Source organism: Miniopterus schreibersii (genome assembly GCF_964146895.1).
Source record: "Miniopterus schreibersii genome assembly, chromosome: 4".
Lineage (NCBI taxonomy): Eukaryota > Metazoa > Chordata > Mammalia > Chiroptera > Miniopteridae > Miniopterus > Miniopterus schreibersii.
This window is the reverse complement of record NC_138105.1, coordinates 71,118,263-71,687,074: the sequence shown is the minus strand read 5'-3', so window position 1 is coordinate 71,687,074 and position 568,812 is coordinate 71,118,263. Positions and strand designations below refer to the sequence as shown.

The 568,812-nt window shown below is 50.1% G+C and overlaps 12 protein-coding genes and 3 long non-coding RNA genes across 45 annotated transcripts; 9 read left to right on the top strand and 6 right to left on the bottom strand.

Annotated features, from left to right (window-relative positions):
• Positions 1-7,078: 7,078 nt before the first annotated feature.
• DAND5 (DAN domain BMP antagonist family member 5) lies at positions 7,079-9,117 on the top strand (the record flags this gene model as incomplete). Its single annotated transcript, XM_081135552.1, has 2 exons — positions 7,079-7,393; positions 8,872-9,117. The coding sequence occupies 2 exons, from the start codon at positions 7,079-7,081 to the stop codon at positions 9,115-9,117; spliced, it is 561 nt and encodes a 186-aa protein (XP_080991678.1).
• Positions 9,118-20,899: 11,782 nt separating this feature from the next.
• On the top strand, positions 20,900-111,320 carry NFIX (nuclear factor I X). Of its 10 annotated transcripts, none has more exons than XM_081136181.1 (11): positions 20,900-21,151; positions 48,474-49,005; positions 91,158-91,220; positions 91,541-91,615; positions 91,974-92,094; positions 93,223-93,359; positions 95,912-96,034; positions 98,091-98,266; positions 102,845-102,992; positions 105,044-105,135; positions 109,745-110,508. In XM_081136181.1, exons 1-11 carry the CDS (start codon positions 21,125-21,127, stop codon positions 109,757-109,759), a joined length of 1,509 nt encoding a protein of 502 aa, XP_080992307.1. In that variant the 5' UTR covers positions 20,900-21,124; the 3' UTR covers positions 109,760-110,508. The 10 variants fall into 10 exon arrangements, with proteins under 10 accessions (XP_080992307.1, XP_080992313.1, XP_080992311.1 ...); XM_081136180.1 differs by lacking the exon at positions 20,900-21,151 and adding an exon at positions 47,425-47,502; XM_081136184.1 differs by lacking the exon at positions 20,900-21,151 and adding an exon at positions 47,971-48,139.
• A 2,825-nt stretch (positions 111,321-114,145) lies between these two features.
• Positions 114,146-117,737, bottom strand: LYL1 (LYL1 basic helix-loop-helix family member). 3 transcript variants are annotated; one of them, XM_081136191.1, is made up of 5 exons: positions 117,350-117,703; positions 117,067-117,274; positions 115,896-116,247; positions 115,722-115,813; positions 114,146-114,851 (listed from the first exon to the last, which is right to left on the bottom strand). In XM_081136191.1, the coding sequence occupies exons 3-5, from the start codon at positions 116,225-116,227 to the stop codon at positions 114,436-114,438; spliced, it is 840 nt and encodes a 279-aa protein (XP_080992317.1). In that variant the 5' UTR covers positions 116,228-116,247; positions 117,067-117,274; positions 117,350-117,703; the 3' UTR covers positions 114,146-114,435. The 3 variants fall into 3 exon arrangements, with proteins under 3 accessions (XP_080992317.1, XP_080992318.1, XP_080992316.1); XM_081136192.1 differs by having other exon boundaries at positions 117,532-117,703; XM_081136190.1 differs by having other exon boundaries at positions 117,067-117,737.
• Positions 117,738-119,150: 1,413 nt separating this feature from the next.
• On the bottom strand, positions 119,151-126,830 carry TRMT1 (tRNA methyltransferase 1). Of its 4 annotated transcripts, none has more exons than XM_081136178.1 (17): positions 126,735-126,830; positions 126,237-126,521; positions 126,096-126,151; positions 125,709-125,851; positions 125,379-125,566; positions 123,368-123,483; positions 123,175-123,287; positions 122,131-122,279; positions 121,906-121,992; positions 121,758-121,827; positions 121,538-121,672; positions 121,364-121,449; positions 120,931-121,039; positions 120,768-120,844; positions 119,756-119,875; positions 119,541-119,670; positions 119,151-119,344 (listed from the first exon to the last, which is right to left on the bottom strand). In XM_081136178.1, the coding sequence occupies exons 2-17, from the start codon at positions 126,494-126,496 to the stop codon at positions 119,195-119,197; spliced, it is 1,989 nt and encodes a 662-aa protein (XP_080992304.1). In that variant the 5' UTR covers positions 126,497-126,521; positions 126,735-126,830; the 3' UTR covers positions 119,151-119,194. The 4 variants fall into 4 exon arrangements, with proteins under 4 accessions (XP_080992304.1, XP_080992303.1, XP_080992302.1 ...); XM_081136177.1 differs by having other exon boundaries at positions 126,237-126,584; positions 126,735-126,822; XM_081136176.1 differs by having other exon boundaries at positions 126,237-126,431; positions 126,735-126,809.
• Positions 126,831-135,145: 8,315 nt separating this feature from the next.
• Positions 135,146-153,065, bottom strand: STX10 (syntaxin 10). 4 transcript variants are annotated; one of them, XM_081137308.1, is made up of 8 exons: positions 152,396-152,541; positions 151,987-152,156; positions 151,743-151,837; positions 151,605-151,667; positions 150,336-150,443; positions 150,140-150,242; positions 149,960-150,054; positions 135,146-135,217 (listed from the first exon to the last, which is right to left on the bottom strand). In XM_081137308.1, the coding sequence occupies exons 1-7, from the start codon at positions 152,428-152,430 to the stop codon at positions 149,966-149,968; spliced, it is 663 nt and encodes a 220-aa protein (XP_080993434.1). In that variant the 5' UTR covers positions 152,431-152,541; the 3' UTR covers positions 135,146-135,217; positions 149,960-149,965. The 4 variants fall into 4 exon arrangements, with proteins under 4 accessions (XP_080993434.1, XP_080993433.1, XP_080993431.1 ...); XM_081137307.1 differs by lacking the exon at positions 135,146-135,217 and adding an exon at positions 142,760-142,845; XM_081137305.1 differs by lacking the exon at positions 135,146-135,217 and adding an exon at positions 149,488-149,871 and having other exon boundaries at positions 150,136-150,242; positions 152,396-153,065.
• On the top strand, positions 141,992-147,361 carry NACC1 (nucleus accumbens associated 1; the record flags this gene model as incomplete). Its single annotated transcript, XM_081137304.1, has 5 exons — positions 141,992-142,892; positions 142,980-143,153; positions 143,688-143,793; positions 143,893-143,990; positions 144,586-147,361. 5 exons carry the CDS (start codon positions 141,992-141,994, stop codon positions 144,837-144,839), a joined length of 1,533 nt encoding a protein of 510 aa, XP_080993430.1. The 3' UTR covers positions 144,840-147,361.
• Positions 153,066-153,780: 715 nt separating the features above from the next.
• Positions 153,781-156,996, top strand: IER2 (immediate early response 2). Its single transcript, XM_081137301.1, has one exon. It carries the CDS (start codon positions 155,436-155,438, stop codon positions 156,114-156,116), a length of 681 nt encoding a protein of 226 aa, XP_080993427.1. The 5' UTR covers positions 153,781-155,435; the 3' UTR covers positions 156,117-156,996.
• A 1,314-nt stretch (positions 156,997-158,310) lies between these two features.
• LOC308555813 lies at positions 158,311-189,182 on the top strand. Of its 2 annotated transcripts, none has more exons than XR_013998602.1 (3): positions 158,311-158,755; positions 161,402-161,442; positions 188,881-189,182. It is a non-coding gene; the product is annotated as an uncharacterized lncRNA (long non-coding RNA). The 2 variants fall into 2 exon arrangements; XR_013998603.1 differs by lacking the exon at positions 188,881-189,182 and adding an exon at positions 162,730-164,259.
• CACNA1A (calcium voltage-gated channel subunit alpha1 A) lies at positions 179,038-377,495 on the bottom strand (the record flags this gene model as incomplete). 5 transcript variants are annotated; one of them, XM_081134439.1, is made up of 47 exons in its annotated part: positions 179,038-180,565; positions 181,281-181,528; positions 181,803-181,989; positions 183,032-183,067; positions 184,371-184,484; positions 184,643-184,781; positions 184,893-185,002; positions 185,981-186,081; positions 186,209-186,316; positions 192,055-192,160; positions 195,469-195,565; positions 196,845-196,972; positions 200,879-201,029; positions 202,351-202,466; positions 202,637-202,702; positions 202,856-202,972; positions 210,383-210,466; positions 214,878-214,988; positions 217,303-217,467; positions 218,550-218,751; positions 220,311-220,448; positions 221,804-221,964; positions 223,639-223,738; positions 232,357-232,463; positions 233,261-233,320; positions 237,489-237,618; positions 239,138-239,276; positions 240,854-241,317; positions 249,902-250,708; positions 252,337-252,443; positions 255,667-255,734; positions 255,860-255,977; positions 257,814-257,886; positions 258,186-258,317; positions 258,457-258,569; positions 259,766-259,878; positions 263,155-263,364; positions 270,960-271,049; positions 272,103-272,159; positions 273,254-273,369; positions 274,396-274,499; positions 286,435-286,628; positions 290,522-290,674; positions 292,812-292,903; positions 341,370-341,509; positions 343,578-343,683; positions 377,202-377,495. In XM_081134439.1, the coding sequence occupies 47 exons, from the start codon at positions 377,492-377,494 to the stop codon at positions 179,888-179,890; spliced, it is 7,449 nt and encodes a 2,482-aa protein (XP_080990565.1). In that variant the 3' UTR covers positions 179,038-179,887. The 5 variants fall into 5 exon arrangements, with proteins under 5 accessions (XP_080990565.1, XP_080990568.1, XP_080990569.1 ...); XM_081134442.1 differs by lacking the exon at positions 195,469-195,565 and adding an exon at positions 194,581-194,677; XM_081134443.1 differs by lacking the exon at positions 195,469-195,565 and adding an exon at positions 194,581-194,677 and having other exon boundaries at positions 255,658-255,734; positions 377,202-377,494.
• A 123,183-nt stretch (positions 377,496-500,678) lies between these two features.
• On the top strand, positions 500,679-515,405 carry YJU2B (YJU2 splicing factor homolog B). 5 transcript variants are annotated; one of them, XM_081134617.1, is made up of 10 exons: positions 500,679-500,743; positions 503,458-503,502; positions 504,949-505,002; positions 506,087-506,169; positions 508,610-508,665; positions 510,522-510,582; positions 511,445-511,587; positions 511,682-511,854; positions 514,411-514,549; positions 514,682-515,405. In XM_081134617.1, the coding sequence occupies exons 2-10, from the start codon at positions 503,500-503,502 to the stop codon at positions 515,158-515,160; spliced, it is 1,191 nt and encodes a 396-aa protein (XP_080990743.1). In that variant the 5' UTR covers positions 500,679-500,743; positions 503,458-503,499; the 3' UTR covers positions 515,161-515,405. The 5 variants fall into 5 exon arrangements, with proteins under 5 accessions (XP_080990743.1, XP_080990745.1, XP_080990746.1 ...); XM_081134619.1 differs by having other exon boundaries at positions 500,742-501,192; XM_081134620.1 differs by lacking the exon at positions 500,679-500,743 and adding an exon at positions 500,863-501,034.
• LOC308555881 lies at positions 503,488-516,313 on the bottom strand. Its single transcript, XR_013998644.1, has 3 exons — positions 516,228-516,313; positions 515,498-515,566; positions 503,488-503,543 (listed from the first exon to the last, which is right to left on the bottom strand). It is a non-coding gene; the product is annotated as an uncharacterized lncRNA (long non-coding RNA).
• Positions 516,134-521,912, top strand: MRI1 (methylthioribose-1-phosphate isomerase 1). The gene is given in 7 exon segments (XM_081134616.1): positions 516,134-516,402; positions 516,404-516,556; positions 516,634-516,872; positions 517,918-518,093; positions 519,233-519,409; positions 519,503-519,727; positions 521,691-521,912. Coding segments are annotated over 7 exon segments (1,260 nt in total). The 5' UTR covers positions 516,134-516,240; the 3' UTR covers positions 521,819-521,912.
• Positions 521,913-523,619: 1,707 nt separating this feature from the next.
• LOC308555877 (leydig cell tumor 10 kDa protein homolog) lies at positions 523,620-527,077 on the top strand. Its single transcript, XM_081134615.1, has 3 exons — positions 523,620-523,759; positions 523,836-523,891; positions 526,632-527,077. The coding sequence occupies exons 1-3, from the start codon at positions 523,657-523,659 to the stop codon at positions 526,740-526,742; spliced, it is 270 nt and encodes an 89-aa protein (XP_080990741.1). The 5' UTR covers positions 523,620-523,656; the 3' UTR covers positions 526,743-527,077.
• Positions 527,078-527,490: 413 nt separating this feature from the next.
• On the bottom strand, positions 527,491-532,182 carry LOC308555878. The gene is made up of 3 exons (XR_013998643.1): positions 532,071-532,182; positions 530,424-530,541; positions 527,491-528,189 (listed from the first exon to the last, which is right to left on the bottom strand). It is a non-coding gene; the product is annotated as an uncharacterized lncRNA (long non-coding RNA).
• Positions 532,183-532,538: 356 nt separating this feature from the next.
• ZSWIM4 (zinc finger SWIM-type containing 4) lies at positions 532,539-549,320 on the top strand. Of its 5 annotated transcripts, none has more exons than XM_081137296.1 (14): positions 532,539-532,914; positions 535,006-535,207; positions 536,447-536,803; positions 538,680-538,828; positions 538,928-539,078; positions 539,936-540,103; positions 540,721-541,068; positions 541,665-541,802; positions 542,149-542,403; positions 542,987-543,122; positions 543,934-544,088; positions 545,365-545,528; positions 546,886-546,967; positions 547,371-549,320. In XM_081137296.1, the coding sequence occupies exons 1-14, from the start codon at positions 532,756-532,758 to the stop codon at positions 548,228-548,230; spliced, it is 3,324 nt and encodes a 1,107-aa protein (XP_080993422.1). In that variant the 5' UTR covers positions 532,539-532,755; the 3' UTR covers positions 548,231-549,320. The 5 variants fall into 5 exon arrangements, with proteins under 5 accessions (XP_080993422.1, XP_080993423.1, XP_080993426.1 ...); XM_081137300.1 differs by having other exon boundaries at positions 532,846-532,914; positions 535,077-535,207; positions 536,523-536,803; XM_081137298.1 differs by having other exon boundaries at positions 532,846-532,914; positions 535,077-535,207.
• Positions 549,321-568,812: the final 19,492 nt, after the last annotated feature.

Genomic DNA, 568,812 nt, shown 5'->3' with positions numbered 1-568,812 from the left:
CTCTCATCATTGATGTTTCAACTCTCTCACTCTCCCTCTCTCTAAAGTCAATAAAGATATATTTTTTAAAAAAAAATTAAGGGAAGAATGATTCACAAAAATTTTATTAATTTAAAAATTATTTTTTAAAAATTGTGACAAAATACACGTAAAACATACCATTGTAACCATTTTTAAGCATACTATTCAGTGGCATTACACATTCACATCATTGTATAATCGCCACCACCACCCATCTTCAGGACTTTGTCATCTTACAAACAGAAACTCTGTCCCCATTAAACTAATTTCCCATTCTCCCCTCCCCCAGTCCACCATTCTACTTCCTGTCTCCATGAATTTGACTCTTCTAGGGACCTCGTATAAGTGGAATCATACAGTATTTGTTTGTCTGTGACTGGCTTATTTCACTTAGCACAATGTCCTCAAGTTTGTCCACATTATAGCACATTTCAGAATGTCCTGTTTTAAGAGTGAATAATATTACATCATATGTGTTTATCCACTTATTCATTGATGGACATTTGAGCTGCTTTCACCTTCTTTTGGTGGTTATAAATAATGCTGCTATGAATGTAGATGTACAGTGGTTATTTAATGGGAAAAAATAGAATAAAAATATAAGATTGAATCACATGTAGTAAGGGTAAGTATTGTTTGGTAAAACTTTTATTTCCGTCATATATACATGTAGGCATATACTAGTGTTCCAGTTGCAATTATAGCTAACCTTCCCTAAACAACCATTTTTACGCTCATGAATTGCGTGGATCAGGAATTTAGGCAGGGCACCGGGGATGGCTCGTTTCTGCTCCATGCTGTCTGTAGGCCCAGCTGGGAAGACTTCAAAGTTGAGTGACTTGGTGCCAGTCCTCCAGAATCATCAGAAGGCATCTTTGTTCATTCATGTCTCATGATTGATGCTGGCTGGAGCCTCAGCTGGGCTATCGGCTGGAATAGCTAGACAGTGGTCTCTTCATGTGGGCAGTTTGAGCTTCCTCACAGTATAGCAGCTTGGTCCCAAGTGGTCAGGCATTTTTATGGCTGAGTCTTAGAAGTCACATGACATCATTTCTGTTATATTCTATTGGTCTAGCCAGTCACAAAGGTTGCCTCAGTTCAAGGGGAGGGGTCAGAGACCTTGCCAATCAAAGGACTGTCAAGGTCTCTTTGTCAAGACCTGTAAATAAAATGTATTTCTTAACTGTACTTAGTGGCGAGGGGAAAAAAGTTTGGAAAAAAAAAATCTCTGCCTGATATTGTCTGTGGTAAGAATAAACGGTAATTAGTCATTCCATCAGGCTGTTTTGATGGACATTTGTTTCCAATTTTTTTTTTTACTGCGGAGATGCTGCTGCAGTGAGCCTCACTGTGTGTGTCCCCATGTGCCCATGGGAAAGTTTCCTGGAGTTCCCCCAGGGTTTGCTGAGGGACAGATGTGGTTGAGGTCTGTGGTTGAGGTCCTGTGAATGAAGCGAATTGAGGGTGGAGGTGACATAAAGAGCATCAGGCAGGGGCTAGCCATGTAGGTGTTACAGGACATAATGAAGGTTTCTGGTTTTATTCTAAGGGCAATGGGTAGCCATGGGAGGGCTTTGAGCAGAGGAGTGATGGATATGATTTATGATTCTCCTCTGGTTGCTGAGCAGAAAAGACACTGAGTGGGTCAACATGTAGAAACAGGAAGACCCATTAGGAAATAGAAGGGGCCATGTTGCCATGTGGTCCCTGACCTACAGGGACTTTGCATTAATTATTTTTGCTATTACTATGCTTATAACTTTCTCCCAGGATCTTTACATAGTGGGCACTTTTTTGTCATTCAGGTTTAACTGGGTGGTCACTTCCTATACTCCTTGGATCTTGAAAGGTGCAGGAAATGAGATAGAAATGGTCCCTAATTTCAAACAGTTCAGTCTTTGGGTGAGACACACAGGTAATTATAATAGAAGTGAAAGAGGAAGAAAGTGCCTGGAAAGGGGGCTGATGGACAGAACTGAAGTTTCCTCCCAGATCAGGGAATTTGGGAACCACACTGAGAAATACCAGCCTAGAGATTAAGAGAAGACGCTCTCATGTCAAACCAGCCTGGGTTGAGTTTCAGCTGCTGGTCTGGGCTGGGCACACAGCTGGTACCAAATGGTCATGGGAGAGGGACTTTTGAGGGCTGGCCGTAAATTGAGATTAAAATTTACACAACATAAAATTAATCATTTTAAAGTGAAAAATTCAGTGGCATTTAGTATATTCACAATGTTGTACAACCACCACCTCTATCTAATTCTGGAACATTTTCATTAACCCGAAAGGAAACTCCATATCCATTAGCAGTCACTTCAGTTCCCCCTCCACTTAGTCCTTGGCAACCAGTAATCTACTTTCCATCTCTATGGATTTGCCTATTTTGGACATTTCATGTAAATGGAGTCATACAATATGTGACTGTATCTAGATTCTTTTACTTAGCATGTTTTGAGGTTCATCCATATGATAACTTACATGTATCAGTACTTGTTATGAACTGAGTTGTATTCCCCCAAAATTCATGTATTAAAATGCTAATCCACAGGGATAACCTCAGAATATGACTATATTTAAAAATAAGGTCTTTAAAGAAGTTGAATTAAAAGGAGGTCATTAGGGTGAGCCCCAATGCAATATGACTAGTGTCTTTCTAAAAAAGAGGAAATTTGCCCTGGCCGGTATGGCTCAGGTGGCTGAGGGTAGTCTCGTGCACTGAAAGGTTGCTGCTTCGATTCCTGGTCAGGGCACATGCCCAGGCTGCGTGTTTGGTCCCAGTTGGAGTGTGTACAGGAGGCAGCCAATCGATGTTTCTCACAGCGATGTTTCTCTCTCTTCCTTCCTCTCTCTAAAGTTGATAAAAACATATTTAAAAAGAGGAATTTTGGGCCCAGACACACAGCAAAGACCACGTGTAAAGACAGGGAGAGATGGCCATCTACAAGCCAAGGAGATGGGTCTCAGAAGAAACCAACCTTGCTGACACCTTGATCGTGAGCTTCTAGCCTCCAGAGCTGCGAAACAATAAATTCCTGTTGATAAAGCCCCCAGCCATTATTCTGTTGTTAAAGCACCCTCCCCAGGTACTTTATTGTGGCAGCTCTAGCAAATCAGTATAGTACTTCATTGATTTTTATATCTGAATCATGTTTCATTGTAGGGAATCGTTTTTCTTGTAACCAGAGATGGAAAAGAACTTAAATATCCAAGAACAGAGGACTGGTTAAAGAAATGACTGAATAGTCATAGGATGGAATATTGTGCAGATGTTGAAAAAGAATAAGGGCACTCTTTATGTCATGGTTCTCAAAGTGTCGTCCCCAGGCCAGCAGCGTCAACATCACCTGGGAACTTGTTAGAAATGCAAGTTCTCAGGCTCCATCACAGAATCAGATACTCTGTGGGTGGGGTTCTTTGTGTGGGAGCTGTCCGGGTGACGCTGAGGCAGGCTCAGATATGAGACTGACTGCTGTATATGCTGATATAGCCCAGGGGTGAAAAGCAGCCCTGGGGTACTTTTTAAAAACATTAGTGCAAGGGACCCATCCCCAGAGATTCCACAATAATCGATCTGGAGCAGGGCAGCAATTTCCCACTTAGAAGTTACTTGAATGTGCAGCCAGGAATGTGAACCACTGATGTGGAGTAAGTGTAAAAAGCCAGGTGAAAAAAAGCCATGTTTCAAAATGTTCTTTGCAGGAATGGGATAGTCAAAATTTGGATAATGGAGAAATAAATTTGGGGTACATGCGTGCAGTAGAAAGCTCTTCAGCAGTGAAAAGGATGGAACACGAAACGGAATACTGGTCAAAGTTAAAAGAATGTTTGCATTATGGTACCGTGCGTATTAAGTTTAAAATACACAATTTTATGTATCTTGTGAATGGACATATATGTAGTAAAACCATGAATACAACCGTAGAGCTTACAATTGGCAAATTCAAAGATTAGGGATAAATATAGAGGAAGTTTCTCTTATAGCTGTAATCTTTTATTTATTTTTAATGTTTTAATTGATTTTTTTTTTTCAGAGCGAGAAGAAGGGAGAGAGAGAGAGAAACATTGATCAGCTGCTTCCCCTATTCTTCCCTACTGGGGATCGAACCCAAAACCTGGGTATGTGCCCTAACCAGGAATCAAACCAGCAACCCTTCAGTGGATGATGCTCAACCAAGCCACTCTGGCCAGGGCTCGTATCTGTAATCTTTTCTTCCCTCCCTCCCTCCCTCCCTCCCTCCCTCCCTCCCTCCCTCCCTCCCTCCCTCCCTCCCTCCCTCCTTTTTAATGTATCTTTATTGATTTCAGAGAGAGGAAGGGAGAGGGAGAGAGAGATACAAACATCAATGATGAGACATCGTCATTGATCAGCTGCCTCCTGCACACCCCCGACTGGGGATCGAACCCACAACCCGAGCATGTGCCCTGACCAGGAATCGAACCTCGATCCCCTGGATCCTAGGTCGATGCTCATCTGCTGAGCCATGCCTGGCTGGGCTGTAATCTTTTATTTATTAATTGGGGTAATGAGTACAGCAGATTTTGTTATTTTTCATTATAGGTATATAATATAAATCCTCCCTTAGGACATGTTCTTCGTTGATTCTAAAGGGGGAGGGGGAGAAAGGGAAAAAGAGAAACATTGATGAGAGAGAGAAACATTGATCCCTTACCTCCCGTACATGCCCTGACTGGGGATGGAACCTGAAACCCAGGCAAGTCCCCAACCAGGAATCGAACCTATGACCCTTCAGTGCACTGGGCAACACTCTAACCAACTGAGCCACACGGGCCAGGGCTTTTTGTTATATTTTTGTCTACACTTATTTGGATGCCCAAAATACTTAAAAGAGCAAGGGGCAGCCCTGGCTGGGTAGCTCAGTTGGTTAGAGTGTCCTCCCGATAAGCCAGGATTGCGGGTTCAATCTCTGGTCAGGGCACATACAGGAAGGAACCAATGAATGTATAAATAAGTGGAACAACAAATTGATGTTTCTCTCTCTCCCTACCTCTAAAACCAATGACAGTTTTTTTTTTTAAAGAGCAAGGGGCCGAATAAAGGTATAAATTGCTTTCATTTGTGCCTTTTTTAAAGTTTCTTTTGGATGGTTAAAAGAATTTTTAAACTCTAAAATGAAGCTTGTCCCTCAGCACTCATCTCATCCACTCATTTTCATGTCCCTCTCCAACAGGAAAATCCTGCTGCTTTTTTCAGTATTCAAATACAAGTGAACTGTAGCTGTAAATTCTTACCCCCTCCCCCCAAAGTTCAGGGCATAATAGACACCCTGTTCTGAAGATTTTTAAACTTCATTTTTCTTGGGTATCTTTCTGTGTTGAAACTACAATAGCATGTGCCACCCTCTACAGATGTGCAGTATTATGGGCTCATGTCTGGTTAGTGGGGAAACAGCGAGGAGGCCCGTGTGGCTTGAGGGGCGAGAATAGGGACAGGTCAGGGTGGGGAGGTTATGTGAGCAGACAGTGCGAGCCCTGGTGGGCTGCAGTGAGGACTTTGGCTGTTGCTCGGGGTGATGTGGGAGCCATGGAGGGTTCTGAACAGAAGAGGAACGTGCTGGACTCAGGGCATCCTCTGGCTGCTGTGGGGGGAACAGACTTTGGGTGTGGGAGCTGGGGGGCCAGGGCGGAGGGGACTATACTGGTCCAGGAGGGAGATAATAGGGGCTGTGTCCAGGTAGGGGACCAAGGAGGGAGTGAGAAGTGTGTGGATTCTGGGTATATTTTGAAGCAGACAGGAGTTGATGTCGTATCAGATTGGGGAGGGGGGAGGTCAGAGAAAGTGAGGGATCAAGGATGCTCCAAAATTTGGGGCCTTAGCTCCTGGCAGGATGGAGCTGCCGTTAGCTGGGCCTAGAGGACAGCGGTAGGATAGGTTGGGGACCTCTCAGAAGCTGTGATGCAGCAGGAGGCAAGTCCCGATAGCCGGGCCCGCAGACTCGAGAGCCGCCGCCAGAGGGCGATGCGGCCCCATCTCCTGCGCGGCCCGCGGGGCGCGGGAAGGACCCGCCCTGCGGCTTCCCACGGCCCCGCGGCCTGCAGTGCCTCACCTGGGTGCGAGATGGGGGCTGCAGAGGTGCTAAGGCCCGGCCTGGACCTCCCGCCGCTCTCGGGGCCCCAAAGCCTGGGACTTGCACCCCTATGTGCTACAAGCACTCCAACTTCCACTCCCCACCAGGCTGTTTGTTTTGCCTGGGACACTATCTCAGGGCTCTGCAAAAATGTCACCTCCTCAAGGAGGCCTTCCGTGACCACCCTGGGGGCAGAAGCCCCTTCCCCCCTCAAGACACGTGTAAGGCACAGCCCTTTTTAATATCTTCTTAATATTTAGGACTCTGAAATCATCTTATCTTGTATTGTCAGCTTTCTGCACTACAACGTAAAGCAGGGAGGATCCATTTTCTGTTTTGTCCACCTGTATCCCCAGGGCTCAGAATTATGCTTGACCTCTAACAGGTTGTTAAAGGAAAACCAACAGCAATAATGTTAATCATAGCTTACTCGTGCCACTGTGTACCAGCTACTGTTTTAAACTCCTTGCATAATTATCTCCTTCAGTCCTCAGAACAACTCTACCAGGTAGGGACTATTATCTCCATATTTCAGAAGAGGAAGCCAAGGCCCAGAGTGGTTAAGGAACTTGACCAAGGTTGCACAGCCAGGAAGTTGCAATGTGGGGATTGAAACCTGAATAGCTTAACTCCAAAGTCTGGCTTTGCTAAATGGATGAATGGGGACTGAACCAGGTACAGAGCCCTCAGGGACTCTGGCATTGTGCCCCAAGCCCCTGTCTCTAGACCTGCCTTTCCTGGTCCCACAGCCCACACACCAGCAACCCCAGCCCCTAGGTCCCCTGCAATGCTGGGGGGAGGGGTGGGAAACCAGCAGGTCTGGGTTTACTCTGGAGTTTGCAGAGGCACCTCCCAGCTGCCCTGGTGGGGGGCAGGACATTAAAAGTGGGTCTGGTGGGCACAGACTCCACTCACCAGACAGCAGGGTCAACTGCCCCGGACCCTGAGCCCAGTCACAGGCAGACAGACAGATGCTCCTCAGCCAGCTCACCACAGTTCTGAGCCTGCTCAGTGGAGCCTGGCTACCCACAGGCTTGGGGAGACCTGGACCCCAGGATCCCCCACCCCAGCCCTGGGCTGTCACCAATCAGACCCGAACTCTGAGCCGAGGGTCTCTGGCCTCCCCAGTGCCATCTTCTGCTCTCAGCAGCTGGAAGGCCTTCTTGGACCTGCAGAAAACCAGGCGTATGGGGATAGGTGGGCTGCAGCATGGGCAGGACGTGTCTCTCCCGCTGGACCCGCAGGAAGTGGCCCAAGAGATGTGCAAAGCTGTGCGCTTCACTCAGGTGAGTATGTGGTGGGGGAAGGAGAGGGCTGGATCTCAGCGTTGACAGAAGGCATGGCTGTGGTGCCAGATTTGGAATCAAGCCCTGCATCCTTTGTCTCTGATCCTCAGTTTCCTCCCTTATAAAATGGGGGTTGTCTCTCCCACCGCGGCCATAGCAGTTGTCCCTATCCTGGTCTCCCAGCTTCTGCTATCACCACCCTGTCCTCGAAGTCTATTTTTCCACCTGTGAGCTCCTGAGTCAGGTCATGTCTCTTCTTCACTCAGAACCCTCCATGGCTCCCACCTCACCCAGACCAAAAGCCCAAGTTCTTCCTGCAGCCCACAAGGCCCCGCTCTGCTCACCTCCTCCCATCTCCCCCTTGCCCACTTTGCTCCTGCCACACCTGCCTCCTTACTTTCCCTCAGATGCATCAACCTTATATACCACTAGCTGTTCCTTTGCCTCTAGCACCTTCCCCAACCCTGACATTCTATGGCTCCTTCTTTCACCTCCTTTAGGTTTATACTCAAACATCGTTTAACAGTGCAGCACCTCCCACCCCATTCCCCCCTTTTGTTTTATTTCTCGTTGTAGTGCACTTCATCACCTAAAAAGGGAAATTGATCCTGTAATTGCATTTATCATCTGTCTTCCTCAGTAGATGTCTGTTCCACCAGGGCAGGAATTTTTATGCCTTATTCACTCTGTATCCCTGTCCGCAGCCTCCAGAGCAGAGCCTGGCACACAGCAGGAGGCCAGTGTTCATAGAATGATGAACAGCAGTACCTGCCTGCTCAGGCTTTTGGGCAGCCCGAATGAGAGGGGTGTGGGTAGCGCTCTCACAGGTGCATTCAGATGGTGCTCCATAATGGCCGGAGGAACTCATGCCCTATGTTGTTTATGGCCCAGGCTTTGAAGCAAGGAGTACCACGTTCTGCCTTAACTTCTGGTTTCTTTGTAACTCAGAGCAAGAGGCTGAGTGGCTGGGGCAGAGTGAGGGGGAGAGTGCAAGATGAGGATGGGGGGGGAGAGGCAGAGGCGGGAGTGTAGGGTTTAAACAGAGGAGGGCCATGATCAGGGGGTGAATTGATAGATCCACTTAGTTGGAGGGGATCAGAGGAAGAACTAACATTTATTGAGCACCGACCGTGTACCAGGTAATAGGCTAAAAAGGCTTTCTGTGTAAGCACCCCCCCCAGGCTCCTGTAAAGCCACCCCTTCCTGCTGTTCCTCAGCCTTTCTATTAATTCTCTCTGTTGAAAGGGCTAGAATGGTTTCTTTTTTTCCTGGTTGAACTTCGATGACTTCACAGGTGAAGAAACTGAGGCCCAGAGAGACTGAGTAATTTACCCGGCACACAGCCAGCAGATGGCAGAGTCAGGATTTGAGCCCAGGCACCCGTGCTTCTCAAGGTGGGGTGGAAGTGGGTGGGGATTATTATTACTCTGGCCTCAGACTCCACTGCCCTTGACCTGTCTCCCTGCCTCTGGCCCCAGGTGCTCTCCCAGCCAGGATGCATGGCCATGCACCTCCGTAATCACCTCTGTTTTGGCCACTGCTCCTCACTCTACGTCCCTGGTGTGGACTCTGCCCTGCTTGTCCTCTGCAACAGCTGTGTGCCCGCTCGAAGGCACTGGATACCCGTGTTCCTGTGGTGTCGGGTGGGCAGCCCAGGCTCTCGTCGGCGGTTGAAGACATCCACAGTGCTGGTGGAGAGGTGTCAGTGCAGCCCGAAGGCATGAGCTGAGCATCACGGACTGACACACAGACATACTCACCTTGGAGAGATGGGAGTCAGAAAGACGCCAACCTGGATTATGTACTAGGTCAAAGAGACCAGGGATGCAGGGAAAGCCAGATGAGCCTCCCAAGTCCTCACCTTGCTCCCAGGAACACCAGACATAGCCCCAGCCATAGAGGTAGATGACTCATAGTCATAGCACACACTTATTGAGCACTCACTGTTGGCCAGGCCCAGCTCTAAGCATGTGACATGTACTTACTTGTGTCATCCTCAGAGCTGCCCAGTAACATAGAAGTATCACTTCATTTTATAGGGAAGGAAACTGAGGCCCCAAGAGGCAAAGACACTCGCTCAGGGTCACACAGCAGCACCTGGCAGAACCAGCATTTGAACTCAAGGCAGTAACCACCAGGCTGGACCTCCTCACAGAATAAATCAGACACACTCCCAACTGCAGGGAGAACAGATAGCCCCACCCAGACCAGGACACACAGTGACAACCTTGCCCTAGGGACCCCAAGAAACCAAGGCAGGAAGGCAGACATAGCTACTGGGGGAAACTTGGACTTCCCAAGTCAGAGGCAGAACCCACATGTTCCAGCTGCCCCCTCCCAGTCTCCACCCAGCCCCATGTCCAATGTGGCATTTCTACAGGAACCATAAAGGTTGACGGAGTCCAGTTGTGTGTATATGTGTATGTGTGTGTTTGTTCCTCCAACTGGAGTTCCCTGGGAGTAGGTGGCCCTGTGGAATGTGGGCATGGGGGATGCTCCCTCCTCAGTTGGGCACGGGGACAAGGGCAGCCTGGCTTTGGGCGTCTGGAACCAGGGCCCTAGCAGATGGGCCCGTCTGGCACAGACGCAGGGACATGTGGCGCTGTCAGGGTTGCCTCCAAATGCTCCCCGGAGCGCAGGGCGGTGGTGAGGGGGCGACCGGGGCCCCCCTCAGCCCTCTTCCTGCCTCAGGAAGGAAGGCCCCAGGTGAGGGGAGCAGGAGGAGGGGACCCGAGGAAACAGATGGGCCAGTGGGGCGTGGGAGCCCATGACCTCTGACCCCACAGGCCAGCATAGAGGGGTGGGAACAGGCCAGGCAGGCAGCTCCCAAGGCTCTGCTCCAAGGCCCCGAGATGGGGAGTCATGAGTGGCCCACAGGGGAGGGGTGTGCTCTCCCTCCTTCCTCCATGGTTCTGTGCCAAACCTCAGGCAGTGTCCGAGTGGGTAGCTCAGCCTTGGCACCATGGGCACCCCCTCTCTGGCAGGCATATGAAGCGCCTGCTTCCACCCCCTTTCAGCTGTGCCCACCTCCTGCCAGCCGGAGAGCCAGCTGGGAACCTTGGTGCCAGGGGGGCCCCGGCATCCCTGCCCCCTCCTGGGCAGTGCCAACTGGCCCCCACCCCCACTCCCCAGGACCATTAATGGGTGGGTAATGAGTGCTAGGGGAGCGGGGGAGGGGCAGGGATGCAGGTGCCACAGGCGCTGGCACAGGGGCTGCTAATCAGGTTTGCCAACGCCATCTGTCACCGCGCGAGCATCTGGGGCTCAAGGTGACCCTGTCACCCTCAGTTACAATTATGAGTTTGGCATCTGTATTAAAGCCCGCCAGCCGGCCAGGAGGGGGAGGGCTGGGGTGGGTACGGGGGTGCACAGCAAGCCCTGTCCCGGGGGTCCCGTTCCCAGGGGCTGTGTGACTGCCAAGGCATGGAGCTTCTCCCTGCTTAGGGGAGTTGTGTGTGTGTGTGTGTGTGTATACATGTGCTCCAGCCTGCACAATTCTTCGAGCATGCCTGGGTGCAGGATTGGGAGTCTGGGTTTTTGTGTGTCTCTGGGTGCGGTGGCTATGTGTTTGAGTTTGGTGGGATGGCTGGGGATGGGGGGCAGCTCTGAGATCGTGTGGCTACACAGAGCAGTGCGAGTCCATGTGCTGGGAGAGGAGTGAATGGTGGGTCCAGGTGCCTTTGGGTGATGGTGTGTGTCAGGGTATATGTGTGATGTGTGTGTGTGTGTGTGTGTGTGTGTGTGCATCTGAGAGTGTGTGGTGCTGTACATCTGATGGTCAAAGGCTGGCTATATGTTTGGTCATGTGGATCTGTGTGTAAGATTCTGTTGAAGTATGTGTGTGCATGCATGTGCGTAAACACACTAGGGCAGCTGCTGGGAGAGGCTCTGTGTGGTCACTGCAGGGCTTCTCTCCTGCCACTTTTATTTGTTCCTGTCCTCACCAACCCCTGCTGCCGGGCTCTAATCTGGGGGCTGGGGAAGGCAGGGGGCTGGCTCTGAGGAGGGCTCTGGGCTTCCAGTTCTTGTACCTGGATTCAGGGTTCTCAATTCTAGATTCTGAGAACAGGATCTATACTTTTAGATTTTGGATTCTGGGCACTTGGACCTGGATTTTAGATTTTGGGTCCTCAGTTCCTGGATCTGATTATAGATCTTGGTATCTGGGAATCTAGGTTCGGATTCTGGATTTGGGGATCTGGATTCCAGGCTCTGAATTCTGGCTTTGGGTTCTGGCTTCTGGACCCTGGCTTCCCATCTCTAGGCTCTGGGTGCTGAGCCTGGGCCTATCCTCTGCCCTTGTATTCATAATAGGCCACTAGGCCATCCCCTACCTCGCCCAATGGGTGCAGAGACCACATATGGCCACCAGGGGACACCCTTGGTCCAGATTTGGGCCCAGATGACCCAGACATGGACTGTTTGGAGACCTCCCTGGCCTGGCTTGACCCAGCCCTTTGAAGAGGAGGAGGGGGTTTTACTTCCCTTCCTTCCCATTCCCATCTGGGCTGGTGACTGATATCTGTCAAACATGGAGAACTGGACCCAGCATCCCCACAGACCCTCCAACCTGGGCTGGGGGACGGGGCGCCAAGCCATTGGGTCAAATGCAGGGTGGAGAGAGCACATGTCATGGGATGTTGTCAATGAGTTTGCAGGTGTGACAGTACACCATGTGGCTGGGGTAGCCACATATGGCAGTGTTCTGTGGAGTGTGGGCCCGTGTGGTATGTGGTATGTGGCCATGTGTGACTGGGACCACATGTCTGGCAGGGTCCTCATGTGATATTGCTTCTGTAGGGCCCTATCTATAACTGTGTCACTTTGGGGTGGGGTAGGAGTCCCTGTCATATGGATGTGTCTGACTGACCATGACTGTATCTGTGGGTGTATCTGTAGGTGTCACTGGGTCCATGAGAGTGTCTGGGGCAGTGTCCCCAAGACTAGGTCCCTGTGTTGATGGTGTCTCGTCAGTGGGTAGGTGAAGATGTGTAGAACAGAGATGAGCCTTCCAAGAGTGTCAAATTGGGGAAGGTATGTTGTCCAAAGGGGAGTGGAGGAAGGACTGGGGTGGGTGGGACCAGAGGCCCTCGGAACACTTGTTACATTCTCTTACTGGTATCTCTGACCCCCAGTCTTGCTGAGTCTCTCTACTGCTGCGTCTCCTCCCATCTCCCAGTGTCTCTGACTTTGTCTGGGGGTCCTGGTCCTCTGCCTAGTCCTGTTACCAAGCACAGCGCAAGGCACGGTAGGCTCTGTGGTTATTGGCTGGCTCCTACCCCAGACCTTCGTCTTCCGTCTCAATCCCGGGCTCTGCCTCACCTTGGTTCTGTCCCTCTGTCCATCCTTCCTCATTGGTGCATTTCTCTCCATCTCGTAGGTCTCTCCCATCTCTCTGTCTCTCCCTCTTGGCTTCTAAGTGTCTTTCCCAGTCTACAGTTGTCTCTCTCTCCATCTCTTGTCTCTCCCCATCTCTGTCTCTGCCCGCATGGTGGGTCCGGGTGGGTCCCGGACTGCCCCGCCGAAGCGCCGGGCGCCCAGGCGAACAATGCTCCATTCACGCGGCCCTCCGGTGCCATGGCAACGCTCCCGCCCCGCCCTCCCCACCCAGGCCGCCAGTGCCAAGAGGATGCCATGGTTACGTCAGGCGCGTGCCCGCCCCTAGCGTCGCCTCCAGAGCTCTCTTGGAGGGGACAGGCCGGCAGGGGGCGCCCGACTGCAGCCTCTGCCTTGAGTCAGGAGGGGCATCTTCCTTCAAGGGGCTTTTAGCCACTTGGTGCCTCAGTTTCCCTTTCTGTAAACGTTGCGGGGGTGGGCAGACTGAGATCATAGTGTGTGTGCATGTGTGTGTGTGTGTGATGGTGGGTGAACGTGCTTTTTAGAATGGTTACGTGTGAGTACATTTGAGAGTCAGTGGGACTGTGTGCCAATTTGTGGGTCAGTGTTTGTACACATGTGTGGGTGTTTTATGAAAAGTAGTTGGTTCTAGTTTGGGGGTGACTGTATTCCTGTGTGTTTGGAAATGGGTCTGTGTGTGCATTTCCATTCCTAGGTGTAAGAGTGTCTGTAGTTTGGGTATGACGGTGTATGTGTGTTTGTGGTCGTGTGCCCTGGTGTTTGTATGCCCCTGTGTTTGCATGCCTGGGGTGTGTGTGTGATTGTGTGCTTGTGAGTTCGTGTGTGTGTTTGTCTTTGCATGGCTGAGGGGTTGGTGTGAGAGTGACAGCAAGAGAGATGGCAGGTGTCTGTGGTTTTAGTGTGATTATGTGTTTGTGCTTGTGAGTTCATTTAATTGTGTGCATGTGTTTGCATGCTTGGTGTGTGTGTGTGTGTGAGATGGTGCATGGCTGTGTTTTGGGGTGTGGTTGTGAGGTTTTGTAACTGTCTGGGGGGCCTGTGTTCACAAACTCGTGTGTGCTTATGTGTGGGACTGGGAGTAGGTTCCAACGACTGCTGGAGCCTGGCGGAGCCCCCCTCACTTGAGGGCCTCCTGGCACAGAAGGGGGTGCCCAGCTGCTTGAGACCTCCAACTCCCCACAGGTTCAGGAGAGCCTCATCTGATGAATATTCATGAGGTGGGGGCTGGCACCCACTGCTGACAGCTGCACATCCATTAGCGACCCCCCCCATCTGCTCTCCATACACTGACTACAGCAGGGAGGGGGTGTCAGCGTGGGCTTGTCCCTGTTTCTACAACTGGGGGACTGGGGTGTCCTAGTGACTATCATGGAGGCCATGTTAACATGCCTGGCTGCCTGTTGAGACAACTAAGGGGCTGTCTCAGTGTTCTGACAGGCACTGGGGAGAGTGCCTGTTGTGTGACAGGATGTACTTGTAACAGTGGTGTGGCTGTCACCCATTGTTTCTTTGTAGCTCTGTCTGGGGACCTGCAAAAGTGATGCCCTGAGCATGTGTCATCAGAGTATCTTTGAGCAGTTCTATAGTGGCCTTACCTGCTGGCTGTCTGCTCTGTGACACCATGACAGTAAGGATGTGTTATTATTGGATTGACTGGTTTGGTTCAAACATTGATCTAGGGACAGCTGTGGAGATGAAGTGAAGTGATCAGATCTGATTCCTCTCCTTGTGACTGAGTGAGGCAGTGACTCTATGTGGCCACATGGCTAGCACAGCTGTAGGGGCACCTAGACAAAGTATGTCAGTGTCCCTCTGCTGGTCAGTGTGACACTTATACAGTGTGAGGGTCAGCGTGTCAGACTGCAAAGACATGTGAGACCATGAGGCTGAAGGTGTGTGTGACAGCATGGCTGAGGGTGTGACAGTGTCAGTGGTTGAAAATGTGAGTGTGGTTCTGTGTGTGGTTAAAGGTGTGAGAGCATGGCTGTGTATAACAGCATATATGATAGTATGGTTGTGACAGTGGGACTGAAGATGAGACAGGATGGCTGTGTGCATGGCTGTGTGATCAAGTGTGACAATGACACTGTGTGACAGTGAGTGTGTGTGCCGGCATGAGCCAAGGGCCTATGACTGCCCCACCCCTACCCTCAGGCTGCACAGGGAGTCCAGCTACATTCTCACACACAACTACACTGTCACATCCTCAGCCATGCTGCCACATACAGCCATGCTGTCATAGTTTCATGCTGGATTGAGAAGCCTTGTGGCATGGGAGAGGAGAGGAGAGGAGAGGAGGGGAGGGGAGGGGAGGGGAGGGGAGGGGAGGGGGAGGGGGGAGGGGAGGGGAGGGAGGTCTATAACTCCTCTGGCTCAGATCCATCTTGGGGATGCACTTGGGCCTTAGACATGGAGACATGGAGATCCAATGCTGGGGGGGCATGGCCTTGCCCCTCTGTCTTCTCTGTGCAGCTTGGGTTTGGGAATTAGCCTCCAGATGTAGTGGGTATGGGCAGTGGGAGGGCTACTCTGGGTTGGGGGACTCCAGCCTGAGCCCTGGTGTGTGGCTGGGTGGCCCCTGGGGCTTGGCCAGGAACATGGTGCAGCTGGTTCACCCTCCACCCCCATATCTTCTCCCTAGGATGGCTGGGTGGTGTACAGAGGCCCTATTCAGGATCCAGGGCCAGGTTTCCAGGGTGGGTGGGGTGGGTCTCCTTCCTGCTGCAAATGAAAGGTTTCCCCAACTCCTTCCCTTTGCCTCCAAATGGGTGCCAGTCACCAGAGGCCTTGCTGCCCTCCTGTCCTCCATCCTGGCCAGGCTGTGCCTCTGGGGCACGTTGAAGTGTGTGTCTGTAGGACCTTGCATGTAGCTGCAGGCTGGCCTGTGTGTCCCCATTTGTGATTTGGGGATGCTTGCATATGTCTTTGGGTGTCATGTGACCAACTGTCTGTGTGTGACTAACCATGTGTATGTGTATCCCCTGTATAACTTTGTATGATTTTGTGTGTGCCACAGCTGTGGATGATTTTGAGAGCATCTGTGAGTGTGACCCAATGGGTCTGTCCTGTGTGAGATTTTGTGTCCCTTTGTGACTGTGTATAGCCTGTGTATATCTGTGTAGTGTGTGATTCTGGGAGTTCATGTAACTGGGTGTGTCTGTGTGTGTCTTTGTGAGTTAGTGAATAAATGAGTCTCTGGGGGTCTATGTGATGGTGAAGGTCTTAGTGTGTGACTGGGGTGCTATTAGTGTCACTCTGTGGGTGGCTCTGGGAAGGTCTGCGTGGCTGTGTGTGTCCATGTGCTATTCTGGAAGGATGTGTGACAGCATCTTTGGGTGATCTTGTGTCTGTGTGTGATTATAGCATTTTATATGACCCCCCCCCCCAGAGGAGAAGGAGGATCTGTATGTGTGTGAGTACACCTGTGTGTTGTGATTTTGTGTGTGTGTGTGTGATGTGGTCTGGGTTGCCTAGCTAGGTATGCCTTGTGAGTGAGGACTTTAACTCCTCTGGCTCAGGTCCCACTAGGGGGCTCACAGACCAGGGTTAGGGCAGTAAAACAAAGGCTAGGACCCCAGACCTGGAGCACAGACCATGCCTGCCAGTCTGGTCAGGTGAGACATTAGACCCTTTTGGGGAGTGAGGATCCCAGTGCTGCCAGGAGGGCCCTAGAGTACCAGTCTTCCCATCTTCACCCCCCTCCCCTGCAGTACTTACAGCCTGGCTCTTCACTTATCCTATGTGCCAGATGTTTGCCACCTCCCTGAGAGGCCTACCCAGCTGACCTAGAGCACAGCAATGCCTGACCACCACCTTCAGTGGCCCAGGACATTAGCTGCCAGAGCCCAGATGTTTCAGTGCCCCACCCCCCACGCCCAGCCTCCTGGCCAGGTAGTGCCATAGGCCTGGTTCTTGCTCCTCCCCCCTCCCCCTCCCCCCACACACCTGCATTGGAAGAACACACCTGCTGCCAGCCACAGCCAGGTGGGCAGCCCTGCATGGAGGAATGTGGGGATTCCAGCTATGGCATCCCAGCGTGCCCAGTCCCCATGGCAGTGCCCCCTCCCCCATGATTTCTCAAGAGACAGGTGTGTCCTAAGACCTGGGCTCTGGGGGGAAAGGGGTGGAGGGGCATGAGTATCTTCCGGAGCAGCCCCTCTGCCTCCCTGTACAAATTCTAGTGGCAGCTGTGGAGGGGGAGCAGAGCAGATGTGTGTATGGGGGGGTGTTGTGGGTATAGACGGGAGTGTGAGTGTATTGAGAGAATTCTGAGTGCAGATATGTGCGTGAACATGGACAAGTGTTTTGTTTGTGTGAATATGGATGGATGTGATGTGTGAGTATGAGGAAGAGTGTGTGTGTGTACATACAGGGAGGGTTTTGTGGTGTGAAGCTGTGTGTGAAAGAAAAGATGGGTGTTGTGTAAGAATGGAAGGATGGGTGTCTTGTGTATGTGTCTGGATGTTGTGATTCTTAAAGGAAGAATGAATGTTGTGTGTGTGTGTCTGCGTGTTGGAATGGAAGATAAATGTCTTGCGTGTGTATGAATGCTGTGTGCGTGTATGAGAGAAAGGATGGGTGTCCTGTGTGTGTATTGGATGTTGTATGTTTGTGTGTGTGTTCCAATGGAAGAATGGGTGTTGTGTGAATTTGTGTGTGTCTGAATGAAAGAATGGGTTTGTGTGTGTCTGTGTGTCTGTTTGAATGGAAAGATGTGTGTGTGTGTATGTGTGGATGTTGAGTGTGTTTGTGTGTGCTGAATGGAAGGATGAGTGTCCTGTGTGTCTATGAATAGAGGGTTGAATATTGTGGTGTGAGTATGTGTGTGAATGAATGAAGGATTGTGTGTGTGTGTGTGTGTGTGTGTGTGTGTGTGTGTATGCAAGTGGAAATGTAGTGAGTATGCAAAGTGGGAATGGGATGTGGGTTTAAGCAGAGCCCAGGTTTGCAGGACTGGGAGAGCGATGAAGGAGTGGGCAGACCCCTACCCCAGGGTCTGGCACAGCTGGTGGACAGGGCTGGGAGGACAGGGAGGCAGGTGGGGCAAGAAAGGCAGGTGGAGCAAGGACTGGGCCCAAGTTGGGGGCCTTTGGAGCCCTGTGCCCACTTCGTGACTGTTTCCAGGGGGCCAAGGAGGGTCCATCTGGCTTGGGGTCTGCCCCCAACCCCCCAGCTATATTAAAGTCCCAGACACTCCAAACCCCTTCACCATTTTCTCCCTCCCAGACTTTTCCCACTGCCCCCCTCAAGCCCCCAACAGGCCCACACTGCTCCAGTGACCCCTTCACACAGGCCCTATAACCATCCCAAACTTATCTCTGCCTCTTCCCTTAGCCATCCAAGCCCCTCCTTGGGTCCCCAAACCTCTTCTGGACCCCATATATTCCCAGCACCTTCCCCCAGACATTCCAGCTTCTCTTGGGCCTCCTTAAGGGCCTTCAGACCCTTTTACACCCATCCCCTGCCTTTTCCTGCTCCCTTCTCCCACCCCATCCCCTAACCTACCCCCACCCTGTCCTTTACCTGGGACATCCAGGACTCCATCCCTCTTAATCCCCAAACCTCTTCCCTCAGCCTCTCACAGTCTCCAGTCCCCCCCCTGCACCCTTCCCCTATTTTCCATGTAGCCCTGCCCCATCCCTTCAGTGCCCCCTCCAACCCTTCCCCTGTGCACCCTCCCCCTTGCTCTCCTCCTGCAGCAGCCACGGCAGGCGGCAGTAGCGGTGGCCCTGAAACTTTAAACGGTGTTAAAAGTTTCTGTTTACGAGAAGCCCTTGAATTTTTAAGGACGTATCGATTCCCTCTGCCAAGGCCTTGCATCAGTGGTGCAGGAGGGGAGGCCAGGTTGGACCACGGGATCCAGGAAAGAGCTCCTCAAACATGGAATGACAGACACACCCTCAGGCACATAGAGACCCCCTTCCTGACACACAAGCACACACACACATACCTAGTCACACACACCAATACAGCTTGTTGAACACAGACTGACATCCCTGACAAAGACACAGAGCCCCCTCCCTGACACGCACCTACCTGTGCACACACAGATCCTCATCATTGTCCCAGACCCACAGGGATCACCCCATAGAGAGAAACACTTCTGGTGACCCATGGACACTTTTTGCCACACAGTCCCTGAATGCAGACAGATCCACTGGGACCCTCACACACTTACTTGCCCACTTGACCACATACACTCTAGGACACACAGAGAGGCCCGCACATACACAGGTTTGTCACACACACCGACACCTTCTGACAGAAAGACCCTCAGAGCTGATGCACACACAGTGGTCAGCTTGAAACACACATGCTCACTAGTTCCCCCATCACCAGTACTTCCTGTCAAACCCAGACCCCATCTACACTTGACTCCTGCTAGAATGTCAGCCTCCCAGGGACAGGTCTTTTGTCTTGGTCCCCACTATGTCCCCAAAGCTTGGCACCGGGCCTGACAGATGCTCACCCTCTCTGACTCACAGACACCTCCCAGGCACACAGCCAGACCCACATCACCACTACACAACACTGGTCCTCACAAAGGGACTCCTGGACGTCCATTGACTGGCATGTCTTTCTCCCAGAGGACACCCAGACCCACCCAGACACCCGAGGACACAACTACAACCACCCTGACTCAATGGTCTAGTGTGACCAGGAGCATTCCCCTTCAGGGACATTTTAAAACCACCCCCCCACACACACACCTGGGCACCAACACTCCTCTGACAGACAATGCATAGCTGAGCATTGCTACAGCTTCTTGGCCAGGGAGGGCAAGAAGGTGCTGGCTGCACCTGGCAGCAGGAGGGAGCTTTGTCTTGGCAGGAGCTGCCTGGGGGCTGTGGCTCCACCTCCCCGCCTACCACAGGGGTCACCCAAGGGCTCCCCTTGCACCCACACCAGGGCCCCCAGCACCATCTCTCCCCCAGGTCCTTTCTGCTTTGGAAATGGGGGGTTAGGAGCCTACATGAGGGACTGGAGCCTCACCAGTGGGTGTGTGTACATGTACCTGAGTCCCCCATGCCCTTTTCTGTCCCTGCAGGTTGGGCTGGGCAGCCCCTGCTTGATCTGTGTATGTCCATGATCAGAGCCAAGTACCAGTGTGTGTACTGTGTGTGTGGGAGGAGCCTGGGTACATGTGTGTGGCACCTGTGTGCATGGCTGGGTGATTCTCCGAGGGGCATTGCCAGTTGACTAGGTATCAAAACTGTTGGTCAGCGTGCCCAAGGCCCAGAGTTTCATCAGTTGCATGGTGTGTGTTTGCTGTGGGCATCAGTTGCATGGTGTGTGTTTGCTGTGACTGCCAATGTCACTTTGTATCTCTGTATACAAAAAGTCAGTGTGTCCCTGGTGTTGTTGAATGTCTGGAGCATGTCAAGGTGTAGTTGTGTGGTCATGCCTGTGTCAGTGTGTCAGCATGTATCTGTACATGTCAGAGGGCTCTGCTGTGTGTATGTCTTAGTGTGTCTGTGTGAGGCCCATGTTGGTGTGTATCTGTCTGTATTTGGGTGTCTAAACATGGTTCCTTGTTGGAATGCATTCGTGCCAGTATCATTATATGATGGGGGGCCTGTGTGCATGTCAGTGTGTGGGTCACGGATTGGTTTCCTAATCTTGGAGGTTGTGTGTGTGTGCATGAGTGGATTGTGTGCCCGGGCATGTGTCCATGCTGTGTGTGCGTAGGTGTCTGCGTGTGCTTTGTTGTCGGACCGTGAAACATGTGGCAATGCGTTCTGTACGTGACTGTGTGGTGGGGTCCGAACCCCGCTGTGTGTCAGCGTGTGTCTGCATTGGAACGCGGGCCAGCACGTGTCGGGGTGGCCGTGACGGTGTGCGCCCCCGCGCGTGTGCGCGCATGCATATATGTGTGTGTGTGTGTGTGTGTGTGTGTGTGTGCGTGCGCTTGTGTGTGTATGTGTGTGTGTGCGCGCGCGCGCGCGCGCCTGCCGCCGCTCCCCGCCCGCCTGCCCCTCCCCGCGCCCCTCCTCCTGCCCGCCCGCCTGCTCCCTCTCCCCGGAGTGCGCCGCTTCCAAACTTTGTCTAAACTTTCACTTTCACAGCGCGACGGCGGCAGCGGCGGCGGCGGCGGCGGGCGAGGGTGACCGGCCGAGCGGCGGCGGCATGGAGTAGACGCGCGGCGGCGGCGGCGGCGGCGGCAGACGCGAGAGGCAGCGGCGAGCGCGGCGGCGGCGGCGGCCCCGGAGCCGGCGGGGCCGAGCCTGCGAGCGGCGAGAGCGGGGCCGCGGGCCGGGCGAGCGCCGCGCGGCGGAGGCCGGAGGAGCGGAGCCGGAGCCCAAGCGCGACCGCCTCCTGCCGGGCCTCCTCTCGCCGCGGCCGGCCGCCGCGCTCTCGCCAGGGCGCCCAGCTATGTACTCCCCGTACTGCCTCACCCAGGTACCGGCCGCCGCCCCGCGCGACCGGGGAGGGAAGCGGGCGCAGGAGGCCGGCCGGCGGCGCAGGCGGGGAGGGCGGGCGGGAGGGCAGAGGGGGCGCGCGGCGGCCGGAGGAGTGAGCCCGCGGGCGGCCGAGGAGTGCAAATCGTGCTATGGGGAGTCCGGGAATGCGTGCGGGCGCCACTGTGCGCGTGCGACCCTGGCCACCGGCAGATCCTTATTGGGGTCTCGGGAGGTGGCTGGCTGCGTGCATGGTGCTGCCCTGGAGCGGGAGTGAGTGTGTGTGTGTGTGTGTGTGTGTGTGTGTGTGTGCGTGCGTGCGCGCGCGCTCGGCTGGGGTGCGGTGAGCAACGGGACTCCCGCCGACCTGTGGGCCACTGTGGCTGCACCCGAACAGCATGGCCTCTGGCAGTGTTTGCGGGGTTGAAAGAGTGGCAGAGGGTGGCCCTGAGGGCGCAGAGCCGGGACTCGGTCCGGTGTTGCTCCCAGGGGCGGGCGCAGCATTTCCGAGGGTGGCAGCGGCCGGCATGCGTGGCAATGGCCCCTGTGCGCGGCCGGGGTGCCCGGGGCGGGCCGAGCGGCCCGGGCGTCTCCCCAAAGTCTTTGTTCAGGCCTCACATGGGAGCGGGGCTAAGAAAATGGCGGGGCTCCCAAATTTCGGAGGGGCAGGGGAGGGAAGAAGAGAGGAGGGAGGGATGGGCCTGCTGCCAGCTGCGGCCTCGCCTCTCCACCGACCCTGGACGACGACGCCGCGGGTCCCCCTCCAAACTTTCCTCGGCACAAACTTTCCGGTCCCGGCTAACCGGGCTGCTGCGCTGTGGACCAGGCAGGCCGGGGGAATACCGTCTAGTCACCCAGGGGCAGGAGGGTAGGAGGCAGCGGTGGACGCCGCCGACAGCGCTTCGACCACGCCGTCGGGCTAACCGCGAGCAAAACAGCGCCGACCTTGACGCGCTGCAGAGCGCATCCCGCCTCCAGCGAAGTTCCCTGAGCAGCGCTTGGCGGAGGCAAAGGCTCCCGGGATGCCTGCCCTGCTTCTCCACCCTCCCGGGGCGGTGGCCCCAGGCTCGGAGAGGGCACAGGAGCTGACCAGAGTCCCCCAGCGGCCTTGGCAGCGCTGCCTGCAGGGCCAGGCCTAGGCTGGCAACACAGATTCAGCGGAGGGGACACCTGGGGCTGCCCAGCAGTGCCTGCCGGCAGGATCTGCATATGTGGCGAATCTATAGGCCAGGCCTGGGGTCCTAATTGTCCCCTCTGCCAGTCTGAGCCTTGTCAGCCATGTGTCAGGTGTGCCCACAGCTAGAAGTGGGAGTCCGTGTGAATATGGCTGCTATATGGGCCTGATGTGTGGCAAGAGGGTATGTCTGGGATGAATGTCAGCGATGACCACCCTACTCTCTTGTATCAACAGATGCAAGTATGTGTGTGTGTGTGTGTGCGAGAGAGAGAGAGAGAGAGAGAGAGAGAGAGAGAGAGAGAAAGAGAGAATCGATCTTGGAGTCTGTGGGTGGCTCCTGTGGATTGGCCATGGGCAGGCCTGTGTGACATGGACATGTGGGAAGGATGCCCAGGGAGCAGGTTTTTCTGTACAGGGGTGAGTATGTATTAGTGAGGTGCACGCTCATACATGTGTATCACAATACAGGTGTGAGCAGGCACTCTGACCACTGTAGCAACATGGGGATCCCCACATCTGTGCCTCTGACTGGCCTGTCACCCCATGTTGGGCTTCCACACAATGATCCTGCCCACGCTGCTGAGTCTGAGCCGTGGCTGCCTTTGGGGCTATCTATGCTTGGGTGGCTTGTATGGCTGGTGTTTAGGGCCTAGTGGGACCAAGACCCCACACTCCAGCAGCCCCTTGCCCACCTGCTGCGAGCCCAGCTTCTGGCCTGTCCCCCCGAGGCCTGGGTAAGAGTCTGAGCCCTCAGATTTCACGGTACCCTGGGAAAGAAAATGCCCGCCGATCCACTGTGACCAGACTAGGAAGGGGCTGAGGTCGCCCTGAGGCTCAGGGTTATGGCCAGGGCTTGACTCTGTGACACTCCAGAAGGGAGCAAGGGCTCAGCTCCATCACAGGGCTAGGCTATGAGTGTGTCAGGGTTGCTGAGGGGCACAGCAGTCACAGTCTGGGTGGGTCGCTGATGTCTGGGTCAGCAGAGTGTCCCCTTCCGGAGAGCTACATCTCTTGGATCCAGAGTCTCTGTTTTTACAAATTTTTCTGCTTCCATAGTTTGCTCTGCCAGCCTCTGTCTCTCTCTTTCTCTCCCTCTCTGTCTCTGTCCTTCCATATCTTTGACTGTCTCTCCCTGTCTGTTTCTTATTCTGGCCCCAACTCTGCTCCCCCCTCCTCCACACATCTCGGACTCTCTGTCTCACTCTGGCCTCCATCTCTCCCTCTCTCTCTTTCTCTCTCTCTCCCTTTTCTTTTTTTCAAACCAGAATTGGCTTCGATTTTAAAGTCAATAAATGATTGAGCAGGAACGAGCTTGGAGCAGCGGGGCCCTGGCGGGGAAAGGCACTGTGGGCGAGGGGGAAGGGTGCGGGGGGGGGGGGGGGATCTCCTTCTGGAAAAAGCATCGAAATCCAGGGCGGCTGGGCGGGGCGCTTGCTGGAGCTGCTGGAGCCCACTACAGCCGCAGACCTGAGTCCTCAGTGGAGGGGGGCAGATGGATGGGACTCCCCCTCCAAATAAACAGACACACACCAGAATGTAGACACACACACACTGCCGCCGCCGCCAAGATGGGGATATAAATGACATGCTCACGTTGATGTCCATACACACGGCCATTGGCAAATCTGTGGACACAGGAGATGGTGGACCTGTGTTCCCTCCCCACCCGACACACATAAACACACACACATCCCTCAAAATGGAATGTGTATATCGATACCTCCTCACAGACACACGGTAATATCTCCCAGTCACGCTCAGATACAGGCTGACTCAAGTATGTGTTCAACCCCACACTTACACAGACTCAAGGATGGATGGATGGATAGACGTACACCTTTCCACAATGCTGTTGGCTCACTCAGGTGTGTACATAGACATGCACCCTCACCGGCATTCCCTGCCTCGTGGCCACCGGAGCAACAGAATGTTTTTGTACCCTTGTTTCTAAGAAGCGACACACACAATCATTCCAGGGGAGGGCGATGGGCTGGGGCCTCCCTGATGTGCCCCCACAGCTCTCTCCCTGGGTCACTGTGGCCACCTCTCTGTCCCTGTGAAGCTGCTGTTCCTGATGCTGCACTCACATGGAGGCTCCTTTTTATGCACATTTTCTCTCTGGTTCTGGCCCTGCCCACTTCATGCCCACAGCTGGGATGGGAGGTGTGTGCAGCATGAACTGGGATGAGGTAGGCTCTTCTGGGTTAATGTAGGGGGCAGAGTGTTCCCCTCTCCCTGGGAGCTGGAGCCAGGGGTCCTGGCCCAGCTAGGAATGTCTTGTGTGGCCTCAAGGGCTCCCAGGTGGGAGATGTGGGAGCAGAGGTTGAGAGCTGGGCTTTACTATAAAACAGCACAGAGTTTGAGCTCCAGTTCTGTATCTTCTAATCCTGTGACCTGAAGCACAGGATTTTCCTGGTCTGTAAACGACACTAATAGTGCCTACATTTCAGGCTGTGATTAGGCTCAGGTACATAGCATATGCTCAAGGAACAGAATGACTTGTGGTCATTTGTTTACCATCGTTAGACCACCCCCAGGCCTTCTGCTTCAGTAGGGTGGAAGGCAGGGTTGAAGACCTCCCAAACATAGAAATCCAAGTGAACTACCTGGAGGAGGAAGCAAGAGAAGAGATTGGAAGGAGGAAGGCATCTCAGGACCTAGCATTTTTCCCTTGAGCGGGGCCCTGTAGACCAAGCAGAGGGCAGCGGGGGCCCAAGGCAGGGATGGTGGGGAGCAGGGTACAGGAGGGAAGAGACAAGGCCTGTGGGGACCAGATGCCTTTCACCCTTTCCCTAATCTTGACCCTAATCATGACCAGGCCTGCTTTGGGTCTGGTTTCTGGGGCCGTGTGCAGGAGTGTGTATGCACACAAAGATGAATGGGGCAAAGAGCCTGGAGATGAAGGTGGGTCCTGATGGTGGCTTCAGGGACATCTGCATGGCTCCAGAATCCTTTCTGGACCTGGGCCTTGTTACCTGGGTACACCATGGGGACAGGACACGTGTGGGACCCTGTGTGAGCACTTGTCAGGATTCAGTGGGCATCATGGGTGCGTGCAGGGGTGGATGTGCAGCCGTGGCTATGGCAAAATCCCCCTGGTGCTCAGTGTCGACTGGTGGCCTTCACATCAAACCCACTGGGAGCTCAGCCTTTTATCTGCTTGGTCCCTGCCCTCTGCTCTCGAAGCGTGAAGAATTTGGGGTCTTGCACTTTCTTCCAGCTGGACCAAGAGAGGAGAGGAGTCTGGGATGTCTGTGCTTCCCTCCAACACACTGCTGAGGACGGTGCTCCAGCTGGGTGGGGAAAGGGGGGTGTCTTCACTTTCCTGCCCCCAAAGCTCTGGATGTGGGGTTGAAGGGACCAGGGGACTGGCTGTGAGTGCCTACCTGGGTTCTCCTAAATCTGAGTGTGTTCATTGGCATCTTGGGCCTCAGAGCCACCATTTTCTTGTGGACAGCCATGTGGCTGCGTACATCTATGTAGGTCCCAGTTCAAGTGTCTCTCTCTCTCTGAGTGTCCATCATGGGGTGCTGCCTGTCTGAGGGTCACCCCAAGCTCCGTCTCTGTGTATTTGGGTGATGGGTGTGTATCACTGTGTGTTCCTGATGTGGTCTTTGTGTCACAGTGCCACTGTGGTGTGTCCCTGTACAGCTCATTATATCCTCTGGGTGTCTAACCATCACGGGAAGGGGTGTATCCATGTGCCTTACCTGTCTGTGTCGACCTGTAGGGCATACATGTCAGTGCTGTGCTCCCACGGCACTGTTCATCCTGGGCTTTGTCTCTGTGACCATTGATGTGTGTCTCACCACATGAGTTCCTCTCCCTGGCCTCTCTCAGGCTCTCGGCATAGTGTGAAATGCCCACTATGGCGGCCAGGCCAGCGGCTGGGAGCACGCTGGCCTTTCCATGGCTTCCCATGAGGTTGGGCAGCCGTGGCGGCCCTGCTGTGGGCCCTGCCCGTGCCCCTGGCCCGTCATGGACAGAAGCCCGTTGTGTGGTGAGGTGCGGGTATGTGTTTGGGCCGCCCACAGGCCTCCCTCTGTCTGCCCAGTGTGCATTGATCTTGGCTTCTGCCTGTGTCCGTCCTGGCCTGGCTAGTTGGGCTGTCGGGCTGTTTCTGTGGGCCTGAGCCCACCACCCCCGGAGCCAGGTCTTCCCTGGGTCTCACACCCCCAGCTGTCCCTCCAAGGCTCTGAGAGCATGGATTTGGAAACTGAGGCCCCCCTTTTTCCCCTCTCTCTTTTTCCTCCCTCTCTCCTCCCCTCCTCCCGCTCCCTCTCTCCCTCTCTCTCTCCTGCCAAACGCGTCTTGGCTCTGTCTGAATATCTCTCCTCCTCGATTTTTGGCTCCAGCTCTGGGCGCGTTCACTAAAAGAAGAAGGGCTAGCTCCCCCTCTCCCTGCCCCCCTTGCTGCCTCCCCCCTTCTGAAGAGCCCCTCTGAGGGCGGGAGTGGCCACGTGCAAGGGCCTGGGCCCCCCCTCCCGGAGTGGGCTTGGCCAAGGGGGCATGGGCATGGTGGGTGAGGGGGCCAGGGGACTGGGCCTGGCAGCCTGAGGGTGTAGCAGCCAGGGTAACTGTGCTGCCCGGCTGGGCAGGCGGGTGGGCGGGTGGGGAGGGGTCAGGGGCACAGAGCTGGGGTGTCTGGCTTCTGGTGGGGCTGGCAGGCCTCTGTGAGGCGCAGCTGTGCCCAGAACTCCGAGCTGCGTTTGCCACCACTACCAATGTGGCTGCGCCAGCCGGGGAGGGGGAGGCGGGTGGCGGGCACTGCGGCGCTCCGTAGCCAATCGGAAACCAGGGTTGCACTGGGGAGCTCTCCCCCCACTGGGCTTCACCCTGAAGGGAGCGAGGGCGGTGGCCAGCATTGGGCAGGGGGCAATGCCACCACCACTACCGAGGACCCTGCCCTCTTGGCTGACAGTTTGGTGCCAGCCTTCCTGGCACAGATCGGGCAAAGGGCGGGGGTTGGTCCCCACCTGAATCAGAGGGAGACAAGCCAGAGGCAGGGGCAGCACACCCCTCCTCCTTAGCCTCAGGAGGCAATAGGAGCTGGGGGTATGGGGCCAAATCATCCAGGAGGGTCCGTCCAAATATGGGCTTCAGTCAAATCACCTCAGGGGTTTATTTCAGGTCCATCTCACACCAAGTCACACTCTCTCACTGGCACACTCGGGCACAAAGAACCATGCTGTCACACACAGGCACAGCACACCCTCGCACAGCACACCTCCCTAAGTCAGGCATACACAGACACAGGCGTCCCCACACAAAGATGCTCGTTTTCACACACAGACACATAGAGACACCCGCCACACCTGAACACATCGGTGCAGGAACACACTTGTGGGCGCAGACCCGCAAGCACACATGGTTATACAATAACATGCTGTGAAACACATAGTACAGACACACTCACTACCACTGCCAAACACACAGGAGTGCACAGACCCAAAGACACTCAGTGAGAAGCACACGGCATGAGCATGCAGTGACGCTGTCAGACCCCCAGAAACATACACAGGAGCGCCCATCCACCCCCCCCACCGTCAGACACATAGGAGCCCACGCATGCATGTCCTCAGTAATGTACTCTGAGACACTCAATGAGACACACACATTTGACAGTGTCTGGAAACCTTTTTGATCGTCACACTTGGAGGGGGATTTGCCCACTGGCATCTAGTGGGTGGAGGCCAGGGATGCTGCCCAACACCCTACAGTGCACAGGATGCTTTACCACAGAGAATGATCCAGCCCCAAATGTCAACAGTGCCGAACTGGAGAACGTCAGCCCTAATATGTTATCAGATAGATAGTAACGCACACATGGGCCCAACTAACTCCTGACACTCATCTCTCTCACACACACACACACACACACACACACACACACACACACACACACACACGAGGCCAGCTGACACAGTGTCTCACAGTCTTGCTCACCAGGATCTAGGTGTTGTCACAAATGCAGTTTCTCACTCTACCACCTCCCCAGGCCCAGGTACAAATGGTGTGACATGTACACAGTCCTGTGTTGCACCAGCACACAGGGATGAGGGTCACACTCACACACATTTTCACACCTGAGCCACACCTGGCCTTGCTTGGAAATGGTGCCTAAGAGATGAAATCTGCCCTCCTCATAGCTCCCCTCTGCTTGCTGGCCCCCTGGCTGCCTCTGAGCTGCAGATTCAACCACCCCAATCTCTTCTAATGGAATTTGAAGCTCTGAATCCCTGTGCTAGTTTGTAGAAGCCTGGGAGGCCACAGGCCACTCCTGCTCAGGACACTCCCAGCCATCTGGGCTCAGCAGTGGGGCCAGAGGTAGGCCCAGTGGCCAAGGGCCCAACTCTTACTGTCCTGCTTCTGGCAGCCATTGAAACAGTCTGGGGTGGAGGCAAGGCCAACTTCTGAGACTCTTGTCCTCCACAGGACTGTCTCGCTAATCTACTCTGGCCTCTGACTCTGGAGAAAGAGCGAAGAAAAACGGCTGGCAGGATCAGATAGGGAGAAAGCCTTTTGTAGGAAAATATCAAAATGAGCGTTTATCCTAAAAATCAGAGTGATGGCTAAGGTGTGTTGTGTGCTTGCTGTGTCACCTGCTGTGCTAAGAGTCTTCCCAGCTTTTCTCTCTGAGTCCTTCCATGTGAGGCAGATGTGGCAGGGGTTAGCTGTATCCATGTGTGTGCTCCTGTGCGCGTCTGACAGTATATTAGAGCAGGGTTTCTCCACTTTGGCACTGTTGACATTTGGGACATTTAGAGACTGGGACCTCTGAGCCAACTTCTTGGGTTTGAAACCTGGCTTTGCTGTTCACTAGCTGTGTGACCTTGGGCAAGTCACTCAACCTCTCTGGGCCTCAGTTTCTTCTCACAGGGTTGTGGTATGGATTAGAGAAGTTGGTTTACAGAATGTGCTTTAAAACAATGCTTGTTGTAAAGTAAGTGCTTGGTTTTATAGATGAAAAACCAGAATCAGAGAAGAGCACTCAGTGCCAGGGACAAGGGCTAGGAGGTGGTGGAGTCTGGGTCCCTTCTCCGATCACCACCATCCTAATTCCTACTGACAGGAAAGAATTGCAGCTTATTCTCTGGCCTTTACCAAATTTCAGAGTGGTCCTGTACGCCCCCATTTGAAACTTGTCCCAGCTATCAGCTCTTGAACCCTCCTTACCACTCTGGCCTTCAGATCTTCTTCCGTTGTCCAGGGCTCAGAATGAGAGTGGATGGTCGTCCACCCCCTTTGCACCCCCACTGGCCAGGCTTGCCCTCACCCCAGTGGGACCCAACACCCTCTCCCACACCTTGCCGGGCACCCAGCCGGAGCCCGTGTGCTGGGGGTGCAGCCAGGGGCCTGTGCATTCCTTCAGCAAATATTTACCAAGCACCTCCTGGGTGCCAGTCTCTGTTCTGGGCCCTGGGGGCTCAGCAGGGAGCAAAATCAGCCAAGATGCCAGCCCTGGTGGGAGGGCAGACAATCAACCCAATAAACAAGAGAGTGTCCAGTACTGGAGACAGCAATGTATGGGGAGAGGAGAATGGGTAGGACCTGCTGAAGTGCTAGGCAGCTGCGGTTTTAGCAGAGTTGGTTTGTGAGGCTGACTTTCAATTCAACATTGCTCTGCCACAGCTCAAGTGCAGGCCCCTTTGCCTCTCAAAGGGGCAGTCTGGAGGTGAAGGGGATGTGGCTTAGCATGGTCCCTGCACCGTCTGCCCAGAACACATGGCCTGTTTTTGCTGCAGCCTGAGGTCACCCATTATCCGTACTGTAGATAAAACCTATGCTGCCCGCCCAGGATTGTGGACAAGATGGCCAGGGCCTCTCTTGTGCAGAAACCAGGCCTCAATGGGCACTGGGCATTCTCAACCCTGCCACTCTGAGCTTGGGGGTGGGGCGGGGGCAGCTGGCGGCCCAGAGTGGCACTTCCACCTGGGCCCCTCGATTTAGCTCCCCCGGGGAGGGCTGGTTTATTTTTACCGAAGCCCGTCACCCTGGCAGTGCCAGGCAGCGCCATCTTTGTAGGGTCTTGGGGACCTGCCCACAGCTTGAGGAGACCTGGGCTTTGTCTGCTGGACCCCTGATTCCTACTGGGTCCCCATCTTTCTCCACCCCCAAAACTTCAGGAGTAAGGGCTCTGGACTGGGGCTGGTGGGGTCGGCACTGTGGGCTGGCAACCACCATGCCCAGGCTGGTGGCATTTGGTTTGGCACCCTGCCTGTCCACCACCCCCACCCCATGCCCGGGCAGAGCCGAGCGGCTGCTGCTGCCAGTCTCCATTTCGATGCTTGGGGTGGGGGTGGGGGAGCCCTGAGTGCCTCCCAACCCCTTACTGCCCTGTGCCATCTAGGGCTTGTCCCCCATGCCTGCTCCCTGGAAGGGCCCGGGCTGCTTTTTTCGCTGCCCTTTTGCAGCCTGGAGCTTGGTGAGGATGCCTGCCTGGCTCCCACCTTCCTGCTCGCTTCCTCCCTCTCTCCTTCTTCTCTGTAATGGCTCACCATTTTGGCTTCTCCTCCCCTGCCCCTCCTATAGGCGCCAATTTCACTTTTAAACCTTCCGCCATCACCATTGCTGGCTCTCCAGCCGTCTCTTCTGCCTGGGAGTGAGAGCTTGGGGGCCAGGCATGGGGGCACCAAGGGCTTCTGGGTGCTTATGTGTGTGTGTTTAGAAGGGGACACACGCTCCAAGTCAGCGCGTGCTGCCTGCCTAGAGGTTGGTAGAGTGGGGCTGCAGAAAAAGGGTGACAGAGAAAATTCAGACCCTCCCATTTCTGGTGGACTCTTGGGGCTGTGTCAGCCTCTTGGCCACCAGGAGACCAGGGTGGGCATTTCTGCCCCAGCCCAGAGCCAAGGGGAGGCTACGTCTATGGGATGCCCTGACCCCTTCTACCCCAAGTTCCCTCCAAGGCTTTAAGATTCCTGTTTTCCTCCCTAGAGCTGGGGTGGGAAACCAAGCTCCATGTTGGGCACTCGTGCCCCCAGAGGGCCAAGGGACTTTGGAGGAACCGGTTTACTGCCCCCCCCAGCCCGCTGCCCGCGCCTCTCTCGGCACTAAACAAAGTTTGCTAAGTAACTTCAAATGTTATTTGAGGACGGCCTGGCCTCAGCCCAAGACGGCCCTGTGGAAACTTGCTTTTCGCTGCCGAGGCTGCAAGTATCAAAGACACACTTTCGGGGGGGGGGTGCTTTGCTGCTTCTCCCCCTCAGTGGCAGGGGCTGGCCCTGAATGGACACACAGACACACAGAGGCCTGCTCCGACAAAGGGACACACACATTATTCAGTGGCTTGCACACCAGGCACACGACAGCTGTGGACCACAGCACACACCCTAACACACGCAACACACATTGACACGCTAAAGGGAGGGCGGGGTTCACAGGGTGCTGCCCCTGGCCCATGGGCTTTGGGATTTTTCCAGCTGGTGAGGTTTCTCAGAGCCTGGAGACCTATATTCTTAGGTGTTCTGGGCATGAGTGGGTAGTGAGAAGAGTTCCCTCCCTTTCCCAACCTCAGTTTCTCCAACTGTAGAAGGAAGCGGTGGGCCTGAGTGGTGTGCAGTGTGGAATCACACACTGATTAGGACATCGATTTTCAGCCTTTTTCATCTCATGATACACATAAACTATTGACTAAAATTCTGTAGCACACCAAAAATATACTTTTTGCCGATCTGACAAAAAAAAAAGGTATGGTTTTGATTCATTCACACTGGATGGCGGTTGTGTGGGCTGTTGTCATTTTTTATTTGACAATCTAAGGGAAAATCTAAGGTCAGTGATCCTGACTAAATGGTCAGGTATTGCTTGTTTTAAAAATTCTTGTGGCACACCAGTGCCGTGGCATATTGGTTGAAAATTGCGGGATTAGGAGAATGCCTGGTTTTTCTCATCTCTTTGCCAGGATTGACTTGAGGAGTGAGTCCCTGAAATTGCACAGGGTCCGAGCATGGGGCCTGTAAAAGCAGTACTAACACTGCTGCATGGCTGCTAGTCCAGACCTTACAAACCTGATGTGCATCCACCTGACTAGAGGCCCTGACCCCGCGAGCTCTGAGTTCTCCGGAGAACCCAGGGAAATGTCTTGTTTTCTCACCTTCTCTCTGCATTTATCTCCCGCTTTTCTTGCTTTCCTCAGATCCCTCCTTTTCCTGGTCTCACTTAGTTTGCCCAGGCCTGGAGCTCAGGAAAAAGTGTGGGAAACAGACTCTGGGTGTGCGTCCTTCACCAAAGCCAGCCAGTCCTGGGGTCCATGATGCCCCGAGGTCACTGATGACCCTCCTGGGATCCCACAAATCCAGGCATGAATGAAGCTGAGCATGGGCACCTGAGCTGACACAGCAGGTGAAGGTGAGGCTCTATCATGGGGTCCCTCTGACCTGTCACCATCTGAGGTTTGCAAGCAGATGAGGTCCCATGAACACAATGGAAAGGCCAAGACCCCAGGGAATACTGGACTCCCCCAGTCCCCAAGAACCTTCCTGTCTCACAGTCAGCCAGACCCTACTGAGGTAGGTTTGTGGGGGTCCCCTGTCCCAGCCCCACACACCGCCTCATCTCCACTCACAGTCAGTACTTGCAACACCCCACCACCCATAGTCTGTCATACAGTGACAGCCTGTCACAGGCACTGCTGCACACCGGCACAATCTGTCATCCACACACAGTCTCACACACAACCTGTCATACACACGCATACACACAGCGGCACAGTCGCACACACAGCCAGCCTCACACGATCACACCAAGCGTCACAGCTTGTCACAGCCACAGACTCCTCACAATAAAAATAACAGCTACCAACTCCGGAGCAATTATGCCAGGGCAGCGGGCGGGTGCACGAGACCTCCTGTAACCATCCCAATATGAGGCAGGTATGAGTAATCTGTTTTACAGATGAGGGAACAGAGGCTTCAGGGTCAAGTGCCAAGGTCATGGGGCTAGAAATGGGGTGGCAGGAATTACTAGCCAGGCCCCCAGGGGCAAGCAAGTCTCAAACAGGTCATCCTGCTTTTTAACCCACTCCTATCTACCTGAGGCTCCCTCTCCTGGCCCTCCCCATGGGAATTCCCTTCCCATTCCCCAGATGGGAAGACTGAGATTCTAAGCAGCCCAGCCAAGAAATGTGGGAAGTGGCCTCACACAGTCTAACCAAGGCTGAGGAAATTTGAGTCATGCCCACTCCAAATGCTACTTGGCTTCTTGTAGCCCACAGTGGCTCTGTGTTGGAGCCCATTGGCTGGGGCCAGGCTTCCAGAAGGCAGAGAAGTTCTGGGTCTTCGAAAACTCTGTACCTGTCCATGGGGTGGGGGTGAGGTGGGGGAGGTGAGTGGGGAGAGTGGCAGCTATGGGCTCCCAGGCAATCTTTAGTCCTAAGCCTGGAGCCTCTAGTGCCCTGCACCCCTACTCCCCAGGGCCCTCCGCATTCCAGGGCGCTTCCTCCTCCTCCTCCTCTGTTGTCCGCCTTCCTTCACTTTTTTCCTTCTTTGTTCCACCCCTGCCCGCCTGCTCCTCGGGGCTTCCCCTGTTAGAGCTGCCAGGGCCAAAACCAACAGGGCTCCAACGATATCCTCAGAGGCCCACAGGGCGGCAGGCCCTGCCTCCTGGCCCGTTCAGAGACGAGATCCGAGATCCGAGATCCGGGCTGGGCCCAGCCACTACGGTGGCCCCGTGCACGTGGCCACTTCTAGGACACAGGCAAGCATATGCGCACAGCTCTTTGAGGCAGCTCCACCAGGTTAGCAGGGTGCATGCACTCCCATGTCTGACATTACAGCAGTCCCTCTGGCATGGGCAAGCCCACAAGCATGCTCTTGTACAGTAGCTCCGATGGCTTGAACAGGGGTCTGGAGCATGCCCTTGACGGGTGCCCCAGACAGGAATCCCGGGAAAAACCAGTTTATATGCACACCCAAGTCTGACAGCCCAATGGGACTGCTGGGGAGCACACAGGCCATTGCCCAGACATCAGGTGGGGTCCTGAACACGCACACGCGAGTGCTTTCTCCACATACCAGGTTCAGAGTACAAGTACTGCCCTATACCCTCATGGGGGTCGTAGGCTCAGGTGGGTCAGCGAGCCTGCAGGAGCTTCCAATGCTTACACACCTGGCTCCAGGCCCACGTGGATACGCACCTCCCCAGCCTGCACATGCGTGTGTTTCACGTGAATCGCACACCTGCCAGGCCGCCCTGGGCACCTGGCTCCAGAGCCACATTCAGGTTGTTGGGGAGGAGACTGGGAATCGGAGGCCTGATTCCCACAGCCCCCATTTCTCTTAGAATACCAGTCTTCCCAAATGCCCCTGGGCGCAGGTGGGCCATCCCAAAGCTGCCTGGTAGCGCCCCTGCATGTGCTATATTTATATTGGAAATTTGTACCTTTATATATATATATATGTATGTATGTAAGAACCTCCCCCCCATTCCCGCTTCACGTCTGTACTTGGATTTTTACCACCCCTACTCGGCTTTCTCCCAAACCTGCAAAACCCATTTCACCAAGCAGAGACTTGGGGCGAGGCGGGAGCAGCTTTTCCCTCTGACTGTGGACGCTCCAAGTTCTTAAAGGCCAGGGACCCTCCCCTGAGAAAGGCTGAGCCACACTGCCGAGTCCCACAGCCCTCCCTGAAACACAATCGCGGGGGTGGGTGCTGGCGGCGAGACTTGCTTTTTGGTGTGTGTTTGCTGTTGCTTAAATTAATCCTGAGTGACGGCCGCAGTTCCTCTCCACAAAGGGACCATTTAATGCCCTCCCTTCTAGGGTGAAACTTCCATTTGCCCCCCTGAGTCCAGCTTGGCAGCTCAGGCTGGGAGCTACCAGCCCTCCTGGCCTTCCCCTCAGGTGCGCCCAGGGTGTTAGAAGCCAGTTCCCTGTGCATACAGCATGGACCTCAGGAGCCAGTGTGGGTGGGTTTTGAAGGGGTGTGAGCTATCTTAAAATAGAAGCACATTACTGAGCGAAGGTGTGGGGGGCTGTCCTAGGACTCCCTAGATGGCCCCACTGCCCAACCATAGTGCTTTGATGCCCAGCCTGGCTGAAGAAAGTTAGATGGTCCTCCACACCTCCCTTCTCAGCCCCCTTAATGGCCCTGAAGCTTCTCTAGTCCACTGGTGAATCTCGTCGTGTGCCTGTGCAAACCCCAGCGGGGAAGTGCTGCCCATGCCCTGTATGCCAGCCCCTGCATGTGCTCATCGGCAGGTGCCCACTGCCTGTGGGCTCCTTTCACCTCTGGGGTGTTTTTGTTTTGTTTTGTTTTGTTTTTTGTTCATGGCATTTCCCAACCCGCTGCAATTGGCTTACGCCTGGAGGGGGCACACGGGTGGGTGGGGTGTGGGGAAACCTTTTCTGGGCTCACGCAGTGGGAGGACTGTGCTTTCCACCCTGCAGAACATGGGTGTTGACAGTCACGGTCACTTGCACTACCTACCACAGGGTGGGAGGGGACAGCATAGTCCTGACAGCGGGGCTCTGAGGTTCTAGAGGGCCCTTGGCCACCAGTGGGTTCTGCTAAAAGTTGGGAGTGCACAGGAGAAGAGGCAAAAAGGCGGTAAGTGGCGCCTGATGGGGGAAGTGCCTATGGCGCCCCTTTGGTTCGCTCTAGTCCAGCTGCTCCAGGTGTTGATCCAGGAATGAGGATGGCAGAATGAAGTCGCTCTGTAGACTGGGGGAGGGGTGGTCCCCTTCGGACCCTGCATTGCTCAGGCTCCCCTCTTGCCCGCGGTATCAGGGGCCTCACACCTCACGTTGACCCCCAAAAGTGACTCCAGTAGGCATGGTGGGCTGGCCTGGTTCGCGTGGTGGGGTGCTGGCCTTTTGCTGCACTAAAGGCTTCCTCCAGAAGGGGTTCAAATGGAGGCAGGTTTTTTTGGCCACGGGTTCAGTCTCCAGTTGCTTCAGTCCCCAGTCACCCGTGGGCACATTTGCCTCAGTTTCTCTCCTCCTGAGCTCACCCTCATATCCGATGGGATAATGCATGAGAGGGCTTTGGAAATGAAATCGATGTTGATGAGTCCAGTTATTCTCTGGCTGCTCCAGGGTCTTTGGGTTTTAAGTGCCCCAGAATCTGAGGGCAACTTGGGGGCCTCAGTCCAGGAGAGGGTTCCTCCTCCATGGTCCCTCCTCTACACGGCATTGTGCACATCTCCACCTCCAGATATCAGGCCTAGAAGGAGCCTTTCCATTTATCCCCAAGCCGCCTCATTTTGGGGAATAAGGGCGGGGAAATTTACCAGGGGAGATTTTTGTTTGTTTTGAGGGTTGGCTGGGTTTGGGGGCGTTTGGCCTCCATGGAGCACGGGGAAGAAATGTGACTAAGTGGCAGAAAATGCGCTTTCCCTTTCCCTCTCCTCTGCCTTCAGGCCACAGGGGTTGCACAGCTTCCAAGAAACTTAAAAAAAAAAATAATTTCCCCCAGATCCCCTCTGGACAACACGGTCTTCCCTCTTAGGGCGGACTTCTTTTGGAGGCGCTAAGGCCTCCCCACCCATTGCTACCAGCCATTTTGCAGCAATTCCCGGGCAGGCCTGGGGAGAGGATGGAAAAGTGGAAAAAGAACGTGTGTTCGCTCAGTGGGCCTGACTTAACCTGTTGGAGGAGGAAGCTAGCGTCCTGCTGATGTCCCCCATGCCTCCCCCCTCAGCTCAAGCAGCCCCTGGGCTTTCAGAGAAAGCACCCAGGGGCCTCCGAGCCAGCCCCCTAGGAAGCCAGTCATATACCCGACTTCTTATCACCCGAATTACTTAAATTCGAGTTGGTGGTGTTAGGTCCTTTTCCTTTTCCACGTACAGATGACTCACCCTGCTCTAAATGCGTGGGGGGAGGTGACCCTGAGTATCTGCTGGCCCTGGGCTCTGCACCCTGAACCCAGAGGCAGCCCATCCCAGCGGCAATTCCCCTAACCCCACCAAACTCGCAGACCACATTTAGCTCCTTCCTCCCCCCTTTTAGGGTCATCTTTTCCCTCTTCTTTGAAACAGTATTTAAAATTTTAAAGGAATTTTGTTATTAAAAAAAAAAAAAAGCGTGAGACAGAGGCTGAATGATGGAAACAGGCTGTTAAAAAAAGAAAGAAAAATACGTGCCCCGGGCACTCCGTGGAGTTGGCGAGCGTTTCCTGCCTCTCTACTGAGCTCTTTCGCTGGTTCCCTGGTAGAGCTGGGCGGGTGGGGCGCCTGGGATCTCCTCCGCCGAAAAGGCACTATAGAATTGTAAGGATTATTATGATTTTAATAAAATTGTGTCTCATTTAGGAGCCTGTTTTTGCGCTGCCTCTCGTCGGAGCCCGGGTTTGCCACGGCAAAGTCTATAATCAGAGAAAAATACCAGCTTTGTTGAGGGTTAGAATATATCATTGGTTAATGTGTGTGGTTTTGTTTTTTTTTTTTAAATAATGCTAAGCATTGGAATAATTAAAGAGTGAGAAATAACTTGTCTTTCCTCTCCCTTCGGCATTGTCTTATTTAAGAGTGGAAAGTGTGCTTTTAGGCAGAACTGGTTAGTTTTAATGCGAGCTTTTTTCTCACCAGCCTTTCCCTCCGCTCCGGTCGGATTCGCAAATCGCCAAACTGGCACAAGCCAGGAAACTTGCGGCCGCGGCCGTTCTTCTCCTGGACTTGGAGCCTCGCTTTCTTTTTTTACCCTCTTTCAGAGACAACCCTCTCCTCTTCCCTCCCCGCCTCTGGGCCCTGACCCACTGCCTAGTTTGCGCTAGAGCGATTTAAAAAAGAAAGAAAGGAAGAAAGGAGTCGGCTCTGGTACCCCGGTGCCAGCCCAGGGCACGTTTCCCAGGCGGTGGGCTGGTGGGAGAGTCAAACCAGTGGGGGGTGTCCCCATGCCTATTCTGCCCCTCGCCCCCCCCAAAGGATCAAGTAATCAAGTGTTTCTAAAGATCACAGGCTCAGAGAGCTCATATTTTTAATTAAGCTGAACAGTTTTTTCTTCCCAGCCCCATATGCAATAAGTAAAGAAAATACAGTCCTCAAGAGCCTCTCCTTGGCGGAGGAGAGAGCTGCCCACTTGAGATGGGTCTGGTGTCCAGCCCCAGGACAGTACCACCACCTGCAGGGCCTAGATTTGGAGCAGGAGAGCAGGGTCCAGGGCCTTTAGTGGGCACGGCCTGGAGAGGTGTGGAAAATAGAGGAAAGAGCTCTTCGTCAGGGTTGCATAGGTTTGCTACAGGCTGGGGGGGAAGCTAAAAGGCTAAAAGGGTGCCCTGGGCCTTCTCCCAGGTGTGGGGCTTCCATAGTGCTTGGGGAAGACATAGCTGCAAAAAAAACGCGAGAGGGAAAAGTGGGTAAGAAACTGGGGTAGGGCTCATTGCCCCAGTGGCTGTGCAGTGCCTTGGCCTTGCAGAGGGAGTTAGTTATTTGCTTCAGGTGTTTTTAATTAATGTGCTTCTCTTTTATTTTCCTTGTTATTTGGTGCTTAGACGTTTTAGTGAACCTTTGCATTTGTCTTTTTACATAAGCACCCCCCCCAAGAGATATTGTGGGAGGTATTTTGCCTTCAGTGCTTTCTCTTTCCTGCTTTTTTAAAATTTTAATTTAAAAATTATAAAGTAAATTTAGTGTCAGTGAAAGTGATGAGGGGAGCCAGCTGGGGCTGGAGCCAGGGAAGGGGGAGACAGATGCCACAGGGCTAGGACTCCCTCCTGGCAGCCCCAGCCCAGGACCTGGTCGTCACTCTCTTGGTCCCCTTCTCACCGCTGCCACCGCCTTCCTCTCCGTGCAAGACGTTTAAGGACTGGGCTGCACGCAGCCTTCCCTGATGGGTTCCCATTCGGGAACCCCTGACTCCGCAGAGCCCTCTTTCTCCCTTGTTGTGCCTGCTTACTCTCCTCCCATTGCTGAGGACCTCTGTTTTTCAGCTTGGTGGTCCCTGTTAGTTCTTCCCCCCTACACCGCCTGCAAATCTGCTAACCCTGCTGCACAGTTGGTTCTCCTGTTGATGGGATCAGAGTTGGGTAGACACAGAGAGAGGCATAAAACCCCTCTGCAGCAGTGAGGAGGCCAGGGGCTTCTTTTTGTTACCCCTTTTTGTGGTCACGAGAGTAGTACACTGTGCTCTATAACACGTGTGTACATAGGTGTTCAAATTTGACACTACTGATGTGGGCAGGAGCTATTTCTAAGGCATACCTATTGTGAGAACTCTATAGCTTAAAAACTCAGAGCCCGCTCAGTGTGCTGAAAATGTTTTATTTCTTAACCTGGGTGAGGTTACACAGGTGTGTTCACTTTGTGAAAATGTATTGTGCGGCAGACTTACAACTGTGCACTCTTCCTTATATGGGCCACACTTCAGTTAAAAAGTTTATTTTTATAAAGGGGGGAGGCCCAGCCTCAAAAGTAAAGGTTGTGTGTTACAAAATAATTATTATTATCATTTAAATAAGAATGTCCTTTGGATTGCTTTGCTCAGGTCTCCCTGCTAAGGGATGGGTGGAAGGGCTTGTAAAAATTAGTGGGCTGATAATAAAGCTCGCAAGCGTATGGCAAACGAGGCTTCCTGACCCATCCACATGTGCCGAGTGCCTGGAGACCGGCTATAGTCCAAGGTCTAGCTGTAGGATTTTAACATCTCAGGACCAAAGGACAAAAAGTGGTAAGGAGGAAATTTCTTGCCAATTACATTTTGCTGTCAACATCTGGAAAGCAAAATTGCAGCTGTTCTCCTGGTCCCCCCCCCCTCCATTACCACCTCTTCTTTTTTTCTGCACATTTAAATTTTTTGTACGTGTGCCATCCATACTTCGGTTTTCTGCACTGTTAAAACATTTTCACGGCTCTGCTCAAATCGGGTTGTTGGGTTTGGGCTTTAAAAAATATGTATGTATCTTATAGTCTGACAGTATAATTTTTGTAGCAATTTATTTGAACAGGCCTGAAATCAATTGATAATCCCCTCCCTTGTCTTTCCCCCCTCTTGGCCTTCCTAACATAGCAGTTCAGGCCAGAAGCTGGGGGAGGACGCTCGCTGCCGCTGCCCTCGCCTCTGCTCCTCCCGGCAGGTACTGACAGCTTCGCCCTCCGCGGCCCTTCTGCGGTGTTTTTGTTTTCCCTTCGCCCCCCAAAAATATTTGAACCAAAAAGCCTCTTTTTTTTTTCCTCCACCCACACAAACTGAAAGGGCTAGTGAACCGTGATTCAACAGAGCGAGGGCGCCTCTTTTCTTCCTTAGCATTAATTAACTCAAGTTCGTTAGGACGTTGGGTCTGTCGCCCACAGTTTTCTCTTGTGTGTGCTGAATCGGGTCATAGAGGGAGACTTCCCGTGCAAACAGTTTGTGTTGGAGCTGGAGGACACAGAGGGGGAGAGAGGGTGAGAAAGAAAGGGAGCAAGGAGCAACGGATTGTGGTGGAGAGGTAGGCACGGTCCTGAGCACCCCGGTGCCAGCCTCCGCAGGGGCTAGACACCAGGGGAATGAGGATTCTCCGGTTTCCTTGGCAATGATCCTGTTAATAAAATAGTTGTGGGAGCAATACATTTCGAGGGATTGGAAAATGTATTCCTTCCAACTTTTAAAATTGTACATTTCGGGGAGGCCATTTACCCAGACAGAGCAAGCCCAGCTCCCTTGAGCCCTGGAGCTGTGAAAACCCCTGGCTGTTCCTATCCTGGCCACCCGGCTCTGACACTGCCCACTGCCACTGCCCACTGCCGTTGCCCATGCCGAAGCAATTGCAAGAGAGAAGCTCTCTCTGGGCCAAGGGCACCCGAGTGTAGACAAGGCGATGGCACGGGGGGCTGAGAGAAACTCTCCTTTCTCTCCCAGGCCGCCTCTCCTGTGGCAGGGGGAATAGACCCGGCGAAGCTACGGTGTGTCGGTGTGTCGCAGCAGATCCCGGTATAGTTCTGGCAAGGACCTGGGAAGGTCACAGGAGGAGTCTCAGAGGTTCAGGACTCATGGTGGGGGGAGGGAGAGGAACATCTTCCTTGGATAATCCCCAAGCCTTTTCTGGGGTCGGCAGTTGGCAGCTGGGCCTCCTGGGAGTTTTCAACATTTTGCCTTTTGCTCTGGCCTTCTTTCTTGCCCTGCAGATATTTACACAGTGTGCTGGGCACAGACCTCATCTTCTTGTGCTGGTCTCCCCTTCCTGGGCCTTTGGTCAGTTTTTCAGTTTTCTTTAGAGAAACTTATGAAGCTAGACTGTGGGGTTCTTCCTTCTTCCCCAGCCCTTGGCCACCATGGACTGACTGTTTCCAGGCCAAAGAGGTGGGTGAGGCTTAGGCTCTACACTGCCCTTGCCCCACGCAGCCCTTGGCTGTCATCTGTCCCATGCGTTTTTAGCTCTGTGGAGGTTCCCGTCCCCATGTAGCCACCCCATCCCCCTCAGGAGAGGGCTCTGGCCTTCCCAGCTTTTACTTCTATTTGGTGACACAAGGAAGTTTCAAGCTAAATAATGAATTAAAGACTAGGGTTTTTGTTTCCTATTCCCTGTAGAGGATGAAAGTAAACAATTTCCAGTTGCACTAGAGAGAATAGATTGTTTCCCCCAGTCCCCCTGTTCCTACCCTATTTCATTCAGTGCCAGGAGGGTGAGGGGAGATGTGCCTGGAGTAGGGTAGTGTTTAGAGCCAGAACGAAGCTGCCTGTTGGCCAGATCCCAGACCACGGCTCCCAGTTTGTAGTCAGGAGGAGAAAAGGGGGGGACTGTTTTATAGGAGAGGAGTGTGCAGCTTAGTTCTGAGGCAGCCCCAGTCCTAGACCCAGCACTGGGGTGTGGGGCAAATTCATTCAGATAGCGTGAGGACGCTGGAAAAACTGCGCTGGGGCTGCCTTTCCTGAGCAGAGAAAAACAGGCCCAAGGCAGCCAAAAACCCGCTTTGTCCAAATTCTCGGAGCCTCCTTGCAATGTGCATTTCTGGTTTCCATGCCTGGCTTTTCTAGACTCTTGGATGATTGTACTGTGGCTGAGGAGTCCCTTCCAGCCTGCCCTCCAGAGAGGAGCCCCCCCCCCCCCCCCCCCCCGCACCTTTAGGGCAAGCAGCCCGGGGCCCCTTCCTTTTTCTGCCTACAGTTTCTCTCTTCATCTCTGTCCTGGAGTCCGAGTCCTGCCACTGCCTTCTTGTGTCCCTTCTGCTGTGGAACAAGATGGGAGAACTCAGAAATACGAAGTCAAAGTCTGCTTTTTCGGTCGGGGCCAAGGCTGAATTATAAAATGCCAAGAATTGGGCAAACTAATCGGGGCTCTATCTGTGGCCTTTTAAAATTTCCTTCGTCCTTTTACACCCAGGCTGCTGATATGTGACATGCAGTAGTAAGATGGATCCTGAAATATCTGGGAGTGTCTATGTAGGCTTTGTCAGTTTTTTGCACTGTGTATAGTTATCCAAATTAGCATGGAGATATATATACATATATATATAATTAGCATGTGTCCAGGGTTTAAAAAAATAAATCTAGGCCTTAAAGCAATCAGGATGTGGATAAATAGGATTTTTTTAAAAAGATAAAGAGCCCTCCAAACAGTGGTCCTGTCTTTAAAGATATAACTTCTTGTGCTTCTAGAGGTCTCACTCACTATTGGTGGGTATGGGACAGTTAAGAAGCCTATCTCGGACTGGGAAAATTATTTTGTTTCCTCGAAGGCTTTCGAATACTGTATGTGTGAGTGAGGTTCTGTATATATTTTTCTATTTTCCCTTAAATAATCCACAAGGCCTCGTTTGCTTTGTGGAGTTTCAGAAAACCACGTTTCACTTTGGTGAGACAGAAGCAGTCATTTTCCTCAGCTAGGTTTCCCCCTCGCCCGGAGCCCTTGTCTTTTCTCCTTGCTTATTCCCCTCCGTCTAGTCCTCTCTCTGCAGTTCTGGGCCCAGCTTCAATTTCTCTCAGCTTGGTTTCCTTCTCTTTCTCCCTCTCTCTAGTCCTCTTTTTCGCTGGTACATTTCTCCTAGTGATGGCTGAAACCAGCACGGGTATTTTAGAAATGTTTCAGTGAAAACTGTTGCTGTGGGTTTTTTTTAAAACCAAATTCTATATACTCAACAATAACAAGAGAGGTCTTTCTCTCACAAAGGCAGAAAAATTGCTTTCCGCAAACCAAAGCCCATGTGAGTTTTAAAAATCTTTTCTCTGGCTTCTCAATTTTTCTTTTAAATGGGGAACATACCCCCAAATATCCCTGCTTTTACTTTATATTTTCCCCTGGCCATCTTTAATTTTCTTTTTCGCTCACTACTCTCACCAGCATCACCGGCTTCCTTTCCCCTCGGTTTTTGGTTGTTTTTCTCTCATTCCATTCCCCCTTCCCCTCGCCTCTTCCAAGGCCTGGCTGTCCCCTCGCTCCCTCCATCCCCTGAACCCTGGAACTCCTGGAGAAGCCTTGAATCATCTGAGGGTTTTTTTGTCTTGGCTCCGGTCAGGGTACTGAGAGTCTGAGCTCCAGAGCAGGGTGGAAGGGGGCCGCAGGAGGGAAGTAGGGAAGGAGTCTGGGTCTGGGACAGGTAATCTTCCAAGGGGAGCCTCCACTCTTTTAACAAAAGGGGGACAGTCCCCTTTTGTCTGGCGCTACTGAGGGGCGTGTCCAGAGCCCAAAGCAGCCACCAGTGGCATGTAGGAGAGGGGGGCTGCAGAGGGGGTGCCAAGTGTTTCTAATGGAAGCTGAGTGAGGTTCTTCTCTGTGTGTGCCCACAGGAGAGAGAGGGAGACCTTCTGCCCTCCCTCCCCAAGCATTCGGAATACCCTGGCTGCTCTTCCACACTAGGGGAACAGGGTGAGGGAAGAGCACTGCCTGGGAATCCTCTCTGCCCACCTTCAAGGTTAAGGCCACTGGCAGAAAGACAATTGACGATTGTTCTCCCTCCGTGTTACTTCCCTGGGAAGGGCCTGTTGCTCCTCCTGTTAAGGGAGCATTGAGGGGGCACAGTGGGCTTTGTGTGGGTCCCTGAGGCTCCATTGAGACACTCCACTGGCCCTCCTGAGCCACTTCTTTGTCCAATTTCTCCATCAACCTTTGACCCCTCCCTCATCCAGGAGTGAATTATTGATCTCCTCCTGTCTCCCTAACTTCTGTGTGGATACTTCCATCTGCCATTTCCCTACCACCTACCCATTTGTACCACCAGATTCAGAATCAGCCATGTTCAGTGTGTCTCTTCCACTCGGTGCTGTGGTCTGTGAGACTGAACGTGCCAGAATTCTCCAGGAGGCTCACTTGGCCATTTTCTGTTTAGTGTCTAATATTTAGTGTAAATCAAAATGCCAGAAAACACCTCTGTGCCAAACATAAACTCACTTGTAGTTTCTACCATCTCTTCTCAACTTTAGAAAGTAAGATTGCTTCTCTCAAGGTAGGGAGTATCTTATGTCACTCGGCTAACATCTCTGGCTAATTGGACCAAAGCTGGTTATTAACATGACGTTAATTATTGAATGCCAACCTAAGAGGCCTGTTCCCAATGACACCTGCCTCCTGCTCTCTCACCTCTTGCTGTCAGTCAGGGTCAGCCACCGCCAGAGCTCCTGTCACACTCAGGGCCCAGACTGGGGTCGCAGGTGCTGGGCGGCACCTTTCCCATTGTCAGGGTTCAGCGCCAGTCTAGGGGCTGCACGTTTATTTTGCCACACCCCCAGCGCCCGTCTGGGAACCTTTCCACAGAGCATAAAGGCCACTGAGCACAGGGTTTCAGATGGGGGAGAAAGGGGCACGAGTGAGCAGTGACCTTTTTTTCCGTTGCCAGCTGATGGCTGAGCCTCACCTTGGGAGAGGGCAGCTCTAGGAATGGTTTAGAGCAGGGTCAGTTGCTCCCTCTCTGTGTTCTGGTTGTCTGCTCTTTCTTTAATAACTGTCTCCTCCTTACTGCTTTTCAATGGCCTAAGGCAAGGGTGCTCTGTAGCCCCTCCCAGAGAGAACCCGGTGGGGAGGCACTGGGTCTCAGACTCCCTCCCGAATTCTGACCTTCATGCCTGGAAGGAAAGCCGAGGAACTGGAGCTCCCCATTGGCCTCTTTGTGACTCGATTTCCCCAAGTTTGTCTCACTTTTCCTGATGGAGCCCTTTCCTTACTATTCTTGTTTCCTTTTTTAGTCCTCTCCCTGTCATGTAGGTTTCTTATTTTATGCTCTTGCACCTTGCTGTATATGATTGGGGCCCTTTATTATGAACTGAATTGGGGGACAGGTGAGTGTTCCCCTCCTCCAACCAAGAAACACTAAGCATGGGTCAAGTGGAGGGGACCGAGCTGGAAAAGCAAAGAATTAAGCATCTGGGTGGTGGGGGAGGCATCAGTAGGACTTAGGGACTGTGTTGGGAAGTAGTGTCCATCTTCCTGCCTTTGTCACTTCTCTGGGGTTGGCTGTTGTGTTTGTGGCTGCATGAAGTGCTTGTCAGCGGAGTGCTGTGACAGGAGGCTATTTTCATAAACTGTTGCAGTTTCTCCAGCCGAGCTGCATTGCGTTGGCATCCCTTGTCACCGTTAATGGAGCTTGCATGGCTGGGTGTGGGCCCAGGGAGGCAGACGAGCTCGCTGGGGCCTGGGGAGGGAGGCTGCAGGGTGCTGGGGGCCATAGGGTGCTGCCTGGTCTGGGAGTGCCCCTGAGAGCAGCAGCCCCAGGACATAGGGGTGGCCCCGGTGGCCGCACCCTGGGCGCCAGGTCCCTGCCCTGGAAGTGCTGCTGGCATCAACACTTTCCGAGCTCTCTTTCTTTCCTTTCTATTCATAGCACCGTTCATGTGTATGGCCAGGGAGGAAAACTTCCACTCGCCCCTGGGCTCTCCATAAAAAAAGAAATAGAACCAGAAAAAGAGAGAGTATGCGGGTCGAGAGAAAGAGACTGAAACCAAAACATAGAGAGAAGGCGCAGCTGCTTTCCCCAAGGCCTTCTGGGGCTCCCGCCCGCCTGCCCGCCAGCCTGCCCAGAGTCAAGCCTTTATTTATTTATTTTTCTGGCTTAAAAAAAAAGAAAAAAATTCCGAGTCTTCCTTGATCCTAGCCCCCCCAACCCCACTCCACCCCCTCCACATTTGCTGGGTGGCCGCTGCCAAATGGACCCGAGTGGGAGCCTGGAATGAAAAATTCATAACTGCTGGACTTTGCTTGTTCATTAGACGTGAACTTGTCGATTGGGCAAATTGTTTTTGGTCTCCAACTGCCGGGGGCTCTCCCCACCCTCCCAGCTTGCTCGGTTCCCTCCTCCCCTTGGACGCAGCCATTGGCTGCTGGAGGATGTCTCATTGCCAAATAGGTGGATCCTTCTCTCTCTCTCCCTCTCCCTCTCCCTCTTCCTCCTCCCCCCATTTTACTGGCTTTGGCAAGAGCAAATGGATGGGGATTGAGCATGAAAGGGGAGAGAGAGAGGGAGTTTGAGAGAGAAAGAGAAAAGAAGCAGAAAAAAAAATCCAAAACCCAACCAACACACACACACACACATACACACACACACACACACACACACACACAGCCCCATCCCATCTCCATCCTCCCGTGTTCTTTCCTTCTTTCTCTCTCTTCTTCCCTCCCTCCCTCACTCCCTCTCTCTTTGCCAGCGTCTGCCAGCGACAGTCTGCAGCCGGTCCGAACTCGTCCCCTTCCCCGGGAATCTGCGAGCTCCCCCTTTGCCTGCGATCAGGCTCAGAGGCGGAGGGAGGCAGCTCCAAGTTTACACCCTGTGCGGCTGCCAAAGCCGAAAGCCTTTTTCTTCAGCTGCCGCTTTTCCCTCTCCTGGTTTTTGTTTTTGTTTTGTTTGCACGGGGGTGGGGTAGGGTGTGTTATGGGTTGGGGGGGTGTTGGGAGGTAGGTTTTGATTTTTAAATTTTGCATATTTTTCTCTTTTTTTCTTTTTTTTTAAACTGGAAGGGGATGCACAAGGGGTGAAATTGAAAAAAATTTTTTTTGTTGGCTTTTGTTTACCTGCTGTGTGTGGCAACCGGCTCGCTCCCTCTCTCTGCTTGCTATCCCTGACCTTTCTTTCTTTTTGCTCCTTTTCAAAAAAAAATATTAATTTTCCCCTTCTGTGCAATGGAGCATGGGGGGGGGAGGGGGAAGGGTTTGAGAATCCACCCAAGCCCGGCCCCTATTCCCCAGAACACCAATAATAACCCCCTTTAAAACATTTACCTTCCTCCCCTGCTCCTCCTCCTCCCCCCTCCCCCCACCCGCCCCCAACTCACAACTCTGTTGAGTCCAGAAGCTCAGAATCAGGCGTTGGGCTTTGCCGGGTGCTTCAGATCAATGGTAATTATTTAATTTTTTCCAGTTTTATTTTTGTAAACAGAAACCAATTATTATTTAAACTTCAAACAAGCAAACAAGAAAAAAAAAAAGAAAAACCCCAAAAGCGAGAGCCCGGCCCTCTGTCACCTGACTGAGTGGGAAAGAGGGTGAAGGGGTCAGTAGGGACAGGGCGCAGGACGCCCCACGTAGCTTTTAACCCTAATGTGGCCGAGACAACCACCTTATTTGTGTTAACAAGAAGTGTTTTGTTCCTTATTACTGTGATTAACATTAGTATCGGTGTCGATAACAAAGCTGGAATCACATATTTAGGATTTAGATCTGATTTTAAAAAATGCTGGGGTGGATGTTCCAATTGGAGCAGGAGAAATGAGAATGAAAACAGGCTGGGGAGGGGGAAGCCAAATCTGTTTCCTGACTCGCTCGCTAGTGGATGTCATGTTCTCTCTTCTTGGGGGTGGCCAAAAACCGACTGGTGTTGGGGTGCGAGGCGGCACCCACATGCCCCGCGTGTGCGTCCACGGGCGTCCGTGCAGACCGGACACCTCGTCGGGGCGAGCTGACACGAGTTCGAGGCTGCGATAGAATATGGAGATGTCATGGGCGCGACAGAGCCTGGCGGGGATACCAGCAGCGTGTGTGTGTGGACCGCAACGTTGTCTGTGCGCGCGTGTGTGTGAGTGAGTGAGGGAGAGAGAGAGAGAATAGGTGTGTGCTCAGGCACCCGGTGCCTCTGTCTGCCTGCTGAGGCTGAGATGGGAACAAGCGGCTGGCTGGGCTGGCGGTGCCTTCAGACCACACTTTCGTAGAACAATCGCAAGAGGAAATTGTCGTGGGTGGGAGGAGGAGGAGAAGGGGATTTCTTCTGTGTCCCCTTCTAACGCTTTTCTCCTTTTCTCTTTCCCCCTCGCCCCGTTTCCCCCTCCTCCCGTCCTCCCTCGCCCCGCATGCTCCCGGCTTGCCGCCTGCAGGATGAGTTCCACCCGTTCATCGAGGCGCTGCTGCCTCACGTCCGCGCCTTCTCCTACACCTGGTTCAACCTGCAGGCGCGGAAGCGCAAGTACTTCAAGAAGCACGAGAAACGGATGTCGAAGGACGAAGAGCGAGCTGTGAAGGACGAGCTGCTGGGCGAGAAGCCCGAGATCAAGCAGAAGTGGGCATCCCGGCTGCTGGCCAAGCTGCGCAAAGACATCCGGCCCGAGTTTCGAGAGGACTTTGTGCTGACCATCACAGGCAAGAAGCCCCCCTGCTGCGTGCTCTCCAATCCCGACCAGAAGGGCAAGATCCGGCGGATTGACTGCCTGCGCCAGGCCGACAAGGTGTGGCGGCTGGACCTGGTCATGGTGATTTTGTTTAAGGGGATCCCCCTGGAAAGTACTGATGGGGAGCGGCTCTACAAGTCGCCCCAGTGCTCGAACCCCGGCCTGTGCGTCCAGCCACATCACATTGGAGTCACAATCAAAGAACTGGATCTTTATCTGGCTTACTTTGTCCACACTCCGGGTAGGTCACTCTCAGTCCCCCCACCTCCATTTTATTTTACTTGCTGGCATTTATCCTGTTTATTGTTCCTCTTCTGTCCAAATGATACACCTAATGGACCTACCCAGGGCACCTGTCCTGCAGAGGCCTGCAGCACGTTCGATGTTCACTTTTTCCTTCTTCTGTTTCCCTCCACCCTCTCTATTTTTCCCTCCTTGGCTCCCTTGCCATGTTCCCGATTTTTGTGCATCTCCGTCTTTGGAGGACTCATCTTACCCAAGACATTGCAGGTCTTAGGACTGGGGCCATGATGTCCCAGAATTACCCACCACGGTGAGAGTTTGTGATGAACACCACCACCACCAAAAAAACCAAAAACCCATTCAGTGCTCTGATTTAAAATGAGTTAGAAGAAGTATTGGGGGGCAGGTGCTGGCTTCCTTGTCACTTTCCCTCAAGTTCTGGGGAAAAGCCGGATTTGGCACAAGCGGGGTAGATAGCAGTTCGGTGGAGAGAGGGGCGTGTAAAACCTCCGGATATGAGGCAGAATGAATAGGAAAGAGGAGAGAAGGCAGAGGCGGGCAGATTCTGGGGCCCAGATGCCCAGGCAGGAGCTGTTTGGGCTGGGGTTTGGCTGTTGGAGAGTAAGAAAGTCATTTGATTTCATAGAGAGTGAAAAGGAGCGTGAGATTTCTTATGCCCTTCCCCTTCACCCCGTTTCTTTTCGGCTGAAGTGTCCAGACCCCAGGATGGATACCCACAGACCCCGCACTTCTGCTGGGGGGCAGAGAGGCTCTGGGGCACAGGCATGTCACGGAGCACGGAAGAGGTCTTAAAAAAAGTCAAAAAACTAAAATTTCCTTTTCTTTTTGTGTTCCAAGTAGTTCCAGTTCTCTTTGCTTTTCCAATTTTACTCTGCATTTTGGGTCAGGGTTGTTCAATTTTCCTTCTCTGTTCCCTTTTTTCCTCCCTACCCTTTCCCTTTTTATAATTTCTTTCCGCTTTTGTTTTCTTACAAATTGAAACAGAGATGGCTGGTTAATTTTTAGCCTCCACTCAGCTACGCCCAATTTACTGCCGCCTTTGAAACCTAAATGGGCGGCACTCTGTGATTAAGCAAGGCAGAAGTGTGTTTACATTATGCCCAACCAACTTGTAATGAGAGGGCTACCAAACCTTTCTCTGTGTGTGTGTGTGTGTGTGTGTTTCTTTCCACCATTCCAGTATTTTTTCTCCTTGTTTTCCTTCTTTCTCTCTTTATGCGAATGTAAGAGAATGTGGCTTAACTTCAACTCTAGTGAATGTTCTTTCCTCGGGCGTGTGTGTGTGTGTGTGTGTGTGTGTGTGTGTGTGTCTGTCTTCCTTCCTGTTCATTCACAAAAAAGAAAAGCAACTCACTTTTCTGCTGTGGTCACCCCCTTGCCTGTTTGGGAAGTTGGGAGGAGTGGTATGACTTAATCCAGAAGTGAAATTTTGGGGAGCTTTCAGCATTGTGTCAGGAGTATAACCTCGACTGAGAGTCTCTGTGTTGGAGAACTCTGGGCAGGAAAAGGTGGCATTTGAGTCCTCTCTTCTTACTCATTTTCTCTTATTCTGAGAGGTGGCTTTGGTAGTTGGTCGGAGGCAGTGACCCCCCTTCACTCTACCTCCCTCTGTGGATCTTTCTAGGCCTGTACCTGCCCCTGTGTGACTATCACGAACCCTCATGAAGAATGGCCAACTGCCAGTCTTCTCCCTTGTTCGTCTTTTTTCTTTCTGAAAAAGAGACTAAAGAAAATTTTAAAAGTTACCCCCTCGTTCTCTGTCTATACAGCAAGTCAGAGGGGGGCGGGTGTGTGCCTAATGATCTTGGAGGTGGCTTGGGGAAGGCTTGGAGCCTCGAGCTTGGGTCTGTCAGGTAACTCCTCAAGACAAGATTCAGTACCTTTTGGTTTTAGAAATAGGGCCTCTAAGACAGAAATCAATATTCATCTTCTTCCTGAGCTCGTTTCCTCCTACCCCGCTCTCTACATGGGTCCCTGGAGCTGAGCTTTTTTCCTGGCCTCTTTTATTTTAGGCCAGATTCTTGACTGCTGCCACCAGGGATAGGGCTGAGGTAGGATGAAGTTTATGTGAAGAAAGGACTGTTTCCTGGTCAACCTCCTTCCTCCTGAAGTGACCAGGCAGATGTCAGGAGAAGAGAGGCACCCCCACCCGCCCCCAGCTGTAATGAGGTCATTAGCCCAGGAATATGAGTGAATTCACGCTGCCCCATTGCAGGCAGCCATGGCCAGTTCTGTCCTGGCTGAGTTCCTTGACAAAAGCTGAATGGAGAACTGAGGATTTTTAAAAATAATTTGTCTATAATTCAGGTCTCTGAACTCCAGAGAATTTCAATGAAGGTTTTTCTTGCTGGAATTGATTTAATTCAAGTATGTCTTAGAAAGAGTGGGGGTGAGTAGGGGCGGCATGGGCCACCATTGGGCCTTGGGTAGGTGGTCTCAGGATGGTATGAAGCAGACATGACTTCTCCAAGTCACCCCAGTTTCCTAGTCACCCCAGAAAATGTCTTCTGGCTGAGCCCCCACATGGCATCAGTGTGACAGCACAGCCTTCTCCATGCTCACACCCGCAGGTGTGCTCCTTCCTCCCAGTATAAGCTGAGGGAACTGGCGGGGTGGCAAGGGCTCGGACAAGAATTACTTTGGACTCTAAAAGAAGTGTTTTCTTTCCTTAAAACTGGGCTGAAGAACCTGATCTGGGCTGAGCTGATGGTGCCGGGTTTGATGACAAGCCAACTTGACATGGTGGAAAGCGTGGGGGGAGGGGGCGGCTTCTCCTCTAGGCGCCATTGTCATTGTGGCTTTCTTGAGCCCTTGTTCTGCCTTGCACGAAGCTTCAAGAGATGGCATGGCCCTAGCCAGTTTTGCTCAGTGGTTAGAGTGTCTGCCTACGGACTGAAGGGCCCAGGGTTTGATCCCGGCCAAGGGCACGTACCTTGTACCTCAGTTGCAGGCACGATCCCCGGCCCTGGTTGGGGCGCCTGCGGAGGCAAGCAACCGATGTGTCTCTCTCACATCAATGTTTCTCTCTCTCTCTCCCTTCCACCCTCTCTGATAAGCAATGGAAAAATATATATCTTCGGGCGAGGATTAAAAAAGAGAGAGAGAGATGGCATGCTTGAGAGGGAATAAAGGATGAAAGTGTGATGTTGGGAGCTCTGCTCCTGGAATATGGGGTCCAGAAGGTTGTGAGCGTGTTGTGGCCTTCCTTCTGGGAAGGAATCTTGCCGTTTGCCTACCCCATTTAGGAGGGGAGGTTGAGGCAGAGCAGGGTCAGAGAGCACTGCCATGGGGAGGAGGAGGTGGTGCATTTCTGGGACATCCTTCAATCCAAAGGGAGTGTCCCAGGGTAGGTGGCTGGAGGTGGAGATGAGCGTGGGGCCAGGAGGCCTCTGCTTGTGTGAGGAAGGATGGCTGAGCTGGTCTGGAAGGGCTGGTAGACTATTTCCAAAGCTTCTTCAGGGCTCTGAAGGTGACCCGACATTTCAGACTTTTCCTAATCTAGGCCCTAACCCAGGAAAGAAAAACAACCTGAAGGTAATAAAATGCTTTACTAAATAGAAATGCCAGCTTCTTCCTATAAGATCCTTCCAACAGGCTTGCAGTGGAGGCCCACGAAGTCCAGGTATTCCGGTGGTGGCTCCTTTATATCAGCTTTTTCATCACGGAGAAATTCACTCGTAGAGGGAGCCCATATCACCAGTGCCAACAGTTGTCGACTTATGACCAGTCTCTATTTATTCATACCCCCCACTGCCCACCCACGCTGGATTTTTAGAAGAAAATCGAGGCAGCATCGCTTTTCATCTGTAAATATTTCTGTACGTATCTAAAGATAAGGATTCTTGAAAAAATGTAACCACAATACCACTATCACACCTAAAAATAATCAACAATTTCTTTAGAGTGGTCAGATAGTCAGTGTTCACTTTTCCCTAATTATCTCCTAATTTTGTCTGTCTGGATCAGGATCCGAATCAGGTCTGTGCATTGCAATGGGTTGATCCGACTTTCAAGGCTCAGTCTCTAGGTTAGTCTCCTCCTCCTTGCCCTCCTTTTTCTTGGTTTCTTTGCTAGTAGTTTTTGGGTTGTTGTTAAAGGACACAAACAGGTTGCTTGTCCTGTAGGGTTTCCCCATCTAGGCTCTGCCTGCTCTGATACGCTGGGTCAGTCAGTGTGCTCCTGTGAAAGGAGATTCTGCCTCCCCCCTCACCTCTAGGACTTACCTGTGGGAGGAAACGGATTAGCACCTGAGGATTTGTCTAAGCAGTGCTCCCCCAAGCCTTTGCTGGACACCTAGCCCGTCTGGTGGCACTAGTGTAAATTCATGGGAAGGGCCACAGGAGTACCAGCTGCCCTCTGGTGGGTGGGGGAGCTAACCCCAGCCGTGGCCACTGTGCCACCTCACCCACTGCCTTTTTTCAAGGCCCAGAAATGCCACTGGTCTGCGTCTTTGAGGCAGCGCCATCTGGTGCCAGGGCCAGCAAAGAATGCAGGGCCCAGGAATCAGATTCATAAAGTGAGCAAGATATATGAAGTATCTTTTTTTTTTTTTTAGTCTTCACCTGAGGATCTTTTTTCCATTGACTTTTAGAGGAATGGAAGGGAGAGAGAGAAAGAAAGCGTGATAGAGAGAAATATCGATGTGAGAGAACCACATCGATTGGTTGCCTCCTACTCGACCCCTGACTGGGGCTTGGATCAAACCTGCAACCCAGGTACATACCCTTGACTGGGAATTGAAACACGAGACCTGGTGCACGGACCGACACTCTAACCACTGAGCCACACCAGTCAGAGCTAAATGGAGTATCTTTTAACCCCTTAGAACATCCTGGAAGAGATGTCTCTATTGTTCAGCTTTGGTTGTAAAATTCTTCTGTTCATCTAACTCTGAGGAGGCAACATAGCAGGCAAACAGTGGATTACTGCTACAATTACTGTTATGATGTCATGAGCCCAAGGCTGTCTTCCTCTTACCTTTACCTGTAAGTCTTATTTCTCTGTCTTAAGGGACAACTCAGGTGTAACATGGCAGCCTTTCAAATGCTTAAGGCAGCTCTCAGGGTTCCTTTCTACCTTGATCCTCAGGAAACTGTTCCTTTTCCAGACTAAACTTGCCATTCTCTCATGCCTCCTGCATTTGACACAGTTTATTGCACACTTGCCTTTTTGGTCACCTGGAGGCCGTCTTAAACTGGAGCATTCTGTATTGAATAAAATGCAGGAGCGATCAGATCCTATGGTAGCTGCTGCAAGATTTGGAGGGCTTTCCAACTACATAATTTGTGGGGCCCAGTGTAAAATGAAAATATGGGGCTCCTAGTTCAAAATGATTAGGAATTGCAATGCAACAGCAGAGCATTACACCAAGCATGGGGCCTGTGCAACTGCCCAGGTCACACACCTGTGAAGGTCCCCTCCCTTTGTCCATTGCATGTCCACCATCCAACCAGTCAGAGGTTCCTGCTGGCTGCGATGCACACGGGGGCTTGGTGGAGTGCTCACTCTGCTGGCTGAGTTGAAAGCTGTAGCTCAAGGAAGAAAAGAACCACCGTTGTCTGAACTTGAGCTGGCAGTGTGGGCCATAAATAAGCCGGAGGGGACCTGTGAGCCTGAGCGTGGTGACCAGCTATGCTCTATCACCCACCCAAAGGAAAAGGGGCCACTCTGCAGCAGGAGGGCTGGGGTCCAGACTCGCAGAAGGACTTCCTGAGGATTTGATTTACATTTTGGCACTGTCAATGGATGGTTGAATTTCCTTTATTCATGAAATACGCACTTGGTGAACCTTCTGTGAGCAGGTCCCTTCTAAGAATGAGAGACTCATGCGTGTGGCCGGCAGGATTTGGGTGAAGGCCTCGTGATGACTTCTAGGAGACGCTATCCTGCAGGCATGACAGTGTACTGATTGATGCTGGAGGGTAGCGAAGACAGGCAGAGCTTCATAGAGCTTCATCGGGGCAGCTCCCAGTGGACTGTGAAGAGGGAGGCAGGGCGCATCTGGGGAAGAACCTGGGGTGCCGAGGAAGGGTGGGCCAGAAGGGCAGAGGGCTGTGCCATGGTCTCCCTCTGTTCTGGTGCCCCACAGCAGCTGCGAAGAGAGGCACAGCCCAAGATCCCCCTTTCTGCCCAGGGAAGGTGGCTCTCTCTCCACCTCTTTTTCTCTTTGCCCCATCAGTCCCACCACCCCCGTCTCAGGAGCTGCCACGCTTCAGTTATTTTATCCTTCAGTGTCCGATTCAAAAGTCCTTTCAAAGGCCCCAGCCGTGTCAGCGCGGTGCTCGCACAAAAGGCCTCTTTGATTTCTTGTTTGTTTTCATTTGCCAATGGAGGGGGAGGGGGCAGGAGAGAAAGAGCTTCTGGGTTTTAAAATTTTTATTTGGGTTGCTTCATTCTCAGAGGGGTCGGCCCCCTGGAACTCCTTTCTGAGTTGGGGGCTCGGAGGCAAGGGGCACCCTTCTGGGGAGAGGGCTGGAGTGGGAAGTGAGGGCTACCCCGTCCGCTCAAGGAGGAGGTGCATGTGGGGGCAGTTAGGATATAGTCATTGATTCACCTTCATTCGTTCTGTGCCGGGCCCGAGGGTGGGAAGGGTCAGGTTGGAGTCCCGCCGCTTGGGTAGGGAAAGATCTGAAGTGCCTGGCACCAAGGGAAATTCCCCTAGCAGAGGCCTGGTGACAGCTATAGGATTTGAGTAGTCCTCAACCTCAACTTTGTCATTTTCTCTTTATCGTTCCAGATTCTGTCCTTTCCCTCTTGGTTGGATGGAAAGGGGGCAGGTGTCCTTCTAGATGCACACTCCTCTGAAATCCATAGCACCTTGAAATACAGGCTGGGGCTCCCCACTTTCCATCAGGAAATGAAGTGGAGGAGTGAAAGATCTAGCCAGCGGCCGGGTGTCCTGCCGCACGGTGCCCACAGGCCTGGGACCAGCCTCTGTCCTCCCCGTCTCAATCTCTCACCCTGTGCCTCCTGTCTCTCCATGATGACCAGTTTGTGGAACACTTCAGCGTGGGTATCTCTCCCAGAGGACCCAGCTGATGGCTTGTGGAGGACTTTGAGGGCAGGCCAGTGTGCCGAGCCCCTGACAAACAGGGAGCTAAGGCAGAAAGGAAGCCGAAGGCCACCCCTGCCTGTGGTTTGGGACTAGAAACACCCAGACCAGTGCCTGTCAGGTGCACACTTTAAGCACATGTGGATGTGTCCTGACATACCAGTAAGAAGGGTGTCGTGCCCGCGTGGAGGCCTGATTGCAGGGGCTCGGGAAGAGAGTGCTGCAGAGCGAGGCTTGGGCAGGTGGTCACGGGCGTCAACAACAGGGAAGTGTGCCCACTGGGTGAGGGGGGCTCCGCAGGGCCTGGTTGGCAGACGGGAGGAGGAGGCTGGGGGGGCTGAGAGATAGATAAATATAGCTGATGGCATTTCTGATGATAGGTTTTTCTTGGCACCCAGGGCACCGTGGAAAATAGCACGACAAGCGCCTGGCCCCCGTCGCCATTTTAAGCACGTTTGAGCCGAAGGGTTGTTGGCATACAGGAGGGTCCCAGCAGGCGGAGGGAGGTTTGGCTGGACGGGGCTTCACCACCCTGGGTGCCTGGGTGCCTTACTTTGTCCATATGGATATCTAATATCTGATTTTCTGGCCCTCTGGGGATTTTTACTTTAATGTTTTGGGGTTGCCCTTTGTGAGCCTATCTCTCAAGTGACTTGTCCCCCACACTAGCCACCATGGCCTGTCTATTGGTGGGAGGGTATTTTAGTTTCACTTTTGATGTCTTAATGATGACCTGGCATGCCATTGCCCCAGGGTCAGGGCCATCGTTGATGTTATTTGGGGACATTCGATAACTGAAGGGGCACCCATTTGTCCAGGCTCCCAACAACTCTTTGTCCCCTGTCAAAGGAGGAGGGGGCACACCCTTGGTCTCCGTCTCCTGGTTTAATTCTAGTTTTTCATTGAAGGCCCAGTATGACGGAGGCTCTGTGCTGAGCCCCGTCTGTGTGTGACCCACCCAGATTCTCACACCGATTCTAGTTTGAAACCCGTGCTCCCAGCTGTGTTGTGCATGCTCAGGTGGCACACACAGGGGTCTCTTGTCTGTAGTGAAGAGTTAGTGAACCAGACCTGGGGGACCTGGGAGGGTCCCTGGAAGATGATCTGCTTGAACCACACCTTGAAAGATGGGAAGAATTAGCTGGTTTTTGTTAGCTGGCTGAGCCACTTCAGCTTGCCGGGAGCTGGGTCCGTCCTCGCAATGGTTGAGTGATATAGGCAAGGCAGGTCTTACTGTCCCCACTGTACGGAGAAGGGAACCCAAGTACACAGATGTCAAGGCACTCAGGTCATACCAGGAGTTTCTGGCAGAAGGACTCCCAAGTTCCAGGTCACTGAGCACCTTGGCTTTCCTCCATGGGCCTTGCCGCTTTTGAACTTCACTGAGATTGCTGGCCATGGTGGAGCCTCAAAGGAGAAAGCCTTAAAGCTGTGCAGGTCCCCATGGCCTCCGTTGCTCTCTAGGAGCTGTGATGGAGGGGCTGAGCCCAGTCTGGGGCTTAGCTAGCTCAAGGGCTCCCCCAGCTGGCTGAGCAGTTGGGGTAGAGACAGGGAGGGCACCTGGCGTTGTCTTGATAGTGGCCTCCCTCCCCAGCACCAGCCCCTGCCTCCCACTTGAGAGGCAGCATAATACCATAGACAGCTCAGCTTCTTGGTCACCTCCCTGGAGCTTCACCCAGCTCAGCTTCTTGGTCACCTCCCTGGAGCATGGGAGAGGGCAGATAGAGTGTGCGGGAAGTCCCGGCATGGGGCCAGGTGGGCTCAGCTGGATCCTGGGATCCTTGATCCTTGCTCTGTCACCCCCTTTTCCTGGGAGTCTGCTTGGAATTGTGGTTTGAAATAAAAATGCATGTAATTATCCTAATTAACCAGCTGATCGATGGAAGTTTTTCAGTAATCTGTTCTTCATTGCTGAATATTCTCCACATAGGACTCTCAACCTTACCCCTTTCTTAAAGTTTGCAATCTTTGAGGCTGCGTGCGTAAAAACTCTCCAAACGGAGAGGCTAGCGCATGGCTAGAGATTTTCCTGTTTCTGTGGCTAATAAGACAAGGACTTAACCTCTTCACCATTGATAGCAGCTCCCATAGAGCAGAGTTTCCCAATCATGGCACTGTTAACTTAGGGGACAGATCATTGTGTCATGGGGACTGTCCAGTGCATTGCAGGATGCCTAACAACATCTCTGGTCTTGACCCATGAGATGCCAGTTGCAACCGTCCACTCCAGGTGTGACAACCAAAATATCTCCAGATATTTTCAAATGTCCCTAGCGATAGAATTGCCCCAGCTGAGAACCTCTGGCCTGGAAGAAACAGAGGGATCCAGGCAGAATGTTGCCCATGTTCACCTCTTGCCTCTACTCCAGTTTAAGACCTCATTTACCGTTTTTCACATGGCGACCGAACCTCTGAGCCCCGGCTGTTCCCTTGAATGTCCTGTACTGTTTTCTCCTTTCTGGGTGGCAGGACCCTGGGCTGAAGCCTCTGGGGGCTCCTCTTCCACGTCGGGAATCATGAGCTGCCTCGGGTCTTCTGTTGAACATCCCTCCTGATGTCTCGCATCGTGGTCTTTGTGTGCCAGGGCTGCGGATCTGGGGACTGGAACAGGGAACTGCTCCTCAGCCGACTCAGGCCTGTTTGTCGAGGCAGTGACCTTATCAAGCTTATCCCAGACCCCAAAGAGCAGCAGGTATTTGTTTCTGCATGGGATGCAGAGACCAGAAGTGTCGCCTGAGCCTCAGCACTTCTCTTTTTAAATGATGTATTTTTTTAAATTGCTGTAGTAAAACACACTCTTTGTAAAAAATTCAAACAATAGAGAAATGTAAGAGACAGGCAGACTCCCCAAACCACGCTCTAGCACCGGAGAGAAACTTACTTCCCTAATCTGTGTAAGTTCTTCTAATACTTTTCATCAATTCATATATCAAATGACTTAAATATAAAGATAATCTATTTTAAGAGCAGATGGCATATTTGGGCTTATTGAATTGGCTCCATCCAGTGCCACTGTGGTCTTAACTTTTCCTCTGCCCATTCCACCTGTGTCCCCATTACCCCAGGTGCAGAGTCAGTGTTCCTATCCTCTTTTCCCCTGAGGTGACAGTTTCTGATGTTCCTTCCTGGGAGCAGGGTGACCAGGAGAGCGTGTGTTGGTGTCTGAGTGGCAAGGTTCCTGCTCTGGGGCATTCCTGCTGGCAGTGTAATGGTGTTCCTCGGACAGTGGAAGTCAGGTCTCAAGCCTCAGCCCATGCTGAGACCCCACCAAAAGCCTGGCCACCAAGGCGTGGGGGTGGGGAAGTGTTGAGAGAAGAAGGGGCCGCTGAGAAGTGGCCTGCTTGGCTTCACTAGGCTTGACCCTGGCCCCTCACCCCTGGAGCCAGTTTCCCAGCTATTTCCGTAGGGCCGACGCTCCACCAATTGGCCTGGTGTCCTAAGGCTTTTCTAGATCCTACAGGTTCCTTCCAGGGGAGGTTGCTGCTTGTTTCCTTTCTTAAAATGAGAGTGAAGTGTCCCTCAGCCTCCCAGGATTTATCCCATCATAATTCTTTGTGTCGGGCTTAAAGATATGGCAGAGAGAAGAGTGTTCTCTGTAGGCCAGGGGCAGGGACAAGACAGGGAGAAGGAATCTGGAGAGAGCTTTGCAGCTGGATGTGCTAGTCTAGGGGAGGCTACAGATGACAGGCGGGAGTAGGGTGACACCTGGTGACTCTTCTTGACTGGGTGCAGAGAGTGTGCAGAGAGTTCAGGAGATCCATGGAGGCAGCCTGCAGGAGGCTGAGTGCAGCACTTGGGGAGTGTGTCCTTATTATGCCTGCAGATTATATCCCCATTAGTGCATAATTATTATATAATGGGCATTATTGCATAATGGCAGTTATATAACACGTGGCCCAGATTACAGGAGAGGGGGGTGTAATAAGTGTATATCCTCTGGCTATGAATAGCCACCAGCCCTACATTGAATCTGTGGTCACACCAGAGCCACCTTATAAATACCCAGTGCTGGGCTATAAATTTCTGAGTGGTGATGTAGGCAGGCAGGGTACCTAGTTAGGGGGCAGTAGGAGGGACCTGCAGCCTCACCCAGCCACATGACGACATTGTTTCCATAGTAACAAGAATGCTCCCTGGGGGACCAAGTGAAGAGAGTCCTTTAAAGGGATGAGGCAAATGGATAGAAAGCTTGGGTGGGAGGTGCTGAGCCTGGGACTGAGTGGGGTAGGGTGCCCTGGGCTGAAGTAGAGAGTGCCATCTACTCTCAGGTGTTCAACTAGAGTCAGGGCGAGAAATTCCATTTCCTTTCATCTCTTCTTTAAAATGTCTCAGATCCCCTCCCCATGTGTTGTAGGTCATATGAGACTCGGCCCTGTGTCAGGGAGAACAGGGGAGCCAAATGGTCTCTCTGCCCTTTCCTCTTCCAGGTGGCCCTCTCCGTGGCTCTGGGACCACTTGCCAAAGGGGAATTGAACGTGAGCAAACCAAAGCTCTGCACCCCAGTCATGTCCTTCCCAGGGTGGGGCCACTTCCCCTACCAGAGGTTTTAGGCCAGTTTCGGCCTTAGTAATATAAGAAATATGTGAGCAATTTGGCGAGCGCCTGAGAGAGCCTCGTGGAAGCCATGGCGCTGGGAAATGGCACCCGGGGAGGAGACAAGGATATTTTGGCCACAGAAGAGCTACGGGGTGGGGTGTAATTTTTGTCAGTGTCTGAGAGGTAGTTTCATATAGGGTGATAAAGCTACTCTTCTCATCCCTGAGGGTAGAGGAGGAAATGAGGTTTGTTGGCAGGTGAAGTTAGTTGGAACGGAGCGGGGGTGGGTGAGCAACTCATCCCATTTTGTCCGGGAGTTTCCTGGTTTCAGTACTGAAAGTCTCTCATCCCGGGAACCCCTCTGTCTCCTGCAAACCGTTGGTCACCCTAGAACAGAGGTTTTCAGACGGGAGCTATTTTCCCCGTTTGGCAATGTCTGACACTTTTGGTTGTCACAACCCGGGGAGGTACCATTGGCATCTGGTGAGTCGAGGTCAATGCACAAGACAGTCCCTTCACAAGGAATCATCTGACCCCAAACGTCACTAGTGGTGAGTCTGAAAAATTCTGCCTTGATGAGACGTCTTGTGTCTCCTCAAGACGACCATGCCCCACCCCTGCTAGCAGAGTGGCCTCCTGGCCTCCTCTCTGAATTTCTCATGGCTCTTTTTTCTGTGCTCTGATTGGTTACATGTAGGGTTCTGGGGCTGAGGGACCTTTTCTAGGGAATCAAGGGGCTTCTGGGAGGGTCTTCCTCCATCTCAAAGCTCAGACTTTAAATCTAAAACAGTGCTGAGCATAAGGCCTGCCAGGCAGAGCGGCACTGGTGTGGATTTTTGCCTGTTATCTTAAAAAAAATGATAATGGAAAAATCATTTAACAGCGATATTCCTTGTTGCCTACCACATAGTTTCCAAGAGACAAGACCTGCCTGTTTTCCCCACCTTTCAGGCCAGCTCTTCCTGCGTAGTGAGCAGGCCACTTAGGCCACTTTGGCCACCGGGCCCATGGGGGCCTGTGAATGTACCAGTCCACAAAAGCCCATTTCCCAGACCCAGCAACTAGGGGAGGACTCTGCCACCAACAGACTTCACAAATGGTGCAGATGAAGGAGCTGAATCCTATTCTAGCAAGTGGAGTTCACAGGCATCTGGATTATAAGCTATCTAATGTCATTTATAGTAGATTACATTGTGCATGGCATACATGAAATAGAATTGCAGGCCTATAGCAGACACTTTCTTACTTACCTGTGTTTCATGTCTGTTTAGTTTATTATATGGCTGCAGTTTGGTTGGCACTCTCTGGACCTAACACATGCATAGTGTGGCCAACTGGGTCACCGTTTTTGTTGCCTGGGACAGGGCTGCAGACAATGGCCAAGATGGCGGTGCGATGGTCTGGTCTGCACTGGGTAGCTGGCCAGAGCAGGAGGATCAGCTGGGCCTCAGGCTGCCCCTTGTGTGTGTCAAGCCCGACTTTTGAGTTTGGACTTGGGATCCACACAGCTAATGAGCACGGATGGGGAGGCAGGCCCACGGGTCTGCAGGCCAGGCCCTGCTGCTGCGCCAAGGGGAATTCAGTGGGGAGCAGTGCTGGCTTCGAGTACAAAGGCCACTGCTCCAACGAAGTAGTAATCCTCAGGGGATTGCCAACCCGAGAGAGAGGGCCAAATGAGAGGCCCCTGCCCTGAGGACGAGCCAGATTTCTCTCACTTATTTATGGTGTTGTGGTTTATAAAGTGGGCCCAGCACACAGATCTCTGGGCATAGTTTCAAAAACATGCATTTCTTTTAAATTAAACAATGCGCGTGCGCAAGCTAACACACACACACACACACACACACACACACACACACGTCTGTTCAAGCTGTGCTGCTGCCCAGGAGTGTTCCCAGCCACGTGGGACAATAACTGAGGATGATGGTCCTGAAGCCACCGTCTAATATTAGATTTTGTAACTCAGAGATTCATTAATATGATTACTCAGATGCCAGCCTGGCTTGGCAAGGCCTCTTGAATTGTGTTCTCCAACAAAGAGCTCTGGCGGCAGGGATGCCCCTGGTGAGCCAGAGCCCACTCCCTCGTTTCGGACAGTGGGCAGAAGCATGTGTTGACTTCCTTGGTGCACCCTCCCAGGGTGGCATTCTCATGGTAGCAAGTCCTGCCTTTATGTGTCTTGTCTTGAGACAGGCGCCTTTGGAGAGTCTGCGGCAGAAGCGAGCAGTCAGCTGGGTGAAACTGGGTGAAGCTCCGTATGAAAGAAAGGTGGTCCCAGGGTTTGGCTGGGGGCTGGATTATTTTGTTCCCCTGCGACACTTTGTATTTACTTTTGTAGGTTTCTCTCACTAGGCTGGAATCTTGGAACTGGGACTGTTTTATCTGCCTTTGCATTGATCTCTCGTCCAGAGTGTAGCTCTGTACAACCCCATAACCCATTTTGAGTATTGAATTACCTTCGGATAGGAAGCAGTGAAGGGCCCATCCTTGAGAGGATGCAAAGGCATGAAATGTCATAATCAGAAATGGGGCTAAGGAAAAAAATGGAGCGAAGACAGAGAAAGTGGCCAGTGTGCTTTCTGAGTGGGTGTTGCACAGGGAGAATCCTAATAGATGAGGAGTGGTGGAAGCTTCTGGAAGTCTGGGAGGGATGTGGCACACAAGTGAGAAGCTATGGGCTAATGGGTTGAAAAGGACTTGGTTTTGCAAAAATATTTTTTTTTCCTTTATGGGAATGAGGTGTCAGGAAAATAGGGAAAGAGCAGTCCTCTTCCTGGCCCCCTCCTCTACTCCCTGGCCCCTTGTCGTGGGCCACAGGGCACGACTCAGCCTGCCCTACTCTAATCCAGACCTTTCCTCTGTTTCTTTGGCTGGTCCTGCTAGACAGAAGGGGTGTCCCCACTTCTACCCTCACAGCACACAGACCCTCCAGCCCACGTCCTCTACAGACACAGCCTGTGTCCCCTGAGTTCACTCTTCAAGGGATCCCCTCCCATGTCAGATCCTCTCCTCCCTGATAGCCCAACAGATGCCCTGAGGCATGGGTTGAGCAGTCCGACAATCAGGATTGCCTTTTGCTCAGAGGATCCCCTGGCCCCCTCCCCTTTTTCTAGAAGCCCTGGCCTTCAGGTCCCTCCTGTGGATGCAGAGGCAGACGGGTGGCTTTCTCTTCCTACCTCCTGTCTCCTGGGGACCCCTCAGGCCTGGGCCTCCCACGTCGAAGATGGCTGCTGTCCCCCAGCTGGTACATATACTCCCAGCTCTGGTGGCTGGATTTGGTTCTTAACAATGAATTATTAAAGGAATGCAAACACTGTGTTTCTCACACACTGGCACCGCACAGCCGCTTCTTTGAACCAACGCTAAAGTCGATTTTGCTGTTGTTGCCACTTGACTTGTCTCAGATCTTAGAGTCCATCTCATTCGTTTTTGAGTGAATTCCCAGCACTCCCCTCTTCACCTTAAGACACTCCATCCAGCCACTTCCTCTCTGCTCCTGAACCTCTTTCCTCAGAGGTTCACGTGCCTGTCCTGGACTTTCTTGGAAAGCTGTTTTCTCCTCCAAAGTCCCCCTCGTCCAGTCGAGGGGTGGCCCAGTGCCCAGTCTCTGGGTATGGCCTGTGGGAGTGTGATGTGCTACAGTGTGACAGTGGTTTGGGGGCGTCACCTTCCTTTCTGCTCTGTGTAATTTGGCCTGGAGTCCACTTGAGCATGAAAGTTCTGGAGGCTGAAACCTGGCTGGCTCACCAGAATGCGGCTGGACCCACACAGGCTGTGGTTTGCCGTGGCCTTATATTCTTTTACAATTGGGAAATCATATATGTAGAGTCTCTCCTCCACCCACTGTATTTAAAAAAGGTATTTTTTCTGATTGTAAGACTAGTGCACATTTATACCATAAAAATACCAAACAAGCAAAGTCTAGAGGGATACATAAGACTTACCAACATTCTATCACTTAAATAGCCACTATTAATCTTTTGTTGCATTTTAATACCTATTCATGCACATGTTTTATTTTTTTAAAATTGAAGTTTATGATGTAAACACTTTGGGGTGTTACTTTTAAATTTTAACATCATTGTGTATTCTACCATGTCACAATTCTTCAAAACTAATTTTTGGTGATTTAGCATCTTTTCCTATTAGCTGCATTGGCCCTAATTCTCAAAATTTCTAATGACTTCTATCCCCTTTTCATTTTGGAAATGATAAATTACCTTTTATTATAAAGGTAACAGTATTTATTTAAAAAAAACATACAAATATGCTTTCTAAACCGCTGCATGACAGAGCTGATGCAATCCCTCATTTGTGGAGCCGTTAGGTTGTAAATTCTGCCGCATGGACATCCTGGTGCACTAAGCTTTGTGGCTCTGTTTATGAACTTCAGACAAGGCTTCCTAGCAGTGAATTGGCAGGCAAAGGGTATATATGGACTCTTCTGAAGACTCTTCTTATGTATTGTTAAATTGGATATTTGATTCCTGCAGACCGCATGTGAGGGCCTATGTTGCCACATCCCCAGCTGTACCCTGTTCATGCCAGAGCCCCAGAAAGACACTACCATCATTTGCACTCATCATGTACCTATCATGTATGTATCACATCAGGATGTGCTTCCCAGCAGCCCACACTCCCATCCATGTCATAGGTGAATGTCAGTTGCATTGGCTTACATGCCCTCTGATGGTCATGTGCTGTTGTCCTCTGTAAGAGCTAATCTTGGATTCACCTCACACACTTGCACCCCCAAACTCCTGGTTTTATGTGAGTCTGAGGTTCCCCCCTCCCAGGCCTCTTTCTGTAAGCACTGCTAGAAGGGCGGGGTCCTGGGGGGAGGGGGCAGCATGGGGGTGTTGGTTCCCTCAGGCCAGGAGCTGGCAGGGGGAGCCCCAGGAATGCCTGGCAGTGAGCAGGTGCTGCCACGGTGTCTTAATGGCAGGAGCCCCCAGCACCACCGCCACCACCACTGAGGTGCAAGTCTAAGGTGGCTGCCAGCATGTGTCGAGAGTGCCTGAGGAAGCAGCTGCAGCTGACCCCTGCAGCTGACCCCTGAGGCCATCAGCTGCTGCCTGCAAACCTCCTGTCTGCCACCAGGACCCCAGGCCTGCTTGGTGAAGTACATGTCCTTCTATGACTGAAGGGGAACTAAGGGAAGGCAAATCCCTCCCTTGCTCTCTCTAGGTGCGCCTGTGTGAGTGTGCCCTCGGCTCCATCCCCATTGGTTCCTGCTGTGTACCCTTACATCCCTGTGTGCACACATGTGCCTTTGTTCACATTGAACACGGGCCTTACCTCACTTTCTACATCTCTTTCGCCCATGAAGGCTGCAGTGTCTCAAGTCTCTGGCTCCCCTTTTCCCCCACCCCATCTACTTGATGCTCCATCTTGCCCAGAACTTAACTGTCCTCAGGCCTTGTGAGGTGGAGGGGAAGCCTGCAGGGTGCAGCAGTGGAGGGGGTTGTACAGGTCAGGAAAGACAACAGCAACCTTTCTTCCCCCCTCCTCTTGTGTCAGCAGTGCCAGGCATCCAGCCCCTAATGAGACCATCATGGGTGGGACAAGTGTGTTTATATGAAGCTTGGTCTATTCTCTTCCTCTGTGGGTGTTTGGCATGTGTTGCCCTGTGTGTGTGTGTATCTGTGTATGTATGTGTTCCAGTGTTGGTTGGGTGCGTGTGTAAATGTCAGTGCGAATCACACCCTGCGGATGTTAGAGGAAACTTTGAGGCTGATGAGGTTCAAACTCTTGCTCCCATGAGGACATGGAAGCCAAGGGAGAGTGCAGTTATCTGCTCCCAGTCACCCAATGAATACTCCTGTCACCCAGGGGCACAGCCACAGACTCCAGGCCCTGGGCCCTTTGGGCCCCGAGGGAGGGAGTGTGTGTCGGCTGTGTGCGCACTTGCTGCGGAGTGTCAGGCCCTTCTCATCCGCTCAGCAGCTGAGCAGCTCCTTTCTGGGGCCCTTTGTGAACCTGCCTCACTATTAATCTACCTGTTAGTAAAAGAGATTACAATTGCCATAATTACAGGGCGCTGTGGCTCCACCGTCAGGAGCAGGGTTGAATGAGAGGCAAGGGAGGGAGTCCAGCCCCACAGGAAGCTGCTATTAAAAGTCCTGTGTTTTGATTTAGTGCAGGGACAACAGCCCTTCCCCCGGTGCTGGGTAGACCCTGGGTAGGGGCTGGATTCCACACAGGCTCTGGCATGACACAGGAGGTCAGCAGGGCTGAGGACAGGGAGGGCGGGGGATGCCTCAGGCCCCCTGACTCATAGGCCCTATGCTGGTACTGAAGAGACAGGCCATCCCAGACTCAGAATGGAGGAGATGAGGTGGCACTTGTCAGGGTGGGGCAATGACTATCTTTGGAGGGGGCTCTGCAGCCTCTCCCAGTCCCCATTGATTTGTGTGGACAAACAGAAGTGCCTGGTCTGTGCTATCACCGGCCCAGAGCTGTGTGCAGCGTACTCCTAGGAGAGGACGCGGGTATTCTTATAGCACAGGGGTTCTCAGTGGAGGCGATTCTGCCCCCAAGGGACTTCCGGTGATGTCTCAAGACATTTTTGGTTGTCACTACTGGGCAGGCGTTCACTATTGGTATCTAGTCTGTTAAGGCCAGGGATACTGCTGTCTTACAACAAAAGGGGCAGCCCCCCACAGCAGAGAATGATCTTGCTCCAATGTCAGGGGTGTCACAGTGGAGAACCCTGACCATAGCAGAGGAAAGGAATGGAAAGGGCAGGTCAGGCCCCAGAAGAGCTCGATGACTCCCTGGTGGTGTGTCTGGAGATCTCAGCCCAGGGTACTCAGCAGGTCTGTTACTGGGGAGGTGGAAGAACAGGCACCCCAGGAGGACAACCTCAGCATGCTGATCTTGTGGTCGGTGTTAGGTGACTGCAGGCCATGGACACTACGGTCCACTCCCCTTCCTTTTCTGGAAGACCCTTCCCTCACTTGCCCTTGCTCCCTACTTCCCCCCTGCCCATGTCCTCATTGCCCACCGTGGCATGTAGGAGTTAAGGACTCAGACTCTCTGCCTCAGCTCCAGCCTCACAGGCCCCTTTGGGTGGGAGAAGTCAGGGGGAGGGTGTGCATGGATGAGAAGGCTTTCACCCTCCCATTCCCATCCTGCAGGGACGCTGGCCACACCCTGGCTTCTCTGGGACACACTTCTAGTCCGGCCTCCACTCTGAGGCATGGAACTGAGCAGGGTGGAGACCTCACAGGTAAATCTCAGTGTGCACTTTCTTGGATGGCACTGGAAGTCTTTCTCCACCATTCATGCCTGTCCACAAAAGGGTCACTGCTATGGGTTGGCACTGCTGCCCCTTCCCACTTTTCTTTCCAATTTTGGCCCCATCCTAGGTGCCTCTTGGAAGAGAGGACAGGATTAGGAGGCATAGTGGGGGATGGACTTTAGGGCTGCACAAGGTGGGTGCAGGCACTCGGTCCTATATCTTAGCGTATGTGTGCTGTTTGTGTGCAGGCTGTGTGTGGGGTAGCTTCTGATACCCAGCCCTCAGGCCGCTGTGTCTGTCTTCCGCAGACAAAGTGTGGCATTTTTCAGCTGTTGTGAATTCTGGGTCTCACACCGAGTCCCTAATAGTGGAGTCACTTTGCTTTTTCCCCCCATTTTTTGCCTTGACAGCTTCAACCTTATAATTTTACCTTCTCCCGCCTCACATGTACTCCTTTTCTTCCTTCTCCCCTTCCTGAGATTTTTGCTGCTCATCGCAGGGAACCCCCTTTAGGAGGGATCGCTCCTGACAAGAGGGGAGGGGCCTCCTGTCAAACACTGGGAGTTGATGTTTTGTTTGGTAAAATGTCTGTAAATAGGCTGCAAGGTGGTGATTCTGCACGGATCCCTGTGCACGAGGGCGTCTTTTTTGTCTCTGTGCACGTCTCAGCACGTGAATGTCAGGAGTAGAGAGAAAGGGACAAGGAGAAGGAGGGAGGAAAGAGGAGAGGAATGGCTTTTGGGGGTCCTGGGACAGTCCTCTTCCTTCTGGGACATTGTCGGCCTAAATCACAGACCCTGATCAGGAGAGGGCCCAAGGCTAAGACCATTTAAGGGCCAAGGTGAACATCAGACAAGAAGCTACAGTGTGACACGGTGGATCAGGGTTGGCTGTCCAGAGGGCTGAGAAGGGACAGTGGGTCTGTCCTCTCTGCTGAGGCCCTGAGAGGTGGGTTGTGGAGGGAACAATTTCTCCCACCCAACATCGTCTGATTGCCCTAGATTCTCAGGAGCAATGTCAGTCTTCCACCCATGAATGGGAACCTGTTTTCCCCTGGACACGAGGCTGTCTCTTAAGTAGCACTGTCTGCAAAGGCACTCCCTGTTCTTTTCTCATTTTTAAAGTAAGACTTGTTGCCTTAGATTGGCCCCTTTTTAAGTGTCAAGTGGCTTACGTATCCCAGGATTTGACTTTCAGCAAACTTACTAAAAACCCTGTTATACTTGACTTTATAAACTGGGCCACATCCGTTTTCCCGCCATCAGCCTTCCAAGGCCGCGGAATGTTCTGCCTTTCAGCTTCTCCTCAGCCAACACCCTCCCTGAATCCATTTTGAGTGCTCTTCCCTGGCCCCGTTAGAAAATGTCGGCTCCGACTGCACCATGCTTGCGAACAAAGGTGCAGAACAATTTTGGCTGCTTCGTCCAGGAAATAAATTCCTCTCTGGTGCCAGAAACCACTGAGTGGTGCCATGTGTTGAGCTCTGGGGCCCAGCACCGTGGGCAGGGCTGCTGCTCGGGGAAGTGTAGGATCAGGAGGCTCTGAGAATGAGAATCTTGCTTTCCACACATCCCATGGTCCCTGGTCAAGGACCTGAGAACTTGCCACTTGGCCTGCTCTCCCACGCCTGGCTTTCCATCTGCAGTTGCCTGTGGTTTGGTTGGTCTCCGGATCCACTGAAGACAGGCCCCTCTCTCTGTCCCCTGCTGCCCAACACCTTTCTTTTCATGTGCCTTGCCCTGGTGCTCTTGCTCCATCTGCCCTGTAGATTGGTTTCCCCGGGATCTGCCCACTCTCCTCTTCTCTTCCTGTGCTCTCACCTGCAATCAGTGATGCTGCTTGTCAGTGTCACTGAGCCCCATTTCACTTAAGCTTTGACAGTCTAATGAACTAGGTACTGTTACAATCCTCAAGTTATGTGTGGAAGCCTGGTAGACAGAAGAATCTTGCTGGAGGCCATGCACTAGGGAGCTGCAATCTGGGGGCCTGTTGCCTCCGTGGGCATCTGCCCCTCACTGCTGTTCCCCTGGCTTATCTCAAGTCTGGTTTCTCCAAACTCTTCTTTTAAGCTTCTAGGCCAACATCTATTTCATACTCCACCCTCTGTCCATAAGTGAGCTCACCACACTCCCAGCCGGCTCCCCTCTTTTTTGTCTGTTCCATGACTTGTTACAGTTAGTAGTGTTACCAGCTACCAAGCTCATAAGCTCTCACAACCAAACTAATGAGAACGTGGTGGCTCTGAAGCACCCCTGTCTCTTCACCATCACTCTTATTTTCTGAATTCAGCTTTTTCTCCTCTCTTCCAGTTTTTTTATTGGGCTATAATTCAGATAATAAAATTCACTATTTTAAAGTGTACTATTCAGTGGTATTTAGTGCATTCACAGTGCTGTGCAAACATTACCACTTTTTAATTCCAGAATAGTTCCACCCCCCCCCCAAAAAAAAACCCCATACCTGTTAGCAGTTTGTCCCAATTCCTCTCTCCTCCCAGCTCCTGGCAATCACCAATCTGCTTTCTGTCTCTGTGGATTTGCTAGTTCTGGACATTTCATATCAATGGGATCACACGCAGTGTGTTTTTTGTGTCTGGCTTCTTTCTCTGAGCATAATGTTTTCAGGGTTCATCCACGTTGTAGCACATGTCAGAACTTCATTCTTCTTTATGACTGAGTAATATTCCACTGTATGGATGGACCACATTTTGTTCATTCATCCTCCTCTTGATGGATAGTTGGGTTGTTTCCACTTTTTGGCAATTGTGACTAGCACTGCTGTGAACATTTGTGTACAAGTATTTATGCAGACATATGAGTATATACCTAGGAGGCAAACTGCTCGTTTGAAGTTGTGTCACCACCTTCAAATGGGCAGCTGGTCCCACCTTCTCCCAGAGGTGCTGTCTTCTTAGTCAGGCACCCAGGGTCTCTCACAGTCAGGCCTCTGCTGACCATTCCAGCATCCTCTCCCATGACACCCCACTACTATGTATTCCAGAACACGGAGCTCTCTGCAGGCCCTGCCTGTGCTGTGCCGTTCTGTGACTTGGCTTCTGCTCACATTTCTCTCTAGTCTGCCTTTCTCTTTCCCCCTCTGTCCAAACACCTTGACTTTCTTACCCCAGCCCAGCTGTCACCACCCCACTTGGTGCAGACTTCTCCCACCTCACTTCTCACCCCTGGAGCCCAGCCCTCCTTCTCTGGGGGGGCCTTGCATTTTGCCTATTATGCACTCAGCTTCCAGCTGCAGGAAGAGTTGCCAGGACAGCTTCTCTGGTTCTGTATTTTGGCATTTAGCAGGTAATAGGTGCTTAACAAATGTGTGGAATTAATGTTGAGGCACCGTATTAGCTTTTCCTGAATGTCATGTATATGTATGTACCCACTCTGGTGCCCGTGCAGACTTACAAATGAACATACGTGCACAGCGTGCCTTCCATCACCCTCTGGGCCCCAGGGTGTCGGTGTCCTTGCATTCACTCCCTATGGTCCCCCAGGAGCAATTAAAGGAGGTGTATGTTACAGGATTCCAGGAGTTCCAGAGGTGATTCTGAGGGAATCCAGCCCCCTTTAACCCAAATAGGTCCGTAGCAGGTCACACGTGACCTAGTTTCTTACTGTTCTCCTTCACTCCTCTAAGCACAGAGGGGTTGTTCTCTCCTCCCATCCAGACCAGCCCTTCTGGAGGTAGCCCCAGAGCAGCCTCCAGGGCCCAGTGTTGTTGGCCATGAGTACAGGCTGGCCTTAAGCACCTTGTGCACCTCCCAGACCTTCCTGCAGCCAGGGTGGGGGTGAGCAGAGGAGCAGGGGAGCAGCTGCCTTGGGCTTGGGTGGGTTCTGTGCCTCGTATCCCGTTGCAGAAGGTGGGGCTGAAGCAGTCCCACCAGGTGTTTGGGACAATGCCTGACACCCCCCATACCCCCCACCAGCCCCACTCAGGCTCCAAATGAATCACCCAGTTCAGGCTTTGCCAGGAGGCCCAGGGCAAGCAGGCAGCTCAAGCGGGTGCAGTGCCATCCCAGTCACCCCCACCGCAGGCCCAGGGAGGAACAGGGGTATGCTCCCTCAAGGAGAGAGATGGGGAGGGGGATGTTGTCGGCACCAGTCACTGGTCAGGTGAGGCCATCCTTCATCCCTTGTTTTCTTCAACTAGAGCCTCTCAGCACTGAATCTCTCCAACACCCATTTTCTCCAAGCCCCAAGCGGGCAGGTTCCCCAAGCAAGCTGGAGGCCCAGTGGCCCCCCTTCTGGCGACAGCCGTCTTCTAGGCGCAGCCAGGCCCTCCTCCTCCTCCCACTTTGCCCTCCTCTCCCTGGGCCTCTTCCCCACGTGGCTCATTACAACTCCAGTTGTTCAGGTCTTGACCTCAAGAGCCTTCCCTATTGACCCCTGACCAGCGATACTAATCTGTGTCAACAGGCCCCAGGGGTTAAAGAAACACAACCCGCTGCTGCTGCCTTAGCAGGTGCCTGGAGGGGGCGGGGTGGCTCCTGGGAGCTCAGGCGGCTGGAGGAGCTTCCACAGCACAGCCCCCTCCCCACTGCGCCAGCCCTCTCGCTCCCCCTTTCCTCTCTGGGAGTCTCTTCTTCCTCTGCAGACCCCTTCCTGCCCACTGTCCCCTCCTCTCCGCTACCATTTCCCTTCTGTTTTTGCTTTGCTTTCCACTCTGCCTGTAGGATTTAGGGCCAACTGCCCCCTTGTGCCCAGGTGGTGCTGCCCTTGTCACCCCCCCCCCACTGTGCACACCCTCCCTCTTTTCTCTCTCCTCCTCTCATTTACAGTCCCAGTCAGGATCCTCCCCCTGGGCCAGTGGTTCCTACACCAGAGTCTGCATTAGAGTCCTCTGGAGGGCTTGTTACACAAACATCCCTGGGCCCTCCCCAGAGGGTATCTGCATTTCCAGGTATTTTCCAGGTGCTGCTGAGGAGGCACACTGCTGGCTGCCTGGGTGGAGAGCTCAGATGGGATCCTTCCAGGTGGGGCATGAACCCCCCTGAGCCCTTCATTCTGATAGCACAGGGGTGGGTCACCTGAGGACAGCCTGGTGACAACACAGGGGCTGCCAGGTGGGGCCATGCAAGGCAGCTTGCTCACCTGGCCCTGACTCTGCTGGTGGCCATGTGAGGATGAGAGGGGCACCCTCCTGACTTACGCAAGATGATCTGGGTCCTCTAGAGAAACAGCCATGTGTCACATGTGGCCCTTTCTTGGGATGAACTCAGAATTGTGCTTATAACATACCCTTAATCCTACACATTGAGCAACCAGAACTAGAGGCCATCTCAGCCCAGCCAGGCTGCTCTGTGCTCCTGGGGGCAGTCCCTGCCCCCATTTACATACACGCCCCTCACACACACCAGAGGAGGGAGAATGCTGGGCACGGGGACATTGATCACTGTCCCTGTCCTGCTTGGCCCCTAGTAGTCCCATGTTGTCTTCATCCTGCTCACAGGGAAAAGGAAACCCAGACAGACCCCCCCCTCCCACACAGGCCCTGGAGTCCCCCTGCTCCTCCTTCTGGTCCTCCCCCTGCTTCTTTTCCTCTATCCCCATTTGGAACCACCGTTACTGCCTCTGGTCGTTCATCCTAAGACATGGGGCCCATCGTCCTCCTGTGGGGGCCACAAGGGTGCGCAGTGTCTGGCATGTGGTAGCTCTCAGAAGGTGCTGAGCAGAGTGCTAAGTGGGACTCTGAAGGGAGTGGCTGCCAAAGGATCCAGTGTTCTTGAGTGGGCTTGCCATCATTTTATTGGGGGGTCTTTCTTACAGGCTGTGGAGACACTAGTAGGCCTAGGAAACCCATCTGGGGGTTCAGAAGGTGCTCCCCACTTTCCTGGCCTTTTCTTCTCTTCTGACTTTCCGCTCTGTCCCCCACTCCCCCAGACCCCTCCTTTCCTTCTTTCTCTTGGCTGTCGCTCCCTGGCAAGGCTGGGGAGCAAGAGACAAACTCTTCAAAAAAAGGTTTTTTTAAGTTTCCCAAACTTTTCCAGATGCCAAGAAGGGGCCAGAGAAACCCTGCAACTGCAGAGCAGGGAGGAGAAGGGACTGTGTGCCAAGGCCTTTCCCTCCTCCGCTTGGTGGAAAGGAGGGATAACTAGGGGAGCAGGGTCAGAGAGCCCCTTCAGCATCCCCAACCCCCCACCCTCACTCTGAAAACCCCCAGCAAGTGTGGGGAGGCAGAGCTAGAGGAGAATATCAGTGGGGCTCCTAGAAACTGCAGCATCACATTCAGGGAAGTGCCTTTTGGGGTTCAGTAAGGTGGAGCTGGGAGAGAGTAATCCCCTCCAAGCCAAGGGAGGTCAGGAGCTGAGAAGGGGGAACCTGGCCCCAAGGGATCCCTTCCCTGGAGTCTGGGCCTGATATGAGAACCCACTGGGGGCCAGAAGTTGGGGAGGAGAGATGGGAGGGGATCGTGTGTGGGGACAGCACAGGCACCACTGCCATCCCCCAGTCCCACCCCAAGGGGTACTGCCCCCACCTCTGCCGTTCTGTCCATCCACTCCCTGGACACCTCCTAAAACAAAGGCCTCTTTATGGTCCTGGCCCACTGGCTCACTGCCAGCTGCATTCTTTGCGTGTTTCCTGAGCGCAATTGGGGCTCAGGCTCCGTGGTCAGCTCCTCCCCCACCAGCCGACTCCTGGGGCTCAGAGCTGTCCCTGCTTTGCTGCCCTGCTCAGAGTCCTCCCACAGCTCCCATCCATCCTGTCTATGGATCTGGACCAAGAAAGGAAAGCCCTAGGAGCTCAGCCCTTGGGACTGCAGAGCCATCAAGGGCAAGTGGAGTCCATCCATCAGGGCTCTGGCTGATCTGGGTTGTTCCACCAAGCCTTGATGTTCTCATCCATAAAAATGGGGAAAATAACACACACTCTATGGGGCTGTCAGGCAAATTAAATGTCTCCCAAACATCCAGCTCCGGCCTGCCACATAGTGGAGGCCCTATGTAATTCTCGCTCCCACTTCTGCACCGTTTCCTGGGGGACTGGGGAGCTGGTGGTAACCTGGATGAATGAGGAGCTCAGAAGGTCTCAAGAGCTTTGGGTGGGACATTTTCTTGAAGTCCTGTGGGGGACCCAGAGCCTAAGGCCTACTCCTTAGCACACACACACTTTAGGGGAGTAAAGTGCACCCCCCCACACCCCTGTGAGTCCTTCCCCTCCAAAGGGATGGAGCTAGGTTCTTAGCAAGTGGCCTGCCAATCCCAGACCTGGTCCTGCTCCTCACGCCTCCTGCCCCTCCTGGCACCCACCTTGATCTGTAACAGAAGGAATGTGCCCTTTTTGGGTTAGGCATGGGGTCGGAGGGTTAGATCCCTGAGAATCAGGGGACCTGAGGAGGGTGAGAGCCAGAAGCCCCAGGGAAGGAAGGCTGGGCTTTTGGAGTAGAACACTTTGGAAAGTCTGCAGATACACCCTGTCACCTCCAGTCACCAACCACTCACGGTCACACACGGTCCTGATGAAGCCCTAGATTGCTGCTCTGGGTATTTTCCCCCTCTTGTTAAAAAATGTTCGTAATTTGGAAAGAAAAGGAACTTTTTACAAGCTGGCGGCTCTAGAGAACTTTCTGTCGGTCTTTCTGGCCTCGTGATGGGTGGGGCCCACTTTTCCCTTCCTTCTGCTGTTCTCCTAATAATCCCCCCTCCCCACCCCTGCCAAACACACACACACACTTTAGGGGACCTCCAGCGGGCTGTCACCCCGCGAAAGCAGAAGGAAGGCCGAGGGCTCGTCTGTGCCTCCCCCGCCGCAGCCAGCCCCCTGCCCCCAGCCATCACCATCTCTGGCCTAGAGTCCTCAGATGGCAGCGCTTCCGGAACTCCGTGCCTTGACCCGGGCTGCGCAGCCAGCCTCCCCTCCCCCGAGGGCTTGCCCCACTCTCCTGCTGAGTGAGGGTCCCCAGAGTCCTCCGGGAGTCCGGGGGCCCCGCCAGGGAGGGAGCGGGAGGTGCTGAGCTCACCGCCTCGGCATCTGCCCTCCCTCCGCCCCTGGTGCGAGGGCCGCCGCACTCCCGCCAGCGCCTTGCTCCCTAATAGCTTTTTAAGTCCAACCACATGTGTCTGTGGAGCGCGGAGCCGCCCCTCACAGGGCCTCGGTACTCCCTCCCTTGCTCGAGACCACCCTCCACTCGGAGCAGCCTGGGACTGGGGGAGGGGGGCTGCCTCCCGAGAACCCATCTGCTCACCCTGGACTGGCTGAGCCAGAAGGGGATGGGCTGGAGACGGCTGAGCGCTAGTCTTTCTCTTGCGGGTGTCGTGCTCCGACAGGCTCTGGGTTCCCCAGCCTTCCTTCTGGATCCTAGGGTCTGGGATTCTCTCTCCCTGTGGCAGGCTAGGAGGGTGCATGAGCCTGAAATGGGCGGCTGGGAGATGGGTGAGGAGCCCTGTCCCTGCCCTGAGTTTCTAGAGTGGGGGCTTTTGCACCAACACCTCTCCTGCACCGGTCTTCTGCATCAGTGACCCCACTGTTGCCCCTCCAACTTGTACACGTGTGGTTCCCTGTGCGTGTGAGTGGTCTGTGGGGAGGCTGTGGGGTGCGGTTTCACAGGAGGGGAGTGAGGGCTGAGAACCAACAGGCGGGCAGGCAGGCCTGGGGTCCTAATGAGAAAATTGCTTCCAGCCAGGAAGCCCTGCTCTGAGGCTGAAATTGCATCCAGCCCCAGCCAACTCTGCTGCCCGCAGTCCCCGCCCTTCGGAAGGAGGTTGGGGAGCAGCGGGGGCTGAGGGAGGAGCAGGGCTTGCACACGACTCAGCTTCCCCCCCTACCCCAACACCTTGGAGAGACTCCTTTGCCTCTCAGGGAGGAGGGTACTCAAGTAAGCGCCAGGGCCAGACTTGGCTCAGGACCTGACTGCTGGATCCTTGGGAGGCAGAAGCAGGAGGGAAGGGATGGAGTGAATTCCCTCCTTTCCCTTCTCACTTCAGCCACATTTGTGGAGCACCCACTGCGCAGAGGTTTTTGGAGAGGTGGGCCCATTTAGTGTCTTACTGAGAAAGGGGTGAGGAGCACTTTGTTGCCACATAGATTCCAAGTGCGAGTCTGTCTATGTGGAGTCATTTGAAATTCAGCCTCCCCTAGAGACTCAGGGTTCAGCCCCTCCTGCTTGCCCCTCCACTGAAGGGAGCCCAGTGCCGTAACCCAGGCCCGGGGACCCAGGCAGTGAAAGGCTCTCTAGCTTTCTTTTCTTTCTGTTTCTCACTCTGGCCTTTGAGCAGAACCACCTACAGAATTTGTGGGGCCCAGTACAGAATGAAAATACAGGGTCCCTCATTCAAAAATTAAAAATTTCAAGACAGGAACAGCAGAAATAAAGTTCATGAAGTCAGCCCTGCTTCCAAGGAAAGCTGGTACCAACCACCCTGTGGCTCAGTGAGCTCTCACCCCACAGATCCACCAGCCAGAAGGTTCCACCTGCTGGTACCTCTGAGGGAGACCTATCTGACTCCTAGGAAAATACCTTCCTCATCTGGGGCTTTGGCCTCTGCTGCTGCATCGCTCCGATTCTCCAATGCCGGTTTTCTGGATTTCTGAGATGGCTGTGGGGAGTAGCGGCAGAGAAAGAATGGGCCACATCTCTAGTGCTTAGAGATTCTCAGGGCAAGGTGGCCCTTGCCACCCTATGGCAAACCTGATGGTAGAACCTGGGTCAGCCTGGACCTTCCTGCCCCTACCATCCCCGGGCTGGAGCCTCATCCTGCACTTCGCAAGTTGCGCAGGCTGTGCAGAGCAGGAGTGTTTGGAGGGAGGGAAGAAGGCAGGAGGAAGGAAACAACCCCATTCTCATCCCTCAAATTACTGGCTGGGATGGCAGGGGAGGAGGCGGAAAGCCGACATTGTTTACTTAATTAAAAGTAAACAACAATTTGCTGCTGCCAGCCTCCCATTAACTGTGTGCTGAGCCCTATGAGCTGGGGACTCAGCTTTAGCTCCCTCTGAGGCTGGCTCCTGTTGCCACACCCCCATCCTGGGCTCTCCAGGACCCTATACCCTGCCCGGGTTATGCTCTTCCCAGGCAGAGTGGGTCAGACAAGAATGTCAAGAAACTCATTTGGCAGAGCACCATGGGGCAAGAGACCCCTGCATGTGCAGAGTTAGGCCTGGTTGTGGTGCAGTGGGGCAGGGCAGGGGGTGCTACTCCACCTGGTTAGCCAGTAATGGACTCCCTGGGGAAAGCAGCCTCCCTCCCTTTCTCCCCATTGAGGCCCCAGTCCACACTACCTGGAGGCCTGGGCCTCTTTGCCCCACCTCCCAATTTTTTCTTTTTCCTTTTTAGCAGCTTATAAACATCCTTCTCCCATCTTTTGGCTCTGCTCCCAGAAAGGGGCTGTTCAGGGCTCCTGGAGGGCCAGGGAGAGAGGCAAGCTCCTTGGGTCTGAGGGGAGATGGTCCCCCCACCCCTGCCAGGACAATTACAAGTGACTTCAGGAACAGGGAGGGGAGTTGGCCTGGATTGGGGCTGAGCTGTCCCCAGGTCCTGTTTCCCTGGAGCCCCCAAGCAGGGGCAGTAGTCAGATGGAGAGAGAACTGTGCAGGGGCTTCTGCTGGTCTCCAGGGGTTGAGCAGAGCAGGGCATTTTCCAGGAATCTGTCCCCAGGCAAGTCCCCACCTCTCCTGTGTTCTCCACCCCAGTGATGTAGAGCTCAGGCTTCTGTCTGGACCCAGGCATGACGGGAGCTCATGACTTTAGGTACTCTGAGCTTTTCCCTACCTAAGGGAGCCAGACATTTCCCAGGCCTCCTCTGGCCAGATGAGTAAGGTGGGGAGAATATCTCAGAAAAAAAGACCCAGACCAAGACACTTGGGAAGTCAAGCACACTGGGATTTAATTTAAACCCAACTCGGGAGAAGTGAGGTGAGACAGTGGTGGTAAGTGCACAGACGGTTTCATCTGGTGCCTCAGAGCAGAGAGTCCCACCAGAGCTGATTCTGCTCGCAGGGGATGTTTGGCGATGGTGGAGATATTTTCAGTTGTTGCGACTGAGGGGACATGATGCTACTGGCATCTAGTGGGTAGAGGCCAAAGATGCTCAAATCCTACAGTGCACAGCACAACTCCACCACCGAGAATGGTCTGGGGGTGGGGGTTTAGAACCCTGGTCTGGAATTTGGCCTTCCTAGAATATTTAGGTACCTACTCTCCCAAGTCTTACTGCTCCACCTCTGTCGTGCCTCCAGCATTTGCATCTTGTCATCTTCCTCCCCCACCATCAGGATTCACACATCCACATGTGTGCATGCATGCACACATGCTCACAGTCCCCAGGATTCACACACATCAGGGTTTTCACATGCACCGGCACACAGAAAAATCTGGGAAGTCTGTCCTGCCTTAATTGAATAAAAGGCCTGGAATTTGGCAGGACATTGTGTATCTGAGCTGCAGCTTCTTGCAGCCGTTTCAGTGCCGCTGGACAGGACAGTTCAGGCTGCCTGTGATTCCAGCTGCTGCTGCTCCTCTCCCTTCTCCCCTTCCCCCACTTCCCAGGCCTGAGGCCCAGAGAGGGGCAACACCCCACTCCTCCTCCCTTCTCTTACCACCTTGCTTTCCATTACTGCTGATAAGAGGCTGGGGTCTCCTGAGGAGCAGGTACCCACCCAGCACGAGGCCAATGGTCTGTCTGGAGCAGAACGGTCCAGGGCAATCCTCCATTCCAGGTTTTCTTCTGCCTGTGCATAGGGTGGGAGCTGGAAGGACTTGGAAATGGGATGCACGTCTTGACCAAGTGTAAAGCCACCAAGCTCAGCCTGAAAGGTCTGAGGGCTCTGGGGAGTCTGCATCCCTGCAGAAGTGGCCAGAAGCCCTAGTGGATAGGGTGGAGGTGCCAGCAGAAGGCAGACAGTGCTTGCAGGACTGCCATCCCTCAGTTCTCTTCCCCCCCCCAAGCCAATGGGGGGTTTGGGGGTGGGGTTTGCTACAGAGCAAAGGGGATGCTTTTTAGTATCTCTCCCCTCCCACCCCTGCCTACCCCCTCTTTGGCTTTGATAGACTCTGAGGGTGGGCCTGTTCTCAGTCCTCTTTTATCACCCCACTGCGGCCCCTCCTCAGGGAGCTAAGAGGTGAGATCAGGCCCTACCTCTCCTCTGAGGGTGACCCCAACACGAGAGCTCAGCTCTCACTTTGAGGGAGCCCTGTAGAACCACCCCTAGCCCAGAGCCTGAGGGCATTGGAAAGGACCATCTGGAATGGGTACAGGAGATGTCCCAGTGCCTCCTGGGCACTTCCTAGCACTTGCCACTCTCTCAGGCCATGCCTTTGTGGGGGGCCTGCTGCATGCAGAATCTGCTCCTCAAACCCGGCAGCTTTACAGCAGCCTGGGCAAGCTGCAAATGGCCAGCAGCGTGGCATTAAGGGGGCCCTTCGGAGGAGCCTAGCCCAGCCCCGTATGTGTGATGCTTGGTGCTTGGGCAAGGCAGGAGGTAGGGAGCAGTCCTCTCCCGGCTGCTCCATCGGCTGGCAGGACTGGGAGAATTGGGGGACCGGGGAAGCGGCCAGGCCCAGTCGGGAGCCCTGAGAAGCAATCCTAACTGGCCAGGGTCAGAGGGGTGTGGGGGGGCAGCCTCACCTCAGCTAACCTCCCCGCTAAACAAAGGGGCCTTTCTCCGTGGCCGCCGGGGAGGGTGTGCCTGCCCGACTGCTGCCGCCACTGCAGAGCGCGCTGGTGTTTTGTTTTTTTCCTTCCTGACTTTTCTCCATTTCTCTTCCTCTCTTTGGCTCCTGATCTCTGACTTTTAATCTCTATTTTTCACTTTTTGAGAGGGGTGATGGGGGAAAAGGAAATCTTCCTCTTCAAGGGTCTATCAAGCGCAGAGGCAGCTCTGCGCTGTCCAAAGGTGAGGACTTCGTGGGCGTGTTGGGAACACTCCTGGGGTCACGCGGCGGCTCACTCGCAGCCCCCACTCTGGGGGAGGCAGGCGGGGGACTCAGAGCAGCGGTGGAGGCGGCGGAGGGTGGGCCCGGCGCACTGGATTACACCCTGCCCCTGGCCATGCACCTGGCAGTCCCCCACCTCTCGCTTCTCCTCGCTCGCCATTCCCGGCCCCCTTCCATCCGGCCCCCGCACCGCAAGCTGTTCCTAATCAATGAGAACGGGAAGCTCGGCCCTCAAATCACATCACGGGATGTGCCTGGCAGAGGCAGCAGCCGGAGCCGCTTACGCTACACAACCCGGGGTCTGAGTGGCCGTGCTTGGCCGGGTCCTTCTCTTTCCTGCTGCGGCCTCGCGGGTGTACAGGGGAACCCAGGCCCCTGGAGCCCCGAGGGGCGGTGCACAGGTTCGTCGCCCCCGCCCGGCCCCGCCGCCGCCGACCCAGGGCAGCTAGTGTTAACTCGCTGCGCCACCTAGCTACGGCGTGCGGGAGTGCAGCGCGGGCTCCCTATGGGTGCGGCCCGAGAGCCCCGCTGCCAGGCTGCCCTGGGAAGCCCACTTTGGCCTTTCAAGGGGTTGTGAGTGGCACCTGCTAGCCTGGTGGATATCGTTTTTGTCCCTTCAGCAGCCTGGACTGTCGCAGTCCTGAATTTGGGTAGCTGCCTGGTACCAGGTGCCAGGCTCTGTATACCGTGGGTCCAGGCTTCTGGAAGATGCCCCTTGGCTGCTCCTCAGGATTGCAGCATTGCCGAAACATAGGGTCCTGGAAGCTTCCCCCCTGTGTCCCATCATGCTTTCCATATGTATGTTTGGCACTTTACAGTATATAAAACTGTCACATCTCATTCTCTGTAAGAATTCTTGCTCACAGCCCACCATCTCACCCTGTAGTCTGAGGCAAGCCTGAGTTGTGTTGCACAGGGAGTGAGAGGAGTCCTGGGAGAAATGCTGGGTGCCCTATAGCAGCAGGTCTAGGATTCGGGCTTCAGGCTCCTGATTCCAGGTCCAGGGCTCCTACCAGCACACAGAGCTTTTCAGTGTCTTGGGAGACCACCTGCCCACCCACCCATTCTGCCCAGCCTGGTTCTGAGTTGGAGATTTGGAGTCAAAGGCCCAAATTCCTCATGTCTCATCTGGACAGCTCTGGACAGTGGCTGCCTTAAGGCCTCCAGGGTGGAGAGAGGAGCCGGCCTGCTAAACTGCTGCCCTGCCCTTCCCTTCACAGGGAGACTCTGGGTCCTTCTTCTGGTCAGTCCAGCTCTTGGGCGCGGGGGCCGGTGTGTTCAGTCCTGTGCATGGGCCCATTTCCTTGGGTGTGAGTGTTAAGGGTTGTGTCTGCTGGAAAGATGTCCTCTCCTTGGGAGGGGGAAGGTGCCAGCTAACTGGTGCTTCTATCCCTTGGGTAGTCGTATAGCCACAGTTGAAAGAAGGATGTAGAAGGGTCTCTTCAGAGTCTTGTTATCCACTCCAACTGTGCTTTGAGGTGTGAGAGATACAGTAGTAAAAAACATGAACAGACTTTGACCCCAAAAGGACTGATGGTCAGACGGGGCACTCCTGGCCAGGACCCCCTCCCCCCCAGCCTGGGAAGCCTGGTGGCCAGCTCCTTGAGGCCCTTATGCTGTCTAGAACTAGTGTCTCCAACTGCCCCAGCTCTGGCCCAGCCAGAGGCTCTCAAGTGTAGTTGGGACTTGAATGGAAGGGTTGCTGGGCTTCCAGCCTCCAGGCAGTAAAAGGGCTCCACTTAGACATTTGATTATGGCGTGCTTTTATGTTTGTTGCTCTTCCGTGAGTCAGAGTCTTTCTCCCCCTGCAAGGCAAGTCCCCAGTAGAGGATGCTTCTCTGGGGTCACCAGCCTGGGAGTCAGGTGCTGTCCCTTAGAGGGTTGAAGAAGTTAGAGCACCTGAGGATGGGAAGCAGGTGGCCTTGGCCTGCTCCTTCTTCCCTGTGGGGTGAATGGAGATAAGTGGGTTCTCTTTCCTCATCCCTGCCATTCTCTGGCCCACCCGGCTCCCTTTCCGTAGGTGAGGAGGTGCTGAGTTGTGGGGCCTTCCCCTGCACAGGCCTGAGAATGAAATTTCCTCTCTGTAGGGGACTTGCTTCTCACACCTTCTTTTTTAATCATTTGTTCCTTCTCTGCACCCCCTCCTGGTACTCTGCGTCCCCTCTCTTCCCCAAAACAATGTCAGGGTCTCCCCAGACCCTTGCCCTGCTGAGCACTCTTCAGACAGATGTTGGTAGCTGGATACAGCCCAAGCAGTTGTGCTCACGAAGCCACTCCTGAGCATTTTTAGGAAAGTTTTCCCCCCTTTGGGTTTGTTTTTTTAAAAGGAGTCATTTTCTCCTTTGCTTTCTCTTTCTCTCTCTGCTTTCTCTCCCTTTCCTTGCCTCTCTTGGAACCTTTTACTTCTCTGATTCTTTCTATTGCAGCCCTTGCTCTTTGAACTGCTTTGCTTTACCCTGATTTTCTATCTTGGCTCTTCCCTCTTTCTCTTACAGTTTTAATTTTGTCTTTTTGTCTGTCTCTTGCTCTGGAGTTTAATGCTTCCTTCTCTCCTTTCCCCAAGCTCCTGCTCATCCCAGACAAGTCACTTAAGTGGCCTCCAGAGCCTCTGCCTCCCTCTTCTCATCCGGCATTGGCATTAGTGTCTGGAGGCCTCTGCTCCTTTACAAATAATTAGACCAAGGGCAAGTGTATTTAGGGGGTGGGGGATGACGCCTGGTCCTGGGAGGTGGAGACACTATTAATAGTCCTAAGGTCAGCTGGGAGTGGGGGTGGTTGTCTAGCCTGGCCTGGCCTGGGCAGCTCAAAAGGCCAGCAAGGGCAGCACTGGGAATAGAATGGATGGGGGTGGGGGAGCAGCTCTGCAGGCCCCTAGACTGGATGTGGGCACCTGTTCCTCAGGGCCCACATCTTTTCTTGGCATATGGAGTGTAAGGGGCATTCTCCAATGTCATTTTCTATCCATCAGGTTGGGGAGGGGACAAAAGTTTCAGGGGCTTGGAGCCACTTTTCTGGAGCCCTCCATCACATGACTCCTGGCCTCAGGCCCTCCTAGAAATGCTGGCTACAGTTGCCAGCTGAGTTGTGGCACCAGCAGGCGCTGCCAGGAGAGGTGCCCAGCCACCAGTAGGGTAGTGCCCATGCTCGTGGTATCTTTAGCTCTATCCTCAGGGCTGGGCTAGGATGGGCAGGGCTTTGGGCCCAACACCTTCAGAATCCAGAGGCACAAGCAATTTTCTCCCCTTCCCTATTGGGCTTGCCCATCTTCTGGCCTTCTCTTTCCACCATTTTCAATATGGTTTCTGTCCTGAGACCATTTACTGCAGCTGCTGATAATGTAAAGGAATGCACCTATAGAAGGTGTCCAGCCCTTTTATTTGCAGAGCAGTCTCTCTTTGCATATAGTAATGGACCAGGCCCTGAGGGAGCCCCTCAGCTCGCTGGCTCTGGTCTCTGGTGTGAGACACCAAAAGCTATAATCTAGGGAGAACTTAGGGTGTCACAAAGACTATGAGCTCCTGTGGGAGGAGAGCTGAGGGTTAGCATTTGAGTTGAGCCCAGAAGGGGAGTAGAGTTTCAGCCAATGGAGGTGTGAAGGAAAATGGTGACCCAGGCAGAAGGACAGCTGGTGTTCATGGAGCCCCTACTATGAGCTGGGCCCTGGGCTAAGCACCTTATACCTGTTTTCTCATCACCCAGAAACCCTAGGGGGTGGGTGGTATCTCCATTTCACAGATGAAGAACAGTTCAGAACTTCGCCAAGGTCACTGGGCCGGTAGGTTGAGTTCACACTATGAGCTCAGGGGAGCCCCTTGTCACTGGTACCTACCTCCATTTCCCCTCACCCTGCTGCTGATGTGCCTCCTTTTTCCCCTCTGTGCTGGGTGAGGCCAGCCCACCCCAGGGTGGGGTATCCTCAGTGGTAGAGCATCATTGGGTCCCCTTTGAGTGGGCACAGGGTCCAGACCAAAGACACCTCTGTGGGTAGGCCAAGGGCAAGCTCTGGGCAGAGATGGAGAGGGGCCAAGGGCTGGGGCCTCCTTCCTTCCTCCATCTCCCTGCAGGTCCCTCCCTTTGCTTCCTTTGGCAGTGGCTGCTTCACCTTCTAACCCTGTCTGGTGACTTCCTAGCCCCTCGACACCTCTAGAACATCTGGGAGGCTGTTACTGCCAGACCCTGGGTCTGCTCATTCACTCCACTGACAAATATGGAGCACTGATGTCTGAGGTGCTGGTGGTCAGCACTGGGTCTCCTACAGGCCCACCTGCATCTCCTGGTGCTGCTGTGGGTGGGAGGGGTATTCTCATTTGTTAATACTGGCCTGGGTTCTATCCAGCTACCGGGTGCTCTGCTCTGCACTGAGGTGTGTACCTCCTCTCTTCTTTGTTGGCCACTATTTCATCCCATGGGAACAAGCAACTGAGTACCCAGTTCCCCCAGGCTTCAGTGCCCAGGTCCCATCTCTAGCTCTCCCTGGGTTGGGGGCAGCGCTAAGGAAAGTTCTGCCAGCAGGTACAGAAAACACTGAGCAGCTCACATGATGGGAGCACCCTGGAGGTACCAGGGCTGCTTGCCTGAGTCCAGCCATCTGAACCCACTCTGCTGGTGTCCTGGGCTCCAGATGAGCCCGTGGACTTGCCTTCTCCTCCCTTCCCATAGTAGCCCAGTCCTGCTCTCCCCCAGGACCCCACACAGCACCCATGGAGGCGGGTTGGGTTGAGGTGGAAACAGCAGTGCTGCTGGGGTCAGGGAATAAGAGTGGGATGCCCCATCCCAGATGCTGGCTCTGGCCTGATCTTCTGTCTCAGCCTCACCCCACCTTGATGACCTTCCTGGAGCCCAGGCCCTAGGGACAGCCATAGCAAGTCTAGACCACCTGTGTGCTATGGGTGTGACTAGGCCTCTTCCCTGTCACCTATCCCCTCTTCCTCTGCGCAAGTGACTCAAGTCAAAGGCTCAAACCCCTTTGGGTCTATGAGTGGAGGGAGAACAAGAAGAGGAGGGATGAAGGTGATATGGGGGGACATGTCTCCCTACGCTGCCTGTGCCCCCACCCACAGCTTCTGGGCTGTGCTCAGGTCAGGCTCTTGTCTCCAACCATGTCGGGGTCTAGGGATGAGAGGAGGGAGAAATCTCAGGATGGCCCTGGGCCTGTGCCAATGCAAGCTGGCTTGTAGAGGTGGAGTGAGGAGTGGCAGGAAGGAGAAGATCCTGGAAGCCCCCTGAGCTTGGTCTAGGTTGAGCCCTGCCCCCCTCTGCCCTCTGGCTGCCCTGTATTCTCAAGGACTTCCTGGTCCCTAGTCTCCTGTTTGCTGAGATGGGGAGAACCCCTCTGTGACCCGTCCTCCTAGCCCCCCATCCGCCCTGCTCCCCTCCTCAGGGTGTCTCAGATTCTGGGACTTAGGTTTCAAGAGGCACAATAGTTATATTCTCCAGCTCTGATTGCTGCAGGCCGGGCCTCTGGCTCCCCTTGAGATTGGGTTTCCAGTGCCCTGGACACTCCGGAATCGCAGAGGAGTGGGGGAGGGGCTGTGCCACACTGGAGAGGGCCAAGCAGCTCCTGAATTGCATTGGCCCTTCAGAGGACAGCAACCCCAGAACAGAGCACACCCCACCTGCTTCTTGAATCTCAGGCCTGGCAAGAGCCAGGGCAAGGACAGGTGGGCCCTGACGGCTGTCGTCCCCAGCCCCCAAAAGCCAGCACTCAGGGCAGAGCTGGAGGGGTCTCCTCTCTGCCCTGTTGCTTAGCACAAAGCATGCTGTGCACAGTGGGACCACAGCTCTGGGTGCAGGTCTCACTCCACCCCTGCAGGAGAGCAGGAAGTGGCTGGAGGCATCTCCAAGTTGTGCTGGCCTGAGTGTTTGCATGTGCTTGGGTACACGTGTGGATGTAGTTGAGCCAGGTCTGTGTGCCCCTCTCAACCCTGAAAAACTCCCTGCATCAGTGATGTGCATGGGGGCAGCTGGCCAGCGAGTTACATACTGCCTTTTGTCAGAGAGGGTTTGTCTCGGGTGGGAGCTGAGGGAGAGTGTTCTTCACTACAGCATGCAGGAATTCCTCCCTTACCTAGCAGGAGCCATAAATATCTCCCTGCCTGTGGCTGGAAAAATATATATATCTAAAACATTCTCAGTTGGGGTTCATGTGCAGCACTGGGCTCCTCCTGGCAGCTGGAGCTTCCCCCTTCAGAAGTCTGAAGAGGCAGAGCCCTCTTGGAAACATGCACACGTGTGCACATGCACACACACGTGTGCAAACAAGCAGCATCAGAAGAAACAGAGCTGGAGATAGGGGAAGTGAAGGAGAAGGAATGACAGAGAGGGGGTGCGGAGTCAAGACAGAACCAATTCAGAGGAAAAGGCTAAGATCTGAATGAGGGAAGTAGGAATCTTCAAGGGCTGAGAAGGTAGATCTGGTGGGGGTAAGAAAGTGTTGGGGGGCATTGCTGCTGTTCCAGGGGATATGGAAGGACCTGAGGAAGAGGGGGGCCCACACTGCCAACCATCAGCTGAGCCTCACCCAGGTCTGGGTGCTGCACCAGGCCGCCTGCTAGTCCATAAGTTATTGTTATGGGGTGACCAATGACGTGTGCAGGTGAATGTGGAAAAGTCCCTCCAATTTTAGAGCCTTCCTCTGGGGAGCCCACTTAGGCCCACACTGAGGCAGTCCAGATTTGTCACCTTCTTCTGAATAGTCCTCCCTCTGGAAGCCTCCTGGGTGGCCAGAGTCCCCAGGCAGGTGAGACCTTTGCCTAGAAGGTGTGGGTCACATTGAGTACCCCAGGTCCCAAGAGGAGGATGTATGGAGTCAGTAGAGCATGCTCTCGTGTGGGACACAAGCTAGCCTGACCCCCTGGCAACATCCAGAACAAACTGTAGGCTCCCAAATTCTCTCCATTCCCAAACCTGGCCCAGGGGCAGGGGCCCTGATGCCTGCCCACCCAGGCATCCATTCTCAGACGCAGTGGCTGGATTTGGTTTTGAGGAAGCCTCATAGGATGAGCATCATGGAAGCTTAGAGCACAGAAAGTGCTCTCTGGTCCTGAGTGCAGGAAGGAGGAAAATGTTCAGGTGTCTGGGGCCAAGGCAGGTAACAGTGCCCCGGCCCCTCTGTCCTGTCTCCAGTCTCCCTAGGAATTTAAGGCAGCTGTAGCCTCTGAAGAGAGGTTCAGGCAGAGGGATCTGGGTTTCTGTGCTGGCCTCACTTAGGGTGGCCTTGAACTGGGGGTATGTGCTTAGGGTTCCCATTGCTCTGGTAACCAGGCCAGAGAGAAGGCAGGGGCTGGAAAGGCTGCCAGGGGACGTGGCCCTGAAAGGCTGAGGAATCAGAATGACAGTCTCAGGGATGTGGACTGGGTGAGAAAGAATAAAAAATGGAGCTGGGCACCTGCCCTCCTTGTGCCAGCCAACACTGTCCTGCCCCTCCACTGGTCTGCAGGCCACCAGCTGGCCCATTGTCCCCAGTGAGAAAGCAGACACTGGAGGGGGGCTCCCATGTGGCAGGAGCTCACTCATGCACGCCTGCCTGGCAGGGACTGCCAGAGGAGAGTCACCCCGTGCTGGGTCAGGGGAGAGGGGAGAAGGGGGGCATTGGAGAGAGGAGCCCCCACCATGTGGCAGTCAGGTCTCCTCCTGTGCTGTTGGCAGGGGGCAGTGCGTGGGGCCTGCGAACAGGAGATAAAGGGTTCAGGCAGCAGGTTTTCTCTCACTAACCGTGGATTTGTGTGTTTGTTCAGCTGGTGGTTCTGATAAGCCCCATTCTGCCAGATAAAAGCTGAGCAGCCATGAGGCGGGGCCTGGAGCCTTCCTCCTGTCTGTCCTGAGGCCTGGGGTTATCCCCTCCCCCAGGGAGCCTAGACAGGGAAGGGTGTCAGGGTGCTGGGCTGTTGTGCGCTCCCGGGGGCATGGCTCCCCAAAGCACCCCTCGAGTAAGAAAGCTGGCCCAGCTGGCTCCCCACCTCCTCACCCTCCCTGGGAGCCTGTCTGGGCCTGTGGCCACCGCTGGGGTCCTGCCAGGCCCCCGACCCCATCTGTCCAAGTCATACTCCCGAGCTGGCTGTGGGACCTGCTCCCACCACTTACTGTCCCTTTGGGGCAGGGGTCCCCTCTTGCTTAACTAGTAGAGCCCTGGGGATGGCCCGCTGGGACTTCAGCAGCCTTGAGCGGAGCTCAGTGTCTCCAGGCCCCTGCATCAGCCCTCCTTGTGCCCCCCGTCCCTTCCCTGGCGCTGGCTGGGAGGAAGAAGCTTGTGCAGCTTGAGCGGGATGCCGGGGCCTTTGCCGCGGGGCTGGCTTCTGTGCCTCGGAGCCTGGGTGCAGATTTCCAGCGTCTGCCTTTTGTCCCGGCCGAGCCGAGCACGTGGTGGGGCCGCGGCCCTAAGATGGCTGCCAGGGCTAAGATGGCTGCCAGCAGCGCCGCCCAGGCGCGTGGCAGCAGCCTCGCCACTCGTCTTCCCTCTCACTTGCTTCTCTCCATGGAGCTAATAGTAATAACAGCAGTAACGTTGGGGGCAGTGGCCTGGTGTAGAAGGATTTCCTGTCTGTTGCGCTGTCCTGGAGCCCGTTCGTCTGCCTCGGGCCGCCCCACCTCCATCTCTTTGTCCTGCTCGCTTGTCTTCCTGCCCCAGGGCTGGTGTGCGCATGCGCAAGGCTTTCGCCTCCGCCGGGCCAGTTTTGGGGACCCGGGCTGAGCTTGCGGGGTGGACGCCAGGGTCTCTAACACTCCGCTGACCCAGGTCTGGAGGGCTTGGTGGGGACTGAGCTGGCCCTGGGACAGGTGTGGTTGGTAGCAGGGACCCCTGGGCAGCAGAGGCTGGAGCATGTGCCCCTTGCTGGGCTCCACAAACCGGTCCTGAGGCTCTTCCTTCCCTGCGTTAGGAATTGGGGAAAGGGCGGCCCTGAGAGGTAGCAGGCTCGGGGCATGGGTCCAAGGAGGCCCTAGGGTGGGCTGCCTGCTGCCTTGGTCCCTTTCCTGCTCTCCCTTCACCCATCCAGGGCTATTATTTTTTGGCATTAAAAAAAAAAAAAAAAATCTAACAAGGTGCCCTGGCCAGGTAGCTTAGTTCGTTAGATAGTCGTCCCTGTACGCCAAGATTTTGGGTTCCATCCCCAGTCAGGGCACATACAGGAGTCAACCAATGAGTGCATAAATAACTGGAACAGCAAATCGATTTCCTCTCTATCCCCCCCTTCCTATCTCTCTAAAATTAATTAAAAAAAATTTTTTTTCAACCTAACAAGGTAAAGGATGGGGGGAGTTGGGTTTGAAACCGTCCTGGGCAGCCTGTCCTTTCCCACCAGCCACATTCAGGCAGGTGGTCAGGAACTGGCTTGAGCCCTGATGGGCACTTTTGCTCTGAGAAGGCTGCTGTTCTGCCTGCCAGCCCCCCCCCCCGGGGGGGGGGCACATTGCCCTTTAGGAATCTCTTTGCTGGTCGCTCCCCAGTGTGACCAGCTCAGCTGTGAGGCTGGTGGGGGGCAGATTTCCGGCCAGTAGGCTGATCTTGGGGCGATGAGTGTGACCAGGAGGCAGGATTGCTCCAAAGAGAGGGGCAAAGGTCTGGCCAACACCTGTGCCCAGTTTTCCCAGTGCCACCCCCATGTTGTCCCCCTGCAAGCAGCTGAATCTTTACCAAGTGCCTGCCTTCCTCCTGCCCCACAACCTGCCCTCGCCCCCCTCTGCCACCCTCTTACCAGCTGTCATGCCCAGGCAGGCATTCTGGAGGTCCCCGTTGTGCCCCTGGCACACAAAGCTTAGAGGACCTGGGGGGCAGGGCCGGGGGCTTTCCCAAGCTCAGCAAAATATTCACACACATACTCCACCCTGCCCCCAGCCCTCTGTGAGCTCCCATTGCACAATGGGCCCTTGTTTCGGGGCTCCCTCTGAGCAGCTGTGGCACTGGGGCATGAGACAGCCCAGACAGGCTGGCACAGAGCGGGCGACAGTGTCAGGGCAGACCTCCCCCCTCTGTGTTGCCAGGCACTGCCTGTAAGCATAAAGGTGAGGTGAGGGTGGCTCAGGCAGACAGGAATGGCTCTAATTAATGAAGTGAGGGGAGGAAGGGGTTGCTTCTCTGGGCACTTTAGGTGGGTGGAGGATGGGGAACCCTTGGGTCCATTCCAGCTGTGCAGAATGGTCGCTGGCTTCTCTCCTAGGCGCCCTCCTTCCCCTGACTGTCGGCCAGTGCTGCTCACCCACTGGAGACTTTGTCCCCAGGGCACATCAGGCAGCGTCCGGAGACAGTTTTGGTTGTCACAGCTGGGGTGTTACTGGCATCTAGTGGGTGGAGACCAGGGGTGCTGCCAAACACCTTGCAGTGCCTAGGAATCCCCACCACAGTAGAGTAGTTCCTGTAAACATGGCTGGAGAGGTAGCTATTTGTGGGCACTTTGGTCTTGACCCATACTCCTCTTTGTGTCTCCTGCAGAATCCGGACAATCAGATAGCTCAAACCAGCAAGGAGATGCGGACATCAAACCACTGCCTAATGGTCAGTGCCCCCAGCCTGCCTGCCCTCCTGCCCTCCTGCCCACAACCTCCCTGCCTGTCCTGTCCCCCAGGCCCTCCTCTGTCTTCCACCAGTTCTTTCCCTTTACATAGCTGTCCCTCAGCTGAATTTTGGCTGCCAGCTGGAGGGAAGGGGACTCACCTGGAGTACATCCCCTCTTCCCTGTAGACCTGAGAACGCCCAGGGGCCAGCCTGGGGCTTGGGAGGGAACAAGTGGGGAGGTGGGGAGAGCTTTGAGGAAACAGGCAGGCAGCTCTCCTGGCCTTGCCTTGACTCACTCATTGGCTCTTTTCCCTCCTCAGGGCACTTAAGTTTCCAGGATTGTTTTGTGACTTCCGGGGTCTGGAATGTGACAGAGCTGGTCAGAGTGTCACAGAGTAAGTGAGTCCTTCCTTCCTGGCCATGGCTGAGTCAGCAGGAATGGGGGTGAGGAGGTAGACCCTTACTGATGGGGTCTTGCTGGGGGAGGGGGCAAACAGGGTTTCCTGGAACATTGTCTGCCTCATTGGCACCAGGCTGAGTGGAACAGAGGCATCCAGAGAGCCACATTTCTAATCTCTACTTTGCAGGGGGAAAAAATCAACTAAGCGCTCTTTTCCAGTGAGCCCCAGCCAGGAGGTTTCCTCAGCAGGCTTCACAGTGAACTTGCCCTGGGGCTTCTGGGGAGCTGCAACAAAACAGGCTCCACTGGCCTCCTGCACCTTCTAAACTAACCATTCTCTTGCTTCTTCCCAGCTCCTGTTGCAACAGCATCAGGGCCCAACTTCTCGCTGGCGGACCTGGAGAGTCCCAACTATTACAACATAAACCAGGTGACCCTGGGGCGGAGGTCCATCACCTCCCCTCCTTCCACCAGGTAAGCCCAGCATCCTTGCCTTCTCTTTCCCTCCCCTGGCCACCAGGCCATCTCGGATGTTGTGGGCAGCTATACAGTTCCCCAGGTGCTTCAAAACATCATCCCTTGTTGAGGGCACTGGCCCCATCCCCTGAACTTCCTGTTTTGTGCTGTTGTGGGTACTCAGCCTGGGAACTCAAACCTAAACAAGGCATGGCTCAGCCTGGAAGGTGCTCCCAATGAGGATCCCAGAAAGTCTCTTTCTTGGGGATGTGACATTCGAGCGCAGATCTACAGGGGGTAGTAAGGGCATGCAGTGGACACTCCAAATAGAGAAAGCAGCCTCTGTCCCAGCCAAGGCTGGACAGGCTGGCGGGACCACCCTATGGAGGGCTTCGGAGGCCAGAGGAAGGAGTCTAGACCAAAACCCTTTGAAGAGTTTTAATCAGGAGATGCTGGGATGTGTGTTTAAAAAAGTACCTCCAGCAGCCACATGCTTGGGCAGGACCAGCGGCCAGTTAGAGGCCCTTTGCCAGGCTGGAGGAGGGCCTGAGTCCTGGAGGTCAGAGAGTGACATGAGAGGGAAGGGTGTAGCTGAGAGATGTTTGGGGGTGAACATAGTAGGCCCTGGTCAGGGCCAGTCGTGCAGGGCAGGATCCTGTCCCTTTTTTTAAAAACTTGGATGATTTGGTTCATTGTGAGGTTTTGGATGTTAGTTTTGATTTGTTTAAATAGTGCATTAAAATGTCATAATATGTTCATATTTATAATATCTTGATGATGGGGTTTTGTGGAACCCCCTGGCATGTTTTTCCTGGTGAGTGCTTCAGTCTCCTCTCCTTGGGCCTGGGGGCTGATGGGGCCAAAGAACAATTGAGGGTTTTGCTTACTTCTTTGACTTGAGCAACTCGATGGATGATGGTATCAAGGACCAAAAAGGTGATCAAGGAGGAGGAGGAAGAACAGACAGGCTGGGCCCAAGGGGCTCTAGGCCTGGTGTGGGGTGGACACGATTGAGTGCCCAGAAATGCTGCTGTCAGTAGACACCTGCTCCCAACACGGAGGGCCATCAGTGCAGGCTTCCTCAGCCTGAGTACCAATACCTTGGCCCACCCTTGGCCCCACCTGATCCCTCTCCTCCTTTCCCAGCACCACCAAGCGCCCCAAATCTATCGATGACAGCGAGATGGAGAGCCCTGTCGACGATGTCTTCTATCCTGGGACAGGCCGCTCCCCAGCGGCTGGCAGCAGCCAGTCCAGTGGGTGGCCCAACGATGTGGATGCAGGTATGGGCGTCGCAGGGCCTGACCCACAGCAAGGGCAGCCCTGAACCTCTTCTTCCCCCTCAGTTTACCTGGCGATTCTCCCACTGGTTCCCCCACTATGGGTGGCAATACCTGGCTTCTCGCCTCCTGACCTTCCAGAGGAGGGCAGTCCCGGCTGAAGAAAGGAGCAGAGGTGAGGAGCCTGGCTGTCACTGAGTGGGCAGCAGAGCCCACTGGCATGGCAAGAGGAAAGCGGAGGCCTCTGGTGCCCTGTAGTGGGGGCTGTGGCCTCCTCTTCAAAGCCTTCTTGGATTCCTTCTCTTGGTATTTTTGCAAAAAGATTGCCCCAGCTCTGTGGTCCTCATGGTTTTAAGCAGTTTCTCAAACTTGGCAATGTTGACATTTGGTGCTGATTGTTCTCTGTGGTAGGGCATCCTGTGTACTGTAGGGTGTTGAGCAGCAGCCCTGGCCTCCATCCACTAGATGCCAGTAGCACCCTCCCCCCCAACCAGGTGTGATGGCCAAGAAGGGGAAGGACAGAATCTTCCCTAGCTAACTGCACTGAGAACTGTTGATTTAAAGGGTCCAGCTTCATAGACAGGAGCAGAGTCTAGTAAAGAGTGAGCAGAATTGTCTTCAGGCCTCCCAACCCCCTCTAGTGACCCCCTTCCTGGTGAACCCACCCACTGTCACTTCCAGTCTTGCTGGGAGGCATGGCACGAGCAGACCTGGGGAGCCCAGGTGGAATAGAAGAAGGTGCGCACGTGAGTGGGTGCACACCTGTGTGCAGGTGTAGGTGAGGAGGCTGGCTGCAGGATACTTCTTCCTGGCACACTGGTGGCACAGCCTCTGTGTGTCCTTGAGGTGTGAGTGTCTGGGGCCGGGGATTACAGCCCTGCGCATGTGTGGGATATGCACAGGGTGCCTCTGCTCTGCTCAGGCCTGGAGATGGGGATTGTTTTCCAATGGTGCTTATCCTGGTGTTTCCCAGATGTGGCCCTACTGGGAAGGGCCAAGTGGATGGGCAGGGGCAGAGATGTGGGAGAAACAAGGCCAAAAGGACAGAAAGGCACTGCCCCAGACAGAGAATCTGCTTCTCCTCTTGGCTCCTCTGGAGGAGGAGAAGAGGGCTCTCCTCTGAGCCTTGGGCTAAAGGAGCAGGCTCTAGACCACTACTGAGTCTTACCTTTGTGGGAAATTGCTCCACATGACTTTGGGTGCCCTTCCCAGGGTTTCCTGGAGGCAACAGGGGGACATGGGCCAGCACAGTCCAGATGTTTCCCTGGGAAATCTCAGGAGGTATAGAGAGAAGTGGTTGAGAAGACCCTGAAGACACTCCAGCCAGGGCCTCAGTTAAGTGACTGCTTCCATAAGGCTTCAGGTGGCCCCTGGCCCCTGACCCCTTTGCCCAGACCTAGTTCTAAAGGAGCCCACCCCTTCAGGTTCCTGCTCTCTCCTATCTTGGCTGTCTGCTGTAGAGTCTGCCATTTCTGCTCTTTCCTGCAGTCCTGCCACGCACGGCTCCCAACGTCCTCCTGCTGCAGCACCCCAGCTTCCTCGCTTTCCCCTCTTTTCCTCCTTACCCCCCTTCCCGTGTTGTTTCCCTGTGCTGAGACAAATCGCCAATTAAGCAGCCCAGCTGCAGGATAGGGAACAGCTGGGGAGGCACTGTGTGGCCTAGGGGACAGCTGTGCACAGCTGGTGGAGGCGCTCCCCCCCTCACTGTGCCAGCTATCAGGTGGCACACAGCTGCCGCCAGATAACACCTCTTCTGGCGGCTGGGAGTTCGCCCTTCCCCCGCCTCTTCCCTCTGTGGTTAAAGTGGCTCTTATTTCTCTGTTCCGCAGTCCCCTAACCCCCACCCAAACTGACTTGGTTTGTGCCTCAAAGATGGCAACTCTGGAGATCTGCTCCAATTCCACCCCTCCCAGCCTGGGCACAGCCTCTGAGGCTCAGCCTAGAGAAGAGACAAGCTCCCCCAGAGGGCTTAGCCCTGGGGCCCTGCTTGGCTGTAGTGTTACTTGGATGTGGTGGCCACTGGGCACAGAGATGACCTTGGTTCACAGCATCAGGATCCTAGAGGGGTGTTCTCTGTGCCTGTCTCGTGCTGATTGCCACCCCATCTCTCTGGCACTGGGAGCAAAACAAAACCCTGAAATGTCCCATCCTAAGGCTGTTTAGCCTCTGGGTCCCCTGGCTGAGGCAGTCCTTGCCTGGCCAGCTCTGACCCCAGTGCTCTTCCTGGCCCCCAGGCCCTGCATCCCACCCTTTCGTCTGTGCCCCCTGAGCTCATTATCTGCTTGTCAGGGGGCAAGATGGGCCCCCACTCACTCCCTGCCCAGCACATCCAAGTGCTTCATTTTCTTTTCCTGTCTGAAGCAACCAGTGCTGGCCAGTCTGCATACAGGGCCTGAGAAACAGCCGGATGGGGCAAAGGAGGCAGGAGGGAGCAGGGTGGGGAAGGAGCAGCCAGGAGGGTCTGAGGAAAGGAGTGAGCTGCTGGCTTCCTGCCTTCCCCTGCTCCCGCCCTGGCCCAGCTAAACCTGCCCTGTGTTGCTGATTCCTCCCCCCAGGCCCGGCTTCTCTAAAGAAGTCAGGAAAGCTGGACTTCTGCAGTGCCCTCTCCTCTCAGGGCAGCTCCCCGCGCATGGCTTTCACTCACCACCCGCTGCCTGTGCTTGCTGGAGTCAGACCAGGTGAGAAATGAGGGCCCGGAGGGGGACTATTGGGGAGGTGGTGGAGCACTGAGGGGCAGTTGGCCAGGTGAAGGGTCCAGGGTCCATCAGAGTGACAGCCCCAAGCTCTCTGAGAGGGCTGTGGTATGACAGTGGGTGGGCAAGGGAATGGGCCCTCCCTCCACAGCAGCACTGACTGGAGAACCAGCCAGGCACTGGCCGCCTCACCTTGTTTCTGAGCACCCTCCTACTTGCTTCTCACTCCCCATGTGCACATGCTTGTGTGTGTGCATGCATTGAGTGCATGTGTGCACATGGGTGCATACATGTGTGTCAGGGTGTGTGTGTGTGCATGGATGTGTGCACAGGCTTGTTCTAAGGCCTCCTCTGACTTGCCTCAGGCCCGCCTGGTTCTCCTCTCCTCCTGCCAGCTGTGGTTGGGAAAGCTCAGGCTTCTCTCTCTGCCCTCCTTTCAGCTATTCTCTCCCAGCTCCTGGCCAACCCCAGGGTCTGGTTTCCCAGCACCAGCACAGGTTGGCATGGAGCGAGATTGAAAGAGCACTCGTAGGAACCCAGGGATCACTGGTGGTGCCTGGGCTGTTCTCTCAGGAATGGAACCAGCTGCTGACTTGGGGGCTCACTTGCTTCAGTCTCGAGAGAAGGTGTTTGGCAAGGAGAATGCCTCAATATTCCCTAGGGGATGGAATCAGGCAGGAAGTTGTGGGAGTCCTCAACCTCTCCACTCCCTCACTTACTTCTTCCCCACCCTTGCATCCATCTGGCAGAAAGAGGCTTGAACTTTTTCTAGACACAGCCCTGTCTACCCACCATCTCCTGGGCCCTTCTATAGGACACAGAGAATAGCAAGGTTTAACCTCCCATCTTCCTCCTTGGGGCCTCCTGGCTGGGAGCCCGGAGGCAGCCTGTGCTGGGGCAGGGCGTGGTGGCCTCAGGGTGGGGGCAGGGAGCCCAGGCCCTTGGCTGCGGGAGGCAGCCAGCCCAGCTCCACTCAGCTTTTATGAACTCCAGAGAGAAGCCAAGTTTCCTCAGCCCCCTAATGAAACCGAGAGCAAGAGCGAGCTGATTGGAAACAGACGGGGAGGGAGAGGACTAGCTAGGGAAAAGCTGGGGCCTGCACTGGGATGGGAGTTGTGTGTGTGAGGACAGCACGGGTGTGCAAGGACACATGGGCAAGTGTGATGGGGCTGAGCAAACGAGAATGTGGCCTAGGCAGCAGTAGCCGGGTACACACCTGCTCACACGCAGGAGATGTATGTGCACATTGTGGGTGCCTGTCCTGCACAGGTGCGGGGGTCCTGTCTGCCTCCTCTTCTCCCTCATCCAGGCTCCCATTCTAGCCCTGGACCTCACCTTGGGTGCAAAATGTAAGGGGGCACCCAAATCTCAGTTGTCAAAAGAAATGATGTTTTAATGCAGTATTTTATTTTTTAATATATCTTTATTGATTTTAGAGAGAGGAAGGGAGAGAGAGAAATAGAAACATCAATGATGAGAGAGTCATTGATCAGCTGCCTCCTGCACGGCCACCATTGGGGATGGAGCCTGCAACCTGAGCACGTGCCCTGACCGGGAATCGAACCCCGATCGCCTGGATCCTAGGTCGATGCTCAACCGCTGAGCCACGCCTGGCCGGGCTTAATGCAGTATTTTAAAAAGTTAAAACTATCGCAAAAACGGACAGTGAGCAAATATCAACATTTTAAAAAAAGGACTGGGCTGACGCTGTACTTGCATGACCCTACCTGACTTGCCCTGGCCCTGGTTCCAATCAAACTTTATTTACAAAGACAAGTAGCTGATTGGTTTGCAGGCCCTAGTTCACCAATTGGATTTTTTAAAATATTGCATTAAAATGTTATTTACTGTGATTACTGAGGGGGTTTTTTGCGCTTTCTCAACTTTCACGCCAGAGGCCAGACCCTCACTTTCCTTACCCTAGTCCCAGCCCTGCTTCTGCCCATTCTCCCTTTTCCTCTGGATCCTCAGTGCCCTGCCCAGCAGTTTCCCTCATCTTCTGCACCCTGATGCCCTTTTCTTCCTGCCCACGTGCATGCAGGGAGCCCTCGGGCCACAGCGTCAGCGTTGCACTTCCCCTCCACATCCATCATCCAGCAGTCGAGCCCGTACTTCACGCACCCGACCATCCGCTACCACCACCACCACGGGCAGGACTCGCTGAAGGAGTTTGTGCAGTTTGTGTGCTCAGATGGCTCTGGCCAGGCCACCGGACAGGTGAGTCCAGAGGCCCAGGAGCCCCACCACAGCTCATCTCTGCGTCTGTCCGTCTGTGTCAGGATCACAGGGAGAGGGCCCAAGAGCTGGGAGCCCACCTGGGACTGGAGCAGCAGAGAGCCAGTAGTGCGGACACCTTAGTTTTCTGGTCTGGAATAGGGGGTCTTTGGATCATACCAGGCCTCTCCATCACTGTCCAGAGAGGTGGGGGCAGCAGCTGGGCCCACCTTGCTTGGGCTTCTTGCGCCCTCCTCGGTCTCTGTTCCCCCAGGAGTATACCCATGAGTTGTTCAACCCAGGCCAGGGAGAGCAGTGGGCAGCCTTCAGGCGCTCCACACAAGGTGGGCATTTGCTAAGTGCTGATGTATTTTTGATGGGGTGGCCTCCTCATTCCTTCTTCCCTCCCTCCTGCTCTCCCTTCTTCTGCTTTCCAGATCCTTCCCCCTGGGCCCTTCAAGGGTTTCTCTTGCTGGCTCTGCAGCTCCTTAGCACACTCAGAGCTTTGCCCACCTCTCTGGACAAGTTCTGTTCACTTTTAGGGGCATTCAAGGAAAAGTAGATGTGACCCCCGACAGCTACTGCACTTTCTACAAAGATACCGGTAGAATCTTTGGGAACTGCCAGCCCTTGTCCCAGGACCCTTGGGACTTCTGAAGTGTGGTTCAAAGAGGCCAGGAACCCTGCCTTGCCTGCCTTCTCACCTATAGAGGCAGCTGGGGTTTAGGATCAATGAGACCAACCTGGGGGACCAGTTTGGCCCAGACAGCTAGTTCATCCCCTGGGCATCCTGACGGCTGGGTCCTGACCGTCTCCCTTGACTCGACTGTTAAAGATTAGGATCTCACTTGGCCTAGAAGATTCTCTTCTTGAGGCAGGTGTTTACTCCAAGTAGACCATGGACGGGACACTGCAGACGGGGTAAACAGCTACCCTGGTTAGACAGGGAGGCTAGCTCTGCTGGGAGCAGCCTCTCTGGGTTTCTTCTTGTGGCCTGCTGTGCCCAAGAAAAGAGGGGGTGTCTGCAGTGAGCCTGCTCCAGGGATCCCAGCTTCTGAGAGGAGGCAAGAGACAGCACCATGCTGTGGTGGAGGAGAGAGCCAGAGGCCCAGGCTCTGCAGCTGACTTAGCAGCAGGGGGTGACCTCATCAGGCAGCACTTGCTCCATGGCCACCTCCAGAGCAGAAATTAGCATGCAGATAGTAAACCTGGAGGCCTTGCAAACACACAGGTGGTTGAGCCTCACCTGATTTTGATTCAGCAGGTTTGGGGTAGGCCTGAGAATCTGCATTTCTCCCCAAGTTCCCAGATGATGCTGCTTCTGGTCAGGGGACTACTTTGAGAACTACTGATCCAGAGCTTAGAGGAGTAAATTTCTGACTTTCATGAGAGTTTGAAGTTACAGATCATCTTTACAGAAAAATGTGTGCATACAAAAATTTTACAGAGGATTTACAGAAGAGTTGCCAGGTGCCCCCTAGGTCTTATCCTCGGACCCCAGTGCAAGGCTCTGACTGAGAAGAACTACATCAGTAAAGGCCAAGGCCAAATGGAGACACCACTCAGAGGAGATGCAAAGAACAGAAAGAGGATGCCTCGTTAGCTGTATTTCTGGCAGAGAGAAGAGACCACTAAGCGAATGCAATGGAGAGGTCACAGGGGTCAGTGGGGGGCAGGAGGCCTGGTTCTAGCTCAGCCTCCACTAGCAGTGCTGGAGCAGCCAGGCCCTAGTCTTCATCTGTCACTAGCATGTACTTCTAGGTCTTAACTCATGAGATCTTAAGGTGGTGCAAAGTCACAAGACCTTGAGATTTTAAAGCCTCAGCTTATACCCCAACCAGAGGAGAGACATCCTAGCCTGGTTGGAAGTTACGTCTAGAAACCAAATGTTGTAAATCAGCAGGTTTTGATATCCAGCCATAACAAGCTAGGATTAGCTTTATTGGGTGGAATTAGTGTTTTAAATCTTCCTGGGTGCAGACTGGCTCTGGGGACTAGAAGGAGGTAGAGGCTGCCCTGGGAGCAAGGGCTGCCTCCAAAGCCCCCATGTCCCAGCTTCCCAGGGGACCAGGCTCAGGATGGCTGGGAGAAGAGTAGTGAGGCTGTGATCTGTGGAGTTTCCTGCCCTGATGGAAAAACAAGATAGGAACCAGATAGGACATGGAAAAGAGGGAAGGTAGTTGCTGCACATATCTCAGCATCAACCCTGCAGAGCTGGAAAGCCCTCAAAGCCCTCTGGCCCGTTTCTGGAACTGAAGGGATTGTTTCTGAAATGACACTTGATACAAAGGGTCTCTAGCCTAGGACACAGACAAGCACCAGCAGCCACTGCTTGCTTTTGTTAGGGTCTTCTGAGTGGGCAAGAAGAATCAAGTCAAGGGAACCATTTGGAGGGACAATGTCAGACCTATGCTGGTCTTTAGAGTTGAAGGATGGTGGGCAGAACAGGGAGTTCAGAAGGGCGTGGCCTGCACAAATCATCGGTGGGGCTCTGTGGTTTTAACATGCAGCAGGATGGACTAATTGATTGAACTCAGTCAGTGGGACTTGAGTGCTGCAGGCTTGAGCCACGCAGAGGTGATGTTCTGTGACTCGCTGGGGAGCCTGGGTGGCAGTCTGCTTTAAAGGCTCTAGTGGAGGTCAAGAGCATCTTGGAAGAACAGGGCAGAGAGATATGGATGGTGGTTCATGGAATCTGACTGGTCCCCACATTGGGGACAGTGTTCTGTGAGCAGGCCTTGAAGGGTGTAGGAAAAAGCATTCTGGACAGAGGGTTCTGCAGTGAGCAAGTGTGCAGCCAAACTGCTTAGCCTGTGTCTGGAAGCCCCAGTCAGTTTGCAATGGGAAGTACTTGGGGGGAGGGTATAAGGGCACGAGTGCTGGGAGACCCCACCTGGTCTCTACGTCTCTACCATGGTTGCCTTGAACACCTAACTGGAGAGATCCTATTTTATGTCAGATTCAGTCAGAGTTATGGAAGGTTTCAGGGGACGGGAAAAGTCTGAGCAGCTTTGGATTTGGGGAAGAGAGTTGTTGAGCCTGCTGGAGAAAATCCGTAGGACCCATGGAGTCAGACAGACATGGCTGTGAACTTCAGGCCTTGCCAGTTACAGCCCAGCAACTTTGGATAAAAACCTTGTTTCCCCAACTGTGAAAGGGATAGAATAGAGCTTCCCTTGCAGCAGCATTTCCCACCTGCAGCATTGATAACATTTGGATTGATAAGCCTTTGTCCTGGGCATTGTAGGGTGTTAAGCAGCATCCCCTGCCTCCACTCACTAGCTGCCAGTAGCATCTCCCAGATGTATGCTAACCAAAATGCCTGCAGACATGACCAGTGCCCCCTGGGGAGCAGAATTGCCCCCAAGCAAGAACTGCTGCTTTACAGGTTCCTTGGCGGATTGAACACAACATGAGTAAAGTGCCTGGTACAGAGCTGGGCACCAAGAGCACTGAGCTGATGAGCACACTGTCAGTGTAGGGGAGACCCCTTGCGTCTCATTTTCATAGTCCAGGCAAAACCACTGATGATAGAAGGATGGGCTATCTGGAGACATCAGTGGGGTGGGCTCCGCAGGGGTTGCCTACCATCAGGAGGAGCACAGAAACTTCCCAAGTTTTCCAACCTGGCTGGGAGGACAGAGCTTTGCCCCATGAGAGAGAGGCCAGTTTAGGATGAAGAGTTCTGGCCCAGCTCCCCTGAGCTCAGGCTGCTGGTGGTCCTCAGGGATACTGCCCAGAGCAGGGGGAAATACGTGCCCAGAGCTCCAGAGAGGTCTCTCCAGGGAAGCTGTACCTGCGAGAGGCTGGGACCTTTGCCTTCCCTGTGGTGCCTAAGTCCCCAGAAGCCCAAAGGCTGGTGCACACAAGGCCATGCACAGGAGTTTGAGGCAAAAGAGGGAATAAAGGACAAGTAGCGGATCTGGTGACCTGGCATCCTGGCTTCTGAGGGCATTGTACAAGGAAGTCAGCTCGAAGAACCTCATGGGAACTGGAGTGGCGGCAATGGATTTTCCTTCCAAGCTCTTCTATAGCAAGTGGACCAGCTCCCCACTGTCCTCAGGCTGCTGGAACTGAGGGCAAGCCCCTCATTGCCCAGTGCCCTCCCACCAGGCCAAGAATGTGGGGTGGAGGATGGCAGTCCTCAGTTGGGTCAACTGGCCCCACTCAAGGGACCCACCAAGGGGTCTCGCGTGTATTGTGGGAGGACACGGGAGGGAGCAAGCTGGTGCATCTTTCCTGTCATAGGAGAAGGACTTCAGGAGCGTGAGAATTCTAGGTGCAGCTGCTCTGTGACTAGGTGGCATGTTTTGGTACCTAAAACACGTTCCCTAAGAAATAACAAACCACCCGTCGGACACCCCCTTCTTCTTCCCACAACTTCAAAAGAGGACCACACACAAAAAAGAGAGAGAAACACCTGAGAGACCAAATCGAGGCCTCCCACCCTCACCCACCCTGTGCCCTGGAGGAGAGGACCCTATTCTGCACCATCTGCAGAGCGAGCTGGCGTGGCCGCGCAGGGGAGCGTGTCTGTGTGTGATGTGCCTTCATGCGTCACTCTATTTATGTTGTTCGCAGCCCAACGGTAGCGGCCAGGGCAAAGTCCCGGGGTCATTTTTGCTACCGCCGCCGCCTCCAGTGGCCAGACCTGTGCCCCTTCCTATGCCTGATTCCAAATCCACCAGCACTGCCCCAGACGGCGCCGCCTTGACTCCTCCATCACCTTGTAAGTGGACGATGAAACGGAAACCACAACGCCCAGTGTCCCCGACCCATCCAAACAGTCTCCACTGCAAAAAGAAAAGCCCCCCCCCATGCCCTGCCCATCACCAAATCCTCCCCAGCCCAGAGAGCCATGGAGCGTCCTGCCCAGATGAAAGCAAAGCTGAGCTCCCCAACCATGGCCACCCAGGCCTCAGTCGCACCAGCCAGCACACCACTAGCCCCCCTGCCGCCCGCTGCTCCCAGCCCTGGCCCCTGGCCCAGGCCCCTGGGGGGCGGGAGGGGGAGCACAGTGAGGCGCAGGCCGGGGTGCTGGCCAGGGTGGGAAGGGACAGGGAGGCGCAGCCATGCCATCTTCATGCCTGATTGCTGTATTTTTCGTTTTTCGTTTTGTTTTTTGATTTTTTTGTTGTTTTGTCGTGCCCCCCACACCAAGAAAATTAAATGTGACCACAAGGTGACGCCACCACCATCCCCTTTTTGCCTTGCCCCCCTCCCCTCCATTCAGGCCTCTAAAGGTGCAGCAGGCCAGCCCCTGAACCCTCCCTTCAGTCTCACATTTGGTTTCTCGTTGTTCCTCTTTTTTTTCCCCTCTCCCATCCCTCAATTCCTTCCCCAGGTTGGATATTCTAAGGACAAGGGAGGGCTCTGGAACTTGGCTTACTTCATCTTTCTCTCTCTCTCTTTCTCTTTTTTAACCAATGACAGCTTTTGTCCAAGGGAAGAGAAAAATTTGAGTTGGGAGGCCCAAGGTAGACCCGACGTGAGGGACAGGAGAGGCGGAGGGTGGGCAGCGTGCCGTCTTCAAGCAGGGCGTGGGCAGCGCTTTGGGCGCTCTGGGGGCTGGCAGGCCGCAGGCCAGGACTTTCAGGGCAGTGGTGGGAGGGTGGCCCATCTCACCACTTTTCTCCGTCTTGAGCTCTCTGTCTCACCTTCTCTCTCATGGTTTGAGTTCTCTTCCCCTCTCCATCCTTATCATGCCATCTTCCCATCTGCATTCTCCATAAGATATCGTCATGGTCATGGTCATTGGAGGTGGGCAGGGTGGGAGAGGGGACCAGGCTACAGGGTGGCATTTCTGGACAGAAGCTGGTGAGCATGGGGTCCCTGGAGTGTATCTGGTACAGGGCTGGGGGTGGGGGGCTCCCAGGCAGCCTGTGACCCTCCTTATCCCCTCTGGGGTTGTCTGTCCTGGGGGAGCAAGGCCCATTCCCTCCCCTTGGAGCTTGCCATGCTCCTCCTGAGAAGAGCTCAGGGGTGTTTGGCTCATTTTCCCTTCAGACCTCAGAACAGTTGCCCCTGGGCACCCAAGCCCTGGGGCTCTGCCAGGCCCTCCAGCTTCCTCCTCCTCTGTGCCTTGGCCTATCTCAGGCTCTGGGGAACCACAGGACCATCGGACCTGGCTAATCCCTCAGAGGAAGAGAATGCCTGCCAGGCCTGAGCTTTGTCACCCCTGGGCCCTAGCTGGCAGCCAACTCCTACACCCCTCTGACCCCATCCCATCTGGCCCAGCCCTCCCCTGGGCCCCTTCAGGTTCCCCACACCATGGGCCCAGTCCTTGGGACTGTCCAGGGTAGTAAGTGGTACAGCATCCAACCAGCCACCATGGTTGGAGAGGTGGCCCAACTGAGACAGCCTTCCCCAAGCAGGGTGGGGCCAGTCCACCAGAGTCCCACCCTTCCACCTTTCCAGACCTGAGAGGGCCAGTGCGAAAGCAAGGTCACCCCCCCTCAGGCTCTTTGAGAGGAGAGCTATCCCCAGCCCTGCCCAGTGCCTGATTAGGGGACAGTACTGGGTCTGTGGGACCTCAGCTGAAGCCTCCAGGGCCCCTCCCTAACCCCTGGCCGGGAAAGAGGTCGCCTGGCTCAGGCAGAGTGCTGGGGGTGGGGGACAGTGTGTGTTCCTGGTGAGAGGATGTCCTTCCCATTGCCAGCCTAAACCTGGACAGCATGGTCTAACCCATTGTCTCCCTCTCTCAGCAGCCCAGAAAGGCAGTGCCCAGGTGGGCGCCAAGGCCTCATGTGTTTTTTTCCCTTTCTTTCCTGCTCCCCACAGCATTCACAACGACAGGCGCCTCCTCTGCCAACCGGTTTGTCAGCATCGGACCCCGGGACGGCAACTTTCTGAACATCCCACAGCAGTCTCAGGTAGGAGTGTGAAAGCAAGCACAGGGGGAACAGGCAGGGGTGGGGGCATCTTGTTGTCAGGAAGAGGCGAGGTCTTGGAGTTAATCTGGGAGAAGGGGTTGGGGCAGGGCTGAAGGACCTACGCTTTTGCATGCCCAGCTGAGCCTGCCTCCCCAGGCAGCTCCCAGGCCCTTGGCTAACCAGCTAATTGGATAATTAGCTTCGACAACCTCGGCCCTGGGGAAGGTGGCCAAGGACCCAAGACTAGAGGCACTCTGGGCCAGGCCTGATAGAAACAAAGACAGAAGCTGGAGGTCCAGTCAGGAGTAGGACAGCATCTGCCTTGATCTCCTCCTGCTCTGCTGGAAGCCCTGGTCCCCAGCCCTCCCCTCTTCCCTGGCTTTGGTGGGCTGAGGAGGGACAGAGTCGGCCTGATGGGCCATGTGCCCAGAGACTCTGGCACCAAGGGCAGGACAGGTCCCATTTCCACCCTGGAGGATCCTCCCCAAACTCCCCTTGAATCCTGTTAGAAGGGCGGCCAAGCTTCTGGAGCCCCCTGTCCTGCTCCCATCTGCCCCCAGTTCTCACAGGGAAACACCCAAGTACCCCCAACCCTCCTGCTGGACACCCCAGACACTGCTTTGCACAGGCATATATATACTCTCACATGTTGTTCCCCCTTTCCCGTGCCTGTCCCCAAGATGCTGGGAATAGTCTCAAGAGCCCAGGGTCCTTGGGGCACAGAGAGCACCCTCCTCAGGAGCAGGGCAGAGGCAGTTTTTATAGTGTGGGACGTTTTACAAAAACACCATCCTGTGAGCCCAGGGCCTTGAAGGCTTCAGCCCTGGGGAAGTCCACCTCAGCCCAGAGCCCTGGCCTCCTCTCAGCTCCTGCTCCCTCTCTGCTCTGAGGCTTGAGTCCAGAGAAAGTTGGTGGATAGAAGTTTTGTATGTGTGGTTTGAGGTTTTGTTTTTTCCCTTTTCCTTTCCCTCCCTCGAAAAAAAACACACACCAAAAACTTTGTCAAACTGCAAACTTCAGAGCTCCCTAGTGGCAAGGAGGGGAGGGGAGGGGAACTTCAGCCCCCTCCAGCTTCCCACCCCCTTTCCCCAGAGTCACGTCTGACCTGTCTGGTTTCCAAGAGCAACCAGACATGATGTAACACCCAGATGAACTTGAACTTGGGGGTGTTGAGAAGAAAAACAATGGCTCGGAGCAGGGGCTGGAGCCAGCCCCCTCCGCTCTGTGCCAGGGAGCCCGGGAGAGCCCTGCTGGCAGAGGGCGGGAGGGGGTGCCAGAGGAAGGGACCTCTGGCGGGCCTCCCCTTCCAGCTCTGGGCTGGCACCAGGCTGCAGGGCTCTATCGCTCCCGCCCGCCCTCCCTCCTGCCGCCAGCCGGCTGCCTGTAGCTCTGAGTGTTCCCCTGCTTGCTTTCGTGCTTTCTTGCTCTCTGGGACCACAGCCTCCAGCCCTCCCTGCTCACCCCATTTCCGCCTCCATGGGCTTTCTCTTCTGCACTTTCTCTGCTCACTTTGCTTGGATGATGGGGCCAAGTCAGAGTATGAGGCAAGTTTGGGAAACAGTTTTCCTCCCAGTTGTTCCTGAAAGGGGCCTAGGCCTTGGCAGGGAGCAGGCAGGTGTGCGCAGGCGGTGGTGGGAGCACCAGAGCTGGACAAGCCTTGCCAGGAGCCCTTGGGCCTGGGGGCAGGCGGCGGCTGCAGAGGGTGGGCGCCAGGGGTACAGTGGGGGTCGGTTTCCACAGTAACCAGTGACTTTAGCTGATCTCTGGAGCACCAGATGGAGAGAGAACAATAGAATGAGGAAAGAAAAGAGAATTTTAGCAATTTTGTCATTCCCTGGGCAGCGCTTTTTACTTAGTTTTAATCAATTTTGGACCTGGCTTGGGAAGCAGGGAGGGGTGAGCAGAAAAGCCACTCTGTGCTTGGCAGCAGATCCCTGTTCCTGGGACCGGCGGGGAGGTGCCGGGTCCCTCTTGGAGCTGCCTTTGTCCCTAACTCCAGGCCTGGAACTGGAGTCTTCCTCCTCTGAGGGAGTCCCCCAAATCTGAGCATTGGTGGTTGTCCCCTGCTGTGCAGCTCAGGAGACCCTAAAGGGGCCAGCCTAGAGCCTTGGCTTGGTCTCCCAAGGGCAGAGAGACCAAGTAGGCCTTCTATGTCCAAGTTGTCCCCAGAACCCCCTTTCCCTCACAGGGAGGGGGAAGGGCAGGCTCACATCTAGGGCCATGGTGTAGGGTTCCAGTGCAGCTTCTCTTTGGGAAGAGGGTCCCAGAGAGCATCAAGACTGAGTAGGGGGCGGCTTACCCAGTCAGTTTCCTCCAAAGACCAGAACAGGAAGCCCAGGAGCTGGCTGCTGAGGATGCTAGGGATGCTTCTGGCCTGGGTTTCCCCCACGACTTGCCACCCCCCTCCCCATGAGCTTCCATTCAGTTGAAGGGACTCTGGGCAGGTCTCTGTGTGTGTTGTCCAGCATGTGGCAGGAAGTTTAGCATCTCTGCCCACCCAGTAAATGCCAGTAGCATCCCAGCCACTGTGACAGCCCCAACCCCTACATTTCCAAATGCCCTCCAGCTGTGCTATCCAGTGAGATAACCACTGGCCATGTGTGGCTGTTTAAATTAAATAGAGAAAAATTTAGTTCTTCCGTTACACTAGCCACATTTCAAGTGCTTAGAAGTCACGTGTGGCTACTGTGATGGATAGTGCAAATAGAGAACATTTCCATTGTCTCAGAAAGTTCTAGATGATCTCTCAGGCCTTTTCTAACCGTAAAACTCCATGTCTCCATCTCACAGTAGACGACAGCCTGCAATCCCAAACCAGAGCCTGGGGGCAGGTCTTGCCTGCAGGCATAATCTGTGTGACCAAAACAAGTGTTTTAAATATTGGAAATTTTCATGTGAAATTGTCTGGATTTTTGTCTTCTTTTGAAAAGCTGGCTAATGTAGCCACCCCAGGTCTTCACTGTGACATTGGCAGCCCTAGGCAGGATGAGCACATCACATGTAGCAGGAGCATCAACTCTGAACTGCCCCTTGCATTTGAGTCCTAGCACAGCCATGAGCTGTGTGGCTTTGAACAGGTCAACCACCCTCTCCTCACCTGGCTTCTGTGTGGGGCTGGGGCAAGGGTAGAATGAGTCAGGTCCCGCTTTGTGCTCTGTGGTTAGTTCTACTTGGCCCCTGAAGATCCAAGTCTGTGACCCAGAGCCTGGGAGAGGCCCTGAGATGCATTTTCAGGGACCCCCACCAGGCATACCTAGGCGCTGTAGACCATAGAGGAAAATGCCCCCACCCTACCCCTTGGCCATGAGGTGGGGCCAGAGCCTTCGCTGAAGGGCATTGCTAGGTAGCCCATGATGGGGGGGGGGGGGGGAAGAGGTGTCCACCCTGGGTGTGTTTTGTGCTGAGTGGCCACCAATGCCTGTTTGTGGGAAGGCGGCGCCCCCTGCTGGCGACCTAAGAGAAGGGATATCTGCTCTAAGGAGCCTGAGGTCCTTCCCTAGCACTATTGCCTTAGGGCAACAATTTTCTGTTTGTTATTTTTGTTGTTGTTTTAATTGTCACCTGAGGATATGTTTTTATTGATTTGGGGGGGAGAGAGAGACATGGATTGGTTGCCTCCCTATGCACCCCACAACCTGGGCATGTGCCCTGACTAGGAATCAAACCCTGGATTTTTCTGTGTATGGGACAGTGCTCCAGCCAACTGAGCCACACTGCCAGGGGTAGGCAGTGATTTTCAACTTTTTTCATCTCATGGCACACATAAACTAATGACTAAAATTCTCCAGCACACCAAAACCTATTTTTTGCCAATCTGAGAAGGAAAAAAAAGGCATAATTTTGATTCATTCACACTGGATGGCTATTGTGTTGGCTGTTGTCATTTTTAAAATTTGACGATCTAAGGGAAAAGAGGTCAGTGCCCCTGACTAAATAGTCAGGTATTGTATATTTTAAAATTCCTACAACACACCAGTTGCTGTAAGGGTAGAGTACTGCCGTAAGGGTAGAGAATTGGGGGGGGGGGGGCGTGTGTCTACCAGGTCCTTCCCCCAGGACTACCACTGCTAGGGACTGAAGCCATGTGGTGTCTCCCTCTCACCAGCCTTTCAGCCTGTGGGACCTTGGCTGGGGTGTACAGATGGGAATTTTTGCTTTTAGTCTAAAGAGACAGAAAGAAAACTCAGCAAGAAGCTGGGCCACCCCCACCCCACTCCCCAAACCCCTCTGGGGACAAAAGCTCCAGCCTGGCATCCTCTCCACCCTCCAGGGCCCACACAAAAACCTAAACAATTGGAAACATGGCCAGATCCCAGGTCCGTGCTTGTATCTGTGCCAGCCACGGGGGTCCTACCCGCTGGGCACAGTGCCCACGGGAAGGCCAGCTGGACTAGCACTGGGGGGCAGGGTCTCTTGGGGGACAGGATTCCCATAGGAGGGACCAACAGAATGGGATGTACCTTTGCATGGAGTGTTGGTGTCCCTGGCTCTGCTGGAGCTGGACCCTCCAGGGGCCTCGGACACCACCTGCAGTCACAGGGCCAGGTGGAAGTGAGAAGGGCCCTACCCCTGCTGCTCTCAATATCGCCTCTTTTTTGTCCCACTTCAGTCCTGGTTCCTCTGATAAGATCGACAAAAGAAATGACAAAATGAAAAGAAGAGGTTCCTCAAACGGGGGGAGAAGAAATTTTGAGACGTGGAAAAAAATCCCCCAGCCCAGCCCAGCCCCACCGAAAAGCAAAAATTAGACGTCGTCAGCCACTCAGCCCTTCTCTCCTCCAGCCCAGGGACCCCTGCAGGCCCCCGAAGCAGCCCAGTTTTCTGAGAGCCCTCGGAAGAGGTCTCGGCGGAGCTGTGCACCAGCAGCCAAGCAGAAAGAAACATGCAAAACGGACTCTGCCAAGCAGAGGACAGAAAGAAAGAAAGGATGCAGCAGAACTTCCTTCCTCCCCCATCCCATCTTGGCCTTCTGGGGAAGGAACTAAATCCCCAAACAAATCAACCAGCACCGTTCTGAAGGGGCCTGTCCCCCACCCTTGCCCTTCCTGGGGGCACCCCACCCTTGGCTGGAGCTTCACTATGGAGCTCAGAGGACTAGCTTTTAAAGATGAGGGGTGCAGATCTAGAGGGCACTTCCCTCCAGGCCCCACCCAGACCTCCCTCACTGCCTGTTCTGGATAGGGTGAGGCAGGGAGGCCTCTGAGTCCCCTGCCCCACCCTTGGGCTAGAAGCCCCCCAGCCCCTGTGGACAGGGGGTATCCCCTGGAGCTAGTTTCAAGCTCCCAGAATGGAGGGTGTTCCGCTACCCCACCCTGGGCCGCAGGGGTAGTTCCTGGGACCCCAGATCCCCTCTGTACAGTAAAAAGTCAGAATGCTCTCAAGTTCGGGTCCCAGCATGGGACAGGCCCCCTCTTCTCTCTCTTCACAGGCAGGCCAGGAAGGTTGCCCTTCTGCTATGGCCCAAGTGAGGGGAGACAGGCTCCAGGTCGCCCCCACACCCCAGCCCGCATGCAGGTGCCCTTGTGCCACCCCATCGGTCCCTGCCCCTGCCCCTCACACCCTGCTGAGGCCCGGCTGGAGAGTGGAGCAGAAAGGGGACCCGGAGCCAAGCGAGAAGGAAGGGCAGCCACTGTTGCCCTCGCCTAAGCTGCCACCTGCGCTAGGTAGGCGTCCTGCTGGCCCACTTTCAGTTCCTTTGGAGGGTGTTGGGTGTCGTCCTTTTTTAAAAGTGTTTTGGAGCTTTCTCTGCCCCTCCTCACTTTCCCCACAACCTCACCCCCTGTGGCCACTTCTCTCTGGATTTCAGCTGTAATGTCTTTACTCTTTATTTCGGGGTGGGGCATTCATTGTTCGGGTCTTCTGTTGCAATTGGTAACTCCTCCAGTTAAGCAACTTGGGAACAATTTGGTAACACACCACAGGAAGTAGCTCCCCCCCCACTGAAGTCCCCTCTTCCCCCAAGGGAAGGTCGGGGCCTGTGCAGGGGGTCTTCAGAAGCCCCCCTGGGAGGGAGGGGAGCAGGAGCACGCCCAGCCCGGATCCAGGGTGTGACTTGGCCCCTCTGGCTTGTCTTTCTGTGCCTTACTCCCTCCTCCCTGCATTTCCCCTCCTTGGACCCTTTCTAAGTCCTTGTGCCTCTCTCTCTCTCTTTCTTAACTGTATGAAAACACAAAGCACAGGTCAGGATCCTCCGAAAGTCAATCAACCCAACATTGCACCGCAGGGGTGGGTTATGGGTTTTATTTATTGTGAATCTAGTGTTGTGAGGCTGCTGCAGAGCAGGCTGAGGGGAGGAAAGAGGGGAAGGAGCTTGCTCCGAAGAGAAAGAGGGCCCTCACCCGGGGCTGTAGGGGCCAGCGGGTGACCTCCCCAGCTGGGAGCCACAGGTAGCTAGTCCTTGGGGTACCTTTTGTTGGAAGTTGAGCGAAGGCCCTCCCCATCCACTTGCCCAGGGAAGGACCAGGACTGAGAAGCAGGGGACGGGATCCCGCGGGAGCCTGGGGGCGGGGGTCGTGGGGAGTAGGGCGGGGGTGGGGGGCCGGGTGGGCCGGGCGTGACGCGCGGTCAAAGTGCAATGATTTTTCAGTTTGGTTGGCTAAACAGGGTCAGAGCTGAGAGGGGAGCGGAAGGGACCCCCCTGCCCCTCCGCACATGCCCTTTCCCTCGAAGACAATCGGGGCCGTGGGCGCGGCGGGAGCCGGGATCTGCGGGGCGCCCGCCCTGTCGAGGTCGGAAGCTGCAGGCCAGCTGGGCCGGGACGGAGCACGCCCCGGAGGGACTGCCGGGGCAGGCAGGGGGTTGGGGGTCGCTCCGTTCCCTAGTGTCGCTGTGTGGGGCAGGCGAGAGGCGACGAGGGCCACAGGAGATGCGGGGACGTGTTAGAAGAGAAAAACAAACAAAAATAACAAAAAATATATATGGGGGAAATGAACTTTTTTTTTTCATTGAACCAAGTGCAATGCATCAGAGAGTTTTCCTATCTTTGTATGTTAAGAGATTGTTAAGAAAAATTCTATTTTTGTTGTAATGTCCTCGCGGCTCTGGGGACGCTAAAAGAACCGGGCCTGCCCCGCCCTTTGCGGGGATAATGAAAGCTGAGTGTTTTTTCCTTTTTTTTTTTTTTTTTGTTCGTTTCAGGTTTTTTTTTTTGGTTTTTTTTTTTAAGTCGTTTTCCTGCGTTGACAAGGATGATCTGGGGTTTTTATTTGTTTCGTCGTTCGTTCTTGGTTTCGGTGGGAGGGCTGAAGGAAACGTTCACATTTTAGGAGTAAAAAAAACCACCTGAACATTTTTAAAAAATCAACACAAGATCTAAAAGGAAAAGGACGAGAGAAAAATACTTTTAAGATAATTCAACATAAAACCCTGGTGCTTCTTACATTATAAAGTACGTTTTTAAAGACCCACAAACTATTATACATAAGTTTATGATCAATTAAATATCCTGCACTTGTTAGGAACACGCATATCCCTTCTTTGTTGAGTTTAACGGAACGGGACAGCGGCGTGCGCCCAGCGGCGGGGCTGCTCTGGCCACGGGTCTCCCCGGGCGCCCCCTCCCCGGGCCCAGAGCCTCCCTCCTCGCCCCATCACGGTCCAGGCACAGGGGCGCGGCGGGGGTCCCCAGTCCCTCCCCCGCAGAGGTCAATGCCAACGAACAAATGTCCCCTTCCCTCTCTCTCCGCCCTGAGCGCCCTTCTTTGAGCCAGACGCCAACTTGACCCTCACCAGCATTATCAGGAGTGCGCTCAGCAAGTTGGTAGTTTCTCCCCCGCCCTTCCCCAGCGCCCCGATTGAACATCTTTCTTCCCACCCCACCCCGCCCCACCCGAACCCCGTCACCTTCCGGGGAGCACGGGAAAGGCTCCACGCTCCAGGACAGGGCCAGCCAAGCTGACAGGTCGATTCGCCCAGGCCTGCGCACGCACGCACGCACGCGGCCCCACACACAGCCCAGCCCACCCCACCCCTCAACCAGCCCTGTCGACTGCCTTACACACCCGCCCCCGCGCTGGCCGGCCGACCTAGTGCCTTGTTCTCACCCCCGTGCTGGCGGAGCGGACGCCGCGCTCTGGGTCCCAGAGGGGCCGGGTGGCTCAGACGACCCACCACTTACCCACCCCTACCGTCTTGAACGGATACCCCCCCCCCACACACACACACACACGAGAAAAAATAAAGGAGCAATAAAGTCACGAGAACTTTTGTCCCCCAATCGAGAGCCCGAGGGGCAGCCCAGCCCCGCCTCTGCTCCCCACACCCACCCACCCACCCTCGGGGCGCCCCCTCCCCCCGCAAACCAGCCTGGGCCAGCCCCGCTTCGGCCCCTCCCGGGAGATCCGTGCGCCCGACCAGCACCAGCATCGCGGACCGCAATGGCCGCCCGTCCCGTCAAACAAGTTTCTTCTTAGGCTAAGAAACGCAGTATATACGAGTATCTCTATATATAGTACTAATGGATTTGGTGTGCTTCCCCTTAGCGTCCCCTGTCCCCCATCTACTCCTTCAGCCTGGTCTCCCCCTTTCTGCCCTCCACCCCGTCTCTGCACTGAGATACATAAGAAACAAGGGTAGTTTACTGTCTGTTTTGTTTTCTGGGTTTTCAGTGTCCTAGCGGAATGCAAGTAGGCAGCCAGCCCGTCTGTCCCCTCTCCACCCTGCCCCTCCCTGCCCCCGTCACTGCGCTTCTGTTATACCATCTTTGCCTGACTCTCTCCGGCTTCTCCATTGAATGGCTAATGTGTATGTGAAATAAAGAAATAAAGAAAAACAAAAGCAAGAGCGCCTGAGCCTTCGCTAACGCGATCGATCGTGCGGGGCCCGGTCGGGTTAGATGGGGTGGGGCCCCGCGTGGACTCTCCACCTCCGCGCACCATCACCAGGCGCGCTGCCGACTCCGTCGCGGCGTTTGTATCCCTGTTTCCCGGAGGGGGCGCCGGCGAGAAGAAGCCTCCCCAGACCCTCCCCACCTCTCGGTGAGCTCCCAGCCCGCAAAAAAGAGGCACTACTTGGGTCCGATGACCGCTCTGCCATGTTGATGTTCCTGGACCTCGCCTCCGAGAGGAGGATGTGGGCAAGGCCACTTCCAGCGGGCGGTGGGTGATAAGAGGGTCTGCAGGGTCCCTGGGGGCGATGGTCGCCGTTCTAGATCCCCTGCCCTTTCCCCTGAAGGGTACGTCCTCATTGGCCCCCCTAAGGGGGACTTAGCTCCCGAGTAAGCAAGCGCAGTGCGTGATCCGCCCCTTCCTCCACGGCCCAGAGCTGAGTTCCCAGTGCCCTTCGACTCAGAGGCGATGGAGGTCACCGCACCTCTGGGCTCACAGCGGCTTGTTCCATCTTGATGGGACGCGCCGCCCCGCCGGTGCTGCTGTTGGGGCAGGCCGGGGTTGCGGACTGCAGGCGCGCCACCGCCTCAGCCCGGTGGCAGGGCCCACGGCGGGGGCCATCGTCCAGGCCTCCGTGCGCCAGCCGTTTGCGCGGCCCGGGCGGGGCGGGGCCTGCTGCCAGAGCGGCTGCCTGGTCTCGCAGCAGCCGCACCAAAAAGCCGATGTACTTCATGGCGAGGCGGAGCACCTCATTCTTGCTCAGCTTCCGGTCAGGGGGGTGCGTGGGCAGCAGCTTCCTGAGCTCAGCAAAGGCGCCGTTCACGTTCTGCTGCCGCCAGCGCTCACGACTGTTGGTGAACACACGCCGGGCCACCTTCTGGGGCTGTTGCCCTGCAGATAGGAGGGGAGGGTTTGGCACCGAGGGGTGACCCCGCCTGTCCTCACTTCAGGCACCCAGCACTCTGGTGGGGACTTCCACAAAGGTGGTGAGCTGGGGCTTTCTGCACCCAAGGGATCCACGTTTGGGATCCACGTGTGGCTCCCGATAGTTAGCAGCCCTGCCCCTTCCCCTCCTGCCGTCTAGACAAGGATAAACCAGGCTGCAGATAACTGGGGCCTCTTTGCCTCTGACTGTCTGCACCTTTTATGTCAGTGGCTGAGATTCCCTAGAGAAATGTTACCTTGTGGCTGCCAGTCTGGGGGGCTGTCCCTATGGTCCTCATTCTGAGTGTTCCCCTGTGTGTACCAGGGGTGCTCGTGGGTCTGAGAGGTACTCTTGTTGTGATTATGGTCCTGTCCGTGTCTTAGGTGGCTGTGTGACTTGTGGTCTGTCCAAATGGCTGTGGTCGTGTGTGATCCTTGCCATGTGGCTGTGTCATGCATGGCTGCGGTTGTATGGCTGACTCTTGTGTGGCCATGGTCCTGTGGCTGTGCTTGTCTAGCTGCCTCCTGTGTGGTTGTGGTCCCATGGCTGTCTCTTGCATGATGGTTGTCATGTGGCTGCTTCCTGGGTGGCTGTGCATTCTAGTGGAGCTGTCATTTTGTGGCCCCTGTACCATGCTGTGTTTGCCAGGACTCTGTGGCTTGGGTGACTGGTTGTGTGGGACTGGCTATGGGACTGTGGTTTTGCACATGGGTGTAACTTGAGTACTGAACCCGTGTGGGCTGTTCTGTGCATGTCTGTGTGCACTGGCAGCACCTCTCCCTTTGTAAAGATACAGGACAGACGTGGACCCCATGCAGACACAAACCCATACTCACCCTCAGCCAGCTCTAGCTCACAGTGGCTTGGTCTCCGTTTCAGCCGGCTGCTAGGGAAGATGCTAAAAGGTCCTGCCGGCCCAATGTAGAGGCTGTAAGGGTTCATGGGTCACTAATGCCTTGTGGGCAAGGACCCTGACCCCGGATTGCCCCCAGGCCCAGCCCCCCACTGACCTGTTGAGGAAGGGGTGAGGATGGTAATGCAGGGCCAGAGGGGTTGGGGCACTTCCCAGGGCGGAGAACTGCAGCAGAGGGGGCCGCAGGGCACTCAGCTCTGTGGTGGCCACGGCTGCCCCTGGGGGCCTAGTGTGGCCCAGGCTGATCACTGGGACACCAGGGGGCAGCCTGGGGGATGAGGCATCTCGGTGGCCCACCTCCTCTGCCTTTGGGGGCCCAGGTGAGCCAGGCTTGGGGAGCAGTGCAGGAGCTGGGCTGGGGGCACACACCATCTCAGCCTTCTCAGTCATGGTGGGGGCCACCTCTGCCTGGGCCTGGGGTGGGCACATGGACCCGAGGGGGTGCTCACCTATGGAAGGAAAGGAAGCCAGTGGGGAAGAGGGATCAGATGCTCTTAGCCCAACAGAACCCTCAAATGGAAGGAATAGTGGGGAGGCAGTTCAGGGGGCAAAGGCAAGGGGGGGGGCAGAAACTGCCAGAACATGGGAGTTCCAGAATCCTTCCTCCAGAATCCCCTCTCACCTGGAGTCCAGAGGGGAGGGCGGCAAAGCAGGGAACCCATGATGGACCCTGAGAACCTTAGATCTGATCCTGACACCCTCCATTGACACTGTGTGTCCTTGGAATCCCTACATGATTGACTCAAACCCTTCACTGACATCCCCCCTCTTGCCCAAGCCCACCCTGTGGTCCTCATCTAGGACCCTGAGGCTCTTCTGATATCCTCCGTCAGACCCTGAAAGTCCTCCATAACTGCTCGTGACCCCCCCCCACACACACACACACTGAAAATGTCCTCTTACCAATCCTGTGACCCTACTGCTGACACTATGACCCCAAATGCTGGCACTGCCATATACATATAGTCATGCCCTCAATCCTCCTTCTGGCCCTGGTGACACCCCCACCCACCCCACCCATCAGCATCCACCCCTCTGCACCCTGTTTAGATGTCCCTGTTCACTCTTGGCCCCATGGCCTGAAGTTTCCCAGCAACACTGGGGACACCTGGTCCCTCTCTACCCTGCCTTCCCTAGCTGGTTCCTGCTGAAGCTGGCCTGGCCTCTTACTTAGTTGGTTCCTGCAGATGAATGAATGAAGGAAGGATCGAATGAATGAATGCAGGTGGGTCAGGGATTCCCCCACATTCAGGCAGCTCCATTCTTACCCCAGCACTGGTCCTGCTGCCTGCTGAGTGCCCTGGCTCTGTCAGTCAGGGCCAGGATATGGTTCTAGCTTCAGGCCAGGCTCCCTGGCCCTGCTCCCTCCAGCCTCTCCACTCTGTTTCCCAGGCAGCTGGCCACTCTGTCTGGACTTCACCTCTTCCTGGGCTCCCAAGGGCCTTGGAGCCTTGGTGGTGGCAGCAGCGTGGGTCCCTCGAGGAAAAATGAGCGGCTCAGGGGCTGGCCCGCCCTCTCTCCACCCCCGGTAGCTGGTTTCCTCCCTCTTACCCCTGGCGCAGTGGCTGGAGGATGCTGGGCCAGAGCAGATAAGGGCCTGGCCGCCTGGCTGAGACTGATAAGGAGCCAGGCTGACCCCAGAGGAAACCAGCAGGCGGGGATCTCCAAGATCGGCCTCTTGCCCCGCCCCGGGCTGGTGGGCAGGACTGGTGGTGACCCCCTCAGGGCTTCACCTTCAGTCTTCTCGGTCACTGGAGGGACCTGGTCCTCCTAGAACCCAGTTCCAAGGCACAGCTGCAAGTGAGGTGCCTGGATACACACAGAGCAGAAACTGAGGCAGGAAAGCAGTGGCCTCCTATGTTGCTTGGGTCTGGCCTGTGTCTTTGAACACCCCCAGCTGTGTCCGTGCTGATGGGGGTGGAGAACCCTTTCCGGCCCTGCTAGGGCTCGTGACTGGGGGCCCCCTCCTTCTTCTCTCCTCCTCCTGCCTCGTTCCTCTTTTTACAGAGCCTTTCTGCCACCCCCACCCCGGAGTGGGGCGCCTGCAGAAGGACAGCTCTGACAGTCTGATCTTGGGTGTCCAGCCTCGGTAGTTGTCCTTGTCCCCACTGTACTATCCACACCACCTTTCCAGGCCCAGGAGGGTGACAGGAAGGACTATAGCTGGGGGAAGTTTCCTATGTTGCCAAGGCTGCTAGAACCTTCCAGTGGGTGCCCTAGCATGTCCCCACAATCCTGGTCCTCTAGGTCATAGGATCACATAACCCCACTGGGTGGTCCCCGGCCCTCATCCCACAGCTAGGCCACTTCAGGGTGAATGGTGATAAAGAGGTATTGGGTGAATGTCCTGGGTGCTGGTGAAACTCAAGACCCAGATGGAGCCTCATGAAGGGAGGGGCCCTGGGTACAGCTAGGTAACAATGACAAGACTATTTCTGATGCCCAGCACCCTCTCGCCTGGGTCAGTCCTGCTTTGCCCCATGTCTATCTAGGTGACTGCATGAGCCCCCAGGCAGGCTCTCAGCTGTCACCAGCACCAACACTACCACCACTCTCCCAGGTACCAGATGATGCCAAGACCCCACCACCAACCATCCCACTTTCCCAGGGAAGCAAGGGTCCAGTTCTAAGCACGGAGTGAACTTTGATGTGTCCATAAGGCCAGTTCTGGGATCAGGTTCATTTCGCTAGCAACTCGAGCATGGGGAAGGTTGCCTGCAGGGTCCCACAACTACCTCGTGGCAGGGTGGGGACTCTGCCCCAGGCCTCTCAGTTAACGTTACCAAGGCCTGCCCTTTTGGGGAGGATGCAGCAGCCTGCCGGGTGCCTCTACGTGCGCCCCCACCCGAGGGGCCACAGGGCAGGAAGCACCTGGTCTGGAGCGGATGCACAAGGCGCCTGGTTCCGGTCTGGTTTCCGCCACCACGGTCTGGTTTCCGCCACCACAGCCCCGCAGGGAGATGGGCCAGAAAAACCAGGCAGCCAGGAGCTGGCGGCACGAGGCCACGTGGGAGTTCGGTGGCACAAGCTTGCCCTCATGCCCGAGTTCGGGAGCGCGCCAACGGAACAGGGTGCAGGAGAAAGGCCCATGGGTGCGAGCACACGGCTGCCGCCTCGTGGCCGTCTGGAGAACCGCAGGCGCTAGCTGCCAGGTGCCTAAGTGCCTCTAGCTGCAGAGGAAGGGACCACTCCCCACACAGAACGCCTCAGGCAGAAGCATTGACAACACCTCGGTCAGGCAGGGACAAACCAACCTCTAGAGGCACAGAGCTCCCCCAGGGAGTTAATTCCGTCGGACAGAGGAACAGGCCCCAGACATGCTAGACAGATAGACAAACCACCGGCAGCTTCCGCAGACAAATGACAGTCAGGGCAAGGTGAAGTCTCTTTATTGGCTCAATCTACACCTGGACCAGTGATGGCCCCAGACCCAGCAGGGTTCTGGTTGGGGGTCTGTGGACAGTCAGTGGGGGCAGCTTCAGCAGTAGCCTCAGGTGTCAGGAGTCTATGGGAGTAACAGCACTGGTCCCCCAGTTGACAAGTGCCCTGGTGGGAAGATGATGGGTGTGATGCCCCAGCCCAGAGTCGGGCAGCCTCCACTGGGTTCCTTTCCTGGATGGGGAGCTCATTCCCATACACTTGCCCATCCCCAGTTTTCCCAGCCCTGCCTGCCCCTTAGCCTTGCCCTATTGCTGTAAGGGGGACCCAGGTGTACTGCAGTGGGGGGTGGGGGATGCCTCACCTCCTTAAACCTCTTGCAAGGAAATGTCTTAAGCCGGGCAGCCCGCTGGGCCAGGTCCTCAGCTGGTTCCTTTCGCTTATTCTGGCGCAACCTGCGTCTGTCCTCCATAGCTTCGCCCACTCCCTTACCCCTGTGCAGGGAGATGAGCAGCTGGGACCTCATCTGGCCTCTGTACCCCAGGCCCTGGCCAAGTCCCATGGCCACCACTCACTCACCCTGGCCGGGCACGGGGCCGGGGGCCCCAGTTGGCCTCGGGGTTGGCCTGAAAGCGCTTGAGTCCTTGCTGGCGGGAGCTAGGGTTGGCATCGTCCCGGATGGTGAAGTTGGCCTGTAGCCTACGGAAGGGGATGGTATGGCTGAGGGGCAGCCACCACTCAGACATGCACAACAAAACCACCCACGTGGCCTGTCCACCTCGGTGACTTGGGAATGCATCTGCCTATGTCAGGATTCTCTCATTCATTTAATAAACACTTATTGAGTGCCTACTGTGTGCCTGAAATTTGCCTCTGGGAAAGCTAACACTCTAGTGTGCAAGATAGGCAAAGCAACAGGAAAAATCAGAAATCATGCTGAGTTACGGCATGAAATAAGAGTTTTGAAAAGAACAGAGCAGGATAGAGGTTCTGGGGAGACTAGAGAATGGGTTCGATGCAGAATAGGACAGGGTCAGGGACACCTGAAGGAGGTGAGGGAACAGCAATGGGGTGGGACCCAGGGACAGGCACTACAGGTAGAGGAAACAGCCCGTGCAAAGGCCTGAGGTGGGGATGTCCCCGGTGAGTTTGAGTGAGAAGGACAGTGTGGAATGAGCCAGGGGGAAGGAGGGGAATAAATGAGGGCAGGAAGGTGACATGGAGATGGGACAGGGCTTGCAGGTGGAACTTTATTTCTACTGAGGTGGGAGCCACTGAGGGTTCTGAGCAGAGGGGGGAACATGATCTGACTCAGGTGCTCACAGGCGCCCTCTGGTTGCTGTGGGAAGCACAGCCTGTGGGGGACGAGGGTGGGAGCTGGGGAACCAGGGCAGAGGTGACTGCACTGGTCTAGGTGAGCAGTGATGGGCCAGATCAGAGTGAGGGGAGAGGAGAAGGGGGAGAAGTGGGGGGAGAAGGTGGATTCTGGACCTTACTTGAAGAATGAATATGTGTCTGTGTGGGGAAGTGTCTGTGTCATCTACATGCATGTGAGCATCCATGTCTGTGGCAGAAGTGTCTGAGTCCCTACCTGGGCTCCACACTGAGAATGCGGAAGGCCGGGCTGGTCTCAGACAGCCGTTCTCGTTTCACTGGGCACTGCTTCTCCTGGGAGGCAAAGGTCAGAGGCCAGGGGATGCCAAGCCTGCCCAACCCTTGCTCACTCATCCCTATCTAGTCAGGCCAGCCCTTACCCAGCAGCGCATGATGTCCCAGAGGGCTGAGGCAGGGGCATCTGTCTTCACGGCATTCTTACAGGCATGGGAGAGTGAGACCCGGAAGCCAGCATGGAGGAGGGCTGACCTGGGGACCAAGGGTTGTGAGGGGGAGGCTAGACCCCAAAGCTAGTGCTGACATGTGGGTGTGAGTTGTGTTGAGTTGTGAGGCTGGCTGCATGTCTCATACTGACTACGTGGCTGGTCTAATGCCAATGATCATAATAGTTAGACTGTCCCCCTGGCCAGGGTTCTTGGCCTCTGAGCTCTGTTCTAAGTACTTGTACATGAGACTCCCTGGACGTGAGTTATGTATGATCTCCATTTTACAAGAGACTCTGGCCCAAAAGGGGCATAAGTTGTCCAGGGCACCCAGCACTCAGGCTCTGCTCCTCCCCAGCCTGGCTCTCACCGCAGCTGCAGGAGACTGGGTGTGCTACAGTGGATGGTGCTGCTCAGCTGGTCCAGCGTATAGTACAGAGGCACGTCCGGCAGCTCCTGCCATGGGCGACAACAGAATATGCATGGGGCAGATGGAAGAAGCTGGGCACAGGTGAGCCCCATCCTATTTTGGCCCAGTCCCCACCTCAGTGATGACACTCAGGACTCCTCGGATCCGCTCCGAAGTGTGGAAGCGGCTGGGGTTGGTGCTCACAGCCTCTAGGACACGGCCCACAAAATCCAGGTCATGGATTGGCTCTATCCACAGGGGGCCACCGAGCTGTAGACACACAGGGTCCAGATAGACAAGGAATGAGACACAAGGACCCTTGTGACCCCCACACCTAACTGTGGCCTGGTCCCACCTGGTGCCGCTGCCCGCAGTGCTCACACTCAGGGGTGACGGGGGGACCACAGGCTGCAGAGTACTTGACCCTGTGCGGAGAGAGGTGTTTAGGGGGTGACACCCCTTAGAAGCCCCCTTCACCTCCCTTCTGGCTCACCATTGCTCACCGGCCAGCAGAGGCCCCCGACACTTTGCCAAGGCGCTGAAAGTGGAAGGTTCCACAGCCCACACACTGGAATACCAGCGCCTGCTTGCTGTAGGGAAACAGGGCTGGCCACCATACCCCAACTCCTCCCTCAGGCTGACTTGGTCCCCTTTAGGATGCCACTTCCCCAAAGGAAGGCTCTGTTGCTACTTTCAATCCACCCAGTGCCTGTCCCACCTCTGCTAACCTGGCTGAAGCCTTGACCTTGGCCTGGCCGGTGAAGACACGAACAAAAACGCGTATATAGAAATCAGCGCTGATGCTGAGCAGTGGCACCACAAAGCGCTGGTAGCAGTTGGCACGGAGGTCCAGGCTGTGTAGGACGATCCTCAGGGCCTGGGGGTGAGGTTGGGGGTGGGCGTCTTCTGTCATCCCTGCCTCTGAACAAGGTGCTCACAGCATAGGGTCTGGCCAGGTTCCGTAGGTTCCAAGCCTGACCCTGAGCATCCTGACTGTGACCCTTGGCAAGTGAGTGTTCAGTTCCTTCATCTGTGAAATTGCAAAAGTTTCTCTTTCTATGGCCCTGCTGGGGGCACTAAGTGATTTAGGAACACACAGGACCAGTATGTGGAATCTATTCCGATTAGCATCATCAGCATTGCCCTGTGCTGTGTGATGTGGCCCAAGGACCTGTGGCCCAGCCACCACGGGCTTTGTCAGCAGGAAGTGGGGACACTGGGTGCTGCAGAACTGCTGGGGACTTCTCCATGCTAGGGAGCTGCCATGACACTCACACAGAAAAGGAGGCGGCATTTCCCATAATGATCAATGACAGGGCCCTTAAGGAACAAGGACAGAGCCCCTCCTTTCCCAGCCTGTTGTCATAGCCTGCCTGCCTTCTTGAATTCCCACAGCAACCCAATGGTGTCCAGGCCATCATCAGCATGCCCATTTCACAAAATCCAAAACTGAGGCCCAGAAAGGGGAAGTCACTTGCTCAAAGCTACCAGTAAGGTTACGACTTGAACCCAGACCTGGAAAAACTGCCTTAAAGAGACAATTTTGGAAAGTTGTTAAAATAGAGACTACTAGAAAGAATGGTGTAACCACCGCTTCTATCCTGGACAAAGCCATTGTCCCCAAATGACCATGACTGACAGCCCATGCTCTTAGGAACTATGCTGGTTAAAGATGTGCTTGTCATTAATATGCTGGCATGGATCTGGCCCTGGCTGCTTGGAGGAAGCGGAACAGGTCTGAGGGGTGGGAAGGGCTGTTGCGGGGGGCTCACCATCTCGTGGCAGGCCCGGCTCTTGAGGGCCATGGCCCCATACTTGCTGTAGCACGTCTCCCCGCTGTTCCCCGCCAGCACTGCCATGTCCGTGCAGGTAATGCACAGCAGCCCTGCAGGGAGGGACTGGACAGTGAGGATCCTTCAAACACCCCAAGCCCTGCTCTGTACTCCTGGGTCAGCCTGGCCTCACCTCCTTCACTCACAGCCTGCACAGCTGCATCCAGAAAAGGGGCAGGGCTGCCATAGGGGTCCAGGTCAATGACTTCAAACCGATCCGACACCCGCTGGTGCTGGTACATCAGCATCCTGGGGGGAGAGGGCCAATTCCTCAGCCCCCTATACCAGGGACCTGCTCTGTTCCCTACACATGTTCAATCATTCAGTGTGATGGTTTGGGCCTGGACTCGGGGGCCAGCTGCCTGGGCTTAAATCCTGGCTTGGCCATATGCTAACTTCACAGTTTTCCCCCCTCAGGCCTCAGTGTACCCATCTCTAACAATGGCATAAAATAGCCAATACAGTAAGTCCTCATTTAACATTATCAAAAGTTTTTGAAAACTGCGACTTTAAGTGAGATGACATGTAATGAAACCAATGTTACCACAGACTAATTGAATTAAATAGGAGTTAAATTCCTACAGCATTTCTGGTCACAAAAACATCGCTCAAATTCTAAATACTCAAAACACTTCTAACATTAAACATTGGAATAAATATGAGCCCTACATATATTTAAGAAAAATTAATAAAAACAAGTCAGATCATTATTTTCCACCCACTTACTCGAGTTCAGGATCATGGATGGCTGGAGACTATCCAGACAGCTCAGGGTGTGAGGTGGGATCCACCCTGGACAGGAAGCCCTTCCATTGCAGGGCCACTCACACCCACCCACACTCACTAAGACTGGTAAAATGTAGACATGCCAGTCCACCTCACATGAACATTTCAGGTCATAGCAGGAAACTGGAGTCTCCATAGAAAGCCCACAGATCCACACAGACAGTAGCCCTGGCCAGGAATCAATTTTTCTTTTTCTCATCAACGTTTTAATGACACATTATTCCAGGACCTACTGTACTAATGTAGCATATATATGCCTGACATCCCACAATTTTCCAGTGGGGTGGAAGGTGCCTTCCAGAACAACTTAATGGAGTTGGAACTGTACTGTTCCCTTTGCAGGTGAGGAAAAGCAAATGCTACCTTCTCAACATAGCCTACCCTGACCATATTTCTCAAAATTGCAACTCCCCCACCACCACCTTCCTCCATCCCCTATACCTTCTATTGTTTTCCAGAGCACTCTCGCCTCTACTTTACTATGTAACTTACTTATTTGTCATGATTATTTGTTATCCTGTGTTTCCTATTAGATTTTACTATGGTCAGGAAAGTAAATACTTTTTACTTATTTACTTTCTGTAAAGGGTCAGACAGTAAATATTTTAGGCGTTGTAGGCCACATACAGTCACTATTGCATATTCTTCTTTTTTCAAACCTTTAAATATGTAAAAAATAGCCTGGCCAGTGTGACTTAGCAGTTGAGCATCAACCTATGATCCAGGAGATCACAGTTCGATTCCCAGTCAGGGCACATGCCTGGGTTGCAGGCTCAATCCCCAATGAGGGGCATGCAGGAGGCAGACAATCAATGACTCTCGCATCATTGATGTTTCTACCTCTCTCTCTCCCTCTCCCTGCCTCTCTCGGAAATCAATAACGATATATATATTTTTTAAAAGTAAAAAACATTCTTAGATGGTAGGCCACAAAAACCCAGACTGCGGGCCTCGCAGGCTATAGTTTGCTGATCCCTGCATTTGAATGTGAACTCTACAAGGTCAGGGATTTTGTCTGTAATGTTTACTGACACATTCCCTGCACTGGGAACAGTGTCCAGCACATATCAGGCAGCGGCTACAAGCTGGTTCATCTGAATGAATAGAAGTCCAAGATGTTTAAAATGGAAACCATAATGGTACTTATTTCTGGCACCGCGCATGGGCCATACAAGTACTACCTCTCATTTAATCAGTACAGCAACCCCTGTAAAACTGTCATTTTATACACAAGGAAACTGGGGCTCAGAGAGGCTAAGGCACTCTCCCAAGGTCACAGAGCAAAAATATGACACAGCCAGGATATGACCCCAGGCAGCCTTGCTCCAGAAGGCACCTTCCAGCTGCCCAGAACCTACCGGGCATCTGCCTGGCTGGGCTGTACCAGGTGGGCCACTTCATTGAACTGCACATTATGACGTATGAGATCCACAGCTCGGGCAGAGGCATCATTGGCAACCACGGATCGGAGCCCAGGCACCTCTAGGGCAAAGCGAATGGAACGAAGACCTGAGGCTGCCAGGCCCTCCAGCACTCGCAGGCCTTCCTGTTGGAGTAAGCAAGGAGCCCCACTCACATCAATATCTCTGTTCTCTGCGGGAGCCCCCACCACCTTCCTCCTCCAGCTACCCCTACCCAGGAACCTTCCTTCCTCCATCACCCACTGGACTCCAGGGTTGCCACCTCACCTCACAGATCTCCCCCACAGTGGCTGTTCGAGGTGGGTTTCTCGGGGCCAGGTCTGCACCCTCTTTCAGTGCAGCCTTGTCCTCCTCTTCCTCCGACAAGTCCACCACCACCTTTTGCACCTCCTTTTCACCTGGCACCTTGACTGCAGTGACCCAGAAACACAAGTCAGGGGCTACCAAGGCTCTGTCTGAGAAACCTCTACGCTTCAGAATACAGAAGATTCATGGACGAAAATCTTTCCCAAAGTTCCTAGGAAAAGGCTGAAGGAACAGAGCCTAGGGCCTGCTATGTGGCTGAAGCCTCTGCGGACCTTAGGGGAGAGGGGGGTGGGCAGGGAGAGACCTCTGTGTGACCCCCGCCCACCAGGAGATTGGACCTCCACTCACTCTGGATTCCTTTGGCCCCAAGTTGAATGCGAGCAAATTCAGTGATCACAGCACATCTGCGGGAGAGGAAGGCTCGGCTCACACCCTCTCACTTCACAGACCCACTGCCCACTGCCAAGCTAACCCCGGGCTCCTGCTCACGTCAGGTCCCTGTTGAACTCCTGCACTGGGTTGTAGAAGACTTCGTTGGCGCTAGGGAAGGCGATCTTGGCGGCCCCCTCGGTGACCGTCGTCTCCTGGGCCGCAGCTGGACGCTTTTCTCCGCAGCGCATCGTGCCGTTCTCCATTGAGGTTGGATTAGCCGGCCCTTGGGGCTGCCCCTCCGTAAACCGAGCTCTACAGAGACCGCGGGCGGAGCGAAGAGTCAGATTTAGCCCCAGGGCAATCCTCGCATGGGACATCCGCGGTAGCCTCTGCCCGCCAAGCCTGGATCAGGAGGGCACAGAGAGGATCAGAGAGGTGCGTTCCTGGGCCGAGTGGCCTACACATCTGTAAAATAAGAGGTTTAGGAGACCCTGTGGCCTCGGTAAGCGGACACCACCCCCATCTTCTGAGGATCGGCCCCTGCGAAGCCTGAGGCCCTTCAGTGGGCCCGCCCCTGCACCAGATCCCTCCCCTCGCCGCCCAGGCCCTCCTAACCTCCTTTCGCGAAACCGATAACCGAATTGGTCTTGGTGCACATTTTCCAGATTAAGACCTGGGCGCCGCCATGTTGGCACAGATGGGGGCAGGTCATGTGGCAGAAGTTAGCCAATCAGTGATGCGACCTACAGTGGACGGCAGGGATCAAAATGCACGATGGAAAGCGCAGAACGTGTTGTATCCGTGGCCTTGATCACAGCGGTTCTCCTGTAATTAAGGCCACACGTTACCAGCCCACTTCACAGATGAGGAAGTTGAGGCTCAGAAAAGGGGCGGTAAGCGAAAAAATCCAACATCTATTGATCGTCTGGGTGCCATAAATACTTTATTTCAGGGCATCCTGAATCCCAGTCCTATCACATGCTCTTGGCAAGTTACTTAAACTCTCTGGACCTCACTTTCCTTACCTGTTAAATAAGAATCCTAGCCCGGCCGGGCGTGGCTCAGCGGCTGAGCGTCGACCTAGGATCCAGGAGATCGAGGCTCAATCCCGACCAGGGCACATGCCTGGGTTGAGGGCTCGATCTCCAGTGACTCTCTCATCACTGGCGTTTCTATCTCCCTCCCCCCTCCTTTCCTCTCTCTGAAATCAATAAAGATATATTTTTTAAAAAAAGAAAATGGTGGACTTAAAGATTTTCTTAAAATAAGAATCCTAGCTTCCAAGATAAAACAAAGATTAAAAGACAATACCCAGAAAGTGTTCAAAGCAGCCTTTTTCACAAAACCCTCAGTAGGTTCTAACCCGTGTAGGAAAGGAGGACAGGGTAGTGGTCTGGACTGTCTGGGTTCCCAGTCCCAACTCTCCTTGCTACTTGTTCTTGACCCTCTCTCTCTGCTTAAGTTTCCCCATTTGCAAAATGCGCAGAACTTTTTAAAGATTCATTATTGGGATGTGATGAGAATTAAACGAGTTAGTGCAGGTAAAATGCTTATAACGGAATCTGGCATAACGTGTTAACTTTTATTGTGGCTGCTTGACCCTAGGTTTGAATCCTGACACCTGACACCATTTCCTTGTTGTGTAATCTTCAGCAGGTTTCTTTATAGCTCTGTGCCTCCCTTGTTTCCTATAAACTGTGTGTGTGTGTGTGTAAAATAATTCCTACGTAAAAATGTTACTGTGACGTTTAAACAAGATAATTCACTTGTGCTCTCTTAGCACATACACTAAAACTGGAATGAGATCATTTACATAAAGAGCCTAGAACAGTGCCTGGCAAATAAACAGCAGACATTATTGTTTCTGTTTTACAGGGAACTAAAGTTCCAAAAGGCAGAGCGACTTGCCTCAGGTGGAGGGACTAGAAAGTAGCAGGGTGGGATTCGAATTCTCAAGCACAGCCGAGGTACTGAAGGAGACTCCGAGGGGCTGAGGAGGGAGGCGGAGACGCGAAGGGGCGCGTTCGGTGCTCGGCTGGCCTCGCCTAGGGGGCGGGGCGGGGGCGGGGGCGGGGCCGCAGCCTTGCCTCCCCAGCCCGGCAGCGACCGCACCGCGGCTTGTACTGGCTCGGCGCTCGGCTGGGGCGGCCTGGCCCACAATGAATGGCCGCCGCGGCTGCCGCTGCTGCTGAGGCGGAGGCCGCGGAGGCCGCGGAGGCGGAGGCCGAGGCCCCGGCGCAGGGGGGCGCGCCCCGGGCCCAGGCCCGGCCCCAGCCGCCGCCAGGAGCCCGCCAGGAGCCCCCCGGAGCGTGGCCACGGCTCAGGTGAGGCAACTAGCCCCAGGCCCGGTTCCGGCCTCCTCTCGCTGGGGCGGCCCGAGAGCATCCGAGGTCCGGTTAAGGGCTGAAGGGGGAGGGCTTGGAGGGCCTCCTCCGAGGGAGGAGGAACCAGGCCCGCAGCCTGCCTGTGGCTGGGCCGGTGAGTGCGGGGAGGCCTGGCCCCCGCCAGCGGCCATGAGTGTTCAGCCCCGGGCCGGGCCACGGGGCTTGCGGGACAGCGGGATTAGGCCCAGACCTCCTCTCTTCATTACCGGCGTGGGCTTGGGGGTAAAGCCGGGCCGGGGCAGGTGCTAGGGGCCAGGGAAGTTGGAGGGCCCGAGGGACAAAGTGAGGAGGCTCCCCGGGCGCCTGGAGGGGGAGGGGAAGGAGTCGGGCTTTGGGCCCTCGGAGTGCGGGGAGGAGGGGAGGGCGGTGCAGCCTGAGGGAAATGGCCTGGAGGGGGTCGGAGTGGGGCCGGGCTTACAGGTACTGTTGCTGGAGGAGATTGGTGGGTCAGGTTACAGGCTTGGGGGCGGCTGAGGAGAAGCCCAGGAAGTCGGGCAGGGTGGGCGTGGGCGGAGTTAGTTCGGAATGGGGGGTGGGGGGGGCGGGCGGAAGGCTAGGAGATCCCAGAGATGTTTGCAGGGGTCACCTGAGGTTAGAGTTGGAAAGCTGTTGAGGGGGAAAGGCCAGATACCGGGGAGATCAGGTGAGTTGTGGAACTACTGTAGGAGCTTTGGGAGTGGGGGTAGGCGGAGCTTTGGGGCTAGTCTAGTGGGGATGTGGAAGCAGGTCCCGAGAAACAAGTGTTGATCGAAAGGCACGTGCCAAGATGTAACCCCCTTTCCCCGCAAGATGTTAGTTCTGGGCCAAATCTGGGGAGTTTCTTCTTTCCCACACCTCATTCCCATCAGGCTCTGGGTCCCAACCTACCCTTTGGGCAAGCCTCTGCCGGCCTGCCAGGTGGGTGTTTGTGTGGGCAGCTTGGGAACACCTAGCTCGGGCATCTTGTTTACCATGGGGGTGGCCCCTGCACACCCCCACCCCATATATCTTCAGAGAAGCAGCCTAACTGCCCTTACCTTAGTATCTAAGGGTCCTAGAATCTTTCCCCACTTATTATTACCAGAGCCTTGAGGCTCAAACCCAGAGAATGGGCCCTCACAACCACCATCTTATACCGTGGCTTCCCAGGCACCAGCTCCCCAGAGGTGAGTATATAAAGTTTTGTTCATTGTGTCTTGGAGGCTTATGATGGGGTAATGGGTGGATCACCAAGAAGGGAATCAAATCAGGCACCTACACCCCACTTGCCCCAGGGCTCTGCTTCTAGGGTGGTGTCCTGGTCAGGCCCATGCTGAGTTTGCTGGTTGAATGAGCTCATTGATTGTTCACCACCACCAGGTCAGCTTAGGCCCTCTCCGTGGAACAGAAGTTGAGGCTTGGGGTGGCTCATCCCAGGTCACATGACTAAACACTGGCAGATTGGGATTGACCCTCAGCCCAAACCCGCAGTTCCCTGAGCTGGCCTTTGAGAGTCATGACTGGAGGAGCTCCCCAATCTTCTAGGTTCCTTGACAGGAATTTTCTTTCCTCTTGCCATCCCAAGGGATGGGTCAGTACGCTTTCAGACGGACAGTTTTCATGGTGTCCTGGGGGTTAGGAAAGTGAAAGCTTGTTTCTTAGACACCAGGTTATACCTCATCCCCCGTTCCCCATCTGGGAGCCAAGAGGTCAGAGGTGACAGAGTTGTGCACTGGTAGGGGGAGACGGTGATGAGGATGGGGCTGGGCTAAAGCTGAATTTTGCTTTGCTTGCCTGGTTTGTCTTTTTCCCACTTTGGTCCCGGGTCAGACCACCCCAGCTTTTTTGTTCCTTTTCTCTGTGTTAACTGCAATGTGTTCTGGGAACGTTGACTTGGGAGCCTAGCACCTGAGGCAGGAGCCACAGACTGCTGGGTCCAGTGGTATCAGCCAAATCTGGGTTTAATGATGGGTTGTCACCCTCGTTCCCTCCCTTCCCCCAATCTCCCCATAATTCTTAGAACTGCCTTCTACTTGGGCCCTGGCCTCCTCCCCACTGTGGCTGGCCTGGTTCTGGGAAGGGTGGGAACTGGGCCAGCAGCCCCACTTAAAAAAGCCTTTCCCCTGCCTGGTTGGACTGAGGCTGGGGCCTCCTGGGCCTTGGCAGGGCTCTGGGCTCTGGGTACTGAGGACGGGTGGCTGCCTCTATTCAGACAGCTGGAATAGGGGCAGAGACTGGTCTCAGTTGGCAGTGGTGGTAGATGGCAGAGTAGAGGGTGGTGGGCTTGAGCCTGCACCTGGCTGTAGAAGGCACATTTAATAACTGCTTTTCTGTGAGGATTTAGGGTGCAGAGACCTAGGATGCCAGAGGAGGCCATAATTGGGTGGTGGGGGTGGAATGCAACAAGTAAAGGGAACCTCAGGGCAGTTTATTTCACTAGAATGCCAACCCCCTGCTAGGAGCCGCTCTGAGCAACTTTTATTCTAGTGAAGGTGACCTAACAAACAAATGATCAAGAACATTTCTGCTGTTCCTACATTCATGAATTTTGTGAGACAAGGGGAAATGATAGTGTGTGCTGGGGGTGGGGCAGGGGCGGTGAAGAGCTTTAGATGAAATGATCAGGGAAGACTTTTGGGAGATAGGCCTTGGATAATAAGAACTCATCAGCCTGTGGGGGGCGGGCTGGGGCAAGGAGGGACAGATGTTCTAGGCAGACAGGCAGCCCACTGGGAGCCTTTCTTGAGCATGCGCCAGGCTCCTGAGCACCAGCTCCATTAAGTGCTCTAAATCTCTTGTCTTCATGAGGGAAAGAGTAAGGGGTGACCTTAATGTGCAGACAGACCCTTAGTGCCATTCACAGAAAGAAAACACCCAGCCTCAGGGTCTAAGTCTCCACGTCATGCCAGATGCAAGTCCAGACCCCTTGCCTGCATTTAGGGCCTTTTACAATCTGGTGCCTTGGCCAGGCATTGGGGAGCCCCAGTGGGTTCTTGAGCAGGGCTGTGAGGATATGAGAGCTTTGGTTGGCCTTGCTGGACCCATTGTTGGGGTCAGTGTGGAGGATTGGGGGTTGGTCTGGTGAGGTCTGACTGGGAATTCATCAGTGTCATTGCCAAAGCTCATGATGGAGAACGTGGCCTGCCAGCTCAAGTGGGGATTGCTGCATTTGAGGCAATGGTGAGCCGCCTAGGCTTGAAGACAAGGAGGTGGTATTCACAGTTACCACTGCTCCCTCTTTTGCGTCCTCCCTCACCCTCATTACCTCTGATAACTTTCCTGGGTGCCCAGCCGCTCTGAGCACTTTTGCACATTTCGAACTCATTTAAGCCCATGCCTAACCATGAGCAAGCATGCCCACCTTCCTGCCTCTGATCCTGGGTCTCCTTGACTGAGAATGTCATCCCCCATGTCCCCCTGGAGAGCCCTTTGAACCACAGAGGCCGTGAGATGGGACTGGGCAGGTGGCTGTCTTGTGTCCAGTTGTGGTTATTGTCCCATTTCTCCCCTGCTGCCTCCTAGGTGAAGGTCTCAGCATTCTTAGAGACCTGCAGGCAGTTGTGAGGACCATGGTTCTGTGTCGTGATTTAACTGCAGGGTGGATTTAGGATGGGTTAACACACTAGTGGAGAGAGTCAAATTCCCCAGTTAGCACCACCTTTCTTGGCCTTGAGACCCTTGGGCAAAAGTCTTTAGCTCAGAGCCCTCTGTTTCCTCATCTGATAAGCAGGGATAAGAAGGCATACCTATACCTCCATGGTTCTCCACCAGGAGCAACTCTGCCCCCTCGGGATGTTGGGAAATGTCTGGCAACATTTTTGGTTGTCACAGCTGTTCTGGCAGTACTAGCCTCTAGTGGGTGCAGAGGGTGCTGCTCAACATCATATAATGTACAGGGCAGCCCCTTCCACAGAACGATTCTCCCCGAGAGCAGCAGTGCTGTAGCCACCTGGGTTATATGAGAAGTTAGTGTCTGGGTGTGTGATCAGGTGATGCTGTGACGGCACCAGAGGAGCCCCCTGGAAGTACTGCCTGGTATCATAAAGTCTCATAAGGTTTGGAAAATGGTGAGGAGCATATGTCTCCATTGCTGTCAGGGAGTTTACAGTCTGGCAAGGGCTAGGTGGGTGGACAGAAGGGGACACAGCTAATAATAACAGCTGACATTATTGGGCACTGACTGCATGGTGGGTTATTTGGTGGTTTAATCCTTAAAACAGCCTTGTGAGGTTGCTGCCGCTATTGGCCCCTTTTATAGTTGGGGAAGACTGATGTTGGGGCAAGATAAATGTTCCTGGGAGTGAAGAGAAAGGGAAGTGTAATTCTAAGCAGGAAGCTTTGTAAGGGATATTTGAACCTAGTAAAATAATAAGACTCCGATTCTTGCAGATTCTTAGGCCCTGCCAAGCCCTGTGTGGTGTCCAAGGGCATTTCAACAAGCCCCATTGCAGCAACAACCCGCACCTCGGCCCTACCAGCCTCCTTTGTGTTGCTTGGAGCATTGACACCTCAGGGCTTTTGCTCAGCTGCTGCTCATTTGTTCTTTGGGTGTGACTACACACAGGGAGTGGGCTGTAACTCAGAAAGGAGGGCTTGTGGTCAGAGTAGAAGAGGGGCTGGGCTGCTGCAGGCAAGGCTAGATTGCCCTGGGCTGTCAGGAGAGAGTGGGAAGTTGGAAAGATGCAGGCTAGACTGCTCATCCTGGAGGTGGCAATGAAGTAAGAGTGGTAAACAGCTGAGTGAGGCTGGAGGAAGGAAGGTGGACTCCCTCTGGGGAGCAGAAAGAACAGCACCCTGCCTGACCTTCAGAGGGCACCTGAGGCCCTGGATGGGTGTCCCCAGGTGAGCAGCATATCCCATTTCTGCAGAGGACATGCCCAGCAAGGATAAAGAGCCCCGGCTCTGGCCTTGGCTTGTCCTGGCTCCCCTTCCCCCACTCTGGCTTCTTTGAGCCCCCGTTTTCTCATCCCTGAAATTGGTCTAGTCACAGCAGCTGCCTGCTGTGGGGAACAACAGGACCATGCAGAAGGTAAGCCTGGCCAGCTGTAGTCAGGAAGCTCCTAATTCCCAGACAGGAGTCAGACAGCCTAGGTGTGATTCTGGCCCTTGATCTCCTATCTTTAAATGATGGAAAGATTTGTTTCCTCTCCCAGAACTGGTGAGAGGAATAATTGAAGCACACCTCTGAGCCCTTGCTGGGTACTGGTGCACACACAGTAGGGACAATGTGAATGCCAGCTACTGTTGCAAATCCTACCCCCTACCATGGATTTAATGGCTGCTTTTCAGGAGAAAAGAAGTGAGTTAAATGTGCAATACAGATGCCAACAGTAGGATCTGTATAATCAGATAGCACTTTGTGCTTCACTAACAGACTTTTGCCAGAGCTGTCTAATTCAGCCCCTACAGAGAGTCCCAATGGTTCTGGGTTCACCCTTGGCTATGGCAGGATCTGGCCACCTCCTGCTGAGCTGGGTAAAGGATTGTGGGGCTTTCCGGGAGCTTTAGGTCCTTCTTACACTTGGAGTTGGTTTCCCTTAATTGGTTCATATGTCAGTGAGCATCTCAAAGGTTTCCTGGAAAGTCAGCCAGAATATCTGGGCCGTCAACAGTCCCTGGTAAAGCACAGACCAGTCCTCCCAGCCTCTGCTGGCCTGAGAATTCGGAGCTTCCTTCCCAAAGAGCTGGCAGTTGCTAATCCAAGGAGTGGTTCCATTTCAAGCCTGCTGTACCCCAACCTGACCCGCACTACAGCTTTATCTGTCAGCAGTGTGAGCAGTTCACATTGTTACATTGAGCCCCGTGTGGGACTCTGATTGCTGGCCACCCACCTGTTGCAGCCCTCAGAGGAGGGCGCATGTCTGTATAGCACCCTCCACACTGGCCCCAGCAGCTCCCACTGAGGTGCACCAGCACCCCTGCCCAGCCTCAGAGACCCCTTTCAAGTCCCACTGCTGTTTTAGTCTCATTATTGTGGAACAAGAAAGGGAGTTAGGTTGGAAGTAATGGAAATAATTCTCTATTCCATGTTTCGCAAACAACTATTGAGCACTCACTGTGTGCCCAGATGGTCCTAGGGGCAGGGGACACAGCAGCCAGAAACAGGCCAATGCCCTGCCCCAGTGGAGCTGACACAAAGCCAAGGAGACACGTCTGCTAGATGGTGGGGAAATGTCAAGGTAGAAAAACCAAGCGGGAAAAGTAACAGAAGGAATCGGGGTTGGGACAGGCTCTGTCTTTGGAAATTTGAGGTTGGTGAATGGGAGGATATGAAGAGCTGTGGCCATTTGTGGACAGTCTTCTAGAAGACTCAAGAGCAGGGGGGCCCCAGTATGCATTGTAGGGGTCCTAGTGGTGTTACTTTGGACCCAGCTGATAAAAACTGGTTTTTCAGGAGTCTGAGGTGAATCTAAGGGTCTTGGCCTGAGTGGGGATCTTTCTGGTGAGAGATGGTCAGAGCAGGTTTGTTGGAGAATGGGAGCTCAGTTGTAGGCACATTGGGTTGGCGTCTGAGGTATGTGCAACCCTGGCACCCACGGGAGGTCCAGGCCAAGGGCTCCATGTCAGAGTTGTTGGTTAGTAGATGGTGTTTCAAGCCTGTCTCAGGCAACCATAACAAAATACCATAGACAGGGAGGCTTACACAACAGACGCTTATTTTCTCACAGTTCTGGGGCTGGAAGTCCGAGATGACTGCACGGTCAGGTTCTAGTTGGGTTCTGGTGTTCTCACATGGCCTTTCCTCTGCGTGTGTGTCTAGAGAGAAAACTAACAGACACCAGTCCTATTGGATTAGGGCCCCACTTCCGTGACCTCATTTAACTTTAATTTTCTTTTACTGATCCTGTCTCCAAGTGTAGGCACATTGGGGGTTAGGGTAGGGGAACACCAGTTCTGCCCATAGCAGAGGACTCAGCCCAGTGCCAACCTTCACCTTCCTTCACTTTCTGGAAGGACCACACCTGATTCTCCTTCAAGGTTCTGCATGCCTTCCCTGTGCCTTGAGGATAAGACCCCAGCCCACCATTACATCATTAGATTGCCACTCCCCGTCCCCAGATCACAGCTCTTCTGGGCAAAATAAGAGTCCCCTGCATGCAACACATTGTGTGATTCTGGATGGATGACCATGTCCCCCACCACCCCGGGCTCCTGGACACTTCCTGGCCCTGGCAGGTGCTAGGCAAATATTTGTTGAGTGACTCTTGGAAGGTCATGGAAACCACGTGTTATGGCCTCACGTCTCACTGGAAGACGTGCTCAGATGGGACCAGGACTTGCAATGCTGGGAAGGATCTCTAGGCTCTGTGTATGGGGTTGGGGGCTGCCCCTCTCTTTCAGGAGGGTGCCTAGGGTTGTGATCTGAGTGGGAAACTTTCTGGGGAGCGCTATGGCCAGAGCAGGCTTGTGGGGGACAGGAGCTCAGTTGTAGGCACATTGAATTGGCATCTAAGCCATGTGTAAATCTGGCACCCATTCAGAGTTCCAGGCCAGGGGCTCCATAGCCGAGTTGTGAGTGAGTAGATGATCAGTCAGCTCAGGCAGCCATAACAAAATATCATAGATGGGAAGGCTTAACAGGCACTGATTTTCTCACAGTTTTGGGCCTGGAAAGTCCAAAATGGCACACGGTCAGGTTCTGGTTGGGTTCTGGTGTGCTCTTGGGGAGAGAAATATCCTTGGTGCTGTGTCTCCACCTCCCTCTCTGCTATTTAACACATGCCAAGTTGTGAGGAGAAAGGATTCAAATATAGTTTTCTGCCCTTGGGGGGTTTATAGTCAAGTGGGATTTCATGTCCTCAGAGGTGAGCATAGGAGCTTGGGGGTGGGAAGCACTGAGAAGAGGGTTGTCCTCTCCAGGACTACTTAGAGCAGGGGGTATAGATGAGGTGGAAGAGGAAGATGTGGGCAGTGGGAGGAGAAGGGTACTATAGGCAGAGTGCACAGCTTGGCCAAAGGCCTGGCCAGTGGAGGGAACCATGCAGGGGACTTGGGGCCAGAGATAGATGGGGGTAAGAGGCTCAGCTTGGTGGGGACAAAATTGTTGGGTCGTTTGGGGTCATGGGACCCCTGGCTCTATCCTACCACTTTCCAGCCAGGAGGTGACCTGGGCCAGGCATCAGCTGCTTTAGACCTGTTTCTTCTGGGAGCCCATCATGGCCGTGAGGGACTTTGTGCAGGGACACACACACACACACATGATGGTTCCTTTTGAGCCCAGCAGACTGGATTGGGAAGGGAGCCCCCGGGTAGGTCTCTGGGGTCCCCTGTGGCCCCTCACTGTAATCTCAAAGCCCTTTAAGGCCTTCCCCCCACCAACCTGTTGCCTTCAGGGACAGCAAGGCCACACCGGGTCTTTGCAGCTCACAGACCTGCCAAGTGCTGTGCACTGATTGGTTGAGCCATTTGCACGAATTGTTATCCTGCGCCCCTCCCCCAATTGCTAATCTGAAGCTTCAAAGCCCTGGGTGCTTGACTCTAAGGTTGAGGGTCAGGGTCAGCCAGAATGTTGGGAGCTCCCTCCCTGCATCTCTGTTCTGTCTGCACTCCTGTTGCTGAGCTGCACCAGTTCTCAGGGAGGGGTCCAGGCCTAAAGTCTGGCTGCTTGGGCCTGGTGCCAGGCTGAGATATGTCCCACTCTTAAAGGGGACAGTCCTAGCACTCACCTCAGAGGGTAGCCTTCAGGGACTGCTTGCAGTGGTGCCTGGCCCACTGAGTTCAGTTAGGGGGATCCCTCGGAATACCCCGCACTGCCTCGGAAGCATCCACAGCCACACCCCCTCGGCCCTCTCTCCCCCTGCCTGTAATCCCCACCAGCTGCCCTGTCCTAAACTGGACTCATCTATTCCTGCCTTGGTGCTGTGTGTCTACCTTCCTGTCCACTATTTAACACATTTACAAATATTTCTTGAGCCTCTGCCTCTGTTCTGAGTTGCTGATCATGCACTAATTTCGTCATGATGTCTGCCCTCATGGATGGACAGTCTCCTTGGAGGAGAAACTGAACATACAGCTCTTAAAACACTGTCCCCTGATTCCAGGGCATTGGGTGACAGTGTGGGTGACCCTGTCCAGAGTCAACGACCGCTGCAGTGTGGAATGAGAGGATCCCTGGGTCCCCCACCCCACAAAGAAACTGCTTTTCTTCTAGCATCTCTCTGTACCAGGGACTGCTCACCCCCTTCACAGCAGGGTTGGTGTGGGGGCTAGGGGCTAACAAACAGAAGGCAGGCCCCATCTTGACCTCTCTTCCTTCTTCTTTCCCTCCCCACAGCTGTTCACTCCTGAGGTCTGACCATCCTCTCTCCTTTCCTGCTGCCACCAACCACCTCCGTATTTAACCTGTGTTCTGGTCTCCATACTGCTGCTGGAAATTCTCTAGAGTTGGTCTGGGCTTGATTCTCCCTTGGTCCAAGCTTCCCACTACTCACTCTCAAAGACATTCATCCTCACAAGGCCAAGGCCCCCACCTGTCCCACACCCTTCCCAGCGGCCCTGTCCCGCTTTGCTGCCCTCCAGCCACACTGTCCTCCCTCCTCCCCAAGACTGTTGTTGCTCTTTATGTGTCATCCTCCCCTCCCCCCCGCCCCTTTGCCTTATCCTCAAGGTTGGCTACTAGGTGGTATTCACTACAACTGTAATTAAATCTCCCTGTGTATCCCCGCTAGACAGTGAGCTCTGTGAGAGCTCTCCTTGCAGTCCACTAGGGTGGGTTAGATGCCTGCATTCCCATTTTACAAGTGAACAAACTGAGTCACAGAGAGGTGAGGAGCTGGCCTGAGGCCACACAGAGAGTAGCATGGTTGGCATCAGAACCCAGGTCTGGGGCCTCTGGCTCTGTGGCATGCCTGTCCTGCCTTGATCCTCCCTCTTGGGGTGTGACCCTTCTGGCGGGGAGGGGTGCTGAAGCACCTTGCCAGAGGCTAGGGGCCACCCTCTCCCTTGGACACCTTGGCCTTGGTTACTTGGGCCCCACTACTCAGAATGGTTTCTGTTTGACAGCCTGAGGAGGTGGGTCAGGGCTCATCTGGAGGGGGCTCTCTGGGCTCTCCTTTGCCTCCACTTGGTGCCTCAGTTTTCCCTACAGTGGGCCAACTACTGCACCATCCAGCACTGAGTTTGAGCTCCTGAAAGGTAGTATGTTTCCATCTAATGGGATTTCCTGTCTCCGCCTCCCTCCTCTAATTGCCCTAAGTGATTTTGTTGTGTGACAAGGAGGAGGAGGAGGGCACAGCTGAGGAAAATCACGGGTTTCAGTACCCAGGCATACCCCAGTTTGAATCTTGTCCCTACCACTTACCAATGACTTCAGGACAGTCCTTAACTTCCACATGGCTTCAGTTTTCCAAGCTGAGTATGGGAGTATGAAATCCTCCCCAGAAATTTACTAAGAGGATTCAGGGAGCTCATGCAGGTCACCTGTTGTCTCCTCTGGCAGCCTATGTGCTGGGAAGGGCAGGACCTGCATCTCCCTCTGGCTCTGCCAGATGGAGCAGCTCAGTGAGTCCAAATTGAGTTTATAGAATCAGGTTGGCCTTATCAGTGTCTGGTTACAAATAGAGAAGTAGAGGTTTGGAGCTCCTAACCCCAGGAGCTAGTCAGCTTTGGAGCCAGTACTCACCCTGGCCCCAAAGTGCACCTCTGATTCCATAGGCCCCTGGCTGTTTCTGTTCCTCTGGGCAGCCCTTTCAGAATGAACTCAGTCTCAGTGTCCCAGCGCTCAGACTTGCTAATATATGATAACTGTGAAAGCAAACTGGGGAGTGAGGGAACACTAGCTGGGGGCTCTAGTTAGTTCCTGCTGCAGGGCCTTTGTATGCACTCTTTTCCCATCATTTCTCATCCTTCTCACTAGCCTCTCTGCTCAGGCCTCTTCTTACCCCTACCCTGCTTATTCAGGACCACTACCTTTTCCACCCTACAGAATTGTAGAGGATGATACTCTTTTACCCCTGGGGGCACTTGTAAAGCCACATCATCCTTCAGGGGCCTTTTTTTATTTTTTATTTTTTTTCTGAAACAGGTTTTATTAGACATGGGATGGGGGCTTAGTCCTTCTTGGCTGCTGCCTTCCTCATGGCTGCAAGGACATTGCTCAGCTCCTCTCTTTTCCTCTTGGCATGGATGTGTGTCCCCACCCTTTTCTTGATGAATTTCAGGGCCCTCTTGCAGGGGCCTTTTATGATTATCCCTAGATATGGGACATACCCTTCCCATGCAACCAGTTCTCCTGGATTGGAATATGCACTGACGAAATAGGCTCTCACTCAGAAGTACACACTCTTTAGAGGTCCCTGGTTCCCTACCATAGAGGTCTTCCCACAGGTCAGGATAGGGATTGGCCTCAGTGAGCAGTATCACAGGCAGTTCCTTAAATTTGCATTTCTTTCCCACCCACGAACACTTTGGGGTTAATTTGCATAAATTAAATGTGTGGTATGATTTTACACATTTTATTTTAAGATATTCTTTGTTTTAGCAAATAGACAATACCATTCACCAGGCTAAAAATTCAAAAGACCCTAGAATATAACTGGCAAGTCTCATCCCCAGTTCTGCCCAGAAGAATATGTTTTCAGTTTTATAGAGGCGCACATACCATGTAGTTTACCCATTTAGTGTATAATTTAGTGATTTTTAGTATAGTCAGAGTTATGCATCCATCACTTTAGAACATTTTTTTATTCCGTCAAGGAGAAACCCTGTAAATTGGGTTCTTGGACTCAATTCTACTTGGAGAGTAGGGGTTGGGCTCCCCCACACCAACAATTTTCAGACACCGAAAAAGTGTTCGAGAATTCAACTCAGTTCTGACATTACCTGGAGATTGCTTTGGAGCCCACAGGTTAAGGGCTCAGTTCTACAAGACTGCCCCGTCAACACTTCCGACACCAGTCACAGGCCTCTGTTTTTGCTTACTGGCCACAGATTGGAGGTTCCAGTGACCCCCTCTAACTCAGAATGCCAATCTCAGGTTCAGGTGGTCACCTGTGCTTCTGACTGGCTATAAGTCAGAAGTTCCCACAGACTTCTCTTTTGGCTCAATTATTTTGCAAGAGCTGCTCACAGAACTCAGAGAAACATGTCATTTAACTAGATCACTGGTTTACTGTAAGAGGATATAACTCAGGAACAGCCAGGTGGAAGAGCTGCATAGGGCCAGGTAAGTGTGAAGGGGCCCCAAGCTTCCATGCCCTCTTCTGGCAAACCACTTGCTCCAGATCTCCATATGTTTATCCTGGAAGCTCTCCTTCTTGGGTTGTTATGGAGGCTTCCTGAAATAGACTCGTTGATTAAATCACTGGCCGATGGTGATAGGTTCCATCTCCAGCCCCTCTCCCCTCCCCAGAGGTGGGGAACTAAAAGTTCCAACCCCTCTAATCACATGGTTGTGTCCTTCAGCCACCAGCTTCCATTCTTAGGTGCTTCGGAAAGTTACCTCCTTAACATAACAAAAGACTTCACTGAACCCTTAGGAAATTCCTAGGGTTCCTAGAGCTGTGAGTCAGGAATTACAGAGGAAGACCAAATATATGAGATAAATATTTTGGCCAATGGAATGGCCAAATATATATTTCTTATACATCACAATATGGCACCCTGAATCCCTTTGCTCACACCTTCCCAAAACCTCCCATCCCCATAGTCCCTGGAAATCACTAATCTGCTTTTTGTCTTTATGGATTTGCCCTTTGTAGACATTTCATATAAATGGGATCATATAATATGTGGTCCTTTTGTCTGGCTTGTATTTAGTATAATTTCAGGTTCATCTCAGTTATGGCATGTACTGGTTCATCCTTTTTATGGCTGAATAGTATTCCACTGTACGGATGGACCACATTTTGTTTATCCATTCATCATTTGATGGACATTTGGGTTGTTTCCACCTTTGGGCAATAAGGATTGTGCTGCTGTGAATATTCACATACAGGTTTTTCTGTGGGTATGTGTTTTCATTTCTCTTGGGTATAATTGTAAGGAGTGGAATTGCTGGGCCATATGGCAACTGCATGCTTAACCCATTTGAGGGCCTTCCAGGTGGTTTTCTACAGCAGCTGCATGTTTCTGCATCCCCACCAGCAGTATAAGAGGGTTCCAGTTTCTCATCCTTGCCAGCACTTTTTTCTTCTTCTACCTGACCTAGTGGGTATGAAACAGTGTCTCGTTGTGGTTTGGATTTGCATTTCCCTGGTGACTCGTGGCATTTCAGGGTTTCTTGAGTGGTCATTTAGTCATTCAACAAATACTGGTTGAGGGTCATGTGAATGTTCTGGGAAAAATGGGGTGACCCTACCCTCTGCATAGAGTGTTCCCCTTGTCTTCAAGGGACAGCATTCGGCCATTCTGGCCTGCAGCTGTTGTGGCTGGTTTGGCAGTCTATCCTAAAGGAATGGAAGGAGTGGGTGGCTCCTGCAGTTCTTAATGCCCCAGCAAAGCCACCATCGATGTCCCTGAGAGTAGAGCTGAGCATGCCACCTGACCCCGTCCCTCTTTTTGTCTTCCTCTGTCCCCTGCACAGTTGCCACCATGGCTCAGACCCTGCAGATGGAGATCCCAAACTTCGGCAACAGCATTCTGGAGTGCCTGAATGAACAGCGGCTTCAGGGCCTTTACTGTGATGTGTCAGTGGTGGTCAAAGGCCATGCCTTCAAAGCCCACCGGGCTGTACTGGCTGCTAGCAGTTCCTACTTCCGGGATCTGTTCAATAGCAGCCGGAGCGCCGTGGTAGAGCTGCCAGCGGCCGTGCAGCCCCAGTCCTTCCAGCAGATCCTCAGCTTCTGCTACACGGGCCGGCTGAGCATGAATATGGGGGACCAGTTCTTGCTCATGTACACGGCTGGCTTCCTACAGATCCAGGAGATCATGGAGAAGGGCACTGAGTTCTTCCTCAAGGTGAGCTCTCCCAGCTGCGACTCCCAGGGCCTACACGCTGAGGAGGCACCATCTTCCGAGCCCCAGAGCCCTGTGGCTCAGACATCGAGCTGGACGGCCTGCAGCACCCCATTGCCCCTAGTGTCGCGCGTCAAGACAGAGCAACAGGAGTCGGACTCCGTGCAGTGCACACCTGTGGCCAAGCGGCTGTGGGACAGCAGCCAGAAGGAAGCCGGGGTTGGTGGCAGCAGTGGTGGCAATGGCAGCCGCAAGATGGCCAGGTTCTCCACATTGGACCTGGCTGCCAACCGGCCACCCCAGCAGGCCCTGGTGGCGGCGGCAGCAGCAGCAGCAGCGGGGGGCGTGGTGAGCGGGCCCAGCGTGTCTGAGCGGACCAGCCCTGGCACCTCGAGCGCCTATACCAGCGACAGCCCTGGCTCCTACCACAATGAGGACGACGAGGAGGAGGATGCGGGCGAGGAGGGCACAGACGAGCAGTACCGGCAGATCTGCAACATGTATACCATGTATAGCATGATGAATGTCGGCCAGAGTGGTGAGGCGCCCACTCCTCCCCCCACCCTATCACCACCTCCACTCATGCCACCCCCATCCCCAGCATATACCGCTCTCTCCCCCACAGCCGAGAAGGTGGAGGCCCTCCCTGAGCAGGTGACCCCTGAATCCCGGAATCGCATCCGGGTGCGGCAAGACTTGGCATCTCTCCCTGCTGAGCTCATCAACCAGATTGGTAACCGCTGCCACCCCAAGCTCTATGATGAGGGTGACCCCTCTGAGAAGCTAGAGCTGGTGACAGGTAGGCTGGTCTCACTTTCTCTCCAAATCCCTCTCTTCCCCCACCCTTGGCCTCTGCCCTTTGGGCTACTGGCCTATGGCACAGCCCCTGGCTTTGTCGTGGGGCAGCTGACACCCCTGTGTTGATACACATCAAAGACTGGCCTCTAGGTTTTTGCCCTGGAGGCAGGTGTAAGCACTGGGAGATACCATGGCCACAAGGCAGTGGATGAGTGGCTTCTTGGGGTGGTGTGAGGGTTAACTACAGAATGGTTAAGACTTGGCCCTCAGAATCCAGGTGCCTGGATGTAAGTCTCTGCTGCCTGTTCTAATTCCTAGCTAGTTGTGCTGTCAAAAGCTACACATGTTCTAGGTGGGCCTGCACATTGTAGGTGCCCCATAGACAATGGCACCACCATCTCCTTTTCAGAGCGTTGATGAGGCTGCCCTCGGGCAAGTTGTTGGGGAGGGTTTCAGGGACTCTGAGAAGTGGGCCTGGCCGTATAGGGAATGTGGCAGTTTGGGGCCCTGACCACCCTCCATCTCTTCCCTTTAGGCACCAATGTGTACATCACAAGGGCGCAGCTCATGAACTGCCACGTCAGCGCGGGCACACGGCACAAGGTCCTGCTGCGGCGCCTCCTGGCCTCCTTCTTTGACCGGTAAGGCCCTTGCCAAAGCCCAGGGAGTAGGGGAGTTGCCCCATGTCTCCCACCACCACAGGGAACCTGACTCCCCTCCCCCATGACCTCCCCCTACAGGAACACACTGGCCAACAGCTGTGGCACTGGCATCCGATCTTCCACCAATGACCCCAGACGCAAACCGCTGGATAGTCGCGTCCTCCATGCTGTCAAGTGTGAGTGTCTGGCTTTTTCTGGAGGCGGGTTGGGGTAGGGCCTGGGGTGAGCAGATGGTCCTTCTCTCTAGTGTTGGCCCCGATAGGTGGGTAGAGCTTGTTGTTAAGAATCCTGAGGTTCAATCTAGGCTTGTTGGGAAGAGGGCTATGATTGGTTAAGAGATTTCTTGGGGGGGGGGGCAGCAGGTAGAGCTGGGCACTAAAGGGTTTGTCTCAATGGGGGGAGTGGAGAGGACCTTCAAACTCAAGGTGTCGTTAAAGTTATGAAGTGGCAAGACCCCAGCCAGTTGTCAAAATTCTTAAGTTTGCATATGGAATCTCCTAATTCCTAAATTCTGGCAAATGATGCTCAGTTTTCAAGAATACTGGGCCACCCTGTGAAGCCCACATATCTCCTACATGTGGCAGAGCTCAGTCAGGCATGGGGCAAGCTAATGTGGTTTAGCATGCTGTCTATGAGACTTCTGTTCTCTTTCCTTTAAAAGGGGTTCCAGGGTGTCCTGTGGGTGGGGGTCCACGGAAGGTATAGCCAAGTGCCTTTTGGGTTGGGAGGCAGGGCCTCACTAGGCCTGAGCTGTCCGCTCTCCCCACATAGACTACTGCCAGAACTTTGCCCCGAACTTCAAGGAGAGTGAAATGAATGCCATCGCAGCTGACATGTGCACCAATGCCCGCCGTGTCGTGCGGAAGAGCTGGATTCCCAAGGGGAAGCCACCTGAGGGCGATACCTACACCACCTTCATCAGTGACACGGGCAAGCTGGAGCCGGACATGATGGGTGTGGAGCACAGCTTTGAAACGGCCAGCCATGATGGCGAGGCTGGCCCCTCAGCCGAGGCCCTCCAGTAACCCACACCAGGTCCTCCATGAGGCTGTCACACTCCCCCTCCTGTCACCCACCCACCTGCCATCTTGGTCACGAGCTACTGTCTGTCCCTCCCCAGGACCCGTGGGGTGTGCTGCATGCTCCCAGCCCCTCGGCCTCCCATCCCACCCCTGACCCCAATCCGAGTGGGCTGGGAGAGGATGGCAGTGGTGCGAGCTCTGCGTGGCCTTCTCTGTCTCTCGCACACACTCGTGCACAGTCGGGGAGCACTCACCTCCCCCTCTCCTAACCCCTAGCAATTTTCTCATTCCACTCAACCAGGCCAGGCAGGGGAGGGGCAGTCTAGGGGCAGTCCTCTGTTCTACCCGTCACTGCAGCCCCATGGAACTTGCAAGGGCCCGGGGGTACTCAGGACCCCTCATGCCACCACCTCCCAGTGCTTCCACGTTTCCAAAAGCGCCTTCCTGTCTCCTTCGTCTGTCCCTGCACCTGGGGCTGGGGTAGGCGAGTCTGTGGGGACTGCCCTTGTGACAGCTGAGGAAAACAGGCTCAGAGAAATTCCACGACTGACCTAGACCGACCTGACGTGGCAGGCGGTGGTGCACCCAGCGCCCTTCTTTCTCCCCTACCCTGTGCTCAGCCTCTCTTGCCCCTATTAGTTCCCTGGGGCAGGTCCTGAGTGAGGGATGTAGACCCATAGTCTCTGAGGATAGGACGAGAGGTTTCTGAGGCTCAACAGTGCGTGTGTGTGTGAGTGTGTAGAAGTTTTGCTTTTAAAACAAATGAAGATATGAGAGGCAGTGGAACCAGGGGAGCATGCTGGCGGGCTGCTACCCTTCCCTCCTTCCTCCACCCCATCCCACGGCAGGGCTCCCAGCCCCCATCCCTTGTACATACTTTTTAAAACATTTTTTTAGCTAATGAAATATTGAAGTATAAGATTCCTTTTATTTTTCAAACCAATGGGACTGTGGCTTATGTCCCCCTTGGTCCCTGGGGGCCACGGAAAGCAGGATGGGGGTGTGCAGGGGCAGGCTGAATGTGTGTGTGCGTGTGGAGTTGGGTGTATGTTTCAAGGTGGGACCCCAGGCCCAGCCACCACCTGTACTCCCTTGAGTCTGGCCAGTTCCCCCATAGGGCTACATTTGAAGGTTATCCCTGGGTTTGGCCTGTTAGCAGAGCCCAGCTCCTAGGGACAGGGCAGGACCCACTCCATTGTTAGCTGAATTTTCTCTCTAACCATTCCTGTCTTTCAAGCCTCACCCAGTGTGAGTGGTTTTGAGTTTTACATGTGAACCAGAAGGTTCTTTTTTTTTTTTTTTTTTTTAATCTCCCCCCCGCCCCCCCCCAATGCTGCTGGGTGTCATTTGACATCTTTTGTCTAGCCCTTTTCCTCACGGTGCAAGTCTGACAGCCCATTGCTTCCAGAGGCAGGGGGTTGCCAGAGGTTGATGGGGGCTACCCCAGCGGACCCTTGGAATCTGATTTGGAGGCCTGCCTCCCACCCAGCAGCCCCCGCCAGCCTGTGGGAAGTGGGTTCTTCCAGCATCTGCTTGTTGTGGGAGTGAAGGAGGTGTTCACTCTAGCAGTCCTCTTTCAGGCCTGAGTGTGTATGGGGGGGTGGGGGCACGTGTATGAGAGGGGAGTTGACACCCCCAGCTAAAGCACAAGCACCTTAGTCACACCGCCCCCTGCCCCTCATCTTGGCCTTGATACCCTACCCCAGCGTCATCCCAAAGCACAATATCCTGGTCACTTGGTGGGCCTCTGGGGCCACAGAGGGGTGGGCTGGGGCTCCAGCCAACCCCTAAAAGGAAGCAGGAGTCCCCAGGTATTCCCCCTTCCAGGCCTTAGCTAGGGGCCAGCTCCTGGGACTTGTGTCCTCTCCCTCCCCACCCTTTTCTCTGGGCAGACACCTGCCTAGCCCCCTCCCTGCCTTGTCCTCAGGCAGGGCTTGCCCCTGTCCTTCCACACCCCTGCAGCACTGGGTTGGGTGGCAGAGCCCCCTTGTTTCAGGGACCCCAGGAGGTGCCCCTGGCTCCAGGGACTTTGTGTTGGTCTGGGGGTGGGGGGTGGTGAGGGGCAGGGCAGGGGTACAGGGGAGGAAATTCCTCACCAGGAGAGCCAAAGACAGGGTCGTGCCTTACCCCAGGAGCCACCCCTGTGCCCATCCATCCTGCCCTTTCAGGTGGCCTGCTGCTTTTCCTTCCTTTCCCCCCCCCCCGCCCCGCCCTGCTCTCAGCTGCATGGTTCACCCCCACCCCGGGCAGCCAGGAAAAGAGCACGAACGGAGAATCACCAACCAACGCAAAAAGACTGGAGGCCCCCTCCACCTCCCCTGGCCGCCCCTGTTCCCGTAGGACAGGCCACCTGCTGTGTCCACGAGGAGTGCCAACACCCGCCCTGCTCTGGGCCGAGCCCCCCCACCCCGGCCTGTAAGTGAGATTGCACATTAACTACTGTAAGGAGAGGAGCGCACTGGGAAATGTGAACATGAGAACATCAGTGACACTGATGAGAATAAACTAAACGCCTTTGTAACAGCCCTGCTGCATGCTGCTCTCTCTAAGGGGGGGTAAGGCTGGGAAGGGATGCTTACTAAACACGGTCTCCCATTCTTCTGCAAAGCAACACCCCCACTACCCAGGATTTCACATTGACAAGTTGCAGCAGAGTCATGCTCAGGGTACACTTGGGAGTGGCCATGGCGAATGTCACATTGGAATATCCATCTGTGTGAGGGGGAGGAACAGCATGTTCTTTTCAGATGGGAACACTGAGGTATAGACCCAGGCCACCAACGGGTTCTACTTCCACTTATAACACCCTTCAGGCTACCCCAATGTGTAGACTCACAACACTTCCCCAAGGTTGTTCCTGCACATGTGACCCTAAATCCTGCATGGGCATCCCATGGGAGCCCCTCCAAAGCTAGAAGGGTAACAGCTCCATCATATGGGCTACATGGCCCACTAGCTGCCTTGTGGTCTGACATCCCCACCCCAGGAACAAGTCCCAAACACACCCCTTACTCCATTCTTCTGAGCCAACACAAAAGTTAAGATGTCAAATCTAGCTGTAGGGTCCTAAGGATATGAAATGACAAAAGATGAACCAAATAAAGACATGGAAGTGCCTTAGGGTTCCATTTGTTCTTAGTTGTTTCAAGCAGTCTGGGAATGTTATTTACTTATCTGAGGGATCCCATCAAGTAAACAAAAAATCTTGGCTAGGGGGTGGACAAGGAGACTACATCTCCACCCAGGCCAGGTCCTTAGACCCCACGATACAAGGGGAGCTCCAGATGTCCAAGGGAATGATGACTGAGTAACATGGTTGAGGTTGACCCTTGGATAACATGGGTTACCTGTGCAGTTGAGAATCGTGTATAACTTTTTTTTTTTTTAATATATCTTTATTGATTTCAGAGAGAGGAGAGGAAAGAGGGAGAGAGGTAGAAACATCAATGATGAGAGTCATTCATCGGCTGCCTCCTGCACCCCCCGACTGGGGATCGAGCCCGCAACCGGGGCATGTGCCCTGACCAGGAATCGAACCTTGATTGCCTGTATCCTAGGTCGACACTCAACTGCTGAGCCACACCCGGCCAGGCCTGTGTATAACTTTTGACTCCCCTAAAACTTGACTAATAGCCTACTGTTGACCAGAAGCCTTATTGATAATACAGTCAATGAACACATATTTTGTTTATGTACCATATACTGTATCCTTACAGTAGGCTATGGAAAAGGTTATGAAGAGAATCAAGGGGTATACATTTACAGTATTTATTTTTAAAGTCATAAATGGACCTGCACAGTTCAAACCTATGTTGTTCAAAGGTCAACTATACTACATTTCACAGGATGACAGGTATGTTTCAGTAAGACCAGCCCTTTTGGAGTCCTAAAGTCTAGCTTCAGCTGTCAGAAAGGGGTTTTGAGGACCAGCAGCATTGCCAACAAAAATCCAGAGGATGCTGATTCCCAGAAGCACATCTTTTAACCCCAGAAAGACTTAGAATTAAGTGTAGAATGGATCGAGAGAACCCAAACCATAGCATAAAAAAGGAATCTACATATATGGTTCTTTTGACAAATTGGCCTGATATAACAACATCCTTGTAATATACAGCACTTTACAACCTGTATGTGAGATGCGTGGTTCCCATGCCTGATTAATGTGGGGAATGGAAACATCTAATGATATCTAAGGTTTGTGGCACAAGTTTACCCAGCTTATGGGAATCATTTCAGGCTCTATGGCAAAGCCCTTAAAATTTACTAACACTGCCTTGTTAGAGTGATGCATCACAGAGGGAACAAGAAACCAGGTGTGCAGTGCAGCCCAGCATTACACCTCAGAAGTGACCACTCAGCTCCATGGCTGAAGCATTTACCTACCTGGGACACAGAACAGGCAGAAGATATTTAGGTTGAACTTCAAAAGCTCAGGACAGATTCATGGTTTGAAATTCCAATGGTAATAAAATTATCCATCATGAAAACCAAGAAATTAACAGAATGATATTTTCTGCACCCAGTACTGGTCATTGAAATCCCTAACATGCACACGTGTACACACACACACCTGGGCCATAGTGTGTGCAAACAAGGCTTAGAGTTCCCATTCAGGAGGCAGCCACGTTTCAAGTCAACATACCATATGATATATGTATAAAAAAGGCTGGGATTTTATTTCTAAGTTGGCACATGTAGAAGGCACAGGGGCGAATAAATGGCTTTGGGGCACTAGAAATAGAAATGGGTGGGGTGTGTCTGAAGTCCCCCTACCTCCACCATCCCCTAAGTGCACTTAAGAGAGGACCAGTGGCGGGGCCTCTGACCCAGGGCCCTTTGGGTCCCACTGGCTCTAGGTGAGAGCCTTGGGACAGCTCCCCAGGCATGACACCCTCCTCCCAGGGGGCAGGGCCCTGCAAGCTCCCCCAGCTTGGATCAGCCCCCTGGGAGGGCCAGGGTCAGAGAGAGAAGAGCAGGATGAGAACCAGGAGAAGTACCCCCAACAGCACCACAATTGCACACCACTGTCGGCGGTCTGGGGGTGAGAGGGTGAGAAGTCATGGGGGAGGCGGCACCACCCCATCCCCCCCCCAGCCCCAAATTGCCTCCTCCAGAGGACTCACCACTTGTCATGTGGGATACTTTGGCCATCTTCCTGAGGACCCCATCCATCCGGGACTGGGTGTGGTCCATCTCATGAGCAAAGGCATCCAGCATGCTGCCAAGACCAAGATGGTGTCAGCCCTTAAAGGGCAGCTGGCCTCAAGCTCCCAGCCCACCCTCAGGGTCCTGGCCTCACATGCCCTGCTCATCCAGCTCCTCCCCAACGCGGCCAGACATGTGTTTCAGAACCCGGATGCTCCCAGACACCATTTCCAGCTGTTGATCCTGTTGGTCCATGATCAGCTGCAGATTGGAGATGTGGGAACTGCTGTCATCAGGAGGCCCTGAGCTGTCCACATGCTCCTCCAACCCACAATTCTGGCCACCCACACAAACCTGCTGCGTAGCCTGCTGCTCCTCAATGTAGCGAGAAGTGGCCGAGACCATGCTGGCATCCAGCAGGTCACTGGATGACTTCTGGGCAGCTGGCTTGCAGGTCAGCATCTGGTGGGGCACAGACCACAGGCTCAGGGAGGGACACCCACTCACCACAGAGCCAGACAAAGGCAAATCTAGATGGTGGTTAATCAGTAAGTCAGTCTCTGAAGTGGGATGGCCTGGGATCCCCAGACCCACTTAATAGCAAGGTGACTGACCCCAAAGCCATACCACTTGTATCAGTTACATACCTCCCTGTGTATCAGTTTCCTCATCTGTAAAATGGGGAGAACTACAGTCCCTGTTTCCTCAGGTTGGAATGAGAAAATAATTACTTATTACCATATAAATACGTGTATGTAAGAATTTGGACTTTAATCCCCAAGACATGTGGGCACTGCTTCAGGACTCTAAGCTGGTGTGGGCCTCTGCTCCCCCAACCTCCCAGATCCCATGTGGACTTATGATGGGATGAGGAGAGACTGATGGTTTCACAACATGCAAACAATGGACATACAACACAGAAGGGAAGGGTGTACAGACAGGCAGCAGGGAGCATTTGCACAAAAGATATGAGCAGGCACACAAAGCAAGCACACCCACAGAAGAAAAGGGTGTGCATGCACAGGGCAGAAAAGATACACTCAGAATCTAAGTTCACACGCTCAGATGGGTCAAGTGCATACACAGAGGAAAAAGATAGGCATATATGCTGGAAACAGTTAACAGAAAAAAAGGGGATAGATATACAGACACCACCCACCCACTCTGGGAAACCAGTATAGACCTCCAGGAAAAGGCAGAAAGGACTATACAATCTGAGGGCTCAGGTATACGCACACAGAAAGCAGGTAGGTAGACATCGAAGAGAACTGCACACAGGGTGGGCACTGCCTGGCCCAGTGTGGCTCAGCGGTTGAGCATTGACCTAGGATCCAGGAGATTGTGGTTCAATTCCTGGTCAGGCAGCATGCCCCGGTTGCAGTCAGGGGGATGCAGGAGGCAGCTGATCCATGACGACTCATCATTGGTGCTTCTATCTCCCTTTCCCTTCCTCTCTCTGGATATATATACATACACACACACACACACACACACACACACATAAAGGGTGGGCACTGACATATACGGGACAGACATACACTTTCCGGGAAACAAGTGAACACGCATGGAGGGCAGTCGCCCCGAAAAATCTTTCGGTAAGGATGTTGGGTCAGGATGCCTTACCTCTCTATTATTTCTCTCCATGAAGGCTATGGCTGCTGGGCTGACCATATGGTCCTTCATTTCCTGGAGGTGAGGACAGTACACAGAGTAAAGACACCCCAACCTCCCCACCCTCACCCCATCATAACCTCATCTCACCTGGACCGCCTCCCGCATCCGCTCCACGAACACCCTTCTCTCTTGCAGGTCCCCAGCTGGGAGCTTGAACTTGCCTGGGTTGGCTTCCACTATGCGTAGGCCGCGATTCAAGAGTCAAGGCCACAGCCACACACAAGCCCGTCATCTACCTCAAGCCTTCAACCCCTCCCTGGTGTCCAGACTCCCAGCTCCCCCTGCCACCGCAATGGGCTCTCCCAGGCCACCCTCCAATCCCCCAGGATATCGATGGTCTCCTCCAGGTCCTCGAGGTCCCACTCGATGCTGCGCAGGCCATTTCGCAGCTCATTGGTCGTCCAGTCCAGCTCCTCGCGTCCGACCGCGGCGCCCTCCTGCAGGAGCTCACACCAGCGCTGGTACAACCCCCGGGCTGTGTTCACTGCCTTCTGCACCTCGCTGCAGGCAGGAGCACAGCGGGCGCGTCTGTGGGGCAGGAGGGCCTCCAGCCCGCCGCTGCGCCCCCAAATGACTGGGGGCTCAGAGGACCCCCACATCACCCTGCGTACCTCGCCCACGACCACCGGGTGATCCCCACCCGCACACCCCAAGACCGCTTGGCATGCTGCGGCCTGCATCCGGGCACTGTGTGGCAGGGGTCCGAGAAACCTCTGCCCTCCCCCATCACTGTTACTCACCCTCGAACTACAAAAAACGGGTCTTCGAGAGACATGTCACCGTCCCTCCCCGTCGGAGGCCGAGCCCCCTCCCCTCCGGGCCTTGAAGGCTGGTTTTCCTGCAGAGTTGGAGAACACGCCACCACCCACGCCCCCGTCACGTGACCCGTATCACCATCGAGAGTGGGGCCACGAGGAGAGAAAGAGAGGCCTCAGAAGCCGGAAGTGAGGAACTCCCGCCCCTTCCGCGGCCATCTTGGTTGTGGGCAGAGACGGCTTTCTGCGCGCATGCCTCCGCCCTTGGCGTCCGAGTACCCCGCTGCCCCCAGCCTTTCCCTAGTTCGGCTTGGGCTCTAGACGGAATTCGGGAACTCTGTAAGCCCGAAACCCCGCCCCTCGAATTGTTGCCACGCAACCTGTTTCCCTTCTCGGCAATGTAAATAATAATAGCCTCCCAGAAATCAGACGAGATTATGGCTGGGGAAGGGGCTCGTTCGATTCGTAAATCCTCAACGGACTCCTTGAGGCTTCATCCGGATCCTGTCCAGGGAGATTGTCCCAGCCCAGGGCCGGGAGTGGCAGGTTTGGGAAGGGCTGGGGGAAAAGGTGGTCGTCCCCACCTTCCCGCGGGCGGAGTGAGGCGCGGACAGTTTGTGGGCAGTTCTGCTGGACTCCCCTCCTCTTTTTTACTGCGGAGGAGGGGCACATCGAGATCATCCTGGGGCGGAATGGCCGTTAGTGGGCGCCCCGGATATGCGCCCACTGGGGGATGAGGTCTTACTGGGTGCGAGCCTGGGAGTCGCGGGTAGGGGTGTGGTGGTGGCTCTGATGATTGTCTCCAGAGCTGGAATCCTCTGCGTGTGGCATCTTCCCCTGGGGAGGGGCCAGGAATGTTTAGAGAGGAACTCAGAGTCTCTGTCACACAGCGCCGTTCTTTGTGGGGTCTAGGGAAAGCACTTTTTTGGGGGGGGGAAGCCATCGCCTGAGTGAGGTCTTGATCTCCCTCTGGAGGGTGGGCGGGATCTCTGAAGAAGTCCTCGAAGGGTCGCTCCTGTGTGCGTCAGAGTCGCTGTGTAGGGTCTTAGAGGTAGTACCTGGGCTGGGGATGTCATTGTGGCGTCTCTCTGGTGCCGGGTAGGGGGGTGGGGGGATGGAATGGGGACATTCTCAGCTGGTCACCGCAGAGTGTGGCAGGAAAGATCGCTGAATGGGGGAGTTGTTGAATGGGGTCTTTTAGGAAGCATAATTGTGGAGTTCCCATTCGCAGAGGGCGGGACCTGAGCGTCCTCCGAGGGTGCACGAGAGAATTAATTTTGAGAGGAGGAGCAGTAATACCTGGGAAGGGGCCTTGTAGGCAGAAATAACGGGGGGGGGGGGACCGGGATGAAGGGGCTTCACCGAGCCGCCCATAGTGCTAGCAAGGTCTTTGTGTAGGGTCCCTGGGTGTTGGCATCAGTGGGAGTCCTGAGGTCACCCCTACCCGCCCGCGCCGGGCATTTCCGGAAGGGCATCGCGCCATTCTGGCCTCCCGGAAAGGAAGCAAAATCTTCCTACTCGGCCCCACTGGACGCGGGTCCGGAAGCCGGGGGCTCCGGCCAACTCTAGTTGCCTAGAGAGGGGAAAGGAAGAGGGCGTGTCGGGAGGCCAAGACCCCACCCACGCCCGCCTGCCAGGAAAAAGCTAGCTATTGCCAGTGAGAGCCCGGCCCCTGTCCTTATATGGGCCTCCGGAAGCGGCTCGGACGCCCGCTGTACGTCATTACTTCCAAATTTAGTCCTGGAAGTGGCTCGGACCCCAAGGCGGGAAGGCTCGGAGCACCAGTCGGGTGGGCGGAGCCTCCCCTTAAAGGGCCAACACCACGAAGGAATGGAGCCATTCAAACAATTTTGCAGCGTTTTTGAGGAATTGGAAATAGGTTTTCTTGGAGAGAAAGCGCGTGGCGGAGGGTAGGGCCGATGTTTACTATCTGCTCTATCTCTGCGTTGCTCAGTTTTCAGCTCCTACCCCAACCGCGCCTCCCGGGGTGCAGAGGCAGAGCACTGCTGCGTCGTTTAGGGGGCTGCAGCCCTGAGTTCACCTGCGTGTCGTGTGGCCAGGTCCTCCACCTTGAGAATGCCAAGCCCGTCCGTGCAGCTTGTGCCGAAGGAAACTGGGAGGATGGTCAGTGCGGAGAGGAGAGGTGGCAGCCGGGGATGCGCTCATGTCTGCAGACTTCCGCCGCCCGTGGAGCAGGCAGCTTTGCCCTGGAACCAGCCCACTTGCCCGCCTCCTTACGGCCTGCAGACAAGGGGAGTGAGGAGGGCTGGTGTACGTTAGATATTGTAGAGGTGAGGTCCTCCTTTTACTGCAGTTGGCCCATTTATTAGCAAACATTGGATAGTCAGCCTACCTCGGTTTCACCACGTGAATAAGTCAAGTATAACAACAGTACCCTCTGTGGGGTGTTGAGAGGTCAATGAGACATTTATGAAAGGAAAGCCTTTAACATCATCTGGCACGTAGTAATCGCTTAATAAGTGTTAGCATTGTTATTGGTTCAAAAAACACTAATGAGACACCTGGAACTGTGCCCCGGGGGATGCACGGGCTCGAACCGGGTATTCCCCGGTGCGAAGGGAAACCAGCCGCCTACGACCTGCTGGGGCCTGCGAACTCCAGCATGTGGGTGGGCTCTGAGCCTCACCGGCGCCCGGCTCCCGTGGGCCTGCGCGCCGGCGCCTCGAGGTGGGGAGGGCTGAGAAAGGAGACCACCCCAAGAGCTCAGAGTGGACTGGGGGACGCTCCTCCTCGTCCGGGCTCGCAGCCCTTTTGTCCGGTAAATTCCACCCTGTCGCTTTAAGGTGCTCCGGCCCCAACGCTTTGGAAAGCCCGATGCAGGGCTCTGATTGGGCTGGACGTCATCGTGACGTTACTCCGGGTACAAATGGGCCCCGGTGGCGGGCGCCGGGGCAGAGCGTCTAAGGTGCGTTACGGCGTCTGTCGGCGTGAGGAGAAAAGCTTGAGCAAGCTCCTAGTCTGAAGTGCACCTGCTCAGCAGGGAAGTCCCCGCCGTCGAGTCGCTATGGAGGTGCAAAAGGAGGCGCAACGCATTATGACCCTGTCGGTGTGGAAGATGTACCATTCGCGCATGCAGCGCGGAGGGCTGCGGCTGCACCGGAGCCTGCAGCTGTCGCTGATCATGCGTAGCGCGCGGGAGCTTTACCTCTCGGCCAAGGTGGAAGCCCACGAGCAGCCCGAGGTGCCCTCGCCGCCCGCCCGCTGCCCTGACCCTCGCCTGCACCCACCGCGGGAAGCGCAACCCGCAGCGAAGGCAGCGTCACCCGACGGTGAGCAGCCCTGCCCGGAGCCCATGGACACTCAGGAGGCGCCGAAAGCCGAGGAGACCCCTGCCCACTCTGCCCCTCGACCCGCCAAAGTCAGCCGCAAGCGGCGGAGCAGCAGCCTCAGTGACGGCGGGGATGCCGGACTGGTCCCGAGCAAGAAAGCCCGTCTAGAAAAGGAGGACGCGGAGGAAGGCGAGTCTTCGGAGGTCCCGGATCGCTTGCAGGCCCCTCCGGCGCAAGCGGAAGGCGCCTTCCCCAACCTGGCGCGTGTCCTACAGAGGCGCTTCTCTGGCCTCCTGAACTGCAGCCCCTCCGCGCCCCCGACGGCGCCGCCGCCGCCCGCATGCGAGGCGAAGCCGGTCTGCCGCTCGGCGGACAGCATGCTGAACATGCTCGTTCGCGCCGTGGTGGCTTTCTGAGGGCCCTCGAGCTGCGCTGCCGGAGCCCAGAGCGCGGGCCGAACCGTCGGCCCGAGTACACAGACCCGAAGCCAGGGAAGGCCGCGGAAACGGCGGAGAGGAGCCGCGGCCCGGGCTGCTGAGAGGCCCGGAGAGGGACTCTTCCCGGGGGAGCTGTCGCCACCCGCGTTCCTCCGCAGCGCCGAGGAACCTGAGCCTGGGGCTCGGGCACTTTCCTCCGAGACTTGCCGCTCCCACAGGTGCTGTGTTAACCAACGGGGACGTGGCCTTTCCGTCTCCTGGGACTGGGTGAGGGAGGTTTGGTTCCCGAAATTCCTCAGGGTCGGACTTTATTTTTTACTGGGGGCTGTGCTGCCCTTTCAAGGTTTTTCAATAGTTGGTGTTCGTGTTCCCAACTCAGCATTCCAGGCACTCTTCTTTCCCCTCCAGTGACATACTTATGCAAGCGGTCATCGTTGCGTCACGGGGCAGACGTGGGGAGCTTCCTGTTGCCTAGCGTGGGTGTGGAGCCTGGGAGGAGGGCTGCCTGACTCACTTCGCCCCGCGTGCTTCTCCCTCTGCCTTCGGTCCGGGGGAAGCTGATCTAATTTCAGGTTAAATTTTTTCTCATTTGGTGAGTTCGAGGTGGGGATATGTTCACAATCTCAAGCATGACCCTCCCTCAGGCGTAGACAGTCAACCCAGAAGATCTTGGACTGAATCACAAAATGGGGCAGAGTGGTGTTCAGAGCTCTGTAAGGAGAAGCTAGGACCAGTTTGGGGAGGGGGAGATTCTAGCCAGTGCATTTTGAGGGTCTATTTACTCTGGTGGGTTCTGTTTAATTCCGTCTATCTGGCCTTTTGCTAGAGATGCCAGATATGAAAATAAAGATCATTTGAATAAAAATTTGGCTGTCCAGTTTTCTTCCCTGGTGGGGGAGGGACAGGACTAAGGGGTCAGGAGCTGGGGCGGCTTGCTAGGGCCGCAGGAACCGGACTGACCGGCTCCCACGTGGGCGGGAGGGGCTGGGCCCCCTCTTCTCAGCTGGGACACTTCGTGCTGGTACCTTTGCGCTCGGACTCCTTAAGCCCCTCACCCTCGAGGGTTCCTTAGAAATCCCCCTACAGCCCAGGTGCTCAGTCGTTTAGAGTTGTCCCTATACCCCTAGGTTGCTGATGGATCCCGGGTCAGAGCTCATACAAGGGTCAACCAATGAATGCATCAGTGGGTGTTTCTGTCTCTCTCCCTCTCTGTAAAATTGGTGAAAAATTAACCTACAAGTCTGGGGAAAGAGGGCTTTCACAGTTCAGGTGTTTGGGGGGTACTGCTGGGGACAGCGTCCTACACGTAGTTGGGGAACCACACAGATCCTGCAGCACCTGACCGACCAGTCCTGGTGGGGGTCCCGTGGGGGGCACAGGAAGCTGAGCAGGTGAGCTCTGGCCGCTCTTCATACCATGTCCCAGTCTCTGGCTGTGAAACCGTGGCTCAGAAAGGAGGTAAGCTCCCAGCCTCAGTTTCCTCATCTGTGCAGTTGGCCTTCCTCACGAGGAGGCTGTAGGTTTAGAAATGCTCGTGGGAGTCTTTGTTACTAGCTTTGGCCCCATCCCAGCTGCAGGTTAGCCGCCCCAGGGAAGAAAGTCCTGGTGATTCACCCAGTCCCGGCCCAGGAGAGGGGCCGCCGGGGTGACAAAGGAGCCGCAGGTGTGAGGAGGGAGGGAGGTGGAGGCGGGGGAGCAACTGCCCCGCCTCCACCTCGGGAGAGCGGGGTCCCCACGCCGGGCTTCCCAGGGCTCCGACCCCGAGGGGGAGGGGGAGGGGGAGGAGGGTGCAGTGGCGGAGCAGCCCCGCCCCAGGACGAGCCCCCTTCCCACCCGCCTCTCCCGCCCGCCCCCGCCCCCGCCCCGGGGCCGCCCCGCTCCTCTCCGGGGGAGGTGGGAGACGGCGCCACCCCTCGAAGGCCCGACCCAAACTCCCCAGTGGGACGTATGGGGACTGGTGCCCCACACCCCCAAGGGTAGCTCAACGTGTCCGCGTAGGAGCAACTCCCGAGAGCCCGCGCGCCCCAGGAAGTCGGCCTCCGGGGAGGAGGCCCCGCCGCGCGTCCTGCCGCAGGAACCGCCGGCCCTTCCTTCCGCGGGAAGCGGCCCGGCCGACCCCTCGGCACTTCCGGTGCCGGCCGCGCGGAGGGGGCTGGAGGCGACCCGGCGGGAGGCCGCCCAGCCCCTCACCCCCCCACCCCCGACCTTATTTCACCCGTCAGAAGAGGCACCATCGAAAACGTGTCACGTAACCGACACCGAGGGGGCCTGGAGCTCTCGGTCCATTACCCGACACTCGGGTGCTGGGACAGCCCCTGGGGAGTGACTGATTGGACTGTGGCTGTGAAAACTGCAAAGGTCACATATCCTGTGACCAGGCGATTCCCCAAGGAACCAGCAGGAGTTTCCAGAAGGGTGTTCACAGTGTTGTCTGAAATTGGCACAGATTTGAAACAACCTACGTGCCCATCCCACTGGACGGGTCTGGCAGAATGTGAACTATCCTTGACTCCCCGCCCCAAAGGTACAGAGCCTGAACCTGACAGATCTACACGCTCAGGCAACAGAACCCAGAACCATGATTCTGGGTTAAAAAGGCCAGCTGCAGAAACTGTGGGGCAAGGAGCACAGATTTCTGAGCCCAGACAGCCAGTTCTACTTGCTTTCTGTGCAACTTTGAGCAAGTTACTTCACCTCTCTGGGCCTCAGTTTCCCTGGCTTTAAATTTTGGAATAGTCCCTCCCTCTCAGGTACATTGTAAAGATTAAGCAAGATAGTACATGTAAATTGCTTAGTAAGGTGCCTGGCACACCACACAGTGTTACTATTTTTTTATTGTTAGAGGCCAGGATGACAGCAGTGCTGGCCATTTAAAAACACATTTAGCACTACAAGTATATATGTATGGAAAAGTGTGTGCAGATGTGTTAAACCCAGAGAGTTTGAAAAACAGTTCCCTCCTCCAGTAGCTCAATGTGAACAAGGGTCTGCCTCTCCTCCCTTCATCAGGGTTTGGCCATACCTAGTGATTTGACAGGGTTGATTTTTTTTTCTCTTCCAGGCCACACACTCATGGTTTCCTCCTACCTTCCCAGTGATGCCTGCATCAGGCCCTGGACCTCTCTGTCTACACCCACCCCTGGCAGCCTCATTCAGTTTTAGGGCTCTAAATGCCACTCCTGTGCTTACTCCTAAATTTAGCTCTCCATCCCAGTCTCCTTGTGGAGATCTAAGGTAATCCAAATAGGACAGGAGCCAAAGAGAATTCTTGCTGTTTCCTGCCAGTCTTCCAATTGAGGAATCCTCCTTGTATGCTTTTTTCTCCTTCCCTCACACTCCATCCAGTCAACTTGACCTATCATCACACTCCAAGCCTTTCCCCATCCTCATGGCTCCATCACCTCTCACCTGGATTAGGGCAGCGGCTTCCTCCTTGCCCTTGATCCCCACAATCTATTTTACACAGCAGCTGCACCAATCTTATAAAACACAAACTGGATCTTTTCATTCTTCCAGCTCTCCTCTGCTTCTAACACAGTAGCCTCCTTTCTACTTGCAGAACAGGCCAAGCATGTTCTAGCCCCAGGGCCTTTGCACTTGCTGTTCCTTCTGCCTGCAATGTCCAACCAGATACTCACATGTCCATTTCCACTTTCTCCAGGTTTTTGCTGAAATGTCACTTCCTTAGGGAGGCCTTCGACTACCTGATCTAAAATAGCACCCCACCCTAGCAGGTTTGACTCAGTGGTTAGAGTGTCGGCTGGTGGATCAAAGGGTCCTGGGTTCGATTTTGGCCAAGGGCATGTACCTTGGTTGCAGGTTTGGCCCCAGTCAGGGTGCAGGTGGGAGGCAACCACTTGATGTCTCTTTCCCTCCCTCCCCCCCTCCCCCACTCTCTCTGAAAAAGCAATGGAAAAAAACAGTGAGGATTAAAAAATAATAATAAAATAAAATAGCACCCCATTCTGCCTTGAAGCACTGCTCACTGTTTGAAAGGATATATTTTTTTAATTTAGCATCTGCACCCCCATGCAAATGTCAATTTCATGAATGAATGCCTAGCCCAGGCCAGAATGAGTGAATGAGGTTGCCTGGGGTAAGCAGGTGCTAAGTGCTTAATATTTAGTATCTCATTTAATTGATGACTTCCTATGGCTCTTAGAATAGAATTTCCCAAACTTCAGACAGTTGAGGGTCAAGATTTTTTTCAGATCTGCATAATAACTGTACTAGTATTATTTATCTAATTTTTATTTTGTTTATTTTTAATGTCTTATTTATTTTAGAGGGAAGGGAGAGGGATAGAGAAATAGAAACATCGACACATCGACGAGAGAAACATCAATCAGCTGGCTCCTGCACACCCCTCACTGGAGATCAAGCCCAAAACCCTGGGCATGTACCCTGAATGGGAATCGAACCTGTGACCTCTTGGCTCATGGGTCGATGCTCAACCACTTAGCCACGCCAGCCAGGCTATCTGATTTTAAAAACTTAATTGTGAGTTAATCACTCACCATACTTAAAAGGTAACAGTTCATAAAAGTTACAATGAAAACGAAATACTGTAAGATCCTGCTGAAACAGTAGCCAGTGTGAGGTTCCAGACAGCTTTCTTAGTTACAAAGGAAGATTAGCAAAGTTAAAAGACACATTGTTGCCAAAGGAGGAAGACTATTCTTAAGTCTGGGACTGAAAGCTGAAAAGAAAGAGAAGCTGAGAGATGTAATTCCACGTTATTTAAATAACAGTGAATCACTTTATCCACTGTCCCAGAGTTGGGAAAATTCTGCTTCTAGAAGAGGGACAACCACCCTAGGACTGTCCTGCTGATTCTGGGCCCAGTCCATCTCTGCCTAGTCTTGCATCACCCTCCAGCTATACTGACCTGCTTTTTGTTTCTCATACTTCCAGTCTTCCCAGCCCTTGGGCATTTGTATATGCTCTCTTCTGTAGTGTTTTCCCCTTCCCTATTCACCTAGTTAAGGGCAAATCATTAGGAAAGTGTTTCCTGTCTGCCCCCCATTTTGATCCAAGATTCCTATATTTATTGACACTCAGATCAAGAGCTACTTTTTTTGTAGTAGTAGTATTTATCACAAATACAGTTTTACATTTGTTTCTGGGTTTGTCTCTTCTAGCTTGTGGCCTCCAAGAGGACAGAGACAAGTCTAACAGATGCTTACTACTTAGTTTTTGTGAATGAATGATGCCTTTGTAATTTTCCTCTGAGGTAGGTCCTCCTAACGTCCTTTTTTTTATAGATCTGGAAACTGAAGCCCAGAGGCGATTGCCCTGAAGGAGAGTAAGTAGGAAACAGCTCTAGCTGTGTCCCCCATCCTGAGATTCCCCTCCCCACTTCGCTCTGTGGGGTGGGGGATGGGGTGGGGTGAGGTGGGGAGGGACAAGTGTTCCAATTTAGCCTTGGCTGAGCTGGGATAGGGCACCGGTCGGACCACCCCAGAAGCGACACCCAGACCGGTTCACCCGGTTCCAGGAGCCTGGGAGAGGTGGCCGCGGGAGGGGCGAAGACGCCGGCATTGGGCTAAGCTGTCAGCCCGGCGGGGCGGAAACTTGATCTCCGCCAGGAAATTTAAGTCTCAGGCAGGGAGCTTGGGGTGAGTCACTGGCCAGGGCGGGCGGGGGGAAGAGCGGGGCGGGAAGCCGGGGAACTGCCTGGGTGTCAATTGCAGGTGGGCGGGACATGCAAATTGCCCTGCCGCTCGCTCTTTGCCCCCTCGGAGCCCCGCCCCCCGAGCTGCAAGGGCCATTCGCGGCAACTCCCAGTGTAGTGGGCGGGCCAGGTCACACTCCTCGCCCCAAACCGGTCCCTTCCGGATTCTGTGCAGACCTTCCGAGCTTGGCCCCGCTCCCAACTCCACAAATGCGAGGGCGGGACTTGGGGGCCGCGGGGGGAGGCTGAGACCACCCTGGGGCCCCGGGGGCTGGGGGTGGGCTGAGAATCAGGATAGAGGCGGAAAAGGGGGAAGAAAAATGGGGATTGCCGGAGTTTGAGGCTCATGCTACTAACCCTAGCCATGGAGGACGCTGAAACCCCCCACGTGTCGAGAAGAACCCAGAGCCCCCACACCTGTGCTCAGGGGAGCCCAGGCCGCCCCTTGTATCCAGGGTTGCTCTTAGGACAGCACTTTGTGTGTTCAGTAAAGCTGAGGCCAAGGGCTAAGGCCCTCCCCCTGCACAGTCAGGCCTGAGGCCTCCCCAGGCTCGGCTCCCGGCCTGGTCAGATCATTTTGGATGGAGCCCTCAGCAGAAATCTTGCTGCATTCCAGCCTCCTGGCCCATCCTCGCCAGATTAAACCACCCACACCAGCACATTGTCAATTGTCAGTTAAGAAATCTCTCAGCATTCCCTGTTTTCCCCCACCCTCCCTCCTGCCTGCCCCTAGACAGCTCTTGGGCCCCCTAGGTTTGTGCCTTCCCTGCCTGCCACCGGACTGGCACCAATTAATTTCCTCCTCAGCCTGTCCACCCACATCTGGTTGCCAGCTGCTCAGCTTCACCCTGCCCACCCCCCAGGATCTCCTAGGGAATTGCTAACAGCTCTCCTCCTTCCTGTGGCCCCCAAATATAGGCCGCCCTGCTGAAGCCCAAAGCACACAGCACACAGCGCCTTCCACCAGTCTGCTAATCAGAAGCTGACAGGATGTGGAGAGAAGATCTTAAGTCAAATGAAGGAGGGGTGGAATGTGAAACTTTCTGACCCAGAGATGCTGCTGCTGTGGGGTAAAAAGAGAATGGAAGGAGACAGGAGCTTTAGTCTACACTAAGGGCTCAAGATCAAAGCCCTCTGGCTTCCAGATGGGCACAGTGGGGGAGGGCTGCCCCTCCAGGCACAGGCAAGGCTCAGAGCCCCCTTACTCAGAAACCCTCTGAGACTCCACGGTGACAGCTGTGCCCCAGCCCTCTTGCACGGAGAGTTTCCTTTTCCAGTGCTCACACTCCTGGCCCTCCCTAAAGGCTGGCCAGCAGCCCGGAGACACCGGCCTGTGCCTTTTGATGGGGCTCCCCACAGGGTCTTCCTGGATGAGGGGGAGGGGACTGCTGGAGAACAATGGGCTTCTGTGGCTGCAGACGCCAGGCACTTCCTGTTAACCCTTTCCTGGAGGTGCAGCTGTGGGGAGCACCTCAGAGGCCTGGCCTGTTTAGGGGTTGAGGGGATTGACAAAGCCAGTCAGTACACAGCCTTTTCTGTTCCAGGTGTTGTTTGCAAAAGCAATTGGGAAATGGTGAGGTGGACGCAGACCTTGCCCTCTTCATTGGCCTCCCAGGGCCAGGTTCTTTTACCTTCCATGGCTTTGTGCAGCCAGCAGACCGATAGGGCCTGGCTCACCGGGAAGCCTCCAATGTTGAACTCTGAGAAATCCCAGAGTCTCGGGCTAGGCTGGGGGACCCTAGTGTCCAGATAAATGCAAGGCACAGCTATGTCTGCCAACACTGTCCTACCTGCCCTGCCCAGTTGTCCCGGGGTCATGCCTCCTGAGTTACCTCGCTGGTCTGGGCCTCAGTTTCCTACAGTTTGGAAAGTTCTCCCGAGGGCCTGACAGGAGCACAGGGCGGTGGAGGGAGCTGAGTTGGAGTCTTGGAAATGCTCTGCTGCTCCTTGGAGCCCTAGGAAGACAAGTTGGGGAATTAGCAGCTGTGTTAATTGAGGCTTCATGCCAATTCCCTTCTGTTGACCGAGCCAGCCTGAGAAGCACCGTCAGAAGTTTCTGGGAGCCTTCAAGGGCCCCTGGAGAGTCAGCATCTGGCCCCTGGGGGGGCTTCCAGTTAGCAATAGGCCAGATGACACACCCTGTTCTAAGAAGAGACTTGTACTGATGCTGACTGCCAGCTAGGTGCTGCATGCAGCTTGTGTTCACTTAGTTAAGCTCATGCATACCTAGGTCAGAATTAATGGAGGCATTTTCACCAGCCCCATTTTACAGGTGAATTGAGGCACAGAGCAAATGTACATCTAATAAAACAGTCCTTTTTTTTTTTTCTCTCTCCTGGATTTGGGCACAAGAGGAGGGGTGGGTAGGGACCTTTGTCAAGATTGGTGGACCTGCCCTGGCTGGTGTTGCTCAGTGATTAGAGCATCGACCTTTGCACCAAAGGGCTGCAGGTTGGATTCCCTGTCGGGGCATGTGTGGGAGGCAATCAATCGATGTGTCTCTCGCACTTTGATGTTTCTTTCTCCCTCCCTCCCTCCCTCCCTCCCTCCCTCCCTCCCTCCCTCCCTCCCTCCCCCCCCCCCCCCCTCTCTCTCTCTCTCTCTCTCTCTCTCTCTCTCTCTCTCTCAGGTGGTGTGTGTGATCACTATTTACTGAGCAAAATCAAAATTGCTAGACTGGAAAGGCTGCTGCCTGGGCCCCCGGCTGGTGTCTGGAACAGGAAGTAGCTCAGTGTTTTGCCCTTTAGACCCCAGGGCAGTCGGGGAGGGCCCATCGGAGCCGCCCTCTCAGTCAGGGATCTGTTTGAGACCAGAGGGGCCTGGCCCTGGGCTGCAGGCTAGCCTACAGTCAACCAGCCTCCACCTGAAGTCCCTCCCTCCCCCTTCCCTCCTCTGTTTTGGCCCACCCTTCCGGAATGAACCTTATTTTGGCTTCTTGCCTCGGGGAAGTCCAAAGCAAGCCTGCAATTTCTCACTGCTGGGTCCCTGGTGGCTACAGCAATCAGACTCAGTGTGGGGTGGGGATGGGGTTCCTGGGACCCTCTCCCCAGCTACCCTCTGAATCCCCACAGATGCTGTTTTATAAACAGATACTGGAATTTTCAAAGTGCTGTCATGTTTGGGACAAGGCATTCCCTTCCAAGAGGGGTGTGTGGGAAGCTGGTCAGAAACTGAGGCTTGGAGAAGGGACATCCCTGGGACCACCAAAGCTATCCTTTCAATCAGGGGTGACAGTTCTTCTGTCTCCCTCCTGGAGAAGAGGCCACGGAGGGAGTGTGCGAGGGAGGGTGCTTGGGGACTTTGCAGTTTCCCAGTACAGTGCTGGGTGTCCTCAGTTCCCTTGCCTCCTTCCTTACTCCTCAGGATTGTCCCTCTTTCTCATGACTCTCTGGACATCCGTGTGAGGAAGGTGCATATATGTCAACCAACCTCCCAGTGGTTCTACTGAGATTAAAGCCAGCCCTGTTCCTGAAGGCTGGAGTCAGGGTCTGCCCCCAGGGCCACATGTCTCACTCATGGACCTGGGCTTCTGGTCAGACCAGACAGGTGGGCTTGACCTCAACACCCTAAACTGAATCTAGACCTAGAGGGTTATATACAGACAAACACATACACACTCTGATTGTCCTGGATTACCCTAGTGTACCTGCCCCTGCTCTTGGGGCTTGGTGACTTCCCCTCCTTGCAGCTGGCCTGTATATTCTAGAAAACTGGGGGAAAATCCTCAACTAGACATTCCTGCCATCTTCCTGCTGGCTGGCCCCCAGGTCAACCAGGCTTCCCACTCAAGGCCAGCCTGAATCTTCCCCAAATCTCTTCTAACTCCTATTGCAACTTGAGCCCATCCAGTCCCATTGCCATGGCATCCATGGTTCCCAGAAACCAGAAGGTCTAATGCCCCCTATCTCCTTCCAGGCTCAGGCACCTCTGAGTCAGCAAGCCTTTAACTCAGCACCCCTACGTCCCCAGCACCACCGAGGCTATGCATCACCCCCAAGACAGGCAACCACAGAATTTGTCCAAGTTTAGCTGATAAGTGGGACTTGGAGCCTAAGAGCTTAAGAATGACAATAATGCCCTAGGCAGTTTTGCTCAGTGGTTAGAGTGCCGGCCTGTAGATTAAAGGGTCTGGGGTTCAATTCCGGCCAAGGGCACATACCCCATACCTCGGTTGCAGGCCTGATTCCCGGCCCCATCCAGGGTGCATGCGGGAGGCAACCAGTCGATGTGTCTCTCTCACGTTGATGTTTCTCTCTCTCCGCCTTCTACTCTCTCTGAAAAGCAATGGAAAAAATATCCTCGGGTGAGGAATAAAAAAACAAGAATAACAATAATCGTAACAGCTATTGCTTACTGGTTTAAGCACTTCACTTGTGTGAACCCATGGAGTCCTTGAAACAAAGATTCATTGTGACATTATTCTCCCCATTTCCTACGGATGAAACTGAGGCACAGTGAGGTTAGATAGCTCGCCTGCTGTATAGAGTCTTTATAGCTAAACAGTGCCAGAGTCTGGATTTGAACCCAGGCCTACGCTAGCATTTCTCACTATCGACACTGGGGGCTGGATCACCTTCTGTGGTGGGGGCTGCTCCATGCATCAGAGGATGTTGAGCAGCTTCTCTGGCCCCCACGCACTAGGTACCAGTAGGGCCTCCATCTACTGTTGTTCTAGCATAGTAAACGCTAGGAAAATCCCAGGACAAGTAGAATAGGGAAACTGAGGCGTAGTTGAGGAGCAGTTTGCAGCCACCTAGTAAATCCTATCTTCCCTAAGCCAAAGACACCATTAAATGGTTTGCACTTTCCCTCCCCAACCCAAGGGTAAATAGCTTAAACCTTACTCGGGGAGACACATAACAGAAATCCAATTAGTGCCATTTGCCAACCACACCCAAGGACAAATTAAGAATAAATCTCACTTTGGTATATCAACATAAGCTGATGAATAGTCAGTTGATCTGCCCTTAAGACCTCCCCTAAGTGTCCAGATTTTAAAACCTCTGAAAATGAAGGTCCCAGCACACTCTCCCTCCAGGAAGCACGCCTTTCCATTCCCTTCCCCTTCCCCTTCCCCCCACTGGCACCTATTCCCTAACTCCGAAGGGGTTGGGAACCTTTTTTCTGCCAAGGGCCATTTGGATATTTATAACATCATTCGAGGGCCATACAAAATTATCCACTTAAAAAGTAGCCTACTGTATTTGGTCAAACATTTAATTAATTTACCCCTAATGTAACGGCTGGAACTGCTTCTCTTTGGAGAGGCCTTGGCAGGGCCAAACCAAATGATTTTGTGGGCCAATATGGCCTGCTGGCCGGACATTGCCCACCCCTGACCTAACCCCCAAGGGACCCCATGAGACTTGCAACCAGGGGAGCTATGGGCAGAGGCAGCTTGTCCTGGTGTTAACCCCCTAAGCCTGTCTCCAAGGACCCTCTTTCCCCCTTTTCTCTGACTTCTCAGTGAGCTAGAGCAGCCTAGCCTGGCTCTCCTGTTGTTGCTTCTGTGCCCTTCCTTGTTCCATTGTCCTAAGTATATTTTTGCTTCGGTCAATAAATTCTTGCTTTCTTTTCTGCACTTTGTCTCTTGATTGAAATCTTTCCCTCAAGAAGACAAGAACAGAGGTCTCGTGGTCTCCCCGGTAACACTGTCATGGCAACCCAGAATGTTTCTAGATGTGGCTGCATGGTGTGTGTGTGGGGGGGGGTGGGCAGGCTTATCACCTGCCTTGACTGTCCTGCCTCTATACATGCCTAGCTGCAAAATGACACTGTGTGCGTATGTCTGTGTGTTCCCAAATTTGGCTTGAGTCCTGGTGATAGAGGTAATTGGCAAGTTCTAGCATCTTGGGGAGGGGTCAGTGGGGCCAGCAGGACCACCAGGACCACCAGCCTGGGCCAAAGAATATACTCTGCCCAGAGAGAGGGGTGGCAGCTCCTCAGCCCTGGTGGGTGGCATCGGCAGAGCCCTAGTGGGTGGAGACAGGCAGTCCTTTTCTTCCTTCCTGGTTCCCAGGGGCAGGCAGGAGCAGCAGCAGTGGCCCTGGGAGCCAGAGGGTGTGGGGATTCCGGGATTAACTGGGTGTGGGTCAGGGTGTGGGCTCTGAGACCCAAGGCCCCTGTGGGCTGGGAGGAGAAACCAGAGGCTAAAGTAGGTCTCCCCACCCACCTCCTGCCCTCATGTTCCACCCAGCCCTGGCTCCGGGCCAGCAGCTGGCAGAATGGTGACTCAGAGCTACTGAGCTGAGGAGAGAGACTGTGCAAGGTGGGGGACCTTTGTTTTCAGGGGTTTTAAAGGCTGGGCGTTTGGGGGAGGTCGTAGGGGAAGATTAATTGAATATTCATCAGCTTTATGCTGATATACCTCAGCCTTCCCAGCATCCCCATCAGGACCAGAACTCTTGAGGCACATCTCAGACCTGTCACATGGGATCTCCTTCCTCCTCCTGTCACTGACCCCTTTCCCTCCAGTGGGATCTTTTTTTCTTGGCACCCCACTAGGGCAGGAAGTGTAGGCCTGGAATGACTGAGGTTGCAATATATTTAGGCCAAGTCAAGAGTGTGTGTGTGTGGTTCAGAGGAGCAGGCCCTAGCACTGGCTTGGCGGGGAAGGGGTGTGAGGCCCTGAGCCAGTGTGGGGAGGCTCCTACCTTCTCCCTCTTAAAGACAGAGCTCTCCAGTTTCCCAGGGGCCCAGGGAGCTGGAGGCAGAATGGGAAGAACTAGGAAAAGCCCTAGAAGTGAAGGCATGCCCTGCACAGCGCCAGATGCATCTAGTTTTTATGACTAGGATCATTTACAGCTGAAAACCTGAAGCCCAGAGAGGTTAAGCAGAAGGTTGCTCAGGAAAGAAGCGAAGGTGTTAGGGTTTGCTTTCTGGCCTGGCTGGCCCCAAAGCTGGCGTGCTGCTGTCGTGTTCAGGCATGCATTCTTTTATTCATGCAGCATTGTGTGTGTGGCTTAGCCTGTGTCAGGAGGGACGTGAGACCTGCAGGAGAGCAAGGGACAAACTGGACCAGGGTCCCCTCCCCCCTCCTCCTACCTGACCCTTCAGGCCTGGTGGACCCCTTCCCTTCCCTTCCCTTCCCTTCCCTTCCCTTCCCTTCCCTTCCCTTCCCTTCCCTTCCCTTCCCTTCCCTCCCCTCCCCTCCCCTCCCCTCCCCTCCCCTCCCCTTCCCTTCCCTTTCAAGATTGGCCTCTCCGCAGTGCTCTGAGCTGCTCCTCCACAGCACATGTCCCAGTTGTCATTCATCATCTGCATGCTTTTTCTTTTTGGGTTGTTGATGTAGTGTTGTGGATGTGCTCTCTGCCTCCTCCATCTGACTGTGAGCCCACGAGGATCTGAACAGTGCTGTCACTCTGCATCCCTAGCTCCTGGACCTGGGCCTGGAACACAGCTGCTCGATGTATACTTGAAGGAACAGCAGAAAGTGCTGGTGCTGGAGGGTGAAATGAGTGCCGGGAAGAGTGGGTGGACTGAGACAGGAGGTTGGCACCTGAGCAGAGAGCTTGGGGCTGGCTGAGTGGGAGCTGCAGTTACCCTGAAGGAGGATCAGGGGACTTGGAAGTGGAATCAGGTGGAGGTACTGCCAAGGGACAGGTGCATGATGTTACTGCATCCATAATGGTCCTGCATGTGCATTCAGAGCCTGGGAAGGCCAGTCCAGGGCTGGAGCCCTGGTTGCCTCCATGAGGGAGGAAGCTTCCTGGGGCAGTCTTGACCCGCCTCAGCTGGAGGCATCCCACACAATTAGCAATTTCCAGGGCCCAGCTCGGGCCAAGGAGAGAGGCCTTTACAAAGTTAGACTTGGCTTCCCCCCAACTGGCTGGCCTCCTTGCGTCTGATTTTAAATGCCGGCTTGTCACAGTGTCTGCATGTAAGCGCATGCCTGCTCCTCTCCGAGGCGGTGTGTTTGCAGTGCTAGGGGCAGTGTGGGGGTGGCATCTTTTAGCAAGTCAGTGGCCATTCCCCACCCCTGAGCCCAATCCAAGGTTCTTTTTATATCTCACATTTACAGAAAGCCTAAACATCTGAGCCTGGGCCTGACAGGGCAGGCTGTTTGAGGCTGCAAGGGAAGGGGGGAAAGCAGAGAGGCGGGGAGGGGTGGTGTGTGAACCCAATCTGGAGGGAGGCTGGCCAGGTCAGGAGTGGCAGCTGGCTTCCTTCCAACAGCCCTGCAGCATCAGATGGTGCTGAGCTATATTTAAAGTCTGCTTTCTCCGCCTCCATTGTGGGGTCCTCACCAGGATGAATGAATCAGAGGGATGCCTGGTGTGGCCTCAAAGCCTGGCTCAGTCTGCAGGATTGCTTTTTCCCCAAAAAGCAATCCTGTAGAAGCTCCATCTGGGTCCCTGTTGACCTGGGCCACCCTCCGCCACCCTTAATCCAGCTCTGTACCAGCCCAGTGGATGACCCCTGACCCAGGGTTGCCCACAGGCAGCTGAAAGCCAGCGATGGCTCCCTGGGCACGCGTGGTGACCTCTGCAGCACCCAACTCCTTCCAGAGGCAAAAGGTCAGGTCATATTCTCTTGCTTTTTTAGCACTGTCATGTGCTGCTATGGTTGGCGAGTGTGCACACACAGTGCCAGGTAACCCCCAGGTGTCTGCATATGCATGTTCTCCTGATCTTACTCCAAGTTTAGTGATTAGAAGCCTGAGGTTCCTGGCTGGGTGAAGTCTTAGTCCATTTGGGCTGCTATAACAGACCACCACAGACTGGGTGGCTTATAAACAGCAGACATGTATTTCTCACAGTTCTGGAGGCTGAAAGTCCAATATTAAGTGGTCGGCAGGTTTGGCGTCTGATGAGACCATCTTCTTTCTGTGTCCTCACATGGTGGAAAGGGTGAGAGAACTCTCTGGGTTTCTTTTTTTTTTTTTCTGTTAATCCTACGCAAGGATATTTTCTCCATTGATTTTTAGAGCAAGTGGAAGGAGGGAGGGAGGAGGGGCAAGAGAGAGAGAGAGAGAGAAGACACATCAATTGGTTGCCTTCCAAACGCACCCTGATGGGGGCTAGGGATCGGACCTGCAACCCAGGCATGTGCCCCTGACTGGGAAAGGAACCCGAGACCCTTCAGTGCTCAGGCTGATGCTCTAACCACTGAGCCACATGGGCCAGGGTTGGGTCTCTTCTATAAAGGGCACTGATCCCATTCACCGGGGCTCCACCCTCATGACCTAATCATCTCCCAAAGGCCCCACCTCCAAACACCATCACATTGGGGGTTGGGTTTTAACATGACTTGTGGGGAAGGGGGGAGCAAGCAAATCTATAGAGACCAGAAGTAGATTGGTGGCTGCCACCACAGGCTGGGAGGGGGGAGGGAGAGCGACTGGGAATGGGCTTTATCTTGGGGTGATGAAAATATGTTGAAACTTGGAGAGAGGTGGTGGTCAAACAACATTGTGAATGTACTAAATGCTGTGGAATTATACAACTGAAGCAGTTAATTCTATGCACATTTCATCTATATTTTAAAACAAAGAAACAAAAAATTTTCATCTGTTCCTTTTTATTTTCTTTATTGTGGTGACCAGAATATTTAAACATGACTTGACTCACTTTAAATTGCTGTTAGGCATGGCTGGACTAGACCACTGGACCTCCAGGGGGCATCAGATCACACCAGAGTCCTCTGCCCAGCAGGAGAAAACCCTCAGGACCACGGCAGAGCAGGGCAAGGAAGAGTTGTCCGGAGGGCTGAGGTGGGAGGAGAGCTCTAACTGTCCACCCCTCCCCACCAAGGGACTTTCGATTCATTTTCCAGGTCAGGAGGCAACATGACCTCACTTTCCCTGACCAGAGAGAGAGGTGGAGGGTGGAGATTTGTGCAATATCCTGGGCCACCTTGAACTGTTGACCATCTGAAGTTCAAAGACCGGAGACTGTTGCTATTGCTTGGTGGTTTAGTGGTTTGCACTCCCAGCAGTGCTGGTGAGCAGAGAGGTGGTGCCTCAGAGTGGGATGAGATGACAGTAGAACCAGAAAAGGGGCCACAGCATGGTGAGGACGCAGGGGGCAGGAGGTTACTAGGTTCCAGCAAAGAGGGACATGTCCTCACCTTCCCAGAGGCAACAAGATTGACTAAAGAAAAACCAATGGGCTGCCAATTTAAGATCCTTTATCCCTATAGACCTGGGGCAAGACCTTAGGCAAATGATGGAAACTTCCTGACCCTTAGTTTTCTGTTCTGGAAGTGTTTCCCTCACCAACTGGCTGGTATGGCTCAGTTGGTTAAGTGTTGTCCCCTGCACCGAAAAGTTGCCAGGTCAATTCCTGGGATTCCTGGTAGGAGGCGTGGAGGAGGCAGCCCATTGATGTTTCTCTCTCTCCCTCTCCCTCTCTCTGTAAATAATAATAATAATAATAATAATAATAATAATAATAATAATTCAATAAAAAATCTTTAAAAAAGGAAACTGTCTCTCTCATCTTCTGCTTCTCCTAGCAGCCCTTCCTCTCACCGTGTTCCCTGAGTTCCTCTACTGGCCTGCTCTCCCCTCTGGGTAATTCTTTTTTTTTTTAAATGATACAGACAATGCTGATAACATCCTGTTTCTTTTCTTTTCTTTTTTTTTTTAAGTAAATATTTATTTTTAAAATATATCTTTATTGATTTCAGAGAGGGAGAGAGAGAGAGAAACATCAATGATGAGAGCGTCGTCATTGATTGGCCGCCTCCTGCACGCCCTGACTGGGGACCGAGCCCGCAACAGGGCATGTGCCCTGACCGGGAATCGAACAGGGATCTCCTGGATCCTAGGTCGATGCTCAACCGCTGAGCCACGCCCGGCCGGGCTGGGTAATTCTTAAGAAAAGGCAGAGGCAGAAATTTAGAGGCTCACAGTATCTCCAGCAGAGTCGTCCTGAGTCATCTGCTTCAGAGTAGTTGTTAGGAAGTTATTTTGATAGGCAGGACATGTACATCCGTGATATCACGGCTGATCCTGCTTCTGTCTCTGGGGCAGCGAGTAGGGCTGCTCTCACCCCCCACTGCCTCTTCTCCTGCCCCCTCCACAGCGCTGGTCCCCGACCTGTTACAAAGATCATGCCTTTGGCTAGTCACCATCTGGTCTCTAGGTGGGGTGACTGCCTGGTGCACCTTGCCAGTCTTGCCTGTGCAACCTTAGGTCAACCAACTATACCCCTGGGCAGGAGTGCCACAAGCTGGGCGCACAACCTTGAATAAGACCCGGGCCTTGGTTTTGAGGGGGTCTGAGTTAAACTTAGTTGTCCAATTGATCGATCGTTATAATGTGATCTTAGATAGGCCACGACGATCTGGGGCTCAGGAACTGCTTTTTGGTGGTATCTGGACACCTTTATTTTTATTTTTTTATTTACACCATTGGTTGACTCTTGTATGTGCCCTGACCAGAGGATCAAACCCACAACCTTGGCGAGTTGGGATGATGCTCTAACCAACTGAGCTACCTGAGCTACCTGGCCAGGGACTGTCTGGACACCTTTATTTATTTAATTTTAATTTTATTTTTTTAAATGAGCTTCAGAAGGGATCTTTTTGCTCTTTATTTTTTTAAAGTATATCTTTATTGATTTCAGAGAGAGGAAAGGAGAGGGAAAGAGAGAGAGATAGAAACATCAATGATGAGAGTCATTGAGAGGCTGCCTCCTACATGCCCTCTCCTGGAGATGGAGCCTGCAACCCAAGCATGTGCCCTGGTCAGGAATTGAACCTCGATCTCCCAGATCATAGGTAGATACTCGACCACTGAGCCACATGGCCGGGCTGAACACCTTTATTATTTTTTAAAATTTTTATTTATTTAATACTCAGGGAGAGAGAGACACACATTGATTGGTTGCCTCCCGAACATTGGGCCCTGGGATTGAGCCTGCAACCGAGGAACATGCCCTTGCTGGAATTGAACCCCGGGACTCTTCAGTCCCATGGCTGATGCTCTAACCAAATCGGCTAGGGCTGTTTGGACACCTTTCAAAACTGTTTCCAAATTACAAAAGTCATCATGTGTTTTGGCGAATTAACAGCACCTTCCTAGCCCTCTCTGGAAGTAACTGCCGCCCACCGAAGGGGAGGTCTCAGAGGAAGGTTTCAGCAGAATATTCATCAGCTTTCTAGGTGTGTTCTTTCAGGGTCGTGGTCTCTACTAATTGGTTAGTGTCAGGGCAGGGGTCCTTAGTCACTGCAGCTGGTCCTGGCATCACCCACCTGGTTTTGCTGCCTTTCTGGTCCTGGAGCTGGAACTACAACTGAGGCCTAGATGTTATCTCAAGGGAGGTGACCTTCTGTATCTGGCTGTAAATTGCTCAGCCAGTTTGTTCAGTTTCCTATTCCACTTGTCCTCGCTTACTGGCTTGTCTCAGAATGACAGTGGTTCCATGTCCATCCCTCTGCAGACTCTACTCCAGCCAGCAGCCTTTGTTTGCTGATCCTCTGCAGCATCCCCGTCTGGCTTTCAGCATGTGCTCAGCTGTCTGAGTCCGTTTGGGCTGCTAGAGCAGAATACCTTTGTGTGTGGCTTATACACAACAGACATTTATTTCTTGCTGTTCTGGGGGCTGGAAGCCCAAGATCAAGGTCCTGCAGATTCGGTGTCTGGTGAGGGCTCTCTTTTTGATTCATAGATGGCATCTTCTTGCTGTGTCCTCACATGGCATAAAGGACAAGGGAGCTCTCTGAAAAGAAGAAAATTCTGAGATGTCCTAAATTAAATTACAACAGGCCAGAGGGTGGGAGGAAGAGACAAAAAAATGGTTAATCAGTTAATAATTGCAGCAAAACCAGCAAAAGACTGCTCACATTCCTTAGTGTATGTTGGTATTAATAAATGAACTTCCAGCCCTGGCCAGTATGGCTCAGTTGGTTGAGCGTTGTCCCTGCACTGGGGATGTCACCGATTCGATTCCTGGTCAGGGCACATGCGTGGGTTTCAGGCTTGATCCCTAGCTGGGTGCATGGAGGGGGGATAGATGTTTCCGTCTAGCATCAATGTTTCTCTCTCTCCCCTTCCTTTCTCTCTAAAAAACAAAACCAAAACCAAAACCACACATTCAAAAACAACAACTTCCAGGTGGCTATTTCTGAGATTATCTAAAAACAGACTAGCCAGGTACAGTGGACCCCCAGGAGCTTCAGATTCTTGTTTAAACATGAGCTTTGCAGACGCTGCAGGCTGACCCCAGAGCTGCCCCGCTTCAGCTTCTCCCACCGTCTTTGTCTGTAGCTAACGTAAATCCTTTCAGAACAGCTTACATCTTTCTTCCCCAACCTGGATAAAAATGCTTGTGAAACTCCTGCTGGACATGTTGTCTTTCCTACCCAGCCGTGCTGCCAGTGGATTAGACTCTATACCCCAAGACCAGCCTTTTTTTGCAAGCAATGGCCTGATAAAGCCTGTCTTTTAAAGAGACTCTCAGCCCTAGCTGGTCTGGTTCAGTGGTTACTGTGTCGGCCCCCTGACTGAAGGGTTCCGGGTTTGATTCCCAGCCCTGGTTCAGGGCAAGTGCAGGAGGCAACCAATGTTTCTCTCTCCTCCTTCCACTCTCACTGGAAAGCAATGGAAAAGATATCCTGGAGTGAGGATTAAAAATAAAATAAAAAGACTTTCAGCTGTGGAAGTTAGTTTTTTGTTTAACAGCACTAATCCCATTCGTGGGGGCTCCACCCTCGTGACCTAATCCCCTCCCAAAGGCCCCACCTCCTAATACCACCTCCATTGGGAGTTAGGGCTTCAGCATATGAGTTTTGAGGGGCCATACACTTTTAGTCTATAGCACTGGGCAGCTCTGGCAAGTAAATGGGTGACTCCTCATCATTGGTAATTATGTCCATGAGACAGGCTCAAGGTGAAGTCAGTTCCTGCAGGACACAGAGTGGGTGACAGAGCCAGGGTAAAATGCTTTCTTGTCTGGCTGTGTCCCATACTTTGGTCATTCATGACACCATTACCATCTGTTTTTCCGTATTTACTTTATTGCTCGTATTACTGTTGTGGGTTGAATAGTGCCTCCCAAAAATTCATGTGCACCTGCAACCTCAGTATGGCACTGGGATGTTTTCTGACACTGAATGTGTGTTTCCCCCCCATGTCAACCAATTCTCTGACACCAACTATGCATCCTACAATTCAATTCAGTTCTGACACTATCTACCTGGGGTTAACATCACAAGTTAAAAGACTCAAGCCCATCCCCACTTCAGACACCAGTCCCAAATCCTGGGCCACCTGTAGTTCTGAACCAGGGTCCCAGGGCTTCTCCCTCCCCCAGGCTTAATAATTTGTTGGATAGGCTCACAGACCTCAGGAAGGCACTTTTGATGTTACTGATTTATTATAAAGAATATAAAAGAACTGCCAGAGAAAGAGGTGCACAGGGCGAGGTCAGAGGGTCCTGATAGCAGGAGCTTCTGTCCCCATGAAGTTGGGATGTCCCATTCACCCAGTATGATACCTGGATGTGTTTGCCAACTTGGAAGCTCTCCTTACATCTTTGTTTTTATAACCCAATCTCTATTCCCCTCTTTTGTTCCCAGAGGTTGGAGGTGGCCAGTAAGTTCCCGTCCTCTAATCACATGGCCTTTCTGAGACCAGCCACCATCCTAAAGCAACCTAGGGAACCCCACCCTAAGTCACCTCATTAGCATAAACTCTGGAGTGATCTAAAGGGACCCCTTATGAATAACAAAAGACACTCCTTTGATTCAGGAAATTCCAAGGGTTTTAGGAGATCTGTGCCAGGAACTGGGGACAAAGACCAAATATATTTCTTATTAAACTACAGGGACCTTATTTGGAAATAGGGTCTTTGCAGATGTAATTAAGGTAAGGATGGAAATGCGGTCATACTGGATTGAGGGGGTTCTAAATCCAGTGAATGTCTTTTCATAAAAGATAGTAAAGGACACACAGAGACACAGTAAACAAGGCCCTGTGAAGATAGAGGCCAAAATTGAGGTGAGGCAGCCACAAGCCAAGGAATGGCAGCTGTCACCAGAAACTGGAGGAAAGGTGGGGGGATACTCATTTTCTTTTTCAGAGCCTTCAGTGTGGCTCTGAAACACTGTTGACACCTTTATTTCAGACTTCTTGCCTCCTGAATTGTGAGAGAATAAATTTCTGTTGCTTTAAGCCACCAAGCCTGTGATAATTTGTTATGGCAGCCCTAGAAGACCAATATTACCACTATTTCAGAATTTTGTAAAAGTTTTTGTTGTGTTTTTTCTTTTCTTCCTGGCTAGCATGGCTCAGCGGTTGAGCGTCGACCTATGATACAGGAGATCGAGGTTTGATTCCTGGTCAGGCACATGCCTGGGTTGTGGGCTCGATCCCCGGTAGAGTCTGTGCAGGAGGCAGCCGATCAATGACTCTGTCATCATTGATGTTTCTCTCTCTCTCTCCCTCTCTCTGAAATCCATAAAGACATATTTAAAAAAATTTTTTTTAAGTTTTTTTTTTTTTTTTTAATTAAATGTTTTATCACTCTAAGCACTGGTCAATGCAAGATACTGGCTCTGCTGTGCTGGTGAGGCTTTTTCAAATGATGGTGACAAATAGCCTCCTGGCTGAGTGTCCTGTCCCCATACTCCCTCTTCTGGTTGTTTCTCTAAAATCAGGACTTCACCTCAGTGCTGCCCGAGTTTCCCGATGGGCTGGCCAGTAGTGTGGAGCTCTATTTGGTGACTGAGCACAGATCTGTCTCTCTCAAGACTCCTGGAGCGGAACTCTCACCCAACCATGACCCCCAAGTCCTTTGGCAGCTGACAGGAATCAGGATATGCTCCCCCAAATATATCACTTTGGCATAGGATCATTTTGAGCTGAAGGCAATTGAGAATCAACAGATGCAGGGAGTTCCCTGCCCTCCCCTTTTCTGCCTAAAAGCAGGGAATAAATTACGATTTGAGAAGGTGACACGAATTTCCCTTTGTGGTGTCCCTGCCTTCTGTACTAGGAAGAGGAGAGTGGTTTTTATCACCGGAGGTGGAGAGTCAGCACTGAGGTGAGTCTGCATCAATAAACCTTACTATAATCCCCTTCACAGTTCTTTAGTTCTCCCATTTATTTCCTAGTCCTTTCCCCACAATTTATAATCCCTTGAAGCTCAAATCCCCTTTCCTTTGTTAAAATGATATATAAGTCCCTGAGTCAAAATGCTTCTTTGAATTTCACTTTTCTGTAAGTATTAATAAAAATTGTGTGCCTTTTCTCCTGTTAATCTGCCATTCGTTAGTTTAATTCACGGGCCTCAGTCACTCAACATGAGGGTAGAGGAAAAACTGTGCCTCCCTGACACAGCAGAAGGTCCTATTTCACAGATAGGACATTGAGAGCTCAGGGAAGTAGCAATTGGAGGCTGTGGATTGAAGGGGAGTCTGAAATGGAGCTGGGGTCTCTTGGATATTTGTGCCCCAGAAAGGGAGCTGCCCAGGACATTTGCACAGCATCCTTGCCCTTCTTCAGGCTTCCAGGTGATGTGGCTCAGGCCAGGGACTGAGGAGATGTGAGACCAAGGCGTAAGCCAAGTCCCCCTCTGCCTTTTCATTCTCTGATCCCCCCTCACCTGTGACTACTGGGTAACACACTCATTCCAGCCTGAAAGTGTGGGCTGTGGAGGCCTGAGGTCCAGCCTCCTGGCTCTAGGCTACAGGTTTGGCCTCTGGATCCCAGAATAGTGTGGGGAGCTCTGACAGTGGGCCTCATTCTCAGGCAGACAGATGGCGGTAGTTTCCCTGGCTCTGGAGAGAACTGCATGCATCCCCCCACCCCAGCCCTGCTCCTGAACAGCCCCAGCACCTCCAGGGGAACCTTTGACAGACATCACCCTAGCCTTGAGCATGCAGCTGGTCTGGATGTGTGGGGGTTGTGATTGGTCAAGTTGTCTGGAAGTTAAAATCCTCTTTTGAATGTAAAAGATAATTAAAAAAAAAAAAAAAAGGAAAACAAATACCCTCACCTCTCTAGTTTCTTATAGGGCAGCTGGCAAGGACCTGGTCAGCATCTTTGGGGGTGGCTTTCCTGGGCCTGCAGAGGAGGCAGCCAGGATCCCTGGAGCTCTGGCCACCAAGCCGTGAGGGGTGGGGCTTGTCTGCCCGGTTCTCAGCTTGTTCTGAACACCGCACACTGTAGGAGAGCCGCAGCTTTCTCATTCTTAGCTACTTTCAAAGGGCCCCCTTACATGATCCTCCCCCCAAATCCTGGGGAACACTTTGCAGAGGGATTAAAGACCACTCAGTTCATAAGCCCTTTGATTCAACTGTTTTTATTTTTTTTTTCTTTTTGAATGTCATGCAATAATTCACAGTCCCAAGCCCACAGTTTTCAAACAAGGTAGGAAAAAGGCAAAAAGAAGCAAAGGAAATTGGTGGTGGTGGTCTTTTTTTTTCTTTTGTTATTTCAAGCAGGACCAAATGTCAGAAAAAAATGCTTCTTTTCTCAATCATTAATTTTTTTGTCCTTTTTAAAATTGTTTATTTTTTTTAAATCGGTTTCTGCAGGCAGTAATAATAGGGTTTGGTATAACCAGCAAGCACTCCTGTGTCTGAGAACGTGTAGGGGTATGAGCGGTCTGGCGAGGCCTGTGGGGCGCTGGGTCTCGGCTTCTCCGCCACACACGGGCCACCAGCTCGCGTTCACCGGGGGAAGGAAAGATTCAATTGAGATGATAAAACTCATCAATAGAAGCGATTTTTTTTTTTCTCCCCGTTTTTCTTTTAAAAATGTTTTTTTTTTTTTTTTCGTTTTTTGTTTTTTTTAAATTTCCATTTTCCCCAAGGTTCTCCAAAAATGGCTGAGTTAATTCGAATCCCTTGGCTGTGTGGTTTGTCTGTCCCCCGAGGGCCCCCGTCGTGGGGGGTCGGGGCCGGGTGGGGGGCGCCGAGGGTCTTTGCGGGACACCTTGGTGTGTCCCGCCCTGGGGACTCCCTCCAGAGTCCGGGGGCGTCCGACAGGTCCTCTCCCCGGCCTCCCCCGTGTGCTGGGCAGGTGGCAGCGAGGTGGCCTCGCGGCCGGGCGCGGCTCCTCCCCGCGGGGCGTGTGCGTGGGGCGCGCGGGGGGGCCGGGCGGGCGCGGGCGCCACCTCGCCCGGGCTTAGCACCAGTCGTCGTCGTCTGTCTCGCTGTAGGCTTCGTGCGGGCCTTTCCGGGAGCCCGGCCCGCGGGGCCTGGCCAGTCCGTGGGCCGGGTAGTAGCCGTTGGGGAGTCGCCGGCCGTGCCGAGAGGGCGACGCGCAGGCCGGGCCCGCGGCCCGGGGAGTCCTGGGCGAGCACGTGTGTCGCGTGGGGGGCGGCGCGTCGTAGGGCCCGTCACCCCCGCCGCCGCCCGGGCCGTCGGTCTCGTCGTAGTCGGAACCCCGGTAGTAGCCGTGGTGCCGGGGGCCCGGCGACCACTCGGGGGCGTGCGCAGCCGACGCGGGCCACCGCGTCCCGCCGTGGCGACAGGCCCGGGGGGACTCGCTCTGGGCCGGGCCCCGCCGCTCCACTGCCGGCGAGCGGCTGCTGCTGTGTCCCCCCTGCGGCCGCTCCCCCGCCGGCGGCTCGGCGGCGGGGCCCGGGTACCTCCGCGGGCCGCCGGGGGCCGCCCGGCCAGGCCGCGCCACCAGCTGCTGCTGCTGCGGGGGCCCCGGGCCGCCGGCCTTGCGGATCACGGGGGAATAGGACACGTGCGGCCGGGGAGTGGAGGGGGTCTGGGGGAGCTGGCGGCGGCCCCGCCGCGGAGTGCTGGTACCAGATGTTGAGGGGGCTGGGCTTCCACTTACGGAACTACTGCCCTACACGAAAATTGAAACAAAGGAAATCAAAAAAAAAGGTACAACAAAATCAACCAGAAGGAGACAGGAGGAGACACGGGGAGAGGGGGGCGAAGGAAAACCAAAGGGGGACGGGAGGGGGGCCGGGAGGGGGAGGGGAGGACACAGGACATTGGAATGGAAAAGTAAAGGAAAAAAGCAACAGCCACAGGGGGGAGGGGGGAGGGGGAGGGGGAGAGAGACAAGGAGGGCGGGGAAGTCAAAAACCAACACAACAAAGTGAAAAGAGAAATGAGAAATGGAGTTTTGTAAGTTTCGGGGTTAAAATAGCAGAAGTTTCCAAAATTACTCACAGGCGTCCAGAGGACAGAAATCATAATTGGAACAAAAACGGAAGCCGGGTTAAAGGAAAGCAAAAGGCAGCGGGCAGCCAGCATAAGGACGGGGCTGGCCAGAACTGAAACGTGATCCACAACCAAAGAGGAAGCAGCTGCAGGCAGGGAGGGGCGGCAGGCGGGCAGGGGGCTGGGGTCAGAGTGGGGGACCGGAGTGGCAGGAGGCAGTGTCCACCCTCACCGAGGCCGCCCTTGGCTTGGGAAGAAGCCCAATGGTAGGCAGGGTCAGAGGTCACGGTGGGGAGTGAGGAACCTGCCCAGAGTAGCTGTGGGGTGTAGGGGCCACCCTCCTTTCCTGGTCCCCCATGGCTGGGTCTGGGGGCAACTCCTGCCACACCCACCTGCCGGTGTGTCATGTGCTCGGGGCCCTCACTAGGTGAACGGGACCAGCGCTGGTCCCTGGCCCGGGCCCGGTGGTCAGGCCGTTCCTGGGTATATCGTTCCTTGTCCGGGGGTTGGGGGTGGTGGTGGTGGTGGTGGTGATGGTGCTGCCGGTGCTTCCGGTCCTTGGGCCTGCCACGCTCCTGGTCCCTCTCCTTTGATGGCAGGTCTCCAGACTGGGTGGTCATACTCAGATCTGTCCCCAAGCCTGGACCGGGGGGGATAGACATACAGAAGGCCATGAGGTGGGGCAGGACATGCACATAGGAGGCCACAAGGGGGTCTGTGGGTCCTAGAGAGTGGTGCCTTCCTCTGGCCTGGTGGGCACTGGGGGTCCCATCTCCAGGATCCCTTGGCCCAGCTGGGTCCCACCCAGTACTTCTTTTCTCTCAGTGTCTACCCACCTCTGCTTTCTCTTCCCTTTTCCCCTCCCCTGTCCCCTGGTATAGCCTCTGGTTCCTGCACCCTTGGGGATGGCCCACCTGTGTCCACATCCGTGTAGCGTCCCAAGGAGCGCTCCGAGGCTCGGTGGCCACGGTCTCGGCGCCGCTGGTGGTGCCGCTGGTTTTCTTCAGGAGGCACCCTCTCTAGAGAGTAGTCATCCAGGCGCCGAGCCTTGGGGCCCAGCACGGAGGCTGAGCGCTTCATGGGGCTGGTATCTGAGATAGTCTGGGGAGGACAGGTCAGCAGGCTGGAGTCAGCGGCTGGCACCAAGTGGTCCTCATCTGTCTTGCCCTATCAGCCATCAGTGATGGGGTGTGACCATTCAGGGTGGAGGTCTGGGGGTGCCTCTGTCCCCTCCCAGGCCCATCTTGGTTTCTGGTCAAGAGGCTCTATCTGATCCATCCACTGCTGCTTTTCAGGACCACCCCCAGGGTTACCTCTAGGCCCTGGGTATCTAGCTATGGACATGCAGCCTGGCTGAAGAGCAGAGCTGTGCTCACCTAGAGTACAAACCTGGAAACTGGAGCACTGGGTGGCATGCCCTGCCCTCACCCCTGCCTGCTCTCTTGGAGGGTGCAAAGCCTCTGTGCCTTGTGGCTGTTAGGCCTACAGGCTTGGGGCCAGGCACCCAGCACCCCAGCTCACTGTCCTCCTTGGCCAGTGGGGTTTGGGCTCTCCTGCCCACCTGAGGGGCTGCCCTGACACTCAAGGTTCTGGGAGGCCTGCCTTCTCATTCTCAGCCTGGAGCCTGGGAGCCTGTACATGCTGCACCCCTGAGGTCAAGCCCTGAAGAGAGAGGGCCTGTGGTTCTCTGCAGCTGGGAGAGGAGAGGAGGGCCTGGCGGACATCCCCTAGGGCCCAGCCCAGCTGAGTGGCTGGTGGCACTGCCCGAGGCAGGAGTTTTAAGGGACCCAGGGCTGCAAGACCAGAGGGTCAGGGGTAGTCAAGGAAATGCAAAAGAGTGGGCCAGGTATGGGGGGGATAGTTCAGGATTCTTGGAATGATGACTCCCTGGTGTGGGGCTCTGAAGAGAAAGGGGTGGCGGAGGGGGAGGGGCAGGGGGAAGAGGAGTGAAGTAGGGTCATCCTCCCCAGGGTACATGTGGGGCACACAGAGAACAGAACACAGGAGGATAGTCTCCACGGGGCGGGAGGGGATGTTGTCTACAAAAAAAGGGTGGGGTTTGGGAAGACAGGACTCCCCTGAGGGGGGGTGGGCGGGAAGAGGGGGCCAGAGCCCAGCTGGGTGGCAGGCGGGCGGTACATACACTGAGGTTATTCCCACGTGGCCGGCCCCTTCTCCTCTGTCACAGCCCCACGGGATGGTGCACACAGAAAAAACAGAAAGAAGAAAATAAATATAAAAGCCAAGGTGGGAAGTGAGAGGTGGTACGTAAGATCTGAGGAGTGAGGGGGAGAATGGAGGGAGGAAAGGGGTTAAAGTCCTTGGTAAGTGAGTGACCCCTGGCCCAGCCAGTAGTCCTCCCAGGGGCACAGAGGAGACAGACAGGAGACACCACAGACAGATGGCAGAGGCAAGAGATGGACAGATGGGATGGTGTGGCCACAGGCCCTGGCCCCCCCGGCTCTGCCTCATGCAATGCCTCCAGCCCTGGCTCTGGCTGACACTCAAAGCTTGGCAGGGGGGATGGCTTGGGGGGGGGGGGGTGGCCATCAGGTGGGTTTGTCCCAACCCTCTCCTGGGGCCCAGCAGCTGCAGCTAAGTCCTGGGGGGCGGAGGCTGGCAGGATGAGGCTGGGAAGCCACATGCAGGCTGGGTGCTTCCCACCCAAGTTCCCAGCAGCCAGAGGCCAGGCCCCGGGCGACCCTGGCCCAGCCAGGCACAGCGCAGCCTTCCACCCCGTGCAGATGACCCAGCACAGCACAAGGGCAGCCTCCAGTCAGACATGCTGCCCCACCTCTGGGCCAGGCAGCCAGCCAGCCATGCTTCTGGCTTCAGTCCCCATAGGCCTGGGGCAGTGGAATCTGCATACCTTCACCCCTTCCCAGGGCCCTGCAGCTGGGTAAAGCAGCCACACACAGACACACACCAGGCACACGCCCCTTCCCCTCCCCAGCAGCCCCACAGAGACCAGACAAGATGAACCCCAGCTGTCCCAGGCCCTCCCCAGACGCTGCTACCAGGTCCTAGGACCTGCCAGGTTTTTGAGAGCAGACCCACTTGTATGTGTGTGTGCATGTGTATGAGAACACACATTTATGTATGTGTGCATATGTGTGCAGCCTACGTGCGCGTGTGTATTCTTGATTGCAGTCTCATAAATCACGTCCCATATCCCCATGTGTCCTCCACATCCTCCCGACTCAGGACCCCCAAAAAGGGCAGAGATAAACCACTTGGCAGTGGCTACTGCACCCTGCCCAGGGGAGCCCCTTTCTCTCTACCCTCCATTGGGAGGAGCTTAGAGGACCAGGGCCTCTAGATGCCCTAGACGTAGCCAGACAGAGCCTGCTTGCTGCTGCTGAGGGTGCAGGAGACTCCATTCAGACCTGGGCCTCGGAGGAGGAAGGAGATGCCCTGGGCTTTGGGAGACAGGGCCTGTGGGGCCCAGGTCCACCTCAGGGGGGGTGGGTGAAAGCGCTCACCTGGTTTTCTGCAGGGAGGCGGGGCATGGAGGCAGCCCGAGCCTGGCCTTCCGTGGGGAGGTAGCGCTCACTGTCTGAGTAGCCATCTCGGCCCATCTCTCGCATTTCCACAGACTGCAGGGCAGATGGCAAGGCTGGGTGAGCCCTGGGGCTGGACACATGTACCCCAGGGGCATCCTGGTTTGCATGGAGCTGCAGGCAAGGGGGGCCCAGACCCTGCCCTCCTGTACTGCCCAGTCTAAGCCATATGGGCAGTGGGTGGACAGAGGCACCTGAGAGTTGGGCTGGCTGTTGGGCATGTCGGTAGGGGGTCCCCGCTCCGGGCTCCATGTGCCCGTCTTCTGGAACATCTCCTGGGCTCGCTGGGTCACCCAGGAAGGACTCTCCTTGATGCCACTTTCGTGAGCCATCCTGCATGTGAGACACAGGCCAGGTGGCAGTGGGCAGTCCAGGGGCTTCTGTATCTGGGACTGGGCACTCCCTGCCCATCCACCCCCTCCTCTTAGCTAGAGTGACACTCACAGGCTTCCTCCTGGGTCCAGCTGGGTGGAGGGGAGGGCATTCTGGCCGGGCCCCCCCTCCTGTGTTGGTGACGGGGGCTCCATGCGCTGGAACATGAGAGGTGTCCGGTTCTGGGGAGGCAGAGAGCGGTGTGTGTGCACGGAGTGCATGCGTGTGTGTGGGGTAGGGATAGGTGGGGTGGGGGAAGCTGTGGAGGGGACACATACTCAGGTCTGATCCATCAGTCAGCCCACTAGCCTCTTTCTTCTAAATCCATCCAGAACTGGATCACTTCTCACACCTCCATGGCCTCCACGCAGGTCCAGCCCCATCATCTATCACCTTCACCGGTGCAGTATCCTCCTCAGATCTCCCCTCTCCCGCACTTACTCCCCACGGCCACCAGAGGGTGCACAGCAACACTCGCGAGAGATCACTTCTCTCTAGGAGCCTTCTTACTCAGAGCAAAACTCAAAAGTTCTCCTCATGGCCCCCAAAAGCCTGCATAATTATCACCTTGTCCACTCCCACTGCCCCTCTTGCTTGCTCCATTCTGCTGTAAGACCTTGCTGTTCCCCAAACTCAAACTCACAGTCCTGCCTCAGGGCCTTTAAACCAGCTGTTCCCTCTGCCCAGAATATTCTTTCCCCAGGTGTCTGCTTGGCTCACTCTCTTTTCAAGTCTTTGCTCAGAAGTCATCTCCTCAGGGAGGCCTCCCCTGACCACCCATTTAAAGTTGCACTCCTCTCCCCCAGGCACTCTTTCCCATGGTTCCTATTATGTTCTGCCATGCTATATAATTTAGTTATTTGCCATTTTGGCATTTCCCCAACTGGGCTTCTGGTCTCTTTTTGCTCACAGTTGTACCCCTAGGGCTGAGAACAGCACCTGACATACAGTATGTGCCCAATAAGTGTTGGTGGAGATGAATTAGTCCAGGTTATGTCTCCTTGGCACAGCCTTACTTTTCAGTGATCTGCCCTGGGGCTTGGCTATATGCCACTGTTCTAGATGGTCCTCATGGTGACAAGGAAGCTACAGTCTCCCAGTCTGGGTGATCCCAGAAGGAAGACCATTAGAGGGGAGGGCTGTCAGGGCATGGGCTGTACCTGCTCCTCACGCATGGCCTGCAGCTTCTTGGCTTTGCTCTGCCGGTAGTACTCCATGATCATCATGGCTGCGTAGATCTTCCCCACTGTGAGGTCGGTGGCTGGGGGCACAGAGCAAGCTCACTGTGGGCGGGGCCCCTCTATGCACCAGTCCCCCTGTGCCTCCTCCTCCCTTCCCCCTCTGTCCTGGTGGGTTGGGCCTGGGGCCAGGACAGTCTGGGCTCTTACACTTATGAGGGGTAACCAGCAGGTCCAGTGTTTTCTGGGACAGGTTGGGCCAGATGGCCATCATCTCTTTCCGGAGCTCGGCGTCCATCTGCTGTTTGTCGGCCCCTCCTGCAATGTGGGCACAGAGAGGCCCTGATTGCCTGCCTGGGCACCTGCTGGCCTCCAGGGCAGTCACCAAGCCAGCAGCTCCTGCCTACCCAGTGCTCTGGAGTCCTAGTTCCCATGGGCCCCAGTGCCCAGGGGGGCTGGCCAGGAGGAGAAAAGACCAGGGGGGCTCTGGTACTTGACAGGGACAGGGCTGTGGAGCAGCTGTGTAGGGGACAGTTCAGCATCGACAGGCTGGATGGCCCAGGTCAAAGCCTGACTCCCAAATGATTAGGTCCTAGTCTGCTGCCCTGGGCCTCATTCTCCCCATTGTGAAGGGGGGATGACAGCAATTGTACCTGCCTCACTGTTTTCTAAAAAATTATTTTTATTAATTTTTAGAGAGAGGAGAAGGGAGAGGGAGAGAGAAACATCAATGTGAGAGAGTAACACTGATTGGCTGGGCTGCCTCCTGCACACCCCCAACAAGAGATGGAGTCCACAACCCGGGCATGCGCTCTGTCCGGGAATTGAACTAGCAACCTTTTGGTGCATGGGACAATGTCCAGCCAACTGAGCCACACCAGCCAGGGTCTGAGTTGTTTGATGATTAAAGTAGTTAATATGTGTGCAGCCTTAGGACAGTGTCTGCCATAGGATTGTTACCACAGCAGCCCATCGTTCTGGAGTGAGGCCTGGAGAAAGCCCCAGGGAGGCTGCGATGCCAAGGAGCAGTTCTGATGAACGTTTCTCTCTCAACCAAGTCTCCTCTTCCATTGATGTGACCTTTGGCCATTGCTGATCCCTGGTCCCTCACCCCCACCATGGTGGTCATTAAGGCTCTTTGTCAGCGGTTCCTGGTCCCAGAGATTCCTGCCTGAGTACATGGTAGTGTAACCTGTACTGGACCCTGTGGTTGGCCGGGGCCATGTGATGAGTTCTTGCCAATGAGGTGTGAGCAGAGGTGTCACTTTGGGTATTTAATGGGTTCTGTCATGCTGGCTGATGACATTAGGGACAGTGGTTCTCTCAAGCTTGGCCCCTATGTGATTGATGAACAGAGTCCCCTTGCCAACCCAGGAAGGACACATTAATGGGAGTGGGATGTGAACCTTTGCCGCTGTGTTTGTTACGGCAGCCCATTCTTGTCCGTCCTGAATAATACACCAGCTTGGCCTCCACTCCTTTCCTTTCAGGAGCCCCCCAACCCTGGGCACAGGGGCGTGTTCCAAATGCTTTCAAGCAGGTATGAAAGGGACACTGATAAGAGCTAGAGCAAGGGTCCCAAGGCCCCCTGCTGGGCCAAACTTTAACTTTGTAGTTGGTAGATTGTGGGGGGAGGTCTAGGAGATCTGGGGGAAGGGCAGGGGCTGGTTCCCAGCCATTAGAAAAGTATTTGTGTTTTACCAACCATCTACCGGGGCAGAATAGCCCCAACATTCTGCTTTGCCTCCACTTTCCCACGCTGACCTCCCCTTTCCCAGCCTTTCCCTACTCTTCCTTTACCCAGGTCTAGCCCAGAACTGCCCCTGACACCTCTGTTCAGCTTCTCCTTCTCAGCAGATGTGGGTCAAAGCCCAGATACCTGCCAGGCATTCTGCGGAACTTTCATTCATCTTTGCCCACGTGACTCTGGAGACAGATGTCTTTATTTTGGGAAAAATCCTTCAGAAGGGCCTTTTTGCAGGTTAAGCTCAGAGGATATTGAGGTGATGGGAAGCTGAACTGCCTGGACTGGTGCAGTCGCCTCTGCCAGGTCTTCCTGTCCCTCCTACAGCCTCCAGAGGGCACCTGTGAGCACCTGAGACAGGTGGCTACTCTGCTCAGAGCCCTCCTCAGAACTGGCTCTACCTCATCCAGGGTGGTCGTCCGAGGTCACAGGGTCCTGCACAATCTGCCCCGGTCTCCTCTACTCGCCCCCTCGCTCACTGTTTCAACCACATTGACCTTCTCACCATTCCTTAAACATGCCAGGCACAGTCTCCTTCAGGGCCTTGGCATGGACCGTTTCCTCTGCCAGGATCATTCTTTCTACAAATATCTATGTGGTTCCCTTCCTCCCTCAGGTCCCTGCTCAAACCCTTTGTCAGAGAAGCTTTCTAGCTGTCCCCTACTTAAAACAGTCTCCCATCGCCTTCTATGCCTTTCTTCTGCTTTCTCTTTTCTGTACTTATCTCATGTTGTTGTTTCCTGTCTCACCCGCTAGAGGGCCTGCTTCATGGTCTAGTCTTTCTTTTCACCCATGGTGATGCAGGAGGCTGTGGTCACTGGGGTGGGGCTGAGGGGGTGGTGGTGGAGCTAATTTGTCACCCTGCAGCAGTTGGGAGGTCAAGACTATTGTGGGGACCCTTGGGAAAATCCTGTGTGGCTGGGCTCTGAAGACCCTGGGCGCCAACCTATGACAGTTTTTCTTTCCTCATGGGAAGCAGTTGGAATTAATGGCTATGTCTCACATGCACTCTAGCTAAGTGAGGTGTTCAGTGTCTCTGTGGCCCCTTCTAAGACACATGGGAAGGGAAGGAAGAGAACACGACATTTCCTGTTAAAAGTCACTCTCTCCTTACAGTGTATATGTTTCCTGTTTCTAGCAGAGAAAAAGAAGACACCTGCTGTTATGGACAGAATTGTGTCCCTCCAAAATTTCATATGGAAGCCCTAAGCCCCGATGTGAATGTGTTTGGAGATGGGACCTTTAAGGAGGTAATTAAAGTTACATGAGGTCATAATGGTGGTCTTTAATCCAATAGGACTGGTGTCCTATAAGAGAGGGAGAGACACCGGGCATGTGAACGCAGAGGAGAGGCCATGTAGGGACACAGCAAGAAGGCGGCTGGCATCTGCACGCTGAGGAGAGAGGCCTCAGGAGAAACCAACTCTGGCAGCACCTTGGTCTTGGACTTCTAGCCTCCAGAAATTTGAGAAAATAAATTCCTGTTGTTTAAGCCGCCCAGTTTCTGTTATCTGGTTATAGCCACCTGAGCTGAGACACCTGCTCTTGGCTTCTGAGTTAGGTAAGGGAGTCAGGGCCGGGTTCCCGGGCCTCAGCCAGCACTGTCCACACTTGGGGGCTGGTCACTGATCGTGGGGCTGTCCCGTACACTGTAGGATATTGAGCAGCAGCACCCATTACATGCCAGTAGCACCTCCTTTCCCAAGTCCTGACAACCAAACCTGTACCCAGACATCGCCAAGTATCCCCTGGGGGACAAAACTGCCTGGTTGAGAACCACCACCTTTCTGCTTCGATTCACTGGGAAGCCTGGCCTTCAGGATTGTCACCACATTTAAACAAAGGGAAAATCCTTCGAGGGTTTCAGGTGGCCCTCCCCTAGGGTCATGAGGTTACCTCCAGGCTGAATCCCAGGTTTATCCCTCCTCTAGTGACAGAATTATTAACATCAGGGCTCCCAGGGACGGAGGTCCTCCTGTACACAGGCAATAGTACCCATGGACTCATGGTGTCCCAGAGTTTATCGTCCAATGGCCCTCCACTCTCCCATCTCATTCTGCAGGCCTTTCGGTGAAGAGCCTCTGTCACAGGGTCTGTCCTACACACTCTGGGACATTTCGCAGCACCAGCATCTTGGCCTCTACACAGCAGATGCCACTAGCGCCAGCCTCCTCCCAGTGTGACAATCAAAAATGTCTCCAGACATTGCCCAATGTCCCTGGGGGCAGAATGGTCCCTGGTTGAGGACCACTGACATAAGGCCTAACCCCTGACCTCGCTTCCCAAACCCTCACCCTGCTATTTCTTTTTTCTTCTTCCATAGTACTTCTCACCTTGGAACATGTTACATATTTGGCTTATGGCCTTTATTGTTTGTCACCTGTTTCCCTGCAGCTCCAAGAGGGCAGGAGGCTCATCTGTCTTTCATTGCCATGCCTCAGGTGCTGAGGACAGAGCGGGGCACACAGCAGGCATTCAATGAATGCTCTCGTTCAGCGAGCGGTGGCCAGTGGCCACCAGTTTTGGGGAGATCATAATGTACCAGAACATCCCTCTTTGGTTCAGGCAGGTCAAAGCCCTTCAGCTCCAGTGATGTCCACCTGAGAACCTTCCAGGCCGCTGCAGACCCCACCTGCAGACAGAGCCTGGTCTTTGGGGTATTAAAGGATGAGACAGTGCCCTTTGGCTGGTCAGCCTCATGGAGTCCTGAATAAGAGTCTGGACTGGCCCTGGGTGAGATTTGTTGGATTTGGCCCTTTCTAAGACAATGGCAACAGTCATTCCTGTTTTTTGAAGCTAAAATCCTCCTGCAACCAGTGGCATGCCAGGGCCAGGGATGGGCACAGGGAATTCCAGGCATGTGCATACATTTGGTACTAGCTCAGGTTCTCCCAGAGCTTCTGGAGAAGATCCCAGCTTGGCGGATGCTTTGATTTCCACCTTGTGAGAGCCCAGGTGAGCCCACCAGGACTTCCGACCTATAGAACTGTGAGCTGATAAGTAGGTGTGTTTTAAGCTACTAAACTTGTGATCATTTGTTATGTGGCATAACTAGCTAACTCGTGAACTGAAGCCTGGAGAGGGTGAGGTCGTCTGCCAAGGTTTCCAGTGAGGCAGGGCAGGCGGGCGAGATGAGCCCACAAAAACTGCCTTTCCCACCTGGTCACAGGAAGCTGCTGCCTACTCTCCTGCTACCTCACCTCCCTGCTTGGTCCAGCTTCAACCATGCTAAAGAGGGAGCAGCCTGGGGCAAGCAGAACCCCAGTATGCACAGAACATGGGCCTGACCCGTGATGTGTGCCCGGCTGCCAGGCTGCTTGCCTCTGACTTGCTGTGTGAGAAAGAAACGTCCACCGTGTGCCAGACAAGGGCTTGATCCCCACCCTACTTCTGCTGTCCCGAGCCTCACCCTCACTCCCTGTGGTTCTCGCTCTCTCTGGTGGCTCCTCCTGGTCTCTCTACCTTCACCTGCGTGTTTCCCATGTCTAACAATATCTGTCCTCAACCTGTCCCCCTCCGATGGGCACTGACCCACTGGAAGGTGCTGACCTCCCTCCCTGAAACCCAGCAACTCCCCAGCAACTTCCCCAGCAACTTCTGGCCTCAGCGCCTCGTCCCCCTTCTCTCCTTAGGATGCTGGAAGGAGCCTGTGTCCCTGAAGTTCAGTTGCCTTCCTCCCGATATCCCAGAAGCTTTAGCTGGGTGGAGCCCTGACCTCTCTCTTCGGGCCCCCGATTTCCAACTCTGCTGGAGGACGCACCCAGCCCTCTCCTTTCCCAACTTCCTTCTTTCTGCTGTTCATGTCCGCTCTCTCTGCCCTGCTACCTCATCAGCTGCCAAGTCATATCCAGTCTACTGTCAGGCTCCCAAAACGCATTACAGATGGGGGACCCTGACCCCTCCACCAGAATGCCCTGGTCAGAGTGACCAGTGGTGATCTGTCAGGAACACAGCCCCAGATGGCCTCCTACCCCAGGACCTTTGCACCTGCTAGTCCCGCTGCCTGGGGCACTTTCTCCCCGGGTATCCATGTGACTCATCACCTTACCTCCTTCAGAACCTCCTAGGGCAGGCCTCCCTTGCTGGAAGTGTAAGTTGCTGTATCCCCCATGTTTAGGGTGGTGGTTGGCGCACAGGAAGCCTGCACTAGGTGCTTGCTGAGTGAGTGAATGGGTGAGCCAGTGAAGATAAGGACGGGGCAGTGGCTCCTACATTTTTAGGCAGGGGGCAGGATCCTCAAGTGCCCCCTGTACTCCCTCCGAGGCCGCTTCCATCCTGCTCTACCCTTCAGCTCCCACCCCTGCCCCCTTACCCTTGGCAATCTTGATGTCCAGGGCTGTGCGGATCAGAGCCATGAGGGTAGAATTGAAGTGGACAGTGTTGTCATCGGCAACAGGCAGATCCATTCTCAGGAGCCTCTGCAGTAAACCAAAGGCGAGGACAGTCATTCCCAAGCACACTGCCTGACCCCTCGTGAGCCGGACCCACCCTCCCCAGGGAGCCCCAGGAAGAACTCTGAAGGCAGCAGCTAAGGTGCCCCCCACCCTCAGGTTACCTGTCCCAGTGCTCCATTTCCTGATTTCCCTTGGCGGCCAGTAGGGAGGGCACAGGGGGCTCTCCTGTGCCGTGAGCCTCTGCCCCTTTCTCTCCCACATGCTGGACCCTAGACCTGGCATTTGCAGGTGGGCCCAGATCCTCACCCTGCCCCAGAGTTCTTCTGGACAGCTCCATTCCGTTCTGACCCCAAAGAAGAAGTGCACAAGCTGGATCAGAGCAGACATGCAACAGCCAGGCAGAGGGGTCCACGGCCACAACCGCCTGGGGGCCGCTGGCTCCCTGCCCCCACCCCCCACTTGGCCCAGACCAGACCAGACCAGACCAGATGGGCACAGACCACATCATTTCTCTGAGAAGCAGCAGGCAGGCGGCCCCCCGCTGATGGGGTGGGCCCCTCGCAGACATGCAGCGAGGCCAGGCCGGAACACAGACGGCAGACGGGCACATGCAGACGGAATCTCGAGACTCATTCATAGCTCCGTGGAAAGTGTATCTCAGGGCAAGTCTGGATCTTGGCTCTGGGTGATGGTGGGGGAAGGGCTGAGGGGTGTTCCCATGGCCCAGGGAAGAAAAGACTCCCCATGTCCCAGGCAGGGGCTCTGGCCCCTCGCTTGGTGATGTGGGAGAGGATGCTGGGCTGGTGTGCACCAGCCCACGCTGAGGTGGCACGGAGATGGGGATCAAGGGTGAATCTGGGGTTCACACAGGGCTTTAGACACATGTCAGCAGGAAACAGAGTTGGACAAGGGGAAAGGAGTGGCAAACCCAGGGTAGACACAAGAAATGGGTTGGGGCAGGGTAGGGAGGAAGGCAGCAGACGGGGCCGCCGAGCACAGCTGTGCAGGTTGTGCATTGCACAAGGGGCCCCTGTCTTAGGAACCGCAGGTTTGTGTATTTAAAAGACAACTTCCCAGCTGCCAGCAGAAAAGGGTCTGGGTTACCATTTTCCAGCAGACTAAGTGTTCTGTGGAAAGGGTGCTCTTTTCAGATTGCACAAAGGCGGTTTATGGATCCATGGGGGCCCTGCACAGAGGCCAGGAAGGGAAGGGCTCTTCCCCCTCCCCCCCCCACTTAGACAAGCAGAGACCGAGAGAAAGGGTGAGAGGACAACTACAGAGAGGAGGGACAGGTGCAGGGATCTTTGAGATGCTGTGGAGGCGCCTCTTCCAGGCCTTGACTGGGAAGGAGGGGTTCATGGAGGGAGGAGGGGGAATGAGGCTGTGGGGAGGCAGCTGTGTGAGCAGAAGGGATGGCACCGACAGAGGGGAGGGAGGACTCTGCAGACACAGGGTGGGCCAAAGTGGATGGGACAATGGGATGATGGGGTAACCATTTTTTCAGGGGGACCTTAAAGGTCACCCCTGAACTTCTTGTGCATGAGTTGGAGGAAACAGAACATCTGTCCTTGGTGCCAAGGTAGATTCTGGGACAGGGTCCTACAGGGATGGCCTGGCCCAGCCGCCTGGCGGCAGGACCCTTGCTCCTTCAGCCAGCATGCACCCCGCCACCCCCCGGTCGGCCAAGGTGCCTGCCCGCCCCAGGCTCCCGCCAAGGCAGCGTGCATGGCCTGCTTCAGGGTGCCACGGTCCAGGGGTCCAGCTGCGGCCTGCCTGCCCATTCTGGAACAATGGAGAGGCATGTTGGGTTGTCTTGGGGGGTAGATGGGTGGCATAGAGACAGGAGCTAGGGAAACAACTCTGGGGGGAGGGGGAAGTAGGGAGGAGAGGCTGTGGGTACTCCTCAGGAGGTCTTGGATCCCCCAAGGCCCTAGGTCAGAGATCAGCTTCAGGTGTGCATGGGGGCGAAGGGGGAACTGCTGGACCTGGGAGTTCAAGATACAAAAGATGGGACCAGGGTCTCACCTTTTTGGGGGCCAAAGACCCCTGCCAAAAGGTACCTGTCCCGGCCTGGGAGTGGGGGGGGGTGCTCTGGGTGGGCAGAAAGGAGGCACAATGGTGATCCCCCCTGAAGTGTTTGTGTCCAATTTGGTTCCCAGGAGACCAAATGCGAGGGGACTGGGGGCTCCTCCCCTCCCCCCCAGCATGTCGGCCATAATGGAGTCTCAAAACACCAAGACACACTCATCGGAAAGGACGGACACAGTGTGCTCCTTAGAGTCAAGGAATGGTCATGATCCATTTACTCGAGGAGGAAAGGAAAGAAAAAAGAAAAAAAAAGGAAAGAAGAGGAACGCTGGAAAAAGAGACTTGGCTGGTTGTTCCTGGCCAGCACTGAAAAATCCCCAGTGCCCGGACGTCGGTGGTCAGCAAAGGTAATCTACCTTGTAAGCCACTCTGGCCGGACACTTCTTCCCCAGACCCAGGGGCGGAGACATGTGTCTCAGCATCTGATACATGTCCGGGTAAGGCATGCGGCCCCTGGCAGCACCGAAAACAAAAACGGGAATGGGACGGAGAACCAAAGGAAGGGGGGTGGAGGGAGGGGAAGAAAGGGAAGAAAAAACCAAAACCAAAACCACACGAGCCGAAAAAATATAGAGAAAGATGCAGAGAACGATAAAATAGGTATTTCAAATAAATGGAAGAGAGGAGGAAAAAAATGGAAGAAAAGGTAATTAAAAAAATATTATTTCACTGCTTACAAGCAGGGGGGGAGAGAGAGAAGGGAAAGGTCAGATTCTGTTTGGACTCTGAGCTAGGGTTCTGGTGGAGAATGGGGGGCTTCTCATTTTGGAGGCCTGGAGCCACACTTGGTTTCCATGTTGTTTTCAAAACTGGTTAAAATTCTCTGGTTTGGCTGAGGCTGGTCTCTGAGGGGGCCTAGACGGGAAGGAGGGGCCGAGGGGTGGTGGGAGAAGGGCTGGGGGCTTCGGAGGCAAAGGGCGGGGGGGAGAGAGTGGAAGTGATGGTGGGGGGAGGAAAACAAAGTTACGATCCCCCTGGATGTCTGGTTTGGGGTGCCGTTGAGACCCTGGGATGGGCAGCTTCAGCTAAGAGCAAGCAGAATGGCTGAAGGGAACAGAGAGATGTTCCATGCTTCATCAAGTCTACGTGACTGCATTCTGTTGGCTAAGAGAGTTTTCTAGTTTAATGCAAGATAGAGAGAGATGGCTCTGTTTTTTGGATATATATATATGAAATATATATATTGAAGAACCCCAAGCCACACTCATTCCATGGATGCTAGCAGGTTTTAGTGGAAATCAAACCTTGCAAGCAACCCTATGAGGACATTTCTTGCCTAAGCCGAGAGGGGGAGATATTACGCGCAATAAACTGTACATATCCTTATAATGAATCCGACCGCTGAAAGGAGAAGAGAGGGGATTAGTGGAGGCACAGGGGTCAAGCTGCCTTCACGCTGACTCCCTGTGCATACAGTGAGGTCATGATGCCAGGACTGAGGACCCCCTGGGTTGAAGGAGTGGGGGAGGCTTGGGATCAGTGAAGGCCCCTGTGACGTTCCCAGACACTCACAGACCCCAGGGGGTAAGGGTTTTGGTTGGGGTGTGTCTGGAACTCTGGGCTGGGGGCACCTTCCCCGGGGCTCTGTCTGCATCTCCCTCTTCTACAATCTACATGGGCTACACTGGGATGAGGGGGCTCGTGGAATAGAGGACAGGGGGACAGCATCCAACTGCTGTGACCTAAAATCAAAACAGGAAGAGTTAGGAACCAGCTGAAAATCAAGTCCCAGACCCGCGGCTCACCCTAGCCTCTAGGTCTCATGGAGGACTTATCTGGGGCTGCAGGGATGGCAAGGATGGCTCCTCCCTCCCTTCCTTGTAAAGCCTCCCCTCCACCACTCAGGCCTTGAAGGGTGCCTGTTAATACTTTCTCAGGCCCCACGCTCAGCCTGAACTAGAATCTTCAGCCAGTGGCTAATGGACTCTGAGCATCAGCACAGTGCCTCTGAGTGTCCTGCAAGTGCCTGGTATTGAGCAGGTACTCAGTACACATTCACAGGTTGGAGCTGACCCTCTGAACCACTGCCGGTCAGCCAGGAAGAGGTGCTCTGGTGCCTATGGAAATGGGAGAGTTCACTTGCTTTCTGACTATAAAGATGCAAAGGCCACTGAGGTTCTGTGTCCTCTCCCTTGGCTTTGTGTGATGACCTGCTCCAGGGTCCTGGGATCCCAGCAGGAGCAGGATTCTGCCACTCTGATCTTGCAGCCAATCTCATGTGCAAAGGGAGCTAGGCCAGCTCCTTTCCCCACACTCCCAGGAGAACGGAGGCTGAGAGACCTCTGGCTTCCTCCCAGGGGCCTGGAAAACTTGTCCTCACAATCTGGAGGCCTCATAGAGAGGGACAGGAGAGACTCATAGGAGGCCAGCTCCTCATGGTTGACTCCCTGCCTCATCTCCCAGAAAGCATGGGGCTTGGGCAGGGATGGTACCCAAAGCATTTAACCTGGGGTGTGTGAAGGTGCTGATTCTCATTTCCTTCCTCTAGACTGATTCCCCTGAGATCCCTGCTAGCTCCCCAGGGACCCAACACCCCCGGGTCTGGAGCCTGACCTAGCCTGGGCTCCAGTGCCAGAGAAAGGTGAGCAGTGTGGCTGTAGGATTCGGGGTGACTACTTACCATGCTGCAGGGTCGTACTCAGCCCAGACACGCACGTACTCATCCAGGTGGTGAGGACCCAGGATGGAGGAATCTCGAGTGAGGTACTCAAAGTTGTCCATGATGACAGCGACAAAGAGGTTCAGCATCTGTGGGAACCCCAGGGGCCAAGAGGGAGTGGGGGAGAGCAAGACCCATCCAAACACATTTACACAGAGGTCCAGAGGGAGAGAGGGAGGGAGAGGAGATGGGGAAAGGGAGATTGACAGAGAAAGAGAGGGGGAAAGGGATAGGGAAGGAAGACACATGCTTACACAAGGAGCCCAGACAGGGAGATGGAGAAATGGAGATGCGGGAGAGAGACAGAGAAAGATGGAGATAGCGAGTTGGAGAGAGAGGGAGGAGAGGCTATGTGAAATGGTGGCCAAAACAAAGGGAACTGCCATGACCCTAAAACCTCCCATACTTGGCCTCCAACAAGGCCAAAGTGAAGGCTCCATGTGGGCAAGAACCTTGTCGTGTTCCCAGCCCCACCACAAAGTAAGCACTCAGCAAATACTACTTCTAGAATGGATGGATGGATGAATTTTCCTGTCCTCATCTGCATCTGGCAGCTCCTTTTTGTGTGTTCTTCTGGCCCTTAACACATGGGGAGCTTGCATTGCTTTTGCCTCCAGGCCTTTGCAAAAGTTGTTCCTTTAGGGAACATCATTATTTTTCTCCCTTTGGGTAACACCACCTGGGTAACCCCTTTACATTTAGATGCTGTGGTTGGGTGTGGCTGATCCCGATCTCATGGTTCCATAGGCTTGTGACTGGTTAGGGAAGGGCACATGACCCAAGGTGGCCAATGAGAGCCTTCTCTGGGATTTTTGCTGGCACTCTGGCAGCTATCTTGCCTCTACAAGGAGAGAGTATGAGAATAAAGCCAGTGTGGACAACAGCAAAGGGGATGGGGTCTGCTTGCCAGGATCTAGCTTCACCTGGACTTTTCAGTTACATAAGATAGTGAACTACATATTTTGCTTAAGTCGGTTTATGTTACTTGCAACCAATTTGATGGCTATGTGGCCTAATTCCTGCTCACCAACCTTGTGGGCCAATCTTTGAAATCTCCCTTCTCTCAGTCTGAGTTTTCCCCATCAAAGCACATATCGGATTGTGCTGCTATTATGTGCTGACTTGCCTGCCCACCACCCCTGCAAACTGAGAGAACTGTGTTCTCTCCTCATACCCCAGTGCTTAGCATAAGGTCTGGCACACAGTTAGTATTAAACAAATGTTTATATGTAAACATAATAGGTGATTAATAAGTGGCACTTAATTCTAGATGTCCCTAACTTTAGTGACTATTTTTAATTAATCATTTCATGATATTGATTGAGCACCTGCTGTGCCAGTCACTGTCCTAGGTACTGGTTACACAGCAGTGAACAAAACAAATTCCTGTCCTTGGGGGGCTGATGGTCAAGTGCTGTAGATATTTTCTAGGGTTCCTGCCCCTCCCAGATAGGCTGCATTATAAGCTCTTGTCTCTATATGCACCCATAGCTGCTCGACAATGGTGGCATCCGACTAGTTCTGAGCTGGCCCGTTCAGACTCTCTCTTCTGGGAATCTGGAACTGGGCAATGGACCCTCCTGGGTCAGTGGCTGTGAGACTGAGGCTGTAGGTCTCCCGGTGTGAAGTTACTAGTCTAAAGAGGGTGTGTGTGTGTTGGACTTTTGCTGACAGATGCCTGTGCTTGGGCCGAGATCTGCAAACCACATCTCCTATACTCCCTCTGTAGCTGGCTTCTTATGTCCTGCTAATGGAAGCCACCATCAGGAAGCCAGGCTTGGAAGGAGAGGAAAGGAGACTCCTCCTTCCTGTAAGAGTCTGTGTTGTGGGTTGAATTGTATCTTCCCCAAAAGACATGTTCAAATCCTAAACTCTGATACCTGTGAATGTGACTTTATTTGGAAAATGGGTCTTTGTGCATATCATCAAGTTAAGATGAAGTCATACTAAATTAGGGTGGGTCCTAAATCCAACTTCACTACTGTCCTCATAATAGGGAAACCTGGACACCAACACACAGGAAGAAGGCCATGAGATGAAGGCAGCGATTACAAGGATGCCACCACAAGCCAAGGAATGCTTGGGGCAACCCGAAGTTGGAAGAGATCAGGAAGGATCCCCCTTAGAGGCTTTGGAGGGACCACAGCCCTGACAACACCTTGACTGGACTTCTAGCTTCCAGAACTGTGAGAGGATACGTTCCTCTTGTGTTAAGCCAAGTACCACCTGCAGTTGTCCAGGGGCAGCAGAAAGCTAGGATGCCAGCATTCCCTTTGGGGTACCAGAGGTAGCTGGGTTGGTTGGTAACACCCTCTCTTCCTTTTAATACTCCATCCCTAGCATTCCTACAGTCAGTGATCCCTGGTGCTTTCCATGTTGTGTGTTTCCTCTTTCAACCCTGTGTAGCCAATCCCTGTATTCCATACCCTCTGCTTGAAACACCTAAAGAGTGTCTGTTCTGACTGTGCTGTGACTGCTCCAAGGAGAGCAGAGAACAAAAAGGGGTGCAGTGATGAGGCCCCACAGAGCATGAGAGAGAAAGACAAAGCAGACAGAGCGGGCAGCTGCTGTGGTTCCTGACCTATCATCCATCCATCTATCTATCTATCTATCTATCTATCTATCTATCTATCTATCTATCTATCTATCTATCATCTATCATCTATCTATCTATCTATCTATCTATCTATCTATCTATCTATCTATCATCTACCTATCTATCATCTATCTATCTATCTATCTATCTATCTATCTATCTATCTATCTATCTATCAATCATCTACCTATCTATCATCTATCTATCTATCTATCTATCTATCTATCTATCTATCTATCTATCATCTCTATCTATCATCTATCTATCTATCTATCTATCTATCTATCTATCTATCTATCTATCAATCATCTACCTATCTATCATCTATCTATCTATCTATCTATCTATCTATCTATCTATCTATCTATCTATCTATCATCTCTATCTATCATCTATCTATCTATCTATCTATCTATCATCTATCTATCTATCTATCTATCTATCTATCATCTATCTATCTATCATCTCTATCTATCTATCATCTATCTATCTATCTATCTATCTATCTATCTATCTATCTATCTATCTATCTATCTATCTATCATCTATCATCTATCTATCTATCATCTATATCTATCATCTATCATCTATCTATCTATCTATCTATCTATCTATCTATCTATCTATCTATCTATCATCTATCTATCTATCATCTATCTATCTATCTATCTATCTATCTATCTATCTATCTATCTATCTATCTATCATCATCTATCTATCTATCATCTATCATCTTTTTTCATCTATCTATCTATCCATCCATTTTTTTTTCTTTCCTGGTTCTTGGTTTCAATCTCTTGCAGTGTTTCTTATCCTTGGGTCCTATGAGATTCCTCCTTCCAGCAAACTTATCTTTTACTAGTGAAAACCCATTCAATCCCTTGCAAAGCCCCAAGCCCCCAGAGAATGTTTAAGTGGCTGACTTCTTCTTGCCTCCTGATGGTACACAGGAAGGCACCCGGCTCTCAGAGAGAAGGTGGAAGACTCCAACAGCTCAGTTAGATGGGTCCTGGGACCAGCTCTCAGCTCCACTAGGTTTTCCCTCAGGATATCCAGTGAGTATCAAATGGGGGAGATTCTGCCTCCCTCCCCCAGGGGACATTTGACAATGTCTGGAGACATTTTTGGTTGTCACAACTGGAAGGGTAGTGGGGCATGTGCCACTGGCATCTAGTGGGTCAAGCCCAGGGATGCTGTTAAACAACCCGCAGCGCACAGAACGGCTCCCACCACCGAGAATGACCCAGCCCCAAACGTCAACAGCGCTGACGGGAGAAACCCTGGCTAACCGGATCCCAGGCTGGCTCAGGAAAGCCTCGGAGTCACATTCTAGAGAAACCCACACCTCTAAGAGGGAGCCAGTTCTGGGGAGCCCACCCCCACATGTCCACAGACTCACCAGAAACGAGCAGAGGAAGATGAAGGAAACGAAGTAAAAATAAGCAAACTCATTGCCACACTCGGGAGTCAGGATGCCAGAGTTTTTATCACAGGGTTTCCCACTGAGGCAGGAAAGCATGATGTTGTGCCAAGCCTCCCCGGTGGCACTCCTAAGGACAGAGAGGGGCATCAGGGACTTGGGCACCCAGCCCTGGACACCACTGCCTCCCAGGGAGGCAGAGCATCGAGGTGAAGCACGTGGGCTCTGGAGCTGGACCAGCATGGGTTTGAGTCCCAGGTAAGTTACCTGTTTTCTCTGGGAGCTCAGGGAGGGGACTCTCATTCTTGGCTGTGCAATGAAGCCCATGGGGATGGTTTAAATAGGGCCGATGCCAATGCCTCACTAGCACAGACTTGGATTCAGTTGATCTGGATGGGGTCTGAGCACATAGGTGTGTTTAAAAGACTCCCCTCCTTCCAGGTGATTGTCATCTTTTACTAGTTTCTCCCTAGGTAATTCTGCTCCAGGCACACTGCGCTCCTCTTGGTTCTCCACATGCCAGCCATGCTTCAGCCTCAGGGCCTTTGTACTTGCTGTACCCTCGCCTGCACTGCCTTTTCCCGGATATCCACATGGCTCCCTTCCTTGCCTATTTCTCTCATATATCACCCCTTTCGGGGAGGCATAGTCTACCAGCCCTCCATTCCTTTTTTGTTGTTAAGTGAGAAATTTTTTTTTATTGTGCCAAAATATACATAACATAAAATTGATCATTTTAAGCACTTTAAAGTGTATAACTCAATGTCATTAAGCATATTCACAATGCTGCGTAACCATCACCTTTGAACCTTTTCATCTGCCCAAACTGAAAATTTGTGCCCGTTAAACAATAACTCCCCAGTCTTCTCTCCCAGCCTTGGCATCTCTACTCCGCTTTCTCTCTCTGAGTTTCCCCATTTTAGGTACTTCATATAAATAAAACCATACATTATTTGTTCTTTTGTACCTTCACTTCCCTCTTAATTTTAAATTTTATCTCCTGCTAGTATCCTCTATAATTTATTACTGATTGTCTCTCCCACAGGAAATATAAGCTTCCAGAGGGCAGAGGATGTTGTCTGTTTCTGCTTTGTTCCCAGTACCTACAGCAGTGCCTGGCACACAGTAGGCGCTCAATAAAGCTCCCATGAATGAAAGAAGAACTCTAACATGCAGCCAGTATTAAGAATCAAGCCTCAGAGTCTATAGGCCTCAGTTTCCTCACCTGTCAGATGGGGCTGCAAGAATCCCCACCTCCCAGGGTGGTCAGGAGGAGTCAATGGCTTCAAACGCCTTTCACGTTCGAGTCCCAGGGCCTTCAGGGTGGCTGGGCCCCCCATGCCCATCCCAAGCCCCACGGGCACAGAAGACTGAGGGCACCCCCCCCCCAGAAGAGAAGGAGAGGGACACGCCCCCACTGGCGACAGAGGCTGAAAGCACCGGCCTCTCACCGGAAGAGGAGCATCAGGGCCTGGAAGAAGGTGCGGAAGTTATTGTGCTCGGTGATCTGGAAGTCGTCCTCCTCACTGTCCTCGTCCTCCACGTCAATGCCAATGTTGCCAAACACCTGGGGGGGTGCAGGGTGATGAGCAGGCCGGCCGAGCCCCTCAGTGGCTCCAGGGAAACCCCACGCAATGTCCATGTCTGCCTCTCTGAACGGGGCTCCCTGACCCAGCTCTGCCTAAGGGCGGTGGCCCTCCCTGGGCGGCTCTGAGGTCATCCGGGGCCAGCACTCACCTGCATCCCTATGATGGCATAGATGAAGAAAAGCATGGCAATCAGCAGACAGACGTAGGGCAGCGCCTGGCGGGAAGGAAGTCAGACAAGAGCCCTGCAGATAACATTCTCTGCGAGGCGCCCACACGAGCACCGCCAACCTCCATTCTGGATGCAGCCAGAGCGGCGGGAGACGGGGCGCTGCGTTTCCTCTCACCCTGGGCAGGGGCAGGGGCTCACCTTGAACGACTGCACAAAGGTCCAGAGAAGAATTCGGATGGTGTAACCCTGACGGAGGAGTTTGATGAGCCGGGCTGCTCGGAAGAGGCGGAGGAAGCTCAGGTTGATGAAGTTATTCTGGGGAAATGGAGAAAGAGGGGTGAACATCCACCCACCCCCTGGGGCTTAGAGCCATCACCACTCACAGAGGACCCTACGTGAAGCCAACCAACAGGAAAAAGCAAGCCAGACCCCAAATAAGGAGGGAGAGGAGAGGAAGCACTATTAATGCAATGGTGCAGAGGAAAAAACTTGAAAAAGGAACAAAGTGGGGTGGGGTGGGGTGGGTGTGGGGGAGAGGGTGGGAAGGAGGAAAAGGCATCAACTCAAAAAGCATAAGCCCTCCCTGCCAGCCCCATCCGCAAAGGGGAAAAGGAAAGAAACAGGAAGAGAAAGGAATGGGGTGGGGGTGGGGTGGGGAAGAAATAACAAAAGAACAAGGAAAAGAAAATATATCCAAATCATCCAATCAGGAAAAAAATCGAGATGGTTTTTGTTTCTCCCAACAACCAAATGCACTGAGACGATAGGACACAAGCGGGTCAAGTTGCCGAATCCATCACACGAACGATGCACAAACACCAGGGCAGGGTGGGGGAGCCAGCGCACTCAGGCCTGGTGGACATGTGCGGGTTCCGAGGGCGTGTTCCGCTCTAGGCCAGAAATGCATCTGTCGTGGGACTCACTGGGCACCCTGCCCTGCCCTGCCGAGCGGCCCACCCGCTCCTGCCCGCCCTCACCTCACCCCACGGCCAAGAGGACTCGAGCCAATTGGAGAAGTGGAAGAGCATCTTTTCTTACCCCCTTGGCGAGCGGGCATGGGGAGGACGGGAGGGAGCTGGGGCTGTTCGGCTGCAGGGCGAGTCCTCGCTGCCCGCTGAGTCGGAGAAGATGCATTTGGGGCCCTTTTCCCCCCTCTCAGGGATGGCTTCTCAGCTTCTGGGGCTGGGTGGAGTAGCACGGGACCAGGCCTGCGGGAAGCAGGAAGTACGCAGCGCCCGTGGGTGGGTGAGCTGGCCATCAGCCCAGGCCCACCGAGGGGCCGGTGCTGGGGGCGGGGAGGTAGGCCGTCCCTGCCCCCAGGACCTCCCTGGGTGGCCCCTGCCTCTGCTCAAAGACCCCTGTCTAGTTACTGCCTTTACCTCCTCCCGCCCAAGCCAGAACCTGGGGCCAAACAGCAGGGGGATGGGGGAGGTGGGAGGCAGCCAGCCAGAGATGGTGGGTCCGGGCCCTGGTCATTATGTAACTGTCCTGGGACTCGCCATCTAGGGTCTCGGGGTACTGGTGGGGGACAAGACCCTACAAGTCACAGATGGACCAAATCTGGTCATCTGGTCGACAAAGTTATTTTGTTGGGCCTGAGCAGTTTTTAAATTAAAAATAGTTGCCACTGTTTAAAAATCAGACTCCCCCACCCTCCCAAATCTGGCTTTCTGGCAACCCTGAACCTGCTTTCGTCCTGGCAATAGTGAGTTGGGGCTCAGGTGCGGCTGCCCGCCTTGAAGTAGGCCATATGTCCTCTAGTTTGCCAAAGGCCCATGTTCTAGAAGCAGCAACTGCTTTCCCGGCTTATGGCCCCTTATTAGCCACCAGAGGCATTCTGAGTTCACAGAGATCTCTGCTGTTCAATCACCCAGTGGGCAGGAGGCAGGGAGGCCTTAACTGGATTCTGCTCTAGGGTACTTGGAGACCTCGACACAGGCGTGGAGCAAGATTTAAACTGGCCCAGCCCTCACTCCCAAATGGCACAGGGATGACCATACAGGTTGCCCTGACAGTCACAGCACCCCAAAAGTTTGGTCTCAAAAGTTTGGATGATGAATTATATGGGCATCTTACAAGGCGGGTTCCCCAGGGCTTCTCAGCTATCAGATCTGTACCCACTAGCTCTCGCCTGGGAGCCAAGGCAGTGATGGGGGCTCAAGGAACTTCTGAGGCTGGCGAGATGCCTCTGGATATGCTGGCAAAGTCTAGGGCACTCTCTGGGACAAATCAGCCGGCCCCCACATCTCTAGGATGGGAGAGGGGACTGGGAGATCCTACCCTGACCCCAGTGGGCCCAACTGCTGTGACAATGTCCCAAGCTCCTCGAATAAGCCCCCAAACCCAGCTAGGCTAAGAGAGAGTCACATTCTGTGCCCCACTGACCTGACTCCCAGCCTTATCTAGCCACCCAGCTCCACCTGGGGATGAGGCTGATGGCCCAGGTGTCCCTAGCCTTCTCCCATCCATCCCCAGAGTACAAGCCATCCCTTCCTGGGGTGGGACATACACGTGGACTCGGCTCAGCATGCAGACGCAGGCAGGCCCTGGAAGCAGCCTCGGGGGCTCAGGGGGGAGCAGGGGAGCCTGCCACCATGCGGGAGAAGCAAGGGGGGCTCACAGGGAGATGCGTGCAGAGAGCATGCTGCCCTTCTTGGAACCAAGGGAGAAGGGAGACACACAGGGTAGTAGGGGTGGAGATGAGAGAGGTCCAGGTGATGGGGCAGGGGAAGGTGCTAGTCTGCCCTCATCCACCCCTACACCTCTTCCCACGTCTGCATCGAGTCCTTCAAGTGCTCACAGAACTTCCGGCAACTTCCCTTTTTCTAGCTTCCATCTTTCCGTCCACAGGCCACAAGGAGCAGCTGTCCTCTCCACCAGCCCTGCCCTGTGCATCCAGGTTCCAGGGTGCCTGGGTGGGGCACAGGCCCTGAAGGCTGGCGGTGCTCAGGTGTGTAAGCACTCAGGACATGGGAACCACCCACCCAAAGGCTCCAGAGAAATCCTGCCATTTGTAGGAAATCCTGCCACCTCCAGCCCAGAACTGGCCTTTGAGCTCCAGATCCCATAACCACCTGCCTACTTGACTTCTTCCAGGGTGTCCTTAAAGGCATCTCAAACACTCTTGCTTTTCCCCACCCTGGGCTTTCTTCTAACCTCCACCTCCCAGTTCAAGCCAGACTCATCCCTCCAGGTACCTCTCTTGCCCACAGCCCAGAGGTGACCCATCCCTGGGTCCTGGAGAGGTCCTGCTCAGATGGGTAGTCCTCTGCTGGCCTCCTCCACATCCCAGGGCTGACATTCCTGGTGCCCACTTCCAGCCCAGACCCTGACAGACCGCTCCCAGCCCTGCAGCCACAGTGATTTTATCTAATCACGCTTCTGATGGCGCCTCCCCTGTTCCAAATCCTCCCGGGCTCCCACACAAGGCCCCCAGGGGCCTGCCCCCTTCTGCCCTCTTTACTTCCTATGGGTCAGCCTTCCTCTGCTCTTTGCTCCAACCACACCCCCTCACTTGCAGACCCTGACCCCTGCATGCTGTCCTGCCACTGGGCCTTTGCATGTGCTGTCCTGGGCGTCGTATGCCCTTCCCCCTCTCCCCACCTTGTTAACACTGCTCATCCTGAAGCTTGCAGCACAGTTATAATTTCAAGTGGGTTTGAGGGGTGATTTGACCAATGCCTGCCTCCCCCACCTAACTGTAGGTGAGGGGGGCAGTGGTGGTGTCCTCTTTTGCCCACCCCTCCATCTGTGGCATGGAACTGGGATTCATTAAATGTTTGGTAAATGGGCGCACGTGGAGCGCTAGCCAGGGAGGAATCCTGGTGCAAAGATGCCATTGGGGGTCCTTCAAAGGGCTCAGGGCTGGGTGGGGAAGAGGCAGGTGAGATTTAGCAGAGTGAGAGGTACGCAAGTGTGTAAGGAGCTGAATAAGTGAGGGGAGAGATGGAGACAGCGTGTGCTGGGGTGGGGGGTATGGACAGCAGGGTGGATGGATATAAGAGAGGAGAGGGACACGCATGTGTGTCTATGTAGAGGGGAGAGAAGAGAGAGGAGGGTCAGAGGCAGAAAGAGGAGAGGGCATGTGTGTGCAGTGACTGTGTGTGTGTGTGGGGGGGCACACGTGCCTGTGCAGATCAGGGCTTCAGAAGAGGGCCCTGGCTGGCCGGCCCTTCTGGCAGCAGCCAGATCCCAGCCTTAGCTGTTCTGAGTCCCCCTCGCCTGAGTCTTTGACCGCATGCTGCCCACCTCTCAGACCTCCTCCATCAGACTTGGAGATTTGTCTCTGGTGATGAAGCCCAAAGAGCTTGAGGGCTTAGAATGGGGTGAGGGATGGGAGGAGCTTTCCCAGGGCTCAGGCTCCAAGGAGCTGAACAGGGAACTGGAGTGATTTGAGGGTAGCTGAGGATTCCGAGGGTCAGATGTGTGTAAGCAATGGGCTGGGAGACCTGGCCAGCCGACTTGTCCTGGCAAACCCGTTCTTTTCTCTGCAAAAGATGCAAACCAAGCCAAAGAGAAAACCCCAATTCAGAACCCAATGAAAACAATGAGAAGGGAGGGGCTCTGTAGGAATGAAGAGGGAGGGGGCTGGGGGGTTGGAGAGAGGGACAGACAGACGGGGTGGGGGTGGGGGTGGGGGTGGGGGTGGTGTGTCAGGCATTCCAAGTCAGAAAGCCCAGGGCATGACGTGCAATGCTGCTGCGAGAAGATGCGTTCACAGTTAATGTAAGGCATTTAGACTTCAGAAAGAAGTAAGACCAACCGGATTCTAGATGCAGATGTTGAAGATGGAGGGGGAGCGGGCGGGCGGGGACAGTTGGGGAGGCGTGTTCAGCGTTTTTTAGGTTGATTTGTAACCAGTGCCAAAAAACCAATGGGTTTCGGTTCCCGGGCGGGGAGTGGGGGTGGTGGTGGTGGGTTGGGAGATAGTCATTGGTGTATGAACACACAGACCACGTCATGGATGAACAAATGAATTTCATAGTGCATTTTGATTGGATGAGTTTTTCAGACGGCGTTGTGCCAATATACAGTTTAAAGAGCAGGCATGAAAAGAGACAAGACAAGAAACACAGTCATTATCCATCGCACGCAGGGCAAACCCACGTCACCCCGGCCACTTGCGGGCAGCAGTTGAGGCCCAGTGGGTCTCATGCCCTCTCCCCCCAAAACCCTGGGGACCTGCCCTCCCGAGGGTCTGGTTCCTCCTGCCTCAGGCCTAGTGGGCTTACCTGGGAGGCAGAAGGGATGACTGTGGGCTCCTTGCCCGGCAGGGCAGGCCTTCCCCCACTCCAGGTTGGGTTTATCATTCTTAAAAGGGTCCAAACACCCGCCCTCTATCTTTCCCTCTGAATGATTCTAACTCAGAGCTGGGGGGCTGGCTAACAAACTAAAACTCCAAGTACATTCACGGTAATAATAGCAATAACCATAGCCACTATTTGTGAACTATTTATTTTCTGGTAGGTTCTGTGTCAAGCACTTCACACAGATGGCTCTGACTTGTTAGAAGTTGCCATTTTTCTCCTTAGAATGTCAGCCCTTTGGGGCAGCTTTCTTGTATATTTTGACTTGCTCACTGCTCTGTCTCCAGCACCTATAACAGTGCGTGGCACACAGCAGGTGCTCAATGCATGCTTACTGATTGCATGAATGAATGGGAGGCTTGCAAGATCTGCTGGGGTTAGTTATGAAGATTATCCCTTTATACAGGTCAAGAAGTAATACCATTGCTCAAAGTCAAACAGCTCGTAGGGAGGGCTGTTGGCTACTGCAATAGTCCTGATGTCCTTGAATTGGATCCCATGCTGCCCACCCTCCTGCCTCCCCTGCCTTGCAGCCAGGAGAATGAGCTGTTGGGGTCCAGCCCTATGTATCTCTTACTGGCAAATGGAGGTTATAACTAACTTTCTCCACCTGCCTTACTGGAGTGGTGGGCCACTCCTTCCAACCTCTTGACCTAGAGGATCATTGGTTCAAGGCTGTCTAGAGCTCAGCTGGATGGTAAGATGCCAGCTGGAGCTAAGACCTCTTAGAAACTTAGGACAAAGGTGAGGTCTAGGCTCTGGCTCTCTGACAGGGGACAGTGGCCAGGTGGGGGCACCCCAATAGGGACAGACCCCAGGTGGGCATGACCTCTCTAAAGGAAAGTGTCAGGGGTGAGATGAGGGGAAGGAGAAACTTCTGGATCACTGGAGCTGAAGGCAAAGAAGTGTAGCCAGGATACCACTTGGGTGAGGGTGTTGGGAGATGAACCAAGGAATGGCCTTCTTCTGTGTAGTTCCCCAGCCCTGCCAGTCTTCCAGGATAGAGAATGGGTCAATTGATTTCTTTCTGCTGGGGATCATATGGGGATAGCCCAGGAAACACAAATGCGTTCTCAGGAGTCAGCAGCCTTGGCTGTGTAAACTTAGGCAGGTGCCTCACTTCCCTGAGCACTGTGCCTCAGTTTCCTCATCTGTGAAATGGTACAATACCCTCTTTCTTGGGCAGCACCCCACCCAGATCTATTCTCTGCTCTTCTCTGCCTATTCTGAGCATCCCCCTGGATCCTGGGCCTCTGGCTCTCTTTTGGCTGGGCTTGGCCAATGGGAGGTGCAGGCACGAGTCAGGGCACAAGGAGAGAAAGGCTGGGGAATTTCTACCCACAGGCTTGCTTCCTGTATTGGTCCCTAGTCTCTGTTAAGGCTCTGTTCCTCCATGTGTACCATCAGGTGGCCCATCCCCAATCCAGTTCAGGTTCCCTCCCCACTTCAGCACCTGGGCAGGTAACAGCTCCTGACAGTGGCTGGGTTTTGGATGCCTCCCTACCTCTCCAAGGGAAGGCTTTGCTTTCTGATTCCTTCAGTTCAACCCTCTGAGGGAATTCTCTTATATGCCGAGTCCTACACCTATACCATGAGCTAATCCATGTAAAATGCTTGGCACAGTGCCTGGCAGACAGCAAATGCCCCATTCTTGTCAGCCATCATTTTTATTGCTATTATTATGAGGTGGATGTCACACTGGCTCTTGGCTCTGACACATGCTGCCCTTTTGCTCCTGCTTTGAGGATTTCCTACTCTCCCCTGAACCTCTTGAAGGCCCTCAAACCTGGTCTCACTGGCAAACAGCCAAAGAGGGGGTCTTGACTAGGAGTTCTGGGGCCCCGAGTCTTCTAGACAAGGCAGAAGGACAATGTGGGGCCATCCCAAAGAGGTCCAGAGACCCCCACATGGGAACCCTGGGGTCTGGAGATAGAGAGGGTGGATGTCCTGTGATCCTCCCAAGGCTCTGGGTGTGGTGTCCCTTTGCTGGCCCAAGGGTCACTGCTCCCTCCTGCCCATGAACCAGAGTTGTTAGTTCAGGCAGAATGGACTTGAAGCTGATTCCCTCTGGGCGCCCAACACTGTATGGGGTTTGGGGTGGGGCTCAGCCTTGGACCCTTTAAGAGTCTCAGTTCTCTCAATACACTCAACCCCATGGTTTATTCATAAGTCAACAAGGCAGAGGAGTTGGTGCTGCAGTGCTGGTTCCATGGCCGTGGCTTTGGGAACCCCTATCTTCTTGAGCTGCCCTCCTGGGGGGGCACCCTTGCCTTTGGGGGCTCTGCTTCTCTGTTCAGGGCCAAGTGCTAGGAAGAGCCAGCTGTGGCTGTTGGGACCTGCTGCTTTGGGATGACCTCTTCCCTGCCCCCCCCCCCCCCCCGCCAGGAGTTGCCCAGAAAGAAGCTGGCAGGAAACTTACCCCAAACTCAGTGACGAGGATGTCGGTGATGCTGCCCAGAACAGTCACAAAGTCGAAGATGTTCCAGGCATCGCGGAAATAATTCTAGAATGGGGACCCACAAGACAGAGATGCCATCTCAGGGCTCCATGCCCAGCCCCCCATGACCAGCCGGGGCACAGGTGCCGATTGGCCCACGTGCCTGGGACAGTCTTGGTCATTTAAGTAGCAAAGTGAGTGGGCTCCTCTGGGTCACTCTTCCACAGAACCACAGGCCTGCCACTGGCTCGCCTGGCCCCAGAGGGGGCCTCTAGGTCCCTCTTCAGCTTTGCTGGGGAGAAGACCCTTGGAAGCAAGGATTATCACCCATTTAAACGAGACAAGTTCAGAGAGTGAAGTCGTTCACCCCCCTGGTAGGCGAGCAGCACGGAAGTCAGGATTTGACCCCAGGCTGGGACCTCGAGTCCAGATGCTATGTTGAGGACCCTATTGAATTAGGACTGTGTTTACAGCATACTCCCCAAAAGGACTGACCACTGGGTTCACATCCCAGCTCTGCTACTGTCCAGCTGTGTGGCTATGGGCTAGTGACTTAACCTCTCTGGGCCTCCACTTCCTAATCTGGAGAAAGGGAATAGTAACAAGGGTGGAGAGGCCTTCTGGGCTCCCTAGTGGTTAGACAGGGCCATGTGTCCAGTTCCAGCAGACGGGCTGTGAGCAGAGGCCGCGTGAGTCACTTCCTGGCCAGTGTGAGACTCCCAGAACTCTCTTAACCTTGGCAACCTGGGACATTCCAGATGGGGGATGCTTCAAGAGTCTGGGTCCCTGAGTAACTATAGGCAAAGAGCCCCCGTGCTGAATGTCAACAAAGCAATTGAGATGTGGGGGTTGTTTGTTACTGTAGCTGACTTAATAGGTTCTGATTGGTATATCCCTGGGCTGGGTACTGGCTCAACTGGGACACATAGGTACAGCTAATTGTCGTTAAAATACTGAAATATTTCACAGGATTTGAGCCCACCCTTGCTTGGGTCTAAGGGTCTGGCTTAGATGGCCCTCCCCTCAAGGCTTGGTGGGACTCATACCAAACACAGGCCTTCCCAGCATCCTCACAAAGCAGAGGCCGGGCTGTTCTAAGTGCTCAGCTACCCCCCTGAGTGTCTGACTCTGCAGCAGCCCCTCTGCCTCACGGAGACGGGCCCAGACTTTGGAGCTTCCCAGTATCAAATTCTTTCAGCAAGGTTGAGTTAAATGTCCTGAGCTGGACTCTGTGGGTCTTGGCGCCCTCTTCTGGAAGATAGGGTATAAGAGCAATAAGATAATGGAGTCTCAGCGAAATTTGGTATACAGTAGGTGCTCAATAGGTGACGTTGTTGTTTTACCTAAAAGCAATTGAGGTTCCGCTGGCACTTTTAGTATTTTAGCAGGTGCTGCTGGGGCCCTGCTCATATCCCTTCATATTATGACTGCGCACCTTTGTTACTCTGCTCAGGGGCTCTCCCAGGCTGCATATTTGCTGGGGAATGAACAGCTCCCCTGGGAGCAGCCTTTAATTATGGCTGATGGGCACTGGAGGGTAACACCCCAACTCCCTCCCCTGTGAACTGAATGATGCTGATGTGCTCTGCTGCCACCTGGAGATCCCCAGCAGAACTTCAACCTGTACTGGATACCTTTGGGACCCCCATCTCCCCTACCATGTATTTCCTGGGGTCACCTCTCAGATAAGTTCTTTTCACTCAATCCTTGTCTCAGGTTCTGCTTCTGGGGGATCCCAAAAGAAGGCAACTTCCTCGGCGTGTAGTGACAGGCCTCAAGCCCCTGGACTACAAGGCTCCCCTCTATGGCCTAAATTTCACATGGGGAACTTGGGGTTTCATCTAAAATGGAAGCGGGAGGCTTTGTGTAGGCCCCTGTGGGACTGTCAAAGGCTGGGGAGTTGGAGCCCCAGCCTGTGGCAGAAAATCACTTCATCACCAGGAGACTGATTAGGAATGAAAATTGCCTCACAGCTGCATTGGGCAGGGCCCATGGTACTCTCATTTTGCAGATGTGGACACAGGAGCAAAGAGGCCAAGTGCCCTGCTTGTGGCCACACAGCTAGAAAGGGGCTGAGGCAGGATTCGCACCCAGGTATGGGCACATCAGAGCTCAAGCTCTTCCCCATACACATTCTATGACTTGTCCTGGTGGCATTCCCAGGACAGGAATGCTGCCACTGTCCTGGCTTCAGCGTGCTTCCCCTGTCTGGCTGGTATGCAGTGCAGGGCCTGACAGCCTGAGTAGTACCCTGGACTCCCCTGGGGAAATTTATTAAAAATAGATTCAGGCCCTGGCAGGGTGGCTCAGTTAGTTGGAGCGTTGTCCCGTGCACCAAAAGGTGGCAGGCACATACCCAGGTTCTGGGTTCGATCCCCAGTTGGGGTGTGTGTGGGAGGCAACTGATTGATGTTCCTCTCTCACATCGCTCTCCCGCCCCTGTTCCTTTCTCTAAAAAAATCAATAAAAATCAATAAAATAAAATCTTTAAAAAAATACAGATTCAGGGACCCCCACCAGACCAAGTGGATTAGAATCTTGGGGTGGGTCTGGGGCATGATTCAATTTTATTTATTTATTTATTTATTTATTTATTTATAAAAAATATATCTTTATTAATTTCAGGGAGAGGAAAGGTGAGGGAGAGAGAGAGACAGAAACATCAATGATGAGAGAGTCATTGATTGGGCCCGCAACCCGGGCATGTGCCTTGACCGGGAATCGAACCCCGATCGCCTGGATCCTAGGTTGACGCTCAACCGACTGAGCCACGCCCGCCGGGCATGATTCAATTTTTAAAAAATCTCCCCAAGCTCGGCTGGTGTGGCTCAGTTGGTGGAACGTTGATTCCAGGTCAGGGCACGTGCCCGAGTTCTGGGCTAGATCCCCAGTAGGGGGCGTGCAGGAGGCAGCCGACTGATGTTTCTCTCCTTGCATCGATGTTTCTCTCTCAAATAAATAAAAACATATTTAAAAAAAAATCTCCCCAAGTACTTCGGACAGGTAGCAGAGCTGGGAGTCACTGCATTCGAGAGAGGTGGGGCAGTGAGCTTTATTGTAACCCTTCCTAGCATTTATTGAGTGCTCACTGCCAGGCTTCACTGTCCCCAGACACACATTATTTGCATTTAGGGTTTGCAAGAGCTCTTCTGAGAGAGAGGCAGAGGGCGGGCCCTTCTTGTGATGGAGGAGAGAGAGCTGAGGTGACGGAGCCTGGATACTATTTGAATCAAGATCTCTCGGGTGCTAACTCTGACGCCCTTTACCACTTTGGGAAGCCAAGGTGAGAGCCAGGCTCCATCCCCCCTGAGACGCAGGCTGGCACCACATGCTGCAGATCATTCTCGCAGAGAAACAGGCTAATGGGGTGGTCAAGAGAGAAGACACCCTGTTTCAAGTCTCAGCTTGGTCACTCACTGGGGACCTTCTTGAAGTCACCCCAAGTTACAACCCATTCAGCTCAGGCCTTCTTCACCTCAGGCCTTCTTCATCTGGGAAGACCTTCTGAGAGTAAGTTTTATAAATGCATAAAATAAAATACTCAGAATTGCAAGAACACTCATTATATTGAAATACAATGATCAAAAATATTTTTAAATGTGATCTAATGATGAATGCACTTCAATACACTAAATATGTTTTAATGGGAGGTTTGGTAACCACCAGCAATCTAAAGCAATGAGGAGCACAAATTGAACTCTGAAGTCCCTGCAACCTCTGTAATCCACAAGGCAGGCATCTGATTTTATCAGTGACACAGGTTGTATTGTTAATACTGCAGGGGTCTGTTGTCTGCCTGCAAGATGGAAGGAAATGCTAAAGTCCAGTTAGCAGCTGGCAAAAGATAAAGATGTAATTTTTTCACATGTAATTTCACAGATCCTCCTTCACCCATCCACAGATCCCTTCAGGGCTCAGTGGGCCTCAGGCTAAGACCATTTGCATTACTGGGAGGTGAGATCAAGTGAGTGGGTTCTAAACTGCATTTGAAAAAAACAAGGAAATGGAATCCAGTAGAATTGACAACTTCAGAGTTCAGGGCATGTGATAAGGGTTGGCACTAATTTCATGAAAATTTCATTTTGGTTGCCGATATGCACGCCTGTGTGCCGGGCTCCATTGTAAAATGTATTTCTTACTGTGGACTGCAGTTGTAACAGTTTGAACGCCATGGACTTGGACTGTCTGGATATCAGTTTGCTTGTTTCTAAAACCCCTGGATGACAGTTATTCCCACCCCTTGGGTCATTTTGAGGAATGAACGCCTTGCACATAACAAGTCAGCATGTGCCAGGTATTGTCACTGCTACCTGGCAAGCACAAGAACGTCTAAGTAGAGTCTGTGGGCATTGGAGGGATGCTCAAGCCACCATGGGGGTTGGGGGGCTTGGGCCAGGTGAGTAGACCACCACCCAGCCCCCAGTGCCCCTCCCTGCTTCCCCCTAACCCCCAACTCTAGCCCCAAGGCTGTACTTACCAGAATCCCAAAAGCCATGACTTTCAGCAGACATTCCAGAGAGAAGAGGGAGGTGAAGACGATGTTGAACACCCTCAGAGCGTTTTCATAAGCAAGCGAGGCCCCATAGAACTAGAGTAGGAAGAGGGAAGGGTGTCGGGGTCACACTTGGGGTCCCTATTGATGCCCTGTGGAGTCAACTCCAGGCAAGCTCTTCACATCAAAACAAAATCTCCTTTCTTGGATCCTGTCTTAGACCCTGGGTCAGCCTGGCTGGGTGGGACTTGCGAGGATGTCTAAAGCATGCTCCCTACAGGATTTCCTTTGTTTCCTCAGATCTCTCTTTTCATTCCTACCTGCATGCTCCCATGAGACCACTCCCAGACCAAGGTTTACAACATTTCCAACCCCAAAGAGTTTTCCTGTATCCCTCGCCAGTTGGTCACCTGCCCGAGGTAACTGCTCTTCTGACTCCTTATAAAATATTCTTGACTGAACTATTTAATCAGACTTGAATCTATAACCTTTAGACCTAACTCCCAGTTTAGGAAATATCGCAGATGGAGGAAGATGATATAGTACCCCGAGGGAACCCATGCACCCAGGGCTGGAACCATTTCACTCGGTTTATCTGGTTTCCTCAAAAAGTCAAGAGCGTGGAAAAAAAAAAGAAGGTATGGATGGGGAGGTCAGAGATTTACAAGACAAAAACTGGAGGCCCAATGTAGCCATTTAGATCTTGGCTCAAAAAACAACTCACTGTAAAAGACATTTTAGGGACAATTCAATATAGATCTTAGGGAATTATCACTCATCTTGTCAAAAATAAGAATGTGTAAGAAAATGCTCTTCTTTTTAAGAAATGCATACTGAAGAACTTAAGGGCAAAAGAGTGTGGTGTTTATAATTTAAAATACTTAAAAAACATAGATGAAGTGTCCATAATAGGTAAATCCATAGAGACAGAAAGCAGACTGTGGTTGCAAGGGCTAGGGGAGAGGAAATGGGGAGTGACTGCCAATGGGGACTGGTTTTCTTTTGTGGGATGGAACTGCTTTGAAATTGATGGAGGTGGTGGCTGAACAATATGGTGAATATACTAAATGTCACTCAATTGTACACTTTGAAATGGTGAATATTATGTTATGTGAATTTCACCTCAATAAAAATAATGAGAGCCCAGCTGGCGTGGCTTAGCGGTTGAGCATTGACCTACGATGTGGGAGATCGAGGTTCAATTCCAGGTGCAGGCACATGGCCGGGTTGGGGCTCGATCCCCAGCAGGGGGTGTGCAGGAGGCAGCCGATCAATGACTCTCTCTCATCATTCATTTTTCTATCTCTCCCTCTCCCTTCCTCTCTCTGAAATCAATAAGATATATTTTAAAAAATGAGAAAAAAATAGATGAAGTTAAAAGTAAAGTGTTTTAGATGGGTAACTGTGGGTAATGGAGACTGGGTGTCCATGAGGGCCTGGACACTCAAAGTGTGGTCCAGGGATGCTGTTGGGAAATGCAGAGTCCCAGGCCCATCTCAGACCTGCCGAACCAGCATAGCCATTAACAAGACCCAGATGATCCGTGCGCACATTAGTTTGAGAAATGCTGTGCTCTACGTATCCGTTCTCTTCCATTTGTTTGAAACTGTTCATCATCATAACAATGAAAAAATAAAAGAACCTGCTTATGGAGAAGGGTTTTTGAATGAAAACAGGCACTACTTTTTCACCAGTTCAAAAATTTGCAGCTCAGTTTATTGAGTGTTTTTGAAGCATCCAGAAATGTGTTAATGTCTTTGCCTGAACTTTCCATTCAATCCTCCTCTCCAACTGGGGGAGGACGGTGTTATTATTAACACCCCCATTTTATTTATAGGAAAACCGAAGCCCTGAGAAGTCATGGGTCACTGTGCAAGGTTAAACAATGAATTAAAGGGCAGCGCTGGACTCAAATCCAGGCCTTTGGTCTTCAAAGCACAAATGGAAAGAGGCTGTGTGGCCCTGAGGGTGGCAAGGTCCTTACCTGTCCCTCCTTCCTTATGTCATTTATCAAACATTTAGCAAGGGCCTTTTGTTCCCTCCAGTCAGACCCTCATGGAACCCTAGCAATTTAGGGGTGACCAGGACTTGTCTGGCCCCTTGGAACTCACAGGCTGGTGGGGAGACTGTCGGGCAACCTACACTGATATCAGGGCATATGAGAACACTGTAGGATGCTTGCAAAGATGGGCACCTGGTGCAGTGTTGGGAGTTCAGGGAAGGCTTCCTGGAGGAAGGGCTGTGCAGGTCGCGCTAGAAGGAGCAGGCCAGACAGAGTGGTCGGAAGTGTGTGTCAGGCACAGGCTGGGTGGTAACAGTGTGGTCTCACAGCAGATGGTTCCATTTTGCTAGAGGAGGGCAGATATGGGGTGCAGGGATGTGGTGGGGTGTAGCAGGGCCAGGGGCTCACCTTCATCATGAGCACGATGGTGTTGAGGGCGATCATGGCCATGATGGTGTACTCGAAAGGCGGAGACACCACAAACTGCCACATGCGGTACTGGAAGCTCTGCTTGTTCTGGGGCATGTGTCGGGTCAGAGGTTTGGCGCTGATGGCGAAGTCGATGCAGGCCCTCTGTGGGAGACAGGCCAGTGGCGTGAGGGCCAGAGGCGAAGAGCGCCAGACACTGAACACCCTCTGGCTAACTTGGCACGGCTCTCCGCCACATCCTGCCCCCAGCTAGGATTCCTGGACTCCACATAAGTTTGCCATGATGGCTCTGTTCTCCCAACAGCCATGGCTCCTTGAGAAGTCACCGTCTGCCAGAACTGGCACTGACATGTCCCCGATTATCTCATGGAATCCCCTTAGCAAACATGGGAAGTAGGTACTATTAATAGCTCCACTTTGCAGATGAGAAAATAGACGCCCAGAGAGGTTAAGCCACTTGCTTGAGGTGGAACAGCTATAAACTGGGCCAAACCTGAATTTAAACTAAAGTTTCACTTTGAAGCCTAACCATTCTTTCCTACTGAATACTTTGCTTCTCTTCCTCTTGGAGGGAGAGAGAGAGGGAGGAATCATGGTTATGATGTCTTAGGTGCCAACAGAGTAGAGGAAGGATACATTCTAGATCCTCCATCTAGCTTGGATGATGCTAGACAAAGGACCATGTCTATACACTCTGGTGTACTGGATTTTCATTCATAAATATTCGCCACCCCTCCCTGAGGGACGTTATACTTCCCAGCCCCACTGACATCCCATGTGGATGTGTGACTCACTCAGGCTAATGAAATGTGAGCAGAGGTGACTTGTGTTATTTCTGGGCACAAGCCTCAAGAGTTGGGTGATGGTTTGCCATATATATTCTCTTTTTTATCTGAAGCATATTGGAAGGAATGAGGATAATGACGACATAGAGCAGAGCCACTGGGACATGCAAGGTAAGCAAGAAATCACCCCCTTTATGGATAACTGGCAGTGAGACCTGGGGGATGCTTGTTACTGAAGCATAACCTAGTCTAAACTGTCTGATGCATACATCTTCTATTTGATATATTTTCCTCTGGAAACCACAGACTGGTTCTGCTTGTAGAATGCTGCTGTTCCCTCCCCACATGCCCCCAGAAGCTGGTTCCTGTGTGTATGTATGTGGGAAGGTGGGGGAGGGGAGTGTCTATTTTTAAATGGGGGATGCAACTGATAAGTGGCACCTCATTTTTCTCCAGGCTGTATTCCTCCATCATCTTGTCGCCCTGCTCCTGGAAGGTGATGATGATCAAGGCCACAAAGATATTGACGAAGAAGAAGGGGAACACGACAAAGTAGACGACATAGAAGATGGACATCTCCATGCGGTACCCGGGGCTGGGACCCTGGTTCTCGAAGGTGGCATCCACGGAGTGCTTGAGAACCCTTTGAGGACCGAGGTGGGGAGGTGGGGCAAGTGGGACAAGGGGACAGGAACAGAGAGAAATATTAAGAGAAAATGTACAAGAAATAAAAGTAATCTGTTTTCTGACTCCAGTTACCGTGGTTACTTTATGAAGCCGAAGGCTTCTCACCTCCTTTGTCTGTGGGGAGTGTTAACAACGTCAGCTACTTTTACCACCATGTATTGGGAGCCTGTTATGTGCCAGAAAAGAAGTTCAATGGTTTATTTATTTTCCCAGCAACCCTCTTAGGGAGGTTCTTACTGGCTCCATTTTCCACACAAGGAAACCAATTGTCAGCAATTTAAAGTGACTCACCGAAAATGACCTGCTCAGGCGTGGCCAAGTTGGGATTTGAAACCAGGAGTGAGTAGGGGTCATGGAGGCAGGGGGGGTGTGTGTGCATGGAGGGGTGTGTGTGTGTGTGTGTGTGTGCGCGCACACACATGTGTTTAAGTTCAGGTGGTGAGGAGCTGCAGAGGAGCAATGGGGATGCACGTGAGTGTGTGTGCACAGCTGCTCTGTACGGTTGCAGAGGTTGTGCACTGCTCAAGGGCTCTGTGCCCAGGGGTGACATTCATACCATAGACATGATAGATTTGTGTATTTGTGTAGACAACTTATTGGCAGGTGGCCATAAAGTGCCTTATTTGAGTAAAATCATTAAGTATATCACAAACGGTTTTCTGACAGATGGAATGAAGTCTGTTGAGGAAGGAGTGTCTTTAAATATTTCACCCAAAGGTACCTTCTGGGCTCCACTGGCCCCAAGTGTGTGGGCACTGAGGGTGTGCGTGGGTGAGTAGAGATGTGCGGGTTGGCATGACTGCTGAGAGAGGAGGTGGTGAGGATGCCGAGGGCACATACTGGAATCTACCCAGCTTTCAACCTGGTGCTTCTCAGATCGCCAGGAGAAGCTGGACTAAGGCACAGACTGTGAGGCGCTTGCTTTGGGCACAAATTAAGGGGGGTTCCAATATCCTCAATAATCAAGATAAATAGTATTTTAGTGCAGTATTTTGGTAAATCAGAATGAATGTCCCAAACCCCGTGATGAACATCATCAAAATTTCAAATAAAGACAGGGTCCGACCCTGCACTTGCACGGTTCAGCCTCACTGTCTCACCCAGGCCTGGCCCCTCTGGGAGAGAATGGTCCTGTGGTCAGACCTGGACAGTGCCCTGTCTTGGAGATTTGCATTCGCCAGCATAGAAAGGGTTAAGAGGACATGACTGCCTGTGTACAGGGAGCCTTTCGGTAAATTAGAAACAGTGCCCCTTCTGGGAGATCCTGGGATGCAGCCCCGTGCACTCAGCCTGGTGAGCTAAGTGAGGGCTGGACTTCTGCCCCTAGAAGCCCGGCCACATGTGGAGGTTGACGTCCTGGTGACAACCCTTGGGCATCTAGCAGGGCCCCCATCTTGGGGAGTCAGGAGCACACTGCCCCTCCCAGGTCTTTCTCAGCAGTGGGCTCTCAGCCCCTTTCCTCTCCTGCTCCCCGGGGCCCGCTCCTCCTGCGGGGCTCCCTGGCGGCCCACTTACTGCGGCCAGCCTTCGCCCGTGGACACGGTGAAGAGCGTCAGCAGGGCCCACAGCACGTTGTCGTAGTGGAACTCATACTTCTTCCACTCGCGGTCCCGCGCCTTCACCTCGTTCTTCTCGTACAGGAGGTACTTGCCGCTGCCACGGAAAGTGGGGCCGTTAGTAAGAGCAGGAAGGGGGCTCGGGACACTTGTCTTTGGCTCCTGGAGACAGGAGGAGGAGGAAGAGGGGCGCACCAGCCCACACTGCCTCTCCCTCAGCCCGGGAAGCAGAGACACCCCGTATTTCTCCCTCGTGTGTGTATCCAGCTTGCGACAAGCCCACGGGTGACGCTGTGACCCCACGACCTGTGGCAGTGCCGACGGAGGCTAGCACCCTCTTCCAATGCGAAAACTTCTAGTCTCGGTGGGGGAGCCTCAGATTTGGGGGTTTAAGAGCAGGGAGAGAGACAGGCACATTTCTGGGTTCGTCAGGCCAATGGGGGCGGTGGCTGCTCCTTTTCAGGGCAGGAATCAAAGCTGAGCTCTGGCCAAACGCCAGAATCCTTTCAGTTCTAGGAACAGCCACCAAAATAACCACAGGCTGACATCTGCCGCACCAGCACCAGCAGTGTCCACTGAGCACTCGGTTAAATGGAAGGCCCAGCGCTTCCCTGAGCTGAGGCCAGAGCCCTCCGTCGTGAGGCCCACGACCCCTCACCCACACCCCCAAATCCAGAAAGTTCTGAAAACCAAACACCCTTCTCCTATCTCAGGGGTGGGCAAGTTATGGCCCCTAGACCAAATGTGGACCAGTTTCTGTATGGCCCATAAGCTAAGAATAGTATTTTTTTAAAACATTTTTAAATGGTTGAAAACAAATCATTTATCTGCTTGTCCCCGGCTGCTTCTGACCTGTGTGGCAGCACTGAGCAGTCACGACAGAGACTGTGACCCAAACAGCCAAATGTGTTTACTATCTAGCCCTTGACAAAGTGTGCCCATTTTGGATTTCACTTCTTTGGTAACAAAACTTGACCCAATTGGATGTGAGGCTCTAGATACTTGTTATTTATCCCATTTGGTGCAAATAGGTACACGTTTCTGGGCAGAAATACTGTGTACCACATGGTAACAAAGTTTGAGAACAGGGCTGCTCTGGACCCAGCCGAGGGTGGCAGGCCCTGTGAGGGTCATGCACTATAAATCTCAAAATATTCTGATTTGAAACACACCTGCCTGTAAAGGTTTCATATAAGGGAGCATGGATGTGTATTAATATCCCCCACTTGACAAAACTGGTGAATGAAAAGTTAAGCAACTAGTTTATGGCTCATCCCAAAGGGACGGACAGAGACTTAAATTCCATCGCTGTTTTCCCTTCTCCAGACTCCAGCGGCTTCCATCAGGTCACTCCCCAGGCCCAGCACTGCAGCTTCCGAGCCAGGAGACTGGTGCCTCTGCAGCTCCCCACCCACCAGCCCCAGTGGGGACCCTCGGAGAGTGGAGACCTACCGACAGTCTTTCTCAAACTCCTTGGACTCATCGGTGCAGTGGAAGAACTTCCCCTTGAAGAGCTGCACGGCCACCACGGCAAAGATGAACATGAACAGCATGTAGACAATGAGGATGTTGAAGACATTCTTGAGGGAATTCACCACACAGTCAAACACGGCCTGACGGGTGAGGTTGAGAGAGGGTGTGAGGGGCTGGGGGCCTGCCGAGCCTCCGCCTCCAGCAGCCCACAATACCAGAGTATTGTCATCGTTCCCATTTTACAGACCAGGACATGAGCCATGTTAAGACTACACAGTTCTGAGAAGTAAATGTTGGGTCTGGACCCAATACCAAAAATGCCCCATTTCAACCCCTGGGAAGTGGAAACCCTTCTCTGAGCCTCTCCAGGTTAAGGGTGTGGCTCTTCAGGACAAGAGGAAAGAAAGGTCCTCAATGGAGAGGGAATTTCCTGTTAATTTTGTATCCCTGCCTCACGCCACTCCCTGTCTTCATCGCTTGGACTTCTGGATTTGAGAGATGACTTCCTGTGCCCAGGAGATTTTGCCCTGGGCAAGATGGGACCCTTCCATCAACCCCTGGAGAAGGTGGGGGTCCTGGTCTGGAATGTCCCCCACCCTGCTCTGCTTCTAATCACATTGGGTCCTAACCATGAGAGGACACCAAGGATCATTGATCCTGCTGGCATTACAGGCTAGCTTAGCCAGCTTTCCCCAGGGCGAGAGAGTGCATGGCTTGCATGGGGCTTTCTGAGGGGGCTGTGACCCAGAAAATGGCAAGGACCACTGAACCGAAAACTGCTGGGATACCATGTATTTCAATGCAAGCGCACTTTCACATTCAAAGGGCAGCCACATGTCATCTCTGTTAACATTCCTCGACATATTGGCATTCATGTCAATATTCCAAAATCATGGCAGTGGGCACGCCCTTGGTGATATCAGACACAGTTTTAGGTCCTATAGGAGCCCAACACTAAGTTCCACTGAATCACACAGTAATAAAGTTATTCCTGCTCCAATTCTCTTTCAGTCCTTTTGAGGGAAGGAGAAAGTCTTCCTTAGTTGCTCCTAACACTGTCAACTCCTAACACTGACACTTTTCATTTTAATCAGGAAAAAGCAGTATCTATGTTCAAAGCCTTTGTCAGGCAACAGTATTTGACTAGATTTTAATAGCGGTATCTTATGTTTGTTGAACAGATATTTAGTTTTACCTATGGTTAACAGTGGGTTCTGGTTTTCCAATTTGAAAAACTGGTTTTCCAAATTTGAAAAAGCATTTCCTTTTAAAATAAACCCACTTAAGCAAAAAACAAAGTGACTTGATTTAAAGAAACATTAAGAGATGATGCCTTCAGGTGGAGCATAAACTGAAAAGATGTTCTCAAGTGACTAGGTTTTATTTCATTTTCTCCCCCTTCTTTTTTAGAATAATAAGTTTTGGGGATGCTGGCTCACCATATTTTGGAACAGGAGATACTGGAGCCTCGGATAGGCAGGTGAAAAGTCAGAGGGTATGTAGGACCAGACACCTAGTGTGCTGCTTCCCAGATTAGGGTGACATCCTGTTTTATCCATGAAGCTTTCATGTGAATTAGGAAAAGGAATTCTGATGAGACATTTCATCTAATGGAAAATTGTCATAATATATAGATTTTGTTAGATCAATCCACGTTACTGCCACCTGCTGGAAAGCTGTGGTAATAAACATAGCCACACACAACGGTAGCGATGCTCTCAGCACTCCCCTCAACGCAGTACCCTTGAGCAGCGTGCAACCTGCTCAACTGCACATGGCAGCCCTGACAGGCCTCCCACATGCCCCAATCTCACCTTGAGCTTTGGCAACCGCTTGATGGTTTTAAGAGGTCGTAGCACCCGGAGGACTCGGAGAGATTTGATTGTGTTAATGTCCTTTCCTTTGCTATTGCCACTGTGGAGGGACGTTAGGGTAGGGAGAAGGGAAGAGAGGGAGCAGAGGTCAGGCTGGGTGGTGGGTGGCCCACAGCTCCACATGAGCCCACCCTTGGAGCCTGGCACAGCCCTGCCCTTGCAGGGGAAGAGTGGCCCAGCTCTCTGCTACATTTGGGCTGGGGAGCCAGTGAGCAGGTGGCTTTTTGTAGTTCTGGGGTCTGGGCTTGTTGAAGTCCCCCCAGCATCTTTTGGGGCCTGAGCAGCTGCCTGGGGTGGCCCTCAGGCCCAGCACAGGGGAGCTGGCTGCCCCGTGTTCTCTTTGGAGGTAGCCTTGGCAAGCTTCCAGAAAATAAGATTTTTTCACCATCCCAACAGGATTTAGGAGATGCTTAAGGCAGCCCTTAAACCAACACCCCATGCCCCCCAAATTCCCTGAGTCCACAGGAGTGGAAAGAACCAGAACACCAGGTGCCTTGGTTTTTCAGGGGCCCTTTGCCCATCGTTGTCAGACAGCTGCATAGGGGTTCAACCCACTGGGTGTGAGTCTTAGCAGCACAGACCCTGGGGACAAGGCCCCCTAAGAGGAGGGCACAGGGTGCGGCCACCATCCGAGGCTTGTGAATGGTACACACCAGTCACTGAAGCCAGAAACCGGAGAGCCATGTTCAACTTCCTGTCCTCCATCCCCACCCCAGTGAGCCGCCTCCTAAACACCTCCGCCACTCATCCCTGGCCACGGTCTGAGGTTGGACCCCCATTACCCCTCTCCCAACTTTCCCCCACTCCCTGTCTCCCTTCTTCCATCTTTCCTGCACTCAGTGGCCAAAGCCAATGACCATGTCCCTCTCCCGCTCAGAATCCTCCGGGAGCATCTGAATTTCTAGAAGTGTGTCTTGAGGCTCTTTGAAATCTAGCCCAACTTACCTTAACCTTTGCATTCTCATCACCTGCTACACGCCCAACCCCCCGCCACACCCTTTTGCCTCTGCTTTTGCACATTCTGTTCCCACTGCTGGAAATGCCTTCCCTGCACTGCCCCAGCCACAGGACCACGCAGCCCTGAAGGTCAATTCAATGCCCCTTCATCTGACGTCCTCCTCTGACTGCCTCTGGGTTCTGCCAGACCCTAGCGCTGTTTCAGAATCATCTTTCTGTCTCTGCTTTTGGCTTTAGACAGAACACTTCTCAAAGGCTTAAACTGTGATTTATTCTTCTGCATGCTCATTTCCCCTTAATCTTGTTTTTCTGTCCCAGCACCCAGCATACACCTGGCCTGTGGTCTCAGGACACATGTGGATTCAGATCAGAGTTCTTTGGGGGTGTGTGTGGCCAGTCTCCTAGCAACCATCTTCCTATAGTTACCTCCTGGATCATAGATAAGAGTTTTCTCAAAGACCCATCTGGGTAGCCAGGTGCAAAAACACCATTTGCATTTGCAGAGCTCCCTCTCTCCTTTTTCAGGGAATAAAGAGAACTGGACATCAGCTATGTCCCAGGATTCAGCAGCCTGAACATGTATTTTCTCTCTCTTTCTTTTTAATGTTTTTATTGATTTTAGAGAGAGAGGAAGGGAGAGGGATAGAGAGAGAGAAACATCGATTAGCTGCCTCCTGCACTCCCACTACTGGGGATCGAGCCTGCAACCTGGGCATGTGCCCTGACGGGGAACCAAACCAGTGGCCTCTTGGTTCATGGGACCATGCCCAACCGAGCAGATGTACCCCAGGAAGGGTGTCCCCAATGTCAGCCACTCAGCACATCAAGATTTTAGCAGGGTCCACATACAACCTAGATGTCCAGTTTTCTCTTTTGGTTTTCTCTTTTAAACCAAAGTCATCATTATTGTTTCAAGGCTGTGCCCCTACAGTATGAGACACACTTCAGGAGAGTCACTGAGATCATTTTAGGCAGAACAGGGACACAATTAAATAACTGGGTCACGCAGGGGAACAGTCATTTCTTTTTCAAGTGTCTTTCAGGCTTCTGCTTCAGTCAGAGGGGAAGTCTCCGGTTTGTGCTGTGGATCCTGAACACCTTCCTAGCACTGGCAAATTGCTTTTTTAACAAAGAACCCGGCTGAAATACAACAACTTGCGAAGCAACTGTTTCAGTCGGGTTGGATTCATGTTTGCAGCTGTGGTTCTGTCTGAGGTTAATAATACTGGCTGTAAGGGGATAATACAGAGTTTCGTAGCAAGACTAAAATGAAGTTTAGACTGTGTGTTGGAGGAAAAAAACGTCAAGCAACTGGACATCTAGGTTGCGTGTGGACCCTGCTCAAGTCCTGATGTGCCGAATGGCTGATATCGGGGACACCCTTCCTGGGGTACATCCGCTCATCTGAAAATGACTCCATGGCCACTGTGGGGAGGGTCTCTCTTCCAGGAGACACTCTGCCCCCTGGAAAGGATGAGAAGCCATCCTGCTACTGAGGCACTGGGGAGAGTGTCCCTGGCAGTTGGGCTCCTGAGCATGCAAAAATAGGTTGATTAAGGCGCTTTTAGAGAAAACAACCAGATTTTGGAACCACTTTGCTGAACACGTAGATACTCCTGGGTGTGGGGGACTTTCTGCTCTCATATCCCAAGTCCAGCTGTTTGGACAGTTCACCCTTCTGTCATCTGGGAGGTGGACACTCTCATTCCTCTGGTAACTATCACAGAGGTCAACTGCCATATTGAAATCAGACCCTGGGGAGCCCCCCCACTTCCGTTCTCCACCAAGGTGGTCATGGTGGGAGGCAGTGGCCAAGACCTCTCAGTGTTCCTCCTCTCTGGGGAGCAGGCTGAGGGGGTCTCTGGTCACTGCAAGCAACAGGACAGCAGCAAGGACACAAGGCCATGGAAACAGGCCCAGAACCAACGCAGCTGCACCAGGGCATGAAGAACGAGAGACAGACGAGAGAGACAGAGAGAGAGAGACAGAGAGAGAGAGAGACAGAGAGAGGAGAGACTGAGACTTTACCGTGAACTGCTCCTGGTGAGGTGGCGTCGGAGGGAGAGACAGATCGTAAGCGGCCTCAGAAGAAAGAACACAGAACACGCACATACGCACACACACACCTGAGAACCCCCTGCCCTTCGCGAGCACCAAGAGGGGCAGCCTCAGGCTCGCGGCTCCGGCTGATGTCCATCCTTCCATCAGGAAGCTCCCCCCTCCCGTTCCGTCCCCTGCCCTTGGCAGGCCCCTGGCACTGCCCAAGAACACTGAGAAAGCCAAATTTCCAAGTAGCAGGACAGCCAGAAGGTCATCAATTACCAAAGGCGAATTTGCCACTGAGGGTCACTGCCAAGAGCTGGAGAAATGGCCTTTCTCCAGAGGTTCTGGTGCTGGAGGGCTTTAGAATGCCCTGGAGGTTACGAGCTTTGGAGCTGGGGCACCTGGGTTTAGGTCCCAGCTCTGCTCTTAATTATCACTCTCATCTGTAAAACAGGCCTCTGGGGCTCCGATGCTCAGCTGCTATGCTCGTGGCTTTATCCCCTAAGTCATGAAGAAAGGGTCAGTAAAGACTTCCAACCTGGGATGAAACTGAGGGCAACTGCCCAGAGTCCTCTGAGAAAATGAGGGCCTGGAGAAAGCTCTCGGCGTCAGGCAGTGGCCCCTTGCTCATCTCATCAGGCTTGGTCTCGTTACAGCCCTCCAACCATGACTGGAAATCAGGGTGAGAAAACCCCGACTGCCAGCAGGCGGTGGGAGCACCACTGCCAAGCAGATACTCTACGGAATTTCCCATCCATCACCCCCTTTGAAGTGAGTGCTATTTTCAAAACCAAAGAATGGCTTAAATTCCTACAAATGCTCCCATTGGGTTCCCATTGCTTGGTGGTTCTCAAAGCTCCAAGCATCTAGGGATTACTGCACACACAGAATTGTGTAGATTCTCCATTATAGATTATTAAGGAGTCATTCAATGACAGTGATTTTTACTAAACATGCTGACTTTAAGTGTCACACATAACTCTTTTAAATATCTCTGCATCTATCTGCGGGAAATGACACCATTATATGCCCATTTTCCAGATGAGGCCCAGGGAGGGAGCGTGACTTGTCCCAGGTCACCTAGGTGGGAAGCAGCAGACTGAGACTTAAATCCAGGTGTGCATATCTTGCACCCTAATCTCTTTTCTGTTTCATCACATGCAAGAAAAATGATGCCTTTGAGGGGCGGGCCCTCTTTTGAGAATGGGGATAAAATAAGTGGCAGTCTGAGGGCCCCTTCTTTGGCTTCCTGGGGGTTCAGCTCCTGAGCATGCAGGAGAGGCTCGATCAAGGTGCTCCACCAGCTGTGCCCGGCTGCCTTGAGGGAGGAGTGGCAGCACCAGATGGACTCTTGGCAGTGAGGGCAGGATCATGATCTGTCAGCTGCTGAGAAATGTCAGGTGGCTGCCCAGATGCGTGGGCACAGAGCGTGATGTTACATATGATGGCTCATGAGATGGCGCATTAACGGCGGTCACATGGACATGGCACACGGTCAGTGGGTGGGCAGGACACACACAGATATTCGGGCGAGGTGCAGGAGGGGTGGAAACTGTCAGGAGAGCTTCGACACATCCCTTGGAGGACCACAGGGATTGGTTTTCATACCCGAGACGGGGCCACAATCACAGCAACGCAGCAGAGTCCTTGCCTCCACCCCAAAAGGCCAGAATAGCAACAGGGAGGGATTCCTTCCCACAAGGGAGAGAACAGTCTCGTGCCCTCTTCCCCTGGATTTCCAGTGCCTGTCAGGGCCTCCAGGAACCCAGGCTGGCTGGGCTACCAAGTCTGATTGTGCCAACTTCTGAAAGCCTTCACAACCAGGGCCGGGAGACCGGCAGCAACCCTGGATCTGACAGCGGAACTCGACTTAGTGATCTTGCTAGACTCATTTCCCTCTGGGCCTCAGTTTCCTGATCTATAAAATGGGAGCACTAAGAGCTTCCCACAGAGGGTTGCTATGAAGATTACATAAATGGAGGGCTGTCAGTATCATGATTACCAAGTCGATTTTCTTGATTTTATGGGGGAACTGAGGCACTGAGAGGCTAATGGACTTGCACGTCTAGAGAGAAATCAGACATTTGCAGGAACCTTTTTCTAAAACAATAAGGTTAATCTAACACTTGTCGGGGGTCTCAGCCTTGTCTATGAGGAGACAGGCACATGGGACAGAGAAAGCAAGTTAAAAGACCAGAAAGAAGAAGTAAAGGACTCTGGGGCTGGGTACTCAGGCTGAGATCCTTAGAGCATACTCTGCTCCTGCCAAAATGATATCTACTTGGTAACAAGAAAGACAGTAAGCTAAGTCCTCATGGGGCAAGAGAACTTCTCGGGCAAATGTCAGAAACTGGCAGCCAGAGGGAGGATTCTAAAGCTTTTCTGGGGTAAAAAGGAACAGCTTGAGGGCTCCTTCTTTAGCTTCCTGGCAGTTTGGCCCCATGGGAATGCAGGAGTGGCTTGATCAAGGTGCTCGGCCAGCGGTGCCAGGTCTGCAGCCCTGACCTGGAGGAGGAATGGCAGCACCAGATGGATTCTTAGCAGTAAGGTGGGGAGGGCATGTCTGAGTTGGGGTCTCAGGGTCTCTCTCTCCCAGCCCTATGCCCATTGTAAAGAGGTGCTTCCTTAATTGTCAGCTCTTCCAAAATCCCATGAGAGTCCCTGGCATTTTTCAGGATTCCACTGGCAAAATCTTGCACCCCCGGTTCTTGTTATATCCATGAGCCCACTGAGGCTCATAGGATGGCCTTGAATCTCTGGACCTTTCCTTGTATTGGAATTTAAAAAAAAATTTAAACAGGGATTTTCAAGGTCACAAGCTGAGGCTGGCTTTGTGCCTGTAGCAACTTCATGAAACCAGCTTAAAAGGTTGACTCCAGAAGTATGTTGCCAAATTTCTGTAGGCTCATTTAGAAAGCCTTTGTATGACTATATTGAAAAAGAAAATGCAGAAATTAAAAAAACTATCTGTTCCCTGTGGCAGATTCTTTTGCAGCACAAAGAATCATTCTGCTGATTGATTTTTCGTGGAAAAATAATTTTGTTTTTACAGATTTGGTTGGCTTAAAGTGGAGCTTAATTATGGATCCAGGGAGCCCAGAAACAGCATATTGCAAACTACAGTCCATCATGGCAAAAGCTCTATGGTTGAAAGGCTTGTTTCTGGGTCTTTTGAAGGCCTCTCCTTCCCCAAATTGGGAGGGTCGAATTGAGGGATGGAGGTGGGACTGGGCAGCAGTGGGGCCCTCTCCTCAGAGCTGAAGCATGTCAGCTTCAACTGAGGTCAGGGAGAAGTGCCAGGGTGAGCTGATCAGATGTCACTTCTACTGTGCCACTCCCAGTGGTGGCTATGGAGGGCAAAACCCACTACTCAGGGCACAGCTGGCAAAGCAGGGGAGTTTGTGAACAGATGGACGTGACTGACAGGGTCCCCCCTACTTCCTGCCACCAGATGAACGCTGGAGCTGCTGGGCAGAGGTCATCCTGGAGGGCTAGAGGAAGCGTGGGAGAGGTGCCTGCTGGAGCTGGCCCTCCCCTGTCATGAAGACCACTCCCCAGACACAAGGAGGGCGGTGGGTCTCCTGATGCCAGAGCACACGGTGGAGTGTCTGCCTTTTCCGGGCCACACTCAGGTCAGGTGACGGTTCGGCTCCCATCACCGAAGGATATGGGCCAGGGAGGGAGGGAGGAGAGACAAAAAATAAAAAGACAGAGAGGAAGGGAGGGAAACAGAGAGAAGGGGAGAGAAAGCAAGAGAGGGAGCCAGAGAGAGAGAAAGAGAAAAAGGAGCGAGGGAAGGAAGGGGTTTGAGGGCTGATCCAGGCTGAGGGCAGTAAATGTTTGGCTCTTCAGAGTTTAAACGGCCTGAGGGCCTAGCAGGGTGCTTACCTGACACCTCTAGGAGCCCCTCAAATAGTTGCTGGAGGGAGGGAGGAGTGTATTTTACTATACTGTCACAGGCCCTGTGTATTACCTTTAAAAATATTTTTTTTTCCCCCTGAAGAAACTGGTGTTAACTTGATGAGAAGCAAATTGTATCTGGTTTGTATTAATTTCTTTTTGAGTCCTTTGCTCATTTACCTATTGTGGGTCAGTGTTTCTTAATGATTTGTAATTGCTTTTTATATATTAAGGCCATTGACTTGTCTTATTTGCGCTAATTCCCCCATTTGCTGGGCATTTAACTTTGTTTATTTATTTACTTTTTAAACAAATATATCTTTATTGATTTCAGAGAGAGGAAGGGAGAGGGAGAGAGAAATAGAAACATCAATGATGAGAGAGTCATTGATCGGCTGCCTCCTGCATGCCCCCGACTTGGGATGGAGCCTGCAACCCGGGCATGTGCCCTGACCGGGGACCGAACCACCATCTCCTGGATCCTAGGTTGATGGTTAACTGTGGAGCCACGGCGGCCGGGCTGTTTATTATTATTATTTTTACCTACAGAACATCTTAATGACAGTGTGGCCAAACTTCTTGATTTTAAAAAATAATCTCTTCCATTGCTCTAATACTACAATAAATAATTACTTTAAGAAGAGGGAGGGAAAGGAGGAGGGAGGGCAGGAGGGAGGGAAAGAAAAAAGGAGCCAGTGCAGAGAGAGAAAGATGAGGGGAAAGTAGAAGATAAAGAAAAAAGGGGGTGGGGAGGGGAACAGATCAGAAATATAATCAGCCTCCTGGCCCTCATGGTGCATCTACACTGGCTCAGAGGCATCCATAACTCTGGAGACTTCTTGCTCTTTGGACACAACCTGACTTTACTGCATTCCTGGGGAAGAGTCTGACAGTGGCCCACTTCAGTCCTTAAGTTGGAAATGGGCCATCACTTTGGCCCTCATGGGCCAAAGCCCTTGTTGTTTGGTCAGGGGGCCATTCGAGAACACCCTACAGATCTGCTAAGAGGGCAGCCAGGAGGCAGGGGCACAGAGAAGCCCCTGATTTATCACTGCTGGGGGGCAGGTAGGTCAGAATCCCTCTGAGACTCTCCTTCCTGGGAACAATCCACTGTGATGGGCAGAGACAGGGACCCCAAGAAGATTCGTTTCTGGATTAGGGGCTGGTTAGGTCTTTTGATCCTGACCCAGATGCCTACAACTTGAGGAATGTACGGCTAAGTTTGCTACCAGGGCCCTAAGAGCTAATGCTGCTTAGCCTTTGGGTGCCACCCTGGAGTTGCCTGACGACGCATGGCCTTTTATATATGCCACGTGTCCTGGGGTCACCAGGAGAAGTGAAAGACACACAAGGGGAGTCACCAAGTCTACAACTATGGGGGCCTCAGGCACAGGGTGGGGGTCTGAATTCTCATGCACATTTGTTTCCTGATTGTCTTTTTAGGGGTTCCCCAAAGAGACAGTGGTTTGGGTGATGCTTACAGAGCAGAAGGGAGATGAAATGTCCTGGCAGGGCTAGTCTACGGAAAGCAGCAGAGCGGGGGGTCGTGACGCGAGGAGGCAGAAGGTGGAGTCCCTCTCCATCTTCCTCCACGGTGGACAGCATGCAAAAGCCAATCGGAGCTCTTCCCAGTGGCATGCGATGCCTCCCACCACCCAGAGCCCACGCTTCCCATCCCTACACCATGAGACCACGTCCTCTGATCCAATGGGGCAAGGGGGCCGAAGAGGCAGGTGGAGGCCTCGAAAAGAGACTTACGTGAAGGCAAAGGCCACCAGGGCCCCACTGACCACTATGAAGTCAAGAATGTTCCAGAGGTCACGGAAGTAGGCACCCTGGTGCAGGACGAGCCCCAGGTCAATCATCTATGGGGGTAGAAGAGACAGTGCTCAGGTCCCTCATCCCCACCTTGGGAGGAGCCCCCACCCTTCTAGGGGCATGGTCACCAATGGGGTCACTTTGTACTGTAGGGATGAGGCAGAGGCCAGAGGATCTTGGCGAGGAGTGAGAAGCCCCACCCAATGAGAGCTGGCCCCTCTCCACCTCATGAAAGGTAGCTCTGACTTGCTGGCTCTTAGGCCCAAACCTTAGGGTCCCCCTTGACTCTTTGCTTTACACTCCACTTTGGATCTACCAGCAATCCTTGTTGGTTCTACTTTCCAAACCTTCCAAAAATCTGCCCACTTGTCACCTTATCTGCTTCCACCCTTATCTGGCCCCCATCATCACTTGTCTGGGCCAGCTCAATCATCTGTTCCTAGTTTTCTAGGTTCCCACCCACCCTCCCTCCTCTGCTCTGAACCCTCCATGGCTCCCATTCACCCTGTCCTTTCCTCCAAGTCTGTCCTCCCACAGAGAGCAGAGGGCGCCTGTGAGCACCTGAGTCCAGTCATGACCCTCTGCTTTGAACATTCTAAGTCTCCCATTTACTTGGGGTATAAGCCAAAGTCCTCCCTGTGGCCACCAACCCTATGCCTGACCTGTCCCTGTCACCCTGTCACCGCCCTGTTCTCATCTTCTTGCCCTGATTTTCTCCATTCTACTTGTTCAGTCTTTCCAATCACACTGGCCTCCTTGCTGCTCCTCAAACACACCAAGCATTTCCAATCCCCTCCTGTGCTAGGCTGTTATTCTTGAGGGAGCAGAATCTCTTGGCACTCACCTTGATCACCATCTCAAAGGTAAAGACGCCTGTGAAAACGTAGTCAAAGTATCGTAGCACCTGCAGGGGACAAAAGCAAGGGGGCAGTGGGTCATGGCTTGCTCTAGCTGAGCCCCTGTGAACCTAGCGATGGGCCACTGTGGGGGGTGTTCAGCCATCAGCAAAGTCCACAAGGAGAAGTGTCTCCACTCAGAGGGAGCAACCCAGACGCCCAGTACCCTTGGGCAGGGTGTGTACTGCACAAGGGCCCCTACTCCCTTGTCTCACGGTGTAGATTTGTATGTTGTGGAATAAACTGTCCAGCAGATGGCAGCAAAGTCCTAACAAAACTACTCTATTAAGCTGGTTTGCTGACCAACGGGAAGGGCGCCTTTTTTATTTGCCAAGGCCAGGTGGTGTCTGCCTGGACAAACAATGTCCTGCAGCCTGGGTCCTCTCATGTCTCTGATGTGAGGCTGTTGTGAGGATTGTGATTGTGGAGGCACAGTGCCTCCCACATGGTTAAACACAAGGGGTACTCCATCAGCTTCTTGGTAAGGGCTGATAATCACAGAGTACCGCCAGCAGAGGGCCCAGGTCAGGGACCTTCTGCGGCTCCCACCTCACTCCAGGTAAAAACCAAAGTCTTCCCCATGGCCCCCAAAGCCCTGCACGATCTGCCCGGTCACCTCCCTGTCCTCATCTTCTCTCACTCTCCTCCTCACTTGCTTGGATCCTGCCACCTTGGATTTCCTCACCTCAGGGCCTTTGCACACACTGTTCCCTCTGTCTGAAATGCTCTTCCACATGTCCCACCCAATTCCCTCTCTTTCGTCCTTTGTGGCTTGGTTCAAATATCACTTTCTCAGTGAGGTCTTCTCTGATCGCCTGTTTAAAATGTCACTTCCTGGCACTTGCTATCGTCCTTACCTAGTCTGTCCTCCACCTTCCATACTTATCACTTTCTCACAAACCCCTTGTTACAGTTATTAATAATCTCATTGTCCATCTTCCCTACATCAATGTCAGCTCCTTGAGGGCAGGGACGCTTGTCTGTCCCTGTGGCATGTCCAGCTCACAGTACAGCGCCAGGCATACAGCAGGTGCTCAAGAAGTGTTTGCTGAATGAATGCATGAATAGCTGAAGCTGCACTAGGTCCTTCAGGAGCTGATCTCTGTGATCTGTATGGTCACAACTCACTTTCCCATTATGTGTGGGGCTTGAAGGGCCATCAGGGACCAGCATGGCCAGTGAGTGACTTCCTGGAGCAGGTGGCAAGCACAAGGGGCTGGAAGGAGCTGGGTAGGCAGAGGAGATGGTGGAGGGAGAGCACTGCAGGTGCGCCAAACAGAGGGTACAGCATGGCCAAATGCCTGGCGCTCTGTGAGTTCTGGGAAGGCAGGGACCATCTCATACCCTGTCAATCCTCGATGTTTACTCTGTGCCTGGCACACAGTAGTTATTCATTAAAGAGCAACTAAATAAAGTAATGAATGGAAGGAAGGGAGGAAAGAAGGAAGAAATGGAGTGGGCAGGCCAGATGGTTAGGTGAATCCAGTTCTGGAGAGTTGAGGAAGTGGGGTAAGAGGAAATCAAAAGTCCAATAAATCAGATTCAACCATATCTAATATTTAGATCCTTTTGACCTATATAAGTGGCAATTTTCTGTGGCTCAGTCTAATCCCAAAAGGTTCTCAGTCTCGTTTACCACAGGAGTAATGTAAATCAAAGACCCCATGAGATTCCCTTCCACACCCACCAGGTCGGCCAAATGAAAGAGCCACCAGCATCAAGTGTTGACACTGCTGTGGAGCAGGAGGAGCCCCATATGTTGCCAGCGAAACCATCACACCATCCAGTAAACATCTGGTCACACCTAGTGAGTCCAACCAGTGCAAATTCTATGATCCAAAAACTCCATTTCTGGTTTCACACCCTAGGGAAAGTCATGCCCAGGTGCCCCAGAGACATGTCAGGTGAGGGGAGTATTACGATTCTAAAGCAGAGACACCCCAAGTGCTCACCAACTGGAAGATGAAGAAATGAATCATGCTGCATGGTGGAACATTAAACAGCAATGAAAAAGGATGGCCGCCACTACCCACAGCCATACGCGCTCATCTCTCAGCAGACACAACACTGGGTGACGGAAGCAAGGCACAGAATGATTCTGCCTGCTTAGTGTTAGAAATGGGCAAAAATAATTCTAGTGTTTAAGGACGCTCATGCAGGTGGGAAAGTCGGAGAAGCTAAGAAATGCTCCTTCCAAAAGTGGGGTTGTGGTTACCTCTAGGGTAGGGTTTTTCAAGCTTGACACCATCGACATTTGGGGTTGGATCACTCGCTGTAAGGAGCTGCCCTGTGCACACTGTAAGCAATGAGCAGCGTCCCAGGCCTCCACCTTCTAGATGCCAGTAGCACCCCCCTGCCCACCCCAAGTTATGACAACCTAACATGTCTCCAGATGGTGTCCCTGATTGTGAACCCCCTCCAGAAGGAAGAAGAGGGGCAACTGAGTTGGCACCAGAAGGGCGGTTCTATACTATTTCCTGCCCCTGGTGGTGGTTTCATGGGTGTGTGTGCACTTTAAAAAAAATATATATATCTTTCCTGATTTCAGAGAGAGGAAGGGAGGGGGGGAGAGAGAGATAGAAACATCAATGATGAGAGAGTTGTCATTGATCGGCTGCCTCCTGCACGCCCCCGACTGGGGATCGAGCCCGCAACCCAGGTGTGTGCCCTGACTGGGAATCGAACCGTGGTTCCTGGATTCTAGGTCGATGCTCAATCGCTGAGCCACGCCTGGCCGGGGAAGGGTGTGTGCACTTTAAAATCCTTGGTAAATGGATCATGCATTTTCTAGGCACTTTTCTGAGGCCTGTCCTCGTTTGGCTAATATAAAGAACTCTGGGTGGGGTCCCTGGGCATCAGATGGCAGTACAGGGCCACCGTCTTCTTGACCAGGAAAGAGCTTTGTGAGGAGAAGTTTCAACTGTGAGATGGAGTGGGGAGCAGATGTTTTGCAAAACACCCCATGAGGGCTGGTTGGAGCCCTGCCTGGGTGCCCACAGTCCTGGGGGCTGCAGTTCCCCTAGCCCCCTCACACCCCTCCCCTCTCTGCAGGAGAGAGAACCTTCTCTATGTCTCCTGGAGGCCCCTGGGGAACTGGGCAGATAACGGAGTGTAAACTCAGCCCTGCCCTGAAGCTGGTTTCCTCCAGGAGCCATGTTCTAATTATTTCCTTCCATTTTGCTGCCCTGCCCCCGCCCCTGCAGTAGGGTCCCCAGGAGGCCTGCCAGGCCTGCAAAAAAAGGGAAAGTGCAAGGTAAGCTGCCAACAGGAGGCCTTGATTTATGGGGCCCTCCAGCCCCACGAGGCTCCTAGCTCACTTAGGGAGGGTGGCAGGGCCTCACTCCCAGTGGAAAATGTACCTTTGGTGTTGGGCAGGGGGGAGTGATGGGGACAGGAGCAGGGGAAGTAGGTACCGCTGCCAGTCCAGCCTCTGCCACACCCTTGCCTGCCAGTGCCTCAGTTTCCCCTCTCAACCACTGGCACACATTGATTCTTAACTAGCAGGCTTCAAGGAGGGCTGGACGCAGAGTAGATGCTCAGTGAAGGGAGATGGTTGGAAAAAAAGTAGCGGGACCTCTAGGGTAGATCAAATTGGGATTCTGCTGTGTGATCCTGGACCAGTCACTTAACTTCCCTGAGCCTGTTTTCCCAACTATCCAATATGGATACTTGGGAAGGCTTGCATGCCAAGTGCCCTGGGGTGATGCCTGGAACACAGCAAGTGCTCAATTAATAGGGGCTGTTCACAGACCCTCGACTGCCCAAAGAGAGCTTTTTAGTTTCCCAAAAAGCTAAAAATTTAGGTTGTTTCTGAGTGAAAATAATCCTTTTTAAAACTTCTTGTTGAAATGGAAGAGTGCTTGGTGAGACCTGGCTGCCTCTGGAGCACCCCCCGCCCGAGTACCCCCTACATTCTGCAGAGAAAGTACAACCCCACATTCTGTGAACTTCACTCCTCGCACCAGGGACTCTAGTTTTCTGGGCTACTGTTTCTTCACCAGGTGCATAGAGCCACCGCCTCCTCAAGGATCCTACTCTCCAGAACATCCCCAAAGAACTGGAACTTCCCCTCCTGACCAGCATCCCTTCCACCCTGGCTATGAGCTTTTGGATGCAGGAGAAAGTGGCCCAAGGCAGAGAAGCTGGGCTGGGGAGGGGATGCTGGGTGGGACTCACATTGTTCCGTGGTGCGTTGGGCTGCACGGGGTCCTCAGCCGCCAGGGCAATACTGCTCATGGCGATGACCATTAGGATGCACATCTCAAAGTAGCGCAGGTTCAGAATGTAATGGCACAGGCGGCGAAGGCTGTTGGGAATAGACGGGCGTGCAGAGGTTCACTCAGACCATGGGCTCGCAAGCCCTTTCCTTCTGTCATACCCTTATGTCATCTAACACTACCTGAGATCTCTCACTCCCAAAGTCCCACGCCCAGCAAACTATCAAGCGCCTACATCTGGGAGTGCACAAGGGTCCTAACATCCCAAGAAGGTAGGGGGCCCTCAACTAGCGAAGATATTCACATGCCCTGTTTATAAGTTCTTATCACTCCCAAACAACCCTCTTGGAACATCTGATTCCCAGGCTGGATTGTCCTTGATTCTGTAGGAGATCATAAAATGGCCTATGGTTAAACAAAACTGGGCAACTCTGGTTTAAATATATTTCTTTAAAACAAAATGAGTACAGTGACCTTAGGCAAGTTACTTCCCTGCTCTGTGTTCTCATCTGTGAAGTGGCCATAACAATAGGGCCTAACTCACGAGAAGGTGGGGATCAAAGAGTTAACTATAGGGGCTTCAAAAGTTAGTTACTTAAATTATGAATTACAAGCCTTATTAGAGCCTTTAATATGCTAATAGATAATACTTAAGCACTTAACAGTTTAAGTGGAGCTAAAAATAATAAATATGTCATAGGTTGTATGAATGGCAGTAGGAATGAGTGATAAAGAACAGGGATGCTGGAGTCAGTCTGTGTCTGGGCTCCCCAACTTGCTTGCTGTCTAACTTTGGGCAGGTGACTTCACCTTCCTGGGCCTCGGTTTCTTCATTTGTCAAATAGGACTAAGCATAGTACCAATGCCATAGGATTATTATGAGATTTTTTTTTTTTTTTTAATCTGTAGAGCACTCAGAACCATGCCAGGCACAAAGTAAGGACCACGTAAATATTTCTCTAGTAAAACAGGTAATGTCAACCAAATAAAATTAAACGCATAGGGTGAGCCCCAAACAGGCCAGTTGTAGAAAGCAGTTACCGCTTCCCCCCAGCTTATTTGACATGATTCTTTGTTGAGAAGCATTTTGAGGGACCAGAGTTTCAAGGAATACCCTTTGGAAAAACGTAATCCTAAAATAATGCTGAGTCACCACGACATGCACGTGGTAGGTTTCTCTCCTAAATAATCCATCCTCGAGGACGCCCGTGACGGGGGCCGTGGAGCGCAGGCAGAGGACACGCGCTCAGAGCGCAAACCCCGGTGGCGCGGAGGTCAGTCAGGGGCCGCCGCGCCCGGTTGTACAGGCTGTCGAGTGACCTTAGGCGAGTGACTGCACAAGGGACCACTTGCAAGGGGCCTCTGTCATATTATGGACAGTGGAGATTTGGATATTTATGACAAAGATTTCCCAGCTGATGGCAGGAGTGGGTCTTTTCCAACAAAATCAGTACTTTATGACAAATTTCTATCTTATGTGACTCAAGAAAAGGGCATTATTAAAAAATTTGCTCAATGGTCCCTTTTTGACTAAGGGTGGTCTTGGAGGTTCCCCCCCCCCCCCCGCCTGGCCTGACTCCCTCCACCCCAGCTGTGGGTCGTACTCACGGGTTGGTCGTGGAAAGGATAAACATGGAACTGTAGGGGGGCATGGGCTTGGGGCCGTCTTCCCCGGGGTCGTCTTCCTCCTCCTCCTTCTTCTCTTCCTCTTTTTTTGGCAGTGGGTCTGGGTTGGCGTTTTTGTTCACTGTTGGGACAAGAACCAACACAGGGCTCCCGCCACGATTTTCCACAAGCCTCTGGGCTCCTGTTCACTCCCCAGAGCAGGCAGTAAGCAGCTGACACTGATAAAGTGCATACTATGTGCCAGGCACCATATTATGCCGTTTAATCCTCACATAACCCTATGAGGTTGCTACTTTATGTTCCCCATTTTACAGATGAGAAAACTGAGGCACAGCGAGGCAAAGTGACTTGCCTAAGGTCACACACCTGGGAAGTGGCAGAGCTGGGACTTGAACCCCGGGCAGCCTGGCCCCAGAGTGCCTGCTCTCAACTACTCTACAGCCTTGAGTCTGGAGGGACCCTCACAGGATATTAACACAGACCTGCCTCCATCTCATGATGCTTTTCAGACTGTCACTTGAAGGCAGGCAGGGTGAGTCCCAATATCCCACTTTACAGGTGGGGATACTGAGCTTACCTACTGTCAAACTGTTCCCCCCCCCATTAACATCCCTCTCCTGACCAGGGCCAGGAGCTACCACCCTCCCAACATTGATTCTGTAACTTCACCTCACTATATGTCCACAGGCAGACTGAACCTCCCTGAGTCTCAGTTTTTCCATCTGTAAAATGGGCACAATGACAAGATCCACCATATGGGACTGTGCATTTATAGAACATACTCATGAAAACCTCTTGCACAGAACTGACACTAGAAGAACTGGGTTACTATTATTATTCTAGGAAGTGACAAACTCACTGGGTCACCTTCAAATTCCTAGTGCTTCCCTGGTCCCAATCTCAGATGGGGGATGGAGTAGGGGGCGGTAAGAACTACCGATACCTCAAGGGCCTAGACCTGCGCTGTTCAACAATGAAACATGCTAATCCCGACGGTGGTGTGCTGTAAGCACACAGATGTCGAAGTCTGAGTGCGGGAAAGAGAATGCTACATAGCTCATTAATAATTTAAAAAATATTGATCATGTGTTGAATGGTAACATTTTGGATATAAATAACATTTTGCATTAAATATAATTTACTATTAGTTTATTTTACCTACTTGTATTTCTTTTATATTTTTCAATCATTCCCTCCCTCCCTCCCTCCCTCCCTCCCTCCCTCCCTCCCTCCCTCCCTCCCTCCCTCCCTCCCTCCCTCCCTCCCCTCTATCTCTCCCTTCTTCCTTTCTGTCTTTTAACATGGCCACCAGAAAGTTTAAAATTACTTATGTGGCCTGTGTCACTTTTCTTTGGACAGCCCTGGCTGAGAGAATCATCTGACTTCCCCAAATTTCCACCAGAAGAATCCACTGCTCCTCAAATATGGTGGCTTCCTGGCTCTCCCGAGGGGATTCGGGATGCAGGAAATATCACTAGCCCTACTGAGCATGTACAGGCCGGCTGCTGCATGCATGTTATCTCATTTAATGTTCCCAGCAGCCCTGTGGGGCAGAAACTACAGGAACACCCATTTTCCAGAGGAAGAAACTGAGGCCAGAGTGGTGGGGTCACTGTCCAGGGTCACACAGCTGAGCCTCTAGGACTGAGCCCAGGGACGTTGGTCCCCGCCCAGTGACATGCGAGGGTGGAGTCTCACCTTGGACAACGGTATGGTTGAGGGGTGGCGGGCAGGCTGGGGGGATGTCCACCGTGGTGTGGTCGGGTTTCCTGGCAGTCTTAGCTGAGTTGGTCTGGGTGGTGCTGGGGTTGGTGACGATAAGGCTGTTCTCGGGAGTCTTGGGGGGGCCGGGGTTGGAGGGGTTCCCCGGGTTGTTGGGCATCCGGCGACTGGTGGTATTCTGGGGATTGGTGGCCGTGGCAGATGGGGCCGTTGTGGGGCCGGGGTTGGTGCTGTTCCCCATCTTGGCTGGGCTCTGGGACAGGCCGGGGTGGCCGAGGCTGTCGTGGGGACTGGCCGATTCTGCAGTGGCCAGCTTGTTGTTCTTCATGTTGTCGATGTCCTCGGCCAGCGGCGGGTCTTGGCGACCCAGGTCTTGCTGGATCGGCCGGGTGGTCGACAGGTTGGGGCCCGACACGGGTACCCCGGAGCCCTGGGTGTCTCTGTGGAAGGCAGGCCAATGAAAAAGAACTCATGACTGAGTTAGAATAACAGAGAGAGAACATTTCTGGATCCTGCCTAAGACACGATCAAGCGAGTGTACAACTCGGACATCAAGAGGCGTGTCCCGAAGCCGGCCAGTGTGCCGGGCACTGAGGTTCTTGATCCCCATGTAATGTCACTGCCCACCTCCCCAGATTTCAGCTGCTGCTTCTCCTGCCAGGATGGCTGTTTCCTGGGGCACGAGAAATAAGAGGGAAAAAGAACTTTCTGCCAGAGCCTGCACCCACCCAACCAAAACTTCTAGACTGGCCTGCTTGTCCCCCATTAGCTCCTAGGCAGAACTGGGGACACAGTGTTTCCAGGAGTGGCTAAAGTAGACAAGGGGACACCATCTCCTTCAGGGTGGGGATGTCTCCGGGCTTTAAATGCCTGTAGTATGTTTGTCCCCTCCCAACATTCCACTTAGGGGAAGCAGGCAATATATGCAGGTAAACATATTACAAAATAACAATAGAAACAGTAACAGCAGACACTTGAGTAACATAAACTCCCAGGTACTGTTCTGAGCATGGACTTGAACAGCCCCTTCATCCTCAGCTCCTGGAGGGACAGTTATTAGCACTACTTCACATATGAGGAAACGGAAGCTCACACAGGTTAGTCTCTTGCCCAAGGCAACAGCGCTGGTAAACGAACGGGATAATTTCTCACATGGATACAAGTTTGGTGGGCAAAGCATTTGAGGCAGAAGGAACAGCCAGTTCAAAGGCCTTGAGGTGGGGACAAGGTTGGTGAGTTTCAGGAGGCTGGTGTAGCTGGAGGTAGAGAGCGGGGGGATGAGATAGTGCCAGGCAAATGCCTGGTCACTTCCTGTCAGATGATAAATAAATGTCCCATTTTTCAAATGAGGACACTGGGGCCCAGAAGTCCTACAGATCCAGACCTCCCTTCAGTCTGTGTGTCCCATCTGCACACTCACACCCAGCTTGGCAAAGACCCTCAGGAGCCGTGGCCCTGGTGAAGGTGGCTGGCATCTGGGGCCTGTAAGGCCCCTCTCACTGCATGCCTGACCTTGCGAGGCCCTGCTCTGCTCTGCTGGATCCAGGTGGACCTGGTTCCCTAGCTGCCTCCCTAAGGGCTTGGCCCCTCAGTGTGGTCTGCTTGCTTTCACACCCCCTTCTGGACCCTCGATCCTCAGATAAGGGACCTCATTGTCCCCCAATCCCTGGGCACTGGCCGTGGCCAAGTCTGTTTCCCAGAAACAAAGGACCTCTGTTGTATATAATCTCCATGACTCCTCTCTCCAGAGGGCTCTGCAGTCTAAGAATTCTCTCCATGACTTTTTATTTTAATTTTAAATTTTTATTGATTCTAGAGAAAGGAAGGGAAAGAGAAGGAGAAAGATTAATGTGAGAGAGAAACATCGTTTGGTTGCCTCCCACATGCGCCCCGACCAGGGATGGAACCCAGCATCCTGGGCATGTGCCCTGAATAGGAATCTAACCCATCACCCTCTGGTGGACGGGATGATGCTCCGACCAACTGAGCCACACCGGCCTCTCTGGCTCTTCTTAAAGGCAACCCTTGCTTCTGCAACCTGTGCCCTCCACATGTCCTCGTAACAGCTCACACTTACTGAGTCCTTGCTGTGTGTGGGATTTTACACATTATCAGCTCATCTACTCCTTGGAATAGCCATGGGAAGTAGGCAGTATTGTTATTTCTATCTTACAGATGAGGAAACCAAGGCCCAGAGACAAGAAGGGCCTTGTCAAGGGCCACACAGGCAGTTGGTGGCAGAGCCAGTTTGGAGCCCAGACAACACGGCTCCAGCGTCCATATTCTTGACCCTACCTGACACTGAACCTGTCTTATGAAGCAGTTTGAGGCCTCCCAGAGGCTTAGCCCATAGCTGGTGGGTGTGGGAATCCTTGGCACTGTTCTATCTCAACTCATTAACTTCCTGAACAGTCCTATCAGGCTGGGATATGACTGCTCCCATTATACAGATGGGGAAACTGAGGCCTGGACAAGCTGTCATACTAGAAAATGGCTTTGTCAGGCCATCACCATCACATACATTCACTCGAGACCAGAGCGGGCAAAAGACAGCACTCAGGTTACCCCTTTCATTTACTGCCCGGATTAGAAAGCAGTTACAGGAACTGAAGCCCCCAGACAGCACAGGCCTGGTTCCCCAGGCCCAATCTGGAAGCCTAAATCTACCCAATGCTTAAAAATAAAAAAGCTGGCCTCCCTGGAGGGCCTCCCAAAGGCTAAGCCACTGGCACCATCTTCCTCATTTTGTTTTTGTATTTGAACTTGCAAAAGGCCTTGGTGGTGTTTAGGAAGCAGAGGAGAGACAAGGTGTTTTATTTTTAGACTTGTCTTTCTGAGGATGCACAGGAAGGGCAGGCCCAGGAGAATTTCTCACTTCTCTGGCACGTGAGTAGGTCATGAATTGACACCTTGAAGACAGACTGACCTGGTTTAAGTCCCAGTGATGCCACTTACCAGCTACGTGACCCTCTGCAGTTTGATTAGCCTCTCTGAGCCTCAGATCCCTCACCTTTGAAATGGAAATAATGGTAGGAGACCTTCCCTGTAACTTGGAGATGAAAACGAAGATCCTGGTGCTGATTTGCTCTGTAGCCACCAGTGAGAGCCTGTTTCTCACCAGTAACAAGAACATGGGAAACTTATTGAGTCACTGTGAGGAATAAATGTGTGAGCGAGCTGAGGGCTAGAGAGTTACTCCTGGGCCTTGCCATCCAGTGGAATTGTCCTGATGGATTTAGAACTTGCTTGGGACCAGTCACCCTTTATTCCTTCTAATTTCTCCCTTTTGGACTAAGAATGTCTACCCCATGCCTCAACATTCTATTTTGGAAGCAGACAACTTGTTTTCTAGCTTCCGGAGTTTTGTCTCCAAATGGGTTATACTATACTCAGAGCCTCACTCATTCCCAGCTTAGGTGATGAGATTTGGGATTTTTGAGTGATGCTGTAATAGGTTAAGACTTTCGGGGATAGTGGGATGGGGAAAATGTATTTTGCACATGGGATGGGCATGAGTTTTGGGGTGGAGTTAGAGGCTGCACTGTGGTGGGTTGAATGGTGGCCCCTTAAAAAACTATGTCCATCTGGGACCTGAGAATGTCATCTTTGGAAAAAGGGTCTCTGCAGATGTAATTAAGTTAGGATCATGAGATGAGATCATCCTGGATTAGGGTCGGCCCTAACTCCAAGGACAAGTGTCCTTAGAAGAGAAGGGGAGAAGGCACGCAGAGGAGAAGGCCCTGTGAAGATGGGGGCAGAGGTCAGAGGGTGTTCTACAGCTAAGGGACCCCAGACACCGAGGACAGCCAGTAGCTCTGGGACACGAACCCTGTGCCTGGACGGTGAGCGTCAGCTGTAATGGTGCGGGTTAAATGAAATAAATTTGAAACCAGTATTTCTTCACTGTCTTGCACAGCCCACAAATGGGCTCCTAATGTTAACCCACTGCTGGTGCTCTTGTAAAAGTTTGTCCATCAGATGGAAACCTGGTTGGGAATATATATATATCTATATATATTTTATTTTTTTTTAATTTTTATTTTTTTTAAAAAATATATCTTTATTGATTTCAGAGAGAGGAAAGGAGAGGGAGAGAGAGAGACAGAAACATCAATGATGAGAGAGTCGTCATTGACTGAGCCCGCAACCCGGGCATGTGCCCTGACCGGGAATCGAACCCCAATCGCCTGGATCCTAGGTCAACGCTCAACCACTGAGCCACGCCCGGCCGGGCTCTATATATATTTTAAAAATAGAGATCCCTGCCCTAGCCGGTTTTGCTCAGTGGTTAGAGCGTCACCCCATGGACTGAAGGGTCCCGGGTTCAATTCCAGTCAAGGGCACGTACCTCGGTTGCAAGCTTGATCCCCAGCCCAGGTAGGGATGAGTGAAGGAGGCAACCGATCAATGTGTCTCTCTCCTATGGATGTTTCTCTCTCACTCTCCCCCTTCTACTCTCTCTGAAAAGCAATGGAAAAAATATCCTCAGGTGAGGATTAAAATAAAAATAGAGATCCCTATCAAAAAGCAGGCTGAGCTAAATCCTTTGGCCACCATCCAGAGAAGGTGTACTCAATAACACAGCAGTTGGGACCACAATGATAGAGGTACAGCCTCACGTATGGGACCACGAGCCCCTTGTTCAGATGAAAAGGGGACTGGCAGGCCTTGTTCTGTCTTGTAGTTTTAACAAGCTCAGCTGGCAGCAGCCCACTATCAATCTCCAAGAGGTTTCATTTCTAAATGTCTCCAAGGAGAACCTAAAAGGGGCAGAAAACTCTGAAGTCAGGCCCCTTCCCCCCTTCCTCTTGGGGATTTGCCATCCTTTGCCCTTAATAGGCAGCTGGTTGCATAATGCTTGTCTTGAACCACATCCCTTTGCCAGCTAATCACTTCAGCATCCCTCTGACGAGGGCTGTGGACATTTTGCCTGGGGCATGCTCAGGCCCCAGACCCAGAGGGTGGTCCTGCTTCCTTGTGCCCCCACTGTCCCAAGGACTGACATGTATTAACTTATTTAATCCCACAACTACCACCACTGGAGGTGGTATTAGAATCAGCCCATTTTAAGGATGAGGAAACTGAGGCGTAGAGAGGCAAAGGCATTCGCCCAGTATTACTCAGCTGGGAAGGGGCTGAGCTGGACTCTAGTCCTAGAGATTTTAAGATACGATGCCACTCAATGAAGAAAATAGGGGTGACAGATACATTGGGGTACATGGAATGGGGTTGTTGAAGGTACTGGCTAAGGCCCAGTGGGGGTACTATAAGAATCAGGGTGTTAAAGGATGAAGCACCCCTACTTCCCCATGCAGGATAAGCTGTGAAGCTCAGAAGTTCAGTATCTCGATTCTTGCTCTTTTGGGCAGTGGGTTGTCATGGTGATGAGAGCAGGTAGAACTAAGAGGCAAAGAGCCGAGATGCTAATTCTGGGGGGTGGGGTACAGGTCTTGGCAGTGTCTCCTGTGCTCAGTCAGATCTAGCAGAGTCCTCCCACTACTGGAGTGAGTGGTGGACACTCTATGATCCAGGTTTTAACTGGGGGTCAGGGAAAGCTCCATCCTCACTTTGGTCGCCCTGGGGTGCCACTGGGTTCAGCTGCCTGCTGTGCGGGACCTGAGGCCAACAACTATTGAATGATATGAAACAGAATTGCTTCCACTCACTTTTCACTGGGGTGAGCCAATGAAAGCTTTAGGGGAGGAAGAGATTTAAAGCTGGGGAAACGAGATGAAGTGAAGTAGAAATGGCGGGAAGCAGAGGGAACAGAAAGAAAACAATCATATATATTATCAGTATTCTGGAGAATGAAAAACACAGAGTGTGTCTGGGAAAAGGCCCAAGGAACGACAAGAGGAAAAATGCGGGAGGCAGACCTCTGAGGCAGGGCCACTGGCTTCGCTGTAATATGGAACCGAAACGTCTTTTTACTGTATTATATTCTTGAATAAAGTTCTCACTTTGTCATTCTTATTTTTCTTAAAGCAGATGAATGGCTCAATCTTGGACTTTTTTCTGTAAAAAGTGCCTGAAGTTTTATTTCCAGCGAGCATTAGAACCTTTTTATCAGCCAAATGAATAACGCCTCTCCTGGCCAGGGCGTTTGACATGCCTATTAACAAGGGAGTTAGCAGTGCCATCCTGGTTTAGGATAGAGCCTGACCAGCTGAGCATGTGTGTGTGGAAGTGGGAGGTACTTTCTTTCTCTGGGGAGGAGGGGGGAACAGAGGCCAGCAGTGGAATTTCATACTTCTACTGGTAGCTGGCTGCCCTTAGGGAAGTCCCTTTTCCTCTGTGGGCTTCAGTTTCCCCATCTGTAAAAAGAGTGAGTGAACAATCTAAAGACTACGGATCTTAAGTTGTTTTTTAATGGCTGTGAGTTTTAATAATAATAGTAATAGCTAATGCCTATTGAGTGTTTACCACTACTAATAAAAATAGTTAACATCTAGCCCTGGCTGGTGTGGCTCAGTGGTTGGAGTGTCAGCCCATGCACTGAAGGGTTGAGGGTTCGATTCCCAGTTAAGGGAGTGTACCTGGGTCGTGGGTTGGGTCCCTGGCCCCTTTTCTGTGTGCATGTGGGAGGAAACTGATCAAAGGGTCTCTCTCTTGCATTGATATTTCTCTCCTTTTTTACTCTCCCCCCCCACCTTCCACTCTCTCTAAAAATCAATGAAAAAAACATCCTTGGGTGAGGATTAACAACAACAAAAAGTTAACATCTATTGATAGTTTAATAATAATACTCATCCTAATAGTTAACATTTATTGAACACTTATTATAAGCCAGGCACTATTTAAAGCATTTTACATATACTAACTCATTTGAATCTTATGTCTACCCTAGGAGGTAGGTACTGCACTTATCCCCACTTTGGAGGTGGGGAAACAGAGACCCAGAGAGGGGAAGTGATACACTGCAAGTCACACAGCCAGGAAGTGATGGGGCAGGAATGTGACCTCTGGCTCCAGAGTCCTGGCCCTTCGCCATCAGGCTGTGCTGCCATTCTGTCCCTCTCATTCTGCCTCCTTCAATAATGGGAGCACATAGAATACTAAAAATGATATTTATAGTTATATTTGTAGTAATAATAGCAACAGTGATGCATTGGTCCTTAATTAGGCAGTCCTGTACTGAATACTTTATTCCGCCTAAAATTACTTCAGGGGCCTCCCATGGCTCCGAGAGGACTCAAGGCCCTGCTGGCTGATCCACCACTGTCCCTTCAACCTTTTTTCTCTCCTCACCCTCCAAAATGCAAACTGCAAACTGGCCTCCTTCTGGTCCTTTGCACATGCTGTTCTTAGCTTGGAATACTTCCCTTCCTTCTCTAACTGTTCCTTTCGGAAGCCTGTTACCTGCATGCCCATTACCCGCAATTACTTGATTGAATCCACAGCCTGCCTTAGACTATAGTAGGCACTTAGTAAACACTGAAGGAATGAATGAATAAACCTGTAAGAGAAAACCCCAGAGTAGGAATGGCTTGGAACATTGGTCTTCAGGGGGTTGTTGTGAAAATATGTGGAGACCTAATGATATAATAATTGGGGGGCACTGTGGGCATTTAGGAAGTGGGATGCAGGTACACTAATATCTTAGCATATGCAGGGCAGTTCCACCTGGGGAAGAATTAGACCGTCTCCTTCATGACTTTCATATGCCCCTCACACAGGTGAAAATTCTGCTTGCAATGATCTGTGCCTTTAGTTTTACCCTAACTGTGTTTTCTGTATGAGAATAAAAAGTATTTTTGCATGTTTTAAATATACATCACATTTCCCCTGAATGCAACTATTGGACAAATTAAGGAAGGCTAGACTCGATTTCATAAGGAGCTTCACTCTGAGACTGCCAATCACAGTAGACACTGGCCCGGAGGCCCCCATTTTGGAACATCTCCACACTGATGGCAATGTTCTTGTGTTATGTAAGTTGTCCGCACAACCCAGAGTCAGCCGGCATTTGTACCTGTAGCATTCCTGATGACTTTGCACAGTTGCCTGCCTCAGAATTACGTCACTCTGTGCTCTAGAGTCTCTTACTTAAAGTGTGGTCCCTAGATCTGGGAACTCTTTAGAAATGCAGATTCCCAGGTTGCACTTGAAACCTACTGAATTAGGATCTGTGTTTCAGCAAGATCCCTGGGGATTCACGCACACATCTGATTTTAAGTGCTGGCCTGCTGCGTATGTCATGTAACAGACCCAGTTCAACACAACTTTAAAAAAATCAATATGATGCCATAATGGTGATATAAAAGAAGACTAACAGGACATTAATTAATAAAAGAATAATGTCTGTTTTAACATGTAAGTTGTTGGGCTGCTACATGGACCTTCTAAGGAGTGTTCCAAAATGTTATGAAAAAGAGGTTGCTGTTTGTACCTGGGTAAAGTGCTGGCCTGGAAGATGCTTCTGAAAGCCTTGAGCCCTGTTCCCCCTTCAGTGATGAGGACCCAGAGTGGCTTTTTAAATCCCCTTAGGAAAAGCGTCAGGTAAAAAGACAGCTGGATCAATAACAGCTAAAAATGGTCTCAGCTGACCAAGCACTGTGCCAGCTGCACGTTCAGGCCCTTTGCGAGTATTACCTCATTTAATTCCTGCAATGACCCATTATGCCATTTTAGATCCCACTATGCCATTTTACAGATAGAGGGAACTGAGGCTCAGAGTTGTGAAGTCACTTGCCCAAGGTCACACAGCAAGCACTTGGAAGAGCCAAGTAAGTCTGGGGGAGAGTTTCTGTGGAGTTTCCTTGAGATGCAGGAGGGCATGATGACCATCAGGTGTCAGATGGCCTGGGTTCAAGGCCACTTGTTAGATGTGTGACCTTGGGCAAGTCGCTCCACCTGTTTCCCCATCTGCGCACTGGGGTGATGACAATGGGATCTATCTCAGGGGGTTGCTGGGAAGACCGAGTTGAGCAGGACAGTGCCAGGTGTATAGCAAGGGCCACGGGGACTGTTGTTATTACTGCGGTATTGTTACTACTGCCCAGATGCCGGGCGGCCGCCACTTACTTCCTCCGCCGGTGCCTGCGCTCCTTGTCCTCCCTCCGCGCGTCCAGGTCGTAGGTGGCCGCAGCGCCGTGCCGGTGCCGCCGCCTCCGCTCGCCGCCCTCGGGGCCCTCGCCCTCGCCCTCGCCGGCCCGCGCCGGCCGGCCGCCCTCGCGGTGCCGGGACCTCCGCTCGGCCTTGTCCTCCGGGGCCTCCTCGCCCGGCCTGCGATGGGCCCGGTGCCTGCGGGGCTCGCCGTCAGCGCCGGCGCGTGGGGACCCGCTGCGGCTCTCCCGGCTGGCCCCCGGCCGGTGCGCGTGCCTCCGGTGGGGGTCCCCGGCCTTGGCGCGCTCGGCCTCCCCCTCCCAGAACCCCGGCGGCTCCAGGCCGCCCTCCCGGGCGTGGTGGTCCGACTCCCGGCCGTACGGCCCCTCCCGGCTCAGCTCGGCCTCCTGGCTGCCGGCCCAGGGCCGCCGGGCGTCCAGGCCGCCGGAGCCGGGGTCCCGCGCCCGGTCGTGGAAGCGCGCCTGCTTGCGGAGGAAGTCCTCGGCCCGCTGCTGGCCCAGGCGCTGGTCTACCGTGGGCTCGGCCGCGCGGCTCTTGTTGGTGTTATTGTTGCGGTTCTCCTGGGGATCCACCACCAGCGGCCGGTCCAGGTGGGTCTTCATGTCGGGCCGCAGGTGCCGCGCATAGGTGGCTTTCCAGCGCTCGTCGGGGTCCATCTCGTTGTACAGGGCCTCCCGGCTGGCCAGCAGGTTCTGTTTGCGCATCTCGCTGGTCCGCTGCTCCCACACGGACTTGGTTGGCTTCTGGTTCTTCTGCTGCTCCTTCCTGCAAGGGAAGGGGGCACGGGTTAGAGCACGGCTGGGCACCGCACCTGCATGGGACACTTGGGCTTATGGGAGTCTCAACCCAGGTGGGCGTCTTGTCTCAGGTGGGCATCTCCACCCAGCTGGGGCTCTTGGCCTAAGTATATGTCTCAACTGTGTGGAAAATTCAACCTTGCTGGATATCTCAGCCTTATAGGTGTTTTGGCCCAGGTGGGCATCTAAGTCCAGATACAAAATGTTTATCTCCACCTAGCTGGGCATTTGGGTTGATGGGGGTCTCAGCCCAGGTGGGTGTCCCCATCGTCCTCTTTATATTATAGCACATGACTCCCTGGAGGGCTTGTTGATGTTTAAAATATTTTAACCTCTGACTCAGCCAATCATAATGGACACTGGCCTGGAGCAGGTTCCAGAGGCCCCTGTATTGCTTGTAGGACCCTTCAGTTTTAGGTCATAGGAGGTCTAGGGGTTCCAGGAGAGCCTGAGTGGGCACTTAGGAGTCTACAGGAAGTGCCTATTGATGCTGGAGCAAAGCAGCCAGCGGCGGGCCTGCTGCTGGGAATGCTGCTGAGGCTGGAGCTCTGCCTGGGGTATCAGATTTTTTCAGGGGTTCGGTGTGCACTGATAGTTTTATACAGACCTTGACCTTCCATAGGCTGCCTGAACATGAACCTTCTTTGGCTCCCCGCTCTCAGCCACCTCCTTCTACTTTGGGAAAGAAAGCCTCCTCCCCATTGTTCCATGATGCACTGCCCCACAATCCTCAGGGCACCCCACAGAGGCACAATTAAGAATCTTGGTGTCAACAAACCTCCCTTCTATCAAGACACCTTAATTCTCACCACCTCTGATCCACCAGCAAACTCTGTCTAGTCTACCTTCATGATCTGCCTAGAATTCATCTGTATCCATCACCTCTTCGGTCACCACTCTGATCCACCCACCACTATCTCTTTTGCATGGACCAGTGCAGTCATCTCCAACTTGGTTTCCTGGCTCCTGCCCTCACCCCCAGTTTGTTTCCCTGGGAATAGCAGCCAGAGGGAGCCTGTGAACTCCTGAGTCAGGTCCTGTCCCTCTGTTCAAGAACCCTCCAGGGCTCCCACCTGACTCAGAGCAAAAGTTTAAGTCCTGCCCATGGTTCACAAGGTCCTGCATGATCTGCCCTGTCACCTCCTTGCCTTCATCTCCTCCCACTCTCCTCGCTTGCTCACTCATACTGACCTCTTAAATACACGGTGCATGCTGCTGCCTCAGAGCCTTTATATGTGATGTCCCCACTGCCCGGTGCCTGGATGCTCTTCCCTTAGGTCCCCCCATGTCTCCTTTCTCCTTCAGGCCTTGTCACCTTCTCAGTGAAGACTTTCCTGACAACTATATTTAAAAATCTCAACTCTCTCCATCCCTAGCACTCAGTACATCAGTTAATGCTGTATCCCCAGCGGCTAGAACGTGCCCGGCACACAGTAAGTAGGTGCTTATTAACTATTTATTGTGTGAAAATGAGTGGGAGGGCAGAAGTACCTCTTCCTAAAGCTCAACCCTGTCAAGGACTGCTTCCTGCCCCAAATCCTTGACTGGGAAGATGTGGAGGCCCAGGAGCATGCCAGCCAGAGCCAGGGCACTTACACAGCTATGGACAAGTTGGCCGCGGACAGAGGACTCACTTCTGCCACCTCCTTGGCTTTCTGGAGGGCGAGTTTCTGGTTGGCTGCCTCTTCTTCTTCTTGTTCATCCTAAAAGGTACATGGGATCCCTGTTTACAAAACTTGAACTAGGCCTTGGGGCCTCATTTCTGACCCTACTGCTTATCATGGGCAACTCTGGGAATATTTACAAACAGGTTTGGCCTTGGTTTTGACCAATCAGAGCCAAGGCCAAGGCAATCGGAACAGCTGCCTAGTGTACTGCTATCCCCTGTATGTACAGGCCCAGCTCATTATTAACCCTATGTTAGCATACTGCCAGAAGAAGAAGAAAAGGAACAAGACTCCCTTCCCTTTTCACAGTGGGGATTTTTCTGCACTCTGTCTCAAGGAGCTGGAAATTAATGCAAAGATTTTCCTCTTACTGTACTTTCCAGGCCATGTAAGCTCTCTGAACCAAGACTGGAAAACACACACAACAACACTGACTAGTCCCCATGTGCAGAAAAATCTGGCATCCCAGGGCCCATCCCATGCACTGCCAACAGCCTCCAGAAGGAAATTGGGAGGAGCTTATATTCTCAGCAGGTTAGGTTCAAAAAGGAGGAGGATGGGGGAAGATGTTTTAAAAAATACATACAGAAAAAGATGTTTTGGGGCCTTAAATCCTTCTTCAGACTTCATGCAGGGCCTCACTCGTAAAACAGAAAAGCCAACAAAGAAAAAGCAAAGAAAAGGCAACGAGAAAGAAATGGCCAGAGGTGAACCCACCAGTAAGTCATGTGATCCCTGTGCTGGGATCTCTGGGGCAAGAAGCAATCTTACCACCTCGGAAATAATCAGATCAGGACACTCTCCGTCAGCGAGAACATGGAGGTGGGACCCAGCCAGGCCCCCAGCTCTCACAAGGCCTCCCTTCCTCCTGGCACAACATCCAGCATTTCTCAGAGCTGGGCCCAGGGACCGCCTACCTCAGAAATACTGCAAATACAGATTCCCAGGCTTCCCAAAGAACCTGGGTAGGGCCCTAGAACCTGCATTCTTAACAAGCTCCCAGGTGAGTATGAAACACGCTCAAGTTTAAGCACCAGTACACATGGTTATGAGCACAAATTTTAGACCCACTTAGATTCAAATCCCAGTTCCACTACTTATTGCTGTGTGACCTTGGGCAAGCGTCGTAACCTCTCTGTGCCTCCCAATCCTCATCTAAAATTTCAGCTCTCTCTGACTTTCTCTAGGTCACTTTTTCCCTTGGTACATATTGCCATCTGACAAATTTATTTCTTGTCTGCTTCTCTCACTCAAATAGCAGACCCATGAGAGCAGGGATTTCTGCCTATTTTGTTTATGGCTGTGTCCCTGGTTCCTACACCAGGCCTTGCTCACAGTAGGTGCTCAATAAATGCTTTTGAATGAATGACAAAAGCTCTGAGAAGGTGCATCCGGGGGTTTCTGTGAGCATTAAATGAGCTAAAAACATATCAGGGGCTTGTGGGGTGCCTGCCATATATTAAATGCTAAGATATGCTTGTGGAATAAATGAAGGAAAGAATGTGAGTCTGGAGAATGTCCACACTTCACAGGTGAGGAGCTTGCCTTTCTCCCTCCCCTTCACCCACCCTCCTAGTGTCCCCTCTCCCCAATGAGTTGGATGAGCTCATGGCTGGATCGGCCCCCAGAGCAGCCATGCCAGCAGGCTCCATGGTGGCCCGGCCCAGGGCTGTGTGTTTGGGGTGGTGGAGACTTCCGTTTCCTCCCCAGTCGGAGCTGGGCCTGGGAAACTCTCTCTCCCTCCTGCCAGGGCCGGCAGATGGAGGGTTGGCAAGGTCTGCTCAGTTCAGTTCAGTTCCATGAACACATCCTGAACACCTCGAGGCACTGGGGCCATGAAGCTGCGGGAGGCCCCAGGCCTGGTCCTCCTGGGCTGGGAGGAAGACTACACATTCTCTTAAATTGATGGGGCTGCTGGCGCAAAGTTTAGGGCAGATCACTGCTAGCTCCTAACATGCCTTTGTTGCTGACCCCCCTCCCCCAAATTGTAAAAAGGTATTCAGCTTACATTGTGCAGTGCACAACCTGCACAACCATCCCCGTGGCCCTGCCTGTGGGCATTCCCAGGGATGTGAGCAGTGTCACTGAGAACAATGTTGCCTCCTCTGGCCTGTATGTGGTGGGCCTGACTCCCAGGGAGTCCAAGGTTGCCCAAAGTGGCATTGGCACCAGGTTTTGCCCAGACAATTCCTTCTTGATGACCACAGATAAAACTGGGCTTCTCCTCACACAGATGGTTCTCACTCCCGACCTCCAAAATTCTCTTTTCATTTCATTTCCTCTGCTCTTCTGATCTTTGAGGGGTCACATCTCTGCCTTTTCAGTTCCTAGTTATGTGGTGAGGTCATTTAACCTTCCTGGGTCTCATTTTCCCCATCTGTGAAATAGGGATAACAGTAACTCCCTATCTGTTATGTTTGCTGGTGGCAGTTACACTTTCTGTGGTTGCTATTATTATTTTATCATTACCTGCCCAGCTGGGCTCAAATGAAAGTAGCAGGGTGTGTGAGTCAAGAACTTGGGTTCTGGAGTTTGCCAGCTCTGGGTTCGAATTCCAGCCTTCCCTTTACCCATTCTATAAAATGAGAGCTCTAGGTCTGGGGCCTGGCTTGTGCCCAGTGACTAACAAAGGCTCCTTTTATTGAGCACTTAATGTGTACCAAAAACTGCTGAGCACCTGACAATGCACAGTGTGATGCTATATAAATAGCAGCTGCTATTTTCATGCCAGCTGGGCCCAGTGACTGCCTTTCTGAGCCTCAGTTTTCCCTTCTGCAAAAAGGCGATAACAGCAATGCCTGGCACCATGAGTATCAGAATTCTTCATTGCTACCAACCAGCAATGATGTCCAGCCAGCTCACGGGGATGGACATCAAGCCCCAGGACCCTGTGTAGGTTATTCTCCATCTGTCCCACTCTTTCAGTTCTAGAGTGACAGTACAGTGCCCTCGAGCCTGGGGTGGGGGCCGCACCATTCCTTGGAGGTCCCTTGACACTGCCCACTGCCTATCCACAGGCTCTCGGTGGAGTTTGCCATCTGTTTCCTGAAACCCGGTGCCTCACCCCCTCCCACCTCCTCTGCCATAGAATCCACTTGACTAGCACAGTCTGCGTGGGGAGGAGGCGCCTTCTCCCTCGTATGGAGCATCTGGGGCAAACACTCTGACCCTGTCCCCATCCCCGCATGCCCAGCACGGTCCTGATCTGCCACAAGCAGGCGGTAACTTTTCCAGAGAAACCTTCTCCCACCAACTGCACCTTGGTAAGCTCCTGGGCGTTGGCCAAATTATCCACCGCGATGGCCAAGAACACGTTCAGGAGGGTGTCTTTGGACGCCAGAGTTAGGGAAAGCAATGTCACTGGGACCTGAGTATGTGATCCCCTCCCTCATGCCCCGATCTGGGCATGTCCGAGGCCCAGGTATGTCCCCACGTCCCGCCACGGAGGATACAGTTCCCGAAGAGTGTCAACACGATGAAGTAGATGGAGAACACCATGCCGCCCTGCACGCCGCCCTGAGATTTGATGCCGTCGTACATGACCTCGTTCCAGTCCTCGCCCGTCAGGATCTGAAAGGGAGGGAGGAACACACAGCCAACCCCCTCTCAGCCATGGGCCCTGGAAGACGCAGCTGTGGGGCCCAAACCTGCCTGTCCCTGCAGTGAGGGGCTCTCAGCCCAGCTTCTAGGGAAAGGGGGCCCTGGGGAAGTCATGAACCTCTGTAACTGTTTCCCTGATATAAATGGGGATCTGATAGGAATTGAGTCGTGCCCCCTAAATAAATACATTGACGCTCTAAGCCTTCATGCAATGCTATTTGGAAATGGTAGGTAATTAAGGTTAGATGAGTTCATGAGGGTGGGGCCCTAGGTGATGAGATTAGTGCCTTTGTAAGAAGAGACACAACAGAGCTTGGGCATTCTCTCTCTGGCTCTCCTCCCCCATGTAAGGACCTGTCGAGAAGGCCTGCTTGCTGGCCAGGAAGAGTCCTCACCAGGAACCACCCCTGTGGGCACCCTGACCTGACTTCCAGACTCCAGAACTGTGAGAAATAAATTGCTGTTGTTTAAGTAACATCTTCACTGGTCCTCTGGGCTGCTGTGCCTGGGGCAGGGCAGGTGCTCGTGACCAGAGAAGGCCCTGCCAGCAGGTGCTGGCAAACAGAAATTGGGCTGATGCTCACGGAAAGACTGAGAGGACACATGTGTGGTATCCACACACTCATTAAAAAAATTTCACTCTCCTCCTTCATAGTAGTTCCACGAGGATCAAGTAAATGTGAAAGAACTCCCGACATGCTGATGTGTTAACCCAGGGTTTCTTGGCCTCGGCACTGCTGACATTTGGGGCGGGGCATCCTGCGTACTGTGGAATGTTGAGCAACAGCCCTGGCTTCCTCCCACTAGATGCCAGGAGCACCCACCTCCATGTTTGGGGTTACAACCCAAAGTGTTTCCAGACACTTTCAAGTGGCCTTGGGGGGCAGAATTGCTCTTGGGCCAGAACCTCTGTGCTGAGGATCTGTGGGTGGTGGTTACTACTATTGAATCATTTATGTGAGGGCTCAGAACTTTGCTTCATGGATGGTCCTCTTTCCAACCCCCATCTTGGGATCTTATTTAGAACCCCCCCCCCCCCCAGGAGAAGGCGGGAGTGAAGTCCCATTTTCCATACACTGTCCTCCAAAGAGACAGAACCCACTAGAAAGGCTCTCCCAGCTGGGCCAGTCCCAATCCTCAGGTCATGTGCCCACATGGGTGCAGAACCTGGTTTGGAGACACTGCCCAGGGTGAGTATCTTTGTTCTGGAACACAGGAGTGGGATGTCTTGGAGAGGATGTGTAGCAGCTGTGTCTTTTATTTTTTGTATTCTGCTGCTTTGATACCTCAGCCACCTTCTCTCTTTTGTTTAATTTTTATTTATTTATTTTTATTAAATTTACTGGGGTGGCAATGAAACATATCTTGAATACCTGTTACTTTTTTTTTAATCCTCACCTAAGGATATTTTTCCCACTGATATGAAATAGATACATCGATTGGTTGCCTCCTTGACCGGAATGGAACCCACGACCCTTCAGTCCGCAGGCCGACGCTCTAACCATTGAGCAAACCCGCCAGGGCGCTCAGCCACCTTCTCTATCAGGCTCTCACACTCAAGGCCAGCATTCTTTCCCCAAATCACCCCAGGGCCAGGTACCAGACAACTCAGGAAAGCATCTACACCCCAGAACCCGCTGAAACTATCCAAATTAGCCAATCCTCACCCTGCTCACCCTGCCTCCTCTACTCCTTCCTATGGAAACCCCATAAAGGCTCCTGCCCATGTTTCCCATCCCCCTGCCTCTGGACTCTGGTGCTTTCTTGTGTGGCCCTGTACAGCGTGGGGCTGGGTGAAGGTCGTACCTGAAACACTGTCATTATTGCTGCTGGAAAAGTGTCAAAGTTGGTAGGAGGAGTCCCTTCATCGAAATTAAACCTGTGGGGAGAAGGCAAACATTTCCCGTTGGCCCTGCCCCAGGCACTGTGAGGCATGGTTCAGCATCTTGTTTCCAGGGCAACATCTCCAGCATCTCTGTCCCCCAGAGGACACCTGAGTGGTACCCTGGGCCCTGCCTGTCTGGGTGAGTGCACAGGGCATCCAGGCCACAAGGGCAGTCGGCATGATGAAGGTGGGCCTGAGTCTCTGGAGGCTCTGAGCTTGGCGTGTGGGGGCTGAAGGGGTGCCTGGGCCAGACCCCAGGGAAGCAGACGTCGGAGAAGCTGCTGAGCACTTACTGGCCGCCAAAGAGCTGCATTCCTAAAAGTGCAAAGACGACGATGAACAGGAAAAGGAGGAACAACAGGCTGATGATGGATTTCATGGAGTTGAGAAGAGAGACGACCAGATTCCTGAGAGACGCCCAGTACCTGCCAACAGAGGCCGGGGGTGGGGGCGGGGGGTGAGGCTGGGACTGGGTGGCGGCAGCTGAGCCCACCTTCTCAACATGCTGGAGGTGCCCCACCCCCCTGGCCCCCATGCCCGTCCTCCCCACCCCCAAAGACTTACTTTGTGACTTTGAAAATACGCAATAACCTGAGGGCTCGTAACACACTGATTCCAAAGGATGTGCCGGGTTTTATGACGGCCCAGATGACCTCAAAGATGCTCCCGATGATAACCTAGAACACAGGATCTGCTCTCGTGTCCACAGTCCTTGCAAACACACCCTAGCCTGAATCTTGCAGGAACCCAACCCGACTCCCACCCTCAAATGCAAGCAGGGTGTGGGTCTCAGGCCTCTCTCATCCCTTCTCTATTTTTATTAAGAGCTGATGAGAGCAAAGAATTCCTGAGACACATCATTACAAAGTGAGTGCCCATGCAGCTACCACCCACGTGAGAAACAGGACATGTTGGCACCCTAGGAGCCTCTAGGGACCCCTTAAGACATAACCACTGTCCTGAATTTTGTAATAACTATTTCCTTGATTTAAAAAAGATAGAGGTGAAACTCACATAACATAAAATTAACCATTTTAAGTGCACAATTCAGTGGCAACATTCATGTGTAATATTGTACAATCATCATCTCTATCTAGTTCCAGAACATTTCTGTCATCCCCAAAGGAGACCTTGTCCCCATGAGCAGTCGCTCTCCATGCCCCCTCCCCCAGCCCCTGGCAACCACTGATCTGCTTTCTGTCTCTATGGATTTGCCTCTTCTGGACATTTCATAGAAATGGAGTTACGCAAATATGTGACCTCTGTACCCAGCTTCTTTCACTTACCATAATATTTTTGAGGTCTCTGTCTTTTTAAAGTATCTGAGTATCATCCCTAACCAATGCAGCTTAGTTCCGTCCATGTGAACTTTGATGAGCAGAACGGCACACCCCGTATGGTCTGCTTTGGTCACTGCCTGCCTCTTTCTGTGCAATATTGTACAGTCCATGGGCACAGCTGTGGAGGGTGGCTTTTCGTTGCTGCGGAGAATTCCACTGCATGGCCACGCCACCACTGACCCATTCTACTGCAAAGGGGTATCTGGATCATTTGGTGTGGGACTATTATAGGCAGGGCCGCTCAGAATAGGCTTGTATGTGTTTCCTGGGCATCTGTGCGGGTTTCTCTAGCGCCAATCCCCAGTGGTGGCATGGCCAGGTCCCCCCACTTTCCAAAGAAGGTCCATACATTGCCCCTCCCACTGGCAGCGGCGGACAGTCTGGGAGCCTATACCCAGTGTTTGAGATGGTCCTCTCATTCCTGCTGCAGTTAGCTGAGCCTCTCATACCCAGGGGCGGTGCTCTCCCTTTCCAGTGTCCCTGAGTGTCAGCCATGCTGGAGAAATGAATTCCTTAGAAACCAGGGCACTTACCCCACAGTCAAAGCAGTTGAAGGAAGAGTGGAAATAAGGCCGTGTCCCAAGCCCGTACATTTTTATAAACATTTCGGACATAAAGAGTCCTAAGAAAATGAATTCTGCATAGTCTACAGGGGAGAGGGAGGAAACAGAGAGAAGGTTAGTTTTGTTGAGGGGGAAGGGTTTACAAAGTCAGATGGCTCTGACTTTCCTGTTAATCCCAATCCTGTCCCTTGCCTGGCCTGGCGTAAAGGGAGAGAGGACAGTCTTTAGTGTCCTTGGCCAAAGATTATTCAAGGCTACCTTTCCACAAAACTCAGTTTCACCTCTGTTAATGGGAAGGAGTGACAATTGTCCCCCACCCTCCAACCAACCTACCCAGGCCAATCTTAAAAAGAGTGAGATAAACTTCAGCGGGTCTTTATCTTTCAGGTGTTGCTTTGGTTCGATGAGAAGGGTTGGATGTAGATCATTGCCAAGACCTTAGGTTTTGTGTTGAGTGGTGAGTTCCTGGGAGCTTACTACATTTTAAACACTAATGAGCAAACCAACAAATGAAATAACTAACTGGCTAACTAACAATAACTTACTAACTGGCTAACTAACAAAATAACGATGGCCCCCCTATGATGCCAGCGTATCACAATCTAAGAATTATGATTAATTTACTTCTTTCTTTGTTAATCTTCATGCGAGGGTATTTTTTCCATTGATTTTTAGAGAGAGAGGGAGATATCGATGTGAGAGAGACAACTGATAGGCTGCCTCCTGCATGCACTCCAACAGGGCTGGGGATCGAACCTGCAACCCAGGTATGTGCCCTTGACTGGGAATCAAACCCATGACCCTCTAGTGCGGGCCGATGCTCTAAACACTGAGCCACACCAGCCAGGGCTGATTAATCTACTTTTATATGCCTGAGCTCCAAGGGAAAGTGGAAATCATAACAGTGTCCTATTTGTAAGTCTCTTATGTTAAGAGATTTAGTTGGAGCATCACAGGGAATCAATCTAAGGCACAGTTTTTCTCCCAATTTGGAAAACCTCTCTGATGTCCCCTGGAACTCCTATCTTGCTGATGTCTAAAAGTCTTGAGCAAGATAAAGCCTTTTTGTTGTGTGAGAAAGCATAACAGTGCAAATGCTTCTGGGAGAGAAAACATGGGTATTTTTTTGCACTGGCAAAGAAATGTCTAATATTAGGTCTTTTTCTGAGAGGGCTTCTTAGCGGGGCAAGAAGGGCATGGGTACTCACCTAATGGACGGAAGGGAAAGGTAACGAGGGCTTCTGAGGGGAAGAGAGCAGACAGAAAGGGAAGACAGAGGACTCACACTTCCAAGAATTTCAATTTGGGTCACATAGCTAATTCCGTTTGAAGGTCAAGGGTGTTTGCTATATCATTCTTTTAAGAGATGATCTGAGCTGATTCAAGGTCCTGTGCACTCATTCCTGTCAAAACATTCCCTTAGTTTCCGGGACTTCGGGGAGCTCCCAGTGTCTGAGGGAAACTCTAGGGTCTCCAGGACCTCCAGGACCAAGATATCAGTGAAGGAAGTCTGTCCATAGCATCTGGTGCATTCCTAGAACCACCAGAAGCAACTCTGGGAGGGCTTAAGTTTCCAAGAAGCTTGTTCCCCAGTTCCCATGGAAACATGATAGTCATTGATGCACAGGACCATGGCATTGGTGGGTCTGGAAGAAACTTCTGGGCCATTGAATCTAATTTCCACCAAGTACAGATGAGGAATTTGAGACTGAGAGAAACTACTACATCGATTTTAAGACACACATTTTTGTTCACATTTTGACATTTCTGAAATTGGGGTGTATCTTAAAATCGGCATGTCCTAGTTTAAACAGCAGCATTGTTTCCTTTCTTAGTGGAACATAAAATAAAAGAGTGTTTTCTAATTGAAGATGTCTTCAATTAATGGATATGTTAATGGCTTGTCCAAGGTCAGAGAGCAAGTTAGAGGCAGGCATTGACACCCAGGCCACCTGTCTGCCATCTTGGAGTCTGAGTTCAAATCTTGACTTCACCATGAACTAGCTGTGTGACCCTGGGAAAACTACTTAACTTCTCTGTGTCTCAGTTTTCTCAGCTGGGGATAATTTAAGAACCTTTATAGACACAAAGGCCCAGGGCAGAAAGTTCCAACCCTCTCTTCCTGAACCAGGACAGACAGATCAAGGTGATTAGTGGGGAGAATATGGGAGATTAAAAATAGACTATCAGAGGAGGTTAAGACTAGAAGTAGAGTCCTCATTTGTAAGAGACTCCAGGGGGATTACAGTAATTACTAAGGTTGGAACTAGGTCAGGGCTCTTGGAAGGAGAACTGGACCCTAGGGTGTGTCCTGGGAAGGTCAGCCAATGTGAATGGAAACAATGAGGGTTACAAGGAGACAGTGACCTGGACCAGGCTCCCAGGCCTCTCTAGGCTGAAGATTCGACTGTCTCCAGTAGCTGTCTAGGACAATTCTGAACAATGTCAGAAGGGCAGAGAATCCACAGACCTAAGTCAGATAAGCCAGTAGATGCAGGAACAGGACAGCCATCAGGCAAAATGCTTTTGGTAAGCTCTCACTCAGGGGCTACAAGCCAGAGCCAGGGCATCCACTTGCCTACCTCACTACCCAGCCATGACTCTTGTTGATTCCTCAAAGCTCTTTACTTTTAAAAATCTTGGTCAAAGGTCTCCCTACATTTCACTGCTTCTCCTCAACCCCACCTGGCCACTTTTGATATTATTTCATGCTAATTCTTAGAATATGGGAATAAGCCCAGAAGGGGAAAGCCTTAGGGGTCCTGGGACCCACTGAGGGAGCAAGATGCTCTCACATTTGTTGGAGGGGATCTTCTAAGGAATGAATTTCAAACACAAGGAAGTCAAACAGAGCAGGAGAGGAAAGGGGAAAAAAGCAGGTTTGATAGAAGAGGGGAGAAGCAAAAGTCAGAAATAAGTGGAGAAAATGGGGCTACTTTTTGTCCCTAAGGCACCCCCATCTCTGAATCACAAATTATTTATTTCAACATTCCCAGAGATGCACCTAGAAATTTCATGTATGTTTTTATCTCTATCTGGCTTTCTTTCGGTCTCTGCCTCTCTCTATTTCCCTTCTAATGCCTTCTGCATCATCACCCCTATGTCTCTCTCTTAGAAAGGGAACACAGAAGTGTTTGGTGGCCTGAATTCCAGCTTCCAGCTCTCAGGCCCAAAGAAGCTGGGGCCTGTCATTGTGGAAGCAGCAACATCAGCATCAATCCCAGTTATAGACATGGCCAAATGAAAAGGCAGATTCAACAAGGACCAAAGAAGGGACACATACTACCAGAGAAAAACTGGAAAAAAGGCGCGAGGAAGGGATCAGAGAGCTGGTGGGGGCAGGGCTGGGTGGTACTCACAGAGGAAGTCGGAGAGCCACTCGGGCTGGTTGTAGTGAACGATAGCAACACACAGCGTGTTGAGGGCTACCAGACTGAGCACAGTCCAGTAGAAGGCCTGAGTTTTGACCATGCGGCGGATGTAGAAACGCACCCTCCTCTCCTTTTTGTGAAAAAAAGTCGAGTTCTCCAACTTGGCACTTTTAATGCTGGCTCGGGCAAAGGGAGACCCTGCCAGGGAAAGGATGAAGAATGTCAGGGTGTTCCTGTGGAGGAAATGAACCAACGCGCGGCCCAGGCATGATTGTGGCCAGGGAATCCATTAGCCTCCCGAGCAAGCCCTCTGGCCCAAGGGAACCATCATGACCCAAGGGCTTAGCTTTCCAGAGATGAAGCTTAAAAGGAGATGTCCCTGCAAATAATGGTATTGGAAATACCCAATGTGTCAATGGAGAGGCTGACGGCTCTCATTGCCAGAGCCAACCTTCTGTGTCTCCCCATCTTGGCGACATCTGATGACTCTGGGGGTCATGCTGTGGGGCAGGATGAGGCAGGAGCCTCTGCTCAGGATCCTCCAGTGCAGGAGTAGAAAAAAGAGCAACATGGAGCATGCTTGGAAAGCCTCCAGGAAGAGGCACGAATAGGACCCTAGTTTTCCATGGACACTTCACTTTAGAAATGATCACTGAGTAATGAATCAGCTCTGCTCTCTGCTTGCACATGTTTTTGTTCTTAAGCATTTAGGAAGCACCTACTATGTGCCAGGCTGTGCTCCAGTGCTCAGAATACTCTAGTTAGCAGACAGAGTTTTACCTTTCTGGGACTGATGCTCCAGTGGGGGAGACAGATAGCAAACATAATATAATAAAATAGCTAATAGAGTAATAGAAGGTGAAAAGTCCTTTGGAAAAAATAAAAAGTAGAGCAGAATAAGGGGACTGGGAGCTTCAGAAGGGACCACAGAGCAGGCTTCAGTATTAAATCAAGTGGTCAAGGTAAAGGTATTAATCTAAGTCACCTTAGTATCTTAGGCTGAGTAAACAGCAAGACAGGAATGTATGGGCCTGACATATTTGGGAAACAGCATAAGGAGGCGAGTATGGCCAGGGTGGAGTGGCTGAGAAGAGAAAGAGGTGGTGAGGACAGGTAGGTAGGTGACAAGGCAGGTTGTGAAGGGCCTTGTGTGCTGAGGGAGTAACTTTGGTTTTGTTCTGAGGTTCTGCCCTGACCCAGGCACTCACAGGCGCCCTCCCGCTGCTGTGAGAGGAACAGACTGTAGAGGGCATGGGCAGGAGTTGTGGGACCAGGGAGGAGGCTTCTGCACTAGTCCAGGCAAATGATGATGGGGGCTGGACTCTGTCATGGCTAAGAAGAATGAAGAGTAGGCAGATTTGGGATATATTATTTCAGGTAAATGTCAACATTTGCTGATGGATCAGTGTGGGTGTGAGAGAGAGGGAGGAGCCCAGGTTACCTTGAGTGCCAAAAGGGATAGAGCTACCATCCACTGAGGGGCAGGTTTGGTGGGAGGGTCAGAGGTCAGTTTTGGATGTTTATTTTATCTTTTAAAATACCGCTTGAAAACCTTCAATTGCACCCACCCATTTGTTTATTTACTGTTCTTCATTGGTTCATTCATTATTTCATTTAGTCATCAGTTTTTTCATTCATTAGTGCACTCATTTATTCATTCCTTAGTTCATTAATCAGTACATTTATTTATTCATTTATTAGTGTGCACCTCTGCTCATTCATTCATCCATCTGTTCATTTGTTCATCATTCATTCATTCATCTATCCGTCCATTATTCATTTGTTCATCCACACACTCCTTCATTCCTTCATTTGTCCATTCACCTGTCCATCCATCTAGCATGTTCATCAATCCCATCCCACAGCCAGGCATGCCCCAGGCAAACATCTTGTAGGGCTCCGCTTTCTATTAGCAAAATTCTAAACAGAGGTTGCGAGTTGGCACTCCAGGGACCATACTGGTTTATCCTGAGTTTGTAAAAGTTGAAATTATTGGTCCACATTTAAAACCTCGGAGATTCTCCCATAAAAGTATAGATTTCAGCTTCTCATGACAGAAAATAGCTGACCTTTATTGGACATTTAGTAGGCACCAGGCATGGGGTGGGGGAGGGGAACTACACATTTGACATGAACCTGCTTGCTCCTCATTGCAACTGTAGGAAGTAGGGACTAACATTAGCCCATTTTACAGCCAAAGAAACAGAGGCTGAGAGGGGTCTGGTGATTGTTAAGAAGTACTGAGTCAGTTCAGAGCCCGTGTTCTAGGCACTCACTCCTGGAACATATGACCATGGGGAGGGGCCACATTCCCACCTGGCAGCAACTGGTCAGGGCCAGGGCTGACCTCTCCCCTCATGTCCATTATTTGTTTGACTTCATAGGACTTGAGAACCCAGGGAAGCTCCACATGGCTCTTCCCAGTTGGGGTATTTCTGGACCCACAGGTATCCATCCACAGGGCATGGCAAAGGGAAATGAGATTCCTAAAGGTCTCAGGGGTCAGGGAGGGATATTCACAGGGAGAGAGTGATCTTACAGTGAGCAGGGCCTTCCTGACCTCCACTCCTGTTGGAGTCATACTGAAAACCTGGCTCCAGCTCTCTCTCTCTCTCAACTTCTCTCTCTGGAGCACACGCAAGCCTTTCTCCCTTTCCTTCCCCCAGGCAGGTTTTCTTTGCCTTTCTTTCTCCTAAGCTCAAAAGGCCCATCGTTTGCCTCTGTAACTTGTTTCCTGAGTCCATTTCTTCTACAGCTCACTTCTTCTACCTCTGTGACTCTCTAAATATACTTTTGCTTGTGATTTGAAAAAACACACAAAAAACCCTGTCCCCATCACCAAGGTGAGTGACCTTGGGCGAGTCACCCTGCATCCTGGGACTCTAGTGCCTCCATCTGTAAATCAGGCACAACCACACTTCCCACCTCACAGGGCTGTTGGGAGGAATCAGTGGGTTAATACACCCTAGCATGATGTTGGCATAAAATGGTTATTAGGCCTAAAGTCTCCTACTGAACCCCAAGAGCTGAAATCAAGACAGTCCACATGCCAATTCATGGAGGAAGTCTTTCCTGATCACCAGGCCTGGAGATATATCCCACAACAGGCATACCACTCATCAGGAAGGGAGAGGGAAGTGACTATGAACTGAATACCTACTATGTGCCAGGTCCCCATACTAGCTGTGCTCTGTCACCTATATTTATTCCATTTTATATTCACTTTGACCCATGCTCTGTTTTTCTATACATTCTTTTCTCTACTTTTTCTCTGTGGTCTGAAACTATAATTGTAAGAAATCCTTAGTTTTTAAAAATAATTTTAATAAGATATTTTATGAAACCCAATATTTCCAAAATATTATCATTTCAATATGGAATCAACATAGAAATATATTAAAGAGAGATTTTACACTTTTTCTTTTGGGTGTTAAGTTTTCCAAATCTGGTATGTTATTCTGAAACACATCTCAGTTCAGACAAGTCACATTCGAAGGGTCAAGAGCCAGAGGAGGCTAGTACCAGTCTGGAAAGTTCCATGGTGAGGGCAGCAGGATGTCACTATCAAGGCTTAATCGGGGGATTTGGGGCAATTTAGATGCCCTTAAAATTCTCTGTAAACGGAAATAGGTGCTGCCTAAGTTGTGGGTTGAACTGTGTTCCTCAAAGAGATGTGTTGAAGTCTTAACCCCTGGGACCTGTCAATGTGACCTTATTTGGAAATAAGGTCTTTGCAGATTAAGGTCAGACTCGATTAGAGTGGGCTCTAAATCTAATGACTAGTGTCCTTATAAGAGAAGAAGAGACACAGAGACTCACAGGGAAAGACCATGTACCAAAAGAGGCAGAGATTGGAGTGACATATGTACAAACCAAAGATTGCCAAGAATTGCTGACAACACCAGAAGCTAAGAGAAAAGCATGGGACAGATTCTCCCCTGGAGCCTTCAGAGCCAGCACAGCCCTGCCAACACCTTGACTTCAGTTTGGACTTCAGCCTCCAGAACTGTGAGAGAATAAATTTCTGTTGTTTTAAGCTTCTCAGTTTATGGTACGTGGTGCCCGCAGCCCCAGGAAACGAATTCAGCCCACATGGAACTTATATCATTAAAGTCGGATTTTTCTAGAGAGATGTTGCTGTGATGGCAGCTTCTACTCAGCTCAACTTTTCCTATAAATGACTCAAGCTCTGTAAATTCATCAACTGTAAATGAGGCCACTTTACAATGTGTTTATCAATGTGTTTACCAGCAAAGAAACAGGATTTTTGGTGGGTTTGCTGGTTAGCAAACGTGGTCCCAGGAGACCAAGTCACTGGCCCTTTTGAATCCATTTAGAAAGCTGAAGGTCACCTGCTTTCTTAATAGGTGCCGCAGGACACCATCAGGTTTTATTCAGTCTGACAGCTTCGTGTTTCAGTTTCTCCGTGTCCTTTTAGACACGTTTATCAAATGCCAGCCTGAAAGCTGGGTTCTCCAAGTAGCGAGTTTCGTATGTTGGCACGCGTTCGAGAGCAGGGTCCCCCACAGACAAACCCTCTGTGACTGTCTCCAGTGGGTTCCTGGATCGCCCCCTGCTGTGAGCTGACCTGTGTCCCACCAAACCATGTGTTGAAGTCCTAACCCCCAGGACCTCACGATGTGATGTATTTGTAGGCGAGGCCTTTAAAGAGGCAATTGAATTAAAATGAGGTCATAAGGTTGGGCTCTAATCCAGTGTGACTGGTGTCCCTATACTATGGGAAGAGATTAGGACACAGGCACACAGAGGGAAGATGATGTAAAGACACGGGGAGAAAAGGACCATCCTTACGCCAAGAAGAAACCAACCCTGCTGATGCCTTGGTCTCAAACCTCCAGCTTCCAAAACGGTGAGAAAATAAGTTTCTGTTGTTTAAACCACCCAGCCTGTGTTTTTTTTTCTTATGGCAGCCCTAGAGAACTAATAAAATCTCCCCATTCCATGTAAAGCCGAGTGTAGAAATGCCTCCTTCAGAAGCTTTCTTTGCTTTTCCACCAAACAGATTCCTCCCGGCCCTGTAGAGCCATGAGATTCCTTATAATTAATTAGTCCCCATTGCTTTTATGTAACTTTAAACTTACCTAAATACTTTTCTGATTTCAAAAGTAACACATGCCACTAATTCATACATTCCAGAAAAATATCACATAAAACATGAGAATCCCTCACAATCCTCCAATTTCCACATCTTTTAAGTACATCTGACTCTTGTGGACAAGAAGGGCACTGTAGTAAATCTAACCAAAAGCAACCTCATGGGGGATCTGATCATAAATTCCCACCAGGGCAGATCATAGAAGGTAGTCATACCCCAGGCATATAGTTTTAGTAAAAGGTTTATCTTGTCTTAAGCAAGCCTTGTCCATTGTTTCTGTGCATCTAGGTTAACAGACCTTTGAAATACATCTTTCTCAGATCCCTAAGAGGCATAACCACCCTCATAATCTTGTTAACTATCCTGGAATCCAATCCCCACCTTGTTTTCTATCACTTTCATGTAATCTTCCTTAATTTCCCTCCTGAATCTCAGATGTATAAAAGAAGCTGCAAACTGCCATTCTCCAGAGCATTTGAGGTCTTGCTTCATGGCAATGTCATCAATTTGTCTCTAATAAACTCTTATAAAATTCTCTAGCTTTGGACATTTCTTACATCAATACACTCCTTAATATTGTCTTAAAATGGCATTGTACATTTTACATAATGTCATGTAACTTGCTTTTTACACTGGTAAATATATTTCAAACATCTTTCCATGCCAGTAGAAAGAACTCCATTCTTTTCCCTGGCTGCATAGTATTCCTCTGTATGTAGATACTATAACATCTTTAACTATCTTCCCAATTTTGGCCACATGCGTTGTTTCTGGTTTTTACTTTTTTGAACACCAGAAACAATGCCGTGGAGAAGAAGCTGTACATAGGTCCTTTGCATACGTGGAGAAATGTTTTGAAGTGGAAATGCTAGATCAAAGAACATAAACATCTAGAATTAATTAATTTCAAATTATTTAAATAATGCCAAACCATACACTGCAAATTATACTCCTGCCAATGGCATACAACAATGTCCATCTGCTCACATCCTTGCTGACATCAGGTAGTAGCATTTTTCATCTGTTTTCAAATGACTGATGAAAAAAACCATTTCCCTATTAATTAAAAGCAGGTATCTAGTCTTATTAATAGAGGAGGTCCTGACTTGGGGAACCTCAATTTTTTTTCAGTGCCTGGCATTTAATAAATGAACAAAAAAGGTTATCTATCAAAATATAACAAACAGGTTAAAAAAATGGAGGCAACCTAATTGGGAAAACATACAGAACAGACAGACCTGACTGATCAAATGCAAGGAGCACTGATGGAGCACCATAATCCTTGAACTTGCTGGAAGGAACGAGACAGATGTGGGAATATAACTAGTTCATCATTAAGGGAAAGAGTGTTCTGGCTAGAGATTAAAAATGCAAATGAAAACTTTAAGGTATCATTACAAACCGGCTTCACTGGGAAAGGAAAGGAAACGGGGTGGGGAATCTGTGAATGCATGGGTGCTTGGCAGGTTTAGAAATGGGTTCAGTGTTTCTGAAACTCAGAAGCGCTCTGTGTATAATGAGTTGAAAAGCTGTTAATATCTTTGATCCTGTAATTATCCCCAAGGAAACACGCCCCAAGGGTGGGGGAGTAATTGTACATAAGTGTTCGCGGCGGTGCTCCTCGTAAGGGCAGGCACAGGAAGCGGCCCCGACACCATGCCACAGAGCCACAGCTAAGCGGCTCTAGTGCCGCCACCCTTATGGGTTCGAGACTGCAATGGATTAGAAACATATGCATATATGAAATTCTCTCCTTCCTTTCCTTCTTCACGCCCCCCTCCCTCTCCCATCCTTTCTTCCCCTTGTTCCAGCCACACAGTTCCCCCACCAGCCCAAATGCTTTCTTCCTTCTGAGTCCTGTGTTATCTCCTCTGCCTGGATGCTCTGCCACCACCTCGTTCACCCTTGGAATTTTTAAAACCCATTTCAAAAACTAAGATATTCTCTTTGGAGAAGGTCAAAAGCAACACAGTCTCAATGAAGAGGGGTAAGCAGGAAAAGGGTAAGTGTCCTCTCCCACTTCAAACTCTGCCCTTCGCCATAACCAACGGCAACGGTCTAAGCACAGCCCTCTACATGCTTCTCTCTGCTTTCACTGCCCTGGCAAACTCCTATCCAGCCTTTAGTTCTCAGCTTCAATGTCACCTCCTCCAAGAAGGCTTCCCTGATCACATTTACTCTCCCAAGGCAGGCCAAGCCCAGGGTGTCTCCTCTGCAGTGCCATTATTATGACAGGTTTATTTGTGTAATGATCTGTTTAATATCTATTTCTTGCACTAAATGGCAAGCTCCACGTGGGAGGGATATGGTCTCTGTCTTGTTCACAACTGGGCACCTAACAAGAGCAGCCCCTTAATGAGTCCTAATGAATAATATTATCATCATGAATAATGAATGCATAATAATATTATCATGAATAATGAATGAATAATGTCAGGCAACGTTATTGGGAGCTTATATTTGCCAGGTGCTGTTCTAAACGCTTACTGTGGATCATTTAGTCTCATCCTCCCAGCAATATTAGAAGATAGGCACCGCTATTATTCCCATCATCACATTGTCCTTCAGGACACATAGGTGCAAAGGGGCAGAGTTGAGACCCAAACCCAAGCAACCCGGTGCCCAAGCTCTCAGCTCCCACCTCCCAGGCGATCAGTGGTAAACAGGAGCGACTCACCCACAGAGGCAATATCGGCTAGCTGATCCTCAGCCTCCTCGGGGTTGAGCAGGTCTGTCTTGCTCTTCTTTATGGTGGCTCTCCGCAGAGCTCCAACAATGGAAACATGGCAAGAGAAAAAGACGTGACCCTTTTTGCGATAGCAATGATATCAACCGAGTGTGTCCTCGGGACCAGGAGCTCTGCCAGGGACATTCTAGGTGTCATGGGATTTAACCCTTGTGGCAATCCAGTTTGGTGGAAGTAACAGTATGCCCATTTTACAGATGTGCAGACTGGGGCTCAGGGAGGCCACATCACTTTGCTCAAGGGGTAAAGGGTGAGAATCAAGTCTGGTTCAGTCTAAGACTGGGATCTCAGCCACTGTATCCCCTCTGGGAGCCCCAGGACTGGATATATAGTGACTCCTATGAAGACAGTCCACCCCTTGACTTTAGCGTACTTGCTAGGCAGGCTGGGACTGTGGCCACCCTCGCTCAGTATTTAGTCTCTACTCCCCCAAGAGCTCTCCAGGGCACAATGAGTTGAGGCATTAATTTCCAATGAAGTGACTCAGACACCCCCAAGGGTAATCTCTTCCCTTTCTCACAAATAGTAAAATGCAGTTTGTAACCTACGGGATGGAGTCCCAGCTCCTTTACTTCCTTCTTACTCCTGGTATTTTCAATCAAAACTTGTTCCATTAGCTGAATTTCTAACATACAAGATTAGTGTCCTTAACAGTAAGCTGGATTCTTGGTGAAATTATTATTATTATTATTATTTTAATTTAACAAAAACAGAGTGCTGATCTTGAGCTGGGCACTGTTCTAGGCATTCTATTTGAAGGAATTAATGTAACCCTTATATTATGGTCATGCCCATTGTGCAGATGAGAAAAAAGGAGGCACAAAGCAGAAGTTGGGCTCATGGTTAAGGCAGAAAGGGTGGGCGAGAAGATGCAAACTCTGCCGAGATCCTGAAATCCCACAAGGAAGGAGATTTCTGCCATTCCTCGTATCTTCCTGACCCTGACTCAGTCTCCTGTTTGTTCCTGACATTACTTGGACCCTGGACATCCATTCCCTGGAGGCCCCTTAGGACTAAGTAGCCTATTCCCCCATCTCCCTGGGACCCACCCAGAGCCAGGTTCAGGACAGTTACCATCAAAGGGATGCCTCTGCTCCCCGTCAGTTTCATCCTCGGCGAGGATCACCTCTTCTGAGGAGGAAGAGCACATAGTTAAGCTCTAGTGTCCGGAGGACTCTCCTGGGGATGGGTTCCCTTGGACCAGAAAGGAGAAGGGTCTGCCCGACCACCTCCCTTTGCTGATGGCAACAGTTCAATCAGCCAGAGATGTGCTGCTCAGTTACTTCTGACTCACAGCCTCACTTCAGCAGAAATAGTAATAGCCAAATGATCCCCACTTCCCTCAAAATAAAAACCAACCTTACCATAGTTTATAGGGCTTTGCCTGACCCAGCCCTGTCACCTCCCTGCTTTCCTCTCCTGCCACTCTCCCTTTCACACTGGCTTCCTTGTTATGACTCAACTCTGCTCAAAGCTCAGGGCCTTTGCACTTGCTGTTCCCTCTGCCTGGAACACCCCTCCTCTCGACATCCACATGCTTCCTTCTCACTTCCTTTAGGTCTCTGCTCAGATGTCACCTCCTCAGAGAGACCCTCTCTGGTAACCCCGCCTCCTCTGACCATTTTCTGCTTCCTACCCTGCTGTAGTTTTCTTCTTAGCATATGGCCCAACATTATATGTTTTTGTTTATTTTCTGTCTCCCTCACTGAATATAGGAGCTCTGTGGGCAGGGATTTGGTCTGTTTTGTTCACTGCAATATCCTTAATGCTTAGACTAGTGCCTGGCACACAGTGGGTGCCACTAAGTGTTTTTTGAATGGCTGAGCCAATAAACATGTGCTCACTGTGTGTCAGGCACTGCTCCTCCTAAGTGACTTAGCCTGGATTATGTCACTGAATTCCCAATCAGCCTGATGAGGTGGGTAGTATCATTATCTTTGTTTAATAGCTGAGGAAATTGAGGTACAGGGAGGTGGCAGAGCTGGGATGTAAACCAAAGTCTGGCTGTAGAGCTTGCAACCATTATGTGATGTCCTGCCCTGGCTTTTCCAGGAAGTTTTACTATCTTATTCTGGATTCTTGTTACTAAAAGTTGGGACTACCAGTTCAGCTCTCTTTCTCCTCCCATCACAACCCTTCCCTCGTCCAACTCCAAACTGCACGTCCAACTCTGTGCTCTGGGGCCTGGGCGCCAACGCTTGGGCCCCAGGATGAAAGGGCCTCACCTGCTTTCGAGATCCACTCCATGTACCCATTGAGCTCTCGTTCAATCTGTTGCTGCCTCCTCAGCTTCAGAAAAGCCCGCCGGTTCTCCACCCGCTCCCTCTCTTTGGCAAACTCCCTGCAGAGGCACAAAAAGCACAAAAAAGCCAGGGTTGGCTGTTTTAGAAATTTTAGGGAGCGTGTGCACATGTGTGTGTATTGGGGGGTTCAGAAGTTTCTGGAGGGCAGAGGATTTCGAAAAGTGGAATCAGGTCTTCTGGGGAAAACCAGGATATTCTAGGAGTGGGTACCTGCCAGAATCCCACATTTCCCAGCAATTGCGCCCAGCTGGAGAAAAAAGCAAAACCATAAACCATGCCATGCCAGCCACTGCCGGCTGCGCACTCCATTCTCATTCTCTGTGCTCCTGGCTAAGGAATATTTTCAGCTCTGTTTTAAGTTAGGCCAATGAGACCTGAGCTGATGGTTTCTCCAGCAACCTCGCTTCCCAGATATAGGCCCCATTCCTTCCTGTTTCCCTCCTTCATCTTCCTGTTTGGAACTTGGGATGAACATCTTGTGAGTGTAAGGCAGCCATAAAATTGAAAGTCTCTGATAAAGATGTCAGAGTAGAAACCCAGAAGGAACTGGAGCCACCAAGCCAGTCCCTGGACTTCTTATTGGTAAGAAAAAGGAAACTCATTTATGATTAAGCCAAAAAAAATCAATCCTGGGGCTAGGAAACAATATGTATCATGAAAATGCATGTTTGGCTGTAGGCTATAATTTTATATTTGGAAAACAGAGGAAGGAGAAACCCAACCTATTGGTTTTTTTAAATGTAAATCACAGAAAGTAAAGTTCTATAGAATTTTCTTGTGTGGTGGGTTGTGGGTCTGAAAAATTTGGGAAAACCTTCTGAATGGGAGGTCAGCACTGGAAAGAAGCTCCCCTTTCCCTGGGAAGAGGCAGCTCAATGCCAGGGACACGATGTGATGAGTCAAGTCCAGGCTCGATTTCAGGCCCCATGAGTCCCTTTCCTGGGTTCCCCCAGCGATGCACAACCGACCCACCTGTACATGGCCTGCTAAAGCTGTCTGGCTAACCCAAGGCAAGGGAAGAAGATGACAAGGGAGAGTGGGATGGGGGAGCAGCAATGACTTACCCTGACAGCACACCCAGCACGAGGTTCAGCATAAAAAAGGAGCCGATGATGATGAGGGGGATGAAGTACAACCAGTTCCAAGTGTTCCCTGAGGCATCGTTGCTCTGTGGGAGGGAAGGAGGGAAGGCAGGTGAACACTGAGTGGGATCAGGTCTGACCAGGCAGGTGTGGGTAGGGGGAGTCCTGGTTCTCTGGCAGCCCAGAGAGGTAAATGGAGCACAGGATCCATCGGCGGGGGGAACCCCAGAGGTACCACCGGAAGGACAAAGCTCCCTCCTAACCGTGTAGTCCACATAGGACCTGGAAACCAGCATGACACTCAGGAGCCTCAAAAAGAAGGAAAAATAAAACTGGTCGAAATGAAGAAATGAACCCCTGGTTGCTTCCTTTGTTCCTGACACAGTCACTCTCCCCTTAGAACAGGTGCACGATGGCAGGGCCTAACAGCCAGTTTAAATCACCAAGTCAGACAGCAGGGTCGTGAGCCTTTTCCTCGAGTGTTCCCCTCCTGTATTTTCTGCTTCCTCAATGTCAACCGCAAAAAATTCCTGGAAGAGCCCAGCTCAATTTTCAAGGAGGGAGGAGTCCACAAATAGAACATTCTTATCTGATATGGAGAAGAGAACACTGTGGCAAGAAGGAAGAAAGAGGAGCAGAAGAAAATCGAGAGAGAGAGAGAGAGAGAGAAATCCAGCACTTACAGAGTACTTACTGTGTAGTAGCTCATTTAATCATTTAATCCTCATGACACCTCTATATTATCATCATGCCCATTTTGCAATTGAGGAAAATGAAGCCCAGAAAGACGAAATAGCCAGCCCAAGGTCACAGAGCTAGACAGTGAATGAGGGATCTGAACCAGGCGGCCAGGCCCCAGAACCTGTGGACTTAACCTCTGTGCTGGGGAAGCCTCAGCTTCAGCAGCCAGAGGAGGGGGAGCCTGCTGGTGGGTCACCAGCTCTGCAGCGTCTGCAGAATGTGGGGCTCCCACAGTGGCTTTAAAAGCTCACCTTCAAAACCACATTCAGTGTTGCTGTTGCCCAGCAGAAAGGCTAACATGAGAAACACTAAGTCGTTAACATCTCTGGCTGCAAATAATTACCACCTGGAGAACCTCCAAGTAATACGGATGGCCAGGCCCCAACCCAGAGAATTTGATAACTAGTCTCTGGTGGGTCCTACATCTACCCTTAAAAAATCAACTTTACTGAGGTATAATTTAAAGTGTACACTTCAGTGCGTTCTGACAAACCTTTACAACATGTAGCCACATATCCATCACCACAAAGCATCCCTCATGCCCCTTGCAGCCAGTCTCCACCTCCAGACCTAGGCGCTGACTACTTTGCTTTCTGTCTGTGTATATTAGTTTTGCTTCCTCTAGAGTTTCATATGAATGGCATCACACTGTGCAAATCCTCGTGCTGGCTGCTTCCACTCAGCATAATGCTTTCAAGTGCGAATCAGTAGCTCGTTCCTATTGCATTGCATGGACGGGCTGCCACCTGCTTATCCAGTCTCATGATGGACATCGGTTGTTTCCACTTTGGGACTGTCATGCATCTCTGTCTAATCTTCTTAAGTATTCTGATGTGCTGCCAGGGCTGAACTGAGAACCACTGATACACAGGGAAGAACTTTCCATAGGGAGAAAATGACTGTTCCCTCTCTTTCCTGGAGTAAATGTCTTTCTGCAGAAGTGTCAATAGGCACTTTATATGTGGAATCCTATTTCAAAGAGCTGCTGTGTAAAGGAGGCAAGCTTATAGAAAGGGCAACATTTCTATAGGGTGCCCAGACCCTCCCCAATCTGTCTTGGGTTCAATTTGGGGAATTGTCAGATTGGGGAGTTTGCTCTTACAGAGAGATGCACCTGTGTATATTCACTCTAGTAGCTGCCTTGTGAGGCTGCTGCCAGCCCAGCAGCACTACATTTCCCTGTGAATAACTAGATGTATATTAAGTTTCTGTAAATTAAAAAAAAGAGAAAGACTGACATTGCCAGGTTGTTACCGAATCACCTCCCAAAATTCAGGTTCATGTACCAGATGTGCTAGGAGGCCAAAATGTAGAGACGCTGGTGCTGGGCAACAGAGAAAGGTTTATTCGATTTAGCCAAAGAGAGAGGACTGGAGAGCAAGACCTCTCAAATTCACCCCCCAAAAGCAAAAGTAGGCAGTTTTTATGCAGCTAGGGGAGGGGAAGTTCCAGGGACCTTAGAGAAGTCTGTGTTTCTTTAGTCATTGATAAGGCTTTTGCATATTAGATTCCTGGGCATCAGCAGCTGGTTGCAACTTGCTCAAAAGCATTTACTCCTTCTGCAAAACAAACTTATAAATTCTCCTTTGGCCCTGGATTGATCTTCTGCTTGACAAAGAAACAGTACATCAGCCACACAAAATTGCATTGTGAGAACAAGGGTGCTGCACTGAAGAACCGAGATTCTGTAAAATATCTCATAATTCTGCGTGAGCGATGTTACCTTTAAAGCAGAAACTAGACATCTTGTGATTATCGCCATTGTTTTAGCTCTCATTGTTTTGTGCTCACCTACTTATATTTTTCTATTTTCTCAGGCAAAGAGTACTTCAAACATTTCTCCTGAAACCTGCTTTATAGGCAGCCCTTCTAAACATGACTAACATGCTTTCGTAGTCTTTGACTACAAGCTATGTGACAACTGAAGCAATCGAAACATTTAGTTAAAGCCTATACCTATATTCTAATCAAGAATTTAATTATTTAATTCTAGCTGCCAAAAATACTAGGGGCATTAAAATTGCAAGGGGCTGGGCTACAAATCCCCCCTTTTTGTTGTAAATCCTTCAATCTTGATAGAAGGGATAGAAGTGTTCACTGGGTCTGCTGTGTGGTATAGTTACCTCGAAGTTTGGTGGGAGAGAGATGATATTTTCTGTCTTATGTAGGAAAAGAGGCACTATAAAGTTTCCTAGAAGCCTTCAGTCCAGTCGTCATAATATCTGTTTTCTTGTCATCTTTGCAAACAGTTCTTCAGGAAAACAAGGTTGCTTAGGCCCAGTCCAAAGGCCATTTGCCACCTTTAACATTCCAAGGGCTGAGGAATACGACCTGCAAGGCACTTCCTCTGGCTTGGCAGCTCCGGCTCCACTTTAAAGTGGCTCCATTCATAGTACTGTTCACATTTTCCGTCTTTTGATTAAGATCTTTTCTTGAAAGCATTGCCGATCAATCATCAGAGAGCAGTGTGATCAGTAATTAAAAGCATCATTGGTCCTCTATTGTCAGGTGGGTCTGTGGCAGACCCGGAACCCTCACAGGCTGCTGGTGGGGGGGTAACACGGTGGGTGAGTTTCCTGTGGCTGCTAACAGAGAACCACAAACTGGGCAGCATAAAACAATAGACATTTATTGCCTCACAGTGCTGGAGGCCAGAAGCCCAAGCTCAAGGTGTTGGCAGGGTTGGTTCCTTCCGGGCGTGAGGGAGAATCTGCCAGGCCTCTCCCCTGGTACCTGGGGGTTTGCTGACAATCGGCGTCCTTTGGCTTGTAGAGGCATCACTGTGATCTCTGCCTTCATTTTCACATGATGTTCTCCCCATGTGCATGTCTGTGTCCCAATTTCCCCATTTTATAAGGACACCAGTTATACTGGATTAGAACTCACCCTAAGGACCTAACATAACTAATTACTTCAGCAATGACCCCATTTTCAAATAAGGTCATATTCTGATGCACTGGGGCATTAGGGCTTCAACATATGAATTTTTTTTGTGGGGGACACAATTCAACTCATAATTCATAGTACAACCATTCTAAAAAATGATTTGGGAATTTCTACTGAAATTAATCCTGTTCACCACCACCTGGAAATTCCACTCCTAGGGGTGTGAACCCGCACATGCCAAAGGCACGAGTGATCCTCAGGTCGCCCTGAACTGGGGACCATCTGAATTATCAACAGGAGAGAGGAGAAGTGGAATATTTGCAGCAACTGCCTGCCACCCATCGCGTGAAACTGCAGAGTTGCCAAGCACAGGAAACCAGACAGAAAAGAGGATATATGTAAGGTTCCTCTTCTGCGAAATATAAAAGTAGGCAAACTAGTTGACAATGCTTGAGGCCCAAATGAGGCACCCTTTGGGGAAGGTATCAGCTGGGGTGGGGGCAGGAAGGGGGCTTCTGAGTCTGAGAAGGTGCTGTTTCCTGGTCTGGACGCTGGTCACACAGGTGGGCCCAGTTTGTGAAAATCCATCAATCTCCTCACTTATTATCTGTGGGGTTTCCTGAATGTTTATTTTACTTCAAGTCTAGCCCAAATGATTCACTTCAATGCTCTGGGTCCAACAACTGATGGAGAAGAAGTTGGCAGAGGGTTGGGTACCATTTTTAAGTAGGAGGTGGGCTTTCGTTGGGGTTTGCTCAGAAGCAAACTGGGAAATATATTTCCAAATGGAAAGACTGGAGCTGCTATGGCCGTTCTGTGATAGCAGAGAATGTGGGGGACACAGCCTCCCCTTCTGTGTCTCATCTATTTGGGCAGTTCAGGGTGGGCTGTGCATGAGTCTGGGTGCAGGGAGGAGGAAGGGGTTGGAAAACTTGCTCACTTTTCAAAATCATTAATAATACTGTGAAGAATCGTCTTGTCTTTCTTCCAAAAGCTTAAGAGAGTTCCACGGCCTGAAATGCTATTCCCCATTAGTGTCATCACTACATATTTCCAATGTGGCTGGATGGCCCTTCCTGGTCTTCCTGTGGTTGGCTGAGGGCCACATAATAAGTGCTGGCCAATGAGGAGTGAGTGGGAACACCTGTGTCACTTTTGGACCAGAACATTGATCTGTTAGTGTGGGACCCTTCAGGGCTCTCTTTCCTTTTAGGACAACAAATGCCAATGTTCTATGTGGTGGCTGCTCCAATCATCAGCTAGGTCCCAAGTGACTACATTAAGCATAGCCCCCTTTTCCTCCACTGCCAACTTGTGCCGGACAGAGCGCATGAGCAAGAAAAGACATTTGTTATTAGAACCAGAGACTCTGGGTGATGTTTGTTACTGCAGCATAACCTAGCTTTCCTGACTGATACACCCTGGCATATCCTTAGTTTGCTTCTTTACCTCCTTCAGGTATGCCTCAAATGTCACTTTCTCACTGACCCCTATACGGATCTCATAAGGCAGGTGAGAAAAAAAGAATATTTTCTGTACGTCTGATGGAGAAATTGGTACCCAAAAAGGTAAAGTTCAAGATTACAATGAGCTAGGTGCTTCAGTTCTCTGAGCCTCTGCCTAGAGCCCAGTTTTCCCTAGATCTTGGCTTGGCTGATTCCTCCTCTTCACTCAGCCGTAAGCTCCACTGAGCTCCCTCTCAGAGAAGCCTTCCCAGACTTCCCGACAAAGGGTTTCCCCTCCCTTCAGCACAACAAAGCATCTCATTGTCTTTCCAGCACGTTTCGCACTTTAAATTGGTTGCTGATTTACGCATTTACTTGTTTACAGGTTCTTTGTTTCCGAAAATGCAGCTTCCCAGTGCCCAGAACAAGACTTGGTACACAGTAGGTGCTCACTAAGTGTTGGTTGCATGGTGAATGCACATAATCCTGAGGTCTCTGTGGTTGGATTGTTTAAATACTACTAATGACAGGGAAATGTACTTATCCCATGTTCCAATGATCAGGCTGTTTTCCTGAGAATGGAGAGGCAGGCGGGACACCCACAGTCACTGAAAAAACAGCTCTTGATTCCCATAATTGCCACACCTTGTGGATGGGGAAACTGAGGCTGAGAGAGGCAGTGTATTTGCTTGGTTCACAAAGGGTGTGAATGGCACGGCCGGGGCTAGACCTGCTATTCTGGTCCAAAGCTGATTCCCCCCCCCCCCATTTTACCCATTGGCTGCACTTACACAGCACTTTATGTTTATAATGATTGGCCCATGAGAGCTTTAAAGGAGAGGGGAGGTACTGATTCATTCCAGCACTGCTGGTGCCTATCGTGGCGCCTGGTGCTTAGCAAGCGCTCGATAAACACTCGTCAAACCAATTAATGGCTAAGTCCCAGTAAAATCCTTAAGTGCTTTCTGTTTTATGGTTTATTTTCCTCTGACTTTTTTTTAGCATGGTTCATTCAGAAAAAATATAGAGGATGTAAAAAAAACCAACTCAGCTCAGTACACCCAATGTCACAGCACACAGGATAAAAATGGGGTGGATTTTATTATGAAAGAGATAAAGCCCCACAGTGGCCATGAAGAAGGCTGTATGTCCCAGTTTATACCTATTATAGATTATGCAATGCCCGTTAAATATTTTTGAGTCCCCCTTTCCTCGTTTACTCTCAAAACTGTCCCGGTTTGAATGATACATTATAGTGTCTCTCTGCCTATGAGATGTCTGTCACCTCCTTGGACTCATCAGCTCCCTCTAGCCCTCACTCACTCCTTTCCAGCCACTTGGGCTGTCTTGTTGCTTCTTACAAATGCCAAGCTCACTCCTGCCTCAGGGCCTTTGCACTGGCTGTCTCGTTGGCTTCGGTCTCTCTACCCTTACGTACATGCACGGCTCCCCTCACCCCTTTCAGGTCTTACTAGAAGAACTGCAACCTCTCACCTTGATGATCCACAACCCCTCTACTGCTTTATTTTTCTCCTGAACTTTAATCATTTTCTAACACAGGAGTCGGTAAACTACAGCCACCTGTTTTGTAAATGAAGGTTTTGTTGTCACCCAACCAAGCCTATTCATTATACATTTTCTCTGTGGCTGATACTATGCTAAGACAGAGACTGAGTAGTTGCAACAGAAACTGCATGGCCCACAAAGCTTGAACGATTTAAGATACTATCTGCCCTTTACATATGTAACTATAAATTAAAATAAGTATATAAAAATATTTATCTCTTTATTCTCTTGTTGATTGCCTGCTTCCCCCACTAAAATGACAACTCCCCCCAAATAGGGATTTTTGCCTCCGCTGTTCGCTGAGCACTGTCGGTGCCTGGAAGCGAGTGTGACACACAGGCCACACTCACAAAGGCTTGTTGAATGCAAGTGTGATCTACAGCCCCTGGATCGGATGCTTTGATATTATGAATATCCATGAATAAAATGAAGATCCATGAATAAAAAAGGCTTAGGGCAAGACCAGCTTCAACCATTAGTGACCATCTGTCAAGTTGGTGTGTTTATAATCACCAACTGAACACCGTTTTTTTGCCTTCCTGAGGAACATTAATGGAGAGAGAGACAGCGTGAGAGAAACCCAGAGAAAATCGCAGAGAGGTGGGAAAGGGAGAGAGAAGGAGCAGAGAGGCAGAGAGACACGCACACTAAGTTCTCTGGTGTCTCTTCTTATAAAGGCACTAATCCCACCATGAGGACCCCACCCGTCACCTAAACTGTCACCTCCTCCGAGGGTTTCGAGACACAGCAACTGGAGAAGTCACCTATGAGAGTCCCTTAGTCTCAACTGTTGGTGGCGGGGGAATCCTGCGGCTCCTAGGATAGGATTCAAGGAGGCTGTGGATTTGAATAGAAAACATTAATCCTCTCCACTTCCCACATTTCCACAGGCAATGGGTCTTTTTTTCCATTCTGAAGGGAGGCAGCAGACGGCAGCAGTCTGGACAGAACCGTGAGGCTCGTCACCACCAGAAATCGCATCGCTTATAGATACCGCACAAATTCCTTTAAACTTAATATTCTCATGAAATGACAGGATTTATTTGACCCATCGCCAGGTCCATTGGCAGTGTGTTATAAACCCTAAAACTATATAAAAATCTGTTTTAAAAAATATTTTGTTAACAATTTCAATACATTGGGCTTCCTTTGTCATCTCATCTCTTTTAATTTATGCCTTTAAAATCATCAGATGACAAAGCAGTTAGCGGCTCAACAAGGTTACTCTCTGAGGTGTAACTATACAAGGTGATGAATGTTAACTAAACTTACTGTGGTCACCAGTTTGCAATATGTTAGTCAAGTCATTACGCTGCACACCTCAGACTCAGAGTTTCACAGGCCAATTATGCCTCAGTAAAACTGAAAAGAAAAAAAAAAGATCTGAGGTGCGCTCTCCTGATCCCAATCTTTTATCTTTTCTGTGCCAGAGTTCAGTGAAAGTTTAAAGAAATGACTTCTTTACAAATTAAGCTGATCTCCCCCCCCCCATATCTATGTCTCTGGGCCCAGCTCAGGACACAGGGGAGAGGAAATCAGGGCTCACAGCCTGGCACTACCACTCCCGGGCTGGACAACCTCAGGCGTCTCTCTCAGCCTTGAGACTTATGTAAAACGGGGGACATAGTCTCTCCCTTCACAGGTAACTGAAAATCTAAACTCCAGACTTTATTTGCACTTCCCCAGTTTTCTAATTAACATCCCCTTTCTGTCCCAGGACCGCATCCAGGATCCCACATTGCATTTGGTCCTCACATCTCCTTAGGAGCCTCTGGTCTGTGACAGTTTCTCAGTCTTTCCTTGTTTTTCGAAGGGGACTGGCCGGGTATCCTGCAGAATGCCCTCCAATCTGGGTTTGTCTGATGTTTTGATCATGATTAAACTGGGGCTATGGGTCTTAGGGAAGAAAACCAGAAGTAAGGTTCCCTCCTCATCACATCACATCAAAGGTCGCACGATCACACACCCACTTGGGGATGTCAACTTGGTTAAGGTGGCGCCTGCTAGGGTTTCCCACTGTAAAATAACTACATCTCCCCTCCCCTATTGCATTTTTTGCAAGTGAGTCACTAAGTCCAGCCCACCCTCTGAGTGCGGGGAGATTATGCTCCATTTCTGGAGGGGGAGTGTCTACATATATTAAGTGAAATTATTCTGTAAAGATTGGTCTCTCCTTCATTTATTTTTATTTAACAAAATAAAAACAATAATTTATGATTGCTACATCAGTCAGTCAACCAACCAATCAATTTATTTTGGTGTGGACTCTTTCTGGATATATTACATAAATTAAGGAAACCCCGATAACTCTCCTTCTCCTGCCCTTCTGCCCCATCTCCTGGTCTAAGAGTGACCAAAAATCTTTTTTCCTCCTAAACATTGAGCAAGATAAGTTTAGATGTTTTTCCTGATTCTAAAGTGAAATTGTGCTCAAATAGAAACATTTGACAATATAGAGAAATACCGAGAAAATGAAGATTTTCTGAATCCCACTACCTAAGGGTGCCTTTGTCATTTTTTTTCTTTACTTATATTTTCAAATTCACACACTTGAGATCATAAGCTGCTGTGGACTGACTTGTGTCCCCTCCCCACAAATTCATATGTTGAAAGCCTAACCCCTGAAGTGACAGTATTAGGAGGTGGGGCTTTGTGGAGAAAATTAGGGTTAGACGAGATCATCAAAGTGGGGACCCCAGGATGAGGTTAGTGTCCTTACAAGAAGCGACACCAGAGAGCTTACTCTCTCCCCCCACCATGTGAGGACACAGGAAGTGGGCCCTCACCAGACCTGGCCCATGTTGGCACCCTGATCGCAGACTTCCAGCCTCCAGAACTGTGAAAACAGAGATTTCTGTTGTTTAAGCCGCCAGGTCTATGGTCTTTTGTAACATCAGCCTAAGCAGACTAAGACAGGTTTATCTCACCTTGATTCCTTTTTAAAAATCAATTACCCTCACTCATCATTATATGGTGAGCATTTCCCCACATCCTTAAATACTCTCCTAACAGATGATTTTTAATGACGACATGATATTCCATCTTATGGAGAGACCATACGGCAACCAGTCGCTTCCCATTTTGTTCTATTTTTAAATAACTCTGGGGTGCACGTCCTGACATAAATCTTCGACGGCACTGCTGATTAATTGGGTTAGGCTTTTTCCAAAAGGCACTTTAACTAGGAAGCCAAGTGGGAAAGAAGAGACAAATCAAAAATGGGAAAACCTGGAAAGAGCTGCTACTGTTCCCTCTGCCAAGAATGTTCTTCCCCAAACATCTGCCTGGCTCCCTCCTTCTCTGTTTTCAGGTGAAGCCCAAGAGAGAGCCTGAGCATCTCTTAGATCTGCTTGCTGTTTCGAGAATGCTACACTCAGACAAGGTCTTTATGCAAATTAGAACACCAAGTCCCCTTCCCATTCCTTTACATTTGTCAACAAGTTATAATAAAGGTAGAAATCTATGTTGTGTATGGTATGAATGGCACTCCCGAAATGTGGTGACTTGGGAAGTGTGTGACATGCACAACTGTCCACGGCGGCTCCTTTTGCGTTCCACTCCCCAGGTGGCACTCTCAAACTCCCTAAAATGAGCCACTGAGCTAAAGGACAGGTTCTTGTAAATCTCCTTCCACCAGCGAGGTGAGAAATTCCTTAAGGAACACACACCGTGACCAGGAGGAGAGGTCAGCTCCTCTGGTGCAGGAGGAAGCCTGTTATTGCCTCCCCAGTGGGCCAAGCCCTGGCTCATACAGGCAGAACCTTAACCAGCAATTTCAGTATTTGTGTGGAGCAGCCCCAGGGTGGGGGACAGGAAGCAGGCTGGAAGGGGGGCAGGTAGGGGTGTACATCTTTTCAGACCTGTTCCTGACATTTTAAAGACCTAGGACAAGAGTACTGACAAGAGACCCACATACTATGTATAAATATTTAAAAGCTACTAAATAAAATATGCTGCGTGCTTGTCCTTTACAAACACCTTCATAAGCACTGGGAAGGTCAGGGTGAAAATTAGAACCTGGACATCTGGATTAGATCATGGTGTGGGGAGAGCCAGCCCTGCCCCTGACCATGGCCTGCCACCTTCTCTTCCCACTCATGGCTCTGTCCTGCCTGGAAGTACAAAATCTGGCCTGCATGTCCAATTTCCAGACACATTTGTGTCAGCACCATCCTCAGGACACCCTTGGCCCTTGGAGGGTACAAATGGGCGGTCAAGTTGGAGAACAGATGGAAGAATCTAATGCAAGTCCATAGAACCTGGGCTTGGACAGAGAATTCCAGAATCCTGGATAAGCCAGAGTGTGGTCTGGAAAGTATGGGGTGATGGTGGCACCAGTTCCTGATAGACATGTGCTCTCGCCCCATGGACAACTCACACCAAGGGGGGGGCATGGCTGGCTGAGGGCCAGAGATCCTCAGTGCAGAGCCCCTCCATAGGTCCAAAGGCATTACTCTTATCCATGCTGGGTTCTGGATCACACAACCTTTACATATAAGCAGACCTCGGAGATGCTGCAGTTCGGTTCCAGACCATGGCGATAAAGAAAGTATCGCGATAAAGTGAGTCACACAAATTTTTGGTTCCCAGTGTGTATAAAAGTTATGTTTACATAATACTGTGGTCTCTTAAATGCAAAAGCATTATGTCTAAAAAAACTAATGTACATAACTTAATTAAAAATCCTTTATTGCTGCCCTAGCCGGTTTGGCTCAGTGTTTAGAACGTCGGACTGAGGGTTCTGGGTGAGATTCCGGCCAAGCGCCCCCAGGTCAGGGCCCCTGCGGGAGGCAACCAGTCGATGTGGGAGACATCAGTGTTTCTTCTCTCTCTCTCTCTCTCTCTCTCTCTCTCTCTCTTTCCCCCCTCCCCCACTTTCCCACTCTCTCTGAAAAGTGATGGAAAAATATCCTTGGGTGGGGATTTAAAAAAATGCTTTATTGCTAAAAAATGTGAACCATCACCTGAGCCTGTTGGAAAAATGGTGCCAATAGATTTGCTCAAAGCAGGGTTTCCACAAACCTTCAATTTGTAAAAAGAAAACACCAAAATATCTGCAAAGCACAATGGGCAAAGTGCAATAAAGCAAGATATGCCTGTATTAAAAAATCTAAAATTATATTTAAAGACCTGCAGAGTGAAAACTTATTCAACATTGTGTGCCCTCTGGATTTCCATGTCCCGAGGGCCTTCCCTACTTAAGAGTTCTGAGGATGACCACCCCCCACCCCATCCTCAAAGGCCTGAGCTTCAGGCCTGCTCTTCTGGAGCCATGTTGACTTGCCCCTGGGCTGCCTCCCTGGCTCAGGGTCCTCCCACTGCAGCCTCAGGAGTTGGCTGGTCTCCGAAAGGGCCACTTCCCCAGCGAGCCCTCATTACTTACGTTGTAGAGGAGGTCAGTCCACCCTTCCATGGTGATGCACTGGAAAACAGTCAGCACTGCAAACAGGATGTTGTCGAACTGAGTGATCCCATTGTTGGGCCCTTCCCAGTAGGGCTGGCATTTGGTCCCATTGGGGCAGGTGCGGGCGGGTTCCTCTGTCCCACATGGAGCCGGAGATTCACCCTGAATGTCATCTGTGAAAGGGAAGGGAGAAAAGTCAGGAGAAGGAGCTGTGAAAAACAGCTTTGAGAAGTAGGGGCTCATGAAGAGTCAATGCTGTTAAAAAAAAAAAAAAAAAAGGCTATTGGGATGAATTTATCAATTTTTTGAAAAACAAAAAACAACAAACCCAACCTTTGCCTTTGAACTAGTCATTGTTTTCTATTTTGTTAATTTCTTCTCTAAGTTTTATTATTTGTCCTGTTATTTTCCTACAGTTTTGAGATGGATTAACTTCCTTTAAGGCTATAAATTGTTCTTTAAGTGTGGCTTTAGCTGCATCTCACAAATTTTGTCATGTATCATCATTATTTAAGTAAAATATTTGACAGTTTCTACTATTATTTCTTCTTTGATGCATAGATAAACAAGAAGTATTTCTCTTTTAAAAAACTTGTCAGATATATGTAAGATAGAATAGTATAACAAATTCCCATGTACCTATCATCAATTTCAACATTTATGAACTCAGGGCTATATTCCCTCCCCACACTTTGCCTTGCCGCCAGAATATTTTTAAAGCAAATCTCAAACATCCTATTATTTCATCCACAAATAGGCATGTCTCTTAATTTCCAAACATGTTTAGAGTGGTCTTTTTGTTACCAATTTCCGACTTAATAACATCAGAGCCAGTGGATATGTTCTGTATTATTCAGTCTTTTGAAATCTGTCAAGATGTGCTTTATAGTCCCTAATACAGTGAACTTTGGTAAATGTGCTGTGTGCACTGTGAGGTAGTTGGGTGCAGTGCTCACCAGACCCCATTAGGACAAACTTGTCCATCACACTGTGTTATTCTCTTGTAGCCTGATTTTTTTTCTTGAGATGTGCTGGGCTCAGGAGCTGTTCTGGGGGCGATGAAGGACAGTACACACAGTACTTACCCTTAGGCGAAGAGCTAAGCTTTCTTCCCCCAAAGCAGGAAGCAGATTGTGAAAATGCCACAAGTAAAGAAACACATGTCAAAGGATGCCCCTTTCTCTAGAAACCAAAGACAGCTTCTCTGCAAAGTTGGGCTGGGCATTAATGATCAGTTCTAAATTCCAAGGGGTTGATCGAGAGGGAGAGATGTCTCCGTGAACACCCAGATTCAGGGGAGCACACATCGTCCCAGGCATGTCCCCAGTGGACCACAGTAGCGGACATGAGAGGACCTTACTCAGTGAGTGATATTTCTGAAGGTTTTCAGAGAGTGACATTATCCACCAGGAAAACAGACAGCTGAGTGTGTAAACTCAAGCTTCCCACTAAAGGAAAATATATCACAGTGTATGTGCTCCAGGCTTTGTGCACCAGTTCCCAGCCTCCACTCAGCATGTAGCACGGAGAAACAGACCAGCATGGAACACAGGAATCTCATTGGCCTTTGAAGCTTGGTTAAAGAGAAACTCTAGGTCATGCAAAGCAATGTTCACTGCTCTCAGGAGTGTCACCCACTGCTCAAGAAGCAATGACCACATCGGCCACCAGTTTAAGTGGCTAGAAATGCCTTCCCCATTCACGGTGGATTTGGTGCAGGGGCTGTGATTTAATAAATAGAGGTTGGAAGGCAAGTCTTTTAGACATAAGGCTCAGGGCTGGGGGAAAAAATCCATGGGCTCCTAGACTAAATGAGAACCATTGTTTTTTGGGAAGTCGGCCTCTGTTGGGAACCTTCTGTCTCTACCCTATGCCCAAGTTTGGCTCAATTCCTACGCCCTGTTATTCCAATGAACCCTGATCCCTCCTTTTCCTCAGGGCTACAAAAGCTCTTGCATGCTCATAGCATGGGGATAAAATCCTTCACTGCTGGATTTTTTCACTGCTATGAACTGGTTGCAGACGAGAGCTCTTGTCTCCTTAAACTATTCTGGAAGCTACTGGAAAGCAGGTACAATTCCACTTTATCTATGGGTCTCTGTGAGCATTTAGTATGGTACTGGGAGCATAGGAACCAGGTTCCCGATGACAAAGAAATGCAACTGAAAACTTGTCTATCTTTAGCAGTTTTGCCCAGTGGAGTTCTTGATCCCAATTCCCCTCAACTCCCTGCCCCCCATCATGAAACTCTGAGCGCTGCTTCTGGAAAAGCAACCGTCCAGAGTCTGAGGAATTTGGTTATAAATATATTTTAAAATTAACCTGCTGCCTGGGTGTCTGTATATATCTGTCTCTTACTCACACGCCTTATAATTTTCATCGTGAGCTTTTCAGTCATCTTCCTAAATGGAGGGTGCCCGCCTTCTGGTGGGCCCACCCACATCTGTCCCCTCACAACCCCACTCAGACCCAAGCCAGTCATGTGTCTTCTTGGCTGGAAAGGAAAAAACCCTAACAAAGCCACCAAATCTAGGACCCAGAAGTCCTGGTTTCTCTGCTCTTGGCTGTGTTTTCCGAGGGGCCCTGCCCTGTATCTCTCCTCGAATTTCCGCCCGGTGATGAGGCCAGGCGCAGAAATAGCTCTGCCTCAATTAACACCTTCTTCATCGGGGAAAGAAATAATTAGGACATCCCATACTGGGCGAACTTCACAAGCCCAGGAGAGAAGGAGACAAGAGGAGCAAGGGAAAAAAGCGCATCTCAAATAAACCTTTCCTACTGGGGTTTCTTTTCCTCTGGGGAGGTCTGGGGAGGGGGCTGAGCCACTTGGGGTTCACGGGGCAGGGCAGGTAGGCGGGAAGCCACTCCAGGTCAAAGTCTTCTGCCAGCAAGACCTGCCCGAAGCTGCCTTCCTTTCCTAAATGAATTCTCTTTCAGCTTCACCGTCCACTCTGTCCATTCCATCAATTCACGGTGCCCTTGACCCATGACTAGTGCTGCCATTCAGCCTGTCTGCACCGAGACGGCCAGAGGTCCAAATACTGAAACACGGACTTGCCTCCTCATTTTATTCCATTTGGTTCTTGGGCTTCAGAGAGCAAGAGAGTTTGGGTAGCAGGGGATTTAACTGAAAATGTATCTGGAAGCCACTGGGTCTCTGAGTGTGTGGGTTATGGGGACACCGCCCTGCCACACAGCTGGTTCAGAGCACTGTCCCAGGGAGGGGGGCCTCCTGCCTTCCTGGCTTTTCTCCTGCCTCCCCCCCACCACTTCCTGACCCAGCCACTAAGGGTTGACACTAGCACAGGGTGTGGATGAGAGGGACCAAGACCTTGCTCGCGCTCGGCTCTGATTGGTTGGTGCCAGGACTCCCAGTTGGGGTGTCTTTAGGCACATTCTGGGGGAGACTGGCAGAAGCCATCCCCTATTTTCCTTTTCTTTAGGTCACCACCCAGTAAGCAATCAGACCCCTTCCTTCCTGGCCAGGGGTCCCCTCCTTCTTCATGCTTTAGAACTCAGCATGGGCTGTGGTCACTGCAGGGTCATTAGGCAGAGGCGGTCGGCACCCAGCCCACATGCTGTCGTCACCTGCCCTGCCTGCTCCCATCGGAAAACACCTTCGTGACCACCAAGGAGCCATCATCACCAGTGATGAACAGAAATCAGTGAATAAACATCCAGCTCCTTTGCCCCTCAGGGGGCATGGCACTGAGGTGTGTGTCCTACGGGACCGAGCCCTGGTTGCCCACAGTGGTAATCTGCTTGATGTCCCTTTATGAGATATCTTCCCTTCTCTGTCTGACTTCCCCACGCCCCAGGTGGCACTTCCTTGGACCACTTCCCAAAGAAACCACTTACACCTGGGACAGCTTCTGGGGGACCCCAACGCAAGTCCTTAGCGACAACAAGATGTTGGTTGCTGCTACCCCCTGTCTTGCCTGCAGTGCATTTGGAAGCTTCCAGGAGAAGCTGGCCCTGCACAGACCTTCCAGGAGCTTGTCCCCAAGGGAGGAAAAGAAATGGGAGCAAAGTTGGAAAAAACATACATTGTGATGTTTGCACCTACCTGTCCCCTCTTCAAAGCAGGTGGTATGAAATTTTCCCATATAAAATTCTAACCCTATGATTGCAAAAATAAGGATTGCAAAAAATAGGAGAAGGCCAATCTGCAGCAAGGGGATCATCGCCTTCATGATCGACTTCAGGACGACTTGTAAACCTGGGAAGACAAAGAGAGGCCCCATGGCCGTGAGCAGTCACCCCCAACTCCCTCCCCCAGGATGCTTCTGAGGGAACCCAGAGCACACAGGAGGCTGGGGACAGGTGATGGTGAAGGAAGATGGAGGGAGGACACACATGTCATTATTATAATAGGAACGGTCCTTCTTAATTTTAAAAAGCAATATATAACCCTTGTAACATAGAAATCCACATCTGAAACCTATATGCTAATATTAACCATTGTCACCCCAATAAATTTAATAAAGTGGAAAAAAAGCATTTTATTTTAAAATATTTTAAAAAGTATTTGATGCATGCTGTGTCATTTGATGAACCTTTGGGTTAAAAGGAGTGGAAATCCATTGCTTTCTGAGCCATGATCCCAGCTGCTGGGTGGCTCTCATCCAGAGTGGGGAGTATTTTTCTAATTTTTTTCCACCAACAAGGGGCGTCTTGTTTTCCCTAATTTATTCAAAGGCATCATGTAGACAAGTTGCAACTCTGCACGGGCAAGCAGGCAGCGCCTCAGTTCCAATCCAGAGAAACCTGGCATAATTTCACTGGCTTCTAGCACAAGCCCACCATGAGGTGGGCGCACGTGTAAAATGATCCCCATTTTGCAGAGGTGGGAAGCAAGACGCAGAGAGCTGTCGTGATTCACCCAAGGGCATGAGAAACAATAGAGGCAGGATTCAAACCCAGGTCTGAGTGATGTCAGATCCTACGTTTGTAACCACTGTGCTACATATCAGGAAAGTCTATGGTTAAAACTAAGGTTCCAACATATAAGCTGGGGCTTGCTTCTTGATTAGAAGAACCTTGCATGGCCCAGATTAGAGCCTCCTGATGGGTGGAGACCCTAGCAAGAGAGGGAAACTGTCAAGGTGGATCAAGGGGGCCATGCTACTCCCAGGGGTCCAAAATGGAAGGTGATGTTAGTGGAGGCCGTGTGGCAGAGTGGTCCAAGTCAGAACTTTGCTGCGGGTGCACCCGCCTTCTAGCTGCTATGAGCATTGGCTGCTAAGGGCTTCCAGCCTCCTCCTTCAGAGTTGTTCTTGGTTATAAAGAGATGCCTCACTTGGGAGGCTGTTGCTGCCCCACCTCCCACCCCCAATAATTGACTTGAAAGTACAAAAGGCAACCTCCTTGCCTCAAGTTGGAGGACAACTCTGGTCCTATTCGCACTCCATTCCCCCATTCCTTCCCTCCTGAGAGGCCCCTCCCCCATAAAGAAGGGCACATCTGAACACCTAAGTCTGCTTCTAGGGGAACAGACAGACCTAGTCGTCTTTCTAGCAATGTGACCCTGAAAAAGTCAAGTAGCCATTCTGAACCTCGGTTTCTTCATCTGTAAATGGGGGTTAGAATAGAACCTCCCTCTCATGATTAAAAGAGAGAGTTCACACCTAGCAAAATACCTGACATGTCAGAGGTGGTTGTTAAACAGCTTCTTGTTAGTATTAGCTTTGGGATGGCCCTTAATTTAAAACAATGCAGGCACCTGCTGGAACTTTGCAGACTCCTGAGTACAGGTGCCTTCTTTCTACAGAAAGACCCTGCCAGTGGTCTTTGGGGGAATCCCACTCTAAATCTGGATGGCAATGAATGTGAAGACCGATGCCAATGAAATGTAAAATGGTGATAATAATAGAACCCACCTCACAGGCTTGTTATGAGGATAAATGAGTTTAAAAATGGCAAATACTTAGAACAGTGCCTGAATAATAATAATAATTAACTAAGGCAGTAAGACACCTTGGCCTTGATCACATTATTCAGCTGCTCTGAGCCTCAGTTTCCCCATGTGTAAAAACAGAGATTTCAGTACTAGCAGCTTTATAGGGCTGAGAACTGAATGAGATGATGTGTAGCGCTTAGCATGGCTCCTGAGAGACAGCAGACACACAATAAATGGGCACTGTGGTTATGGATGAGGCTCCTGGCTGGCTTTCAGGAGCTCACCCAGACCTGATGCCAGGTTCCTGAGGGTTCCCCGGGGAGCTGCCCCCAAATGGAGGCTGCCCTGACACAGGCTAGGGTAGCACTCGGGGGACCCTCCTGAGATGCTCTGCAGAGGGGGAACAGAAGACTCCAGGCCCTGAGCAACCCCTTGCCAGGGTCGGAAACTCACGCACTTGGGATTCCAGACACCAGCTTGAGCGGTCGCAGCACTCGAACTGCCCTCAGCGTCCGTAGGTCAAACTCTGTCCCAACTGTCGCCAAGATGCTGGAAGAAAGAAACCAGAATAGAAAACAGAGGGTGGGTTTCAGGGTCAGGGTCAGACAGACGGACAGGGTGCCTGGGGTTTCATGTTGTCATTTATTGGCTGGGCGACCACAGGCAGGTGACCGTACATTGCCGGGCTTCAGTTTTGTCACCTGTAAAACAGGGTTAATGCTACCTGCTTCATGGGATAACATGTGATTTACAACAACCCCAAACAGGTAGATGGTTGATGAAAATAAATGTTGGACTAGGAGGAATGGAAGCTCCCCCAGGGCATGTGGTTGGGTGACCACAATCAGAATGGATTGTGGGGAGGCTGGGGGCACTGGGGGAGAGGTTGGGGGAGTGGCAGACCCTTTGGAGCCTGGTAGTCTTTACCAACTGGAAAGTAGTTCAGTATTAACAGCCCAGACTGTATGGGTTCAAATCCCAGTTCTGCCACTTCCCAGCTGGGTGACTTTGGGCAAGTCACTTCCCTGCACCATGCCTCAGTTTCCCCTTTGGCCTAATGGGATAACAACAGTACTGGAGAGTAGAGGACACCTCAACATTACACTTAAAACAACAGTACACCTCAAAGGGTTGTGAGGATTAAGCATATTGATACTTGTGGAGTGGTTGGCACAATGCCCGGCACACAGGAAGTGTGCTAAGCTACTTATAAATAATGGAAAAAGGGAGAAACCAACGGGTGTGGCCCTGATGGCGTGGACCAGCTGGCATTGGCCCTAGAAGGCGGCTACAGACCTCAAGCCTCGGGTCAAAAGGAGTCACTCTTGCCAATACAGGCGAGACAAGCCTTCTGTAGAAACGCCCCCACCAGGAAAGACCCCAACCTAAGACTCATTTGTAAAAGTGTTACTGGTGACACAAGGGGTCCCGCAGCCCCTGCTCCTAAGGCGCCCTGGGGAGCCTCCCTCACCTGTTTCTTGAATGAGTCCATTTCCGAGGTGAGTGACATAGACCGAGCTACTGCAGAGCCACTCAACAGAAAAGGTTGTCATAATCACTCGAGATGATGGACAGAAGATGCTGAAAACCAGTGGAGGGTGGCCATGCAAATAATTGGAAGGTGTCATCAGGGGTTTGGACCTTATCACCTTGGCCTGTCAAAACCAGTATCTGCATCTCTGTCTGAGTCCTTTCTCCAAAACTGAGAGAGGCCCTGTGGGAGTAGGTGGATCAATTCCCAAGCTCCCTCGCCCCTCATTCCAGATTGCTCTAAGATGTGTTCCCCAGAGGGCTGACCCCAGCTGCCCCCCGGAATTGCCTGCTCAACCACTCATCCTTCCTTGTTGTCCTCCCCACATCGATACTTCCTGGGGTTGCCTCCCATATGAACAACTTGCACCTGAATCCTTGTTTCAGGGTCTATTCCGGGGCACCCCAAACTAAGACAGGGGTTGTTCCCAACTCTTTTTCAAGACTACTCCTAGGGTAGAGATGGGCATTTAGATTGGGCTGACCTATTTTTCCACCATCAACAAATGTGCATTTGAGTATGTCCTATGTGCCAGGCAGAGCAACACATGAGATTCTCCCTGCCCCATGAAGCTGATGCAGAAGAAAAATGTTTAACAAAAAAATGGACACAATAAATGAACCTATCACAGGTATAATGCATTCTTAGAGAGAGCCAGAAGACAATAGCTCTGATGGCACACAGCAAGTCACATTAACTAGTCTGGGACCCAGGGAGGACCCGTCTCAAGCTGAGGTCTCATGGAGTAGGAGGAGGAATCTGTTCAGTGGAGGAAGGACTTTCCAGACTGAGGGAATGGCTGAGACAGAGAGCACGGTGGGAAGAAGCTTGGTAAGGTCAAGGAATGAGATGGACCACGAAGCTGGGGAATAGGGGGAGCCGTGCCATACAACCCCAAAGAACTTTTAATTCCATTTACTCTATTTTTCTCTTCTTTTACCAACTTTCTCATATTCCTTTGGGTTCCTTGAACACCATTCTATTTCTGCAACTCACTTTCTCCCTTCTTGGCAGATAGTTGATTAGAGTGTGCATAGCAAATGAGAGGCATCATTTGAGTCTCCATTTATTCAATTCACAAACACTAACTGAGCACCTACAATGTGCTGGGCACTGTCCAGGTCCTGGAGACATGAGCCATAGGGACCCCTGTCCAGGGGGGAAACTGAGAATAAACCCAATAAATATGCTGGATGTCAGGGTGATGAGCATGACAGAGAAACGCAATGCAGGAAGGGGGAAGGGAAACATCCGAGACATGGAGCAGGATGAGGGAAGTAATGACATTAACATCAGTCGATAAAAGCAATTGTTCTTTACCATCTGACAAGGAAGTAATTCAGTGATAAGAATGCTCAGACCAGCACTGCCCAGGAGGACTTTAATAAGAGCTGCGTGTGAAATTGGTAATTTTCTAGCAGCCACATTAAGAGAGTAAAAAAAAAGCATGTGAAATTAATTTTAATAACATAGTTTCTTTAACCCAGTCTGTCCAAAGTGTTATCATTTCAACAGACAATCAATATGAAAGATTTATTAATAATACATTTTATACATTACTTTCTTTGGACGAGTCTTTGAAATCTCTACTTCTGGCACATCTCAATTGAGGTGCTTAATGGCTGCGTATGGCTAGTGGTGAAAGTACTGGACAGTGCAGGCCCAGGGAAAGACACTGAAGTAAAGATGTGAAGAAAGGTAAGGGGTGAGCCACACGAATATGTCAGGGGGAAACTAGGCAGCCGGATAGCCAGTGCAAAGGTTCTGAGCGGAACTATGCCTGGTGCGTTTGAGGAACAGTGTGGAGGCCAGTGTGGCTGGGGCCAAGTGAGCCGGGGTGACAGTGGAAAGATATGAGGGCAGGGAGGTGATGAGACCTTGTAGGCCACGAGGAGACTTTGGCTTTTGCTCTGAGTGAGGTGGGAGCTATGGAGGGTTCTGAGCAGAGGAGACACATGATCTGATATATTAAAATAAGACCCTTCTGGGACATGTCCAAAAGCTGAGAGATTGGGGAAGCAACTGCATTGTTCCAGGTGAGCGATAATGGGTCCAGATCAGGTTGTGCTGGACGCAAGGGTAACACTGAGGTGAGCTCAACCCTGCCCTTAGACGATCACACAAGTAAGTGGTTGAGAGATTCAAGTCCTCTGGTCCCACAGCTGTAGGAGGCTGGAATGAGGAGGAAATGAATGAACACCGGCAGGAGGGCTGGGGACAGCATCACTGCGGAGTCCAAGTCTGAGGAGGCAGCACAGGACCAAATCTCACAAAATCTCAGACCTCAAGTCAAACCCTAGGCCTGTGTTTTCTCATTGCGTGGCCTTTGCCCGAACTTGTCCAAGCCTCAGAAAGGCAGAACTTCCCTCCTGCTCAGTGCCATCCCAGCCAGCACCCAAGACGTACTATCTCCTGATGTCCTCCCTGGGAAGGTGAGGAGTTAGGAGGAGAATTGGAGGCAGAGGAAGGTTTCTCTGGCCAAGAGTGTCCTCAGAGGCAGAGGCTTCACTCGGGGTGTGTGGTGCATAAGAAATCAGGTGGGCTGGACAGTGGGGGCTGTGAACTGGAGGCTGAGGAGGTGGGTCTTGTCATGTGGACAGTGGGAGTCATGTAAGGTTTTAGAGCAGGGGAGGGATGTGATTGGGGTTGGCGTTAGGAAGACAAGCCTGACAGCTGAAAGGACAGATTGGTGGTGATAGAGGCAGGAACTCGGAGGGAGCCGCAGAGCAGGCCGGCGTAATGAGGGCTGGAAGTAGGACAAAGGCAGTGGGAGTACAAAGGAGAACCCGATTTATATTTAGCTGCCATTGATTGCTGTGCACCAGGGAGCTTGCCTGGGCTCATCAAATCCTCCCTGCATGCCAGTCTTTAGCAGGATGAGCCCCATTTTACAGAGCAGGACACTAAAGCCCAGAGATGATACTAATGCATGGAGATCCATACCACCAAGTAAGAACTTGAGCCAGGACACCAGCACCCCAGAACTCCAGTTCTCCCCCTCACATGGCTCACTGGATGGGGCTAGGGCAGCAGTGGAGATGAAAGAAAAAAATGGTTTCTTGATTCTGAATGAACCACTGAGTGACAGTCATTCATTTATTCAACAAGGGTTTATTAGCACCTACTATGGAGCTGGGTGCTTGAGTAGGACCTGAGGATGCTGCCATGAACAAGGGACAATGGGAAGACACATGGTAGGTCAGATGGGGCGTAGCCACAGAGGCTTCCAATGGAAGGATGGAGCGTGGGGTGGGAGAGAGAGGAATCCAGGGCGACTGGAGGGTTCTGGCCTGGGCTATCTGAAGGAAGGAGCTGCTGTCAGTTGAGATGGGAAAGATGGAGGAAGGATAGGTTTGAAGGAAGGTCAAGAGCTGGGTTGTGGACATGGTAAGTCTGAGATGGCAGTTTTCTGTAACTCCCTTGTTAAAACCTTCCACTGGCTCCCATCAGGCTTAGAATAAAATCCAAGCTCTACCATGACCACAAGACTTTGCGTGACTTAACTCCTGCAGGCCACGCCACCCCACTCAGGCCACTCTGACTTTCTGTTCTGCCAAGAGGAAAAGCTCTTTCCCACCATGGGAATGATAGATTGGCTATTTCTTGTACTTCAAATGCCTGCCCACGCCCTCCACTCTCTCCCTCTTTGCCTAGCTGGCCCTCTTCAAATCCTTCAAGTTGTAGCTCAAATTTTGCCTTCTCAGAGAGGATTTTCCTGGCACCTCTGGCTAAAGAGGCCCTTCGCCCCTGGAATTATGTCGTTTATTAAGTTGTACTTGCTATTCGCCTCCTCTCTAGGATGTCAGCTCCATGAGTACAGGGACCTTTATATTTTTTGCAGTCCCTGAAGCACTTCACATGGCCTAGCAGGTCCCAGGTAGCTGGTGACTGAGGAAGGAGCGGCGCAGGCAGGGTTAGCATGGACTAGAGATCCAGGGGTAGACGGGCAAAGAGAGACGAGCCAAGGGCCACAGTGGAAAGGTGGGGAAAGGCAACATTTTAAGAGATAAAGAGGAAGGAAGTGATGACAAAGAGGGAGAAGTCACAGAGGTGGGAGGGGACTTGGCAGAGAGTGTCATCCCTGGGGATCAAGTTCAAAAGTGTTCTGAGAGAGGTGAGGTCACTGGTCTCCAGGGCAGCACCAAGATGAGTAAGATGCAGTGGCCGAAGAGCATCCATTATGCGCCGCATCAGGTCACTGGGGAGTCTCGCCAAGGCTGGTGCTGGAGAGCACAAGAGAACTGGAGCGAGAGCCTGGGTATAAGAGGATTTTCAGGGTGGGAGAGAAGTGAGTATGTTTATATGGTGAGAGGGAAGTCAATGATGTATCTCTTGGTGTTTAGAACTGCGCTGCGCAATATGGTAACCACTGGCCCCACATAGCTATTTAATATATACACTTAATTTAAATTAAATTAGGCATTCCATTCCTCAGTCACATCAGCTGCACTTACACATAGCTATTTAAATATATGCTTAATTTAATTTAAATTAAATGAGACATTCAATTCCTCAGTCGCATTAGTCTCATTTCAGGTGCTCCACAGCCATGTGTGGACAGTTGCATACACAGAACATTTCCATCACTGTAGAAAGTTCCACAGGAAGGCGCTGCTCTAGCATGTCCACCCCACTAGGCCAGGAGTTTTCATCTGTTTTGTTCACAGCTTTATACCCAGTATCTAAAACTCTGCCTGGCATACAGTAGGTGCTCAATAAATGTTTGTTGAATAAATGAATGAAAGAATAGTGAAAGAGTGCAATGTAGGAAAGCATAGGGATAACTAATTGAGTATATTCTAAAGAGATGGAAGGGTGGGTAGAAGGCAGGGCTTGTCTTACTGGGAAAAGAATCATGGAAAACATTGATGGCTGTCTACCCAGTAGCCGTCCCCACCCCTCCCCTTGGTAGATGGAGCCCATCTTCCATCAAAGAGGCAGAAAATACCCAATAGTCTCTTTTACCCAGTATTCCTTGCAGTGGGGGCCATGGTGACATGACTGCGTCATGTGCCTAACGGGTCGTTAGTGGAAGTCTCCTAGAGGCTTCTGGGAGGAGCCACAGGGCAGGAGCCAGCCCTCCTCTTCTTGTGTGTCTGCAAGGGATGGCTGGGCAGACATTGTGGAACTGAGGTGGCCATCTAGCGACCCAAGTGGTAAAGGTGACCAGACAGTCTTTACACTAAAGATGGCAGAGTGGAAAGGTGGAAAAGATTCCTTGGAGACATTGCCCAGCTGCAGAACCAACCACCCAGCCTCCAGACTTCTTGTAATCTGGGTAACATAACAAACATCCTTCTAGCGGTTAAGAGCCAGACAGCCCCGGTTCAAATCCCAGTTCCTCTAATCACTGTGTGGCCTTGAACAAGCCACTCAACCTCTCTGTGCCTCAGTTTCCTGAGCTGTAAAGTGGAGATGATAATAGTATTTCCCTTATAGGTGTGGGAATTTATGTGACTGCTCACACTTGTGCTTGAAATTTACTAAGTCTTATGCAGACATTTGTTTTCATCATTATTTTTATTTTATTTTGTTACTTGCAGCTAAGTTCTATCAGAACCGACTGATAAAGACAACATCCCTGAGTTTATTGTTTATCAGGTTGTACACTTTTTGCTTAACATACTGAGATCCCATTTTATGCCCCAGTATCTTTACCAGGTGAGTGCTCTCTCATTTCATTGACAGGGAAACTGAGCCCCAGAGGGTTAGCTACGTGCCCACAATCACACAGCTAACATGCGGTGCCTGGATCCTGAGTCTGCCTTTGCCACCTCTATGGTGCTGCTCCTTGATTAACTTCACCACCCCACGCACCCTCTCCTGGGACCTCTGCTAATCTCATGGCCCCACTAACCTGAGTGTAGAAGGAGCTCTATTTTCTCTGCTGTCTGAAAGTCAAGATGTCAGTATATTTGCAGAGGAACTACTACCATGTGCCATGGGGGTGAGGAGGGGAACATGTGCAAAGGCCCTGGGGCTGGAGAGACCTTATGATGAAGAGGGAGGTTACCAGCTAAGAAGGAGGGCAGAGGGCAGGAGAGTGAGGAGATGCCAGTCAGCATGGTTAGAAAGCGGGGGAGAGGATAGAGGATGTCGGCTGTTATGGGAGCCCTGACCTTAGAAGAAGCACCTGCCCCTTATCGATTCGGGTCAAATCTTCCTGAGACGGGTACCTAGGAGCATAACTGCTTCCCATGCAGACTGTATTCTTGCCATTCATAGACTGTGCCAATCCTCTTTCTCTTCAAGTTCATTCTGATATCACCTGGCTTGTATCTCCTCTTGGGAAAACGATTTTTAATTTTTTTTAAAACCCTTAAATGCAGAGAGTCAAGTTAACCGTTTTCCTCAATTCATAGCATATTTTCACCTTTGGTCTATGCAATACCCCTCTCTTATCAATCGCTTATTCATTCCCTTTATCCCCAGACTCTACTTTCATTCTTCCCCCATAAGAGCCAACCAATGGAATGTTTAATGTGGTCTTCTTGGAATGAGTTCTGGCAAAACACATGCTTCACTTTGAGTGGGTATACTTTTAATTTACCTAAATGGCACAAAGTGAGGCATATCCTGCTGTTTTCTGTTTTGAAGCCCCATGAAGGATGGTCTGTTGTACATGCAGTCTGAGGCCCTGGGCCCGGGGCTCCATAGATGCACCTGTCACATCCCACCTCCTGTCCCCCCGGCATGGACACCAGGCGGCCTGAGGTTCCTCCTCCACAGATGGTGTGGGAGCGAACATCTCCGTACCCCTCCCTTACAGACCCAGTGAAAATCTCCCCAGGATGGGTGATTGGGAGCATAACTGCTGGTGGGTCTGGACTTAACTGGATTCAGTCCTGCTGATGACCCTCCAGAGTGGCAGTCCAGGCCACACACCTATGAGTAAGGCAGGAGCTTCATCTTTTCCCACATACCCACCTAATTAAGGCGTCTTATCCACCTTTCTATTTTTTTCTACTATATGAGGCATCCAGAGATACTATTTTAATTTTCATTTTTCTGATTACAAATGATCTCGAGTACCACATCATACTGATTAGCTTTTCAGAGGTCTCTTCCTTAATCCTCCTGATCACAGTTTTTCTGTTTTCCTATTGGGATTGTTGTATTATTCTTGATTTGTGAAATTCCCTCATATAGTCTTGATCGGTGCTGCCCCATATTGTAGCTACTAGCCACATGTGGCTATTCAGCCCTTGAAATGTGGCTGGTACGAGCGAGGAACTGAGTTTTAACTAGTATTTACTTTTAATTCATTTATATTTAAAATAGTCACATGTGGCTAAGGGCTACCATAATGGACAGCAGTAAGTTATTAATCCCTGGTTAGTTTTCTTCTACTATTCTGTGCACTATTTACAAACACTACTCTAGTTCTTACCAGGTACCAGGCGCTATTCTAAGTGACTTATAAGTATACTCATTCAAAACTCCTAACGACCTATAAGTAGATCCTATTCTCTCCATTTTATTGATAAGGAAACTGAGGCACAAAGAGGTTGAGTAATTTGCCCAAGGATTCATAGGAAACGGTAAGACCAGGATCTGGATCCGGGCAGTTTGGTTACTCCCTCCCTTGAATTATGTCTCTCTTTAACAGAACATTTTAGTTAACATGTAATCAAGTATTTTTTGCTTTAGATTTTGTGCTTTTCAAGTTCTACTTAAGAAGTCCTCGCCCTCCCTGGGTTGCACAGACATTCTCCTCCATTAATGCAAAGTTCTACCTGGCACACGAGGTCCTCTCATGTGCCCTGACCTTCGCGCTGAGCTTTCTCTTATTTGTCTTTTAAAGTAGAGGATTGCACAAAAGGACACATTCCTATTTTGGGTAATTCCTGAAGCTCTCTTAAAGTGTAGTGTTTTCTTAAATAAAAAGGAAGGAGAGCAGATGCAAAAACCCCAGAAAGTGCCAGGTAAATGATTCTAGAAAAGAAGGGTTGAATATATCAGGGACGAGAAGGGGATGGCATTTGAGAGGGGACTTGCAGATTTGGAGATCAGCAGATCTAGGGTCTCCTGAGGGATCACACTGCCTCATTGATAACAAGCTGAAGAGGGTAGTGGAAGGGCAACCTCCTTGAGGGACTAGAATGAGAAGAGGGGGGAAGATGTGGCAATCTGAGTGGGGTAGGGCACAGTGTCTTCCCAACAGAGTAGATTCACCCACATTTGCAAGCAAAGGGCATAGCGTCAGTGGAGAAGGAGAGCCTGCAGGTCCACTCCAGATGTTTAATGGAGTGAAACTGAGGAAACGGACAACTATGTTTTCAAATGAATTTCCAGACACTGAGTGGGCACCTCCTACAGGAAAGAGAAGCACTCCCCAGCCAAAATATAACTAAACTCTCGCCCGCAGTTGATGGGAGTTAGACTGGTCCAACCACTTGGGGAAATTGTCAGGCAGTTTCCACCGAGGCAAAACAGATTGCTCCCTTTGACCCAGCGATTCCATTCCTAGGAAACCTCCCAGAGAAATGGGAGCAGTGGTTACCAAAAGACAACTAGAAGAGTGGCGACAGCAGCTTTCTCTGTAATAGCTCTAAAATGGAAAGCACCCAAATGCCCACCACCGGCGCCGTGGATGACAGGCGGTGCCAGTACAAGGCCATGAGAATGAAGGGCCTACAGCTACAGCAGCATCACGGGTGGAGCTCACACAGACGACATCAGAGGGAAGAAGCCAGGCGGAGAACACGGAAGGACCTCACGTACTAACAAGCGAGACTAACCTATGCTGTGTCAGGATGGGGTTACTGGTGACTGGCAGGGAAGGAGAGAGTTTCTGGAGGTTGGGGACATTCTATTTCTTGATTTGGGTGCTGGTGACATGAGTGTGCTCAGTTTCTGAAAATCGCTCAAACTGTACCCATGTAAGTGTGCTTTCCTGTAGGTATGTTACACATCAGTGTAACGTTAAGCAGATCTAGAAAGAAGTTAATGTTTATTGAGTGCTTGTTGTGGCCAGGCAGTGTGCATTATCTTATTCAATCCCCATGATGATCCTATGAGGCAGAGGTAGGGCCTGTCATTCCCTCTACTTTGCAGACCAGAGAGGTTGAGTCACTGCTCCAAGCTCATACAGCTAGTGCTCAGCCGAGCTGGGATTTGATCTCACGTCCCATTTATTTCTAACTACTCTGCAATACTTCCCAGGCTTGGAAAAGTGAAGGTTCATGGCTTTCTCTGAGACAGAGGAGAAAAAGGAAGGAAAAAAAAAAGGAGATGATCCTGAGGAAATTGAAGGAAGAGGAATTTAAAAGTGACCACCAACATCTTAAGAAAAAGTTGGTAAGATCCCAAGGAATCAGAGAAGGCTGGAAGCAGATGTAGGGGGAATTTAATAAAGGCACTGACTGACTAAAGATGAAGAAACGGGTTTTGTGCTGGTCTCGATAACCAGTGTTGTGGCTGGACCAGCCTTTGTGGTTTCTATTATGACTGCAAGACCCCCCTTCGACAATCATCAGGAAACTTTGAAAAGCTGAGTTTTATTCCTCCCAGGACCTGAAATGCACACAATACACCTGGGGACACACAGTGACATTGAGGGGAAAGAAAGAAGACAGGGCTTCTGCTTTTATTGGGTTTGAGGGAAGGTGGGGGCTTAGGGTTTCGAGGGCTCACTCTTTATTGGTGAATTTAAAACATAAGAGCGGGAATTTAAAGTACAAGAAAGAGAAAAAAAACCCAGTGGTCCCAAAGGTCAGTTACTGAAACCAACCAAGACTTCTAAAACAAAGGCGTCTCAGCGGGAGCAGGCGGCCTCGCTCTTTATCTAGTCCTGTGGCTGGCGTGTTTACTGAGACGGCTGTCTTTGAAGTGGATGCCTGTTTGAAACGGATGCTTGGTAATCAAAGCTTAAGTCAGGCACTTGCGTTACAAAATAGAAAACCCAACACTTACAGAATGTTGAGGGGTACTGAGGCTATGGGGATTCTGTGCAGGCAAGAGGAACCTTACCCACTGGTTCCCTTATGCTATTATGGCCTAAACAATCATTTCCCAACATGGCAACAACTAACACTTCATACAGTCTTACTTTTCCAAAGCCTCATTCAGGGGCACCATCACCACAGGAGGTGGGCTGGGACCCACTTCACTGATGAACAAACTTAGGTGACCAGAGGCCAAGTGTCTTGACTGAGATCACACACAGGAAGTTTCAGAGCTGACCTAGAACTGAAGCCTTCTGATTCCAGTGAAGCGAAGCCTCCCTCCCAGTGAAACGGCTCACTCAACCTCACTGCTTCTCGCTGTGCTCCTTTATCCAGAGAACCTCCTCCCCACTGATCCACTGCTCTGCCTTCAACATTGCTTTTGCTCCAGCCCAGAGAACTTTCTGTTACGGTGGAAACATTTTATTCTGAGTTGTGCAATATGGCAGCCAACAGCCACATGTGGCTAGCGAGCACTTAAAATGTGGCTGAGGGACTGAATTTTTCATTTGATTTCATTTTAATGGGTTTACACTTATATTTAAATAGCCACATGTGACTAGTGGCTACTGTGCAATTCTAAAGTTGCATTATGGAGTGGATTACATAATTGAGGCATGTATTTGGTCACACACTGGTGTGTGCTGATTACTCACTCCCCAGGTCCATTCTCCAGCTTGCTTGTGCAGGCAATAGAGGTCTCTCTCTCTCTCTCTCTCTTCTCTCTCTCTCTCTCCCTCCCCCCCTTCTCTCCCTTCCTCTCTCTCTAAAGTCAAGAAGAAGAAAAAAGAATACCTATTTTGGGCTTTATGTATGCAAGAACTAAGCATCTATTGTTTTTGAGCCCTTATATATGTTGGGGGTTCTTTGTTACAGCAGAAAGCAGTATCTAATATACTTACTATTAAGTAACTTAGCTAATCTTATACACAGTGACTAATACACTTGTGCTCCATGAGGCCACAGGTCTGTCTCTTGTTCACCGATGGACCCTCAGTGCCTAGGACAGGGCCTGGTCACGGTAGGCTTCATTAAGTATTTGGTGAATGAGCTGTCAGCTTCAATTTTTCTTCCCAGTTGGGTGTAAGGCAGAAAGAGTAGCAGATGTGAACTCTGGCTCTCAGGTGGGAAGGGGCTGGGTTTACATCCTCCCCAAATATTCACTAATTGTCTATACTGGGCAAACTCCCAACCTCTGTTTTCTCCTAGGGAAGATGAAAAATTATAGAAAAGCCTTTTCTTTTAGTGGACAGTGGGAGGATTAAATGTGACCACTCATGAAAAGTGCCGAGAGCACACTGCCTGATGCATAGTAAGCCCTCAGGAAGTAGCCGTCATGATGATCTGAAGTTTTCTTATTCTCTGGGTAAAGCAAAGGCTCAGAAACAGCCCCTGCAATCAGCTCTGACAAATCTCAGGACCCAAGGTATGGGGGGTTGAGGGGAGAAAAGCAGCAAGGCTTGATCCTGGGATTACAGCCAAAGACCAACTCAGAAAACGCTATTACATTCCCATGATCCTCCTGCTGTCCCAGGAGGGCTCGAGACTCTGTTTCTCACCCTGACCTCAGACTAACTGCAGAAATCAGCCCCCCTGCTTTGGGGCTCGGACCAGCTGCCTCTGGATCAGGGTCCCACTGGGAACACAGCGCTCAGAGAGCCCGGTGGAGTCCTCAGGCCTAACGGAGGAAACGAGCCATAGTTTAATCGGGCATCCCACCTTTGGGGGGGGTTATTGTCATCATCAGCCCGGAGGTATGGGTGACTGGACACACGCCTGAGGACCCATCAGGCCTTTCTCCTCCATTAATTAAAATGTGAATCACAGCTGAGTCACTGAAGAAAGAATACGGTCAATGAACAACTCCGGCTTCCTACCTCCTTCTTTGCTCAGAGAGATGAGTCAGCAGAAGTCTGGATCCAAAAATGAGAAGGGGAAATAAAAAGCAGAAGAGCTGCAGAGCTTGGGAGAGCAGCAGCAAAATGAACCTGAGACCCTATATCCTTCGTCTTAGCAGAAAATGTCCCCAAATTCCTGACCCAAGGCCAACAAGCCAAACCCCACTAGTAAGTACATCTCTCTCTTTCTTGTTTTTACACAGACCCACAGACACCCCAAGTTCTATACAAGCTTCAACAATCTCTTTTCTTGATTCCTTCAGGAAACAGCAGGTTCCTCACCAAGCCAAAAATGGCCTCAAATCTCCATCCTGCCTCATTTTCCCCCAAAAGCCCCAAGCTTTAAATTCACACATCTAATGGAAGAGTGGGAGCCGTGTTACCTATGGTCAATGGGAGAGGGCCACGGGGAGTGAGAGTAGAAGGTTCTGGAAGTGCGGGCCCCTTAGAATCAGGGCATTCATGGAGCCTACTGGCTAAAAACATGGCACCTGAAGCCAGGCTGGTCTGAATTCTGGCTCTCTGTGCCTGGGACAGTTAGTCTGTCTTTCTGAGCCTCAGTTTCCTTATCTATGAAATGGGGGTAGTAAAATAACCTATTCACAGTGTGGTAAAGATGAAGAACAGCACCCACTAGAAGCAAGCAATGATAATATTCATTAGAAAAAAGTAATCCAAAAATTCCTGCCTCACCCCTAAGGTCACCCTCTGGGAAAACAATCAGGTTGGTTGGGGAGATGGCCCTCACTAAGCAGAGAGGATGCACAGTGTCTGGCACACACTCAAGCTGGTGTGTATGTGTGGTGCGAAATTTCCCCCACAAAACTGCCTGATAGCACGTAACATCCCACACTTCACTTTTGACTTCAACATCATGATTTTTCAGGAGTGTCATTTTTATTTTCAAATTCACAGGGGGTTTCACCAATGACCCTGGTTTTGATCCTTTGATATTCAAGCCATTCTATTTTAAAGCACTTGTGGTGTCGCTGTCCTTGTCAAAATTTAAATAGATGAACATCGTCTGGGCCTGTCAATGTCTCGGTGGGATTTCAGCAGTTTGCCACAGTTCTGCTCACAGTCTTTATAAAATCCTGCCTTTTTTTTTTTTTTTTTTGCTAGGTTGGCAATTTCCAAGTCATTCTGCCTTGGACTTGCACTATAAGATAATATTTAACAGTCTAGAACAGTGGTTCTAACCAGGGGCGACTTCATCCCCTAAGGGTCATTTGGAAATATCTGGAGACATTTTTTGATTGTCACAACCAGGGGTGGGGTGCTACTGGGATCTAGTGGGTGGTAGCTAGGGATGCTGCTAAATATCCTGCAATGCTGCGGCCGAGAAACTCTGATCTAGAACCTGATATACAAAGATGTGGACCCAATGGGCCATGGTTGTCCCAGGGGTGAGCTCTTTGAGTTGGGACCTACTTTTACAAGTGGTTGGTTCCTTAGTGACCAACAAGTGGATTATGCTAATTTGGGGGCCCCTCTGCCTCCTTCTAACTACAATAAATTTATGCTAAGCTTGGAGCTCTGTGGCCAGACTTCCTAGATTCTAGTTCCAACTCTGCCACTTCCTAGCTGTATGACTTTGGGCAAGTTACTTAACTACTCTGGGCTTCAGTTTTACCAGTTGTAAAGTGTGGCTAATAATAGTGCCTACTGAACAGAGCTATTGCATGATATGGGTTGATATGTATAAAGTACTTAGAACAGTGCCTGGTACATAGTGAGGGTGTGTGTGTGGCAAGTGGACTAAATCCATGGTACCAACCTTCCCAATAATGCTTCACATTCTCTTTCCATAGGGTGGCTGAGATGTGGATGCCTAGTCAGAAACTACATTTCCCAGCCTCCCTTGCAGCTAGGTGGGGGTCATGTCACTAATTCTGGCCAGTGGGATGTAGGCAAAAGAGAGAGTTCTCACTCTCTGGCCTAGCTCATAAATACCTCTCCACTTCCCCTTCCCCTAGCCTGCTGGCCGGATGCAGACTCTTGGGGCAGCCCTGAAAGCCACATGCTGGAGAAGGCGGCAACTTCATCAGTCCAGATTGCTAAGTGACTACATGGAGCAGAGCACATATACCACCCACATTTCCACCCCATCTCACCCCTTACCAATTGTACTTCAGAAGTTAATTTCTCACTCAGGTTTACTCTTAAGCTAGGGATTTTTGGTTTTATCTGTTATAGTCTCTTCCCTCATCAGCAAATACCTCCTCACCATCTGACCAGTTTCAAGATGACCCTGAATCCTTTCCTTTATATCTTCCCCATGATCTGGCAAATAAGCTGGGAAAAAGTCCCTTCTCCCAGTGGGGATAAAAAGGCAGGTGGGCTCCCCAGGCCAGGATCTTCATAAAGATCGCGCCCTGGCCAAGTGGCTCAGTTGATTGGAGCCTCCTCCTGTACACTAAAAGGTTGTGGGTTCAATCCCCGGTTGGAGTGTGTATGGGAGGCAACAGATTGACCTTTCTCCCTCACATTGATGTTTCTCACATCAATGCTTCTCTCTCTCTCTCTCCCTCTCTCTCTAAAAAATCAGTAAAAACATATCTTTGGGTGAGGATTGGAAAAAAAAAAAGACTTCTGATACAGGAACGAGGAGAAACCCAAGAGTCCTGGCTCCTCTGCCAAGATTCGAATCTCACCTAGCTAATGGGGGCGAGTGAGACTTGTCCCAGCTGAAATTCAAACTTATATCACTGGCACCAAATGGCAGCAATATGTGTCAACACCTCAGTAGTCTGTTCAAATGCTCAAATGTTACCTTCCCAATGAAGCCTACCCAGACGACCCCATTGAAAACCGTACCCCGCATCCCAACCCAATACTCCCAATTACCTTTACCCATCTTTACTCTTTTCCCCATGACTCTCCATCTTCTGGCACACCATTGTTATTGTTTATGAGCCCTCCCTCTCCTGTTAGATATTAAGGGCCACAAAGTCTCCCCATCACCTAAAACAGTGCCAGGCACATATAAGATGCTAAATGAATGGATGTTGATTTGAATTGAGTGCTTGCTCTGTCCCTGGAACATTCTAAGAGCTTTACACATATTAACTAATTTTCACGCTCACAACAGTTTGACAAAGTGGAGATCATGACTATTCCCATTTGACAGACGAAAAAACTGGGTTTTCATTTTCTTCAGTAAGAAAGGCACTCAGCCAGGAAGTGTGAGAGCCAGGATTTGAACACAGACCACCCAGTCCCCTGGGTCTAGAATTTGCCTTGTTTGAGCACATGTTATAGAGCTGACTAACTCTGGACAGGCAGAAAAAACAGAGCTATTTGTTTAGTTTAGTCTGAAAAATATATGCCATGTTGAATATGGTGTGTGGCCATGGCCAGGCCCACAGATTGTGCTCGGCAACTGTTAAAAGAACGGAGGGGTACAAATGGTTGATCCTGGCCCCTCCACTTACCAGCTGTGTGATTTTGAGGCAGTAACTTAACTTCTCTGTGTCCTAGTCTTATCATCTATACCAGTGATTTTCAACTGGTGTGCCACAGCACAATGGCGTGCCACAGAATTTTTAAAACATGCAATACCTGCCTATTTAGTAAGGGGCACTGACCTCTTTTCCTTCAGACTGTCAGATAAATAAAAAATAACAACAGATCTGGTCAGGTGGCTTGGTTGGTTGGAGCATCATCCCGGGCATCAAAAGGTTGCGGGTTCAATTCCCGTCGAGGCACATACCTAGGTTGCAGGTTTGATCCCCATTTGGGGCGGGGTGCGGGAGGCAACCAATCGATGCTTCTCTCTCTAAAAATCAATAAAAACATATCCTTGGGTGAGGATTAAAAAGAAAAAATGACAACAGCCAACACAATAACAGCTGTCTAGTGTGAATGAATCAAAATGATGCTTTTTAGTCAGATTGGCAAAAAATCTACTTTTTGGTGTGCTGCAGAATTTTCGTAATTAGTTTATGTGTGCCATGAGATGAAAAGGGTTGAAAATTGCTGACCTATACAATGGGTTGTTGAGCGGATGAAACACTTTATTTCGTTATTATTTGTCAAGTGCTCAGAACAGGCTCATAGGCACATGCACACACGTGCACACAAATGTGGTATATATGTGTGCACACACACACAGCAAGTGCTATAAAGTGTTCATAAAGAAATGATTATCGCAGTGCCTGCTGAAGCTCGGGAGTGTGGGGCAGGCCACCTGAGAGCAGAGCTGATCCCTGCACTGCATTCAGTCGCACGCCACCTGGGGAAAGGCGTGTTGTCACACTGTTAGTCAGAAGAGCTAACAGTGGCCTTCCAATGGTTCCTGCTAACTTTCAGGACACGCTTCTCAGTGCTGATGCTTGAGCCAATTGTTGCTTTTAAAATAACAGCACAGGGGCATGCTTACAGGACTGCCATTGGGAAGACATCGGCTGCCCAGAAAGCTGAAAGTGACAAGTGGCTCAGATTGCCCCAAACAGCACAGAACATGGCCTGGAGCAAAGCAGGGGTGGGCAGGGAGAGAAAGCATAACCTATCCTCAGTCTGTCAGGCCAAAGATCTAGCGTTGGCTTGGATACAATTGACCCTTGAACAATGTGAGTGGCGGGGGGTGTTGACCCCCTGCACAGTTAAAAATCCATGTGTAACTTTTGACTTCCCAGAAACTTAACTATTATAGCCTACTGTTGACCGGAAGCCTAATTAATGACAGTTAATTAACACATATTTTGTATGTTATATTATATTCTGAGTTCTTACAATAAAGTAAGCAGAGGAAAAAAAATGTTATTAAGAAAATCATTGGAAGAGAAAATACATTTATAGTATTTATTGAAAAAAAATTCACATAAAAGTGAAGCCATGTACTTCCAAACCATGTTGTTCAAGGGTCAACAGTATCGTAAAAGCCAGTGATGTCTGAACTGTGAAGCACGTGCAGCTCCAAAGCGCTTTCTTAAAATGAGCTAACGAAACCCCAGGGACGGGTCATTGATACTGAATGTGGTCACCCAGAGGGGAAATGTGTATAATTGCATTCCAAGAAAACTGGCAAACTGCAGGGCAGGAAATTAGAGGCTCTTAGTAGTGATGATGACGACGACGACAAAGATATTACTCTTATCATTATCATCACCTTTCAGTAGTTCCTAATATTTATCCAGTACTTACAAGGAGCCACGCACAGTTCTAAGAGCTTTATGTGGATTGTTTCAAGTAATTCTCTCCATAACTCTAGGACGTAGGAGTATTCTCATTGAACAGATGAAACAAATTTGGCCCAGAGAGGTTCCAGAACCTTCCCCAAGTCGCACAGCTTGCAGGAGGGGGAGCTGGTTCAAGTCCAGGTGGTCTGGTAACAGAGCATTCTCATTACCCTCAGCATTGTAATGATGTTCTGTGTATTTTATAATATTTGCATCCTCCCCCCGGAGGTGAGGTATTACTGGCCCCATTTTACACATGAGAAAAGTGAGGCACAGAGGGGCTGGCTGACTTGCTCAATGTAACACAGCAGGGAGGTGGTGGAATCAGGATTCATCCACGCTGCCCTCCTGTCTCCCTGCCCACGCCAGCACCACTGCATGGGCATTCTTTCCACAAGCCAGCTTTACAAAGCAGGGAACCTGACCCGCAATCTTAGTGGGGTGGCTTCAATCAGGGTGTGAGCAGGACAAAAGGCTGATACGCTTGGTACTCACTGCCTGACCTCAGGGGGCAGACAGCTGCTCAGCTTGACCAGGTTCAGCCTGACCCTTCGTCATGTGCTGGATGGAGAGGGTGGGTGGGAATCTTCATACACAGGCAGGGTGAGTGCTTCACATACAATGGTATTCTGGTCACTACACTCAACCAGAGTGATCCTTCTAAATAAAAATCTGATAACATCCACCCCTTCTCTTTAAATCCTTCCATGGCTCCCTCATGCCTTCAGAATAAAGTCCCAACCCCTCAAACCATGGCCTGATCCCTGACCTTCTTTACATTCTTCTCTTGCTACTTTTCCTCTCAGCACACAAGAACACACATGTATGCACACAATGTGCATGCAAGATGCATGCACACATATAAACACATGTACACATTGCATGTACACATATGAACATGCATGCATGCACATAGTTCCAGTCACACTGTTTTTCTGCATAGATCCTGCATCCAGACTGCCAGCTTTTGAATTCAAGTTCTGCCACTTGGGCAAGTCACTTAACTTCTCTGTCTCATTTTTCTCATCAGTCAAATATTTTGCTCACCCATATTTCTCTAAATCCTAACTTCCAATATGCTGGTAAGTGGAAATGGGGCCTTTTGGAAGTGATTAGGTCATGAGGGTGGAGCCCTTATAAATGGGATTAGTGCCCTTATATGAGGGACCCCAGAGATCTCCCTCACCCCTTTTGCCATGTGAAGACACAGTGAGAAGCTGGCTATAATTCAGGAAGTGGGCTCTCACCAGACAGTCAGCCAGTGCCTTGATCTTGGACTTCCCACACTCCAGAAATGTGAGAAATAAATTTCTATTGTTTATACGCTACCCAGTCTATGATATTCTGTTATAGCAGCCTGAATGGACTAAGACAATGACCATTTTCCACTTGGTTTTGTGGAAGATAATACACATACGTGGTATGCAATTCAGAAAAACATACATCATTTATCATGGAAAGTAAGATTTTTCTGTACACCATTTCCAAGTCTCTCGATGTCCTTCTACAGAGGCAAACACAATTATTAGTTTCTTGTAGAATCTTCCAGAGATAGTCTATGAATTTTCAAGCAAATGGTAGCTGTAATATGTATCATTACAAAACTGGCCCTTTTCACCTGACAATATATCTTAGATATAGAGATGCTTATTTTCCCATCTATAAAATGGGAATATGACAGAATCCAACTTATAACTTGTAACAGGATTAAATGAATAAATACCCCTTTTAGAACAGTGTTTGGAATGGTGCCTTTCATATAGTAGGTGATCTCTAAGTGCTGGCTCTGATAGGTATCCAGCGTCCTGCTTCTTCCTGTTTTGAAATGCCTCCATAGCACCCCATGGAATGGAAGTACCCTAATTTATTAATAGTTCCCCATGATGGACACAAGTTATTCCTAGCCCTTTGCACACCAATGCTTAACAAATATAGTTGAACAAGCAAAAGAACCAATGAATATTGAAGAAGTGCTCTTTGAGTAGGATAGAGAGGACTTGGTTAAGTTTCAGGGATTTAAAGTTGTTCAGATACCTTCTTAGGCACTAAGTCCTGGGCTTTTACAAATTGTTTCCATGTAATATTAAGGATATATGTTTGACACCACAGTGTGATCAGATTATGTCACTGTGCATGGGGTATTATGTCAGTTCCTTCATGGAGAAGTGATCTACCCAATCAGATAACCCTCATAGGTACCAAATGAATTGGTCCAGTTTATCAACTGTTTTTGCCCCAAAGAATGCAGTTAGCATCATTTCCATCATCTCATGGTTTCTGAAAATATTGTTGGTCCCAAAAAGAAAATAGTTGGTCAAAAGAGTACCAACTCAGCCCTGGAAAGGAGGCATGTGGTGAAAGGACAGCCCCCAGAATGTCCTTGAAGGATCTGAGAGAGACCTGGTAAACCTGGGTTGAGTTGTAGGATGAAGGGTGAAGAAGGGACGGGAGGCAGAGAGGAGAAACGGGGTGGATCATGAGCTTTATTAAAATGTATTTTTGTAACTGAGTTGAAAATAGACACAACTTCATTCTGACTGTTCCATCTCATGACGTAGCCTTGCTTGTGGGGGCCTCTCCATTCAGCACATCTCCATGGCAACGGACCACTTCTCATTCACGCCATCTCCAGGGTTACCTTGCTTGGCTCATTCATGACTGTTGCCATGGAGACAGGCTCATTGATACAATCTTGATCCTTTGGCACTTTGCTTTTCTGAATGATGAAGTGTTGGCCTTGGGGTAGGAGTGGGATCATGGTAAGGAAGTGGGGTGCAGGGGGTTCTGGGATGAGTTGGGGTCTAAGGACTTAATATATAGCAAGAGGAAGATGAGGTGGTGGGAGGTGGGAGAGAGGCCCAGAAGAGCATCATTTCTGACTCTGCCATCTGAGATGGCTGGTCTCTGAACAATCCCATGTGTGTATGTGTGGGGTCTTCCACTGAAGCTGAAGTACAAATATAGCAGGTGCTCAGATGAGTCTTTGTTGGCAGCCATACCCCAGCACCCAGCACAGTGTGTAACAGAGTAAAATTATTGTAGAAATAATTACTGCGAATACTAGTTTGTTGCTCATGAACCTGACCTTAATAAACTGTAAAAAAACCCCAAAAACAAACCACCCAGAAGCATGAGAACAGAACTCCCAGAAGCACCTGCCACTGTATTTACTGCCCACCCCCAGCACTTGCCCACACAGTGCCTCCCCTCACGGTCCTATAGACTACTGTGTATGCTCCTACCTAAAGCGAAACCTTCCACTTGTGCAAATGCCATCCCTTCCTGCCTACCAAGAGATGTCCCTCTTGCCAACCCTTTCCTTTCTTTGTGGCATCACATGTTTTTCCTCCCCACTGGGTTACTCCCATCAGCATAAGAGCTGCAGTCAGTCTCCTGTCTTCAAAAAAGAAAACAAGCTTCTGAACTCCACTTTCCCCACCAGCTAACACCCCAGCTCTCCTCCACCCCCCTTCACAGCAAAACTCTTTAAAGAGAACTGTTGGTGATCCCTCCAGGAGCCCTTTTCGCTCCACCCCGCCTCAAAGCAGCTCGGGCTAGGACTGCCAAAGACCTCCATGTGCTCAACCTAATGGTCATTCTCATTCCTCATGGGAGTCAACCCACTGGCATCAGTTGACACCATCGATCAATTCCTCTGACTGGAAGTGTCTTAACACTTTCCTCGCACCACATCCAGGGCCCACATGCCCCCCATGTGCTCCATCTCAGTCTCCTTTGCTATTTCCTCCCCATCTCCCCAACTACTTTCATGATGGAGAGCCAGCCCCAGGCTCAGTCCTTCCTGCCCTTTACATCCACTTCCTTACCCAGTTTAACGGCTATAAATAACGTCCACAGGCTGATGACTCCTGCATTTCCACCTCCAGCCCTGTCTTCTCCTCCTGAACTTCAGACTCCAAATATTCAAGGCCAACATAATAGCCTGACTCAGCAGCAGGCAGGTAAAACTTAGCGTGCCTGAAGCTGAGCCCCTAATCTTCCCCTCCCCACCCCATCCCATCTTAATGGATGGCAAATCCATCCTCCCAGTAACTTCTCAAATAGTGTTCTTGTCTTTTTTTTTTATGCTCTAAGATTCTCTTCCTTTTAAATTTGATTCTACTGTGGTATAAGACATTTAACATCAGATCTACCCTCTTAAAAATGTAAGTGTGTAGTACAGTATTGTCAACTACAGGTGCAACGTTGTACCGCAGATCGCTAGAGGTTACTCATCTTGCCTAACTAAAACTTTATGCCTGTTGACTCTTTTAGATACCTCATACAAGTGGAATTATGTAGTATTTGTCCTTCTGTCACTGGCTCCCTGCACGTAGCATAATGTCTTCAAGGTTCACCCATGTTGTCGTTGCACGTTGCAGAATCTCCTTTCTTTAAGGCTGAATACTATTCCATTGGCCTACATACCACATTTCCTTTATTAATCTGTCCCTGGACATTTCGGCTGTTTCCCCATCTTGGCCATTGTGAATAGCGCTGCAATGAACACGGGGGTGCTAGTATCTCTTTAAGATCCTGATTTCAATTGTTTTGGGTAAAGACCCAGAAGTGACATTGCTGGATCATACGGTAGTTCTATTTTTAATTTTTTGAGGAACCTCCACACTGTTTCCTATAGTGGATGCACCATTTTGCATTCCCGTGAACCATGTGGAAGGATCCCAATTTCTCCACATCTCCTTCAGCGCTTGCTGTCTTTTGTTTTCGTGATAATGGCCATCCTGGTGGGTGCGAGGGGTACCTTACTGCGCTTTACAGGGCATTTCTCTGGCCATCAGTGATGCTGAACATCTTTCACATATCTGTCGGCCATCTGCACGTCTTCTTTGGAGAAATGTCTATGCAAGTCCTTAGCCCATTTTAAAATCAGGTTATTAGGCTTTTTGCTACTGAGTTGCAGGAGTCTGGTCCGTGTCTTTCTACTGCCTTGTGCTGCTCCTCACAGGACTCAGGAGGAGAGCTGTCTGCCAGAGGGTCCTGTGACGATGACATGTTCTCTATCTGGGCTGTCCTATATAGCCACTGGCCACGTGTGGCTACTGAGCACTTAAAATGTGGCTAGTATGAGTGAGAATTTAAAATTTTACTTAATTAAAAATTTAGGCCCAGCCAGCCGTGGCTCAGTGGTTGAGCGTCGACCTAGGATTCAGGTGATCGGGGTTCGATTCCCGGTCAGGGCACATGCCCAGGTTGTGGCCTCAATCAATGACTCTCTCATCATTGATGTTTCTGTCTCTCTCTCTCCCTCTCCTTTCCTCTCTCTGAAATCAATAAACATATGTTTAAAAAAAAAAATTTAGGATGGTGGTTCCTCAAAAAATTAAACATAAAATTAGCATATGATCCAGCAATCCTACTTCTGGGTATGCTCCCAAAAGAATTCAGAGCAGGAACTTACCATAGTTGTACACCCAGGTTCACAGCAGCAGCATTCCCAATACTGAAATGGGGAAAGCAACCCAAGGGTCCAATGCCAGATGAATGGATAAACAAACTGTAGCAGATCCACTTAATGGCATAGTGTTCAGTCTTTAATAGGAAGGAAATTCTGACACATGCTGCAACGTAGATAAACCTTGAGGACATTATGCTGAGTGAAATAAACTGACCACAAAAGGACAAATATGATATGATTCCACTGATATGAGGCCCCTAGAAGAGTCAGATTCAGAGACACAGACAGCAGAATAGTGGGGGCCAGGGGCTGGGGGAGAGAGGAGTGGGGAGTTAGTGTTTAATGGGGACAGTGTTTCAGTTTTGTAAAATGAAAACAGTTCTGGAGGTGGACGATGGATGCTTCAGGAGGTGGCAGCTACTTGTCCAAGTCAAAAAGCAACTGCCAAGAACTTGCAGGACCTTGGCAGTGAGCCAGCTACCAATCTGTCAGCTTGTATCCGGAGGGTGGAGAGAAACGCTGCATTCACTGTGCAGCTCGGTGCACACGCTCGGTGTCCGGGTCCTGGGGGGTTTCCGCTCCACTGGGCAGGGAGAGGAAAGGAAAGCTGTCACGCGTGCCCAGTGGCTGCTGTGGTGAGGGCAGGAGAGAGTGGCCAACAGCTGAGACAGGGCGTACCTGGCTACCCAAAAGGAACAGTCCACCAAGAGCCCATTCTGGAGGCAGCAAGGCAGGGTCCATCCAACCAGTGGCAAAGTCTCTTCTGTTCAGCTCTATATGAAATGCCTGACTTTCTAGGGGTGAAGGGGCTTGGGCTTACAGACCCCCACCACCAGCTCTGTCACATGCTCTCCTGGCCCCATGTTCTTTTCTTTCCTGGCATTTAGAACAGCGGAAGCTCAAAAAGTATTTTGGACAACACTTGTGGGGCAGTTACAGCACATATCTAGAGTTGGATTACACAGGTTCCAATCCCAGCTCTGCTGCTTACTGTGTGTTCTTGGGCGAGTTACTTAACCCCTTTGTATCTCGATTTCTCTGTGGTTTTATCCACAGAGACAATAAACTCCGTTAATGTGTGTAAAGTCTGTACAACAGTGATTGGTACATCATAAGTGGAATGAAGACCTCGGGAAGTTAACTTTCCCAGGTCACAAAGCCAAAGCTGAGGACAATACGCTTCAGGCCTTAAATATAGGGTGGGCCCCCAGAGGTAAGAAGTTGAATTCCGAAGTGCATTCTGGGTGTAGTGGGCTAAATGGTGACCTCTCCCCAAAGACAGGTCTAAACCTGTGAATGTGACCTTATTTATAAAAAGGTTCTTTGCAGATGAGATTAAATTAAGAATCTGAGAGAAGGAGCTTATTCCTGGATTATCCACATGGGCCCTAAATATAGTCACATGTATCCTTATAAAAGGAAGGTAGAGTTTTGAGAAAGAGAAGGATGAGGTCATGTGACCACAGAGGCAGAGATGGGAGTGATGTGGCCACAGGCCAAGGAACGCCTGAAGCCACCAGAAGCTGGAAAAGGCAAGAAATGGATCCTCCCCCTAATGGAGCTTCATAGGGAGCACGGCCCTGCTGATACCTTGATTTCAGACTTCCAGCCTCCAGAACTGCAAGAAAAGGCTTCCCAGTGAGAGAGTAATGGATGCTGGAGGATCTTAAAGAAGTTCAATACAGTTAGAGAGGAAAGATAACACGGGTGAGGTGGGTAAAGGCCAGATGATACAGGGTCTCCGATGCCCTCCTAAGAGAAACACACCACCTTGGGAAGCTGTCACAAGGGGAACAACTTGGTTAGATTTATATTCTGTACAGGTAAGGGTTAACCGAGTGGGGTTGGAGTGTTCAAACCCTGTGTATTCCAAAGAAAAGAGTGGCCTTCCACTTGCTCCAGGGAGATAACCTCTAGGCCTCTGGAATATCCTGCCTGATAAGAGTGACTTGTATTTTTGGGGTCTTGGGCCATGGCAGGCAGTTTATGCTAACAATGTGATTGAGGGCGAACATCTGTTTTGTTCATCTGAGGCCTCAGGCCATGCTGTATCTGTTTGATCTCCGGGGGTGGTGACCAAGCAGTTAAAGCCAGTCACAAAGGTGCTCCATGCTTATGTAATCGAGCCCCAGTAAATACCCTGGGCCAAGGCTTGAGTGAGCACCCGTGGTTGGCAGTACACCACACATGTTGTCGTCGCTCGGAGAACTGAACATTGTCCACACAACTCCGCTGGGAGGGGACAACTGGAAGCTTGTGCCTGGTCTCTCCTAGATTCTGCCCTAACTAAGCACCTTTTACTCTGCAGGTTTTCACCTGTATTCTTTCACTGTGATAAACTGTATCACAGCATTACTGGGATACTGTCTTATGAGCCCTTCTAGCAAGTCGTTAAACCTGAAGGTGGTCTTGGGGACACCTGACACATAGTCTTATGACCTTAAACCTGCCTCAGCCCAATGAAATTCCTGTTCTAGGTGCAAGTCAAGAGAAAGCAGCTCCCCTGACACATTTGCTTGCCAGGCAAAGGACTTTGGTGAATTCAGAAATAGAAAAAACTGCTGCCTGTCTCTAAGTAGCTCAGAGAATAGAGAGCAAAACAGAATGGAGATTAAATCAGTGTGTTGAGTATTTTAATGACAGAAAGTGTGATGGAGGGCTAGCTGGCTCATTTCTTCTTTAACTTCTGGCCAGGGATGGGGACACTTCCCAGTATCCAGCTCACAGATTAAGTTGATGGGCGGTGTGCACGCCCGTGCACGCGCGTGTGCTCATTGTGAATCTCAGGGGAGAAGGGGGTAAAGTGGAGCAGCCGAGTGCTGCATGGGCCACAACTGAGTCTCCGAGAAAATTTTTTTCAGAAACTCCACCTGGAGCAATGTGACATTTTGGGTACCCAGAGCTACTCCAAGAAATAAACGAGGCTCCTTGCCAACGCTGGCTAAAATCTGCAACACTGTCCAAGGAAATCTGCGCCACACCCTCTGACTTCTCCACCCCATTCTGCCCTCCACGGAAGGCCCCTAACCAAGAATTCACCATTCTCCCCTTTCACACCATCCTTAGTAACAATCAAAATAGACAACACATGCCAAGCAAGTAGTGAGCTAGAGGCTCTGCTATTTTATTTAATTCACACGACAAACCTCCACTTCTGGCAATACAGCAGGCCAGGTAATCAGAGTGACGCTCTTGCTGAAAACAATCATGAATCCTACATAAAATCCTAAGGCCCTCTTGTTGAAGCACCAAAGACCCGATAATTTAGTAGATCATTTTCCACCCCCAATTGAACTGAAATCAGGAACCTCCGGGAGGTAGGCAGAACATCAAAGCCACTTTTGCTGAGGGCATGTTCCTAACTGAGAAAAATGCTACTTCAATTTTTATGGCCTCCTTGGGAGCAGGGGTGGAAGGCAAAGCTCAGGGCCCACCTAAGATAAAGAGTCTAAAAGGAGACCCCAGAGCCCTGGCTGGTGTGGCTCAGTTGGCTGGCGCATCATTCCTTACATCGCAAGGTTGTGGGTTCGATTTCTGATCAGGGCATGGAAGGCAGCCGATTGATGTTTATCTCTCACATCGATGTTTCTCTCTCTCTTTCTTCCTCGCTCCACAATCAATGCATGTCCTTGGATAAGGATAAAAAAAATAAAAAACGAATACAAGGAGACCCCCTGAATTAGGGTGGGACCCCCCAGAGGGCTACCGCTTCAGGGTGAGAAACCTGCAGTAAATTTACTCCATCCTTCCCATCCCGAGAGATTCTGAGGAAAGTTACTTTGGCACTTAGCAGAGGAAAGAAATAAAAGTCCTGGAGAAATAATAACCACAAGCTGGCCTTTGTAAACACGGGCGTCCGAAATTCTCAACTCGTGGGTGATCCAAAAGTTCATGTGGCCCTCAAATGGGAGCGCCCCAGCACCTGGAATAAGTAAACGCAGATCTTCCGGGAGATCATCTTCACCTCAGCCTCAAAAAATTGCCCCCAGCACTGCTCTAAAGAAAATGAGCTTTTCACAATCAAAAATATTAAAACACTCAAGGAAACGAGACGGCAGGAAAAAAGGCATAAAGAATTCAGATGTTTTGTCCGGCCGGGGTGGCTCAGCGGTTGAGCATCGATCTATGATCCTGGAGATAGCGGTTCAATTCCCGGGCAGGACACATGCCCGGGTTGTGGGCTCGATCCCCAGTCGGGGCCGTGCAGGAGGCAGCCGATCAATGACTCTCTCATCATTGATGTTTCTATCTCTCTCTTCCTCTCCCTTCCTCTCTCTGAAATCAATAAAGACATATTTAAAGAAAAACGGAATTTAGATGTTTAAGATATCAGATACTGATTATAAGCTAAATCCTTGAATATTATGTTTAAGGAACTATAAGATGTGCTTGAAAATGCCTACAGAGCAATTCTCAGCTGGTGATGATTTTGCTTCTCAAGGACATTTGGCAATATCTGAAGACTTTTTGGTTGTCACTCCTGGGGAGGAGATGCTAATGGCATTTAGTGGGTGGAGGCCAGGGATGCTGCTCAGCACCCCACAGACCATAGGACAACCCCTCACAGCAAAGGTTTATCTAGCCCCAAATGTCATTAGTGCCCAGGTTGGGAAATCCTAATGTAGAAAGATGAAGCAAGTTTGAAAAGGACCAGACAGAACTCACAGAGATGAAAAATTTAATACTAGGAATTGAAAACGTAATGGGCATGGTTAGCAACAGATTAGACACAGCTAGAGAACTTAGTAAACCGGAGAGAGGCAGGGACAGTTATTCTCATTTGACAAATGGGTAAACCAAGGCACACACAATGGCAGCATCTTGTTTGCTGAGAAGTAAATTGCAAACTGGCATCTGTCTAACGGAAGAGCCATGCTCCTAAGCACTCTGCCATTCTATTTAAACCTAAGAGAATGGTTTCCTCTCCCTGCCTGTGTCTGAATTTCTTTCCCAATTGCTATTTTCTTTGGCAAAATATTTTGAGGAAAATAAACTTTGTCTAAAATGCCTGTCAGAAAGACATTGTGTTGCATTAGCATGCAGGGAACAATGCCTGGGAAAAAAGCCCACTAATTTCCATCTCTAAAGCATTTACCTTCTTTTAACTAATTACGTCCATAGTTTACAGCGGGGAGGTTTGGGGTGTTTATACTTATACAGACAAAGAGAAAATGGAATAAATGCTCCTATAAAAGACTTCCCTCCATGAACCACTGTAGGTAGGGAGGCAGGGTCCAAGGCCATCCCAAATTTGCAATCCAGAGTCCTTATTGAAGGATCTTGAACAAGTTACTTAACTTTTCTGTGCCTCAGCTTCCTCACATATAAAATGTAGATAATAACAGATCTCGCCTTACAAGTTCTTTGTGAAGATTAAATGAGTTAGTATTTTGAAAAGGGTTCTGAAAAGTGCCTGGCTTATAGTTAGGTGCTAGTTGTTATTTTTATCACAACGTAAGAGAATTATTAGGCTGCTGAGTGCAATGCAGCCAGACTGAGGTTCCACAAGGGCAGGAACTGGGCTGGTCTTGTTGACCACTGCATAGGGCCTGGCACAGAAGAGGAACTCAGTAAGTGATTCTTGAATGAAAAAAGCATTTCCCCTTTACCTGCCAATATCATCTTTAAACATAATGAAAACTCCAACTACCTTTTTGCTGAGAATTTACCCTGGAACAGGCCTTCTATTGAGCATATGATGTTAGGAGACAGGTAGGAGCATCACCAGATAAGGAAACTGAGGGTCAGAGAGGCCCCGCAGCCAGTGAGTGAAAGTACCAGAATTTTCACCACACTCACCTGATTCCCAAATCCAAGTGCTCAGCCACTTTCTGCCACCTGGACTCTTGCCTTCAACCTGACCCTCCTCACGGATTTCATAGCTAACTCATATGCCCTGAGAGCCTTCTCGCTCTATATATCTGTTTCTCCTTCGACCCGGTATCTACGCCTCTCTTCTAGACTCATTTCCTGCTTCTTATGGGAGAAGTTATTTAGTTCAGTGCCTCAGTTTCCCTGCTCATAAATAGGGGGTGATAATGGTGTCTTTCTCATAGAACGGCCACCAGGCTCAGTGAACAGCGCCTCACAGACCAAGCCTCCATAAGTGCAACCATCTCCATTCCACTCGCCCACCTTGACCCTGGGGCTCACACCTTCCAACCTGCATTACCACCCCCGGGCTGGGACCCAGTCCACTGCCAGTTACTTTTACTTTTCCCAGACTGCCTGAGCCAGCGACTTCTCCTGGAAGCCTCTGACACTGCTCTCTCTCTCTCCTCTCCCTCCCTTCCCCCCCCCCCCCCCCCCCCCGCCCTTGCAGCCTCTTCAGCCACTAAAATTAGCTCCATCTCCAGTCCATGTCCCCAGCGCGCCTGTCCTGGTTTCTCTCTGGGCTCCCAGCCACTTGCGATATTGTGTCTCAGATGCCACACGCTGCCTTCCTGATGCCACAGCCATTGCCTAAAACAAGGGGTATTTTGAGACACAGGATCAGGTGGAGAGGGAGGGATTTCATACATGCTCTTCCTGGCGTGTTTAAAAAAAGCTGACACAAGGGCCATCTGGCCCCACTGAACCCCTCACCCCTATATCTAGTTTCAAATGAGGCCTCGTATTTCTAGTCACTGAGACCTCCAGGGCCCCAGTGAGTTAATCTTGATTTTTCAAAAATGGCAGAACAATGACCCAGCGACTCCACTTCTGGGTTTACACGCAAAGGAATTGAAAGTAGGGACTCAAATAGAGACTTGTATACCTGCGTTCATAGCAGCATTATTTGCAATTGTTAAAAGATGAAAGCAACCCAAGTGTCCATTGAAGGATGAATGGAAAAGTAATATGTGGTCCATCCATACAATGGAATATTATTCAGCCCTGAAAAGGAAGGAATGCTGACACGCGCCACAACATGGTTGAACTTGAGGACATTATGCTGAGTGAAATAAGCCAATAATGAAATGACAAATACTGTATGATTCCACTTACATGAGGTCCCCATAGTAAGATGCACAAACAGAAAGTAGAATGGTGGGTGCCAGGGGCTGGGGGAGGGGGATGGGGAGTGAGTGTTTAATGGGGACAGGGTTTCAGTTTGGGAAGATGAGAAAGATCTAGAGATGGGTGGCAGTGACACAACAGTGTGAATGCACTTACTGCCACTGACCTGGGCACTTAAAAATTGGTAGGATGGTAAATTTTAGGTTATGTGTATTTTACCGCAATTAAAATTTCCTAAGAAAGGAAGAACAGTGAGGCCAGCTGGTCAGAGGGAGACAGAACAGGGCACGTGGTGGAGGAGGGCAGGTGCCTCAGAGAACTGGGCAGGGGTGGGCACCCTGCTACCTAACCAGGGCAAGGGCTGGATGCCCCTGGAGCATTTTCTGGGGTAATTCACTCCATCAATGATTTATTGAGCACCTCCTGTGGGCCAGTCCCTGCTCTAGGCCTGGGACACAACAGTGAACAAAACAGACAAAAGCCCCACTTCCCATGGGGCTGATATCCTGGTGGGGGAGACATGATAACCAAGATTAAAAAAATAAATAAATGCGGTTTGGCATCTGCTCATCAGTGATGTGGAGGGAGTGGAAGTGTCAGGAGAGGGGTGGGGGAGTTACAGTTTTGAAGGACTTTTGAGCAAAGACCCAAAGGAAATAAGAGGGGAGTCGTGCTGAGACCTGGAAGAATGTGCCAGGCAGAAGCAGAAGGAACAGCCCATGCAAAGGCCCTGAGGCTGGACCGTGCCTGGTGTGTTTAAGGAACAATGAGGAGCCTGTGTGGCTGAAGCTGAGTGAGTGAGGAGAGTTAGGTGGATGAGGGCTGACAGGAGACAGGGCACAGCAGGCTGGGCCTTGTGGGCCACGGGGAGGATTTGGGCCCTTTCTGAGTCAGGTGGAAGCCATGAGGTTGTGCACGGAGGAGCTCCAGGAACCCTCTGGCTGCTACAGGGGGAACAAACTGGGGGCCAGACCAGGGTGGGGCTGTGAAGGTGGTGAGACGTGGGGGGATTTATGGGTAGATTCTGAAGGTGCAGTCAACAAGATTTGCTAACAGACTGGATGTAGGGGGCTGAGAAAAAGAGGAGTGGAGAGAGACCCTGAGGTTTGGGGCCCCAGCACCTGGAAGGACGAAGCTGCTTTTACGATGGACGAGGTGTGGCAGGTTTGGGTGACAGCGATCAGAGTTTGGTCAAAGTCATACTTGATTCAACACCTCAAACATCAGCTGAAGAAGGTGGAACCCTGGAGATGTGGAAACTAGCCTGTATCCAGAGCTTTGGGTCAGGGCCTACGGGTGGCTGTAATCTGGCTGAGGGCTACGGGTCAGACCCTGGGCCTCGGGATTTCATCCACAAGTGGGGGTGCTTACAGCCCCAACTTTAGAATCACTGTGAGGTACAAATGAGGGTTCCAAAAGCCCCGGTACAGGACAAGTATGCAGTAAATGAGAGTAATTATTATTAGCAAGAGAAGGGTTGCTGTGTATCCGGCTAAACTCTCCAGGGCAGCTGGTTAAGATTGTTGATTCCAGAGCTAGGCCTCCTCATTAAATCGCAATTCCACTGCTTCCTAGCCGTGTGGCTTGGGGCAAATCCTCTAGCTTTTCTGAACCTCAGTTTTCTCATATGTGAAATGGGAATGACAACAGCGCACATCTTAGGAGGAGGCGGGGACTGAGATGGTCCTTGTAAGAGTCCTTGGAGCAGAGACCCTGGTCATAGTAAGCGTTATATCTGTGGTCACCATTATTACTATAATAAGCCCACTTTACAGATGAAGAAACTGAGGTTCAGAGAGACAAAGGGTTTGCCAGAGGTCAGCAGAACAGTGGAGGTGAGAGGGCAGGACCCAACTGCCCGGGTTCACCCCCCAGTCCTGCCACTCACTCTCTTCAAGTCTCTAACCTGGCCTGTCCTCCTTCCCCAGCTGTATAATGGGGACACTACAGCACCTACCAAGAGAAATATACTGCGAGAATTAAATGACATAATTTACTCAAAGTGTTGAGAATAGCACCAGGCACATAAGTTCTCGGTGAATGCCAGTGTTCACTGTCACTGCTGCAGGTCCCACAGCTGGATGCTGGGAAATCCCACATCTGTCTGACCCCAGGGTCCCGCTCTTGATCACGGGGCTTTGTCACTGAACCTACAGTTTAAAAACATTCAAGCCTCTGCCTCTGCTTTAGAAAGGACCACAGAATGGGAAATTAGGGGCCCTTCCCCAGGCTCTGTGCTCTCAAAGCCCCAATGCTCTTGGTACCCAAAGCTTCCCAGAGTGCCCCTCGGCGGGCACAGCCCCAGGGGGAGGCCGGATTGGTAGGGAATTTGGGCTGTTCCTGCATCTGGGCTTTCCCCGCTGCTTCTCTCCTGCTTCAGAGCAACAAGGTTGGATTAAAGATCTCCCGCTCTTCCTCAGCAAACCTCCCACATGGCATGGTGTCCTCTACCACCAGCTGAATTCATCCATCCATCCATCCATCCATCCATCCATCCATCCACCCACCCACTTATTCATTCAAGAGATGTTTACTGAGCTCCATTCTCAGGGTCAGTACTAGACTCTGGCTTCAGTCTTTGCCTTCCACAAGGAGGAGATCGGCAATTAACCCAGAAAACAATGCGAGGGTTCACACTGTTGCCACCTAATGCCCATAAAGAGGGGACCTAAGCTGGTCTCATGGTGAGCACGGGCATGGGAGGTCAGGAGGGCTTGCTGGGGACAGAGACAGTATCAGTAAATATGTACTTCCCTGGGTCCTGTGAGTGGCCCCCGGCTCCTCAGTCCCCCTCTAAGGCCCCTGGACCTCACCATGATGCTGGCACAAAAGAGGAACCTCCTTTTTTTTCTTTTCTTACCTCAAAGATATTCTCCTAAATTAACTTCTAGATGTTTTAAAGTTGTTCATGTAATTATTATGAAGCTAAAGTGTTTCCCTTTTCATTAAAAACTTTGTAGGAGCAGAAACACATACAGTAGTCCCCCCTTATCCACAGGGGGATACAAACAGAGACCCCTAGTGAATGCTGAAACTGTGGATAGCACTGAACCCTATATATACTCTGTATTTTCCTGTACACACATACCTCTGATAAAGTTTAATTTATAAATTAGGCACAGCAAGATATAACAAGAATAACTAATAAAGTAGAATTAAAACAATATACTGCAATGGAAGTTATGTGAATGTGGTCTCTTTAAGTCAAGAACTTTTATCTTTTCACTTAAAGGAAGCGCTTTATGGCTTCTTTCTGGCATATACGAATTGCCAGAATCACTACTCTTGTGCTTTGGGGCCATTATTAAGTAAAAATAAGAGTTACTGATCACTGAGACAACTACTAAGTGACTAATGGGCAGGAAGCCTCTACAGCCTGGACACCACAGAAAAATGGATGATTCAGGTCCCGGGCAGGACAGAACGAACAGCGGGAGACTTCATCAAGTTACTCAGAATGGCATGCAATTTAAAACTTATGAATTGTTTATTTCTGGAATTTTCCATCTAATATTTTTTGGCTGCCGTAGACCATGGGTAACTCAAACCTTGGAAAGCGAAACCATGGGTAAGGGGGGACGACTGTACTCAGAAATGCATGTTCTGTGCATTTAGTAAAGTCACATCCAACTGGTATTTATCATCAAATTCAACTATATAGCCTTGGGACAAAAAGAGAGAGAAATGCAATCAATTTAAATGGTATTCACAGTCTTCCTGGTCTTTCTGTTATTCCAGTCAATGAATTTGTTTACAATGCTGTGTAACTATGAGACAGACAACATCAAACTGATATTCTTCCATTGATCTTAGTTCCCATGTAACTCTCTGAGTGAAAGAGTCTCAATATGTGGTTTATAATTTTAATATTTAAAGATGTGAATTCTATGTCTAACAGGTCTTCCAAAGCAAAATAAGCCACTTATTCTGTGGGGAAGCCTCCTTTTTAATTAGTCAGTGCCCATGCCACCCTGGATGTTAAATACTTTAATATCATATCTGAGTAAGAATTAGCCAGACACATAGGAGAGAGCATATTCCAGACACAGGCAACAGTATGTGCAAAGGTCCTGGGGTGAATGAGCAGATGCTGCTGATAGAGGAGGCTGGGATCCCTTTCCCTAATTTTCCCTCTAAAATGAGGCAGTGAATAGAAGGAAAGTGGGGCAGAACTGCCTCCAAATCCCAGCTCTCCTACCTGTGAGACTTTGACAAGTACCTTCTCTCTGAGTCTAGTTTTCCTCATCTGTGACAATATAAATGGAGCTCTGGGAAGGCTTGAAGGTGTGTGAAAGGCCTGGCACACAGCAGGTGCTCAATTAATGCCAATTTCCTTTCTCTGAGGTTGACCTCCCCTACTGGCCTGGGTTTCCACAAACCTGGAAATGCAGGAGGGAAGAGGGGTAGCTAAAAAAAGAGGGCAGAAACAAAAAGAAAGAATTGGGTGGGAAGGAGAAGAGTGGAGAAAAGGTCTCCATCAGGCGCCCACTAGTCTGGCCTCTGTCCCCTGAGGGAATTGAATTGAAACAAGGTTTCCATCTAGCTCTGATCAGGAGCAGGTGACATTTAAAACAAAATAAAATCAAAGGCCCCAGTGGACACAGGGAGTCAGGCTGCGTGGCTGTGAACTACGTGGGGTAAGTGTGGCTGGCAAGAAATACGTTCTTTTGCTCCAACTGCTCATGAGGACTCAGAGCTCAGATATCAAGTAGAGATTTGATAAAAGCTCATGGCACCTGAAGAGGCTGTGTAATCTTCCCCATTTTATTTCCCAGGTGGCCATGTGACTGGCCCTGGGCTCCCAGTAGAACCTTCGCTGGCATTTCCTGTCCCTTTCACTGTGTGAGTGACGCAGTAATAACAACACGTCATCATCCCATTTCCTGCTAAGAGCCAGGGATGAAAAGAAAGGGGAGGGGGTGGCACCATTGGCTAACAGAAGCGAGGGCAGAAGGCTTCAGGGGACAGGAATCGGGGCCCCAAAGGCCGCAATGAATAACTTCTTGGATACACACCTTTTGCAATGTGACGTGTTGCTTCTCCCACTAAGAGATGGGTCTTTTGTCTCACCCCTTGAACTGGCATCATCTTTTGCTTTGGTCAACAGTGGCCAGAGAGGCTGTGCCATTCCTGAAACTAGCCCTCCAGAGGCCTGTGCACTTTTTTCTCCTAGAACACTGTTTCTGCCATGTGAACAAGCCCAAGCCAGCCTGCTGGAGGATGAGACACCACGTGGAGCAGAGCACAATGGTCCCAGCCAAGGCCATCCTAGACCAAAGAGGAGCTATCTAGCTGTCCCTCAGCTGACCGCAGATGCATAAATGAGCTCAAGCCTCGCCTACACAGCCAGCCAGCAGAATGAGCTAAATAAATGCTTCTCACTTTAACCCAACAGGTTTCTAGTTGTCTGTCATGCGGCACTATTACTATAACAGTACATAACTGATACAAAGGGGCGTACAGAAGAAAGGATTATAAGGTGAATTAAAACAAAGTTTTAAAATAAAATGTTATGACATTAAATCTATCCTCTAATCATATATAAAATCAAAAGTTAGAACAGCCTCTAGAATGGTTAGAAAAGTTAAATATTTTCTCAGGCTCTTTTGGAGCTAGAGGTGGCCATGTGATGTGAGTAGAAGCGCAATGGATGGTTTCTGGGAAAGGTTTTGCTTTGCCTGATACAAAAGTGGACAGAGCTGGATGGAGCAATCTCATCCCTGCTTCTTTTTGCCTTGAATGTGAACATGATGCTAGAAGCTCCAGCAACTATTTTGCAGCCATGAGGTAAAGGTGAAAAGAAACACAGAAATGCCAACCAGTACCCATCCCCAAATGCTTCTGTAACATGAGAAAGATAAGCACTGTTTGTTTAAGCTACCATGAGTTGGGTTGTCTGTTACTTGCCACTGAATATACTTTTTCAAAAATGTCCCCATTTCCAGACCACACACAACTCTACAATGAGACTTTAGGAACCACGTTTTTGTTTTTTTTTAGGCATGAACACACAGGTTGCTGTGCCAGACTCAGTGGAGAGGCTACCCTGCTGATGCAGTTCTCACTTCGCAGTGAGAGAAGCCCGGTTTCCTCACCTCTCCCTTTCTGGAACAAATTCTATTCATCACCTCCAGTCACAGACAATAAAAAATGTTGCTAACTCATCCCCAACCCCAGGTCCTAGAACCCAACCAGATCCTGTTTGGCTTTTCTGCTTCAGATTTCCATGCCTTTAATTTTCTCTGACCTCAGCTGTTCCCTGCACAGAAATTCTATGACCCACCAGGCCAAGAAGGAGACAGTTCTTTGTCTTTGGAATATCAACGGAGCCCAAACTCCCCAAAGGTCCAGGGTCTGGCTTCCAGCTGCTTCTCAGTCATCCCTTCCCTACAGAGCATGCTTCCCCATGTGGGAATTTGAAAACAGAGTGATGACTGTTCCCACTTCCTGTTTGGGGACAAGAGGATGAGCTTTATTTCCTTCTCATGGGTGACCCCTAGAGATGAACTGATTCTCAAAATGCTTCATCAGGAAGCCAAGCAGTTGAGCAACAATTCATGGCAGACTTAGGGGAGTGGACCTAACAAGGCCGACACTGCGCACACGGTGCATGTACCTGCATCACTCCCTGCAGACATCCCTGAGGTTCTCGCTACAGACGCGTGCTCAGCCTGAACGCAGGGCAAGCTGGAAGGGCCAGAGTGCTCACGGCCCAGGAGGATGCCACCCCCCTCGGAGGGCTTACCATGAGGAGCATGTTCTACTCAGCCTCTCAGAGTTCACCGGAGATTCAGCCAGCGCTCGCTGCCTCCAGCACTGACTCGTTCACTGACGCAGCCTTTAGCGGCTGCCTTCTCTTCCGTGCCTTAGGCCTCTACTCAACAATCTACGTTTGCCGAGATCTCCAAACGACTGGCCCTCAAATCTTTGTTTCAGGGTCAGTTTGGATTCTGGGTTGCAAAAACCAGAGCCTGACTGGCTGTTTGAGGCATAAAGGGGATTTTTAGAGAGCTCAGTTAAATCAACAGAAGGGGGCCAGAGGAGGGGGCTAGGAAAATGGGTAGGAGTGATGCAGCCAGACCAACCCCCACCGCAGCGGGCTGCTGCAAAGCAACCGAGAGCCGTCCCTTCATCTTTGAGTCACTTAAATTCCTCGGTAGGGAAGCTTGTAACTGTTGAGTTTCAATCACATGCCCTAGCTGCCAAGGGGTGGAGGGTGGGAGACCCCTACCCCACTTTCAACCTGTGCGTGAGTTTGGGGTCCTGGAATCCAGCAGTATGACACACAAAAGCAGGAGTCTTCTCAAATCGGATGTTGGGTTCCCAACTAAGAGCAAACATTCTCTACAGTTAACTAACTGGTCTTTGGAAGTGGGCCTGGAGAAGTAGTAATAATTATTATCATCATTATAATTATAGTTATTAGCCTTATAATAGCTGATATCATTGAGTATTTATTCCATGCCAGTTTCTAAGTGATTTACAGGTATTAACTCATTAAATCTTACCTTTTGAGTAGGTAGATTACTCCCATTTCACAGATGAGGAAACTGAGGCCCAAAGAACCACCACATCCCCTGCTCTTTCTTCAGACCTTGCATTAGTAAATACCATCCATTAACCTAGCCCACCATGTGTCAGGTATTAACTTACTAACCTTTAAAACAACTCTACAAGAGAGGGAGTGTTATTACTCCCAGTTTCCAGATAAGAAACTAAGGTTCTGGGAGATACAGTCACTTTCCAAGGTCACCGAGCTTGGAAAGGGTGAAGTTGGGTTTTTGATCTGTTCAAATTCCAAAGCCCATGGTCTTAAACTTCTGGCTGCCCTCTCATCTAGAGCTGCCTGCGCAAGAAGCAACTGGGTTGCAGAGCAATGTTGCAACTTGAAGGCAACATTAACAGGTATTCTTAACCTGAATACCTGTTAATGTAGGTTTCACATCTGAAACCATAATACATCAGACATGTCACTCCCAAGAAGAGATCACTCAGTTGTACCTCAATTTCTGCTGTCCTGGTGGATCATATTCTACCTCTGCCAGACAGAGAGCTTCTCAAGCGAATTTCTTATATATTACCAAGTACAACCATCCCAAACCCAAACGCATTCTCCATGTTTCATGAGGATCTGTCCAGATGTTTTGGTATGATATAACCAGAATTTTATTTATTTATACAAAATATATGATGCCCATTTTCTTCATGTTTCTAAACATGCCCACCATCTCACCCTTCTGAAAAAAAATTTTTGTAAAGGAGAGGGAAAAGACCCAGGAAGTCAAACCATTCTCCAGATGGGACCACCTAACCCATCATATCTCTGGCACAGATGGTAGAAACTACCAAATGTTTCCTCCTTCCTTTCTTTGCCAAACTTCCCAAATTGGTCAAGTGTGTGTGGCTGGGTGGGTGGCTTACTGCTTTCTTTTCTTCTTAGACTCTGTCACCAAGGTTTCATGCATCTCCACCTTCCTTATGAACAACCCTCTTTTCTTCTTAATTACAAAGCCCCAAAGCCCCAGGGGGGTTCTTCTCTCTTCTGCCACAATCCACAGAGCTGACTACGCTTACCTTCCTTCCTAACTACCTGTCCACTACACCTCCTGTTTCCTTCCCAGATCTTCTTCCTCCCTCTGGTCTCCAAGTGGGGGTGTTTCTCTGAGCCCAGGTTCCTGTCTGTCCCACCATCATGCCTATGATGGGTGGATAGGACACTTTTAAAGCCATCATTACTGCCTCTCCAGGCCCACTTCCATCAAGGCTCAGTCACTTTCCAACTTTGACCAACCTCTTCGTGGATGTCTCTCCAGTTCAGCTGTCACCATTTCTGTGTCTTCACCTCAACCCAATGAGGTAAGTATTAATATAAGCCTCATTTAACAGATGAACAAAATAAGAACTAGGGACACAAGTCACACATCTTCAGAGTAGCAGAGTCAGGACTTGAACCCAGATCTCCAAAGTAACGTTGTGTCTTACATGGGAGAGTTATGTTCTGGCTCTGAAGTCAGTACACAAGAGAAAAATTGCATATACTCAAAAATACCCTTGAAAAACCCTTAAATCATCCATAAAGTACAGTATATGTTGTTTTGTGTACTTAAGCCTGGACAGTAATAGTGTGTATTATGTGTACAGTAATACGTGATATAAAAGATTGAGAATAGTATGGCACATGTGACAGGCACTGCTAATTGTCCCCATAGTAATTTCCCTCTCCCATCTTACCTACAGGCAGAGCCAGCCTCCCATAAAAAGGCAAAAATGCCAGATACTCGGTTTCTGGTCTTTCCTGAAGCTAGAAATGGTCATGTGACCCACGCATGTCCAATAATATGCAGGGAGAAGTCCGTTGGGAACTTCTGGGAAAGATTTCTCCTTCTAGATCAAAAGAAAGAAACCTCCAGTAAAAGTTTTCTCTTCTCACCATTTTCTTCCCTGATCTTGGATGAGGCTGTGAGGAGATGTGGGAGCTATTTTGCAACCTTGAGGTGACAAAGCATGAAGTTGAAATTCAGCACACTAAAGGAGGTGGAGTGGAAGATGGAAGGACATCACTAAGCTACTCCATTAATTCTGGTCCACTGATTTGTGGATTTCTAAGTCAGAAGCCACAAACCTCTACTTAATGCTAAAGCCCCTTCGAGCTGCCTCTTCTATTACTTGCAGAGAAAAGCATTTCCAACTAACCTAACTGAGCCGGGTTCTATAAGGAACACATATCATGCATGTTTCTTGGGGAAAAAACTCACTAAATGGCATGGCAGGTAGAAATGACCTCACAAATTTAATTACTATATTCTTCCTTTTTCTTTTTGTATGTGTGCCCATTATATACCGATGATTTTATGTTAAGTCAGATTTGCACAGGGTGCAATTCTGCTACACACTTTACAGTTTTGGCTTTAAAAATGTCCTATCCATCCAAACTCCTCGGAGTGGCTCACAAAGACCTCGCCTGATCCCTCCTGTCCACTCAATCTTATAATTATTCTCTTTAACATTCCTGGAATGCCAACATGAAGCAAGGGAAAAGCACTGACCACATTTTAGTGGCCAGAGCAGGACTTAAGAGTCTTAGGTTTCCTTCCTTCCTCTGTCCCTGATGCCAGAGTTTTGTGTCCTGAAATTCTGTGGGTGGCCTTCAAATGTGCCTGTGAAGAGTGAAAACAAAGCACCCAGGGCCTGTGCCTCTTCAGTATGACCCCCTCTAAAAAACAAACAAAAAGCACTTTACAAAACAAACCAAACAAACAAAACCTTGACTCCTAAAATCAAAGCTTCTTAGGGATGAAGGGACCCTTGGGAGTAAAGTATTTGAAGCTCTTTAGCTTCTGATGTCTCCAAAGAAGGTTTACAAGTAGGTGAATCACACACTTAGAAAATATGCTCCAGCCACCTGGTTAAATGGGCAACCTGCACAATCATACTCAGCAGGCCCAAGAACACAGCCCTGCTCAGACACTCCCTCCTCCACACAAACCTATGCAAATCTGTGCCACCTTATTAATGCCAAGTAGCTAACAAAGCTGACTCCAAAAGAGTTTTAGTATTAAGAGCGAAAGACGTAAGACATACCATAACCCCTGGGGTGGGATCACCACCTTAGGCATATTCTAGCCATAGCACATGCAATGGTTAAGTCAATGCTCCCAACTGCACCATCTCACCTAGATCAGCCAACAGGCATGGGCCCTCAGGCAGGGGCTTCTCTGCCTTGAGAAGCAGTTTATTTTACAGTAAAGCTGCCTTAAATATTGACAAGCCATAGACACCACTAATTCATTCAGTCAAAAACATTTATTATGCACCAACTGTGTGCCAGGCACTATTCTAGACACTGAGGAACTCAACTACAAGCAGAAGAGACCAAATCCCTGCCCTCATGGAGCTGGCTTGTGGAAGAGACAGGCAAAGAAAGAAATAAGTGAAATATCTAGCTTGTCAGAAAATGGTAAGTGCATTAAAAAAAATCTAAATAGAAGAAAGAGAACAGAAAGTGTTGGGAGAGTTAAAATTATAGATAAGGGGCCAGGGGACACTGGAGTAAAGTTTTGAAGATAAGCAGGTATTTGGGAGAAGAGCATACCAGGCAGAGGAAACTGCAAGTGCAAAGGCCCCAAGGTGGAAACTCGCCTGAAGTGTTCAAGGTATAGTGAGGAGCCCAGTGCAGCTTGAGCCAAGTGAGCGAAGAGGAGGGGAGGGGGTGATGACGGTGGGAGGAGAGGAGGGCAAATCGTGCAGGTCCTTGTGGGCCACAGTGAGTGAGGACTTCGGCTTCTGCACTGAGTGAGATGGGAACAGAAGGGATGTGAGCAGAAAAGTGATTTGATCTAATTTATGTGTTAAAAGGATCTTTCTGGCTGCTTGTGTTGATAACAGGCTGTGGGGGAGGAGGGCAGAGCAGAGTGACCCGAGCAGAGGCTGCTTCAACAATCCAGCCGAGAGATGACGATGGCTTGGCTGGGGACGGTGGCAGTGAAGACGGGAGGCACAATGAGATCCTGCGTGGATGTTAAAGAGAGAACCTATAGAATTTGCAGAAAGGCTGGTCATGGGGTGTGTGTGAGAGACATGAGGTGTCAAGATTTTTGGCCAGAGTCCCTGGAAGGATGGTGCTGCCATCCAACAATATGGGAAGACAGGAAGAGGAAATATTAGGAAGGTACTCAGTTCAGTTTTGGACATCTAGATTGTGAAATGCCTGTAATTCCACTCTAAGTGGGCACTCTGAGAGAGTTCCAGGCTGGAGATGTTAAGTTTGGGAAATGTCAGCGCAGAAGGTATTTAAACCTTTGAGATTGGATGAAATCACCAAGGGGCTCATTACAGCCTGAGAAGTTAAGCAAAGAGGGGCTTTCATTTTCCTAGGACTCCCCCTTTCCCTAAATGTCAGCTTTAGCACTCTACTACACAACCCCCGAAAGCAGGGGCCTTCGTCTCTGGGTTAGGCCCAGGTCCTCCCTGGAGAGCTCTGTCACACGGCATCTTCAGGCCCTGTAGCTCCTCCCTGCACAAAGCAAAGCACGGTGTCTCTCGCTCGGCAGCCTCTGCCTTGGTCCCAGGTACCCACTTGCTTCCTGTTCCGCTGAGATTTCCTCTGCCGGCCAGGCAGCCACCTCGCTGTCCTGGTGAGAAAAGAGGGAGTCATTACCCTGCAAACTGTAGAAGCAGCGGCCAGATGCCTCTCTGGAGGCAGGCTGGAGTCTGTCATAGCAACTCAAGAGGACAAGACCTCAATCAGCCCCTAAACCTGTGGAGAGACGAATGGCAAGGTCTTCTCCGGCCCCACGGGGGAAATGGCCAAGAAGCTCAGTATGAAAAAACGTCACCTGGCCATCTGGCCCTTGCTCAGTCCCGTCCCCCCTGATGGGGGTGAAGCACAGAGGGAGAAAGGAGGAGCCCTTCACACAACAGTGTGCCGAGTGCTGTCCAGGGTGCTGAAACCTCTGACCCACTAGGCTTCCCACCTACTGCTCCTGGCGTTAGTTTGGGAACCTCTGAGAGCAGATCCAAGACAAGGACTTTAGGGAGGTGATCCATGGAATCACAAGGAATGAACTGGAAGTTGGTAAAGCGTGCACAAATGAATGAGTTTCACTGTGAGCGACTGGGAGTCGATCGTGCAGAGGACCCTTTGAGAAGTTGTAGAACACACCTCAGAGTTTTCGACTGAGCAGTGGGGAAGCCAGGGTATTTACACACTGACTCCCTTGCTCAGTGGTTAAGGGCTGCTCCTGGGTGGGTTGAGCACCTGTCATGTGTCTGAACAAGCACCTGCCATGTTGGAGAAGACCCTCTAACAGTGATGCCCAAAGATGAGAGTGTTGGAGGTGGGTTAGGTTGCACAAGAACTGCCCACCACAGCTGCAGGTAACTCAGAGGTGAGCTGGATGAAGATGCGGGGGAATCTCTGCAGCATCAACCACACACCTCCAAAGGAATTTGTTTTAATTGCTCCTTCAGACCACCAACTCCCATTTATGAAGCACTCGGAAAGGTCCAGGAGCTCGGTTCATAGTATTTGACACATATATTGCCTTCTCTAGTCCCTACCACAGCCTGGTGTAGTTCACGGACCTTCCAAAAAGGAACCTTTATTTTTATAGTCACAAAATGTCAGAGCTGGCAAGGATCCAGAGCTCATCTGTCCCTTGCCTTAGGTGATGTCAGGGTATCTGTTATAGTCGTCAGGAATGTTTGACTATCTCTATCAATGCAATGGTCCCCCTCTCCTTAAACAGCTTAGTGAATTTCCTGGGACACTCTGATGATCAGAAGTGTTCCACTTTCCAGTTTAGCAACCATTCATTTTACTGAGCACATATGCTGCTAAGCCCGTGAATACAAAACAACTGTTTTCATTCCCACCCCGGCAATGTTCAGATTCTTTTCTTAACTTGCACAATTGTATTAACTGACCGCTCCGATGTTATTATATATATTTGAGCATTACCACAAAAGCTCCGTTATCTCAGAAATATAGCCACGCATCTGAAATATTCTTTACACATTTTCAGTTTGATTCAGTCCTTCAAATACAATGGGAGTCCACTTTAAAAGGATTTGATTAAATTACAAAGTTAGAATTTCTCCGAGGCCTTGAGCTACATAGAACAAACAAAAAAATCCATGGGTAAGATCTTTCCCATCAAACTTTACACAAGAAAGCAAAAACCTTGGTAATCTGTGAAAAAAAAAAATGGTGTTTTAATGCTGTGCTTTGCTTAGAAATGTGAGAAAACAATGAGTTCATCAGAAAGGGCTTATTAAAATCATCTTTGTCTCAATATCAAATTAATACACTCAAGTCCCCTTCCCCCCAGAACATGGAGTTAAAAGAGTTTATGGCATTTCCCCACCAGTGACGTTGAGCAGAAGGCCAGGTTCGCAGAGCTTTTAGTGTCCTCTCCCTGTTCTTAGCTTCTAACCCAACATGAGACATGAGACTAAATAGCCCCTTGGAATTTGAAGTAATGAAATCTTGAGCGATGTGCTTGAATTTGAAGGAGACAGAACCACCAGACAATAAGGAAAGGTGGTTGATTACTGGAGAAATAAGAACAACAAAAGCAAGAGGAAAGAATGCAGGAAAAAGAAAGGAGGAGAGGGGAATGGATAAGAAAGGACAGAAACCTACAATAGTGACTCCTCATGGTTTTAGGACCAGAGCCCCCTTAGAATCTAATGAAAACTAAAGACCAGAAAAAAATATATATACACACAATTTGCATGCAATTTTAAAGGATTCATGGATACAACTATGGGCTTCCATCCTTAGGCTCTCTCTGCCTCTGATGAAGAATTTCTCCTCTAGAGGCTCATCAGATGTCATAAAACTAGAAAAAAAGACCACCTTGTTGTAATCAAGGAGCAGATAGATACAAACATCCAACTGGCCCAGCTGACCCATCGAATGGCCACCTTTCAATGTACTGATCACTTAGTGAGACTTACTACATATTCCTGGGTGTTTCAAGAACCATGTTATAAAAAAACACACACGGTGTTTTAAAAAAAGTTATCATCCAAGTATATGTTTACTGGGTTTTAGAGAGAGAGGAAGGGAGGGAGAAAGAGAAAGAAAGAAACAAAAACATCGATGTGAGAGAAACATTGATTGGTTGCCTCCCATATGCACCCTGACTGGGAATCGAACCCACAACCTTTTTGGTGTATGGGACAATGCTCCAACCAACTGAGCCACCCAGCTATGGCAAAAAACAAGGTTTTAAGGCTCCTTCCTGCCAGCAAGGTCAAGCCAGCCCCTGCCAGCAAAAGCCAGCCCCCAGGGAGCATAAATTGGCACAACCACTCTGCAGAGCAATTTGGCAATATCTAGAGAAGCTGAGGATGTGTATGGTACACGACTCAGCAATTCCACTCCTGGGTATATGCCCTAGAGAAATCCACTCGCAAGAACGAGGAGACAGCTTGGTTCAAAATAGCCCAAAGCTGGAAACAACCCCAATGGATAAATACCTGGTAGAATATTCATACTGCAAAATATTAAGTAGTAATGAAAATGGGTGAATGAGACCTAGTCTTGTCAATCAGAGTAATGTCATGCTGAGTTCAAGAAGAAAACATTTATAGAGAAACTTAAAGCATGCAAAACAGTATCATATGTATATATTTCTTATATATTTATATAATAAAAGTGTAAATGCATAAGTGGGAATGATAGGCAAAACTCTGGAAAGTGTCTCTAGATGGGAAAAAGAAAGGAATGGGGTCAGAAAAAGGAACGTAGGGACTTAACTGAACTAAAAAGTTTAAATTTTAAAAAAAATCCTCACCCAAGGATATTTTTTCCATTGTGTTTCAGACAGTGTGGAAAGGGGGGTAGGGGGTGGGGGAGAGAAACATCAATGTGAGAGAGATACATCGATTGGTTGCCTCCTACATGTGCCCCGACCAGGGCCTGGGATCAAGCCTGCAACAGAGGTACATTCCCTTGGCCAAAATCGAACCTGGGATCCTTCAGTCCAAGGGCTGGCACTCTAACCACTGAGCCAAACCGGCTAGGGCTAGAAAGCTTTCTTTCTTTCTTTCTTTCTTTCTTTCTTTCTTTCTTTCTTTCTTTCTTTCTTTCTTTCTTTCTTTCTTTCTTTCTTTCTTTCTTTCATTCATTCATTCATTTATTTATTTTTTAATATATCTTTATTGATTCAGAGAGAGGAAGGGAGAGGGAGAGAGAAACATCAATGATGAGAGAGAGTCATTGATCAGCCGCCTCCTGCACGCCCCCGACTGGGGATCGAGCTTGCAACCCAGGCATGTGCCCTGACCAGGAATCAAATCTCGATCTCCTGGATCCTAGGTCGATGCTCAACCGCTGAACCACGCCTGGCTGGCCTAGAAAGGTTCATTTTGATGGCAGGTTGCTCCATTACCTCCCTGCGCTCACCTCCTCTACTCTCTCCCTCCGTCGCTCTGCTCCAGACACCCTGGCCTCACTGTTCATCAAACACAAGCCAGCCTCAGGGCTTTTGCACCTGCTGTTCCCTCTGCCTAACACTCCCCTCCTTCAGCTATCCTCATGGCTCATTCACTCACCTCTTTCCGGTTTTCATTCAAATATCACCCTCCTAATGAAATCTTCCCTAGCTTCTAGCCCTCCTGCTCATAATACATCCCATCCCTTCCCTGATTTATTATTTCTCTGTAGCCCTTACCACCATCTACATGCTAGACATTTCATTCATTCATTCATTTAGTCTTTCTTCACCACTAGAATATAGGTTCCACAAGAAGAGCGACTTTTGTCTGTTTCACTCACTGCTGTGTCACCGAGCCTGGCGCATAGTAGGTACACACTAAATATTCATTGAATGAATATTTGCACACACAGGTATTTGTTCTATTGTCCTCTGCTTCTTTTTGAATGTGTCTTATTTTTATTATACATTTTTTTAACAACAACAAAGTCAGCCACTGGGCTACTTCACAGACAAGTTTCCTAGCAAGCTAAGAGAAAAATGCCCAATGCCGTGACACGTCTCTGGAACCTGCCAATGTCTCAAACCACAGGACTGTGGGCACAGCCAACAGAGGTCCCTTCGGAAACACCTACCTGCTAGAGCTACCCAGAGTACTCAAAACAGACTCCTCACCTCTGACTGCCTCCACTGAAACAGGCCCACATGGCACAATTCCTACTGTGAGAAGCAGCATTGCTCAGAACAACATATGTTCCCCAAACCTGAATAGTGAGAGCCTAGCCAACACAGTATGAGTGCTAAGACCCATGACGTCTGCCAAGAGAGACAGGACCTAGAGCAGCAACAGAGCCTAGAGGGGAAATATGAACCCACAGAGGACTATGGCCCCACAGCGGAGAACTATACGGAAGGCCTCCCAACCAAGAGGGGTCTTGGAAGAGAAGAGGGAGAGGAGTGGGTGGGCAGAGGCAGAAATCAACACCGAATGGTAATGCCCGTACTGGGACCTGATAAAGGGCTTTGGGGTCTGTGTCAGAGATTGGCTGGCCATTCACCAAATCCATTTTCTTTCCTTTCTATGCACAGTCTCAATTTCCCAGCTTCCCCTGTAGTGTTGTGCATGTGGGCATGTGACTTGGGCATGTGACTTGGCTTCTAGCCAAAGGCATATGACTGGAATATGTGCCAAGTCCCGGGCTCATAAACCTCTCAAGTATCACTTTCCATGCTCATTTCTCTTCTGTTATTTGATGCAGATAAGCAGAAAGTTCTTGGAAGCTGTGGGTTAATAAGGAGAAACCACAATATAGCAAGGGTCTGGGCCCCTCAATCACTGTTCGGAGGAGAGAAGCCTGCCAGTGAGGAATAGCTGTTTTGAACTTAAAATGCATGAGAAATAAACTTCTGTTGTGTTTAAGTCATAACCTAGTTTTGGATTTTTTGTGTGATAGTAGCTAATGTTTCCTTATGCAGGGTCCTTGACGGAAAGTGTATACACATCCACCTTTCAACTAGGCTTCACTGTATACAGATCTGAAAACTCCTGGAAGGCAGTGATTGCACCTTATCTAGACCGGTTTTCTCCATAGTCCTACCACAATCTCTTGCATCCAAAAGTCTTTAGCAAACATTAACCAATTTAAAATAGGGCAAGACATCCCAAGCAAAGCAAAAGGACCATGCATGCACAACAGTTAAGAGCTTGACTGCTTCAATCACATAATATCAGCTTCAAATCCCAGTTCTATCACCTACTAGCTGGGTGATCTCAGGCAAGTTCCTCTCTGTGCTTCCAATTCCTCAGTGGTCACATGGGAATATTAATATTTCCTAATTCATTTGGGTTGTTGTGAGGATTAAATGAGAGGATGCACATAAAGCACTTTGAAAGCAGTTGACTCTAATAAGCTATTATTCTAATTGTAACAGAAAGCATCCGCTGTAATATGCAGCCGAGATTTGGAGGTGGGGTGAACGAAGGCAGAAGAACATGGGGGCCCAGCCTCCCTGGGCCTAGCCTGGACCACACCAACTGTTACGTTTCTGAAGTCCTTGTAATTCAAGATAATTCTAAGAAACACAGCACACTTCACTTACCCTGTTAGCACCACCACGAAGTCCATCACGTTCCAACCATTCCTCAGGTAAGAGCCTTTGTGGAAGGCAAACCCAAGGGCAATGATTTTAATGCCAGCCTCGAAACAAAAAATTCCAATGAAGTACGGTTCTGTGTCATCCTGGAAGGGAGAGAGGGTAAGGTCAGGTCTTTGGTTATGCAGAGGGTGGAATGACTAGGGAACCAGCCCACCTAGAGATCTGTACCCACCTCCCCTCCCCTCTCGAAACCCTCCAGTGCTCCCTGCCCCCACCACACCCTTCCTCGACTTCTCCTGCCTGAAGGCTTTTGCAAGAGAAACAGACACAAGGGAAAGACACTCCCTTCTTTCCTTTTGGTCAGCTTCACATACCACTTGGGGAAATAGAATTGTTTGGACCTGTGTTGTCCAATACAGCAGCCACTGGTTACATTAGCTGCTTAAATTTGAATAAATTTAAATTAATTTGAATGGAATAAAATGAAAGACTCAGTCCTGCAGTCACGCTAGCTACCTTTCCAGTGGTTTCCATATTAGAAAGTGCAGATGGGGAACATTTCCATCACTGCAGAAAATTCTACCTGAAAGCACTGGTTTAGCCTGTTTACCTACACATCACTCAAGGCCTTTGAGGGTGGACCCCATGCACCGACCTTACCCCCAGATCTGACACTCCTGATGGTTCTCAGCTGGTCTGCACCAGCACAGATGTTCAGGTTGCTAAAATATTGGAATAATACTTCTGCGCTGGCTGGCAAATGGCCAATGCCTCTGCCCCCATCCTCTCGCTGGACCTCCCACCGGTTCTGGCTTCCAGCTGATGGTCTACAGTAGTTGAAATTAAGCTATAAGCTCCACTCCGTCAGAGCCCCTCCACGGACACTTTCCCATCTGTTATGACAGTTTCTTAAGCTTCAATCATTTGCATTCTGCCTTCATTTTTTGTATATCGGCTTGCCACGGCACTACTATTTGCTTATTAGCTTTCAATTGACTTTTCACTTAGCTTCATCTCAAGCAAAAACAGAAAGTGTCTTAAAATCGTAATTTTGCTAAGCTAGTTCTACTTTTCTGGGATATACACTATAATGTATAACTATTAAAAAGTCTTGAGACCATCAACACTGTATGAATTAGGAACCAGTGGATTCTTACATCCCCCAGGCCCCTCTACACTAGAGCTATTACAACTGGTTTTAAAAGTGACAGGAAGGAGAGAAGTCTCCTCCATTGTATTGTCAGAATGCAAGGAGGGGACCCAAGGAGCTGAGGGGGTCACTGGGACAATCAAGAAGGATCTTAATGCTAGTTTTCAGCTCTGCAGAGTTTCATAAAGTGAGCAACTTTAAATAAGGACTTTAAATGTCCTCCAGAGCTGACATCCATGTATAGGAAACACAGGGGATGGAAAAACAAGCTAAGTGACATCATAAGTAAGTCACCAGGCAAAAATCAGGATGTGGGACACTCCTTAGGGCATCTGGACTGGTTTCTGCAATAAGTCAATGACAGGAAAGAATATATTGCTCTAAATTAAAAGTCTTAAGTGACATAACACAATCTAGACCATATTTGGATCTTGGTTGAAACAAATCAACTGTAAAATGCCATTTGAGACAATCACAGAAATGTAATTACTGACTGGGTCTTAGATGATCCCAAGGAACCACTGTTAATTGTGTTGGGCGTGAACACAAAACTGTGGTGATGTTAAAAAAGCCTGTATTTTTAGCAATGCAAACTTAGGTATATGGCTACAATTGACAAGCTGTCTGGGATTTGCCTTAAAAAACTTTGACCACGAAAGATAAACCATGAAAATAAAAAGACAGAAAATACGAATGAGGCAAAATCTTGACAATTGTTGGATCTGGATGATGGGTTCATGGGGGAGGGGTTCATTTTACTGTTCTCTGTATTTTGGTGTATTATTCATAAGAATTTTGGTTTGAATGTGACATTTCACGGACAATGTGACCACTCTCACCCCCTCCTGGTTGATGCCAGGTCTTGTGGGCAACAAGGACGGGAGATGGGCAGGGAGGGCATCTCTCTTCCCGGATTATTGGTGTTCGTGAAATTTAGGCTCCCCTGGGCAGGGGGCCCACAATCCAGCTCTTGGCTCCAAGACCAGTGGCCTTCTGCTCTCACTGCCACACCAGTTTGCCACAAAAGCAAAGGAGAAACCCCTAAGAGAGACATCACTCACCAGTCGTTCAGACATGGGGGTCTTGTCATCGTCAGGTAGGTGTTGCTCCAGGGCAAGGACGATGCAGTTTGCTATGATGGTGGCTAAAATCATATATTCAAAGGGAGTATTGGAGAATTAAGGAAAAACTTTCCAGCTTGTTTAGGTTCACAGCAAAACTGAGAAAGTACAGAGATTTCCCATATGCCCCCTGCCCCCTGACATGCACAGCACCTCCCACGATCAACATCCCCCCAGAGTGGTACATTTGTTACAGCCGATGACTTATATTGACAAATCATAACAACTCAAGGTCCATGGTTCGCTCCTGGTGCTGAACAATCCACGAGCTCGAGCAAATGTATAATGACTTGTATCCACCATTATAGCCTCATACAGATTAAGTTCGCTGCCCTAAAAACCCGACAGCTGACTTAGAAGGAAAATGTGGATATTATTCCTCTGTCTCACCTCCAACATTTATTGGACAAATATGAATTCAGCACCTACTGTGTGGCAGGGCCTATTCTGGGTGCTGGAGACACAGTGGAGAGTAAAACAGAAAAATCTCTGCCTTCGGGGAAGCAAAGTGAGTAAGTGGGATAACCACGTCATACAGCGTGTTAGGAGATGGCGAACGCTACAGAAAGAAAAAGCAAGAACAGAGGTCTCGGGCTGCAACTCAAAATACGGAGGTTAGATAGGACACCAAAAGCATGAGCACCGAAAGCAAAAAAAAAAAAAAAAAATTGATAAACTAGACTTTGTCAAAATTTAAAACTTTTGTGCATCAAAGGGCATTATCAAGAAAGTGAAAAGGTAACCAAGAGAATGGGAGAAAATATTTGCAAATCATGTCTGATAAGGTTCTAGAATCCAGAATATATAAAGAACACTTACAACTCAACAACAAATAGACAAAAACACCAATTGGAAAAATGGGCAAAGGGCTTGAGTAGACATTTCTCTAAAGTAGATATTCAAATAGTCAACAAGCATATGAAAAGATGTTCAACATCATTAGCCATTAGGGAAATGCAAATCAAAACCACAATGAGATTCCACACCATACCCACTAGGATGGCTAGAATTAAAAACAGAAAACAGTAAGTGTTGGCAAGGATGTGAGAAACTGGAACTGTGCATTGCTGATGGTAATGTAAAATGGTGTACCATTGTGGAAAATAGTTTGGTGGTCCCTCAAAAAGTTAAATATAGAATAACCACATGATCCAGCAATTATACTCCATGAACAAAAAAAAAAAAAAAAAAGGGAGCCTGGCTGGGTGTGGCTCAGCTGTTGAGCATCGACCTAGGATCCAGGAGATTGTGGTTCAATTCCTGGTCAGGGCACATGCCCGGGTTGTGGGCTCAGTCCTCAGTTGGTGGCGTGCAGGAGGCAGCCGATCAATGACTCTCTCATCATTGGTGCTTCTCTCTCTCTCCCTCTCCCTTCCTCTCTCTGAAATCAATAAAGGTATATTTAAAAAAAAGGGGGGGAGACAAATACTTGTACACCCATGCTCATAGAAGCACTATTTATAATTACCAAAAGGGAGAAACAACCCAAATGTCCATCAGCTGATGAATTGTTAAACAAAATGTGGTATATTCATAAAATGGAATATCAGCCATAAAAGTGAAGCACTGACACATGCTACAATGTGGATGAACCTCAGAGACATTATGCTGAGTGAAAGAAGCCAGACACAAAAGACCACAGAGTGTATAAATTCCACTGATATAAAATGCCCAGAATGGGCACATCCACAGAACCAAAAAGCAGATTGGTGGGTGCCAGGGCTGGGGGAGGGGGAATTGGGGGGTGACTGCTTAGTGTTTTCTAACTAGATAGAGGTGATAGCTGCACAATATTGTGAATGTACTAAATACCACTGAATTAGTCACTTTATTTTATTTACTTATTTATTTATTTATTTATTTATTAAATATATCTTTATTGATTTCAGAGAGAGGAAAGGAGAGGGAGAGAGAGATGGAAACATCAATGATGAGAGAGTCATTGATCAGCTGCAGCCCGCAACCCGGGCATGTGCCCTGACCGGGAATAGAACCCCGATCGCCTGGATCCTAGGTCGACGCTCAACCGCTGAGCCACGCTCGGCCGGGCTGAATTAGTCACTTTAAAATGGCTAATACCATTATGTGAATTTCACCTCAATAAAAAAATAACATGGTGGTCAGGGCAGGCCTCTGAGAAGCTGACCTTTCAAGATCTGAGTAAGGGAAGGGGCAGCATTCAGTCTCCCTCCAGGCAAACTCCTCCCTGCATCCTGGGAACGCTCCCTCGGTTAATGTGATCACCAAGAGTCCCACTGGATGGTCTGCACTTGGAGAGGGTCTGTCCTGCTCAGTTCATATTAGTTAGGGCTTGACCCGCTGATCAGCTGGTGAATGAGAATGCCCCCGTCCCTGTCCCCGTCCCCGTCCCCGTCCCCGTCAGACCTGCAGAAGCACCCTGGGTCCAACAGCCTCAATAAACAGAGCCGGCAAAGTCTGAGAAGGAGGTGTAGGTGTGGAGAAATGGATGATAGAGGGAGAAAGCATAAGGTATTGCTTACTTGGGAGCAGTTTCCCAGCCTCAGCACTACTGAAATCTGGGGCTGGATCATTCTCTGGGGTGAGGCGTCCTGTGCACTGTAGGATGCTGAGCAGCATCCCTGCTTCCACCCACCAGATGCCAGTAGCGCCCCCTCCTCTCCAGTTATGACAACCAAAACTTACGACAACTAAAAATCATCTCCAGACATTTCCAAGTGTCTCCTGGGAACACTGAAATCCACTGCTGTGCAGAAGGATCAACTAGAGCGTCGTGGTAAACTTGGCCATTTAAACCGCTGCCCTCTTCTAGCTTTCTCTCTTGGAAACTTAACTGGTTTCAGTCTCCTCTTTGGCTCTAGAGTTAGGTTCATCTTTTTGGAAGCTCCACAAAACCAAGGGATCTTACAGGCTGGAGGAGTTGGAGCATATACCCACTTTCCAGGTGGGAAAACAGAGTCTGAAACAGGAAACCTGGGAGTAAAAGTCTACTTAAGTCAGGAAAACCAGGCCTTCTTTGCCACCAGCTCCAGCCTTTGCCTCCAGCTGAAAGCAGCTGAGTTGCACTCCATGCACACTCTGAAAAGCAAATCTGAGACTCAGGGCAATTTGAGGAGCCAACAAAAGCCAGCCTTGCCGACGATCGGCTCTGATTGGCTTCCTGCCTCCGAGCTGACAGTCATTAGGAGCACAGAGAACAAAGCTGGGCGCTGTTGCACAAATACTCCATTCTGCCTCACCCTGCAGCCCGGAAAATAAGAGACAATATTTGTACACAGAGAAGCAATGCCAAGCCCTTCCCTAGCCTCCCCTTGCCGAGGCCTCTGAAATCATGATTTGAATCTGATGATTTCCCTTCCCTGCCAGCTAGCTTCCTGCTTACTTCTGCATTAAGCTTCCTTCTCACTCCTCTGGCCCCCTGGCCTCCTGCCCCCAAACAGCTGGGATGTGACTTCCTTCGCATTAGATTCAAGCTGAGGTTCCAGGAAGCGTCCCAGAAGGTGGCCAGCAAGCAGCACTGGGGTGGGCTGCGTTATCAGGGTTTCAGGTGCGGTGTCGCCTGGATTCCAGACCCAGAGCTCGCGGGGTAAGGCGATGAAGCCTTAGTCAGCACACCGGCAGATGAACAAGGCCGCCTCTTCCTCCCTTATTTGTGTGTTTTGGTTATTGTCAGACACGGCTACACCAGCTATCAAATGTCATCTCCCTCCCCTCCACCCACCCACCCACCCACAGACCCTGCTAATGTCCACAGACATGCCCCAAAAGGGAACGTGCAACATCGACCTCAGACTCCTGTGGTTCAAGGACCAGCAGGATCAGCAGCACCCACTGAAATGCAGAGTCTCAGACCCTGGCCGACCTGCTGAGTCAGAAGCTGCATTTTAGCAAGAGCTTCAGGGGATCTGTGTGCACAGTAGAGCTGCCTTCGATCTATTTCAGGGGCAGGAGGAGCCCAGGTAATTGTGGCTTTGAGTCATCCCAAAAGAAGTGGGGGCCTTTCTTTCCTCCCCAAGCTTTCTCCTCCATGCTCTGGCCCCAGGTGGAGTTCAGCACTCCTGGTCTTCTGCTACCACTCAGGCAAGGGAGCTCATAAGAAACCCAAGCTTTTGATGAAACAAGAGCAATGCTGGAATAAGACAAATAAGCAAAAAGAAAAGTAGAACTTCACGTGGAAGCAGTCACTGCCTCCCCCTGGCTCCCATTTCACTCAGAAGACGACTCAAGTCCTCCTGGCAGCCAGCAGGGCCCTGCATGACCTGCCCCATCACCCCCCTGCCCTCGCCTTCTCCATTCTCCCCACTTACTCAGCTGCAACCACAATGGTCTCCAGGTTCTCCAAACACACCAGGGCCTTTGCATCTGCTATTCTCACTCCTGGGTGCTCTTTTCCCAGAGACCTACATGGTTCCCTCCCTCACTTCCTTTAGGTCTTTACTCAAAGGTCATATCCTCAGTGAGGCCTTCAACCCCCTTCCCCTGATTCATTCTTTCCCTCGGTCTTTGTCCCCAAATATCTCCTACAGTTTTCTTCTTTATCTCTTTCACTGCTTATCTCCCCTAATAGATTGTAAGCTCTACGCAAGCAGGGGTTTCTGTCTACTTTGTTCACTGCTTTGGTCTCAGCACCGAAGAGCACATATGTTATATATGATAGTAGTTGCTCAATAAACACCTGTATGAGAAAGAAGGGTGGGCAGGTCCTGCTTTCTGCACCTCTTCCCCAACTCCCTCTCATGCCAAGTCTCTGTGGGCAAGTTAAAGATACAATCAACGCCTTAAAATAAACAATGACGTGGCTGGAGCACAGACACAAAGATGGGGTACTGCCATGTCCCATGCAGAAGTCAAAGGCAGTCCAGGCAGGGGGAGGTAAGGCTTTCTCAGCCCAACCCCAAGTTGTGCCCGATCCTCCTGATTTAGAAAGCCTGGGTCCTAACTCACAGCTGCGGTGAGCAATGCCTCTGCTAGCTGAGCTGAGCTGAGCCTTCTTGCTTCCGGATTGGTTGGTGAAAAAGCACCTGTGTCAGCGGGATCCAGAATAATCAGCCAGCCGAAGAGGCCAAGGGGAGGAAGGGGGGGTGGAGATGAAAGGAGAGAAGCATCCCTGATGGGAGGAAAAGCTGGCTCCTGAAATGGCTCATGGAAGGCAGGGTAGCAAACAGCCCTGCAGGCAAGTGCAGATGCACAAAGCTCCCCCCACCCCCACCCCCCACCGCAATTAAACTGATAAGGACCCACAGAGGCCCTGGAGAGGGGCTGTGTGTGACACTGGAAATGACCAAACAATTCTTTCCGGGGAGGGAGGGAGGGCTGCATCTGCTAACAGGAGCTGCTCTTGAGATCCCGAACATCAAGGAAAATCAATTTGCAAAGTGGGCATGGCTGATGGTTCCAGCCCCTTAGCAAGACCTTGCAGAATATCCAAGTAATCCATCCTTCTCTTTCTGGTGCCCCCCACCCCCATCTCATTTCCAACCTCCTGCTGTTAGTATGAAAATCAAATCAGTTTGTTAACTCATCAAGGTCTTGACTCTATCATGGGGGCTGCCTGATGGGTGCTCCATGAGGAAACAGATACTTCATTGAGTCAACCAAGCAGTTGAGCTTGTGGGGAGAATCCAACAGACCTTATTTTCATGTTAGTTCCACACTCATCACAATTACCAGGAAGAGTGGAGGGTACCAGGGCTCTAGATGTATGGGTGTAGAACATATTCCTTGCTCCACTAAACAAAAGCCACAATTTAACTTGGCAATATGATCAACTATTATGGAGCCATTAACAGGCAAAACAACCATAATTACAGCTGCCGTTTATTGAGCACTTCGTTGGGCAGACACCGTGCTAAGCACTTTACACTCATTGTTTCAGTTAATTTCTTGCAGCAATTTTACAAGGTGGGTTCTGTTGCAAGCCTCATTTTCCAGATAAGGAAACCAAGGCTCAGAGAGGTTAAGTAAATTGCTCAAGGTCATACAGGAGGTAATGGAGGAGCTAGGGCTCACCTCAAGAACCGTGCTTTTAAGCTGGTGGTTCCCAGACCACTCGGCAGCTTACCTTTATTTAAAGGTGGTTGGTTTTTGCCCTGTCTGGTGCTTAGTGGTTGGAGTGTTGTCCTGTGCACCAAAAGGCTGCGGGTTTGATTCCCAGTTGGGGCATGTATAGGGAGCAACCAATCGTTGTTTCTTTCTCTCTCTTTTTCTCTCTCCCTTCCCTTGTCTCTAAAATCAAGGAAACATATCCTCAGGTGAGGATTTAAAAAAAAAGTGGATGGCTTTGCCTTTATTTAAAAATTGGAGTTGGGGTACACCTGGGGCCTTAAGCATATGGATGAGACAAAGTGAACTAGACTTCCCCTGAGTCCCAACCAAGTGACTGCCACCATTTAATGTAGTACCAATCAACTATCACATGCTAGTCTACACCCTCATAAGCCCGTCCCAAGTGGGTCATATTAAGAAATATTTCAACTTCCAATAATTCAAAGGGCCTGCAGTTTTGAGAACCAGGCTTCACACTCTCCAACACACAGTAACAACCAAAAATCAAGCCTAGGAAAGAACTCGCCACCAGCCCATCAGTATGAGACTCCAGCAGCGACGACACGCTAACAAGGGCAACTCCGGGGCTGGCTGGGGTGTCTTCAGCACCGTGGCCAGCGACAAGAGGCGCAAGTTTAATTTCCCAGCCAGATCCCAGGCAAGCTCGGGGCAGGGCAAGCGAACCCAGCACCAAGTACTAACACTCTCTGAGACATTTGTAAAGGTCTACATTTCACATACAGAACAGAGGCCAAAAAAGATTCATTATGTCAGCAGGAAAATCAAATGAAGAGAAAATTAAAAACCCGACACCAAGTAGATTTGATGTGTCATTTGTTTTTTAATATTATCCAAGGACTTTCAACACTTTGGTTCTGAAGAAAAGTCTACCCAGGGCAGCTAGATCATGCTACTGCTCAGAAAACTGGAAATATCTGCACGAGAGGTCATACAGCAGAGTAGTTGAAAGGGGTTGGGGGTTAGACATGGTTTTGACCTTGGACAAAAAAGGTTCCTTCTCTGAGCCTCTGTTTCCTCCTAAATAAAATGGGGAAGTAGCACTTCACAGGGCTGTGTGAGAATGGAATGAGTGGATAAACATACTTAGAACAGGGCTCAGCATATAGTACATACTCAATAAATGTGTTTTATTATTGTTTACTCTGGTTCCTGTGATGATTAGAAAACTTAGTAAGCCCAGGAAAGCCTAAGATGGGGTTCATCTCATTGTGATTATACAATTAATGCTTATTTTATTGTTTTTTTTTACAACTGCAGCTACTAGTATTAACTTTCCTATTTCTTACTTTACCACATAAGTCTCAGTCCCTTCCCTTCACTGAAGGGCACTCACCATGGCTGACGAGGCCTTCTCTTGAACCTGAAATAATTCCAAGAGCAGAATGCAGTGAAAGTATGTGTGGCCCACTCCCTGAGTATCAAGCTCAAAATAAATGTTGCAAAATCTCCATCAGACATTTCACATAAATGGTATCATACCACAGGTGGCCTTTTGTGCTTGGTTTCTTTCACTCAACATAATGAATTTGGGGTTCATCCATGTTGTAGTGTGTATCAATACTTCATTCCTTTTCATAGCTGAATAATATTCCACTGTATGAATAGACTACTATTTGTTTATCAGCTCACCCACTGAGGGACTTTTGGCTGTTTCAATCTTTTGGCTATCTAGAATAGGCAAATCTATAGAAAGAGAATGCAGTTTGGTACTTGCAGGAGCTGAAAGAAGAGGGGAATTTAGGAGTAAATGCTTACTGAGGGCTTCCTTTGGGTGGTGGAAATGCCTTGGAACTAGACAGAGGAGATGGTTGCACAACACTGAGGCTGTACTAAATGCCACTGAATTGTTCACTTTACAATGGTTAAATTATGTCATATAAATTTCACCTCAATTTAAAAAAAATCCCTCTTGGTTTTGCTTCTCGTATTTCCTCTTAATTTTCAGAGTGCCCATCATCATATGACTTTACTCGCTGACTGTTCTGGCTGGCTCTTCCTTCTGGTCCTTGACCATAAAGAGAAACACCACCTGGACAACCCTTAAAATCCCCCTTATAAAAAATAACAAATGGTTTTAGTTTTAAAAGGAAAATGTGCTTATTGTATTCTTTTGTTTTTAATTTTTAAAATTTACAATGTAGCATTTAAAGAGTGAAGTCCTTACCATACTCCACTTCCCAGAGACAACCACCATTCACAGTTTGGTGTTTATCTTCCAGTTTTTCTGACACACATTCTTTGCATTGGCTGCTCTCTCTCTCTGGGTTACTGTTCCCCCAGATTTGAGCGGGGCTCATTCCCTCGCCTCCTTCATGTTGTGCTAAAGCATTCTCTTCCTTGGCTACCAGATCTCAAATCTCAACCCTGCCAATATCTCCATCCCTGTTTGTTTGTTTTTAGCAGCTTCTCATATCAAGCAAACTAGGTATTTTATTTATTTATCTTACTGATAGTGGTCTTCCTCGCTTGTCCCATTAGAACAAGAATTTGTCTAATTTGTTCTCAGCTGTGTCCCCAGCAACTAGAACAGTGCCCAACACACAGTAGGTGCTCAATAAATACTGAATGAATGGAAACATACAAAATCACCTTTTCTCTTTACAAAACTGGAATCATGATACATAATTTCTGCAGTTTGCTGTGCCCCTGACCACACTGGGCATATCAGCACACGGGAGCTCCCTTTTATTTATTTTTATTGGACCTCCCTCTTTGAAAAGGCGGTGCAGTCTTCTTGTGAATGGATGCATCATCATTTATTTAATATTCCCCTAAACGCTTCCAGTTTGTCTCTATTACAAGCAAAACTGTGATGAATAATCTGACCAAACCTCCTTGTGCACTTGTGAAGATTTTTTTCTGCAGGATAAATTCCAACATGCGGAACTGCTCGGTCAGAGGGGTGCGCGCTTGACATTCTCACAGATGCTGCCAAATCCACCCCGAGTCACAGGGCTATATTTTCCAGTTTTTAAAAAGTGAGGTGAGTGTGTGTATGTGTGTGTGTTCCTTCTGAAATTAAATCCATAATGTAAATACAGAAATTGCTTTGTATCAAAACGTTTAAACAAGGAAGAATTAACATGACTCATGGAAAACAGACACACACGTACCAGCAAAATGAAGTCCCCCTGATGAAAAAGGAAAAAAATACCAAAACAAATTGTGAGCAGAAGATGTTGGTAAATTTTAAACTCTTGGGGTCTCTTTTTCCCGCCAGGACAGTGAAGTTCCCTGGGGACATCCAAGTGATGTGAAGTCTGCCCACTTTTCTTTGCTCTGATAACTTAGCCATGCGTTTTCCTCCCCTCCCTCCCTTCTTCCCCTCCCTCCCCCCCTGTCTCTGTCTCTGTCTCTGTCTCTGTGTCTCTCTCTCATCACTATTTCTCTGTCTCTTTCACTCCTCCCTTTTCTACTAAAGCCCTAACTGTTGGTTTTCCCTGGAGATCAATCCTAGGTAATCTTCCCTTCCTTAACTACATCCACCTTCTAGGCTAGGGCATCTCATGCATTTTGATGTACTTTTGTCACCCTCCTGCTGCCCTTTCACCCCCAAATTGACTCACAACTCTGCCTGGTGTCCTGGGAGAGCCAGAGCTGGCTCTTGTGAACCGTGTCACTCACCCTCCCTCATCTCCTGCCCTCCGGGTGGGTTTGGCCAGTGGGAAGCTCCACAGAAGGCTGGAGGGAAGGAGGAGGACTTGGGGTGTTTCTCCCCATTTCCTCCCTGCTACGGAGTGAGGTTCCAGTGACAACTATGCCCTTTTGCGCCTCCCCCGAAACATCTCAAACTTCGCAGGAGCCATCTGTGTTCATTTTCTAGGACTGCCACAATGAATTACCACAAACTGGGTGGCTTCAAACAGCATGAATTCCTTCTCTCAGTTATACAGGCCAGAAACCCACAATTAAGGTGTCAACAGGACCGAGCCCCGCCAAAGGCTCTGCCCAAGGATCCTGCTTCTCCCAGCTCCCGGTGGCCCCAGGCACTCCTTGGCTGGCAGCTACATCATTCCGATCTTTGCCTCCTACTTCACAAGACCTTGTCCCCTTCTTGCTCTTCTCTTCTAAGAGCACATCACAGAGCTTGCTCACCACTACATCTTCTTCAGCCATCCCAGTGCCTGGCACAGAGCAAGGCCCCATTAAATGTTTGTTGAATGAGACAATGAGTCCACATTTACTTCATTTGTCTTTACATCTCGGTGGCAGTCCTTTCGGTATCTTTCACCCTCTCTTCCAAATCTCTCAGCTATTGCACTGGCAACCCGTGTTAAACAGATCTCCCAGAAATCTCCAAGCCCCCAACGAACCTGCCTTCTCTTGCTCCCCATGCACTTCCCCAAATATTTGGGTCTGTCTGGCCTTTCCTCTGCTGGCCCTGCCATTTGTGAAGATTCTCCTTGAAGCTTTATCATTAAAAAATAAACCAACATCTTCTGTGCCTCCAAAAGAAGCTTTTACTTTTGCAAACTCTATTGATTTAATCCTAGAGGCTGCTGGCAGCAGTCCCAGGAGCTTAATCAATATGACAACACCCAGTGAGGCCAGAACATCAAGGAGCCTCGGCCAAGATCTTCTGCTTGGGTCTGCATTGACCCTGCCTGAATCTCTCACGACAATGAAGAAAGATTTACAGCTGGGGATAGGATATTTGCAATTGCTCCAGGATCCTGCTTAGGTGAGCAGAAGTAAATGTCTTTGAGCTTGAGGCACTTCAGAGCTATTTGTTAATTCGCTACTACAGAGCTATTTGTTAATTTGCTACTACGGCTGATTCCCAGGGGGGAGTAAGTGAGCAAGAAACTGAAGAAAACAGAAATGCTGCAGGTTCTAGAACCTGAGTATAATCTCCCTGGTGGGGTGAGCAGGACTAGAACAGGCAAAGGGGGCAGCACGTGGGAGGAAAGAGAAGATGACAATGGCAAGAATTCATACTGAATTTGTTAAAACAGGGACTCCTTCCCCCTCAGCAGACGCTAAGTGATCAGGAAACAAGAGAAAAAGGTTGTAGGAAGAATGGGGTTGAGGGTGACTGAATCAACACCCATCTCCTCAAAGGAAAAGTCAAACAATTCTTTCCCACATTTTCTCAAGATAAAAAAACAGAGAGAAAGTAGAGGTCCCATAGGAAGAAATCAGAAGGGAAGTAATATTTGTTAGCTAGAAGTTTACATGCCTGTGAGTCTACAAAGCCCTCACGCTTAGACTTTAACTCCCATGCACAGATCATGAGGTGTTACAACCCAATATTCTGCATCCTGCTGTAGTAACAAACGATCCCCCAATCTCAATGGCCGAAGGCACCACAGGTCAGTTTTCTTGCTCATGCTATGTGTCCACTGCAGGTGAGACGGGACTCCACTCCATGCCATCCTCTCCCCAGCACCTAGTCTGAGGGAGGCTCCATCTCTGCGCATGCACGATGGTGGAGGCAGGCAAGCGGAAACATGGTGAATCATACACTGACGCTTAAAGATTCTGCCCAGAAGTGACACGTGTTACTTCCCCCCCATTCCATTGGCTAAAGCAAGTCACAAGGCTGTGCCTAACTTCAAGGAGGTGGGAAAGAGACACTCTACTGTGTGGCTAGAGAGGAACCAGAAATATTAGCTGGGTAAGGTGAAGGATTTCCACTCAGAAAGCTTAAAAGCCTTGCCCAAAGTCAAACAATTTGAAAGGTGGCAGAAGTGGGATCAGAATTCAAGATTACATGGTCCGTGGTCTTTTAGCTCTACTGCCCTGCACACAGCAGGAGCTGAGAATAAAATTTAGATAACAATAAGGAGTAATATCCATGGAGGCATGGGGGCAGAAAGAGCAAGGAAAAATAATACATTGAGGGAGAGATGGAAGGAACCAGAAAGTTAACACCGGAGCATACATAGAGGGGGCTCATCTTTAGAAACTAAATCGTATCACATACATTAGAAAAGGGTGGGGAGTCACACTCCTTTGAGAGAGAGGTGAACAGTAACAGAGAATGGAGTAGGGATTTACATGAAGTCACATAAGGAAGTGGGGCCACAACCATGAGGAGAGCCTGCATGCTTCTTGCTCTTTCCCTGAAAGCCGCGCTCTTGGCCCAGATGGAGGTCCAACAAATGCTAGCTGGTGTAAGAGCAGCCCCAGGAAGCTGAGGCCAGGGCTTGCCAGGACTCCCATCAGCTGCACTGCTCCTCCCTGGATGTTTTCCTGCTCGTTTCTGGGAAATCTGGACAGGAGCTGGTGTTCCAAAATGAATGGTGCTGGCTGGGCCCTTCCTTACCCACCCTTACCCAGGCCCGACTGGAAGTGCTGCAAGTGGGAATCCCAAGTAGATGGATAGGCCAGCCCAGAAGTAGAGCAAGGCTTCTGGAAAGCGCTTACATCACTGCAACTGTGACCCCTGTGCCAGGGGCTGTTCTAGTCCACATCAGTGGATGAAAACAATATAACTGCTTACCTCGTGGAGATCACAGTAAAGTGGGGAGCCAACAAGAGAGTGTCAAAGGGAAAAATAAAGCAGGGGAGGAGTGGGAATTCTCGGTGTGCAATTTAAAATAGGGTGACACAGAGAAAGCAGCCTTTGAATAAAGACCTGGAGGAGGTAAGGGAGGAGCCACAAGATTACCTGCACGAAGGAAGATCCATGCAGAGGGAACGGCCAGTGCAAAGGCCCTGAGGTAGGACCATGCCTGGTGTGTTTGAAGAAGAGTAAAGAGGTGAGCATGGTGGGAGCCAGATGAGTGAGGGGGACTGTGGAGACAGGAGCTCAGACATACTCGGGGGCTTCCTGAAGCAGAGAAAATCAGCAACGGACAAGGAAAATGATGACTTGTAGCTTGGGAATGAGGGAGGGAAGAGAAAGAGAGAGAGGCTTGTGCTTAGAGGCCCCACCATGTCTTAGACAAACAAGCTTGATGTTAGGAGAGTCCACATTCCAGTGGCCTGACATGCTTTCCTGAAAGACAGGAGCAAAGGAGAAAGAGGCCGCCTTGTTAAAAAAAAAAAAAAAAAAAAAGGATATAAACAGAAGAACACAGGGAAAAAAGCTAATATATAATCACACATCCTGCATCAGGCCCATAACATGTTTTTGTAAATAAAGTTTTATTGGAAAACGGCCATGCCCATTTGTTTACATATTGTCTGTGGGGGCCTTTGCTACCACAGCAGAATGGAGTGGCCCTGACAGAGACCATATGACCCACAAAGTTTCAGATCTTTACTATCTAGTCCTTTGCTGAAAGTTTGCTGACCTCTGACTGTAACAAAATATAAATGCATATTAATATATTAAGTACTTAAAGCATGTATTTCTATATTAATGTATAACTCTATAGTATAAAATGATATAATAACTACTATTATCTATATTGAGCGCTTATTATGTCCCGGGCACTGGACTAAACTTTTTGGCTTCATTATTACATTAAATCTGTTCAACAGCTCATTGAATTAGGATATTATTATTACTGATTAAGAACAGAGACTCTGGAGCCATATAGCCTGGGTTCAAATCCCACCTTTGTCGCTTGTAGACTGTGAAACCTTAGACCAGCTACTGAACTTCTCTGCCCTGTCTCTGTCACATGGGATGATGACCCCTCAGCATTGAAAGGATGAACTTAATTGATACAAGTGAGGTGCCTGCCATGTTGTCCAGAACTCTTGTTACAGTGATGTCCCTATTTGACAGCTGAGGGAACTGAGGCACAGGGAGCTGAAGTCACTTGCCTATGTGGTCAAACCCTTGACATTGAGCCAGGATTTGAACCTGCGCAGCCATCACTGCTGGAAGCAGGGATCTGGCAAAGTTGGGAAAAGGGTGATGAAAACCAGGAGCTGTGGAGCTCACCAGAGATGGAGCCAGCACATGGCCCTGGGGGACTTGGGTCTGTCCACCTCTCTCCTCATTGTCCTGAACCTCGCAGTGGTGGGAAGGCGGGGACCTGGCTGGTCCACTGCCAGAAGCAATGAGGGGCTGCTCTTCTGCTCTCCATGGAGAGGAGGAGAGGCTAGTCAAGCTTGAATGGAGGAAGCCAAGACAGTAATGGCCTATTATCACAGTACCTTGAAGGAGTTCAAAGAAGAGGGCAAGGCTGGGAGGGGACAGGTCATTGTTACAGATGCTGGGCTGACCCTGGAGGGGGCTGGAGACTGGGATCCATTGCTAACACAGCTGTACTAGATTGGGGCGGGGTGGGCACAAGCCATTGTGAACATGTCTGGGCTACAATTTCAGTTGTGCTCCCTACTTCTTGCTGCCCAGACAGGCTTCAAAGAGGGTGGAACAGGTGAAAAATGCAGGGGGGTTGCTTCCTGCCCCGGGGACCCAATCCACCTCCCTAGGCTCGGCCTGAGGGGTCTCTCCTAGGTTTCACCTTCAGCAAGACGGTGGCTTGCTGCAGGCAGGAAGCTTCCGATCCACAGGCTCGGATTAAAGCAGGGGCCTCTCCAGAGGCACAGCTGCCTGCTGAGACTCCCACCACCAGCTCTCTAAGCAGAGTAAGGGAGGGAAAAGAAGAGAGGAGGTACTAGCATGGAGAGAGATCCAACAATCACCACCACCAATAATAATAATAACAGCAGCAAAGTAGCAAAGCAGGTCACCTGGGAACCTGATTTGTCCTTGTGGAAAAGACAGTGTGATGTGTCCACCAAACCTCCTCCCAGATGCGCACATGGACTGATGTTCCAGTCTCCCCTGCAGTTTCACGGGCCAGTTTCGTGGCTGTCTTCTGGGATCCAGAATCCACTCTCCTTCCTTCCCTACCCTGCTACGCCCAGGGAGGCTGACCTGTGAGGATGGCCTCACTGAGCAACCTACCCTGTAGCTTCCAGTTGGGTTTGAACAAGGGGGAACTCTGGCAAGAGATGGAGGGAGAGCATGAAGTCGGAGCATTTATTCTGCCAGCTTCCTCAAGTTGCAAACAGTTATTTTTATCTCCATCTCTCTCTGTCCTTTTGTCTCTCTCTCTCTGTTTTAATAACTGCCCACATCTCTTAATTCAATTATTGATGTGTGTCTTCCTTTTCCTACTGAGACCCTCACTGATACACCATGGGATGAAATTCTGGTCAACAGACTGCTGGCGGAAGTGAGGTTCGCCGCTTCTGTTACAGCAGCTAGCACACCCTAGTGCACCTTTAAAGGGATCTCGCCTCCTGTTCCATGACGTTGGCTCCACCCCCAGCACCAGGACAGATCACATGACTCAAGCCTAAGCCAATCAGAACAGCCCTTTCCACACTTCCCATTTCCCAGACGTAATCTCGGGCAGGAGCCCATGGCCCCATATTCCAAAGACTATGGGTCCTGCAGAGTATATACCCTTGGAAGAATCACAAACTCCTTTCCTCACCCAGAAAACTCAACCAAAAGAGAAACAGAGATAGAGGAGAGAGAGGGGAAAAAATTGTGCCAGCTCAAAATATCTTTCAATATGGCCAATGATTTCCATCTCCACAGCCACCATCCCAGTCCAGGGGGCATTGCCTCTTCCTTGAAAGACTACAATAACTTCCTCACTAGTCTCGTGGCTTATATTCTTGCTCCATCCAATCCATTCTCCACACAGCAGCCAGTGGGGCTGTTCACAGACAATCTCATTGTATTGCTGAGTCAGCGACCAGACAGTGCCTTTAGAATACCAAATGCCTAAGCATCTGCCACAGGGCCTTTGCACATGCTGTTCCCTCTGGCCAGTACATCTTTCCCACTACTCCTGCCCCACTATAGCAGGGTTCCACTAAAAACTGCTTATCACCACTTCTTCGGGAGAAGTTGTTTTACATGCTCCTCTCAGAGCATGCTGGACCTGTCCCTCCTAAGGCCTTATATCATTTGTAATTGTAAATTAAGTAGCCATAACTATTTATCTGTCATCCTTGCTGGACTGTAAGCTCCATGAAAGCACTGACTGCATCTGCCATGTTCATCACTGTAACCCAGTGCCTAGTATGTTGTCAGAAACACTCTATAAATACTTGTGGCTTGACTGGCAGAGTACAAAAACAGACTAGACAAAAGGGGGTAAGAGTTAAATGGTCATAGAGGTTGTCTTGTAAATCATCGAGGCAAGGATGGATTTTTTTTAATAAACAGTGCTGGGACCGCCCTTATGGAATAAAAAGGAAATCAGACCCCTCTGCCTCACACCATATATAAATATCTATTCCAGGCTGATTAAAGCCATACAGTGAGCAAACCCGTAAAACTTTTAGGAATAGTATAAAATATCTCCACGACCTTGGGGTAGAAACGGCTTTCTTAAATAAAGTACAAAACCCACAAACTGTGAAGGAAAAGATTCCTAAATGCAATCACATTAAAATTAAGAACTGCTATTGATCAAAAGATGTCATAAAGATAATAAAAAGGCAAGCTAAGAGAAGATATTGCACAGCATATAATAATGAAGGATCAGTTTCCAGAAAGCATAAGGATCACCTACAGATCAATATGAAAAACAAAACCCCCCCCAAGCAACCCAATAAAAAAGTGGGCAGGCACAAAGAGGTACTTCACAAAAGAAGAAACTTGAGTAGCCAATAAATATGTTAAAATACATTCATCTATTTTGTAACTGGGTAGCACAAACTAAAATCTCCACCCCCGTACTAGACAGGCTGCAGTTAAGTCTGACAATACCAAGTGTTGGTGAGGGTGTGGAGCCACTTGAACGCTCCGCCACTGATGGCAGGAGTGTAAATGAGCACAAACACTTCGGAAAACACTTTGGCAGTATTCAGCCAAATTGAAAACACACTAATTTTAATATTCAGTGATCCTGCATCGAGGCATGTACCCTCGAGAGACTCCTGCACTCGGGCAGTGACATCCATAAACAACTAGTAACATTGCTTATTTTCAGTGACCAAAAGGGAACAAACTCATATATTCATCATCAGTGAACAAATATGACCATGAGGGAGCCACAGTGACCACAATAAGAATGGATCTTGCTCACATAACTGTGTGCCAACGAAACAAAATACAAAACAATTCATATCATATAATTTTATTTATATAAAGTTCAAAACCACAAAACATTTAAGTATATTGCTTAGGGAGGTGTGCCTAGGTGGTAAAGCCACAAACAAAAGCAATCGGATGACTCCCATGAAATCCCCAATAGTGGTTCATCCAGGAAGGGGGGGGGGCTATGATGGGGGATGGGCCTATGGGAGAATCTGGGGAGATGGTGGCAGTTTGGCTGTTGACTTGGGTACAATAGGTGGTCACTTCACGGTTGATCTTTAAAATGACCATCTATGTTCCTACACTCCTTCCCTCCCTCACACACACACACACACACACACACACACACACACACACAGTCAGCCAGAGACAAACTAAAAAAATACAAGACACACGCCAAGGGACAGTGTGTGAAGAGAAAGAGAAAAGGGGCAAACCCTCAGACAGAAAATGAAAAGCAACAGACACAGGAAATGAAAAGGGCTGCGGAGCTGGCAAGCAGGCGAGGGGACAGAGGTGAGCACCGGGAAACAGAAAATGGGGGGAAAGACGGAGGGTGGTGGGGAGGGGGGCAGACACAAGAGGCAATATTCTCTCTTCTGTTTCTCTTTCTCCGTATTTCCCGCTCTCTCTTCCTCTCCCTCCCCTCCGCCTCGCCTCCTTCCAGATCTTCCAACCCTCTCCCTGGTGCCCTTCTCACTCTCCAGCTCTCCCTTCTCTCACCTCCACTCCTCGGCCCTCCCCTCTTCGCTCCCTTTCCCCATCTCCGTCTCCAGTTTTCTTTCTCCCTCATCTTTCTTTCCCTCTCTTTTCTCCTCCATCTTCCCCCTCTCTCTCCGTCCCTCCCTTCCCTTCTTTCTCCCTCCCCCTCTCCCTCCTTCTGTCTCCCTCCCCCTGTCTCCCTCCTTCTGCCTCCCTCCCTCTCTCTCCCTCTCTCTCTTCCTCCCTCTCCCCCTTCCCCTATCTTCCTTTTAACACATATTTATCGAGTGGTTCCTCTGTGCCAGACACAGTGCGAAAGAAAGAGCAAGGCACAGCCCAGGGGCATGGACGGTGTGGCCAAGACGGTGGCCCAGGTCTGCGCCACCAGGACACCCACCCTCGGCCAGGCTCAGGCTTGGATCTGTGGGCCACCTGCGACTCTCTCCCCCTCATTAGTTTCACTATCAAACACTCGCAGCATCACACGTTGTAGGTCTTATTTATTAAATATTTAACTGGTAGAAATCCAGCTGAGATGAAACCTCTCGTTTGTGGAGGCCCCAGGAGAGCAGAACACAAGCCTGCTGCGCTGCGGGGATTAACCTCGGCCACCAGGTGCGGGAAGGGGACACAGGTGGGGGTGGAAAGACCCAGCAAAGAAGGCAGCTGAGTCTTCTCACAGCTTTACTTGGGTGCTGAGGGGTCCTCTGCTGGGGGAGGGGACTCCAAAAACTCCAAAACCAGAACGGATAAATTCATGAAGACAGAACTCAGACTAGCAGTTGCCAGGGGCTGGGGAAGGAAGGAGACCAAGGAGTGACTGCTAAGGGGGATGGGGCTCCTTTTGGGGTGATAAAAGATCTTGAAACTACACAGAAGGGGTGGTTGCACAACACTGTGAATGTAATAAATGCCACTGACTTGTTCACTTTAAAATGGTTAACGGTTAATTTTATGTTATGTGACTTTTACCTCAATTTTTTTAATGAAAAAAACAGCACACATTAAAAAAGAGATTAGTTTCCTGCACTCCAACTATTAACTCTAAGGCTGCTGACCTCCTTTTAAAAAATTAACAATTTTTTATGCAGGGAGTGCTTACTAGACTCATCCCAGGCCCCCTGCTCAGCACTCTGAATCTTCCCAGCATTTCCTTCTTGCAGCCCTGCCAGCAAGCCCCTGGTTTTATAGAGAGAGAACTTGCGGCTCAGAGAGGGTAAGTGGCTTACCCAAGGTCACACAGCTCCGACTCCAGTCTACCTGCCTTCCAAATGTTCTTAACCACCCAGTGGGCTCTCTGCCAATCCTAGCTGAACTGCAGAACCACCTGGAATGTTTTCAAAACTCCCTACAACCAGGGGCAACCCTGGACCAATACCACTGAGGCAGAATAGTAAGCTAGGAAAATTCCTGGGCAAGTGGAATGGGGAAACTGAGACAAATAATTAAACAAGGCCAAACAATTTGAACAACTTAGGGACAGCTAGTGGATCACAAGACTTTATCTTCCCTAACCAAGGACACTTGAGAGCAAATGGTTTATACCTCCCCTCCTTAACCAGAGAATATATGGCTTAAATCACCCTGGTCAGGGAAACAGAGGACAGAAACCCAGTCAGTCTCATTTGTGCCAGCCAAATCCAAGGACAGATGAAGTCAGGGGAACAAATAATAAAAAACCCAATTAGAGCCAGACAGGCCCAAGATAAAAGTAAAGCAGTGAAACTGACCAGAGAATAATCCGAAACTTCCATACACGCTCATTTTGATGAATCAACATGTTGAAGGACACACCTGGAAAACTAACGAATATTCTGTTAAGACTCTCCCCTAAGATTCCCAAAGGCAGAAGAAAGATAAAAATCCGCAAGACAAAGACCCAGCATGGGCTCTCTCTGGAGCACTCCCATAGCTGTTCCCGGGCAGGAACTTTTTACTTTCTCCTAAACTCTAAAGGTTCCCCTCGAGACTTGCAACCAGGGGAGCAGTGTGCAGCAGCAGCTTGTCCCAGGCTTACCCCCTGAACCTGTCTCCAACGCGCCCTTTTTCTCTGACTTTCCAGCGAGCTGACACCAGTCCTGCCTTGGCTCACTTCTATAGTGTTTCTAGGGAGTCAAAGCGGCCCCGCCTAGGCTCTCTCCTGTGCTTTTAGCCTAAGCCCTTCCTTTGTTTCACTGCCCCCAGTTTTTAAAAACATACTCTCAAAATCACCTAAACTCATATTTTGAAATCTTTCCTGCACAAAGTCAAGAACCCACACACTACAGGCTGGCCTGGGGCAGACTCATTCCAGGCCAGTCCCCATCTGGTAACACCACCAGTATTTGTGGGGGCAGGGCTTGGGTCATCAGCATTTTTCAAGCTTCCAAGTGATTCCAAATTCGACCAAAACCAACAGGGCGGTCTTACTGAGATGCAGACTGGGTCCTAGCAGGGTTGGGAGCAAGACTCTGCATTTCCAACAGAGAAGCTGAATGTGGAAAATGGTCCAATTGCTTCCCATCAAGTTTGGGGGTGAGGGAGGCCCTGTTTGGTCAGTTAGAAGAGCCAAGGCTGGCACTCAGGCTGGGAAAGCTCACTTAAAATCACATGACAGCTATGACACCCTGAAATAAAGTGGTTTTCAGCACCAACAGAGGCACACAGAACTACTGCATGAGAAAAGAAGCTAAAGCCTGGCCCAAAACAATGGAGAGTCGGGGGAGAGACTATAATTCAGCATATACTAGTTGCCAGGCACTGTTCTGAGTACTGCTTGAGCTTAAAACAATCCCACAAAGCAAGCACCAGTGTTATGTACCCGTTTTAAAGATGATGAAACAGGCCCAAAAGAGTAAGTGAGTTGCCAGAATGGTGCAGTTGGAAATGAACAGAATGGGGATTTGAATCCAGGGAGCCTGCCTCTACAACCCTCCCTCTTGACCACTACACTAGGATGCCTGAAAGCCAACACAGAGCCACAGAAGCTCAGTGTCTATAGAACTTGGTGCAACCTCTCCCCTCCGCCCAAAGATATCTGTGCAGAATGTCCCTAGAGAAAACCAGAAGATCAAGGAGATGCAGACAGCCTGCATGGATCTGGAAAAGGCCCATCGTCTTCGGGATGTTAAATCACGGGCAACCCAGTTGGTACCCATAATTAAGAAAAGGGGACCTTGGAAGGCAGAGACTTACTGTCCCTCGTGACCTGGCCCTAAGGCTGACACATGACCCAGATATGCCATTTCCAGGACTCTGTCCTAAGAGTCACAGATGTGTGCAAAAACATCATCACTGGGTGGGGTGGGGTGACTGCAGTGTGGCTCATATTGAAAAAACAGCACCCAAAATGACCCTATTTTATTATGAAAAACAAAAAATTTAGGTGTGCCAGGAGGAAAAAAGGGAATTCCTTTTGAGTAAAAGTCCTCACTGTGGTCAAAAAAGCTCTGTACAAAATATACCCTTGTTACCTTCCTGCCCTCATCTCACCCCCACCTCGCCTGGCACATGGTAGGTGCTCAATAAACATTTATGAATGAATGAATGCACTCCTCCTCCCCTCACATCTCTAAGCTCATCTGCCCCAGGGGTCTGTGTCCTATTTGTGCCCAAAGCCAGTCACGGCATGAAGACTAAGGGAGCAGAACACCACAGTCTACACTAGCAGCACTCACCATGCCAGGAACCCAGAAAGTGAGACACGATTTAAAAACTGGGCACCAGAAGGAGAAAGGAGAAACGGAGGCCACAGCAGCTTTCATGCCAACCTTTTCCAACTCTGGGTGAGATTTCCTTCTACATACTCGTCTATATTTACATCAGCGAATCTGTTGGTAGCAAGCCTGTTACTGATCGTGTGGGATCTAAAGTTCACAGAAAGCTGGCTTCAACACCCAGCAAGGAAGAAAAACTGTAAATTAAATGTAAGTCACCCCAAAACCCTAAATCCACCCACTCCCCTCCAAGAAATCCGTGACATCTTTTACATGAGGATTTCTCAGTCTTGGCACTACTGACATCTTGGGCTGGATAATTCTTTACTGGGGCGGGAGGGGGGCTGTCCTGTGCATTTTTAGGACACTCACTAGCATACCTGGCTTCTGTCCACTACATATCAGTATTACCCCTCCCTCCACATTCGTGACAACCAAAAATGTCTTCAGACATTGCCAAAAGTCCCCTGTGGGGCAAAATCACCCCCAGTTCAAAAGCACTGCTGAACATGCAGCCCAGGAAGAACTGCAAACCAAGCCACTGTTCTTTCCCTGCTCCTCCCCCTCGACTTCCTGAATTTTGAGTCACCTGGTCTCAAAATCTCTTTTACAGATTCAAGGAAAGTGATGGCAACACAGTTTCAAGACTTCGAGTCCCATATCTAGACCAGAATTTTATTCTGAAAATAATCAGAATCTTGGACAGAGATGCATGCACAAAGATGTTCACTGCACTTTTCTTTACAAGCAAAACAAACAAACAATTGGAGATGGTTCACAAAGTATGATACAGCCATGAAGTAGAATATCATCAGATATTAACAACAGTATTTTCTGGGGTTGCTGCCAACCCATACAGCACCACTGTGTGAATTTCAATAAGATGCCCCCTTTTCAAGTTGTTAGGTCCATCTGTCAAAAATTGTCATAATATCTTCATTTTTCCAGAACAAGATATTTAAGCTTCTATCAACTGGGACATTTAAATAATAAATGTATAGTTCTATGATGCCTATGATATGAGATGTGATGCCCTTTTGTAGTGTACAGCCTGTGCGACTAAACATGGTAGTCCTGATGCTGCCAAGGATATCTAGTGACATGGAAATGTGTTCAAGAAAGCTTATACCCACAAAAAGGTATGGAATAAAATACATTAAAATGTCTCCAGAGCTTCTCTCCGGGTAGGAGAGTATACATATATTTTATATTCTTCATCGTACTTTAGGTGTTCAATAAATGAGGAGGACAGGCTTCCTGGAGGAGGCAGCATTTAGGCTGAGACCTAAATGAGGAGGAGGAGTCAGACATGAGGAGACCCAGGGGAACTATGATGTAGGCAGAGGGAACAGCCAACACAAATGCAAAAAGGGCCAGTGGGGCTCAGACAGAGGAGAAGGGGTAGAGAATGGAAGAGATGAGATCAAAGGCAGAACAGGGACCAGATCATGGGGGGTCATGTGGGGCCCTCATACATCTGATCTATAATCTCTGGCCAGTGGGTGAGAATCTGGGGCATGTAGTCAACCTGCTCAGGAGAGAGATATCTATTCCTCTAGCTCAGCACTATTCACCGATGGAGCAAAATCCAAGAATTTCCACTTTCAGACTTATACTAAAATAAACAAAACCAGGTGTTTCCAGAAATTTAATAATCTTTGTCAAAGTACTATTTTGCTCATTACTACTCAATTAACCAACATTTACGCATGATACAGTGCAGGAACTGCTGGGGGAATCGAGGAAGGTCAATTACTGCCCCCCACCCACAAGGATCTCTCTAATTAGAGAAGTGAGACATAAGCATACAATCATATTTTCACAAAAAAGCATGCAAAATTCACTTGACTCTAGGAAAGGTCCAACTAGAGCGTAAGTGGAGGAACTTACATTCTCAAACCAATAAGAATACCAAATATTAGAGAGACCCAACATGGACACCCACCCTTCAATCTACTCTTATATCCAACATTCACCCATTCTCCCACCCATCCATCTTTTTATCCTTCAGTCCATTCCAGTCATTTGTCCATCTACTGATCCACCCATATATCCATCCATCTATCCATCCAACCTTTCTTTCTTTCATCATCCATCCATCTGTCCACCCATCCATCCAGTAATCCACCAATCTCTTTATCCACCCACCTCGAATCCATCCACCTACCCATCCAATCACCCATCCATCCAACATCATCCATCTTTCCTTCTTTCTTTCCTTCCTTCCTCCCCTCCATTCATTCATCTACCTGCCTATAATCCATCTGTCTGTCCAACCATCCATAGATCCATCCATTTCTATCCACTCATCGGACACTAACATCATGTGCCCCTCTCCCCAGCAAACATCCATCCATGATCCAAAACTTAAAAGACTGTACTGTGATTACGAATAGGCCAAATTTAAAAATTTGCATTCTAACAACTCTTCTAAAGATAATTCAAGTCCATAAACCCTTTTGGCTATCCCAATTTGTGCAAGACCCACATGCTCTGAGTCCTTATAAGACTCTCATGGAAGCTGACCTATTCTCACTGGTTTGAAGTAAGCGATTTCTTCAATGATGGCACTCTTAGAGCAAGGCTAAGGAGTAGGGGAGCTGTGGGGAGATTGGAGGGAATGTGGCATTGGAGAGAGTCTGGCAGTGGGATGTAGGGAATGGGAGAGGAAGATGCTTAGGAACATAGGAAAGGATTGCTGAGAGATGAGGAAAATCCTGCTTGGGCCTTGGAATCACGGAATTCTACTACAGGCAATCACCAGGACCCTGTGACTGATTTCCCCTAGGCTTATACCTTGAAGCAGCAGTGTCTGAGTTGATCATCCAGGAGAATGGGTTAACAAAATACATGCCAAAGGATAACGGAGGTCAAGGGAGTTGAGAACTTTGGTAAGAAAAGGCAAAATAACAATAACTAATACTTTGTAGCTCCTACTGTGTGCCACACACTATGCCAAGCATTAGGTCTGAGGGACCCAAATATGGCCACCATAATAAATCCACTCATCCATCCTTCCTTCCTTCCTCCATCCATCCATCCTATCCATCTATCTCTCCCTTCTTTCCTCCCTTCTTCCTTTCCTCCCTCCTTCCTATCCATCTATCCCTCCATCTATAAACACATATGGTGCTTACTAAGTTCCAGGTACTATTCTAAGAATAACATGTATTAACTCATTTAATCTTCCAAGATAGGTGCTATCAATCCCCACTGGACAGAGACTGGGAAACTGAGACACAGAACATTTAAGTGACTTGCCCAAGGTCACACAGCTAGTGACTAGAAGAGTTGGGATTTGAACCCCAGCCACCTGGCTCCAGAGTCCACGCTCTTGACTTGGCCATGCAGCCTCTCTACAAACCCAAAGGTCTAAACCACAGGTTGACTTTCAGAAAACAAGCAGGACCGGGGGTTGTGTGGCTGACTTAGCCCTTAGAGAGCATGATGAATAGAATGAAATGCCTTTGCCAGTGCCTGTCAGATGGCTGGTGTTCCAGAAATGCTGATGAATCTCAGCTGATTCTAACTGAAGCTAGATCCCCAAGTACACAGACTAAAATTAACACCTTGAATTCATTCACTCAAAAATTATTTATTCATCACAGCAGCACTGTTCATAATAGCATAAAATAAAATAAAAAATCTGGATACATCCCAAATGTCCACCATCCAGGAAAACGGATAAATTGTTGTATCATCACAAAATGCAAAATTATACAAAGAAAAATAAATGACCTACAGCTACACTCAACAAGAGAGATGAATCTTAGAAACATACTGTTCAGTGGGAAAAGCAAGTACAAGTTCCAGACGCCGAGCAAATTAAATTTATAAGGCACATGTGATAAAACCTGGAAGGAAGGAAGGAAGGAAGGAAGGAAGGAAGGAAGGGAGGGAGGGAGGGAGGGAGGGAGGGAGGGAGGGAGGGAGGAAGGAAGGAAGGAAGGAAGGAAGGAAGGAAGGAAGGAAGGGAGGGAAGGAGGGAGAGAGGGAGGGAGAGAGGGGGGAGGGGGGAGGGGGAGGGGGGAGGGGGAGGGGGAGGGGGAGAGAGTAAATCAATCCGAGAGAGTAAATACCTTTGGGCGAGTGCAGTGGGGGGCCGAGTGAAGAAAAGACAGGGTCAGGAATTACAGGTGAAAGTTACTGGTCATGTTGTAGCTCAGGGTTTCTCAAAGTGTGCTCCCCAGACCAGCTGTAACAGAACCACCTGGGAACCTGCTGGAAATGCAAATTCTCAGGCTCCATCCCAAACCTGCTGAATCAGAAACTCCAGAGGTGAGGCCCAGCCACCTGTGTTTAAAAGCCCTCCAGGTGATGCTGAAGCACACCCAAGTGTGAGACATCTGCCCTAGAGCATGCGGTACCGACCCTGCGGGCCGGGCTGCCACTCTGAGGACCACCATTTTAATTCTTGACTTAGGTAGCTGGTGCACCAGTATTTCCATACTCTATTAAAATAAGAAAAAAGTAAGCTAAAGGAGAGACAATATTGAGAGTGTGTTGTAAACCCAGAAGAGTATTAAAGCAATAGGCTCTAAATCTGAGGTGCATGAAAGTACCCCACAATTATGTATTCAGTCCCTGTAGGTGCCAAGCACAGGGCCAGAGCGGTGACCACAACAAACCCAGCCCTTGCCATCATGAAGTCTAAAACCCACCTGCCTTGCTACTTTTTACAGTGATAATACATGGCTCATGCTTTCTGTGCACAGTATCTTTTAACCTTCCCACAATTCCCTGGACACTGAACTATGCCCACTTTATAGATGAGCAGACTGAGGCTTCATTACTGTGAACTGGAGCTGAGATTTGCAGCCGAGTCCCCAGTCCCCAAGCCCTGTATGCTGTGCCTCCAATCAATATTACTTCTGTTCCTTTCAGCCTCCACTCCTGGTGCCATTTGCTCAGTCACATGCCTATGTGGACTCCACAACATGCCACAAACATTTCACAGCAGCAAATAAAGGTCCCCCACTCCCCAGTCCCATTATTCTTAATAAAGGTCAATGAGATAAAAGAATATGGCAGATTCTGGAAGGTCAGAAACCACATAACCCCTATCCCAGAGCAAGTTCTAGGTCAGCCCCAATGTGTCTCATTTAAGACAAATCTGTCAGTTTATTCTCGAGATGAGACTTAGCTTTCCTGCAAACACCGCTTGTATAGAAATACCTTAACACTGTTTTATCACATGTATATGTGTGATGTATATATTACACACAGGCCTAAAATGAGAACAGAACTTAATAGTGTGAATATTATTTACTGGCAGGTGGGTGACAAAGTTGAGTCTTCTTCATCGCTCCAGAGAGGGGTCCCTGCTCCGAGTAGGGTCACTCGGGAGAGAGACTGCTAGTTCTGAATCCAAGGTCTAACATGAGCACTGAGCCCCTTCAAGGAAGCCCCAATGATGTTCCCAGTCTGAACAGAAAATAAAGTCATGTCTGACCCAAGAGAGATGACAAAACTTGATCCGGACTTAACTCAGGAAATTTGCTTCAGAGCTGGGATCTCTTTTGCATTAACTGCCTTAGATCGGCAGCCTCCAAAAGCAGAATTTACTTTGAGCAAAAGTCTTGGGTTTTTCAGAGGGAAAAAATTACTTATCTTCTCCGTTCCTGGGGCCATGGAACCATCTCTTGCTCCCTCCTCTTCCATGTTAAGAACTCACAACATCCCAGTTTGCCTAGAACTGCTGGGTTCTCTGAGATGCTGAAACCAGGGCAGTCCTGCAAATTGGGACATCTGGTCACCCATGATCAGTGGTTTCTGAAACTCAAGTTGCTGAGGCCAACCACCTGATTCCCTCTTCTGGAATGTTACTTCCCTTCTCTATTCTTCCAGGAGAGAAAGAAGAAAGAGAGAAATTGGGGGTGTGAGGGGGGCATATGCTAACCCCAAAGATGAGCAGGGTTCTGTTGTTAACTCTCGGTGGTCTCCTGGGGTGGCCACAGCAGTTCTGCTAGGCCTGTGGTCTCCATCCTGGGCTGGACTCTTGACAAGCTTAAAAGGAGATGAGTTTGGGGCAGGACATGGGGAGAGAGGGGGAAGCTAAGTATGTATCTTAAAACTCCTTCATCTTGTAACCTAACCCTCAGAGGGAGGAGGGGTCAAGGGAGAGGAAGACAATTAATTTTGTCTTGGACTGAAAGGAACAGAAAAATGGGTCAAGTGGGCATGATTTTTCCCCCCGAAAGCTCCTGGAGAGAACCAGAAATGCAAAGATATCTGAGGGTCCTTTGAAGAGTGCCACACTCAGGTTACTAAATTCAAATTGGCCAGTTACAGGGGCCTTTGCTCCCCTTACCCAGAAAGGCTCACTTCCCAAAAAGCCAAAGTTTCCCAAAAAGGACATTAGAGAAAAAAGTACTCTCTGGTATTATCGCTCATGTATTTTGGGGGCTTTCTCCATGCTGGACACTGTGCTGAGTATTTCCCACGAGTGACCTCATTTAAGCTCTGAGAGCTGTCCGAGGCGGGTGCTATCCGAAGCAGTATCCTCATCACGCACATGAGGAAACTGAGTCATTCAAACCCGGGCCTGGCTGACCCAGAGTCTGGAGCGCTTTCCCTCTCTCTGCCATCTCTCATGGCACCACCGGGTCCCTTCTACAAAGCTGAGTTGGCATTCTCAGAAATGTATTCCCTTCAGGGCATTTGGGGCTCTGACCATCTTTGCTCCGAGCCACTTCCAGTGGTACCTTCGGTCACTGAGGGAGTACACACGTGTGCTTGCTACTGGGGAGCAGCAGGGGGGAACGGAAGCCACAGACATCCCCCCCAAGGCCCTGAAGGAGGACTTCCCTCACAAGGGGCCACGGCTCCCCAACTTCTCAAGCACTAAAATTTCAGAAACCTTCTTTGGTCTGATAACCTCACGCACACCCCCCCCCAACACACGACTAAAACCCATCAAAAACCTAAAACATTGGCACAAGGGCGAATCAGATCTGTAGGATTTGGCAAACGATGCAGAGAGGCCCTTTTTTCACGCCCTGGACACACGTTTACAGGCGCTTACTCTGCGGGGCGCGGGGCCGCAGTGGCAAGCAGGGGGCCTGGCGCTCACGGCCTTGACCGCTCACGCCGAGCAGCAGGGCCAGCACACCCAGCCAGACTCCCCTCTCTCCCCGTGTTTCAAACTAGTGCCGGCACTTGGCTACAAGCAACATCCTCACTCTCCCTATTTCTCTGACTGGCACTTAGTGCTACCACTTCCAGCACTTTCTACACACCCACAATCCTTTTTTCTAAACCCTCGAGGCCACATGTGCTTTGGCATTTAGAGCTTGATGCTTTTTAGAAGGCTAACAGGGGTGGGAATGTTAAAATGGAACAGCCACTTTGCAAAACAGTTCGGCGGTCTCTTATAAACATATACTTACCACACAACCCAACAATCCTGCCCTTGGGTATTTATTTACCCAGAAGAAGTGAAATGTAGGTTCTCAATGCTCCCACTAACACCCATCTGCCAGTGTTTATAGTGGCTCTATCCATAATCACCCAACCTGGAAACATCCCAAATGTCCCTCAACTGGGAAATGGATGAACAGACTCTGGTCCATCCATTCCATGGAATATTACACAACACCAAAAAGCAATAAACCACTGGCACCACAACAACATGAATGAATTGCAAAGGCTGCGTGAAATAAGCCAGACTGAGGCTACACAGTGGGATTCTATTTATATGATCTTCTGGAAGAAGCAAAACTTTAAGGATGGAGAAGAGATTAGTGCTAGCAAGGGGTTTGGGCAGTAGGGAGATCACCTGAAGGGGCATTAGGGGGTAATTTGGGGTGACAGAACTGTTCCCTATCTTGATTTTGGTGGTGACTACATGACTACATGTATTTGTCAAAACTCACAGAACTGTACGCTAAAAAGGGTGAATTTGCTATAAGCAAATATATCTCAATAAACCTGATTTTTGAGAAAGAGAAGAAAAAGGTAACAGGATGCATCTATGATGTGACATAGATACTCTAGGTGTGTGTAACCCACAGACTAGCAGCGCGGGCAATCCTTATAAGTGTGTTGGAAAAGCAGACTCCCAGGCCCCACCCAAACCGGCTGGACCAGGATCATCACTTTAACAAGATAATCCTCGTGCACATGTAAGTTTGAGCAGCACAGCAATGGACACAGAACACTCCCAGTGGGGGGCTGGAACAGTCTTCAGTATCGAGTACAGCTAACACTGCTATAGTGAAATGCACCAAAACGCACACTGGGTGGGATAAATTCAGACTGTACATTAAGACTATAAACTCCAGCCAGTTCAAGGTAGATTTTTCAGAGAAGGGAAGGCACCTTTGTAGAAAACAAAACAAAACAAAAAATCCAATGGAAAAAGCCATGCTAATCCTTACTTCCCAGAATTTTGCTTTTCTGAAAATACTAGCTGCACTGATCTAGTAGAAGGACCTATGGGTCATGCGGCCCTGCCCTCTACAGTAGTATCTTCTAGCACATTCTACTTTTCAGGATGGGCCAAGAGTCCGATAACATGCTCCAACTTCTTCCAGAGCTCCCTCTGTTTCTCAGTTGTCTTAAAGAGCCTTTCATTAAAACACACACACACACAAAACACACTGGGGGAATGCCAGTCGGTCAATGTCCACAGGTTACCTGATGTGATGGGACTCTGGGCTTCTTGTTGTGATTCCCGAAAAGCCAGAATCCTGTATGCGATTCAGGAAACCGAGCATGATAACACACAGACCTGGGTCTGTGGCTCTTGCAATGGCCCAAATTCCTACACCCTGTTCTGTGGGAGATCTGCTGGCATCAGCAGGACTGGGGGAAGACGACATTCAAAGTGGCGCTTGGTGGCACATCAGAAGGAGCAAATGGCATTAACTGGGGGCTCTAGGAAGATGTGCCTTATTGAGCTGACAGATTTGAGCTCTTTAGAAGCCATCGTCAGAGCCCGTCACAGCCATCTTTAAATCAGACTTCCAATCAACAAAAACATGAAACCAAGGTGTGTGGTCAAGATGGCCTGCTGCCCGGCCTACTCCAAGAGCAAAAGGCAGCAGTGTAAATCAACATCCAAGACCTCCATTTGGGTTTTCTTACTTAGGAAGAGAAAAATAAAATTAATGAGAACCCTTAATTCTCACTGCTGGCTTCAAGCTTGCACTGCTGGGGATGGGGTGGGGTGCAGAAGAGTAAGAAATCACAGCGGCAAAGTGCCTGTGAGCGTGGGGAAGTCAAGGCTGCACCCTCCACCAGCGCGCCACGCTGTAAGTAACACTCTTAGGCCCAATAAGCATACAGCCAAGTTCATGGGACTTGCACTCACTCTTCTTCCAAAGGCAGTGAGGAAGCTGCTTTCCCAATTCAGCAGCAACCCTTAGTTAATGCTGTTTCCCAAAACATGTCCTGCTACACACGTGTCAAAGAATGGCAGGGCCAATTCCACTCCTAGGTATAGACCCAAGAGAAATGCAAAGTACAAGTTCAACAAAAGGCATGTACAACAATATTCCTAGCGGCACAATCTGGAAACTCCCCAGTAGCCCTCAATAGAAGGGTAAATACCTGTGTTAGAGTCACACAATAAGATACCACACAGCAATGAGAAGGAACTATCTAGAACTACTCACAGAAACACAGATGAATCTTGAGCTAAAGAAGCCAGATATAAAATACCACAGCCCGTGACTCAGTTTATAGGAGGTTTGAAAAGAGGCGAAATGAGCCCATGGGGGTTAGGTGTCAGGGTAGCAGCTACCCTTGGAGGGGAATGACTGGGACGGGACATGAGGGAGGTGCTGGGAGGGGCTGATCACATTCTTTTTCTTGACCTGGGTGCCAGTTGCAGGCTTGTGTTCACTTTGTGAACACTTGCTAATATGGACTCAACTTTCCTACACATATATCAGACTTTATTTAGAAGTTCAGAATAAGTACTTAAACACTTTTTAAATAACAGAAGTATGTGGATTCAGAAGTCAACATTCTGCCCTGGTACACTGACTCCTCAGTGTTTCCACCTCCTTTCACCGGCCCGAATTCCCTTATCCAGGCCCCCAGCTCTCTGTCCCCACCCGACTCATCCTCTCCAGAAAAAGCTCAGTCCTGGATGACCTACTCCGTGACAGACTGGGGGATGGAGAGCTTTTCTTTCCAGAGTGAGGCTGTATAATGTGTTTGCTGCCTCGGGCCAAAGAGAGAACAAAAACTGTCTGCAGAGAGCGAAATGCACAAACTCATCACAAAGCTACCAACAGCAAGAAAGCCAAAGAAAACTAAGTACCCACCAACACTCCCAAGTCACCTGCACCCCTCCCTTGAGCAATCTCCTTCCTCCCCAACAGCCCTCTCTGCAGGATTCAGGCAGGACCGGGGTGAGCTAAGGACACATTAGGACTTCCACCTCCCTCCTTTCCTCTTAGAAGATGCCAAATCCAGGATCCAGAAGGTGATCTAAAGCCATTCTCAACCTGGAAACCTGTCAGCCCAGTGAATTCCCCCCGGACACCCCCTGGAGTTAGCTGAGCAGTGCACACATTGACACCTTGCCATCCTCCAAGCTCCCACCACTCCTCCAGGGGTTGAGAGGGAGGCAGACAGAGTGATCACAAGACCTCTGAGAGGTTGGGACTTAGCAGGCAAAGACCTGGTTCCTGCTTTGGGCACCCATCGTAGTTAGGGGTACATCCCTCCAGAAGGGCCCGGGGTGAACCTCTTAATTTTCACCACCCTCGAAGTAGACCGTTCACACACTCCAAAACCTCAGCGCCCTCCATGACAATTTAAGCACCCAGAAGCCAAAAACCTGGCTCAATTCTGAGCCCTATTAAAAGTGAATCCACCCACCACTGTGCTCCTCAAATAACCAACTCAGGACCACCAAGGCCCAGCCCTGTTGAGTATATAAGTTAAAACCATAGACAAAATGGGTGGGGGCTCATCGCTGAGCCATGGGGACCCACGCAGCCACATTCATTTTTACACTGAGGGCGGCCAGTTGGAACCTTGCCGAGAAGTGGCACATTTGGGCATGACACGATGGCCAGTCAGCCTGGGGAGCAAGGTGCGTCCCCCCACTTGGAATCTGGGTCATGCTTAGATAACTGCTAGAAAGCCCGACTAATTACCCATCCTTGCCTGCCTACATCTCAACAGATGTTAAACCCTCTTTAAGGTTTATTTCAAGCAGGCACAGATTTAAAGAAACACAGGGGACCTGCATTTTGATAGCAACTGAATAGAGGAAAATGTGGTCTTCACCTTCCTCTGGATCTTTGATTTTTTTTTTAAAAAGAAAGAAGAAAAAGGCATTTACCTGCCTGAGATGTCCACATGGGTGCTGATTCTCCTGGTGTCCCCTCGAGGCTCCCTATGGTGGGAGAAGCTGAATCCAACCCAGGGCCTGACACAGCCCTCTACCCTCTAGGAAGGACCCAACAGCTCATTTTCTCCTGCCCTTTCTTAGTCAAAGAGCTCAGACTGGGTCTTCCAGGTCAGGGCTCCAGATGGGGCCATTGGGATGTTTTCTACACCCCAAAAGATGGGCGGAAATGGGACCTGCGGACATGGGGAGATTAAGTGCCCTCCACCTGTCGGGCCAGCAGCCCACTCAGGCCAGTGCTGGCACCTCAGTGTGAAGGCCACATGTTGTCCCCCTCACTCCTGGCCCTGGGAACCCCTAAGCACCCTAAAAGTGCGGTCCCCACCTTGGGGAAGGCCGGTGGAGAGGCCAGCGAGCTGGGACTGGGCTCTGGCTCTGTAGCGACCGCAAATGCTGGTGAGGGGAAGCAACCCCCATGGTTCCCCTGCGCTGGCCGGTGCACCCAGGCCGCGGCCAGGTCCCAGCTCATTCGTGAGAACTCTGACCCCTCGGGAACTGGCTCCAAAGGCCCCCCAAGGCCCCTGCACGACCCCAGGGCCCAGCTCTCATTCTGGAATAGGTTCTTAGGAGGTATTCACTCCCCGGGTCCCCCCACCCCAAGCCTCCACGGTAGCTCAACCCAGCTCGGGGTGGAGAGATTCTGCACACTCCTCCCCGGTGCCCCCTCTCCCAGCCCCTGGAAGACCCCCCCACCTCCCATCAACCCCCGGGTCTCCCTCCCAGCCTGGAAGAGGGGAAGCGGAGGGAGGAGGGGGAGGCGCAGCTGCCGGGCTCCGGGCAAAGGATATGGCCATTCGGTGATCTTTTTGGCGTATTTTCTCACCACGTTGTCCTCGCTGAAGAGGAACAGAGACCGGTTGACCGTGAGGCAGTTCTGTCGGACGGGGATGGGGTTGTAGAGGGCCATGGTCCGCGCTCTCTGCGCCATTGACTGCTTGTACATCCTTTGCGCCCCGGGCTGCCCGCCCTGCCGGCTGCCCCCGGCTCCTCGCCCGCCTCCGGCGCCCACGACCACCCCGGCGGCTGCCCCGGAGCCTCCTCCCCCGTAGCGGGCCGGCATCTCGTCTCCGAAGCGGGCCATTCTGCAAAGAGCAAAGGGCTCCGGGTTACGCTGCGGCGAACGATGCGGAAGACGCCGCCGCCGCCGATGCCGCTGCTGATGCTGCCGGGGCTGCGAAGACGGCGGCCGGAGCTGCGACTGCGGAGACGCTCCCCGGCCCAGCCCATCGGGCGGCGGCGGCTCGGCGCCTCGGGTCGGGGGCTCACCAGGCGGCTGGCCGGCCCCAGCCGGGGATAGCAGCTCGGGACATCTTCCTGGCTGACCCCGGAGAAGGAGGGGCGGGAGGAGGGGGCGGGGGCGGGGCGCGGGGGCCGGGAGGGGGAGGGGAGAGCGAAGCGAGGCAAAAAATAACCGGGGAAGGAATCCAGGCAATCCCCAGGCCACCCACTCCGGGGGGAAAAAAAAAAAAAGAAAGAAAAAGGCACTTAAAAAAAAAAAAAAACAACTAAAAAAAACCCAAACCAACGCACACCCCCTTTAAGACGCGAACGGTGTGCAAAGGACGCCCCCCCGGGACGCAGTGGAAGCTTCAAATTCCTCCGAGGTACGGGTCAGGCTGGCATCTTGCAAAAGGAGTGCGCTCGGCCCATTTTTAAAAATATTTTATTAGAAAAAAATAAAAACCAGGTCTTTGCTGGAGGGAGGGCAGCCTCCCCCAATTAAAAAATCGCCCTTTTGGTTTCGCTCGAGTTCCTAGACCTTAAAAAAGCTCAAAGATCCGTAGCCCAAAAATAAAATTAAAGTAAGAAAAAAATATTAAAGGGTAAGGAGAGAAGGGGAGGGGAGGGAAACGCTCCGGGGGGGGGGCTTTTAAGGAGTCTTGAGGCCGCAGGGTCCAGGTGATTTTTTTTCTTCCTGAGTCAACCAGCGGCTGCCTCTTCTGCTGAGTGAGTGTGTGTGTGCGCAGCGCTTCGCTCAACCGTGCCTCAGCCCGGGGTTAAATTGCAGCAATGAAATCCTGAAAATTCCCAACAGGGGGTAAAAGAGAGACAGAGACAGAGAGGTGGGGGGGAGGGAGGTATGCGCCGTCGCTTAGCCACTCAATAGCTGCTCCCGGATGCTGCAATGCCTGGCGTTCCCTCCTCCCCCTCCAGAGCCTCCCCCTCCTCCTCTGGGTTTTGCTAAAATAAGACTGGTGTGAAGGGGTGGGTGAGAGGAAGGGAAGGGGAAATGGGCGCAAAGGTCTGAACCACCGGGCGGCCAAGCTCCAAAGAGGAGCGACTGAGGAGTTGAGCGCGAGAAAGACCCACCCAGAGTGCCGGCACATGATGGCCCGCGACCAATGGAGGAGGCGCGAGGGGACCTGGCTCCGCGGAGTTTTGCGGGGAGAGAGGGGAGAACCCGCTGGTCGGGAGGTTGGGGGGAAGTTGGGAGGACAGATTCCTCCTCCCCCGGGAGGAAACCTCGTTTTCAAACGGGTTCCGTCCACTTCGGCTGCTGACAACCGGATGCAGCCAGCATCTTGCAAGCAGGAGGAGGGAGGAAGGGAGGAAACAACTTTAAAAAGAAGGGGGTTGGTGTCTAGAGGTGCAATTAGTTCATCTCTACACAAACTGTGGTCTATTTAGCAAAAGTCGAAATTTGAAAACTGGGAGAACAGTTTGGGGTACTTTTGTCAAAGTTTCATATCACAGAGGCCTCCCAAATTGGAATAAAAGATACACATGACCTAAAGGGTGTTGTGCTGAGTGAAATAAGCCAGACAGAGAAAGACAAATACCATATGATTTCACTTACATTTGGAATATAAAAATAATAAGCAAACAAAACAGAAACAAAATCATAGATACAGAGAACATTCTGATGGTGGCCAAAGGGGAAGGGAGTTAGGGGGCTGGGTAAAGAGGGGAAGGAATTAAGAAGTACAAATTGGTAGTTACATAATAGTCGTGGGGACGTAAAGTGCAGCCTGGGGAATACAGTGAATAATATTCTAATAACTATGTGTGGTGTCAGATGGGTATGAGATTTATCGGGATGATCACTTAGTAAGTTATATAATGTCTAATCACTGGGTTGTACACCTGAAACTAATATAACATTGTATATCAACTGCAATTGAAAAATAAAACTTATTTTTAAAAAGATTCACCCCATCTTTGAAAAGACCGCAGAGGTGGCAGATCCTAACTACCAGGAGCAGTCAGCTAACCAGGTCCTCGCTGGCTGGATAGGGCCTCTGGGTCATATACTTCCCATTGTGTTCACTTCTCCCTGGAGCAACTGCAGTTTATTTCCCATTCCCCTTTTTATATTGTGAAGCTGAAAAAACAGAAAAGTGCCTAAAGCATAAATGTACAGTTTTAAGAAACTGCTGTGAAATAAATATTCATAAAACTAACGCTCAGATTCAGGGCTAGAAGTGGAACATTGCTAGCTCCCCATAAACACACACCCCTTCCCCCCAGCAATAATCACTATCCTGACTTGATGGTATTAACAGCCTTGCTTTTCTTGATACTTTTACTACCTTATTGTGCACTCCTAAACAATACAGTTCTACTTTGCACCTTTTTGGGGTTTTATCTAAATGGAATCATATAGTATGTATTCTGTGAGGGCTGGCTCCTTGGGTTCAAAGTTATCCCTTTAAGATTCAACTGTCGTCGCATGTAGTTGCAGTTGACTCCCTTTCACTGCTGTGCAGTATTCCATTAAAAGCATGCCACGGTTTGTTTATCCATTACCCTGTTGGTGGACATGTGGGTTGTTTCCAGTTGGGGCTCTTAAACATCCTTGCCTTCTGGTGCCTATAAGCATGCATCTCTGTAAGAATATCCCTAGGCGTGGACCTTCTGAGTCACAAGGCTTATAAAATGTCACCGAACTGTCTTCCAAAGTGGATTTACCAAGAAACCACTGAATTTTCACCAAGCAATGTATGGATAGACTGGGAAGCAGGGGTAGGGGAGGGGGAAGAGAACAGGAGGAAGGAAGAAAGCGTTTTTTCAATCCTTCGCTAGCTGATTCCTAGTTAACAACCTCCCCCATCAGTATTTGGGTTCATATGGAACATTCTGAAAAAGAAGATGTATGTTTATATAAATTCTCCATTCTGTGTCTGTGGGTAAGCCCTTACAGGCTACAGGTTGCCTTATAGCACCTTCAAGATTTCCTAACTTGTCAAGGTATGAACAGAACGATGAGAAACCAAGAGCGCTCAGAGTTGCAAGGACATGAGGTGTGTAGAAGTCTCAACAAATATTAATGACTTTTGTATTAGATGTTGTTTCATATCTCAAAGACGCATGACAGTTAATATGAAACAAAAAGTAATCCCATGTGTCTGGCTGGAGTGACTCAGTTGGTTGGGTCATCCTGTGTACCGAAAGGTTGCTGGTTTGATTCCCCGTTGGGGAGCATACCTGGGTTACAGGTTCAGTCCCTGGTTGGGGTCTGTATGGAAGGCGGCCGATCAATGTTTCTCTCTCTCCCCCCCTCTCCCTTCCTCTCTCTAAGCATGTCCTTGGGTAAGAATTTTTTAAAAAGTAATCCCACGTGAATGGATGCCAACGGCCAGTCATATAAGAAAGCTTCGCCATGCAAAGTGAACTTATACATAACTTGTTTGGAATGACTCTCCTGAGAAGATCCTTGAGTTTCATTGCGTAGGTTTCTAAAAGACCCCAGAGCTTTTCGGGAAAGAGTGTCCACCACAGTAAAACTTCTACAGAGTCTTCACAGAAGTCCTATTTTGCAGATGAAAACACTGAGGCTGAGTTTTAAAACTTTGCCCAGGTCACTGACATGGATCTCAAACCACTTCTGACTCTCGGACTCTATTAGGTGGAGTGTAATTTGGTATAATCACTTTGGAAAACTGGCCATTTCTACCATCGCTGAATATTTGAATACCCCGTGATCAGCATTGGCACACCTGGGTATAGATCCAGGAGGAATGAGAAATTTTGTTCACTGAAAGACACACCTTAGGATGTAAAAGCAGCATATTTTATACTAGCTAAAAATTGGGAACTTCCCAAATGTCTGTCAGTAAAAGAGATCAATACACCATGTAACATTCGCACATGGAGCCCCCTGTAACTACACACAAGTGCAGCTATAATAATATATAATTGATTTTTTAGAGAGAGAAAGGAACAGGGAGAGAGAGAAACATTGATGTGAGTGTGAAACATCAATGAGCTGCCTCTAGCACTCCCCCTACCAGGGATAGAGCCCACAACCTGGGCATGTGCCCTCACCGGGAATCCAACTGGCAGCCTTTTGGTACACAGGATGATGCCCAACCAACTGAGCCACCTGGCCAGGCCCCCCTGATTTTCACTGGGTACAGCCAAGTTCAGCAATCACTGCTCTGAAAGGGGCAAACTTACCAGCCTTACCTTGGCACTCTAGTGTTATCAATGGTGGCATTGTTAGCATTTTTAATGGAACAGTTTTTGTTATTTGGGGCTGTCCTGTGCACTGTAGATTGTTTAGCACCCCTGGCATGTGCCCACTAAATGTCAATGGCATCCCCAGTTTTGTAACAAGAAAATATAGCCACATATATTTTCAATTAATCTCCCATTAAAATGGCAGAAATGTTTATACTTCCCACTCACCAAATTGCACTCCCAAAGCTCGACTATGAAGTTTGACATGCTGGGGTTCCCCTCTTCTTCCTCAGAATCTTCCCCAGTCCACCAATCCCCAATTGTTCAATCACCCTTTCCCAGAAAGAACTCAACTCATTCACCTAAAGTGTGACAGGGCTCCAGGTCCATTATCATTATGGATTCACTTTACATATTACAAAAATATATTTGGCCAAAAGAGTGAATCTCTAATATTAAAATCTTATTATCACCTGGCAAATGGGGATGGATGAGCAAGAAATCTTCATAGGATCATCAAGTGACTAAAGTAGGTAGCCCCTCGCCCCCCATTCATCCAAATTATTAATGTTGACCAGGTAGAAAGATTTAGAATCTCATTAACATCCTAGACAGAAGGAGTTTAACAGCACACCTCCAGAAATCAGTCTCAGCCATTGGTTCTAATCTGCCAGCTGGAGGTTTAATTTATCAAACAACAGCGGTATTACCATCCTGGCTTTGAGAAAGTCATTCAGTTTGAACAGGGCTAGCATCTCTGAAATAAGTGCCCCAAATAAATAACTGCAGATTGCATTCATTTGGCTGCTAAAACAATTACAAGCTAATCTAGTCATGTTGAGTTGCAAGAATGGATCAGCCAAAAGACAGCTTGGTCTTTGCCTTCTGGTCTGGATACTGGTCAGGAATGAGTACCGAGATCTTTGGGAGTTGGAGGGTATAAATTACAAAAACCAAATCTGATAACCCAGACATTTGCAGGTCAGGATGTAGGCACTCAAGAGTGATACAGAGATGGAATGTGGCTGACACTCCAGGCATAACATTGCATAGCAGTACCTGCCCTATAAATTTCCAAAAACAAATGAAGCAGACCCTAATTCTGAATGCAGAGCTGGTTCAAGTCCTAGCTCTAGCACTTCGTAGCTGTGTGCTTTTGGGAAAGCGCCCCGGCTCTCTGAACCTCAGCTTCTTTGTATAAATTGGAAACATGGCTCTTTACCCCACAGGTTGCTGTAGGGATTAATTAAGATCAAACAGGCAAGCACTTAGCACAATGGTGGGCACATAATAAGCAGTCAAGAAATGATGGCAAATAGATTTTTTTAAATCACCATAGTATGGAGAGATATTCCATGTTCATGGATAAGAAGACTCAACATTGTCAAGATGCCAGTTCTCCCCAACTGGATCTGTAGAGTCGATGAAATCCCAATCAAAATTCCAGCAAGTTACTTTGAGGATATCAGTGATTCTAAAGTTTTATGGAGAAGTAAAAGACCCAGAATGCCAGCAAGGTATCAAAGGAGAAAAACAAAGTTGAAAGACTGACACTATGGACTCAAGACTTGCTACAAAACTACAATAACCAAGACAATGTGATATTGGTGAAATAAGAGACAGATCAATGGAACAAAATATAGAGCCCAGAAATATACCCACATAACTATAGTCAACTCGTCTTTGACAAAGGAAATACAATGGAGCAAAGATAGTCTTTTCAACAAATGGTGCTGGAACAAATGGACATACAAATGCAAAAAAAAAGAATTTAGACACAAATCTCACACCCTGCACTAAAGTTAACTCAAAGTGGATCACAGACTAAATATAAAATACAAAACCATGATACTCTTAAAAGATAACATAGGAGAAATCTAGATGACCTTGGGTTTGGCAATGAATTTTTAAATATAACACAAAAGGCCCAATCTATGAAAGAAATAATTGATAAGCTGAACTTCATTAAAATTAAAATTCTCTGCTCTGCAAAAGATACTGTCAAGAGAATAAAAAGACAAGCCACAGACTGAGAGAGAAAATATTTATAAAAGATACGTCTGATAAAGGACTGTTATACAAAATACAAAAATAACTCTTAAAATTCAACAATAAAAAGACAAGTCCGATTTTAAAATGGGCCAAAGACATTCACAGACACCTTGCCATAGGAGATATACAGATGGCAAACAAGCATATGAAAAGATTCTCCATTTGCTATATCATCAGGGAAATGCAAATTAAAACAAGATACCACTACATACCTATTAGAATAGCCAAAATCCAGAACACTGACAACATCAAATGCTGATGGGGATGTGGAGCAACAGGAACTCTCATTCATTGCCGATGGGGATGCAAAATGGTAGAGCCACTTTGAAAAACTGCTTAGTGATTTCTTACAAAACTCACTCTTACCATACAATCCAGCAACAGCACTACTTGGAATTTATCCAAAGGAGATAAAAACTTATGTCCATACAAAAATCTGCACATGTATGTTTATAACAGCTTAAATAATAATTGCCATAATTTGGAAATAATCAAGATGTTCTTCAGTAGGTGAATGGATAAAGTATGGTACACATTCAGGCAATGAAATATTCAGCACTAAAAAAAAAAAAGGACCCATGAAAACTTAAATTCATGTTACTGAGTGAAAGAAAAGGCTACCTCCTGTATGATTCCAGTTATATGACATTCTGGATTATGCAAAACCATGGAGACAGTAAAAAAGTCAGTGGTTGCCAGGGTCTGGGGGAGAGAATAGGCCATTGTTTTTAGGGAAGTGAAAATGTTCTGTATGAGACTATAATGATGGATGCATGTCATTATACATTTGACCAAACCCATAGAATGTACAACACCAGGAGTGAGCCCTAATGTAAACTATAGACTTTGAGTGGTAATGATGTATCTATATTGTCTCATCAACTGTAACAAGTGCACTGCTCAGTTGAGGGATGTTGATAATGGAGAAGGTGATGCAGTATCCAAGGCAGCAGCCACTAGCCACCTGTGACTATTACAATGAAACAAAATTAAAAATTCAATGCCTCTGTTATACAAGCCACATTTTCTAGTACTCGAAAGTTTTTAAAATAAACTTTTATTTCATCATAATTTTAGATTTACAGAAAGCTTGAAAAGATAGTCCAAGAGAGTTACCATATGCCCTTCACCCAGCTTCTTCTAATGTTAACATTTTATGTAACCTGGGTACATTTGTTAAAATTAAGAAACCAACATTGGTACAATGCTATTAACTAAACCTTACACTTTACCCAGGTTTCACAAGTTTTTCCACTAATATCCTTTTCTGTTTCGGGATCCCATCCAGGATGCCACATTCTATTGGGTCATCTTGTCTCCTGAGTCTCCTCTAGTCTTGACAGCCTCTTCCCTTGTTTCACACAACCTGATAATTTTCAGGAGCACTGGTCAGGTAGTTTGTAGGATGTCCCTCAATTTGGGTTTTCTCATGATTAGACTGGAACAGTGGATTTGGGGAAGAAGACCACAGAGGGGCAATGCCTTCTTCATTGCATTGTATCAGGGATCCATGGCATCTACATGACTTTGTGATATTGACCTTGATCACTTGGTTAAGGTGGTGTCTCCCAGGTGTCTCCAGTGTCAAGTTACTATTTTTCCCCTTCCCTACTCTACTCTTTGGAAGTGAGACACTAAGCTCAGGTGGCATTTCCGGGCCCCCTTGTGTTTGCTGAGGTCATGTGGATGATTCTGGTCAGTGACCTCTCACTGAAAAGAAAGTGTTGGAGCATTTAGCTATCAGCGTAAATCTCTCTAGAGCTGAAGTGTCCAAGGCAGCAGCCGCTAGCCACCTGTGATTATTACAATTAAACAAAATTGAAAATTTTATTCCTTAATTATACAAGCCACATTTTCTAGTACTCAAGAGCTACATGTGGCTAGTGGCCACTTTATGGGACAGCACAGATCGAGAACATTTCCATCATCAGGGAAGTTCTATTGGACAGTGCGGCTCTGGAGTTCTTCTGCCCAGGAGCCAGCAGAGCTCCAGATGGTGACTACTCTTCAAGGTTAGTCCCACAGTGAGCAGAGCCCCATTTTGGTCTATGAGGAGAAACTGGATGAGTGAGAAATCAGCATTTGTCGTTTTAAAGCCACAGGGATTTGGGGTTTCTTGCTCCTGCAGCATAATCTGTAGCATTCTATTCACGCACAGATTTCAGCAAATCTCTATTGGCATCTGCCTTAAAACGACCATAACCATGATTCTGATGCCAACTTCTCAACCCAATGAGCAAAACAATAATTGAGCAACAAATAGGTGCCCAATCCTATCGGAGGGGCTTTATAATATGGAGGAAAATTTAATGAATGTTCAATTTAACATGTACACCAGTATGATACTCAGATTATATCATTAAGTGCTACACTATGGACTATATTACAAAGAGGCTGGAAGAGAGATCCATGAGGTTGGCATCATCAGGGAAGGTTTCCTGGGGGAGGTGTCATGAGAGAATAATACTTCTTAAAACCTCAATAAATTTGGAAAGACAAAGTAGATAGTATGGTAGCTTCTCAAGATACTGACAACTTAGACATTTTATTATATTATTAAAATATTATGAATATTGTTATTTTTAGTCCATCGTTCTAAGGGCCTTACAGATATTAACTCATTTAATCCTCACAACAGTCCAATGAGATAGTGACTTTTATTACCTGTATTTTAAAAATGAGGCATAAGGCGCTTAAGTAACCTGCCTATATGCACACAATCAGTGAGCAGGGCTGGATTTCAAAACCCAGGCAGCCTGACCCCTTTAACTCCACTCTGTCTTTGGGAAGAAGGGAACCAAGGTTGGCTAGACAGAGAGGGAATTCCTTACAGGGACGGAGAGGATTGGGAGCTGGGAATACAAATTTGCCTGTTGGCTGCGTGGCTCTAGACTGAGGAGAGAGGTTGCAACAGGGGTATATATATTATCTATACTGGGGGTTTGTCATGGTTGAATAGTGGCTCCCAAAAGATATGTCCACATTCTAATTTCCAAGGCCTGTGACTGTGATCTCATTTGGGAAAAGTGTCTTTACAGATGCAATCAAGTCAAGAATCTTGAGATGAGACCATCCCAGATTATCCAGGTGGGCCCTAAATCCAATGACAAGTGTCCTTATAAGAGACAGAAGAAGAAAAGACACAGACACAGAGAAGTGATGAGAAGACAGAGTCAGCAATTGGAGTGATGCATATGTAAACCAAGGAATATCAAAGACTGCCGGCCACACCAGAAGCTAAGACAGAGGCAAGGAATGAATTCACCTTAGAGCATCTAGAGGGAGCATGACCCTGAGGACACTTGATTTTGGACTTCTGACCCCCAGAGCAGTGAGAATAAATTTCTTTCTTTAAGCTATCTAATTTGCAGTAATCTTCCTTATGACTGTCCCCCAGGATGAGTCCAGGGGCTATCAGAACACGCAGAGTAATGAACACCTTCAGAATAGATGAAATTATCCTGAACAATGGCCCCAGAGAGGGTCGAGGTCTTGGGAAGGACCCCCGAGAGGTGTCCTCATTTGAGGGCAGAGCAGAGAAAGAGAGAAGCTCTTAGTGGAGGCTGAGATGGCACCATCAAGGAGGTGGGAGGAAGGCCTGACGGGTGAAACCACAGAAAATCTGGGGGTGGGGCAGGCCAGCATTAAATGCTGGAAAACACAGAGCAAGATAAGGACTGGAAAATAGCACCAGGTCCTGCCACAAATGTAATAATAGCACTAGAGTCAATGAGTGCTTAGCTTTTGTGTGTGTGGTAAAATATAAATAACACAACACTGACCACTTTGCCCATTTTTAATTGTCCAGTTCGGCGACATTAAGCACATTCACATTGTTGTGTGGCCATCCCCACCATCCATCTCCAGAACTCTTCTCACTTTACAGAACTCTCTCTGTCCCCATTAAACGCTAATTCCCCATCCTCCCCCAGCCCCTGGCACGCACCATTCTAGTTTCTTTCTCTGTGAATCTGACTCCTCTTAGGGGCCTCATGTAAGTGGAACCACACAGTATTTGTCCCTTTGTAACTGACTTATTTCACTTAGCCTAATATCTTCAAGGTTCATCCACATTGTAGCATGTGTTGGAATTTCCTTCCTTTTTAAGGCTGAATAATACTCCATTGCATGGATGTCCCACTTCTGTTTATCCATTCATCCAGCCACGGACGCTGGGCTGCGCCCACCTTTTGGCCGTTGGGAGCAATGCTGCTATGAACATGGGTGTACGAACATCTCTTCAGGCCCCTGCTTTCGAGTCTTTGGGATACACATCCAGAAGTGGGATTGCTGGCTCATAGGATCATTTTATGTTCAAATTTTGAGGGCTCATCAGACCATTTCCCCCAGCAGCTGCAGAGTCCTTAACTTTTAGAAGTACATATTAAAATATTTACAGATGAAATTGTGTGATTGCTGAGATTTGCTCTAACATAACCCAGGTTCTATTAAAGCAAATTAAAGGTTGGCTTTAATTTGCAAAGTAAGGTTATGTTAAAGGTTGCGATACAGCAACACAAGAGTCATTGGTTGATAATTATTGAAGGCGGATGATAGGAACACAGAGGGCTACCATTCTATTTTCTCTTCTTCTGTGTATATTTGAACTTCTCCAAAAGAAAAAAATTCTTTCATACAGTGTACTTAAAGTATTCTTGATTCAGATTGCCACAAGAACCTCACACTTAATTATGAAAACAAAAGTACTCAGGCTTACTATATTCTCCAGTAGTTAAAAATTACGCTCAGTATCTACTCTTCTGTTAAATCAGGAGCCCGATTAAATGCTTGCTCGCATAGTTATGTGTATTCTGAAGTTTGCAAGGGAAATTTAATCAAATGAACTACATCTGCTTTTAGAAACTCCCATCTTAATTTATCTTAGTTTATCTTAGCTCAGTGAGAACTGAGCTAGGTTCCCTCAATTTGGGAAATAACAGGTTTTACCTGGAGATAGAGTCACGGATGACAGAGTCAAGTGTGTCATTTCACTTGAATCCTTGAAAAAATGATCAGCTTCATTTGTTCATTTATTCATGCATTTGGCAAGTGTTTACTGGGCAGCTATTACAGATGAGGCCTTACCCCAGGCACTGGAGATTGATACAGCTGTAAATGGAACAAATAAGAAACTCATGCTTGGGGCAGAGAAACCAGAAAAAAAATGAGTCAACTTGGTTAGATCTATCAGAGATTGTTTTTAGAAGAAAAATGGAATAGGTATGGTGTTAGATAAAAGAGGAAGGGGAGTTATTTTGGAAAGACCTCTCTGAGAAGGAGACATTGAAGCTGAGACCTGAGAAAAGAAATGAAAAGAGATGCAGACATCAGAAGGAGTGCTGCGGGCAGAGGAAACAAGGATGGCAAAGACCTCTGTGGATGTACCTGGTGTGTCTGAGTACAGCGAGGAGGCTCCTATGGCTGGAGTGGAGACAGTGAGAGGAGATGGGGGAAGGGAGGTGATGGGGATGACAGGGCTGTCAACCTGTGTTAGCCCTATATTGTTTGAAAATGTAGGTTGAGAAGACAATCACCATTGAAAAGATAGCTTGTTCTAAGACTGATGGTTGCCAGAGGAGAGGGAGCTTGGGGGACCTGGTGAAAAAGGTGAAGGGATTAAGAACTACAAATTGTTAGTCACAAAATAGTCCTGGGGATGTAAAGTACAGGATAGGGAATATAGTCAATAATATTGTAATTACTATGTACAGTGTTGGGTGAGTACTTGAAATATTGGGGGGACTACTTTGTAAATTATATGATTATACAACCACTATGCTGCACACCTGAAACTAATACAAAATAATATTGAATGTAAACTATAACTGAAAAATAAAATTTAAAAGAAAGAAAAGATAGCTTGTTTTACTCCAGATCCCAAGAGGAGGGGACACGCCATGCCACGCAGGGCCATGTGGGAAAGCACCAGGGTTAGTCAGGAAGCAGAGGGAGTGAGGGGGAAACATGGGCTGGAGCCTTTACATGGTTTCCTTGGGAAAGAACAAGTGAGGCAGGCATGCAGGCTTAGGATTGGCTAGTTTCAATAATTTCAGTAGCTTTGGGGCATAGGGGCTGCCCTGGCTGTCTGACATCTGCCTCTGGGGTGATGAGGGCTGGTGGACAGCAGCCTGATAGAGGAGGTGGCTGGGGTGTGGGCCCTGGATTGGTTGATTGGTGTTTGAAATGTGTGTTCACCGGTGAACGCTTTACTATCTCAAGAGACTGGCTAACAGTTAGGGGTATTCCCTCCAAGTTCAGCCAGATTTCAAAGCATCCAGAACACATGGTGAATATCTTTATCTTATGAAACTTGCCTGAAAGACTTTTTCTCTTGGAAAGTTACACCGTGGCCCTTAAAATATTTGGAGTCCCAGGACCTCAAGGCCCTGCCTATCCTGTTCATGGGTCCAGCCTTAGCAACCAGGAGAGGTCAAAATAGAGACCCAATCCTCAAAAAGTGACAAGGGCAAGTTGCAGAGCAGTGCAGAATGTGGACTACCCTCAGGAGAGAAAAACAGAATGCATGAAAATATCAAAATGTTGCTCATATTTTTAAGAAGAAATAAAAGATAAACTGGAGACCAGTACAATTGACTTCCTAATAGGAAGCACGAGGGAATGGGGCTGGGAACAGAGATGGGGCAAATCTGATCCTGACACCTGGTTAGAATCAGATCAGCCTATTTCCCTGGGAAACGTGGACTTACTCCTTTTATTTTCTTCAGTTTTGCCCAGTGACTAAAAAAGAGAGCAGGGGACACACACACGACAGAGAATGTGGTAAGAGTTAAGCTTGGTGACAACATGAATGGGAACACACGTGTTTGCAAGGTTACACACAAATATATGCGTACATCTGCGATGTCCTTCCATAGCTGTTCTGCCCCTTCTGTCACTGAGATGACAACAGCTAAATAATCTCACGTTCCATATGGCTCCCGACTGTCACAAAATTCACGCACTTAAAGAGGGCTTGTGACGAAAAAGAACGCCTTTTGAACTTAAGAGGAGGTGGGCGTGTCGTGCGTGGCGCCGCTGTCAGGCCTTGGCCTGATTCTTCAGTGCACACACGTCTGACTTCCACAGCAGCTCCCCCCCCCGGGGGGGGTTCTTTTCCTGGTCACCAGAGTGTCCACTCAGCAGGCTGGGATGCTGGGAAAGAAATGCTCCCGGGAGCACCCTGAGACTGGTGATTGATGGAAGTTGGTGGATGAGTAGCCAGCCCCCTAGGTCCTAGGGTGTGGTCACTGTGAGGAATGGGCTCTCTGCTGCCTCCAGGGTCCCCACTGGTACTGAGTCCCAGTGGCTCACTGGTAACTCGCCTGATGGCACATCCATTACTGGTTGTCCCTTCCCTGCTCCTCCGACACTGAGTCCCAGCATCTCTCTTCAAATGAGTTGAATCCTTGCTTCCAGATCTACTTCAGGAAGGGGGTGGGGGGACCCAAACTTAGACAATGGAGTTGGAAAGATTCTGTTATTTAAAAATCTTAGGCAGGAGAAAGATCCCTTCCTTCCTTCCTAATTTCCTTCCTTTTCCCTTCCCCCTCCTCTCCCCCCTCTTCCTTTTCTCTTCCTTCTCCCCCTTCTCTCTCTCTCACTCCCTTCCTTCTTCAAAATGTTGTTCAAGGGACTTGTAGGATAGAGGCTGAGTATAAATCAGGTAACCTCCAATAGATGTACTACTCCAGCTTCACTGTGTAATAGAGAAATCCCAGGACTACTTGTCAAAAGATTGGGACTTGTGCTCTCTGAAATGTAGCCACAGGCCTCATGTGGCCACTGAGCACTGGAAATATGACTGGTCCAAATCAAGATGTAAATATAAAATATGCACCAGACTTTGAAGACTTGGTATAAGAAATGTCTCATTCATAATTTTTATATTCACTACAGGTGGAAACAATAACCATGGGGGTGGTTTCCTCACTTAGGAACAACACAGCAACAATAAGACAAAGTAATAGTACCACTCCTCCAGACTAATGTCCGAGCTGTGTTCCACTGCATGAGCTCAGCCCTTCCTTTAATCTCCTGAGCCTTAGTTTCCTCATCTGCAAAATGGGGATGAGGGCAGTATGCACCCCCAGGGGTCATGAAAGGGATCAATGCACCCCATATGTGATGGGCAGGCACAGGGTGGCAGAGAAGAGATGTTGGCTGCATTAATAACATTTGCTGCATGTGGTGAAGCTTCACCTTGTGTCAAAAGGAGGCATTTGATATTCCAGACACAAGGAAGGCAAAAGCAGGAAGGACCCACCAGAGACACAGGCAGATGAAGGCAACAGGAAAGACATCGCAACGACACTCACTGGAAGAGAACAGAAGTTCCATCTAAGAATTACGTGCAGAGGGAAACGCGAATGCATTTATGTTCAGGCCGCCGGAGCGCACATCATCCCGCAGAGAGACCATAAAGGATTCACTTGACAGCATTAAGCCCCCCTCTTCTGTCTGCTTCATGCCCTCCTCCGGCATCATTTGTGTCTGGTGCAGAGAATGCTTTGATCCCATGCCAACAGAAATCACTTCACTTTTATGCCAAGATGCTTAACCTGTCTCAAAGTGTTATGAGTCCCTAAAATGAGAAACAAACAACAACAACAACAACAAAAACAACCAGTCACCCTGTGGGGACCAGAAGCAAGGGAGATTTAATTGACCTCAAAGATGTGTTACAAGGCAGCATGACACGCGGTCGAGCTGTGTGGCCTTGGGCCAGTTGCTCAACCTCTCTGGGTCAATGCATCCATTTATACAGGGAAATTCCAGTGTTTGCTTAATTGATGGTTGTGAGGGTTAAATGAGATAATCCACAGAGCATGGTAGGCTCAGCCCCTGGGTGTTGGTGTTACCAACTTTTACTGCCTCCAGTCTGTAGTCACTTTTCATCACCAAACAGATTCCCCTCTTCCCAAATAAGTCTGAGACTTTTCTTTAAACTTCTCATAATTTGCTTTTACAAACTTTCAAAAGTAGAGTCATTTTCATGTTAAAGAAATTTTAAGCCACTATCCTATGAGCACAACACAAACACTGTGGGTATTTTGTTGTATTTCTGCCTGGTTTTCCTCCCTATGTTTTCAGTTTACCTACAGAGGTAATTATAGCGTAAAGATATTTTAAGTGCAACAGTTCCTCATCATCTGAGTATTCAGTTTATGGTTCATTATCCAGATATCCACCCAGATATGAGTTTAGAGAAGCAAAGGCTATCCTAATATAAAAATATTCACTAATGAACGGACAACTTCACCATGATCTGTTCCGGACAAACGTCGCTGTGGAGCCCATCAGTTAATGTGTTTGCCAATGTTAATGTCTGATTGTTGCTGGTTGTTTGAAATTCTCCAATACAATTAGAAACCGTGTGTATCAATAGCAACATGAAAATTGGAAATCTTTGCGAAAGACAGTAGGATTTCATGAAGTCCATGAAAGCGATGTGGGAGAAGCACTTGCAAGGCAAAGACACCATTGACAAGTGAGGAACATATCAAGTTAGACTAGTTAATAACAGAAAAAGCAGAAAGCAAGCCGCAACAATGAAAACCGCTTCAAGAGAGAATGAACCAATGAGCAAATGATTTTAAAGGCCCTCAGAAAGCTGACGAAGACCTTGTGCGTGTTCACAGAAATGACCCCCTCTGATTACACCGCAGAAGTCAAAGATGAAATGGAAGATGCTCCCTTGGCCTGCCACACAATTTCAGGTGAAATGATGCACGGGCAAAATATTAATTTTTGACTCATTCTTTGTTAATTTGAAGAATAGAGAGGTTTCCTCTACCACTTTCTCACTTAACATTATATTGTAACCATCACTTACTTATCACTTAGACCCCTTTGGGAACTTTTAGTGATGTTTCCAACTAGATGCTTTTTAAAGTAATAGGGCAATGAGCAATGTTATGTCTTGAACACAAATATATTGACATGTGCAATTATTGGGTCAGATGTGGAATTGCTGCATTTGTCTGGTCCTCGATACATACTTCAAGGGTCTTTCCAAGTTGCCTGTGCAAATCTGCCATCCGAAACATTTGAAGAGCTATTTCTGCACCTCATATATTACATATATTTATTGAGCACCTACTGTGTGCCAGGAACTGTTCAAGGCACCCGGGACACAGCCCAGAGCAGCACATCTTCAAATCTCTGCCCTCACAGAGCTGACATTCTAACTGAGAAAAGCAGACAATAAAGCAATAGTTATTTAAAATGGCAATAATGGTATAAAACCATGAAGTATGGCATGGGAGTCAAATTGAAGTGGGGGGCTACAGAGAGGGTGATCAAGGAAATCTCCTTGGTGAGGTACCATTCAAGCGAAAACCTGAAGAAAGTGAGGAAGTGAGCCATCAAAAATCTGTGGGAAGCCCTAGCCGGTTTGCGCAGTGGTTAGAGCATTGGCCCTCAGACTGAAGGGTCTGGGGTTCGATTCCAGTCAAGGGCACATACCTCAGTTGCAGGCTCGACCCCAGCCCTGGGCGGGGCATGTGTGGGAGGCAACCAATCGATGTGTCTCTCTCACATCAATGTTTCTCTCTCTCTCTCTCTCCCTTCCGCTCGCTCTGAAAAACAATGGAAAAAATATCCTCAGGCAAGGATTAAAAAAAATAAAAATCTGTGGGAAGAGCATTCCAGGCTGAGGGATCAGCAAGTGCAAAGGCCCTGAGGTTGGCACATGCTTGGTCTGTACAAGTAAGTAGGTGAAGATAAATCATGCAAAGCCTTGTGGGTTACACTGAGGGCTTTGGCTTTTATCCTGAGTGAGGTGGAAGCCATGAGGGGTTCTGAGCAAAGGAGGGATGTGACCTGACTCAGGTGTTCACATCTCCCCTTGGCCATGAGTACAGAGGAGAAAAAAGCAGAAACTGGGAGGCTAAGGAAGAGGCACTGGTCCAGATGGGAAATGCTGGGAGCTGTGGCCAGGCGGGTGCCGGGGAGAGTTAATTCTGCATATATTTTTAAGGCAAAGCAGACAGGTGCTTCCTGTGGATTGGACCTGGGGGATGAGCAAGGTGAAGAGTCAAGGACGCCTAGGGGATTTTGACGTGAGCAACCTAAGGACAGAGCTGCCATCAGCTGAGATGGAAAAGACTGAGGGAGGGGTTGTCAACACGAGGATGACAGTCTATACTTACCACGTCCCCCTTGAATTACCGAATCACCCCACAGCAGCATTCATAAAGAATGTAAATGCAAACATCTATTAATAATTATTTGCAAAAGCTGCATATTAGGTAGTTTAGATAAACTCTGCTCTCTGGGAATTTTGCCAGAAAAAATCCCGAACTAAGCTTCTACAGCGATCAAAGCCAATAAAATGCCATCAGGGAGGATATGGAAAAAAGCGAAGTCTCTGCCTCGTGTAAGAATCTATTTAACCTTATCATTCCTTCATCTGCCTTCTGTAAGACCATGGATCACCTGAACATGAAGACGGACAGAATGGAGCTGAAGAAGGACTGGAGGGGAGGAAACAAGAATGGAGGGGGGGGGGGGTGTTTGGCAACTGAAGGACGAACTGGATGAGGGCACCTCAGCCAAGAAGAAGATGAAACCTAATTACCTCCCCCCACTTTTCCCCTCTTCGCCCCTCCCCTCTGCCAGCACTAGATGAGAGTCCTATCTCTACTTCTATTGTTTGCAGTGACCTTTATCTTAGCAAATGTCCTGAAATAAACATACTCTCAAAATCACCTAGACCCCTCTTGTGAAATCTTTCCCACACATTCCAGGCTGTTCCTAGGCAGACCCGCCTCCGTCCTGATCCCTTTCCAGTGACAGTCCCACTGTATTCCAGCTTGTTTATTTATTCATCTCACAAACAATCGTTAAGCTCCTGTTGTGTTCCAGGCACTGTACTAGGCACCTGAGAGAGAGTGTTTCAAAGACAGCCACTTGCCCACTCATTAATGACTCATGCCTGCTTTCCAGCAATAAAACAGGACGATATTTCCCAGGCTCCTTTGCAGGCAGGTATAGCCATGTGAGCAATGCTGATCGATGAAACATAGGGCCCTGGCCTCAAATGAGCTTTGTCCTTTGACCTCCCTCCTGCTTGACATGCAGACGTGATACCTGGATCTGCAGCAGCCATTTTAAGACTGACTATAAGGGAAAAGCCCAGAGGACCTTGACTGTGACATCCTTGGGCCACTGTAGCATTTTATTTTCTATACAGCCAAATAAAATTCATGACTGACACACACAGACAGTCTGAATAAGCTGCCTTTTACCTGGCTGTTTCTCGGCACAAAACTCCTTGAGTGCAGAAACCAGTTTTGTTTAGCTGTGTAAGCCCTCAAGAAATGCCAAATGAATTAACGAATGAGGTAGATTTTACAATTAAAAAACAGCAGGCCAGGTTTTGAATGGCAAAATGTCCAGTAGGGACCATCTGGGACCCCTCCCCCGCCACAAGGTTTCCACTCCTAAAGCCTTGGAAAACCTCATCTGTGAAATAGGAATAACAACAGTATCTATAGATGCGCTTTTTGTGAAAATCAAATCAGTCACCAAAGCCAAAAGATCTAGAATGGGATCTGGCCTATTGTAAGTTCGGTGTTCAAGTGTTTATTTGTGATTATTATTTCTTGACAGCCTAGGAAAGCAGATCTTCCCTCCCACGCCCCTGCCCCACCGCTGTTCTATCTTACGGCACCTGGCTAGTTTCCTTCATGGCTCTTCAGAACTATTTGTTGATTTTTTTACGAGCACCTCCTCCTGAGAAGGTTGTTCTTCAATTGCCCCAGCGGAGCAAGGCCCAGTCATTCTCTCCAGCCCTCTGCTCTGAGCACCGTCAGGCGCCAGGTCCCCTGGGCTCCTGTTGCTTTGGGCCCCTGGGAGGCACCAGCGGGAGCCCAGCGGCGAGGAGGGGAAAGGGCCCCGGGCATCCCTTCCCCACTGCCTGCCTCTGCCAGCCGCGGGTCCCCCCACAATGCCACCCGAGCCGGGCAGCTCCTGCTCTGGAGCCACCTCTCAGTGGCTCTAGCAATGCCATTTCTGCAGCTCACGGGTGACAAGGGCCTTCCACTACTGCTGCCTCCTGGGTGCCCCCACCCTTGTGGGTTCCTTTAACTCTACATCCCCAAGGAAGCGCCTCCTTACAGCTGCTTCGCTTGAACTAGTTGGGGCAGGGGCAGGGTGAATTCTGTTTCCTCTTTGGACCCTGAGAGACACCACGCCTGCCAGGGGGTAAATTCCACGAAAGCACAAACTCACCAGTGCCCAGGATCCAGCACATGGCCTGGCATGAGGTTGCTTAATAAATATTTATGGAATCACTAGCCTCTCTTACTATCAAAGAAATCAGAATTAAAATAATGTTATTCCTTTTTTGACTATTAACAAAAATATTTGTTATTATTATTTTTTTAATCCTTACCCAAGGGTATGTTTTTATTGATTTGAGAGAGAGAGAGAAAGTGAGGAAAGAGAGAGAGAGAGACGTCTATATGAGAGAGAAACATCAATTGGTTGCCTCCCAAACGCACCCGACCGGGGATGAAACCCACAATCTTTTTGGCGTATGGGGCGATGCTCCAACTAGCTGAGCCACCTGGCCAGGGCTAACAAAAATATTTTTAAACGAGAAAACTCGATGCTGGTCAGTGTGCATTCAAAGGGGTAGACTCAAGCATTGCTGTTAAATTGGTACAACCCTTTTAAGAAGCCATTTGGCCATATGTATCAGAAACCATTAGAATGGGTCTTATTTTTGACCCAGTAAAACTACTCCTGGAAATCTATACAAAGGAAATAATCCAAATAAAGGTAAAAGGTATGTAAAGATTTTTATTGTAGCACTCTTTGTAATGTCAAAATATGCCCAGCAATAGGGGAATTACATAAGTCCTAAGGAAAAGAAACTTATATGGTCATTAAAATAATAGTATGAACATTTGCTGCTGTCCTAGTTATGGGTGATTTGTCCCATCTGTTTTCCATTTTAAAAATCCCCAATAAGTAATAAAAAATACTGTTATCAAGAAAAAGAAGTCGTTTATGTCTACAGTGCTTCTACTACTCTGATCCCTTTTTTCTCAGCCTCAGCTTCCCTCTGCACGCCGCAGGCGGAGAGCAGCCCATGGCACAGAGGTTACCTTCCTAAGCATAATGTGATCTACTTTACTAAATATTTTACCTTCACTGTTCAATCATTCAACAAGAATCACCTTCTATATGTTGGGGATACAATGTTGAACAAGACTGACGTGAACCCTGCCTGCAGGGACCTGCCATTCTAAGGAGAAGAGAAGCACAGAGAAATAAGTAAAATGTACAGTGTGCTAGACGGTGGCAACTGCTTAGGGTAAAGATAAAACAGAGACAATTCATTTATTTGAAATTCAAAAACAGGCACAACTAATCTGTGGTTATGAATAGATGGCAGTGTAGCCACGCAGTGGTATATTACGCAGCAACGAAAAAGAAAGCCTGCTGATCCACGCAGCACCACCAGGCAAAACCAACCCATGGTGACAGGAATCAGAGCAGCAGGTGCCTCAGGGAAGGGATGGGAGGTAACATTCTGGGGCGGTGGAAAATATATTAATCATGAACTAATAGTGGTTACACATGCTAAAGTTTATTGAGTCATACACTTAAGATTTGGGAGCTTTGCTGAGTGGTAGCCCAATTTAAAAAAATATAAAAGGATATGGAAGTGGACTGATATGATCGCAGCATAACTCCTGACTTCAAATGTTTGTGTTTATCAAAAGAGTTGTATATGTATTAATTTTTCTATATAATAAGTAAATGTGTGTTTGGGCTAACAAATAAAGTTTTATTGATAAATTATAAAAAATAAAAAATAAAATAAAAATGGAAAAGGGAGGGTAAAAAGAAAGGAGGAACAGGCATAGGAAAAGGTGGAGTGATGGAGTAGCTGCAACTTGACATAGGTGGGCGGAGTCAGGGAAGGTGACTTTGAATAGAGACCTGAAGGAGGTGAGGGAAAGAGCCAATCAGATGGCAGGAATAAGTCAAAAGAATAAGCAAAGTGTAAGAAAGGAATGTTAATAATTAGGCATTAACAGCTGTGCATCGATTCATTAATAAATATTTTTGAGCACCTGCTCTGTCTCTGCTAGGGATGCATTAGGAGCAAAACTGGCCATAGCCCTTATCTTCATATTAATGAAATAATCACATCAATAAAAGCTGAATGACAATGTTGACGAGGGTAATTTCAAAAAGGCACATGATGCAATCAAAGTATATAACAGGGGTTATGGGAGAGACAGAGACAAGAGATGCAGAGAAAGAGAAATGGAGAATCAGATACAGAGAGAGACAGAGAGAGAGGCAGAGAGTGTGAAAGGGGCGGGGAGAGAGAATGGGGGAAGTAGAAACAGAAAGAGACAGAGAGAGATGTCAATAGGCAAATTATATTTGGGGTTTTCTGTATGCTCTTTTCCACAGCTGAATAATAACAGTAATAGCCTAGTAATTAGTACACAACTGCTCAGTCTCCCTCTCTCTTGCCTGGGGGCTGGCAAGGAAAAGAACCAATTGTGCTGGAGAAAGGACCAAGGACTTAAGGAGACATTTGAAAGAAAAATCAGCCTAGGAGTCATGCATTGGAGAAGAGTCTAAAGTCTGTAGCCAAGTCGACTATGGGGTTAGGACAGAAGGTGGGCATGTTAAAAAACACACACCAAAAACTTCTAAAGTGAGTTCTGATGTTAAATGGGACCTTGGTAGAATGAAATAAGAAGGCTTTTGACTCTAAAGTGCTATCCATCTTCACGATAATGTCCCTGACACGTCACCACCAAAGGCACACCCTTTGCGTGTGTGTTTCTCCAATTATGGTAAATCATGGAGCTGAATTTTGATTATCCCACCACTCTCTCTTGCTGGTCTCATTTGTGGCAGAGACAACGCTACATGTCTGCCAGATCCTGTTTCCTTTTCCTCTTAGACATATAGCAAGAAGGAAAAGGAAATAGCTTGCCCTGCAGTTGGGGGCCGGGGAGTCTGGAGCTGCATCCTGGTCAATGACATTTAGGCAGAAGTGATGTGAGCCACTTCTAAGCTTGACCCATAAGAAATGTCTGGTCTCTCATATTTTCTCTTTCTTTATCTGCCAGCCAAGTTCAGAAGAACCACTGGGGAACCCAGAAGACCTACCTAGGAGAAGACAAAGGTACAAGATGGAAGGATCCTGGATACCTGAGTCCCCACCTGGAGAAAAACCTCCCGGGAGGACCATCCATCTTGGACAGTTGAATGAGCAAGGAAATGTTCATTGTGTTCAGCTGCTGAGAGTTCAGGGATTATCTGTTACAGCAGCTAGCATTCCTTATCCTGCTTAATACATTCTTTTGACAATGGTGTGTGTAGCCAACAAGTTTTGAGGAGAGTTGACATTCTCTCCAATTCTGCTTTTAAACATTTGTTTTCCTGCCCCTGAGAAAAAGCCCATCTTCCTTTGAGACTCAGACCATCCATGTAGAATCTCCACCATCCTCTAGGCATCCCCCATCTCTGTCACTGTCCTCTCCAAGCTGTTTCTCACCTCCCTGTCTTTGCTCTGGCTCTAGTCTCCACCTAGAATGCCAAAGAAATATGGTAGACAATGCATGTGTTTCAGTCTAAATGGACAGAGGTGCTGTCTGCTGCTGTGGGACAAATCAAAAAGCCTGTTGGAAGCATTGTACCCATGACTTTGGACTTGGTGTTACTGCTTTCTAACCACTAGGCAAACCAAGCATGTGAGCTTTCAAGACAACCCAGTTGCAGAAGCAGAGAACTAGGGTTTCTTTTTCACTCCTCCCTCTCCCTCATCCCACTGCTCAATCAGTCGCCAAGATGTATTGATTCTACAGCCAAACACCTCCCAAATCCATCCATTTCTCTCCATCGCCATTGCTTCCATCATAGTCCAGGCCACCATCACCTCTTAGAATAAATTTCAATTCTGTTCATGTGGCCTCAGGGCCTCCACACTGTGGCCTCTGCCCCAGCCCCAGCCTCCTCTCTCTCATGTTCTACCTTCTAGCTGCCCTGGACTCCTTCCCCTTCTTTAAATGCACCATCTTCTAGGCCACCTCCAGACCTTTGCAGTGCTATCCCCAGAGCCAGATGCACCCTTCCTCCCTCTCTGCCTTCCCTGGTTAGCTTCTACTCACTCTCCAGGTTTCAGCTTAAATGCTCCTTAATCCAAGAAGCCTTCTTTGATCTCGTTCAACTACATCTGACCCTGCAATTATTAACCTTGTCTTCATTCAGAGCGCTCCAGTTACCTGCTAGACTGGGATGTTGGCCAGCAGGGACTACATCTGTGTCGTTCACTATTGTGTTTGCAGGGACTAGTGTGGGGTATGATGTACAGCCGGTGCTTGATAAAATATCATTGAATAAATGAATGGAGGGAGGGATGGATAGTTGGATAGATGGATGGATGGACAGGTGGATGGATGGATGGATGGATGGATGGATGGATGGATGGATGGATGGATGGATGGATGGGTGGACGGACGGATGGGTGGACGGGTGGGTGGATGGATGGATGGATGGATGGATGGATGGATGGAAGGAACGAAGAATTTCTCCCTCAAGATACTGAGTGATTCGTGAATCTATGAGTCCAAGGAAACCAGACATAGCTGTCATTTTGACAGCCCTAAAACCAGACGTTCTATGAGACCAAATTCTTGCTCACTTTTGCTTTTACAGAGTATGTATTCTCTTTGGGGGAGGCAGATGATGGCAAGGGAGCAACGACAATATAAAACACACAAGTAAACCAGGCAGTGTGTTAAGACGACATGCACACACATGCCCCGAGGAGATGGCGTTTAAATCCCAGATCTCAAGCACTTAAAGTTAAAAAACAGGTGAGGCTGTCAACTCCATGCTAGAAACCAAACCAAAGGATAATCGGAATGTGTTGACTGGCAGTAGAGGCTGGGCTTTAAAAATAGACCAGTCAACCTATTATGTGTGCCCTGCCTTTTGCTTTAGTAATCACTTTCCCCAGGTGCCCGAGGAAATACAAATGGCCCTTAAACAGATGACAGGGGGCCCATTTTCCATCCTAATAAGAGAAAAGCAATTAAAATTGCACTGAGATGCCATTTTCCACCTATCACAAGGGCCAAAACCCAAAAGCGTGGTAATGTGCTTTGCTGGTGGGGCTGAGGGGCACCAGCAGTCACGCTCATTGCTGGTAGGAGTGGAAATTGGTGCAAGTCTCAGAGGATTATCTAGCAATGTTGATCAGAATCCCCCATGCCTTTATTCCTTGACCCAGCAACACAACTTCTCCAAATGTATCCCGTTGTCTGCATTATATTTGACATGTTTTTAAAAATAACATATATTCTGCCCTAGCCAGTGTGGCTCAGTGGTTACAGCATCGGCCCACTGACTAAAGGGTCCCAGGTTTGATTCTGGCCAAGGGCATTCGCACGCACCCCGACCAGGGCCAGGGATCGTCAAGCCTGCAGCCGAGGTACATGGATGGATACTTCGGTCGCTTCCACCTTTGGCTGTTATGGATAATGCTGCTATGAATGCGGCGATCTCTTCGAGCTCCCGCTTTCCATTCTTTTGGATACATACCCAGAGTGGTAACTCTTTCAATGACTCTCTTTTGGATCTCGGTTAAACTGCTTTGCTCTAGGTCTCCTACCCAGCTGCTTCCACTCCACACTGTTGCCAGAGTCTGCCCTCTGCCCACTGGGTCAAGTGGAAAGCCTTGACTTGATTTCTGTCTACAGGTCCCTCTTTTGTTGCATCTTCCTTGAAACATAAACTCTAGTCCAGCAATGCTGGTGGCCCCTTAGAATTCCTGGGGTCAGAGGGGTTTCAAAAAATACCAACCCTAAAAGAGTCTATTTTGGTTGGTCCAGGGTGGGGTCTGGCATTGGCATTTTATTGTTTAAGTTCCCCAGAGCATCAGGTGGGTACACTGCTTCGAGAAGCATGGGTATCCATGCTCAACTACTTTCCATTCCTCCAATATCTAACAGAAAATAATAAGAGAAATCATCTCAGTAGCAGTCATCTCAGTAGCAGACCTAAGACACTCATCACTCGAGATTTCATACCTCTAGGCCTCTGGGTACCATGCTCCCTCCATCCTGGAAACCCTTTCTCTCCCTGAGTGTTTGACACATACCAACCCACATCAAGAATCACACACTTTCTAAATTCATTTCTAATATTTCTCAGTAGAATCAACTAGACCCTCCTGGCTGGAGCCCTCCGGTATCCTGATCTTATCCAGGCTGCCTCCCACCTGGAGGATGCGAGCCCGTTGAGATTTGAGGGAGCGCCAATCTAAAGCAGTTGCTGGCAAACAGGAGCCCCTGGATGGAGAGTCATCTCAGTAGCAGACCTAAGACATTCATCACTCTCGAGATTTTGAGGCTTCTAAGGAGTCTTTTCTGGGACCAGGGGACAAAGCTCAAACGTTTTGTGCTATACCATAGGCTGTTGACTTCATTTCAGCTCATGAATGCAGCCATTCCTGAAACCTGACTTTACTTCAACCCCTGGATGCAGCCATTCCTGAAAACTACTTATTTTTATTTTTCTTCAACCTCAACCTCAACCAAGGATATTTTTTCCATTGATTTTTAGAGAGAGTGGAGGGGAGGGCGGGAGAGGGAGAGAGAGGGGGGAGAGAGAGACATTGATGTGAGAGAGACACATCGATCGGTTGCCTTCCACACACACCCCGACCTGGGCCTGGGATCGAACCTGTAACCCAGGTGCATGCCCTTGACGGGTATTCCAACCTGTAACCCTTCTGTGTGTGGGCTGATGCTCTAACCACTGAACCACACCAGCCAGGGCTGAAAACTACTTTTAAAACTCAAGTCAATAAATCCCACCACCACCCTTTTAAAAAACTGAGTCAGTTGCATTGTTTCTCTCTCTCACAACTACAGAATGCTGACTAATACTCTCAGTCTATCCCATCCACCCGGGACGCTCTCCCCCAGACCAACAGATTTATCAGCCTGATAAACTCCCGCCCGCCCCTTGCGCCTTGGCTGAGCGCTTCCTCCACCAGAAAGGATTCCCTGATTGCACAGAGCAAACCTGGGCGTTCCCTGGGCGTGAGTGTTTCTCCCTGCAGCACTCTGACCGTTGTGACTGCTGTTCTGTGTGCGTGTCAGCTGCACTGAGGAATGAGCTCTGCGGCCTTCTCACGCTTGCCTTCCCAGCATGGGCCCCAGCAGCCCCCAATAAAGAGCTGTTGTGTTGAATGAATGAGTTAGCGAGTGATTAAATAGTACAGTGTTGCCTTCCTCTGACAATGGGTTTATTTTTAAAAAGGATAAGAAAAACAAAGGGCTGTACCAAGGATGATAGCTGCAGGGCCGATGCGCGCATTGTCTCCCCTGATTAAAAAGCAGGCAAGGTGTGTGGGCAGGGAGCGGAGGGACCTCGGGAGACAGGCGGATAAAGGAGTGGGTGGCTCTTGGCAGCAGCAGGCCTTTCTTTCCTCTCCTGCCAAGGGGCCGGCCCCTGCCCTCAGTGCCCACCTGCCATGCTAAACCCCTCTGGATCCCCAGAAACAATGAGAAGTCGTTTGTCTGCGGAGGGGGTGGGGGAACAGGACGGGCAGAGGGAGGAAGATGTGTCCGCTCCTTCCAGCTGGCTCTCCACCACGGCTCCTGCGCTAGCCAAATGCATCTTCTAATTTAGTTCCTTCCCTTCCCAGCCGCTGGTAATGGACCCACACTGAACACTGTCAAAATTCAACCACTCTTCCTCCTTAGAAAAAAGAGAAAGGAGAAGGCACGCAAGGGGGAAATGGACAGAGGAAGAAAAGAAGGGAAAAGATGAAGGATTGATGATCATAGCGTGCAGCTGATAAATACAGGTCTTACTGTGCGCCAGGCACTCAGCTGAAAACTTGACATACAGTCACTCAGTGAAAACAACTGTCTGAAAGCAATAGGTATGCAGGATGCTAATTTTGCTTACCGCAGTTCACAAATAGGAACAATTCAGAAAGACCATCCCCACCATTAATAAGGATTATCTTGGGAGGAAATAAGGGGTAAATTCAGATATTTCAAAAACGTTGATTTTCAGAAGATAAGGATTTCTTGATTTCATAGTAAAACATGTGTTGGAGTGGGGGGGGGGGATAGCATATGCAAGACTTCCTGCTTCCCTTAGCACAAGATTTTCAACAATTTTGGACCAAGCAATTGAGGGTGCAGTTGGGTTTTTGTATTAAACTTGGCCTTGAAGCTTAAGCAGCTCTGGAATTTTTCCATTGAAAGGCCTAGGAGCATCAGTTGGATTGGCATTTGGGACTGCGGGTTGTGTCCTGAGTCACATTTGCACAACAACTCCAGTGATTTTCCCTTGCTTTGTAAGTGATCAAGTGCTACATAACAAATTACTGAAACAGCTCAGCAATGTAAAACAACAAACATATGATTTCACAGTTTCTGGCACGGCTTAGTGGGTGCCATGCTCTCTCATGGGGCTACCATCAAGATGTCATCATTCAGGGCTGTGGTATCATCTGAAAGCTCAACTGAGGAAGGACCTACTTCTGAGCTCACTGAAACGGTTGTTGACAGGATTCACTTCCTCCCTGGCTGCCAGCCAGAGGCCACTCTCAGTTCCTCACCATTGGGCCTCTCCATAGGGTGGCTCACCACATAGCAGCCGGCTTCATTAGTGCCAGCAAATAAGACTGAGTAAAAGCAGAGCAAGACAGAAGCCAGTCTTCTCATAACCTAATCAGGAAGCGACATGCCATCTAGTTGTTAGAAGTGAATCTTCAGGTACAGTGTGCACTCAAAGGGAGGGAGATACACAAGGGCATGAAGACCAAGAGGTGGGATCACTGGGACCATCTCAGAGATCACTATACTTGGATGAAGAGGCTGTAACGCTTCATGGGTAAACCCAGAGCCAGAATGCCTGCTTTCATTCCCAACTCTGCCAACTCCAGCTGTGTGACCTTAGGCAAGGCCCTTAACTCTCTGTATACACTTCAATTTCCTCCTCTGGAAAGTGAGCATGATCCTACTACCTACCTTGCAGGTTGTGCAAGGATTAAAGGAGTTGATATATGCAGGGAACTCAGACCAGAGCCTGGCACACAGTAAGCACTATGTAAATGCTTGCTATTGTTGTCATAAGTCACACACCAATAAAAATAGCAGGCTTTCCTGAAGATGTTTTAATTCACACTTATAGCTAGGAAAATGGCAATTGTCTATGGCAAAGAATAAGAACACAGTGAAGGTTTCTGTTCATTGGAAGTTCAAGAGTAGGTAAAACTAGGAGTGCAGACCAAGAAGGGGCACCGTCTAAATGTGCTGCTCACATAGTTGTACACCTCGGTAAAAATTCACCAAGTAGCAAACCTAAAGTGTACGCGTTTTACACATCCCGCCCATAGTATCTTACACTTCAATTTAGAAAAACTTTTAAAATGCAAATATATATAAGAGCTGCTGCTGTTAATAATTAAGAGGGCTGCTGTTGAAAACTGTCAGGGGCTAAAGCCCCAGGTTGAACCACAGCCCCAGGCTGCTGCTGGTCCCCCTCAGGAGGAAGGAGTTAGTCGGCCTTTGCCAGCTCCCTCTGCCATGACAACAGGAGGGCAGAGCACTTAGAGACACTGCCCTCAGCACTTTTTAATCTGAGAGCTTTGGAAAAAGGCTCCGAGTCAGGGGAGGAAGAGGAGAGCTCGGAAGAACTGGCTGGCAAGATGCTTGGGTGGTGGAAAAAAAAAATGCTTCCAAGGCAAAAAGAATTAAGAACCAGCTCTTCTGGGCCTGGGTGCATTCACTGCCCAGCAGGCTGGAGGCATCCACACCCATCCCTGTCTCCTTTACAGAAAAGAGGAGGCGCAATGTTTAAGGTTCATCAACAACCCTCTTCTCCCCCCCACCAGAAAAAATGAAAATAGATCTCAAGTATAAGCATTTAAAAATGTTTTAAAACCCTCTAAAGAATATTTAGCCAGTACATGTTCCCAAGAAAGTTGGGTACAAATAGTAGGTCAACTTAACTGAAGAAACACATGCATATTTTTTGGTTCCAAGATTGGTCAGCAGGCTTGGGCGGGGGCAGGTACCCTAAGGTCCAGGCAATTAGTCCATAGATGTGTCATCTAAACAGAAAAAAGGCCAGATTTCTCTGTGCTTCACTGTTCAAGTGCTATAGCACCAAGACTTCAGGGGTGAGAACTGGCTTGGTGCCTGGGAATGAGCCAGCAAGGAACTTTTAGGTTAATCCAGGAAGAAAGACGTGATCGTGAGCATGACGTTATCCATCAGGGAATAATGCACTTTATGAATATGGTCGTCAAGTTTTCGTTCTCAGTTAATCACCTTTGTGGGAGAGATTACTCATGTCCCCTAACATCCTGTCACGAGGATGGACTACATTTCCCAGTTGCCCTTATAATTCAGGGCAGTCATGGACTGAAACAAGAGCCAAAGTTTCAGTGCCTGTTCTGGACCTTAAGGAAAGTGACATCTCTTCACATTTGCCTGTAATCCTTGGTGGGCCAGCAAAAGACAATACCTAAAGGGTGGTATCTTGGTTTAGGTTCCCCAGAAGGAGACCCTGAGACAAGGATTCAAGTATAAGCATTTATTTGTGAAGTGACCCCAGAAAACACCAGTAGGAGGGTGGGGAAGTGAGACAGAATAGGAAAGAGAGCCAGTTACCACCACGGGCACCTGAGATTCAATCCTGCTGGAGAGTTTTGGAAGGCAGCATAGAGCACACACGTCAGAGCCATCCCACTCAGTGGGGAGGGAGTTGAGGCATTTACCCACCAACAGTCACTGACTGGGGCTGTTCCCCAGAGGGGGAAGCTCCCAGCGCTTTAGGCTTGCCTTGCTTGCACACACAGTCAACTCCAGCTGCCAGGAAATGTTCTCAGGCAGAGAGATGCAGGTGCTGTCCGTTGAGAATGAGGCCGGTAAGTCCAGAAATTGTAAGTGCCAGGGGCGCGTGCGTGGAACATTCGTAGTGTCTGCAGCAGTGGCAGAGCCACACAACAGAAGGCACCTGGGACCCTGAATGATTGCCTGGAGCAGAGCTTCCCATCAACCTGGACTGTGCACCTTGGATTGTGACAAATGAGAGAAACAAACTGCTACACTCCTTAAGACACTGAATTAGTATTAGGCCTCTTTGTTATAGCAGCCTGGCTTTACTCTAATGACTATATCAGCTTTCTTTCCATTGAGCTTGGGAGCTACAGCTTCAGAGATAATGGCACCCAGCATTGAAAACCACTATCTCAGTAAATATTCACAAGAACCCTAGGCCAGATGCTATTGATATCCCAGCCATAATATTTCCCCAACGAGTTTTGAGGGAAGGAGAACAGCCAGAAGTGCTGGGGAGTTAACATCCTCAGAAGCAATGTCCTTAGCCTATGAGAAGTGGCGGAGAGCGTGCTCTCTGCTGCCCTCAGGGGTCCCTGGTTGAACTGAGCCCCAGTTGCCCACAGTGGTAACTGGCTTGACATTATTCACTGGCTGCCTTCCCTCCCTGTCTCACTCCCTGTTCCCCTCCTGGTGTTTCCCCGTCCAACAAGCTTTGCTCCCATCCCCCAGTGAGGGAATCCTCTTACTACAAGTACATCGTGGGAAAAATCAGTCTTACCATGTCCGCCCCCCCCCAAACCTTGTTACTCTCCAGACTTTAAATTTCAATTCAACAAACATTTACTGAACACCCATGTTATGCTACACATGCAATGGGGCCACACAGGTGACTGATTGGCAAACCCCTGCTCTCAGATAGTTCGCGGGCTAATTGGGAGGCTAGTGTTTAAGGAAGAAGCTCCAAACCACCCAGGAGATTAGTCACAGCTACCATTCACCCTCTGGGCTGTCAACAATGGTGAAATAGTTTTATTCTGGTTGATAAATAGCCACTATCCCTAGTCTCCCCAAGGGCCCCCCATCTACTGTCTGGGTGCTTCCTGGGCCTCCCCTTGATCCAGCATTTAAAGGGATAGCTTGGGCACCCTGAGAAGCCCCAGGGCTCTGCCCAGGGTCATGGTCCACATGCACCTAGATTGCCTGATGCCTGTGCCAAAGCTGGATATCACAGAGGTGAGCCCTCAGTGGGGAGGCCAAAGCAGGTCATCAGTTTTACCTGAGCAGGTCAGGGAAATCCTGGGCTAAGTTGTCTTTTGTTTTATTTTGTTTTGAACCCAGAAAACACCAGCCTGTACTGGGTACGGGATTCTTTGGGGGGTAATGAAAATGTTCTGGAATTAGATGATGAGGGTGGCTGTACAACTCTAGGCATATTCTAAAAGCCACTGTACTGTACACTTTAAAGGGGTGTGTTTTGTGGTATGTGAATTATATCTCAAGAAAGCTGTTATTTAGAAAGAAAAAGAAAGAGAGAAAGAAAGAGGGAGGGACGGAGGGAGGAAGAGAGAGAAGGAAGGCAGGCCCAAGTCTCATTTCCTAATACCTCTGGCCTTAGGGCTAGAATAAGGGTGAGGAGAGGTGTTGGGGGGCACTATTCAGCCCTTAAGACATGCCAAGTCCTATTGGAGCCTGCGGTCGAAGGAAAAATCAGAATACTGATCTTGCCTTATTTAAAATTGTAATATTTTGCTCATCAGGGATTTTTGCATTGATTTTATTTTTTTAAATATTGCATTAAAATATTTACCTTGATGACTGAATTTTTTGGTGCCCCTTAAAGTTTGCATCTGAAACGAATGCCTCACATGCCTCTCCCGGATCCAGGCCTTGTCTGGCATTCTCCACGATTTAACTTTTGCATATTTTGGGAAGACCTATTTTAACACATTACCTACCCACTTTTATGCACAGAGAAAATATCTCAAATTATGGGGCAGGTTCAAACTTGACAGATCTCATAGTAGTGACAAAAATAGGAATAAGAATAAATAGGAACTACGTACTCTCATAGCACCCTCTGCATGCCAGGAACTTCACATGTACTAACCTACCTTTCGAAGTAGCTGTGATCATGATCCCATCTTACAGATGAGGAAATCAAGTCCCAGACAAGTGAAGTGACTTGCTCAAGGTCACACAGCTAGTAAGTGGCAGAGTTAGGACTCAAACCCAGACCATTCTCTGAACTGCTAAGCTACAGCTCCTCCTATTACTATTATGGGTATGATATTATTATTATTGTTGTTGTTGATTTTAAAGAGAGAGGAAGGGAGAGGGAGAGAGAAACATCAATGTGAGAGGGAAACATTGATTGGTTGCCTCCCGCACCCCAACCAGGGATCCAACCTGCACCCTGGGTATGTGCCCTGACTGGGAATCGAACCAGCAATCTTTTGGTGCATGGGACGATACTCAATAAACTGAGCCACACCAGCCAGGCAATAATATTATTGGTTATTCTAATAACGATAATAATTAATTACCATGGACATTCAATACTAATCATTATTAGTTTGGTTGTAGGAGCAATTCAACACTGCATCATTTGCAAAGAGTTTATTTCCTGTGCACCAAACACTGGAGCAAGAGTCTTTCCTAGGGTTCTAAAAAGCCTTGGAGGGAGACTGAGGCCAGGGGCCTTGCCCAAGGCACACAGCCAATTACCAACCCTGCAGCTGGGCTTGGAGCCACAAAGCCCTTGGGCGGCCTTGGTCCATCGCACTTGCCCATGAAACAAGAAAAATTGTGCATTATTTGCAGTTCTCTGCTTCTCCAACGCACACAGCAGCCTCCCTCCCGGGACAGCAGACTTTCCCCTCTGATGTAGCCTCTCTCACTGGAATCACAGCCACCAGGAGACAGCGTGGGCCATGCTGGCTCCTGCAGCTATATTTTCAGGACTTCTCTCACTCAGAAACTCAGAATTCTCTGTATCTCTTCAGGTAGGGCAGGACCCAGTGCACATTAATGAACTATTTGGAGCACTTAATCAAAACAGCAGCTCAGTAAAGAGTAGCTCCCATTACTTTCAGGTCTTTTCCACCTCAAAATCATAGACCTTTGGGGAGAGTTTCATTGAACCAGAAGCTCCACCCCACCCCCCCATCTTCTCCATCAACAAAACCCAATGACTTCTTTCCATCTCTACTGTCACACCTCTAGGCCAGGCCACCATGATTGCTCACCTAGACCGCTGCAATAGCCTCTTCCCTGGTCTCCCAGCTCTGCCCTTGCTCCCCAACAATCTTTTCTTCATGCAGAGGCCAGTGGCACCTTTTAAAAATTTAAATGCATTCTTAGGTATATACCCAAAGAATTGAAAACAGGTATTCAACAAGTTCATGTACACGAATGTTCACAGTAGCACTGGTCACAACAGCAAACAGTAGAAACAGCCCAAATGTCCCTTAATGGATGAATGGACCAAAAAATGTGGTCTAGCCTTACAATGGAATATTACGCAGCCAGGAAAAGGAAGGAAGCTCTGATACACACTGCAACACGATAGACCTTGAAAACATTTTGCTAAGTGAAAGAAGCCAGACACAAAAGGATACACATTATATGATTTCATTTGTATGAAATGTCTAGAATAGGAAAATCCATGCAAACAGGAAGCAGACGGGTGGTTGCCAGGGGCCAGGGGAATGGAACAATGGGGACTGACTGCGTGATGGGTACAGAGTTAACTTTCGGGGCAATGAAAATATGTCTAAATGAGATAAAGGTGGTGTTTGCACATCATAAATGTACTAAATGCCACTGAATTGTTTGCTTTAAAATGGTTGGTTTTATGTTATTTGAACATTACATCTTTAAAAAGAAATGTTATATCAAATCATGGTACTCTCCTGTTTCAATCCCTCCACGGCTCCCTATTACACTTACAAAACTCTCCCAGCCTCTCCATGCTGGTCTGTAAGAGGCACGATCTGATTCTTGCCAACCTCGTCCCCCACTGCTCTCCCCCCAGCTCACTCTGCTCTATCCTCAGCTACCCTTCTGCTCCTAAAAGGCACCAAGCTCATCGCTGCCTTTGCACGTGCTGTCCTCACAGCCTGACACACTTGTCCCGATCTTCAGTGGCTGCCTCCTTGCCCCCCTTCAGGTCTTGAGGCCACCTCCCCTGAGATGCCTTCTTTGCCCACCCACTGCTGAGTATTGTGGCTCCCTCCCCAGTCCTGCCCACAATCACGCCTGAAGGCATCTTTCTTCGTAGCACCTATCTGAAACGACTTGCTTAAGCTTGGGATCGATTGTTTATTATTTGTCTTTCCCATGAGAATGTCAATTTCATAAAGGGCCGGGCATGTCGCGGGAACTCAATAAATGAATCAACTTCACCCCTTCAGCACCTTCAGCTCTCTCTGCTCAATAACATTTGTCTCCCAGGACAAAAGGCACAGGATTCCAAAACAGAAATGTAAACCTTGGAATATCATTGGTCTTATGATCGAACCTATTTTTTATGTCCTGAAAGGAGGCTGTCAGCCTGTTTACCAGGCTGGGGCACCCATGCCCAGGCTGCTGAGAGTTGGGCTGCTAAAGGCCCCCAGCCCAGTCCCTTAGCCCCTGGGTGGAGTCAGGCCTGTGGTCTTCATGCTCCAGAGGCTAAACTTGAGATCAGGCAGAGGCTGAACTTGAGCTGAACCCATATTCTCTCTGATTCTCCCCCTGCTCTATCCTGTTCCCCTCACTTTCTATAGACCACTGGTTCTCAAACCGGAGACACCCCCCCCAGAGGTTCTGACTTAGTTGGTAAGGAGTGAGGCTGGCCCCCAGGATTATTGGAAACCTCCCCAGGTCATTATGATGTGCAGCCATCTCTGAGAAGCATTGCCATCAGGGTCTCTCCTGGGAACTCTCCCCGGTCAATCCCCTGCCCGGAAAGCCCACCTCAGGCTTTGCTTTCAGGGAATTGGACCCAAGACACATGCTTTCCACAGAATGTGCCCTTCTAGGAGCTAAAGCCCTACACTGTGGGCTCAGAAAATTCCTCCTCTGTGCCCAGTGCCCAACCCACAGCCAGGATGGCATTCTGGTCATGCAGATGGAGCAGCAAAAACAGGGTGGGTGAAGAGGGCATGAGGAACAGTGTGCATGTGAGTGAGCAAGGGAGGGAGACAGAGACAGACAGACAGACAGAGAGCAATAGAAAGCCCCTTCTATGTTATTCAGTCCTGCCCCTCTGTTGGCAGTAGGTGACGACAACCAGGGTGTTTCTGACGAGGCCTCACCTGGGACCCCCACCAGCCAAGGGAGAGAGAAGCTGCCAGGAGCCCCGGAGCTCCCAGCTATCTTCTCAGCTGCCAAGGAGCTCCTCCTCAGGGCTCCCGTGGTCGCTCCCCAGCTTGGTTTGTTAAATTTAGCTCGGGTTCCCCTGCTCTGAGTAAAATGCCTCTTTACAAAGGAGTGGAAGAGATCTAAACCTGTTTACAGTGTTTGAAACCCACTCACTAAAATATTTTGCAGTCAGCACCATAATGACTCGGATTCTCATCTTAGTCACCTCCCAGGAGTTCAGGTTGGTGCAGGGACCTTCGGGGCCACCCGGCATGGGGTTCCGAGGCTGCGTGCTGGGGTCAAGCAGACGTGGGTTCAACCCCAGCTCCTGTAACTGACCTGCCAGGGAACTTTGGCACCTGGTTTCAATGCAACTGTCAATGGTACCAGTGATTTCTGCCTCACTGGATTTCTTTTTTTTTTTTTTTAATATGTTTTTATTGATTTCAGAGAGAGAAAGGGAGAGGGAGAGAGAGAAGCATCCATGATGAGAGTCATTGATCGGCTGCCTCCTGCACGCCCCCTACTGGGGATCGAGCCTGCAACCCGGGCATGTGCCCTGACTGGGAATTGAACCGTGATCTCCTGGATCTTAGGCAGATGCGCAACCGCTGAGCCACACTGGCCGGGCCTCACTGGATTTCTTAAAAGACAAAATGTTGGGGGCTGCGCGTGATGGCTGGCAATACTAGACCAACAGCTCTGGTTACAAGGGAACAAAATCTAGAGTCGGGCTGCTTGGGTTCAAATGCCACTTGTGCCTTATGTGACCGAGGGCAAGTGATATAACCTCTCTGTGCCTCAGTTTCCCTGTGTGCAAAACAGGGACAACGATGATGCCTAACTCATGGGGCTATGATAAGGTTACTTAGGTTAATCCTTGGAAAGCATTTCGCAAATCTGCTAAGCTTCACAATTCCAAGGGGCACCGTCACATGTACAGTTCATATAAATGGTGCCCTGGAGTTGTGCAAATTGCAGCCAATAGCTGCCGTTGTTAAGGCATTTATCTGCCAGCTGTTGGTTGTGGGAAGGATTGTCTGTGTTAGATTGGGCTAAGTGCTAGGAAAATTTTTTTTTAAAGGAATGGGGAATAGGAAATGTGTGTTGACTCTAATTATAGACAGGGTAGTCAGAAAGGCCTCACTGAGAAGGTGACATTTGAGTAAAGCCCTGAAGAATATTAGGGAGGAGCCATCTGGATATCTGGAGGAAGAGCATTTCAGGAAGAGGGAACAGAAAGTGCAAAGACCCAGCATTCAAGAAGTTCATAGTCTGCATAGTAAAAGTCTGTTTGCTAGAGCCACCGTAAGAGAGTACCACAGACTGGAGGGCTTAAACAACAGAAATTCACTTCCTCACAGTCCTAGAGGCTAGTAATCTAAGATCAAGGTGCCTGAGGGCCCTCTCCTTGGCTTGTAGATAGCCACCTTCTCCCTGCGTCTTCACATGGTCTTTCCACTGTGTGTCCTAATCTCGTCTTCTTATAAGGACACCAGTTATACTGGATTAGGGCCCACCCATATGACTTCATTTTACCTTAATTGACTCTTTACAGGCCCTATCTCCAAATAATCACATTCTGAGGTTCTAAGGGTTGGGACTTCAATGTTTAAATTGGGTGAGGGGATACAATTCAACCCATAATAGTGAAACAAGACTAATCTATGAAACCACAGCAAAGCATCCACCACAACCAATGATTAGGTGTTAAAAAGTGATATAGGGGCTGTAAATGTTATGGAAGTTTAAGGAAGACTTTACTGAAGCTATCTTAATTTTAATTTATCTTAATTGTTGAAAGTATTACAGGTGTCCCATTTCCCCCCCCATTGACCCCCTCCACCTCGCCCCCACCCCTCCCCAGGCCTTCACCCCACTATTGTCTGTGTCCATGGGTTATGCATATATGCATATAACTTCTTTGGTTAATCTCTTCCCACCCCACCCCCACCCCTCTTCCCTCTGAGATACCGGCTGTTGCATGCATTAATGTCTCTGGGTCTATTTAGTTCGTGAGATTCTTTTGTTCAGTAGCTTCTTCTTAAAGAAGACCCTTCAACATTTCATGTAGTACCGGTCTGGTGGTGATGACTGAAGCTATTTTTAAAGAGTTGATAGGATTTGGAAAGGAATATGAGCATACATAGGAATGAGAAACTGGTATGCAGTGTCTTGAGGAAGTCACCAATACTCTGATCATAGTCAGGGTGGCCCCACTTTACTGCTGTAACAAACACCCCAAACCCCAATGGTTTAACAAGACAAATGTTTATTTCTTGTTCCTGCTGCATGTCCAACATGGGCAACAGGAGCGCTTTGGCTTGGACACAGGATGATAGAAGTCCATCTTGTCACAGCAGGAAGGAAATGTGGCATGTCACACATTTGTGCAAATAGCAGCCAATAGCTGCATTATTAAGTTTAAGCTTTTTAAACTCCCACCTAGAAATGACTCAAGTCACTTCCACTCACCTTGTGTTGAAAGCAAGCTGTATGCCCACACCTATCCTCAAGGTGGAGGAAGGAGAGAGCCAGAAATATCACTGACGGTGAATATCACCAGTGACTATCTTTATTACTATTATTTTAATCCTCACCTGAGGATATTTTTTCCATTGCTGTTCAGAGAGAGTGGAAGGGAGAGAGAGAAACATCAATGTGAGAGAGACACATCGATTGGTTGCCTTCCGCGTGAGTCCCGACCAGGGCCAGAGATCGAGCCTGCAACTGCAGTACATGCCGGACTCGAACCCAGGACCCTTCAGCCCTCAGGCCGATGCTCTAACCACTGAGCTAAAACAGCTAGGGCTCATCAGTGACTATCTTAATCGTTGCCCTCCTAATTGCTCTTCCTTTAGACGGTGAACTCCTCAAGGGTAAGACCCTCATCCAAGTTGACTTTGCACAGTAACTGTTTGGTCAGTGGGGACGATTGCTATCTAGCCCCTGCCCAGTGCCTAGAACCACAGGAACAGAGGAAAGGATGGAAACTCAGCTGCGAAGGGCTGGCAGCATGCAAGCGGCAGCACCTTGAAGAACGGAATTGGTAAGTGGAAGAAGGAGGCAACTATCTGAGAAAAGAGCAGAGATTGGTGCAGTCATGGGCACGCAGGCTGTGGGAACCGAGCCGGCGTCAGAGGGCTTCTTAGGTGCCCACCAATGGTGGGTGAGCAAAGCACTTGAAAGCAAGGACAGAAAGTGCTCAATGACACACCGATTCCCGGTACTGAAAGCAAGGGGTGAGTCAAAGCATGACTCTCACGCCCGACACTCCGTGATTAGGAGAAGAGTTGTGCGCTCACTCATCTCCCCCCCACTGCACATGACACAGCGCCTGCCTTTCGGCCATTGCTCAGCCCGCTTGGTCAATGCCTGATTTCTTCCCAATTTCCTTCTACCTTATCTCTTGGTTGGATCTCCTTGAAATATCACTGTCCCTTTTCCTGAGCTGATCGCAATTTCCTTAGCTGCCTTCTAGCTAGGTCTGAGGACCATGTCTATTCTTTTTTGTTCTGATTTAAAAAAAAAAAAAAAAAAGTGTGGGTATTTTTTATTTTTTAGAGAGAGAAGAAGGGAGAGGAAGAGAGGGAAACATCGATTGGCTGCCTCCTGCAGGCCCCCTACTGGGGACTGAGACTGCAACCCCAGCATGTGCCCTGACTGGGAATCGAACCAGCAAGATATTGGTGCATGGGATGACACTCAACCAACTGAGCCACACCGGCCAGGGGTCTTGTTCTGTTCTTCAGTGATTTCCTGCTTATCTTTTGGTCTTGGTTCATGAGTCCTTTAGAAACCTATTGCTAATCCCTCGATTTTACCTCTCAAAGCATCTACCTCATCCGAACAGTCTACAGCTGTCTTTGAACTCATAGAGGGCACCGACGAGGATGTATTCATCCTTATATCCCTGACATATAACACAGGGACAGCCTCCACCAACCTCTCCAACATCATTTCCCACTGCTCACCTTGCTCCAGACACACCGGCTGCCTTGCTCATTCTCAAACACACCAGGCACACTCCTGCCTCAGGGCCTTTGCACTTGCTGTTCTCTCTGTCTGAAACTTCCTTCTCTAAGAACTGTGCACAGGTGGCTTGTCCCCTTCATTCAGGACCCAACTCTATTGTCAACTTACCGGATAGGCCATCCCTGACCACCTTTTCTAGGATGCTCCTGTCCCATTCACACTTTACTCCATCACCCTGTTTTATTGTCACTTACCACACTGCCCACAAGTACTCTATTATCCATTAACTTGTGTATTATCTGTCTCCTTATAAAATTTAAACCCCATGAGAGTAGAGTCATTGTCTGATTTGCTCTCTGCCTCAAAGTGTTGAATAAATATGTGTTGAATGAATGATTAATGAATGAACTTCATTCACGTCCATCACATCCATAATAATGGCTATGTCTATATAATACTCACTATGTGCCAAGTACGGTTTGAAGTGCTCTGCACCCATTAATTAACTCATTTAATCCTGATAATAACCCTGGGAGGTGGGTGATGCAACTGTCATCACCATTTCAGAGCTGGGTAAACTGAGGCACAGTAACTGATATATAAGCCAACGAAACCTGGATTTGGTACCAGAAGTTGGGTGCTGTTGAACCCACAACAGTTACAAAACTAGTAAAATGTTGGGCCATTATTTGAACCCAGGCACTTTGGGGCTCCCAAACCCGCAGGCTTAGCTACCCTGCTCTAGCTCTCACAGTCCCCACCCCCCAGCTTATTTTACCTGCTTTCTCTCCCCTCTGCTCTGTGCTTCATTCCCGGCAGCCTCCTGGCTGACTTCACCTTGCCCCTCCGCAGACCAGAAACCTCACAGTTCCCTTTGAACCATCTCTTCCTTCACTCCCTGGTTAAGTGGCACTTAACCTGTTTTTAATTTGGGGTGTCTATGACTTTGGCTGGGGGGAAAAATCACATCTTCATTTTCACTATCTTTAGCTAAATCACAAGTGAAGGCAATGAATTGCAGTAGTATTAACAGCGTTAGCAGCACCTGTGACTTTGTCATCAACAGAAAGCATATTTATATGTCACGTTACAATTAATTACTGCAGATCTCTTGAAATGTCATTGACGCCCATCATAGCCTTAAAATTGTGAAGCCTGTCACTAGACCTTGTTTTTTACACATTAGTAAAGAAGCATGTTTGTTATGGTGTGCAAGTCCATCGCTGAAGATATTCTGATAACTAATTTTCATTATGATTAGTCTACATTGTGCTTGATTTTATGCATCTAAAAACACACTTCTGAGATGGGCCCCTGGCTTCCCTGGACTGCAAAGGGCTCCATGGCTCAGCAAGTGGCAGGAATCTCTGCCCTGGCCAATGAGCAAGTGAGTCCTATGGATCATCCTTCTGAGATGTTTCTGGGCCTCCCCATCCTGCTCTCAACCCTCCTGTTCTAGTTCAGATCCACCACTTCTCTCCCCTGCTTCACTGCGTCTCCTCTCTCCAGGCCTCTCTCTTGCTCACCTTGTGTTCCAGTTTTAAGAATCCACGGTATTGCCCGGCCGGGCGTGGCTCAGTGGTTGAGCATCGACCTAGGACCCAGGAAATCCCAGTTCGATTCCCGGTCAGGGCACGTGCCCGGGTTGCAGGCTCAATCCCCAGTCGGGAGCGTGCAGGAGGCGGCCAATCAATGACTCTCTCATTATTGATGTTTCTCTCTCCCTCTCCCTCTCCCTTCCTCTCTCTGAAATCAATAAAGACATATTTTTTTAAAAAAAAGAAAGAATCCATGATAAAATTAATAACTAATACTCACATTAAGTACTAGGGCTCGCAGCAGATGTCACAAACAGAGAGCTCACAGATTGCTTCCTTGGTCTACCCACATTTTAAGATAGAAACATGTTGAGAACAAGTCAAAAGATTACACATAAAAATGGAACTTTGCCTTCCCACATAAAATCAGAAGATTTAGCCACAATGAGCTCACATTCCTAAATGGCATTCACCAGGTCTTATCGCATAATGGCTGCCTCCTTCCAGTGTCCTGGAGCTCTCCACTTTGCCACAAGCCTCACCACTCCTTATTGCCTCCCTGACATGGAAGCTGAGCACTTGCTGAAATTAATCACCTTAAAATGAGCCTGCCCCAGGCATCTGCTTCCTGACAGTTGAGTTTCGCAACTCTGGTTTACAAAGTACTTTACAAATACTTCCTTACTCAATCCTTACTAAAGCCCCACAGGGTTTGTAAGGTAGGGATTTTTATTACCCCATTTCACAGATGATACAGCTGAGGGTTCAAGAAAGTTAAACAGTGTCCTGACTGAGTGGTTCAGTTGCTTGGAGCATTGTCTCGTACACCAAAAGGTTGCAGGTTTAATTCCTGGTCAGGGCACATACCTAGGCTGCAGATTTAATCCTATCAGGGCGTGTATGTGAGTCAACCAATCCATGTTTCTCTCACATCGATATTTCCCTCTCTCTCTCTCTCTCAAATCAATAAATCAATAAACATACCCTCAGGTGAGGATAAAAAAAGGAAGTTAAATAGAACATATGTTGTCATGCAGAGTAAAAAAAGTACTAGGGTTTCTGTGGCAAGACTCTTTTCCTCCCACTGAACCTCTCTTCTGCAATTAGTTTGTAAAATGCCAATATGGTGTTGCTGTCTCCTACCTAAACACCTCCAATAGCCTGCCCAGCAGAATAAATTCCACACTCCCAACCTGGCATCTGAGCTTCTCAAACCTGGAAGCCTCCTTTAGAGACGTGTGGCTTCTGCCTTCCTGGTTGGCATGCTTTCTCTTGAAACCCAGCCTCTTGAAAGTCCCCTACCCTGAGGTCACCATGCTTTAAGGAAGCCCAAGCTAACCTCATGCAGGCCACTGGCAGCACGTGAGTGACGCCTCTTGGACTGTCCAGCCCAGCCCAGCCATCAACATAAGGCAGCCAAGTGAGAGACCCCAGCAGAACCAACCAGCCAAGTTCTGACATACCTCTGACCTAAAGAATCTCAAAAAATAGTAATTGTTTTTGCTTTAAATGGCTTTAAAAACTTGGCCAGCCTCATGCTCACCATACCCTCAACCCACTCACTTCTTTCTCAATCAATGACTCTGCAATGTTGCCCCCACCCTTCCTTGCTGGTCCTTGCTGGTCCTCCTTCGTGGCATGCCTCTCCAGCCCTGCCCTCCATCACCTGCCCCAGGAAACCCTCCTCACCACCTCGGTGACCCACCCTTAATTCCCTAGGTGACGTCTCCCACCTGTACCCCCCAACTTTACTCACCGCTCTAACACAACACTCTCTATTATAAGAAGTTGTGGTTTCCTGACTCAGAAGAAACAAAAATTATTTGAAGTTCATGCCTTTCTTGTCTCTTAGGAAATTCTGATCTCATTGAGGAAATTAGACCAGCTGTGCTCGAGAACAGAGGAGGAGGGTGCCTTTGAGGGTAGCAAGCAGGAAGACACAGAGGTCAGGGGAACCCCCAAGTACAGGCTGTTCTCTGAAAGTAGAAGGACCCATAGAGCATCTGGGTTGGCTGGACCCTCGGAAAGGTTCTAGACCATCCCAAAGATCCCTGGGTCCCATACTTGTCTCAAAAGCACTTGAGTCTCCAAGTTGAGGGGACCCTGCAGGCTGGGACAAGGGAGGGTCTCAAAGGTAACCACTGTGGACTGATGACGGAAGGGGCTTCTGGGTGCTTTGGTACTCCATAAAACCCATGCCCCAAGTGGGAGAAATGATGACTGAGGTTACAGCCAGGGGTGAAAGTGATACTACTACTATGGAGACAACTTCTAAGAATACCCCCTGTGGTCTCCGCATCCTGGTAGTCATAACCTTGCAAAACCGCCTCTCCTGAGCAACTTGCTTGTAAGCAATGGAATACTTCAATGTTAAGGGGATGTCACTTCCATAATTAGATTACAAAAGGTTCTGGCATCTATATTGCTAGCAGACCCTCTCTCTATGGCGACTTTGATGAAGCAAGCTGCCATATGGGGAGGGACTTAAGGTGATCTTTGGCCAACAGCCAACTAGGATCTGAGGCCCTTTAGTCCAACTGTTTGTAAGGAACCAAATGCTGCCAAAAGAGGTTCTTGGAAATAGATCTATCCCCAGTCGAGCCTTCGGATGAGACCCAAAGCTGGCCAACACCTTGATTAGAGCTGTGTGGTCAATCTAGAAGCAGAGGACCCAGCTGAGCCACAAAGAGATCCTAACCCACAGAAACTGTGAGATAATAGATGTGTGTCATTCAAAGCTGTTGAGTTTGTGGTAATGCATTACATGGTTTGTGGCCATTTGTCACATAGCAGTAGATAACTAATACAGAAACACTAGCACTTATATGATGCTACTAACTACATGTCAGGCCTCTTTCTAAGGCCTGTCCATGCATCTATTCTACTCAAGCTTCAGTCAACTCAACTGAGGCACAGAGGTTAGGCAACTTCCCCAGCTAGTCAATGTCACCACCAAGATTAGAATCAGCACAATTTCCTTCTCCAAACACAGAGGAGTTTTCCTGTACTCCTGAGTTTGCAAACCAACCTAATACCCATCTACCCAAAGATGGAAACTAAAGATACAGACATGGGAGAGCAGGTCAAATGCACTGGGGTGAAATTTAAAATACTTTAACAGCCAGCAAGAGCAACCCCCCCCCCCCCCCCCAGAGTGTGGATCATCAGAAGGCGGGGGAGGATCCAGGAAGGGACTTGGCAGGTGGGGAAGCTCACTCAGGGAGACTCCAGGGCACAGCTGTTTACTAACTGGTATGGAAATATTTTAATATTTTAACAATCAGCTGTACCAATGTGTTCCAGCTGAATATCTGCTCAGAATACACAGAGAGGAGATCACTGAAGCCAAAAGAATAAAGATCCAAACCATGAATCATATGAGAATAATTCCTGGCTTAGGAAAGGATTAGACACCATGACTTTTTTTCATCCTCCAGCAGATTTTAAATGTCCAAGTTATGTGTAAATCTGGGGCCTCATCTGAGTGTGTCATAAGTAAAGTGAACAGGGACGACCTGCACATGCATTGGTTCTCAAATCAGCTACATGTTAGAATAACCTGGAAACCTCTGAAATGCCAATGCCTGGACTCCACCCGCAGAGTGGAATTCACTGGGGTACATTCGGCCTGGCACTGGGATTTTCAAAAAGTTCCCAGATGATCCTGATGTGCAGCCAACCTCCAGCCGTGCTTCTCAACGTATGGCCCCTGGACCAGTAGCAGTAACATCACCCTGAAGTTTATGAGAAATACAGATTCTCAGGCCCCTCCCATGCCTGCTAAATAAAAAATTCAAAGGAGCCCTGGCCCATGTCACTCAGTGGTTAGAGCGCTGGCCCCCATACCGAGGGGTCGCAGGCTCGATTCCCAGACAAGGGCACGTACCTGGGTTGCAGGTTTGATCCCCGGTCCCAGAGGCAAGCAATCGATGTGTCTCTCTCACATTAATGTTTCTCTCTCTCCCCCCCCCCCTCCCGCCCTCCCTCCACTCTCTCTAAAAAATCAATAGAGCCCTGGCCAATGTGGCTTAGTTGGTGGAGCGTCTTCCCAAGCACTGAAAGGTTGCTAGGTCCATTCCCAGTCAGGACACATGCTCAAGTTGCAGTTCAATCCCTGGTTGGGTGAGTGCAGGAAGCAACCAATTGATGTTTCTCTCTCTCTTCCTCTCCCTTCCTCTCTCTCTAAAAAATCAATAAGAACATATTTTAAAACATCAATAGAAAAAACACCCTCAGGTAAGGATTAACAACAACAAAAAGAACTCAGGGTGGGCCCTGCAATATCTGTGTTTTAATAGGCTCTCCAAGGGGCGATGATGGGCGCTCAGCATCCTGCAGGACAGCCAGAGCCACATGGACACATGTGCTGCTGTGCTGCTAACCTGCCGACTTCAGCCAGAGGCCAGCACCCGGGCCTAATTCAGGCCTGGAGATTATGGACACAGACCTAAAAAGCATGGGTCAGCCCCTGAAAAGTGGCTGCACTTGTAGGAACCAACCAAGCTGGAGTTTCAGGTAAATGGGAGGGTTCTCGTCAAGGCTGCAAAAGAAAATGTGGGAAAGAGTCCCACCCTCCATGACCGAGAAACCCAAGGAGCTCTCCAGCTTGACCCCATTGGATGAAGCCTCTTTTAAACAGGGTGTCCTCATGTTGAGGCAAGAGCTGAGGAGTTCCAGAATGTTCCAGCAGGCCCACCAACAGGCCCAGGGCATAGACTCCGCACTAATTTGTAAAGAATTTTCGTCATATTTGTTGCTGAAAATCTCAGTGCATTTGTGTTAGTCTTCAGATGCTTCCCAAGTTCGGAGATTTGCTTCTAGGGTCTGCATGTGTGGCTGGGAACATTTAAATGACAGCTTTGAAAGAAGGCCCCAGCCCTTTTCTGGCCAGGGAGGAAAAGGCCAGAGCTTTGGAAACTAACTTAGCTGGGCTGGAATGTCATTTCTGAGCTGTGTGACCTTGGGAAAGTTTCTTAACCACTCTGGGCTCTAGTTTCCTGATTTTAAAAAGGAGGGGAAGGTAATCAAAGATATCCACCAAGGTTGTTCTAAAGATTTTTTAAAAGTATGAAAGTGCCTATTTCAATGATCAGCATGCAAAAAGCATAACCTGTGCTTAATAAATATTAATAACATAAATAAATATACCCTCTGATTTGAGGTTTAAGGGTTACCACTGGTGGCTTTTGATATCACCATCTCTACAGAAAACACCATGTGAAATATCTTTTGTTTCTACTAACTGCTCACTATGATTTAGAGCTGGAGTCAGCAAGTTAGAGCCCTCAGGCCACATGGTCCACTACTTGTTTTTATAAATAAAGTTTTATTTATAAAACTTTGCATAGCCATGCTCATTCATTTATACATTTTCTATGGCTGCTTTCATGCTATATGGGCAAAGTTGAGTTGTTATAATAGAGACCAAGTGACTTCCAGAGCTGAAAATATTCACTATATGGTCCCTTACAGAAGTTTGCACCCCAGATTTAGAGGTTAGATTTTCATCTCTCAGCCAAAAACTCATTCTAATCTCATGTCCTGCTTCCATCCAACCTTTATTGACCACCTATCATGTGCTTAAGCACTGGCAATACATAATCAATAATATAAGGCCTGTACCCTTTTGGAGGTCACAGCTGGGGGTGTGGGTGGGAATTTGTTTGTTTTATTTAACTTAACACATCTGTAACACTTATAATATGCCAGGCACTTTTCTAAGCATTTTGCAAATGTTTAATCCTTGTAACAACCCTATGAGGCTAGTGCTATTCTATTCCACATTTTCAGATGTGGCAAATGAGGTTCAGAGAGGTGGAGTCACTTCCTTAAAGCCACACAGCAAGTAGCAGGACTAGACTATAAATCCAGTCAAGCTGGCTCCTGAGCCACAAAGCTGTGTGGATGCTTATTCAGAATCCCTTGATCTAAGATGCTGATTGGAGGAACTGCATGTAAATATTGCCCAGAGAGTCCCCAGAGCACAGGAGGGGAAAGACAAGACTGACTTTCCCTCTAAGGCCATTTTATCTGAGCCCCGCCTTGTCAATGCACTCTCCCAGACTCTGCACCAGGAACGTTTATAATCCCCCACACACCAGGAGGGGCTGTGGCACTTGCCCAAGGCCACCCAGCTCCAATGGGATGGGCTAACATTTGAAGGTGGCTCCTTTTGCCACCAAATCTGTCCTTCATACCACATTTGAGGTCTCCAGAACAATTTAAAACAGGCAAGAAGGGCTTGCTTGGATGGCCAAAGACCACATTTGCTTTGGAAGTGGCATTTTGGGGCAGATGGCTGATTATTTTTTACCTGCACTGTCACCTATCTGATTTGGCCCTGGGCTCATTAGGGGGTTATAAGACCTGCCTCTCCCCCAGAGGGGCTGTGACAAGTTGAAAATGTTGGAAGGTAAGAAATTATTTCATTTTCTTTTATCCCAATTTGGCCTCCTTTATGCTGGTTCTAGTGGCCAGGATTTAGAGACCAGAGTGTGTGTGCTACACTTTACTTCAGGATTTTACAGATGTCATTCTGAACCCATCTCAGACTTGACACAAACAATCTCAACAGATATCGAGTGACTTCTACCTGCAAAGCTCTGTGCTGAATGATCCAAAGATTCAAGGATCAATAAGAAAGGGGCCTCAGCTTCACGGAGTTTAATACCTGAAGGGAGGGCAAAGCTTAATGATCACACTTTATTCATTCATTCATTCATTCATTCATTCATTCATTCATTCATTCTACTATGTGCCAGGCACTTCCAAACTCATGCTTTTGAAAGGACAGGATTTAAGAGCTTGGACTCTGGACTCAGATAGATCTGGGTTCCAAGGTTGGTTCTGCCCTGTTGGCTTCATTATTTTCCTTTCTGTGCCTCAGTTGTTTCCCCTGTGAAATGGGTGCTGGGGAGGATCCCATGAGCTCATATCCTAAGCCCCTTGGCCCAGGCCTGGGCCCATGGTGGTTGTGGATAAATGGGGACTGGTCTCTGTGTAGCCCTCGATGCTGTGTCAATCACTTGTCTGCTTGAGCACTACAGCACACAGGACGTGGAACCAGAGGATGTTCTGGGCAGAAAACTAAAAAGAAAATGGGGTTCACTTGCTCTAAAGGGACTTGCAGGTCTCCAAGCCAGAGATGTCGACAGGTCATCAACACAGATGTTCAAGTTCCCACTGGCACCTTCTATGCACTGGACACTTTTCTAAGCATGGACCTCATGGTGAACAAGAAAGGCAATTTAAAAAAATCCTGCCCTCAATTTAGAAGGAAACACATAATTGTAAATAATGAACAGAGTGATGTGGTCCACAGTGACTGCAGGGGGGGGGGGGGGGGCTCTGCATGAGGAGCTGTCATCTGTGCCGAGACTGGAATCAAGACAGAGGGAGCCATGGCAAGGGTGTTCCAGACAGAGGGAACAGTAAAGCAGAGGCCCTAAGGTGAAAATGCAGGGAACAGAAGGAAGGTCAGTGAGACCTGAACAAAGTGAGAGTAATAATGGTGGAAGTGTGGGCAGACCCAGGTGAAGCAGTTAAGAGATCCCGGAGAGACAGTGCACAGACACTATTAAGAGAAGCTTGGTGTGTTGAAAAAAAGACAGGAATCAGCGGTGGGCAAGATGGTGATTCTGGGGGGCGGGTAGGGGGGATGTTGGTTCACAAGCTGCTTGGGATCCAAAGACTAATGTGGAGAATCTGAGAGATCATAAGTAATGGGGGGCACCATCTCTGGGGGGCCCTCTGCAGGCCTTCCATGGCTGGCTACAGCCAAAGCTGCTCATTCAAAGGACAGAAGGAGGGTCTTTCTGCACTAAAAACCAGCCCGTTGCACTGAAAAAGAAGTTCCCTGGGACCAGACCTATTTTTTTTTTTTTTTAAATATCATCTAGGCTAGAATTGTCCAACTGCCTCCCTTGAAAAAGGAAGGAAAAAAAAACTGCTCTAATTCCCAAGCAGGTCTCCTTTAAAGGTCAGATTTCAGTTTAACTGCGATGTCTAAACAACTTGCTAGTCTCCCTCTCTCCCCTTTTTAACCGTGTAAACTGAGGAGGCCAGCTGTTTAACAGTTCACCCTCCCAGGAACCTTGGCACACTGTTGTCCAGGCTTCCTGTGTATCTGAACTGCTCTAAATGCTGGCCCCATAACAGTGCATTGAATCTCATCTTTGTAAGAACCCAACAGGCAGGTGCTACTGTTACTTCCACTTTACAGACAAGGAAACTGAGGCACAGAGTAGAGAAAAATGCCCTCCTTCCCCGCCCCCCCCCCCACGAGTCAGCAAGGAGTAGAGCTGGGACTTGAACAGGCTGACTGCCTGGCCCCCAGGCCAGAAATTCAACCACACCCCAGACCAAAGCCACCTGGGCCCCGCACTGGACCTCAGGACCCACCTGAAACCCTTCTGTCCTCAGAACACTGACGCCCCCCAGCTCGTGTTCATCAAGTCCCTTGTGCATGAAAAAAGAAATCGCCATATATGTAATGATTGAGTATTATAGGAGGAAAATCGAATTCTTACTTTGGGTCTGACACTGTCCACCGGGGCAGGAAGGAGGGCAGGAGATGGGAACCCAGGAGGGTGAGGCGGCTGCTTCCCGCCTCCGCTCGGGAGCCACAGCGCCACCTGGTGGCTAGTTGTGGCAGCCGCAGGCAAGGGGGAGAAGGGTCCCCTGGCCTCGGCTGCTGCCAAAGCCGGGCACTGTTCTAGCACAGGGGTCCCCATGCTTCGTCTGTAAAGGCCTGAGAGTAAACATGCTCGGCTTTGCAGGCCAGTCTCTTTCACACACGCAACTCTGCCCCTGTAGCACAAATGTAGCCACAGACGATATTATTTATATGCACACAAACTGACCAGGCTGCATTCCAAATGAAACATCATGGACACTGAATTTTTAATTTCATAGAATTTTCACATATCAAGAAATATTATTCTTCATTTGATTTTTTCCCCCCAACCACTTAAGCATGTAAAAACATTTCTGAGCCCGTGGGCCATACCAAAGCAGGTGTCTGGCTGGATTTGGCACCCTGACTGTGGCCCCTGTTCTAGAAGCTGGGATCCTAGCAAAGAACAAACCAGACAAAAATTCCCACCTTTGTGGAGCTAGTGGAGAGACTACAGTCAACAAGATAAAATCCAAATATATTATACATATGAGCTGGTCATCTGTGCTAATGGGAAAAGTAAAGTAGGGCAGGGAGAATAGATATGCATAGGGGCTGCATTTAAGTAGGGTGGTGAGGCCCTGGCCGGGTGGTTCATTTGGTTGGAGCGTCATCCCATACACCAAAAAATAAGGTTGTGAGTTTGATTCCAGGTCAGGGCACATACCTGATCCCTGGTTGAGGTGTGTACAGGAGGCAACCGATCAATGTTTCTCTCACATCAGTGTTTCTCTCGCGCGCTCTCTCTCCCTCTTTCTCTGAAGTCAATAAAAACATATCCTTGCCCAGCAGGTATGACTCAGTGGTTGAGTGTCGACCCATGAACCAGGAGGTCATGGTTCGATTCCTGGTCAGGGCACATGTCAAGGTTGTGGGCTAGATCCCCAGTAGGAGGCATGCAGGAGGCAGCAGATCAATGATTCTTCAATGATCCTCTCACATCATTGATGTTTCTGTCTCCCTCCCTCTCCCTTCTTCTCTCTGAAATCAATAAAAGCATATTTATAAAAAACATAGGGTGGCGAGGAAAGGCATGTTGAGGAGGTGACCTTTAAGTAAAGGTTGGAAGGAGGGGAGGAAGGAGCCATGTGGATATGTGGGGGGAAAGCATTCCCACCAGAGAGAATAGCCAGTGCAAAGGTCCTGAAGCAGAACCACCCTGATGTGTTTGATGAACAGTGGGGACGGATGCGCATGTGGCTGTAGCAGAGTGAGCTAGGGAGACAGCAGGAACAGGTGAAAGCAGGGAGGGGACAGTTAGATCACACAGGGCCTTGAGGGCCTTGGGGAGAACTTTGGTTTTTCCCTAGACCCATTTCAATAATTATTGAAATCACATACAGGTTAATCATCCCTCTTTGGGGTTTGGTGGCAATAGTCATTTTACCAACGGTCCCATATAATTCTAAATAATCCTAATTTTCCCCCTGAAAACTATGGAACTGTCCTATGGGGCATTGAAGATGGAGGGAGTGAGAGGGAAGGAGCAGAGAATAAATGGGAAAATTGATTCACTAGAAGAATCCATTTTGTCTTCTTCCTCATCTTGCATGTCCCCTCCTGTCCGCTTAGGCCTCAGGGACCAGGACAATTCAGGCCACCAACCCCAGCTCCAGCTGGTGACCTGAAGGATGGCTGGGCCTGAGCCCCCACATCACATAAATGGTCTGTTCTGCCTAGAAGTCAAGGTCGCGCCATCCCCATCTTGGCTTGGTCCCCAAATGCCTCAGTAACACTGGGAGCCTGTTTGCCTCTCTGCATAAAAAGCAAAAGAATAGCCCAGCCGAGTGGCTCAGCGTTTGGGCTTCGGCCTAGGACCCAGGTGATCGAGGTTCGATTCCTGGTCAGGGCACATGCCCGGGTTGCTGGCTCGATCCCCAGTCAGGGGCGTGCAGGAGGCAGCCGATCAATGACTCTCTCATCATTGGTGTTTCTCTCCCCCTCTCCCTTCTTCTCTCTGAAATCAATAAAGATAAATTAAAAAAAAAAAAAAGCAAAAGGATAGTAATAACAAGAGCAACACTACCTGCTCTAGCTGCTTCGCAAGACTGCCCTGTGCCATGTGGAACACAGAAACACTTTGGAGAAGGGTGACATGCGGCACAACCTACTTATCACAACGGTGATGTGGGTTAAATGAGTTTATATATAAAGGACTTGGGCCCTGGCTGGTTTGGCTCAGTGGTTAGAGGGTCAGCCCAAGGACTGAAGGGTCCCGGGTTCGATTCTGGTCAAGGGCACGCACCTCAGTTGCAGGCTCGATCCCTGGCCCCGGTTGGGGTGCATGTGGGAGGCAACCAACTGATGTGTCTCTCTCCTTCTCCCTCTCTCTCTCCCTGTCTCTGAAAAGCAATGGAAAAAATATCCTCGGGCGAGGGTTAGAATGAATAGATGCATAAAGAAATTGTAGATAGCAGATGCTCTATCAATACTGGTTATTAGTATTCTCATCACAGCTTAATAAGTATTATTCATGGCATCCACTGCAGTTCGCTTAGCTCCCCTCTCCCTGCCCATCAGTCGCCCACCCAGGCCCTCCACTCGGTGATGAGGAGGGTGGTGGCTTAGGACGTGGCTGCTCAGGCCGGGTCCATGGACAGCAGCGTTGAGCTCACCTGGGAGCCTATTGGAAAAAAATTCAGAGTCCCAGGCCCCAGCCCAGATCTGCCGAATGGGAATCTGCATTTAACAAGATCCCACAGGGGTTCCAAATGAAATAAAGCATGAGAAGAGCTAACCTGGAAATTTCCCCCTGGGGAGGCCCCCCCAGTTCTCCCAGACCCTTGAGCAGCCCCCTCTGAGCACTCCTCCTGCTTGTCATCATTTGTTTTGTGTTGGTTTTTCCTGCTGGGTGGAGATATTCTAGAAAGAGTGGACTGTTCAGTCACTAATCATCAGAGAGATACAAATGAAAACAATGAGGTCTCACTTCACACCTGCCGGAATGGCACCATCAACAAACCAACAAACAACATGCGCTGGCGAGGGTGGAGAAAGGGGGCCCTGGTCCACTGCTGGTGGGAACGCAGACTGTGCAGCCACTGTGGGAAACAGTGTGGACTTGCCTCAAAGGATTAAAAATGGAGCTGCCTTATGACCCAGCGATTCCACTTCTAGGGAGGGATACATCTTAAGAAACCCAAAACACCAACCAGAAAGAATATATGCACCCCTGTGTTCATAGCAGCGTTATTTATAATAGCTAAGATCTGGAAGCAGCCCAAGTGCCCATCAGTAGATAAGTGGATAAAAAAGCTGTGGGGCATTTACACCAAGGAATACTATGCAGTTGTAAAAAAGGATCTGGCAAAATCTTGATGATTATTAAATTTGGGTCCTGGCCATTGTAGCTTAGTTGGTTGGAACATTGTCCCATACACCAAAAGGTGTCAGGTTCATTTCCTGTTCAGGGCACACAGCCAGGTTGAGGGTTCAATACCAGGTCAGGGAGTGTGCAAAAGGCAACTGATCAGTGTTTCTCACATTTATGTTTCTCTCTCTCTCCTCTTCCCTTTCTCCCTCCCTCCCTCCCTCCCTCCTTCCCTCCTTCCCTCTCTCTAAGGTCAATAAAAAAGAAAATATTGGGAAGATGGCAGAGTTATGAAAGGGCAACAAGATCATAAAGTTCTGGCACACAGTAGGTGCCCAATGAGCATTAGCTGTCATTATTACTATAAATTATACTTAATCATTTTCCTTGGGCAATAGGTTTTTTAATATATATATATATTTTTTTTTAATTTTTAAAAAAATATGTTTTTACTGATTTCAGAGAGAAGAAGGGAGAGGGAGGGAGAGATAGAAACATCAATAATGAGAGAGTCATTGATTGGCTGCCTCCTGCACGCCCTCCACTGGGGATCGAACTCACAACCCCGAGCATATGCCCTGACTGGAAATCAAACCGTGACCCCCTGGTTCATAGATCAACACTCAACCACTGAGCCACGACGGCTGGGCTAGTTTTTTTTTTAATTCTTTAATTCACTGACCATTTTTCCTCCCCTAAAAATCTCTTCTTAGTGAGTCTGTGGAAATAACTCATTCTAGCCTCTTAGAGAAGTCTCATTGTTTCTAAGAGACCTAATCAAATTTGTTTTTTAATATGTTTTTATTTATTTGAGAGAGAAAGAAAGGGAGAGGGAGAGAGAGAAACATCCATTGGCTGCCTCCTGCACGATCCCCAGTAAGGATCAAGTTCACCCCCTAGGCACGTGCCCTCATCGGGAAATGAACTGGTGGCCTTTTGGTGCACAGCACGACACTCGGCCAACTAGCCACACCAGCCAGGGCCACATTTCTTTTTAAAAATAAAATGAAAGGAAACAGAGGAGAATAGAAATAAGCGGAGACTAAAGAGGGGAGAAAGAAGGTGAGTCCAGGAGAGGGGATAATAAAGAAGTATTTAGTATTGCAGCTCCAGGTATCAGGTGCACTCTAGTTACTTACGGAGTGATGGGTGGATGGATGGAAGGGTGGGTGGGGGGATGGGCGGGGGGATGGATGGATGGACAGATAGAAGGATGGATGGGTGCCTAGATGGATGGATGGAGAGGAAAATCAAAAGGACCACAGTGTCCTTTGTCGCCACCGTTGCCTTTCTACATGATGCCAGGATGTGCCACCAGATGTCAGCCTAACCTCAAGAAACCACCTCAGAGGCCAAACTGGCACCACCTTTCTCACTCAGCCTGAGCTCTTTCTGGCTCATTTTGATAATCCAGTTTTCATTGCACCCTGAATTTGCATAGCCCTCATCACAACCCCAAACCCACTGGCATTAATACCCAACCCCCAGTCCCAGCAGATGGGAAGTAGGGAAAGCCTGACCGAGAGCCGTGTGTGGTGCCTGACGTTGCTAACATCCCAGGTCAGACTGGAGCACAGAGAGGGTGGGAGGGGGAGTTTCGGGGTTCCTGGGAGCGATCAGCGTGCATGTCAGCTCAGCACCAATCGCCTGGAAATTAGCATTCACACCCACCCTCCTGATCTCCGCCGGAGCCTTTGCAGAAGACACTCTTGAGAAAGAGTAAAAGAATGCGGTGCCGGCTCTCCCTCCTCTGTAACCAGAACAGAACTTGCACACAAACTGCCTTCAGTCCTCCAACAGCCCAGAAAGAGCGAATTCCTGGGAGGGCCTGGGAGCCCAGGGGGGCCACTGGCCCAAGAGAATGAGAGCAGAGACAGCTTGAAGCCACCCCTTGTCCCCACAGCAACTCCCTGGAGAAGACCTCCTTTCGGGACAAAGAGAAAGGGGGGCCAGGACCAAAGTCTCCAGAGTCACCCCGTTCTCACAGCTCCTTCTCTACCTTAATTACAAACCTGTCTTCTGCCCTAAAACCCACAGGTTGAGAAGAGCAATTCCTGCTCCCTGCCCCCCTCCCCCCAAAGTGGCATTTCTCAGCAGGGTTCAGGAATACCCTCCCAGTGGAATTATCTGCCAACCCCTCCCAGGTCCCCCAGCAGGATCCCCTCTGAGGATGCCTTGCCTCACCTACAATTAACCCCTTAGTTGCTATACCATGAGATGCCCCAGGGGTTCCCAAAGGGGCTTAAGGCAGCTAATATTGATCAACAGACAGGGAAGGAATTTGAGGTGTCAGCAGCCAGCATAGCTTATGAGTGTGTTCCAGCAGCAACACCCCCTCCACCCCTGCCACCAAAGTTTGCCAGAAATGGGCTTTGCCTGACCCCAAGAGACCCCATGCAGGGCCCCTACCCTGGGTCCCTGCCTAGGGCTGGGGCTGGCATCCACCCCGTGCATACTCACTCCCATTCCTTCCTCCTGGCCTGGGGGGTGCTGTGGATTTTGTGTGCCTGGTGGGCCAAGATGACATCCCGGTGGTCCACCAGGCCGCCCCGCCGCTTCAGAGGGGCCCCCTCGCAGCTGCTGCTCATCCGGTGGGACCTCGTGACCTGCGAGGTGCTGGGTGGGCCCAAGGAGGTGGGACCTGGGGGCCCTGAGCCACCGTCCTGCAGGGCATCATAATAACCACGGGAGGAGAACATAGGGTCTGGGACCCAGGAGGACTTCGACATCCATGGGCCTCGCTCAGAAATCTCGGGGTCTTCTGCTTCCAGCACAGGGTGAAACTAGAGAAGAGAGAGAGAGAAGGAGAGTGAAGGGGTGCAGAGCGAGCGAGCACAGGGACAGGAGAGGAGGCAGATCAAAGCTCAGCACAGGCGACCAGACAGCCTCTTTCACAGGAAGTCAAAATACACCCCAGGCCAGCCCAACGGGATTTAGTATTTCCTTGGCAACTCAGGGCAGGAAAGCCAGTTCTTAGAAGCTGCCTGGCAACAGATGCGGATGATGGAGTGAAAGACCATGAGCTGTGTCCCCGGACACACTCTCCACCTCGGAGGAGTGGGCCGTAGAGGGCGGGATGCTGGATTTCTCAGCATCTCAGTGTTCCTCTCTGCAAAATGGGTTGTCAGGAGCCTGCTTGATGAGGATCCTCTGGTCCCTGGGTCCTGTGAGCTCTGGAAAGTCACTTAGAAAACTGAAAGGGCGAGTTCAAGGGTCAGCTTTAAAATCCATGTGGGTGAAGCCATCTGTCAAGTGAGTCTGCTCTTGCCCCCTCAGCAGGCTTTTCGAAGAGAAAAGGACAAATTCCCACCACTCACAAATGTTCCAGGTGGATACTCAACACCAGAGGAACTTCGAGCCCTGAGATCTTTGTGCCCATTCCACTCACTTATTCACCCAAGAAATGCTGAGGAGGCCATTATGTGCCAGTCCTGTGTTGGGCACTGAAGACACAGCTGTGCATGAGACAGACATATATCCCCCACATCATGGGATGGACATTCAGGGGTGGGGATGGGCAATGAACAAAATAGGTATATTATGTAGAGATTAGGAATTGAGAAGTGCTGTGGAGAGAAATTAAACAGGAAAGGTGTGTCTATTTGCTGGGGCTGCAGTAACAAAGTGCCACAGGCCGGGTAGTTTAAACAACACACATTTATTTCTTCATAGTTCTGGAGGTTCCCAGTCTGAGATGAAGGTGTCAGCAGGGATGGCCTCTTCTGAGGCCTTGCTCCTTGACTTGTAGATGACCTTCTCCCTGTGTCTTCATATCATCTTCCCTGTGTGTGTCTGTGTCTTAGTCTCCTCTTATTAGAAGGACACCAGTCATATTGGATTAGGACCTCATTTTACCTTAATTACTTCTCTAAAGATATGTCTCTAAATACAGTAGCAATTCTGGGGTGCTGGGGGGGGGTTAGAACTTCAACATATGAATTTTGGAGGGGACACAACCCAGCCCGGAACTGATAGAAAGTGTTGGATGGGCTGGTTACTGTATTAACTAGGGGGTCAGAGACAGTGTTGCTGAGGAAATGACATCTAAGCAGATGCAGTAGCCCTGTGGATATCTAAGGGAAGAGTGTTCCAAGCAGCAGGAACAGCATGTGCAAAGGTCCTGAGGCAGGGACATGTGTAACTAACTCAAGGAACAAGGAGGAGCCTGGGATGTCCATGATTGATCAAGGAAGAGAGTAGAGGAGATGAGGGTGATCATGCAGGACCTGTGGACCATGGGGAGGACTTTCTTGGTTCTGCTTAGAGTGAGACAGTCCACGGCTTTCGAAATGCACACCTTACCCAGCAGCATATTTTTAATTCCAAACTGATTTTTCCCGCTAGCATCAATCCCTACCATTAGCCACTCCTTGTCTGTCCAAGAAAAGCAAACCCACTGAAAGGCCAGCATGAATAAAGCAGAAGCAGGAGATTCAACCTCAGGTACAAATATTGCATAAGTCACCTCAACACCCACGAGTGTAAGGAGATGGGTGCAGAGAATGAGGCCACCCCCAGGTTGCAAAAAATGGGTGTGAAAGTAGAGGCTTAGCAACCTCCTGTTTCTTCTCTCCCTGCTTGAAGCATCCACAGATTAATAGCTCTCCCAGCCTCTCTGAGGCAGATAACTTGATATAAGTTTCTTTCTAAATCTTGTAACTAATGGAGCTTACTAGATCTATTTTTTCTGATACCTCAAAGCTTCAACTTACTCCCATGAAACCTTACTTGTAATTGCCTACAATCATGCATTTATAGTCTTTTGTGCTTTTCCAAATACATTCCCCTCATATTGAAAAAATCTGTTATTCCTTTTATAAGCACTTACACATAGAAGGCATTTTGTTTCCCATTTTATAGCAATAAAACTGAGGACAGAAGATAGATTCAAGGTTCCATTTCTACCTCCAGGAGTCATCCCTCCCCCACCAAAAAATATTCTTACTGCATCAATATTACAGAAATAGTCCAGCTGTCAGGTTGGGTGTGCTGTGTAGCATCTAAAACCCCAGAGACTAGGCACAGTAGAAACGCCTTGATGGAAAAAGATTCAGGCACCTACAGAAAGGGTATTTCTACTTGGGAAGGTGGGAAGAGGTGAAGGAAAGACAAAAGCTAAGACACCCCCCCCCAGATGACATCTGAGACATCCGCATGCTCCTCCTGAGACAGGATGCTCCACTTCCCGCCTTTCCGTACAGCACACGGCTCCCAGCCTCTCATCTTATTATGGGCCCCTCTGTTTGCCCTGATGGCCAAACCATAAGTTGAGTCGTCACAGTTCCTCACTTCCCTTCACTCCCTGAGTCAAATCCATCAGCAGGTCCCATCCACGCGCCTCCAAAACACATCCCAGATCCCATCACCTCCCACCACTGCACGCCCCCCCATCCCTCACCTGGACTCAAGCAGTCACTTCTCCCGGATCCGTCCGTTTCCCCCTCCCCACTGCCACCTGCATTCTGCTGTGCAGTCAGCGGGGTCTTTCTGAAACCTCATTCAGCACTTCTACTGTTATGCTAATAAAAGCCACACGCTACAGGGCTGTCTCATCTCTCTGACCTCATCCCTTCCCTTGCCCACTTGGCCCCCTAAGCTCTGGACTCAGTGGCCTCCTCACCCTTCCTGGTCCCTGCTGAGCTTATTTAAATTTTGTACCTGCTGTTCCTCTTCCTAGAATGCTGTTCCCCTCACCACCAATGGGCCAGCTCCCTCTCATCTTTCAGGACTATAGTTAAATGCAGGCACCTCCATCACATCCTGCAGTGACGTCTTCCCTGCAGGGCTGGCTCCTCCTGGGAATGGTACTTATGTGTGAGTTTGGATAACATCTAGTTCCACCCATAAGGTGTCAGCAGCACATGAGTGAGGATCTTGTTCAGCCTTGTTTGCCATTGTGTCCCTGACACAAAAACGAATGAATGAACAAATGAGTGAAAGGTCTCAGGAATGGGACTACCCAGGAAATCATCATCAAGCACCTTACAAGCTGCTGCCTGGGTTCCAGGACTTCTCCTGGAGGGAAGGGATGAAGTGTGGTTGGAGGGAAGATGTATTCCTGTGCCAGGACTGACCTCAGCACACAACCAACTAGCTGTGTGGTCCCCAGCAAATTACTTAATCCTCTGAGCCTTCTTTACAAGTTGGATGACACCATCCTGGTGGGTCGGTAAGCTTACCAGTGACAAGGCAGCACCCCGAGCACAGCACGGGGCCATGGAAAGTGTCTGGTCAACACTGGCTCTTGTGTTGACACTGCAGCTGGTGGGTGGAGTCTGGCGTCCGTGGGGAGAGGGGACAGCTGCTCTAACAACACCATCTAGTGCACTCTGCAGAGCCCCTGCCAGCAGTTCCACTGGAGCCCCAGCTGTCCTGTGTGTACACACAAGAAACAAACCTGGCCAACAGGTGCTTCCCAGCCAGGTGTCCCTTCCTGGCACCTGCCGGGCCCCGTGACCAGGCCCCGTTCCCCCGCTCAGCTGCAGCACAGAGGACATGGCAAAGCACATGGGGTTGGCCTCCGCCAGAAGCAGCCAGGTTCCACGAACAGACGGTTCCGAGAGAAGACAATGGGGGGAAGCAAACAGAAGAAAATAAATAGCATGAAGCCTGAGGCCACAGAAAGCCTTGTCGTTAATGCAGTAAGAACAGAACTTTCCAGAAACACCAGGTACTGCTTGTATCCACCACTTTCCCAAATTCAAACTGAAGCCACATCTGAGATGGGGACTGACCCCCAGCTCCGTGCCTGGACCAGCCTGAGTTGCCATGGCAACCAGATAGTGCCTGCAGGTGCTTCTGATTAATACAGGCTGGTCCAGGAGCTACCGGAGCAGAGCAGGGAGGGAGGGACCTCGCAGGGAAATTTGGGGGCCTTCTACGACCCACCTCATGTGGACAGGGCACCAGGCTTCCCTACCCACAGGTGAAACAAATACTAATAACAGGCAAAAAGTGGCTTTATCTATGGTAAAAATTAGTAAAAAGTTATGGCACTTGGCAAAAAAAGGTAGAGGCAAATATTCTCTAAAACTTTGCAGGCTCAATATACACATTAGAAAGACACCCCCAGGGGGACAATGGGGACTCACAAATGTCCACGAGGTTCTTCACCCAGGAAATGAAAATAAGGCCCGACAGGGGCTGGCTTGTAACCCTATAAGCCTTCAATTTATTCACTGGTGTGAGAAGATGTCTTTTTCTCCCTGTCTTGAGAGGAAAATTTAACAACTAAAAATGGCCAGGTAGTTTCATTCCTGAGTTCATGTAGCCACCAAAAAAGCATGTTCATAAAGCTCTATTTATAGTAGCTCAAAACAAGAAACAACCCAAAGACCCATCAACAAGAAAATAGAAAAATAAATCGTGGTACATTCACGTAATGGAATACTGCACAGCAACGAAAAAGAATGTGCTACAGGCAACAACGTGGATGGAGCGCAGGGACAGGCACAGAACCAGGACCCGCTGTGCCATTCCACTGATATGAAGTTCACAAACAGACAAAACAACCCCACTGCGAAGAGAGTCAGAATACTGTTGGCCTTGGGGGCAAGGGGTTGCTGACTGGGATGAAACACAAGGGAGCCAGCTTGTGAGATCACCAGATAAAATACAGGACACCCAGTACATGAGAGACATTTATACTAAAAAGCTATTCATTGTCTACCTGAAATTCAAATTTAAGTGGATGTTCTATATTTATTTTTATTTGCTTAACCTGGCAAGCCACCAGGGATATGGGCCCCTGGCACCTTAAATATTTCTTGCATGAATGAATGGCTCTTAACCCAGTCATGGACACAGTGTATATATATACACGTGTAAAAATTCATTTAAGCATTTTTCTGCATGTTTGTTACATCACAGCAAATGTTTTTAAAGCTAAAATAATCATACTAAATTCATTTAAAGGTATTACATATGCCCTTCTTCCCTACAACCAAGTTTTGAACTGGGAAGAAAAGGAAACACAGGCCAGGTCTCCTCACCTAAACACAAGTCCCAGAGGAAGTAAGAAATCTACTCCCTCATGTTAAAGGTGAGACTGAGGTTCAGAGAGGTGCAGTGGCTCACCCAAGGTCCCGCAGCCAGGTCAAGGATCTGGACCCAGGATTTAGGGGAGTCCCAAGTCCTCTCTGTGAGGTCCAACCTAGAGTCTGACAATGAGCATTTTTCTTGTCAGACCCACTTCTTCCAAAACATAGACAATCTGTGATAGGCAGGATTTTGTCCCCCAAGATCTTGGCACCTGAATGTGTTACATTACATGGTAAAAGGGACTGTGCTACTGAAATTAGGTTACATATTTTAAGATAGGGAGGTTATCCTGGATTATCCCAGCCAGTTTTGACCTGAAACACCTTTCCAGGGCTATCAGGTGAGTTAGAAACACATTTCCGTTGTGATTAACCTTTCATCCAATTGGGGGCCTATTTGTTACAGCAGCCGTCCTATCTTAGCTCAAGTTGCCATAATAAAATACCATAGACTGAGTGACTTACACAACAAACATTTATTTCTTCAGAGTTCCAGAAGCTGGAAATCTGAGACCACAGTGCCAGCATGGTCAGTTCCTAGTGAGGTCTCGTTTCCTGGTTTGCAGACAGCTGCCTTCTTACTATGTCCTCACGTGGAGGAAAAAGAGAAAGAGGAAGTTCTTTGGTGTTTCTTCTTACAAAGGCACTAATCCAATCATGAGCATCCCACACTCTTCTAACCCGGATGACCTCCCATCTCCAAATACCATTGCATTGGGGGTTAGGGCTTCACCATATGAATTTAAGGGGACATGATTCAGTCCATAGCAATTCCCTAACTAATACACTACTTGATGGAAGCAACACTGTTTTCATTTAATGAATGCTTTCCTTGTATTTTGAAAGCTTATCACTTAAGGGGAATATGCAGAGGGGTGAAGTCCTGTTGAGAACGCCAAAGTGTTCATTAAAAAGACAGCTAAAAGGCAGCATCACCTCATGAAATCATTTCCTCTCCAGTTTTCTCTCTTGTTCTCTCTCCAGCCTTTATTTTCTTTCTTCTACTTGTTTGAGCTTCTCATGGGCAGTTTTACTCCTTCCTGTCTTGCTCTATGTGCTAAGATCTCAGTCAATGAAGCATCTTAATCTAGCCCTGGACAAAACAAGGGTTGCTAAGACTCCTGGAAATGGTTTCCTCTACTGAGTTCTAGGCTGAAGAGTGTGAAATTCAGTAGAGCGTGAATTCTAACAGCTGGGATGAAGGTAACTTAAATGTCATTTTTAACCAGCCTTCAAATGTATTTGTCATCTTCCGGAGGATGTTTTATTTGGCTGATAGCAAAAGTGAGTTCTGGGCCCTGAACAAACAATCTCCAGAGCAGGTAACCGGGCCTGGGGTGAGTGTTAAGGCTCCACCTACAAGTAAAAGCTTATAACAGGGAGCAATAAAAGCAAAAATCAATAAGTAGGACATCAAACTAAAAGGCTTCAGTACAGCAAAGAAAACCATCAGGAAAATTAAAAGGCAGCCTGGAGAGTGGGAGAGAATACTTGCAAATCATACATCGGACAAGGGGATAGCATCCAAAATAGCTAAGAACCCATATAACTTGCCCTGGCCAGTGTGGCTCAGTAGTTGGGGCATTGGCTCATGCACCAAAGGGTCACGGTTTTGATTCCCGGACAAGGGCATGTGCCTGGGTTGCAGGTTCAGTTCCAGCCCCAGTCAGGGATGAGAGGCAACCAATGGATGTGTCTCTTTCACATCGATGTTTCTCTGTCTCCTCCTCCCTCCATCCCTCTCTTCCACTCTCTCTAAAAAATCAATGGAAAAGATATCCTTGGTGACAATTAACAAAATAAATAAATAGAACTCATATAAGTCAATAGCAAAAAAAAAAAAATTTTCAATTAATGGGCAGGGGACATTTTTCCAAAGAAGACATCCAAATGGTCAACAGGTATTCAATATCACTAATCATCAGGGGAAAGCAAACACAAACCACAATGACATACTACCTCACACTTGTTACCATGGGTATCATCAAGAAGATAAGAGATTATAAGATGTGGAGAAAACGGCCCTGTGCACTGTTGGCGGGGTATAAATTGATAATAGGGAAACAACCCAAGTGTCCACTGATGGACGACTGGATAAACAAATGAGTATATCCACATAATAGAATGTTATTTGGCCTTAAAAAGGAAGGAAATTCTGACACCTGCTACAACATGGATGAACCATCAGGACATTACGCTGAATGAAATAAGTCAGACACAAAAGGACAGATCCTGTATGATTCCTCTTATATGAGGTCCTCAGAGAAGTCAGGCCAATAGAGACGGGAAGTGGAATTGTGGGAGCCAGGGTATGGGGGGGGTGGTGTCAGTGTTAAACAGGGGCAGAGTTTCTGTTTGGGAAGATCAACAAGTTCTGGAGATGGATGGTGGCGATGGTGGCACCGTAATGTGAATGTACTTACTACCACTGAAAAACGGTTAAAATGGTAAGCTTTTTAAGCATAAAAAAACAACAACTGAACAGGTGCTATAGAAACACCCTCCCGCCCTCTTGAAGGTTCCTAAATGCTCACAGAAGCCCAGCATCTCCGCCTTCTTGCCCCACAGCATCAGGCACCCACGCGCCGAGGGCACCTGTGCGCTGGCTCAGGCCACACCCTGAAGCCACCGTGTCTCAGGCAGTGGGGACTTAGCCCACACCCCACCTTTGCATAGAAGCTAAGAGCAAGGTGAAATGAAAAATAAAGTCAAGGCCAGCAAGAACTCTCATCGCTTGGGGCGAAACCCAGAATTGCCCCATGTACATGAGAACAGAGCTAAATAAAATGGCAGGCAGATGGCAGAGGCTGAAGACTAGGCTGAGACCAGCGTGCCAGTGGAGGCCTGAGTATGGCTGCAAAGACCCATCCCCTGGTGAGAGGAAAGCGTGTCACAGCCAGTCTTGCTTTTCCTTTGTTTTCTCCCTTGCTGGCCAGTCACAGCACAGCAACACACATGCTCCCTCCCACCTGAATGAACACACTGGGGTCCCTGGATGGTTTTCACTGGTAGCCCCAGGGGAGACCCCTGGAGTGTGGGTATTGGGCAGGAGCCACAGGAGCCACTGAATCTCAAGCTGAATTCTTTCTCCCAACTTCAGTTCATGGGTTCAATATCCTCCCCATTACTCATTCATTCATTCACCCAGCAATATTTATTGAGCATCTACTTTGTGCCAGGCACTGTTTTAGACACTGTTAGACCAGGACAAAAGTTCCTGCCCTCATAGAGCTGACATTATAGTGGGGGAGACGGACAAGAAACAAGATAAACAGTTAAAATAGTTAGAATGTTGCCCTGGTCAGGTGGCTCAGTTGGTTGGAGTGTCATCCCTTAAACCAAAATGGTTCCTGGTTCGATTCCCAGTCAGGGCTGTATACAGAAGGCACTGATCAATGTTTCTCTTTCACATCTCTCCCCCCCCCCAAAAAAAATCAATAAAAACATATCTCGGGGTGAGGATTTTTTTTAAAAAAAAGTAGAATGTCACACGAAGAAAAGAAAATGGAGGGACGAAGAGGGGAGGGGAAATGGATTGTCATTTAGAGAAAGTGGCCAGAAAAAGCCCTAGTGAGAAACACTGGAGTAAAGACCTAAAGGAGGTGAGAGGAGGCATGAGGGTGTCTGGGGGAAGAGCATTTCAGGCAGACGGAACAGCCTGTGCAAAGGCCCTGGAGCAGGAACATGTTTAGTGTGTTCAAGGAACAGCAAGGAGGCCTGTGAGGCTGGAGTTGAGTGAATGAGAGGACTAGTAGGAGAAGATGATGGCAGGTAAGTGACTAGCACAGATGGTGCAGGGCCTTGTGGGCCTTGGGAGACTTTGGCTTTTACTCTGAATGAGGTCAGAGCCATGGAAGGTTTTGAGCAAAGGAGGGATGTGACCTAACACAGGTGTTCACAGGCACCGTATAGTGGTCAAATTTGTAAGAAATCCAAAATGCAGTGGAATTGATCACCCCAACCATTGTGGGGTTCCCTCTCTCTCCACCCCATACTCTTTCATCAGGGCTGCTGATCTTTCTTACCACTTCCTCTCCCTCTTGCCCTGGTTCAGGGCCTCATTTGCCCCACCCAGAGGGACAGTAACCTTTCCTCCATGTTCATCGCTCCCTGAGTCTCTCTTCCCTCCTATTCATCACTATCAGATTATCCATTGGCCAACCCCAAAGGACTGCCCACTCCCAATCCGGAACACCCCCCCAATTTCCACACCTCTTTACCTCCACCCTGAATGCCCTTCCATCCCCCATCCAGCATAAAAGATGCTTCTGCTATGAAGCATCCAAGAGAATTCTGCCAGTGCCTACACCTATCACCTGCCCAAGTGCCCATGGCTCCCTACCTCCAACACCTGCCACTCCCTGCAAGGGGCTCATTCTGGCAACAGGAGCAAGGGACAGGCCAGAGGTGCTGGGGAGTTAATACCCTTGAAAGATCCCCCAACTAAAAGCTGATAGGAATTAGTGGAGAAATGCCCCCAGCTTTGCAGCCAGACTGCTTGGGCTCAGATCCTAGATCTGCCACCTCCTGCTGTGCGACCTTGGGCAAATCACTTCACCTCTCTGTGCTGCAGTTTCCTCATCTGTAAAATGAGGATGATAAGAGCAAATACTTCACAGAGTTGCTGTGGGGATAAAATAACTTCATTCTATGTAACATGCTCAGAACAGTGTCCCGCACATGGGAAGCCCTAAATTCATGTTTGCTGTTATTATGACTGCGACTACCATGATGACTGCATTCTGTGCTGAATCCTCAAAGCCTAGTACAGTACCTGGCCAGCAGAAAGGACACATAGTACTTGTTAAAAGGTACATCAGTGATTCCCCTTGTTCTAGGTTGGGCAATATTGCAGGCAGACCAACATTCCAAACCCTCAGCACCGTTTAGCATTCTCTTTTCTCTCTCTCTTAAACTTGCTTGATTCCATCAGCGCTGGAAGGAAGGTTAAAGGAAAAAGGAAAGAGCCAGGGGGAAAAATTAAATTGTCCCGGGGGAGAGTGCTCCTCTAACATTGCTCCCTTAAACAAAACCATCACACATCTGCGCTCTAAGATGTCCTCAGCAGGAGAGGGTCAGTAGTTTTGCCCACATGCTGCATCTTTGAATTCCCCCCCCCCCTTAATGCGTATTTTTGACCTCTCAGTATATAGCACTGGTAGGAGTGTCACTGTCCCCCTCCCTCATTCTTCCCCTCAGCCAGTGGGTGGCCCATGCGGTATCAGTGTATTATTATATTAAGGCAACAATTCATTACAATGGTAATTATCAGTGCTGACTGCTTTGCTCATTCAACACTTATTTATCAAGTGCCAGCTGTGTGCCACCAAGAGTCAATTATTGTGCATCTTAGGATCTGAAAACTCTGGAGAAATGGTCTAGAAACTGCCTCCCCTCAGGGCTGAAAGAAATGATAGTGACGGTTTTTGCTGGAGAGATTATTGGATACCAAAAGTGGGAGCCGCTTCAGAAAAAATGAGTAGCCCTGGTGTCCTGTCCTGAAAAATGTTTGGGGACCGAGAATCCCTACACTTTGTTCTCGGTCACTAAGAATTGCCGTGTGAGTTAGGTCTGTGATATGGTTCTGTTACTCATATGTGACCTGCATGACTTAGGGGGAGATGGGTGGGACACGTGGAGGAGGGAAGGAAGGAAACGTGAACTACAGGAGAAATCAGGAGTGAAGGAAGCCAGACAGGGAGGCTGGGGTATGGTGCCGTGGGTATGAAATACGGAGAGCGGGCAAGCCCATGCAGACAGGAGATCAGTGGTTGCCAAGGGGCTCTGGGGGAGGGGGGCAATGTCCCCGACTGCCATGGGGATGGGGTCTTTTTTCAGAGTGAAGGAAATGTTCTGGAACTAAACAGGGTTGATGGTTGTACAACATTGTGAATGTACTAAGTGCTGCTGAACTGTTCACTTTAAAATGGTAAACTTTAATTGGGTGTATTTTACAATTAAAAAAGAAAAGAAATTGGACACATACCCTTGCTCTAGAGGATAATTTAAAAGTAGCCAATATATCAAAATCAAATGTCCTTTCTTTTAAAATTCAATGTAATTGTATCCAGTGACATCTTTAAAACAGTGTATTTTTTCATTTTTTAAAAAAAGAAACAAACAAAAAAAGAATTTAAAAAGTCAATGAATTTAAAAAGAAAAACTTTGCTTATTTAACAAAAAAGTAGCCAAGATTTAGTGAGCACCTACTGTGCACCCAGCACTGTGAATCACAGGGCCAGACCTCCCAGGAATTCTACCACATGGGTGCCACGATTAGCCTGGTTGTCAGCCAGGAACACTGGGGCCCAGTGACACCCCCAGGGCTTCCCGACTCTGACCAGCACAGGGATCACCCAGGCTCAATTTCAAATGCAGATTCTAACTCAGCAGAGCTGCATTCCCAGAGGGCTCCAGCTGGTCCAAGGTCTGTACTTGGAGGGGATGAGCCGGCCCTCTCACTTGGCTAGGTCAGTCCTGCCTCCTCCATCAGACAGCCTTGGCCTTGCCGGAGGCGGGAGGATTTCTCCAAGAGCCCTCGCCTGTCTGTTCCTGTGAAGACAGCAGGGTTGAAAGATCCTAGAATAGAATCTCCCTCACTTGCTCTCTGCTACTAAGGGCCTCTGGTCTTGTGAGCTAACATTTTGAAAATAATAATAAAATAAATAAGTAAAACCTGGTACCAAGCATTTGATGTCCCAGAGCTGCACAAGGCATTACTTTGCAGGTCATTTGCCCAGTAATTTGTTCAGTCCTTTGCCTCAGGAACCCTGGTCCTGATCTTTCTGCTTACTTTTGGGGGTGAGGGCGGCATTGAATTAAAGCTCTCTCAACTAGAGGGAAGCTGGTACTTGCCCCCAGAATGACATCTTTATACGTATCTGCAAATTCCTATGTCCTGAAGGGAAACAGAGTGCCCACAGGAATAAACCCAGCTACTAAGACGTCTGGAAGTGGGAGCCTTCCTGCAGCTTGGGCGCGGGGTGTTGGAGGGACTAGAGGCCATGTAGGGAGTCAGGGGCCAGGGTCAGCCAGAGACACCTCACCCCACCCCCACAAGGGACCTAACACTGTCTCCCAGAGTCTGCGTGGGAAATGGCAAGACGGTCCTAAAGCTGTAGGCTTTGAAGGGAAAACTCAGACCCAGATGGGCACCTGGTAGACACCCCACCCGCCCCACCCCACCGCACCTTTGGAGTTAAGGAGGGGCGCAGGTGGGAGCCTTCTTCTTGGGGGCTCGGCCACAGCGGAGGCAGCACTCGGGGAAAGGGTGCTGTATACATTCTAGTGTAGCTCCTTCTCCCGGCTCAGTCCCCAGGACCCCCCAGAGCAGGGTCCCTGGAGAGGAGCAGGGGAGCCCCCGCCGCGTGCCTTCCCCCGCACGTCCAGGGTCCCCCCAACATGTGCTCTGGGCAGCTGTCGGCAGCAGAAGCAGCGGGAGGAGCGGGATCCCGCCGCCAGTCCTTCTCGCTCTAGAGAAACAAAAGCCACCCTCAGAGAGTCAACTCTGCACAAAATAAAAGCAAAGGGAGGGCAGTCTGGAGGTGTGTCAAGCGCTGCCCCGGCTTTGCATGGGGCGCAAGGGAGGGGAGGCTATTAAATATTAAACGGAGCAAGCGGTTCCCTAAGACGGTGTCATTCCTCTCGACAGCCTAAGCCCCATCTGCCATCTCCTGCTTCCAACGCGCTCACGCTGCATTGAGCACAGAAAACAAGGCCCGGCCACAAGGGGCTTCGGGAACTTTTGGATCGGGGACCCCCAAAGCCAGAGGAGATGGGGGAAGGGAGCATGCTTGCTTCCAAGCCCTGCCACTTGCCCAGCCTGCCTGGGTCTCCAAGTAGAAAGAGCAGACTGCAGACTGAGTGAATGGGTGGAGGGGACATTAAAAAAGTAACATTTGACTTAGAGCAGACACTACAACCACCGGGGAAAGATCACCTGTCCAGGGCAGGTGGCAAAGACATCAAATCTACAACGGGGCTGAGGGCAGATGAAAGAAAGTGGAATTTTAAGAAGGAAAGAAGTATATGCTGGAAGTCAGGGGTCTGCCCCCCACACCACCACCTACACACACACACACACACACACACACACACGCCAAGAGAAACTATTCAGAAAGAGAAAGCGAGTTCTAAGACAGAAACAAGTGAAATCTGGAAATAAACTGCACCCCCTCCCCAAAGAAAAGCTATTCAAAGTAAGCAGATAAGGGAGACTATGAGTTCTTACCTTTGCTCATGGGGCTAATGTTACAGCAAGAAAATAAAGATTGAACCCCAGCAGGGCCGTGTCCCCAGCACCCCACCTCTGGAAGCCCCTCACTCACCTGTGTGGCATGGGCTCCGGGGCTCCCCTGCTGTGGCTAGTGCGCAGCGCAGCGGGTCCTCCAGGTGTCCCGAGGGTCCCACCTTGTCAGCACCCAGGGGGCCAAGCCGGCTGAAGCCCACGCATCCATTGCCCACCCAACGCAAAGGAGAAGGGGGCCCCAAGAGAGGAGTGAGAAGGGGGACTGCCAGAAGCAGCCGGGCTCCGAGCTGAAGGCTCCCCGCGAAGGCAGGCGCCAAGCGGGGCTGCTGTGCCAGCTGCCAGGGGGGAAAGAGGAGGAGGTTTCCCTGATGCTGGGAGGAGGGAGGGGAGGGAAAGCGGCTCAGAAGCTCCTGATCACCTCCAGCCACATGCTGCACGGGGATCCAGCGCCCCGAGGCAGGTCCCGCCAAGGGCATGGCCTGCCATTGCTCCTGGGGGGAAGCAGTTTCTCCCCCTCACACTGCGACCTCCCCGCACAGGCCAGTCCCCTCCTCCCTGGAGGGCTGCTGTTGCTCCGCACTCCACCTCGAACGGACTGGCTGCTCTGAAGGAGCAGAGGGAAGGTGGGGACATGCGGGCTCTCCCTCCTCCAACCTGGGGGTCTGCGGGAGGGGCGGAGGGGCGTGTGTAACAGGCGGGGGGGGGGGGGGGGGGGGGATGGAATCCTGCTTGTCATTTAACCACCTCCCACCCACCAGATCGCAACCTAAATTATTGATGGCCTGACAGAAAAAGAAAATAGAAAAACCGCTCATTAGAGGACAGCTGCTAGCCCCCTCTCTGAGTGTTTCTGTTCGTTCTCAAAACAGCTTCCCCTCACCCTCAGCCTCCTTCCTTAAAGCAGAGCGTTGTCCTATTTGAACAGAAAGGTAGGGAAAAGGGAAACTGAGTCATTCAATGCAAAAAGGCAATTGATTGCAAGTTCGTTGATTTGTTTGCCACTTGTGCAGGCTTAGGATCCAAAGACTGGAGTGACCCGTGTCTCTTTTTAAAGGAGCCTCCTTTTAAAGACAAGCCTCCTCCAAATGGGGGAATCTATCTCATTGGGAAAGTGGCATTGCTTGTTTGTTTTTTTATTGAGACATAATTGATATACAACATTATATTAGTTTCAGGTGTAGAAAATAATGATTCAAAATCTGTATATATTGCAAAATGATCACCACAGTAAGTCTAAGAAAGTAGCATTGTTTAAACAGGGAGACTCAAACTTGGACTGAGTGTTAGGGGATCGTAAGGAATTCGTGTTAATTTTGTAAGGGCTGTTGGTAGTATTTTGATTGTGTGTGTTTTAAGCCCTTACCTGTTCGAGGTGCGTATTGAAGTATTTATGGGTGAGGTAATGTGATGTTCCAGGAAACAACTAAAACATCCATCAACAGATGAATGGGTAAACAAAGCGTGGTCCCTCCATACAATGGAATATTATACAGCCATAGAAAGAAATGGAGTTCTGATATATGCTACAGCACGGATGAACCTTGAAAGTATTATGCTGAATGGAAGAAGCCAGACACAAAAGGCCATATAGCATATGATTCCACTGATATGAAATGCCCAGAACAGCAAAGCCAGAGAGACAGGAAGCCGATTAGGGGTTGTGGGGGAAGGGGGCAGTGACTGCTAATGGGGACAGGACCTCTTTTTGGGGTGATGGAAGTATCCTGGAACTAGATAGAGGTGATGGTCGCACAACATTGTGAATGTACTAAAAAAAAAAAAAAAAAAGATTAATTTTATGTTATGTGAATTTAACCCCAATTAAAAATAAACAACAAAAAGGGAGGGAAAGGTAAAGAGAGCAGAATATTGCTAATTGAGGAAGCTGGAAGATGAGGACATCAGGGTCCATTGTATTTTTCATTGTATTCTTCTGTTTTCTTTGTGTATTTGTGAAATTTTCTTTTTTAAAGAGATGGGATGTGGTAGAATGGGAAGATTGCAGGGGTGGAGGGGGCATCTCTGTGGGTGAGTGCTCCACCGGTTCAGCAGCTAGATGAGCCCCTGGACTGCAAAGTGAAAGAAAGTGAAGGAAGCAAGCCTGGGGGTCCATGGCCTGGGAAAGCAAACTGGCCTCGCTCATGGGATTTTGTGAGGATCAAAAGAGATCATATTGAAAAGGGGAGAAAAAGAATATTTGCTTCTATGTGTACTAGAGCCATCTCTGGGAAGACGCAGGAGAGCTAATCACAGGGCTTTCTGTGGGGGAGGGGGCCCTGCCTGAGGGGACAAAGATAGAGGGGGCTTTCATTGCTTACCTTTCATCTAAGGGCTTTTGAACCATGTGAGTACAGTACATATTAAAATATTAAATTGAAATGTGAGATAGTGTATATCAAGAGATGGCACACTATTTCTGTAAAGGGCCAGATAATAAGTATCTTAGGTTTTGTGAGTCACATGGTCTCTATGACATCCACGCAATTCTGCCCCAGTCGAGGCACCAAAAACAACATGTAATGAATGTGCATGGCTGTGTACCAATAAAACTTTATTTATAAACACTAGTTATTAGGTGAATTTGGCCCCTGGGCTATAGTTTGCTGACTGCTGGTGTGTGTAAATTTATCAACATCTGCTACATGTCAAATGCTTTTCTTAATTCCAGGCTCTGCCGCTGGCAAACTGCATGACCTTGGGCATGTCACTTAAGCCTCCATCTCCTCCAGTTCAAACCAGGAGGGTTGTTTAAAATGAGACATCTGATATTAGAGCGCATTGAGCACTCTAGCATGCTATTCAATGTAAGATGTTATCATTGTTATGCCAGAAGCCATAAGTCTATGCAATTAGCATTGAATTTTCCTGTTCTTAAATAACATGGCGTGTGAGTCACTTCACGATGCACATAAATAGCCATCCTGGTTTCCTTAAAAGTCCTTTGAAAATGTCCAAACGTTCTTCTTTCTCCCTTATGCAAATGAGACCATCCTGAGTCAGCCACCTTTTAAACTCGTGTCTTTTGCTAGAGTTGGTGGCCATGAATAAGCTTGAACAACTGGCCCCAATTATTCATTCCTCCCTGTATTCCTGTCTTTGCCACGTTCTCCAAACACAGCCTCATGACAATGCACAGGCTCTTTCACCTCTCTGACCCTCAGTGGCCTCTACTATAAACTGCAGTAACAAGAGCACCTACTAGAAAAAGTTATGGTAAAGATTAAATCAAAGTACAGATTGAGAACTTAACATGGGGCGAGGAAGCAGCGAGCACGCACTGTATGTTAGCCCTGCTCTCATTGTCACCATCTCCTTCCCTTGGAAAAACCCAGAGCAATAGTGAATGATCAAGACCATGGTGCCTGACAGCCTGTGCTGGAATTCTTGCTCTAGTACTTACTAGCTCTGTGACTTTAAAAAAAAAAGTTTTCATTGATTTCAGAGAGAGGAAGGGAGAGGGAGAGAGAGAGCTAGAAACACTGATCTGCTGCATGCCACTCAAACAACTGAACCACACTGGCTGGCAGTAGCTCTGTGACTTTGAGGAAGTCCCTCTAACCTCTCTGTAACTCAGCTTTCTCATCTGCAAGGTGGGGATAATGATATTTACATTACCAGGTTTTTGGAAAGTTAAAACATACAAAGCACTTGGAACAGTGCCTGACACATAGTGCACGCTATGTAAGTATCAGTTTTTGTTGTTCATCTCCGTCAAGGTCCATTCAGAAAACAGAGGGCATGCTCAAACTGGGTAATTTGAGAAGCATTTCATAAAATGTACTTACAACAAGAGCAGGGTCAGTGAGATAATGCAGCATCTCCGGGCTAGCAACAGCAGGGAGCTATTCCCACCCAGACCCAAAGAGGGGGAGCTGTTTCCAGACCCTGAAAACAGAGAGAGAGCTGTGCAGAGAGCAGCCTGAAGGAGCTGTGGGCTTCAGTAGGCGGGTGCACATAATCCATGGCAACCTAGAGTAGAGGAAGCCAAGAAATAAATTCCCCACCTCTCTCTTCTTTTGTCTTTCATCTGTGAGTGTCTTGCCTCCCATTGGCTGAACTAACTGGAAGCCAGGTGTGATGGCTACATGGGATGCCCAGATACTTGGTTAAACATTATTCTGGGTGTGTCTGTGAAAGTGTTTTCAGATAAGATTAACCTTTAAATCAGTGGGCTTTGAGTAAAGCAGATTGCCCTCCATAATGTGGTGGGCCTCGTCCAATCAGTTGATGGTGGGACTAGAATAGAAGATTGAGCTCTCTGAGCCAGAGAGATTTTCTCCAGGAGAAGCCTTTGGACTTGAGCTGGAACATTGGTTTTCCATGGCTTCAGACTCAAACTGAAACATTGGTTCTTCCTGGGGATCTCAAGCCTGCTGGGCTTCAGATTGGACCTATACCATCAGCATTCCTGGATCTCAAGTTTCCCAGCCCACCTCAGTAATTCTGGACTTGTCAGCCTCCCTAATTGCCTGAGCTATAATAAATCTCTTTCTATATATGCACAACCTATTGGTTGTTTCTCTGGAGAACCCTGACTAATATACCAGGAGACTAGAGAGCCCAATGATGTCATCCTTATAGGTCAGCCTCCCAGGTCAGAGAGCCGGATGGAGAATGGGGGAGAGTGGGGCTGGGTGGCCAATGGACTTTACCCACTTTTCTTTACCCAGTCCTTAGTTGCCAATGCATCATGAGTTACTGTCTGAATCCCTGCGATCCAGATCATCTTTCTCAGCAGTCTGCTTGACCTAATTTTTTCTTCTCTGGATACCAAAGGAAACAGATACAAAGGGGACAAATAGATTCTCCCAGGAATCTCCAGTAAATCTTAAGGACTGTCCTACCTACACGTTTACATCCCTAGTGACATCTGTTTTTGAGCCAGCTTGCCCAAGAGGGGAGGGCCATTGCTACACTATTGACATTCTCCCGATTATATTTCTCTTGCCCCAAAGAGAAGACAGCTGGCCGAACTTATAATGGCCTCCAGGGTGGGAGAGGTCTCTCTGAGCCCTACAGCTGAGGCTGCACACACAGGGCACTGCTGGAAAATGTGACACCATCCACCCTGTGCCCAGTGAACACCTTTACCATCCTCCCAGTGAGATAATTGCTGCTTCTATATCCTGGGCAAAGTCCAATAACATGGTAACAGCGAGGGAAGGGCAATCAGGAGAGAGGAAAGCAAGAGACACAAATGTGAGATAAAATGTCCTCATTCCTGGCCTATGTGAGCCAATTATTTAAACCAAGAAAGGACACACAGTGAAAGCATTCAAGCTCTGAAATCCAATCTGCCTGTGCTCAGACCTCAGCTTCGCCACTTCCTACCTCCACTGTTTCTGAGTTGCTGCTTTAGCTTATACTAGGGCAGCCAGGACAACATACTGCAAACCGCGTGGCTTAAACAATAAGGATGTATTTGCCCATAGTGCTGGAGACTAGAAATCCAAAATCAAGGTGTCAGTAGGATTGGTTCCTTCTGAGGGCTGTGAGGGAAGGATCAGCTCCAGGCCTCTCTCCTTGGCTTGTGGACGGCTATCTTCATGCTCACAGGATGTTCTCCTTACATGTGTGGCTGTGTACAGATTTCCCCTGTTTTTAAGGACACTGGTCATATTGGATTAGAGCCCACCCTAATGACCTCATTCAGTTGACACAGGTTTGAACTGTGTGGGTTCATTTTTACTCCACTTCTAAGTGGGCCTGCACAATTCAAACCAGCGTTGTTCAAGGGTCAACTGCATTTTTTAAAAATATATTTTTATTGATTTCAAAGAGAGGAAGGGAGAGAGAGATAGAAACATTAATGATGAGAGAGTCATCGATTGGCTGCCTCCTACACGCCGCCCCCCATCCCCACTGGGGTTTGAGCACCCAACCCGGGCATGTGCCCTGACTGGGAATGAAACAGAGATCTCCTGGATCATCTCCTGGATCTCAGTGGATGCTCAACCACTGAGCCACACTGGCTGGGCTTGACACAAGGTTCGGAATCTTCACATGCAGAGGGCTGACTTAAGTTATATGTGAATTTTTGACTTCACAGGTGGTCGGCGCCACTAGCCCCCTCATTGTTCATGGTCAAATGTAATTACATTTTGCAATGACCCTATTTCCAAATAAGATCATATTCTGAAGTTAGGACACCAACATAAAACTTATATTTGGGGGTACTATAGACTGAATGTTTGTCTCTCCCAAAAAAATGTATATATGTTGAAATTCTATCCCCCAATGTGATGGTATTAGGAGGTAAAGCCTTTGGGAGGTGGTTAACTCATGAGGGTGGAACCCTCATTATGGGATGAGTGTCCTTATAAAAAAGACCACAGAGAGCTCCCTTGTCCCTTCTGCCATGTGAGGACATAGTAAGAAGACACCATCTATGAACAAGGAAGTGAGTCCTCACCAGACACCAGATATGTTGACACCTTGATCTTGGACTTACAGTCTCCTGAACTGTGAAATAGAAATGTCTGTTATTTATAAGCCACTCTACCTATGGTGTTCTGTTATAGCAGCCTGAACAGACTAAGATGGAGAAGACACAATTCAACTCATAACAATGACTTAATCTCAGTCTCAGTCTCTTTTCTATAAAATAGGTTAAGCATCTTGAGTGGGCTAGTCATCTTGATAAAATGATTATAAAACAAGTAAGCACTTTTAATTGTGTTCAGCATAGGGTTGGTCCTCAAAAAATGTCCGGCTAGCAAAAGACCTTCTCAAGACTTCCAGATGGAGTCTGACAGTGGGAGGGACATGGAGAAAAGCCTGCTGCTAGATCAAGTAGAGATAACACATTGCAATAAACTTTAATGAGGTATATATTCAGAATATTTCTATCACCCCAAAAGATCCCTCATGCCACTTGCAGTGATCACCCCCATCCCTGTCCCCAGACAACCACTGATCTGTTTGCTGTCACTATAGATTCAATTCACCTATTCTATAATTCTATAGAAACAAACATACAGTATGCCCTCTTTTGCGCCCGGCTCCTTTCACTCAACATAATGCTTTGAGATGTTTCTACGCTGGTCTGTTTATTAGTTCTGTTCCCTTTCATTATATTTCATTGTATAAATGGACCACAGTTTGTCCCCTCACCTGTTGATAGACATCTGGTTTGTTGCTGGTGTTTGACAATTATGAATAAAGCTGCTATGAACATTCACGTACAAGCCTTTGTGTGAACATGTATTTTCATTTATTCTGAGAAAACACCCAGGAGTGGAATTGCCAGTCATTGGGTATTTAACTCCGTAAGAAGGTACCAGATTGTTTTCCACCAGCAGTAGGCATGTCACTCCCCAGCCTGGCCAGCACTTGGAACTGTCCATCTGTCTCTTTAATGATAGCCATTCAAGTGGATGTGTAGTCAAATCTCATCGGGGTTTTCATTTGCTTTCTCTTGTGGTTAATGATGTCATACACATATACCTGCATTCATGAGCTCTAAAGAAACAAAGGGGAGCACAGAATTCAAAGAAGGCAGAGCCAGAAAGGGGACCTGGCCCAGAGCAGGCCTGCTTAAGGACGGCCTGTAGTGTGTGGGTTCTTGACTTAGTGCAGGAAAGATTTCACAGCACAAGTCCAGGTGATTTTGAGAGTATGTTTATTAAAGCTGGGGACAGTGAAACAAGGAAGGGCCTAGGATAGAAGAAACCACAGGAGAGAGACTAGGAGGGGCAGCTTTGCCTCCCTAGAAATTTTATGGAAAAGAAGTGAGCCAAGGTGGGATTGCTGTCAGCTCACTGGAGAGTCAGAGAAAAGGGGGCCTAGGGGGCAGGTTCAGGGAGTTAGCCTGGGATGAGCTACCGCTGCCCACTGCTCTCCTGGTTGCATGTCTCATGGGGTCCCTTAGAGTTTAGGAGGTGTGCCTGTGTGGGGCAAGAAGAGGAGGAAGGGAAGGCCTGGGTGTGCTCCTAGGAGGAAAAGCAAGCCCTGGGTCCTTTATCTTGAGAGTTTGAAAAGCTGGGAATTTAGGAAAGGTCCTAGGGAAGGATCTCATTATTCATTAGCTTCTCCAGGTGTGCCCTTTTAGGGTCCTGGTCTCCACTGATTGGTCAGCGTCAGGGCAGGGGGTCCAAACTGCATGGCCAGCCATATGCCAGGGGAGGAAAAGCCACTATGTGGGTGAGGTTTGGCACTAGTTTTTCCCATTGCTAGGCACCCAGGGCTTTCTTCCCTGGTAACCTTTTGTATCTGGCTATAAATTGCTCAGCCAGTTGGTTATCTATCACAGTTTCCCCATTCCACTTGCCAAGGAATTTTCCCAGCCTCTTACCAACCTGCCTCAAGTCAGGAGGTAGACATGCAAGATGGCACTGCTAAAGATTGTAGAGCATAAGTGGGGGTATGTATTGGGAGGTTTTACTGACTCTGCAGGGCAAGAGATGACACTTCATGCCCTTGATGAATAGACAGTGAATAGGCATTGGCATTCTCTCTACAGGGCTGGGAATCTGGTGGGACCACACCCTAAAAATGGGTACCAGGAAAACTTTCTACTAGCTCAGGGAGACTACAAGAAAGCTTGTACATTTTTGAAAAAATTTATATTATCCAGCGTGGGCTAGGATGTGGAAAAACAGGCATTAATTTATGCTGTGATGGGCGTAAACATTATTAAAAACTTTTGAGAGGGCAAAGTTATAGTAATCTTATTAGTATTCATATTATTTAAAATCTAAACATGATGGTATTATTTATTTGGAATTTTTGGAAGTATGTAGTAGAAACTAACTAAAGTAGGCTAAGCAAAATGATGATGATGATGATGATGATGGTAAATGGGAAAGGATGTGTCATACCTCAGATAACACAAGATCAAGCATCAAACAGGCCTCACAGGAGCAAGGACCAGTCATCAAAAAGTCATCAGAACCTGGTAGCTCTCGATGTATACATATTGGCTTCAATTTTCCTGCTCTGTATTCAACCAGATATTCAGGCTCAAATGTTCATTGAGCACCTACCACGTGATGGCAAAATCTATAGCACTCTGGTGGGCTTTGTGACAAGCAGACCTGGCTCTGCTTCCTTCTGACTGATCTGAAACCAAAGTGGAGGCAAAGCTGTGCTTTTTTCTGGATGCTCTAGAAGAGAATCTATTTTCTTACCTTTTCCAGCTTCTAGAAATGCATTCCTTGCATTTCTTGGCTCATGGCCTGTTCCTCCATTTCCACATTGCTTTCTGTCTCTGATCTCCTGCCTCCTTCTTATAAAGACCTCTGTGGTTACATTGGGTGCACCTGGATAATCCAAGGTAACCTATCCATCTCAAGATCCTTAATCACACCTGCAAAGTCCCTTTTGCCATATAAGGTAACATTCACAGGTTCCAGGGATTCAGACAGGTTACCATAGCACCCTCTTCAGTCGTAAAATAAGTGCATTAAAATCACAAGATATCCAATGTCTTACCAAGAAAATAAAGCAGATAACAGAACAGTATGTACAATATGTTCTAACTTTCAAAATTAACATTGGCATATACATATTTATACATAAAGGTTTGAGAGGATTCATTACAAATCACTGATATTGGTGAGCTCTTGGTGAGAGTGTGGAGATCTTCACTTTCTATTTTTTGCATTTTTGAAGCGTACTTTTTCTTTCAAGGTGTATAACGTCCACAGATAAAAAATGCAAAGGAAGATGAAATAGCACCATTTTAATCAGCTTTATCCAATGTTGTCTTTAGTTATTAGAGGTCAAGATTATAAGGCTTTGCTATTATCAAAAAGACAAGAAGAACCCGGCCGGTGTACCTCAGTGGTTAGAGTGTCTCACACACATACACACAAACACACACCACATACTCCTGTATCAAAGGGTCCCTGGTTTGATTCTTGGTCAACGGCATGTACCTGGGTTGCAGGTTCCATCCCTGCCCTGGTTGGGTGCATGCAGGAGGCAACCAATATTTCTCTCTCTCTCTCCCTTCCTCCCTTCTTCCCTCCCTCAATTCCACTTTCCCTGAAAAGCAATGGAAAAAATATCCCCGGGTAAGGATTAACAACAAAAAAGATAAAAAGATCCCTGGCTAGTGTGGCCCAGTTGGCTGGAGCATCATCCCTCACACACCAAAAGGTGACAGGTTCAATTCCTGGTCAGGGCACATACCCAGGTTTTGGGTTCAATCCCCAGTTGGGGCCCGTGGGTGGTAGAAAGCAACCGAGATCGCTCTCTCTCTCACCCGCCACCCCATTCCTCTCTCTGGAATGAAAATTATAAAAAATTTTTAAAATAAAAATAAATCACATACCTAAATTCTTCAGACACAAATATTAATTTAAAAAAAGACAAGAGATAACAAGTGTTGGCAAGCATGTAGAGAAAAGGGAACAGTTGTGCACTGTTGGTGGGAATGTAAATTGGTACAGCCATTATGGAAAACAGTATGGAGGTTCCTCAAATAATTAAAAATAGAACTACCGTATGATCCAGCAATCCCACGTCTAGGTCTATATTTAAAGGGAAAAAGTCTGGATCCTGAAGAGATATCTGGGCTCCTGTGTCACTGCAGCATTATTCACAATGGCCACAATATGGAAACAACCTCAGGGTCCAACGACAGATGAATGGAAACGACAGATGAATGGAGAAAGATGTGACATTAAGTAAGCGGCCTGAAACCCAGTGACGGTAACACTGAGCTGTCAGTTTTGTTTTTGGAAGCTTTAGAAAAAGCTCCCCTGATTTAATGTCACTTCGGGAGGCTGCAAAATCAACTGATGAGTGTTAAACTGGAAATCTGGGTAAGTAGGAAGCAAAGGAAGAAGAGGTAAAACAGACTCAGAGATCATGAGTATATAAGTGATAGCTGGTGCAGAAAGGCTGGGGAGCGGGGAGAAACGCGGGCAGAGGGAAGGGTGGGCTGAAGGAGCACCCACGGCAGCCAAAGGCGGAGGGAGCAGCGCAGCATCAGGAAAGCCAGGGCTGGAAGAGCTCCAAGGCCAGAGCATCTACCATGCCAAGTGGTAAAGATGCCCAAGGAAGTTGGGGCTGACAATTAGCCATGGCATTAAGCAAATACCAGATCACTAGTGACTTTGGCAAGAACAATTGAGAAGAATGGTAGGTTGGAAGGCCAGCAGCAGTGGGTTTGGGATGAAAGGAGAGAACGGAGTAGAGTTGTAAAGGGCAGACACCTCTCAAAACAGTTGGCTGGAAAAATGAATAATCGTGCCTGATTGCTACAGGTTGTTATGGCAACCAACTAAGACAATGATGGTGAATGCTCCTTTTTAAAGGACTTTTTTTGTGTGCGGTATAATTGATCTACAGTCAAATTCAGCCTTTATTAGTGTTTGGTTCTATAAGGTTTTAACAAATGCACACAGTCCTGGAGCCATCACCAAAATCAACATATAGAACAGTTCCATCACCCCAATCAATTAACCCCTCCCACAGCTTTAGCCCACAGTGATCGTTGTTCTGTTTCTGTCCCCTATAGTTTTTGCCTTCCCTAGAAAGTCATATAAGTGGAAATATACAGTAGTCATTTGAGTCTGACCTCTTTCACTCAGCAAAAATGCATTTGAGATTCATCCCTGTTGTGGTGTCTATCAATATTTTATTGTTTTTCTGTTACTGAATAATATCCTATTGTATATGAAAGCACCTTGAAAAGTGTGAAATGCTATAGAAAATCATAAGAGCTTATTCTTGGCAAAATATGTGCAGGGAGGAGGAGGAGTGTATCTTAGTTTGGGCTCCTTCAGAGGGAAAGTCTTAGACACTATGCAAGTGAAAGTAGTTTATTCTAGAGGTGGTTCCTGGAGACCCAGGGAGGGGGGATGGAAAGTGAGAGAGGGAAGGAAGGCAGCTGGTACAGAGTGTGTTAAGCAAGTGACCACAGTGGACAACTGGAAGTCAGTCATGCTGGGGACTCCTGGGAAGCAGCACAGGCCGCAAACCTCAGTACTGTCCAACTGAGCGGTGAGGGAGCTGGGGTATTTGTCCACCACCGCCTACCAGGCACTGGTGGATGGCCACTCGTGGAGAGCATTCTTTCCCAGGCATTTCTGGTCTGACTGCATAGGTCACAGTGGGTACTCCAAAGGCCAGAGAAAGTTCTCAGCAAATGAATGCAGATGCTGACCACGGGAACTGGAGCCAGGATGTGATGACTAAGGATGAGAGGAAAGGGTGGGACATTGGCAGACTTAAGAGCGTATACACAGCTCACGAACTGTCTCCTCTTAGTTGTCATCTCCTTCTTGAGCTGTAAACATCAGAGATTTTTTACAGCTATTCAAGATGCTTTGCATGAAGACCTTCTAAATCATCTGTCATCTAATTGGGCTTGTCACTCACAGCTATCATTGCTATATTTATAGTTACCCTCACCATATAGGGCCTGACGGTTTATTTTTGGACTTGTGAATCAGGCATGCATACCCAAAGTATGCGTGTTCATGTTGCTATTTATCTGTCTCTTTGGAAAAACAGGGTGTCGTTTTCCGGTTTTTCCCATGCCTTGCTGTGCCTACCTCTGACCATTGCCTAGCAGCCTTCTTGTTTATATTAATTTTCATAAATATCTTCCCTGAACTTCCTATTATTCCAAAACTTCACAAATGCATTATTTTACTTACTCTGCATGGTAATGCGAGGAGAATGACAGGGACTTGCCTCTTAGGCATTTTACATGAGAAAAGTGAGGCTCCAACTTATTAAAAATTACTTAAGACTCCACTGCATCCTTTAAGATGCTTCTGGTTTTAAATAAGTAAAATTTCAAACTGAACTGAGCATAAAGAGAATTATTGGCTGCTATGGACTGAATCGTGTCCCCCTAAAGTTCACATGTCGAACCCCTAATCCCCAACGTGACTGTACTTGGAGACAGGGCCTTTAGAAGGTAAGTAAGGTTCAATGAAGTCATTTGGTGGGGCCCTGATTCGACAGGGCCGAGTCCTTATAAGAAGAGGAGGAGAGATCACTCTCTCTCTACGAGCATGAAGGGTGGACAGGCCCTGTGAGGACACCACCCGCAGGAGGCCACCTGAAAGCCAGGAACAAAGCCCTCACCAGAAACCTAATCAACTGGAACCTTGATTTGGCGCTTCTTGCCTCCAGAGCTGTAAGAAATAAATTTCTGCTGTTTAAGGCACCCAGTCGATGGTATTTTGTTATAGTAGCCCAAGCAGACATAGTAAACATAAGTATAATGGGTTTTCAAGAGAGGCTTGGTGTGCTGGCTCAGTGATGTCATCAACCGCCTAGTTTCCTCCCGTCTCTCTGCTCCGCTCGCCACGCTGTTGCTTTCAACCAGCCGTTGGCCACCCCTGTGGCCACAACATACCTGCAGCTGCCCTGGTACTTCCGGCTTCCTGTTCACGTCCAGAGACGACATAGAACGTCTCCGCCTTAGATTCACTCTGATTGGCTCCGTCTATACCACGTGACCACCTCTGAGCCAATGACTATAAGCAGGTAGGTGGGGCCCGCTGGTTGGCCTGAACTGGGCCACGTGTTCTACCCGGCAGCTGAGAGGGGCGTCAGATTTCCGGGAAATAAATGGGAGCCCGAGGGGGAAGTAGTGAGGAAGGAAAGATAGCGGAAGGAAAGCGTGGAAGTCACATGTACAAGTCTGATTGGGCTACCAGAGCAAAATACCATAGAGTAGGTGGCTTAAGTGACAGGAATTTATTTTCTCACATTTCTGAAGGCTGGAGGTTCAAGAGGACTAAGTGAAATAAGCCAGTCACAAAAAGTGCTGGTAACAGCGTACCTCCTACCTTACAGGGTGGTCGCGTACGTTGTTACACGTGTAAAAACTCACTGAGCTGTCCACTTAAGATTTAAGTTTACTCAAAAAAGGAGCTTAATCACGCTTAAGGCCTCTGCAGAAAGACAAAATCGGGATGGTTAGTCATTCCTCAGGAATAGGAACCAGAAATAAAAATCAGTTATCTGTACATTTTCCTAAGTGAATTAAATCAGTCACAAAAAGACAACTACTGTATGATTCCACTTGTATGAGGTAGAATCGTCAGAGCGATAGAGACGGGCGCAGGTGGCGGGCGCCAGGGTTTGGGCAGAGGGCAGGGGAGGGAGTGTTTAATGGGGACAGGGTTCCGGTTCAGGAAGGTGAGCAAGTCCTGGGGATGGAAGGTGGTGACGGCTGCACAGCCATGCGACTATGCTTAATGTCACTGAACTGTACACTTAAAAATGATCAAGGTGGAAAATTTTATGTTACATGTACTTTACCACTATTTTAAAAATGGAAAATATTTCAAGCATCTCTAACCACCACCTCTTTGCTCTGAATACATTGTTTCTTAATGCTTCCTGGGTAATTTCAGTATTTGGTTCACCATTCTGAACGTTAAATTTCTTCCTGATGCGCTTCTCCCTCTCCTGTGACAGTCACTCCCTAACCTCAGGGCCTGGCTGTCTCTTCGGCCTGCAGGGCTCCTACCACACCCCAGCATATCGCTCAGAATCACAGGGTGGGGTGTCTTTCCAGGGGCAGAACGTCATGGAATTTCCGCATCACACGTATTAGGAAACGAAAGAGCAAGAAGCGCTTCACTTAGAAAGCAGTGATCAGCCCAGGGGCACATGGTATCTCGAAAAGGCCCCCAATCCAAACATCTGGTCTCAATTTAGGAAGCCAATTGGCCATAGCTGGGAACTTCTCCTCCCTTCTGCATCACGGGGCAATTCCAGTGACACATCCCCTGCAAGGACGCAGACATAAAGGGTACACAAACTTGGGGGGAAGGGGAAGTTTTCTTTTTTTAACAATATTTTTTCACTACAGAAGCTGTCTGAGTCCATTCAGGCTGCTATAACAGAGCACCACAGACTGGGTGACTTATTAACAACAAGCATTCATTTCTCACAGTTCTGGAGGCTAGAAGTTCAAGATCAAGGTGCCGGCCCACTTCCTGGTTCATAGATGGCCATCTTCCTGCTATGTCCTCACACGGCAGAAGGGACAAGGATAGCTCTCTGGTCCCTTTTATAAGGGCACTAATCCTATTCATGAGGAGTTTACCCCAGGACCTAATCACCACCCAAAGGTCCCACTTCCAAATACAAGCACACTGGGATTAGGTTTCAACATATGAAAGGCCTGTTCTCAAAGAAAACAGGCATCTGACCCTAGGAGCAAAGTTTAAAAACAATAAAGGAGAGTAAGAAATGTGTGACCTGTAAGATGAAAAATTACATACGTCTTGATATGATGGGCCCCTGAATGATCACGTGGAAGACAGCTGCCTACCCCACTGGAACAAGAAATAAGTTGTGATCTTATCTGAGTCACTGCCACTTGGGCTGTCTTTGTTAAATCAATTTATTATATTTAACACACTGAAGTGTTACTTTTGTTTCACAATTTACATAGCAGAGTTCTTATCCTTTTGATAGTTTGATAGAATTTCTGTTACAAATTTTTCCCTCTCTGAGGAATTGGAAGAAGCCAGATATCCTGTCACCTACACCTTCACAGCCATGACTTGATGCTAATTTGTGATTTCCCCCATGGGTCTATCAAGAGGCAGTATACAGAGCAGTGGATAGAGGCCTGGCCTCTAGAATCAGGCTGCCTGCATTCAAACTCCAGTCCACTACTACTTACTAGCTGTGTGACCTTGGACAAGTTTCTCAAACTTGCTGCACCTATTTCCTCATCTATCAAGAGTATATAAAAACAGTACATACAACTAGTCCTCATTATTTGCAGATCCCATATTTGCAAATTGGCCTAGCTAAAATTCATTTGCAGCTCCCAAGTCAAACCTCATGGTGCTTAGGTGGTCATTCCTGGCCATGCGCAGGGCAGTGGGAAATTTGAGTTGCCCCATGAGCACATTCCCAGCTGATGCGAACAAGACCACATTCTGCCTTTGGTTTCAGTCTCATATAGAGAGGCCCCAGAGGTGTGCAAGAAGCTTTGACTCTTGAGTCCCAACCTTGGCACCTGTTTGTGGCATGGCCTCAGGCAAGTAACTTAACTCTTTTGAGCCTCATTTCTCTTTCGTAAAAGAAAGAAAATAGAATATGCCAGGATTTAAGATTATAATCTAGGTGGTAGGGAGAGGTAGGTAGGTGGAAACATGGATGTTTGGATATGTTCCCCAATGAGCAATAGCTCAGAATTTGCTCATTCAGTATTGAGTGAATTTATAGAACTGAACTACTGCAAATAACAAGAATCGGCTATACTTTATAGTATCGTGAAGACTGAGTTAATATATATAAAGTACTTAGAAGTAAATGTAAACATAAGTGTTATTGTAAGCATTAAATGAGGAAAAAAGAAGTAAAAGCACTTGGCACTTGGCAAAGACCCAATGCATTTTAATACCCTTCTTTTGCCCTTGAGCTTATGTCTGGTTTCCCCTCTGCTCATCACAGTGCCAAGCATGGTGCTTTGTCTTAACTTGGATCCTTCAGAAGCAGAGCCTGAGACAAGGATTCAAGGCCAAGCAGTTTATTGAGAGGTGAGCCCATGATGCATTAATAGAGACAGGAAACAGGAAAAGGAAGGCAGCCCATGCAGGTGTAAACATGAATACAAACAGAGCCACTTTGAGATGAAGCCAGAGCTGCCCTTCCAGAGGAACTGCCTCGCACGGCCTATCCCTCAAACCTCGGAATTTTAAAAACAGGGCAAAATAACCTTTGGACTGGGCCTAGGACAAGCTTGTGCCCCAAAGAACTGTTTGCAAAGATAACCAAAAAAGCAGTTATTATGACTGCTGGACTGATGACTACTGAGCTGAAAATTTAAAACATTGTTTAGAATTAACATCACTATGTTATGTTACCTGCACCAGTAGAAATGCCTTCCTGTGATTGACAACACTCCTTCCCTTTCTCACAAACACCCCATGCCTTTATCTCCTAACCGAAACGTTATTTGGGCTTCTGCCTGGATTAATGATTTTTGAATAGTTGACCTTATTGATCTCAATAAATTCTGTTGCCTTTCACTTTGAAAGGCCCTTTTTATTTTTAGGTTAGCACAGGTGTACCAATGAGCAGGTTACCACGGAGAGCTGATTCCACAAAGAAACATTAGGAGACAAAGCAGAAGCATACCTGAGTTATGGCACCAGAAGGGTGAGGGAGGGAGGGTATTTATCCTCCAGAAGCCATGCATCACTGGGTGAGGGCTACCCACGGGGGTGTATACTTCCCCCCACATATCTAGCCTTCCCCCCACATATCATGTGAATGTGATCAGTGTGAGTTCCTGCAGCCAGAGAGCACCCTCAGGCAGAGTCAAAGTTGGGGACAATAAGAAGCCATTGATATGTATAGGATAGTTGAAGGACTAGAATATATAGACGTCCTGGCCAGTGTGGCTCAGTTGGTTGGAGCGTCTTCCCATATACTGGAAGATGGTGGGTTTGATTCCCAGTCAGGGCACATGCCCAGGTTGCCGGTTGGGTTTCCAGTCGGGGCACCTGCCAGAGGCAATCGATTAATGTTTCTCTCTCACATGTATGTTTCTCTCTCTCTGTCTCCCCCTTTCCCTTCCTCTCTCTCTAAAATCAATAAAAACATTTTTTTAAAAAGACTATATGGACAGGCCACCCACATCACCAGTGCTCAACAAATATTTGTTGACTGGGGGTTAACTGCATGTGACTTCTTTGTACCTTGTAAAAGCACAGGCCCACAATGTTAGAGACAGTATAACTAGAGTCTTTTCAATCAAAATCAATAAATGCAGCCCTGGCTGGTGTGGCTCAATGGTTAGAGCATTGGCCTGCACACTGAAGGGTCAAGGGTTCAATTTCCGTTCAAAGAGTACATACCTGCATTTCAGGTTCGATCCCCAGCCCCCTGGTCGGGGAGCGTGCGGGAAGCAACAAGTTCATGTGCCTCTCTCACATCTCTCTCTTTCTCTCCCCCCCCTCTAAAAATCAACGGCAAAAATATCCTCCTGTGAGGATTAACAACAACAAAAAATCAATAAATTCATAATCTTACATTGGGCAGTGGAGAAATTAGTCTTTGCAGCTTGAGGTGGGAGCACATGGGAGCACATGGGAAGCTAGTTGTGTCTGTGTTGTGTGTGTGTGGTTTATGCAATTTTATCCCATGTATAAATTTGTAGAACCATCATCATAATCCAGATACAGAACTGTTCCATCTCCAGAAAAGAACTCCCTCGTGCTAACCCTTAGTAATCATACACCACCACCCCTTCCTGAATCCTTGGCAACCACTAATCTGTTCATCACTATAATTCTGTCATTTCAAGACTGTTATATAAATGGAATCATACCACACGTAACCTTTTGAGGTTGGCTTTTGTCACTCTGTGTAAAGCCTTGAGATCTATCCAAGTCGTTCTGAGTATCCATAGTTTGTTCCTTTTTATTGCCAAGTAAGATCCCACCTGGGGGCTTGCTAATTTTTTTTTAAATATGTCCTTATTGATTTCAGAGAGAGAGAAACATCAGTGATGAGAGTCATTGATCAGCTGCCTCCTGCACGCCCCCTGCTGGTGATGGAGCCCGAAACCCGGGCCTGTGCCCTGACCGGGAATTGAACTGCAATCTCCTAGATCCTAGGTCGATGCTCAACTGCTAAGCCAGGCCCAGCCAGTCAGGGCATGCTAATCTTATATACACCTCCACAAAGGCACACACACTCTGCATGGGGGTTGCCCCCTCCCTGTTCAAAACCCTTAGCCTATAGCTATAGTGTTTCCAACAGGGGTGTGTCATACCTCTGAGGTATGCTGGGTGGTGGAAAGGCAGGGAGGAGGGGAAAACAAAAACCACTGCTTGTTTTATACAATACTTTTTAAACAATTTTAGTTATTTTTAATTTCAGAGAGAGGAAGGGAGAGGGAGAGAGAGAGATCAATGATGAGAGTCACTGATTGGCTGCCTCCTGTGCTCTGCCTACTGGGGATCGAGCCTGCATGCCACACATGTGCCCTGACCGGGAATCAAGCTGTGATCTCCTGGTTCACAAGTCGACATTCAACCACTAAGCCATGCCACTCGGGCAAAACCACTGTTTTCATCGCTTCCCCTTCACCCCATTGGTGAGGGAGAGATTCCCACCCTAGGGTAATGGGGGTGGCTGGACACACAACACCCAACCCTGGATGAAATTAGCAGCCATTTATTGGCCATATTTACCCACAGGCTGGGGAAAGGAGGAGACTACATGCCAGATGGGGCCACATGGGGTTGCACTTGGGAACGCAGTGAACGAACAGGCTGTGGGAGGCAGGCTTAGCAGTAACGAGAGGGTGAGGTGGCCCTTGGTTCCAAGGGGAGCATGTGATTGCCTTGTTGGAGTCATTCCAAGGGCTGGCAGGAGGTGAAACCCACTTCTCGGGGAGAAGCAGGCATTGCACCCAGTCTGCTTGATAAGGAAGGTTGTTGGCAAGGGAGCAGTGAGGAGGGAGCCGTGAGGCCTCTTGTTTTCACCAGATGTCAGCAGCACGTAATATGGAGCCTTCTTTTTAGACTGCACGGCTTCGTGGCAATACTTTGGAGGATGTATTATGGAGCGATGGAAAGGAAAGGTAGAAATATCTCCCCCACTGGCCTTATTCATAATCACCGTGAGTTGTACAGTATAAGTATAAGGGTCTGGGTGGGTTGTTTGTTTTCCTGTCCTGGGGAACTACCTCCCAGTGAAGTGACAGGAAGTGGAGAGAACTTTAACCTTGCTGCCGACACCACCGGTCTCAAGAGGAAAGGGGGAGTTTACATGCGGATTTCCTGAGGCATAAGGCACCTGGCCATTGGCAATTCCAGATATTTGATTGGCAGCTAGGAAATCATGGGAATTTTATGGAATTGACAAGCTGAGAAAGGGAAACCTGGGATCTGAGTTATTGTGATTTATACGAAATATATATTTGGTCTTCATCCCAGTTTCTGGCACAGAGTTCCTAAAACCCTTGGAATTTTCTGTGATGAGGGTGATAAAGGTGTCTTTTGTTATGCTAAGGAGGTGACTTGAAAGCACCTAGGGATAGGTGCTGGTTGCCAGGAGAACCAGCCATGTAATTAGCTGAGTGCCCACTTGTGCTCTACACCAAGTGTATTTTTAATAATTTACTTGCTTTGTTTCCTTAATAAATTTGCTTGCTTTGCTACAATGCTATTTGACTGTCACTCGTCTCAAGTCTTTCTTATGAGACTGGCGACAACCGAGGAGGGGGCAGCCCTCCCCCTCTGACTCAGAGGGCTGTCCAGTAACAGAAATATTCCCCTGGAGTGGGTTTACCTTTGCTTCAGCTGGAAGTCAGGGCCACTACTGACCTGGGACCACATCCCCACCCAGAACCTCAGGCTCCCCAACCCTGCCAAAGCTCAATTTCCCACAAGCAGGGATGCTAATGGCTTTCAATCTCCATGACTGCATCAAATAGCCACCTCTCCAGCCCCAGCTCACACTTTTGCTTTGTTCCTGAAGGTGGCATCCCTAGAGCTATGGTGTATGTATACAATGGAATATTGCTCAGTCATTAAAGAGAAAGGAAATCCTGCCATTTGTGACAACATGAATGGACCTGGAGGACATTATGCTAAGTGAGATAAGCCAGACAGAGAAAGACAAATACCTTATGATCTCACTTATATGTGGAATCTTAAAAAAAAAAAAAAAATGAAACTCATAGAAACAGAGTAGAACAGTGGTTACCAGGAGCTGGGGGTGGGAGGGAGATACGGGGAGATGCTGGTCAAAGGGTACAAGCCTTCAGTTATAAGATGAACAAGTCCTGCAGATGTAATATACAGCATGGTGACTATAGTTAATAAATCTGAGTTGTATACTTGAAATTTGCTGAAAGTAAATGTTAAGTGTTCTCACCATTTTAAAAATATGTGGGGCCCTAGAAGGTTTGGCTCAGTGGTTAGAGCATCAGCCTGTGGACTGAAGGGTCTCGGGTTCGATTCTGGTCAAAGGCACGTACCTCGGTTGCAGGGCATGCGAGAGGCAACCAATGTGTCTCTCTCACATTGATGTTTCTCTCTCTCATCCTCTCTCTCTCTTCTACTCTCTAAAAAGCAATGGAAAAAATATCCTTGGGTGAGGATTAAAAAATTTTTTAAAATAAAAAACATGTGGGGTGATGGATATGTGCTCATTAGCTTGATTGTTGTAATTATTTCACAAAGTATATGAATATCAGATCATCACATTGTACATTTTTTTAAAATGTATCTTTATTGATTTCAGAGAGAGGGAGGGAAAGAGAGAGAGAAACATCAATGATGAGTCATTGACCAGCTGCCTCCTGCACGCCCTCCACATATAAATGCCCCCAAAGTTTTATTTATCAATTATACCTCAATAAAACAGGAGGAAAAAAAGAAAGGAGCTTGGTCTGAGTTTTTTGTGGTCAGGCCAGATTGCCAGAAAATCACCCAAAAGTTGGAAGAGAGGAATAGAACAGATTCTTCCTCTCTGCACCCAGAAGGAACCCACCCTGCCAACACCTGGATCCTGGATTTCCAGCCCTCAAGCCATTTGGGGAGCAGCCCAAAACCTTGTTACTCTTGGGACTGTCTCCCTTGTGCTCAAGCATAAGCTTAATAAAAGTTGTCTGGAAATTTCTCTGGCAGTTCCTCTTGATTTCTATGTTGGGGAACCCAAGAACCCCAGCGCTGGTAACATTTTAAGCCACCCACTTCATTGCACTTTGTTACGGCTGCCCTTGGAAACTGATACATTGGTCAGTGTCAGTCACTGCTAGAACCACTCTGTTCCCACCTCTTCAAACCCACTGGCTCTCTGGATCACATCCTTTGTCCCAAATCCATTCCCCCTTTCTTCCAAAGTAATAGAATAGTAACCAGGAACATGGCAGCCCAGCTAGACATTTCCCAGCCTCCCTTGCAGTTAGGTAGCAACTGATTTCTAATTTAGTACAAAAAAGGTAAACTGTTATTGAATTCAGAGACCAAAAAAAAACAACATTTCTCCCAGGCTCACCTCTAAGAGCAAATGTTTTGAGAGAACACAATCCATTCGCCCCTGGGATGGAGTCAGAGCAATTTCAATCTCAAGGTTTAATCTTTCAGCCAAATATGGGGTCTATTACTAACCCCCTTGGCTAGAAATCTTCAGGATGCAGACAGAGACCATTCCTTTCTGGTCTCTAACAAACGTGCTGAGAGCAAATATTTGCCCTCTGGGAACCTTGGCCGGGAAAAATGGGAGAATGTCTTTTCTGCCACCAAGCTACTTTGGGAATTAAGATTATTAAGGGCTAATAGCAGCTGTTAGGTACTTAGCAAATTTAGCTAATCAGCCTCTCACACATGGGGAAATAGTCTAACTACACCACTGCTGCTAAATCCTGTGACTGCAGTACTCTCCCTCTCCCTCCTGACCAGGTAATTAGAAAGAACTGAATAATCACCTTGGCCAAACGGCAGAGGCAATGGTATGTCACAGCCTGTGGTATATCACAAATGTGTGGCAGGATTAGAGGCCGCAAGGGCTTCTGGGCTGAGAAATACCACAGTAAAAGTATTGCATAATACACACTGAAATTCGTCAAGGCAGCGCAGGGAAGACTCTGACACAGGTTCAGTGAAGCGTAGGCATAGGGATGCCCAGTTGGAGACCACGTTTCCCAGCCTCTCTTGGGTGTGGCCAGATGAGTAAGGTCTCGCCAGTGAAATGTGACCCAAAGTGATGAGTGTCTTGCTCAAGAAGTGGACTGTAGATGTGCCTGTGACCCAGTCTCAATCTACCAGATGAGGACAATGGCCTAAGGAATGACAGAGCAGCAAGATGAGAAGAAGCAGGATTCCCAAGTGGCAACATGTGGAACAGCGCTGTCCTGCCAACCTGGACGGCTCATGGAAGACTGTTACATGAAAGAGAAACTCGTCTGTGCTCCGTAAGCCATTGTGTTTGGGGGTCCTCTTTGTTACAGCATCTTAACCTTTACACTGTCTAATACAATAAGCTAGTTCACGTCATCCCCCCAACTACCCAGTGAGTTGATTACTATCATCAGTCCCACTTTGCAAATAAAGAAGCTGAGACTCAGAGAAGGTTAAATAATTTGCCCAAGATTCTAAAATCAACAAACAGAATTATAAGCCACGTTTATCATACACCAAAGTCCATGCAGGAAGTTCTGATTCAGTAGGTCCAGGGCAGAAGCTGAGATTCTAAACATCTTGTGATGCTGAAGCTGCTAAGCCATGGACCACAATTTGAGGAGCAAGGATTTCAACCACTCCACTCTCCTGCCTCCCTTAAGAGTTACGAACTAAGCATCCAGATTCCCAAATTCTAGTCTCATATCTTTAAATGACAATGAAAAGTCCCCCCCCCCCAATGTTCCCCTTTCTGTGCTGTTCTCCTCTCCTGGAAATTAGTTGGATTTATATACTCAGAATTTTTTTAATAGGGAAATTCTCTTTCAAGCATTAGATTTCTCCTAGGAAGGTGTCACACATCCAAAGAGCAATCACCATGAAATTGTGAAATATGATGCCACTTTCCAGGTATCTTGTGACAGCTGTCTCACCCTATGTCTTTTCTTACTCTGGCTCTGTAACCCAAGATAGTATTTATCAAGTCTGTTTAGGAAAGGTGACACAAATCATTCTGTGCTCATTTCAACAGGAAACACTGACTACATGAAGACAGAAACACTCTTGGCCTGGAGGGATATAATAATCAACAGCAAAAACCATTTCACTACCCAAAACACTGGGAAATGTTTCCCTGCTGCAAACCTGACTCCAGCCTGAAAAATCACCACATTCCAATAGGGAGCCAAATCCAGTTCACAAAAGAGCAAAGCAAATGGCTATTAAGTGTATGAAGAAGATTAATCATTGCTGGTAAAGAAAAAAAAAAAAAGTGGAGTTTAAACAAGGTACCATTCTTCACCTGAAAAATGAGCAAAAACTTAAAAGGATATTAACACCCAGTGCTGTTCTTGATAAGAAGAAATGAGCATTCTAATATAGTGTGAGGGAGAGTGAATATTGGGAATCTGTGGTTGTAGGTGACAGAATTCTGATTTAAAATATCTTACTCAAAAAGGAAAGTGGTGCCCTGAATGGTGTGGCTCAGTGGTTAAAGCATCGGCCCCACCAAGGGCCTCAGGTTTGATTCCTGGTCAAGACACATACCTGGGTTGCAGGTTTGATCCCCAGCCCCAGTTGTGGTTCGTGCAGGAGGCAACAAATGGAAGTGTATCTCTCACATGGATGTTCCTCTCTCTCTCTCTTTCTCTCTCCCCCTTCCCTTTCACTCTCTCTAAAAATCAATGAAAAAATATCCTATGGTGAGGATTAACCCCACCCCCAAAAAAGGTAGGTGGCACCCTAGCTGGTGTGGCTCAGTTAGTTGGAGTGTTCATCTAGAAGGTCACAGCTTCAATTCCCAGCCAGGGCACATACCTGGGTTGCAGGTTCAATGTATCTGTCTCACAACAATGTTTCTGTCTCTCTCTCTTCTTGTCTTTCTTCCTTCGTCCCTCTCTAAAATCAATTTTTAAAAGAGAAGTAGCAGGGGATATATAGATTGGTGACTCTGGGAAGTCCAAGGACGAATGTGGCTCCAAGCATGGCTAGATCCAGGGATACCAAAGATGTCATCAGAGCTCAAACTATCTCTCAGATATGCTGCCCATTGTGTAAGAACCTCCCCCCCCCCATAACCTAACCGTGACAGCTATGACAGGTGGTATTTCATTTCTACTACATCTACCCCCTTTGCATGTGACTACAATGCCCTCCCTCTATGGGTCTAGTATATTTTTCTACCACATAGACTTTGGGGTTGACCATATGACTTGCTTTGGCCAATGGAATGTCAGCAAATGTGAACAAATGTTTTAAATGTGCCTGCATGATTTAGTTTAGCTCTTGCACTCCCTTATTGGGAGAATAGCATGCCCCAGGCAGTTGCTTCCCCTTTATCTTGGAGCAGAGTAAACCTAACCCTCAACTTGGCACCAGCTAAGCCCAACCAATCCACAACCTGAAGCAGAACCACCCAGCCTGTTCAAGTCTTTTGCCCATTTTGTTATTCAATTATCTGTCTTAATTTGTGGGAGTTCTTAATATATTCTGAATATGAGTCCTTTGAGACTATATGTAATGCAAATATCTTCTCCCAGCCCAGTCAGTGTGGCTCAGTGGTTGAGCGTGGACCCATGAACCTAGAGGTCACAGTTTGATTCCTGGTCAGGGCACATGCCCAGGTTGCAGGCTCCATCCCCAGTAGGGGGTGTGCAGGAGGCAGCCACTCAATGACTCTCTCTCATCATTGATGTTTCTATCTCTCTCTCCCTCTCCCTCTTTCTGAAATCAATAAAAACATATTTTTTGAAAAATCTCCCAGTCCATGGCTTGACTTTTCACTCTCTCAGTTGGGTCTTCTGATGAAGAAAATTTCTTAATCTTAATGAAATCTAATTTGTCAACATTTTCTTTTATGTTAGTGTTTTTGGGATATAATTCGGCTTCTTATTCAAACCAAATAATATACATTCTCATTGAAATTCACAAAAGTACATTCAAATTTTAGGGTTTTTTTCAGCAAAATTTCAAAACTTTAGAAGCATTGATTAATTTTTGCCTGAAAAATGAGAAAGACATTTTTCTTTTATTATTTCCTATAATAAAACACAAAAATCCTCAAAGATTTGCAAAGGCAATATGGATCATGTGCAGTTTTTGTCTTTTTGCACTGCCTTTGGAACCTAATCCTTACACCAGGTGCAACTCCACTGTAAGGCCAAACTGTGTTTCCACAAATATCCCATGTGTTTTCTACATATCCCAATATGCCTTGCACTTTAAAAATTATTTTTATTTTTATTGATTTGAGAAAGAGAGAAAAACATCTATTTGTTGTTCCACTTATTTTTGCACTCATTTGTTGCCTCCTGTATGTGCTCTAACCAGGATCAAACCCGAAACCATGATGTATCTGGACAATGCTCCAACCAACTGAACCACCTGGCCAGGGCCCAATATGCCTTGCATTTTGATTAGGGTCATATGACTAGTTTTGACCACTGAACTATGAGCAAAAGTGATGCATGCCATTTCCAGATGGAAGCAGTGAAGAACCAGTGATCCTCCTCTGCCCAACAATCTTGGAAATATGTGTTTCATTTCCTGCAGCTACCAGGTGGAAGAGGACTGTCCCACCTGCCTCAGATGGCACATGAGTGAGAAATCAGCCTTTGTTCTGTTGAGTCACTGCAATTTCAGGCCTTACCTATTATAGCAGCTGACATTGTTTAATCTAACTAATACCCAAAGTGAATTGGAACGCCTATTAATAAAAATTACCAAAGCTCTGCAAGTTAAATTCAGGTCTTGGCAGTTTCTGTGTCCTCAGCTCAGAACAGAGGTGACCTTTGGCAGATTCTGCCTCCCTGATGTCTTAGGTCTGATTTTCCCAGAAGCAGAACCTGAGACAAGGATTCAGGTGCAAGTGATTTATTAAGAAGCTCTCCCAGGATCACCATTAAGGGTGTGGAGGAAGCATAACAGGGAAATGAAAGAAGCCACACAAGGATGCAATGTCGCAGAAGTCCTAAACTCAGGCTGATCCAGCAGAGAGCTCTGGAACGTAAATTACACCCCAGGCAAAGGGACCTGGGCTTTTGGACTCTGTTTAACTTGCTAGAGCAGCTATAACAAGGTACCACAGACTTAAATAAGAGAAATTTCTTTTCTCAAAGTTCTGGAGGAGAGAAAGTCCAAATCAAGGTGCCAGCTGGATGGATGTCTCAGGAGGGCTCTCCCTTCAGTTGCAGATGGCTACCTGCTCACTGCATGTTCACGTGGCTTTTCCTTGGTGTGTGTGCAGAGAAAGTGTGCGAACTCTCTGGTGTCTTTTCTTATAAGAGCACCAGTTGTATGAGATCAGGGCCCCACCCTTATGACCTCATTTAACCTTAATCACCTCCTTAAAGGTCCCTTCTCCAAATACATTGGGGGTTAGGGCTCCAACCTATGTACCTGGGGGGACGCAAACATTTAGTTCATAACAGACTCCTAAAACCATCAGTGATTTGAAGCCCAGGGAAGGGGGAGTGACGTAAACTTGCAGGCACTTCTGGCCCTCCATTTAAGCAAGGTGGCTCCAGTACCCCTGAGAGGCCCTGTGAAGGTCACAGGCGTGAAAAGGTAGTAGGTAAGCTTGAAGAAGCTGGGGATGGCTCTAGCTCTGGGTGACAGCAATACTCCCTGCTACTCAAATATTGTATCAGTAAGATATAAATCTGTTTTAATGGAGGGAATACATTTTAACTGTATATCTGCAGATTTCTCACTCCACACCAGGCTGCATAAATCTTCTGCTACAGTTGAACATTTCCATAGAATTTGTCTCCTATCTCCTCTCACAGCCTGGCAATTTCACCAAAGAACTTCCCAGATTTTTCACAAAATCCATAATGGTGACCGCAGGGCCTTGATTTCCACCTCATTCAAATGCTCCCAAAGTACTGCCAAGCCCTGGTTGACCTCCCTGTCAGATTGCTCTGAGAGTAAGCAAAGCCCAGAGAAACCTCCGCCCAAAGCCCAATCAAGCATTTGTCTTAAAAACCATTTGCCTTGAAAGCCAGCCAATAAAAAAGAATCTATTTTCTGCTCCTAATTCTTTACCAACCCCCATGAAAAGCCAGTGATTCCAGACCTGGGTTCTGTGGAAGTCAGTGGTTGGTACAGGAGCGATGAGACACCTATCAAGGAGCTGGTAGTCTGACTATGACGTGCGCCTACAGAGAGGCCGTGACTCAGGAAGGCACGTGGCACTCCGTTATCCCCCAGAGCAGCTAAACCAGGTGTGTTGCCAAGCAGCCAGGTGCTCCCCAGCTGGAAGATGGGCAGTTTCCTCCTAGTTGAACTTGTGTTTGGCAAAGAAATTTCTCAGCCTTTTACAATTATGGACAGCCTTGTCATTTCCAGAGGAGTCAGAAAATGAAAATTCTTGGATGGTATTAGTTGGTAGACAATGGGCGTGCATTTGCTCTTTGTGCTCAAAAATGTCTGTGGTTCCATCCAGTTGCACACTGAAGGGAGATAGGGGGTTGCCAACTCCATGACTACTTCCAAATATTAAAAGAAATAGCCAGGATGGTAGGTAGTGTCCTGAAGTATGCGAACCCTATAAAAGAGGTCCTTGGGAGGTGGCATCTGGATTAGAATCCTGTACTAGCTGATCCTGGGGGGGGCAGCCTTTTCAGGCTCAGCCAGACTCCAGATCTCTAAGCATCAGAAGCATTGTTAATACAAACCCCCACTCCAGCACTGCCCATCCCCCACAAATACTGCTTTATTTTTCTTCATACCAGTTAACAATACCTAGCATACTGTATAGATGACTTCTTTTTTAAAAATATGTTATACTGATTTTAGAGAGAGGGAAAAGGAAAGGGAGGGAGAGAAAGAGAAACATGGATGTGAGAGAGAAACATTCATCTGGCCTTCTGCACTCCCCCTACTGGTGATGGGGCGGACAACCCAGGCATGTGCCCTGACCAGGAATCAAACCGGTGACCTTTGGGTGCCTAGGAGGACACTCCAACCAACTGAGCCACACCAGCCAGGAGGACTTCTTTATTTTGTTGTGTGACTCCCCAACTAGGTGCCACCCCATGAAGGAGGGAACATTAGCCTGTTTCAGTCCCAGCTATGATACCGGGACCTGAGACAGTGCCTGCTGCACTGAGTGAATGCAGGAACTGAACCATACATTCCATGAGTTATCCAATTACTACTCTTCAGCAGTTGGTATGAAAGCTCAGAGCCTGCACAGAACCTTAGTAGCTTCTCCGATTTGCCCCTCAAGCGTGGTGTTTCCTTGCATCCCCAGCAGAACAGGACATCTGCCTGACATTCACAGTCTGGTGTTGGAGGAAACCATATTGTATGGCCATTTACTTCTTGTTCAGGGAGTGAGACTCTCTGGGTATGGATGAGGGCCCTCATCCTCAGTGAGTGAAAGGGGCACTTCTCCCTAGAGGTGACTCTCAGTCACATTTTTCCCTCACCCCCTTCTCTGCCCTAAAAATAGCCAGGATGCTGGAAGCTTGTTGAGACTGTATTGAGCTATTTTTAACCTTAGGATCATGGAGTTGTGACCAGGCTGGGCTTACCTGAAGCAAAAGGATGTCAGTGGGGAGGTCTCACCTCAGAGAGGCTTTTGAGCATCCCTCTAATGTGCAAGTTCTGATTTCTGACTTAACAGATGGTATAAATTGAGAGTTATTGGGGAAGAAGCAGAGGAATGAGTGAAATGCAAGAATTCATTCATTCATTTCGTGCCAGATTCTGTTCTGGGAACTGGGGATACAGGAGGGAAGAAAACAGACAAAAATCTGAGCCAGGGAAATGGAAAGGACAAGCATAGAATATCTACCTACTTGTGTCAGAAAGCAAGGGTTTTGTCAAAAGACCACATAAACTACACTAAAGGGGTCAAAATCGGGAAAGCATTCTACTCTGTTGGTTAAAAATCCATGTCATAAAAACCTTGCTTACAGATGTTAAATGTAATTTCTTCGAGCTCCAATCAGGGCAATTAGATAAACAGACTGTCCGGATGTTTCACATAACAAAAATAAGCAGCCAAATGCTATTTATTTTTAAAAAGCAATATTTCCCCTGGGATAGTTATGCTGAGCCATGGATTCATCAAAACAGCACCCTAAAAAGTATTCTGTTACCAGGAAGTGTCATTTCTGAGTGACTTATTCTACTTTGGAATATTAAGAGCTGCTACTTTTGTCCCAGCCGGGTGGCTCAGGTGGAGCGTCATCCCATACACGGGGTTCAAATCCTGGTCAGGGCACATACCTAGGTTGCAAGTTTGATCCCTGGTCGGGGCACATGTAGGAGGCAACAAATCGATGTTTCTCTCTCGCTCCCTCTCTCTCCTCCCTCCCTCTCCTCCTCTGTCTCTAAATATCAATTTAAAAAATATCATCTGTTGAGGATTTTTTTTAAAGTCAAAAAAAAAAAGAGCTACCAATTTCTGGGTCCTTTCCGGGTACCACTCACTATTCTATGTGTGAGAATATTTTTCTAGCAAGAAATCCATGTGCTAGGAAATAAAAGGCCTCTCAGAGTCTCTGCCTCCAGTCTGCAAAATGGGCATATAATCTCAGTATCTCCCAATTACATAAATGTCTTACCACTACACTATATACCTGAAACTAATATAAAATAATACTGAAAAAAAATAAGTTAGTATCTTCCTTCTAGGATGGTTATGGGAATTAAATTATCTGTTGGTTTATGGGTAAAACTCTTAGAATAGTGCCAGGCACACAGCAAGGGTTATATAACTGGTTGTTAAAATTTTAAATGAGAGCTCCTTTATTGAAAAATGATAAAAACATGGAACCAAGACGTAGGAGACCTGTGTTCAGCTCTGATTCTGCCAACAGCTAGTCATGTGACCATTTTAGGATCTCCCAAATTAGAGACCACTCCACCTTCTGAACTAGGTCTTATGTTTTTATTGCTCAGTTTAATGTGCCTATGATGGACGTTTTAACACATGAAGTGTTGGCAGCCAGATCAAAACATTCTTGGTTTTGGACCCTCCAACAAAGACAAAGCTGGGTAATGCTCAAATATTACTAATTGTGTAGCCAACAATTTCCACACTTATGGAAGGACAGCACTTCTAGGCCCCCTTGGGATTGGTTGAGGGGGGTGACCTGTTCTGACCGATGAGGTAGGAGAAGTAGCATGTGTCCCGTCCAGGTAGAAACATTGAGGCCTCAGATACTTCCTCCTGCCATGTTTATGCTGCTTTCCAGCTACAACAGTAAAACTGAGTTGTTGCCACAGAGACCATAGGGCCTGCAAAGCCAAAAATATTTACTACCTGGCCCTTTACAAAAAACATTTGCCGATTTCCATTTAAACCAGCAGGACTGGGGAATTGTTGCTATAGCACAATGTAGAGCATTCTGATTATTGAACTGTCCGAAGCCTGGGTCTGATCTTGGAAGGTTCGGGGCACCTCAGTTGCTAGCGTGGTGAGTTAAAGAGACCACAGTGCCTGGCCGGGCGTGGCTCAGCGCTTGAGCGTCGACCTAGGATCCAGGCGATCGGGGTTCGATTCCCGGTCAGGGCACATGCCTGGGTTGTGGGCTCGATGACTCTCTCATCATTGATATTTCTATCTCTCTCTCTCCCTCTCCTTTCCTCTCTCTGAAATCAATAAAGATATATTTAAAAAAAAAAAAAAGAGAGACCACAGTTTTTTTCCACTCCTCTCATCAAGAAGTGACTGACAAAATGTGGCAGACATGGTGTCCTGGAACTTCTAAGCCCAGGTCTTAAGAGGACCCACAATTTCCATTTTCTCTCTCACAGGAAGCTCAGGCCAGACTGTTGAATGAAGAGAGGTTACTTAGAGAAAGGTGCTCTAGGGTTGTTCAGCCCTGTCACTGAATGCAGCCACAGGAAGAAGCACAGCCTGGCTAAGCCCCATCAACCCCAGAATCATGAGAAATAATAACAGTTATTGCTCTAAGCCACTAAGTTTGGGGATAGTGTATTACTCAGCAATAGATAACTGAAACAAGTAGTATGAGTCAGAATTAAACTCTGATTTATTTATTTTAATATGTTTTTATTGATTTCAGAGAGAGGAAGGGAGAGAGAGAGAGAGAGAAACATCGATGATGAGAGAGTCATTGATCAGCTGCCTCCTGCACGCCCCCCACTGGGGATCAAGCCCCCAACCCTGTCATGTGCCCTGACCGGGAATCAAACTGTGATCTCTGGGATACTAGGTCAATGCTCAACCGCTGAGCCACGCCGGCCGGGCAAAACCTTGATTGTTTCAAAGCCCCTAAAATTTAGCCCATCTTGACTGCCCTGCCCTCACTGTGTTCACCTCTGTTCAAAGCTGGGGGTTCAAATATTTGAGCAGGACATTACCCTAAAACAAATGTGGTTTACTTGGTCTTGGGGGAGACCCAGGGTTTACCAGCTATGTATCAAGAGCAGTGTCATGTCTAGATGTCTGCTTTTCAAAAGGGGAAAGTGCTCAGACTCCTTTTATTACCCTGATGACACCCAAACACAATTGGCTAGTCTTTTTTCTAATAGAAAGAATAAGCAGTGCTCAGTGCTCAGTGCTCAGCCACATGTTCTATGTTTCCCAGACTCCCTTGCAGTTGAGATAGACCCATGTGACTACTTCTAGCCAATGGATTATCACTACTGGGCGGGGGAATTAAGACCTGGTGTTCCCCTCTGGCCTTTTCTTTCCCTCTCCAGGTGGCTTTGGAAGCCATGTGAGTGATGGTGCTGGTGCAGCTTGGAGGAAGGCTGGATCTCTGAGTCACTGCTTGGAGGTGAGCCCTGCTAACCAGTTTTATAGGAACTTGTGCTGGGCGAAGCCACTGAAGCTTACAGTTTGTTTGTTATTGCCACTGAACAGAGCCTTACACTGACTATCAAGGCTAATTTCTGGACAAAGGAAGACTAATTCTCAGGAAAATTTTGCCAACATTACATGTCCAAAAAGAAAAACCCCAGCTACAATTTGCAAAATTCACTTTACGAGAGAACTCAAAAGAACTTAGTGGAATCAATGGCGGGAAAAGGAGACATCTGTAATACTTTCAACAATAAAGATAAATTTTTTAAAAAAAGAACTTAGTGAAGAACTATCTAAGATCAATAGGCAGCAGTTTGCTAATCTGACTTGTTTTCATGAGAAAGGAAAAACCATTTATTACTCAGTGAATGTCAAGGGGTCTCTTCAAAGAAGATATGATGTAGTCAAGAGCCTCTCCTGGGAGTGATGCACGTAAGTCACTTTGCCAATCTGGGCCTCAGTTTCCCCATTTGGAAGCCTGGATGAAAAGGTCTCTACAGTCTATTCTCTCATAAAAATAAAAAATAAAAATTTTACTTGTTTTAATTCCAGTCTGGATAATTTGGGAAAGGCAGGCAGAGAGGACATTTGGAAATGAAATTCCCCTCCATGTAGCAAGCCCTGAAGGTCACAAAAAGGTTATAGTGAGAATGGGAGCAAGGAATATAAAACATCTCCACTCCCGGGGTGCTTGCTGCCCTAAATTTAAACTTGGCAATGCCCTCATGCCTCTTTCTGCCAAAAGACTCACTGAAACTGTTTGTGTTTGGTCTGTCCTCAGTACAGGAACGGTTCTCTGTGCACATAATTGATTATATCCAAATGTATTTCCAGTTTTTCTTCTCTCTCTGCTGTGTTGTGTCCTCGGTTTAAAAGGTCATGTTCATCAAATTAGAACATTAGAGGTTGGCAGGCAGACATTTCATGTATATGCCTAAATGCCTGGGGCAGGATAAGGGGGAAAAATTTTGCAGGAGAAAGATAATTATAACAGCTCAAGCACAGTCCTAGAGTTGGACATATATTAAATTTAGCAACATTAGACTTTATTTCAACCACCTGATTTTCTTGCAATACATGGCTTTATTTGCCCAAACCATTCCAATAAATTTGTCATACATAAAAATGCAGCTATCATATTAAAATGCAAATTGTGAAAAATAGTGGTCTAAAATAACACAAACAAATTGCTAACACTCTGATCTAAGCCTCCATCATCTCCCACCTGGACCAGTGCAGTTGATTCTGCCCGAGTCTCCTGGCTCCTGCCCTCTGTCTCCCCCAACTCACACCCCACCTCCCAAATCCCCAACACACACAACAGTCTGTTCCCCCTACAGCAGTCAGAAGGCACCAGTGAACACTTGAGCCAGGTCACATCCCTCCCCTGCTCAGAACTTTTCATAGCTCCCATGTCACTTGGAGTAAAAGCCCACAAGGCCCTGCACAATCCACCCTCATCACCTCGCTGCACTCATCCTGCCTCAGGCCCTTTGCACCTGCTATTTTCACTGCCTAGAAAGCTCTTCCACCCAGCTGCCTCCTTCACCTGTATCAAGTTAGCTCAGTTTTCATATTCTCAATGAAGCCCACCCTTGACCATGTCTTTGAAACTGCAGTCCACTCCCCAGCACTTCCAATCCTCTTACCCTGTTCTGTAGTCTTTTTTCCATAGCACTTACCACCTCTTACATACTAATATTTATGTTCTGTGTTTACTGTCCATCTTCCCTCACTCAAATTGAAGCCCCATGAAGGTAGAAACTGTTTATTCACTGCTGTAGCTTAAGCACCAGGCCCATAATAGGTAATAAATATTAGAAGGATGGATAAATGAGCAAATGAATATAAGACTTGCTTTGGAAGATCCAACTTTTAGAACATCTAATTTTGGAATGTCTCAACTTTGACTTTTTAATGTTTTTATTGATTTTTTTTAGAGGGAGGGAGAGATAGAAACATCGATGAGGGAGAAACATCAACATAAGCATAAACATCAATCAGCTGCCTCCTGCACACCCCACTGGGGACTGGGCATGTGCCCTGACTGGGAATCGGACCAGCAACCTCTTGGTGCATGGACCAACCAACGCTCAGCCGCTGAGCCACACCAGCTGGGCTCAATGTTGACTTTTTAAGTAGGTTTTTATTTCCTTCTTCCTCTTGATTGTATCCTGTTTTAGTTCAGACCCCATTCCTCAATCCTCTAGAATTATCTCCACCTGCAGACCATATGGTCCCTGTGCCCCAATCTTCTGTATTTTCACTAAACCTGAATCTCATGGAATAGTATAACACCTGGGCCTTTCTGGGGCATGACAGCTCTGTGGGTTTTATATTAGCAGAGGCCAGGCTTTCTCATCCTTGGCACAGTTGGATCCTGATCATTCTCTCCAGTGGGGGCTGTACTGTGTGTCATAGGATGTTGGCAGAGTCCCTGGCCTCCAGCCACTAGATGGCAGTAGCACTGCCCCACCCCAACCTGACAATTAAAAATGTCTCCAGACAGCCAAATCCCCAGGGGAAAGGACAACCCCAGGATGAGAGCCACTAGGTTAAATGTTCTTCAAAGATTACCAAACCCACATCCTGGTAAACTCTCAGATAGGGCTCTTTGGGTTCATAGTTAAACTAGCACCATTTTCTTTTTTACCCATTTCTAACAGATTCCAAGTGCACACTATAGCCAAAAAGTCCCCTAGCCATGCCCAGAGAGAAGTATAGCACCACTCCCATTATATTCTGTTCAAAAATGCATAAATCAGGAGGAAATGTCAGACAAACCCAAACTGAGGAACACTGCAGAATACCATCTCATACTGAAAGAGACTGAAGGGACTCAGTGGCTAAATGCAGCTGCATGACTCTGAATTGGACCCTTTTGTCCTAAAGGACAGGGACAGCCTTTGGGACATTGGTGAAATGTCAATGGAATTTGAGCATTAGATGGTCATATTGGAGCAAACTTGCTCTCCTGATTTTCACAGTTGTGCAATAGTTCTTGGGTTTAGGAGACACGCTTAAAGACAGGCATTGTGTCTGCAAAAAAATCTCAAAACAGCTCAGAAATGCTGACCATTGAGGAATGTATATAAAGGGAGTATGTGCTCTGTGTATTATTTCTGCAACCTTTATATAAATTGAAAATGATTTTTCTAAATCACCTAGTCACTTGGCAAAATTTGAATATGAACTATATATTAGATAATAGAATTAGATCAATCTTAAATGTCTTGAAGTTGATAATTATATTGTAGTTATATAAGAGAATGTCCTTGTCCTTAAGAGATTTGCATGAGAGAAACAAGACATTGACGCATGCAACAGATAGTCATATTTCAGAGGAAAGAGGGAAGGGGGGTGGAGGGTGGGAGGAGATTAACCAAAGAAGTTATATGCATATATGCATAACCCATGGACACAGTTAATAATGGGGTGAAGGCCTGGGAAGGGGGTGGGAGTGAGGTAGAGGGGATCAAATGGGGGGAAAACAGGACACCTGTAATACTCTCAACAATAAAGATAATTTTTTTTAAAAAAAGAGAGATTCACATTAAGTATTTGGGAGCAAATGGTCAAGATGCCTGCAGCTAACTCTGAAAAGATTCAAGAAAAAATGACAACAATAATAATAAAATATGTGCATATATGTATATACTTATATACATTTATAGATATGAAGAGAGAGAAACAGAGGCAGAGAGACAAAAATAGAGACAGAGACAGAAAGAGAGATGAAACTAACATGGAAAATGTTACCAACTGAGGAGTCTACATGAAGAGTTTATGAGTGTTAATTGTACTGTTCTTGTAATTTTTCTTGTAATTTTGTAAATTAGCACATTTTCAAAATTAAATGTTGAAAAAAGTCACCCAGACTATTGCCCAAATTTTTATTATTTCAGGTATGGGTATCAAAATGTGCCCCTAGTTAGAGCCTGATAAAGGAAATAAAAGGAGAAAATTAGAGATGCTCACAAAATATTTGGCAACCACTACACATTAGCCACAAATGCTCTACTTTTTAAATCTCCACTCACAGCATCTATTCAGCAATATCTTGTAGTCCAATAGGGGAATTATTGGTCCTACTTCATCTCTCTCCCAACCCACATCCTGTGGCACGAGACTTTGCTGTCTCTTTCACTAGAGGCAGAGTTCACATCCTTTGTATTTTCAAATATCGTGTATTCCTAGATGTATAGTATGGCAAACAGATCAGAAGATGGTTTTCATTGAAGATATAGTTTATTACTCAAAGTTCCCAAGGAAGGGGGCACACCAGCACACGGGGACACATGGGAAAGCACCTGGATCAGCCAGGAGGCAGAGGAAGAGGGAAGTGTGGGTAGAAGACATTATTGTGGTTTCCATGGGAAGAAACAGGGGAAGCAGGGTAAACAGGCCTGGATTGGCTAGTTCAAATGATTTCAGTGGGATCCAGAATGCAGAGGCTGCCACTAGTTGTTTGACACCTGGTCCTGGGGCAATTAGAGCTGGTGAATAGTGGCCCAGAGTGTGAGAGCCCAGTAAAGACAGTGGTTGGAGTGTGAGCTCTGGATTGGTTAGTTTGAATATGAAAGACGGATTCATGGGAAAGTTGTTTACTATCTCTAAGAACTGGTTAACCCTGGAAGGGGCAGTCCCTCCAAAGTCATCAGAGCACCAAATGTCAAAGCATCAGAATACAGAAAATAAAAGACATCGTTACTACACCTTGACATTGGGTTATCTGTCCTGCTTTGGTCAATGGAATGTAGTGAAAGAATCACTGTGCCATTTATAAGCCTAGACCTCAAGAGGTCTCACATGTTTCCATTTGCCCTGTTGTCTCCACCGTCACCAGGAGGAAAGCGTTCCCCAGAACAAAGAAAATAAACACATGCAGATTAGACCTGAGTCCAATCTGCAGAGATAAGCTCAAGCATGAATCAAGGCTTCCTATCTGATCCCCACCTGTATCAGCCAAGTCCTAGCCAAACCTTGGACATGTAAGAGAACAGCGATTGTTATACTTGGAACATTCACCAAAATAGGCCATATGCTATGCTGTAAAGCAAGTCACAATAAATTTTGAAAGACTGTAATCATACAGGGTATGACCACAATGGAATTAAACTAGAAGTCAACAATGAAAAGATAATTGGAAAATTCCCAGTTGTTTGGAAATTTAGCCACATATCTCTGAATAATCTATAGATCAGAGAAAAAAAATCACAGTAGAAATTAGAAAACATTTTCAACTGAATGATAATGAAAATACAACATGTAAAAAGCTGTGGGGTGCCTAGCTGGTATGGCTCAGTGGTTTAGCATCGACCCGTGAACTAGGAAGTCACGGTTTGATTCCCATTCAGGGCACATGTCCAGGTTTCAGGTTCAATCCCCATTAGGGGGCATGTAGGAGGGAGTTGATCAATGACTCTCTCTCATCATTGATGTTTCTGTCTCTCCCTCTCCCTCTCTCTGAAATCAATAAAAACATATTTTTTAAAAAGCTGTGGGGTACAGCTAAACCAATATCTAGAGGGACATGCACAGTTTTGAATGCCTTTTTTTTTTTAAGCATAAAATATTGTTTCAAGATACTAAGTTAATGGACTCTTTTCTTACACAGCAATAGCTGACTGCTACAAAAACTAGCATTTACATTATATTCATTATGTACCATGCATAGTTCATATATATGTATATATATGTGTGTGTGTGTGTGTGTGTATAAATTCATTGAAACTTATAAGGATGCTAGAAGAAAGATAGATACTATCATTTCCCCCTTTTAAGATCTACATCTAAACAACCACAGAGGTTGTGTAGATATCTAATTCAGAGCATAGCCAGAATTCAAATTCAGATGGACTGACCTCAGAGTCTAAGTTCTTAGCCACTAGGCTATACTGCCTCATAAAGGAGCAAGTTGATAATTATAACATTGTGATAAGTGCTATTAATTCACAGAGGTGGAGTCATCTAACTCAGAAAATAAGGGAAAACTTCTGGAAAAAAGTGACACGTGATCTGAATATTGAGTACGAAAGAGATTATCTGGATGGTAAACAGAAAGTCAAGGCTAATGAAAAGGTTGTGCAGAGGACCACCGGCCTGAAAAACGGCTCAGAGTTCAATGTGGCTGACCCAATCTCTATCTCCTCCTCCCTCGGCCCCTGGCAACCATTAATCTGCTTTCTGTCTCTATGGATTTGCCTGTTCTGGACATTTCATATAAATGGGATCATACATTCTATAACCTTTTGTGTCTGACTTCTTTCACTGAATGTAATGTTTTTAAGGTTCATCCATGTTGTAGCATGTCTTAGGACTTTATTCCTCTTTATGGCTGAATAATATTCCACTGTGTGGATGGACCACATTTTCTTTATCTGTTCCTCCATCGATGACATTTGGCTTGTTTCCACCTTTTAACAACTGTGAAGAGTGCTGCTATAAACATTTGTGTACCAGTTATTGTTTCCAAAATACCTGTTCCAATTCTTTGGGGTAGATACAAATTAAATAACCAATATTCAGGTAGGAGTTGTGAATAAGTTCACATTCATGGAGCAAATTAGAAGAAAACGGTAAATAAAAGAACTCCAGATGTGTTGACAGATCTCCTCTGCCCTCCTGTGGGAGTCATGAGCCAGAATCAGTAGTGCACCTCTACCTCCAACTGGTGAGAGTCTCAGCAACAGAGCCTTTCAGACATACATACATACACACACACAGACGCAGGCACGCACGCACACATCTGCCGACGGAGCTCCAGGCAACAGCAAAGCTAGCAAGCTGGGAGGACACAGCGCTATTTACACAAGTGGTTTGGGGAGCCTCCTGAGGGCTGGAGATATCCTATGTCTTGATCCTGGTGGTGGTTACAAGGGTGTTCACATGTGCAAAAATTCATTTTGCCCAACACTTAAAATTTATGCATATACAGACCTAAGTTTTAGCACCAGCAAGCCTTGCCCAGTCCTGCAACTTCCCCTCCCCCAGCTGTTAACTGCCCCTCCTCAGTTTCTAGGGCTCTCTGTTCACTTTAAATATATATATATATATATATATATATATATATACACCAAAGGTTGGCAGGCCTTTTTCCTTAAAGGGTCTGGTAGTAAATATGTTTAGCTTTTCAGGCCAGATGATCGCTGTTGCAATGATTCAACTCTGTCAGCTGTAACATGAAATTAACCATAGGTAATACTAAGCAAATGGGCATGGCTGTGTTCCAATAAAACTTAATTTTCAAACACAGGTTGGGGGCCATAGTTTGCCGTCTCTGAAGTCGCTGATATATACCCCGTTGAATTGCTTCATCTGTCTCCTTGAAGTGTAACTGCCTTGAAGGCAAGGACAAGTTTTTCCATTCCTGTGTCTTCACCATCTGGTCCAGTGCCTGACAAAATAAATGATTGCCCATGAACAAATCAATGGGTGATTTATTGTTTACTCTGCTCAAACCTAAATGAGAAGAGGGAGAAAAGCAAAGTTGAGTAATGTAAGTGTGCAGCCCCCTCACCACCCATAAAACACCTACCACACAGCCCCCATACTATGGGGGTTCTGGCTATTGTATTCAATTCATGTTTACTGAATTCAGGGTTTCCTTTTGGGGTGATAAAAACATTCTGGAACTAGGTAGAAATTATGGTTGCACAACATTGTGAATGCACTAAATGGCACTGAATTGTTCATTTTTAATTATTAATTTTATGTCTTGTGAACTTAGCTTCAATTTTTAAAAGCAAAAATAAAATGATATACAAATTTGAAAACTTTGCTGAAAAGGAAAAGCAAAGGCTCCCTCTGGCTGCTGTGTGGAGAATAGACTACTATGAGGCAGGAGCAGAATTTGGATGTACTTGAGCTTCAGTCATCTTACTTTCGTTAGTTCTATTATTTTTGAAATATTTCTTGAAAGGCACGAAATTTTTGGTCTCAGAGATACTGGGACTGGTTAGCTTCATTAGTCTTGGGAAATGCCAAGAAATAAAGGTGCTTCCACCAGTCAGCTTGTGGAGTTCACAATTCGATCATCTCAGATCAATGCACCCTCATGTTGAAATCTTGTAGCAGTGGCTACACCCATAGAGCACTTGCTATGTACCAAGCACCACATTAATCTATTTCATTTTGACCACACCTCTGTGAGTTGATGGGCTGACCCTCTGGTGTCCCTCATCCCCTCCCCTCAGTCCCCTATGCTTTCAGCCTCGGAGGACAGTTGCTACAAGCTCTCTGTTGTCACCTCTTGCTAACAGTGTCCCATCTCAAGGCTGCATCATACATCTTTCCACTTTTTCAAGCCTTAGGTTGGAAAAAGTGTGAAGTTAAAGACCCCGGTGTGCAACTGGTCACAGTTAACACTGACACATCACATCACACGGTCCCTAATAGGATATACTAAAAAGGACTGCCTGTGACCCCATTCAGTATTCAAATGTTGCAGCCTAACGCCCAATGTGATGGTATTTGGAGGTGGGGTCTTTGAGAGGTGATTAGGCCATAAGGGTGGAACCCACATTAATGGGATTAGTGCCCTTATAAATGGGACCCCAGAGGCCTCCCCTGCCCCCTCTGCCATGTGAGGGCAACAGCAAGAAGATGGTATCTATGAATCAGGTAGCACATCCTCACCAGATGCCAAACCTGACCATGCCTTGATCTTGGACTTCCAGCCTTCAGAACTGTGAGATGTGTTTGCTGTTTAAGCCATCCAGTCTACGGTATTTTTGTTATTGTAGTCTGAACAAGGACACAACATCATTTCTATGAATTCCTGCCCAGAAATGCATAACCTCATACCTAGAATAGTCAAATTATATAGAGACCCAAAAAAAGAGGCTATCAGAAGAGGGGAGCGCGGAGTTAGTGTTTAATGGGGACAGAGTTTTAGTGTAAGAAGCTGAAAAGAGTTCTGGAGACGGATGGTAATGCTAGCTACACAACAAAGTGAATGCACTTAATGCTATTGAACTGTACACTTAAAAATGGTTAAAAATTCTATATTATGCCTATTTTACCACAATTTTTTAAAAACCAGTTTTCCAGTTAGAGAACTATAGTCTTATCTCTACAAGCAGTTGTAAAACAAAGTCATAATCTCAATCCAGTGTGAGGAAATGATCTACAAAATACCTGGCCAGTACACTTCAGAAATATTAACATCATGAAAGACAAGTAAAAACTGAAGAATTGTCACAGACTGCGGGAGACGAAGGAGACTCAGCAACTCAATGAAACGTGTTGTCCTAGATGGGTTCCTGGGCTAAATAAAGGACACCTGCGGAAAACCTGTTACACCCTTAAGGTAATAATGTGGATTTCTTACTTTGGGTAAATCTTGGTTATGGAAGATGTTAACATTTGGAGAAGCTGGGTTAAGGATATATACAAGGATTGTCTGTAGTATCCTTGCAACCTTTTTGCAAGTCGAAAATTATTTCAAAATAAAAAGTTTTAAAACAAACGTTCCAGGTGTCAACCCTCAACCAATGAAGAACATGACCCAGTGGGAAATGTCCCTGCTCCCGGCTTTCAAACAAACACGACTGGGAGAAAACTTTACTCTGTGGCCCCAATAATACACCTTCTCTTGGATTTTCCTCCTTCTCAGTCACATTTTACCAGCTCTCTCACTCCTGCTGCTTAAAGTCACCTCTGACCAGGACCCTCCCTCCGTGAACAGACTTTAGTGAGGCTTCTCTCAGCCCTCCTGATCAGGCCTCCTTCTTGGCCTGCTGAGCCCAGTTTGGCAAGACCCCCCCCCTCGGCCCCAGACATCTAACCAACTTCCTCCCGGTAAATGCCTATCCACCCATTCCCCGACCCTGCCCATTGGCTACACCTCCCGGGGCCCTTGCTGTGTTAGGAGTTGAGTTCAATCTCTCTCCCCCATTGCAATAGTCTTCTATGTCTGTTTAACATTGTCTGGCGAAATTTTTCTTTGATACCTCCCAAATAAACAACCTGATCCCAAGTCCTTGTTTCAAGGGGACCCAAACTAAGATGAGAAAAATAAGGTGCAGAGAAGTTAAAGAGCTCTCCCAAGGTCACACAGCCAGGAAATGGTAGGATAAGCCTCCAACCAGACAGCCCAGCACCAAAGTCTGCCCTCTTCATGATTACACTATGCCTCCTCTAAGACTTAAAGAATTTTTCATTTTATTTATTTATTTATTTTTTAACATACCTTTATTGATTTCAAAGAGAGAAAGGGAGAGGGAGAGAGAGAGAGAAACATCAATGATGAGTCATTGATCGGCTGCCTCCTGCACGCCCCCTGCTGGTGATGGAGCCTGAAACCCAGGCATGTGTCCTGACAGGGAATCCAATGGGGATCTCCTGGATCCTAGGTCCATGCAAAACCACTGAGCCCGGCCCAACCAGGCAGAATTTTTCATTTTAAATTTCAATAATTGACACTCAGATTTATGTCCCCATAATCCCCTAATGCAGATCCAAACAGCATTCTTCTGCCAACTTATTTGAATAACGTGTTTAGGGCAGAAAATGGTGATAGCTTGAAATTCTTCTAATTTTACTTACAAATAATGAAGGCTGATTCATGCCGTTTTCTCTAAAACCTCCCCCCAAAAACTAGTGATCTGAGTGTTGTTACAGGATGCCCAATTTGTCACATACATCTCTTACAACTTCTATAATTCTTCCTCAAAAGCAACACTCAGAAGCAGTCAGTCACAAAGCTCCAGCAGTAAACAAGGGATATTCCAAGACAGGAAAAAGTTATGCTTCTGAAACAGATGGAACAAGGGGGGGTGGGGAGAAGAAGGGAAGCGAAAGGGCAGCATCTGGGAGAAATTTCAGCATCCAGTCTTGTAAAGTTCATTAACAAGGTAAGAAAAACTAAGCTGCTACGGACACCCAAAAATGTATATAGTTCAAAGAATGGAGAAGCATGAACCTTTCTCAGGCACCCGCCCTCAGGTGAGTCGCCCAGGTGTGCGTGGGAGCTCCTTTCTGTTCAATCATTTGGGAATCAAAAGAACATTCTAGTTTCTTGCCCTATTATTGTATTAGTTTCCTAGGGCTGCTGTAACAAAGTACCACAAAGTGGATGGTTTAAATACCTAAAAAGCGGATGGTTTAAATACCTAAAACATCAGGTCTTTCTTTTCTCACAGTTCTGGTGGCCAAGAGTCAGGAATCAAGGTGTTGGCAGGGCCATGCTCTGAAGGCTCTAAGAGAGGATTCTTCCTCGCCTCTTCCAGCTTCTGGAAGGGCCCTAGGCGCTCTCTGGCTGTGGCAGCATTACTTCAATCTGTACCGCCCTCTTCACACCGCTTCCTTCCGTCTGTCCCTCTGTGTAGTGTCTTATAAGGTTACCACTCATATTGGATTAGCCGCCCCCCTCCAATGACCTTATCTGAACTTGAAAATACCTGCAAAGATCCTATTTCCAAATTAGGTCACTTGTGAAACATGTTGGTTTTGGTGGTTGTTTTTTGTTGTTAATTCTCATGGGAGGATATTTTTTCCATTGCTTTTCAGAGAGAGTGGAAGGGAGTGAGGGAGGGGGAGAGAGAGAGAGAGAAACCTGGATGTGAGAGAGACACATCAACGGATTTCCTTTAACATGTGCACAAGACCACGAACCAAACCCGAGATTCTTCGGTGCTCCAGCCGAAGCTCAAACCTCTGAGAACACTGCCAGGGTCCCTAGTGAAATGTTTTTACTCAACACTTCTGACATCAAATGTGTCCGTGTGTTTTCACACCAGCCAACCAGTTATCCAACTCTCCAGGCCCCAACAGTCCAATTCAGTTCTGATGCTAAATACCCAGAGTTCAAGTCAGACCCCATGATCCACCCCCAGGCTCAGTAATTTGCTAGATCAGCTCCCATAACTCAAGGAAAAAGACTTAGTTACCATTACTAATTTCTTATAAAGGATGTTACATCGCCCTAGCTGGTTTGGCCCAGTGGCTAGAGCGTCGGCCTGCGATTGAAGGGTCCCGGGTTCGATTCTGACCAAGGGCACATACCTCGGTTGCAGGCTCGATCCCCAGCCCTGGTTGGGGCGCATGCAGGTGGCAACCAATCGATGTGTCTCTCTCACATCAATGTGTTTTTTTTCTCTCTCTCCCTTCCACTCTCTCTGAAAAGGGTAAGGATTAAAAAAAAAGTTTGAAATATTGCAAGAATTACCAAAATGTGACAGACGAAGTGAGCAAATGCTGTTGGAAAATTGCACCGATAGACTTGCTCAATGCTGGTTGGCGACAAACCTTCAGTTTGTAAAAAAAAAACCTCAATATCTGCAAAGTACAAGAAAGTGAAGCGCAATGAAGTGTACGCCTGTATAAACAGGATAGGAAAGTTTTCGGATTTAGGGGCCTGAAGAATTTTTGGGTTCTGTTTTGAAACAATGACTTTGCTGGCGAATTCTTTACCCACTTGGCATTTCCCCCATGGTCAAGACAGCCCACCAGCTTCCAACCTGAGCTCCCATTTTGGTTTCCGCCTCTAGCACAGGGTGTCTCAACCTGGGCATTGCTGACATTGGGGCCAGATCATTCTTTGTGGTGTGGGGCCGGCCTGTGCACTGTAAAATGTGTATGTTTAGCTACATATCCAGCCTCTACTCCCTGGACGCCAAGAACATCCCCACTCCAGTAGTCACCAGTAAAACTGTCTCCAGACATTGCCAAATGTCCCCTAGGGGGCAAGAGGGCCCCAGTGGAGAACCACGGCCTAGGGTTAAAAATTAAAAGCTAGATAAATCTCTTCGTTTTCACTAAACGGATTTTGAATTCTTTAACCATTTTCCTATGCCAGAAAGTATATACCATATTAACTCTCTTACTGTGGAGATTCTTAAAATAGACAGGTTTTCTGGAAACTGGTTGACCCAGGTGGATTCTCTGAAGCCCGATGGGTGATTGTAGTGGACAGTTCAACTGAGTGAAACAAGCATTGGCCAAGAATCAGGAGATCTGGATTCTGTCCCTACTTCTGCCATTACAAGTTCTGTGGCCTTGTCACTTAAGCTCTAGACTCATTTTCCACTCTGTCAAATGAGGATGTTTTAATTTTTAAGGACCTGGAAATGCTCAGTTTCTGATAAGATAACTTCAACCCTTTGCCCCACCATCTCCAAAGTTATTTAAGCTGCCCAGGCCCCCTCCCAGTGCCCCCTGCACTTCACCTCCAAATGTCTTTTGTTACATCACTTAGTCTCCTGGCCTGTTCCCTTAAACACATCTTTCAAAGTCAGTTCTTCCAGGCTGTGGTTACCACTCAAACTCATTATTATTGCTGATTCTAACAAGTAAATTATGGTGGTGTTTAACACAGCCGTGGCAAGGCCCTGTTTGTGGAAATGATGGTGTTTAAGCACAAGATACCCTGGTGTTGGCATGAGGAAAAATAAAATAAAATTTTAAACCAGTCTTTTAAAATGCTTCATGATGTGGTACTTAAATTATAGGAATGTCCCAAGCATCCACATAAATTATTCTGACCTGGCTAGTATTCATACAAAAAAAGGCCATAGAGCATCCCTTTAATTAATTCTCTTTAGCACCCACCTGCCTTTCCGTGTATTCTGCACTTGTCAGATTGGGATAATGGGTCAGAAGATTCTATGTGCTATCAGGAATTTGGATCTTGCTCATAAAAAATAGGCTGCCGCCCTGGCCAGATGGCTCAGCTGGTTGGAGTGTCGTCCTGTACACCGAAAGGTTGCAAATTCAATTCCCGGTCAGGGCACATACCTAGGTTTCGGGTTTGATCACCAGTCAGGGCGTGTACAGGAGGCAACCAATCAGTGTTTCTCTCTGTGTGTCTCTCTTTCTGTCTCTCTCTGTCTCCCTGTCACTCACTCTCTCTCTCTCTCTCTCTCTCTCTCTCTTAAATCAATAAAAAAATATCCTTGGGCAAGGGTTTAAAAAATTGGGGGCGGCCTGCCCAGGATGATCCAACCTGAACCCACTATAATGTAATGTCAGGAGAGCAGAGACAGCCTGCTTTGTTTACTGCTGCATCCCCAGGGCTTAGAACAATGCTAGACACCTCATAGTACTAAATAAATAGGTGTGGAATGCACGAATGAACAAGGGGTCCCTGGAATAGTTGGGCAAGAAATAAAGTCAATCTAAATATTTTGCTTTAGGTTTAAGATTATATTCCAGCGCTCTAGAAAGTATTGGTGTATTAGACATTTTCATTTCTTTTCTCCCCTTCCCCTCATTGCCCACCTGATTCTGTTGGTTCCCTTCATCAGTTTTCTCATCTGACAAGGCATCTTCTCCTTTGTCTAGGTCGCTCTGAGTGAGTAGCACTTTCCTGGAGGGAGTTCCTGATGACAAGAAAAGGAATTTATTACATAGGGTCAGTGTTGGGGTGGGAGTGGGGCAGTTCTGTGGTCCCTAAACCTGATTCCTGCACCCCCCATCCCCACTGTGTGGCATCGTGGTCTTATTCCAGAAGTTTGTTCTGTATCCTTGTGGTTTGCTGTTTAGAAAAATCACCTTAATGCAGGTGAGTCAGAACAGGTGGACACAATGAAGAAATGTCATTTGGAATTGGAACTTCACAAGCAAACTTCACGCTGAGGCCTTCTGCTCCCGGAGGGTCTGAATTCTGTTTCTTAGCATCTCTGTGTTTTTATTAGAATCCATCTCAGAGGCAATGAAAAATCAGACTGTCTCTTAAAATTGTGAATAGTACTCATTTATTTTGGACAACACACTCCAACCATCAGTAGTAAAAAAAATCAGTATTTGGTCTAGGGGTGTGCAGTCAGGGTAGGAGGTTCCTCTCCATACCTTCCATACAAGGTGCCCCCAAAAAATGTATACACAATTTAAATGATTATAAAGTCAGTGTTTGTTAACATATAGCTCATTTTCAAAATTTAAAAGAATCTACAGAAATAAATAATTTTTTTGTCAATGCCTGTTTTCAAACTGATGACCTTTCTGGTCCAGGCACAGTTGATACCACAAAGCAATGGAACCACAAACATCAAGAATCATTTCTTTCGGTATTTGTGAGCCCTCAATGCATCCAATGTTGCCAGTTTTGTACCATAAACTTTATCTTTTATGTATCCCTATTAAAAAAAACAAAACCTATCCCCTGCCAGTGGTACTAAGTGGTTAGAGCATCAGCCTGCACACTGAAGGGTCTCAGGTTCAATTCCTAGTCAAGAGCACTTACCTGGATTGCGGGTTTGCTCCCCTCACATCGATGTCTCCCTCTTTCTCTCTCTCTCTCCCTCCCTTCCACTCCCTCTGAAAAGCAATGTTAAAAATATCCTCAGGTGAGAATTCACAACAACAACAAAAGTCTACTGGCACTTTAGGATAAATTTTCTTTGTTCAAAGCTTTGTCTGGCTTCACCCATTATTTCAAATCAGTTAAACCTGGAAAGGAATGAAAATTAAGTGAGTTAGCAGGTGTTAATGTGTGTATAAAATTTTTTGGGACACCCTGTATTTCAATTGTCTGTATATAACCTAACTCTGAAACATTTTTAAAAGATTTTAATTTGTCCAAATCATGGTCTTAAGGGTGATATTCTAGACACAATTTTTTTCTTTCATGTCATTTCTCCTATAATGTTTACTATCATGAATTGGTGTAGTCACTCAACCTTGGTGTCCTATATGCAGTAGACCAAAAGTTAAAAGTACTGATCTCACTCTGGCCGATGTGGTTCAGTTGGTTGGAGTGTCGTCCTGTACCCCGAAAAATCGCAGGTTCGATTCCCAGTCAGGGGACTTGTCCGTTTGGGACACATGCAGCAGGCAATCGATGGATGTTTCACTCTCACATAGATGTTTCTTTCTCTCCCTCTCTCTTTCTCTAAAAAAAAAAAAAAAAAAAGTACTGAACTCATTTCAACTTTGGTAAACATCAATTTTATACAGTGGAAGGAAAAAGCTTATTTTCTAAGCTAAAGACTTCTGACTCAATAGTCGTGGAATTTAGACTAAATACCAGTTATGCTAAGTTTGTGCCCAATGTCATCCCAGGAAGCCTCCTCTGTCACTCTTGAGTTTTAAGTGTCATTATCTCCATCTCTGGGTGATAAAACTGAGCCATGCAATAGTTAGCAATTTGCCCCAGGTCACAAAACTAGGAAGTGAAACCCAAATTCAAACCTCTAAATATGAAGTTAAGAACTTTGTAACAACCACTAAGCAGGTGACCAAGGTTCAAACACAGAACCTCCCTGCACCCTATCCACAGCACCTTTGCAGCTGCTTTTATTAGGAGTCAGACTTATAGTTGCTCTAAAATAAAGATTTAATCTTTTCAATCCCTTAGACAAGGGTTCAGCAAATGGCCCAGCACAATGCCTGTTTTTATTGGAAATACAATTTTATTTGCACACAGCCCAGTCCATTCATTTACATAATGTCTATGACTGCTTTTACTCAATGTCAGAGCTGCGGAGTTGTTCGGAGCCATCTGGCCCCCAAGCATAAAATATTTACTATCTGGCCCTTTACTGAAAGCTTGCCAACCTTGCCTTAGACTCTAAGGCTTCAAGCCAGGACCAAAGCATGTGCAGCTCAGACTCTGGCCTGTCTGTGACTGACTGCAGGACCCTTGCAGTCGTCATCCCCATGACCTTCCAATTTAGCTGGTAGAAGCACATCAGAGAGCCATGAAACAGACTCATGCATTTGGGGAATTCAGTGGGAAATAAAGGATAATTACAACCGAGCCACCAAGAGAACAGGAAATGCTTTCGTCATGCAGTCTGTGTTGGCACCGTCACGCATTCCTGGCCTCCTCCTCCCAGCCAGAAGCAAAAATGCTTTGAGCTATTATACTTCAAAGCTTTTAGAAAACCAGAAATGCTAGGGGTGTCTGTATGTCTCCAGTTCCTTACTTTCCCCCCAGATTTTAAGAACAGTTGGCTCCCAGAGATTGCCAGACCCTTCCTATTGCACACCAGGTCAACTAGGAAAGCAAGAGCAGAGCCAAGAATAGAAGCCAACTGTTCCCGAGAACCCAGCTTTCCTAAACCCATAAAGGCACAGGCCCCCTTTTAAAATCCTTTGAACTTGGTACAATAAAAGCAGTGCCTGAGTTAAGTGTATTATTATTCCTGTTGTTTGGAGGTAATATACAGATGGCACTGAGCTCTTCAAGGTAAAGATTTGTTCTCTTCCGTGCTCTCGTCCCAGCCACAAAGCACGCGGGGGCCTCGTGGCTTCAGGATGCCCTTCCAAGACTGGGGAGGTGCCTTTTCTCCTGTAATCCAGCCCTGTCTCCTTCCTCTTTAGACACATAGGCCAAATAAGTAACTCTCATTACGCTGCATTGACTCAAAGTCCTTAGCATCACCACCTTTCTCTTGCCATACATGAAACACGTATTTCTAAACAGGTGTTCCTCTTCAAAATTTTGTTTCCCCAAAAGACTTTAGCTGCAGAATAAGCCAGGTGCAGCTGCTAATGAGTGGAGGTATGGCACTGAACTTGCTAGCTTCGCAGGTCCTCTCCTTCCTCCTCTGGAGTTGCAGAATCATGGCGAAGTCACCAAGGCCCTCTGAGTGTGCCATGTGCTCAGTGCCTGGCCACTGGAGGCCCTACCGGGAACTGGAGAATTGCCCTGGTGCCCTGGCCCTGGCCCTGGCCCTGTCCTCTCTGCCTTCAGGCTTGCACCACAGAGGGTTTTCTAGAATCTGTTGCATACCTGAGAAACCTAAGTACTGTCCTGATCACATTGGGATCTTACAATGGCAAATATATAGGGTGTCCCCCCAAAATGTATACACTCACTTTGAATAATTATAAAGGCAGTGTTCATTAAAGTGCATTTCATTTTCAAAATTGAGCTCTCAGCTGTTACAGTGTACGTACATTTTTGGGGACATACTGTATAGGTCTGTAATTGAGTTTTCTGTTTGCCTGTGGTTGATTTGAAAACACATCAAGCAGATTTATTTCATTATATGTTGATTTATAGGCCGAGAAAGAAACTGTATTGGTTAGTTATTGCTGCATCGTAAATTAGGGCAAACTTAGTGGTTTAAAACAGCATACATTTATCTCACAGTTACTGCGGCTGCAGCTTAACTAGGTCCTCTTCATGCTGGTCATCAAGGTGTGGGTCAGGGCTGTGTCTCACCTGAGGCTCAGCTGGGGAAGGGGCTGCTTCCAAGCTCACGTGGTCATCAGTAGGATTCCCCTCATTGCAGGCTCTCACACTGAGGGCCTCAGCTCCTCGCTGGCTTTGGCTGTCGCTGCCCTCGCCTCCTTTTCACAACACGGCAGCCGGCTTCATCAAACCCAGCAAGGAAGAGAGTCCTCTAGCAAGATGGACACTACAATCTTATGTATTTATGTACAGATAATCACATATATCCCATCAGCTGACCATATTTTACTACTTAGAATAGAGTCGCTGGGCCCACACTCAGGGGAGAGAATTACAAAGGGACACCAGGGGGCAGGGATCTGGGGCAGTGTAGAATCTGTCTACTACAGAAACCCTCTCCTCTGGCAGGAAAAAGAAATGAGCGGTTGGATTTCTTTCCTAACATTTCACTGTCCTGGCCCTTTCTTCTCTCAAAGGGATGAAGAAAAGTTTGGGTTGCCTTGAAGTCATCACCCACCTCTCTTTTCTTTGCTCCAACACAACTGTTGACTTAACCAGTTCCCATAACCATACACAGGACCACTCTCATAGTCAAGGTTATTTTGGTTGCAAGAAAGAGAAACTTGTTCAAACTAGCTTAGTTGAAGGAGGACAATTTATTATAGGAGTATCTCAAGGGACCTCACAACTGAATGGCCTCCGCACATCTCTCTCTCTCTCTTTCTCTCTCTCTCTCTCTCTCTCTGTCTCTGTCTCTCTGTCTCTCTCTCTCTCAGATGGCTTCCCGCTAAACCAAAGTTCCATGATCTCAGATCAGGCCACAGGCAGATTCCTTTATATATCTGGATGCCAATTCTAACTTCCCAGGAGCAAATCCGACTGATTCAGCTGTTAAATCTACACCCCTAACCCAATCAGCTGTGGCGGAGGATGGGCTGGCTAAGTACAAATGCTGTGGTGCCCTCTTGGAAGTTAGATGTTCCCATACAAAGGGAGGGGTAACGGCTGAAACAGTTTTGATCACAGCCACAGATCAAATATAAAATGTCTAACCTGTTGCACCTACTTTCTCAGCTCTGGATGGCGATTGGAGAGATGAACCTGGAGTTACACTTAAACCAGAGGCTCTCAGAGATAGGCAGGAGCTGAAGGGCTGGCATGTGGAAGATGGTTTGGCCCTCTGTGGCCCTTACAGGCAGGAATAGGAGCAGTGGATGCCAATAGCAGGGAAGTGGGTTTCAGCTTTCTGTAAATAACTGCCAGATGCTTCAAACCCACCTAAACTTCTGTCATTCTCTTGTCTCCAAAAGCTGCACCATGATCCTGCAATGCCCTTCCTAGCCCACAGCTTTCTTTTCTTATTCAAAATGTTTTACAAGTACATATGTAGGCATTTATTGCATTCATTCCCATGGGCAGAGCCAAAACATCCCACTTTACAGATGAGCAAACAGAGGTGAGGTTCAGGGTCCCCAGAGCTAGAATCCAGGTCCCTTCCTGCCACCCTGCCCAGGCGGGCTAATTGCCCTCCTCTCCCTAAGTCAGTTCCCTTGGCCCCACAGGAACTGGCCTGCATTTGGCATCATTATAGAACAGTCTTCATATCTCAGGCTGATATTTCAGTGCCATCACCTGCCATTTGTGTAAGAAAAGTGTCTCTACACATCCCTCGGAAACTAAGGGTTCTTACACTTCCCCTCCCCAAAATATCACTCACAGGGAGCAATTTGTGGCTTTTTAGTCACTGATTGTTGAGGTACAAGGTAAGGACTCAAATTTCAACTGTTGCAAGCAATATTATATTACTGGGGCTGATAAAGCTCCATCTTGTTACTTAGGATCTATGAGTGTGCCTCTTCCTTGTGCCCCCTTCCTCTACCTTGTTCCTCCTCATCCAGCTCAGGGGTCACCCCTCAGAGGGATCTCACTGACCCTCACTCCTGCCCACTCCCAAACACCCCACCCATGTTAAAGATTCCTCTAGGTGCCCACAGTCCTGGTATTTAATGCATACAACCCTCAGAAGTTAAGGGAACAAGGTTTAGCATCATCAGATAGAAGTCAAATCCTCCACCCCTCACTAACTGTGTGACCTTGGGCCCGTTACTCAACCTCTCTGGCCTTGTCCCATCTGTAGAACGAGAATGCTAGCACATCCATCTCATAGGAGCAGTGTTCCCTGAGATAATACATGTGAGTAGTGAGCACTGTTGAATGGTGCTTGGTGAGTAGTGAGCACTCAGTATGCAGCACCATAATTACATGCGAACTGACTCGCAAGACCTTTAGAACAGAGCCTGGCAGCAAATGATATAGGAGGAGGAGGGGGAGGAGAATTGTCATCATTTCTCATACTCCCCTTGATAAATTGCTAGTTGAGCCCGGCCAGGCGTGGCTCGGCGGTTGAGCGTCTGCCTAGGATCCAGGAGATCGTGGTTCGATTCCCGGTCGGGGCACATGCCCGGGCTGCGGGCTTGATCCCCAGTCAGGGGCATGCAGGAGGCAGCCGATCAATGACTCTCTCATCATCGATGTTTCTCTCTCTCCCCCTGCCTTCCTCCCTCTGAAATCAATAAAGATATAAAAAATTTTTAAAAAGAGAGAAATTGCCAGTTGACATGTCTGCCTCATCAATGAGAAAAGGGTATGTCATTTACTCTCAATCCCCATGGCCTGGCATATAGCAAGCACCTAATAAAGAGCTGTTCAATGAACAAACGAACAGATAGTGTTAGGCCCTACAGGGCATAAAAATGAATTCAAAAGCCATTCCCCTGTGAAGAAGGCACAGCCAGGCTGGTCTCAAGGCCCTAAGGCCCACTTCTCCTGTAAAAAAGCCAGATAGTAAACTTTTTGGGCTCTGTGGGCTATACGCTCTGTGGCAAACATTCACCTCTGCCATTGCAGTGGCCATAGACAATAGGTAAATAAAGGGACGTAGCTGTATTCCAATAAAATTTTATTTATCGACACTAAAATTTAAACTTCGTATTATTTTGACGTCATAAAATGTTACTCTTTTGATTCCCCCCCCCAACCATTTACAAATGAAAAAACAGTCCTTAGCTCGCTAGCCTTTCAAACACGAGCCTAGCACGGTTCCGCCCGCGCGCACGGCGCTTTGCCAACGCCCGCGGCGAGGTTTGGGGCAGCGAGGCTGCGCTCCCCGCGAGGCGCCGTTAGGGAGGCGGGCCTCGCACTGGGCCAGGTACGAGGGCGGGACCGAAGGTGGGCCTCGTGACAGGTACGCGGTGGCGAGGAGCAGGCCTGGATTGGTCCACACGGGCGGCTGGGAGCGGGAGGCGTGTTCAGCACTCAGCCAATCAGCGCTGCGCTGCCTCCTCGCCCCGCCTCGTGCTGGCGTCTACGTCACCCGAGGAGTGCGCTCCGCCCCTTGCGCGTCCAGCACTCACTTCCGGGCACAGGCGCGGCGTGACGTCAGGAGGAGGGCAGGTAAGTGCTGGCAGGCGGAGGGGCGGTCTGGCCCGGTAGGGCTGGGGGCGGGAGGGGAGCGGAGGGGGTGTCAAGTTGCTACCTTACCCAATCTCGGAGCCGCCCTGGGGGCACGAGCACGCTGGGGTCCCCGGGGCTCTGAGATCGCGGGCCCGATGTCCCAAGCCAGCCCAGGTCCCAGTCGCCACCCCCGACCCAAATCCCCGGCTACGGCCGTGACCCCTGACTCAGCGCTGGCCCATATTATGCCTGAAGGGCCCCTCGGTTTACTACATCAGGAAAATGGAACCAGTAAGCTCCTACCGCTCCGGGTCGTGGTGAAGATTTTGTAAAATGACGCGTGTAAAACTGTAGATATGAGATACAATCAAAACCACCAACGTTCAACTCGGCGTTAGTAGCTGTTCTGACAACTTTAACTCACTGAGTCTTAACTGCAACCTTATCAGGTTGATACTTTTGTAAACCCCATTTTATAGATGAGGAAACAGAGGCCCAAAGAGACTAAGCAACTTGCACAAAGTCAAGCCGCTAGCAAGCAGCAGAGTCGGTATCCGAGTCCAAGCAGTATGTCATGGGAGAGTGCAGGCTATGATTACTCTTGACACTAAGGATCAGAGATTTCTATATATCCTGACTATAGCCTCCGCTATACCATTCACTGGGGTGGTAAAACCACGTTAAGACCCCCAGCTCTGTAAATGCAGTACTTTGTGCAAGCACTTCCCAATGTGTTATTTCATCCACAGCATCCCCAGAAAGTCAGTCCTGTTGCCCCCATCTGCTCTTTACAGGTGAAGAAATATAAATTCAGCTTTACTCCTTACTCACCTGCGGAGTAAAGCTGAGATTCATGCCCAGGGAATTGTGACCCCAAAGCCAGGGTGGGCCATTAGCTATTTTGTTAGCAAAAGCATATTTAGGTTGGAAGGGACCTTAGGAAAATCTGGTCCAGGAGCACACTTTACAGATGGAGGACCCAAGATAGAGAGAAGTTCGGGACAATGTCAGAACAGTTTCCATTCAGGCCTTTGCACCCTGGTTCTGCCTCCCCATCAGCTTCTGACCCTGGTCAAGTTACTTAAGCCCCCATGTCAATTGGAGATAATAGTAACAATACAGAGTAAATGAGGCAGTGATGTCAGATTCAGTGCAGCGCCTGGCGCACAGTAACCATTAGAGAGCGCCAACAGCTAAATTAGCAGAAACAATTAAACCAAGCTTCCTAACTAGCACAGGGAGCGAGCTGGCAGACTATACCCACAGGCCAAAACCAGCCTGATTTTGTACAACCTGCCAGCTTAGAGAGGTATTAACTTCTTAAATGATTGGGGAAAACTCAAAAGGAGAATAATATCTTATGACGGGTGATAATCATGTGAAGGGCAAATTTCAGTTTTATTGACATACAGACACACCCATTCATTTACCTATTGTCCAGCTGCTTTCTAGCTATGATGGGCAGAGTTGAGTTGTTGGGACAGAGACAGTCTGGTCCAGAAAGCCAGCAGTATTCACTATATGTTCCTTAACAGAAAATTTGCCAATCCCCATTCTGGACCTAAAAGTCTCTCCTCCAAACATGCAGGGTACAGGGGATGTCTCACCCCCAGTTTTAGGAGCCCTTGCATTTGATACCTGTGTCACCTGCATTGATTCTTATGGAACCTCAGTCAGTTTACCAGTGATTCATATGTTAGAATGTTTGTTTTTTTAATATCAGCTTCTTTTCTTTTAAGTTATTTTTATCCTCACCCAAGGATATGTTTATTGATTTTAGAGAGAGAGGAAGGGAGAGAGAAACATCGATGTGAGAAAGAAGCATCAATCAGTTGTCTCCTGTACGCACCCTGACCGGGATCGAACCTGCAACCCTTTGGTGGATGGGACGATGCTCCAACCAACTGAGCCACCTGGTCAGGGCCTTCTGTTGGAATCTGAGGCCAGGCACTGTCCTTGGTGCTAGTGATATAGCAAGGTGAGACCTTGCAGAGGAGACAAACTATAGGCAAGTAAACAGACATAGAGTGATGTGATAGGAACCCCAAGGGAGAAGTGACTCAGATGAGGCCCCTGACAAAAGTGATGTTTGAGCTGAGACCTGTGACAAAGAACAGACAGCTCTTGGAGGAGCACTCAAGTCAGTTGGCCTGCACCTGCTTAGCCTCTGAAGGCAGCCAGAAAGCCAGAGTGACTAGAACAGAGTGAACACAAGGGAGAGGGATGAGAGGCAGGCTTGGAGGCAGGCAGGGGCCCCATAGGCCACTGGGAGGGCTTTGGCATGATTCTGAAAGCAATGGGAATCACTGGAGGGGGTTAAGCAGGAGAGCAATATTTTAGATTTCTTTTTTAAGAGATCCTCCTGGCCCCTGTGGGAGAAACAGATTGTGGGAGTTGAGGGCAGAGCGAGGAGACCAGAGAGAGGTGACTGCACTGATCCAGGGGAGTGATGACATGGGCTGTGGAGGGGTGAGAACCGTTAGCTGTGAATATATATTGGATGGAGTGGACAGGACACTCTTTCTAAACCAACAAACACCGCTCTTTGGACACCTCCTACACCTGGGGGGAGGCTCTTCTGAGTGACCAACACCACACCCGGCCCACATTATCTTCTCAGGGAAGCCGTGATCCCTCTGCCCGGCTCCCCAGGAGAGTGGGTCTGGGCAGATGGTCAACACAGCACAGTCGGTGTCAGTGTCTTGTCTTTTCAGATTGGCTGCGTTGAGGGTGAAGACCAGTAGGCAGCTCCCAAGATGGTGAGTAGACTGGCTTGTGCTCCTTGGAGTTCTTTTCTAGTCTTTTTTTTTTTTTAATTATTGATTTCAGAGAGGCGGAGAGAGAGAAAGATAGAAACATCAATGATGAGAGAGTCATTGACCGGCTGCCTCCTGCACACACCCCACTGGGGATTGAGCCCACAAACTGGGCATGTGCCCTGACTGGGAATTGAACCGCAGTCTCCTGGATCATAGGTTGATGCTCAAAGTACTGAGCCATGCTGGCCGGGCTCTTTTCTAGTCTTCATCAGATCCCCATAGTAGCCCCTTCCTTCCCTAAAGCCCCTTCCCCATGCTCTGAGATGGTATTTTCAAACTCTGGATTCGTGATCTTTTGCTGCAGTAGTTCTCAAACTTTGCTGCATACTAAAATCACCCAAGAAGCTTTCTTCTTTCTTTGATTTTTTTAAATGAGGTGAAATTCACATAAAAAATTAACTATTTTAAAATGTATTATCCCATGGCATTTAGCACATTCATAATGTTGTGCAACATCATCTCTATCTAGTTCCAAAACATTGCCATCACCCAAAAGGAAACCCCTTCCCTATTAACAGTCACTCCCTTTTCCCCCTCCTCCAGCCTCTGGCAACCACTAATCTGCTTCATGTCTTTATGGATTTGCCTTTTCAGGACATTTCATATAAGTGGAATAGTACACCATATGGCCTTTATGTCTGGCCTCTTTCACTTAATGTCTTCAAAGTTCATCCACATCATAACATGTATCAGAGCTTCATTTCTTTTTATGGGTGAATAATATTCCAGTGTGTGGATGGACCACATTTGGTTTATCCATTTATCCACTGCTGGACATTTGGGTTGTTTCACCTTTTGGCTCTTGTGAATAATGCTGCTGTGAACAAATACATACAAGTATTTGTTTAAACACGTTTTCCAGGTGGTTTTTTAAAAGCCCAATGTTCAGGTACCACTCTCCAGAGCAGGTCCTCTGTCGGGAGTTTTCTGGGGGTGGATCCCAGTTAGCAGTATTTTAGAAACTCCTCAGATGGTTGTAACATGCAGCAAGTTTGAGACCCACTGCTTTGGTGGGTCATTCAGGCAACTCAGCAAGTGGCTGCCAGCATTTGAAAAGAGACTCCCCAGTCAGGGTAAGGGTTCTTTCATGAAACCTGTACCTTAGCTGTATTACACATGTATCTGCCCAGTTGCAGTGGTAAATATGTCTTACTGTAAGTCATAGCCCCCAAAATACTGAAAGTCATTGCTCTAGGAGGGTTGAACCCTCATGGAACTTTCCATGACAAAAACAGTGGTTTTTTTCTCCCAGGTCACCAGTCCTCAAGCAGACATGGAACCCAGGGCCATCCTCAGTCTCCCTCATCCAGTTCCCACCTCTCTAGGGTGTACCACTAGGTCTCCTACAGGACCCTCTCTGACTCATGTCTCTCTTCTGCTTTCTAGGGTGAAAGGAAAGGTGTAAACAAGTACTACCCTCCAGATTTCAACCCTGAAAAGGTAAGAGTCAGACATCCTTTTCCATGTCCATAATAGCAGAGATCCTACAGGGCAAGGGCCGATCGGTACCTTAGCCCCTCCTGAATTGGAGCTACAGCTGAGAAGTGTGGTGAACCTGAGATCTCTCTGCCTTGCTCTTGGGACACGAGTCTCGGGGTAGTCTTCATTCCCAGTGGTAAACGTGGCTCTCATCAATGACCTTGTACTCTGTGCTCAGCTTGGCATATTTCCAGCAGAGCTCAGGATGAGGTCAGCCACTCAGGCTCTGGATGAAATCCCCTTGCTTTCCCAGCTGTAGCTCCTCTGGTCTCCTTGTACTCTCTGCTGTTCCCTCTACCTGGAATCTCTTCCTCCTTTTGACCACAAGGGTTTTTTCCCTTCCTTTAGGTCTCTCCTCACAAAGGGCCTCCCTGACCACCGTCTCGTTCTCTTATCTCATTACCTGGTGCTTTATTTCTCTTCACAGCCCTTATAACTCCCTGATACACTGTCTATTTATTTGGGTATTGTCTGTCTCCCCCTTTAGAACATTCACTACACTAGGGCAGAGACATTCCATCTTGTTCATGGCTGTGTCCCCATACTATAGATGCTCAGTAAAGCCTGCTGAATGAATCAGTGCAATCTGGCTGTGTGGTCCCAGGCCCTTGACTCAGCCTCTCTAGGCCACAGTTTCCCCATGTCAAAAAGGAAATAAAACAACCTGTCCTCATAGAATCGTTGAGAGGTTAAAATGAGACGACACACATAAAGTACCCAGTAATCGTTTGCCAGTGTTGTCATCTCACCTAATTCTTCCCACAACACCCAGATGTAATTATGGGAACCAAGGCTCAGGAAGGCAAAAGGTGAGGTTACTACCCTGGGTCACATGGCTCTTCACTTCTTAAATGGGAGGAGAAAAATTCAAATTCATGTATTCCTGAGCCAACCCCACTAGCTCCACCAAAGCCTATGTGCCTTCCATTTTGCTATTAATTCCCTTGGTAGGTCACAAGAAAGAGGGCTCTATCAGCCTATGTAAGAAAGCATGGGCTTGCCCAATTCAGCAGTGCTAACCTGCTCCCTCCTCCTTTCTGCACAGCATGGCTCTCTCAACCGATACCACAACAGCCACCCACTCCGGGAGCGGGCTCGGAAGCTGTCCCAGGGCATCCTCATCATCAGGTAAGGTCTGAACACCCCTGCCCCTTGTTCCACCTGGCCTCATCTCAAGGAGAATTTAGTGCTCCAATTTGCCTAGTGCTGCAGGGTCTTTTTTTTTTAATATATCTTTATTGATTTCAGACAGAGGAAAGGAGAGGGAAAGAGAGAGATAGAAACATCAATGATGAGAGAGTCATTGATCGGCTGCAGCCCGCAACCCAGGCATGTGCCCTGACCGGGAATCAAACCCCGATCGCCTGGATCCTAGGTCAATGCTCAACCGCTGAGCCACGCCCAGCCGGGCTGCAGCGTCTTAATTCTGTTAAGCACAGAGTCACTGTATCAGTCAGCTGTTGCCACATAACAAAACAATAAGCACATATTGCTCACAAGTTTGTGGCTCAGCTGAATGCCTCTGCTAGCCTGGACTGGACTTGCCTATCCTGGGCCAGGCTGGTCCAGCATGGCCTTGGCTGGCACAGTTGGACTCTGCTCCACATCTCATCCTCCAGCCAGCTAGCTAGTCTGGGCTTGTTTATATAACACCTACAGATTCCAAAAGAGAGTGAGCAGAGGCGTGCAAGGCCTCTTGAGGCCAACACCCAGAACTGGCACACGTCACTTTTGTGCCATCAATTTTTCAAAACAAATCATGCCCAGCCGGGCATGGCTCAGCAGTTGAGCGTGGGCCTAGGATCCAGGAGATGAGGGTTCGATTCCTGGTCAGGGCACATGCCCGGGTTCCGGGCTTTATCCCCAGTAGGGGGCGTGCAGGAGGTGGCCGATCAATGACGACTCTCTCATCATTGATATTTCTATCTCCCTCTCCCTTCCTCTCTCTGAAATCAATAAAGATATATATAAAAAACAAACAAACAAACAAAAAAACGAGTCGTGATGCAGGGAGTGGGGCAATATTGTTCACCTCCTGACAGGAACTGTTGCAGAGTCTCATTGCAAAGGGCATAGATATGGGGAAGTTAAAGAATCAGAGCCTCCACCTGGGCGGTATGGCCCAGTGGTTGAACCTCCACCCATGAACCAAGAGGTCCCCAGTTCAAGTTCCAGTCAGGGCACATGCCCGGCTTGAGGACTTGATCCCCAGTAGGGAATGTGCAGGAGGCAGCCGATTGCTGTCTTTCTCTCATCAGTGTTTCTCCCTCTCTATCCCTCTCCCTCCTCTCTCTCTAAAAAAAAAAAAAAAATCAATAAAAAACATATTTTAAAAAAAGAGTCGGAGCCTCCCTGGCCAGTGTAGTTCAGTTGGTTGGGCCTTGTCCTGTGCACCAAAAGGTCCCTAATTCAATTCCCAGTCAGGGCACAGGCCTGCGTTGTGGGCTCCATCCCCTGAAGGGGGTATTCAGGAGGCAGCCAATCAATGCTTTGCTCTCCCGTTGATGTTTCTCTTTCTCCCTCTCCTTTCCTCCCTCTTTAAAAATCAATAAAGCCTGGCCAGGCATGGGTCAGCGGTTGAGCATCGACCTAGGATCCAGGCGATCCAGGTTCAATTCCCGGTCAGGGCACATGCCCGGGTTGCGGGCTCAATCAGTGACTCTCTCATCATTGATGTTTCTCTCTCTCTCTCCCTCTCCTTTCCTCTCTGAAATCAATAAAGATATATTTAAAACAAAACAATAAAATAAAATAAAAATCAATAAAAATATTTTTTTTAAATAATCAGAGCCATTACTGTAGTCGAGCCAGAACAATGGCCCTTCCCTCAGGATTCTCTTGTTTCTGGCCTGCCCTTCATGGCAGGAAGCAGAAGCCAGATGTATGTCCCCAGAAGAGCAAATCCTTCACTCCTTCTCTGCCTTGTGAACTCTGACCTCGGTCTCATGTCTACCCTGGGCCTGAGCAGAGGAACCAGTAACAAAATCATCAGAGGTGGGAACATCTGTGGAAAGGAGTCAAGACTCAAGTCTCAACAGTGACTTTAAGAGGCACAGAGGTGAAAGTCTCATCAAAACTCCCTCATTTCCATGCCCTAGAGCCAAATAAGCTCGTCTGCCTCGGGCCTGCACACACTACCCCCATCCACTCTGGTAGCTGAGTCCTCACCTCTGTGCAGTGTCTTTAATTTACCTCATTATTCATTACTTAAGGTTTTATTTTAAAAGAGAAGCTCTGTCACTGATGTTCATAGAAAACCAGAATTGCATGTTGCACATCGCACCACATGTGAAAAAATCCAGTGATAATACAAACACTTCTTCCCCCTCTGCTTCCGGCCATTTAGCTGCCAGAAAGCATAGCAGCACCACAGAGACTCACCCCGACTGAGTCAGCTGGCCAGGGACCAGCGGGCAGGACTTGCCTGGCTGTAGGAACATTCACCAAACATTCTTTATCCCCTCTGTGTGCGTGCCCTTTGTAGAGCGGCTGTGGCCAGAGTTGCAAGCGTGGAGACTAAGGGAAAGCCCAGTGAACAGAGCAAATAAGCTGTTTTCTCTTTGTATAGATTCGAGATGCCGTATAACATCTGGTGTGATGGCTGCAAGAACCACATTGGCATGGGTGAGTTTCCACCCACACCACCCATTCAGTCCCACAGACATTGAAGCCCATTAATCGCCAGTGTCATCTCCACCAGGGTCTCCCAATCAGGAGTCTGGGAGGAGATGGCACCCAAGTGACTGGCAGGCTGCAGATGCCTCATTGCAGAGTGATGAGGAGGCCAGGCTTTGGGTTCACCTCCTAGCTGGATGACCCTGAGCAAGTGACTGAGCCTCTGTGTGCCTCAGTTTACACATCTATAAAATTCAGATGGTTTGTCCACCTGTGTGGCTTATAAAGTCCTTAGCGCACAACACATGGCACATGCAAGGGCTCGTAAATTCAGTCTGCTGCTCTCACTGTCCTTTACTGTTATCATTAGCATTTGGACCTCTGACTGTGCCACAGGTGCACAGATGGACAGACAGACATGTGTGGGTCCAAAGCTGTGCTTAGCAGTAGTGAGACCTCAGTCAGGTGAATCAACTCTCCTGACTTTGTTTCCTCCTCTGGGATCCTCATGTCGCCTCTCTCAGCTCCTCAAATAGCACCTGGATCAAGGGAGCAGCTCGTTCTGTAAACAGGAGCTGGTGGCTCCTGGTAAGAGGGTCCAGTCCTCCTCACAGAGGCTGTGGAAGAGAAAGAAGCAGTGGACCGCCCGGCCGGGCGTGGCTCAGCGATTGAGCGTCAACCTGGAATCCAGGCGATCTGGGTTCGATTCCCGGTCAGGGCACATGCCCAGGTTGTGGGCTCTATCAATGACTCTCTCATCATTGATGTTTCTATCTCTCTCTCTCCCTCTCCTTTCCTCTCTCTGAAATCAATAAAGATATATATTAAAAAAAAAGAAGCAGTGGACCAAGCCACCCCACTGCTGAGGACAAGTGAACCCCTGTCATGTCTCCCTGATCAGACCCAGCCAGGGGAATCTGTCCTAAGGCCACCAGGTGCTCAAGGGATGAAAAGTGGGGTGTGGCCTGACACCACCACACATGGGTCATGCTCAGGGCCATGAATGGAAGCAGCCACCCAGGAGAGGGAAACCCAACTAGGCCACACCACTCACCAGCCCAAGCTCTGTGTTTCTAGTTTAAGCTTTTTTCACTGATAAGCAAGGTCATACAGAGTCAAGAATATATATCGCCCAGCCAGGCGTGGCTCAGAGGTTGAGCATCAACCTAGGATCCAGGCGATTGGGGTTCGATTCCCAGTCAGGGCACATGCCGGGGTTGCGGGCTCAATCAATGACTCTCATCATTAATGTTTCTATCTCTCCCTCTCCCTCTCCTTTCCTCTCTCTGAAATCAATAAAGATATAGTAAAAAATAATAATAATAAAAGAATATATGTCATCTAACCAGCAAAATAACAAAAAACCTGAAAATTCTCTAGAAAAATAATAAATCCAGCCCTTCTTGAACACTTGCTGAGCCAGGCCCTATTCTTAGCAATTGTGTATTAGCTCCTGCAGTTTTCACAGTCCTGTACAGTAGGAATTATAGTCATTCCCTATTGCATAAATAGGGAAACTGAGGCCCACAGGGATGAGGCTGCTGGCCTGAGCTCACACAGCTGATCGGTGGTGGAATCAGGATTCATCCCAGGCCCTCTGGCTCCTGCCTACCCTCCTTTGTGGCTTGAGCACCTATCACACAGCCTGAACACAGCTCTTTCCTGCCTTGAATTTCAGTGCCCTCCTGAGGTACCTCCCCTGCAGGGGAGCAGAATACTACCCCTACCTGTCCCCCACCCATGGAAAAGACACTAGCGTGGCCAGACCCTGAGCCTGAGCCTGAGCCTGAGCCTGAGCCTGAGCCTGAGCCTGAGCCTGAGCCTGAGCCTGAGCCTGAGCCTTCACTCTCTCCCTCTCCTTCCAGGTGTTCGTTACAATGCAGAAAAGAAGAAGGTTGGCAATTACTACACCACCCCAATTTACAGGTAGAGGCAGCCTGGCAGGTGTCTCAGGGACACATGGGTGGCCACAGGGTGAATGGGCTGTGAAGGAGTCTGAGTGGGAGGGGAACTTGTAGCCCCTTCCTGATGGCCATTCCCTGCTGTTCTGTCCTGAAAATCATCCTGGTGTGTCAATTGGCACATCCCTCTGCCTAGAACCCTCCATGGCTTCCTCCTTCCTCAGAGTAAAAGTCCTCCCCATGGCCCACAAGACCCCTAACACTCTGCTGTGTCCCCTCCCTGCTCTTACCTCCTCCCATTCTCCCCCTCGCTCACTTTGCACCAGTCACACAGCCTCCTCACTGCCCCTCTCTCTTACCCCAGAGATACTCCCACCTCTGTTCCCTCTGCCTGGAACACTCAATCTTCCCCAGACATCTGCAAGTTTCCTTCCCTCACATCGGGTTTCTACTCCAATACTACCTCTCAAAGAGGCCTTTTCTAAAGTGCTGAGCATCACCTGACACTGGTTGCTTGTGCCTTTGTGGGCAATATGGCCCCTGCTGGAATTTTGTCCAAGAATAGGTTGGTTTGTTTTACTGCTATGTCCCTGGCAGCTGATGCTAAGACTGCCACAGAGCAGCCCATCTCAGGAGGGTTTGTTGAGGAAATGGATGAACGAAAGAGTGAATAAATGAACAAGTGAACAAACTCCAGGCAGAAAGTTAGTTCAGGAGTGATAGGACCATGTCTGTCTCACCCATGGCTGTACCCTGCTATGGAGCCTGACATGTAGTAGGTACATGATGAACACTTGTTGAATGAGGTGCATGGGTGGAAGGAAGCACACAGGGGTCACATAGTAGCCTGGGGTGGCACAGTCTCCTGATTCCTGCCCACCACCCAGATTCCGGATGAAATGCCACCTCTGCATCAACTACATCGAGATGCAGACAGACCCTGCCAATTGTGACTATGTGATCGTGAGTGGCGCCCAGCGCAAGGAGGAGCGCTGGGACATGGCGGACAATGAGCAGGTGCTGACGACAGGTGAGCACCTTACGTGGCCCCAAAGCCAGCCCTGACCCTGACCTCAAGCCTGAGCCAGGTCCCAGAAGGCCCAGCCACACTCCCATCCTTGCAGAGCATGAGAAGAAACAGAAACTGGAGACAGATGCCATGTTCCGCCTGGAGCACGGTGAGGCTGACCGGAGCACGCTCAAGAAGGCCCTTCCCACCCTGAGCCACATCCAGGAGGCACAGAGCGCCTGGAAGGATGACTTTGCCCTCAACAGCATGCTGCGGAAAAGGTTCCGGGTAAGTGGACTCCAGGCCAGGATTGGAACCACAGGCGGGCGGGGGAGTACTGGTATGGCCAACATGGTAAGTTAAGACCCAGGTCCAGCCCTTGCCCACCACATCCTAGCTATAGGCATGTCTTTTCATCCACTGAGCCCAAGTTTCTCCATCTGCATTGTGGGGACCTCATAGCGCCCATGGGAGGCACCTAGCCAAGGGGCTATTATTAAGCTCATAGTGCCTTCCCCTAGGGGGACCAGGCTTCACTTTCAACAGATCTCAAAGGGAAAATGAGCCTCAAGCTAAGGCCCAGGTGAAGTCTGACCCTGCTGTGGGTGTCAGGCAGAGGCCCAGCAACTGGCCAACTCATAACACACATTTCATGGGCCCACCCAGTGGTCCCAAAACAAAATCCATAGATTGTCAACCTGCCCCAAAATAATTTCCAAAATCATTCCTGCCATGCACTGACTGGTAGAAAAAAGGGAAAATCTTTATAATAAAATATAACAATGTATATTTCAATATGTAAATGCATGGGCAAGACATCTGCGCCTATGTGGAGAGTCACTGAGGGCACAGGTACAAATGCTGAATGATATGCCGGGGGTATTTCTGTCAGTGACCACAATGGCTCCTGAAGTTGTGCCAAAAATACTTGGTGGAGCGACACATGGAGTCAGGGTTCAGATGAATGTAATATAAATGGGTGTTTCACCCTCGCAGTGACTGGCAGAGCACTGTGAGAACCTTCTCCCTCTTCACTCACTCTGTGGGGTAGACTGGGCCCCTGGATGCTGCAAATGCAGCCCAAGCAGGAGCGTTACGGGTGACCCCATAGGACACAAGTTCCCTGGCCTACAGCTCCCATTTCTTTTTTTCTTTTTTCTTTTTTTTTAAATAAAGACTTAGAATATTGATCTCAGAGAGAGGAAAGGAGAAGGGGAGAGAGATAGAAACATCAACAATGAGAGAGTCATTGATCGAGCCCACAACCCCGGCATGTGCCCTGACTGGGAATCGAACCCCAATCGCCTGGATCCTAGGTCGACGTTCAGCTGCCAAGCCACGCCCGGCCGGGCTCCCATTTCTTCCAATTTCCTTTTCTGATCATTCTGTGGTCATTATTATTAAGAGTAAAATTACTAGTTTGTTTTTGTTTTTTTATTGATTTTAGATAGAGGAAAGGAGAGAGAAACATCGATTTATTGTTTCACTTATTTATGCATTCGAACCCATAATCTTGGTGTATGGGGACTACACTAACTGAGCTACTCAGCCAGGGCACTACTTTTCTTATTAATTATTTGTTACTGGGATTGTATCCCTTCAGCCAGGCCTGTGCCCTGAGCTATGTGTCCCCTGCCTTGTGGGCTTCTACATGTGGTGGAGGTCTAAGAACCCTCAAACATAACATCCTAATGAACCTACCCCAGTCCCTAACCTGCCCTGCCCACATCCTCCATTCTCAATAAAGAAGTTATCTGCCCTGGATGTTTCTCTCTCTCTGCCCCCCCTCATTTCCTCTCTCTCTAAAATCAATAAAAACATATCCTCAGGTGAGGATTAAAAAAATAAAAGAAGGCATCTGTCGTTCTAGGCACTGAGTTCCCAAAGCCTGGAGTTGGCTTTGACTCCTCCTCCCCATCTCCAGTGAGCAATTCTGTCAGCCTTTGCCTTCAAATTATACCTAGTATCTGGCTACTTCCACCATCCCCATCATCTCCTACCTGGACTAGCACAGTCCCTCTGCCCTGGTCTCCAGGCTCCCACCCTCCCACCCCCAACAGTCTGTTTCTCCCCCACCCCCACCAGGGGATGCCTATGAACACCTGAGTTAGTCACCTCCTTCCTGTGTTCAGAACTCTCCATGGCTTTCACTTAAAGTAGAAGCCAGAGTCTTTCCTGTGGCCCACCAGGTCTGAATGACCTGTCCCTTTCCCTCCCCACCCCCATTTCCACCTTCCTCTTGCTCACTCTGCTCCAGCCACACTGGCCTCCTCACTCTTCCTCTGCAGTTCCAAGCATACTTCTGCCTTTGCACAGGCTGTTCCCTCCACCTTACAACACTTTTCCACCAGATACCCACATGGCTCCGTCATTTAGACGTCTTTTCTCAGATGTGATCTTCTCAGGGAGACGGTCCCTGACCCTCTTCTTCACCCTATATCACATTTAAAGTTGAATCCCCTGCCCACTCCCTACCCCTTCCTCATCATTCTTTTTCTCCCCACCACTGTTGTCTCTCTCGCCCTCTAGAATGTCAGCTCCACAAGGACAAGGGTTTTTGTCTGCTCTCTGCTCTGTTCCCAGTGTCTAGATCAAGGCCTAGGACAAGATGGGTATCATGTAAATATTTGTGGAATTAATGAGTGAAGAACTGAATGGTACACATTAATGACAATTTGTACCTCCCATTTGGTAAGCGACTTTTCTGCCCTGGCCATAATGTGAGGCTTTTTTCTCCCTCAAGCTTTGAGAGGAGGAAACAGACCTGGAGGTCTGGAGCAATGCCCCAAGTCAATGGGCATGGAAGAGACAGGGCTTTGACAGCCACATTGTTTCCCCCAACAGGAAAAGAAAAAAGCCCTGCAGGAGGAGGAGGAGAGGGACCAGGCACTGCAGGCTAAGGCGAGCCTGGCCATCCCTCTGGTGCCTGAGACAGAGGACGACCGCAGGCTGGCTGCCTTGCTCAAGTTCCATACCCTGGACTGTGCGTGGGGGCCGGAGGGCACAGGGGTCGGGATGGGGAGAGATGGGGGCTCCCAGCTGTGAGTGGACCATGGCAGACCCAGGCAGAGGGTGGTTCTGGACCTCTTTCCTCCCCTTCTCTTCCTCCCCCCAGCATATGAGGACAAGCAGAAACTCAAGCGGACAGAGATCATCAGCCGCTCCTGGTTCCCCTCGGCCTCAGGACCCAGCAACAGCAGCAAAGCAGGCAGCGTCCTGAAGAAGCTGGCCCAGAACCGGAAATCTGCACCTGCCGGTGCCCCCATCACTGTGGGGGGCCTGGGTATTGTGCGAAGGCAGTCCCGAGAGATCTCAGAGAGCCTGGAGCACGTTGTTGAGACCCCCAAGTCTGGGAAGCCACAGTTGTCAGAGGGCACCACCCAGGACAGGCTCACATCCCCACAAGACTGCTCTCAAGAGACAGCCAAGACCCCCAAGACAAGGGGACCTCAGGGGCAGGATGGGAGCTGTCAGGACAGGCTCCAGTCCTCATCAGGCTCCTACCAGGAGGCAGCCGTCCCCCAGGACATGCCACACCCCTGCATCCTCAGCTCCTCCCTTGTGGCTGACTACTCAGACTCAGAGAGTGAATGATTCCTGGGACTGGACCCCCTCTGGAGGCTGAGGCATACTCAGGAGGTCCCTCATAGACTGCAGCCTCGCTGGACCTCCAGCCCTCTGAGAGCTCAGACATCACCCCCTCCCCAGACCTTGCCTTCCTGCAGTGATGGAATTATTTATTTGGTCCTGGAGAGGGGGAGAGGGTGTGTGTGCCTTGTAGGACATCCCCCCTCCCCCAGACATTAAAGCCCTGCTTCTTTGCTGCTGCCTTGGGTTACTAGACGGGCCCAGGGGCTGCCCCTCTCCCCCACCCCACCATCCAACCAAGCTTGGTAGGCTTCTCATAGCAAATGGTGATGCAGGGACTAACCTGTGACCACAGCGATCGATGGTCCTCACCCAGGATGATGAGGGTTTCAAAGTAGTGGATCAGGTTGGTCTGCAATCAGAACAGATTTCCCAGAGGAGGTGATCAGGGCTGAGTGGGAAGGGTGGGAAGGGGACCAGGCAGCAGGAATCATGCAGGGGGCCCAAGGCTGGGGGGCACACGAGATGCCCATGCAGGTGTGAGCTGTTCATTGTCCCCAGCATATAGGGACACCTTAGAAGGATCACTAAAAAGGCCCCAGTGTGTTGCTACTTTTTGGAGGAAACGTAAAATTGAGCAGAAAATAGCTCAAAACAGCCGCACATACAGCAGGAACTCAAAGCCTGTCACCTCCCCCTAAACCTTGGAAAAGGAAGATCATTTCACAAATGATGGAGCACTAGGAGTGTGCAAGGAAGGCACTGTCCTAGCCACCAGGGATACAGCAATGAACAAAACGCAGCCCCGTTGGGTCTGAGGTTCCAGCTGACTTCGTAATCAGGACACGGTGATAGCAGCAGCTGTCCCTAGTCCACCAGTTCTGCACCCCACAGGGGTGGTAAAGTCTCAGGGCAGCAGTTAGGGCCTTTCTCTACCTGAGGCCACCGGCAGCACTTGCTCTAGCCAGAGGGTGCCCACCTGGGATTTGGGGCTCATACTATGACCCCCTAACTGATCAGCCGGACGCTAAACACGGCCTGGCATCTAGGAGGTGCCACGCAAATGGTAACACCTTTGTGGTTCCGATGCCAGCGGCTAATTGGCCGACCATGGCCTGGAATAAGGGGGTGGGATCCGCGGAGTGGACGGCGAGTCCCGGGAACCTGCGGGGCTGTGTGCGCACGCGCCTCCTTCCGGGGGAGGCCCCGCCCCACGTGCGCGTAGTTCGCTGCGCCAGGGGCCTTCGTGGAGCGCGTCGGCCGCACCATGCCCTCTCTGGAGGCGATACGCTACTCGCGGGGCTCGCTGCAGATCCTCGACCAGCTGCTGCTGCCCGAGCAATGCCGCTACGAGGGGGTGGACTCGGTGCGCCAGGCCTGGGAAGCCATCCGCGCCATGAAGGTGGGGAGCAACGGCGAGGCTGGGGGTGGGGCGTGCCCTTGCCTGGCGCCCCTGACACCCCCATCCCTTCCCTCCAGGTGCGCGGCGCCCCTGCAATCGCGCTCGTGGGCTGCCTCAGCCTGGCCGTGGAGATGCAGGCCGGCGCCGGCGGGCCGGGAATCGCCGCGCTCGTTGCCTTCATACGGGACGCGCTGAGCTTTTTGGTCACCGCCCGGCCCACCGCCGTCAACATGGCCCGTGCTGCCCGCGATTTGGCGGACGCCGCGGCGCAGGAGGCCGAGCGGGAGGGCGCCACCGAGGAGGCGGTCCGGGAGAGGTAGGGAGCCTTGTGCCCTGCGTTGCTTTGAGCAGAGGCTAACTCATTTTTTGCGCCCAGCGACCCATTTTACAGATGAGAAACCGGTATGGCGCACTTAGTCCAAGGCCACACAGGCAGGGCTGGGGGTCGACCCCAGGCAGCCTAGACCCGACCTCCTTCCCCTCAATCCATGACTGTGCCTCCCCTGAACATGCCTAGTCCCCACTGCCCTTGGAGGTCCTTTTCAGTGCCACGTCCTTCTGCTGGATTTTTCTTTTGAGGAATTTTGTTTCTTGTCCTGACCCCCTCCCTGCCCTCTTCATTTTTAAAAAATATGTTTTTATTTACTTTTAGAGAGAGTATGGGAGAGGAAGAGAGAGAAAACATGGATGAGGGAGAAACATCAACCTGAGGAAGAAACATCAATATCCATTGGCTGCCTCCTGCACACCCTTTGCTGGGGATGGAGACTGCAACCAGGATATGTGCCCTGACCAGGAATCTAACAGGGGACCACTTGGTGCATGGGTTGAGGCTCAACCACGGAGCCACACCAGTCAGGCCTGCCTTCTTCTTGTCTCACTCTCCCCCTCTTCTCCAACTACACCATTTATTGCCCTCAAGTTCCTTGACCCCACCGGCTGGCTCCTACCATGGGGCCTTTGCACATGCCATTTCTCCAGGCCAGGTATCTATAGAGCAGTTGCCCTCCTTCAGATTTAAGGTTTCTGTCTTTCCCACCCCCCCATATGTTACAGCTCATCCCCTACCCCCTGACTCTGCTGCCTTTTTCTTCACTTTATTATCTGCTCATTGTTTGCCTCCTCCACTCATGTCAGCTCCATAGGGGCAGAGATTTTTGTCTTGGTTACTGCTGTGCCCCCCAGCACTTTGCACACAGGAAGTGCTCAGTTAACATGTGTTGCATGAGCGAATGGAGTGACGGGTGGCAAAGGCAGAAGGGTCCAGGCCTCACAGCTGTGAGAGGCTTTCAGCAAGAGAGTTGGGCAGGAAGGAAGGGCCAGCCTGGGCCCCAAGTCTGAGAACCCCTTGTCGGCCCCAGAGTGATCTGCTGTGCTGAGGACATGTTGGAGAAAGACCTCAGGGACAATCGGAGCATTGGAGACCTGGGAGCCCACCACCTCCTGGAGCAGGCAGCCCCTGGGGGCAGCAAGGTGACCGTGCTGACCCACTGTAACACTGGTTCACTGGCCACTGCTGGCTACGGCACAGCCCTGGGTGAGTGAGTAGGTGTCTATGGGGATGGGGGCGGGCCCCTTTTGGATCCTAGAGAAAGAAACCCAAACCACTTTTCCCACCCCTCAAAATGGAAATTGATTATACAGAAACACTTAGGAAGATGACTTCAGGTATGGCTGGTCCAGGGGTTCAAATAATAGCATTAGAAGCCATCTATTCCTGTCCCTAAGCTCTTCCTTCCTGCTCCCACTCCATGGATCAGCAAAGGGCCTGCCAATGTTCAGACCAAGAGGAAAAGAGCCAAGGGTCTCTATGCTGACAGTGCCAGAAAAGTCTCCTTATAACTCGGGGGCTCTGATGGGATCACCTGCCCATCCAGGATCGACCACTTGATGGGCCTGGCCTGAGTGGGCAGAGAGGGAAGGATACGGACTTCAAGAGAACTGAGGGGAAGGCAGTGTTCCCCTTGGAAAGACTGGGGGAGCTATGACCTGGAGAGGGGGGGACTGGGTCCTGGGGCTCAAGGCAGCAGATTCCACTTGACCCTAAATTCTCCAGATTTTCCTACCTGCTTGGGTTCCATTCTGGGGCCTAGGGACTGAGGCCCTGATAGCAAGACATCATTCATTCATTTGCTCAACAAATATTGGCACCTACTGTGTACGCTACCATTCATGCATGCATGCATTCCTTCATTCACTCAGCATTTAATTAAGCACCTACCATGTGTCCCACTATTCATGCATGCATGCATTCTTTCATTGACTCAACAGATATTTATTAAGCATCTACTATTTAACAGGCACAGTTCTGGGGGCTGGGGAGCCAGCAGTGAACAAAGTAAACAAAATCTCAGCCATTGGGACAGTAAAGTAGGAGGAACAGATAAAAGCAAGTCAGTAAAAATGTATGATGTGTCCAAAGGTGATAAGTGCTGAGGCGGAAAAGCAAGGAAAGAGGTCAGAAGTGTGGGGGTTGCTATGTGAGATGGAAGGATGAAGGACAGATTCACTGAAAAGGTGTTCTCTAATCACATGTGTACTGGACAGATGGAACAGCCACCACAAGGGCCTGGGGACAGGGAGCCTTTGGAGGTCTGTGCCCCCAACTAATGGGCCACCCTGCCTATCTGTCCCCTTCTGTCTCATCCTGGCCTTCTGGTGAGTTGGGCCCTACAGGTGTGATCCGCTCGCTACACAACCTTGGCCGCCTGAAACATGCCTTCTGCACAGAGACCCGGCCCTACAACCAGGGGGCCCGGCTGACGGCCTTCGAGCTGGTCTACGAGCAGATTCCTGCCACCCTCATCACCGACAGCATGGCAGCGGCCGCCATGGCACACCGGGACGTGTCAGGTCAGCAGGTGGGATACCAGCCTGCAAGGTGCCAGTACACGGGGCTCCAGGCATCCAGGGCCCGGTGATGACCCCCAACATCTTGCTCCCTAGCTGTTGTTGTGGGAGCTGACCGTGTGGTTGCCAATGGCGACACAGCCAACAAGGTGGGCACCTACCAGCTGGCCATCACTGCCAAGTACCATGGCATCCCCTTCTACGTAGCTGCCCCCACCTCCTCATGTGACCTCCATCTGGAGACGGGCCAGCAGATCGTCATTGAGGAGCGCCCAGGCCAGGAGCTGACTGACGTCAACGGAGTCAGGATTGCAGCACCTGGTAAGCGGTCACTCAGGGGTACCACAGAATCTGGGCACCTTCAGTTAGGTACCCCAGCCCCTTCACAGGAGGCAGGTGGCACTTGGAGTGTCATCAGCCTTCTAGGGCACAGGCAACTTCAAATTCAAGCCAATTTTAGGAACAGAAACATCTTGGAGGTCAAACTCAAGGTGAGAGTGTCCAACTCATGAGTTGAGAAACCTTGAGCAAATTGTCTTGCCATTCTCCACCTCAGTTTTCTCACCTGAAAAACAAATAAGAATACTGTTAAGCCAAGTGCCTATGAAGAGACACAGATATTTTTCATCTTCCCCATACTTCCTGGCTGTGCAGCTATGGACAAGTTGCCTAAGTTCTCTCATCCCCAAGAGCCCTACTGTTCCTGTCTATAAAATGAGCTGTTATTATGACCTAACTCATAAACCCCAGGGCCTTCAGTGAACTCATCCACATGACATGGAAAATAGGCCCAGCCCTTAGTACCCATTAAATATTAACAATTATGATTGAAAGCCTTTTATAAAAATGACTGGTTAAAACCACTAAACATTAAAATACTATAGGGACACTACCAAGTATGGAATCAGGTTAAAAATACACAGCCCTGGCCACTGTGACTCAGTTGATTGAGCATCGTTCGGGGCATGTGCCCAGGTTGTGGGTTCAGTTCCCCAATTGAGGCCCATGTGGGAGGCAGCCAATCAGTGTTTCCCTCTTTCATCAATGTTTCTCTCTCCCTGCCTCTCTCCCTAAAATCAATAAAAACATTTTTTTAATTAAAAAAAAAACACTGTACAACTAAGCAGAGGGAAGTCCTAGTATTCTGTTGTTTTCTGCTGCGATTCTTCACAGCTTTTTTAAAATGGATACATTGCTTTGGCCAGTTTGGCTCCGTGCTTGGTGCGTTGGCCCGTGGACTGAAGGGTACCAGGTTTGATTCTGGCCAAGAGCACGTACCTTAGTTGCAGGCACCGTCCCCAGCCCTGTTCGGGGCATGTGTGAAGCGTAATTGGCCTTGGTCATAATCCCTAAGACCATGGAAAGCAGAGTTGACAACCCACACCCACTAAAATAAAACTGGGGCAGCAAGACATGGGTGACATGGGCCGGGTGCGGTCTGTGCGCCCTGATGCTCTGCTCCTGCCAGTGATCACAGGAATGCAGACCTCAGAGAAATGGCTCTTCTGATTTTTCCAAGAGAAGCCTTACGTTTTTTAACATGTGAAATTTCCCACCTTTGAAAGCTGGCAGCTAATTCAGCGGTCTTAAAAAAAAACTGTAAACCAGAGAAAAAAGTTACAGGCCACCAGTTTTCAGCCTCTTGTGTAAGAAGTTGTGATCTACACTGAATAATTCATGCAGCAAATGTCTTTGAGTGCCTGACTAATGCTAAGTGCTGGGATATAGGGGTAAAAAAAGACACTAAAAAGTCCCTGCCCACGTAGAGCTGACAGTTTGGTCAGGGAGAAAGACAATGAAGAAATAGATAACACAATTATAGGAGGTAAGGGCGGAGGAGAAATAAACAAGGCAAGGAGGTGTCTGTACAGGGAGTTTAGACAAGATGATCAGAGACATCCTCACTGAGAAGGTGACATTTGAGCAAAGGCTTGAGTCATGTGCATATGAGGTAGAGCATCTAGGCAGAGGGCAGAGCCCATGCAAAGGCCCTGGATTGTTGGATGGTCTTTAAGAGATCCAGGCAAAAGTGGGGTGGATGTATATAAGACTTTGAAACCTTCTTGGACAGTGACAATTCAGGAATGGTGTGGGGGGAGGGGTCTAAACTTGTTACTGGGTGCCAAAACCCATGCCTTCATGCACTTTTGGGGTAAGTATCCCAATTCTCAATAATTCCCTAAATCCAAGAACCACCATAGGTATGGGGGTACAGATGACAACAGGTTGAGAACTTTCACAGAAGCAAATACCTACCTTCTTGTCTCCCTTCTCTCCCCTGTAGGAATTGGGGTTTGGAATCCTGCCTTCGATGTCACCCCTCATGACCTCATCACTGGTGGCATCATCACAGAGCTGGGCGTCTTTGCCCCCAAAGAACTCCGGGCAGCCCTAAGCACCACTGTCTCCTGAGTGTGGGAAACATATGTCACCCCAGAAGTAACCAACCCAGTTCCCCATACCCTGTCCCTATCCCCTTAGGTTTTATAATAAAATATGTTGAATAGCCTGCCCCAAAGCTGACCTTCCCCCAACCACACTTCTTCCTAGAGCAGGGACAGCAGACAGGGTCTTTGCATGGCTCTTAAAAGTGCAGCAGCCCAGCCACTGTGGCTCAGGGGTTAAGCATCAATCTATGATCCAGATCAAGGTTCGATTCCCTGTCAGGGCACATGCCTGGGTTTTGGCCTCAATCCCCAGCAGGGGGTGTGCAGGAGGCAGCCTATCAATGACTCATCATTGGTGTTTCTATCTCCTTCTCCCTTTCTCTCTCTGAATTCAATTAAAAAAATATATATATATATATATATATATATATTTTTTTTTTTTTTTTTTTTTAAAGTGCAGCAGCTCGAGCTAGGCTACCCAAGTTCAAATCCTTGCTCTGCCACTTTTTTCTGCTGTGTGATCTTGGCCAAGTCACTTGACCTCTCCACACTTTGGTTTCCTAATTTATAACATGGAGACAATTCGTATAGCCTTCTTAGGTTGCTCTCAGGACTGGAACTAGGGTAATACCTCAAGTGCAGAATTTTAAAGGGGACACCAAAGAGCCCAGTAACCAAGATAAATAATAGTTTCATGTAATATTTTTAAAAATCAAAATTAATGCAAAAAAATACATGAAGAGCCCAGCTGATGTGGCTCAGTGGTTGAGCATCAACCTATGGTCCAGGAGATTATAGTTGGATTCTTGGTCAGGGCATAAGCCTGGGTTTTGGGTTTGATCCCCAGTAGAGGGAGTGCAGGAGGCATCTGATCAAAGACTCTTTCATCATTGATGTTTCTCTCTCTCCCCCTCTCCCTTCCTCTCTCTGAACTCAATAAAGACATATTTTTTTAAAAATACATGAACAAAATACCAAGATATTAAATAGAATGGTATCCAACATTTGCACACCTTTATGTTACCTCATCTTTGATACCAGCCCTTGTTCCAATAAAACTTTATTTACAACACCAGGCCGCCAGTCTACAGGCAGTAGTTTCACTATTTGACTTTTTTTTTTAACGTTGAAAACACTATCTTGATTACAGAATTTTGGACACCCTTAAGTTTCACACCGTAAATGCCTAACTCGCCTCATTTATGTCCTAGACTGAATTTTGTATATAAAGAACATAAAGCAGTATACATTGTACAAAACAAATGAGCGCCCAGTAAATGTTAGCATATCATAACCTTCCCTTTAAAAAAAATTTTTTTTAAGAACGTTTTCACAGATACCAGGGATTTGGACATGAACCGCTTTGTGGGTGGGCGGGAGAGTCTTACTTAGCCTACTATACCTATCAGCAGGGTATTGGAATATATTGAAAGGATGAAGAAAGGCCAAAAGAGAAAAAAAAAAATTTTAATTTATCTTTATTGTTGAAAGTATTACAGATATCCTCTTTTTTTCCTCTTTTACCCCTTCTACCCTGGCCCCGCTCCACCCCACCTCCCAGGCCTTTACAACACTATTGTCTGTGCCCATGGGTTATGCATATTCATATAAGTACTTTAGTTGATTTCTTCCCAACCACCCCACCTTCCGTCTGAGATTCACCAGCCTGTTTCCTGTTTTTGTGTCTCGACCTTCCTTTAAAGTTTTTACCAAACGCCGTGTTGCACCACCTTCATCCCAACACAAAACTTTGCTACCTTGTTTCCCGTGGGCCCTTGCGCGCCCCGGTCCTATTGTATCCCATCGTGCCTTGCGTCTTCCGGTTACGAGCTCAGTTCCGCCTTTTCCTGCGCACGTCAGATCATGGCGCAGGGTCAGCGCAAGTTCCAGGCGAAGAAGCCGGCCAAAAGCAAGACGGCGGCGGTGGCCGCTGCCTCGGAGCGGAACCGGGGCCCGAGGAAAGGAGGTGAGGAGCGGCCCGGGGCTGCTGAGTGAGGTGGGCCCGGGACTTCCTGAACTCACGCGAGCGCGTCTTTCCCCAGGTCGCGTTATCGCCCCCAAGAAGGCGCGCATTGTGCAACAGCGAAAGCTCAAGAAGGTGAGTGGGGGCGTGTGAGAGGCAAGGGATGGGTTTTGGAGGTCAGCGCGGTGGAACAGAAATGGATCCTGGTGCCAGCGGATTGAGTCTGAAACGCGCGGAGGTTTGAGCTGGAACGGCCCGAGGGGCCGGGAATGAGTCTAGAAGTCTCTGAAGGGAAGGACCCAGAGATGAAGTCTGGAACCGGGTAGGGCCGGGGATGGAGCCTGGAGAACTCCCAACTCTCTGAGCCTCAGTTTCCTCCCGTGTGCAGTGTACGAGAACATACCTACTATCCAGTGGGCCCCGTAAAGCAAGGCTTGGCGCGAAGAAAGTATTCTACACGCGTTACGCTGCTTTGGTTGTTACTGTACTCCTGAATAGAACTCGGGAGGGCCGTGGCATGGGAAAGGAGTTGAAACCCCAACTTTGCAAGAAGGCAGTGGTGGGTGCAAATCGCAGTTCCATCCATGACTAGTACAGTAGATCATCGGTTCTGGAACTTAATTCGTTACAGAAGGCCGTTTCAAGAAGCTATTTGTTTGAAAACGGAATAATTTTTTCCATTAGAAATATGTAAATTGAATTAATCCATTCCAGACCCACAGATGATTCCCCGTTTTAACCTTTCTTACATACAGTACATGTCTAATGTAGTGCTTAATCTATAAACACTTATTAAATTTATAGAACCTAGTAGCCTTAAGCGAATCATTTTCAGCACTCCTTACAGGGGTGTCTTTCAGGTCAGCATGCATCCTCTTAGCTTTGTTTATATATCACTGCCTCTGAGAGGTTGTCATTGGTTAACTGCTTTTCATTTATGAGATCAACACAGTTTTTCTACCTCTTCAATTGCCTGTGATCCTTGTTTCTTTCACACCCTTAGCAGCATTAACATTCTTGATGATCTCTCTATGTTTTAAAGTTGTGCTAAACGTCAATTTCACCAGAAACAAAAGCATTCTCTCCTTTGTTGCCTGAGAGACCCTTCTTGTCTTGCTGGGGTATCAGCATGAAAAGGTTGTTGGGTCGAAAACTGAGACCTTTTTTTCTGTGAACAACTTGATCGAGAATCGAATTGTTCAAGATGGGAGACATTCAAGAACCGGAGTTTGACTATTTGTTCACCATAAGCCTTTTACCTGTGAAACATCATAGTGATAGCACCCTTCTCCTAGTGTGATAAGGATTCAATGCTATAGGGCACCTGTAAAGCACTGATAGCAGCACAGGGCACAAATAAACGTTAATTACATTGGTTATTGTCATTTCTGTGCTTGTCTTTAAGTGCAGCTTTTTTATATAGGTGAGTAGGGTTGAGCTTATGAAGAAGTTTCAGAAAATTAAAACTGGTTTTGGTGGAGTCAGATTTGAGTTTGAATATTTTTCCACACCTAACTAGTGTGTAACCTTCAGCAAATTGTTTAGTTTCCCCCCCAGAGCCTCACTTTTCTCAGACCTGGGTACCCAGCGGCTTACCTCCAATCTTCACTCAGGAAGATTCTGTCCTTCCAAATTTCAAAATATTCAGGATCATCCTGGATCTCCCCTGCACCCCCTCCCCCCTTCTCATATCCAGGTCAGATTCCATCCTTAATGCCTTTAATGTAGAATCCACCCATTTCCCACCTCCCCAATCCCCCTCTCCTGGTCCACCTCATTATCTTCCTGGACCTGTGCAGTCACTCCTCCCTGATCTCCCAATCCCCCATGGCGGCCAGAGGGCGCCTGTGAGCACTTAAAAGTCAGAGCATGTAGCTTTCTCTGCTCAGAAAGCTCCTGGCTCCTACCTCAGGGAAAACCCAAGTCCTCCACAAAGGCCTGCACACACTCTACCCCTGTTACCTCCCTGCCCTCTCCTCCCACTCTCCCCCTTGATCCCTCCAGCCTCACTGGCCCCTAAACTGCTCCTTGTCTCACCTCAACTTTGCACTGGCTGTTTGTTCCCCAGTTCTCCCAGAAGTCCACATGGCTCCCTTCCTGAGTCAAGTCTGACTGCAAGTGTTGCTTCTGAGCAGCCTGTTCCTGGTGGCAGCCCCACGGCCCCACCCTCACTAGCCCTTGTTTTTTCCCTCCATAACACCATTTACCATCATTTAACATCATTGGCATTTATATTGTCTCCACACATGCATTGAATGCCAGCTCCGTGAAGGCGGAGGTTTTTCTGTGTCTTGTGTGCTGCTGTGTCCCCTGTGCCCAGGCATGTGGTTATAGTAGTGGCGGTCATGGTCATTGGAGTTCCTATAGACAGGGCAAAGGGGCGGTTTGGGGAATATGATTAAACTACCAGTTTTGAACCCAAACACACTTGGCTTCTAATCCCTGTTCACATCTTGTTCACATCTCTGTCTCAGAGCCCCAGTTCACCATGTGCAAAATGGAGATGACATGGGACAGGAGGGATTGCCCACCTGGAGGCTGAGACCAGAGGCTCTGGGCATTCCAGGATCCAGTATCCCCTCACTCTGTGGTTTGCAAACCCTGGGCAGCTGCCTTCTCACTGCAGGAGCCTCAATTTCCCCATCGGTGAAATGGGAGTGAGCAGAAATTTAGAAGCTTAGGTCCAGAGATGAGAAAGGATTTTTGGCGTGTGAATAATACCACAAAGAGTGTGGGACAAAAGCAGGACTTAAACCACAGCCACCAGACTCTCAGGTGCTGTTTCAGGGGGAGATTCTGATCCAGCCCCAGGTCAGGCCCTCCCTCACTCCTTCTGTCAAGTCCCAGTCTAATTGCCCCTTGGTTGTCCCCTCAGGACCTAGAGGTAGGGATTCGGAAGAAGATTGAACATGATGTGGTGATGAAAGCCAGCACCAGCCTGCCCAAGAAGCTGGCACTGCTGAAAGCCCCTGCCAAGAAGAAGTAGGCAGCCTCTTCCTCCACCAAGACACCTTCCTAAGGATGCAGCCCCTGCCTCCATGCTCGGACCTCTACAGGTGACTCCACATGGATAAAAGGATTCCTGCTCCCCGGAGCCTTGGGTTGCAGCTTGAACTTTGAACTGGGTTGGGGGTGGGGCCTGGCCTGTGAGCAGATGACCAGCACATCTATAGTGTATGGCTTAGCTTCTCAGGGTGCCAAGAACTCAGCAGTGGCCATGAAGAAATGTTCACCAACTTTCTTAACCACTCCTCTCCCCCCACCCCCCAATTTCTTTGTCCACTGATTTAACCCAGAGCAATAAAGCTGGCTTTGTCATTCCTCCTGCAGTCACATGCTCCTGTGAGCAGGCCAGTGCGAGGGCCATAGGCCAGGTGCACTGACCCGCTCAATCTCAGCAATTTCAACAGGAGTCCAGCCACACATTCTCAGAGGGGCGTTTGGGCTTCTGCACATCCATCCTGGGAGCTTATGGAGAGTCTTTACTTCCCTCCAACCCAGGTGACTCACACCAGTCTCCTTACCTGCATGCCCTCCCCAGGCATGCCAAGGTACCCCATCTTCCTGGGACAAGCCAGGAGGTGTAAGGAGCCATTTTCCCATCTGTAGGACGGGTGTTGACACCATCTGGTAGGTTCACAATGCTTATTAAACCAGAATGCACTTATGAACTGCTCAAAGCCACTTCTGTCTATTAAAAGGGTCATAACATCCAGTGTGCCTGTGGCCCATGCATTGTTTTAGTGCATTCTGTACATCACTTCTTCCCAGTCTGGGTCATGTTAACATTCCAGAGCTGGCTGAGTCCCAGTGTGTACTCTCAGCTGACCATCCCCTTACTCTTCGTACATCAAGATTCTCTTCTCTTTCATCCTGGGCACTCCCTTCACATCCTCACTTGAGTCTACTAGACTGGACCATGCCTGTGGAGCTCTGACCTGGTGACTGCCCTGCCTTCCCTCTGTTGGGAGTGAGGGGTAGTTCACAGCACAGTGATTAGGCTGGGCCCAAGGAAACCCCAAACTGGAAAGTGTATCCTTCAAATTCAGGCTCTGCTGCCACAACTCCCAATTTCTTCAGGTGTAAATTAGGGTTTTTATGTGTGTGAAATTGCTCTCCTTGCTTTTGTGTATGTGTGTGTGGTTAAAACTCATATAAAATTGGCATTTAAAAGTATACAATTCAGGCCCTGGCCAGGTAGCTTGCTTGATTAGAGCATCCTGGTCAGGGCACATACAAGAATCAACCATTGAGCCCTAGCCAGTTTGGCTCAGTGGTTAGAGAGTTGGCCCATGGACTGAAGGGTCCCTGGTTTGATTCTGGCCAAGGGCACGTACCTCAGTTGCAGGCTTAATCTCCCCAGTCGGGGTGCATGTGGGAGGCAACCAATCAGCGTGTCTCTCTTACATCGATGTTTCTCGCCCTTCTATTCTCTGAAAAGCAATGGAAAAAATATCCTTGGGTGAAGATTTTTTAAAAAACAACAATGAATACATAAATAAGTAGAACAAATCAATGTCTCTTCCCTCCTCCTCTCCCTAGAATCAATTTTTTTTTAAAAAAGTATACAATTCGGTGCCATTTTGTACATTCACAAATATTTTTACAATTACCCAAAACTTATCACCCAAAAGTTGACCCATCCCCAGTAGCTGTCACTCCCCATTCCCCCTCCCCACAGTCCCTGGCAACCTCTGATCTGCTTTCTGTCTCTAGGTGTTTGGTGAATGAAGGAAGGAATTGTTTCTGCAAAGAAAATTTTGCAGTTTCAGTGACTAAGTTACCATCACTCAGTGCATCATCTCTGTACAACACACCCTCCTGGGCTGTCTGATTCATAGCATTAGCATTTTCTTTGAAAGATTTTACAGCTCTGTAAATTGTAAGCAGCTGATAGCGATACCAAACCACCCTTATCTGTAGACTTGCAAATTCAAGCCCTTCCAACAGAGCTTCCATTGACAACCCTCCTCCCCAGTGATAAAATCAATTTGCCTCCATATGTATAACATAACATCTGCCTGGATCCCACATGAGTTCAATAAAAATTTTAACACATATTCGCTTTTGTATGTCAAGAGTAGATTTCACCCTCTTGAAAATAATCTTTTAACTTTTCTCTGAAATCAGAGAGCAATGGCTGGGTCAAGATGAGCTCTGGGTATCTTCTAGCTGTGCCACAAGGAGGTTCCTGGAGCCAATCCCACTGGCAGTGCATATAGGACCAAGGACTCTGGTAAACCTGCTTCCTTTGTCCCTCTAACGCCTGCTCCTTTGAGGAGGACCCCAGGGGCAAGGAATGTCATTCAGGTGTGAGAGGTATGGGGTCTGGAATGTCAACCCACTTGTTCCCCCGTTACCCCACCCCTTCCAGCTCCCCAAACAGCAGTATTTTTCCCTGGGCCACTGCCCTGCCCGACTTTTCCTTCAGCCAACAAATCCCCCTTAATGCTGGAGCCAAGATCCCCAGACTTTGGTAAAGTCCACACTTTTCATTCTATGCCCGTTTCTGCCACTCCCTGTCTGACCAAGTCCCTTCACCTCTCTGAGCCTCAGTTTCCCCACCTGTTAAGTGGGATCCTAACTCCCCTCCCTCAGAATGGAGAATTCAGGAGCCTTAAGGCCGTGGAACTTGCAAGTGATTATGAGCTGCCCTTGTGTCCTGGGGGGCAGAAAGGAGCCCAAGTCCCACCTCTAGGCCTGTCCTCTCTGCCTGTCCCTCTGGGCCTCTTCCCCAGGGACAGGGCAGACGTTAAATGTGGCTTTTCGGATACAATTATTCCACCCAAATCCTTTTTCTCTACTGCCTCCACCTTCCCCCTCTACCTAAATGAACGTTTTTCCTGGCAGGACCCAAACATTTCGCCCATGAACTTGTGTTCCAAAAGGAAAGAAAAAAGCAAATCTTGCCAGCTGGGCAAGCCAGAGGGGCTGTGAGGACGAGGAAGTGAAACTGCCCTGGCTGGTTTCCTGCCTGAGTCAACAGGGGCATGGGACTGCTACAGGGGATTGGCAGAGGAAGTGATCCTCAGAAAATTAGGGTGGAAGAGGCCACAGCTGGGGACCTTGTTCCCCCTCATCTGAGCCTCCAGGGTTGCCCCATTTCCGTGGGTCTTGAGGACACGATGGTTTGGCGTCCGGAGCTATGGATGCCTAGACAGTGAGCTCACAGCTGACTGTGGATTCTCTTTCACTGAAGTTCCAATGAAGCCCCAGCTCTCTGACTGCACTGGGAAAGGGGACCACAAGGGTGGTCCCCTTCTTTCCTAAAAGTGTTTCTAGGAAGAGGGCAGACTTGAAATAGGCCTAGTGACTTCCTCCTGAAGGCACCCCCATCTTCCCAAGGGCCTTTCTGACCTCATACATTCTCCCCGATCTGTGTGGCCTTGAGCAACTTTCTGACCCTTTCTGAGCCTCATTCTCCTTATCTGTAAAATCAGGGGATCAGAATGGATTCTTGGTATATGCCAAACTCAGTGCACTTGATCCCCAGCCAATGTGGCAGGATTAGCCCACCCACCCAGGCTTTAATCCTGGCCCTACCCTTCCCTGCTGTGGACCTTGGACAAGTCACCTGAACTTTCAGTGCCTTATTTTTCCCATCCAGGAGATGGGGATATGACAATATTAGTATCTATTATTAGAGAATAAAATAAAACATCTTTACCCTGTGATAACAGATTCTCCGTAAACATCCTCTCCTCCACTGGCAGGGAGTGACTTCTCTGATTCAGCATCTTGGGACTCCCACTGAAGCATCCTCAGGGAGAGGGACCTGGGCTTAACTGACACAGTCACATACCAGATGCTGAAGGGGGCGGCCAGGAAAAGCTGGACCCTGGGTCTTGTTTGTGAGGGGAGCACCTGAAACATTTGTGGAAGTCCTCCCTCTCCCTCACCTCAGTTACTCCTTCCCCATGGGTCTCTCTCTTTTTCAAATTCTTTACAAGAAAGGGATACTCCAGTAAGTCTAGGTCTTCCCAGTCTGGGTTAGCTCAGGCCAGGACTCCACCTCTCTAAGCCTCTGTTTCTTCATCTGAGACATGGAGACAACTATCCCCACTTTGCAGCTCTGTTGGAAGACTTAAACGTGGTAACATATCTGAATAGCTAGAGTAGTCAATCCACTATTATTGTTTTTGATACCATTGTGGCATGCTGTGGTTTCTCAAGACCACAGTCATCTAATAGAAATTACAATGTAAGTTGCGTGTGTAACTTTAAATGTCCCGATACCACACAGAGTGGAATAGAATAGCATAGCACAGAATGGAATAGAATAGAACAGAATGGAATAATAAAATAAAATGGAAGAGGTGGAATTAATTTTAATAATGTATTTTATTTAACCCATACTTATCTAAAATATTATCTTTTTAACATCTAATCAACATAAAAAATTCTTAATGAGAAACTTTACCCTTTTTTCCCCTCAGTCTTCGAAACACATTCTGTGTTTTACAGCATAGCCCAATTCAGGCCAGCCCCATTTCAAGGACTCAAAGGACACTTGAGGCCAGTGTTGACCATATGGGACAGTGGGGGAGAGAGTAGGTTAGAGGGAGTTTATGGAATTGTGGGTTGGGGACTGGCCAGAAAGTGCTTCTGTGAAACTAGAAATTCCTGGAAGTTAAAAGCCAGAGTTTCCATATGGGGAGAGGCAGCAATGAGGCCACTTAGGGGCGAGCTTGGGTTTTTCCTGTTCTGTAGATCATTTCAACAGAATGGGAGCAAAGCATGAGTGGTTCACTCAATGAGGTATATATAGATTGACTGCTATATGCCTGATGCTGTTTAGGTGCTGGTGATAAAGCAGTGCACCAATTGGCCTATTAGGGCTCACCGTAGAGAGGGAGAAACAAATTAAACAACTGCTGAACTAAAGAAATGTAATGATAACGGGCAGAGGTGTGGCAAAGGGAAAATGCAGGATTCTCTAAGGGCAAGGGGTTGGGAGTGGATAAAGACCATGGCCGACTTCCAGGCCAAAGATGTTGCCTGGAAAATCTGGGTCAGAAAAAATATTCACAGGTGGTCGTATTTGACACGTCTTTCGTCAAACCTTATGAAATTGCCATTTTAATAAGTCATAAATGGTCGAAAATCAGCAATTTCATATGACTCAATGACATATTTAGGGCATAAAATGGATTGGGGCTTCCTAGCTTGGGGCTCACAATGGGCTTGACTTGTGCTCTATTTCTAGAGAGGAGGTCCGCAGCCCCCAAGAGCACTAATAAGGGGCCAGTGATCTTCCCCCACCCCAGCTATCAAAACGACCCGGCGCCCAGAGATTTTCTCGCGTCACACAGACCAGAGGAAAAAGGGGGCTGAGCTGCTGCCTGGGGATCCCGTCGTTCTGTCTCGCTCCCCGGCTGAGCCGTGTGGATTGTCCCCTCCCGGCGCCCGGAAGCGACCCTCGGTAAACAAAGCCGTATGTGGGCGCAGCTCCAGCTGCCCCGGGCGCGCTGTCCAGCCCAAGGGGGGCGGGGAGGAATGTTGTGAATGAACTCAAGGCCCTCCCCGAAACTCCGCACAGGGCCAGCGCCGCGGAAGTCCTCCCACTCTGATTGGCCTCCGGCGCCTCCTGATTGACAGTGCCGCTCGTTGAGGGCTCTTATTGGGCTCCTCCGAAAAGACAGGCAGCTCATATAACGAATGAACAGCGGCAATTTAGAGACGAGTTAGGCCGTGCTGCCAATAGCAGAGGAGGACCTCGTAGGCCGACGGGGGGGCCAATTGGGACGGGCGGCGGGGGCGGGACAAGGCGGAGGATAAAGCGGCCGCCGAGGCAGCTTCATTGTTGTGAAGAGTCTTAAAGGGGCCGCATCACCCAGCCGGCCAGCCGCGGGGCTGGGGTGGGAGTAGCGGGGGTCCCAGTGCGACCCTGCGTGAAGGAAGGACGGGAAGGCGGGTAGGGGTCGCGGGAGCCGGAGAAGCCGAGCGGGCATCGGACCGACTCCCCCCAACAGGCCCCGCCCCGGCCCCGGCCCCGGCCGATGGACACCCCAGCGGCCAAACGGAGTCGGAGCTGCCCCGCGGGACCGGAGGAGCGCGATGCCGGGGCCGGGGCCGGGGCCGTGTGCGGCCGGGGCCGGCCCGAGGCGCTGCTGGACCTCAGCGCTAAACGAGTAGCCGAGAGCTGGGCCTTCGAGCAGGTGACTGAGAGGGGCGGGGGGAAGAACGCACACCCAGCCCATTTCCCGATAGTCCTTCTCCCCCCCCCCCCCCCCCCGCCCAGCCCCCAGCCTCCGGACCCGCCCCCACTGGGCTGAAGTCTTCTCCCAGGTCCTTAACCCTGCCCCGAGGCACCCCCTTATCTTCCCATTTCAGTCCTTCAAACCTCCTGACCCACCCTCATCCCTTCCCGGCCAGCCCTGCCCTCCAGCCCACAAGACCCAGGGATGCCCCCAGCGCCCTAGATACCAACTCTTGACACTTCCTTCTCCTCCCCATGGTGCTCTCACAACCCTGGGTACCCCTCTCTTCCCATCTCATCCTCATCCCCCATTAGAGCACCCCATTCAATCTTCACTCCTCTCTCTAACTCCTACAAGCTGCCCCCATTGGAGACACCCCAGAACACAGCCCCTAGAGACCCACACTCCCCTATTCCAGATCTCTACCCTATACCCCCAGTAGAGGACTCCCCCATTTCTGCAGATCTCAGATTGACACACCCCTTTATGCTCCCCCAGCCTCCAGAACCCACCTGTCCCATGGGAAGCCCCCCTCTCCTCCAGATCCTTCCCTCAGGTCCTGTCTCCCACTCCCACCCCCACCACTTATGGGATCACCTCCCATCAGGGACTGCCCAGCCCTTCCTGGTAGGCTGCAAGGATTTCTCCAATTTCAGGGTCTCCCCCAAGTCCCCTTCTCTCTGTCTCCCAGATCCATCCCAGTCCTGCCAGAGGTAGGCAGCAAGGTCAGGGTCTGTGGAGTGATGGTACCTGAACAGGTGCACCTGCAATCCTGCCTCTATGGCTTCTTGGGATTCTGACAGGATGCCCCAGGGCTGGGGCCCACGATGTCCTCTTTTTCAGCCTCAGTGTAGGTGCCCCAGGAGCTGGAGATGTGGCCCAAACCTGATTAAACCTTATGAGCTCAGGGGGGGGGGGGGGGGGATAAAAAAAACAAAAACCACCTTATGAGTTCCCACAGGCTCTGCCTGGCTTTGAGGGGGTATTCTTTGCCGCTGACCTCTCCAGAATTAGGAAGCCTGCTGGGACTAATGGGTCTGGGCCAAGTGTGGATGGAGCAGGCTCTGATTCATGGCCTGGAAAGTCCCTTCTTAGTCATCTGCCAACTGTCCCTGAGGCCTAGGCCAGTCACTGACCCTCCCACTTCCCTCTAAAACCCAGATTTGGGGGCTCTGGAGGGTCCCTGCCCCTTCACTGTGTGTGAGATGCCCAGAATAATCCTAGAACCATCTCTGGAACTCCCATGTACCTCCCCTGGCCAGGCTGGGCACTAGAAAAGCTCTTGCCCCATAGAAGCTCATAGAAATCTTCTGCAACCCTTTGGGAGTTGTGGTTTTCCTTCCCACTCTGAGGAAACTGGGGCACAGAAAGGTTGAGAAACTTGCCCAAGGTCACCCAGTCAGTAGGTAGCAAGCCTGGATTGGTACGCAGGCTCAACCAGCTCAGTTCATTGCCCAGAGCCCATGGGGGTGGCTAGGACTCCCCTCCCTTCCTGGGGACCCTTGGAAGCTGGGAACAGAGTGTGTTGGGAGTTGGAGCTCACCAGCTCTGGGACCCTGAACAAATGAATTCACTCCACATCTGGGCCTAAGATTCCTCAGGCTATAAAATGTGATTAGTATCATTGGGATTTTGCTGTGCAAATTAAGGGAAATTGCATACATAGAGCATTTAGAATAGTATAAGCTAAGAAAATATAGGCCTGGTCACTATTCTTATAACTATTATCTTTCTTTCTCCTGCCCCCTCAAAGTCTAGGAGACAGGGCTACCTGACATCTGTACCTTGAGACCTGATACCCTGGGCGGGGGGAGCAGCAGAAAGTTCTAGAACTTCCTATGGGCCCGGTGTTGTTGCAAGCAGTTTATATAGATTAATACATATTTAATCCTCGCAATACCCAGGAGGCTGGTACTATTAACATCCCCAATCCCACTTGAGAAAACCGAAGCTCAGAGAGGCAAAGTGACTTGCCCAAGGTCATGCAGCTTGTAAATGGCAAAGCCGGGACTCAAGCTGGGGTTTCTAACCCACCGGCCCTTCCTTCAGGTCGAGGAGCGTTTCTCCCGGGTGCCAGAGCCAGTCCAAAAGCGCATTGTGTTCTGGTCGTTTCCACGCAGTGAACGGGAAATATGTATGTACTCATCACTGGGCTACCAGCCTCCAGAGGGCGAGCACGACACCCGGGTGCCCTTCACCCGAGGGCTGCACCTGCTGCAGAGCGGGGCCGTAGACCGAGTGCTCCAAGTAGGTAAGTACCCCTTCCAGGGAGGCCTGGGCCAGGGGGAAGTTCCAGTTCTCTGGGGAAAGTTGGACAAGATATTGTGAACTAAAGAGCAGGAATCTGCCTAGGCCTCAGTCAGCCAGCGTAGATGAAGGGTCTGGGGGAAGGATGTTGCCAGCTCACACAGCTTATTTGGAGGGTGAGGAAGAGATGGTGAGATTGGGAGGTAAGCTGGAAATGAGAGAAGGTTCCATACCTCAGGCAGAGAGACCCAGTGATGCACTGGGCCTGAGATCCAATAGAGACAGAGGCAAGAATGATACTAGGCCTCAGGCAGAGAGACTCAGGTGGAGGTTGGGACCAGACCTAAGGCTTAGGTGGGACTCTAGGGTAGAAGTTTAGGATCAGCTATGAGGGGTGGTCTTATACCTCAGGTAACAGAGTCCAGTGGAAGGGAGGGGAGGGGTCAGAGATTTAGAGCTAGAGGTGAAAGATGATTCTTGACCTCAGGCAGCAGAGCTCAGAAGGGAACCAGTAGAGGTTGAGCCAGAAAACAGGTGAGCCCTGGAACACCACACCTCCATGGGGGCAGGTCATGTCTCCCAGCTGGAGGCAGGGTCTTGGCCAAGATGACCCTCCCTAAATCCTGTCAGCCTGGGGTCCCCCTTGCCCGGACATGGCCCAGCTGGCCACAGACTTGGCCACCTCCAGCCGGTATGAGGAAGCTGCTGTCTCCCCGCATGACGCAGCCAGGGCTGGCTGGGGCCTGAGCTGCCCAACCAGTCTGATGAGCCTGGCATCTGGGCTCCCCAGGGGCCAGGGAGGGGCAGGGGGTGATGGGGTGACCTGGCCTGCCACATCTGCCCCTTACCCCCAAGTTTCACAGGCCTTTGGCATTTTCCTAGGAAGTTACAGGGCATCTGGACCCCAGGCTGTATCCACGGTAACCCAAGAACTGAGAAAACCATCTTTAATAGCATTTCTATAGTAATATTTATACTTGCATTTATTTAGGACTTACTGTATGCCAACAGTGTTCTAAGCCCTTGCCAACTATTAACTCATTTAATACTCATTGCAACTATATGGAGGAGGATGTTACTGTTTGTTCTCAATTTGACAGATGAGGAGACTGAGGCACAGAGATTAAGTGACTTGTTCTAGGTTACTCAGCTGGCATTTGCACCTGGGTCTTGCTGTGCTCCATGGATGAGCACCCCCTGTCCCTGGGGTAACACAGTGGTGATGGTTTGGTATTTGTCTTAGGGTTCCACCTAAGCGGTAACATCCGGGAGCCTGCGGGCCCCGGAGAGCCTGAGCGCCTCTACCACGTTTCCATCAGCTTTGATCGCTGTAAGATTACGTCTGTGAGCTGTGGCTGTGACAATCGTGACCTCTTCTATTGTGCCCATGTGGTGGCCCTGTCACTGTACCGAATTCGGCATGCCTATCAGGTGGAGCTGCGGCTGCCCATCTCTGAGACTCTCTCCCAGATGAACCGGGACCAGCTTCAGAAGTTCGTGCAGTATCTCATCAGCGCCCACCACACTGAGGTGCTGCCCACTGCCCAGCGCTTGGCTGATGAGATCCTCCTCCTGGGCTCCGAGATCAACCTGGTGCACGGTAGGGGTGCCTTGGGGTCTGATTGGGGTGGTGAGGCCTCAGCTCGAAGCCATCTCACTTGCCATGTGGAAAGCATTTGTCACAGAGTCCTCAGGTCCCCTTGATCCATGAGTAGGGGTAGAGGGAGTACCATTGCCTGAGATCAAGGTCACACACCTACTAGGTGGCAGAGTCTGGATTTGATGTCGCCCTGGTCAGATGAATGGCTGAAATCAGCCAATGTGGAGAATTGAGGGAACAAATGGGAAGTCGGGCCCCAGGGTGGCGATGTCCCAAGATCACAGGAGCATGCCTTAGTGTGGGTGGGTGAAGGACATGAAAGGTATGTGGATGTCAGGTGTGGGTGTTGGTGGGAAATAGACCAGGAGGTGTTATGAGCTCTGGGAGAGTTTGGGGCTACAAGGGACTGTGTTGTCTAACTGTAATGATGGCAAGAATGGGACAGGATAAATGGCAGATAGATGGATAAGTAGTTGGATAATTGAGGGTGGGGGTAGGTAGATGCAGAAGGTGTTCGTGATAAGGAGTTGGGGTGAACTGATGGTGTGGAAAAGCAGATGGGATGGATGAATAGATAGATGATTAGCTAGGATGGTAGGTGAATGGGGAATTGGTAATAATTAGAGGTGAGGTTGGGTGGAATGGGCTTTGATTGAGGGGGTTGAGGTACATTGATGGTGGTGGACAGATAAGGTTGGTAGAAAATTGGAAGAAGCAATGGGTACATGGATTGGGGGTGAGTTGATGGATGTATGGAATGTTCATAGGTGTGGACTGACATGGTGGATGGATCAAGTGGGTGTAGGACAGATGGATGGACTAATGCAGTAGTGGGTGTTTTGGGAGATACATATGAATGGATGGTTTGATGGGAGAAGAATAGATAGAAAGTTTGGGTTCGTTGGATGGGTGGATAGTGCGGTTCTATGGGTCAATGGATGAATAAGTCAGTGGATTTTTTTTTTAACATGTTTTTATTGATTTTAGAGAGAGAAGAAGGGAGAGGAGTAGAGAGAGAGAAATATGGATGAGAGAAACATCGATTGGCTGCCTCCTGTACACCCCCTACTGGGGATCGAGCCCATAACCCTGGCATGTCCCCTGACCAGGAATCAAACTAGTGACCTCTTGGTTCATGGTTCAACACTCAACCACTGAGCCACACCGACTGGGCAAGTCTGGATATTTTGTGTGGTTGGTACAGATTAGTTGAAAAGACAAATAAGGGTAGGTACCTAGATGGTTGGATATAGATAGGTGAGCAGGTGGAAGTTATAGGTAAGATGGATCCTTGACTAATGGGGTAGGTATGTATGCTAAGGGTTATGGATGGATAGGTGCATGGCATGACATGGGGGAGGTGAGTGGTTTGGATGTGGGTGTGTGGATGATGTTTTCGGTGGCATGGATGGATGAGTAGGAGGGCAAGTGATGATTCAGGTGGGATGGACCATCATTCCACCTGCATGGATGAATGGATGGGGGGAATGGGTGGGTGGTATTTTGGGTAAGATGGATGATCAGTAAATGGATGGATGAGCTAGTGATGTTTTAAGCAAGATCAATGGATGGATGAATAGGTAGGTAGCACTTTAGGTGAGATGGATGGATGGGTAGATTGGTAGGTTGGTGTTCGGTTAAGATGGATGAATAAGTAAATGAGTGAATGAGCCACTGATGTTTTGGGTGGGATGGATGGATGACATTTTAGATGGGATGATGGTCAGACAGATGGATGGGTGGTTTTTCGGGTGGGATGGATGGATGATGAGTGGAACTTTGGGATGGGTTGGGTGGTTTAGAGGACTGAAATAATGGCAGAGGCAGAGGCCTACCCTCCCTAACCCAAGCCTCATCTTTCTTTCCCACCCCACAGGTGCTCCAGACCCCACAGCAGGTGCAGGCATTGAGGATGCCAACTGCTGGCACCTGGATGAGGAGCAGATCCAGGAGCAGGTGAAGCAGCTGCTGTCCAACGGTGGCTACTATGGCGCCAGCCAGCAGCTGCGCTCCATGTTCTGCAAGGTGCTGTGTGGGCATGGCATGCGCAGCAGGGCTGCACTGGGGCTGGAGGACACTGGTGCTGGTGCCCCACCCCTTCCTGACCAGCCTGTCCCCATGCAGGTCCGGGAGATGCTGCGAATGCGGGACTCCAATGGGGCACGCATGCTGATCCTCATGACCGAGCAGTTTCTGCAGGACCCACGCCTGGCCCTGTGGCGGCAGCAGGGCGCCGGCATGACAGACAAGTGCCGGCAGCTGTGGGACGAGCTGGGTAAGGCCCAGACCTGGAGCAGAGCAGGCACCAGGGCTTTGGCATTAGGTCTTGCCCCCCGACTCTGAGATTGAGGTCTGGCCCCTGAGTCCTTCCTCCTTTCATCAGCACCTCTGATGTACAAGGCACTCGCTGGTACTGATTGCTGGAGCTACAGCAAGGAACAGATTAAATGCCTGCCCTCATGAAGCTGACACCTGATAGGGGAGACAGATGAGAACATATACAAACCCATTAGACCAGGGGTTGACACACATTTTCCATAAGGACCAGATAGTCAATAGTTTCGGCTTTTTGTGCCATTTGGTCTCTGTAGTGACTCCTCAGTTTTGCCTGTTGTAGGGGAAAAGCTACCACAAACTAACATAACTGAATGGGCATGGCAGAATTCCCATAAAACTGTATTTACAGCCACTACTTATTTATCTGAATTTCATAAGTCACAAAATATTCTTCTTTTGATTCCCCCCCCACCACCATTAAAAAATGTAAGAATAAATCTTATCTTGCAGGCTGTTGAAAAACAGGGAGTGGGTTGGATTTTCTCCAGGTGCAGTAGCTTGCTGACCCCTATGATAGATGGTGATAAGCACTATGGGGGGAAAAAACAGTGAGAGGAGTCTGGAGGCCTGGGTTTGAATCCTTCCAACTTCTCAGCTATGTAACCTTGAGCCGGTGACTTGACTTCTCTGTGCCTGTTTTCTTACCTTTAAAGAGACCATTAGCTACAACCTCAGAGGCCCAAGGTGAGAGTGAAGCAGAGAGTAGTGCACAGCACATGGTAGGCACTCCATAAATGTGTGCTGCTACTGTTGACATGAATATTGAACCTCCCCATTCACTGCCCTCTCTCCCAGGGGCCCTGTGGGTGTGTGTAGTCCTGAGCCCCCATTGTAAACCAGAGGAGCGGGCGAGCTGGCTCCAGCTGCTTGGCAAGTGGGACAAGCTGGATGTGTGCCCACTGGAAGAGGGCAACTACTCTCTCAACGGGCCAAGCCTGCAGCCCACCGCAGCCCTCAGCCCAGGTAGGAGAGGGGTCCCTGCCATTACCCCAAAACCATTACCTCTGCTGGTATCCTACCTCCCCATCATGGTGCTCTGGGGGAAAGGGAAGGGGGCCTGAGTCTTTGCCTGCCCTGCCCTGCCCTGCCCTGCCCTGCCCTGCCCTGCCCTGCCCTGCAGGAGGGAGGGAGTGCCCATGGCAAGGCAGTGGGTAGCCCAAGAGAAACTGAAATGAAATGCTTAAGACACCTGTGGTTCTGGGCTGGTCTCCTAATTTAGCCTCCTCCTGGCAATGGAGGCGGGAGTGGGGGGAACAGAGAGAAAAGAAAAGAAAGATCTTGAAAAGAGAGACTCAGAGATATAAGGAAAGAGACAGAGAAGGAGAGAGTAAGGAGAATGGGGAGAGACATAAAGAGAAAAAAAGAGCAACAGAATGTAGGGGATAGAAAGATGAACAGAGACAAGTATTCAACCTCTGTCCAACACACGCATTCACACATGTCCCTTTGAAAGGCTGCTGTAAGGATTTGAGATGACACATGTCCATCAATGCACCCAGAGTCCAGCTCTAAGCTGGCACTCAGTGTGGGGAACTGGCCACAGCCCCGCTGCTAAGCCATGTTGGACACCTCCCCCCCAGGCCCAGAGGAGGAGGAGGTGGTGGCTGCAGGTTCCCGCCACACCGTGTTTGGCCGCGCCCTGCAGGCTGGATCACTGCATTGGAGTGACACCCACCTACAGAGGATCCTGGCAAGTGACTGCTATGGCCCCAGTCTCACAGGCCATGTGGGCAGTGACAAGGCAGCCTTCGATCCCCAGGGCCGCCCCCTCTGGCTGGGGGAGCCATTCCCCACTGCTTGTGCCCGTGTGGACACGCTGCGTGCCCATGGATACCCCCGCCAGGCCCTGCGGCTGGCAGGAGCCATAGTCAACACACTCCGGCTGCAGCGGCGGCATCAGCTTGAGAGCTACAAGCAGCAGAAAAAAGGTGGGTACCAATATTATCAGGTCCTGGGGCTGCAGGCACAGATGCCAACTACAGGAGGGTATGACAAGCAAGGGGGTCTGTGGGTACAACTTAAGGTCGCAGTGGGAAAGCCAAACCACTATAGGTGTCTTGAGCATACAGGAATTTAATATAGGGGACTGAGGGCTCACAAAGCCACTGGGAAGGCTGCAGGATTAAAAGTCAGGGAACCGCTGCTTGAATTCAAGAGCTTGAACTTCAGAAGCACAGTAAGCCCAGCAGCCTGCAGCCTCCACAGGCAGCAGTTCCCAAGAGAACACCCAGAAGCTGCTGGCTGGGCTTGAGAGAGGTGGGTGGGATTATGGGTTTTGAGAAGGGACTGACTGGTTGGAGGGAAAGTGGCCAGTTCCCTCCAGGTGTCCTGCCAGGCCTGGGAGTAGCTGTGGGATAGGAAGCCAGAGGGCTGTAGAGGTGAAAGCTGCTGCACATCTCAGGATGACCCCTGGGTGGGCAGATGGTGGGCAGACACTGGGAGGCTGGGCTGGAGTTCAGAGAGAGGGAGCTCCCCCAGGGGCTTGGAAGATGGTTGGGCATTGAGCCCCACTTCCGGCCTGCAGAGCTGCTGCAAAAAGGCTCCACCTGCATCACAAACACAGAAGGATGGGTGGGCCACCCCCTGGACCCCATTGGCTGCCTCTGCAGGGCGCTTCTGGAGGCCTGTCGCCTGGAGGAAGAGACCCTCACCCTTTACCCAGGTACACACAGTGGGGACCCCGGAAGGAGGTGGGGCAATCCCCACCTCCTTACTTAACCCCCCTGGCTCAGCACCGCTAGAAAGTAAAGCTACACCCTTACCCTTGCTGCAGACTCTTCCCTGTTCCCGTCTACAGTGCTAGGAGCAAATAGCTTAGCTTCTGAAAGTGAGGCTGCTATGGGCCTGTCTGCTACTTGAAGATGACCCCCAGCCCCTGGTCAGTGCTGGGAGCAGCTAGACGACTCCTATACCACATACCCTCAGTTTCCATGTCTTGGGTTAAGGTCCATTGGGGGTCCCAGAAAAAGGGGTCCCCTTCCAGCATCGTTGGTGCCCGTCTCCCACAGATTCAGGCCTCGAGAAGCAGAAGGTGGCCTACCAGCACGTGCAGGTACCCGGGAACTCTGGGGAGTCCTACTTGGCATTGGCGCTGGAGGTGGCACTGCTGGGCCTGGGACAGCAGCGGGCCTTGCCTGAGGGGCTGTACGCCCAGGACAAGGTGGTGCGCAATGAGGAGCAACTGTTGGCTCTGCTGGAGGAGGTGGAGCTGGACGAGCGGCTGGTTCACTTGCTACGCAAGCAGGCGGGGCTGCTCCTGGATGGTGAGGCCCTGCCCCTAGGCCTGGCTGTTCCAAAAGTCACGGTCCTCCCCTTGGCCTGAGCTGGTCAGGTTGCTGCTGGATCAAGAGGCTCTGCCCCTAGACAAGTCTTTTAGTCCTTACCTTAGCATTTCCTAAAAGATGAGATCCAGGCCTTGGACCTGACCCCTAGCACGTTCTGGCAGCCAACAACTGCTGCGAGTGGTGAGATCCTGCCCCCTACCCTCCTTGGGAGTCAAGGAGCCAAGTCGTTAATGCCCAGCTGGACTTTACTGGCTCTGCCCATGGTCCTGCCTTATGAGACCCCACCCCTGGTCAGGTGCAGCCCCACCTCTGCCCTCACCCCTCATCTGAGTTCTGCCCCCCCACCCAGGGGTGCCCAGGGTTTCCACTTCAAATTTTTCACGGCTTTTCTGTCTCAGCCATGTGCCCCCATGCCCAGGGCCTCTCCAGCCGCTAGTCCCAGCCACTCTGTCCTGGGGTCTGCCCATCCCCTACTCAGCCCGGGGTCTGGCGAAACCTGGGGAGGGGCAGAAATACAAAAGTGAGCCCACACCTGGGGGCTGAGCTAAGGCTGCCCCTGCAGGGGGTCCCTTCAGTGGCTTCGGAGAGGTGCTGTTCCGGGAGAGTGTGCCAATGCACACCTGTGCTCGATACCTGTTCACCGCCCTGCTACCCCACGACCCTGACCTGGCCTACAGCCTGGCACTGCGAGCCATGAGGTAAGGACAGGCAGATAGCTGGGGACTCTATGCAGGGGGCCAGACAGGATTGAGGGATGGGAGGCGCACTCACAGCCCCATCCTCCTGAACTCAGCCTCACCTCACACTAGCATTCCAGGCTGCCCTGTGCTCTTGACTGTTAAGTATAAGTGTATAATATTATTTTGAATTTGAGAGACATTCACATGGCACAGAAGTGCACAGAAGTGAGAGTACTTTTCTGGGCTGGTTTGTCCCAACATACCTAAATCTCTCTAGAGGCAAGCAGTGTTTCCGCTTTCTTATCAAGAATTGAGATTTCTGCAATTCCGTAATCTGGAAATTGAAAGTGGGCCCTCCTTTTATACTGATGATCTATTCTGTGCCTATTCTTTGCCCCTTGTTTTCACTGAGCATTGTTTTTTGGTTGTTTTTTTTTAAATATATCTTTATTGATTTCAGAGAGAGAGAGATAGAAACATCAATGATGAGAGAGTTGTCATTGATCAGCTGCCTCCTGCATGCCCCCGACTGAGTATCGAGCCAGCAACCCAAACATGTGCCCTGACCAGGAACTGAACCTCGATCTCCTGGATCATAGGTCAATGCTCAACTGTTGAGCCATGCAGGCTGGGCAAGCATTGTTTAATCAACCCCCAAATGATGGACATAAAAATGCAGTGAACATCTTGCACATACATCCATCTTCCTAGGTGTTCAGGGCTTTGCTCTCTCAGAGGGGAAGTACCAGCTGAGGCAAGAGGCCTCTCCTAGGAAGGATGGAGACTCAAGCCTTCCCTCAGCATGGGCTTGCTTTTTGCTTCATCCTAGGTTGCCTGTACTGGAGACAGCACTTACGGCTGGAGATCCTCAGCCCAACCCACTGGACTCTGTCGTGACTAACCGCTTCCCCCGCTGGTTCATCCTGGGCCACCTGGAGACTCGCCAGTGCGAGCTGGCCTCTACCATGCTGACTGCTGCCAAGGGTGAGGATGACGCTGCCCTCGGCCCCCTGTCCTCCTCTGCGTCTCCTCCCTCCTTTCCTTTGTTCCTTCCCCCCTCTTTTTTATTCCACTAGTTTTCCTCGAGCACTTTTTAGACAGACCAGGCACTGTGGCAGGTGCTAAGGTTGCCATAGTAAACAAAAACTGTCCCAAATCCAGTGCCCTGTGGTGTTACATTCTAGTGGGAGTGGACAGTCAGCAAGTGAAGAGGGGAGTTATGCAATAAGTGAGAAGATAACAAGTGCGCCAGAGGGAGATAAAGCAGGTTGGCATTTAAGCCAAGACATGAATGTGCAGAGCCATGCAAATATCTGGTGTCTTAGTTCAAGCTGCCATCACAAAATACCACAGACTGGGTGGCTTAAACAACAGAAATTTATTTTCCACAGTTCTGGAGGTTGGAAGCCCAAGGGTTTCAGCATGGTCAGTTCCTGGTGAGGACTCTCTTCTGGCTTGCAGACAACCACCTTCTCATTGTGTCTTCACATGGCAGAGAGAGAGCTCTGGTCTCTCCTCTTCTTATAAGGGCACTAATTCCATTATGGGGGCCCCACCCTCATGACCTCCTCTAAATTTAATTGCCTCCTAAAGGCGCCACCTCTAAATATTATCATGCTGGGAGTTAGGGCTTCAACATATGAATGGGGGGGGGGCGCCACAGTTCAGTCCATAGCATCTGAGAAGAGCATTCTGGGCAAAGGGAAGAGCAGGTGCAAAGGCCTTAAGGCTAGACTGTGCCTAATATGTTTGAAAAACAAAGGAGGCTGGTGTGGCTGGAGCAGAGTAATGGAGAATTGTAGGATCTAGGTCAAGGATGATAATAGTGATTAAAACTAACATTTGTGTAGCTTTTGCCATGTTAAAGCCTTTACTGGTATGGCCTCTCAATGGCCCTGTGAGGCAGGTACCATTACATTAGTATTACTCATGCACAGATGGGGCAGCCAAGGCACAAAGAAGTGAAGTGACTTGTGCAGAGTCACACAGCAAGGCAGGGATTTGAACCCTGGCATTCTGATTCCAGAATCCATGTTCTTGACCATTAGGCATCTAGCAGGTTCCTAAATGGCTTTCTCCCACTGGAAGTGGAGGAGGGCAGAAGAGAGAAGGGGGGTGGGAGTGCAGAGAGTAGTCTGGATCCTCATAGAATCACTGCCACGTGCATGACCCTCCGTGCTCATACCTGTGCACCTGTGTGGAGGGAACCTGCGTGAACTGCCTGGTGTAACAATGGTGCCAATGTCCCTCCCCACCCCAGGAGACCCCAAGTGGGTGCACACAGTATTGGGCTCCATCCAGCAGAATATCCACTCTCCAGCCTTGCTCTTCAAGCTGGCACAGGATGCCTGTAAGACAGCCACCCCAGCCAGCGCACCACCAGACACCACTCTGCTGGGCATTGCACTGGAGCTGGGCCTGCAGGTGAGGGCCCCCAGGAGAATGGGGGAGGGGGGTGCTCCCTGTGGGTGGGGCCAGAATGTGAGTGGCACCTCTGGGCCTGGCCACAGAAAGGCAGAGTCTGTAAGTCCTGGGAGTGGGGGCATGAGGTTATCAGTAGGCGTAGGCCTATGAATTAGGGACTCAGTGGCAGTCTGAAGGTGAGAATCTATCTTGGGGGTTGTTGCTGAAGATAAGGAGGACTATCATGGAGTCTGCTGGTGAGATGGTAGGCCATAGAGGGAGCAGAGCCTAGGGGTTCTGGCCTTGGGAATGAGGCCTATGACTGGTGTGAGGCCTGGGACTGGTATGCTTAAAGACTATAGGCAGGCAGGGCTGAAGCTGGGGTGGGGGGGTAAAGCCTGCCAATAAGGAGCTTTCTTGGAGGTGGGGCCTTTAGGTGAACCCAGCCCAGAGGTCACCATTGAGGGGCTGGGCTTGAAGAAAGGTCTTGAAGATGAAGAGCTGCCTCCGTGGGTGAGGTCTGTGGTTGAAAGTCATGGGGCCTGTGGGTGAGTGTTCTGGCCACCCCCAGGGGCCAGGCCATCTTGCTAGGGCAAGGCAGAGGCAAGCATGCATGAGTGCAGCCTGTAGGTGAAGATCTAGCTGCAGAGTGTGTGATGTAGAGGCCTGGCAGGTCCTGGAGAATAGGTACACCTGGGGCAGGCTTGCAGGGTGGGGTGGGACCTTCCCAGGTAGAACTAGCAAGCAAGGGGCCCTCAGGGGCAGAATTAGCCCAAAACAACTTCCTGTGGGGGCTGGAGCCATTAGGGGGATGTGGAGGCAGGGAAGGACAAGGGCGGAGATTTAGAGAGGAGACCCTCTACTTGGGGGCTTCTGGTGGCAGGGTCCACCAGATAGGACTGGGGATGGGGCCCGCGGGGAGAGGCAAGCAAGGAAGATGCTTATTGGGGATAGAAGCTAAAGAAGGTGGAGCAGGTGCTCTTTTGGGGGTTACAGGGGGAAATCCGCAGACATGAAGCATGGAACTTTCTGGAGAGAAGGGACAGGTTGGCTTGTTGTCCAGAGTAGGATGCATGGGGCCTCAGCATAACAACAACAATAGTGTTAATAGTAATGGCTGAGCACTTTGAGGCAACAGGCACTGTGCAAAGAGCATTACTACATAATTTTGTTTAATTCTCACAACCTTATGAAGTAGATACAATTTTTATCCTCATTTTACAGATCAGTAAACTGAGCCATTTGCCCAGACTGTATGGCTCACTGACTCAGCCCCTAACTTCTAAGTCCCCCTGGGCCCCTAAAGATCCCAATCTCTCTCCCTCAGCTAGCCCAAGGTTTTGGGTGACCCCTTTCTGTCCCATTTCACACCCTGCAGGTGATGCGGATGACCCTGAGCACCATGACCTGGCGGCGAAGGGAGATGGTGCGCTGGCTGGTCAGCTGTGCCACGGAGATTGGTGAGAGTCCCCAAGGGGACCTGCCACCCATCTCTTCAAGGAACCAGACAGGCACAGGAGAAACAGAGACTTTCCTCTGGGTCTAGCCTGTGCTCAGGGCTAAGCCAGGAGGGAATATTGGGTGGAGGGACTGTGCTGGACAAAAGCCTGGAGGCTGGCCAGGCTAAATGGCTTGAAGAAAGTCAGTGGCACCAAAGCTTAGTGCTCCCCCTCTCTCCCCACATACCCAGTTACTGAGTCCTGCTGTGCCCTGTTCTTTTGGAAGGGTACAGCAGGGGATGGAGATGAAGGGAATGTGTCTCCAGCCCTGCTGCTGGGGATGGAGGTATTGGGGTAAACCCATGGACACACGTCCACATTGGGCCCCTCTTCCTAACCAGTTTCACCATCTCACCTTCCCCAGGTCCCCAAGCCCTGATGAACATCATGCAAAATTGGTACTCCTTATTCACGCCGGTGGAAGCGGCCACCATTGTGGCAGTGACAGGCACCACTCATGCCACTCTATTGCGGCTGCAGCTGGATGCAGCCCAGCGGGAGGAGCTCTGGGCGTGCGCCCGCACCCTGGCCTTGCAGTGTGCCATGAAAGACCCACAGAACTGCGCCTTGCCCGCCCTCACCCTGTGTGAGAAGAACCACGCGGCCTTTGAGGCAGCCTACCAGATCGTGCTGGACGCAGCAGCTGGCGGCCTGGGCCATGCCCACCTCTTCACCGTGGCCCGCTACATGGAGCACCGGGGCCTGCCTCTGCGGGCCTACAAGCTGGCCTCACTGGCCCTGGCACAGCTCAGTATCGCCTTCAACCAGGACAGCCACCCTGCTGTCAATGACGTCCTCTGGGCCTGTTCCCTCAGCCACTCCCTGGGCCGGCACGAGCTTTCAGCCATTGTCCCCCTCATCATTCGGAGTATCCACTGTGCCCCCATGCTCTCTGACATCCTGCGCCGTTGGACCCTCTCAGCACCCGGCCTGGGTCCCCTGGGGGCTCGCCGGGCAGCCAAGCCACTGGGCACTGACCGGGCACCACTCTGTCAGCTCTTGGATGCCGCCGTGGCAGCCTACATCAACACCAGCCACTCCCGCCTCACACACATCAGCCCACGACACTATGGTGATTTCATTGAGTTCCTGGGCAAGGCCCGAGAGACCTTCCTGCTGGCACCTGATGGGCACCTTCAGTTTGCCCAGTTCTTAGAGAACCTCAAACAGACTTACAAGGGCAAAAAGAAGCTCATGCTGTTGGTGCGGGAGCGTTTTGGATGAGGGGCGTCCGACAGGTGGTGGGCAGGGTCTCCCTTTGCTCCTGATTCTGTGATACCCACTCTGCATCGGGGGCCTGGACTGGAGGTCCTGTGGCATCTCAGTATTGTGTCAGGGAAGGAGCCCAGCTGGAGCTAAGTGGTCTTGCCTGCCATCCCCCAAGCCTGCCTGGACATGGGAATGAGGTGGGGGGCGTCCTGCCACACGCGTGCCTATGTGAGCGAGTATGCGAGATGCAAGGATCAGAAGCCATACCACCACCCAGAGGCCTAGAAGGGGGTGTATGCTTGGGCAGCTGGTATGACCCCCACCTTGTGCACCTCAAAAGCAATAGGCAAGCTCCCCCGCCCCAAACTCGCAGGCCTGGCTTGGGCTCCAGGGGAGCTGGGAGACAGGACTTTCTAGAATCTGGCTCTCAAAGTCAATGTAGCAGACCCTCTCCACACCCTACTCTGGGTGGCCAGGGGACTTGTGTTGGAGCACCTAAATCTCTCTTTGTATCCTCTTCTCACTGCCTCAGGAGCCACCTCCAGGCTGTCCAGCCAGGACCAATGGCTCACCCCCACTGAAGGATTTAAAGAGGCCTCAGGCCTCCGTCACATACCTCAACCCCCATCTGGCCAGGACTCCTATTCCTGTGGGTCCCAGGGTCCCAGGGTGGCCTGGGGGGGTCATTGCTGTTCCTCTCCCTACCTGCTAGTCACTGGACATACAACTCAGGAACCGAGCCATGCTCACACTGTTCTCCAAACCTGGTGTCCTCCAAACCTGGAGACAAGCACAGGCGAGCCAGGGACTCCCCCCAATTTGGAAAGGAATGGCTGGCCTCTGGGCATTTTCTGGCTCTCTCTCTCCCTTCCTCCTCCTCCGACTCCCTGCTCTGCCCCTTAACCATATTTCTCCATCTAGCCTGTCTTTCTATTTGTGTCTTTAAGTCCCAGCTACTGTCCTTTTGGCCTCCCCACACTCCTCCCATCTTTTTCCCTCTTGTAATTAAGGACAAAAGATCACATCATTTTATAACTTTTTTCTATTTATTGAACTGTATATTGTATTTCCTTTTTCCTTTTTTTTTTTTAAAGATTGAACACAGCTTTTTCTTCTTTATTTTATTTTGAGACTGAGGTGTATGTCCCACTCCCCCCCCACCCCCAAACAGGGGCCCTCCATAGAAAATCTCCAGCCTCATCTGTGGGCACAGCTTCAAGCAAGGGGCAGAATGAGTGGGACTGACTGCTGTTTTCATCCAGGGGTAATGGGGCAGGGTGGAGAGGTCACCATGAGCAAAGCCCTTCACAAGTGCTTTACACCTGTTCTACGGTAGGAACATTTCCATTTTACAAATGAGAAGACTGGGGCTCCAAAGTTTAAGGAAAGGGCACCCCAAGAGACAAAACCTGATTTAGTACCTTCCTGGGGCCACTGCCCACCCCAGGCTGCATGGCCCTTGCGCCGTTGGGACGAGCCACTAGGGGGTGCCCTGGCTCCAGACACCTGCTGTTAGGGGTACTTAATTCCAAGTTGCGGGGGGGGGGGGGGGGGGGGTGCTGGGTGCAGCTGGGTGGGGAAGACACTCCCGCCCAAAGGTGGGAACACAGCATTTAGACTAGGCCCTGAAGAGTGGAACTCGGGCCGACACTAAGAGGTGGGTGGGCGCGGTCAGTGGGGGCACCGCCAGGGCGTGTCTGAGCTCCTACACCACGGATGAGGCTTCCAGTCCCTAAATCGTGTGAGGAGTCTAGGGGACAGCGAGAAGACCCGCAGTTACCTTTCACTGGCTCCCCGAGAAGCAGGAATTCTCTCGGTACCCATCTGCCTTTAGAGACGGACAGACGGACTGTGTGGATCACTATCAAAGCTGGGGCAGACAAGGACAGAGCCTTCCGGGAGACTGGGTGGGTGGGCCGCTGGGAGGGCACCGTGATTGGTTAGTGGTACCACCCTGCGCTCCAGGGGGCCAATTGGAGGCGGCCCCGCCTCCTGCTCCGCCTCGCGTGTTCCCGCAGGTATGTGAGGGCCGACCCGGAGGACGGCGCTCCCCTTAGCGCCGCCTGGAGGCCTGGGGAGTAGAGGTGGCCGTTGTGGTCCCAGCCACCTCCAAATGCGGTCCTCAGACTCCCGGAGCCCCTTAACTGACCCCGAAGTTCTCGAAGTCATCCACAAGTGTCCCCCTTAACTCATGCGTACCTCAAGCCCAAATTCTCCGCCAGCATCTCGGATACCAGGCACCCCGAATCTTAACCCAGGCTGAGTTATCTCTTATGTCTCAGTCACCCCTCAAAAATGTCACTAGCTCAAGACCCTCAGGTCCCAGCTATCTCTGAATGCCCAGCCTTTCCCTCAGGGTCAGCCTGCACCACCACTACCTGAGATTGGATTCCATCCCCCCTTGGCCCTAGGCATCATGACCCCATCAAGGTCCTCCCAGAAAAGCTTTCCCTGTCACCAGTCAGCCCCAAAAGTCAGTCCCTCCAGTCCAGGATTTCTTTCAGTCACCTTCCCCCAACTCCAGGACACCCCTCAAGGTCACCTTCCCATGCCCAAGTCACCCTCTCCGAATTGCCGCCTTCCTCAGAACTGGTGCAGAGGGAATGGGGATCATGTGAGATCAGGAGCTTAGGGGACCAGTAAATTTGAGCTGATTCAACCACCTCACCCAAAAAGCCGGAACTCCAGGAATGAAAGGCAGAAGTGAATCACAAACCACCAGACCTTCAGGAATAAAGTGAGGCAGCTTTTATTTAACTGGAACTATACACCGCATAGCACAGACTGCCCCAACCCTCTATCTGCCCTGGCCAAGGTGGGAAAGGGGTACATTAGGCCAGCCCTGACAACCTGGGGGGCTTCATTCTGCTCTTCCATGCTCTGGGACCACCCCAGGACTGAACAGGCCTGCTCGTGTCCTTTTGGAGGACCCCCACAGGGGTCTCCTTCCCCACCCTGTGTACCAGAGGGGTGTCATGGCTTCTTCCTCAAGATAGAAAGCTGCAGAACCCAGGTTGAAGGGATCAGGCACGTTCAGGTCAGGCCAGCCTGGTTCCGGAAGCCTGGAGCTGGCATTTAACGGTCTGAGGGCCCAAGGCAGTTTCCTCTTGGGTAACTGGCTGCTGGGAAGGTGCGGCCCAGCCAGTGCCCCCATCAGGCTTGAGAGAGGAGGGGCCAAGGCTCCAGGCCCAGAGGGTCACCCAGGAGGAGACACAGCTGGCTTCCCTTTTTCCTGGAAGGGCCACCCACTGTCCTCCTTGGGAACACAGCCCAGCTGGAGGTAGGACTGTGGGGGTCTCCAAGAGCAGAGTTGGCGGAGGGGGCCTGCAGCAGATAGCTAGGTCCATCCACCCCCATCCCCAGTCCCATCCTCCCCAAGTCCCTCCTCCAGACACAGCTGTAGGTCTGGGTCCTCCTCTCTTAATCCAGGCATCTGTCTCTTCCCCCAGGCATCAGCCCATCCAGGGAAGGCAGGGGCCACAGGCTCCTAGGGGGCTTAACTCCTGTTCCTGCTGAACTGAGCCAGTCTGTACAAATCAACTGTGTTTCAGCTCAGTAGGCACGGGAGGCAGAGCCCAGAGAAGCCAGGCGGCAGAACAGGCAGGGAGAGGCAGCAGAGCTGGAGGAGGTGAGGGCCCCAGGGGGCGGAACTTAGCCACTGTGAACACAACTTGGTGCAGACCCTGCTCACAAGCAGCTAAGCCCTGCTCCCCAGGCCAGACGCAGGCTGCAGGAGCTTCTCGGCCACCCCATCCCCCGGCAGCATCCTCAGTGGTTGTGGCAGCGGTGGCGGGCAGCTGCTGCAGCGGCAATGGCCCCGGAAGCTGGGCTCAGGGTCGATTGGAAATCCCTGGCAATGTGATTTGTGACAGGCAGCAAATCCCATCCCCAGGAACCCCAGCCGGCCATGGCACAGGGGTAGGGAGGCACTGAGCGGGGCCATCAGCTGGCACCTGGTGGGGAGAGAGAGAGCAAAGGAGGTATAATGAGATTTGAAGATATCTGCCTTCCAGGTCCCGACTGCTGCTATCCTCTGGGGCCTTGCAGGGACACCCTCCCTCCATAAGCACCAGCAACTGAACGGAGAGCTGGACCACCAGGCTGGACTCCCCGATCCAGTCATGCCCTCTGTCGCAGGCCCAGAGAGAAAGAGATGTCAGGAGAATCCCTTTGGGCCAGAGAGGTTGTAGGGACTCCCAGAGTCAGGTCTCCACCTCTCCACCAGTCCATTCCCGCCCCCGTCCCCCCTCCCATCACCACCACTGAGCCCTGGGCAGGCTAAATGGGGCCATGGGGAGAGGAAGCCGAGGGGGTGGTGGGCAGGCAGTTGAGGAAGTGATCTCACCCCAGCTGGCGCCACTTCCTAGAAGCATGAAGGGCAGGAGGAAACCACCAGGGCCTCCCCCCGTGGTCCCGTCTCCTCAGCAGCCAGGCATTAGCCACACCAGAGCAGATGCCAGCAGCGGATACCCAGCAATCCATTCTGGGCACGCATACTCCCAGAGCACCAGACCCAGGCTCAAGGTGCCAAGCCTCACTCAGCCATTTCTCAAATGCACACCAAGCCTCACTTTCCCCATCTGTACTATGGAGTTAAGGGCATCTATATACCTCATAGCACAATCAGGTTTCACCAAGAGTGTATGTCCTTCAGCAAGTGCTTGGCACATCGACTGCCTACAGAATTTATGGGGCTACGTGCAACATGAAAACACAGGGCCTCTCATTCAGAAATTGAAAGTTTCAAAACATCAACAGCAGAGCATTTAAACCAAGCTCCAGGGTCTTTGAGATGGGGGTTGGGGGGTAAAACCAGTTCTGTGTTCACTAAATGGGGCTCCATGGCTAGGAGACTCCAACTCTAGAGCCAGGCTGGTCAGATTTGATCCCAGGCTCTGCAGCTTCCTAGCTGGGTGATCTGGGTAAGTCACTCAACCTCTCTGGGCTTTCATTTCCCCATCTGCAAAGCAGGGATACTGCAGTGGTAAGGATCCCATGAGTGCTATGTGTAATTTGGATGGGGCTACACTGTCATCACAAACCAGGCAGAAACAGGAAGGGAGATGGAAATCAGGATGCTGTACACGGGTAGGACCTCAGCACCCAGATCTGGTGGTGTCCACCACTGGGAGGTAGGCTCTGTCCCCCCAGTCTCCCCATAGACAAACACACACATACCCTGACCACCCACTTTCCCATTGGGCCCAGTCCAACCCTGTCTCCTCAGGGTCTGGGGGCACCAACCAGAAGCAGACAAGGCCCAGAAGGGCGGCCGGCCTCCCTGGGCCTCCTCCGGAAGTGAGACAGCACAATCGTGTCCCAGGGACGAGAACGGGAAGGGCGGCCATTTGGCCAGGCCTGTTTCCTGTGGGGTTTCCCCTGTACAGAGCCCCGGGACCCAGCCAAGGCCACTCCCCATCCTCAAGCACAAAAGGCCCGGGTCTCTCATGGAGGGGGCACTATGAGGTAGGCACCCAGGAGCCAGGGTCCCTGTTCCCAATGGCTTGCCTCTCAGACTCATGGGTGAAGGTGTACAGGCAGGGCCAAGCTCCTGGCAGCTGAAGGCTTGAGGGAAGGGTGGGCCCTGGGCTGGGGAAGCAAAGCAGGCCCCAGGCCTCACAGATGGATGCACGTGTGCCTGAGAATGCGCGGCAGACAGGGCGTGGAGGCATGAGAAGCACAAGCAAGCATCTTGCCACCCCCCCACCACCCTATGTTCCAAGAATGAATATGGGCCACTTCCGCCAGGGGCGCCACCACCACCGCCGCCCCCAAGCCTGGTCCCCAAATACTTTCCACCCTCTCTCTCAGAGCAGCTGGGATCGGAAAATACCAAGGGCTACAGGCCCCGCCCTGTCCGCTGCCACCGCCCGCCCTCCCAGCCTGTCACTAACGCTTTGCCTAATGGGCCCAGACTCTCCGCAGAGGCTCTCTGGCTAGGGCCCCAGAGCTAGCCGCCAACCTGGGCTGCCCAGCCAAGGGCCGCCTGACCACCAGCCCCCCGCCCCTTACCCCCATCCCAAAACCGAGACCATAACAACACTCACAACACAACAGGCAGCCCTCAAAGGCTGGCACCAGGGTGGAGGAAGGCAGGGCACAGTCAAGTGGGTGGGTCCTGCTGCCCACCCAGGGCTGGGGGAAGGGGGCGGGCTCAGGAAGGGGTGAGTAAGTGAGGACTGAATCACTTGTTATAAATAGGGGAACCATGGAAGTCACATCCCAACCCCCATTGCGCCCGGCCACACCATACCACACTGCAACCCCTGCCTTAAACTTTAATCTCCCTCAGACCAGTCATGAAATTCCCAGGGGCACCCTAACATCTACACTGTGAGCCCTTAACTGAGGGGTGCACCCTACTGCCATGTCCACCTCTGCCTTATCCTTAGATTGGTCCATGTCCCAGCCTTGTCCTGCCTTTTTGGAGTTGCTGGCCTCAAGGGCAGTCATTGGCTTCCAGGTCCTGTCCTTCTCCCTCCAGTAAGTGCGAGGCCCAAGACTTGGGGTCCCCAGGCTCCCCAAGTCATTCTCAGGATGGGTGACCACAGCCCTGGATTGTGACACAAGACCCAGGCCAGGCAGAGGCCGAGGGACTTAGCACCTCAGAATTCAGGTCCCTGGCGCCTCACTATCCAGGCCCCCCATCCAGACCACCCAGGCCTGCTCTGCCCAGGGCCACAGCTCAGTGACCACACCCAGGGTGGCGCCAGCTCCAGCACCCTGGGGCAAGGCGCCGCTGGAGCATGACTCAGCCATGCCCAGCATGGCGGCGTCCTTGTCTGCCCAAGGATTCTTACACACCTACGCCTACTGCCCTCTGTGTACGTCCTTCCCGGGTGACCAGCCTTCCCCAGACACACCTCTGTGTCCAGCCAGGGCACCTGATGACAGGAGAGAAGGTGGCCAGAGTGCCCCAAAAGGGATCTGATGGAGAGCACCTGGACAGGAATGGACACACTTCTCCCCGCTTGTTTTCCCAATGCTCCTCATTTACAGATAGAGAAACTGAGGCCCTAAGGGATTCAGAGCCAAGCCCAAGGTCACACTGTAGGTCTAAGGAAAAGCCAGGCCTGATCCTGGCATAGAGTACATCCAACATGGGAAAGGGCTAGACAGAGAGGGACAGGAAGGAGTTTTCTTAAGAAGGCCCAGGGTTCCTGGCAGCGTTATTCATTTCTAATAGACTCCCCCACCCAGCCTCCAAGGTGAAGGGCAAACTCTGAAAAGTGTGCTAAGATATATCAAAGCGCCACCTAGGTCCATGGTGACTTGGTCATCCCACTGCACCCACGAGGTCAGTTACCCTGGGACCTAGGATGGGATGGGGGTCTGCCCCACAGCTACAGCTTGCACACATCTAGCCTCCACTTAAAACAGGCAGGGGTTGGTATGGGGTCCTTGGGAAGACCCCTGGAGCATCCGCCTCTGCTGGTTCTTTACAGTGACCAAGGGTCTGCAGAGACTTGGAGACTGGGCCAGCACTAACAGGCCCGACACCCCTGGACACACCCTGTCACGCATGTGCTCCGCGTGCCAGCCCCAAGCCAGGTCAGCAGCTATGTTAGGCCCATGGACAAGGCCTGCCAGTTGGGGTCTTGAGGGAGCTCTCAGAGGACATCTTGCAAGGGCTGAGGGGAGTGGGTGCCCCCCTGGGCACTCAAGATAGAGCTGGCACCAGGCCCCAGGACAGCAGCGTGTGAACACATGCACATGGGCTGGCCCAGGCACAGTGCGTGGGCGATCGGACTGGGTGTGTCCCACATCACCTCGCCTCTAAGCCTGGGCACCTGTCGGGTACTGCCTTCCAGCTCAGGCTGGCATGGGCATGGCTGCCAGAGGACACCCCTTATGCCAAGAGTCCCACACCCCCCAGCCTCACCCTCATATACCACGCATCATGGGTGGGCAGCTGATGGGGGCTGGAGCAGAGAGGGGACAGGTGCTAGGGAGCTAACAACACCTCCAAGGCATTCAGGAGGCCACTGGGTCTGGGCCTGTCTGGGCTGCACAGCAAAGTCAGTGTAGGCTTTGTTGGCAGTCAAGTCCAGTGCTGGGGTTAGAGGTCAGTCTGGGGCTAGGATGGAGGGGTCTGGATTCAGTCTGGGCCTTTCACCCTCCTGCAGCGCAAGGGCACAGGGATTCCGAAATGCAGAGGGCTGGGGAGTCAGCCCTCCAGAAATCTCCCAAACCTGACCCCCTTCCTATGCAACCTTGAATGAGCCCTTCTCTCCTGGGCCAGGAGGAGCCAGGAGAGAGGAGAGGGGTACCCCAAGCCCAGGCTGCACTGCTGGGCCCCTATCAGGCCTCCTCAGTGTAAGGCCTTTCCCCCCATTCACTGACTGACATGTCAAGAACTTGAACCACTGTCCCGTGATCCCATACACATAACTATAGAAGACCTCCACCCACTCTTCCAGCTCCATTCCCACCAAGTTCAGGAACCTCTAGAAGCCCAGGCACCGGTAGATCCATACCCACCCCCCCACCACCACCCCCGCCCTGACCCCAGCCCGTGCCCCAGCCCTTGATGCCCTCCCACCCCGCTGCCAACTCCCTGCCCACCTCGACCTGCCTCAGTCGCCTTGGAACCCGCCCTCCCCACCAGCTCTCATGGGTCTCCTGGGGCAGGAGGGGGATGATGGGGGGGCTCCCAATGGGCCCCCGGCGATAAAATTAAGGCTGGGCCGCCCTTTTCCCACTCCGTAGGGGGCGCCCCGGGACTCTGACGCGACAGCCAGATGCACCGTCTCCGCTATCCCCACAACCTCCGGCGGCGGGACGCCCTCTTGCTCTCAAAAGGCCGGGGGACCTGCCGGGAGCACCCCCACTCCGCCCACGAGTCCGGCGCGGAAAAGTTGCGGCCGCCGCGGCGGCGCCACCACCTCCCTCCAGGGTCCCTCCCGACTCACCGCGGGGGAGGGGAGCGGCGCTCGGAGCTCGGCCGCCGCCCGGGCCGGGCGAGCGGGCGGAGGGGACGGAGGCGGGCGGGCGGGCGGACGGGTCCCGGCCGGGGAGGGGGCGGTCGCCAGCCGCGCTCCTTCCCACTCACTGGCGGACCAGCTGCGGGGCCGAATCGCTTTTAAAACCTCCCCGTCTCCACCCCCGGGCCGGGCAGGGGGCGGGCGCGGGGCGGGGCGGGCGCGCCGTCATGTGCCCCCGGAGCCGGTCCGCCCCCACTTTCTCTCTGCAGTGCCCCCAAATCGGTCCCGTTCCCAACTCAGCCCTAACTTTCTCCCTCCTCGTCCCGACTCGGCCTGTGCCCCAAACTCGGCCCAACTTCCCCGTCGGGGTCCTGGACTCCGGATAGAGCCCGTTTTTCAGCGAGGGCTCTCCCTAGGCGGGTGGGGAGGGTAGACATTCTAGTCTCCGTCGCGCTCCCGAACCCCTCTTGGCCTGAGTCCTGCCCCTGCACAGGAAGAAAAGCCCGGGAGGCAGAAGGAAGGGGGATTGAAGGGAGGGAGGTGGTATCAGGGAGCAGGGTGCCAGACCCAGGACACACTGCTACTGGGTATCCTGGGATTCTACCGAACACGAACCCTCACGTCCTCCAGTCCCACAGTGCTTTCTTCAGCCTTGGGAAGTCCCACCTTTTATCCCACCCAACTCCCTCCTGCTGCCATTGAAGACTTTCTGATCCATCTAGGGTGGTCCGGGTGTCTAGGAGCCCTCCACTCCCAGGCTTCTCGGCATCCCCGCCCCCACCCACCCAGGCCTCTGGGAAACTCCCGAGCCCTATCACTGGGAGAGAGGCCCCCCTGAATCTCTCCCTCCTGCCCTATTGCGTGTCTGTCCCACCTCATCCTCCCCCGACCTCCCCTCCACCGGGAGGAACACGGGGGCATTGTTCCCCTGGATGGGGCCCTGCCTTGGGGCCTGGCCCTGGGCCCAGGTGGGGGGCCGGGAACAAAACATAGTAAAGGAGGGGCGGGGTGCCCTCTGCTGCCAAGCCAGCCTCCTTGGGCATGCCCAGCCGCCACTTTGCCCTTTCCAAGATGGGACAGGGGCAGGTAGGCTCCAGATCACCACCATCATGCCACCGCAGGGTTCTGAAGCCAGAGGACCCTTCCCAGACCTGTGTGAACATTGCTTTGGGGGACAGTTTTCCCACCCACCTCCAACATTCCTGAAGTCATATAATTGGGGCTGGGGTCAGATTTTTCACCACCCACCTCCTGGGCAATAAGAGTCATTCTGGGGGGTGGAGGGGGCGGACAGCAGCAGGCCCAGGCAGGGGACTGAAGGGGCTGGTGGGACGTCTGTAAGTCATCTTGCACCCCAGAATTCCCCCAGCGTCCCCCATTTCCTCAGTGCAGCTCAGCAGGCTTGGCCTGGATCTTGGTGGGATTAGGGAGAGGGGGGTGGAAGCCACACCTAACTACCATCCCATGGAGCCCAGCCCTTGGGGGCTCCTGGGTCTTTCTTCTCTGTGGGGCCCAAGGGGAAGGCTGGCCCAGGCTGCAGGATCTGGCAGGTTGGGGCAGGAGGGGGCAGAGCCGCCTGCCTGTGGGGCCCCTGGGGGAAGATTTGGGATGGCATAGAATTCCCCGACTCAGGGCGGGGCCCAGAGGTGGGGTGGGGCACTCGCCACATGGCCTCCTGAGCAGCTACAAACAGGAAAATTAAGTTCCCAGGGTCTGGTGTTTCCCTGTGGACACACACACACACACACAGAGGCTCGTCATTCCAGAAGTAGAAAGTGACCAAATTACAAGGGGCACAATCTCCACACTTCCAGAAGTATGCTCCCTTCATGCCCCCAAACAAAGCTTCCCATCCAGAACCCCCTCCCATCATTATTAGCCTAATCATGCTCACATTTAGGGGAAATGCCTCCTCCATTCTGGCCTCCCAAAATACCTGTGCCAAGACCCCTGACCCAATATAAGCTGTGCCCCTCCAGACCACCCCAGCTCACTTAGCATCCCTCTGCCCAAGCTTAGAGGGTCTTCCTGGTGGCCTCAGCCCTTCCTTTTGGTCCCTGGACATTTGCACCTGTGCCCTGGCTCTCAGTTGGCCAATTTACCCAGGACAGCAGCCACCAGGGATGGGGGCTCTCCAAACTGCCAACTGATCATTTGTCCTAACAGGGAGGGGTGGGGTGATAGGGCCAGGGTAAGGCCAGGTCAAGTGGCACAGGGCACGCACGCACACACATTTGTTCATTCTTCAAACATTCATTGAGTGCCTGCTGTGCCAGGTCCTGTTCTGGGCACTGGTGGTGAAGCAGAGAGCAAGCCAGAAAAAAGTCCCTTTCCTTGTGAGGCTGTCATTTATGGGGGAAACACACACAATAAACAGATAGATAGGTATGAGGATATGCATGCAGTTGACCCTTGAACAACATGAGTTTGAACTGTGCAGGTGCACTTATACATGGATATTTTCAACAAACACTGTAAATGTATTTTCTTTTCCTTATGATTTTCTTAACATTTTTTCTCTAGCTTACTTTACTGTAAGAATACAGTATATATTGTATATTGTATATTATATATATAACATACAAAATATGTGTTCACCAACTATATTATTGGTAAGGCTTCTGGTCAACAGTAGGCTATTAGTAGTAAGTTTTGGGGGAGTCAAAAGTTATAGGTGGCCCGGCCAGGCGTGGCTCAGCAGTTAAGCATCGACCTGGGATCCAGGAGATAGCAGTTCAATGCCAGGTCAGGGTACATGCCCGGGTTGCGGGTTTGATCCCCAGTCGGAGGCGTGCAGGGGGCAGCTAGCTGATCAAAGACAACTCTCATCATTGATGTTTCTATCTCTCTCTCTCCCTCTCCCTTCCTCTCTTTGAAATCAATAAAGATATATATATATATTTTTAAAGTTATAGGTGGATTTTCAACCGTACAGAGTTAGAGCCCCAACCCCCATGTTGTTCAAGGGTCTACTGTAGTATATTGGGTGGTACATGCTAGGGGGAGAAAAGGGGCAAAGGAAATGAGGTGTGAGGGTACAGAGGCTAGGTCAGGAAAGGCCACCCTGAGGAGGAGGTGACGTTTAAACAAAAACTTGTAGGAGGTGAGGGAGGAACCATGGAATCATCAGGAGGGAAAGTTCCAGATGGAGGGAACAGCTAGTGCAAAGGCCCTGAGGCAGGAACTCACCTGGAATATGTGAGAAACAGCAACAGCCAGGAGACCAGTGTGATGGAAGGAGGAGGAGAGTGGAATGGAAGAACTGAGTTTCAAATCTTTGTTCCCCATCTTTCTTGCTGAATATCTTTGGCCAGTGATCATACCTCTCTGAACCTCAATTTCTTAATCTATAAAATGTGCCTGAAAATGTGTAGTTTGTAGTTGTTCCTAGGCTTTGAGATGAGATGCACTATGTCCTGGCTCAGGGCCTGGGGTGGGATATGAATGTAGCAACACTAGGTACAAGCAGCCCAGCAGGCCTGGGATGGGGGCAAGAGGGCTAAGTCAAGGGACCCTGACAGACCCAGCCGCCTGGTAGGTCACCCTGGCTCACACACACAGGGCCGCCTGCCGGGCCCCATGGCAACACTGCACACACAGACATCAAACAGGCCCTGCCGAGGAAGTCCCACGTCACTGTGGTTAGAGTGGCTCCTCCCAGCCCATCCTGGCTGGCCCGTGGGCTCCTCCTTGCCCCTGCTCCCGTAGTCCTGGCGACAGGCTGTGTTATGGACTGAGCTGGGATCTTACCACCTGCCCCCTCACTAGGGCACCGCCGCTCCCCACATCCGGAGTAGGACCTTACGTGGTAGCCTTGGTTCACTGCCACTAACCCTTCCATTCAACACCCCAGACTGGTGCAGAGCATCAGGAAAGCCCTGTCTACCCATCTACAGAGGGAGAGGGAGGCCGCAGGGATCTGGGGGGACCCCAGCCAGGTGCCTGAAATCCTCCGGGCAGAGTCAGGCTGTCGCTCAGGGGCACAGAAGGGAGAGCCAGACAGGAATAGCCCCCAGGCCTGGCCCAGCCAAAGGGGAGGGTTACTGACTCACCACCCACCCAAAAAAAATGACATCAGGGCCTGGCCCGCCACCCCAACTTGGCACCGGGCCAGAATAGGGGCACCCAGGAGGTGTCACATCTAGGGGTACTCTCCCTTCTGACTAGGGCTTGGCAGGAGCAGAGTTAAGGAGAACCCCCCCTGGGGGGTCTCTCCCCCTAATCCCATCCCCCCCTTTCCCGCGGATTTCGGGCCCCAGCCCCTCTGACGTCACTGGGGTTACTATGGCAACTGGCCGAAGTTCCCAAATAAAATTACCGCGGGCGGGTTAAGTTTCCTAGGAGGCAGCCGATGGGTAAACAATGGCAGTGGCGGGCGGGGCGGCGAGGGGCCGTCTCAATGCGCTGGGACCCTGGGGTCCCCAGGGCGAGGAGCAGGGTCCCGCTCCCCATCGGGGACCCCAGAGCCCGTGAGCACCGAGGGTACTGGTGCGCAGCTGGGGGCAGCCAGGCCGCCAGCAAGATGGGCGGGAGGGAGACCTGGGAGGGGAGGCTGGGGCGGCAGGGAACAAAGCGGGGACCCGAGGCCTGGGACCCGCCCTCCGCACATCCCGCCTCCCGCAGCCCACCGCGGGCCTCCAGTCCAGCTGTGGCTGCTCCCAGCTGCCTGGCTCCCCACATCTGGCAGGCCGTGCGCTCACTTCCTGTCGCCCGGGCCGCCTGGAGGGAGGTAAAAATAACCCTCCCCCTCCCCCTGCCGGCGGGCGCCTCGGCGGAGACTCGGGTCTGAAGGAGGGCGAGGCCTAGCCGCCGCCGGGGACAGGAGCCCCCGAGGCCGCCTGTGCCTTCCACTGCCTCTGGAGGAGGGGTGCGAGGGGGAGGCGCCGATCCCAAGCTGCGCGGGGGGTCTTGGGGAGCCTACTGCATTGGTTGGGAGGCCCTTACATGGGCCCCCAGAAAGCTGGGGAGAGCGCCCCAAGCCCGCTCCCCTCACCGCGGAGGAGCGCGCTGCCTGCTCTAACCCGCTGGTGGACTGCAACCAACGTGCCTGGGGTCACTCGCTAACTGTACAGACAAGTTACCCCCCTGCGCTCTCTCCCAAAAACACCTCTCCTTGGGTCACCTAGCCATAAAATGGGGATGGTAGTATCCCAATTCCCCATTATTATTTTGCTATTATTTTGCTATTGAGCTATTATTTTGCCCCCATCCCTGGGGGCTCCTGAGACCCTCGAGTACTCTTGCCAGGTAAAATACAGGATACCCAGTTAAATTTGATTTTCAGGTAAACAACGAATCATTTTCAGTATAAGTATCCATGCAGTATTTGGGACATACACTAAATTTTTTTTTTACTTGTTCTATATCTGAAAATCAAATTTAACTGGGTCTCCTGTATTTTTATTTACTAAATCTGGTAACCATATCCCCAAACCACCATCATTTCTGGCCTGGAAATGCTCCAACAGACAGCTCCCTGGTCCCCTTACTTCAGGCCTTACCCCTTGCACCATTCTCAAGATTGAGCCAATTAAATTCATTCACATCCCCCTCCACCATGCACCCTCCTTGGCCACAAGGCCCTTCCTATTAGGCCTCCACTTTCTCTCCAACCTGTCTTTCACATCCACTTGAGCATCCTTCAGGTTCTAGGGCACCACCTCATCCAGGAAGCCTTCCTGACCTGCCACCATGACCCTCTGACTTTAGACTCTCCAGGAACTCTGTTTTCTTCTGTCTCCCTATTCAACCATTTGAGTGAATTATTCAATCATTTGAGTAAAATGAACATTTCTTAAATGACACAAAACCGGTAACTTCCCTGATGGAGGTCAGGTGAAGGGGGCACATCTTCTGGCCCACCAAGCCCTGGTGCTGGTCCCTGCTCTTTTCCCTACCCCACAAGGTCTGGGGCTCTGGGCTGTCCCTAATGCGGCCCCCTTAGGGGTCCTGTTGGTAGCTCAGTGGTGACTATGATGGGGTCTTGGGGAGCCCAGAGTGAAGGGATGCCTTACAATCTGACAGGGGGGCTGTCATAGCCTCTGGAGGGCACAGGTTTCAGCTCCTTTTGTCAACAGCCAAAAGAGCCCACTGGGTCCATACCCTTATATGTCCCACCCAAGCTCCTACGTCATTTCAGACGCACACAGGTCACTCCCACAGATATGACTGTCACCAAGATGGAGCATGCACATGGCTGAGAGGGGTATGGAAGCCCAAGTCACCCTGCCTGGTTTTTGGAATTCTGCCTCCTTTGACAAAAGAGTTTGCCTCTCTGTTACTTAGTTTCTCCATCTGTAAACTAGGAATAATACTGGTGAAAGGTCAGAGGACTATTGTGAACATTAAATTAATATACATAGGTACACATGTGTAGAACACGCTGGAACAGAATGCGCTTATTGTTAGCTCCTTTGAGGGTGAAAAGCCAAAATCCCCATCACAGCCCTCTGATCTCCCCACCCTAGGAAGCCGGTTCCCCAAGTTCCTCTAGGAAAGTTGCTTCGACCACTTGTCCGCAGCTCTGGCGCAGCTTCTCAGGGTTGCTGTCACCCCACAGCGAGGACCCTATGCCGCTATACCCTCACCCTGACTGGCCTCCAGAGAACCAGGGGTGAATCTGGCTTGGGGAGAGACACCCTCTGTTCTCCCCGCTGAACCACAGCTGTCTCTTCACCTTCATCTCTGTGCCCAACGGAACGGCCTGATCTGAGTCCCTACTCTGGGTAAAGCTACCGGATCCCGGAGCCCCTTGCCGCTACCGCCGGGCTGGAGGCTCGAACTCGATCCTTTAGCGCCGCCGCGGCTGCCCCTCCCGGGGGCAGTTGCCGGGCAACCCGCTGTTTGTTGGCGTGGGGGCGGGGCCGGCGCGCGGTGACTCACAGCAGCGTGAGGCCGGTGGGCGCCCCGCCCGGCAGCCTGGCGGGCTGCCCGAGTCCAGCCGCCCCCGCTGCTGGAGGGGCCCGGCGGCGGGGGCGCCCTGGCTCCCAAGTGGGCGCCCGAGGCCCGTAGGGAAGCGGCAGAACAAAGCCGGGGCTCCCGGGTTCGGGGGCTCCGTTCGAATCCCGGCCTAGCCTCTCCCTCCCTGTCTGTGGCTTAGCCTCAGTGCGCCGCTCATCAGTAAAATGGGCGCAGATTGCAGGCCGCAGGAAGCCTCCGCCGGTGCACGGAGCAGTTGGTGGTGTGATCCAGTTCCACTCCGGGCCGCAACTCCTGCATGCCCCGACTCCGAGTTTGATCGCCAGTGTCTTTGGGCAAACTCCATAACTTCACCGAGCCTCAATTTCCCTGTCCGCTGGAGGTAGCAGCAACACCCTGCCTCTCTGGTGGTTTGAAGGTCTATGAATCAATAGGGAGGCAATCAATGCCTGTTACAGCTCAATACCGGGGCTCTGCCCCCCACGAGGAGGGGAGGGAGTGTGGGAAGTTTTCTCCTTGGTCCGAACCCTATAGAGCAAGGAGGGCAGGGCGGGGCGGTAGCCCCTGGAAATGGATGCGGGCCTTGGGCCGAAGGAAGGGTGGCATGCACGTGGCTTCGGAGGCCCCCGTCCTAAAGCTCCGGCTGGCAGCACCTGCTGCGGGCGAGCGGGGGAGGGGGCCTGGGCGTGAGTCACCACCCAGCAATGAGGCCTGAGTCACGCAGGGCGGGGTCCCCCGGCAGCCCCCCCCCCCAGCCGTTCCCACAAAGGTCCTTTGAGAAGAGTTCCCCACCACCCACCCCAGCCCCTAGGCCCTCTGCGGGGTGGGCTGTGGGTCCAAGGTTCTGCTGGGCTGCCCTCAGCAGCCCGGCTTGGGTCTGGGAGGCGCCGGCCAGCTTCCGCCACGTCTGTGAAAAGTCGCCGTGAGGAGCGGAGTGTCCCCAGGGAGGGGGCTTCCAAGCAGCCTGAGTCACTCGGGGACAGCAGAGGGTCACACGCATACAGTGGGCAAATTGAGTCAGGCTGTCTGGAAAGGCAGGCAGTCTGGGGCCCTTGGAATCCAGTCCGGCTTTGTAGACACCCCAGAAAGAGCCTCCAGGGGAGCCCATCTGGGGAGCCTGCCACTCCTGCAGTGATCGCTGGCAAGAAAAGGTGCGGCGTGGGGAGGCACACAATTGGCCACCTCTCCCTGGCTCTACCACCCCTCCTTGCCTACCCTGGGGCCTGCTCCACACCTTAGCTGTCCTCCTTAAGCTTGGTGTGGAAGAGACAACAGGGTGGGGAACAGGGTGAGGAGAGTAAGGCTAGGCCGCAAAATTTAAGTGGGCACCAAAACAGTACTCAAGATTAAACATTTTATAACAGTTTATTGAGACAGATTTTACATACCATGCAATTAACCTATTTAAAATATATAATTCAATGTTTTTAGTATATTCAGAGTTGTGGAACCATCACCACAATCAATTTGAAAACATTTTCATCACACCAAAAAGAAACCCGGTACCCACTGGCGATGGCTCCCCATGTTCCTCATTGTTCCCCAGCCCCTGGCACCCCTAATCCACGTTGTCTCTGTGTATGAATGGATTCAAACGGTTGTGACTGGTTTCATTCACTTTTCAAGGTTCATTCATGTTGTAGCATGTCTCACTATTTCATTCCTTTTTATTGCCAAATAATATACACCACCTTTAAAAAAATCCATTCATCATTTGATGGGCATTTAGGTTGTTTCTTCTTTGGGGCTAATATAATAATGCTGCTGTGAACATCCATGTACAAGCTTTTGTAGAGGAGATTAATATTTGAGTGCAATGCTTTTGAAAATCAAAATTTATTGTGAAAAATCCAGATTGAACAAAATATAAAAAAAAATTTTTTTTTAAATATATCTTTATTGATTTCAGAGAGAGGAAAAGAGAGGGAGAGAGATAGAAACATCAATGATGAGAGAGTCATTGATCGGCTGCCTCCTGCACTCCCCCAACTGGGGATCAAGCCCACAACCTGGGCATGTGCCCTGACCAGGAATCGAACCCGGATCGCATGGATCCTAGGTTGACGCTCAACCGCTGAGCCACTCCCGACTGGGCAAAATATCAAAATTTTAAATAAAGACAGGATCCAGTCGGGCTGGGATTAGGGAGAGGTGAATGAAGTGAGTCATACAAAAGCAAAACCAGGGTCTGTCTAGACCTGCACATTCCACTGAGTTTGCCACTTGTCACGTGGCTACTGAGCATCCAAAATGTGGCTAGTCCAAATTGAGAGATGTTGTAAGTATAAATGTTTTTTTAAAGAATGTGAAATATCTCATTGATATTTTTTATCTTGATTACACGTTGAAATGAGACTATTTTGGATACAGTGGGGTAAATCAAATATTAACATTCATTTCACCTGTTACTTTCTACTTTTTTAAAAAATGCATTTATCTGAGCAAAAAGGAGCTGCAGCTTGGGAGACAGACTCAGGTAGCAATCTAAATTGTGTTCCTGGTTTTTACCTTTTTTAAAAATATTATTATTAGAGAGAGGGAGAGGGGGTGAGAGAGGGAGAAACAGATTTGTTGTTCCACTTATTTATCCATTCATTGGTCGCTTCTTGTATGTGTCCTGACCGGAGATTGAACCCACAACCTTGGCGAACCCACAACCTTGGCATATCAGGACAGCGTTCTAACCAATTGAGCTACCTCGCCAGGGCCCATCTACCTTTTACTTTTTAAAATGTGGCTACTAAAAGATTTAAAAATGCACAAATGGCAGCTGGCATTTCTGGTTCATGATAAACTTCTTTTGGAGAGTGCTGTGCTGGGCTCACTGTCCCTGTTCCCTTCTCTTCCACGTACTCCACTAGTGGTTGTGTGATCCCACCACTGACACTAAGCTTTCAAGTCAGACCACCTTTCTCAATCATTGCTGTCTCCAACCTTTATGTAGTATCTGTCGCCTTTGCCCACTTCCTCTTTGGCCTCAGGACACTATGTTCTCCTGATGTCTCTCCTCCTTAGTCATTTTTTATCAAATGCCTGCCTCTCACATGCTATCCTCCAGGGCCATAGCTTTGGCCATCACATTGTGATGACCCCCTCTCCAAATATCTACTCTCTGGTGTCCCACAGGTGCCTCCAACTCAGCCTGCCCCAGGAGATCCCACCCTTCCTCCTTGATTCCTCAGCCCTCACATGTGGTCCATCTCTAAGACCTGTCATCCCTACTTCCTGAAGCTGTTCAGTCCTGCCTGCCCCCCAGGTTCCTGCCCTTCTCTTCTGGGCAGCCACACTGGTCCCCCACTTGCCCTCAGTGGCTGTCAAGGCCCTGCTTAATCTCACCTTCTCCAGACGCCTTCCCCGATTACACTCTATTCCCCAGGCTGGCCCCCATGCCTCCTCTGTACACTCTCGTGCTTCTGGCTCTCAGCACTGAATGCTCTTTATTGTACTCAGCAAGTTACATGACTGTCCCTCCATCAGACAGTGACAGGCAGGTGCCATACCCATTTTGTTCCCCAGCATGCCAGGAACATGGTAGTTATCAATACATTGATGCTACAGATATTGTCTGAGGCTCTGCTCTTGGTGCATAATAGTGATCAGGACAAAGCGTCCTGCTCTGGAGGACCTGACATGTGAGTACAGGAGACAGACAAGAAACAAGATATGCAATCAAACATAGAGACAGTAACTGAATTTGTGTGGTCAAAGGCAATCAAGCAATTGAAAAAATAAAGCAGGATAAAACAACTTTAAGTGTGTGGGGGGGTCTCACTGAGGAGGTGATATTTAAGCAGAGTCCTGAAGGAAGTGAGGGAGGCAGCCATGTGGGTATCTGGAGGAAGAGAGTCCCTGGTAGACGGAACAGCCAGTGCAAAGGCCCTGAGATTAGACTATGAGTGCCTGGTGTGTTTGAGGAACAGTGAGGAGACCCATGTGGTTGGAACAGCATGAGGGGTAAAATAGAGGAGGTGAGGGAAGGGAGCAAACACTATAGAGTGTGCAGGGCTGTGGGGAGGACTTGGGCTTTTTGTATAAGTGAAACTGGAGCCATGGAAGGTTCTGAGCAGAGGAGGGACGTATTCTGACTAGGGTGTTCATTGGGGCCCTCCGTTGTGCAGGAACAGACTGTGTGAGGTTGAGGTCTGAAGAACATGGAGATCACAGCTACTCTGGTCCAGGAGAGAGATGATAGGGGCTGGACCAGGGTAAGGGGCCTGACGAGGATAGATTTTAGATTCCTTAGGAGAGACAGTAACTGAATTTGTTAATGGACTGCATTTGTTAAGAAAGGTTTGGCCCCAGCAGCTGGAAGGCTGAAGCTGCCATTTCCGGAGATGGGAAGATGGCTGGAGAAACTGGTTTGTGGTTGAGGGAGTGGAGCTTTCAGCCTGGGGCCTCATATGGCCCTGGACTGTCCCTGCTCAGACTCCAGTAGGGTGCAGAGGAAAGTGGCCCTCACAGCCTGGGCCTTGTCTTCTTGAGGTTACTCTGGTGTGCAAACTACAAACATCTGGGCACACGCTGGCCCCATAACCCAGCATACCCACCACCCATGGTCACAGTCTTGGGGGCTTCTGGGGGCTGAGGCTCTGGGTTGACAGAGCTGAGGAGGGCCTTTTGGTTCACACATCCACAGGGCAACCATCTGGGTCCCTGAGGGGACCCCAAGGGGACTGGAGGTGACAGGGGGCTGGAACTCTCTAGGGGAGAGGTTCAGGAAGAGCCGCTGCTGAGTCACAGCCGTGGGTCCCCTAT

Bases quoted from the DNA above. Each gene is read 5' to 3' on its own strand.
- NFIX (XM_081136181.1), top strand. From the start codon at position 21,125: ATGTACTCCCCGTACTGCCTCACCCAG. The intron at 21,152-48,473 runs GTACCGGCCGCC...TGCCGCCTGCAG, and splicing joins CCCCGTACTGCCTCACCCAG to GATGAGTTCCACCCGTTCAT. The intron at 91,221-91,540 runs GTCAGTGCCCCC...TTCCCTCCTCAG, and splicing joins CATCAAACCACTGCCTAATG to GGCACTTAAGTTTCCAGGAT.
- LYL1 (XM_081136190.1), bottom strand. From the start codon at position 116,227: ATGTGCCCACCCCAGGCCCAGGCAGAGGTGGCCCCCACCATGACTGAG. The intron at 115,814-115,895 runs GTCAGTGGGGGG...GAACCCTTACAG, and splicing joins CCTCACCCCTTCCTCAACAG to CCTCTACATTGGGCCGGCAG. The intron at 114,852-115,721 runs GTGAGTATGGGT...TCCTATCTGCAG, and splicing joins TGAGCTAGAGCTGGCTGAGG to GGCAACAGCCCCAGAAGGTG.
- TRMT1 (XM_081136178.1), bottom strand. From the start codon at position 126,496: ATGTCCCATGCGAGGATTGCCCTGGGGCTAAATCTGACTCTTCGCTCC. The intron at 125,852-126,095 runs GTGAGTGGAGGT...GGGTCACTGCAG, and splicing joins TGGGGCCAAAGGAATCCAGA to TCAAGGTGCCAGGTGAAAAG. The intron at 121,673-121,757 runs GTGGGACCAGGC...GTGTGTCTACAG, and splicing joins ACTGCGGGCAGCGGCACCAG to CTCGGTGGCCCCCTGTGGAT.
- STX10 (XM_081137305.1), bottom strand. From the start codon at position 152,430: ATGTCTCTCGAAGACCCGTTTTTTGTAGTTCGAGG. The intron at 151,838-151,986 runs ATATCCTGGGGG...ATCGCGGCCTAC, and splicing joins GGACCTGGAGGAGACCATCG to GCATAGTGGAAGCCAACCCA. The intron at 151,668-151,742 runs GTGAGATGAGGT...CCTCACCTCCAG, and splicing joins GGATGCGGGAGGCGGTCCAG to GAAATGAAGGACCATATGGT.
- IER2 (XM_081137301.1), top strand. From the start codon at position 155,436: ATGGAGGTGCAAAAGGAGGCGCAACGCATTATGACCCTGTCGGTGTGG.
- YJU2B (XM_081134621.1), top strand. The intron at 505,003-506,086 runs GTAAGAGTCAGA...CTTTCTGCACAG, and splicing joins CAGATTTCAACCCTGAAAAG to CATGGCTCTCTCAACCGATA. The intron at 506,170-508,609 runs GTAAGGTCTGAA...CTCTTTGTATAG, and splicing joins CAGGGCATCCTCATCATCAG to ATTCGAGATGCCGTATAACA.
- LOC308555877 (XM_081134615.1), top strand. From the start codon at position 523,657: ATGGCGCAGGGTCAGCGCAAGTTCCAGGCGAAGAAGCCGGCCAAAAGC. The intron at 523,760-523,835 runs GTGAGGAGCGGC...GTCTTTCCCCAG, and splicing joins CCGGGGCCCGAGGAAAGGAG to GTCGCGTTATCGCCCCCAAG. The intron at 523,892-526,631 runs GTGAGTGGGGGC...TTGTCCCCTCAG, and splicing joins AACAGCGAAAGCTCAAGAAG to GACCTAGAGGTAGGGATTCG.
- ZSWIM4 (XM_081137296.1), top strand. From the start codon at position 532,756: ATGGACACCCCAGCGGCCAAACGGAGTCGGAGCTGCCCCGCGGGACCG. The intron at 541,803-542,148 runs GTACACACAGTG...CGTCTCCCACAG, and splicing joins GACCCTCACCCTTTACCCAG to ATTCAGGCCTCGAGAAGCAG. The intron at 546,968-547,370 runs GTGAGAGTCCCC...CACCTTCCCCAG, and splicing joins CAGCTGTGCCACGGAGATTG to GTCCCCAAGCCCTGATGAAC.